The 576716-nt window shown below is 34.5% G+C and overlaps 1 protein-coding gene across 2 annotated transcripts; it reads left to right on the top strand.

Annotated features, from left to right (window-relative positions):
* The first annotated feature begins 152784 nt into the window (after positions 1–152784).
* On the top strand, positions 152785–531201 carry Brinp3 (BMP/retinoic acid inducible neural specific 3). Of its 2 annotated transcripts, none has more exons than XM_057770238.1 (8): positions 152785–153179; positions 172982–173267; positions 349177–349367; positions 362736–362926; positions 407851–407956; positions 413980–414216; positions 477274–477496; positions 529740–531201. In XM_057770238.1, the coding sequence occupies exons 2-8, from the start codon at positions 173032–173034 to the stop codon at positions 530854–530856; spliced, it is 2301 nt and encodes a 766-aa protein (XP_057626221.1). In that variant the 5' UTR covers positions 152785–153179; positions 172982–173031; the 3' UTR covers positions 530857–531201. The 2 variants fall into 2 exon arrangements, with proteins under 2 accessions (XP_057626221.1, XP_057626220.1); XM_057770237.1 differs by lacking the exon at positions 152785–153179 and adding an exon at positions 154977–155029.
* Positions 531202–576716: the final 45515 nt, after the last annotated feature.

Raw genomic sequence — 576716 nt, 5'->3', positions numbered from 1 at the left:
TCTGCACTTAAAGTCCAGTTTCAAACTCTCCCCTGCTGTACAGACCCCTGTTCTTCAGAGCACTCTAATTCCATGGGAATGTCTGGACTCAGAGTGCTTTTGTGGCTTCGTCTAGGAGTCCCATGCATCAAAATAGGATATCAGTACCTAGTGTTTGCACAGGAAGTCTTGGTTCAAGTTTTCCAGTGGAGGATTCAGTGTTCAAGACTCATACCTCTGGAATTTCTGAAGAAAACCTATATTCTAAGAAGGAGCATGTAGTTGGAAGGCTATAGCCATGGTGGCCCAAGAAAAGGTAGAATTTTCTCCAGAAATATACTATAGAACAGCCATTCACTGTATGATATTCTATTTATATTTTAATAAATAAAGCTTGCTTAAAAATTAGAGGGAAAAACTAAGCCACTAGAGACCAGGCAGTGGTGGCACACACCTTTAATCCCAGGATTAGGGAGACAGGGACAATATTGGGGTTCAAGCTAAATATCAAAAGAATAAAATAAAATCAAAAATAATTAAGCCACTAGGGAAGTCTCACAGCTCTACCAAGGCTGGGCAACTGCAGACTGAGCCCTGAACTTCTGTCTCCTCCCATTTTATATTTCCCTCTAGAGCTCAGTGTAGTGGGGAGCTGCGGGCTGTGTTCCTGCCATCCAACTCCTGGCCGCTTGGCTAGCTTATGCCCCGAAATAACAACACACAAACTGTATTCTTTTAAACACTGCTTGGCCCATTATATCTAGCCTCTTCTCGGCTAATTCTCATGTATTAATTTAGCCTATTTCTAATAATCTGTGTAGCACCCCAAGGTACACTTACCTGGAAGAATCTAGCCTACGTCCATAGTGGGTCGGAGCTTCATTGTGTCTGCCCTGGGGAGCAGCTGCATGGCATCTGGCTCTGAGAGGAGCTGCCCTTCATCTGAGCTCACTTCCTCTTCCTCCCAGCATTCTGTTCTGTTTACTCCACCCACCTATGTTCTAACCTATGAGGGCCAAGCAGTTTCTCTATTTTTTAACCAATGAACTTCCTCCATCAGCTCAGATTAAATGCATCTGACTGCCTAGTACTGAGATTAAAGGTGTAAACCAACACCACCTGGATCTGTTTCTGCACTGATCTTGAATAGAATAGGGTAGCCTTGAACTCACAGAGATCCATCAGCCTGTCTCCCAAATCATGGAATTAAAGTTGTGTGACTCCACTGCTTGGCCTCTAGTGGCTTTGTTTTACTCTTAGATCTTCAGGTAAGCTTTATTTATTAAAACAAAAATAAAATATCACAATGTTGGTATTATGGCTATTTTTTTTTTGTCTCTCTGATCTCTCAACATTTTTCCCTATATCTGACTCTGGACTTTTATTATTAAGACCTAGTAGAACTCATGAAACAATTCATTTATGAAATTAACTTTACAGAACTAAGGAGGTCAAGGCAGAAATGGCATCTTCTGTTTGTACCAAAAGAAGAGATATGTAAGCTTCATCCCAGATACCCAAAGATAGTTCAATATACTAAAATCAGTAAATATACTCCACCATATAAACAAACTGAAGAGAGAAACAAGCAAACAAACATATATTCACAGTTGATCATTAGATGAAGGAAAAGCCTTTGAAAAAATAAATACCCCTTCAATATAAAAATCCTGGAGATGTTAAGATATACATGTTTTGCAGGGTGACAAATGTGAATCTACTTTCATTCGTCTACATGCAATCATCGAGTTTGGTTAGCATTATTTGTTGAAGATGCAGGTTTTTATTTTCAGAATGTATTTTATGACCTATAAAATTTATGTCTGGTTCTTCAATTCCATTTATCATCATACCTGTTTTTATGCCAATAGCATGCAGTTTTTATTGCTATAGTTTTGTAGTACTACCTGAAATCATTAATAGTGATACATCCAGCAGTTCTTCAACTGTTCAGGATTTTTTTGCTATTGTGGGTTTTTATTGTTTCATATAAAGTTAAGAATTATCCTTTTATGCTTTATGAATAATTGCCTTGCACTTTTGATGGTGATTGTATTGAACCTGTAGATTGCTTTTGGTATGATGGCTATTTTACTATGTCAATCCTACCAATTCATGTGCATGGGAAAATTTTGCATCTTCTGATAACGTCTTCAATTTCTTTCTTCAAAGACTTGAAATTTTTATCATATATGTCTTTCATTTACTTGGTTAGAGTTCCAGCAAGACATTTTAAATTATTTGTGTCTGTTGAGAAGGGTATTGTTTCCTTGATTTCTTTGTCAGTTCATTTGTCATTTGTGTACTGGATGACCACTGATTGATTTTTCTTTTTTTTTTAGTTAATTTTGTACTCAACCACTTTGCTGAAATTATTTATCAGGTGCAGAAGTACCCTGGTGAAATTTTTGTAGATTTCTTACATATAGTATCATATCATTTGCAAATAATAGAACTTCATCTTTTTCTTTTCTAATTTGTATCACATTGGTCTCCTTCAATTGTCTTATAGCTCTAGGTAAAACTTTAAGTATTATATCAAATAAATACATAAAGAGTAAACAACCTTTTCTTGTTCCCGATTTTAGTGGAATTTCTTTGCATTTTTCTCCATTTGAGTTGATTTTAGCTATAGGCTTGCTGTAAATTGCCTTAACTATGTTTAAGTATATCCCTTGTATCCTTAATTATAACATTCTTGGGCATATACCCATCCCACACAAATGGCAGTTGCTCAACCATGCTCACTGTGACTTTTTTATTAGCAACTAGAAACTGGAAAAAAAATCATATGTCCCTCAACAAAACAATGGGAAGAAAAACACAATGGAGTTTTACTAAGCAGCTTAAAAGAAGACATCATGAAATTTGTAGAAAAATGGATGGAACTAGAAAGTAAAACATTCTGAGTAAAATAATTCAGACACAAAAAGATAAATATGGTATTTATTCACTTACAAAAGGATATTAGCCATTAAATAAATGATAACCAAAATGATAGACTACCATCTGTAGAGCCAGAGAGGTTAAGTAAAGAGGAGGTTCTAGGAAGGAAGCATGAATATTTCTGAGAAACGAATTTAGAATAGATTTCAAAAGTAGATTGGAGGTGTGTGGGGATTAGAGTTTGGGGATCAGGTGATTGGATGATGGGGTATAGGGCAAAAGTAGGGAGAGAGGGATATAATTTGGGCAGCATGGTAGGTAGAAACCTAGGCAGTTGAAACTTCCTGGAATATTTTAAGATGACCTTAATGAGAACTCTTAACAATGGGGATGTAGTTTCAACTTGACATCTCTTGTTGTTGGACAAGGTTGAAGTGGCCAGACTAGATTCTATTCAATTTAGTTGTTAGCCAAGAGGATTCCATGAAGATCCCAAACAACCTAGGCTGCTGCTAAGACAGAAAGTTGCCTGATAGCAGGGCCCTAATGCTGAGGACAATGCCCACACAACTCATTGAGCATAAAGAAGTTGATCTTGTCATGCATAGAACCTCCACATATAGATTCTACAGTCTTGCTAATGAAGGAAGGTTATGCAGACATGTAGACACTATCCAAGCCACAAAACTGTAACTGAAGATTTCTCATGCCACCTGTAGATAGACAAATCTCGCCAGCTACTTCCCAAATAACGACTCTGAGACTTAATATTAATTACACACTTTTGGCCTATTATCTCAGGCTTATTATTAACTAGCTCTTCCAACTTAAACTAACTCATTTCTGTTACTCTGTATTTTATAAACAATGCTCATGACCTGTTACATCACATTTTGCTTCTCTGGCAGTTGTTGGTATCTCCCTGTCTGCCCTTTATCTCTCTCATCTTTGTTCGGATTCCCTGCCCGGTGTTTTTCTGCCTGGCTATAGGGCAAATCAGCTTCTTTATTAATCAACGCTAATAAAACATACTCACAGCATACAGAGAGGCATCCTGAATCACAAAGCCTTTGACTTACAATTTGTTCTATTTACAAATTATGCTAGGGAAATAATGACACAGACTTGTTAGAGTAGGCAACCAATGTCTGATTTAACCTAAGGCTTACTTAATGAGAAAGAACCCACTCCAGATGCTGGATAACCACAAACCAGAGGCTAGATAACCAGAGACTTAGAGCAAAACCAAACACTATTGCTCTAAAAGAAAAAAATAATAAAATTATTCCTAACGATATCTAGTTACACTCATAAATCAATGTCTTATCCAGGCATCCTTAGAGAAGCTTCCTCTGGCAGGAGATGGGAACAGATGCAGAGACACTTTGTGTGGTGAGAAAGTTCAGAGAATCCCATGGCAGAGAGGGTGGAAAGAAAGTAAGAATCAGAGTGAATGGAGGATGGCAGGTGAGCCAGGCAACTGAATCAAGTAAGCAAGGGCCATGTAAACTCACAGAGACTGAAGCAACAAGCACAAGGTTTACGTGGGTCTCACCATATCCCCTGAGTATATACTGTAGCTATTAAATTAATACTTTATGGGACTTCTGAATGTGAGAACGAGTGGGCCTCTTACTTTTTTGTCTGCTATCTGGACTATTTTCCTCTTGTTTGGTTGGAGTATCCAAAATCATCATGACAGTTTTTGCTTTGTCTTACTGTATTTGATAATTCACGCAAAATTGTTTTCCCTCTAGAAGCATGCTCTTTTCAATTAGGGACAGAAATGAAGAATACCTGAAGAGGATGGAAGATGGGTAAAAACTTGGACGAGGGGAGAGAGGGGACAGTATAATCCAGACATACTATATGAGAAAAGATTATATTTCAGTAAAAAAAAGTTTAAAAATAATCAAGAAAAGATTAATGCAGCATGATAGATGTCACTGGTGAAGATAAAGCCTCTTTTTTCATGGTAAACCTTATATATTGGTAATAGAACCATAAGATGTCCTCCAAAGACAGTTAGTTTTATGCTTAAATGAAACCACCTGAGCCTATGAGGAAAGTTGTCTATGGAGGGTTACAGAGATGTAGAAACAACTGTGTATATCGTTTAAAACCAAGATCACAAGTGAGTCCTGCATTTTGATCACGAGCTATTCGCAACATTATTTGGATGTACATTTGTCTCTAAGTATGCCCCAATTCTCCCATATGAAATAAGAAAATAACTTACTTTTTACTTAACACATAAGTCTACAGACTTTAAGGATACTATGGACTTTCAATGTGTTGAAAATATTAATGACTATGGAAGTTGACTACTGTTGGGATAATAAAGTAAATTTCCTTTAATGGTGCAACATTTGGTATATCTACTAGATTCCAGTGAAGGCTCCATGCACTGGAGTAGTTATTTAACACAAACTGGATTCTTTACTTGTGTGTGTGTTGATAGATTTTCGTATGTTGAACCAGCCCTGCAGTCAGAATAGCTGAGACAAAAACATAAGTGATAGCTCATGCTGGAGAAAATGTGAAGCAAGAACACTCCTCCATTTCTGGTAGGAGTGCAAACATGTATACAGCTACTTTAGAAATCATTATGCTGACTCATCAGAAAACTGGAACTCAATTTATCTCATTATCACTCCTGGGCATATACCTAAAGGATGTTTCATCTTATCCCAAAGACACATGCTCAGCCATGTTCGCGGCAGCTTTATTCAGAATAGCCAGGAACTTCAAACAACCTAGATATCCCTCAACTGAAGAACGAATAAAGAAAATGTGGCACATTTTCACAGTGGAGTATAACACAGCTCTTAAAAACAATAACATGAAATTTGCAGGCAAATGGATAGAACTTGAAAAATATCATCCTGAGTGAAGTAATGCAGACCCAGAAAGGCAACCACGATGTGTACTCACTTATAAGTGTATACTAGCTCTAAATAAAAATAATCATGCTGCAGTTACTGACCCAGAGAGGCTAAGTATCAAGGCAGAAAAGCAGGGGGGATGCAAGGATCTCTCGAGCTAGGGGAAATGAATTGATTTTGTGTGTGGACTGGGGGACATTGATATTGGGAACAGGAGGGACCAAGTTGGGAAGGAGTATATACTTGGAGAAAAAAGCTCAAAGGGCATTTGAGGGACAATTTGGAAATATAGTGTAATGGAAACTTCAAGGGGTCTAAGAGATTAAGCTTGTCAGACTCCTAGTAATCGAGACATGGAATTTGAAACACAGATTTTCTATAACCAGCCAAGCCTCAAGTGAGTGGATTGGGACATCAACCCAGTCACAAAACCTTTGACCTACAGCTTTTAGGTTGTCCTGCCTGTAGAATGTTCTGGATACAGAGACTAACAAAATCCTTACCAAAGAGACCAGGGAGAATTCATCTAACAACTAATTGGAGTACATGTAAAGTCCCAAAGCCAAACATTAGGCAGATCTCTGAGGAATCCTGTGGAGGAAGGGGAAGAAGTATTGGAGGGAACAAAGAGTTCAAGGACTCTATGAGAATAGTCCACAGAATCAATTGTTTATGACTGACTAATGAGACCTCACAAAGAATCCGGGAACCTGTAGGGGTCTGACCTTGGTCCTCTGCATATATGTTATGGCTGAGTAACCTGTTGTTCTTGTAGGATTTCTAATAGTGGGAGCAGGAGCAGTGTTTTGCCTGCTTGTGAAACCCTTTTCCTCCTACCTGGTTGCCTCAATCAGCCTTGATTTGATTGTATGTGTCTGGTATTATAGTAGCATATTATGCTGTGTTTGGTTGATGTCTGCTCTTTTTTGAGAGAAAATGGTGGGAGAGAGAATTTGGGAGAGAGAGGATGTTACTAGGGTGATAGTGACTGGGGGAACACAAAACTATGATTTAGATGTAATATATGAAAGAAGAATAAAAAGTAAAAGGAAAATAAACATAAATTTTCAAAAACATTAAGGGAACCATTTTAGGGTTGGCAAGAGACTTGGCTCTAAAGGGGATCCCAGGTGTTCATGGGGATGTCCCCAGCTAGGTCCTTGGGCAGCAGGACAGAGGGTACCTGAACTGGCCTTGCCCCACTATCACACTGATGATTATCTTGAATATCACCATAGAATCTTCATCTGGCGATGGATGGAGATAGAGACAGAGACTCTCATCAGAACAACAGACTGAGCTTCCAAGGTCCAGTTGAAGGTCAGAAGGAGGGAAAAGATGAGCAAGGAAGTCAGGACCGCGAGGGGTTGGTCTGCCAACTGAGGCAGTGTGCCTGTTCTAATGGAAGCTCGCCAAATCCATCTCTTTCATTGTGGCTGACAATAGGGGCTGACTGAGAAGCCATTGAAAAGGTACTGGGACTTGTTTTTACGCATGTTCTGGCTTTTTGGGACCCTAGTCTTTATGGATGCACAGCTTCCTAGGCCTGGATGAAGAGAGGAGAGCCTTGGACTTCCCATAGGGCAAGGTTCTCTGCCCTTTCTCAAGCAGGGAGAGGAAGGGAGGAGGGGGAGTGGGGGAGCAGGAGGGGACTGGGAGAAGGGGAGGAAGTGTAAATTTTTTAATGGATAAATAAATAAATAAATAAATAAATAAATAAAATCCAAATTCCAGAAAAAAATTCAGTTATATATATTAGAGTTGTAATTATATATAACATATATTTGTAATTGAGCATAACAATTTAAAACTATATAATTAATTTCTAGGTAATATATTGGGATAATTAACTGCACTAGAACTTTGCTAGTGTTTAGAATGAACCCAAATGTGGTCTTTATAAAGCATGTGAAAGAAGCTGTACATTCTACTAACATTGATTTCGTGTCCATATGCTAGAGGAAAAATTTAATGTATGGATAAAGTATGCTTTTTGCAAAACTTTGATAAAATTACCTACTAGTTCTTCTACTCTAAATCCTCCAAAATTCACCCCAACACACCTATAACATCTTGTCTTTTAAAGATTTGGCTTTTTAATTATGTATGTATGTAGAGTATGTGTGTACCTGCCTATATAGAACAGAGACGTTGGTTCCCCTGGACCTGGAGTTATGAGTATTTACGTGGTATCTGACAAGGATGCAGGGAACCTCCTCTATAATATGGGCTTTTAGCAAGTGAGCCTTCTCTCCCTGGCCTGTTTGAGTTTGTTTGTTGGGCTTCATTCACAAAGTCCTAATGATGTTTCTAGAATATGTATTGGTACAGGGAAACTTCATTTTAAAGTAGTATTTTTACATTTTATGAATAAAATTTAACCCCATTGGAACTTCAAAGACATTTTCTGCAATCTCAATAAAGTGCCATTAAAGTTAATGTACAAACTGTATGCATGAAAAGGTATTATCAGAAATATAAATTGTATGAAGTAAAATGTTTTACTTTTTATGAAAAAATTTATAAACTATGTATTTATCAGATTTTCTCTCCCATTTCGTTCCATATCTTCCCCATGTCCTTAGCCACCAAATTCAACACATTTTTCTTTCTCTTGCTCTCCATTCTTTAGAAAACAGTAAAATATAAAAAAAAAACTGAATTTTATAAACAGCCTTGAAAAAGCATAAGAAACCCACAAATGTGCTCTCCCTAACAAACATACACCCTAACACATACTCATAAGGAAAATAAACGTCAAAGCAAAGTGAACAAGATAAAAATTACCATTAAATTTGTTTTGTGTGAGCCGGGCGGTGGTGGCGCACGCCTTTAATTCCAGCACTCGGGAGGCAGAGGCAGGCGGATCTCTGTGAGTTCGAGACCAGCCTGGTCTACAGAGCTAGGTCCAGGACAGGCTCCAAAGCCACAGAGAAACCCTGTCTCGAAAAAAAAACCAAAAAAAAAAAAATTTGTTTTGTGTGGGCTAACCACTGCCTGCCCTGTAGCCTACATTTCAGTATGGTTAATGTACCCAGTGAGACGTCTTTGGAGTAAACTAGCTTACCTTTACATGCTGAAGTCAATTGCATATAGACACTTTGTTAGGTGTGGCAGCTGGTGTTCATCTTCTCTCAGTTCTATCACTCACTCTATCTTGGACATATTTACATAATACGTCCCCTTTGTATCTACAAAATTATATTTGTCTCTTAAGTGTCTAGAGACACTATATTAAAGGGAATAAAACAAGTATAAAGACAATAAAATAAATTCCTATGAACCTCAACATAGCATGACAGCAGCACAAAAATATCATTTAAATATGAATAAAGTATGTATATTAGATTTTTTTTGAGATAGAATTTTTCCGTGTAACAACCCTAGCCGTCCTGGAACTAGCTCTGTAGACCAGGCTGGTCTCGAACTCACCTAGATCCACTGCCTCTGACTCCCAAGTGCTGGGGTTAAAGGTGCACATCAACACCACCCAGCTTAAAGTAAGTATTTATAGATAATTATGTTGATGCCACTAATAAGGTTAGGGCAACATTAATATAGAGTATTATTTTAGAAGTTTAAACTAATAACATAAAACTATTAATTATAATATATAGTTGAAATTAATTGACTATGTGAAATAATAAAGTACAGGTGGTAATAAATAGGAATTGATAGCACAAACACATACGCACAAACAAAATTAGATTGAAATTATGAATAAAAATAAAAGCTAGATGACATAAGGAAATAGATTTAAAACAATTCAGAGAGGAATCACTTATACTGAACACTCAACAGTACCTTTTGGAAAAACATTGTGTAGCCAAAGTATAACATATTCATTTGAAATCATAAGGCTTAATTTCTTTCAGAGAATATGATCTTTTTTTCAGGTGGAATAATAAATTGCTTTCAAAATGGTTCTGCTTATGACATTTGCAATTATAGGGTACATTCCCTATGATACTGCTAATTGATGCAAACCAATTCTATCAAAAAGTGGACATATTGTAACCCTATTTTTGTATGGTAGATACAAACGCACACAAAAATGCATGGAAAAACACCCATTAAAATACAAGCTTATTTTTTTACATTACATTATTATCATCATTGCTCCTCTTCCTTATATTTCTGTCTTTACTATGTGTTTTAAATCTCTAGGGCCAGAGTCTATTTATTCGATAGCTCCTGTCACATGACTACCAATAACTGTGTAGCTATCCTTATTTCTCACTACATATTGTGTGTTAACTAGGATGAATATATGAAGTATCCGTTTTTCATATTTTATTTTGTTCATTAAAATTTATATTTAAGTCTTAAAATAATTTTTAGGGAAATATGCTTTCAATTCACAGTTTCAATTTAATCCTTCTCTAAGCTGTTAATTATTCTTTAATTATTAATATGAACATTTTGCAGCTAGAGCACATTAAAAATATAATTCCTAGTGTAAATGTATGTCCTTCCTGTCTTTACATGAACAGAATTTTCCTTCCAGAATGTGACTTGCTTCTTTTCAGCAGAAATCTAGTATTAAAAAACAGCTTGATTACGGATTTATTAAAATGCAAGGGATTTTTTGTAATTAATGTAGCATATGAACATCTTTAAGAACTCTGTGACACAAAAGTTGATTATCTACTTCAGTTCGATATTACATTTGGAATGTCATAATGACTTATCATATGAATAGGGATACCACAAGAATAAGTCTAACATGAGGGCAGAGAGCATTTTTATTCATTTCTGTGGTTTCATGAACCACTACCAGGTCAAAATAATTAGCAAGATTACTTATTGAATTGAAAAATGAAATCAAATTTTGAAATATATTATGATAGTTTCTCTTCTGGATTTCAGAGCATGGACAAAAAGACATTAGATTCCCTTGATGCTGCATTGTCAAGAATGTCATAATTAGAATATTTAAAACAAAGTTGCTAAAATATGTATCTCTCTCCTTAGTTGCAAACAAGAGCAAATATTCTAAATATGTGAATTACTAAAAGCAATATCTGCAATTATTGTGATTAACTTGATATGCCATAGTCATTTTGAAGGTTCTCATAGAAGGACCACATATGCCTTATATTCATTTACATATCGTCAAAATAACTCTGTTTAGGAGATCTATATGATATACTATATGGACATTTAATAAGAATTTGTGCATTTTGAATATAAATAATGCATATTTTATTTATGAGTTATGAGGAGCATTTTTCTTATGTAGGTTTTATATATATTCATATGTACATAAACACACACACAAACACACATACAATATGTATATATATATATATATATATGGATAAAGACATATATATCCAAATTTCATACTTGAAAATGCTCCACGTGCATGTTTTAGAGGCTGGTGGCTCCTAACTGGACAATGGACTCAAATACATATAGTGTAGTGTAAAACAAACCCATTTTTTGCTGACACCATAAAAATTTCTGGCTAAATTAGTGGGTTTAACAGTAATGGTTGTTGAAAGGTTTAAAGAAATCATCACATTTGTCATGCACTAAGCCCAAACCTACAATTGCCAAGGCGGTTGTTATAAGGGATTACTTTGGGTTTTGCTCTGGGACATGAATCCAGGGCCTTGTTCATGATAGATAAATACATTATCAATGAATCATTTCCACAGACTATTTTTATCAGAAATTATGTATCTCTATCTCAAATTATCTATCTACCTCTCTCTCTCTCTCTCTCTGTTTTTCTCTCTCTCTCTCTCTCTCTCTCTCTCTCTCTGTGTATGTGTGTGTGTGCATGTGTGAAATGAGAGTGATATGGAAAGCACTGTCAGGCCTTCTCCATAACTATGAATTACTTTTAAGTAATTACTGACAGGCATGATATCATAAAGCCTAATCTCTTCATCTGGGCAACATGAAATATTGAGTCTATCCTGTACATTGGAATTTCCTGAGTCATTGTGGTAAGTTTAGACTTTTATTAGAATTTACATTTTCTCTTACTTGTAATAATATTTCATTGAAGTTATAATTTAACTATAATATATCATAATTAGAGTAAGTTAGTGGTTGAAAAGTAAATATAAGTATGGTTTTAGTTGTGAAAACCTTGTATTCTTTCTTCTTATAAGCTAAATGGTATTCCATAAAAAAATGTTCAGCTTTTTGAGTCATATGCTATTTTAGGTAATTGATGACAAGAATGAATAGCATATAATACTCTTAAGTTGTGAACAACTCTTCACAACACGCACAGCCTTGGGGCATTGTATGTTACACATCTTTTCTTATCATCTTTTTAATCTTCCAGTGCTTATGTACAAATGACTTTATTGCAGTAGCCTATATGATATTATACTGAAATTATAGAATTTGAATAAAATATATACTACATTGTAGTGTCATTTTCATCCTCATTTCTTTGGAGAAGCATACATATCCCTGCTGCTTGTTTTACTCTCTCCTTTAGCTAAATCAAAACTTATTTCTTATTCTTTGACATAAAATAACTGTGATAATCAATGGTATCAATTTTTTCAATTAACTAAAAATTTTCAGTTATTTACACCCCAAATCATAGTTTCCCCTCCTTTCCCTCCCTTCATGCCTCCCTTGCCTCCATTCAACCACTCCCCCTAACCACTTCTCATCCAGCTTTCTTTCAAAAGGGGCAGGCCTCTAATAGACTTCAACAAAGTATGACACATCAAGTTGAGGAGGGACCAAACTCCTCTCCCTGCATCAAGGCTGGGAAAGGCACCCTAGCATAGGGAACAGAGCTAGAGAAATGGCTCAGTCATGAAAGACTAGCCTCACAATCAATTTAAAAAATATATATCTATTCAACTTAAATGCAATTGAGAACTGAAGACCTTGCCTGTGGTTATATGGAAACTGCTTGGAACTCGAGACTCACAAGCTAATATTTAAATACATTTTCTTCAAAAAATAGAGACTATTTTTATTATGATCTCTTTTATTTTTGTAGACTTATAAATCAAAATTATACACATTACATTATTTTAGAAACCTCTTAAAGGAAACATGCTAATAAATATTAGAACCATTTTCAAACCAATAATAGAGATGTTATTCTTGATTTGAATCCAGAGCTTCCAATATACTATGTAAACAATGACATATCCTGCTTCATTACTTAAAATGATAGATTTGTTATTTAAATCCCAGTTTTTTGTCAAAGACCAGTTGATTAAACCTGTACATTCCAGAGTAGGAGCATGAGAATTACAATTACTAAGCAAAAATAATAGAGATATAACAGAAATAATAGACAGAAACACAGGACTGCATCAGGAAGGATGTTCAGTGAATATTGAATCCCAAGTCCATCCTCATTTATTCTCCAATGCTTACACAGTTTACTTCAAAAACAGTTTGGTTAGGCAACAGACTTCATTAACATGATATAAGGAAGAGACTTGAATTCTCTGACCTCTGGATCAGTGGAGAAGATCTACCTCTATACCCAAACTACTAATTAACCATACCCTAGGTTAGAATCTCTTGTTTGTAGGCATATCTATTGTCAACTATTTTGAGATAGCAAAAACAAGTTCAAACTCTCTGACCTCTAGTTAAGGTGGAACAGGCTCACATCTGTGGGTCCTCACTGCTTTTCATACACAGGAATGTTTTCAATATTGAAAGAAATCTCATGTAAATATGAGTTATCATCTAGGCTATCAACTTCTTTAATTTTTCTCTTGTGAGTTTAGTTCTGAAACCAACTGTCCTCATTACCTATATCATAGCTGACACATTTTAAGTCATTGGTACTACTAGAGTTCAGCATCATATCTGCTCTTCATGGGTCATGCAAAAAACTGCAGCCAAGTCAATATAAATAGAGAAAAATGAAGGTTAAGTATCTTTCCAGAATACCCAGGCTCTACAAGCTCACAGTAATATTCAGATGTCATTTAATGTGACAGAGAGGAGAAGGAAGAAGAAAGCAGGGAAAAGGCTTATTTAGAGTAAACAGTAATGGAAAACTCTAAGTATCAGAGCTATATTTATCAAGATTAACATCTGGACGCAACTGGTTTACAGTTAACAGTCAAATAAAGAGCAAGATTTCTGAAATGCAGAACATGTAATGAAAAGGCAGTTCTATTTGCATCCATTATATTACAAACACGACTCTCTTCACCCTGGCATGTTTTTCAGGAGATGGTTGATGAACGGTAAAATTGGATAATTCTGTCCTGAATTCCAGAGTCACTCTCCAGGTATGAATAGAGTAGAAATTTGTGTCAAACCCATGGGTTTCACTGAATATTGGTCTGGAACAGACTATCTGAGCCCAGTTGACTAATGCTAGTACTAGCAGGACTTCACTGCAAAAGATGCATTAGCAGGTAATAAGTAAGAAGCATCTACAAGCCTGTTGAATTCCTAAGTAGAAGTAAGAGTATATACAGACTTTCATGTTAAATGAAATCTTTTTACCCCTCATTTTCTGGGCTAAAGAAAAACAAACATAAAACAAAGCAGCAAAAAAAAAAAAAAAGAAAAGAAAAAAAAGAAAAGAAAATAAACCAAGTTATTTGTGGGCTTAGATTAAAAATGGCTTCAGATTACTTAAAACTACAATACGTGAGAGGTCACAAAATCAAAAAGTTTGAAAAACTTGTAGGTCTTTTTCTTTCTGTGAGTCAAGTATTTCCAACAAGGCTGTAGGAATTCGACCAATCAAATACGCTGCTGGGTTAAGTCCATTCCTTCACAGAAGTGAAAAAAGCTTGTTCACATGTTTGGATTATTCATCTATTATCACTGAGACACAAGAGAGAAGGCACTATAGTCCAAGAAGGATTTTTTTTCGTAGAAATTCCTGATTTTGAAACAGGTGGCCAATGTGGAGTATAAAGGATTTTTCCTTAGAATCAGACTGTGATGAGAGCAGCCTGTGATGACCATAAGCTGTGTCTTTCCTGATATTCTTGTCTTCCAGCTTCCTTAATAGTCTACCCCCTCTCTCTCTTTATTATTTTTTGAGTGAATATGTGTACATAATGCTTCTTGCACTGTGTGCTAACAAGAGTCATCATAGAAGAAAGATGTGAATTGGAATCCTTTGAGTTAAAGTCAGACTTGTTTATGAGCCACATGTGGGTGCTAAGAACTCAAGAAGACCCTATAAGAGCAGTAAGTGCTCTTACAAGCTGACACACTTCTCTATACCCTCCTTCCCATTTATAAAGGCAGAAAATAATATCTGAAAATCCTAGATGAAAATCACAACAAGTTAAAATATGTGATAGCAATATACTGGATATACTTTATCACATCATAAGGATGTGCTGATAGATACCTGAATAGCCAAGTGAATTTTACTCTTTGATGATACCTATTATGGTCTCAGAATTATGATGGGGCAACAGAAAAGAAGAAAGGACATAAGCATCAGAAGATCCCTTAGAAATACTTCCCTTAGAAAGCAGCTTGTGTAAGGTCTTCCCTACAAATGCCAGCAAATATTTCTAGGCACTCCTCAATCATCAGAACTCTCCAATGATTTTTTAACATTGGTGTGTCTACATTACAAGATGAGGTTAATCCTTACTGTGGTGCTACCAATAGAAATCATGTAAGATCCATTCCAGTTGTTTAAAGGTTAGATCTTTCCCCTTCACTTCTTTGCCAAAATGCCTTCTTTGTCTGCGCAGTTTCGTGACAGAATAAGCCTTCTTTGTTTTATGATTTTCTGTAAGTAAATTTTATTTACCATTCTTTTCAATTCTTTGCCAACTTTCAAGATAACAACTTTTGGTGAAAGCCATCAATTTCTAGCAAATACTCAAGAACAATTTGTAAAATAGCATAGAATGAAATTTCTACAGTTTATGAAATTTTATCCAACAACTAATGTCAAATATAGCTGTAGCATTTTGGCAGTTATTTACCACCTTCTTCTCATGGTGGATTCTAATGTCATATGTTAATAGTGAACACTCTTTATATAAAATTCTTTGTAACTCAGGGTGCAATAGATTTGCTCAAGGGTACCCCTGCACCATAGTTGATGATGTATACTCAAGACTTGAGTGATTTATTCTTACCTAGGGCACTTGTTTTAAGATACATAATCTTTTTGCCTGTAATTTTCACACATTTATATAAAAACAAGGACTGCTCAGTCCACCAAGAGGATGCTGTCATGCAATATAGTAATTTTATAGTATAAGATAATATAATAAAATTATGGATTACAGCAAAAAGGAAATGTTAGCCAATTAGTTTTAACCTTGTATTCCTTTTACCAACTTTTATATCAAAATTTTTGTCAAACATACTCTATAATTATTTACTGTGATGACTAATCATAGTTGTCAACTTGATTAAGTGTTATGTTATATTTTATTTGTGTTCTGTCAACAAAAACTTGCTTAGAGCAGATGGCAGAGTTACCCAGTAGTTAACCACGGAGGTCTGGAGGTCTGTACAGAGAGGATCCAGGAAGTGATGAGGCAGTACGACAGAGGATCTAGTCCCTTTTGGATGGAGGAATGGAAGAGGTAGGAAGTGACTATAACTCTCTCTCTGCTTCCCTTATTTTTCAGGTTTTTATCCCAATATCTGACTCCTAATTTTTTTTAATATTTAAAACAATCTTATTTTACATACCAATACCAGTTCTTTTTCCCTCCCATCCTCCCAAACCTCTTACCTGCTCCCTACCTTAAGAGAGGGTGCAACCTCTGAAAAGGAGCCAGCAAAGTCTGTCATATCACTTGAGGCAGGACCAAGGCCCTTCCCCCACAACTAGGCTGAACAAGATCTTCCTCCATAGGGAATGGGCACCCAAGAGCCAGTTCATGTACCAGAAATAAATACTGGTTCCCCTGCTAGTGGCCCCCAAACTGACCAAGCCACACAGCTGTCACTCACATTCAGAGAATCTAGTTCAATCTTCTGCAGGTTCCCTAGATGTTATTCCAGTGTCATTGATCTCCCACTTGCTCTAGTATGCTCTTTCTGTGGTTTCCCCATCGTGGTCTTGGTCCCTTTGCTCATAATACTGTTCCTCTCTCTCTGTGAACGAACTCCAGGAGTTTGTCCCAGTGTTAGCTGTAAATCTCTGCATCTCTTTCCATCAGTTACTGGATGAAGGTTCACAATTAAGGTACACTATCCACTATTACTTAGGGTCTCAGGTAGGGTCACCCTTGTGAATTACTGGGAATTTCCCTAGTGCCTGGTTTCTTGCTAACCTGATATTGGCTCCATCTTTCAAGATTTCTTGCTTTCCCTCTCTGTCTGTAACCAAACGTGACCATCTCAATTCCTCATGTTCTCTTCTCTGCTCCCCTTCTCTACTCCCCATTCCCCTACCACACTTCTCCCCCCCCACACACACACACAGCAAATTAACTAAGGAGATCTTGTCTACTTTCCCTTCCTGGGGGAGATCCATGAATATCTGTCTTAGTGTTCTCCTTATTTACTGTTTCTCTGGGGTTTTGGACAGTAGACTGGTTATCCTTTGCTTTATGACCATTATCCACTTATGACTGAGTACATGATGGGTTTTTCCTTCTGTTTCTGAGTCACCTCACTCAGAATGTTTTTTTTTCTAATTCCATCCATTTGCACACAAATTTCATGATGTCATTGTTTCTTACACCTGATTAGTATTCCATTCTGTAAATGTACCATATTTTCTTTATCCAATCTTTGGCTGAGAGGCATCTAGGTTGTTTCCAGAATCTGGCAATTGTGAGTAATATTATTATGAACATAGTTGAGCAAATGCCCTTGTAGTATGAGTGTGCATCCTTTTGGTGTGTGCATAAGAGTGGCATTTCTGGATATTGATGTAGATTGATTCACAAATTTTCTGAGAAACTGTCATACTGGTTTCCAAAGTTGTTTTACAAGTTAGCACTCCTACTAGCAATGGAGGAATGTTCTCATTACTCCACATCCTTTCCAGCATAAGGTTTCAACAATGTTTTTGATCTTAGCCATTCTGACTGGTGTAAGATAATATCTCAGAGATATTTTGATTTACATTTCCTGATGGTTAAGGATGTTGAACATTTTAGGTTCCTCTGTTGAGAATTCTCTGTTTAGAATGTATCCCATTTTTAACTGGATTATTTTACAATTTGGTATCTAATTTCTTAAACTCTTCATATATTTTGGAGATCAGTCCTCTGTCAGATGTGGGGTTGGTGAAGATTTTTTCCCATTCTATAGACTGCCATTTTTGTCTTGTTGACTATGCCCTTTGCCTTACAGAGGCTTCTCAGTTTAAGAAGGTCACATTTATTGTCATTCTCAGGGTCCGTGCTACTGGTGTTATATTAAGAAAGTGGTCTCCTGTGCCTATGTGTTTACACTTTCTCTTTTATGAGTTTCAGTGTGGCTGCATTTATGTTGAGGTCTTTGATCCATTTTAACTTGAGTTTTGGTCATGAGGACAATTATGGAACTATTTGCATTCTTTTACATGTTCACATCCAGTTATGCCCAGCACCATTTGTTGAAGACATTTTCTTTTTTACATCATATAATTTTATTTTTTGTCAAAATTCAGGTGTTCATAGGAATGTGGATTAATACCTGGGTCTTTGATTTGATTCAATTGGTCCACCTATCTGTTTTTGTGCCAATACCAAGTTGTTTTCATTATTATAGCTATATAGTAGAGCTTTAAGTCAGGGATAGCGATGCCTCCAGAAGTTCCTCTAATGTACAAGATTGTTTGTGCTATCCTGGATTTTTTTTGTTTTTCCTTATGAAGTTTAGTATTGTTCTTTCAATGTGCTGGCATTTTGAAGGTATTGCATTTAATCTGTAGATTGCTTTTGATAAGATTGTCATTCTTACTTTGTTTATCCTACCTGTTCTAGAGCATGGGAGATCTTTCCATTTTCTGATATCTTCTTCAATTTCTTTTCTAAAAAGCTTAAAATTCTTGTCATATAGGTCTATCGCTTTTTTGGTTAGAGTTACTACAAGGTATTAATGATACAGTATAGAATGCTTTTATACTGCAACAAAAATTATACCCTTCCAACTTTAGATGATAATGCATATAACAATGGCTGATCCATTTGATCATGGTAGTCATTAAAATGAATTCCATGATGGCTATCTTCTTCATTGTAGTTTGAGATAGTTGACATACCTTCTTGATTAACAGGGCCTTTCATGAGAATAAATTGATGCATAGAAAGCTGCTGAGAAATCAAAATATCTATTGCAATTCCTGAATATAGTATATATGAGATGGGATTGTAAGTAAGGTGTGGCAGAATACACAGCCTTTACTATCTTTGATAGGAGATAAAATTAGGGGTCAGCTGTCAATCAACACAAAGACCAAACTTTCCAATCATTGTAAATGAAGAGTTGCAATGAGAAAATAATATGCAGATATTATCTTTTGAATTAGTCACTCTTTTACAAGAAGATGGGGAACATAGGAAGAGTAAAATAGAAGTTCTATTTTGCTAATTATTTAGATGTTCAAACTCTTGTTTGAAATTCTAAGAAGTATCTGTTTTTGTTGACTCCCCAAAGGAAGCCTTACCCTTTCTGAGGGGTGGTTGAGGAGGTGGGATGGGGAGAAGTGGAGGAAGCAGGAGAAGGGGAGAGAGTTGGAATGGGGAAAGCTACTTAAAATGAGAAAAGATTATATTAAAAAATTCTTAATAACGTCACAGTGGTTGGGTGCACCCCTCGTGGTCCTGACTTCCTTGCTCATGTTCTCCCTCCTTCTGCGCCTCATTTGGACCTTAAGAGCTCAGACCGTTGCTCCAAATTGAGTCTCTGTCTCTATCTCAATCCATCGCCAGATGAAGGTTCTAAGGTGATACGTACGATATTCATCAGTATAGGATAGGATCATTTCAGGTTCCCTCTCCTCAGTTGCCCAAGGTACCAGCTGGGGACATCTACCTGGACACCTGCAAGCCCCTCTAGAGTCAAGTCTCTTGCCAACCCTAAGATGGCTCCCTTAGTTAGGATATATACTTCGCTGCTGAGGAAGTCAGGACCACGAGGGGTGCACCCACCCACTGTGACATTGACTGATTTATTGGGAGCCCACCAAGGCCAGCTGGACTGGGACTGAATAAGCATGGGTTGAAACTGGACTCTCTGAACATGGTGGACAATGAAGGCCGATGAGAAGCCAAGGACAATGGCACTAGGTTTCGATCCTAATACATGAACTGGCTATGTGGGAGCTTAGCCTGTTTGGACGATCACCTTCCTGGACCTAGATAGAAGTGGGAGGACCTTGGTCTTCCTGCAGGGCATGGAATTTGTACTGCTCTTCAGTATGGAGAGGAGGGAGAATGGAGTGGGGGGAGGAGAAGAGGAGTGGGGATAGGGAAAGGGGAGTGGGGGGAGGGGCAATGTTTGGGAGGCGGGGGAGGGAAATGGGAAACGGGGACAGGTGGAAATTTTAATTAAAAAAGAATAAAAATTAAAAAAAATTCTTAATAAAAATGAAGAATAAAAAAGGCTGTTGGTTACTGCCAAGTTATCTGTACCCATAATTTTATCCTTCCATGCTGACTTTTATTGAGGTTCATAGTTGAACAGCCCCTCACCCACATTCCTATAAATGGAGGTGGGTGGTCCTTGGACTTCCCACAGGGCAGGGAACCCGGATTACTCTTAGGGATGATGAGGGAGGGGAACTTGATGGGGGAGGGGGAGGGAAATGGGAGGTGGTGGCAGGGAGAAGGCAGAAATCTTTAATAAATAAATAAATAAATAAATAAATAAATAAAAATAAAAATAAAACCAGTAGTTCTCAAAAAAGAAAGAACTGCAAAGGAAAAATGTCCAAGTAACATATAAAGGCAGACCTATCAGAATTGCTCTTGACTTCTAAATGTAAACTCTGAAAACCATAAGGTCCTTGATAGACATTTTACAGATACTAAAAGCCATGGATGTCAGTCCAGGCTGCTATACCTAGTAAAACTTTAATCATCACAGACTGAAAAAAAAATATATCCCATCACAAAACCATATTTAATCAGTACCTATTCACAAACACAGCCTTACAGAAAGCACTAGAAGACAAACTCCAACCAAAAAAAGCTAGCTATACCCACAAAAATGCAGGCAATGGATAATCTCACACCAGCAAAACCCAAGAAAAAAAGCACACACACACTACCACTACCACTAACAAAACCACAACTAGCAGGTACTAACAATTACTTATCATTGATATTTATTAATATCAAAGTTCTCAATTCACCTATAAGAAGACACAGACTAACGGGATGGTTATGAAAACAGGATCCATCCTTCTGCTACATATAAGAATTCAAAGATGGCATTATGTCAGAGTAAAGTGTTTGAAAAAGATTTTCTAATCAAATGGACCTAATAAACAAGCCAGTGTAACTATCCTAATATCTAACAAAATAGACTTCAAACTAAAGTTAATCAAAAGAGATGAAGAAATTCATTTCACTGACTCATGATTTTTATTGACAAAGATTAATTAGATTTAATCTTCAACTAAGTCTGGAATCAACACTTCTTTGAGGGATTTCCAATTTTTGAACTCAAGAAGACCAAGCATAATTCTAGTTCACACCTTCTGGTGGCAGCCCATCTAAAAGAACATGGAAGGAACACTGTGCTTTTTGCCTGCTTGTCCTCATTTTCAAGGGCAAGTTCATCTATACTTTTGCTTAGATGGTATTAAATCCAATTTATAAAGGCTTCCAGCTTGATGAGCTAAAATAATCTGTTACATAAGTGAGCATACATTGATAATTGAAAGTGTCATTCAACATCAAGTAATATCAGTTCATTTGTGTGCACACTGTGGGGTCTGAGGGAATTGTCCTGATTTTGACCATTCACTATTTTCAGGTTTTTACAATTAATTCAATTTAAACTTCTTATTCAAACTAATTTTCTCAACAAAATTACATTCTTAAACATATTTTGTTTATATTTTATTTTATGACTTTTAAATATGAAGAATTTATTGTAAGAAAGTAATTAGTAGGGCTATTTCATTTCTCACAAACTTACTGGTTAATGTATACCCATTTAAACTAATAGCTTGTTTAAGTACACAAACTTTGATTTTCAGTATTACTTGTATGAAGGTTAAAACAAACTCCCTGGCTGAAGTTCTAATGAACATTCGAATATTTAGTCTCTTGCACACCAGACAAGAACCAGACTGTGGTGTTCATCCACACCTGATCTGTAGGTTTCCATTTCCATGTAGAAGTTATCATGCTCCCTTTATTTCCACTCAGATCTGCTGATGCTTTCAAAGAGATGCAGTTCCTCTTTCATATATGTTAATGGAAGAAAATTTGCCTTAGGAGTATTTCTTGGCTCATTTGTCACTGATTCAACAATATTCAGCAAAATAGGTTTACAAGTTGGTGAAAGAATGATAATAGTTGCCTAGATAAGGATTCAAAACAAAGTTCAAAATTTCAAAACAGCTGTCCCTCATGGATGAGTAAACGGACTCATCACAGATTGAGATGATTTATGAAGGGATCAAGGTGTAGAACCACGAAGGTAGGAGACTTAGGAAATAACATCTAGCAAAATCAAAACAAGAGTGATGTAGAAAAGCAAAGATCACTAGAAAGAAAAGGTTTCATACAGTTCAAGGGCATTTGTTTCCAATCTCATTTTAGACTCCTTCAGGCCTTTGTGTATATGACTTTCTTTCAAAGATAGCCTCTTTAGAGTGAAACTGGTTTTTGTGAATAGTTGTCAAATGTGACATTTTCTGCCATTTTGCAAAAGTGGAAATTGCTCCGCGGGGATGGGAGTGTTTGGTAAGTTTAAGCTCAGAAATTGCTGTTTGGAGAATTAGTCTTTCAATGAATATCTTGTGAGAGAAAGTGTGAAGATGTCTGAGAACTTTTCTTTAAGAAATAGAAAGTTTCATAAGTGTCTATATGCCATTCTCTCCAATTCAAATGACAGGCATACATCAGTACTGTTCTCATTGATTTCTAAGTAGCTAACCTCTATTACACATATCCTCCATCTTCCTGTAGCCATGAACAGACAGGTTTCATTGCATCTGATGGCTAGTCTTGCTAAAGAGAGAGTCTTCATTTTAAATCTTAAGATTATTTATCTAATATCACATAATAACTCCATAAAACAAATGTTCACACTTTTTTCAATTTCTAAGTAGGTAACATTTATGACTTAACTTATAGTAAAAATGTCATTATGTTAATATAGTGTTATGACTGAAATAATATTTACAAATTAACAATTATATCATGGGTGGGGAATTTCAAATGAGTGACATCAGTTAAAGAGTTAAGTGACACATATAGTATAGTGCATATGATTATCAAAGATCATGTTTTACTGTAATTTAAGTAAAATAAAAATTCTAGAAAATTTCTGCCTGTCATTATCAAGTAATTTAAATAAAATGTATAGAAAAATGCACAAAAATGTGTCAAAAAACTTTTATTTGTTCCCCACTAACTGGTAGGATTATGAGTGACTTTTATGTGTTCTTAAATATTACAAAATGTTTCAAATTAATGTATGTGAATGAGACATCGAAAATCCATTAGAAGACAAAAGTCGAATTTAACAATGATATAAATGAACAAATACCAAAAATAATTTTGACTTTTTTACTTTCCTTATTCAAACTCACAGTGGTAACTATTTCCTGTATGTACCTGGATCCCAGCAAGACCCTGTTTTCTGACCTTGAGACCTGCATATCAAACTACATGTTATGTTTCTAAAGTTGGATTTATGAAAGGTTGTTTTACAGAATACGAATGCAGCAAATTTTTAATAACTGCCTCATAAAACACTGATATTCTTGTTTTCCCCATTTAACAACATTTTCATTCTTTTTTTGCTAAAGCCAAAATAGTGAAAAATGTGTTGTTTCTATATTTTTCTAACAATTCTTCTTCTAATCCATTTTCAAAACGTTTGTGACTTTTCTTTCAAATTACATCTACAGTGCAAACCTCCACAGCTCTCTAACTGCCACCATGGATTACTGGTCAGCCTACCTAAAATTGTTTTTGTTCCCATTAGCAGAATCTGAGTGGCATAGCCAGAGGATGACATCAAGCACAGCATATCATATCTGTCTATCATAATGTCAGCAATCTACATTATCTGTCCTGAAATTTTAAGCCCGTCATTGTACTGGGTCACACAGGATGCTGTAGAAATCTACCCAGGTTTTGCAGACCTGTCTGACTGTTGTGAGTCATTCATTCAAACTGTAGTAATCAAATATTTACAGACTTCAAAAGAGTATATGCTGGCCTACTAATATATGATGCAATGTTATTAAAGGATGTGCTTTGAGGGAGTGGATTATTTCAGGAAGCTGGAACTGTGAATTTTTTATATGCTTTCTCCCATTATTACATGAGCATACTTCAAAATGCTGACAGTCTGTACCACTCTAAATTGCTCTCATCTTACCTCAATCACAGAGACCTCCTGGTTTATATTATAGCCCCGAAAGCCATAAGAAATAAATTTCTGTTATTTATAATGTTTATTAACAATTTATTCTATTATATTTTGTTACAGCATCCTAAACTGACCTAAACAGTACTGACAATTCATGGCTTTGTTGTTCAGGTACCGACCTATACATGACGTTCAGGCCTTTCTTGTTATCATTTTCCTAAATGATTTTTCCCCAGTACTCTGAAGGAAATTATTGTACAACAGGAAGGTGAAACTCAAGTTTCCAGTATGTCACTCAAACATTAATGCCTATGTGGATTTAAAAAAAAAAAACAATGCTGGTAAAATTTAAATTAATAATAAATTGATGTCAAATACTGCTGATTGATCCCATAATCTATGACTGAGTCAATCATTTGAAAACATCTTAGAGCAAAGCAAAGGCTTGCTGAAGAAAGACAAACATAGCTTAAGGGTATAAACCCTGGTTTATGTGCTACAGTTCTAGGCTTTGTTTGTTCACAGAGCACTATGCTTTAGATTTTCCCAGTTATTCTCCAGAATTATGTAATCCAGTTTGACAAAGCAAACATCATACCACATGTATCTCCTATTTGCTTACATATTTTCCTTTGCTCTGAGTTTGGTTAATAAATTGTATTGTTCACATAGGATAATGACCTTCAAGACTGACTCATTTCAATCTTAAATTCTTCATTACTTAGTGTTATACTTAAGTTCAACCTTTATGAGATAGAACTGGACATTATATGGTTCATTCTATTGGTGTTTTGATTTCTGCAGTAAGGTAGCATACAGAATTTTCTAAATGAATATTTTATGAACAAATAAATTATGACAAGAAATATGTACCTGATATTATACCTGACTTTTAACTCAAATTTATTAAATTTTTCTTTAGCCACATTACAATTTAGTCACTAAGCATCACCGAAATTTAACTTTGTCCCATATGAATTTAGTGACAGTAATTCAATATATGTCCTGAGGAATTTTGGGTGAGGTATTATCATGACAATTCAAGAAAGTGCCAGAAGCTAGGATATAGCCTAGACTTTGTGGTACTATGAAACTTGTGATAACTCAGCAAGATCCTTAATGCTGTATCTCCTTGTTAATAATATCCAAAAATATTACTAAAATAAACACAAATAATTATAAATGACTTCTTTTTATAGCTTAAATCATCATCAAAATGCTAAAATTTATAGGAGTTTAAAATATCACATGCAGCAAATATAGCATGGGAAGCCAACTTATAAAAAATATATTATGAATAAAAATACCTTTGCTGATTATTTAAAATTAAAAAATTGATAGTTATATATATTCAAGACATTCTATGAAATTAGTATTAGAAGAACGCATATGAACATTATGAACATGCAAAATCACTATATATGTTTTCATAAAATGATATATATGAATAATATGTAGGAATTTATTTCCCAGTTCTACATTGAAATACTGAAGATAGTAGCAACTTACCATCCTTTCATCTGTTGGAAACATAGTATTATCTCAAGAAAGTTTTGAAATTAATGCCATATCAACGTTAATTGCTGGCATGTGATATTTCTCCCATGTTTCTAGAATTCTTCCTCCCTTTACTTCCTTTCCTTTCTTTCTACCATCTTTCCCTTCCTCCCTTTGTCTTTATTCATCCACCTCTCTTCCTCCTTCTTTCCCTTACCTTTCCTTTCTCCACTTCCCCCGAAAACACACATATCTGAAAACCATTACTTTAGGCCTTATTCACAAGGCACAGATTCATGAATATACTTGTGAATTACTCTGGTCCAGACAAAGTGTTCCCAATCTTATATTCAGGTTAACGACAGACTTTATGAATACGACTCCTTACTCAGTAACAGCTAAGGATTATTTTGCAAGCCCAAGTAGATGCTGTGATTACTATTAATCTAGTGTTGAAACAAAAATCAGAGTGAGTTTGATTTTCTAATTCCAAAAAGTAATATTGTGCAATATGTTTAAGAAAACAGATATTATAAATTATGGATGATATTTTCTCTGTAGCTCTGAGTTAAATTTTATTTTGAAGTAAATATTGAAGCTTCAAAATGTACATGGAAATAAATATGAATCTATTTTCAGCTGCAACTCACAACCAATTTGTTGGGAAAAAATACATCCCAGTAATCATAACAACAAAACAGAATGACAAAGTCCACATATTATAACCCCAACTAAGATCAGACTTTTTTTTTCAATAGAAAAATGCTTGCTTAAACTGCTTTCCTTAGTTTTATGAAACAGCCCACATTTTGTTGCATATCATTTAATTCCCGATTTTGACAAATGGCTGATATTTCATGTACTCAGAGTATCTGCTATTTTTCTTTTCAGATTTGGGACAATTTCCTTGTTTTCACCATCCCTTCATTCATAATTTCAGACAGGTGACAGGGACGGTAGAGACTGAACTGTCATAGATTCTGAGGTTGCACTTATGTATAGTTGTACTTAAAACTAGGTGATATTACCCATTAAAAAGGGAAAATAGAATGGTGGTAATATGCTGAACTACTCTGAGTTCTCTCAGACCCATAAAGTGCAGGAAAATAGATAAGTAGACTGACTTATTACAACAGATAAAACAAAAGACCAACCTTTTAAGTCGCAAAACTCAAACATAAAGCATTATCTGAACAGACCCTAATAAATATACACACCATATCTTTTCTTCTATAATCAAGTAAACTCTGTATAATTCACTTATGTGAAGTAAAATATGACTGGCTTATTCATAGTCACATCCGGGCTTCATGTTTATTTTTAACACTAACTACACTTTTGAATCACGTTAGATTTGCTATTTTGCCAGTGTATGTTTTGATGCTGAGGGTACTAATCCTAAGCTACACTATAGGCTGTTTTGCCAATTTCAGAAATCTCTCTCTCTCAATCTCACTCTCGCTCTCTCTCTCGCTTGCTCACTCTTGCTCTCACTCTGTGTGTGTGAATTTAATGTAAATTTTAAAATTGTACATTTAGTTCATAGCATAAAATAAAACTTATATTTGCTTTTGTCTTAAACATATCACCATTCTTTAACACGTTCTGGCAAGAGGGCTTAGTCACTTAGAGTTATCAGTCTCTTCAAAGGCCAGGCTATAAAGATAATGGTGACATAAAAATCACTGGTGTCATAGAAAGTTTAGTGTGCTCAATTTTACTACCAGGTTCCAAAGCAGAAATTTAGCTCCTCTGAGTTATGAGCAGAGATCTGAAAGTATGCCAGCTAGATAAAGAACAAATGTTGTTTTAAACGAATGGGCAAGGCTTTTCATAATATTGTGCCCACTGGTTAAATACACTCAGCTGTTTCTTCAGGGAAGATGAAAGTCACTCCATACTGAATGGGATCTCTTTTTTGATTTATTTATACTGAGAGAACTTAGATTTCATCATTCAACAAAGTTGAGAATGACACTCCCATCACCAGAGTTTGGAATTCATGGAAGAGAAACAAAAATACGATTTCAGCCACATGTTGCACTTTAGTGAAAATGATTTTAAGGTGGCAGCATTCCCAGAGACACTAGAGACAAATTCATCAACAAATTAAAAAGCAAGACACAGTTATTAAAGATGGATTCATGGAGAAATGTCTTATCACTTTTTTACTTGTCTTCTATTAAGAGACAGCGCTGGAGCCGATTGACGCTGGTTTAATTTCATACCCTACTGTGTACTAGTATCGTCAGAGACTGAAACATTCCATGCTGACTAAGGGAAGTTCCTTAGTACAGGATATAAAGAGCTCTAAATAGCTTCAGGAATTTCCTGAAACGAACCAGATTCACTAAATCACTCTCCCTCAAGATGATATAACCAGAAAATACTGTTGAGAATAATTCCCAGACAAAACAAACTGCAAAGAAGACTCAGACTAGACCAGCTACCTGAAAGAAACAGAAGGAGTCAAGCTACCTACAAGAGTCTTAGACTGACTGAGGCATCTGGAAAGGATACTGTCCAATCTGTTGAGCTGGATGTGCACTGTGTTCCAGGTTTCCTGCTTTTATTAGCTGTCACCCTGTTGAATGAGCTTTGGTGAGCTGTCTTTGAGTCGTCTTTGCTACTCTGAGTAACCTTTCATCATTGTTCCTGTAAGTAACTCAAATAAAACTCATTGGTCCACCAAGTTAAATTTTGGTGGTATTCATACTTTGGTTTGTCGTGGGCTATCTTTCTGGGGCAAGTAGGTATGTGTACTTTTGTCTCTGTAGGAAAATTCTTATCACACAACAAAGCATAAAATTCTTTGGTTGTTTGTTATGGATTTAAACAAGGATTCAGAAATCACACTTAAAAGCATAAACTGAAAAGGCCTTAAACAGCTGTTTTTAGAGGTAAATTACCCATCCAAGATTAAAGGGAACCACTGTTAAACATGAGTAGAAAGCAGCCATCATTTTAAACCTGAAGCAGAAGTGCAAGACTTGATTTATTTCTAACCAGTCACGAATGTGCCTTGTCCAGCATGCTCCTCATGGTCACCTTCAGAACTTCCTTGTCTGTCTCCCAATTTTCTATTTTCTATTTATCAGTTTAGCAAAGGCAGCTGCAGTTGAAGACAATATTTGTGTTATCTAGAAATCATAAAATTGGAAGATCTCACTTAAAAATTGAAATAAAATTTATAAATAAAAGATTACCTATGTAAAGACTTTGAACCAATAAAAATAGAATAAATACTGAATTGGAAAATTCTGTTAAATAATAACATATCAACATTTCCATTAAAAACCATGATTATTTTTATATCACATGGGATGAATTTCAGAGTTCAGGAGGTAAGACATCTCATTACTTCCAGGTCCTGCAATTGAATAGCTAAAGGATGAGCTCTCATAACACAACCCTTCCAGAATAGGAAGATATAAGTGTAGTGCTGAATGCATTAAATTGTCATTGGAAAACATAATATTTTAAGGAAACATTATTTTATAAAATTAGTAAGTAATCAGTAAAAAACAAAATTGTAAAGAGATGGGTCAATGGTTATAAACTCCTCTTTCAAGAGGGCCTGCTTTTTTCCCAGCACCCATCCAGGACCACTTACAATTATCTGTAACTTCAGCTTCAGAAGAGAACATGCTCCTTTCTGGCTTCAGTGAGCACCTATACACATGTGGTATATGCATGCACATACATATACTTATAAACAAAAATAATAAAAATGTTTTACCAAAATGAACAGTAGAAAAGGAACAAGGGTCATACATTATGTTCTCTCTCTCTCTCTTCAATCTCTGATAAAAAAAATTATATTACATTATATACATCTGAGTACTATCTCTTCAGTGATATAACTAAAAAAAATAAAGCCTTCTATAACTCCTGAATATTGAATAGCTTCTTAAGGAACTATATGTGACAGAGGGGGAAAGTCAGATAAACATATCCAAAAATTTCTTTAGATAACATCCTAAAAGGCACCAAGACAAATAAACTGTGACAGGAGGAGGAATGTGGCAAAAGAAATGGGAACTAAGATTAAGATACCTTACTTCTGGGTATTTTAAAACAGTATTGTACCTTTTGAATATCTTGTTTTTGGCCTTTACAAGACCTTTGCATGAGGACAGGCAACTTAAGAGCCCTGAAGATTGAGCTTGCATGAACTTATACTTAATCAACTTTAGGAATATGTCAAGTGCCTAACTAAATTATCTAAATTTTATTTATTGGTAAAATATAAAAACCTAAGGCACTCATAAAAGTACACAGAGATTTCTAAGCTCTGTCTTTGGGAAAATGTTCTGAGGCTGTCTGTTGCATGATGCCTATTTAAAGCAAAGGAAGAAAATATGGTGTTTTATTAACAAATGTTTGCAAAGAAGAGAAGGATGAGTTAAAGTCAAAAAGGTAAATTGAATTGAAAATGTTTTTGTTTCAAACCATCACAGAGTAAGCACACAATCTTTTAAATTATGTATATGTTTTGATATAACAGTATCTTGATACCTTAGTGGTTTCCTAATTTGGAAACAGGTATCTTTATTACTTTGATTACTATGACTTATTATTCATGACATATGACATAATGAGAAAATGTGAAAAAGACAATATGTAGACAAACACTGAAGAAATATAAAGTAACATTTAAGAGACATGCATATAATAAGTGAATATTTAAAGTCAATTATCTCAACAACTATTTGGTATAGTTAACTATAGTCCCAGATATTAAGTATGCAGAGACCAGAAGATTAGATGTCCAGAGCAATTTAAAGGAATCCTGTTGTAAATTCAGAGTTCACAGAAGAACTGGTGATTTAGCTTGATAGTTAAATAATTCCATAGTATAAAGAATGAATTCTCTTTCTGAAAACAAAAATTTGTGAGATAAGCAATTTCTTGAATAAAATTTAAACTTGAGTATTCACCCTTTGTATTTTCCTATCACATGTCAACTACCACAAATACACACACACATGCACACTCATTCACAAACACATGCACACACACATATACACACTATGATATGCTCTACTCTAATTGCTTCTTCCTAATTTCCAGATTCTATTGGTACCAAAGGCAAACACAAATGGGAAGATCTACATTAAAGAGAGATCATGCAGTGCTTTATCTTTTTGTACCTATTTTACCACAGTACAGTGTATTCCAATTCCATCCATTTATCTTTGAATATTATGATTTCATTTTATGATTTCAAATTTTATAATTGGAAATTTTATGATGATATTTTTTTTTCATTTTTAACCCTTGAATAAAATTCCATTGTGAATAGGTACCCCATTTTCATTATCCATTGATCCGATGATAAACATCTAGGTCATTACTGTTTCTCAAGTATTGTGAATAGAGCATAAAAACATTATGAACAAACATATCTGTGGTAGGATATAGATCCACTTGTGTGCATGCCAAGGAACTGTCTAGTTAGGACAGGATCAATTTACTTTTAAAAGATATTCTCATGGATAAGTCATACAATTCTGAAACAAAGTGCAGATGTTAAAGCAAATGTCTAACAAAAGGTGTCTTTTTAAAGGATGTAAAACATTTATGAATCTGGAAGAATAGTCTTCATTTCTCCACATATTCAAATGGAAAATAACTATCACATTTATAAGCCTGCTGATTGTCACTGTCCATCCTACTCCACAAAAATTGCTTCATTATTATTTCCAAATAATAATACAATGAATTAACATAGTTTCTTTATTAAAATCCAAGGAAACAATGGCTATAGAAAATTAATTTTATGACCTAAATATTTGGTTATATAAACAAAAATTACCATTTATATAATAATATTTTCCAGGAACAAAGAAGCTAGGTTGCATGACCCAACAGTAATATTTACAACACTGTATGATGCACTCACAACCATAATGAAGCATCATTTTTCTTGGAGACTAAACATGAAGAGCAGTGTACAATCACATCACACTCAGTGAGTGCCCTGTATATGGATTAACAGGCCCACTGACTGTGTTCAATAGAAGACACTAAAGTATTAACACTAAGGATTCCCAAGATATGTTAATATTTGAATTTGATAATTACAGCACTCTAAACAGATTTTCTAAGCTTCATTCCATTTTTTTTTACAATTATGAGAGATTCTCTCCAAGGAGGGCCATTTTGATAATGAAAGATTTAGAAACCACAGTTTTTCATATAATCATTTGCATTGACTTTTCTATATAAATGTTTGAAACTATTCATAAATTTGTAGGTTCCTATGAGTAGATTTATGTAGCTACAAATAAAAGAGAAGTTTGCTAAAGTATGTGAGCACAGTTTCATATACATATACATATATTAAACTTTTTGGAACTTAGCAAAAAGAAAGTTAGTTTCAATATTTTTTTCTCTTCTATTCATAATCTTCAATTACAGGAGACATTAATCCATACTGGATGTTTAAAAGCTCAAGCAAACTCTATGTTTTTAATCTGAGAATAGTTGAATCCTCAGTATATAAATTGAACAGTAAAGAGGATAAATATAGTGCAGCCTCTAAGTAGCAAAGGACTCAACATTCTCAAAAATTTCTTTTGGCCTCTTTTACCTTTACACAAGCTACAGAGTTGAGCACAAATTCTTCAATCCCCTATAATTACTATCCCAAATGGGGCTTTATGTTTCAGTGGCAAAATTATTTTATCAAACTCAAGAAAGACTTGTTGATATAGGACATGAGGAGACACAGGCTCAGTCTGTAATCACCCAGCCTTGGCTGTGGTAGGACTTCTCTAGTGGCTTGGCTGTTTTGCTTTACTAATCTTCAGCTTGAACCCCAATATCTATCTCTGGGTTTTCATTATTTGTGCTACATTTGTTAGACTAGAAAAAATTTTTATTCCTGAAGTTAATCTTATTTAGAAGAAACCGTTAACTTTTTCATTGTTATTTTAGAGCATTTTATATTTATTTTCTGTAGAGTGGCAATTGGGATGGCACATAATTTGTAGTGTATATAAAGATAATATTTTATATATAAAATACCTACACATAGTCTAAAGTTAATTTTACTTCCCCAGAATTGAACCAAAGATAAATAATCACACATATGTATAATAATAAAAACACACAATTAAAACAGATAAGCTCTAGGCGTTGGTGGTGCACACCTTTAATCCCAGCATTCTAGAGGCAAAGGCAGGTGGATCTTTGTGAGTTCTACGCCAGCCTGAACTCAAAAGCTAGTTCTGGGGAAGGCTCCAAAGCTACAGAGAAACCCTGTCTCAAAAAACAAAAACAAAAACAAAAACAAACAAACAAAAAAACAACAGATAAGCAATACACTTTAAACATAATTCTTCCAACTGAATATTAATGAAATCTTTTACTTTGATGAAGAAGGAGGGCTGTGAAAATAATACATTATAAGGGACAAAATATTCCATTCAAATTTAAAGAAATGTTGATAAAATAAAATTTTCTGTATAACATGCAAAGATTTCAAGAGATGCAAAAAATTTAAAATATGTTATGTTCATAAAAAAGTGGTTAGTTGGCAATGGTGATTAACAAAATTCAAAGGAACTGAGTTAGATACCCAGGACTATCACAGCAGAAGGAGAAAAATCGACATGTAAAATTTGTCCTCAGACATCCAAAACCCTACTGCCTCTATAAAAATACATACAAATAGATAAATGTAGTTAATAAAAAATTATATCTTGGTTTTACTTAGGAGATCACTTCCTATGTATAACCCCAGCAGCACAGACATTAAAGACAACACTGAATAAATGGGACCTCCTGAAACTGAGAAGCTTCTGAGAAGCTTCTGTAAAGCAAAGGACACTGTCACTAAGACAAAAAGGCAACATGCTGACTAGGAGAAGATCTTCACCAACAAAGGTCTGATCTCCAAAATATATAAAGAACTCAAGAAACTAGACTTTAAAATGCTAATTAACCCAATTAAAAATGGGGCACTGAACTGAACAGAGAATTCTCAACAGAAGAAGTTCAAATGTCCAAAAGACACTTAAGGTCATGCTCAACCTCTTTAGCGATCAGGGAAATGCAAATCACAACAACTTTGAAATATCATCTTACACCTGTCAGAATGGCTAAAATCAAAAACACCAATGATAGCCTTTGCTGGAGAGGTTGTGGGGGAAAGGGTACCCTCATCCATTGCTGGTGGGAATGCAAACTTGTGCAACCACTTTGGAAAGCAGTGTGGTAGGTTTCTCAGGAAATTTGGGATCAACCTACCCCAGGATCCAGTAATACCACTCTTGGGAATATACCCAAGAGATGCCCTATCAAATTATAAAAGCATTTGTTCAACTATGTTCATAGCAGCATTATTTGTAATAGCCAGAACCTGGAAACAACCTAGATGTCCTTCAATGGAAGAATGGATGAAGAAAGTGTGGAATATATACACATTAGAGTACTACTCAGTGGTAAAAAAAACAATGACATCTTGAATTTTGCATGCAAATGGATGGAAATAGAAAACACTATCATGAGTGAGGTAACCCAGACCCAAAAGATGAACATGGGATGTACTCACTCATAATTGGTTTCTAGCCATAAATAAAGGACATTGAGTATATAATTTGTCATCCTAAGAAGCTAAGTAAGAAGGTGAACCCAAAGAAAAACACATAGTTATCCTCCTGGTTATGGGAAGTAGACAAGATTGCCGGGCAAAAAATTGGGATCTTGGGGGTGGGGTGGGATCTTGGGGGTAAGGGGAGATGGGGAGAGAAAAGTGAGAAGGGGAGGATGGGGGAACTTGGGGAAATGGGATGGTTGGGATAAAGGAAGGGTGGATATGGGAGCAGCGAATTATATATCTTAATTAAGGGAGCAATCTTAGGGTTGGCAAGAGACTTGAACCTAGAGGGGCTCCCAGGTGCCCAGGGCTTTGTCCCCAGTTAGTTCCTTGGGCAGCTGAGGATAAGGAACCTGAAATGGCCCTATCCTATAGCCATACTGATGAATATCTTGCATATCACCATGGAACCTTCATCTGGCGATGGATGGAGACAGAGACAGAGATCCACATTGGAGCACCGGAATGAGCTCCCAAGGTCCCAATGATGAGCAGAAGGAGGGAAAACATGAGCAAGGAAGTCAGGACCGCAAGGGGCACACCCACCCACTGAGACAGTGGGGCTGATCTATTGGGACCTCACCAAGGGCAGCTGGACTGGGACTGAAAAAGCATGGGATAAAACCAGACTCTCTGAACATGGTGGACAATGAGGGCTAATGAGAAGCCAAGGACAATGGCACTGGGTTTTGATCCTATTTCATGTTCTGGCTTTGTGGGAGCCTAGCCAGTTTGGATGCTCACCTTCCTAGACCTGAATTGAGGGGAGAGGACCTTGGACTTTCCACAGGGCAGGGAACCCTGACTGCTCTTTGGACTGGAGAGGGAGGGAGAGAGGAGTGGGGGAAGGAGGAGAGGATTGGGGGGAGGGGGAAGGAAATGAGAGGCTGAGAGGAGGCGGAAATTTTTTTTTCAATAAAAAAAATAGACACTAAAAAAAAAAAAAGAACTAGTGACTGGATGTTCTGCTTCTCTGCTCTTTCAGCTTTCACCCCTAATATCTGACACCTAGTTTTTGTTATTAAGACCAAAGAGAATTTGTGTTACATCAATGAGCCTCCTTACTGGCTTTAGCAGCTTGTTTTAAAACGTTGAAATAATAATTAAAATAGCATTTAAAAAGAAAAAGAATGCTGTATCAATTTAATGACAACTAAGTTTTATAGCTACTAAATTGTCTTAGAAGCAAAATGAAGTCAATGCACTGAATAATTTAGGTCCAAAAACAAAAATGCCATAAAATAAATTAATGTTCACAATTATATCTAATTATGCATTAAAACTTTAGAAGAATATCTATATAGATGCTATGTGATATTTCCATCACATCTGACAATATAGTTTGCTTTGAATCAGCTACTAGCTGACCAAAATTAACCACAAAGGTCTTGAAAGACTCAAGACAGGAGACAAGAAGTAGTTAGACAGGACTGAGAGAGGAGCTCAGGTTTTTTAGATTGAGAAACGAAAGAGAGTGAAGGTCAGTGGTGACTTCTCCACTTCACCGATTGTTTAGATTCTTACCCAGATATCTGACACCTGATTTTTTATTGATAAAGAATTATACATAGCAAATATTTAATACTTATCATATATTTATATTGTTGTTATTTTCAAATTATATAAACACCTGTTCTTGATTCTCTGCTTTTTAAATATACTTTTAGAAGAGAACTACTGTATAAGATATAGGAGGCCACTCCTACAAAGTCAGCTGGGGTTCCTGAATAGGGGAATCCTCAAGGCAAAAGAAAAGTCAGATGAAAGAAACAGAAGGATGGAATTAGGAGATCTGTGTAGTTATGCCGAAGCAGCCAAATAGCCCATAGAACTTGCTTTTACACAAAAGCAGAGCAAAGCACAGCACAGATGATTAGTCAGTATCTAACCACAAGACCATTCCTGTCCTTGCATGAGCAGCCACCTCTTCCAGAAGTGCTTGCTGCTCAGAAGCAGCCTTACCTTCTATCTTGATGTTCCTCAGGTTTGTCGCCAGCAGTATACTTTCTACTAGATAAAGAGTTCTTTCCTTATGGGCTAAATCAGAATTCTCTCACAGCCCTCAAGGTTATCGGAAAAAGCACAGCAAGAAAACTTGAACTCAAATGACTTATTTAGGTCAGAAATGGCTCCAGATAGAAACAGAGTTACATGTGGCTCCCACATTGGGATTAATCATTGTATGTACTTCAGTCTGTGAATTTCATTTATTTAATCTCAAAATCTTTATTCAAGTTTCCATGTATTAGTGCATATTTACTCTTTTCTTATTTCATTTAATTTGCTATTTATTGCTTTGTCTGTGGAAAACTCATTTCTTAGTCTAAATGGCTACAAAAAGCATGAATTGTAATGTTCAAAGTCACATACTTTACAGTAGAACATGAAACAGCATAAAATATTATTTTATCATATGATTTAGTTTAACAACTGCTTTATTTAAACAGATTTATTTTGTTATTTTAAACTATATATCAGTTTTCTATGGAAAATGCTTCATCTTTTAATTCTTTATTGCTCATCTGCACATAACTGAAACAAATAAGAGGAGACTTATTTTTCATGTATTGGATGGTGATAGTTAATGTTTTTATTTCATTTGTCACTAAAGTTTGGTTTTTTTATTTCAAAGGCTTATAATGCATTCAAATTGAACCATAATTTCAAATTAAGACATTAAAATTTAAATCACATTGCCAAGAGATTGAAAACATAGATAATTGGATGTCATGAATTCATTAAATGATAAACTTTCTGTTGTCTGGCAGTTTCTAGTGGCAACTTGCTTCATATTACCTGTTTTTACTCAATACTTGTCCCACATTTTATATTAAAACACATTCGTGATTATGAAAGACACATCAGGCGTTTTTGTTTATTAATCAATATTTGGACCTCAATATCCATCAATCATTCCATATACAATTATACATATTAAAGAATCAATACAGTGTAATAAAGCAAAACCCAGTTACTAAAATGTTGTAACTTATACAGTTTTAAACAGAAATATATGTCATGCTTTTTTTGTTTTTGTTTTTGTTTTTGATATCCATGGGAGAACTGCCATTTCCTGAACAGAAATGGAGGAGGAGTGTGATTAGGGGGTGGGATGGTAGAGATACATGGGGAGAGACTGGGAAGGGTGGGAGAGGGAAAACTGCTGCTGGGAAGTGAAATAAATAAATTGCAAAAAAAATATTTCAGGAAATATTAGGAATGTTTTACATTGTTGGGTAACTCATGGATGGCTGAGTTTGATGCATAATATTCCTAAACAAATATTTTCTATTTTTCCATGAAAACTGCTTTAGATGATTGTGATCTCCAAAATTAAAACAACACTGAGATTTCATCTTACACCAGTAAGAAAGGCCATGATCAAAAACAGTGATGACAACTTATCCAGAGGATGTGGGGTAAAGGGAAAACTCCTGTCTTGCTGGTGGGAATGCAAGCTGGTACAGCCCCCTTTGGAAATCAGTATGCAGGTTTCTCAAAAAAAAACAAAAGATCAATCAATCTACCTCAAGACCGATGAATACCACTTTTGGGCGTTTACCCAAACGATGATATTAAGCATACATTGAAGGGATGAGTGTAGGTAGTGGCCAGGAAACTAGGAAAGACCCATTTAGGGAAATAAAGAGGCTTTAAGAGACATGGGTATGTAGAGTAAAATAAGGCATGTGATATAATGTAGAGAGGGATAAAACAGTACAATGAGGACAGGGTAAAGGAACAGTAAGATAGACAGAAAGTCCAACCAACCTTAGTATGTGTGACAATTGATGTGGGATATCCTTCTGTATATGTTTTGCTTTTATGGGTTGATGAATAAAGCTGTTTCAACCAATGGCTTAGTAGAGTACTGCCAAGCAGGAAATCTGAACAGAGATATATAGAGAGTGTAGACAGAGTCAGAGAGATGCCATGTAGCTGCCAAAGGAGAGAGAAACTGAAGATTTTCTGGTAAGCCTCAGCCCCTTGGCAAAACACAAATTAACAGAAATGGGTTAACTGAAGGCAGAAGAGTAAGCCGGGAATACACCTAAGAAAATGGCTAAAGAATGTTGTAATTAATATAGTTTATCTGTGATTATTCAGGTTGGAGCAGCTGGAAAACAAAGGCACAATCTCTATTTAGAGATAATGCTGTAAGAAAACCTATTACTTTGTATGTTAATTTAAAATCTAAATAGAGCCGGACAGTGGTGGAGTATGCCTTTAATCCTAGCACTCGGGAGGCAGAGGTAGGCAAGAAGAACTAGTTCCAGGATAGGCACCAAAATTACACAAAAACCAAAATAAATAAAATCCAAATAAAAATCAATAAGAACCAAAAATAAAGAAGCAATTGATTGTTTTCATAAACATTGTATTAAACCGTAGAATTTTATGACATTGTTTGTATGGTTGTAATATTACACACTCCCCCATCTTAAGTTAATTAGTGTAGTAAGAGCCAACCCACTGTAGACCATAACATTTCCTAGGAATGGGGTTCCTGAAATGTCTCAGTTGATAAGCAAAGTTGAAATAACAAGAAATTAAGTGAATATGCTCTCAGCTATGGGGATGATAAGACTGGGTATTTGAGATTCTTCCTTGGCTTCCTCACAGTTATGGACTATCACCAGGACTCATAAGATCAATAGAATCTTTTTCCCAGTATGTCACTTTTTCCATGATATTTTACAGCAACAGAAATGAAACTAGGACATAAATTTGTACCTGGAGTGGGTTTGCTGCTATGCTAAATATGACTGTGCAGCTTTATGCTTTTGAACTATTTTGTGGAATAGTTTGAAATATTGATGTTAGAAAACATGGATGGTAGAAAACCTTGAGGGAGAAAAGCAATCCATTGAATGTCAGGAAGAGATTATAGGACACTTACTTATGAAGAATTCTTTTAAGAATGCTGAAATAAGTACAAAGATTTGAGGCCAGTATTGTGAGGTTTGGGAGAGTAACTGAGGCTCCAGCAAGAGCAATGGTAGGGGCTACTCACTTGACAACCTGGTTAAGATGTGAGTGCCAATCATGTTTGAGTTCAAGTAGTCTTGTTTATTAAATCAAGCAGCACCATTGAAGTGAACTGTCCTGTGCTTCATCCGGGAAATAGAATTGTACACAGAAAACAGACATAGCTATAATCCATGTAGTCTATATCCAGAAACAGACAGAATGGTGAAATTTCTAATGAGACCAGAGTCCCTGTGGCAGAGGAGAAAACCTCTTATGCCTTTTTAGGAGGGGTTGGGGAGGTGATCACAGCAGAACTACAGGTTCTCTGACTTCCAGATGGAGGTGAGGAAAGGGATGAAAACAGTTTGTGGCATCTCTTTGATGGAAAGTTACTTGCCAGGCCCTTACCTGGCAAAGGAAGGCTCAGGCAGGTTGGCTAGCTTAGGACTCACAGACAATGCCTCAGTATGATGCTTGTCAGGATCTGGGGACGAGGAGAGCTGCTGCAGTGCAGCATGCGGCTTTCACAATAGAGTCCCACAGATACTTTATTTTCAGAAAATCAAACAGGGAAGATTATAATACTCTATCCAATATATTTGCATAAAAACAATGTACATGTCAGTTTAGATAAGACTGTGGCATTTGGAGCTGGACTTTCTAAATTCAAATTGTAACACAATACATGTTATTCAGATTTTAATAAATGACATAACTTGCATATCAATTATTTCACCTGAAACATTGAGATCATACTCACATTTACCTCATTTTACATCGAAGTATCCATAAATATCTTATAAGACTTTGGAAAAGATGAAAAGAGTTTAAAAGTGTTGTAATTGGTGCTGGGGAATAGAAAAGATTCAGTAAATGTTAGTAATTCCATTAAATTTCTGCCGTGAATCATAAGTACATGTAACTAAGACTCATTATTTACTTGTGTAAACTGCTTTCATTTCAAATTGAACCTCAAAATTAAACATGTTTTTTTTTTGTGTGTCCCTCCCTTCAACAAGCTGTTTTCTCAACTAGGTAAATGTTATATCTGCTGGCACATTCAAAGATCAGAATTACATGTGTGTTTCTCTTTATCCTACAATCAAATTATATGAATTACTTTATCTAATTTATCTTAAAGTATTTACATACTCATTTGTATATATCATACCCAAAGTAGTTGACAAAATATTTATTAAAGATACTGATATATAAAAAAACCTTTTTCAGACATTTTTTATGTCAGACCCCTTAAAGTTAGTATTAGCATTCAGTGAATTTGATTTAGTGACATAAAGAAAACATTAGCCTTCCTTCTGACCATTTTGAGAAATACAAAGGCATTTTCCATCAATTCTATTTTGGTCAGACTAATCAAAGAACTGAGGGAAAGAAAATAAGAGGTTGGTGAGTTCTCTTTCCATCAGTCTCTCTAGGAACTCTAGTTTTCCACACAGATGACAAAGAGGTGGCCATTGTTTGGCATGTTGTGATGATTGCTTTGTAGGCTCTAATGAATAACAGATGGGCCGAGCTGCAAGGGTTCTGTAATAAGGGTATTCAGGTGACTGGTGGTCATACAGAGGCAGGAGCACTCACAGGAAATGAGTGCCATGTGGGGACATTTGTCAGAATAGACAGAAAATCCCCGTCTCTTATGAATCTTTGATTTCACTAACATTTTTGGAACATACTAAAAAGAAGGTGCTCATCAATTTCATACAGGGGATAAAGTGTTTCTGAAAAGGTGTGTATATATTAACTATTACATATTATGAAGAAAGAAATGTATATTAAATTTATATATATATTTTAATTTATGATACATAATAGCTAATATACAAAATGTGTAAGATAAACACAGATATATAAATAAATTATATATTAACTGGATCTCAAAATAGTAGTAGGAAGATAAAAAATCTTGAACAATATAAACAGTTTACAGGATCCCAAAATATGTGATATTTATTAACAGTAACACAGTTATCACATCACTGCTTTCTATTTATAGTGAAAAACAATCTCATGTTAAATAGGTATGTGTAGATAAGAAATTTCATAAGGCTATACTGCAGTTTATTGATGACAATGAAAAGTTGCTCCAGATGTTTTCCAATAATAACAATAATTTCTTAAGGGATTGTTTCTTTAACTAAATGTCGCATATGGTTCAAGAATTAATAAACTCTGGTTTTTAATTTTAATTTTTATGTTTTATTATTTGATTTGGTGTGTTTTTGCCTTTGGAAAGGTATTTTATAGCAAACACACAAAATTAAACAGTTGTTTCTTCTTCATCTGCTTTGCAACAACATTTCATACCTTCCTTAATAATCATAAATTAAAAATTGTCCTAGAAGTTTAGGTTACTTCTGAAATCATTTTGCAGCGGTTAATGTACCCTGGTAATGTGATCATCAAACTATTTTGTCTTCTTTTTATGTACTGCAGTTACTTTACAGGAAGGGAAGAGATGTGTGTGCATTTGCTATTCTTTTAAAGAAAAAGCCAATGTGTTAGATTTTTGCACAAGCAAAAGCCATTTTCACCCACAAAGTTATGAAATTCAAAGTCTTTTTATGAATGGTAGAAAACAGTTTTAATAGACAATGGATAGGTGCTTTGGGAACTGCAGTAAGTACATTAATTCAGGCTATATGTAGATATTCATGCTGTTTTCACCTCAAAAAATTATAGCACAGTCTCATATTCATATATCATTTTTGAAAAAAAGCATTGATACCAAAGGCACATAGTGAAACAGATACCAGGAAAACAATGCACTGTACAAAAAGTGTAACAAGAGTGTTCAGTTTACATGTCAGAGCATACCTTATACCATTTCATGAAGATTTGTAATTCTTTTGTCCAAAAATAAAATGGTAGGAAGCAAATCTAGTTAATATAGAGAATTTTATGTTTTTAGCATATTTTGTGCTGAGACAAAATTTGTAATCATAATGTTCTATGGACAGAGCACCTTAACAATGAAATATCAGAGACAGATTATACAGTACATGCCAGTACTTTGTGAATAGAGGCTGGAGGATCCGGAGTCCAAGGTTATCTAAGAATATATAGCAAACAAAAAGTCAGTTTGAATGCTGTGAAACTCTACTTTAAATCATAACAAGATGAAGAGAAGAGGAATAAAAGAAATACACAAGCATCTAATTCCTAGTAGAAAGGAAACAGACATAAAAACAGTTTGATGGCTGCACTATTTTATGAAATGTATTGTCTTGAATACATGGACATCTAATTTCTAGTAGAAGAGAGACAGACAGAAAAACAGTTTGATGACTATAATATTTCATGTATTGTCTTATGATATATTTCATTTCCAAGGTAGATTGATATTTATTTGCTGATATTATATGGAATATGACATATAATTTTGGCATATAAACAAGTCACATACAATATTCAATTAAATTTTTGTCAAAATAAAATTTAGAGGAGAGTTAAAAACTTCAGTAATAAATATAGTTTAGGCGATAATTGTGTATTTTAAAATGCAAAACTCCTCGCCAGGCGGTGGTGGCGCACGCCTTTAATCCCAGCACTTGGGAGGCAGAGGCAGGCGGATCTCTGTGAGTTCGAGACCAGCCTGGTCTACAAGAGCTAGTTCCAGGACAGGCTCCAAAACCACAGAGAAATCCTGTCTCAAAAAAAATAAATAAATAAATAAATAAACAAATAAATAAATAAAATACAAAACCCCAAAATAGATTTAGATTTCTTTAGTTTATCAATGATTTATATACAATACTTAAAATGAATCTATATCTTCTCTGTTTTTTAATCTTTATAAAGATGGGTTACTTTTATTTGGTTTGCTATTGTAATTTTTATGATGATGGAAAGCTTTATTTTAATAATTCCAAAATCTATTTTCTCAAATTATTGCTATAGAAAAGGTGTTCCTTTGCAAGAACATTTTAATAAATGTGTAGATCATGAACATTTGAAATTCAACTATGTTTGTAGAGGACATTAAGGTTTATCAGTGACCTCATTGTGCTTAATTGATACACATTAACCACTATCATTTGGATGGAAAATATCAAATAACCAATCAACTGTTCTTTTCATTATGGTGGCACTATGATTCCAAAATTATTAATCATGTGACAATTTTATAAGGCAACCAACAGGTAAAGTATCATTTAATAATATGAGATACAAGCATGTTTTTAAAAGTCAGAGAGAGAGAGAGAAGGAAAAAGAGAGAGAGAGATAGAGAGAGAGGCAGAGACAAAGAAGCAGAAAAACACAAAGACGGAGATAGACAGTAACAGATAAAATGTAACAGAGTTCTTTGGAAGGCCAGAGAGTTGTCTAAGTAAAGAGGCCAGCTGGCACATAGGCTTTGCCAAAGAATCATGCCCGGTTGTTCAGAGAACAGAACACAGTGAGAGATTGAAACAAGAAGTTGCCGACTCTTTGAACTATAATGGGAGTAGAAGAGTGATGAGGTTTGGGCTGTATCAAAGATAACCATTCGGATTCAATATGATTCAGAATCACCAACATCAATGAAGAGTTCACAAATATTCTCCACATGAGTTAGTTTTGGGAAAAGAATAAGGAATACTTTTGTCATCATACTTTAAAAATTGTTAATTGTTTGTACAATAACTAAAATTTTAACAACAACCCTTACCTGCTGGATCAAGCCTAGCAGTCTGTCAAATAGTTTAAGAAGGTCAGGGTGCCTTTCAACGTAGAAACATATCCAAACATGGCTATATGGCTTTTCAGTGCTATAAGAAATTCCATGCATTTGTCCTATGTTTTGTAGATAGAATCATTTTTTCTCAGATTTTAATCCTTGGCCATGATAATGTCCTTCACAGAGAAAGTTAAAATCAAAAGGTAATGATAATATGAAGGAGGAAATGGGTTATACAGGTGTCCAAGGCTCATAAAGAAGAAAGTGTGCATTATAAATAAGTCTAAAAATTCAATGAGTAGTATGTGGAATGGGAATAACAATCTGCCACCTAATCTGGGATTTATTTACATTTCTGCTTACTAAAATGCACAATGAAGAAGTGTGATTATATGTATGGAGAACATGCTAATTTTCTAAATGTAGTTATTTTGTCAATATTTTGAAAGGAATTACAAATTGTTTCCACAACACTGGCTTGATCAATTCCTTTTTCTGTACCAAAACAATATTTAAAACATACCAATGAGAAAATACTGCCCTAATTTGTGTCATTAACCTAAACATGGTCAAATGAAACAGAGTTTATGCTGAATAGCACTAGTGCTAAACACATTCCAGAAAATAAATGGTGCTCTCTTCTACAAATAACATGGGACCTTTAACTAAGGATTAGTAATCCCCCAACAGATAGTATAGAAATTGTAATTTTGTATTTTCCATTAACTCTGAATAATATTATTTTTCTTCAGTTTTTCATATTTATGAATTTGCATTAAAAGATTGCTGATGATATTGAAATTACTATACAAATACAGAACACAAACATACTTGAATATATTAAGAACTCTATTGAGTAAAATCAAAACTACATTTTGTTAAAGTTAAATAAAGCATTCTAAAGAAATACTGGAGCAAATTTACATAGAGACCATGCCCTTGGAATACTGATAGTTATATATATATATATATTCAGACAGTAGCATGTCTTCATGAAGAGAGTATTCTCTTTCATTAAGTGCTTAAATTTTAATTTTTCATTCTTTTGTGTGTGGAGGGGGTTCAAGACAGGTTTCTCTGTGTAACTTTGGTGTCTGTTCTGGAACTAGCTCTTGTACACCAGGCTGGGCACGAACTCATAGAGAGCAGCCTGCCTCTGCCTCCTGAGTTCTGGGATTAAAGGCATGCACCACCACCGCCGGCTTAATTTTCCATTCTTCGTCATTAATTACAGATCGTGAGAAGTTTTCATACTGTAATGAATATATACAAACATGTATACTCAAGACTTTATCTAGAAAAGAACACTTTGTATAATTTGATTTTATTTAATACTACTTAGCACTCATCTACAAAACCTAGGAACCACAGAGGTCAGCTTAGTAAGGTATTCCCAATGGCATCAAGTTGACTTAAGCCAACTTAATAGGTGGGATTTTTTGTTTGATACTGTGAAATTGGCCAAATATTCATGGTTAGAGGGGGTCATTGATCATAGAGGAAAACTTATTATTTTCATTTCTCTAAACAATTAAATTCATGATCATATTCCCAATATATTTATCCACAAACAGATGCAGATCTCTCTTCTCATCAAAAATCTTCTTGTTGCAGCAGATGGAGATGGTTGCAAAAATGCAAAACCATTTAAAATTCAGAGGAAAAGTGACTTTTGGGCTCTGGGTCTCAATTAGTAAATCTACAATACAATCTCAACTTTTAAGATTCAGGAGATGAGGTGGAAGAAGTGATAAAAAGATTGTAAGAGCCAGAGAACTAGGATGCCTGCTCTTATTTGCCTTCTAGATGTGAGAAGAATCATCCATGAAATCTCAACAATATGGATTCTTAAATGAGACATGCATAATGACATGGGCAGACATGTCAACTTAGGAGAAACATTATGAGCCCCCAGCCCTAGATTAAGCTACAGGTAATCAGGAGAGGCAGGTAGAGGAGAATCCGTCTTATTTGGGGACATACGCAATAGGAGTTCCTTTGTTTTATAGGTTTGGTTAAGAATTTTAAACTCTTGTAAAAGCATTTTCTCTTTCATGATTGCGAGAATTTCAAAGTGAAAAGGGAGAGAGAAATTATAAAATGATGGCATGAAGGAAGTGAAAGCATTTTTTCCAGCTTTAGAAAACTGAACTGTGCATAAAACTCTCTTATGCTTTTTTTTTTTTTTTGCTATGATAAAACATCAAAATCAACTCACAGAAATAAAGGTTTATTTATGTTAAAGTTAACCATTGTGAAGGCAAGTTAGGAAACAAAGTCAAGAAAGGATCCTTGAGGCAGAAACTGAAGCAGAGACCATGGAGAAGTGCTAGTTAACAACCAGTTTCCCGTTATTGCTCAGCCTGCTTTCTGCAAAAAGGCAGGAGCATCTGCCCAAGGGTGATATCACTCACAGTAGGCTGAGTTCTTCCATATCGATCATTAATCAAAAAATATGTACCATACATAGACTTGCTCACAGGCAGTCTGATTGAGGCATTGACCCAACTGAGATTCCTCTTCCAAGTTGATTCTAGCTTGTGTCCAGCTGCCACAATACTCATCAGGACACTAACCAAGGTGGGAACTGATTAAATAAGACAAAAAATACACAGGAGTCATATTGACAAAAATATTTTTCTGATATTGTAAATTTCAGTTTAATTTAAACTCTAAAAATTATTCTTGTAGAAATACTATCTTAAAGAGACCAGAATTGAATTAGAAAGGGGAAAATAAACTCTTCCAAAATGGGAAGTTGTTTCTATGTTTGACCTAAATAATAAGTATTGATCCAAGTGTGCCAGTGCATGTAGGAATCCTCCACACTGAGCTAGCTGAAGAAGATCATGGACTTACAGCCAACCTATAGCGTACAGATACCCTATCACAAAATATTTAATTGGTTATTGATATATTTCAGTTCTTCAAATTTAGACTTCATTTTATGGAAACTGTCAAGGTAATGCATAGAGATTTACATAGCAGTGATGAAACCAAAGTCCTTTTGCTTTTATATATCCTCATTTGACATTGATAATTGTTAATCAAATACAAATTGCTAATTATGTAACTTTAAAGTCACTATGAAATTATTTCATCTATCATTGCAACCACTGATGATATGTTCTTAAAAATAAAAGTTCACCTCAGTATTTTCTCTCATTTATAACATACTGGGAAATAGGAATTTGGGGACCAAATTTACAGAAACTACTTTATTTAACATTACAGCCTGGTGAACACGAATGTAAACCAGAGAACTAAAATGAGAGCCCACAGCCTTGTACATATTTTCCCTGCACCAAATTTGTATATTTTACTGCCTTTGTTTGCTGTTACCACCATGGTATTCATTCTTTTCACTTGTATTCATAACATATATATAAGTCATATTGTTCTGGAAGATTAACTTCTAATTCCCAACAGGTCTGATGACCTGGACGGGTTGTGACGTCAGCAAACAGAAAGAACTCTGGCCACCTGTTACAAACAAGTGGCCCCGAATAGCCTGAGCCTTTTTTATTTATACAGTTTCTGTTGTTCAAATGAACAGTTTTAGAGTCATATTCATTTTCTTAAGTTTCTAATAGTAATTACAGTAATTGCAAGTTTGTTGCCTTATCATTCCCTTTCAGTTCCCCATCTTTTTTCCACTGATAATTATTACCTACTTGATTTGTCACTTTAATATTAGAAGCATAAGCAGTATAGCAAGCAACAAAGGAAGTTTTCTAACTAGGCACACCTACTTGTAGAACAGTGTGCCCAGTTGGCAGCATTTGCAGTACAGCATCATGCAAAGTAAAAGAGAACTTTAGCTCCAGTGGTTAAGGTTTACCTCTAGGCAAATCTAAGCTCTCACAATGAACTCATCAGCCAACACTGAATCAACTCATTTTTTCTATACTACTCTATCTCCTATGAAGGATATACCAGGGTTTTATCTATCACCCCGTAAACTACATAGCCTAGTTAATTCTTCATAGTTGGCATTGCGTATTTCTTGTTCTCATTCTCTTCCTTTCAGCTTCCTACAGTTATGACTCCCACAGTATTGGCATAGCTATTAGGAATGAGGGCATTGCCGGTTTCTATGATTTTCCTTCATTCCCTGTTCCTAGACTGTTCCCATTACCTCTGGATATTATATATTCATTTGCATTTCTCTTAGGCTCTTGTGATTAGAATCATTCTCTCCAGAACAATTATGCAAATTTGTAGTGTCATGAGCTACTGCGACTCTTTCGGACTAATCACAAGGTGCATTGGAAAGGTGACGTTCTGTTTCTCAGAATCCAGAATTTATGGCAACACTTGAAACATCAAAGGGTTTAGAAGCTGAATCAGATCCATTGTACATTTTTAACAACATCCCCTCCAGCTCAACCAGAGAAGAGTGATCAGAGGGAAGCTTTTTCCTATGTAAAAGCCATTTTATCCATGGCTCTAAGAAGGAAAACTAAAGGCAGTCAGCAGTAGTTTGTATAAGGGAAGTAGGAATACCAAGTAGCACATAGGCCCCCGGGATCTTGTCCAAAATTATGCAGCAAACTATCCATCGACCTTGACAAAACTGAGCTAAATTCTTTATGGCTTTGAAAGAAGGAGGACTTATTCACGCTGTTCTCAGGCCTTGTCCCCTAATGAAGTCACGTCTCTTAACAATATTGTGAAAGGTGGTTTGCTGCACCAGAACTATGGAAGATGATGATACTAGAGAGTCAAAGTGCATTTCAAGAAATACAACTTTTCTCTGCAAATCTTGCCCCTAATAAAAATTTCCTTTTCTATCAAATGTGCTTATCATGAATGTTCAGTTTATCCCAGCCCCATTCTCCATAATTCTTTTTTTAAATTTATTATTATTATTATTAAAATTTTTCATCTCCTCCCCTCCTCCCATTTCCCTCCCCCTCCCCCCGTTTCCTTTCCTCCTCCTTCTCCAGTCCAAAGAGCAGTCAGGATTCCCTGTCCTGTGGGAAGTCCAAGGTCCTTCCCCCACCCCTCCATCCAAGTCTAGGAAAGTGAGCATCCAAACAGACTAGTCTCCCACAAGGCCAGTCCATGCAGTAGAATCAGAACCCAGTGCCATTGTCCTTGGCTTCTCAGTCAGTCCTCCTTGTCAGCCACGTTCAGAGAGTCCGGTTTGATCACATGCTCCATCAGTCCCAGTCCAGCTGGCCTTGGTGAGTTCCCATTAGATCAGCCCCACCATCTGAGTGGGTGGACGCACCCCTCGTGGTCCTGACTTCCTTGCTCATGTTCTCTCTCCTTCTGCTCCTCATTTGGACCTTGGGAGCTCAGTCCAGTGCTCCAATGTGGGTCTCTGTCTCTATCTCCATCCATCACCAGATGAGGGTTCTATGGTGATATGCAAGATATTCATCAGTGTGGCTATAGGATAAGGCCAGTTCAAGCACCCTCTCCTCAGCTGCTCAAGGAACAAGCTGAGGACATCTCCTTGTACACCTGGGAACCCCTCTAGAGTCCAGTCTCTTGCCAACCCTAAAATGGCTCCCTTAATTAAGATATATACTTCCCTGCTCCCATATCCACTCTTCCTCCATCCCAACCATCCCATTCCCCCAAGCTCTCCCCATCCTCCCCTTCTCACTTCTCTCTCTCCATCTCCCCTTACCCCCACTCCATCCCCACCCCCAAGCTCTCAATTTTTGCCTCGAAATCTTGTCTACTTCCAAAATCCAGAAGGATAACTACATGTTTTTCTCTGGGTTCACATTCCTATTTAGCTTTTCTAGGATCACGAATTATAGGCTCGAAGTTCTTTATTTATGGCTAGAATCCACTAATGAGTGAGTACGTACCATATTCATCCTTTTGGGTCTGGGTTACCTCACTCAGGACAGTGTTTTCTATTTCTATCTATTTGCATGTAAAATTCAAGATGTCATTGTTTTTTACTGCTGAGTAGCACTCTAATGTGTATATATTCCACACTTTATGCATTCTTCCATTGAGGGGCATCTAGGTTGTTTCCAGGTTCTGGTTATTACAAATAATGCTGCTATGAACATAATTGAACAAATGCTTTTTTAGTATGATAAGACATCTCTTGGGTATATTCCCAAGAGTGGTATTGCTGGGTCCTAGGGTAGGTTGATCCCGAATTTCCTGAGAAACCGCCACACTGATTTCCAAAGTGGTTGCACAAGTATGGGCACAGGAGACCACTTCCTACATATAACCCCAGTATCACAGACAATAAGGGCAACATTGAATAAATGGGACCTCCTAAAACTGAGAATCTTCTGTAAAATAAAGGACACTGTCACTAAGACAAAAAGGCAACCTACTGATTGGGAGATCGTCACCAACCCGGCAACAGACAAAGGTCTGATCTCCAAAATATATAAAGAACTCAAGAAACTAGACTTTAAAATGCTAATTAACCCAATTAAAAAATGGGGTACTGAACTGAACAGAGAATTCTCAACAGATGAAGTTCAAATGGCCAAAAGACACTTAAGGTCATGCTCAACCTCCTTAGTGATCAGGGAAATGCAAATCAAAACAACGTTGAGATACTATCTTACACCTGTCAGAATGGCTAAAACCAAAAATGCCAATGATAGTCTTTGCTGGAGAGGATGTGGAGTAAGGGGAACACTCATCCATAATACTCTTGCTGTGTCTCTCCAGAGTAATTCTAAGGGAGAGGCTTAATTTGGGTGACATTCTTTTCTTTTTAAAATGCTAAACCAAAGACTTAATACAATGACTTCATGCATACAATTTATGTTGTTCCCAAAGGTTTTATGGATCAATGCTACTTTTATACATTTTACCATCTTAAAGAACAATAACCTTTTTCTTTTCTAGTAGGTGAATTATATAAAATGAGAAAAAAATTAAATTTCAAAGGAGTGTTCCCTTAACTGTGTACTTTAATTCAAAAATCCAGAATACATCTGAAAAGATTAAGAAAGCAATTATTTTTATTTCATTATGGGTGTTTTGCCTCCTTGCATGTTTGTGCACCACCTGTGTACCCGTTGCCTGTGGAAGCACTAAGAGGGGTCAAGTTTCCTAGACTTGGAGTGACAGACAATTGTGAGTCACCATGTGGACCCTGGGAATTGAACCCATACCCTCTGGAAGAGCACCCATTAACCACTGAACCATATCTCCAGCCTCATGACACCAATTTATGTACATAGACAAAAATCATGAAATCATTCTAAGCTGTTAATTTTAAAGCACACAATTTACGTGAGTTTTTCTCACACTTTTGAGTAATTCCCACTGAAAGATAATAAACATTTTTAATGATATAGCATGTAATCCCTCCTAAATATCCACTATGAACTACAGTTTTTCCTCATTTTCCTCAAAAATGTTTGTATTTTGTAGCTATTTTGAGCATAAGTGTTGAAAAGTTCAATAGATTGCTGCACTCTGCTTCCTTGACCATGCTCCAACATGATTTACACACATGGAAGGTGTCACTACTTCCTGTTCACTTTGGTATTCAACAACTGAACTTAAGTTGGTGGACTGTTTGGAAAAGGTGTGGAACCATTAGCACCCCAGGGCTTGATAGAGAAACTCCATCACTGTGGTAGGCTATGAACTCTTATAATTGCTGCTCATTTTGCTTTTCTTTTGTGAACTTCCTATGTGGATGAAATGTGATCAGCCAATACCTTACATTTGCTGCCATGCTATACCTTCCCAGTGAAAATGGTTCTATCCCACTAGAACTGAAGGCCAGAATAAACTCTTTCTTCCTTAATTTTTTTTTTTTGTGTGTGTGTGTTGGCATGTTATCCAAGCTTCTGAACATACTAAACTGTTTCTCTCTCCCATATTATCAGCTGCTTTCAATTACCAACATCCCCTCAGCACTCCTAAATAACTATCCAAGCTCCATACTTTACCTGGAAGGTACATCTGGAATGTGAAGAGATGCAGTCTGGTGTATTCCCTGAAAAATTCCTAGATTTACCACTGGTAACACAGCATCTACATTGACCAAGTCTTGCTAGTACTGCCTGTGTTGTATCCAACACTCCAAGTCTGATTCTGAATTGCTATCCTGTGTACAAACCTAGTACTGTTAGTTCGACTTTTATTTACTTCTATAATTATTCAATTTTGAGCTATATTTATTTCGTGTATATATGTATGTATGTATAAATACTTGTTTTTATATGGGAGCCTTGCTTGTGGACCTTACTAAAGAGGCCAGAAGAGGACCTCAAATTCGAGAATTTGAAGCTTCCTCTAGTTTTAAGTCACCTAATGAAAGTTCTTGGACCAAAGAAGGTCTAATGCCAAAGGTATAAATCAATCATGTCACACGAATTATCTATTTCATCAATAACAAATTAATTCTCAGAAGCAAAATGTTAAGTCATAAGACACCATGTATGGGGAACAGATTCTCCTAAGGAAGCAATCAGATGAATCCTCTGATATATATGAAACACAATCAAAAGAACAATTCTTGCTTTTAATCTTCTCTCCTGTATAAATAGCAATATGAAATTAGCACACTGGGAACTCAGACATCACTAACATGACCCTCAAATGACTATAAACACTTCACAGAGAGATGGAGTTTTATACTAATTACTTTTTCAATGAGCAACATTATCAGAAAAGCATTTCCATTAATATTTCACCTTGAAGATCAAAACCAAAATTGTATTCACATAACACTTTCCCATAAGTGTTGCTGTTTACACGACATCCATTATTTTCTTTCTGAATAAGCAGATTTACTGCCATTAGCTTGCCATGGCTGTGAATGTATTTTGCTACAGCACATAGGAGCAGGAAATAAGATGCCTGGAACATGGCCATAGTTTGATTTTGTCCTCTGTTAGATGTATCATTATTTTGAAAGAATAGATTGATTGCTGACTTGGGGGAAATATATGCAGACACTAGAATTGAGTAGCAACTTAGCATCAAACAGCACTGATAGTATTAACTGAAAATTGAAAGTGCATACACACTTAAATGTTTTTTGGGGCTAATTGTAGCAAATTTGTTCAATGCCTTTACTGTTTTCAAGTTACCTGGAGTGAATTTCATAAGATGTGTTTTGTGATGCTATCTATATCTTAGCAAGTAAATTGAAAATCAGCTTCATAATTCAAATTATGCTTTGTTTTATTATTTAATATATACTGTGTCAATATTACACTTACATATTATTTTAAACAGGTTATGACATAGTTAGTAGTGATGGCTACTTTTGTCAGTGCAATCTAGAGTCACCTGGGGAAAAGAGTATCGATGATAGCTTAGATTAGATTGACCTGTTAGCATGCTTGTTAGAGACTTTTTATGAATGCATTTATTGAAGTTGGGAAGAGACACTTTATACAAGGACTTCACTACCTTTAGGCTTGTCATTGAAAAATATAAGACTAAACCTTGAGGGTATAGGCATACATATATTAGTTTTCTACCTTGTTCCTTGCTCTGAGCTGTGGATGTATATAGACACTTTAAGTTCTTTCCTTGACTTACTCTTTATGACATACTGGGATATTAATTGTTATTACTTAGGTTATACACAAACCCATATATAATCTTGTATATTAGTTTCTTTTCTGTTGTGATAAAATACCATAATTGAAGTAATCTATAAGAGAAAGAGTTTGGTTTATGGTTCCAGAGAGATCAGAGTTCACCATGGTGCAAGTGACAGGCATGGTAGCAGGAAGGGGAAGGTTAGAGCTCACATCATAGGAAACAGGAAGCAGAGAGAGTGAACTGGAAGTGGCACAAAGCTATTAATCCAAAATCCCACCCCGAGTTTTCTTCTTCCTCCACCTAGACTGCATGTGCTAGCTAAACCTTCCCAATATGTATCACCAACTGGGATCCAAGCATTCAAACACAGGAGACTATGAAGAAAATTTTCATTCAAGTTGTTATACCAGGAATTGGAAGTCACATTTGTCAGGATATTTTATCACAGCAATAGAAATTTATCTAAAACATTACTAGGTTTAATGCATATGAAAAAATTTCTCAAAATATATTATGAAACAAGGTGCATGTTAGATAAATATAAATGTACAATGTACATTAATCCCATTTTAATAAAAATATTGTTAAAATAATTCCTTTTAGTTTTGGTATATTTCTTATGGGATACTGATTATATAAAATAATCTTTAATCTATAGTTTTGAACAACATATTATGTGGCAGAAAAAGTAATGGCTATCCAGATATATGTAAGCGGTGATCTCTGTAACTTCAAAGTGTGTCAGAGAGCAAGGTGAGTTAAGAAAACAAGAGGAATGATACTGTTAATCTGTTGATTCTGTAATAATGAAATTCTCCTTGATTTTCCTGTGTTCCCAAAGCAATAGCAAGATTTCTCAAACGTGGCTAATGGTTCAGAAGAGTATTAAATTGGCACACAATGACAAAGAGATACTCCCCCCTGCCACCCAGTCCAGTCTCTGCAGATTCTTCACTGCCATTGTAGACTCAACATTGGACCCTGGATTATGGCTAGATTATCCTTAGAGTAATACTCAGGCTGTGGGGTTAGGAACATGGTTAAATGTAGAGTTAAGTTTCATGATCAGGGCCAGGGTTAGGTTATGAAACACAGAACCATGGAGATTCCAAAACAGAATGATTTTTTATGAAATTTAGAGTTTCAACTCAGATTTTTCTGCCTAAGAGTTTTTTTTTTTTTTTTGTTTTGTTTTGTTTTGTTTTGACCTAACCTTAAGTATTACTCAGTGTTTTCTATAGTCATGATACACATGATTCTTTTTTGTTGCTTGTTTTGTTTTTTGGAGTTTTGTTGTTGTTTTGATTTTGTTTTTAAGAGAGAGTTTCTCTGAAATTTTGGAGCCTGTCCTTGATCTAGCTCTTGAAGACCAGGCTGGCCTTGAATTTACAGAGATCTGCCTGTCTCTTCTTCTCAAGTGCTGGGATTAAAGGTGTGCACCAACACTGCCTAGCTGATGCACATGATTCTTAATGTGAGGCATGTGAAAACTGTGCTGAAAGAAAAATTGTGCCATGTAATGTGTCGTTATTAGCGTTTTACAATATAGAAACTTTTCTCTACCAGGGACATGTTTTAATTCCCTAGTGAATTTCTTGGTTCATAAAAATCCAAAATTGTCTATATTCTATTCTATTTTTTTCTAAAAGTCCATGTTTATAATGAAGTTAAATGTGTGAATTAGAAACAGTGTTAAATAATATTAATAGCTGCTAATAAAACAAAACACTCATGATAATATAATGTTGTGAAATTGTCTGCATCTTATTGCTTGTAAATTGGATCCTAAATTAAACAAAATAAGGAGTACTGAAAATGAAACAATATGATATGTTCTGAGTTGATTTATCACAGAGGACTACTAAGTGATTAATGGACAAGTAACCTGTGCAGTGTGGACAGTTGGATGAATGACTCAATCATGTGCTGGTAGAAAACAGCAAGACATCCCAAGTTTTACTTGTGCTACTTAGAAAGACATACTGTTTACAACTTATGCATTGTTTATTTCATGTTGCAGTTGGACATGGGTAGCTACTTGAGAATGTTTTGTGCACAAGAAAATAAGCAATTATAGGAACACTGGTAGTGATGTGAAACAGGGTCACTAATGTTCACTGCCAACTTTACTGACTTTAAGAATCACAGAGAAAACATATTACCTGGTGACCACACGAATGAGAAAATTTCTGGAAAGGTTTAACTTCAAGAAGACATGGACTGAATGTATGTATCAGTATCCCAAGGGCTGAGACTCTTGACCTAATGAATGGGAAAAAGAAAGAGGTTCCTTGAAAACTAGCCTTCATTTCTTTTTGCTTAACAACTGTGTGCACAGTGACCAGCCATCTCATACTCTTTCTGTCACAACTAGAACCACTATTATGATACAACTTCTCAGTAATGGTCAACTATACCCTCAAACTGAATATTGAAATGGCTGTTATTCCTTAATTAATTTTTTCAGGTGCTTTTGTGACATCTCTATTTCTTTTATTTTTATTTTTAACTTTTTTATTTTAATTTTTGACTTCTTGAGACAGGGTTTCTCTGTGTATTGATGGAGGAAGGTCATTGGTTAAAAAATAAAGAAACTGATTGGCTCTCATAGGTTAGAACATAGGTGGGTGGAGTAAACAGAACAGAATGCTGGGAGGAAGAGGAAGTGAACGCAGATGCAGGGCAGCTCCTCTCAGAGCCAGACGTGATGCAGCTCTTCCCCAGGGCAGATACCATGAAGCTCCAACCCAGGATGGACATAGGCTAGAATCTTCCTGGTAAGCGCACCTTGGGATGCTACACAGATTATTTGAAATGGGCTAAATTAATACGTGAGAATTAGCCAAGAAGAGGCTAGATATAATGGGCCAAGCAGTGTTTAAAAGAATACAGTTTGTGTGTTGTTATTTCGGGGCACAAGCTAGCCAGGCGACCAGGAGCTGGGGCGGCAGCCCACAGCTCCCACTACAGTGTATCTTTGGCTCTCCTAGAACTCACTTAGTAGACCAGGTGTCCTTGAACTCACAGATCAACCTGCCTCTGACTCCCAAGTGTTGATATTAAAGGTGTGTCCCACCACACCCAACTACTCTTTTTTTCTCTTTTATTTCAAGGACCTTATCCTTTTTCTTTTCTCTCCCAAGCCTGCATATATTTTAAACTCCATTGTCCCACATTTTGTGTATATATTATTGTTTCTATTGTTGCCTTTTTATGGAATTTCTGTTTTTGTGAAAGTGTGAGTCTCTGGGTCTATACGTGCTTCGTGTGATTTTTTTCCTTTGGCCCATTTTCTTCCATTTATTTGAATGTTGTGTCCTAATCTAGTTTGTTTTGTTTTATTATACTACATTATGTTTTTAGATTATTTATGATTGTTTTCTAATTAAAGAGGATAAAATGATAAGGATTTTATGGGAGAAGAAGTAGAGATGTTCTAAGAGGAGTTTGGGGAAGGAAAACAATCAGAATACATTGTATAAAAACTATATTCAACTAAAAAAATAAAAATGATTATAAATATTTTAAATTTAAAGATACTATGTAATTTCCATCAAAATTCCAACAATATTCTTCATCGACCACAAACAAATCAATGAATAAATTTACTTGGGAACACAAAAACAAACATAACCAAAGAAAATTTCTGTTTACTATTTATTTTTTAAAAAATATTTTTACTTATTTTTGAGAATTTCATACAATACATATTGAGCATATTTTTTCTCCTACCCCTACTCCATCCAGATGTAATCCACATCATGAATCACTTAACTTCATTAACTTTTTTTGAATAAACAAAATAAACATGAAAATAAAAAGAAAACTTTTTTTCATTGGGCCTCAAACATGCCCCGGTGTCTTCACTTTTATACTTACCATTATAAATGTTAAGAAGGTCCAGGTATGATGTTTCATCATCTAGTATTACAAAAAAAAATACAAGAAATAATCCAAAACCAACAGTGACAGATCCTCAAAAGTCCAAGGACTTTAATGCTTATAACAGCTCCCCTTCAGGAGCTGATATCCCAGAGTAATTCAGGAGATATATCCAAATTTGAGATCTATCCCCACTCTAGCTGATTTTCAGACCTTAGAGGGTAATCAGAGATCCAGATAAATTGGGCTCCATCATTTCATGTGTAGGTTCAGTATAAATCAGAGGAGATAAATTTAAGACAATAGTTGAGCACCCAGCATCCAAAGAAAAATGGCAGAGATTCAATTTGAAAGCTTTCATCAAAGGGAGAATTTTTGTTACCAGTAACTAAAATTAGGTAAGAACTTTCTAAACTGCTAAAAATAAGAGCCCACAGAATTTTGTGAAAGTAGTAGAACAATATTCAGAGGGAAAGGGAAACACAGTTTGGGGCGGGATTCTGGTACAACTGGTATTGAACTCATAAATGAAGATAATTAAGAGCTCTGGTTATTTCTTTGGAGACTTCTTTGACAAGATTCAATAGAAATAAGAGATTGGTCCTTAAAAGAGGATGTTCCTCTTACATATTAAATCAGATAATTATTCCGTATAGTGCATGCCATGTTCTTTCCAGGGCGCATGGGATTTTAATTATATGTGTAACAAATTATGTATAGACAAAAGTTGGCAAATAGAATATTCTCCCTCTGTAAGTTCACTTCAAGGGCATTATATCTAGGGAAGATTTTCTCTTCTAATCTTTGAAATGGAATACCTGGAGAATACACTTGAAAAAATGTTTAAAACTGGTTGTTCTTTGGAATCAAGAAATCTATATATGGTTGTTCAGAGTTCTTGCATGTGCAGCCCTATGGTGTTTTAGATCTAGTTTCTGAGATTTTTAGATACATTGCTTAGAGAGAAATATGTGTGCATTTTATATGCAGGCAAAGGATCTAAGCTGTTATGAGCATTATTGCAAGAGTATAGTTTGGTGTGCATAATCAAAACCCAATAGGACAAGCTACTGAACTGTTTATTCCCTATGTTTGATTCCCTCTTTTGCACTAAAAGTTTGGTGCCTCATGTACTGTTCTCTAGGTAGCTACATAACATAACCGGAAACTAGGTCAGAAACTAGAAGTCCTAACACTTTTGTCCTTTATATGGGACAGATCCAAAGGGCATGAATGGAAATGCTCACTTTTATCTTTCTACTTTCATATAGTGCCAATACTGTACATTTCAACCACCAACTCCCAACCCCCACCTGCTCCACTCCACCCAGTCCCTGCTCTCCTGAAAATCCACTCCTTCTCCACTTCCCTTCACAAAAGAATAGATTTCCTTGGGATATGATATGGAATACCTTTATGTTTGCTGTGAATATGCTATATTACCATTGGTTAATAAAGACACTGATTTGGCCAACAGCCAGGCAGAATAGAAGAGGTGGGGAATCCAAGCAAAGAAAATGAGGGAAAAAAAGAGCACAGAACCAGAGAGACATCAGCAGTTGCTGGATAAGCAAGATGTGAGGTAACAAGTTATGAGACTCGTGGTAAAATATAAATTAATAGAAAGGGGTTAGTTTAAAAAGAACTGCTAGATAGTAATAAAACTGAGCTATAATACAAACTTCTATAATTAATATAAGCCTCTGAGTGTTTATTCAGGAACTGGTGGACAGGAGAGAAACCTCCAGTTACAGGGATGTCAACTGAACATAGCATGACAAGTTACAGCAAGGCTTGATGAAGCAGCATAATAGGTGGCTAAAGATTCAGAACAGCTCCCACTAACACTGTTAAGAGTTCCACAAGAACATCAAGATGTACATCCATACAATACATTCAGGCAATCTAGCTTAGACCCATGCAAGCTTCAAACTTATGAGGCCCTGCTGAATTGATTCTGAGTCAGGTTCTGGTGTCTTTGACCCCTTTGGCTCCTACAAGCCTTCCTCCCTGTCTTCCCATGGGTTTCTACCTAATGATAGGTTGTGGGTCCCTGTATCTATTCTCATCACTTTATAGAGGAAATCTTTCTGATGATGGTTGTGCTTGGCACTGATCTATGAGTATATCAGAATATCTTTAAATATCATTTCATTGGTATTTTTTGTCATTCCTTGACTTTTCTAGTTTTATATTTCTCTGAGCTATCCAGCCTCCAGTCCTGACCACTCAGTCAGTGTCATGCATTGGCTTCCCTCTTATAGTCTGGACCAAAAGTTAGACTTTGATTGATTCTTTGGTCAATCCCAGTAGTTCTGTCCCACCATTAACTCAGCACATCTTTCAGGCAGAATAAATTGTAGGTGGCAAGTTTTGTGTCTTGATTGGCATCCCAGTCTTGCCTGGGTTATGGATAATAGACAATTCAGGCTCCTTATTCCACATTGCTAGGAGTACTTTCTGGGGTCACCATCATAGATTCTCATGAGTCTCCACTACACATTGTCCCCTAATGCCCCTCAGTTCCTATCATTTTCCTTCATAATCATTCCTTTCATCCTCTACTCCCAAGTGATTTCTACTGTTCCCTATCCCACACATTCCCAGTCCACCCTCAAAATCAATTCTATTTCCATTTCTGAGGGAGATCAATATGTCCCCACTTGCACACTTCTTGCTTACTTAGGTCTCTGGATTGTAGCATGATTAATCATTTACTTCATAGTCAATATCCACTTATAAATGAATACATACCATATTTATCTTTCTGGATTTGGCTTTTCTCACTCGCCTGATATTTTTCTAGTCCTATCTATTTGCTTGCAAATTTCACAATGTCATTTTTTAAACAGCTGAGTAATGTTCCATTGTCTTAATATTCCACATTATCTCTATCCATCATTTGGTTGAGGAACATCTAGTTATTTTCAGGTTCTCACTATTATGAATAAAGCTACTATGAACATAGTTGAGCAGGTATCCTTAGATAGGTAGAATAGAGTATCTTTTGGATAGTATTCCCCAAAGTGGTGTATCTGGGTAATGAGGTAGATTGATTCCAACTTTTCTGAGGAATTACCATACTACTTTTCATAGTAGCTGTACAAGTTTGTACTCCCTCCGGCAATGAAGGAGTTTTTCTCTTACTCTACATCCTTTCCAACATGAGCTAGGACTCGTGTTATTGATCTTTATCATTCTGATAGGTAGAAGATTGAATTTCAACGTAATTTTGACATGTGTTTCCCTGATGGTGAAGGACACTAAATATTTCTAAGTCATTTAAGATTTCTCTATTGAGAGTTCTCTTTTTAAGTCTGTCCACAGTTTTAAATATAATTATTGCATTTGTTGATTTTTAGTTTCATGGGTTTTATATATATATAATATATATAATATAATATATATATATATATATATATTGAATATTAGCTATCAGATTTGGAAGTTGTTGAAATCAATTCCCATTCTGTAGATCATGCTTTTATCCTATTGATGGTGTCCTTTGCCTTGCAGAAACTTTTCAAGTTTATGAGGTCCCATTTATTAATTGTTGATCTTAGAATCTGTACTATCAGTGTTCTGCACAGAGAGTTGTCTCTTGTCCCAGTACATTCATGTTTATTCTTCACTTTCTCTTCTATCAAGTTCTGAGTATCTGGTTTTATGTTAAAATCTTTGACCTACTTGGACTTGAGTTTCTTGCAGGGTGATGAATATGGATCAATTTGCTTTTATCTGCATGCTGACACCCACGTAGACTAGTATCATTTGTTGAAAATGCTTTCTTCATTGTGTATCTTTCTGACTTCTTTATCAATGAACATATAAGCAAACAGATGAGAGAGACAGAGAGAGAGAGACAGAGAGAGACAGAGAGACAGAGAGAGAGAGAAATGCAAACCAAAAGGATAGAGCATGATCAAGGGGCAAAGGCTGGATTCTTAGTGTGGGAATTTTGCAACATCTCTGAGAGGTGTTTAGGAAGGAGATAACTCTTTGCTTAATGTGTGGGTCAGTGTGTTAATTTGGTTAGTTCCAATACTAAGCACTCCCAGCATACAATATTCTCTTTTACACATTCAATAGATTTCGGGACGTACAATAGTGTCTCATACATGAGGGAAATAGACAAAAGGTAATTCTTATAAAGGTAACATTATAGTGAAACAATGGACAGTTGGCAATCCTCTTTGTTGGTCTTAGTTAGGTCTGGGTAATCTTTCTTTTTCTGACTGTTTTTGTTTCTAAATCTAATTGGTCACAAGATATCATCTACAACACAGCTCTGTGATTCCATAAGTCTATAGTCACAATGCAATGAGCTTTCCCCTCCACCTATGATAATCAGGCATCACTGGGTTAGTATTAGATTCTAGTACAAAGAATGGGAAGAAGTATCAATGAGTGTACATATGCTATAATATACCACAGTTCATCTTATACAAATAAATGAAGCAAGATATATTAAATTAAGAAACAGATCCCTTCTCATAGAAACTATAGTTCCCTAGGGTGGAGTTTTAATTTATGAATATGGTAGGAAAGACAAAAATATAAAATCAGAAGTAAGGAACATCATAGTAATAACGAATGCAGGTAAAACCAATAATTAAAATTAGTGAGTAGAACATGATCATATAAGGGCTGTTTGCATAATCTCAACATATTCCTCAGAAGACACTAATTTATATAAAGGGGAAAATAGAAATTACCATGAGGAAGCCTTAGAGATAACACCTTAATAAAGTGATCAATGTAGCAACAGCACTAATAAGATATACTGATATTTCAAACATCCTAATATGATGAACTGAAAATAACCTAATGCCAATGGCATATTTCTGAAACTACAGACCTGAAGGTAATAATTTGAGATCTGAAATTAAATGGTCCATTTACATTTTATATGTTTTTTTTCAAAATTATCACATCAAAAATAAAATCAGCTACTACATAGTTAGGGAGTCTGAAGAACATCTCAAGTGGAGTCCTAGATCAAAGCAACAAAGCAAACACCATGCATAAGTACATTGCTGTAAACGTAAAATGATAAATCTGTAAAGAGGCTATGAAAATTTTATTTATTTATTCATATTTAAGAAGAGTGACAAAACTAAAATTATTTCAATTATAATGGCAGACATAAGCCAAAACATTATTTTAGAATATATACTACTTCCTAGATCAGCTTGCATTTTCTGCAAATGACTAGATTCTGTGAGTATTCTTGTTATCTCTAAGCCCCTGACTTTTGTTCAGTGCATTTATTTTACAAAGCTCATTTTAAGCCATAATCTTCTCTTTGGAGCTATACTTTTTCTCACTGACTTAGTATAGTTTCAAAGAAATTCTACAAGTTAACATATCTTTCTCAATGACTTTGTAGCATGTGTTTTAGGCATAATCATCAAGGGATAAAATGCTCCATCTATCACTTTTAATGGAATAGGATCATAACCTCCAGTAGAAGGTTAACCAGTTTTATGGCCTTAATCATGTTGAATAACTCCCTTGTAAGTTCATGAGACATCTTTCCAGTTGCTCACATAAATACTTAATAACTACTTTTTTAGTTTCTTAGAATTATAATTTGTTCCAACAGCAATGATTTTTCCTTCAAGAATTCTCTATTGTCTCTCTCTCGATCCATTGCCAGATGAAAGTTCCTGTGCCATTCTCCTTGGCCTCTCGTCAGCTCTCATTGTCCAACACATTCAGAGAGTCCGGTTTTATCCCATGTTTTTTTCAGTAGCAGTCAAGCTGGCCTTGGTGAGCTCCCAATAGATCGGCCCCCCTGTCTCAGTGGTTGGGTGCACCCCTCATGGTCCTGTCTTCCTTGTTCATGTTCTCTCTCCTTCTGCTCCTCATTATAACCTTGGGAGCTCAGTCCGGTGCTCCAGTGTGGGTCTCTGTCTCTATCTCCATCCATCGCTAGATGAAGGTTCTATGGCGATATGCAAGATATTCATCAGTATGATTATAGGATAGGTTCATTTCAGGTTCCCTATCCTCAGGTGCCCCAATGAACTAACTGGGGACATTGCCCTGGGCTTCTGGTAGCCATTACAGGTTCAAGTGTCTTGCCAACCCTTAGGTGGCTCCCTTAACTAAGGTATGAGTTTCCCTGCTCCCCCATCCAACCTTCCTTTACCCCCAATCACCCCGATTCCCCCAGTTCCCCTCATCCTCTCCTTCACACTTTTCTCTCCCCATCTCCCCTCATCCCCATCCCACCCCACCCCCCAAGATTCCCATTTTTTGCCCATCAATCTTGTCTATTTCCCATAGCTGGGAGGATATCTATATGTTTTTCCTTGGGTTTACCCTCTTGTTTAGCTTCTTTAGGATCACAAATTATAGACTCAGTGGCCCCTATCCATGGCTAGAAACCAATTATGAGTGAGTACATCCCATGATCTTCTTTTTGGGTCTGGGTTACCTCACTCAGGAGAGAGACAGAGACCCAATTTGGATCAACCGTCTGAGCTCTTAAGGTCCAAATGAGGAGCAGAAGGAGGGAGAACATGAGCAAGGAAATCAGGACCACGAGGCGTGCACCCACCCACTGTGACAGTGGAACTGATCTATTGGGAGCTCTCCAAGGCCAGCTGGACTGGGACTGAATAAGCATGGGTTGAAACTGGACTCTCTGAACAAGGCGGACAATGAAGGCTGATGAGAAGCCAAGGACAATGGCACTAGGTTTCGATCCTAATACATGAACTGGCTTTGTGGGAGCGTAGCCTGTTTGGATGCTCACCTTCCTGGACCTAGATAGAAGTGGGAGGACCTTGGTCTTCCTGTAGAGCAGGGAATTTGGACTGCTCTTCAGTATCGAGAGGGAGGGGGAGTGGACTAGGGGGAGGAGAAGTGGAGTGGGGATAGGGGGAGGGGAGCGGGGGGAGGGGGCAATATGTGGGAGGAGGGGGAGGGAAATGGGAAACGGGGAGCAGTTGGAAATTTTAAGTAAAAAAGAATAAAAAAAAATAAAAAGAATTCTCTATTGGCTGTGGTTTGACTTCTCATTCTGTCTGTCTTTTGTTAGTATTCAAAATGACCATAGAGTTAATTTTGAAGATCCATGATCACACACACTTTTTAACATTTTAGGAAATTGTGATAAGTAACTGATAGAAAAATAAATTGTCTATCCAAGTTAAAATCTAGATTCTAGGATTGATTCTCTACACAAGAGCCAATGGATGCTCAGAAAGCACTATTTCCTTTCTGTTAAATGGCATAATGTTTGCATATACTCTAAGCACAACAACATTTACTTTGCACAACATCCAATTTACTTATAATAACTAGTGCAACTTGAGTACTCTGAAGGCAGCTAGTATATTTACAAAGTCATAACAGAGTATTTGTGTTTAACTACCAGGCCAGAGTCACTTGATATGGCTTCCAGAAATTAAATCAGACTGGGTTGAAGGGGCCACAGAAAGACTGAGATTTTGACAAGTTTATTGAAAGCTACTTACTTTTTATACCTTTACCAGAATGAAAGAGAATATAATGGCAATTACCAGGATTAGTATAGTTACAGTTGCCAGAATACAGTGAAGTTTGCAAGTCTTACATTATTAATATCTAAAACCAATTTTCCTGTCAAGCCTTTATGATTCCTTAACTACTAAGAGAACATATAGAGAAACACTAAGCATCCTGAATTGGAAGGCACTCAATGTCTCCTGAGTCATGGACTGTAACCTGCAAAAGCTAAGACACATGTCTCTCAAGGCAGCTAGGCCAGGTCCCTGCAGAGAACAATCTACAATATTCAACACAAATTCAATTTTTCAAATACTTTTAATCCATTGTTATATGAATCTAAAGATTCAGAATTAAGGGATATTAAGGTCTAGCTTTAGTATACTAGATCACAATTAAAACTTGAGAAGGTGAACAACGTAATCTACCTCATTTTTTATGTGAACTAAGATTTTAAGAAGCTATACCATTAAAAAGGATGATTCATTTATTAAAACTTTGATGATTGTATAGAGGTTGAAAAGCAGCAGTTCCCCAGCCATATTAGCTTGGTCTATATTAATACCCTTAATAACCACTAATTTCCTGTCTCTGTGCATGATGTAATATCCTTTACATTATCACATAAAAAATTGCACAGTGTATTAAAGATATAGACTGCTATTAACACCAATACTGAGTTTGTCATCAAATAGCATCTGAGACCTGAACAGATTTCCATGCTTTGTTCTAAGATATACTTCAAGTTATGTTTGAACCACTGTGTTTGGAAAGTATGTTAATTTATAGCTTTGGTCATTATAAAAACATCATCTGTTTGAAAGTGATCAGCTTCTGTACTGATCATGCAAGGAGTTATTAACAATAAAGTTTCTAATGATGGTAATTATATTATGTCCCAGAAATCAAAACAATAAAGAGCAGAAATAACATAAAGATTGCAACACTAGTCTACAAGGACAGAGTATTCATGACCGTATCTGTGGATTGGACCTCCACATGCCATGATGTGTCACCAACTGGACCTTGAGTGCTGAGAAAACATTGGCGAAGTTATGATGAGTTCATTATTTAAACAGTTCAGCTTTTTTCTCATTTGATTATTTTGCTTTGGAACAGTGACAAATTACCAAACCTAGAATGGAAATGACAAAATAATGTAAAGATACTTTCTGTTTCTTAAAACGTCAGAACTGGTCGGGCACGTCTGTAGAGGTGGCAACACTAAGGTAGTAAAGCTTGGCCATGACCTTGATAAATTGTTGTTTTGGTAGGCAAGTTGTGAAGCTAAGGAATAGGCAAGGTTTAGGGATTAGAACATGACTTGGAGGGAAAACCAGTGACTATACTACCAAAAGTGCAGTGGTCAAAAAAGAAGAGGAATGTTGTCATGTATATGATGTTGCCACAATATGGTGGTCAGAGTAGAAGCACGGGGCAGATCAAACGCATGCATCAGCAGACCCTCCTCCACTGGCTTTCAGACTCATGGACTAAAGCCTGTCTTTTTCCATCAATCTCTTGCCATCCTTTTGGCTGAGGTCAATAAATTCATCTCCAAGACTCTGTAGCAATCTTTTTCTTTCTTTCTTTCTTTTTTAGAAGTACATGATCTGCTATGGGCATAGGATTAGAATAGAAGGTAGAGCAGAGGGGTGGGAAGGTCATTAGCATATGCATAAAAAGGAAAATAAAGGAAAGAATGAAAAATTAAATAAGAAACTGTACTTCAAATCAATTAACTAATTGAAGAACTGTGGAAAGAAAGGAAGACTAGAGCTTAAATTCATTGCCACATGGCAGGATACCCCACTCTCTAGTACCTCCACAGTGAGACAAAACCCTGGCCCCTCCCCCAACTCCCTAGGCTGTTCTAGCCAGCAAGAAGAGAGTTTCCTGTTGGTAGGCTCCCCCAAATACAACACCATCCAAGAGCCCCCTCCAAACTATTAGCCACAACTTGCCTTCAAATCTGCCTATCGTCCTGCAACCTTGGTGGAACTCTGAAAGACAGCTTGGTCCAATACTGAGGAGACTTAAGAGGTGAGTTAATAGCCACACGATGGAATGTCACACTCTATAGGACCTCCACGGAGGGACAAAACCCTGGGACCCTCCCCAACTTCCTTGGCTTTTCTAGACAGCTGGCAGGGAGTTTCCTGTGGGTAGGCTCCCCAAACCAAAACCCATTTACTGGACCTGGCCTAAACTACTAGCCACACCCTGCCTAAGAGCTGAGAGTTTCCTATAATACTGAGGGGACTAAGAGCTTGCTACAACATTGAAGGGATTAAGACAAATCACCAAGATATCAAACCAGGAGAAAAGACCAAAGAAGCAGGCTTACAGAGACCTCAGAGACTTTCTGAGACAGACATTGACATTACAGAGCAGACCGAGAAAATCTCCCAAATACGCACAGACAGACACAGCAAGGATTGGACCAAGATACAAAGACACTGGGGCCTCATTTGAAGGAAGAAATGGGTAGGCACTAATGCAAGAATTTCTCCAGCAACCTAAAAAGCAACGTGGTAAGACCAGAACCCAGTGATCAAACAACAGAAAGACTCTATCATCCTAACACAGAAAAAGTAGGAGAAAATGATTAAAGGTAAATTTATGAAAATGATGGAGAGCTTTAAAGAGGAAATCAAGAACTCTCTTAAAGAAATAGAAGAAAAGACAAACAAAAACTTGGAAAAATAATAAATTCCTCAAAGAAATACAAGAAAATGAAGAGAAAAACAATCAAACAGGTGAAGCAAACAGTACAAGAGTTGGAGACTGAAATAGAGGTAGCAGGTCTATAGTTTGAGTTCCAGACAGCCAGAGATACACACAGAGAAATTCTGTCTCAGAAAAAAGAAATGCAATCTGCTTGTAATTTTGATCCTAGCATGAGCCACATTACAGGAGATTGGGTTCTACTGACTGTCTCAATGTTTTCATCCTTTAAGTTACTCAATTTTGTTAATAGCAATGACCCCTGGATCCTATGACCTAGAGCCACAATTCCATTTCACTTGACATTATAAAAGACTACTGACAGAAACAGTTAACTTAAACTAATAGAAACTCAAAAGTATCATACAATGAAGATTTTGGGTTTGTTTTTAGTAGAAAAGTACCTTATAAACCTTGTGATGTACACATGCACAAATGTCACCATCAAATACTGACAAAGCTGTCCATTGTCCCACAATGTTCAGGAATGGTGTATTCAAAATCCTGCAGAAACAAAAAATTGTGAAATAAACATTAACTTAACAAAAAAGAAAATAAAAAACTATAAAGGACAAGAAAGAAATTTTTACTTGATTAGATATTCTCAGTTTCCTACCTGGTGCTTCTCAGTATGGCTACAAGCAACTCCATTGAATGACTGACTCCTAGATATCACTCTGTTCCATAAGCCAGAAATTTTAGGCTGGTGGTAAAAGCTTGAGTATAGAGAATAATAGTTCTTAATGATAAGAATATCAAACAAAGAAAATTGAGTCTGAAACCTACGCTTGGAGGATGGTACATGTATAAGTTATAGACAAATAATCAAGGAAAAAAAATTAGATAAATTTGTCAGGATACACAGGGGATAGGGTTTTTGGTAGCATGTGGCCTTTGAGGATGTGATGACAACAGATACATTGTAGAAAGAAATAGTCAATTTTTCAATATTAATGATAAGAAAATATATATGTTGTGAATTATTACTGGAAGACCGAAAAATCTAGAGTCTAGTGTTCTTGAGTGATGGCACCATTTATGCATGAAATTGTTCAGGTAGGATGGGGCCTGTATTATCTCTGTCTACCCAGTTTCACCTAGAGACCAAAACTGTTAGGTAGTACTCCACATTCAGATCATACCTTCTCCTGCAAACATATTGTTGTCCCGTATTAGGAACATTCTTGGAGTTATATCTGATAAAATGGTTTACTTAATCCCTTAGAAACCTCTCAGTACTGCCAAGTTGAGCATATTATTAACCATCATAACTCTTTTCATGAATCCTGTTAAATGTGTGTTAACAAAAACTCTTGTCCTTTTCACAACAAACTGAGAAGTTTATATGTCCTATATACATAAGTATGTGGAAATAGCATTATATTACATCAATAAAATCTTGAAATAACTCTATAACAAGATTAGTGTGCCTAAAGCAATCATGGCCTCTGCCATTTGAATTATACTATTCAGTATTCTTCCATTACTAATGAGAATATATTCTATGGATTTAATACTGTTATCTATAAAAATAAAATTTCATCAATTGCTAGTGACTTATGGAAGCAGCAACATTTGCTCTGTGCTGTGGCAAGCATGGTAATAAGAAACCCATCACAAGGCATTGGCTTTGGAAAGATCTATAGACAGTGTTTTTGGAAACATTAGGAAAAAACCGAGGTTTTTTTTTTTTTTTAATCAAAAATTTCTGCCTCCTCCCCGCCTCCGCCTCCCATTTCCCTTCCCCTCCCCCACTCCCCTCCTCCTCCCTCTCCAGCCAGAAGAACAGTCAGGGTTCCCTGCCCTGTGGGAAGTCCAAGGTCCTCCCCCCTCCATCCAGGTCTAGGAAGGGGAGCACCCAAACAGCCTAGGCTCCCACACAGCCAGTACATGGAGTAGGATCAAAACCCAGTGCCATTGTTCTTGGCTTCTCAGCAGCCCTCATTGTCTGCCATGTTCAGATAGTCTGGTTTTATCCCATGCTTTTTCAGGCCCAGGCCAGCTGGCCTTGGTGAGTTCCCAACAGATCAGCCCCATTGTCTCAGTGTATGGGTGCACCCCTTGCGATGCTGACTGCCTTGCTCATGTTCTCCCTCCTTCTGCTCCTCATTTGGACCATGGAAGCACAGTTAGGTGTTCCAATTTGTTCAACTATGTTCATAGCAGTATTGTTTGTAATAGCCAGAACCTGGAAACAGCCTAGATGCCCTTCAATGGAAGAATGGATGAAGAAAGTTTGGAATATATACATATTAGAGTACTACTCAGCGGTAAAAAACAATGACATCTTGAATTTTGCATGCAAATGGATGGAAATAGAAAACACTACCCCGAGTGAAGTAAGCCAGACCCAAAAAGATGAACATGGGATGTACTCACTCATAATTGGTTTCTAGCCATAAATAAAGGACATTGAGCCTATAATTCGTGATCCTAGAGAAGCTAAATAAGAAAGTGAACCCAAAGAAAAAAATATAGTTATCCTCCTGGATATTGTAAGCAGACAAGATTGCCAGGCAAAAACTGGGAACTGGGGGTGGGGTGGGATGGGGGAAAGGGGATATGGAGGAGAGAAAAGTGAGAAGGGGAAGATGGGGAGAACTTGAGGAAATGGGATGGTTAGGATAAAGGAAGGGTAGATATGGGAGCAGGGAAGTATATATCTTAATTAAGGGAGCCAATTTTAGAGTTGACAAGAGACTTGACCAAAGAGGGGTTCCCAGGTGTCCAGGGAGATGTCCCCAGCTAGTTCCTTGGGCAGTTGAGGAGAGGGAGCCTGAAATGGCCCTACCCAATAGTCATACTGATGAATATCTTGCATATCATCATAGAACCTTCATTTGGCAATGGAAGGAGATAGAGACAGAGACCCACATTAAAACCGAGTTTTAAATTAAGGATTTTAAAAGTGAACAATGGAAAAACAAACTCTTGAGTAGCAGAAGTTACCAGCAGAGAATTAGGGTAGAGCCAAATCATGTTATGGTTACAAATGCCAAGAGGGAACTTTTGGGTTCTCTTTTCATTTCATACTCCAAGAAATATTTTTGATCTATTCATAATTACTCTGTTTTCAGACCTTGTCAAACATCATTAAAAATTTTTGATATTTATGAAATTTAAAAGCCCTTGTCAATTTATATTAGGTGGCCACTAATTTCTCTGAAAGTATAATTTCTAATTTTTTTTTATTGAGCATTGTTATATGTAGAACAAATCAAGATTTCAAATAATCTATTATATACATTATATATATCCTATATAAACAATACTAATTAATAGATCATATTGAATAAAACTGATTATATTTTTCTCTCAAAAAATTTAGTACTTCACCGTGCACTCACTAAGTAAGGAACTCTTTTTTTTAATTTTTCCCTATATTGAAAATAGGTTCTGTTTTCATACAATATATATTGATTACAGTTTCATCTCCCTATACTCCTCCCAGTTTCTCTCCACCACCTCTCCCACTCAGGTCCACTCCCTTTCTATCTCCAATTAGAAAAGAAAGCTTCTAAGAAATAACAGCAAAACATAACAAAATAAAATATAATAAGATAAAATAAAAACAATCACATTGAAATTAGACAAAGCAAACCAATGAAAGGAACAGAGCCCAAGAGAAAGAAGATCTGAAACATACTCATTCACACACTCAGTAGTCCCATAAAAGTACTAAGTTGAAAGCTCTAGTGTGTATGCAGAAAATTTGGCACAGACCCATGTAAGCCCTGCACTTGTTGCTGCAGTGTATGTGAACATATGAGCTTTGCTCTATAGACTTAAGAGGATTTCATTCTCCTGATGCCCTCTCGTTCTTTTACAACCTCCTTCTGGGGGGTTTCTTGAGTTCTAAAGGGAGTGATTTGATTGAGATGTCCCATTTAGAGGCATGTGTTCCAAAGTCTCTCTCTCTTTCTCTATGTAATGACTGGCTATGGATCTCTCTATTTGTCCATCTGCTGCAGGAGGAAGCTTAGTTGATATGACAGCATAAGGCAATGATCTTTGAGTAGATGGCAGAATATCATACGTAACTTTTTATAAGACCAGTAGTAATTGGTTTTCCATAACATCTCTGGACTTTTAGTCTTAGGCTCTTGGTAAGAACAAGTGTGATGTATGGGCTCCAGTTCATTGGAGTCAGCCTTAAGTCAAATCAGACATTGATTGGTTACTTCCACAAATTTTGTGTCACCGTTGTCCTAGTGTATTTAGCAATCCAGACAGTATTGTAGACTAGAGGTTTGTGGCTGGGTTAGTATTTACTTTCCTTTTTGGTAGCCTGAATAATACCTTCCTTACCAAATATTCTTGGACATAGGGGTGAAGGTTCTATGAGGGCTCCAGATTGACCTCTCCATGTTCAACGAGTTTTTGTGATTATTTTCTGTAATGTGACCTCGCTGTCAGTTTGTGGAGGGCAGTTTACTGTCTTGGCAACAGCCAGGTGATGGAGGATTTCATGGAAAATTTTTTGCCTACATTCAATTTGATGGAATCCATTCCCAGTACCACAAGTTTTCTTTGGTGACAAGAGATGACAAGCTGGGACTCTGTCTCTCATTTTATTTGGTGACTTCATTATGATTGCCTTAATAGAACTTACAAAGTTTTCACTGCACTTGGTTTTCACATCAGCCCTAAAATGTCCCTCAATTTTTGCTAACTTTCCCCACATTATCTCTCTTAAACACACCTCTTTCAACATAGTTAGCCTTCTCTTATGCTCCTACCCTCATTATATCTTTAAAATCTACTCTGTTTCCCCTCTCAGTGAGATCTTTGTGTCCCCACTAGTCCCTCCCTCTATACTAAACTTTCTGGTTCTACTTTGTAGCATGGTTATCACTTACTTAATACCTAACATCCATATATAAGAAAATATGTACAATATTTATATTTTGGGGTCTTGATTACCTCACTCAGAATGATTTTTCTCTAGTTCCATCCATTTTCTGCAAATTTCATGTGATTCATGATAAAAGTACTATTTTTTATCTTCAATTAAATAGACCAATTTAAACAGTACACTAAGCCACTTTACTGAAATGGCCTTTAGATATCAATCCTGAAGTTAGAAATGATGAAAAAGATTTAAAAAGTAATTTTGCAACATTATGGGCAAAAAGCAGAGTGGCTACCCAATGGACTAAAATCACTTACCAAAGTGTGCTAAGAGAAATTTGTTATGAATAATTCCCACAGGTGCTGTAAAATGTCACCAGGGAATAAAAATAAGTCAAAGTCAAGAGTAGAAATTAATATTAAAAGCATTATAGCCAGGATTTATGAGATTTATATTTTTGACAAGTAAAAGTAAACCTGTTTTCAACTGAAATGTTAAATGAATTGTTAACCCTATAGTGTAGAAAACCAGTTGGACACTTATTTGACTGTTTTATAGAATGGTGATATCATCACGTATATTCTCTAGGAAACTATCCAAATTACTTACACAAAGCACAAAACCTTGTATGTTTTCTAAAAAATCCAATTCTCGTTAATTTTATTGTATTGAAACATGAGTCTCGAGGATGCAGAGTATCTAAGATGGCAGTGTCTATTGGTTTACAGAGATGTGTATCAATATTTACATAAAACTGTTTACTTTTTCTTCTTATTACTTTTTTATTTTATTGAAAATAGACTCTTTACTCAACAAATATATCTTAATTATAGTTTCTCCTCATAGACTATAATCTAAATAAATTTTCCCCTCCCTCTGCTCCTCCTTATTCTCCCCAGTTTCCCTCCCCTGCAGATCCACTATAATATATATGCAGAGGACCTGGGTCAGACCAATGTAATCCTTTGGCCTACTGCTTCAGTCTCTGTGATCTCATTTGCACTTAGTTGATTAAGAGGTCCTTGTTCTCCATCACCCTCTGGTTCTTATAATCTTTAGTCTCCTCTTCCAGGAGTTTTTCAATAATTTCATTTTATCCATGTAGCTATGTTACTACATAATATTTTTATTGGTGCTTAGATTCATGCATAAACACTGTAAAATTTCTCTGGAGACTGGAGTGCTGAAATGATAAGGGGTTACCAGGATATATGCACCTAAAGAGGATTTGAAATACTAATTCTAATAGACGTCCAAATCTTTTTCTATGTAGTTTACTTAGACTTGATCGTAGTATTTTTCCACACTCAAATCAATAGTTCCCAGAAAAGCAATGGTTAGTAGTAATTATATTGTTCATGCAAGAGCTGTGTTAACATCATACAAAGAATTGCAGAAAATCAAAAGATACTTGAACAAAAATAATTGAAGTAAATATCAGCCAGAATGAGTTCTATTGTGAGAGATTTTATTATGCATAGATTACTTGGATAGAACTTCAGAGAGCAGGTGCCCAGGAGTTACCTGCCAATCACAGTGCTCATTAGAGAAGACACTAGATAAATAGGAAAGTTATGCTAATATTACAGTCATCACTTCTAATTCTTCATGACTTCAAACTCAAAATAAATTGGAAAAATTGTTAAGATCATTAAATAGTTTTATGGAAATAAAAACTTGCTCTGAAGCATGATTCTATAAATGATAAAACTTTTAAGTTGATTTCAAGTCTATTTTATTAGATGATGATTGTCCTCAAAGTTCAATTAATGACATAAGAAATGAAAATGTCATTTGTGCAAATTACTGCGTATTAGTGATTGACTTTGTGTTACAAATAATGAATTGTGGCCACATTAAGGAAAGAAAGACAAGCACTTCATCTTGGAGTCATTAACCAAGAACAGGTAAAGATTTGAGTTCTCTTCTCAATGCTCCCTGTGTCGTCCATATGTCTGCTCTCCCTATATGGATAAACTGTGTGAAATTGTTTTGTCTGTTATACTAACTGTGTGTGTGTCTATGGTGTCTGTGTAGAAGTGGCATCTGTCCATCTCTAACAAAGGGATTCTCTCTCTCTACATAATGAGCTGCACAAAGAAAAAATCACACAAGGGAAGGAATGGGATACAGAAATCTTTAATAAAGTATTAGGGATAAAGTCACTGTCTCCAAAGGATCCTGACTGATGCAGAATATAAAGATCATTGCTTATCAATCTATATTCAAAAATAGTTACCTTCTACTTTTAGAATAGACTTCCTTACGTTTTTGTCAACTTCTGTATTCTCTGTTTTCAGCAAATGATATTCAAATATTACTCTGGGTCAAGGGCATAAAGTAGTACAACAGCTAAGACTGCAGCTGTGCATTAACTTAGATTGTAAAAATTGATCACATGTTAAATCAAAGGAAAGTAAGATTGGTTTTTATATTGTTCTTTTAAAGGCAGTCTAAATAAACTGTTTAGGTACACAGGAGGCTAACAGAAATTTTAAGACTTAAACACCTTCAAGATATATTGTGAACTTTGGCTGTGAGATCCAGAAAATTTTCTAGTGGTTTAAAATACAAGATGTGTTTTCAGAATAGTGCATTGCTACAATCATAGATGAAAATTATGACACTAAAAACCCTTTAAATTTAATTGTAATTGTAAATAATAATTTTTAACAACAATTTTGTCAAGTTGTTTAAATAGTCAAATTTCAATGAAGGACAAATTGTTTATTAACTTTAATTAATTGCAATAAAATAAAGCACTTGGAATTCTCAAAAAATGTAATTTTTAAGTGACAATATAGATTGCTTTTGAAAATATAGGAAGAATATCAAAATGGCACTTATATTTAGCTTTTAAAACTTAGTAAAAATGTTCTAATACTATACAAGACTTAGACATAATGAAATGAAATGCCTTTCCAAAGAAAACCAAAATTTTCAATGAATGAGTAGTTTTGATCTGTTTTACTCCCAGAATCTATAGGCTTAGCCAAGAGGCAAAGTTGGATCAATATCTGTCTCCCTGAACTGTCCAAAAACAAAATGGTTAATCATGTTTACTAAAAATGGAAAAGGGAGACCCCAAAAGCATATCTCCAACTGATACAGATGAAATCTTTGCATGAACATGGGAAGAAGAATGTTTTTCATATTTTCTTTAAATGAATATGCCTTAATTTATAATTTTGATAATATTTAGAAATAAATTATGACTTTTTCCCAGTTTTTATAACAATTTGAATCAATCTTAATATAAATTATGTTTAAGTATGTACACATTTTGCCAACTATTATCATTATTGAAATAAGTTTTAGTTATTATAAAACCAGCCAGAATACACTTACTATAAAAATTTAGATTTAAGATCAAGTAACATTTCCTTTCATTTTAATTGATAGCAAATTATATAATGTACAGTATTTGAACTTCAGCAGTTTTTAGTCACTAATGATATTTGTTTACAGAAAATTATATCATTTGTATGGCAGTATGTTAGGTACTTAATTCCTTCTGTTTATTAAAACAATTTATATAATAAAAATATAGTCGCAAAGTGCATTTTAGTTTTAATCTATGATTAATATTGATATTATCATTGTATTTAAAGTTGTTTTGCATTTCTAATGAAAAATGGGAATATATAATGATTTCAATAATAGTCAAAGTGTATCACTAGATATTTGGACTGAACTAGTATTTTGTTTTCATTCATCTATTTAGAATTTAACGTCTACTTAATGCCATCTGACTTCATTTTTAATTTCTTATATCTTGTGGATGTTGATCTTTATCAGATGAATAGTTGGTATTGATTCTAATAAATTCATTGTTTCTTTTCCTGGGTAACTATTTTCTTCTTTCTTTCTTTCTCGCTTTCTTTCTTTCTTTCTTTCTTTCTTTCTTTCTTTTCTAAAGAATGCTCAGCTCACTAATCAATTAAATGATTATGGAAACAAAATAAACTCTCACCTCACACATTTTAGAGTGGGTATTAGGAAGAACAAACATTACAAGCACTTGTGATGACAGAATAATTTGAACCTGACACTGTTGGTGAGAAATCAAATTAGTCCTGCCATTATAAGTAGTGATATAGAGATTTTTGAGAGAGAAAGAGAGAGAGAGAGAGACCTGGTACCACACATATCTTACATAGTTGTTTTCATCAAATTCCTCCTTTTCGAGTTCACAGAATTCCGCCAAAGAGGAAGCAGAAAGAGTAGAGGAAATAGAAGAGACAGAGGTCACCAGGAGAATGAAGCCTTCTAACACAACAGAGAAAAGCTCACACAAACCTGTAGAAACTGAAACAGCAAACACAGGGCCTACTTGGGTCTGTACCAGGTCCTCTATGTATACAGCTTTCTGTTCAGCACTTTTATGCGATTCCTAAATGTGTAAATTAGTAGAGTATCTGATTCTTATAAGTTTTATTGCTGCAATTTCATTTTTCTGTTGACTAGACTTGTTCAACTTCAATATGATGGTTTTGATTAATTTTGCTATAGTTATTTTTCTTATGTTCTGTTTTATCTCTTAAAAGTATGATCTTATCAGCCAAGGTGGTGGTGTCCACGCCTTTGATCCCAGCACTCTGGAGGCAGAAGCTGGCAGTTCTCTGTGAGTTCAAGGCCAGCGGGATCTACAAGAGCTAGTTCCAGGATAGGTTCCAAAGCTACAGAGAAACCCTATCTCAAAAAACAAAAATGATAACAATAAAAGCCTAATCTTATTTGATAACAGAAAAGGAGTGGGTTCGGGTGGAAGAGGAGATGGGGTAGAACTGGGAAATTCAGAGCAAGGGTCAATTGTATTCAGATTATATAGTATGAGAAAGAATTCTATGTTTAATTAAAGGGAACAGAGTAAGTCTGTTTGGGGGTTAAAAAGAAGATGTGGTATGGAGAGCTTTCAAAATAGTAAACAGAGAAAGAATATGTGTTTAGCAGTCTTATCCCTGGGTACAAATGCACAGAAGAGACTACCATGTTTAATGAAATATATTCAAAACAACCAACAAATAATAACAACCTCCTATGCATCAGGAGGTGAGCAGAGAAAATATTTAGATATTTATGTATTTACTGTGTAAAATATATTTGATCTGAACATTAGTATTGGAGAATAAAAATGCAATTAAGGAATTTGCTTTATTTTTTTATTTATTTATTTTTTTTTCGAGACAGGGTTTCTCTGTAGCTTTGTAGCCTGTCCTGGAACTCCCTTTGTAGACCAGGCTGGCCTCGAACTCACAGAGATTCGCCTACCTCTTCTTCCCGAGTGCTGGGATTAAAGGCGTGCGCCATCACCGCCTGGCTGGAATTTGCTTTTTGATTGGAATTATTTTTAATTTTTTGTTACATTTTTAATTTTATTTTTAAAAACTGTCCTTTCTCTTCTTACCTACCACTCTGATTTCCTACTCCCTCCCCTCCTCCTGTTCCCTCTACCTCCCCCGCAACACACACCCCAAATCCTCTCCTCAGAGAGGATAAGGCTTCAAATGGGGAGTTAATAAATTCTACCACTTTGCTTTGAGATAGGACCAAGGTCCTCCCCACTGTTTCTAGGCTGAGCAATGTATTGCACGAAATAGAATGGATTCCAAAATACCAGTACAAACATCAGGGACAAATTCTGGTTTCACTGTCAGTGGCCCCATAGTCTGTCCCAGCCATACAACTGTCACCCACATTCCATAGACATACTTTGGTCTTATGCATGTTCCTTCCCTGTAACATGAGTTACATGAGTTGGTAGGTTCTCATATCTCAGATGATCTGTTTCAGTGGGTATTCCCATCATTGTCTTGGCCTCTTTGCTCATATTCTCACTCCTTTCACTCTTCGACTTGACACTGGGATCTCAGCTCAGTGTTCCACTGTGGTTCTCTACCTCTGCTTCCATCAGTTGCTTGATAAAGGCTCTATGATGAAATTTAAGATTGTCACCTATTTGATTACAGGTCAAGGCCAGTTTGGGCACATGTTCCATTATTGCTTAGAGTCTTAGTTTAGGTTGTCCTTGTAGATTCCTGGGAATTTCTCTCGTGCTAGTTTCCTGCTAACCCCATGATGGAACCATCAATAAAGATAACTCTTCCCTTGCTCTCCATCTCTGTCCTTCCTCAATATCAGCTATCTCATTCCCTCAATTTCTCTATCCCCCTCCCATTCTCCCCTTCTCCTCCCCTTCCACACTCCCTTCTTCCCCCACCCCCATGCTCCCAATTTTCTCAGGAGATCTTGTCTATTTACCCTTCCCAGGGGGATCTACATATGTTTCTTTTAGGATTTTCTTGTTACTTAGTTTCTCTGGGGTTGTGAACTATAAGCTCATTATCCTTTGCTTTACAGCTAATATCCACTTATGAGTGAGTACATACCATGTTCATCTTTCTAAGTGTGAGTTACATCACAAAGGATGGTTTTATCTAATTCCAAGTATTTGCATGAAAATTTCAAAATATCACTGTTTTTTACCTCTGAGTTGTACTTCATTGTGTGAATGTACCAAATTTTCTTTATCCATTCTTAGGTTGAGGGACATCTTGGTTGTTTCCAGGTTCTGATTATTAGAAGTAATGCTGTATGAACATGTGATTTTTTTCTTTCAGTTTATTTATATAATGGATTACATTAATATATTTTTCAATGTTGAGACATTCCTGCATCTCTGGGATGAATCCTACTAGATCATGGTGGAGTGAATTTTTTTTTTTTGATGTGTTTTTGGATTTGGTTTGTCAGTATTTTACTAAGTACTTTTGCATCAATGTTCATGAGACAGTTTGGTCTGTAATTATCTTTCTTGGGTCTTTGTGTGGTTTTAGTTTCAGGATAACTGTAACTTTATTAAAAGAGTTTGGAAATGTTCCTTCTGTTCGTGTCACATGGAACAATGTGAGGAGTATAGGTATTAGCTCTCTGAAGTACTGGTAGAATTGTGTAATGAAACCATCCAGCCCTGGGCTCATTTTGGTTGAAAGGCTTTTTTATGATATCTTCTGATTGCAGGTTATAGGTCTATTTTATTGTTCACCTGGTCTTGATTTAATTTTGTTATATATTACCTATCCTGAAAATTGTCCATTACTTTTACATTTTCCAATTTTGTAGAGTACAGGTTTTTGTAATTATCTAATGATTCTCTGGATTTCTTCCTTGTCTGTTGTTATGTCCACTTTTCATTTCTGATTTTCTTAATAGTCAAGCTTATAGTCATGTTAGTTCGATTTTCTAGATGTACAGAGTTGTATTTCAGATAGATAGGTATTCTTCAAATCTTTCAAATACTACAGAATATGGCATTCAAAATGTATTAAGACCTTTGCTGGTGGGAATGTGAACTTGTACAACCACTTTGGAAATCAGTATGGCCGTTTCTCAGAAAATTGGAAATTAACCTATCTCAAGACCGAGCAATACCTCTCTTGGGCATAAACCCAAAAGATGCTCAATCATACTACAAGGAATTTTGTTTTTATCTGTGTTACTCTCTAAGGAAATTAAGACATTTTTTGAAATTGCTGACAATAAAATTGACATCACTTAGGAATGTATTGTTACTCAATAAATTTTGACTTTGTGTAAAGAAACAAATGTCCATTTATGCTTCTAACATGGAATTTTCACCACATATAATTTTGGTTTTCTGTCTACTTGTACTATCTAAATATTAAAAACCCACTATTAATATATGTAATTGAATTCTAAAAATTTCTGTTGTTCATTTCATCTTATGGTGTGTGTACTTCAACTATTGAGGATATCTTTTAGTAATAAAAGTGCATATGAACACTGCATTGTTCTTTTTCATGCATTATGATTACTATTTTGATGAAATGTCTGTTGGTCTCTAGTAACAGTCTTTATTTTAGAGTAGAATATGTCAAATAAAGATGTTATCTTTTTAAGTTTTTTCCATATTTTTACATTATTTGATTCTAATAGTAATTGAGCTTTTAAATATAAAAAGTATTTCATATTTCTAGCAAATATTTCATTCATTTTTGTTTCTATAGGCAATTTCTACACTTCAACAAATTTAGTTTAGGTATACACTTGAAAGTGAGTGTGCCTTTAAATTATTTTGTCTTTTCATATCTTGCTATATCCTATACATTTTAGTTCAATAAAAATTTTAGTGTATTATTTAAATTTCTCTTTATTTTTGCTCTATTGTATGTGTCACTTTGATTAGCTATTATATACAATTATAGCAATATATTTAATCTAGAACTAAATTTTCTGCTATGCTGCAACAACTATTAGAGTTACTATTATAGCATCCATCCCTTGTGTCATTATATAGTATATATTTACTTAAATAGGAGAGACTATATGTAAATGTATTTTTATATTTTCTTTAATATTTTTAGTTATGTTTCTTTTTTGATTTCTTCGATGTAGTAAATAAGTTTTTAAATATGACATCTCTTTCTCTCACTATGAGGAATTTTGTTAGTACTTTTAAAAGCTTAAACATATTTTTTCAGTATGATGTTCATTTGTGAATGATTTTAGTTAAAGCTTATTTTGACATAATACAGAAGTGTTTTTACCAAATACGAAACAGTTATTGAACTTACAACATGTCAAGTATATGATTCCACAGTGTCATTTGCCTATTTGTTTGTTTGTTTGTTTTAGTATCCATTTGTTAATTTTAAGCATGTTTCTGGACCCTGAGGCTTTAAGTTTGGCTTCTTTTTTTTTTTCATTCAGCTGTTTTACTGTAGTATTAGCAGTTTTCTTGAGAACTTCATACTTAAGCACTGTATCTACATCACTTTCACTTCTCCAGCCGCTGTGTCTCTTCTTCTCAATTCATGACCTGTTCTTTAATTGTTATTGTTATGCATATGCATACATACAAACTATATATAACATTTTATATATAAACTATATGTAAATATATACATATACTCATATGTATGCATATTCCCACATGGGTATATAACGTACAAAGTTCACCGAGCTTTGTTCCTACGTAAAAATATCCAACACTAGCTATTTAGTTTAGACAAACAATGCAGAAGCTCATCCTGGAAAGAAAATCATTTCCTCTCTTGGCAGTCCTTGACAAGATGACTTGCTCTGTTTATCATGATCTAGAACTATGGGATTAACGTTACAAATAAAATTTAAAATGCTTTATTTACTTAATGGTAACTCTTAAACATAAACACTTTTATGATGGTTTTTGCTTTAAGTTGTCAGTGAACTGCAGAACCAGTTTTCCTCTTTTGGTCTGACAGTTACCTTATTTGTGATTTTCTTTAGTTATCATAATTGTGATTCAGCCTTTTCCTTCAGGGTTGTTACTCTATCTCCATATCTATTGCTTAGACAATTACCTCTGCTAAGAATAGTCTTAAACTATTCAGTGTGGAGAAACACTAAAGTGTCTGCAAAATTTGCCAGATTTACTTGCCTTTCCCTCTCAGTAATTTATTCATTTTTGTCTCAAGAGTCTGTTGTCTCAACAGCCTTTGTACAGTTTATTAGTCACCCAGTAATATATGGGGAAAACTGCTCAGCTTTTTTATATTTATGCATTATCAAACGTATAATATAGATTCTAATGAAGACTGAACCCTTTATTAGTAAGGCTGTGGAGGATTTACTGCCTTTTTTTCTAAGTAACCATAAATCTTTGATGGTAAAGTTCTATTTCTCATCTGAATCCAAGTCTGCTTCTCTCAGGAAAGCTACTAGTTTTCATGTCCTTGCTCTGAGAAAAGAGCTCAACACAAGGAGTTAGGGGAAGCCAGAAGCATTAAGTCTTAGGCACACATCATCTTCCCATGGTTTTGAAGTTTTCAAAAATGAAAAAAAAAATTCTCCATGTTCTGTCTCCCTCAGAAAATGATCGGTATATTTTCAGTGCCCCCTTTTAAAGTTGTTTCCAGGAGACACTCATCAACCTTACTGTGCTACCATCATTAAAGACTTTTGAGCTGTATGCTTCTGAACATTTTCATTGCTGTAAGCTGATAATTTCAGACTTACAGTTGCAAAACAAATACATATGTTTTACTTGTAATTTTTTAACACCTGTGATAAAAATCTCTATGGAAACTTTGTTTTAAAAATAACCCTGAATAAAGTAATGTTAATTTTTTAACTACCTATGTCAGAATACAAATGAGTACTTATTCATAAACATTTTAAATACTTTTTTAAAAATTTATTTCTTGCCGGGCAGTGGTGGCGCACGCCTTTAATCCCAGCACTCGGGAGGCAGAGGCAGGAGGATCTCTGTGAGTTCGAGACCAGCCTGGTCTACAAGAGCTAGTTCCAGGACAGGCTCCAAAAGCCACAGAGAAACCTTGTCTCGAAAAAAAACAAAAAAAAATTATTTCTTTATTAAAGATTTCTGGCTCCTCCCTGCCACCACCTCCCATTTTAAATGCTTTTCTGTTTGTTCCTAACATCTAATAGATATGTCTAACTGAGCTTTTGACAACTGAGTTAGATATATCTATTGTAAATTAGGTACAAATACATTCTAGAACTCTAATTAAATAATTTTATTGTTAACTAACCACAATATTGCCAGCTATACCCTATTTAAAGAAAATTTGTCAGTAAAAAACAGTAGACTGATAAAATACATACAATTCTTTTCTTTTTTAAAAGAAAAGGTTTTTATGCTGTGTTTTAAAATGAAAACAACCCTGGATGCAGTACACGTAGAAAAGAAAGATATTCATAATAAAATGTGCTCATGTAAAAAGTGAGCATAACATATTGTACAAAGAAAAAACAGCATTTAAAGCGGATATATACTAAGCAGGAGACATTCAAGTTCCCAACAAACACGAGGAAAATCACAAATAAAAAAAGCTAAAAATATACTGACAAGTAATTTGGCCATGATTTAGAGGGCAGTGTGAGATTTCAACAAATGAATAAAAGAAAGTATATGCAAAACTTTAAACTATAAATCTACTACACAAAACACCAGTGAAAAACTTAGTTTAGGAAATACTTATCATGAATAACTCCAAAGGCACTGAGTAATAATTAAGACTAACACCCATGTGGTAAACTGCTAAGCACCCTTGGGGACAGCAAAATGAAGAAACTAAACAGATACCAGACAAATGTGTGGGAATTCCTTTTTACCTACCTAACAAGGGGCTAAGCTGCAAAGTATAAAAGTAACTAAAAAAGCAAATAATGGGCTGGTCACACTGCTTGCCTTACACATTATGAAGCCCTGGATTTGATCACTAATTCCCTGTAAGCAACCCCATACACATCTACATTGTGAATCTCAGTCCATCTTGGGCTTTGTGAATTCTGTCTCCACACCAGAACCAACAATACTAGCACGATTAAAATGTGCGAAATAGTTTACCGCATTCAGAAAAATTCTGACAAGGAGGAATTCAATAAGAATTGGGAAAAGATCCTGAACAGGGCAGTAAAGAGTGCCTATAAACTTTTCTCAAGTATAAGAAAACAAACTTATTTAAATAGTCTTAATTAAATGTAGAGGAAAACTGTGAGACTTGATGGGCTAGAATTCAATCAAGCTGTGATAGCCAGCTGGGCAAAAGAAGCAGGCACAACTATGCAAGGCAAAATAAGAAGTATTTGAAAAGAAATCTAACCAGGGAGAGCATTGTTTCTTGTTCAACCTGGACAGAAAGCAAAGCATGAGAAATTCAGAAACTCCCACTTGGGATACAGATCTGTGTTTCCCCTTAAAATCATATTTTCCACTTCTAAAACTTCTACCAAACTTAGTGTAAGGTTTTTAAATTAAAAGGTTTAAATGCAACCATTGCTCTACGTAATCCTTAAAGATTTTTCAAAATATATTTCACAAAATAATAAATTTTAGGTCTTTCTTATCATGTTTGCATGGTTTCATGTTTCCAAAACCTTATTTAAAACCAGGATCTATTAATCAATTCATTAAAAAAATAGAAAAGTTGAAGTAAATAGCATTATGTATTTATTTGTTATATTATTACTAAAAATGCTTCACTTTTGGATTTTAATCCCCAACCTCTCCCTTGCCCCCCATTACTAGCTCTTAAATCTGTGGTATCCTTTTCTGTGAATATATATTTATATGTGTGTGAATATATATGTGTATGTGCATACATATATATTTATATAACCTAAATATGCCCAAATATGTGCGCATTTTACTGTGTGTGTGTGTATGTGTGTGTGTGATTTCAGTGCTGAGAATTTTGCACTGAAGAGCCAATTAAGAAACTCAACCAGAGAGGCTCATTCTCCTTCTCTCAGTAGTTGTCTAAAGTTTTGCATTTGAAATGCAATGGTTAGCTCAGTTGAATAACCCTAAATATGCAATAGTTGTATTAAAATCTTGGTGTTTGCTAACACCTGTTTAATTTGACCAGGGAATTTTTCATCAAGAGAGAAACACACAGGTGCTAGAAGCCTAGCCAACTAGCAGGGCTAGTGAGATCATGGATCTTAGAGGAGAACCTACTGCCACTAATTTTCTAGATCATCATAATAATTTATTATACTCTAAAACTTCTTATACCCTCAGATAAATATAGCTCCCATCCCTCATCAAAGAAACTTCTTAGCATAGAAAATAGACATGACCAAAAACAAAATGGTCCTTCTAAGACAGAGATCCACTGATCATGGGGAACCTGTTCCTAACAATTACATTAACAATAAAAATAAATTTCAATCATACATTAAAAATTTTAACTCCAGTCCCAACCAAGAAAGAGAACAACAGGCCAATTTCACTCATGAACATCGATGCAAAAATCCTCAATAAAATACTGGCAAACCAACCACTTTGGAAATCAGTGTGGCGGTTTCTCAGAAAAATTGGGATCAACCTACCCCTGGACCCAGCAATAGCACTCTTGGGAATATACCCAAGAGACGCCCTATCATATGACAAAAGCATTTGTCCAACTATGTTCATAGCAGCATTATTTGTAATAGCCAGAACCTGGAAGCAACCTAGATGCCCTTCAATAGAAGAATGGATGAAGAAAGTGTGGAATATATATACATTAGAGTACTACTCTGTGGTAAAAAACAATGACTTCTCGAATTTTGCATGCAAATGGATGGAAATAGAAAATACGATCCTGAGTGAGGTAACCCAGACCCCAAAAAGAAGATCATGGATGTACTCACTCATAATTGGTTTCTAGCCATCGATACGGGCCACTGAGTCTATAATTTGTGATCCTATGAAGCTAAACAAGAGGGTAAACCCAAAGAAAAACATATAGATATCCTCCCAGCTATGGGAAATAGACAAGATTGATGGGCAAAAAATTGGAATCTTGGGGGGGTGGGGTGGGATGGGGATGAGGGGAGATGGGGAGAGAAAAGTGTGAAGGAGAGGATGAAGGGAACTGGGGGAATCAGGGTGATTGGGGTTAAAAGAAGGTTGGATTGGGGAGCAGGGAAACTCATACCTTAGTTAAGGGAGCCACCTAAGGGTTGGCAAGAGACTTGAACCTGGAATGGCTACCAGAAGCCCAGGGCAATGTCCCCAGTTAGTTCATTGGGGCACCTGAGGATAGGGAACCTGAAATGAACCTATCCTATAATCATACTGATGAATATCTTGCATATCGCCATAGAACCTTCATCTAGCGACGGATGGAGATAGAGACAGAGACCCACACTGGAGCACCTGACTGAGCTCCCAAGGTTATAATGAGGAGCAGAAGGAGAGAGAACATGAACAAGGAAGTCAGGACCATGAGGGGTGCACCCAACCACTGAGACAGGGGGGCCGATCTATTGGGAGCTCACCAAGGCCAGCTGGACTGCTACTGAAAAAACATGGGATAAAACTGGACTCTCTGAATGTGGTGGACAATGAGAGCTGACGAGAGGCCAAGGAGAATGGCACAGGAACTTTCATCTGGCGATGGATCGAAAGAGAGACAGAGACCCAATTTGGATCAACCGTCTGAGCTCTTAAGGTCCAAATGAGGAGCAGAAGGAGGGAGAACATGAGCAACGAAATCAGGACCACGAGGCGTGCACCCACCCACTGTGACAGTGGAACTGATCTATTGGGAGCTCTCCAAGGCCAGCTGGACTGGGACTGAATAAGCATGGGTTGAAACTGGACTCTCTGAACAAGGCGGACAATGAAGGCTGATGAGAAGCCAAGGACAATGGCACTAGGTTTCGATCCTAATACATGAACTGGCTTTGTGGGAGCATAGCCTGTTTGGATGCTCACCTTCTGGACCTAGATAGAAGTGGGAGGACCTTGGTCTTCCTGTAGAGCAGGGAATTTGGACTGCTCTTCAATATCGAGAGGGAGGGGGCGTGGACTAGGGGGAGGAGAAGTGGAGTGGGGATAGGGGGAGGGGAGCGGGGGGAGGGGCAATATGTGGGAGGAGGGGGAGAGAAATGGGAAACGGGGAGCAGTTGGAAATTTTAATTAAAAAAAGAATTAAAAAAAATACTGGCAAACCGAATCCAAGAACACATCAGAAAAATTATCCATTATGATCAAGTAGGCTTCATCCCACGGATGCAGGGCTAGTTCAACATACGAAAATCTATCAATGTAATCCATCATATAAATAAACTGAAAGAAAAAAACCATATGATCATTTCATTTGATGCTGAAAAAACATTTGACAAAATTCAACATCCCTTTATGATAAAGGTCTTAGAGAGATTAGGGATACAAGGGTCGTACCTAACTATAATAAAAGCTATTTATAGCAAGTCAACAGCTAACATCAAATTAAATGGAGAGAAACTTAAAGCCATCCCACTAAAATCAGGAACATGACAAGGCTGTCCACTCTCTCCATACCTCTTCAATATAGTGCTTGAAGTTCTAGCAATAGCAATAAGACAACATAAGGGGATCAAAGGGATTCGAATTGGAAAGGTAAAAGTTAAACTTTCAATATTTGCGGATGATATGATAGTGTACATAAGCGACCCCAAAAACTCCAGCAAAGAACTCCTACAGCTGATAAACTCCTTTAGTAGTGTGGCAGGATACAAGATCAATTCCAAAAAATCAGTTTGCCCTCCTATACACAAAGGATATGGAAGCAGAGAGGGAAATCAGAGAAGCATCACCCTTTACGAGATAGCCACAAAATAGCATAAAATATCTTGGGGTAACTCTAACCAAGGAAGTGAAGGATCTATTTGACAAGAACTTTAAGTCTTTGAAGAAAGAAATTGAGAATACCAGAAAATGGAAGGATCTCCCTTGCTCTTGGTTTGGGAGGATCAACATAGTAAAAATGACAATTCTATCAAGGGCAATTTATAGATTCAATGCAATCCCCACTAAAATCCCATCAAAATTCTTCACAGATCTTGAGAGGACATTAATCAACTTTATATGGAAAAACAAAAGACCCAGGATAGCCAAAACAATCTTATACAATAAAGAAACTTCTGGAGGCATTACCATCCCTGACTTCAAACTATTACAGAGCTTCAGTATTGAAAACAGCTTGGTATTGGCATAAAAACAGAGAAGTCGACCAATGGAATCGAATAGAAGACCCTGATTTTAACCCACAAACCTATGAACACCTGATCTTTGATAAAGGAGCTAAAAGTATTCAATGGAAGAAAGAAAGCATCTTCAACAAATAGTGCTGGCAGAACTGGTTGTCAACCTGTAGAAGAATGAAAATAGATCCATATCTATCGCCATGCACAAAACTCAAGTCCAAATGAATTAAAAACCTCAATATCAGTCTGACCACATTGAACCTGATAGAAGAAAAAGTGGGAAGTACTCTACAACATATAGGCACAGGGGATCACTTCCTACGTTTATCCCCAGCAACATAGACATTAAGGACAACATTGAATAAATGGGACCTCCTGAAACTGAGAAGCTTCTGTAAAGCAAAGGACACTGTCACTAAGACAAAAAGGCAACCCACTGACTGGAGAAGATCATCACAAACCCCGCAACAGACAAAGGTCTGATCTCCAAAATATATAAAGAACTCAAGAAACTAGACTTTAAAATGCTAATTAAAAATGGGGCACTGAACTGAACAGAGAATTCCCAACAGAAGAAATTCAAATGGCCAAAAGACACTTAAGGTCATGCTCAACCTCCTTAGTGATAAAGGAAATGCAAATTAAAACAACTTTGAGATATCATCTTACACCTGTCAGAATGGCTAAAATCAAAAAACACCAATGATAGCCTTTGCTGGAGAGGTTGTGGAGGAAGGGGCACACTCATCCATTGCTGGTGGGAATGCAAACTTGTGCAACCACTTTGGAAATCAGTTTGGCGATTTCTCAGGAAATTTGGGATCAACTTACCCCAAGATCCAGTAATACCACTCTTGGAAATATACCCAAGAGATGCCCTATCATATGACAGAAGTATTTGTTCAACTATGTTCATAGCAGCATTGTTTGTAATACCCAGAACCTGGAAACAACCTAGATGCCCCTCAGTGGAAGAATGGATGAAGAAAGTGTGGAATATATACATATTAGAGTACTACTCAGCGGTAAAAAACAATGACATCGTGAATTTTGCATGTAAATGAATGAAAATAGAAAACACTATCCTGAGTGAGGTATCCCAGATCCAAAAAGATGAACATGGGATGTACTCACTCATAATTGGTTTCTAGCCATAAACACAGGACATTGAGCATATAATTTGTGATCCTAGATAAGCTAAATAAGAAGGTGAACCCAAAGAAAAACGTATAGTCATCCGCCTGGATAGGGGAAGTAGACAAGATTGCCGGGCAAAAGCTGGGAACTTGCGGGTGAAGTGGCATGGGGCTAAGGGGAAATGGGGTGAGAAACGTGAGAAGGGGAGGATGGGGGGAGCTTGGGGAAATAGGATGGTTGGGATATAGGATGGGTGGATACGGGAGCAGAGAAATATATATCCTAATTAAGGGAACCATCTTAGAGTTGGCAAGAGACTTGACTCTAGAGGGGCTTGCAGGTGTCCAGGGAGATGTCCCCAGCTAGTACCTTTGGCACCTGAGGAAAGGGAACCTGAAATGACCCTATCCTACAGCCATACTGATGAATATCTTGCATATCACCTTAGAACCTTCATCTGGCGATGGATCGAGATAGAGACAGAGACCCAATTTGGAGGAACGGACTGAGCTCTTAAGGTCCAAATGAGGAGCAGAAGGAGGGAGAACATGAGCAAGGAAGTCAGGACCACGAGGGGTGCACCCACTCTCTGTGACAGTAGAACAGATCTATTGGGAGCTCACCAAAGCCAGCTGGACTGGGACTGAATAAGCATGGAATGAAACTGGACTCTCAGAACATGGCGGACAATGAAGGCTGATGACAAGCCAAGGACAATGGCACTAGGTTTCCTATCCTAATACATGAACTGGCTTTGTTGGAGCCTAGCCTGTTTGGATGCTCACCTTGCTGGACCTAGATAGAAGTGGGAGGACCTTGGACTTACTGCAGGGCAGGGAATTTGGACTGCTCTTAAGTCTCCAGAGGGAGGGAGAATGGATTGGGGGGAGGGGGAGAGGATTGGGTGAAGGTAGGGGAGTGGGTGGAGGGGGCGAAGTTTGGGAGGAGGGGGAGAGAAATGGGAAATGTGGAGGAGGCGGTAATTTTAATTAAAAAAGAATAAAATAAAAATAAAAAGAAATTTAACTCCATGCTGCATTCCAAAGTAGTAAAGAAACAATATGATTCTATTTGGTCTCCTAACCAAAAAGATTAATTATGTTTATGTCCATTCTATGATAATAATCAATGTGAAATATAAGAAGCATATTTAAAGCACAACAATCAGTTACAATTAGTAGTTATAGTCAGAGAGTATGAAAATATTAACTAGTTTATTTATTAAAGAATATATTTCTTAAAATACAGTAGAAAAGACAGAAGCAAACATGTGTGTTTATGGTCCAATTGCAGATGGGTACTAGAAAGATTTCTAGGGACTGTAGAAACTTTTTTTAATTAAATAATAATGGAACATTTTCACAGAAGAAATAATTATAGATGTCTTTCTAACAAAAGTTATATCCTAAAAGCAGACAAAGTTGCTTAGTTTTAAAGGTAGTATTTTATGCCTTGATAATGTCTGGCTTTATGACTTTTTGGTAAGCACTGTTTTCTTAAATATATTTAAAACATATATGATAGAAAAATATCGCACAATATAATACAATAAAAAGAACAATACAATTAAGACTTTTTTATATTAAATAATATCATAAACTATGTAGCTATTAGCTGCCACAAATAAGAACCAAGTCCAAAAGTAACTCCCCCTCATAACTTCCAAGTAAGAATTTATGGCCCAAAGACCCAGAGCCTTTCCAGATGCCTGAAAGAGACACTCCAGATTCACCATTCTGCCTTGATATACAGGGGCAGTCCATAGGAAAACTTGTTAGGTTCTTAACACAGCTGCCAAAGACACCATTTTTTAGGTAAAAAACTGAGTACTTGGGATTAAACTATCACCTCAAATACTAGAAAAACAGAGGATGTTAAGATTCTCAACTGTGTTATGAATTTATTTGCTGGTGAGCAGTATAAATACTTCTGATGAACGAAGAAAGGATGAAGAAAGATTAAAGCAAGCAATAAACCAACTCCATGTCTATAGACATCAACCCAGAAAGAAAATCAATGTGGAGAATCAATCAGTCTTGGAAATCCAAAATAGGATTTCTCTTCAAAAAAACAAAACAAGAAAAAAAAAAAAACACCAACAAAAGTAAATCCCATAGTAATGTCCATGAATGGAAATGGCATGGTAGAAATTCCAAATAATTCAGAGAAATGATTATAACTGTGATCAAACAAATCAAAATAGCCAATGAATGAAAACAGCCTGAATGTCCATCAGGTGATCAATACATAATGAAAATGTTGTAAATTTATAGAAAAGAATATTATTCAGCTCTTATAAATGAAATTATATTTACATGTAAGTAGATAGAGGTGGAAATAATTATTCTCAGTGAGGTAACCCAGAACCAAACTAATTTTCCTTATTTGATCTCATCTGTGAATATTATCTTTATATCTTGAGATACATGTTTTCCATTTGGAATATCCATTGAAATAAAGAAATTAGCAAGTGGTTGTGGAGGGAGATTTCAAGGGACAAGAGATAGCAGTGTAAAGCTAAAGATGAATAATGTAAAAAGATGCATAAATGAGGTACTGAGGAGGAAGGCAAAGTAAAGAAAGGTGTAATGATTCCACACAAATAGTTCCATGGCAGTGGGTGAGAGCCCAAGATAAGTGAGGAACAGACAAATATGCCATGAAGATGGAGCTTAAGTGAGGAGTTTATTGGGTTAAAGAGAATAGGGAGAGAAGAGACTGTCCTGTGAAACTGGAACAACAGAAGAGGAGAGGAGAGGAAAGGAGAGGAGAGGAGAGGAGAGGAGAGGAGAGGAGAGGAGAGGAGAGAGGAGAGAGGAGAGAGTTGAGAGGAGAGAGGAGAGAGGAGAGAGGAGAGAGGAGAAGAGAAATAGAGAAAGAAGGGATGCAGAGAGAAAGTGAAAGAAGAGAAATAAGTAGGGAGAATTTCACCTTTTAAACAGACCAGATATTGCCTACTGTGGATGCAATCATGATACTGTTGCTCATGTCTTCATGGAGTGGGGCCAGGGTTGTATGGATCCTAATGTTTCTCCCAACTTTATTTTTTAAAAAATTCAGGAATTAGGCCTGGCAGGTTAGAGAAATGAGGGTCTTGAGACTACTTTCTGCTGATCTGGGGCATCAACCATCTTTGGGAAAACTGAGAAAAGTGGATTGCTTGCCACATCCTAGGGTAGCTGGTTGTTTCACTGCTGTCCAGGCTATATGAGACTGTCTGGTCCCTCTTGGACTTGAAAGATATTGGCATAGCAGAGAACAAGTTTAAATTTATGGAAAAAAATAATTTTCCATGGATCCTGGTAATTGAGGGAAGGGTTGTCAAGACCAGAGAAAAGTGGTGGACACTTTGGTTGCTGATTGAAAGTACTTGTCTGGAGTGCATCTAATCTATTAGAAGTGAATCCAAATTGACTTCCTAAAATTGATGGCCATGTGAACAGCCACTCCCCAGTGCCCTCCATGGTCACTGAGAACAACATCAGTCTTCTGCTGAGGTAAAGGCCTGTTAGGCTCTAGAAGATCCTGTGGGTTAGGAGCTTGTAGGAAGACAAGCCTACCTTGTAGTGACATTTTATTTGCATTTTAATAAATAAAACTTGTTTGAATGTCAGAGAGTAAAAGAGCCCACTGGTCAGCCTTACAGACAAAGCAGTGGTAACATATACTTTTAATTCCATTAGCGACATTCATTGTCATAGAAACCTGGCAGTGTATCCCTTTAATCCCAGGAGTGCATGCTTTTAATCCCAGGTCTTGAGGGGAACATGTGATAAGAAGATGCAGCTAACAGGAGAAGAAAAGTAGTCATCAGTCTTTTCCAACTATGAAATTTTTAAGCTAACATAATGATAATCATGTCAACACATGCCCACTGAGATAATAGTGGCACCAATGCTATAGGAGCAAACAATTCATTTTGATTAGATGTAAGACCCACTCTAGCTAGACATTTGAGACCCACAAGTAACACCATTTTCAGGACAAAGACATGCTGTCTTGAAATGTCATAGGTCCTAGCATAGTTATTAATTTACTACTTAGGACACACGTGTATAGACTAGTGCATCTTTTAACCCTCATCAGACAGGTTGCATTTTCAGCATACAGTAATTTGCGTAGAGAATCCCAACATGTCAGTGTTCAAGCACAGTCACTGTGGAATGGTCATCTATAAATGGGACACAAATATTACAAATCCTCCTCCTAAGGTTCAAGGATGATTGTGGATGAGGGACAATATCATTTTATGAGGCACAGGTAGTGGATGACTGCATGTTTTCTGTGGTCTGTAATGTATTCCAGACAAAGAAGAACAATGGCACATATAAAGTTTTATTAGTTGTGACAGCATTCACAAGACCTGTGCAGTCAAGCCAGACAAAATCCCAGAAGTGTGTGTGTAACTATGCATAAGCTCTCACTTTGTAAGCCAAAAGGAGCTATTGTCAATTGAGAGATACTGGGAGAGGAATAGTCAATTTTCTATACAGTATGGTCTGCTTAAATTTAACTCAATTACACTAGAAGATTACATTTGCAAAAATATATGAACAGCAGGAATTTAACTTTATGTGTTTAAAAGGAAGAAAGAAAACATGGGTAGGTAATGGGGGATGAATCTATGGGAAGGGTGAATATAATCAATATATATTATGAAATATTCAAAGAACTGATATAAGAAACAGAAAAATACTGTACAACATAGGATTTATAAATTGCAAAGAATGTGTGAAGCTTATATAAATAAAAATAATTAATCTGAAGAATACATATTAATTATTAGCATTAATAGGAACATGGTCCATCATCTTAGTAAAAAATTCTTGGCCATTGTTATGGATAAATATTTTTGCAAAAAGAAGACAATACACAAATAATAATGAAAAGCTTTTAGTTCTAAACCAAAATATGAATTGTTTTCTAAGAGTTCCCTATGTATAAAAGTATGTATCATCAAAAGTAATTAAAACACATGCACACACAGGTGTGCCTATTTTTAGGTTTTTATACAAATGAAAGTATAACAAATTTGGCAGGTGTGCTGGGTTGTTTTTAGTCAACATAACCCAAACAGGAGACACCAGGAAAGAAAGAACTTCAACTGAGGAACTGCCTCCACCACATTGGTCTGTCAGCATGTCTGTTGTACATTGTCATGACTGATAATTGGTGTGAGAAGGTCCAGCCCACTCTGGGATGTGGCAAAACTAGTTAGTACTGAGTCATATAAGAATGCTGACTGAGTATAACACAGGAACCAAGACAGAGAGCAGTGTCCCTTTTCAGGCTTTTCTTGACTCCTTTACTCCATGTTCCTGCTTTGCTTTCTTGCTTTGACTTCTTCTGATGATGGGCAGCATCTTGCAAGTGGAAATAAATGCATTTCTATGAAGGTTGATCTTCGCATTGTTGCTGGATTGGTTTTGTATTTAACTGTTGTTGATGTTGTTGTTGCAGTGCTTTTCACAATAATACAAAGTAAGCAAAAAATACTCTCAGTAAAATGAAACAATAATAAAGACTGAAGATCTATAACTCCAACATTGCATGGTACATCTTTTTTTGTTTATTTGTTTGTTTTTTGAGACAGGGTTTCTTTGTAGCTTTTGAGCCTGTCTTGGAGCTAGCTCATGTAGACCAGGCTAGCCTCAAACTCACAAAGATTTCCTTGCCTCTGCCTCCCAAGTGCTGAGATTAAAGGCATGCACCACCACTACCCGGCTTGCATGGTATATCTTAGAGAAACTTTTCACACATGTATTATAATACATGTGTGAAAAGTTTCATAGTATCACAGCTTTCAGAAATAAAATGTCAAAGGAGTTTGTATATTTATTGATGACATAATTAACAAGTGAAATGATCTATTCATAATGTGGGACTAAATGTAATATAATCATGCTTTCTGAATGGGAATTTTGAATGGTAAAATTTTGCATTCTTATATATTTACAGTTCTAGAGATTAAATATTGTAATTTAATTTTTGGTAATATAAGCAAATTAGACAATTTAAATTTTTGAAATATATAAGATATATATATATATACATATATAAAATTTCACAAAAGTAAAGGAGAAAGGTATAAAAATATTAAAACCATGGGGATTAAGAGGTGAGTCAGCAGCCACAGGGACAGATAGCAAGACACCCCATTCTCTGGGACCTCCCCAGTGGGACAACTTCCTCGACTTTTCTAGCCAGCCAGCAGGGAGTTTTCCTTGGTTGGGTTATCCCCCAACCCATCACCTTGCCAAATAATAGTAAAAACACAAAACATACAGAATAAAGAAAGAATATTAAGGTCTGCAAAGGAAAAAAATTCAAGTGACATACAAAGTTAAATCTATCAGAATTACACCTTACTTCTCAATGGAAACCATGAAAGTCAGAAGGTCTTGGATAAATGTGTTGCAGACACTAAGAGACCCTGGACGCAAGCTCAGACTACTATATGCAGTAAAACTTTATTTCACCATCAGTAGAGAAAACAAGATATTCCATGACAAAAACAGATTTAAACAATATGTATCCACAAACCTAGCCATACAAAAAGTACTGGAAAGAAAACATCAACCCCAAAAAGCCAACAACACCCACAGTAGCACAGACATCTGACAACCCTCCACCAACATAACTCAAAAAAGAGAAACAAAGACTAACACCAAAAAAATAACTGGAGTTAACAACCACTGGTCATTGATATTGTCTAATATCAATGGACTGAATTCACCTATAAAAAGGCACAGGTTAAGAGAATGGATACGGAAACAGGATCCAGCATTCTGCTGTTTACAAGAAATACACCTCAAACTCAAAGACAGACACTACCTCAGAGTAAAGCGTTTGGAAAAGGTTTTCCAAGCAAACAGACATAAGAAACAAGTGGGTGTGGCTATCCTAACATCTAACAAAATTGATTTCAAACTAAAATCAATCAGAAGATGATGTAGGTGGGTCTTTCTATGTGTTGCTTTCATTGGTTAATTAATAAAGAAACTGCTTGGCCTGATAGGGTGGAGCAGACAGAACAGAATGCTGGGAAGAAGGCAATGAGGCAGATGCCATAGCTCTCCTTTCTGAGATGAATGTAAGCTAGAATCTTTCCTGGTAAGACACCACCTCATGATGCTACACAGATTATTAGAAATGAGTTAATCAAGATGTGAGAATTAGCCAATAAAAGGATGGAACTAATGGGCCAGGCAGTGTTTAAATGAAAACAGTTTCCATGTAATTATTCTGGGGCTAAGCTAGCTGTGTGGAATCCGGGTGGGATGATAAGCAGGCCTGCTTGCTCACACCACTACAAGAATATATGAAGAAGGACACTTTATGCTCATAACAGGAACAATTAATCAAGATGAAATCTCAATCCTTAACATCTATGTCCCTAATACAAGAGCACCCACATATGTAAAAGAAAAATTACTAAAACTTAAATTGCACACCAAACCCCACATATTAACAGTAGGAGATTTCAACACTCTTCTCTTGTGAATGGAGAGCTCAACCACACAGAAACTTAACAGAGAAATAAGAGAACTACAGATGTAATGAATCAAATGGACTTAACAGACATCTATATAACATTCCACCCAAACACAAAAGAATATATCTTAATCTGAGCCCTCATGGAACCCACTCTAAAACTGATCACATACGGAGTAACAAAGCAAACATCCACAGATAGAAAAAAATGGAGTAACCCACTGATTCTTATCAGACCACCATGGAGTAATGTTAGAATTTAACAGCAATATTACTCCCAGAAAGCCTAAAAACTCATGAAAAACTGAACAGTTAACTACTGAACAACTCCTGGTTCAAGGAAGAAATAAAGAAAGAAATTAAATTCTTCCTGGAATTCAACAAAATGAAGATACATCATATCGCTGAGAGGGAATTCAGAGAAACATCGCCTTTCACAATAGCCATAAATAATAAAATATCTTGGGATAATACTAACCAAGGAAGTGAAAGACCTATTTGGAAAGAAATTTAAGTCTCTGAAGAAAGAATTTGAAGAATTTACCAGAAAATGGAAAGATCTCCCATGTTCTTGGATAGGAAGGATCAACATAGTAAAAATGGCAATCCTACCAAAAGCAATATATAGGTTCAATGCAATCCCCATCAAAATCCCAACACATGTCTTCACATACCTTGAAAGAAAAATAATCAACTTCATGTGGAAAAATAAAAAACCCAGGATAGCCCAAACAATCCTACACAATAAAGTAACTTCCAGAGGCATTACCATCCCTGACATCAAGCTCTATTACAGAGCTACAGTAATAAAAACAGCTTGGTATTAGCATAAAAACAGAAATGTTGACATATGGAATCAAATTGAAGACCTGGTTTTTTATTCACATACCTATGAACACCTAATTTTTGACAAAGAAGCTAAAATTATACAATGGAAAAAAGAAAGCATTTTTAATAAATAATGCTGGCATAACTGGATGTCAACCCATAAAAGAATGAAAATAGATTCATCCATATCTATTGCCATGTACAAAACTCAAGCTCACGTGGATTAAAGACCTCAATATAAATCTGACCACACTGAATCTGATAAAGGAGAAAAAGGGAAGTAGCCTTCAATGCAAGGGCACAGTAGACTACTTCCTAAATATAACCCCAGTAGCACAGACAACAAGAGTAACAATAAATAAATGGGACCTCCTGAAACTGAGAAGTATCTGTAAAGCAAACGACACAGTCAATAAGACAAAAAGGCACACTACTTAATGGGAAAAGATCTTCACCAACCCCACATCAAACAAAGGACTGATCTCTAAAATATTTAAAGAACTTGAGAAATTAGACATTAAAATTCTAAATAACAATTAAAAATTGTTGTACTGAACTAAACAGAGAATTCTCAACAGGAAAATTTTAATGGCCAAAAGATATTTAAGGACATGTTCAACTTCTTTAGCTATCAGGAAAATGCAAATCAAAACAACTCTGAGATACCATCTTATACCTGTCAGAATGGCTAAGATCAAAATCACAATAGCTTATGCTGGAGGGATGTGGAGTAAAGGGAACACTGATCCATTGCTTGCGGAAATACAAACTTGTGCAACCACTTTGGAAATTAGTTTGGCAATTTCTCAGAAAATTTGGAATCAACCTACCTCAGGATCCAGCAATACCACTCTTGGGAATATACCCAAAAGATACTCAATCATAATATAAAAGAATTTGCTCAACTATGTTCATAGCAACATTATTTGTAATAGCCAGAACCTGGAAACAACCTAGATGCCCTTCAACTGACAAATGGATAAAGTGTGGCACATATACACAGTAGAGTACTACTCAGCAGTAAAAAAACAGTAACATCTTGAATGTTGCAAACAAATAGATGGAAATAGAAAATGCTATCCTGAGTGAGGTAACCTAGACCAAAACAATAAATATGGTATGTACTCATTCATAAGAGGATACTAGTCATAAACAAAGAACATTGAGTCTATTGTTCATGGTCGTAGAGAAGCTAAGTTATAAGATGAAACCAAAGAGAAATTATATAGACACACCCAGAAACTGGAAACATACAAGATGACCTGACAAAATTTGGGAGCATGTGGGAGGGGGTAGAAGGAATGAGAGAAGCAAAGAGTTGAGGAGAACTTGTGGGAATGGGATAGTCGAGATGGAGGAAGGACAGATATGAGAGCAAGGAAAGAGATATCTTGATTGAGGGAGCCATTATAGGGTTAGCAAGAAACCTGGCTCTAGAAACGTTCCCAGGAATTTACAAGGATGACCCCAGCTAAGACACTAAGCTGTAGAAGAAAGGGTGCCTGAAATGTCCTTCCTCTGTAGTCAGACTGATGATTATCTTAAATATCACCATAGAACCTTCATCCAACAACAGATGGAAACAGAGGCAGACACCCACAGCAGAGCATTGGACTGAGCTCCCAAGGTTCATTTAAAGAGTGGAAGGAGGGAGAGTATGAGCAAGGAAGTCAAGACCATGAGAGATTCACCAACTGAGACAGTTTGCCTGAGCTAATGGGAACTCACCAACTCCACCTTGAATGGGAGTGTACTAACATGGAATCAAACTAGTCTTTCTGAATGTGGTTGGCAGTTGGGACAGACTGAGGAGCCTCTGACAGTGCACCGTGATTTGTCTATACTGCACGTACTAGTCTTTTGGGATCCTATTCTCTTTGGATATATACCTTGCTCAACGTAAATGTATTAGGGAGGGCCTTGGACTTTCCACAGGGCAGGGTGCCTTGCCTTCTTCTAGGATTTGAGGGAGTGGGGTGGAGAGTGTGTGGAGGTAGTGGAAGGAGAATTGTGGAGGGGAGGGAGTGGGAATTTGGAGTGTTATTTTTTTAAAAGTAATAAAAATTATTGAAGCCATGGCATTCATATTTTAGGAAAGGCAGGGAAAAATCAGAAGGGACATCCAGCGACTTCTAACTTATTAAAATTTTTAAGGTCTTAATATCCCCATTCAGAATCTACTACATGATTATGTTTCTGTATCACGTTTTAACTGTAATTAGATTTCATATTTTTTACAGGAGTATATTCAATATATCTATAGTCTAAATGAACATGACAGGTGATCACAAAAAAGTTTAGCTAAGAGAGTAAAATAATTTGGTCCATAGTGAATTTCATTTTTCCCTGTGCCCTTCCATTTGGATTTCAGTCCAAAAAAAATTATCCACTGTATTTTAGCATATCCAGCTTGGTTCTAAATCTTTCTTTGCATGGTATCATGACTGTCAATTGTGTCTTGTGGATACTGATAGACTAGCTATTTACTTGGGCAGGATTTTTATAACAGTAATCAGCAAAGAAAAGACTTTGATGAGTGATGGGCCTCTCTTGATTCTTGCATTTCTTGTTATTTTCTGACTTTAGTGTTTTGAACTGGTATTCTGCATGGTCCAAACCTCCAAATCAGGTATTCTTTCTATCATTCTGCAGTTTGAGTATCTTAGAGGACAGGTTACATTAGGCAATGAGGAAACATGACTTGGGACGACTTCTCTTAAGGATGTAAGAAACCCTTTGTCCGGCAATAGACATTTATATCTTGTTATTGCCTTAATGTCTTTCCTATTATTACTTTATTTATTTTTCCGCAAACCATACAAAAAATATTACTGGACAATCCATTTATTTGTCTCTGTCAATTTCATCCTAACTTAATTCCATCATTTTTGCTGACCATTTTTATGATAATGCCAAATATTCATATATCGCTGGTTGGCATCATCACTGAGTCCTCAAAAGTGTAGTCTAAATTGCTTAATAATTGTTCCAATATAAAAACATCTAACCATACTTTGTCTCTTAGACTTAAAACAAAATTTTTGCATTTGTTTATAGGAAACAGAAGTATCTTCACATTATAAAATATATATAACTTTTTGAACAAAGAAAATTTTTTGATTTTTTTTTCTATTTCCTTTATGGACAAAGGGGTAAGAATGTCTTACAAGCTCTTACCACATAGTTGCCTATATGAAGCATTAATAACTTCTTCTTCAAACAATTCTAATTCTGATAGAATGTCATATTATTGCATACTAGTTTTTTGCAGTTCATTAAACTGAAATCACACATCTGTTAGGACTTTCCATTACCTCAGTAAAATCTTTGAAACTTTCAATCTTTAGAGACTTTGTAATGCATTTCACAAAATGAGCAAAACTGCATGCAAACCTCTGTTGTCTTTTTAGTGTGCTTGTGCTATCTTAAATTTATATCAAAGAAAACATGTTAATTAATGAGATAATTCTGAGATGGGAAGACTTTTTTAAAGGGTGGTTCTTTTGAAGAATGTTAACAAGGAAGAACAGTGAATCGCTGCTCTTTCTCCATGCGTATTTTTAGAAGAGGACTATTAGATTTTGCAAGTTCCCTTCAGATAGAAAGCTTTTAGATTCTTTACTGTTATCATTAACCAATATGTTGTCTCTACATGCAAAGGGTGAAAGGAAGTACAAATTAAGGTTATGCTCGTTAGTTATAATTAGATACAACCATAACAGCAATAGTCATTTAGCCTCCAGTTTATACAGTCTAAAGTAAAGGTCATCAAAGTTTGAGCAATCAGTCTCAAACAAATTTACATAATACAGTGCAACATTAATTCAGATAGAGTGTATGCCTTGCTAAATACATTTATTAAGGAGACAGTCTTACTAGTATTTGTTTCCTTTGAATATTGTGATGTATATTACCAATAATATATTTTCATTACTTTGGGGTTCTTCTAACTAAGATTTACCTAAAACTGAAAGCAGAGTTTTCTAAAAACTGAAAACAGTATGGAAAACCACTACCCTCACAATTTGTACATTTTTTTAAATTTTATTTTCAGAAGTATTAGAGTACTTTTAATCTTAGCTACATGAGTGCCTTATGTTTATAATAGCTCTTGTCAATGTTTCTTCAAAGTACCCAACTTCCTTTTTTATTTGAAGATGTGTTCCTTAACTTGGATGTTCTTTGCTTCTAAGTTCAACTCTGAAGTACTTGGTGGAGGATGTTGTGTGTCAATACTATGGCATACTTTTAGAGATTGATAAAAGCATTTCATTATAACGTGAAGGCTTTGAGGTATTGAATGAAGCTCACTGGATTCTAATGGGTATGTCTAAACCAGGATTTCAAAGGCATTATGTAGACTTTACATCTAAATTCCATTTTTCACTGAGCTGAATTTAACTTTGAACTCTATAGCAATTATCTATTGTTCATTAGCATCACCAATCATAATTAAAATTGAGAATCTGTTCCTGAATTTGAGGTCTCTGCTTGCTTTATGCAAAGCTTTTTTTTCCCTCCTACTCTCCTAGCCCAAGTGCTTGCAAAGGGCTTGAGAGTTATGGGATAACAGGTACTCAACATTCTGCAACTCTTAACCAGAGTACTATACTTCTGTATGCTTCTGTGTAGACTCGGTCTGACTTCACTTCAAGTGCTTTCTGTTTATCAGTGGAGTGGAGCTGCAAATGTAATTTTTAATGAAATATTTTTCTTAAGTTAGCTATGGCAAATAAAGATACCCCTGTTCTTGGAATAGTATCACTTCTCCTGCAACCTCCTTGAGCGTCTTCCTGGAAGCCTCTGCTCAGGAGCACACAGTTCTAAGGCATACCATTCTATTTAGTTACTGGAATATACACTTGTCCTCTGATAATGTTCACTAGAACCTTCATCTTCTGGTAATTTTCAGCCTAGTTTTATCTAAGTACAAGCCTAAAGCTTTATTGAGAAAAAGTCAGCACAGTCTTTATACTGTGATCATAATCATATATTTGCTCTATGGATTTCATTTGTTTAAGATTATCATTTGTTTCTGAATTAACTTATGTTGAAAATGTGTTTTAGCAATTTGGCTTCTAATTTAACTCTTCTACATCAATTCATTCTGTCATGGGACATTTCAATCTTATGACTCTTCCTCTATTGAGGTACATCCTAGTGCAAAGGATATAAGCAAATGAAAATACTAGAAAAATGCATAACTCAATAGGTGCATATTGCCATGCTACGATGATCAGAAATCAAAGTATATCTTCATTTTCACTATGGGTAGTCTAGTCAGGAATGAGGTAAGTGTGAGGTGTTTGAGACTTTACCACAGTATAGTACATTGCATAAAATATATAATTTAAGACATAGGGTGCTCTAGCGATAACATACTGAAGGAAAAATGTACCGAATCAAAAATTTATAAGACAAAGTTCAAAAATTTGAAATATATGTTTAAGGAGTTCTTTAGTTCTTTCAGCTATAGAAAAAAATGTAATTTCTAATGAATTTTCAGTGATTATTTACATGAATATTAATGTCTCTTATTAGATTGTTCAAACCCCGAGTCTATTGACCTATGAGTTTTACTTTTTTTTCCTTTTTATTTAAATAACATTACTCATTTATCTTACATACCAACCAGTGTTCCCTTCCCCTTCTCCTTCTGTCCATCCCCTTTCCTATCTATCCAGTCTCCATCCACTCCTCCTCCATCTCCATTCAGAAAGGGGCAGGACTCCCATGGGCTTCTATAAAGGATGGCACACAAACTTGAGGCAGGACCAATCTCTCCCCTTTTGATGAGGTGGGGATATGTAGTCTAGCATGGATAACGGGTTATCAAAAGCTAGCTGAGCACCAGAGATATCTTACAGCTGACTTGAGCTTGAGGGAGCTCACAGTCACTGAACCTATGGTCAGGGAGCCTGAAGACGATCAACCTAAGCCCTCTGCATTTGTGTGAGAATCATGTACCTTGGTCTCTCAGTAAGGTGTCTAACAGTGATGGCAGAATTTATGATTTTTAAAATAATTACAGAAAAGTAAGAGCCCATGTAAGTGTGGTAGATGTCATGTAATAGAATCATGAGAACTAGCTTGTGCTCTTAACACAATATTATTATAATTTTTATTTATAAATATATTTAGACTTCTCACAAACTTGATTAATAATTTTTAGAGACACAGTCATAGACACACAGACATAAATACATTAATATTTTTGGCAGATCATTTCTGAATATTGATTTTTATATAAATAGTAGTATGCTTTTTATATAGAGATTGAAACAAAGTTCTTTTAAGAGATGAAAGGATTTTACCATCAGGGAAAAAAATGTATCCTTTAAATTCAGAATTCACCATGTCACATCTCTACAAACACACATAGAAAGAAGAGTGGGGGAGATGAAGACAAACACACAGACAAATACACCTATACCAATAAACACAGAAACATATGAACACATGCACAAACACCCATTGTAACACAGAAATGCTGTAAATACAAAAGACAAGCATAAGCACATACAGACACACAGGAAGACACAGATACAGACTCAAACACAGCTGCATGTACTTATATAGACACCTAAATACTAATACTTAATTTTTACTTTCAGACACCAAACCCTTTAACAATTGGAAGCTTTTGCAAACTTATCATTTTAAATCCAGAATGCACTCTGTAAACCTTTCAGAAAGTAAATGCAAGATGGCTGCTCCCTTTTACTTTTAGCTAAATTTGCCAAACAGCTTAGAGTCTAAACGTCAAATTGTAATATCTCTTAAGCTACATAGATTATATAACTTATTGCCAATAAGAGGTATAATCTTCTTATATTGTCTGTCCTTTATTATATTCCATATAAGTATACCTTCAATAGAACAATGATATGTAAATTAATATAATCCTGAAAGTTCTTAAACTGTGACAATAAAGTCAGCTACATACATGTAATGTACTTCAGCTGAAATCAGGGAGCTAGCATCCTGAAGTGACTGATGCCATGTACCTGAAAGTCTACAACATCCTTAACACTGAAGCTTTGTCATTTACCACAAAGGGGTTTTCTTGTTTTATTTTTACTCATTTACTCTAACCCTTTGCTATAATATGCCTTACTTATTAATTATTAATAATTAAATAAATTTAAACAGCATTTTATCACATATTTCTGATTTTTATTTTTTTTTATTTTTTTTTTTTTTTTTTGGTTTTTTGAGACAGGGTTTCTCTGTGGTTTTGGAGCCTGTCCTGGAACTATCTCTTGTAGACCAGGCTGGTCTCGAACTCACAGAGATCCGCCTGTCTCTGCCTCCCGAGTGCTGGGATTAAAGGCGTGCGCCACCACCGCCCGGCTATTTCTGATTTTTTTTAAGTCACTGAAATGAAGAATCTGAGCAAACAAAACTTTCTGGAAGACTTACTGGTATGTCAATAAAACTTTTAAATTCAACTGACTTCTTTCATAGGCAGACTTCCAACATGGTCTGTGACAGAAGAATTTGAAAAATTTCACCCATATTCTTATGGATGAAATTTAAAAAAATGAATAAAACTTTGATAACGGATTAACGTGCAGATAAGAATGGAAATAAGCAGAAAGAGAATATAGACAATGTCAAGTGGAAGGAAATTTGTAACCAAACATGCCTAGTATCCAAATCAATTAGAGTTTAAGTTAAAAGTATGAAGTAAGATACAAATACATGTAGACATTACACACAATACAAAGCGATCCAAACGTCTTTGGCAAGAATTGAGACATTTTGACCTTTACCACAACATGAAATCCTTCTTTCCTAATGTCCACAAAATGGATACTATGGCATTTGTACAAAGACTTGGCACAAAAGGAAATTGGGATTTATTTAGAATGTTTTTTATAGGAATGATGGCTCAGACCATGAAATATCTGAATCCATTTGTGTAAATCTGTAGCTTGGGAATATTGGGAAACTGAGCATGATTTCTCATAAGCTGAAATATAAAGTGCTGCAAATACAGAAGAACTTCTGATACTAGCACAGTAGAATAAAATTTGGAAACATGTTAAACTGTTTATCAGAAGAAAAGCTTGGAAAAACAGAACAGAAGAGACCATTTTAATTTTAGATTCTCTGTGGACATACCTGGATATTATTAGCATTTAGCTAGGAAAGGATATTATTAGTATTTAGCTAGCAAAGTTTAGAAACAAAGAAACAAACAAACAAAAAAAACAACACAACATAAGTACTAAGGACTTATAAAATTCAAATCCTGGGACCCATATTATGAAAAGAGGGCATCAATTCCCTATGTTTTCTATGACTTTCTTATTTACAGCATGGCATGCAACCTGTTACACACATACAAACACATACACGAATTAATAAATTAACCTAAAGGAAGTTAAAAATAATACTAATCAGAAAATGCCTTCATAATTATTTTTTGCACAATTCTAGATGCTTCCAGAGACATAGTCTTGCTCATTTTCCATTGGTTGTGTAAGACACAGATCAGAATTTATTCTTATTGTTAAAGATTTTGAAATTGAAAGGTTCTGAGATGGTAACTGATTAAATAAACTCTTCAACCTATTTTCAGTTATAATACCAGCTGCAGTTTTAATAGTAAAATGTATGTTGTTTTGAATCACATACTAACATCATGAAAAACAAATGAAAGTGATGAATGTAACCTTCGAACTGTTAAAAAATAGTTTTTAAAAACTCATAGAAAGAAATCTGTTTGCACACTGCTATGAAAATAATTGAAAACATAATTTTTTAAAAACCACAAAGAAAAATATAAGTACAAAAAATATAAAGATTTCTGGAGAAGAACTTGAAGGAAATTCAAGTCTTAGGAAAAAGTAAACCAGCACATGAATTTCTCAGGTCTTAGATGTATGTACACAAGAAGCAAATTTACAGGTTTCTAACTTTAAAATCAAATGAACAAATTCTTCAGACAGAACCAGGGTGAAACAAGTAGGCAGTGAGCTAATCAATGAGATCCACTAGAGAGACATAGAGCACGAGTAGGTTCATGGTTTATTTAAAACACGAGAAGAGAAAGAGATAGCAGGATAAATGACAGGTAAAATGCAGAGAGAAATAAAGCAGGGGACAAAAGTAAATCTGCTGAAGAGGATGCGTTTTCCTACAGAAAAGTTACTGTTTTTAAGAACAATGGAAATATACTGAGGTTGGTCAAAAGTGTGGATAAAATAAGATAAACATTATTGTTTTATATATTAATGTTAATGCTGACTTGAGACAAAACTAATTTTATTATTCTACAAAAGGTAAAATATAGATTTTCATAGTTTTTTTGTTTTTAAAGGGAAAATAACCACAAATTAAATAATTAAAAAAGGATGCTGACTGTATTTTTAAAAATAGTTGAGATAATTTTAATACAAAATGAAGGATATTAGGAACTTTAACAATACATGTGAAAAGTGGATTAACTGCTAGAATGAAGGGCTAGAAAAAGACAAATTTCAGATAGAAATAAAGCAGTGCTGGGGAAATTGTTTAGGCTGTAAATTGTGGCTTTGAAGGCATGAGGGAGGACCGAATCTGGCCTCTAGAATGTACCTGACAAGTAGCCTTACTGATGTGCAATACCAGTGTTGGGAGATGGAGAGAGGCAGTTCTCTACTGCTCGACAGCCTAGACTATGGTAAGAGCTCTTTCATCCAAAACAAGGTGACTATGAAGCAACCACTTTTGTACATGACAGGATGCTGTATTCATGAACTCTCCACAGATTTGGTTGCCTATCCAAGACCTGACACTCTAACATTCCAGCATGGATGATGCTCACAACATACCATTTCTAGTAGTGAAATTACAGGCAACCATTGGCTAACAAAGAATTGAAAGTCAATTTTACTCAGGTGTGGTACCTAGTAGGTTGCCTGTGACGGAGTGTATACAGAAAAAAAACATGTGTATACAGAAAAAAACAGTTTGTCACATTTACGTAAATAAGAATAACATGAAGTTTGGAGAAGGTTATGAGGGACGGTATTGAGAAAATTTGGAGGGAAAGATGGAAGGGGTAATTTGACCAAAATAAAACGTGTTCATCCATGTTCAGAGGAAAATGTTAAATTAAATGAAAATGTTGGGTGCCCCATAAAGAAGAAACTAGAAGTAGAACTCTGTCCTCTATATGCGCATGAACACTTGTACTTATGAGATATACAAACTTGCACTTATATGCAACAAACATACAACAATAAATAAAATAAATTTGGAAAGTTGGAAGAAAGGAAGAAAAAGATAACATTTTGTATAAGTGTTAAAAAATAACACTAGGTATTTTGTACTGGAATTGGTTTAAAATCTGAAAATAATGGAAAAGAGAAGACAAGTGAAAACCACAAAATAATAAAGGAAAATGTAAACATTCTTTTATACTTATAAATTAGTATCTAGATCAGCCATCATAAAAGGAACTTCCTGTAGTAGATGGAAATAAATACAGGAAGTTATTTTAGTACATGCTGAAAGAATCAAAATTACAGATAAATTGACTAAATAATCAATTAATAATACTAGATTTAATGCAAAAGATATATATATACAATGTGCATAAAAAAACTGTGAAAGTGGATTACTAATCACTAAAAATTTTTACAAAAGATGATATAAATTAGTCAATATAAAAATCTATTTACAGTAGATTTCACTTCATTTTTGAATCAACTGTGACCATATACTTAATACAATTAAATAAACACACCATAATTAATATGAATTTCCTGGTTATCTTCATTGTTCTGTCATCCTTGATTCAATTTATTAGGAAAATTTTTAAGGCAAAGTCGGTTTTGAGAATTACTATTATACAAGTAAATTAGTCAATAATGATCCTAGAAAATATCTACCTTTTTATTTCTAAATCGAAGATTGAGTAGATGTTTTAATGAATGCTTATTAAATTAGTTTTTCCTTAACTTTCAAAATGAACACAGATCTTTCACTTAAAATTTCCAGTGTCTGGAAATAAATTTAATTTCTTCTGTTAATAAAATCATCTATAGTTACTCTTCAGGTGATTACATTATTTGATGCTATTAATTCATAAAATTGTTAAGCTTATTATAAAAGAGATATTATAGCATTAGTCTACAAAGGTCATCTCCTTCAATAAAAATTATATCTCAAATTAAAATTGTATAGAATTTCTAAATAACTTTCCATTCTTTTCTATTCATCAGCTAAGAGTAGTATGTGTGTGAGACTGTCGTGTACACGTGTGTATGTGTGTGAATGTGCGCATGTGGATATGTGCATACTTCTGTGAATGTGTGTGTGTATTTGTGTGTCTGTCAATGTACAGATTCATGTGCACTGATATGTGAAGTACATACTTTCCTTTCCTTAAACTCACCGATTAGTGTAGATGCACTAGCCACGGATTCTAGGCTTCTCTGACTCAACTTCCATTCCCTAGTAGTATAGATATATGCCAAGAAGCTGGACCTTTTAAGGCCATTGCAGGAACTGGTCTCATATTTGTAAGGCAAGCACAGTTCTGAGTTGTTGCCCTAGCTCACAGTTCCTTCTTTCCTACTGCTTTATATTGTATATGCTGAGAAAATTCAATATCCATTTGTCTTAAAATATTTTTATTTTTAATGGATAAAGTTTAAGTCAGCAGGGACAAAAAGAACAAAGAAATGAAAAGGGAACACCTGGCAAAGGTAGTTTAATGATTTTGATTTAATTGCACAATATAACAATACAGATAATTTAGTACATAAAGTAACCAGTAAGTGTAAGGAAACAGATGTATGCCTATAGATCTGTTTTTGTTATGAAATTTTCATATTTTATTATTATATGATGCATAGTATTTACATGTGATATATGCTAATGTACATAATACATAATACGTGTAGTATATACTAGTATATATAAATGCAAAGAAAGTATAAATATGTAATTCAAATAAGATACTTTAATTTATCAATTTTGTTACTATTGGTATATCTTAAAGAATTTAATAGCAGAACGTTTCCTCCCAAATTTCTATAAAAATTACTTCAAAAGTACCTGAGGTATTGATTTTAAAATTTAAGAGAAACACTTGATAGCAAATTCAGTTTAAGGTTAAGAAAATTTCCAATGCCAGAGGCAATAGAAGACAATATAGTTACATTTTGCTACTTTCACAATGCAAAGGCTTTAGTTATATCAGCAGGCAATCCCATGTGTTTTTGTATGGGGTGTTCCTGTGGGTGTGTTCACAAGTGCATGTGATATAGGGGCTTGTGCCTATGCTTTTTCTGTTCACAGGCTGAGCTTAACTGTCTCCTCTTTGCTCTACTCATTCTTCTTTAAAAGACAGCTTTCTCCCCTAATTTATTGCTCATATATTAACCTAGCTGGCCAATGAGCACTAGAGTTCCACTTGTCTCGACGTTCCCAGGCCTGTGGTTACAGAAGCACTACCTCAACACCTGGCTGGATGTTTGGTATGCAAACTTGCATTCTTATGCATCCATGGTAAGCCTGGTAACATGTAACCCATCTCCCCATGTCTCAGAACTGAACCATTTTAGAACCAAGGATAAAAAAAAATCCCATTGAAGTCATAGGCAAAGAGCTAATATTTATGAAAGAAAACTAAAACAGAAAATCTTCCTGAATACTTGACAGAGAATGTAAAAAAAAATCACAAGAGAGAAATTTCTACTAATACTACATATGTACAGAGAAGCTGGTGTTTGAGGAGTTAATAAATGAAAGTTATTTAATGACTGCCCTGAAAATTACGATTTTTTTTTCTAAAAACGCAAGGACAAGCAAATCAAACATCTCATTTCTGGTTAATGCTACAATAAGAAATACGAATGATGGGAAGAAAGGAACTGTCATTTGTTTTTCTCAAGAATATCTTCAGAGAAATGAAATTTGGGCAGAAATTGTAAAAAAAGAAGGGTTGAGTCAAATATCTGAAGGTAAGTCCTTAGGACAGAGGCATGCAAAAACAGTTAATAATGGCCCTGGCATATTAAGCAGTTGTGAAAGTGAGCAAGGAAACTCATGAGTCAGGAAGCCTGGAAGAGTTTCACAGTGAACTTTGGAGGCCCCCCAAAAAGACTTTCAATTTAAATACCTTTAATGTTTTGAGCTGGAAGATAATGTAGATATTCAACTTATTGTAAAATGAGAAGGAAAAAGAAGCGATTGGTAAAGTGTGTGGTATGTAACAGTTACTACATAAAATTTGACAAGGAAGCAAACCTATCTGTTCTTAATAGGCTTTTATGAGTCAGTGGAAGCTGAGGGGGATTGACTCAAGATGGCAGTTGATGTGTAACAGAACAAACAGGCCGTGCTGCAGTGTGCTTGAAAATAAATGGCTCTTTATTAATTTGCACAATATATTTTACTACAGTAAGATTATATTAATTTTTTCAAGTTAAAAATCTAAAGTGACTGTAGAAATAGTATCAATATTTATGAAATACTTTTATTTGAACAATGAATATGACAAAACACCAATATTAACAGTATCATTCAATCTTGAATGAAATTTGAAAAAGAAAATGAATGATTCTTTATAGCTAAAGGTTAAATAATTCAGTTGTATTTTAAGGATTCATGTAATTCTTAGTGCAAATGACATTTAGAAGAGTACATATGATATCTAAACATACTTAAATCATTTGAAGATATGACTCACTTAAAAAGTCTTAAGTTGCTCCCATTAGTGCCAGTGCTAATTTTACAAACGTGGAAAGTACTCATAAATATTTTTTATCATTAGTTTTAAGGAGAATGCCATCCATCAGCCTCATGGGATTGATATAAGGACTAATTAGATAATGTTTATGAAATATTTTGAAAATTAAAAGTGTTAAGTATTATTATGGTCATTATTTCACCAGTGACTCATTTGTGTTCCTAAAGGACTTAATCTATTACTTGGCTGACAATCTACATTTCAAATCAGCATGTCACTGAAGGGAGTTTCAACTCTTCAGCAGACTCAGCCTAAAATAGTTGGTTCTGAAAAGGCCTCAGTAATCAGGAGTCCTTTAACTATATCTCCCTCAATCCAACATCTCCCTAGAAGATTACTCAATCAGATCTCAAGTACTCTGAATTATTTCTCCAGTGATTAATTCATTTTGTCTAATAAATATTGCTTTAGCATAATGCCTATGGAAGCATAATCAGAACTTTTTCAAACGATGTGAAAGGGAGTCTTTGAATTCTAAAGCTATCATTTAAGAAAATAATGCATTTGTTGATTACATTACTAAATATACATTTTTCAAGAAGATATTCAAACAATTGAGACAGAAACACTGTCTGCATTTTCAATGACGACTGCATCCTAAAATAACTTTTCTCATTAATTCTCTAAGATATTCAAAAGCATATCCAAATTCACTTAGACCTCATCTCACTTATTATTGCTTTAATTTTTGTGTGGGATACCAGGGTCATACCTAAACATAATAAAAGCTATATACAGCAAGCCGACCTCTAACATCAAATTAAATGGAGAGAAACTCAAAGCCATCCCACTAAAATCAGGAACACGACGAGGCTCTCCACTCTCTCCATACCTCTTCAATATAGTGCTTGAAATTCTAGCAATAGCAATAAGAAAACATAAGGGGATCAAGGGGATTCGAATTGGAAAGGAAGAACTTAAACTTTTATTACTTGCAGATGATATGATAGTGTACATAAGCGACCCCAAAAACTCCAGCAAAGAACTCCTACAGCTGATAAACACCTTTAGTAACATGGCAGGATACAAAATCAACTCCAAAAAAATCAGTTGCCCTCCTATACACAAAGGATAAGGAAGCAGAGAGGGAAATCAGAGAAGCATCACCTGACTGGAGAGGGATGGGGAGGGGAGTTGGGCGTGGGGGGAGGGGGAGGGAAAAGGGAGGCGGGGAGGAGGCAGAAATTTTTAATAAAAAAAAAAAGAAGTGGGTGGAGAGTTCTTCTGGAATAGCTGAAAGTCTAGGAAAATCAGGTAACTGGAAATAAGATTCCTCTGTCACTATGCCTCCAAAAGAATCATATGTACACATAAATAAGTCTAATTGCAATAAAATACTTGCTTCTTTTTCTGGATGTCTTTGTTTGCTACTGACTTTCAATTACTATACTTTTTTTTGGTTTTTCGAGACAGGGTTTCTCTGTGGCTTTGGAGCCTGTCCTGGAACTAGCTCTTGTAGAACAGGCTGGTCTTGAACTCACAAAGATCCGCCTGCCTCTGCCTCACAAGTGCTAGGATTAAAGGCATGCGCCACCACCGCCCAGCTCAATTACTATACTTAAAAATTCTTCAAAATATTATAAAAGAAAATTTTCATAAAACGTTCAAGAATTTTGTGGTGGTGGCAAACACTATTTAATTTGACAATACAGTTATAGATGAAAACTTGATAAAATGAAAAGAATTTCAGACTACTCGTATCTAATATTGCTTATAAAATATCATAATCCTAATATCAGAAATTAGGATAAAGAATACGATACAGCCTTGCCAAGCACCGTAACACTTTTTCTTCTAAATAAGCATCACAACCTAAGGATTTATATTAAAGTTATTCATATTTCAAACAGCAAATATATGTTTATATATAATCACCCATTCATGATTCATATATGATAACAAAGAACAAGAGAAGACTAGGTCTTAATGAAGTAATTTATGAAATTACAATAACAGATAAGCAGGTCCTTTTGGCTTTCCACTTTCTTTGGACCTGTATTGCTAAAATACAAAGAATAGGGTTTCATAGCTTATTGAAGTCATTCATCTTTTCATTCTTAATTATTTATGTGTGTGTATGTGTATGTGCTTGTATGAAGCTGTGTGTATATGTTCATATCCATACACAGTGCCATGACATGTGAAGGTTAGAGGAAAATTTGCAAGAGTCAGTTCTTTGTTTCCAAGGATCGAACTCAGGTCCTTCTGCATGGTGGCAAATTCCCTTGATCACTGAATTCTTTTGCCAGCACTAAGATAATATTAAGAGGTATTTGCTCCACTTCCTTCACTTCCTTAGATCTTTGCTTTTGAGTATGCCCTTGGTTAGCATATTACGGGACACACAGTTGTACTCATTTTCTTTATTTCTTTTCTTTAAAATACAGGTGGAGGGCTCCATTTTAATCTAATAAAATCCTGCTTAGGTTAATCTAAACTCACTTCTTCCAGTATTCCGTTATAGCCTGAATGATGTGCTATTATCAAATGTGCATTAGTGTATATTTTAAGTACTAGGCACAAAAGTACTGCTTTGACAGTCTCAAATACACTTATTTACTCTCCAATTTCTTAAGTTTCAAAATAGCCTTAAGATCTATGAGAAAGGGAAATAAAATTGTGTTATTTTGATTTTTCCCAGAGTAGTGGAAATCTAGCCACTTAGAAACAGCATGTGAGGCTATCTTAGCATTTAGCTTACAATTTCTACTACCATTTTTTATACATTGCTTCAAAACATCATTATTTCTGTAAATTACAAACTATACATGACCAAATTTGCCAGGCCATTTTTAAATGATACTTAGGTAGTCATGTAAATTCTTAGAGAAAGAAAAGACAAAAAGCATTTAATTTAGGCAGATCTAATTGCAGTTTTTGAAATTCAACTTTGACCTCTAATCTAAACATAGCTTGTGATCTGATCGTCTTATTGAAGCGTTTTCTGTATTGCAAAGAAAAGAGGAAACAAATTCTTGTTTTATTGTTGTTTCTGACTTTAAAAAAAAAAAAACTGAAGAAAAGCAAAAATCCCTGCTTTTGTACATGTGTAGTAAGAGTTCAGAGAAGCTGAGTCTTGCAGGTATTTGCAGAAAGTCTATTTCTAGGAAGCCACTTCAGCTAGTCTCCACACACCCTTATCAGTTAAGCACCCTGGCAGTGTCTGTTCTCTTAAATAGTGGTATAAATCTGTACCAGCCTAGAAACATAGAAGTCAAAGCCCAGAAGGCAGCAGTGCACTGCTCTGACAGTACAAACAAAAGGGACAACATAAAGCTTGCAAAGGATTCTGTGTAATCTTGCAACTTCCCCCAAAGTTACTTGTCACAAAGCCCATAAGTAGATGGCCAGAACAGAGTTTACCTAGAGTCACACTAGTTAGTTATTAATACTCAGATATTGATCTAAAATGATATCAATACTCTAATTTTAATAGCCACTTGCAACCAAAATATTGTCTTAAGAATTCTATTTAAAATTGAGCTTCAAATATTGTATTGAATAATAGAATGTATACATGTGTTATGAACTTGTCTAAAATCAGACTCAGAACTATTTTTTTCTTTTCTTTTTTACTGAAAGACTCTAAAACTTGCATAAGACTCTAGTTCTATTCCCATACTTCAAGTAGTAGAAGGCACATGCTTTCTAAGCATAATATAAACTAAACATTATCATTCACTGCAGCATTGAAGAGAAGCCATTGCTAAGATTTAGGGAGGGAAAGAAAAAGACTATATGGATTTTGGAATTAACATACTCTCTAATCAGACCTATTGAGAGATTAGCACTTAGCACTGGTGAATGAATTGAATTTAGACTTCGAACATGAACACAGGCAATGAGACACAATCACTAAGTTTAAACGTGCTTAAAGAAAAGATTTTCTCATGTCTTCAATGTATATGCAAATGTATTTTTTACAGGTTTTCTATTGTATTTTGGGGAATTTCATATATGAGTACTCTATTTATATCGTTAACATTCAACTCTAAGCTTCCTGCATCTCCCGTTGCTCCAACTCCTCAAATTCATGAATTCATGACCTCTTCTTCTGCAATAATGTGTGTGTGTGTGCGCGTTTGTATTCTGCTGAGTCCTATAATGTTGCTTACTTTTCTGTATATGGCTATGTGTTCAGGGACAACCCCTTTGGATTGCATAGCTAATATGAGGATGAATCTCTCTCAGCAAGTTTTAATTGCATGTAGTTTTTTAATCTAGGAATGGAACCTATTGAGATACCCTATTCACTTTGGGATGTTAGCTGAATATTTTTTTTAATGTGTGCACACATTTTGTCCTAAAAACTTTATGGTTCTTTTTGCTGAGTTTTCTAGGGGTTCATAGCTCTTTGTCAAATAACATTCATGTAGATAACTCAAAGAACCAATGACCATAAAATCATACTCTGTGGAATCTTCAAATGAAGCAGTTCTCAAGACATTCTTTCTTTACTTTTCTCTACCTAATTCCAACCTTTATTGCTTGTCTTCATTGTTGATTTGACCTAATAAATAGTTATACTCTTTTTAACTGATTGTCATGCAGCATATACCATACACCACGTGTCCACTGTTATAAGTGAACTTATATGAGAGAACATATTATTTAAGACACTAGATCAAATTCTGCTCACTTTTAGTCATCAAAGTCTACACATATTGGCCTTTTTGGAAGAAAAAAAAGGAAAACTCAATGTTGGATGGGTAGTGATGGGAGGATGGAGAGTGCGATTATGCAAGGTGTTGAGGGAGGGAGACTACTATGTTAAAACAGATGTCATGAAATTTTCAAAGAATTAGTAAAATACTGTTAAAAAACCTAGAGGGGGAATTTTAGAATTTCAGTTCTTGGTGAAATATTCATAACATGTCATCTCAGCCAATTACATTCTTTGTGATATATACATGTGAAACATATAATATGTAAGTATTACAGTTTATTTTCTATTTTGAGAAAAAAAATACCAAAAAGCAAAAAGCAACTTGGGTAGGTAACGATTTATTTCTCCTTACAAGTTACAGTGCATCATGGAAGGAAGTTACTACTCAAAACAATAATGTGAATTGGAGATCATGGAAGAATGCCAGTAACTGACTTGCTCCCTATACTAGGTTCAACTACTTCTCTTGTACAGCTGAGGCCCATTCACCAAGGATACCACTGCCTACAGTGAGCTGGACCCTTCCTATATCAATATCACAAATCTCTCCCACAGACATGTTCTCAGGCCAATCAGGTGGAGACAACCCTGGCTGATATTTCATTCTCTGAGTTGGCAATACTTTGCAGCAAGCACTAACCAGACTATAAAGTGCAGAAGATGCAAATAAAATTAGCACCACTTCTCCATGTGTAAGTCTGTTATAAAGGAAATTACAAGTGAAAAACCTCACTGTAAGCATGTTTAGTGATGTGACAAAAAACCCTATATAAAATATGAGATTATTTAAAGGACTCAAGACAGCTATTAAGATTGTGTTATCACATGGTGATGTAAAAGAAATTCTAAGTGTTTTCTTGAGACAAAATCAGAAATGAAATGTATAAAGACGAAATAAGGAATCAGAATGTAGGTAAAGGCTAGTCTCAGTATTAGTCAGAAAGGAAATTAGTATTCGCTGCAAAAAATTTGAATATTTTCTCCAAGCCTTGGCAATTGTGGTTCATTGTTACCACACAAACTTTATATCCACATGTATATTAAATGTTTCACTGTATGTTTCTATGTGTAGTAATGTATTATGTTAGTTTTATTTCATGTAAATAATTCAAATTATGCAGAGCCAATGGAATTGTATTTTCCATGAATTTATATTACTTAATTTGCATCTTCTTCTCTCAACTCAAACAAAAGGAAATGCCATACTTACTTATTAAGAGTAACATAAGGAATACTGCTGATCATTATGCCTAGGTGATATGTTTCATATTGAAATATTATTATAATAAACATAAGAGCATCCAATTCATGAAAGGTTCTTCAATTTTGGTCAATATACAATAAATTGTTAAAATTTCAGTTTATTATAGATTGATTTATAAAATAAACAATAATGACATCTATTAACTTTATATATAGCCTTTACGTATAATATATCCATACTTATCTTTTTAAAATACAATATAATTACCTCAAAAAATTCCAAGCTGAATAGAAGAGTTATTTTCCTTATTCGAGGCCATCCAATCTTGTCTGTAGTAGGTGGGTTACCTTGGAGACTTCAACATTCTCTTATACAGTAGGTTCTTCTCATCACTAGGTAACCATCCTTTATGACAGCTAGAATATTGTGGACTATATTCTTAATTTCTTTTAACTGCAAGTCTGTGATTATGTTGTAAGTTTTTATAAACTGGAGAAAGTGAGATTTAGGCAATTAAGTCATCGGAGGCATGTTCTTGATGTCAATATCAGGCCTTTGACTGACTGACTAATAGCTCCCCCTCATTTTCTTGTTTTCTTTTTTCTTTTTGCTACAAGGAATGGACAAGTATTTTCAGCATACATTACCTACTATGGTATAGTACTTAGCCACCAGTACTAGAAACAATGAAGTCAAAAGACCATGGACTCAGCTTCTGAATTTATGAGCCCCAGTCAACATTTCCATTCTTTAAAACTGTTTATTTTTGATAGTTTACACAGCAACAGAAAGCTAATTATCACATTGTATCTAGAGTTGCAATGTCACTGTAGGGATTAATTTGTATAATTGTTGTCTCTGTCACCTTGCCTAGGTTAATTAAGGATTATCATGTTTTAGAATTTTCCTAAATTAAATTGAGAAAATGATGTCTACCTCCATAATATTTCATAGAAATTAATTAATCTATGACAAAACATTGGGATACAGCCAATAGAAGTGAATAATTAAAATGATTGAATACTAAAATCATACTTATTTAAACATTTATTTTAAATATTATTTGAATTTTTTTTTTTTTTTTAATTTTCGAGACAGGTTTTCTCCGAAGCTTTTGGTTTCTGTCCTGGAACTAGCTCTTCTAGACCAGGCTGGCCTCAAACTCAAATAGATCCACCTGCCTCTGCCTCCCGAGTGCTGGGATTAAATTATTTGAATTTTTTACATCTGTTATTAACATTACCATCACTGTTTTTCCATCATTCTTTATCATAATTTTCAAACTTAGATATGAGTGACATAAATGTTATTGTTAACACCAATACATTTTCAAGATTATCAGTCCTTTATATTTTCTCATTTTTATACTCCTCTCATTTTCATTTCCTCTCCCTTTATTCTTTCTTTAAGCTTTACCAATTTTTATATAATCCACACTTTCTGAATTTGAGTGAACAGATAGCACTTTTGTTTATTCTTGTTTCTTAAATGGTATTGAATAAACTATTCCCAATCTGGCAATAAAAGAAATGTCATCTCAGTTGCTCATTTACTAGAAAATAAGGGTAAGAAGCTGATGATAAGATGAGGAAAAGTTTAACCATCTTATTATTTTTATGAAGATAGCTATTGTTTCAGTTAGGACTGTGATGATAGAATCTTGAAGTTTCCAGTATCTGAGAACAATTTCATTGTTATCAAAAAATATGACTTCTAGAAATTTCAGGGGATCTGATAAGATGGCTCAGCAAGTAAAGTTACTTGCATCCATCTGAATGTCTAGTGTTTGATCTCAAGAATCCATATTGGTGTACATAAACTTATAATGAGGATGATGTGCCAAAAGACAACACAACATAAATATCTCATGAAACATTTTAATAAAATAAAACATTACTTTAAAAACAAAATCAAGTTGGAAGTACTCTACAACATATGGGTACAGGAGATCACTTCCTACGTTTATCCCCAGCAGCACAGACATTAAGGGCAACATTGAATAAATGGGACCTCCTGAAACTAAGTAGCTTCTGTAAAGCAAAGGACACTGTCACTAAGACAAAAAGGCAACCCACTGACTGGGAGAAGATCTTCACCAACCCTGCAACAGACAAAGGTCTGATCACCAAAATATATAAAGAACTCAAGAAACTAAACTTTAAAATGCTAATGAACCCAATAAAAAAATGGGGCACTGATCTGAACAGAGAATTCTCAACAGAAGAAATTCAAATGGCCAAAAGACACCTAAGGTCATGCTCAACCTCCTTAGCGATAAGGGAAATGCAAATTAAAACAACTTTGAGATACCATCTTACACCTGTCAGAATGGCTAAAATCAAGAACACCAATGATAGCCTTTGCTGGAGAGGTTGTGGAGAAAGAGGCACACTCATTCATTGCTGGTGGGAATGCAAACTTGTGCAACCACTTTGGAAATCAGTGTGGCGATTTCTCAGGAAATTTGGGATCAACCTACCCCAAGATCCAGTAATACCACTATTGGGAATATACCCAAGAGATGCCACATCAAATGACAAAAGTATCTGTTCAACTATGTTCATAGCAGCATTGTTTGTAATAGCCAAAACCTGGAAACAACCTAGATGCCCTTCAATGGAGGAATGGATGAAGAAAGTGTGGAATATATACATATTAGAGTACTACTCAGCAGTAAAAAACAATGACTTCTCGAATTTTGCGTGCAAATGGATGGAAATAGAAAACACTATCCTGAGTGAGGTATCCCAGACTCAAAAAGAGGAACATGGGATGTACTCACTCATAATCGGTTTCTAGCCATAAAATAAAAGACATTAAGCATATAATGTGTGATCCTATAGAAGCTAAATAAGAAAGTGAACCCAAAGAAAATCATATAGTCATCCGCATTGAGAGGGGGAAGTAGACAAGATTCCAGGGCAAAAACTGGGAACTTGCGGGTGAGGTGGCATGGGGCAAAGGGGAAATGGGATGAGAAATATGAGAAGGGGAGGATGGGAGGAGCTCGGAAGATTGGGATGGTTGGGATATAGGAAGGATGGATACGGGAGCAGCGAAGTATATATCCTATCTAAGGGAGCCATCTTAGGGTTGGCAAGAGACTTGACTCTTGAGGGGTTCGCAGGTGTCCAGGAATATGTCCCCAGCTGGTACCTTGGGCAACTAAGGAGAGGGAACCTGAAATGACCCTATCCTATACTGATGAATATCTTGCATATCACCTTAGAACCTTCATCTGGCGATGGATCGAGGTAGAGACAGAGTCTCAATTTGGAGCAACGGTCTGAGCTCTTAAGGTCCAAATGAGGAGCAGAAGGAGGGAGAACATGAGCAAAAAATCAGGACCACGAGGGATGCACCCACCCACTGTGACAGTGGAACTGATTTATTGGGAGCCCACCAAGGCCAGCTGGTCTGGGACTGAATAGGCATGGGTTGATTCCGGACTCTCTGAGCATGGCGGTCAATGAAGACTGATGAGAAGCCAAGGACAATGGCACTAGGTTTCGATCCTAATACATGAACTGGCTTTGTGGGAGCTTAGCCTGTTTGGACGGTCACCTTTCTGGACGTAGATAGAAGGACCTTGGTCTTCCCGCAGGGCAGGGAATTTGGACTGCTCTTCAGTATCGAGAGGGAGGGGGAATGGAGTGGGGGGAGGAGAAGAGGAGTGGGGATAGGGGGAGGGAAGTGGGGGGAGGGCAATATTTGGGAGGAGGGGAGGGAAATGGGAAATGGGGAGCAGGTGGAAATTTTAATTAAAAAAGAATAAAAATAAATAAATAAGTAAAAAAAAAATAAAAACAAAATCAACTGTCACCAAAATTGCCATAGCCTAAGTTATTGTGAGCAATTAACATAAAAGAAAAATAAAAAAGTTCTCTCTTTAAGACACAGTATTCAATGCAACTACTAAATAATAAACTTAACAACATTGACCACTTATTTTTCTTCCTAAATATCTATTTCTACATATGCTTTTCTCATTCCATCTTTACATGATTAAATATACATTTGTTGCTGTTATCAGCTCATCAATAAAAACATCATGACTATTTTCCACTGGGATAAAATAAGTAAGATGATATTTAAATCATTTAAATATTTAAATTATTGAATAACTAAATTTTCCCTTTCTTACAGATTCGTCTTATGAAAAGTTACAGAAAATTATAATTGATAGTTGATAATAGATAATTCATTTCTTATTTTCTACACAAATATCTTAGAATGTAATAGCTGCTTTCTCCTAAAATTTATATGTTCTTGTTTTTTACTATACATTCCAAATAAATATGATATTCATTATTCTCACAATCAATATTTATTTCAGTTTTCTAATGAGTGTGTTTCTGTTCCTAGAAATTTCTAGTCTTTTTTTTTTTTTTTTGGTTTTTTTTTTTTTTTTTTTGAGACAGGGTTTCTCTGTGGTTTTGGAGCCTGTCCTGGAACTAGCTCTTGTAGACCAGGCTGGTCTCGAACTCACAGAGATCCGCCTGTCTCTGCCTCCCGAGTGCTGGGATTAAAGGCGTGCGCCACCACCGCCCGGCGAAATTTCTACTCTTGATTTCACACTTGTATTTGCTGGAAATTTGCAAGTGTAATATAAGACAACTCCTGGTTTTGAGGATATTTTCAAATAAGTGAATATTTCTATGTTTGTTATATGTTGTAGGAAATCTTGTTTTTCTTGTTCAGGGGATTCTTTATTAATTAATTGAATTTTATCTTGATGGCATTTCATACTTTAGTACCATATTTGCATCATGCACATCCCTTATCATCCCTCCAACACCTTCTGTGTTTATTTATGGCTTTTTTGGACGGGGGATTGCGTAACCCATCAGGGAGTTTCTTCCTTGAGAAGACTGACTCTTCTTTTCTCTGCCACCATTGACTTCCTGAAACTATTAATCTAGTAAAGAACTTCTAAATTTTCATATCGATGTTAGCATGTTGACTTTTGTTATCATTACTCAGGTCTTGTTTAAGCAAGAACTTGGTGAGATTTCATGGTACAGTATCTCAGTCTTGTCTAGAAAACTCTATTAACATATTCCTTATTCATTTGGCTTACAATCTTTCTATTGTATTTTCCACAATTATCCGTTTTTTGTGGTTGTCTTGCAGATGCACTATTTGTGGTGGGGACTGTGTACTTTATACTTACTCATTCTTTATATTTTAAACAGAGTTGCATATATCTGCAGTAGCCTCAGTTTGTTGCAAAACAAACTTCTCTGGTCAAGAGTGAGATATACAGTTATCTGTGGGTATAATGTTACAGTGTTTAAAATACAGTTAGAGCCGGGCAGTGGTGGCGCACGCCTTTAATCCCAGAACTTGGGAGGCAGAGGCAGGCGGATCTCTGTGAGTTTGAGTCCAGCCTGGTCTACAAGAGCTAGTTCCAGGACAGACTCCAAAACCACAGAGAAACCCTGTCTCGAAAAACCAAAAATAAATAAATAAATAAAATAAATAAATAAAATACAGTTAGAAACTTTATTGGTTTAGGAAAAGTGTTCATTGATAACATATTCTCTTTCTCACATATCCATATCTCTTTTGATATTTCTTTCATGTTGTTTCTTCCTTTCTTCTTTCCTTTCTCTCTTCCCTCTTCACCTTTTCTCTTTCTGCTTCTACTGTCCCCCAACTCTCAATGTGTAGCAGACTCTGGAATCTCTGTTCCATTCTTAAAGAACATTGAATATTATAGAAAAGGAGATGTTAACAGTAAGTTCATCTCTATGCGATTTTTTTTCCCTGAACACTCTCCTTGTAGACATTACAGCCTAAGTAGCTCCTTGATGTTTTAAAACAGATTAATATTACTTTTCACAGATTGATTCTTATTGTTCTCATCAGAGATGCTGGACTGAATTATGTAGTCTTTCCTTTTTGAGAGAAGTTTTCAGTACATTCATTATCTTGATAAGTTTAAGACAATTTAATTCATGTAGGTAAGGGTTTAGAAATTGTCAATGTTATGTAACGTTATTTTTAGAGGTTTCTTTTATACAATTTTCTATGATTATTTTATGATAAAGTTGGCACTTTATTAATATTTATAAAGTGTCTTATCATAAAGGAGCATGTTTAATTGATTATTTCTGATACAGCAAGCTTTCTTTAATTATTTTGGTACCCAGAGTGTGCCTCTAAAATAAAGTTATTGCTTGCCTCAGACAGAAGTTTACACATAAAATTCCGGCTTACTGTTTCCAAAATCTTTGTTTTATTTATCTTTGTTCCACATAGCATACAACAATATTCCACATCCCAGAGAAGATTAACTCCTTGTGATTCGTGAATCTCAGGTGCACTTGCTTTTTCTCTGCTTCTCTAAATCCCTTAGTTTCTCTGAGTTTACCAGCATCTGGTTTGCAGATATTCAGACTTTTTCCAGCAGCTCTTTCCTGCCTCTGCCTACAGCTGCTGAAGATTTTGACTCCATCACTCGTCATCTTGTATTCAACATTGTAATACAACACAAATTTTATTGTTGTGGATTGGGAGAATAACTTATCATTTTGGTTCAATTAAATTCCCTGGTAATAAACTAATGCAGTGGAAGAAAGATTCAGGATGTATCTTAGTTATTATGCTTATTATGTAACTCTCAAAAGCACACACAGAGGTTTTGATGTTTGTAGCACTTCACACACTGGTAATGAGGAGTTTTTCTTTTTTTTCCAAATCTGAATTGTCAGTTGGATATACTCCTTCTTCTTCATAAATACTGCATTTCCAAAGTAAATCTCACATGTATTTAGGTAAAAATAATTCAAAACTCACTTGTATAGAGTAAGTCATAAAATTAGATGAATTAGGATAGTTCACTGAATAGATAAATTAGTAAATACAGAAAATAACATATCAGTGTGCCTTATTGCATTCTCTAGAGCATTGCAGCCATGGTAAAAGAAAGTCACAGGGGTTTTAGTTATTTAACTGATCAGTTACAAAATGATTATCTATTGATACCATTGAAATACTTAAACACACATGAGCTCTCAAATTGTAAATAATTACACAAATAAACTGAACTTCTGATTGTACAGAGTTATTATCCTACATTGTATATTATATTTTACCTAGAGCGTCATTTTGAAAATACTATAATTTTAACAAGTTCTATTTCTTTCTTTTCTGTTTTTCTATTTCTTTTTCTTATGTTCTCTGGAGCTCTTTTGACACTGTTTTGTGGCATACCTACTATGTATAAGAATATATTTCGTGATCCTAGAGAAGCTAAATAAGAAGGTGAACCCAAATAAAAACATATAGTTATCCTCCTAGATATTAACCTTCATCAGACGATGAAAGGAGACAGAGACAGAGACCCACATTGGAGCACCGGACTGAAATCCCAAGGTCCAAATCAGGAGCAGAAGGAGAGCACGAGCAAGGAACCCAGGACCGTGAGGGGTGTACCCACATACTGAGACAATGGGGATAATCTATAGGGAACTCACCAAGGTCAGCTGGACTGGGTCTGAAAAAGCATGGGATAAAACCAGACTCGCTGAACATAGGGGACAATGAGGACTGCTGAGAAGTCAAGAACAATGGGACTGGGTTTTGATCCCACTGCACGTACTGGCTTTGTGAGAGCCTAGACAGTTTGGATGCTCACCTTACTAGACCTGGAAGGAGGTGGGAGGTCCTTGGACTTCCCACAGGGCAGGGAACCCTAACTGCTCTTAGGGCTGATGAGGGAGGGGGACTTAATTGGGGGAGGGGAAGGGAAGTGGGAGGCAGTGGCGGGGAGGAGGCAGAAATCTTTAATAAATAAATAAATAGATAAATAAAAAGAATGTATTTTTTTGTTTTATAGAGACTATACATATTCATTTTAATCTCTTAAATAATACTTGGCAATGTTTACTTTAAAACTATCTTTTGTGTTTCCGATGTCAAAATCAAGATATTACCTTATTTTATGCAGACTACAAACTAATAATATTAGTCAATGCCACTCTTTTCCTTTTAAAACTGTTGCCTGCATTAATGGCAATGTAAAACTTTATCTTATACAAACTATATGTATTAGTATAATATTATCCAATACCTTCTTTTCATTATAAAGTATTTCTGATTGAGAGCAAATATAATATTTTCTCTTTGATTCAAAGTATGAAAAATACACTTCACTAAAGGCTGTTGTCAGTCTCATGAACAGAAAGACAAAGTTCAGAACATGGGATATTTATGAAAAGGCTTGGTAATGATAAGTGATGCATTGTTTCTTTATAGAAGGCTCTGTGTGCATCCATTACTTTAAAGTCCTACATAGACTGTAAATTCAGGAAGAATATCAGAGAGAAAAGAGACCCCACAGTGCTTCAACCAGCGCTGGTTGTTAATTGTATGCTCTAAATGACATATTGGAAATCTTAGGATGTGTCTTAGCCACAAAGGCAAAAGAAGATGATTGGAACAATAAGATGCAAGATGAGAAAGTGCTGATACCCCGTGAAGTAAAGTGACAAGAACATTGTGATTGACTGTGTGCAAGTCCACTGTTAAATTGAGCAGAATCAAGACTGACAGAAAACTATGAGGTTGGCAATCAGTAAGTCACATTTTGTTACCTGCACAAGGATCAGAATATATTTCATGAAGCAAATAGTAAAAGAAAAAATAAAGACTATGGTGGCTAAGGAGAAAAGGTATTATAATGAAGATTCAGGAGGTGAGTTTACCATGTTTTGAAGCAAATGATAAAAAAAAATGTGAATGCAGTGACAACAAAGTCTGTTGTTACAAAAAGCTACAAGGTAATATAAGAAAATGAAAACAAACCCTAACTTACAGCTCAAGTCTTTCAGTAACCAAATGCAACCTTTTTCACCTTCTTTTCTTTTGCTTTCTTTTTGTTCAGTTTTATTTTCATGACAGAGAGTTAGTTTTGTGATGACTACTAGCTTCACTCAACTTTACTGTGTGGCAAAAGATGACTTTGAAGCTAAAGTCCTGCTTCTTAGATTTCTCTGAGCACTTCCATATGAAATCTGGAGAGTTCATAAATCTAAATAATACATAAACTATTAAATAGTCAAGAATAGAAAAAAGAAAACAAATATAAAAATAGATGAATGTCATTAGAAAATCTACTATAAAAGAACTCTGAGAATGTATATAGTATTATTATCAGACCCTTACAAGAACAAAAAGAAAAATCAATGATACACAGCATATGATAATCAGAACATTTTCAAAGGTAGTGCTTGTAAAGAACAAGAAACAGATAGTTGGTACTAAAATGGCATTATCCTTCTCTTAATAAAATTACAAGCCAATACTTTGCTAAAAAGTATACATAAAAGAGTACGTAGATTATAGCAAACCAATTTTATCAATGCAAGAAAATGATGACATTCCCTCATGATTTTTCTAGAGATAAATGTAGAAGTTGTTCAATATTTAAAAACCAATCAATGGTATCAACTTGTAAAGAGAACATAGGCGGGTAGGACTCTGGTTCAGTAGCCAGATATTTGTACAGTGTGATGTTCAAGGATCTCATTTTAAAGCTCAGAATAGCAAAAATGAGCAAGAGATATGTGTTTGAATATATGTGTAGAGGCAGAAAAACATTTGGTCCAATTCAGCATCATATAAAATATTCATATCTCTAACAACAGAACTTTTTTATTTTGGTGATTATGATTATCAAACATCTTGAACTGACAGCAAATAATATTTTGCACTAAGACTGATAAGTCAAATATGATTGATAAAAGCATTGCATTATAACATAGATACTATTACAACCAGATAAGAAGAATAAAAAGAAATGCAAATAAAAGGAAGAAGTAAAACTCAATCAAAGATGGCATGGGTATATAGAAAATTATCATAACTTTGTAAAACTATATGAAAATTATACTCAATTTAGTAAGGTCACAGGATACAAAGTTAATGCATTAAAATCCATTTAAATTAAATTAGACACAACATATTTTATATAATGTATATTATATATATATAAATATATAATTTGTAATGATATATAATTACATACAATTTATAATTATATAATTTAAATTGATATTAATGTGTAGACTTTGTCTCCTGTGATCTTACTAAATTTGCATATATTTATATATATATTTGATAAATTCATATATATTAACTTATATAAAATAAATTTCAAATGTATTCTAAGAAGTGTATTTTAAGCAAACTAATTAAGGCAGAGAAGAAAAGGGACTCATTAAGGAAGAAAAATTTCATGAACAACTGGAACTTATAAGACAGACTATTAAATAGTAGAGTATAAAGTAGAAGATTGAAGAGGAAAGAGAAAGGTTGGATGGACATTTACTCTATTGTGGAGACCAAAAAATTCAGGCCCATTAACTCTTTGTCTGATAGTCAGAGAGTTTGGAGACTGCCAATCATAATTGTACCTCCTAACTAGAGAGGTGGTTGTCTGGCTCATTTGAAATTAAGACAGCTCAATGCCATCCTGAGGGGTGTTAAGGATATGAAATGTATTTCTGCTCCTTCTATTGTAACTATGAAGTCACCTAGGGAAGGGCAGTCTTTAACATAAGTAACTTAGAGCACCTTAGCTACCTAGACAACAAAATGCTAATGATATGATGTCTCAGAGTTGACTGTGTGAGTTATCCTTTGTATCATGCTAATAGTCATTAGTTACCCTCTCTCCACCCCCACGTTTTACATAGGGAAAAAAGCTGTGGAAAGATAAAAGCAGGTGAATTTCAGCATTTCTGTTACTAGAATGCCCTCCCATACTTTTAAAAAACATACTTTTTATGTTTTCTCTCTTGTTATTTTTATGTGTCTTCATATGCCTTACTTATATTTCTTCAATTCCCTTGTCCCTACCCTGGTAAGAAGTATTTTTGTCCTGGCCAGTCCCTGACACTGTATTCATTCATTTACAATGTGTATGTATATACAAATATTAGAATAATATTGACTAATATGTAAAACCACTATAGAATTTTCAGGTAAATTGAAGGAACTGGAAAAAACTAGACCAAGTCAGTTAACTCAGATACTGAGTTAACATAGCTTTTTCTCTCCAATATGTGGATCCTATCTTATAATTTTAGTTTTGTGTATTTAACCTTGGACACCTGTAGAAATCAGAGAACAAGAAAGAAAATTAAAGGAAAATTTAAGCAGATTTTTCTGTCCTACCTCCCACCTCCCCATTTACCACAGAGACTTCTTAATTTTGAAACCTTTGGCTGATGAGTTAGGCTTATTTCTAACCTGCTTTTTAACTTAAATTAACTGATGTATATTAATTTACTTTCTTTTTTTGTTTTTTTGTGTTTTTTTCATCTTTTTTATATTTATTTTTTATTGCTTTATAAATAATACCATTCAAAATTTCCACTTCCCTCCTCCCATTTCCTTCCTGCTCTTCCATTCACCCTCCCCTCCTCTCCCTCCAGTCCTATGGGAGGGCAGAGTATCCTGCACAATGAGAATTCCAAGGCCCTCCCCACTCCATCCAGGCTTAGGAAGGTGTGCATCCAAGTAGACTAGGATCCCAAAAAGCCAGTACATGTAATAGAGACAATTCCCAGGGCCATTATCACACCTGAGGAAGGTTCTATGGTGATATTCAAGAAAGTCGTCAGTCTGACTAGAGGACAAGGCTAGTTCAGACACCCTCTCTTCCACTGCCCAGGGTCCTAACTGGGGACATCCCGTGGACACCTGGGAACCCCTCTATAGCCAAGCCTCTTGCCAACCCCAAAATGGTTCCCTTAATTAAGATATCTTCTTCCCTGCTCCCGTATCCATCATTCCTCCATATCAACTATCTCACTTCCCCTAGCTCTCCCCAATCCTCCCCTTCTCCCTTCTCTCTCCCCCTCTCCCCTCCCCCTCCCCTCCCCCCACCCCAATGCTCCCAACTTTTGCCTGGCGATCTTGTTACTTCCAATTTCCAGGAGGATGTATATATGTTTTTCTTTAGGTTCACCTTATTACTTAGCTTTTCTAGGATGGCGAACTATAGGCTCAATGTCCTTTGTTTATGGTTAGAATCCACTAATGAGTGATTACATTGCATATTCGTATTTTCAGGACTGGGTTATCTCATTAAGGATAGTGTTTTCTATTTCCATCCATTTGCATGCAAAATTCAAGATGTCATTTTTTGTTTTACCACTGAGTAGTACTCTAATGTGTAGATATGCCATACTTTTTTTATCCATTCTTCCATTGAGGGGCATCTAGAGTGTTTCCAGGTTCTGCTTATTACAAATAATGCTGCTATGAACATAGTTGAACAAATGGTTTTGTAGTTTGAGAGAAGATCCTTACCAACCCCACATCAGACAAAGGTCTGATCTCCAAAATATATAAAGAACTCAAGAAACTAGACATTAAAATTCTAAATAACCCAATTAAAAAATGGGGTACTGAACTGAACAGAGAATTCTCAACAGAAGAATTTCAAGTGGCCAAAAGATACTTAAGGACATGTTCAACTTTCTTAACTATCAGGAAAATACAACTCAAAACAACTTTGTGATACCATGTTATACCTATCAGAATGGCTAAAATCAAAAACACCAATCATAACCTATGCTGGAGAGGATGTGGAGTAAGGTGAACATCTTTAATACCAGCACTACTAGGAGAGGCTAATGGGGCTCTACTCCCTATTGAACTACTTTCTATTGATGGATTCTGGTGACTGAAGATCTTCGCTTGTCATTCCTGGAAGTTTTGTGTCAAACATGAACCCAATGGGATCCAGTGAATAGTTGAAAACCTATAGACAAACAAATGACCTTAGCTACAATCAGTGGATCACAAAACTAAAAGGAAAGTTGATATGTAGGGTATGGCATGGAGTTGAGATTGTTAAGAGATCATAAAGGTAGATATGATAATGCCATATACATAGGTATGAAAATATCAAAGAACAAGTTTTATTAATAAAAATACTTTTAAATGAAAAAAGTTATAAAGAAAAAAGAATTAAATTTTATTGTATGAAATACCACAAATGACATTGGATGCCATTATATTAAGAGAAGCTTGTCAGACACAAAGAAAGATATCGTCATAGCTCTCACATGTGAAGTCAAAATACTGGTGTCAGAGAAGCACAAACTGGAGTACACATTTCCAGAACCCGGGAGAATGTGGAGAAGAGAGCAGAGGACAGACAGAATAATTGACAGGAGTAATGAAGCAACATTTTTGACTGTTCTGTTGTATAGCATGATAATTATAAATACCTATGAATATCTATATAACAATAGGCAGAAATTGTGAATGTCCCCTATGAAAAGAAATGATGATGTGTGAGATTCTTTAGTCTGTTCTGATAATCAAACATTATAATGAATTGCTACAGCACACAGATGTGTGCAGCTACTATGCTTTAATTGAAAGTAAGCATACACTTTAATGAAAATGCATTATAGATAAAAATACAAAGGCTAAAGTTAAAATTCTTAAAGAAAATAGATTTATGCAAATAATTATATAAATATAATTTAGTGTTTTAAAAGCTATGGACTATCATAGAAACAATGATGTATTAACCATTCTCAAAATTACAAAGCCTGGATTGCCTTGGAATATGTTTGCCCAGCCTCTGTAGGGATTGCAGCAACTCATGAAACACCTTTGGTCTTTCAGAAACTTTCCTCATCCTCATTTCTCATTCTCAAAGCTCAAAGCTGAGCTTTGGAAAAAAATTCATCATTTAATTTCTAGAAGCATAAATAGACAAATGTAAAAATTTACACATCCCAAGACATGAAAGCTATTACTCTTGACAATTTTGAATATATGAGAAGATAAGCAGAAATAGTTTAATTAGTAATCAACAAATGAAAAAATCTTTTGTCTCGAATCCATGCATGTAAAACTAGTGAATTTCATGATGTAGGCAAGTCTCGGAACTATTATATTAAAAAAAACCCTAAAATGTAAAATTTTACTTATATGGAGAAGTTAGCAAAAGTGATTTAATTTATAGCGACTAAAAAAGATCAGTAATTGTCTGGGTCTATGATGGGCTACCAGAGATATTAACAAGTGTCAAATGACTTTTTGTTGGTGATAGGAAATGTTCTGTATATGTGTGCTGTTGGTGATGGTTGTGTAATGTGTGTGTACATATGTGTGTGTGTGAAGTTCATGTGTAATCATATATATTTCCTTCACTAAAATATATGCTTAAATTATCATATTTTAATAGTGCAAACAATGTTCAGATGTGATTAGTGAATGTGCATTCAATGATAGTTCTTGCTTCTGATGATATAACTTCAGATAGAAACAATACTGCTAATATGTACCCAAAACAAATGCAATCATAACAACAAAAAATATATTTTCACATCTCTGAGCAATTAGAAAGAGATTTAGAAAAAAAAGCAAATCCCGGGAACACAGAAGCAGTAATTCAGCAAGTATTTATTCTGTGTTGTGCCTTGTTCAGGGCACTAAAATAAGTTTTGGGTATATAACTCCCCAAATAGGTAAGAGTCTATGTGTTTGTTATTGATTAAGCTCACAGTTAAAAATACCTTTGGAATAAAAAAGGACAATTTCAATCTATTGTTACTTTGTATTATACATTATACTTAAAGCTTCATAATATATTCCACTAATATAGGGAAGATTGCATATGTAGTGTAAATTTTAACTGTTGAGGCTGTTAAATTATGTTAAATCATAATTAAACCTGATAACTTTTATAATGGTGGCCGTTTCAGCACAACAGCATTAAAAACTAACAAGGCATAAAATCAGGCATGTTGAAAATCAATTTACTGGACAGAGAATCAAAATAAATAATATGTCTAAGGTGTGGTTCTCTAGTAATAATGCTAACATGGCATGTGTTGGGCCCTCACCTCATGTCCTCAGGCTTTGAAAACAGTGAAATAGAGTGGCATATAACAGAACACAGAAGTCCAATCCAAGACATTGGTGAAAGTTTCTATTGAAAGATACACATTAACCTGGAAAAATGAAAATTGAGTTGTTATGAAGAATAAAATCTCAGGAGGATTTTATGTCTTCTCAAACTAGAATATGTAATTCTAAAGGGAATACTGTTAGTCGTAGGTTACACACAAGCAACATACATTGTTGCTGAAGCATTAAGTATGCAATTCCTGTTCTTCACTATAGCCGTACTTAAGGGGTATTGCTTCCTTTTACATCTGCTGGAACAGAAACAGCAAAGATCCAAGAATTATTCCTTAACGTCTTCCGCTGAGGAGAGCAGGAAAAAAAATCTATAAACTGCAGCCCAAAGACTTAGGTTTTTTAAACACTTCAGATTAAAATTTCAAGATAATTGATTCACTTCAGGAGAGCAAAGGAGGAAACAGAATTGAGGCTGAATCCCTGTAGGTCTTTCCCTTTCTCCTTCCTCTCTTCTCTTCCTCACATAAGCCTCTTTCCCTTCTCTATCAATTCCTCACTCCCACCTTAAAAAATATGACAGCTGCTATTTCTCTTTCAAATGTTATTACATTTAAACTAGATAGATAGATAATAGATAGATAGATAGATAGATAGATAGATAGATAGATAATAGATAGATAGACACATACATACATACATACATACATACGTACATACATATATACTAGAATAGACAAATGAAAGGATATTAATGTCTATATCTGTACGACTTTATTTGGGTAAAGGTAAGTTTCAGGATAGTAGCAAAATACAAAGAGCCTAATAAAAATAGGCATTGCTATATCATATCCATTAATATCAATAAAAATATTAAAAATATTTAAGATGAATTACAAGTAAGTAATTATAGTAACTAGAGTTATTTCAAGCCTTATCATTTAATTGTATCAGGGAAAGAGCCTTGCTAACCTGCCAATTATTGATCTGATATGTTCTGACCTCTCAAATACAAAGTTGTCTCAGGGACTCTAGAAAAAGGAGATAAAACCTCATGTTTTGTCATTCAGTACTTTTATAGAACAAGACACCTGGACTTCTAATTCCACCAGTCAAAGGCTTTTATTTTCTCAAATACAAAAGGACTGGCATAGTGCGACAAATCTCAGTTACTCTGTTCTATTGCTGTATATTGACTCCATCATATTCAGAAGGGACACTTTATCCCTGTTTTCAGTCCTGCTCTTCAAATTGAGACATGCCATCCAGGAGGAAAGCTAGCTAAAGTTCTAAGAAAGGTTCATTAAAACTTGGGAAACAAACAGCTCACAGGTCTCAAAAGTCCATCAAATTTATCAGACTCACAATCCCCTTCCCTATAATTCCTTCATTGGTAGTGATCTAGAAAGAAAGGAGACTCTCCAACCTATGGATATGCCTGCAAATCAGGCAGACATTCTCAGGAGTGAACAAACATGATGGCTTCTACTTTCATGAAGCAGCTGTCTTTGAGTCAGCAAAGTTTCCATAAGTAATAACCTTCCTTATATTTCCATAAATAACTCCAATAAACAACTGGTTCACCATGTTTGACTTGGGTTGAACTCTTACTTAAGCTTTTCTCTTGGTTGCCAATCTGGAATGAGTAGTTGTTTGTATATATTTCCCCATGAGAGTGTCACACAACCTCTCATGAAGCCACAGAACATATACTTCTATGCTGAGAATCCTGCCTCTTGGAGCAGTACCATGGTTTTTGTGCTCCCTGAATATGTATTGGTCAAAGTGTTTCTCACATACCTATTTTATCTCCTTTATCTGTAAGTCTCAACATGAAGAGACCTAGAGTTTTGTGTACTTGATCATTTAATATTATTTTCTTTGTGACAAAGACAGTGTAAGATTCTATATCTAACTCATTTAGAAATAAGGTTTATTATATTATTAAAAAGAATAGCCGGGCGATGGTGGTGCACGCCTTTAATCCCAGCACTCGGGAGGCAGAGGCAGGCGGATCTCTGTGAGTTTGAGACCAGCCTGGTCTACAAGAGCTAGTTCCAGGACAGGCTCCAAAACCACAGAGAAACCCTGTCTCAAAAAACCAAAAAAAAAAAAAAAAGAATATTATGACTTTTTTCTGATATTAGGTTTACTTAGAATCCACAAAACACTAATGCTATCCTTGTGCCTTTACCTCAATATTTATAGACAGTTAGAGAGCATTTCTTATATTTTTATTTTGTACACATGCATATGTAATTACATCTTACTCTGTGGCACATTGATCACACCTATTAGAGCATAGACATCAAAGGGCAACTATCTCAACCTAATTAAAATTGACTTGAAAATCTAATTTATTTTCTTATGCATTAAGAAGTTGGTTACTGATTGCTATGTACAACATGCCTGGTGTAGCTATACAGAGTGTAGCAGAAATTATGCTTAGTTGAAGATGTATATTACTCACCACAGAAGGGAACCGGATCTGTGTGTAAAAGCTGTGCAGAAATCATTGGCAGTTCATTCTGGCAGGAAAACAAAAATAGCCTATATCTATGAAGTATATGGAAGCCTGACAAATAAAAAAGAACTAAAATATTGTCTTGAGTGATGGGAACAAGAAGAGTTTTTTGCAAGCTGAAGTTGGAGCCAGATTTTTTTCAATTCATCTTTGGAACACTTAAGAATCATATTGAAACTAAAGAATCCTGAGAAAACAGTGATGGGATTATGTAACTTTTGAAGGTATAACTGTGTTTGGGTTGTAGAAAATTTGGTTCATATGCAGGAAAACAATGTGTACAATACTCTAATGAGAGACAGGATGGCTTAGGTGAAGTATATTGGGTTACAGTCTAGAAGAAGTGATCACAATTGAGTTGTCTCTTGCATGGATGTGTCTTGTAGCTATTAAAGAGAATAAAAAGTGATACAACATTGATTCACACAGTTATGTGTGGACAACAATGATTATTCTAATGTGGACACTCAAATGTAATTAATGCTAGAAAAAAATGGTGAGTTCAGTTGTGAGTTTACTAATGTGGAGATCTTTATGACATTATCCTAAGTGGACACAGTACATGGGCATTCCTCACATTAATCCAAAGCTCCCATTGTAACTTTAGGACATTATTATGCTTTTTCAATTATTAGTTAATAAGCTCTACAAATAGGCAATAGAAACAAATATGGCTCATCTAACATAAGTGTGAGTTTATTGGAGAGGACTTATTAGGTCAAGAATTCTCCCCCCCCCCCAAGGATTCTTTAATATGGCTTGAAATTAGACTCATTTTTTTTTAAAAATGTGATTGTGAAAAGATGTAGAAATTAAACAAACATTACATTAGGGATCCCAGTGTAGTGAAAATATTGATACCCTGCTGCTCTGTTCACTGCAAATCTGACTACCATGTACCAGAGGACATCTGATATTGCTTCTGCCTGGTATTGATGCTACATTTGCTTTGGTTACTACTGCAACCAGAACTGAAAATTAGATGCTGTTGCTGTGTTTCCTGTGTGTGGTGATTTGTGTTGTTAGTTGGGAGTTTAAATCACTAGGTGTGTGCATCTGATTACCCATCTAAAACATATGTTGTGCTGGAATCAATCAAATCTATGGCTTTTCTGTGTCCAAATCAGTGTTTTCCAAGGAGCATTCTTCACCCATGGATTTCAAACAAATAACTAATATTTCAACAAATTATCATTATAGATATTATACTAACTATATGGAAGATTTAAAAACATCTTTAAGGAAGGAAAGACAAAGGACAAAATGAATAATATAATACTGCTTAGAAGTTAATGTATTTAATTATTTTCTATATGTCAGAAATTGTCTCAGATAAGAAGAGAGTGAAATTCTTTCCAATTGTTTTATAGAATTTGTTGATTAATTCAATGGGCTGAGCACTCTATTTATTTATTCTATAATGTTGTGTATAATTTTTTAAAAGAGTTTGATTAAAAACACAGTTTCTTTTCCGGGTTCTCTCTAGTTTATCCTCTATTAAAAACACTATTTACTTTTCAAAGGAGAAGGAAATGGGGAAGACTGATGATGTAAAGACTAAAGACTAGAACCTTAAGTAAGACCAGCTACTCAGGTAAACTGCTGTTCATTGGAAGATCTATAAGCACTGAGCTGAATGTTCTCTCGTTTGTCTCATGTTGAAATTCTGCCTCTCTGCCATATCCATATTAGAAAAACAGGATTTTAAGAGCTTATTATGCTCACAAGTGCAAAGATCCATTCAATAAAACTAATCCTTCATGTAAAATAAGAAGAGGATATAGGGAATGTGGAGGAGCAGATAGAAAAGAAGCCTGTTGATAATGAGAAAACAAAAAAGATGTCAGAGCTTCTGATCCTCACACGAGGACCCAGAAAGAAGGGAGAGGACAGCAGCAAGCTGAGAAGAAAAGTCTCACCAGTAACTGGTAAGCTTGACATTATGTATATTTCAGGCTTGGAATTTCTGTAATGTAAGCAGCCCCCCAGTTGTAGTGAAGTTCCATGGCATTTCTATCATACTACCACACTCCGATATTACGTACCTTGCCTGGATTTCATTCTGCCAGTTGCTTCATGATGTAAAAAGACAAAGTTCTACTCAAATCTTTATTAAATAATAGAGGAGACCCAAAATCCTTAGCTACACTATGTGACAAAGAGAACCATGACAACGCTGGAATTCTTCCTCTTGAATTCACACAATAAATAATGACCTATATTCAAGAAAGTGTTTAAAATGCTTGTAACAAAGGTAAATGCATCCTGCTTTCTCCTTGTTTAAGATTTTATTATTACTTTTTTTTTTCTTTAAAAAAATATCAATCCAAATTCCCACTCCCATTCCCTACACACAGCCTCCCAGCCCAACCCCATTTAATCCTAAGAGAGGGTAAGGCACTTTGCTTTGTGGAAAGTTCCATTCTACATCTAGGCTGAGCAAGGTATACATCCAAAGAGAATAGGATCCCAAAAAGCCAGTACAAAAAGTCGAGACAAACCCCAGTGCCACTGCCAGTGGTCACTCAGTCTGCCCCAGCCATGCAACTGTCATTCAGAGGGACTAGTTTGGTCCTATGCTTGTCTCTTCTCAGTCCAGCTGGGCTTGGTGAGCTCCCATTAGCTCAGGTAAACTGTTTCAGTGGATGAACCCTTCATAGTATTGACCTCTTTGATCATATTCTCATTCCTTCCATTCTTCAGCTGGACCTTGGGAACTCAGTCCAGTGTTCAGATGTAGGTCTTTGACTCTGTTTCCATCTTTTGTTGAGGAATGTTCTGTGGAGATATTTAAGATAGTCATCAGTCTGACTAGAGGGCAAGGTTAGTTTATGCACCCTCTCCTCTCTTGATTAGGGTCTTAGCTGGGATCATCTTTGTGGATTCATGGGAATTTTTCTATAGCCAGGTTTCTTGCTAACCCCATAGTGGCTCTCTCAATTAAGATATTTCCTTCTTTGCTCTCATATCTGTCCTTCCTCCATCTCGACTATCCCATTTGCTCTAGTTCTCCTCAACCCTTCCCTTCTCCCCTTCTCTTTCCTTTCTACCCTTCCTTCTCCCCCAGACCCCATGCTTCCAATTTTGTCAAGGGATCTTGTCTATTTCCAGTTACTAGGTGGAACTTATTGCTTAATTTCTCTAGGATCATGAACTATAGGCTCAATATCTTTTGTTTATAGCTAGTATCCACTTATGAGTGAGTACATAGCATATCCAAGCCTATGGTACACTATGAAAGCAGTGCTAAGAGGAAAGTTCATAGCACTAATTGCCCACATAAAGAAAATGGAGAAAGCTTGATTATTGACTTAGCAGCACACCTAAAAGTTATAGAACAAAAAGATGCAAACTCACCCAGGAGGAGTAGAAGATAGGAAATAAATTGAGGGCCTGTTTTTCTTAATCTAATTGAAGCAATAAATCATAGTCACAATTATCTATAGGTCAATTATTTACTGACCAGACATTTTTAATGATATTTAGGAAGAGTTTGCTTATTTTAAAAAATAATCATCATTAAATATGCATATAGACTTGCTAACACTCACTATCTAATTTAAACATTATAAACACATTATAATTTTATGCTCCTGCTAATATATGCATATCAACTAAATGTACATTGTTCTTTGTCACATAATTTTTCTTAGAATCAATCAATGAAATAGTGATGATAAAATCAATTATCAACTCATATGCAATAATTAACCCTGTGTTAGACTTTGTAGGCAGAGACTTCCTGTACAGACTGCTATCTCCAAAATAACTAGCAAAAGATTTAATATTTATTACAAATGCTTGGCCAGTAGTTAGACTTATTACTAACTAGTTCTTACAATTCAATCCATTTCTATCAATATATGTGCTGTCCTGAGTCTCATGGCTTTTCTCTCTATTCCATTATTGTCACATTCATTCTGTATCTGGCTGGTGACTTCCTATATCTCCCCTGTTCTTTATCCCATCATTCTCAGATTGACTCCCCCACCTAACTTTATCCTGTAAACTATTGTTCAGACAGCAAAAATCTTTACAGTGTACAAAAGAATTATTCCACAGAAAGACTAGATGAACAAATATGAGTTTTCTCAGATTCTACAAATTATTTAAGTAAATATGAATTTAGTATAATTTCTTTAGACTAGTGGGAGCTAAAGATCACTGGCTGCTCTTACAGAGGATCTGGGTTCTGTTCCTAGCCCTTACATCGTGGTTCACAATTGTCTGTAACTCTAATACTGGGTTTATGACTCCTTTATATATGGTGCACAGATGTACATACACACTGGAAAGATAAAAACGTATAATAAATAAATGAAGTAATTTAAAAGTTATGAATTAATAAAATATTTTACTTAAAATTTGCTATATGATTAAATGCCTTATTATTATTACATCTTGTTTCATTTGAGAATTTTTCTCTTATTATTTTATTTATTGATTTTTACTGAGTTCTACATTTTTCTCTACTCCCTCCCTCCCTAACTCTCCCCTTCTTTTCAACCCTTCTCTAAGATACCCATGCTCCCAATTTACTCAGGAGAGCTTGTCTTTTTCTACTTCCCATGTAGATCAAATCTATGTATGTATCTCTTAGTGTCATCATTGTTGTCTAAGTTCTCTGGTATTGTGAGTTGTGGACTGGTTTTCTTTGCATTTGAGGAGTTTTCAATCTATTGCATATAGGTAAAAATAATGGACTATGGAAAATATTAATTTTTATATTGCTTTATTTAGCAATGAAAGTTATGAGACATTCAGTGTTGTCTTCATAAAAATGTTTATGATAAATGTTTTATGCCATACTTGAAATGAGGGTGATGATGAAAAAACAAAATATCTATAACAGAATTACATATAATATATTAAAAATCTAATTTTGTGTTTATAATATTTAAGAAAATTAACTTTCTTCATTTAAATATGTAAGCTTATTTCCTTTTGCAATACATACTAAGGAAATACGTCCTCTTATTAGTAATTTCAAGCGTTTAATTATCTGTATTATATGACAATGTATAACAGTGTGAATAAAAGCATGAATAGATACAGTAGTTCAATTATAATCTTTAGAACTCAATTAGAGTTGAATAAAGTATATAATTAGATTGGACAATCATCATACACTTTTGAAATGAGTATTTGCTGTGGAAATTGAAGGACAACTCCAAAGAATTTCAAGAAAAGGAAAGAAAAAATTGTTATGATTCAAACCTCTTACCACATTTACAAGTTAGTATGAGTCAACAACGTCATCTAGCTGTGCAAGGAAATTTCAATCATCTGTTGATAAATACCTCCAGTTTGGGATAAGTGTTCTATAAAAAGAGAGACATCACAGAGTTCTTCAGAAATCTTTTTAATGATGACATCAAGTGTAGATATTTGTTAGTTGAACAATGGGAAAATGGAGTTGGATAGGTCAAAAAAGAACTAGGGTACAGTGCTGAATTCTGATCCGTTTCAATACAAAGGCTGTTACACTACCTAGTAATATTTGTTTAATAGAAAGGAGTATGGACTCTGGGAGGTCATGAAAGAACAAGTGTGAAGACATACATTTAGAGGTGAGTAGAAGGAAATGATACCAGACAGAAAACAAAATATCAAGAAATGTATCTAATCAAAATAAGCTAAAGAAATGGACCTGAGAAAAATTTCAGCTATGGGAATGGAGATACGGTTCAGTAGTGACAAACACAGGCTGCCCTTCCCACAGACCTGTGGTACTCTGAACATTTACATGGTAGCTCATAATCATCTGTAATTCCACTTCCAGGAGATCTATGTCTTTTCTGGCCTTCACAAGCCCCATACTTCCACATAATGGACAGACAAATATGCAGACTAGCACTTAAACATACAAAAATAAATAAATTAAAAATGATTTAGTCCAACATTTGATTACATGAAAATGAACTAGAGAATCTATCTTAAAAGCAGAAGATTTTCAAGTGCTGGTACATTTTAAAAGCAACATTATATTTTAATAAGTAGTGTTAGATTAAGTGTTGTTAATTCATCAAAGACAATAAAGATCATCAATTAGCCAGATTTGGATAGAATTAGGCATCCCTCAAAGCCTACCAGTTGTAATATTCTCTCCCACTGTCACTATCAAAACTCAGGCACTGATAAATCATTGACAGTTTTGTATCCTTACATTTTGTACTTTCCAAAATATCATGTTTGCAATCACATAGTATGTTTCTATATCACTAAATGTTACTATATCACTAAATGATATTCACTTAAGATTTCTCCATCTAATATTTAATTTGATGGCCTGTTTTTTGTTAGCCAGTCTCTGGCTCTTGTGGGTAGAATTTTTACCTCAAGTGTCATAATTTCACACACACACACACACACACACACACACACACACACACACACATATATATATATATATATATATATATATATATATATACAGGAACACAGTCACACACATGTAGTTTGACTACCTCTATAGATACAGCCCCTCTCCCTGTTTTCATTCTTCACCTGTAATCTACCTGTCTCTCTAGAGACCCTCAATCCAATTTTACTTTACTGATATCTGGTTTCTACAGATGAAGCACTCCATCTACAAGTTTAGGAATAAGGTCAAGAAATAGGAGAAAACATAAGCTGGTTTTCTTTCTGGGTAGAGGTTATCTCATTCGATAAACTTTCCAGTTCTAGTCATACACCTGAAAATTTCGTTATCTATTCATTAACTCAGGAACATTTTGGTTTTAACCAATTTCTAGGTATTGTGAAAAGAGAGGTAATGAACATAGGTAAGTATTTATTGATTTGAAGGTTGAGCCCTTAAAGTATATGAACAGGGGTGATTTAGTGGGTCACAGATATCTACTTTTAGCTCCTGGGAATTTTCCCATATTCCTTTCCATAGTATTTTCATTCATTTGCAATTTCAAACATAGTGAATGAATACTCCCCTTTCCGTGCAAATCAATGTAGCTCTCACTGTTCATCCAAGAAACTTCTTTCTGTGGCAGACAGAGGCTACTTCAGTGATGCAGAGGTGCTCCTGGGTGGAAAGGCCACAGAACATAAAGGATACCCAACATGGCCCCATTCTAAATCAGTGTATCCCAACACTGCTCTAAATTCCTATCCTTATATACACAGAAAGCATAGCTCAAACTCTTCTCCAGAGAAGTTTCCGTTCACAGCAAACAGAGGATATAATCAGTTAAACTAGTTAAAATGCAACTAGTTAAAATGTTAAACTAGTTAAAATGCATAGGATAAGTAACATGGGGTGCCCAGCACCTGCTCCAAATAGTGAGTGTCTCTACATTACAACCTCAGTACCTAAGGCTCAGAAAACATTGTGAAAGACTGGATAGGAAGATTGTAAATGGAGGAGGACCAGGAAACTTTTGGCTAGATAGTGTCTCTATATTTGTCAGGAAGGTGAGCCCATGAAATCTTAACAATATGGTCACCTGACAATGCCTGCATAATAACAACATTAACTGACATTTCTGAATGGATGGGAGGCTTCCCATAAAGCATCATTCCTACATAAAGAACATCAGACAATTTATGGTTACCAAGAGGGGAAGAATCAGGCTTTCCCTCATTCCCTGATATAGTATCTAATATCAGGTGGCCAGTGCTAAACATATTTTTGTGTGTGTATGTGTGTTTATGGAAGAAAGAAAGAAGAGATTATAAATTTGAGAGGGAAGGAGAAGGTAGTAAATGTGAGAAGATGAAATAAAGTATAAGTAGGAAAGAGTACAAATACACTACTCATGTATTAAAAACTCAAAAATATGATATTATAGTTGAATAAAATCTAGCCTATCAACATTCATGTGATATATTATTTCTTACTGCCTTTTATACTGATGTAGATACTTCATTAGCAATGATTATGTTACATGAAAATACTATCATCACTCAGGGACATATTTGCTTAAAGTTGCTAGGGTTCCTTTAGGAGCAGCATCAAAAAACTGGAAAGCACTTTGAAATTTAATCACTTTTTTATAAGCTGTTATTTCATCTTACAACCAAAAATTAGTTGTTTTTTAAATTAAAATCTGTATTTCTGGCTGGGCGGTGATGTTACACACCTTTATTCCCAGCACTCAGGAGGCAAGGAAGGCAGATCTCTGTGAGTTCAAGGTCATCCAGGGATACAGTAGTTTTTATTCAAATCTTTGTCTATTTTCACTTGATTTTCTTTATGATTCCTAAGTTTTATATGATACCTGTATATTTTCATACCAGTTAATTACTACATATGTCCTTTGGAAAATTTTTCTTCAAGCCTGTATCCATCTTGATTCCCTTTTGCAGTGAAGGAATCTTTTTATCATTGGTTTGATTACATACATAGCTTGCTAACTAGTATCTGACCTCCTCTTTCACCAATGTATGAAATGTATGAAATAAAAGGAGTCCTAAAATACTGCACTTTATAGTCACATAAAACCTGCTATGTCTATATTCGGGAGTCAGTCAACAATGAGAGAAGAAAAAAAACATGTTTCCGTTATTTTTTGTATGTTTATATTTTTAAAAGAAGAAATCTTTAATAGGGCATAAGATGATGTAATTATCAAAATAACAAAAATCAGAATGAAGTCATTTTCAGGCTGGAAATATAGGTGGTAAGATCATACTTACTCAGCATATGCAAAGCCTGTAGTTTTTGATTCATGCATGCATATCCCCCAGTTATCTGTAAAATGTTTTGCTTGTGAAGAGATAAAATGACAGTGAATGCCATCCATGATTGATTATAAGAATAAAAAGAAGTTATATCAGTGAAATGACTAACTTTGACCTTAGAGTACAATGATGTTCAACTTACCATTTTTTCATGAATTATTTATTAGCTGTTATATCATAATTTTTCCAAACCCAAGATCATCTCGATATTTATATATGCTCTTTTGCATACTTGTATAGATTATTCTTTTTACTTTAAGTTGATCATATGTTTTGACAATGTTTGTGTAAAATATATAGTGCCAGCATCTAGATTAACTTTGTGTGTATATTTGTGATGTGTTAGCATGTGTATATTCAGGTGAATAACACAGAGTTATTTTGTGAGCATAATTATGGAAAATAGCTATTCATTCCTTTAAGAAGCATTAACTAAGTACTAAATATCTCTAAAGTCCACTTTCAATTCTAATATGTTCTAGTTTCCCCTGATTATCTTTCCTACTGGACTCACTTATTAAACTTCCTATCTGACTTATTCACAGAAGATTCTTAGAATTTCCTCACTCTTCATTGAATATACAATTTGATGCTTTAATTATTTAGAGAAATACTTTTGTATGATGAAATCAATGTAGCATGTTGTTTTCTTTTTGTTGCCTTCATCTTTCTAGAGGGAAACAACAACTTCAACGTCCAAATTTCTTTTGTAGCTGTGTGTGGTCCTGTGAAACTTGCTTACTGGACTCTCAATGTCCATCAAATTTCCCAAAAGATGCTTCAAGTTGTTTTTAGTCCACACTTGCCTCCTGCAACTGAAAAATTTAGACTTGGTATATGGTGAGCGATGAAAGGAAGCCTTACTGGTTCACCGAAACCTTGTGAATCAGAACACCAAAGCCATTCTAGGAACTTATCTGAACTCTATGTAAGAAAAAAAAAAAGGAAACAAAACAAACTTTAATTTATTTTTAGTTCTCAACTATAGAATTCACAATATGAAATAGAATTCCATTTTATTTCAATGATTTCTTATTAAAGTCTAAGAAAATTTAAGCTAGGTTTAAAGCTTTGGGTAAAGAAATTCAAATGCTAGGGAAGCCGTGATATTTTATTCTAAGGTTATTATATTCTGTAATTGTCTCTGGATTGGTATGTTAATATTTGTACTCTACTTATTTTCTGCTTGTTTTCTACCATATAGCCTACAAATGACATCAGTACATTAGTTTTCTTTCTTTAAAAAATGATGATTAAAGGAGTAGGTAAAATAGACTGGAACAAAAACACTCATATTTATCTATGTGTTTACCTTATTCTCCATCTAGAACTATAATATTGTAACTTATTTTTATAGACTTGAAACACTTAAAATCTTGTTTTCTTTTCAGATACTATTCATAAATGATATTGAATAAATTATCTGTAAATATTTATCAAATAGACCTTTAGACTTACTCTTTTCCCATAAATTTGGAATGAATTTTATATAGTCTTTCAACAACATTTTTGTTTATATATTTATAATTCCTCCACAGTGCCAAAACTGAATGACAAATATGAAGAATTGTAATCCTCCTGCAAGATTTTCTTCAGAATAAAAAAGAAAGTACAAGTATAAGCGAGATTTAAAGAAACCAAGAGAATTAGCAAACAAGTAGTTCAGCTTCTCTTTAATTTTCATTAAAGAGGTGAACGGCCTTTAGAGTTCACCAGACACTAAAAGTAATGATGCATCCTAATTAAGTAAATGTTCAGTTAGCTTTCTTGATTGTACACTGTAAGAAGCGCAAGGAGAAAAGAATTAAATTGCTGCATGTCACTCTCTCCTTACAAATATACTCCCCTCATCCCCATCTGCTCTTCTCCTGTCGTCTCATTTTTTTTTTTAAATATTTTTTAAATCTCAACAGTATCACACTTAATCCTTCCAAGCTTACTATCTTGTTCTCATCCTGGATTTGGTACTTTCCATATAGTCTTCAATTAATTGAATAGGGTTCTCATTTTCTCCTCCTATCCCCCATCTCTCCTACTCTGACTTAAATATTAAGGGTTGTATCTGCTATACTGGCACTATTTTGACTATGAATAAAGCTGTATGCTAAGTATTGAATTTGAAATAAATTAATGCAATCTTATAGGTTCTCAACGCTTCAGTTGATTTGTAGAAAATAGTATGTTTTCTTTTCTTTCAACATCTAATGAGTACATTGCTTTTAAAAGCTCGAAGGAAGATCTGTTTCCTTTTATTTTCCAGATTCTAGAAGGTTCGTAACGCCTACCTAACGCCAAATAACTCCAGCCTATACTCTGCTCATTCCATCATTTCTGACTCATACCCCGTGCTCCTATTTTTTTTGAGATTTATGGTAATAAACAAGAATGACTTATACATCATAAGGTGCATATTATAAAATTTATAAATTTGTTTTTGCCTCAAAAGACAATATTCACAATTTTTGATTTTTAGGATGTGAGTATGTTGAAATACAGATGTTTACTGATAAAATGATTTGACAATATTAAATGTGTTAATTCTATAAATTCCAAACAGCAAAAACTTTATATAAACTAGTTTTATAACTTAGATAATTACAATATTTTATTTTTCTCTGAATATATTTTGTTTCTAAAAAGCTAATGAAAAACTTAGCTGCAGAACATGTTAATGTGATTAACAAAATCAATTAAAATTAATATTCCCACTTTAATTTTTCTCTTCAACACTGGAAGAAATGCAATTTGGAGAATAAAAATAAAACACTGGAGTGCTGGAACAGTGGCTAAGAGTGAATACTGTTCTTACAGAGGACCAGAGTTCTCTTTCTGACACCAGTGTCTGGTCCGATGCAAAAACCTGTCTCTAGTTTCAGAGGTATTCAAAGCCTTTCTGGCCACTTGCACTCGCATGCACTGACACACATACACACACACACACACACACACACACGCAAAAAGAACAAAAAATAAATTAATAAAATAAAGAATTCAGTGACATTTCACTAATTTATCTTTTTTTATTTTATAGATCATAATATAATTGTAACACTTCTGCCTCAAAAACCTCCTACCTCTCCCTTCTTGCAATTTTTTTTCACATTTATGGTCTTTCTTTTCCTTAATTGTTGTTGCATGAATATAAAATTCATATATACCACTGTATCTGTATAATGTCACTTCTATGTTATGTTTTTAGGGTTGACTTTTAGTATTAGATAATGAATTGGTATGCTCTTCACTGTGGAGAATATTTCTCCTGTTCGCAGTGTTTAATTGTCTTCGAGTATTCCTTTAGGTAGACTTCTTTCCCTGTCCATTCTGGCATTTCTAGTAGTCTTCTTATAAATTGGTTTCACTGTGTAATCCTAACATTGGAATAAAATTTCCAGTGTAGTGGCACTTGGAGGAGCAGTTATTAAATATTTTGATACATGAAATAAATAAAAAGACTGCTGTTATATCTCTTACTCTCTCTCTACTTTTCCTTTTTTTTTTTTTTTTTTTTTTTTTTGTTCCGATGGGAAAGGCTATCTAAATATTCAGTAAGCCTCCTATCTGCAATGCAGAAAGTAGACATTCTCCTGGGACCACAGTTACAATCAACTTGACCTGGGATTTCTTAATCATTACATCTGAGGAAAATGAGGTTCTACTGTCTAGGTCATCCGGTGTATGATGTGTTTTCACAGCACATGGAAAATAAAGATTAAGACAGAACTTAGTAATTCATCTTCAACTTCTTTATATCTTGCTTCTCCATTTTCAAACAAGTGCATTACTTTACTTCACAGTATGTAAAAAGATCAAGTTAATATCTTGCCTAGTGACATATTTATTTATATATCATACAGTTGCTTGTGAAGACTGTCATTCCTAACAGGGTTTGGCTTGCTGGGTCAATGTATAACAAATACTGGAGAAATATTTTTGAAAAAGAATCTTTTATGCAGTAACTATATTTCTAAGTAATTAGGTAAGTTAAGTACACCAAGCATTATTTAAAATGCTGAAGAGTTTAATGAAGTACTTAGTTTCAGCCTTTTAATGAGCATTTATTGAACTTTTCCACTGTGTTGGGTAGTGTTAGGTAATAGGAATACGGAGGGAGGGTGATGAGAAAACACGAAGTAAACAGAATTGTGATTTTTTTTTCATGTGGAAACAGTAGTTGACAGTATATTAGTTGAAATGCAGTCAACTCCATACTGCATTATATGCATGCAAGGACTTACTGAGCACACAAACACACCTAGCAAACTCTACTCAAAAAAAAATTTAGCCATGATTCCAGAAGTTGTAAAAGATATTTTAAACTTAGACATTTTAAATTGGTAAGGCAAAGAATTGAATAAAAGACGAACAACAACAACAAATATGGTTTATAGTTTACGGGGCATTGCTGTCATGCTCCTTTATTCCCAGCACTTTGGAGGTAGAAGCGGGTGAATTTCTGAGTTTGACGTCAGCCTCATCTACAGAGTAAATCCCAAAACAGGCAGGGCTACACAGACAATTCCTGTCTCAAACAAAGAAACAAACAAAAATATTAAGTTTATTTTTGTTAATGTTGTTACTGTATAATTCACATTTGGCAGATGGATTATGATACTCATATTCACTTTGTTTGCATATATAAATTTGTCCTTTGCATAAATAAAAATAAATAAATACTTGCATAAAATGCTCAAATATTGACATATGTAAAAAACTGAAGTAAATTTTAATGGCTTCCTGATCTCCAGAAATTTGAGAAATTTTAAATGGCTAAGGTTTTCTTACTTTGTTACAAATTGAAACGTTTTCTTTGATTGTTTTGATAAAAGTTGTTTTGTTATGCATGCTTCCATTACAAGAAATTTTCTTAATCATATATCTTTTATATGAGACTCATTGGATCATGTTTCTCTCATTGCAATGCCTCATTTTCTACGTGGATTTGAAGGTAAATCAGATGTGGTTTAATGGAGTGCTATTTTCCAGGTAGCTAGACTTTCAATAGTTTATAGTGTAAGGGAAAAATAGTCTAAAGACAATCGAACACATATACAAAGAAAACACTGAAGGCACTCTGGAAGAAAACAGCATTCTGGTGTTAAATACTTCCTCCTCTGATGGGGGTGGAAGAGTGTCTGCAGGGAAAGTTGGAGCAGAAATGGAGTTAGTAGCTTCCAAAAATCTCCAAGATAATTAGCTACACCTTATTGGTTTTTGCAGATGTTTTTCATCTTCTTTCACTTATTCTCTATCTTAACCTCAAATATGCCAGCTGTGTAAACTAATACAACATTTAATTGATATAGAATTCACAGCAGTTGAAAACCCCGGAAAACTGCATCACTAATCCCTTAGATCCCTAGTGGGCATATGCTGACAATAACCATGTCAGTTTGTAGTTTTCAGTTTCCTCATATGTATGAGAGAACAAACTAAATGGTCTTTATAGATCATCTAGTTCCAATAACTTTTTTTATTTAAGAGTTCAATGCTCAGACTCCATTTATTTACCAGCATACTGATCTCATACAATTAAATGTTAAGGTTACTATACACAGAGGTACTAAAGAAACTTTGGATACTTTCAACAAGAAAGCTCTGAAGACAAAATATACACAGTAAGGAGACTAAAGTGATTAAATTTCAATATCTTAATGAGGACAACTATGCATGCATAAATTTATGTCAAATATGACTCTTTTACATGCAAGTAACAATCTGAATATATGTACACAGTATGTATATGAACACATACCTATATAGGTAAATATGTATGGAAAAGATCCTTTATTAGCATTATGCTTTCATATTTTTGCTATAAATTAGATTTAATGTTAAAAAGTAACATGGAACATGGAAATATTTTTCTTTACAAAAAATTGCAACATGATTTCCTTAATAAAATATTTATTTTGAGGAGACTGGTGACACTGCTCAGCAGAGTGAATACTTGCCACCAAGTCCTAAAGTTTAGGTCAGTCATGGTAGCCCACATGGTGGGAAGATACGTGGACCATAGACAACAGTGTACATACATACATACACACACATACACAATAGAGGGGGATGTTCTGAACATCAAATCAAGAAATCCAACCACACTCAGAACAAAATATACTGCTATTTTCTATCTCAAGCACTACCTCATTTGAATGCTCCCTTGGCAGAATTTTAGTGAGGTAATGGGCGAAATTTATTGATTTGCAGCTATAAAGGAAAAAGAGATAGGGAGTCAAGAAACACCCATCACTAATGTGAAGATTGTTAAATGAATAACCTCAGGTGAATGTAGTGAAATGCAAAAAGAAATGTTCTCAACTTGAAAGTAAATTAGCTAGCTTTTAAAATAATTGTAAAAATCAACTTGCTCTAAAGAAACAAGATAGTGGATGTAACATCTGTGAAACTATGGGAGTTTAGTTAAGTAATCATATGGGTTAATATCATATTCAAGCATGGAAATGAATAATAATGGAATATTACAAAAGTTTCATAAAGTTTTTAAACTAAGATTCAAAGAAATAAATGTTTCCTCTCCAGGCCTATTTTCAATTTTTAAGAACAACATTACATTTCTTTTATACAGAGGCACACACATACATACAAACAAACATTGATTTGTTGAGGCAAGGTCTTGCTACATAACCTAGTCTGGCATTAAGATTACAGTCCTCATGCCTCAGTTCTAGACTTCTGAAATTACAGAATACAAGTGTGCTTCACTATGGGTGGGTATAAAGTAAAATTTTGTTTCAGTGGTCTTACTTAAGTCAGATTTGGTCCTCATAAACACACGTTTGTCTTCACAGTCTGTTAGATAAGTGCTTTTGAACAACATAATGTGGTCCTTGTGACAAGGAAGTGTGCTCTGTACACTGTAGAGTTGTTACACTGTATTTGTAATAAACATATCTCAGGATGTTGATTCTCTGTAGGTAGACTCAGATTTTTCTCAGCACAGGTTTTCAGCCTCTATAATAAACACAACACTCATCCATTTTGGAAAAGGAGACAAGGAAGAAAAACTTCTACACTGTGGCATTATTAGAGCAGGTGTGAATCCTGAAAAGAGAAAGAAAAGTTACGACATGCCTTCACTTAATTTTTGCCTTTGACAGATTGGGTATTATAAACACTATAGAGCCTTGAGTATACACATTTTATTATTTTCCTTCACAGAGTGACATCTAGCTGTCTTTCTTTCTGTAGGTCATAGTACAGATTTCTACAGTGGTGATGAACATAAAAGAAGTGTGAGCCGGGCGGTGGTGGCACACGCCTTTAATCCCAGCACTTGGGAGGCAGAGGCAGGTGGATCTCTGTGAGTTCGAGACCAGCCTGGTCTACAAGAACTAGTTCCAGGACAGGCTCCAAAACCACAGAGAAACCCTGTCTCGAAAAACCAAAAAAAAAAAAAAAAAAAAAAAAAAAAAAAAAAAAAAAAGAAGTGTGATTTAGTCAATAGTATATATTTCTGCTGAGGCTGAAGCCCTTTTATTTGCATTAGATGCCTATATCTGCATCAATTAGCTCATCTTTTATTGTTGTCATTTTAACATAAGGTGCTAAACCAGAATTAACAACAGTGGAAAATTTTAATTTAAATGTATTGTCAGTGGAATGTGTTTTGTAATTCAAAATTGCAATTCTTTTTCTTTGATAGTCTCCTGTGATATTTTGTATCCAAAATAGTCAGTATGCACTTGTAATGCAAGTTCACACAAATTTCAAGACTTGTTATTCTTCACATTTAGCAGAATATAATAGCAGTAGTATCAAGAGCTGCCCAGCTTCTTCACAAGCTCACACATGCTCTCTCTTGAATACACCCATGCACAGGTGGGGGTGCTATAGACTCTTGGCAAGCCAGAATGTTTCATCCTGACCAGAAAGTATTCACTTGGGATATCCTCATTTGGATCAGATGTAGAAATTGAAACTAAAATGCACACTTAAGGCGAGATTTGTAGCATTATCTTTTCTGCAAAATGTGATTAGACAGCTATGACAATTTATTATTATGGTTGAAAGAGTGGGTTTTTTTTTTTTTTTGTAGCTAAAGTGTTCGTTTTAGGATAAATAAAAATGAGCTGCTGTCCCCTAAGTTCACTTCCTCTCCAGAAAAGAAAGAGTTAAAGGGGAGGATGATCCTTTAAAAAAAAAGATTGTTTTACCTGCCAGTGTTTTCATACATGATAGGAAGGACCTGGAAGTGCAGATACCCGTCTCCAAAGGCCCCTTCTCACTTCAAGTCCACACTAGCTGGCTTCTGTTCTCCCAATAAAGAGGAAAAGAACATTTCCACTGACCCAGCTTCTCCGTGATTTACATTCAGAGAGGAAATGAATGAATGGAGTGGGGGATGGGCTACTGAGAAGCAATGTGCTGTCTTTTTAACCGCAGAAAATAAAATTACTTACAAAGAACATTTTTTACTCATGTAAATGCTTAGTCCTCCTATCATTCAGCAACTCCATGTCTACGGGAAATAAATCTATGTCCAGGTTACTACCTCCTCCAGATGCATAATTTGTCAGCTTCAGGGTGCGGAGCAAGACTGAGCTGGAGTCCAGGTCTACAGACTCCTATCTGACTGTATTCTCTATACATCTTCTGGGTCACTCAGATAATTCCGAAAGATGAGGACCCAGAATCTTCCCTAAGAAAAGATTTTCAGCAGCAGGGTGCTGTTCATTCCTTGATCAAAAAAAATAAATCAATTGCAGAGTTATCAGTCTTTCAGTCAAACAGGCAATTCCACAGTGGCAGTAGATTTCGAAGAGGGGGGAAAAGGGGGGAGGGAGACACGAGGGCGGGGGCGGGGGGCAGGGAAAGAAAGAGTGAGGAATAGGTTTAGGAAGGGGGGAAGAATGGGGTCACAGAAAGGAAAAGGGAGACGAGATCAGGCTAATCTTACCCAATCGATCTGCTGATCAGGTGATCGTTTATGCGGTATCAGGACACAAAAATGACACGACAATGCAATCCCCAGCAAAGCCGTTTCTCTACTTTAGCTCCTTAACCGTAACTGCAGAAATCAAATGCAAGGCAGACAGAGCACAGACTGCCGCTCCTGCATCCCTCCTACCCCACCCCCAAGGGACCAGGGAAGGTCCTCGGACTGTCCTAAAATCTAGCGTCTTAAAGCATGGTTTGGCGCTGGGGTCCCGGATTAAAATCAATTGCCTTAAACACAGGCAGCATGATTGATCAAGAAACTGGAACCTGGGAGAGCTGCTGCCGCCTAGGCATCCCATCACCCACTCCAGGGTCCCCTTGCTAGCCCACCAAAGCATAGCGCCCTCAAATCCTTCAAGCGACTAGAACCTTCAACCATTCCTCTCCCAGTCTCTGTCAAGGCAAAAATCGCTGACGATTTGATCAAGGCAATGTGACCCGTTCTGCTTGCTTATTTGGAGTGTGCCTTATGTCAGGTTTTCTTACTATGCCTCCTTCATTTGCTGCGAGTGAAGGGGTTCCAGGGAACTACGAGTGAAAGGCACTGATGGAATAGTATTAATCCTAATGATAACGTTCCCGGTGCAGGTAAACTCTGAAAAGAACTGCCGAGTGGGAAGACCCTGCAGGATTTCCGAAGCGGTGCTCTCCTGGATTCTCATTGGATCGTCCCCAGCAGCCTAAATCATTGCTGCTGCACTTTGAGGATGACTACAGTCTAGCTCACTAGTTCTCTACTCCCTAGCTTCAACACATCCTTTTACTTCTCTTTGCAGATCTGTTTGTGTTACGCATCTTTTTCTCGTGGCTTACCCAGCTTCTGTCTTTCCTCACTGTGTGGGGACACATATTTCGGTAAATTCGTTTGCCTGAGGATCATCACAGAAAAGGTCTCCACTGCTACCCATCCCCAGTAAAGATTACTTCTTTAACATTTTGCCTTCTTTACTTTGGGGATCTTGACTCCCAAATAACTGGCTCTCTGTTGGTTACATGCAACCAAGAACTGCTGAATACTTCCAAGTCCCACTGCTCTGCATCTTACAGACCTAAAAGATCATGGAATATTTTCTCGAATCCTGGATATATTCCTCTCACAGTCGTCTTACTTCATGAAATTTCCTCTGGTAAGTATCTCTACATGTGGTGAGCAACTTGTAACTTAATACTAGTGTTATTATTATTTTTAAATAAGCAGGGTTTTTCCTCTCTCTCTCTCTCTCTCTCTCTCTCTCTCTCTCTCTCTCTCTCTCTCTCTCTCTCTCTCTCTCTCTCTCTCCCTTTTTTGCATAGCTATAGTTACATTCAAATTGCAAGTACCTATACCTATGTGACCATTAGTACATGCTGGGACTAGTAAGACGTAGTCCATGCAATGACTAGTTCCAATACCTTTCGTTATTAAAAAAAAAAGTCCCCATTTATACTACAAGTCTCTATCAGATATTGTGGACATCACCACTTACCAATTTACTGCTCTTGGTACACAGTGTTGTACCATTTGAAAGGGTATTTTTTTTTCTCTTAGTCTATGAAAATGCCTGAAGGAGCAGTGGCTTTCTGGGTTTAAAAAAGTTCACTAGTCTCTCTGATGTTCAGAAGGTTGTCCAGGTCAGTGTGTGCTTATCGCATCCTAAGCATACGATGAGGGGGACTTTGGTAAAGTGTGTCTTTTGGATTGAATAGGAACCTAAGCACTAAGATGTTATTATATTGAAGAAAAGGAGTCTGGGTGTTGAGGGCATAATTCTTATACAAAAGCCACAGCACACATGAGAACATTATTTTGGCCATTGTGGTTCCTGTTGAGGCAGCATTTTGCAATGCATTTCAGGTTTTGCGAACTAAATTGGCGAACAGTTAATTGGTCAGGGAGGTCTCCCTTCAGATGAAGAGAGCTATCAGAAGCCACTGATTATCTGGGTTCTAATGCACTGAAATTCAGGGAGGGGCTTTACATGAAAAATGTAATTGCCTCCCTCCTCACACTTGCCCACCCCTGCCCTCAGATTTTAATAAGTATGTTAATATGGTCCCTGCCTTGTGCTTTCATGGACATTTCTAAGGGCTTTAACTGGTAATCACTTCCTATTCCACCTAGCTGTGATGAGAAACACTTAAATGTTGGCTTTCACTTCACATTGGGGCAAGTGTTTGGTATTTATCAAATACAAATCTGCATGTGTCAGTAATCTGTAAAGCACCCAGAGAGAGATTTTCTGTGATTAACACCCCCCCACACACACACAACTCTCAAATAAGAACACGTTTCTGGACTTTCCCCCTTTATTGGGGTGGTTGGAGGTGAGGTTCTATTGTTCCAGAGTCTTTTCCCTAAGTTAATTGGGAGGGGGGTTCTTTTTAATTTCTGGGAAAGAACTATTCCAGTCATTGATGGCTCCTGCGACAAATGTAGGCAATGATTTCTTTCTTTTTAATTCAAAAGCCCTTTAAGCTTCCAGACGTAAAAGTACTCCAGCTGCACCACCGCCCCATCCCCCTCCTCCTCGCAGATTCCTGGGCTTTCCCCCTTGGCTCCCACCGAGTAGGAGAGGGTTTGGGGCTGACACAGTGGTCCGCACCTCTTGGCGTCCCTCACCCAGAGCTAGTTTCTACCTGCTGTCTTTGCCTGTTCAGTCCGTCCTGACGGACAAACCAGTGCCATTAGCGTCCGTGACTTCATTGGAAGAAACGAGGCTTTGGTGTAATTCGCCAATTCAAATATCCTCTCTAGAGGACTACTGCTGTTGCGCAAGGGTGGAGGGAGGGAGGGAGAGAGAGAGAGGAGAGAGGAGAGAGAGAGAGAGAGAGAGAGAGAGAGAGAGAGAGAGAGAGAGAGAGAGAGAGAGAGAGAGAGAGAGAGAGAGAGAGAGAGAGAGAGAGAGAGAGAGAGAGAGGGGAGAAAACTTTCAGCGCAGTCAGACCGTTTTCTGCTTAATCAGTGTGGCACAGTGAGGCACAGACATTCGCTGTCTAGGTAAGTGCGTTTTGCTGTGTTAGAACCCTGAGCTCAGTATTGTATGAGGGAAACTGACACAAGAAACAGGCTCTAGTAGCCAAGGATGCTTTAACCAGAGGGCTAGCAACAGGCGACTGTATCTGGAGATTTCGCCGCTGCTTTCAGCTACCTCTAAGCCTCCTGGGTTCTCGGGACGTAGAGGGCAAAACGCCTGGTCGCCTAACTGGCCCAGGGCTCAGTTCTGGTGCGGGAGCGAGAGGGTAGGGATGGAGTCCCTGACCCTTTGGCGCTGGCTCCTCTCTCAGCCCTGCTGCTCGGGGTGGACATTTGCTCTCCAGGAGAGTGGGCTCACAAGGGTTCTGCGACCCCCCACAGAGCCTGTTGTCCAGGATTCCTGGGTCCCCAAACCTCTACTGCGGGAATGACAGACTTGTTTTTTTTTTTTTTTCCTGCAATCTCTTAACATCTTTCTGTGTTGCGATTTCTTTATTATTTTCATGTGCTGAATCTAAGCACAGCGCTCAATGCTTCTCCAGGATGATTGTTTTGTAAAGCCCCATCGACTTCGTTATCTGCTTGTTTAGTAGGGCTTAGGATAGCTGAAGGACTTTTTTAGATCAATGTTAAAGTATTGCTAAGCGTCATCACTCCTTCCTTTCCTTACTTCACTAACTCACAGAATCTAGTGAGCGGTAGGGTGAAGTGAGTTGGGTTTTCAACTTGGAGCCAAGGCTTGGAATGCCATGTTATCCGCAATTCGAGGTTTAGAAACTACACGCTTATGCTAAAGCCACTGTAAAGTTCTCGCTTTTGAATTGCTCACCCCTTTTCTTGGAGGTTGGGGTGAGAAGAAATAAGACCCATTATCGGGCACTGTGCTCCGGAGGTGACCACCAGGGAGGGGGAAACACTTCAAGGCTGCGGGGTTCTGCTGCGACTGTAGCCAAACAGTGGCAGAGTTGAAGTCTTTGATGGCTGTTTCCCCTAGTCTCTATGAGTTGAAGCACAAAGCCTTGCACTTTCCTTTAGGTCCAAAACGTGATCTGTTCTTCAGAGCAGGGACCTCCTTGTAAGCGGACTATGGCTGGGAGATGCAGTGTAAGCTCCATTTGAAAGGGTAAAATGCACTTTCCCTGCTGTGTGAGCTGCCAAACAGCTGTTAGAAAAGAGGAGGAGGTGACCAGGGTTACAGATTAACCCTAGCTTTGCTCGCAAAGGAGAGCCGGTCAAATATATGCAAGCTAAGAAAGCCCCAAGCTGTGAAGCTGTCAAGGCAGTCTGGAGACAGATGATTCAGATTCTGGGGACTTTTTCTTTTGATTTGTTTGTCATCATGGAGTTAACCAGGTAAGGACTGAATGTTTGTACAACTGCATAGTCTGTTTTCGTTTCAGGCTACAGAATCCATCCATTTTCAGATGGTCCTAGCATCCACAACTTCTTACTATTCACATTCATGAATACGTTTAATACCCTTTAAAGATTGGATTGCGTTCATTTAAATGTTTAATGTGATCTTATTCAAACGTTAAAATGTGGCAGAAAAATCATAAAATAGACCTATGCGAGAGGCAGTGATTGGGAGGGTAGAGAGTTAGAGGAAGGGGTGGATAGCCATAAGGAGATATGGAAGAGGCAGTTACTGAAATGCCTTAAACTGCCTCTGTTGCTGGGGTCACAAACCTTTCTATGCAAAGGCTTCCTGGAGAACTATTAAGGGCCTCTAACTAAAAAAGTAATTTTGACTCTTTGAGAGAATGATTTGTGGACATTCTTGTTCTATTTTCTCAATCTTGAAAACAAAAATGCTCGGGTTTGGTATTGGGTTAGATTTGTAAAATTAGAGGAAGAAGAGGAAGTTGCCCAAAGGTAGGGTTATGCACGAACCTGGTACAGACATCTTAAAGTGTAAGACAGACAGATGAAAAATGAAAAAGAAATGAGAAGAAAATGGAAACACATCCCAAACATACCTCTTTTTATTCAAAGTTTTGTAGATATGTAGCTTGAGCAATCAGTAGATTTCTTCCACCATCAGAATTAAGTCAATTAAAATGACAATATACAGGCATGGTCTAATGCTTTATTGTTATTACTGGTGTTTTCTTTTTTTATATATATATACTATGCATATAGCTGTAGGAACCACGAATTTGCAGAAGGTGAAGTACAAAACCCAACAAATTAATGAGACACCATCCTAAACTATGCAGTTGCTAATAGCATTTTGTCAAAGAAATTGTCCTTACATTTTTGGTGGAAATAATTTTAGTGTTTGCTTTTATTGATGAGGACCTCTTAGTCATTTTTTCTGCTTCTAATGCTCACTGAAAAAATATGGAATAAATAAGAATAATTTTAGGTCGGAAAACTGCAAAGTTATAGTACTTTTTTTACTTTTAGTTTGAGGCAAAAGTGAGTTTTTTTCCCATGAGAGAAAGTCTTCACATATTTCAGCTTGTCAATTCTTTCGTATTTTAGTCTCTGCAGTTCTGTTATAATAAACACACTCATTGTGTCTCTGTGTAGACATGTGCATCTATCTCCAGTTTTGGACTGATGGAGAAGACATTTATGCCACATTTGAATTAGTTAAACAATAACCTTGAAGTAAAATATTCAGGATATCCTATAAGAATCAATTTTATTTACTTTGAATTGAATCATGTATGATACCAGGTTCTCATGAGCTATTTTGTTGTAAGGAATCCCAATATTATAGCATAAATGTATGATTTATAAATTATAGCACCTGTTGATTATTTTCAATGCAATTATTAGAGTAAAACAGCTAAGTAAATCAGATATATGTAGAAAGAAGTCTCATATTTAAGTGTAAGGGTTCACACACATATTATATAAACATGCACAAATTCTCCCTACCATTTTCTGGGTTGCTAGACTGGTGTGTTATTACATGCAAAACAGTTGCTCTCCTGAGTAGTTCTTCGTAAGCATGACTTTGCAAGAGGTAACTGAAACAAAGTAGTGGGCCTTCTAAACTTTGATGCTCCATTGTTATACTATATCAAGATCCTTTATTTCTTGCTGTTATTTTATTATGTTCATATTATCATTAAAATAAAAAACTGATTAGAGAAAGATTCTAAAATTCTTATTATTTTAGAAAATTGAATCTAATATTTAAATATTTCCAGGATAAATGGTACAATGAGAAGAGCATGTGGCAAGCTTAGCATAAACTTCTTTTTATGAAATGTGTTTGTAATTATGTTCAGGATTTTGGATTAATGTTGAAATCTTCTAGGAATCTTCCCTATGTACTGCTTCAGCTCCGTAAGAGTAAGGACATGGGAAAGGTCAAGTGTTGATAGACACAGCACTTTCTTCTACATCACTACTCTAGTCTTAACTTGTCTACATTGTTCTACTAAGATTTTTTCCTGCCATATTTACTTGTTTTTCCCATCTCTTTCATGAATAACACAGAGAAAAGAATGCTTTCAAATGACAAGCCAAGGAAATATTTAAAAAAAATTAAAGACAAACAAATTGAAGAAAACAAACATAATTCCTCATACAAAAGATTCTGTTACGTGTAAATTTCTTAGTGTCACAATAGTGTTATGACTTCTTGAGAACAAATGTTGATGCAACTACTTTTAATGTAAATTTCAAGTATTCTTGGTCCCTGTGGGAAGGTTCCACCTGAGTTATACTATTACGCAGTTTTTAACAAGAAAAATAGTGTATTTGCTGAAGCACAGTAGCTATTATTTTATTGTGAGGATATTTAAATTTAATTTTATCTTCTTTATGAAAAGATAGACACTTTTATATGATAAGGTTTTTGACAGACTGACTTCTTATAATCCATAAATTAAAGAAAATGCTAATCCTTAGTAGATTTATGTTATTAATTTGATCTCCATCTTCAAATAAATTAAATCTTCTCATATAGTAATATGAAAATAGAGAAGCTTAAGTATTGTAATTTTTAGGTTTTTTAAAATAAAATCACATCCACTTTACTAAAATGAAGGAGGATAGACATCTGAACTGTTGGTGTATTAATTTAGCAACTATTTGGAGATTTTTTTTTCAGTCACAAAGCAGTGAACCACTGAATAGTATTCTGATGTAACACTATATTTATTATATGATTTCATAACTTGAGCATTTACAATTTACAAATTCCCTTTGAGTGCAAGAGAAAAATACTAATTTTATTAATTGGGAAGTGACAATTTCAAGTGTTTAAATAATAGGAAAGTGCAATAATGTTTATTCTTTCATATATAAAGATGAATATTAGAAGTTGAAATTTAATCTGAGTACTAATGTGCTTTCTATTCAATCAATACCTGGAAGGAGTCACTAGGAACAGTTCTTTTATTTCTTGATGGTATCAAATGCGAAAGGTAATCCTTTACAATGGTCTGCAATTATCTTGTGTATAAGGTTTTAAAGCTCTTATTACTATTATTTCCAAGAATATCTGATAAGGAATAAACACTTCTATTTAATTATTGCTGATATTCCTACCCAATTGCAAAAATTTTATAAGCAATTATTTTATACGTTACAAATCTACTGCACTTTAAAATAAATTAATTTGAAATAAAAATGCAAAAATTTTTGTGTTGTTTCCTAATTAATATTCAAAGCAACAAAATTTTCATTCTTTAACAAGTGAAGTAAACCCAATTATTTCAGCAACAAATTTATTTTCCCAAAGAAAAATTCACAAAATTAATACATTTTTGAAGGATAGGTTGCATTACAACCTACTTAGGGGTAAAATCACTGTGTGTTTGGGAGGTTTATTTTTAGTTAAGAAAGTGTGAACTGAGACGCTTAAAGTGATATAAAATCTACTTACTTGATTAAGCAACAATTCTCAATCTATTATTTTTCAATCTTAATGTTATTTGTATGATTTATTACACTTAGAGATTAAAATGTTTATCCACAGTGTTGCATATTTTACATATTATTTTAAGTAATTTTTAATGTGTAAATTGTAATTTATCCAGATTCAGATGTCTTTAAGAGCACCCAAATTGTAACAAATTTTCCTTAAGTGCTAATAAAGGAATTATCAAATTATATTTCCAGAAAATTAAATCTATAAAATACACACTTATTGATTGAATTAATAAATATATGAACATTACATTAGAAAGCATTACAGTGTTCTGCTATATAAGAATTATTCTCTTATAATGGTGTGTTTCATTTAAATTCCATTATAGACTTATCGTGAAAGAATAGTTACAGATAGACTTATTCTTCCTGAATTCTATGATTATCAGCCAACATCATCAGGATTGAGCTAGCTTTTATTAACTTTTCTGGACTCTTGCATCTTGTTAATTTTACAATCTATCTCTAGAATATTACACTATTAAAAAACAATCTAGCTTTGGAAAGAACAGAACTGAGTAAGCATGCATTTTACATTGCTCAGTCTCAAATAATGGGCAGTATATTTTTAGTCACTAAACACTCACTTTCATACTTTAAATTTTTAAAAACTATTTTAAATGAGATTCATGAACATAACCAATTTTGGTAAAATATTATATCAAAGAATATGCTTGAACACTGCGAGTTTATTCAGCTTTTACAATTAAATTTAAATTCATCCTTTCCCGTATTATTTTTTTTTTGCCTAAAATTGCAATACTTAGGAAGCCAAAGCTAGAGAATTTCCTGGTTTCAAAGATAGCTAGTCAAGACTATATAGTTTTATAATAGCCTCAGTTATGAAGTGAGACCTTGTCTGAAAAACAAAACAAAATAAAACAAAATAAATCATGTTTATTCACGTTGTTTAGTAATTAATGTGCACACTTTGAAAGCTGGTATTTTGGGGTTGCTATTTTATTGAATATGCTAATTAATTTGAGACCTCTCACATCTATTGGATATAAAACAAAACTCATGCAGTTGTGAATATTCGGAGAAATGTAATATACTCAAATGGAAATCATGTCATTAGAGAGTAAAAAACCTCATGGTTTTAAAAAATTAATTATGAAACTTAAAATTAAACTCTCTAAATACACATTGAGAAATAGAAAGTTTTTTACCTGAGAATGAAATTGTACTGAAATAGTTACAATCTCTTCAACTTTATAAGATAAATCATAAAAGTTTGAATATATAACACTGAAGATGTATGTAAAATAATGCCTTAAGCTCATTAATTCATGGTTTTCTTAATGTTTTGGGGAACACCACAAACATCTTAATGTGTAGACAAAATAGAATTTGCCAATGCATTGAAATAGAATGGCTTTACTTTATAGCAGTAGAATTTCTTATTTTTAATCCCACCAATCACTTATATAAAAAGACATAATTACAGCACATTTCATGAATGTGATAAGTAATTTTAGAAATTATAATATGAAATAAAAAAGGGTCGGGTTTCTAAAAATTAAGAAATGTTTTAAATTTAAAAAACAATCTACTGGGGCAATAAAAGCAAAGACCAGATTGGTATTGGTTACTACTAATAATGTTCAAAATAGAGGCTTTAAATATTGTTAATTTTTTTCAAAAATATAGATGCTGGGCCTCAAGACAAGGCTCATTGTTTAAGACCATTTGCTCCTCTTACAAAGAAATTTGCTTTTATTTACAGTACACACACAGGGGCTCACTGATGTCTTTAACTCCAGTTCTAGGAACTCTGATGCTGTCTTCTGGCCTATGTTGCATCTAAACAAAAACATCAATACCCACAAGCCAGTGGTGGCACATGTCTTTAATCCCAACACTCGGGAGGCAGAGGCAGGTGGACCTCTGTGATTTGGAGGTTAAACTGTTCTACATGAGCTAATTTCAGGCCAACTAGATCTGTTTACACAAGAGAAATCCTGTCTTGTAAAACCAAACCAAACCAAAACACACACACACACACAAAAAAAAAAACCATTAATACCTGTAGTAGTGTATTGTTAGATTTATTTATCAAAATACAAATAACAAACTACTACAAATACCCATAAAATAAACAATCAAAACTGATTAAACTAATCTATGAAAAAAAGATTACATTAAAATCTGTTTTGAAGATATCGGGAATGCATCTATTTCAAGGTTTCAACCCACCACTCCAAGTCAGTCGAAGACTAAATCCTACCTGACTTGTTTCAGAATATGAACAAAGATAAGTAGTTCTAATCTTTGAGAATGGAGATTTGAAATTTATAGCAAAGAAAAGAAATGTCTCAATGTATTTTTAAAGGACACTCTATATAATTTTCAGAATTAATATTAAGACTTCCTCTATGTTTAAAGTAACCTTTATACTCATTCATGTGTTGATACACCTCTGGTCTCAAGCATTTCCAGCGCTCTATCCTTCCCTTTCCATTATATCAGCAAATTTCCACAGCTTTAACACAAAGAATGGATCACTGACATTGTAAGTGAGCAATATTTATTGAATAATATAGCTACACAGAGTTCTGTGTTTGGATGATAAACTACATATGGGAAATAAGTTTAATTATATTTTGTAATTATGGGAAGCTATAGAATGGTTTTCCTTTGCATTTTTTACCCAACCGTAAGACTCTTAAAATGTAATGTGTCTTTGTCTAGTCACTTTGAAATATGAGTAACAATTTTCAGTGTGTTGATCATAGGCTGGAGGGGGAGCAGAAACCACTACTGCCTTTATCACCTTTCAACCCGTCTAGACAACTGATAATTGAGGAAATCAATTCTTATTTCAAGTAAAAGGCAGCTGCTTCCAAGAACTGAAATGATGAAAAGATTTGTTTATCTTCAATGATCCTTGGTAAATAAGACACACAAAAGTCTATTCTATCCATCTGTCTCCTACATAGTTAAGGCATTATAAAACTGGCCAAAAGTTGTTATGTTTTGCCATCTTTTAAAGGTGTCTGAGCTAAAGATGACTATTTCCAAAGTATTTGTTGGTATAATCAGCTCATTAAAATGTAGAAATCACTAAATTAGGCCTCAGGTAAGTGTAGTAGGAGCTATTCCTGTGTCATTTGTCGTGAAGTAATTACTGTCATGTTCTATCAAGTTGATTTCCAAATCAACATGCATTGTGTAACAAAATAGCAGCCCTACTTAAAAGTCATTTTTCTCTAATCAACAGATATAACATTACATACTTTATTCTTTATTTTCTGAATTTTCGTGAAAATCTTGCTGATTATTCAAATATGAAAACTATTTTAAATACATGTCTTTATTTCATGGCCCCTTACATTGATTTCTATCCAAATTTAGCACATGATCATTTGAAAATAATAATGGTTCAATTACTGTAAACCTTAAATTAATATTTTGAAACAGTTATTCTTCAAACTATCACATTTCTTAAGTTTTTATTTTGAAAAGGAGTGATGCTAACCGAGGCTCTCTGTTAGCAGAAACAAAGGATTTATTATAAGCTGAATATATCACAAATATGAGCTGTGACTCTATCTCAGTACCCAACATGTCTGTCAACAAGGTCAGTTATTCTAAGGTTGGTGAAGAGATATTACGCAATTAAAAATATGAATAGGTCTGGCATGACTTGTCAGATTAGGGTACAGAAGGTACTAGAGAACACTAGACAAATTTTTAAGCCTGTTATTCTGAATTAGTTTGCTTACTGGACATAACCTCTGATTCGTTTTTATTTTTGATTCTTAACAACTATGGGTTGAACAGCTGATTAATTGTGTATGTGAAGTTTTAAGAATAAATGAATATTACTGATGTAAGAAATGATCAGGCAGATGTCTATAATTATTTATTAATTGAATACTCAAAACTCAGTAATGGATTAAGAGAAATGAGAAGCTTGGAGACTCATTTCATTGTCAGGGATGTTTAGCTTTGGTATTGTAAATATATCTACCTTTAAAGATGAGTATTCCTTATTGTTTCATCATAAGAAAGGCCAATACAAAATATATTTTCATTGTTTGTATTAAAGGAAAAAATTAAAGAAACCAGAAAATTTCTGAGAAAAGGGTTTAGAATTTTAACTTTAAAATTTGACATCCCATTTATTTTTAAAAAAATATGTTAGCATCTTTGAATCAGGAACATTTTAGTTAGTAACTCAATTGATTTTAATAATTAAAATTAATGAAAACATGAAATTGATACAATAAATATTTTTTAAAAAATTGAATTTTGTGTATTATTTATTCTAGGTATTACTAAGATGTCCCATTTAGCAAGGTCCTTGTTATTGATACTAAAAATATGCTAGTAAATAAAGCAGTCATAGGATCCTCCTTCATGTTGGGTGAAATACCTTGGAATTACCCCGTGAATGGAAAGGCATATATAAAGAGAAAGATGACAAATTACCTTATTAATCTCATTATGCCTGGATCAAAATATCAGAAAATTATTGTCTTTCTTTTAAAGAATTCCTTTATTAACCTAATAATCAGGAGGTTTTCTTTTAACTTTTTAAAAACTGTATCTTCCAAAATAGTTCCATAAATTTAATATTTTCTGTATGTTTGGTTAGAGCACACATTATTATTTAAGTTTTCTGATAACTTCTGATTATGTAGTGATGTTTATTTGCTGATTTGATAAACTCTGAGGTTATTCTTGGTCTGTTCACAGCACAAGAATATTGTCTATTTGGTGACCCAATTTTAAAGTTTTCTGACTGTATTTCAGTATAGTTATTTGCTAATAGACTAATAGTATTATGAGCTTAGTTTAAAAAGTGCAATTTATTTTGCTGAACAAATTTGCAGTGATCATTTTGCAAATTATTTTATAGTAACATTAACTTCTACAGTATTTCAAAGTCTTTGTTAAAAAATACCTGAGGATATGATTCATGAAATCTAGGACAAAATGATAATGATTTCTGTGTTTCATTTGTTTGCACCAGTATGTTGCTGAGTAAAACTATATAAATTCAGCCACACTCTTCACATTTCCCTCAAAATGACATATATATGACAAATTATTTTATTGATAAGAAATGCTTTGCTTTGATAAGCTACAAAGATGTAAGGCTCTGCCAAATAAAGGAAAAACGGTAAAGGCACCTTGAATCTTAATGTCCGCAATTGCTCTCTCTATTCTATTCCTACATGTATATTCTTTTAACCTTTATCTTAGATTGTCTTCTGTTTTACTCTTCTGATACTAGAATACATTAATTATAATATATTTCTAGTTGGCTCTAAAATTATTCATGGAATTTTTGCAAGAAGGCAAGAGAGTATTTGAAGGACTGTTTAAATGGGATTTTATAGTAAGAAAGTCATGTTTGACTCAGATGTTAAAAGTCAAAGCAAAAGGAAAACAGAATTGTAGCCTATTGGTCAGCAATGGATGGCAAATGAGCAGAGGGAAGAGCAGATGAGGGAAAATGCTGGTTTAAAACACCAGTGTTCTTCCAAAGTGATGAGACAACACCAGGAAGGTTGAAGATGAGGAACCCAGCCAAATATACATAGGGCCACTCTGTTGATGGTATAGTTCCATTGAAAATGTACTCAGCACACAACTCTTCCAGAAATGACTCCAGCAGACCCCAGCTGAGGACCTACAAAACTACAATTCAAAAAAGCCTGACAGAAGTCAGGTTTAGAGCTTTTCAAACATACTCTAGTTAAAGAAATATTTTACTTTTGCTGTATGATTGCTTTCCCTGCATGTATATGTACATGCATTTTATGCATTTCTAGTGATCCCGGAGGACATAAGATGGTCTTGGATATCCTGGTATTGGAGTCAGGGATGATTGAGAGTCAACATGTGCTAACAGAATAAATCCCAGATTCTTTTCAAGAGTAACAAATACTAGTAACCATCTGTGCCTTCTCATATTTTCTTTGAAAACTAGACTTTAATCCAATTAACTATAAATAAATTTTCAAACATCTGTCTCTGAAGAGCTTTAGTTTAACCTTTGCTCCATTGTTTGTTATGATTAACATAAATTTTACATCATTTGTTATATGCCCACCCATGAGGAAACACCCATGTCTTAGTGTTATCTGGCTGTTCAAATGGTTCTCACATATTCTGCTGGAAGAAGTATTTTTCCCCTGTGCTGGATTCTGTTAAGGAATGAAACTCACCTTCTCTTCATTTTTTCTAATCAGTCCTACCATTAGGCAGCAGCATTTAATGTCCTCTTTATTGGTAGGACAAGATTGTATTGACAGGATCAAGCAGGAGATTAGTTCACTCTGCAGTATGTACTTCCCAGGGGAATACTCACCCTCATTAAGATGGAAAACACTTAAAGCCATAATTCAGAGGCACTGTGTTCCCTTCTGAGTTAAAATAAATAAGGAGAAAAGACCCTTGAAATCAAGACCTAACAGAGGTAAATGAATAGAAGGACACCCTTCTAAATACAGCTTTAACCTACATAATGTGAGTGTTACAAGGAAGCTCGACATTCTAAACTGGATGCAATAGAGAAGAAAAACTAAAAATGTACAATAATGCGCTATTCTTAGATAAATATAATGGGAATATCTACTATCAAAAGACATAGTCAACTAGTCTATGAAGTTAGAAGACAAGAAGTTAAATTCAGTTCAAGTGCTAAAAGTTTACTGTGTACAAAATAGTATGTACATTTTTTGGTTCCAAAGGATGACCTTAGCCAATCTAGGGAGGAAGAATCCATGTATTCAGAGTACATGAACAAAACTGTTGGAGATGTTATCACCAGCATAGTGAAAACTTTGGAATACTCCTGAAGTTTTAATTTTGATCTTTGAAGCCTATACTAAATAATAAATTTGATAAGGACAGTATATTCCAAAGGAATTTTAGAATATATATATATATATTTAGAGAGAGAGAGAGAGAGAGAGAGAGAGAGAGAGAGAGAGAGAGAGAGAGAGAGAGAGTCTTATTTAGTCCACAAATAGGTAGTTAGGTGACTTTACTGTTGTGAGTGATCTTTTTCTCTTTGTGATTTATAGCTTTTTTTTTACTTTAAAAGTAAAAACATGTCATAATTTTTGAAAGAATGTCATTTCAAACTGCATTAAGTTTTTTTTGTTCTTGTTGTTTTCATTTATGTCAGTGACACCGTAATGGCTAGTGTTACCATGACCATTTTCTCACTTTTACACATTAAAGTTGGTTATTTTCAGGAAAAGCACAGAGATAGAGTAATCATTCTACACTCCCAAAAAAAAGTGAAGAGAAGAGGGAAGTGCTAACTATGTTAAAAAGAAGACACACATGGGTAAAGACTATGTTATGTTCATAAATTTGTTGTATTAACTAAATGACAAATTCTGGCTCATTTTACTATTTTGAAATTCATCACCTTTCAAAATCCAATGCCCCAGAGAAACCCTGTCTCGAAAAAAAAAAAAAAGCAAAAAAGCAAAAAAAAAAAGCAAAATCCAATGCCCAATTTAAGTATTAGCAGTTTTAGGACATGGCAAACCTAAAATTATAGAGTATCAGTATTTCACTACAGCAATAAAGTGATGTAACCTCACACATCATGGGAATTCAAAACTTTAAGCCAACATACACACGAATCTAAGAACGTCATGCACATACACACATAGACAGAATTGATGCTCTATGTTCATGTAGGTGTGGGGGGGTGCCAAATTTAATATTTATCATTATTAATTTATATATAGAAAAGCAATCTCTTCAGATCCATTGTCATTTTATATTCAGGGTCTTTCTAAGAAATTGTATTAAAAGATACAATATATATCTTGGCATCATTTGATCATTTTGAGAACACCAAGATAAAACTGACCTTAATCAAAATTTATGATGCAATTCAGTAAACTATGTTTTAATTTAACTCTACAGAATTTTTATCAAGTCTACCATTATGCAGCTCTAATTCTGGTATAGGCTTGTTGGATAGTATATTTATCTTGAGGGTTATTTCATTATAAAATTGATTTAACTAAACCTATAGGATTAATTTTATAATTTCTTTGAAAAGAACACACACAAAATATGTCAGATCATTCATTATTACAACTTTTAATAAAGTAGTACATAGCATAAAATCTGAAAAGGGTTTCTGACTTTTGCTTGTGCTACATATTTTAAAAAATAATGAATCATATTTATCTTGAACCTTCACTTTAATAAAAAATCTATAGATCATGCAAACCCGGAGCTCCATAAACTCACACATACTTATTCAGATTATTTGATTATAATAGTCTGAATTAATATTCTAATTGAATTTTCTATTTCTCTTGAAGGTTATAGTTTTATTTCATTTTAGACTGGAAGCTCTATTCCAAGCTTATTTCCACTTGCTATCATTTCAAATTAGTTGATAGTGTGAAGGGATAGAGATTGGCTGGATCAACTTGTGTGGAATACCTATTGCTGAATATTTGCCCTGATGACAGTTTATTTACTATGAATCTCATTTTTCTAAAGAATAGACTAAAATGTACCAACATATAACATTATACATTTCTAAAGAGCAAAATAAGAGAACATTGATGAAAAGGATTATCATAATTGATGGGATCCGTAGCCGTTAATTTTATTGTAAAAACTGTGTGAGGAGCACAATATTTTGCAAACCTGATTTTTTTTTTGTCTCCTACTTAATTACAGAGTTCATTCAAAATTATCCATTCTCATGACTTTTCTAAGGGAAAGACATTTCAAGCTTCCCAATTTCAATCTCCACTTTGTTATTATTTAAATTAAAATGAAAACACAGTGTGTCATACACAGAGAGCCGTACTGAGACAATCATGTTTGACTCTTCTTGAAGAAGATCTGTTTGGTTTTAAATATGTTTTTTTTGTTGTTGTTGTTGTTTGTTTGTTTTTATTTTATTTAGTTTTTGGATTTGGTTTCTAGTCAGGGTTTCTTTGTAGCTTTGGAGTCGTCCTGGAAGTATTTCTTGTATACCAGGCTGGCCTCGAACTCACAGAGATCCACCTGCCTCTGCCTCCCAAGTGCTGGAATTAAAGCGTATGACACCACTGCCTGGCTGACCATTTGCTCTTTTAGAAAATAAATAAAATGGCATAAAGAAAATGTTTTTCATTTTCTCCAATCATGGTAACATGCCCAATCTTGATAACCATTCTCACTAACCTGGAACTTAATAATTAATCACATTTATACGTTGTCAAGCATTTTTAATAGCGAGTGCTTTGTGGCTGGAAAGATGGCTCTCCAGTTAGAAGCACTTGCTGATATTGGAAAAGAACCAGTTTCTGTTCAGGGTACTCATAGTATAAGTCTGGCAGAGAAACGGTTTTCTTAGTCCTAACATGGCTTACATCCGTCTTTATTTTACACATTGTAGATGAACTGCAATATTCATTTTATTATAACTTTCTAAATTATGAGTTATCCCACACTGGAATTGAAACAATAACTCTCTAGAGAAAAGCGTTCGTTCTTTTGTGTTTGCCAGCCTCTGAATGGCTAAGCATAGATGTGAAGGCTTTTTATTTCTTTTTCAGTGCTTTCACATGGTGGAATATTTAGAATCCAGTGTAGCGTCTTCTAGAAATATGTGATGCCTTCCTGGCTTTCACTGTTTCTTAGAAATTATGACTATATATGTGCATTTGACACTGAATGATGAGGGATACGGGTGAGAGAGAATGAATGTTAATAATATACTGGTCCATCAACTTTCCATGGGTTTTCCCATTGGCTGAAATTAAATACAGATGTTTGATAGAATTATATTTTTAAAATCTTTTGGACATGAGTTAAAATCAATTCTAAAAGTCAATTTATAACAATGGTTTTTTATATTCATACTTTCAGCCATATTAGAAATTCAGTGTTAATATTATGTGAGATACTTTATTGTTTTTAAAGATTTTTTTAATTTCAGATACATTTTATATCCTTAATTTAGATAAACATAAAATTTGACATTGGGATCAAGATCACAGAGGACTAGGGAGGAACTACTACTATCTCCAGGAATTGTGTGGTAATATGATATGTATTATTAATATTATTAGACATTATGGCATATATAATTTTGATATTTTTTGAAGCAATGATTTTTTAAGATCATTTGTATTTTGCAAATAAAATTAGAGCATGAAAGAATCAACAAAAACTATTAATATGTGAAAATGGAGGTTTCATGAGTATTATATGTAACAATTACTTTAAAGAGCAAGCTATATCAATATTTACCTCCTTTTGTGAAAAAAGTATATGTTACCAATGCTAATTTTTAAGAACACATATTGCAATATAAAGTCTTGGTTTTCTAGTTTGATTTTCATTATTTCTTGTTTTTTCTTCATTTTATTTTAGTATTATCTTTAAAAAATATAGGGTTTCTAGAAAACATTTTGCATTGATATTTTTATTTCCAGTTTTAGCCAAAATAATCACAAAAATTATTTATGGCAAAATCAAGATCATTTTATAGCTTTCCTAATTTGAAAATGAAATTTTGCTGAACTTGAACTTGATTATTTCCTTTTGATATTTCTTATGATTGTATCCTGTGATAGTCCATCCTTAGTAATACAATTACTCTCAGTTGATATCTCCATCTGTCTCAGCAAAACACAGCAGAAAGCAGCTCTTTTTAGAACTTGGAAACTATGTTATCAAACCATCTTTCATAGAAGGATTGATATCAATCATTCAGTTCAGTAACAAAGTGCTGATGAAGTAAACCTGCCTCAGATGAGAAAATGAGACGCAAGGGCAGCTCAGACCTTACTGGTACATTACCATGGGAATCATGTTTCAGAGCCTGCTCCTGTAGACAAACCCAGACTATCCTGAGTCTGTGAAATTGTTCTCCGTGATTTAGAGTGATGTAATCATGCTTTGGAGGTATCATTTTAAAAGCTATTAGTCATCTTTGTTTATAAATTTTCAACAGACTTTATCTCAGTTTGCTTGTTAATCAGAAGGCCCTGGAAGACAGCGTGATTATGAATTACTTTCAATCAAAATTATTTCCTTCCAATTAGATATTGAATACAGATCTAAAAAAAAATTGTATATATATATATACACACTGACTTCATCTATTTAATAAAAATTCTTATTGGAATATAAAACATGCAGTTCTTTTTAAAATGGAGTAGATATTCGTGAATATGAAGGCTTGGTTGGCAAAGATGAGGGATATTTCTTTGCCACAGGGACATTATGCTGTATAGTACAACAAAATAATGAGTTACTAAATGTAAATGAACCTCAAAATTGTTAAGAGATAGTTCCCACATAAGTAAGACAATATTGTGAATTTTGATTATATCATGAAGGATTCTTTCTTCTAAAGATTTTACACTAATACTTTTGACTACTGACAATATAAACACTTTCTAATGTCATTTAAATAAGAATGAGAATGGAAACTAAATTCAAATATTTCTAGAAAATATTGCTCATGGTATACAACATTTTGTATACCAGCAGTTTGGTAAAGAATTATTTGCAGTACTCCATGTTGGGAGTGTAAATTGGGATTATACATCTCTTATTTATTCTTGAATGAATATAATATAATATATGCAATTTCTTATTTCATTAATAATTTACATAGTTTATATTCTGTGGACATTTGAACTATGTAAGATTTTACATAAATAAGACTGAGATATATGTGGATGTCTTAAAGTCTTGAGAAATAATTAAATTACAATTTTTTCTAGTATAAAGGAAGACTTTTAAGAAAATACAAAAAAATATTATTGGGTAAATACATCTGCCATAAATATTCAGCTTTTTTTCTATTATCATCTGTCTATATACACATGCTTGATACTGTTCAGATATTTGATTTTATTTTGTGTTTTATTTTGAAATGTTTTTTGAGACAGTGTTTCTCTATGAAACAGTCCTGGTTGTCCTGGAACTAGCTTTTGTAAACCAGGCTGGCCTCGAACACACAGAAATCCACCTGCCTCTGCCGCCCTAGTGCTCGGATTAAAGGCATGTGCTAGTACCATCCGGTTGTACAGATATTTGTATATTTCTGTATTTTTGGAGTTAATATTTTAGTCCATGTTTATTATGTAGATATTATCAGAATAAATGTTTCAAATTCATTTCTCAAAATTGATGGAGGATTTAGGTGTGGTAGCACACACATTTAATCCAATTTCAAGAGGTTAAGAAACAGGCAGACATACTGCAATGGAGTCTAGACTGGTCAACACAGTGAGACACTATCTAGAAAACGAAACAAAGCAAATCCAGATACCCTGACATAACAATAAGAGATGATTATGGCTCTGTTGTAAAAAACAAGAAAGTCATGGCAGTATGAGTATGCATATTTAAAAACCCAACACTCTCTGGGAGAGAACAGAGACAGAGAAAGAAACTCTCTAAAATCTCCTGGGCCAGCTTTTCTGGCATCTGTAGTGCATAAAACTACAAAAATTCCTACCTCAAATAAAATGGAAAACAAAGATAACCAGAATATGAGAATGTCTTCAAAATTCACACACACACACACACACACACACACACACACACTGTGTCATATTGATGCCAAAATTTTATGTGTATAAACATCTAAATGTATGTATAAATATATCCCAACATAAACATTAAAAATAAATTATAAATATCAACTGTACATATTTTTAAAATTTATGTTCTTATTTGCTTATTTATAATACATTTTATTATTCTTTCACATAATATAATAAAGGTGATTATTTTGATCATATAGAATTTTATAAATAGTTTAAACAGAATAATAAATATTTACTCAAGCTTATTATTACTCCAGATATTTAATGAATAATTCAGTTGATGACATTGTTATTATATAGCTTATAATTTATATAATTATTTCTTTTCCATTGAAATGGAAATTTGGATACAAAGTATAAAATATATGTAGCCATGTAAAAGTAATTTTGTGTTGTTTCCTGGTCACTTCTGCTATCATCTATTTTGAAAGCATCTAGTAGACTAAATTCAGAGAAGTTTGCCAGCTCAGCACCTCAGTTGATGGAGATTCTCTTGCAGGGTAACTAATTGCCTGTGTATTCTGTCTAGGTGTTGAGGGAAAGCTGAGAGGATGAAGGCTCTAAGTCCCCAGTGGAAGCATGATATGGCGGCGCAGAGCTGGTGCTGAATTCTCCTCTCTGATGGCTCTATGGGAGTGGATAGTACTGAGTCTTCATTGCTGGGTTTTAGCGGTTGCTGCTGTCTCTGACCAGCATGCCACAAGCCCCTTCGACTGGCTCCTTTCTGATAAGGGACCCTTCCATCGTTCACAGGAGTATACAGATTTTGTGGACAGAAGCCGACAGGGATTTAGCACAAGATACAAGATATACAGGTATGAAGGAAAACAATTTTAGATATTCTCCTTAGAGGTTGTATATAAATAAGGTTTGCTCCAATGGAAAGTTTCAAAACGGTTATCATTGACCAAACACCACAGTGATGTTTTCTTGCCATCTAAAATTACTGCTTGTAGGTGTGACATATTATAGAAAAATAGTTAACTATTTTCTTAACTCGCTCACTTTTGAGAAAACATGCCAGTGTTCTTGAAGTCTTTTTTTTTATTATAATTTCACATGTTTGACTACTTTTTTAAAACTTTTATCAGTTGATGGCTTTCTTCAGCCTAAAGGGGAACGAAACCTTCTACAAACCTCCGAGTTCTGCCAATTTATGCTCTTTTACAAGAATGTAATTGTATATTCTTAAGCTTGGAGAAAAAAGCAAAGGTATAACTATAAAGGAACTCCAGACAGATGGGCATGAGAGCAAACAACCCAAAGAGGATTAATATGTAAGGCTGCTAACTTTATCAATCCTTTAAACTTGAAGTCTAAGTAAGCTGTGCAAAAGAAATCATCTATTAAAATTCTCAAAGAATGCTTTTTCCCACACAGCCCAGAGATTGAATTAAATAGATCACTGTACCAGGCGGTCACATGAATCAATTAGATCTTATTTATCTTTGTCATTAAGATTGTTTATGGAAATTACCACTTTGGATTATTTCTTTGTTTCTTAAGTGGAGAGTTTGTTACTCCTAGTTGCCGGTATTTATGAAGAATCAAACTTTATTATGTTCGTGTCTGTTTTATTCAGATAAGGTTATATAAATATTTTTATTTTATGCAGTATGTGCACCAGAGGGCACTGTGCTTCAGGTCTGCATACTCTTTTATAGAACACAAGAAATTTATAAATTTTATCTGTAGTCCATATTAGAAGAAGATACTGAGTATCCTTTGCATTGCATATTTATTCATTGCTGAATTTCCAAAAAATAAAAAAGTCTTAGTCTATGCAAAGCACTATCAGGTCTAAGAAGCAGAAAAAAATATTATTCTAAGTTTTAAACAAAGTGACAAACACTAAGAATTTTCTGTCTAAATTTGTCAGAGATGAATAGGGTATGAGATTTCTGATCATATGCGTTTATGCATATTTGCTTAATTAAGAATCTTCTCTTTAGAGACTTACTGAAGAAGCCTAACTTTAAGACTGTGGGAATGTCTAACACTTTAGGCATGCAAGACTTTTAACAGGCAAGCAGGTAGAACGAGAGCAATTGTCTATGTTGTGTTGGCATCTGTTTCTGTCTGGATATCTAAGGTGTCATATGCATGAGTTTCGGTAACTTGACTGATTTGACAATCAAGCGTGGAGCAGACAGATTCCACATGTTTCTTCAGGTTTTGAGTTGAATCAAAATCATTATTTAGGTCACAATACTTAAAAGTCCAAAAGACATAAAACATTTGGAGATGCTCTGCAAAGCTCATGTATTGCTTGGCCTTTTTTAAAGTAATTTTATTAGTCTCCCTCATGTGCTTACTTTGTAGCTTGAATAACATGATCAGATGCTGAGTAGATTTTTTAAAATGGGGGTTTAAGGTCCACCTATTTTTGACCTGGGTTACAACATTTTAAAGGCTCTTGTGTTTATTAGCAATGCAATGGTCATGATAATTCTGTGAAATGAATAATATAACCTCTTATTAAAGTTCTTCAGTGTTGGTGAGGAGAGATATTTGATTTTGTCAACCAGCATTTCCTTAAGGGCAGAGACATTGCTTACCTTTCCCTACAATGCCATATATACAAAAATTTATTCTGAAGAAACTGACTTTATTTTTGAAAGGGTAGGAATCTCAAATTTAGGTATTAGACTAATTTTATAGGGGTTGTCCTTACTTTTGTCTTTTATTTACCTCCAAAAATAGGTTTTAGTTGCCAAGCATTAGCTGTGTGTGTCCTGGGACAAAGGCAGGCAGATCTCTGAGTTTGAGATGAGCCTGGTCTAAGGAGCAAGATTGTGGACAGCCAGCGACAGAAAGGAAAACCCTTTCTCAATAAAGAAAATAAGTTTTGAGTTCTTTTTTATAACTTTTGCATATATTTGCCATAAATACTGATATAGAAATTATGAATATTTAAAACAGATAGAAAATTAATATATTCCACATTATCTACTTAGTTTATCATTTTAAAGACCATATGATTTTCTAAAGTAATCATCCAGATCTACTATTGCTTATAACCACCATAAACTCCTTCATGTAGCATATTATATTGCCAAATCTTCTGGAAGGCATTAACTCTGAATTTAGAGCATATTAAGCAAGACATGTTAACATAATTAGGTCAAATCTCTTTCCCTTGCCCTTGTCTTCCTTCACCCCATGTCCTTTTCTGGAAGCATATCTTCCCTTTCACTTCAAATACTAGAGCAAGATGAAATTATTAAAGATCACAGTTCACACACACCAAAGGAGCAATTACAATTGTTTCCTCCCCTATCAATAAAGCTTTTTGTCATATAAAGGGTTTATCATTCTATATTTATTTGATAGAAGCACTTATAAAGTACTATCAAATTTTGCTTAGAATCAGGGGAGCAATGTCTCATATAAGATTTGCATCCCTCTCTGTGTTACAGTATACTGCCTTTGGTGTGTGCTGCCAATGCCCTTTGGTGGTAGTCACACTGCAAATATCTTCCCTTTGCCATATTAGAAACATACTTTACAAGAGTAAAATGGTATATATATATATATATATATATATATATATATATATATATATTAGAAATATTCCTTCTATAATATTGTGACATATTTAATGGTAACAATATTTGCTGTTTATTATTATATTTTAATAGAACTATTTGTCAGTTTGTTTGTTTATTAAACTTGGCAAGTCTAAGTAAAATTGCAAGAGGATTGATGCTGAAGATTTATATGAATGACTCCAGGAGTCCTCCATGACTCAGGATCTGGAGCATGTAGAATAGGAATATGGATTCTTCTTTTATTTGGTTGCATGTTAAAAATGGAGATGTAATCTATAATTCATGTTTACATATGATTTGAAAATAGAAGCAAATGGTAGAACATTTAAAGATAAAATAAGGGGCTGTAATAGAAGTGGCTCAGAGGTTAAGAAGGACAACTTTCACAGGGACCGAGATCCATTTCCCAACACTCACATTGTGAGTCACATCATCCATAACTCTAGTGCAGGAGATCTAGTGATCATTTATGACCTCTGTGGATACCAAACTGGTATGTGATACATAGGCAAAATACAGACAAAATGCACAAACATACACACAAAAATAGAAATAAATAAACTTTTAAATACTGAAAAAAAGTAACAAAACCAGTTACACTGAAGAAATGTTTGCCCTTGAATCATAAAATAGGAATAAACTTACTTGTGTCTTAATAGGTAGGGGTAAAACTTTATAGTTACACGATGAAGCCACTAAAGCAGTGAGCTCACCAGTATATGGCTATGTTTCTCCAGCACATCATTTTTTTTCTTTTTTAAAATTTTTAGATTTAAAAAAAAAAAACAAGTTCCAACTTCCTCTTCTCCTTCCATCCCCTCCACTTACCCTCCCATCACACCCCCAACTAATCCTCAGAGAAGGTAAGGCATATTGTTTGGGGAAGGTCCAAGGCCCTCCCTGCTATTTCTAGGCTGAGCAAGGTATACATCCAAAGAGAATAGGCTCCTAAAAAGCCAGTACATGCAGTAGGGATAAACCCCGGTGCCACTGCCAGTGGCCCCTCAGTCTACCCCAGCCATACTACTCTCAAACACATTCAGAGGGACTAGTTTGGTCCTATGCTCATTTGTTCCCAGTCCTGTTGGTGTTGGTGAGCTCCCATTAGCTCAATTGGTCTGTCTCAGTGGGTGTGCTCATCATGGTCTTAACCTTTTTGCTCATATTCTCATTCTTCCCATTCTTCAACTGGACATTGGAAGATCAGTCCAGTGTTCTGCTGGGGGTCTCTGCCTCTGTTTCCATCAGTTGCTGGATGAAGGTTCTATGGTGATATTTAAGATAATCATCAGTTTAACTACAGGGCATGTCAAGATCGGGCACCCTCTCTTCTACTGCTTAGGGTCTAAGGTAGGGTCATCCTTGAGGATTCCTGGGAATTTCTCTAGAGCCAGGTTTCTGCTAACCCTATAATGACTCCCTCGATCAAGATATCTTTTTTCTCTGGGATCGTGAACCATCGGATCAATGTCTTTTGTTTATAGCTAGTGTGCACTTATGAGTGAGTATATACCATATTCGTCTTTTTGGGTCTGGGTTACCTCACTCAGGATAGTGTTTTCTATTCCATCCATTTGCATGCAACATTCAAGATGTCACTGTGTTTTACCATGGAGTGAAAAACACTCTAAAGTGTGCATGTGCTATATTTTCTTTGTCCACTCTTCGGTTGAGGGGCATCTAGCTTATTTCCAGGTTCTTGCTATTACAAATAATGCTGCTGGGAACACAGTTGAACAAAGGCTTTTATTGTATGATTGAGCATCTTTTGTGTCTTTGACTAAGAATGGTGTTGTTAGATCCTGAGGTAGATTGATTCTAACTTTTCTCAGAAACCGCCACACTGATTTCCAAAGTGGTTGTGCAAGTTTGTATTCCACCAGCAGTGAGTAAGTAAGTAAGCAATGCTGTTAAAATATTTTTGCTTCCTCAGAGAAATTTTTTAAAGAATGTTGTAAATGTAAGAATAGGAAGAAAGGGGGATCAATTCTGTTTTTTTTTTTAAATGAAGTTTTCTGAACAAACTCTTAAAAGAAATATGATTAAGTATGTTAATAAAAGTAAACATCTAATTATAGCTGAAGTAATAAAATATATATATATATCAGTATCATATATGTATATCTTATTTGTACATATACCATAATACTGTATATTAATATTAAAAATATAAAAATAATATAAAATATAAAAATATACTAATATAATTTTATATATAATATGAATGTGTATATGCACATCATTATATGTCTGATTATTTTACTAAAAAATTCAATATGTTATATGACGCATTACATCTGAAGAAACAGATCTGGGAAAGACGAGAGTTTGTAAATGTATAAGAATCGGTTTAGGTAAGGTGAGATAAGTAGAAAATGTAAAATAAGAGTAAATATCAAATAAAATTATTTCATCGAGAGATACATAGAAAACACAGCTGCTTTAAAATGATATTGAAGTGTTATACCATATTTCTTGGATGAGACTAACTTTGACTTGGAACGTAATGATTAAAATATCCTAGGTGCAGGAACCCAAATGGTTAACACACACCAAGATTAATGGTCATATTAAGGTCAAGAAAAACCTTTAAAAATAAGACAGATAGGGGCTGGGGAGATAGCTCAGAGGTTAAGAGCATTGCCTGCTCTTCCAAAGGTCCTGAGTTCAATTCCCAGCAACCACATGGTGGCTCACAACCATCTGTAATTGGGTCTGGTGCCCTCTTCTGGCCTGCAGGCGTACACACAGAATATTGTATACATAATAAATAAATAAATATTTAAAAAAAAGACAGATATTCAAAAGAATTTTGCTTAAATTTATGAAATAAAAGTTAAAAAAAAACACAAATTTATATATAGTCAGGTAGATGGTCTAACAAGTATAAACATTGCCACACAAATCTGATGACCTGAATTTGATAGGGATCCATATAAAGGTAGAAGGAGAGAACTAACTCCACAGTTAGCCTCTGTCTTTGTCATGTGCTATTATGTGTTACCTTCCTCTCTCAACTCCATTATAAAAAGTTTATAATGTAATTTAAAATTTTTAGAGAAAAAAATGTCTATATAAAGACATCATTTTAAAATTATCTTCCTGTGGATAAATAAACAATTAAATACTCTTTCCCAAAATAAAAATTCTAGAAATATAAAACTTGGCAAAATGTGATTTTAAAAAAGTCAAAACTGCAATTATTTCAAGTAATACAAAGAAATAAAGATCTGGCGATCACTACCATATACAAATTGGAGCATGTTGTATATTGTCACACGAAACAAAGTTGCACTCCTCACATGAGGTAATTTGGTAATTCCCTTCAAGACCACACAAAACCATTCCACCTAATGAGGGAGTAACTATATTTGATCCTTTAGATAAATTTAATAACTGTAATTGCCACAAAGATGCTAGTTTATGCTCTTCATAAATGAAGTGAATTACAAGGTAAAGCAATGTAAGAAAATAACATATACATAATTAGAATATAAATTTTATATTTTGTACAAGTTTGTAAAGCAAAAACACATAATATGTTTCTTTCAAATGTATATTTTGAATATTTGTATAATTTGACTTTATTCCAACCCACTAGTCATTTCAAAATAATAAATAAAATTAACATACCTTATGTTTTAAAGTTCTCAAAATATCACTCTAAAGACTTAAAGTTATAAATATAAAGAATTTAATTTCAAGAAAAGTAATTGGTTTTAGTGAAATTTAAAGGATCTATAATATTATTGGCAATAAATAATATTCTATTTCAGTAATAAAGAAAATTCCAAATCTTTTGAAATGTTAGTAAAACAAGTAAAACCATTCCAAAATGTTTAAAAACCAAATTTATGTTGAGTTATATTGATGTTACCATACTTAAACAAAAAAAGAAGAAGTCACAAGTTAATTTCAGAAATACATTTACATGTTTATAAATAAAATTAAAAGACTTTATAAAGATATCATAAGAAAGTAAAAGCAGCAATGAAGACGGTCTGTGTCTGAGTTTTACATTAAATCTTCATGAGTGTAATCAGGCTTTATACATGTATATATATATATATATATATATATATATATATATATATATATATAATCTATAAAACACCTCAGAAGTCTTTTAACAAAGAAAATAGATTCATGTCACTGAGTATGAAAGAGAGAAGATTAATACTGTGTTTTTGCTGTATGATCTTTCTGCTGTATGATTGTTTCTTTCACTTATGATAAAACAAAATCCTTCATAAAATGATATTGAATCCCATTTCACAAATCTCATAATAACACGGACTCGATGGGCTTTTTAATTCCTGAATGTCACTGTCACTTAGGTAATATACTTATTCATAATAGTCGGAATGCCCTGAAAACAGGATTTTCTTTTACCTTTGTTTATTTCTATGTTTCTATATACATTTTGCTTCCTTGAGAAGGCAATGTGTAACTTCTGAACATCAACTTCATATTTACATTTACCTGTCTTTGAACACAAACCTCATTCTAATGAAATGCTCTGTCATCGTGGTAAGCAGGTGTTTTAGATTTTTTTTTTCTACCATTTGTCGTATTTACTTGCTTTAATACAGATAACTGAGACTTTAGTATCCTTGTTAATGTTAGGCTTTTGTAACCTCATCTGTGAAATTAAATATTCAGTTGCTCTTTACATATCTTCTCATTTATATAATCAATATTCTATAACAAAGGAAAAATGGGAACCCTTGGGAATGTGTAGTCCAGCATTTAAATATATGTTCTTCCTTGTCTTTTAAAAGTCTTTTATAAATACCTTCTTCATAATAACAGTTTTATATACTTCTGTGTTTCAGTGTATTTGCTTATAAAATTTATTACTGCTCTTTCCTTATTAACTCCAAGTCTTTTGCTTCTTTTGTATGATTTTAGGGGTTACCATGTGATGGAAGTTATTAGTCCTATTGGTTGAATTTCTGTGAATTATTTCATCAGTCTGCAGCACACTGCACAGTACAGTGACAAGATTATTCTCAGAAGTGTTTTACACATAAACAAACACAATTAGTAAACACATTTATTCAGTATATCTATCATTCAAATTAAACCATGAGATTGACTTTAAATCTTGTTATTTAATCCTAATTCAGAATTTGACTCTATATAGAAATTCATACCTTTAGTATCCTTTGAAAATATTAGAATAATAGCATTTAGGAATAAATTTACTAATTCAAAATTTTAGGGACTATAATTCAGTTTCATAAGAGTCAGTTCTTAAATTAAATTACAAATAATTCATATTATATTTAAAATATTTCTTTTACATAACTAATTATATTTAAGGATCTTTTTATTTTTACATTGTTTTCATATTTTCTTTTTTGGTGTTGAAATAAAAAAATATAAGGAATTGTGAGTTCATGTAACTAATCAAAAAAAGTAATGGAGCCGGGCAATGGTGGCACACGCCTTTAATCACAGCTCTCCGGAGGCAGAGGCAGGCGGATCTCTGTGAGTTCGAGATCAGCCTGATCTACAAGAGGTAGTTCCCCACCAAGGCCAGCGGGACTGGGACTGAATAAGCATGGGTTGAAACTGGACTCTCTGAACATGGCGGACAATGAAGGCTGATGAGAAGCCAAGGACGATGGCACTAGGTTTCGATCCTAATACATGAACTGGCTTTGTGGGAGCTTAGCCTGTTTTGATGCTCACCTTCCTGGACCTAGATAGAAGTGGGAGGACCTTGGTCTTCCCGCAGGGCAGGGAATTTGGACTGCTCTTCAGTATCGAGAGGGAGGGGGAATGGAGTGGGGGGAGGAGAAGAGGAGTGGGGATAGGGGGAGGGGAGTGGGGGGAGGGGCAATATTTGGGAGGAGGGGAGGGAAATGGGAAACGGGGACAGGTGGAAATTTTAATTAAAAAAGAATAAAAATAATTAAAAAAAAAAGAGGTAGTTCCATGACAGGCTCCAAAGTCACAGAGAAACCCTGAAAAAAAAAGTAATGGAGCAATGACAGATTCAACATTATATAAATACTTTGATTATTTGGTTTATATGGTTGCGTCCAACTGTTAACCCTGATTTTCATAGTCAATAGGTACTCTTTTCCAAGGAAAACCACACAACTTACAAGTGTTGTCTTTCATCCTTTCTGGTCTGGTGTTTTCAAGAAATTGACTTGTATTTTTTTTTGAAATAGGCAAAATGAATTGTATTTTGTGAATCTAGACATACTGTTCTTTTTATTCTCACTTTCTTTTCCACATTTGTAAAAATCATTTTCTTTTTTTCTTTCTTTTTTTTAAAACAGTTGCAAGAGGCCAAGTGAAGGGCCTAGCCAGGGTCTTCCCATGTCCTTTCTACACCAGAGATTTCCCTGGCTGCTCACTTAAATAGATATTAGCAGTTCACTAATTAAACTACCTCTCCTGTTAGCCTGAAATTAGCAGCAGCATAAAAAAAAAAACAAGGGCTCTCTACTGTGCTGTGTGTGTGTCCTGTCTTATCTTAAACACACACACAGCTATTATCTCAAAACATGATAGAAGTTTCAATAAGCACTCAATTAAAATGTATTATAGTTTATCTTCAAAAAATGCAATCATTCAACTGAATATCATTTGTAAAATAATCTTTTGATATAAATTTTGATAAATTCAACAATTAAAAAATTCTCTCTACATTCAATATATAATCATATGGACAGGGTATTTTGCAGTTATTTTAAAAGTGACAGGAACCTTTCAAACAAACTCATCGAATCTAAGGATTGAACAACTGCATTACTCAGAAATTAACTTTAATTTCTGCTATCTACATCAGCCCTACGCGTTCTTTCTAGTAATCATACACTCAATCCTAGTATCTCTGACCTCACTACATCCCAGGGTGACTGACTTCATGAATCAACACAAATAATTCTTATCGTGTTACCGGTGAAGAGCACAGTGTGTTAGGCTTGTAACTTCTAAGCTCTTTCTCACTTTCTCACAAAGGTTACTTTGCGAACTTTTAACAGATTTGCATATTATAAAGTTTCACTTTATTTACTGTTTAACTAAAAAGTAACTACCTTATCATATTTTCTTTCTATGGCTCCAATTGTTTTCTCTAGTGGTCATAGCATTGGCTATATTAATTATTCATTTACAGCAATGTTAAAAACATCCCATATGTCCTGCTCATTTGTAAATGTCTGAAGTTTCCTATTTGGTCATTATGATACAACACAACTTTAAACTTCTGTGTCTTTGTTGTCATGTGACATATTTTCCTTTGTTACAGTAATTAAAAAATGGAAGAATACAAACAAAAATAGATCTAGAAAACACAAAACCAGATAAATAGCTATTCTGAAACAGGTTTGAAATTGTAAAATGCCAAATTCAATTCAGTTATGCCTTTCAGCACACGTAGCTTCCTAACCTTCTCTTATTAGAATAAATATGAGATATTAATAGGTTTTAATTTTATTTTTAATATTTGTATACTTAGTAATATAGTTACTGCTTCTTTTTTATTGTGATTCCTAGAAAACTTCACTGAGAATACTGCTTGAGGTTCACTATCTATACTTATTTATTTCTGAAATCTGGTTGTGACCAAAATATGAAATAGGTTTGAACTCAGGTCTTCTGCTGATGCACTCTGATTTATTTTCCCGGACATACTTTCTCTAGCTTCCTACTTTGCATATTGCTTTTGAGTAATTAGCATATGTGTAGACATTCAGATTTTGTAGACTTCTGCACTGACCACTTTTTTTTTATTCAAACAAAAATCTAATGATCCCAATTTAGAAATAAAATAATTCAACCTACCTTTACCATTCTTTTCTATATGGTTATACTTATACATATAAAACCTAGAATATTTCCTTTCAGTTTTGAACACTGAAGATGTACTATAACAAATTTACTTTTTTATAATACATGATTCCTCACGAACATTTTGCAAATATTTGCTTTGTATTTGATCATGAAATTTATTGACATTTATTTCATTTTTTCTCCAATGATACTGCACATAAAAATGTTATGTTACTTATTTTGGGCATTATTTTTATTTAACCTGGCTAGTTTATGAAGGACTAACATAGGCAGCTGCTAGTAGCTTGCAGAGCTAGCTAATTGACTGTGTAGAAGTGTTCATATTAGTATTTCTCCACATCCTTTCATCTGCTGACAATACTTCGTGCCAGGTTGCATATGTCCTCAGCTAGTATATCAGCTAGTATACAAGGAAATAAAGGAAATTCCTGTGTTTACTTCTTACTGCATGGTTGCACTAAAGCAGAATTGAACAAGTCATATTTCTGGTGGAATCAAATTTGCATTATTAACATCATGAAAATTATGAAAGGTGAAAACTCAAAACTATGGATAGACATGATGAAAGAATTTTACTTTCGATTTAATATCAGATTGATTTTGAGCTTAATTTTTGATTTAAAAAATTCAGTGAACTCTTTGCTTTATCACATTGACCTATTATTTCTAGTTTATTTCTAAACTTTATTTTCCATTTATTGCAGAAAAAGTCATAATTGCTTTACAGACTAAAACAACAAACACACTAATAAGAATAATTAAATATATGGAATGACAAAATTGGTTTCAGTATAGTGAATAGCTTTATTTTCATTGCATATTGTGTACTAGTCAAACTCTAAACATACACTAGGTCAGATTTTCATGTAGTGAATACTGTGTGAGCAATATTTGTGTAGTAAATACTGTGTGAGCATATTTTGTACAGTGCATATTATGTGTTTATTTTTGAATGGTGCATATTGTGTGCTCATATTTTTGATCAAAGTGCTCTTAAAGAATCTTGTCCTGAGAACCCTAAGTCAATCCCATCAACTAATAAAACTCAATGGCAGACAAATAGAATAAAAATCTTATTTATGTATAATGAAGTTTTATTGATCCAAAACTATCACACAATATTTGAAGTACATAGTTTGAGAATTTTGACCTGCATAGCCACTCTCCCAGTGAAGCAGTAGTGCCATGGATTCAGAGTTCTCCTCTTGCTTGGAAAGTTCTCTTGAAGGTTTGGGTAACTGTTCTATTATTCTTTCTCCGTCCCTGGAATTCACAGCTCTACTCTCTTTTTTATATACCACATTTTGAGTTTTTAATGCTTTCCTACTAATGTAATGCTATCGAATATACTTTCTGTTTATCCCGTTGTTTTTGCCTCTCATAAATTTAGACTAACACCCATTCCTTATTCCTGTTGTACATTCAATAGTTTATTAACTTTTCTCACTGTACAGTGTCTGACATGTAGATGTTGCAAATTTTTATCCACTCATGAATTCACAAATTTTGGTATGAAAATCTCCTCCTCCTTTACTTCTAGTGACACACAGGTATACTAAATCCAAAAATATGGCAATGAAGTGATTTGATAGAAACAATGAATTGTAATCAGTAGGAAAAACAAAACAAAACAAAATAAAGAAAAAAATCCATCCTATAACCTGATTTGTGGCAGAGCAGAAAGAAGCTATAGTGGTTACACTTCAGAAAAGCTTAAAACACCACTGGGATTTCTCTCTGGAACCTGAGAATAATGACTTGAGAATGCTCTGATGTCATCAGTTCTTTATTCTTGCTACTAATTTTGCTAAGATCTGGCAGAGTATGACTTATGAAGTCTTCAAGGGAAAATTTTTTCTGTCTTATTAAGGCTCTTCTCTATGATAGAGAATGCTCTTTCTCATACTTACAAAAGTCTGTCAGTCCCAAGTGTACTTCAGGCAGAATTAATGTTCACATACCAGTTATCTTGTCTCTCAACATATTCTAAATATGGTCACCAGAAAAAAATTGTCTTAGTGGCTTTAGTATTAAGGATTTAATGTTAAAATTTTAATGTATTTTTTAAAAAATTTTTGTTTGTGCTCTTACATATATCTATGTGTACCACAAGTGTGTTGAAACATAAGAAATCAGGAGAGGGCATTCAACCCCCATGAGCTGGAGTTACAGGTAGTTGGGAGCTACCATGTGAGTACTGGAAACTGAATCATATTTAGTCTTCTGACTGAACAGTAAGTGATCTTGGCTCAGTCCAGATGCTGAACAATTTTATATAAAATGCACCAGACAGAAGAGACTACTCAGTTAAACAAATTATGGATTTTGATATTAAAATGTGAGACTCGCCAAAATCAGGATCATTATCTTTTTGAAAAGCAATTATAAAAATATTAGCTAGGGTAACATTGATGGGATCAATATTTTGACTTAGCTTGTACAGATTAAGAGAAAAGTAACAGCAGAGCAATCAAAAAATGAGAATTATTGGTAAGATGATCAGATCACAACTAAATAAATGAAAACTACCAAAACGATATTTAGAATTCTCATTATATTGGTTCATTATAAAAATAACATGGTGTTGTCTTAGTTTAGGTGTCTATTGCTTTGAAGAGACACCATGATCATGGAGACACTTATTTAAGCAAACATTTAATTGGTTGAGGCTAGCAGTTTGTGAGGCTTAGTTCATTATCAGCTAATGGGGAATATGGTGGTATGCAGGCAGATGTGCTGGAGAGGTAACTTAAAGTACTACATTTGCTCTGCAGGCAGCTGGAAACTTTGACACTAAGTGTAGCTTCAGACTACATATAGGGACTTGAAAGCCAGCCTCCACAGTGACACATCTCCTCCAACAAGGCCACACCCACTCCAAGTCTCCTAATAGTGCATACAACTCACATGGGACAAGCGTTTGAGACAACCTGAGTTTATGGGGAATAATGCTATTCAATTCACCACAGATGTTATTTTTGCAATCTTGTTCTAAAAATCTAAAGGCTATACCTAATGATGAAGATATGATTTGGTAAAGACACTTGGGTTTGAGAAGGAAATGTTAGACTCATTTTAGTGTTTAAATGTACTCTGAAACTTTGATAATGAAAGTCATAGCTTTTGAGGGGAGCAGAGAAAAAATGTATAGCTCAATAAAATCAAGAAAAAAAAGAAATCAATATAAAAAAAAGAAAGTCATAACTTTTAAAAATTGCCTGTGTTTTTGTGTGGTTTGTGACACTCACTTTAACATTACACCTTTAAGTATGTTATTAAACTTAAAATAACAAGGTTTTTTCAAATTTTCACTAATCTTTTTCCTATATTCTTCCTTGAAATTTTTGTATATCTAAGGCTCTATTAATGTACAAATAGAAACGATTCATTTTAAATGTCAGATATTTTGAAATTGTAACTTGTGTATCAACAGGACATCAAAATGTTGAGATTTCACATAGGTAGTAGAATGTTTGCTAGCACGTATAAGGCCCTGGCATTCATCAAAAGCACCATAGCAAGCAAATGAAAAACAACTAAATAAAGAAATATTTTCCAAGTCTTTTCAAGGTTTAAAGGTACTTAAACATATTTATGTTTAATTCAGGCTTCTATTTAAAACACCTGTTAATGAGGACAAAGCTGATTTTGTTATTTTAGGAAGAATCCTGTCCTTTTCTTTTTTGTCTGCAAACCCTAGAGATTCTGTAATAAGCATAATTTAGTACATAATATAATAAATACTGTTATCTGAATTTTAACTTTCAAGTCTTTCCTGAGATAAAATGACAAATATAGTGACATTTATGCCCATCTTTGCATACTTGTGATTTAATATCTCATAATTCTGTGGCTTTAATTGAGATGCATTTTTCCTATAGGATGAAGCTAAATGTCTGAGGTTTTATTAATAAGCAAGAGGACAAAAGCTTAAACAATTCACTATAACATACCACTGTGAATTTCTTCTCAAGGAATCAATCGGGGTTTCTTGTGGAGGTTACTTTTTTTTTCCCTCACTAATACAATAAGAAAATCACAATGAATATTAAATGCTACTTTAAACAGTATTGATTCTACTGAGGGCCCTGAGCAGATTAAATCTTGCTTTATAGAAAGGCTAGTATTGTTACACGTGTGATGATGTGTAATTATCTAATGATTTACCAATAATGTATATGACTGTAGATACCCTAATAATAAAGTATTTGTTGACAGTTATCATAAATCCAGGATAGAGGATATGGTCATAGACATATCAGGTGAACAATATATACTCCAGCAAGTCAGTAAAGTTTCCAGCAGGTGGCACCTTGCATTCAGGGTTCAGTTATTTCCACACAGCCTCAGTTCACCTCTCAATCAACTAAATCTCAGGGTCTACTTGTTTAGTATGATTTCCTATTGAATAGACTGTATCATTCTAGATTTTATTTTTTGTTGTATTGTGTGGAATAGATTATTTAGAAAGTTTTATATGATTATTGAAATTTTGTTAAGTATTTACTTATTAAATATTTTATAGTATTTTCTATTTATAACTTTATAAGCATAGTATTACAAATAAGAGATGTTATCTGACAAGTTGTCTCATAAGAAATTTTGTTTTTTCTTACAAAGTCACAATATTTAGCATTCCAAAGAAAATTGTTGCACATGTAAAATTGGATCCTTATTTCTAGAGTTATCTCTTTATTGATAGACTGTAGCAATTCCTCCCCTTTGCTTTTTAGCACATCCACCTAAAATTTACTTAAAGCAGTAATAACACAAAATTGTGTTACCCTTTTATTGAACCTTACCATTATTTTTAAAACAAAAATAGGACAAATATATGACTCAATATACAAGCATATTTTGAAAGTTAATTTATAAAAGGGTACAATAATGACTTCATTAAAAGAGATATGGAGAAAATGCACAAATATTATTTGCAACATTAATGGATAATAATAAGTTACAACTAGTTTTATAGAAAAAAATCAACAAAATAATATTAAAACCAATTAACAAGTAAATATATAGCTAGTCCGCTTTAAGGTGAAGAGGAAAAATTCCTTACCTTGTATCATCTTCCTTCATTCTTAATGCTGTCTAAAGGTGCAGAATTGCAAAAAATTCTCAAACATTGTGGAAAAAATATGGCCTTGAAAGTCCTTGAAAGACGAGATAAATGATAATAGATCTATCATGACTCTACAATTTTACAAACAGATGTAGATCCTGTGCCACTTATTGACTGAGTTCAATCTAGTTTATCTTGTAAATGCAAGGGAATATTATTGGAAGTTTATAATCATCAGCTACGATTCATTTGTTCAAAGCATCGTTAGCACTTTGAAAATGATTGACTTGGAGGAAAGCGAAAGAAGAAAACAGAATAGCAGAGGGCATCATTGATAGTCTATTCTGGGAATATGGAGACCGACAATGGTAGATTCATTGTAGTCAATACAGGAGTAGATACGGAGATTAGATTAAATGCAAGCTTTGTGCCTTCTGCAATTCCACCAGAACACTTCCCACAGGTTCCACTGTTAAAAGGTTTGCCAATTAGGACTGGAAAAGATGGCTCAATGGCTAAAGGAATATGCATGCTACTTTTCGGGAGTAGAGGTGGCAGGGGGAAAGGGCTGCACTCGTGCGGGGTGGCCTGCAGCAAGTGCTGCACCTAAATCTTCCCAGTGATCTGATGTCTCTGGCCTCCTTGGACATCTGCACTCATGTCCACACACTCACACCCAGGCATACCTGTATACACACACACTTCAAAATAATGGAAAATAGTTTCTGAAAGTTGATGAGTAAGAAACATAATATTTTTCACAAGTTTATTATTCTTACATCCTATTTTAATAAATTAAATTATATTATTTATTCCTGATTTAAAATTAAAAATGCACCATACACTGTATATAAATTAATTAACATAACCCTGTCTATTGTAGCAACAAAGTATAGGATATGTCCCTCTAATGGATTCTTAGCAATGCTTCCATTTCTTGAAGTGAGGTCACTCTTTTTCTTGTCCTCCTGGCAAATGCAGGCATTTTTAAAGATGGATTAAACTGGACTTCAACTGAGAAACCCTAAAAAAGATTAATACTCTATTCCTGTGGAGGTGGAAACTTTAATTCAATCTCACCTGCTACAATGGGCAGTACAACTGCAAGCTAAAGCAGATAATTCTTATTTCGAGAGTGGTAAGCTGATGCCACAGGCTCCTTCATGGGAAAATTGTAGACACTTAGCAAAAGTAGACTGCTAGAAGCTGTATGTCTCTGACAAATGGAAAGGAAAACTCAATAATTATAATGGCCTTTTACTTTTGTGTACATGCAGAATATGGAGGTTTAGCCATTTTGAGTGATCCAGAGGAGTGTAGTGAATTTTCCAATTATGGCTGTCGGGTGCACATTATATTTCTTAAAATATGTTAGTTTGGAAATAGAAGGAATGCAACTGTAAACACCCACTGGAAATTCTGTCATTTTCGATTACAATAGAATACTGCCATCTCTGTTTTTCAGATGAGAACTAAGATCAGTGAGTCATGCTATGACTTCTGAATGAGATTAGTGAAAAGGTCTACATGACAGTTCTATTTGTTTCCTTAGAGTTTTGTGTGATTTATAAACTTGCCTTTGGTAGTTTTGATTTTTTTATCATACCAATCTTAACTTTTCTGTGTATATATAAATGTGCTCTATTATTGTCTTCTCCAGTTATCATCTGTAGTGCTGCTCTCCCTATTTACTATTTAATGCTAAAATGAATGTCTTTTAAGGTGCATGTATTTATGGAAATTTCTCTTTTTCAGTTATCAAAAGAATATAGATAAGCTTCTGAAGATTTTAGAAAAAGTCCACAACATGTATGTTCACAATTTCTTGTGTACTATTACAACACATGAGCAATGATAGTACAGAGAGAAACACAAAACGATGTGCGGTTTATTGGAGAGTTCTCCAGGATGTATGTATTTATCATTTCTTGCTATTGTTTTTTTGACAGAAAATAAAGTCATTTTTTCTCAGTTTAGTAATATATTAAAGTAATTATTGAAAATAACATTCATAGATGTAAATTCCATTTAAACGTTTACCTTTAAACTTAGGTTTAAATATTTGAGGGCAATCTTTACTAACAGAAAATTAATTGTTTTTAGAACAATCAATTAAGCAATACCAATTATTGTCTGTCTTTCAAGTTGAGGCAATAATTATTCCCATTTCCTCATTTTTTTATTTGAAATAATATCTCGGTCAAGAAATGTAATGTATTTTCATATATGTGTGTCATAACAATCAAATTGCAGACTTAATTAGCCACGTTTCACTATTTACCCATTTCTCAGAGAGTTTCTAAAAATTACCATATTATCCAGTAGTTCAATGAGTCATTATATATCATAAATCATTTTGGAGGGGTATAAAAGTTCTGTGAAGTATCATTTTAATCGAATATATTTAAATCATTCACACCTTTGATAACTCAATTTCTTTTAATTATTCAGTAGAATTGAACTAATGTAATATGTCCAACGGGAAGAAAAACAATTGAATTTCTTGTATTATAAAGCTACAGCATAGTTGTTTTTTCTTTGTTGTTCTTAATGGGTATTTTTTTTTTTGGGAGGGGAGTTGTTTGTGTTTTTGGTCAATACTTTAACATTTTACATTAATAAAATATGAAATATCATTGCTCCTTTAGAGCTTGAAGATCTTTAAACATCACTAGAACTGTAAGTTGTCCCTACATAAGTGCTATAAATGCAAAACTTTGTTGATAAAAAAAATCTCATAAAACACTCAAATGTGTTGTAGCAGTACAGTTTAGCCATACTGTTCTGACATTTCACTGTGCCTGTGAGTCTCCTCACTGCACAAGTGACCTTTTAACTTTTATCTTTGGCCTAAGCACACTTAGCCCTAACACAAATCTTACCTCATTTCTAATATGAGCCCTGCTATGCCAATATTCTTGGACTGAAGTCATTTCCATTCTCGCTTTTTGCAGGTTCCACTTGATGTTAACATGGGTTCTGGTAGAAGAGTTCATCTTGTTTCCCTAAGTATTAGCTGGAAAGCCGTCACCCTTGTGCTGGGTTGATTATGTGATTTAACTATGGCATTGAGCATTTTTCCTATCTCAGCCATGCCATGCCCCAAGTTATCAAACGTAATTTCCGACAAAATGGCTTAAGTATAACACAGCTTTTACTTTAAATAAATAATTAATTTAGAGGTGAGCTCTCTAGTCTGGCTTGAACATTTTCTGTTCTTGCCTCACTGTCTTTAATACCGATATTACAGATATGTATGACCTCACTTGGCTGACCAACTGTAGGGGCTTGGGAATGTTTTCTTTCTGTAATTTACCTAACCTTGATAAAAAAAAAAAAAACTGTGAAGTAATTTTCTATGTTGAATAAAAATGAATTCATTCATTATGATACAAAAGAGAAAATATGCTCAAGTGAAGTCAATTTTCATTAGGAATTTTCCTAACACTATATACTATAGGGCATTTCTCATGGAAAAAGAAGATGCCTACAGTCACACGCAGCAAGAACAAGAACTGTGTTATAAGTTTTCTTGAAGAATATCATAATGATTGTGAAAATAAACTATGACTAATCTAGCTTTTTGAAAAACAGGTATACACAATTAATATTAATTATAAAAACCTTTGGGTAATTTGTTATAATTGAAACTCCGGTTATAAGCATACACATTTGCTGGAAACTCATACAATGGGAAAATGTAATTGATTAAAAGTAAGTTTATATCCTCTTATGGAACCTCAAACAATAAAGTGTGAGGAAAGTTGATTTGATCTAATTCTCCAGTTATCAGTTATGAAAATCCAGTGCACTCAATTTTTTTGGCGATACGGAAGCATCGGATAGTGTGTTAATTAAAGCTCTAAATTTGCATTATTGCCTTTCTTCTATGGTAACTTGATGTCTGAGCAAATCATTTAAACTCATTATTTATTTCCTCACAGTAAAATAAAACTTGGGTGTGATCCACCTTAGTGCTTTCTTATGATGACTCAAGAAAATAATATTTGTCAGAAAACAGTTTAAGGTCTGATGGAAGGCCAGAACTAGTTGTAATTGGATTATTAAGTTCAACTTGCCAGTATGCATAATAAAAGCTGCACGTGAGGGGACCTTTAGAGAGAGGAAGATTCCCTTCTGCACTTTTAATGCCTTTGGCCCACTTACACTTCCAATGCTTTTTAGATTCTTTTCTACTTTTATTCAGCTTTTTAATAAACTTTCCATTTTGAAAGATACATATCAGATACAAGGTCTCTGCTTCTTAGTCATAGCTCTGATCATTTTTTTAACTCTGCTTAAAGCCTTATGGAGTTCTAGCCAGAGAAGTGATCCACACTTAGGATTTCAGGGTAGCTGACATAAGACAGCTGCAAGTCTGAGGCCAGTCTGGCATAATTAACTACCCCCAGGACAGTTGAGTTAAATGTAAGATTTTGCCTCAAGACCACAAAAGAACAACAAAACAATGAAAGAACCAATGTTTCAATATTATCAAAAAGGTATATTGACATTTTTGTGTGAACAAAACTCACTTAAAATCTAGACTAATATTATTCACAACAAACAAATGAAAACTGAGAGCATAAAAGGAATTAAGTTTGAATATGAGAGATTAGGATATAAATTATGACAAACTATGTATCAATTATTTTTTTCTTTTTGTAAATTTATTTTTTATCAACCAACCAGTTAATTGTCCCCAGCCCCATCAGAGTTAGTCTTTCCTCCTCTCCTTCCAGTTCCTTTGCCATAAACACTCCCCTCATCCACTCCTTCTGTCTTTTCTTCAGAAAAGTGCAGGTCTTCCATGTACATTCGCCAGTCAGGGAATACCAAATTTCAGCAAAACTAAGCACCTCCTCTTCTATTAAGGCTGGAGAAAGCAACCCAGCAGGAGGAAAGAGTTCCAGGAGCAGGCAACAGAGTCAAATCAGTCACCCACCAACACCAGTAGCTGCACAAAAAGACCAAGCCACACAACTGTGGCTTGTTTTCAGAGGGCCCAGAGTACCCACACTTGTCTTCATAAATCAGCACTCTTCTGAAAAGTTAGGATTGATCAAGGGTGTTCAATGCATTATAAATTCTTGTAATACTTTTATGTAATTTAGAGCTTTTACTTTTCTGATGTCATTTCATTATTTTTATCTAAAAAGTTTCCAAATGCTTCTCTGTTTTAGTTGCCATATGAAATGGATGGAAATATAAACAAAAATGAAGTATAATATATAATATTTAAGAAGTGTAATAATGAATGATTCGGGAACAAACATATTCATACTCTATGATTTATATAGACCTTATGATACAGTAATTTTGTTTTTACAGTTATACATTTGCAGGTGTGTGTGTGTGTTTGCGTACATACATGTGTGTTGAAATCCTTCCCCCACATGGGACAAAGATTAAAGGCATCATGCTAAGACACTTATCCCTATGGGCTGAGAAATCATATGATATGACACAGTGATTTCAGTGTGTCATTCCTCAAACAACTTATTCTTGTGGTTTTGTTTCCTGTCCTTCTCAATTTTAGTTTGTCTTTTTCCTGAAATCCAAAAAGACTCGGCTACCTTGTAAGGAAAATTAGGTTATTCTTTTGCTTCGGTACCCCAAAATGTCTTAATCTCATCTTAACAACAATGTCCAGGTCATTGCCACTGGATTTTATGCTATCTGGTTGGTGATTACTTCTCCTACTACTCTTTTCTACACTATGAGCTCCAGGCTCGTTGGTGTTGCTATTATTGCAGACACTGCAGCACTGCAGAGCCTTCACGTTTTATGTGTCCTATCCTTTGGTACTCTGCAGTTTTCATGCTGCCCCTGAAGTAACTACAGTGTGGCCTTTCTCCATCTCAGTAACTAGCTCAACCTGGGTACCACTTTAGACTTCTACATCTCTTTTGCTCACGCATTACTTTTCTTCATTTTTTTTCCCGTCATTTCTCTACTCAGATGACATGTGCATGTGTAGAAAAGAATCATTTGTAGATTGTATGCTATATATCAAATTTAGGTCTATTATGCACCACTTAGTATTGAATATTGTTTGAAATGTTTATTGTGCAAGAGATAAAATAGTGTCTAGTTTATTAAAAGTATTGAATCTTCTCTATAGTTTTAGTATAAAATACTAATGTGATTTTGAACCAAATTTCGTGAACTTGAACCTATCTTCTTTGATGCTAGTTTTTAATAAATACACACTGAGCACTGGGTGCTGCAGAAAGTTTTATACAGAAAATAGCGACTTTTATGTAGGAGGGTGGGATTTAGAAACAAATTTTTAAAATCACAATTTATAGTGAAAACAAAATTCTCCAGATAAAAGTGTGGTCAAAACAAAAGGAAGAGAAAATTGTTGATGAATTAATGTTCAGAAGGAGAACTTACATTTTTTTTCTTAAAGACACACCATTTTTGTAAGACTTTGAAGGTAATAAAATTATCTAAAACAGAAATTGCATTTGCTGAATTGATTAATTTGCTTTTTAAAACAGTAAATAGAGACAGAAATAAATGCAGGCACTTGTAATCTACAGCACAGGATTAGCAACAAAAGTCAAATGGAAACAATGATGTATTCTCCAGGAAAATAATAATTTAAGTCAGGAGAATAGATGAGTATTTCTTTATGTGAGTTGAACTGGAGGTAAAATAGTCCAGGTAAGAATATCTGTAGTTTATAAAGTCAAGAAAAATAAAAGAACCTGGTGAGGGTAAATTAAATGAGTCTGTATAGTTAAGAAAAATACCAATACATTGAAAACTTTTTAATAATTTGAATGTTCATCACGTATAAATGCTGAAGTAAAATAAACATGCATATTATTGAGTGAAGGGAGAGTAACTAATTGAGCAATAGTCAATAAAACTAAGACAGAGGAAATGACTGATCATCCCTGAAAGAAACATTACAGTGGGTATTATGGAACGGGTTCTGAGTGCAGATGCTGTAACAAGGAGTTGAAAGGTTGCAGAAATTCTTACCACCCTTATAAAAAGATCTGAATTATTAAAAGTAAACAGAATAACCAAGACAAATTATTTTGTATAAGGAGAAAATAAATATATTTTCAGGCATAAGGCATAAAAAAGAGGCTGGCTGTCACTTGTGTTTTTCATCTTAGTCATTCTGACAGGTGGAAGATGGAATCATAGACTATTTTGGAATCACATTTCCCTGATAGGTAGAATGTTAAACACATCTTTAATAATTTTCTGTTTAGGTCTGTATCACATTTTTAATTAGATTAGTTGGCTTTGTTTTGGTTGTTGTTTTTTGTTTTTGTTTTGTTTTGTTTTTTGATGTCTAGTTCATTGAGTTCCTTATGTTGAAAAGGATATGGAGCTGGGGGATATTCTACCACTGTTGGTGGGAATGCAAACTTGTACAGTCACTTTGGAAAACAAATATCAGTTCCTGAGTAAATTTTGAATCAGTCTACCTCAAGGCATAGTGATCCCACTCTTGGGCATACACCTAAAGAACACTCAACCATTCCACAAGGATACTTGCTCAACTATGTTCACAGAGACTTTATTCATAATAGGCAGAACATAGAAATAAATTAAATGTTCCTTAACCAAAGATTGGATAAAGAAAATATGGTACATTTTTATAACTGAGTATTGCTCAGCTGCTAAAAATAATAATGTCAAGAAAATTGAAGACAACTGGATGGAACTAGGTTAAGGAAAAAAAAAAACCCATCCTGAGTGAGGTAACCCAGAGCCAGAGCCAGAAAGAAAAGCATGGTATATACTCACTTATAATGCATATTAACTATAAAGTAAAGAATAACCATGCTACAATCCATAGATCTAGAGAGGCTATGTAGCAAAAAGTACCCAAGGAGAAAATGCATGGGTCTCCCTGGAATGGTGAAATAGAAGATGTCTCCTGGGTGGAGTAGGGGCAGATGGATATGGCAACTTTAAGGACTTCGTTTGTGGGTGGATGAAGGAGGAGAATACTGAAAGTGATTATTGGAAATGCGGGATACATTTTGGATTAGGTAGAAATCTGATGCAAGGGAATCTCCCAGGAATCTACAAGGAGGACCCTAGCTAAGACTCCAAGAAATAGTGGAAATATAACCTGAATTGTCCATAGCCTGTGATCAAATTAATGTCTACTCCAACGTCATCAGAGAGCCTTCATCCAGTAACTGATCAAAACAGATCCACAGCCAAGCATTAGGATGATCTCCAGGAATCCTGCTGAAGAGGGGGAGGAAAGATAATATGAGGTAGAGGTGTCAAGGACAGCATAAGAAAACCCAGAGACAAATCTTACCTGGCTCACAGCAGCTGAGTTGAACCAACCACCAGGGAGCCTGCATGGGAATGATCCAGACCCTGTACATATGTTAACAGCTGTTTGTGTAGCTTGGTCTACTCGTGGGAATTCTAATAATGGAAGCAGGGACATCTCTAAATGTTTTGACTGGCTCTTGGGAACCTATTCCTCATATTGGATTGCATTTGCCAGACTTAAAACAAGGTGAATTACTATTATTATCTCAACTAGATATATCATGCTTTGTTGACACCTATGGGAGGTCTGACCCTTAATAAATAGGTACAGATGAGGAGAGGATTGAGAGGAGAGCATAGTGGAGGAGGAAGGAGGTAATGGGGCAAAAGGAGGAATGGTAAATTGCAGTCAGGTTTTCAAACAAATGAACTATTTTTTTTTTAATAAGAGAAAGGGATTTTTGTTCTAAAGGGAAAGAACGCAAGAATTTTTGTTCATAATAAATTCTGTTATGTCACTTAAGAAAATTTTCTATTGCTAATGTAAAACAATGTTTTAAAATAGCATCATTCTTTTAGAATACAATTCAGAAGGACAGATACTCAAACTTAAAAGATAAATTTCTTTCCTTGGGATTTTCTCCATGTAAAGTCAGAAGACAAAATCTCCTAACTCAGTGGGAAGCACAATTGTCTATTGCTGTGCTTTCTAAGCTCAGAGAATTTTATTCTATGCAATAGAAAAAGAATTCTTAACCCAGGGCACTAACATTTTAGATTTGAAAGCAAGAATAAAAATATAAGAAAATTTAAATCTGCATAGCTCAGATGTAAAGATAAAGACTCAACTGACAGGAAATTTAATACTTTCAAATCTCTTCTATTGTTACAGGATGAGCTCAGTTTTCTGTGTGGCATACCCTTTAATTTTCATATTCATCTAAGAAATAACTATTATTTAGATATCCTAGAGGTAGACAGGACACAGGTATCTTGATCATAACATAATACTGTAAAACACAAAAGTATATCTCATATTAAATATTCACTTACAATCTCATTTTGCTAAAATGTGTTGATTCTTTTATCATACCCCAGAGAAACAGATAAATGAAATCCTTTATCTATGTCTTCATTGTGTATAATTCATCGGAAGTTATGAAGACAACTTTGACTGCTCGTATTCTTAATTTTAACCTATTTTTGACTTGCCCTGAATTTCAGAAATAGCAAAACCTTGTAGAACAACCACCTTCTACTACAGTCACAGATGAGCAATTTTTGAGCAAGGGAAGATCCACCCTTAGCAGTAACAGGTCAACACCACTTTATTTGACCATTTTAAATGATGGGCCACATCCCAACGCTAGAACTGATACAATGATGAGTTCATGATGGGGAGAGGAGGCACACCAAGGATTCTTACACATACCAAGATGGACCTTAAATCAAACCACTTTATTCCTCTTTCATTTGTGACCACAATGAATATATATCTTCTGTCTGCTTTTCATCTTTATTTGTTTCTTTAATTTATATCCTGGAAAGACCTGAGACTCTAAGAATCAACTCTTTTGACTTTCATAACTCTAGCAACAGTATGACAAAGTTTTCTTTTTAACAAATTACTGAGTAATTATTTCTACTATTGTTAGTTAATGAAAACTATGACTAAAAATAACTATATTCTCTGGAAAGAAATTTGGTACACCCATTTAAATCATGATAATTCTTTGACCTACCCACCCCTCAAATCACATGTACACATGATAATTTCCTTCCAATGTGCTTTATATATGCATCTATTTTATAATTATGTAAGAATCTGTTTAGGCATGAGATGTTAAGATGACAAAACCTCTGAGGGATAAGAAATCAATCACACACTATTTATATTAGGAACTTAATGTTGCCATAGCAACACTGCCATTTTTTTAATTATTTATTTTAATTATAAGAGGTGGAATGCAGAGTTAAAAATATAAAATAAAGATATTTTATTTATTCCTGTAGGAACAAGTGTGAACACTAATTTATGATTTTAACACTCATTTTCATCAGCATAACATATTTCCCAATTAAGGAATACATAGAGACTTTTACAATCTTCTGACAGATGTGTGTGCTCTTTATCTTCAAATCCCATCATCTACACATCAATATCCACTTACAGAACTTTCCTGCATTGCTGACACTGTACATGCCAATGCATTCAAAGTCTTGCTGATAAAAATAAAATTCTGTGCTTTTCATTATTTATTGACTTTTCATGAGAATCAAATTTATTGGCTTCCTGATGAAATGAATACTGTTTGCGAGGAAAATTTTATTGCATTGGTTTTGTTTGAGCCATTTACCTTTCAGGAAGGCACAAATCAACATTGTTTGGGTCTAATGGTTATTGATTTGGAAATAATTCTAACAAGTATACTTCTTTAAGGTCAAGGAAAGGTTTTGCCAACTTAGCTGTTGTACAACATTATACAATGCCTAAGCCTCTTTCCTCAGAATCCACTTTACCAACTCAGTTTATAGTTCATGTTCTTGGGAAGGAGTGAAATTAAAATCCTTTACATAACAGTCACTATTTCTTGTTAAATAGGCTAACATCTCTCATAGTAGAAAGGAGTACCATTATTTGCAAATCAGGATTTCTTTCTTCTTTGTAACAATTTGGCACGATTCTAATTCCAGTGTACTTAATCTTAACTTCTGCACTGTGGAAATAAACTGATCATTAAGAAGTAAAGAACCACCTCTTTTCTTGATCATAGGGAAGTATACTAAGCTTATTTTAGACATTGTCTTTCACTGGTTTCATAAGCTTCAGTCTATAATACAGCTTCTAATTTTACTTTTTCTTCTGCAGTTATCTGACAGTTGGTTTTTCTTTGTCTGTTGTGAGTCCAATTGTAGTCCAATTGTAGCTCCTTTCCCCCTAAATCCTCTTCATACCTCATCCATCTTCCCTTAATTGAAATCTCTTTTGCTTCTCCGATCTTCTTTTCTGCATGCAGTTTTAAAGACTCCATGCCACTGTGCATATTTCTTTCAAACAATTGACACAGTCCTAAAATTTTCTTCTAATGCTATGAAGAAAAATATGTATTTCTGAAATACAGACTTAACTTTCTGCAACAATGGATAATTATAGATCCCCACCACAGGAGATGTCTTATATTCTAAATATTTGGAATCAAATGATTCAATGATTATAACCAGTAATGCTGACTGTCCTTAATATCTCTCAGTTCTATGGATGGTAGGAAGATAAGATGTACAGAGCTCCTCAGTTAGAAGTTTGTACCAGGCATTTCCTGGTGGTACAGTGTCGAGATGTTTAGCCTTTCATAGCTAAGATCACTACTTCAAAACCTCACCATGCCTCAAATGTTACCGTATGGGGAGTTGCAAGCAAACTAATAACAAAGAACTACTCATCTAAAAAAACAAGAGGAAAAATTTCATCAGTCAGGGATAAAATGAGAAGAGTGTTAATGCAAGAAAAATTTCACCATTTCTTCCCACTGAGATCAGTAAGAGCCCATTGTCTGTTAAGGCCAAAAATGCAAACTTGTAGTCCTTCAAAAATCATACTAAACTCTGGATTTCCTAAGATTGAACTCAATATGGAAATTGAAATACAGAATTTGAGAATCAACTAGGTTTTATTATTATGATAATAATGCCTAATGGATTTTTTTTACTTTGAAAATCTCCAGTATTTGTAAATGATAATACATGTTAGTTGAAATTTATAATATATGAAAGTTATTTTAGTTATATTTATTACTTTTATAAGTAATTACTTCCATGACTGCTGAATTTTTTTTAAAAATTAATGATATAGAAACTAAATTTTCCGTTTTTGAGATTTATAGGTAATGGGTATGTTATGATCTTTTGCGTTCTAGCTTAGAAAAATTCACAATATGTCATTCATCTGTCTGCTGAAATAGCTTGTCAGTTAGGTTTCAATGACCAGTCCCATATGAATGGCTACAGGCATATATTTTACTATTCCAGGTGTGACCTGATCTAACTCTTGAATTGCACCATACATATAATAATGGCTTTAATTTCTCTGATTAGAATACTTATGTGCTTTGGGATTTCAGTCCGGTGCTCCAATGTGGATCTCTGTCTCTGTCTCCTTTCATCGCCTGATGAAGGTTAATATCCAGGAGGATGACTATATGTTTTTCTTTGGGTTCACCTTCTTATTTAGCTTCTCTAGGATCACGAATTATAGGCTCAATGTCCTTTATTTATGGCTAGAAACCAAATATGAGTGAGTACATCCCATGTTCCTCTTTTTGGGTCTGGCTTATCTCACTCAGGATAGTGTTTTCTATTTCCGTCCATTTGTATGCAAAATTCAAGAAGTCATTGTTTTTTACTGCTGAGTAGTACTCTAATATGTATATATTCCATACTTTCTTCATCCATTCTTCCATTGAAGGGCATCTAGGTTGTTTCCAGGTTCTGGCCAAGGTCCAGATCAGGAGCAGAAGGAGAGAGAGCAGGAGCAAGGAACTCAGGACCGTGAGGGGTGCACCCACATACTGAGACAATGGGGATGATCTATCGGGAACTCACCAAGGCCTGCTGGACTGGGTCTGAAAAAGCATTGGATAAAATCGGACTCGCTGAACATAGCAGACAATGAGGACTGCTGAAAAGTCAAGAACAATGGCACTGGGTTTTGATTCCAGTGCACGTACTGGCTTTGTGGGAGCCTAGGCAGTTTGGATGCTCACCTTACTAGACCTGGAAGGAGGTGGGAGGTCCTTGGACTTCCCACAGGGAAGGGAACCCTGACTGCTCTTCAGGCTGATGAGGGAGGGGGGACTTTATTGGGGGAGGGGGGGGGAAATGGGAGGCGGTGGCAGGGAGGAGGCAGAAATCTTTAATAAATAAATAAATTTAAAAAAATACTTATGTGCACAAACATTTGGTAATTTTTCCTAAGCCATACAACTATAAAGTCAGAGAGCTAAAACACACGTCTAATCTTTGTCAGAGATGTTAGGGTTTCAAGGAAACACAGACAAAATAGGGAACTTTTCTTAAATGGGGTCTAAGGTACAAATTATTCATAAGTCTGATAGAAAGAATTGGTAACTTTTTAATATCAAAGAAAAAGGAATTAATCTTGAGAAATTTCACAAAGAAACACAATATCCAGGAAAACTAGTTACAGCGAGTCTAAGATTACTTCGTACTCAGGATCACACTTTTCTCTCCATGCATAGTATATTTTCTAATTGAAATTGGAGCTCGATGAAGCTGAGTAATTTTTCAAGAAGCTAGGGCTTTTACACAGAGAAACCCTGTCTTGAAAAACCAGACTGCCCCCCAAAAAAGCACAAACTCAATGGACAGTACTTTCTGAACTGAACACCTACATACATGTTAGCAAAATAGGTCTAGGAAATGCCTTCATACCATTACAGCTTTTAAAATCACTGCAATAGTTTGGTTGCAAGTCTTGAGTATCATGGTACAGGTCTCACATTTATTCTGTAACCCCTCAGAACTTTGGCCACATTTGAAACTTATACCTTGAGCAACTTTTTTTCTTTCAGTGGAACTAATTTAATTCTGTTTGGTTGAAGATTTCATTTAATTATAATTGTGTTGAATTTAGAATTATCCCAGGATTTTATGCATATTACTGATATTTAATGTTTGCCAAGGTTTTAGAACAACCTGCAAAAATTATTAATGTTTTTATCTTTTAAAAGAGCCATTTCCCCAAACAACACCAGCATTTGTCTGCTAATGGAATTCCATTTTATTAAATTTAAGCAAATTTGCCATCTCTTTTATATGGCCATGTCATATAAAAGACAATCTATCTCTTTAAGCACATCCTTTAACATTTAGCATGCCATCATAAACAATCACTTTTGAAGCACTTATAAAGCATTGTTTATCTTTAATCCTGTTAGGTGCTTAACTTGTTTAAATCTTTACATGGATAAATTTGAGAAAACAAAAAAAAAACAGGAGGCAATAATTAAATGAGGAAACTCTATGCTCAGATTATTTATTTCACAAGCAATAATTTCAAATAATCTGTACTATGATTAGTGTCCCAAACAAACTGAAGCATGGACACACATCTACGGTATAACTATTCTGCAAATTCATATGCACATACACACAAAGCCTGTGTCCACATCTTAAGTGATTAGTACATTGCAGTCAAATTTGCTACACTTAGGATAAACAGTATTTTGTTATAAACAATGAATATTAATCTACATAGAGTAACATGCACACCTTGCTTTCACCCAAGGTTATTCGGAGATGATGAATATTGAAGACATTTTACACATAATGATAAATTTCTAAATAAAATTAAACAAAATGACACATGAATTATTTTTGGCATTATTTTTGAAATCTTCCATCTTAAACCGCTGATCATTCACAGATGGACTGTAACGCCTGACAATAAACCTATTTCCTTACCTTTCTCTTTGCCCTTTATGATGTCTCAAATGCTCACAATAATAATTTTTGAAAACAGACCATAAAGTGTATATTAAAATAATGTACAATGGAAAACATTATTTTAAAATCAGTATTCACTAATCCAGGGTTAATAATCTTTAAAAGCTTAATGCAAATACCATTCAAAATTTTTGCTGGATGTGATACTCTTTATTATATCATTTCAACTGTAGCTGCTATAAAATACGACACTAGTGAAAAGAATAAGAGCAGACTGTTGAACACCTGTGCAAGAAATCAAATGTATTGTGTTACAATGGGAATACTTTTCTTTCTAGTTATAATTAACATTGGGTCAGAGGTTTGTGCAGTTGTCAGCAGAATAGTTAGCATGAAAAACTAAACAGCCTTTCTTTCATACTGAGGGAGAGTCCTGTGATGATTACATTTGCCAAGGTTATAGGGCAGAGAAACCACAGCTCTACTCTCAAGAGGTTTCACAGAATACATTCATTCTGACCTCCTTCTGAAAATCAAAACAGAAACCCTGGATCGTGGAACATCTGAAATCCCATTTTGCTAACAGCCTTGTACAGCCATATTATTTATAAAACCTCAGCTGTTTTGGCTACAACTTGTGTGAGGTAGGTTTTCTTACCTGAGTAAACCTCAGGACATGGAAGCTTTGCTTTAGAAGAATGCCAAAATAGAAGATATCTCAAAGATACTTTACAAGATTGAAGGACTAGAGTCTATATTTTTTTTCTAAACACAAGTTTTTTTGTTTGTTTGTTTGGTTTTTTTTTTGAGTTTTTATAGGCTTGAGACTTTACCAGTTATGTGGAAAACTGATATATTAGGAAAAAAGATTACCATGTAAATTGTGACCATTTTTTAAGAAAAAAATAAACTGATTTGACTAATACATAATTATAATTAAAGTATTTTAAATACTTGATTTTAGCCTGTTTCTATTGTGAAGTAAAGATATCTGATTGAACTCTCTTTACTTATTTATTTGTTTCATTATTTTGTCCATATGCAATTAGGATTTGCATCCTTCAAAGATTGGATTTTCTAATTTTTTTGTACACATGCCAAGTGCATATTGTAAGAGGTAATATAGGAAATTCTTGATGAATGTAATTTTTAGAGACAACTGGATATATAATTGTAGGAAAGTGATTGACAGAAAATGTCATGTCAGTAGCCTGGATAATTCTTAGATTGCTCAATGTGTCCATTGTTGCTTTAAGATACTAGCACATGTTTCTCCTTGAAAAGCTTTCATTGGGAAGACATGGCCACCTGGGGGACCATCTGCTTGCTTACTGAATCTTATTTAAGACTCACAGATAGATTCATTATAAAAATGAATCCACTTTGGCCTTGAAATTTGGTTTGCTTAAAAACATATACCAACACAGCTGATATTTGTATAACCTCTCAAGAGAAACAAATTATTTTAGAAGACATACTGTTCTTGTCAGGGATGTGAAGACAGAGACATTGCTTCATGCTACTACCCTTCATTCTCTCACTCTGTAACCGATCCCTACTCAGGAAAACTGATTCATTGCTTGGGCACAGAAAAGAACTGCTTGGTTAACTAGTACAAAGACATGTTTTGAAATACACTTTCATCATGTTTTTTAGTACAAGGGTAAGGAGAAAGGTGCTAAGATGCAATATATGTTCAAGTTTGAGTATCAGCATCTAGGAAGAGTAGCAATTAATTGTCCTTGAATTACCAACACACCCTATTTCCATCACCCATATACTGTACCTCAAAAAGTTATTGAAAGTATTTTCCCCCTTTCTTTTGGCATACAAGCTTATAGCATGGGTCTGGGGACCACTTCAATACTACTACAGCATGATAAGGTGTAATCAATTGTCATTATTGTTGCACAAGGTGCTGAATAAATGTGCTTTCTCAGTAAGTGGGATTTCTCACATGGTTCCTAGAAAATTGGAGGTTTTTGATTAGAAAGGGAGAAAGCCCTTAAACAGTTGTTAGTTATGATGGAATTCTTGCTTGTCTGCAGGCCAGAGGCTTCATATGCACTCAGAGTAGGGCCCCTTTCCTTTCTCATGTTTCAGTGTTTCCCTATTTTTCTACACTGCCTCAGTTTTAAATGAAAGAAAACATAACAACCTGGAATAATGCATATTTTAAAAAGTGACTTTTTCTCTTCTAGTGAATTCTTGCAAATACATCAGTAGCATATTTCTTATGCTCATTCTGTTCTTACAATTTTACCTAGTATCTATAGTGTGTTTGGGCACACATGTCTCTGTGTATTTATGTTCTTGTATGTTTATGTGTATATATTTAAATGAACATAACGGTATAACCACCAAGTAAAGCAATGATATTGAAAAATATATAAAAACTATGCAGAAGTATGTCTACCTTTGTACACTTGATATCAAATTACAATTTAGTATAAGCACTTCTATATATTATTTTACTATAAATACTTGCTCATTTGAATAAAAACATTTATTGATAAATACAGTTTAAATAGGTAGCTATTACTATACAAACAATGCATGATAATTCCACCACATTCATTTTCAGTATCATAGTTTTGCTTTCTGGGGCTAAAAATGGAGATGGTATCTGTTAAGTTTTTTTCAGCCCGACAAACCTGTCCTTCGCCATAATAATCTAAATCAGACCAAATTAGTAGCAGCCCAGGTTTAATGGATTCCAACGCTCCCAAGAGGCCCTCTGGGAGATAACAGAGAGGGAAACGGAGAGCCAGAGAGACCACGTGTTTTTTGTTCGGGGGGGGGGGGGGGCAGTTTAAATAGCTTATGGGAGTGGACTTGACCCTCCCTGGCAGGGGTCACCATTTGGTGGGTTTTCTTGGGAGTGGAGTCTGGACTGTGTTCACTCCCAAGAGAGAGTCTTGGAACTTTCCACCAAACACTCCAGACTCCTTGTATATATGGATGTCAGGGGGCTGGGGTGATGCTTCCAACCAACTGTATCAGCCTTGCCTATGCACTACATAACAAGGTACTGTGAAAGATAGAAACCACATTGAAGTAAGTTGAATGAAGTGTTGGAGTATGTTGTTATAACTGAAAACATTTACCTTGCTATTGCTATTTCTTGATTTATATGTTAATTTGTACCATAGAAATTTCTAGAAATAAAAACATGTCAGTGTAGGATGTGAGACCAGTTCTGACAGCTACTCAGGCTGGTGAATTTAAAGACATTTGACAAATGACATTAAAGTCATATGAGTATTACCTTTTGTACCTATATGACAGTAATTAAAATAAGCACACAAATTTAATAAATTTTTAAATCTATTAACTTATCTGTAATTGGTGGTGAAAATGAGTGAATTTGGAGGAAAATTTATTAAAGAGTTCTTAAACTAATTTTGATTTTTCTAAAAGTCAGGGCCTAAAATATCCAGTCTTATATATTCCTCTTTGTAAATAAATGAATGTGCATAATTAGAAGTTTCACCATAAATAATTATAGATTTTAATATTCATTATTCTTTATAGGCAAGTTGAACCTAACACTGAGCTAAAAAAAGGGAGGGGGTTAAAGATAAATCAAAAATGGGCTACTCATTTTTTATAAAGAATCTTTAATATTAGAAAAACATGTTTATAAAGAATGATCTTTATTTCAAAAATAATTTAGATGATTTTTTAGTTCTTTTAAAGCTAAATTTTCAGAAGAACATTGTCAGAAAGGGAGTACACTGTTCTCACTAGAAATAAAAATAACAATATTCCTCCCATACCTTGTACAACTGTCCTCAAACTAATCTTCACCAAATATATATTTGTAATCAAAATTAAAGTTATTCATCTGCTATTTTCCTGTTACTTTTAATTTTTCAATAAAAATCATACCTGCAAAATGGAGCAAATTTTAACAAAATATGATTTACCATTGTTTTAAAATTAATCGGTGTGATTGTTTGAATGGTAATGGCTCCCATTAGATCATGCATTTCAATGCCTGGTATCCAGTTACTATTACTGTTTGGGAAGGGTTGGGAGGTGTGGCCCTGTGAAAGCAGGTGTACTTTGTTGGGGGAGGTGATCACTTTGACTGAGTTTTGAGTTTTCAGAAGTTCATGCTAGGCCCGTTCTTGCTCTTTTTCTCTGACTGCTGCCTGTGGATCAGAATGTAAGTTCTCAGCTGCTGCTCAAGCACCATGCTTGCCTGTCATGTTGGTCATGGACCAAAGCTCTGATGCTCTAAGCAAACCCCCAAGGAAATGCTTTATTAAAGTTTCGTCGCTTATAGTGTTTAATTCATAGCAATATGATGACTCAGACAACTATGAAAGATATGAATAGTTGTTGGAAATGGTATTTGGTTTTTTTATTATTATTATTTATTAAAGATTTCTGCCTCCTCTCCGCCACTGCCTCCCATTTCTCTCCCCCTCCCCCAATCAAATCCCCCTCCTTCATCAGCCCCAAGAGCAGTCAGGGTTCCCTGCCCTATGGGAAGTCCAAGGACCTCCCACCTCCTTCCAGGTCTAGTAAGGTGAGCATCCAAACTGCTTAGGCTCCCACAAAGCCAGTAAGTGCAGTAGGATCAAAACCCAGTACCATTGTTCTTGACTTCTCAGCAGTCCTCATTGCCCGTTATGTTCAGCGAGTCCAGTTTTATCCCATGCTTTTTCAGACCCAGTCCAGCTGGCCTTGGTGAGTTCCCAATATCATCCCCATTGTCTCAGTATGTGGGTGCACCCCTTGCGGCAACACACTGACTGGGAGAAGATCTTCACCAATCCCGCAACTGACAGAGGTCTGATCTCCAAAATATATAAAGAACACAAGAAACTAGACTGTAAAAAACTAATCAACCCAATTATAAAATGGGGCACTGAGCTGAACAGAGAATTCTCAACAGAAGAAGTTCAAAGGGCCAAATGACACTTAAGGTCATGCTCAACTTTCTTAGTGATCAGGAAAATGCAAATCAAGACAACTTTAAGATATCATTTTACACCTGTCAGAATGGCTAAAATCAAAAACACCAATGATAGCCTTTGCTAGAGAGGTTGTGGAGTAAGGGGTACACTCATCCATTGCTGGTGGGAATGCAAACTTGTTCAACCACTTTGGAAAGCAGTGTGGCGGTTTCTCAGGAAATTCGGGATCAACCTACCCCTGGACCCAGCAATACCACTCTTGGGAATATACCCAAGAGATGCCCTATCATACGACAAAAGTATATGCTCAACTATGTTCATAGCAGCATTGTTTGTAATAGCCAGAACCTGGAAACAACCTAGATGCCCTTCAATGGAAGAATGGATGAAGAAAGTATGGAATATATACATATTGGAGTACTACTCAGCAGTAAAAAACAATGACTTCTTGGAAATGGTATTTGTAATGTTAGATTGAATTACACACTCACCATTCATTGGTGATATCTAAATTAAAAAAAAAAACATTTATGAAGTAAGAGTAAATTTATAATTTAAATAAATATGGATGATAGTTGAATTGTTTGCATTTGAAAATATGATTATTGACACAATTCATTTGCTAGCATTCCAGTAAAAGTCTATCTTACAGATAGTTGAAAACACACAGACACCCATAACAGAACATGTGAGCAATGCTTGTGGGGGATGGAACTGGAAAAAGTTGAAATATGCAATGTTACTAATATGACACTAAGACTTAGCATTGTGTAGAGAGAATTTCAATCCCAAGAAACATTAGGTGGTGCTATCAGAATCAGACTATAGATCAACACAGTCTCTCTGTGATCTTTGTCTAAGTAAGAAAAAGAGAACAAAGAAATACAGGATTTTCTATGTCCTTGAATATTTAAGAAAAGAGAGAGAAATTACAGCCTTGGCAAAATGTGAGATCAGTAGAGAAAAGGCACTAGCAAGCCAAATGTAATCAATAACGTGTTTTGTCAGTGTGCTGAGTTTTCAAGAGCAGGACACTGTTCTTCATCTTAAGTTTAAGAAGCCATGAGTGGACACATTTAATTGTTTTGAGTTATTTGTATTTACTCATTGACTAAATTCAGAGGAAGCTTCTTCAGTGTGTACACTTTTTATATTACTTAGCTGCTTTTCAGTAGGTCAAAACAACTTGATTATAATATGCATTTCAAAAAAAAGCATTTATTTCTATGAGTTACACAGAGCAGCATGAATCTCTCAGAACATCACTCTCCTTCATCTCATCTATGTTTAAAATGTGTTCTTTCTTTTAACCAAGAAGATAAATCAATTTATCTTATATTGAAATAACTGCTTCATTTACAGTAAACACAATTATAGTTTTATTATCTCATTTTTGTTTGTTCTAAAACCCAACTGTATTCTTGTTGAGACAGAGGGTCTCATTCTGTATCCTAAGCAGAACAGCAACTTACATTATACCTCAAAAATGACACAAAATCATCGTAATCCCTATGCCTCATGCTTTTACTTCCTGATATTACAAGATCTGATTCTTATGTTTTAACTTTAAAGGAGTATTTATAGTTTAGTATTAGAAATATGTTATTGGAAGAACCGAACATAAATATAACCAAAATATAAAATTTTGTTGCACAATTAGAGTCATAATGACACCAGAAATGTGCTGACAATGGATTGTATTACTATTTAAATGCAGGTATCTTGTGTAATAGAATTATAAAATATTGTTAAATAAGCATACTCCTTTAGCCAACCCATAGTAAAAATTTCCAAATTCCTGAGGAAGTACACTGAGTAGTACATAAAGCCATAATTCTATTTTTTGAATTGAATTTGTTTTTACGTAGAATTAAGTCTGATGATATAAATTTGTATTTTTGCTTTTTTTAAAAGTAAATGTAATTTTAATTGTTGGATTGTTTTGGCTTAGCAGTGTTTAACTAGTGTAGAACATAGAGTTGCAGCTGGTAAAAATGTTAGTGTTTATTTTAATGGGTCTTAATTAATACTATCCATTAGCTCTCATACCTGGTCAGTCAAAAATTTAATAAGTTTGAATATTTAAGTAAGTGGAGAATAGATGATGAAGTTTGATTCTTTCTTTCTTGTCCTATTTTTATTTTTAAGAAAGGGGAAAAAGGAAAAGAAAACTCAGATAATGCACCTCTAAATCCATCTCTGTATTCCTTTTTCTGTAAGAGGAAAGTAGTTTTTTCATGGCATACGTTGAAGGAACCCACTGTCACCATGTTTTCAAGGGCAATAGAGCCCTGGGTGGTGTGAATACACCAGGAATTCCACCTGTCCCTGGACACTTTCAATATTTCTGTGGCATTCAAGGCAAAGTGCGTTCTTTTTTTTGGGGGGGGTTACCCTTTAAAATTGTAAATGTTACTATGGGGGTTTTAGGCATGATAGACAATGGGCAGCTGAAAAGCAGGTCCAGAAGCATTCCTAATAGGCTTCTGAATGCATTGTTACAGTTTGCAAAGAAGACTGAGAAACTATCAAGGAAATGCAACAACAGCTACTGCAGCCTTAAAACAAGGCCAGTAACTCTTTAGACTTTAAATTTTTCCTAGGGAGTTTATTTTATTTTTGTTTAATCAAATAAGCAGAGCACTTTTCCATGGGATAACAAGTCAATGTATATTTGAGATCTAATAACCCTTAAATCATCTCTAAAACAGCATTGTTTGCTTAATTAGTAATTTCATTTTAATGAAGATTTACTGTAGTTTAGAAAGTTGTTCTCCACTTCAATTTAGAAAACTTCACACAGTCCTTAACTGTTAGTTTCCTAGCAACAGAAAGAAGGAGAGGCATCCTGGAACTAATTTTAGTTTTTTAAATAAGCATATTAAATAAACCCTGGTCTTAATCCTCCATACAAGTTTCTCTGATTAAGACACAATGAAGAATGGAGGTAAAAGCTCATTATCAATGTCCTTAATCCAGGATGCAGCTCTGCATCTGTCCTTACTTTCTGAGAGTCCCATGCTCAGTGCAGGTGATTACCTAAAGACCAGTTGTAAAATCTGAAGTCTCCTTGTTTGTAAGTGGCAATTTATGAAACTGTAGTACCTATTTCATGGAAAAATGAATGCATTCTTCATGATGAATAGTTTATTGTTATATTTTTCTGCTGAAACATTCTCTTTTTCCTCTATTAATCTTTAATTTCTTATTTTATTGAAAATAATTTTTTCTCACACAGTATTTCCAAATTGCAGTTTCTTATCCATCTAGTCCTCCCAATTTCTTCCCACCTCTCCTAACAACCAGATCCACGTTATTTCTGTTTTTGCATAGAAAACAAACAGGCTTCTAAAGGATAGTTAACAAAATAAAAAGAGATAAAACAAAAACTAACACAAGAAAACAGGACAAAATAAATTTAAAAAAAAAAAAAAAGGAGCCCCAGAGGAAAAAATCCTAAAGCCTTTTGCTTTTTTTTTTTGGTCCTAACAACATTCTATGACAAGGAACTTTGAAAGATGCCTTTAGGTTAATTTTCTGTTGATCATTTATTTCTGGGCATGTATCTTGAACTTAAAAGTAATTCCCTAAGCCAGGCAGTGGTGGCACAGGCCTTTAATCCCAGCACTCAGGAGGCAGAGGCAGGCAGATCTCTGTGAGTTCGAGGCCAGCCTGGACTACAAGAGCTAGTTCCAGGACAGGAACCAAAAAGCTATGGAGAAACCCTGTCTCGAAAAATCCAAAAAAAAAAAAAAAAAAAAAAGTAATTTCTTTCCTCAGTAAGACTGCCATCCAGAACATTAAATTTTTAGTTGCAAGTGGTTAAATGGTTATCAATTAATTCTAGGTAAGGGACTGGGGCAAATTTTCACTTCTCCTTAAACCCCAGGACAATATCTGATGTTGACTAAGTTTTCTGTCCTGCTCAGTTCCACACTTGTTAAGTCCCAAAGAAATCACACAGAGGTCCATATTAGTAATAAACTGATTGGCCCAGTATTTCAAGCTTCTTATTAACTCTTACAACTTATATTAGCCCATTATTCTTATCTTGGTACCTATTTTGGTGAGGCAGACACATTTGCTTATTCTATGGCTGGGTTAGGACTGAAGGACCAGGATTTCCATCTTCCCAGAATTGCCCTGTTCTCATTGACCCACCTCTACTTCCTGTCTGGTTGTCCTGCCTATACTTCCTGCCTGGCTACTGGCCAATCAGCATTTATTTAAAATATAGTTGACAAAATACAGATCATTGTCCCACACCACTTCCCCCTCTTTTTTAAAGAAAAAAAAAACACAAGAACTCTGAATCTAATATCTTTTATTTAGCTTTTCTCCTGACCATTAGCCATAACAACTTGTAACCAACATTCTAAACAAAGGAAAATATCCATAGTTCATTTTTTTTTTGGGGGGGGGTGTGGGCATAGTTTTCCAGGCCACTTCCTGCTGGTTGGAGGTGCTGACAATCTTATGGGGACCTAAGGAAAATTTAGAATTATGATCAAGTCATGACTGAAGTACCCTGTGAGGCTTGATCATCTAGGGCATCAGTCTTGAATCAGTTCTGGATGTAGAACTCAGATGTCTGGGTCATTCACGCCTATCAGAGATTTCTCAGATGGTCTTCATTGATAAAACCTGATATTTCTTAACTCAGAATGAATCCACAGCCTCTCATTTTCTGTAAACACAAAAGCAAAAAACTTCTTCTCCAAAGTAACATATCTTTTGACTTCAACTTTGAAGTCAAGGTATTTTTAAAATACCTATCTTGGATTAATTTAGCAGCATTTATAAACAAATAACTTTTGGCAGCTGTTTCTCCTTTCTCAGCATTCAAACAATTCAAAGACAACATAATAATATACAGTATCCAGACTCTCTGTGTATTTTCCAACTTTACATGGCTTTATTTTAAATTTTATTTCTTTTATTTTTACTTTTAATTTTTTGCTTTTTTGAGACAAGGTTTCTCTGTATATCTTTGGCTGTCCTAGAACTCCCTTTGTAGACCAGGCTGTCCTTGAACTCACAGAGATCTGCCTGCCTCTGCCTCTGCCTCTCAAGTGCTTGGATTAAAGGTGTGTGCCACCACACCTTGAACTCACGGAGGTCTGTCTACCTTTGCCTCCCAAGTGTTGGGATTAAAGGTGTGCATCACCACACCCAACTACTCTCTTTTTTATCTCTCCCTTTTTCTGACCATGTGAATCTGTAATTTGCTAAGCAGTATGGGTAAGATTTAAGCTGTAGCTATGACAGCTGAATTTGGCCCATCTTAGCTTTCTGAGATTCCAGCCTCATAGTTGAGGTACTGGCTGTAGCCATGTTTATTGCCACAACTCGATGGCATTTCAAGGTCCCTGCCAGAAAGTAAGATGCAGCAATCTGCTCAAAAACCACACTCAAATGCTCTATAGCTGGATCTCCTGCCTGAAAGAGTTAGAGTTTATGCTGGCAGGATGGCCCAGAAAGCCAGCATTGTAAAACAATGTGGCTTTTTTCCCTGCTAAGGCTGAAAACCAAAAAGCATGTAGTCAGCTTTTCATAAACACCATTTAATTATTTGTGGCAGGACCTCTTAAAAGAGCTGCAAGGTTTTGCAGCTAAAGCTGAGTCAGGAAGCCTCTCTTAAATGATAGTGTTTATCTCTAGCAAACAGAGCCCATCTGAGAAAATGCTGCTATCAATAAGCCATGCTTAAATCTATTCTTTTTGTCTAGAGTTACTTCCTACACTCTCTCAGGGTTTGTGGATACAGTTGTCCATGTGGGTGCCATTTGTTGACTGAGTTTTCTGTCCCTCCCAGTTCTGCAGCCAGTAAGTCCCAAAGAAATCACACAGTGGTCTACATTAGTTATAAACTAATTGGCCCAGTATGATGCAGACCTGTGAATGTCTCTCAGTCTCTGTGAGTTTGCATGTGTGTCTATCATGCTGCTGTATAAGGCTCTTTGGATTTTTGTGTCCTTCATTCCTCTGGCTCCTTCCTTCCATATTTTAGAATTTCCTGAGTCTTAGGGGAAATATTTGATGAGACATCCAACTTAGTACTGAAAGGTATAAATCTCCTGCTTTCTGCATTGTGTCTGACTATAGTCTTGTACTTGCTCCCATCTTTTGCAGAAGGAAGTTCTCTGATGATGGTTGAGCAAGTCACTGATATATGAGTATAACAGAAAGATATTAGGAGTTATTTTATATATTAGTAGTATTTGGTTTTCCCATAGATCCCTGGGTAAACTAGTCACATGGTTTTGGTTACACAAATGATGTTATGTGTTCCATCTTGTAAAGTGAGCCTTTAGTCAAATCAATTATTGTTTGGTTACTCTCACAAACTTTGTGTCACAATTGCACCAGCATATCTTGCAACCAGGATGCAATGGTAGATGAAAGCAATTGAGTCTGTGTTGGTATTTGCAGTTCTCCTTTGGTAGCCTACAATGTTTGTTCTTGTACTGAAAAAGCAGGCATCTAAGTGTGAAAGCTTTATGTAGGCACCAGCTCAATTTCTCCATGTTTAATCAGAGGTGTGGGGGTTATCTTCAGATATAAGACACTGCACCCAGTTTCTGGAGAACAACCTATAGTCTTGACATCAATTCTGAGTTGGCAGAGGGTTTTCATGCTACTCCTTTGGCAACAACTAAATTAAATGTAGCATAATCACAGTATTGTTTGACCAGTGGTTCTGGAATTTTCCTAGAGAGTTCTTACATCTTTAACCCATTTTCATTATTTTATATTTTACCACAAGGCTCATAGTTTGTTATTTCATGCCTTTCTTCTTGAGTAGTTACATGGTGACTGCCTGACTCTCTCTTCTTTCTCCCTGCATTCAGTTTAGCTTTCTCTCCTACCTACATTCTGCTCTACCATAGGCCAAAGTAGCTCTTTATTAACCAATGGTAATATAACATAGTCATAGCATGCAGAGGAGAATCCTACATTATCTACCCTTTTTCTATCTAAATAAAAAGGATTGTTTTAACTTTCACATAGCAAAAGTACATATAACAAAACAGGTATCAAGGAAGAATTATAGCTACAATATTTATCTGGCAAACTTAAAGAAAGTATTCTACCATCTACTCTATTTTGTGGGTCTAAAGTTTCATATCTAATTTATCTTTTATCAAAGCTAAGGAAAATTGTAAATATCTGACTTCAACTCTATCAAAGACCCCAGAAGGATATAACATTTCGTAAGTAAAGATTAAGTGCATTGCAAACAACTTCCAAAATTCTAAATTACCAGAGAAATCTTTATGCCTGGACATACACTCAAATTTCTTCGGTAACATTTGAGCATCAATCTTCAGCCTACAGACTTGTAGTATCTGGCAGGTTTTTCCATGAAGCCTGAAATTTGAAAGGCTGTTTTACCCCTATTAGCAGTTTATCAGTCACTTTCTTTTGTGTCCTGCAGAATGTCTTACATACTCTTTAATGAAGCAGGAACCATGAAGGCCTGTCTCACCTTCTTTAAGCAAGTTCAGAAGTAATATTTTTGTGGATCCTGAATGTTGAGTTTATACAGCATGCCATCAAGCAGTCCAGGAAAGAGCAAATTGCCCAAATATTTTGCCTTGTCACATTGAAGGTAAATTTCATAACAAGTTTTTCAGGGCCCATCAACCACTCTGAAGTAATTGGTGGTGCCAGAAACAGACATGTCTCACTGTTGAGGAATGTATAAGTTTTTAAAACATTTTAAATGCCAAATTTTATAGGTCTTTTAAAGGTTTAAAGAATGTCTATCCATCTTAAATATATCTCTGTACATCTAGAAAATGTAACTAATATGACTACAGTTTAAATATTATAGTTGACTATTATCAAAATTTTTAATTATACATTACATTTTAATGATCTGTATAAGTATAATGCCTTAAATAAGAGTATATATATGTATATATATATAAAACAAAAAATTGATCTTAAATTTACATCAATAAACCAAACTTCATATCAATGTAGATTTGATTTACATATCATATCCCCTTTTTGTTTTTTTAGAAAGACCTTGACTGTGACCATTAACCATTTATAATCAACCTCTTTTAAGTTAAAACAAACATTTATAAACAATATTTGGGAATTTGGATGTAGAGTTTTAAGACTTCTTCTGGCTGGTTGGAAACACTGTTAATCAGGTCTTTTATCAGGTATCCTGTGTGGTTGATCCATCTCAGCCAGCAGTCCTAAAACTATTATGAATATTTGATCACCATGATCATAGATTCAGGGGGTCTTGTTTTATCAAACCATATTAGATGGTAAGTAATCCATAGCTTTCTATCCTCTGTGGAAACAAAAGCAGAACCTCTTTTCCAAAGAAACATGTCTTCAGGCTTAAATTTTGAAGTCAAAATACCTTTAAAATATATGTTTTGGTTTAGCTTAACACCTCATACAATAAAATATCTGTGTAGTTATCTCATTCACAGTCAAAAAATTCAAAGAAAATACAATAATATACATACCAAAAACTCTGTGTATTTTTTTAATCTTTACATGGCTTCTGTTACTTTTATTCTATTTCTTTTAATTTTTTTAGTTTTTTGAGACAGGATTTCCCTGTGTATTTTAGTCTGTCATGGATCTTACTTTGTAGACCAAGGTGTCCTTGAACTTACAGAGATCTGCCTGTCTCTCCCTCCCAAGTGTTGGGATTAAAGTCATGCACCACTATGCCTAGCTACTCTATTTCTCTTTCTCACTCATTTTTTAAGAACTTTATCTTTTTCCTTTTCTCTCCCAAGAGTATGTATATTTTTAAACATACTGCAAACCAGATAGAGGGGTTTTATTTAATTTTTTTATCTCCATCTGAATCTATCTTTAAGGTGTATCTCTTTTTCTGAGTACATGAGTTTTTAATCTGCTAAGTAGCATGGCTAGGATTAAAGCTCCAGCTTTGGTGGCTAACTCTGCAACATTCCTTAGCTTTCTGAGAGTCTATCTTCAAGATAGAGGTCTGATATGAGCTCTGTTTATTGCCACAAATCTTTGGAGTTTCTAGGTCCATGCCACCACCAAGAACCCTGCTGCCAACTACTCATAAACATCATTTAAGTGATTGGTGGCAGAGTCTCTTAAAAGAACTGCAAGGTTTTTGCTGTTAATGCTGAGTTATGAAATATCTCTTAAAGGAGCTATGCCCCTGTTTGCTCCTGTCAAACAGAGCTTCCCAGGGTAAAGATGGTTTCCAAGAAGTTGTGCCTGACTCTGTTCTTGTCTGTCTAGAATCTTTTTTTTAAGTTTTCTTAGGCTTAGTATGGATATTAATGTCAAATGTTTGGGAACCATTTATAACCTGAGGCTGTGCTTTTATTTCCCAGCTCCCAAGACCTGAATAATCACACAGAAACTATACTAATTACAACAGTGTTTGGCTGATGGGTTAGGTGTATTTCTAGCTAGCTCTTACATCTTAAGTTAACCCATTCTATTACTTTATATTTTACCATAAGGCTCATGGTTTGTTACTTCACACCTTGCTGACTCTGCCTTCTTTCTCCCTGAATTCAGTTTAGTTTTCGTGCTTAGGTATACTCTGCCCTGGCATAGGATAAAGTAGTTTCTTTATTAACCAATGGTGATAAAATATATTCATAGCATTAATAAGGGAATCACACATCAGTGTTTGTAAAATTTTCACTTCCACCACCAATGGATGAGTGTTTCCTTCGCCCACATTCTTGCCAGCATGAACTATCTATAATTTCATTGATCTTACTCATTTTCACCAGTATAAGATGAAATCTCAATATAGTTTGGATTACATTTACATGATAATTAAGGACAGTGAATATTTCTTTAAGTGCTCCTTAGCTATTTGAATTTGTTTTGAGAATTCTACTTAGATATGTACCCATTTTAAAATTAAGTTGTTGTTTTCTTATATGTAGTTTTTTAGTTATGATATTTTTGGATATTATCCTGCTAGCATATATATATATATATATATATATATATATATATATATATATATATATATGTATGTATATGTATGTATGTATGTATCCTTCCACTTTGTCTGAATGTTTCATCTTTCAAACAGAAGCTTTCCAGTTTTATAAAGTTCCATTTATTAATTACTGATCTGAGTGCCTATGGTAATGGTGGTCTGTTCAAATACTTAAAACTTCTAAAAAAAGAGAGAGAAAGAAAGATGTGTGTATGAATGTGTATATGTGCATTTTTGCATGAGTATGTGTGCATGTGTCTTTCTCAAGTACAGGAAGAATCAACCCTGCTTTTATTTGTCATTGATTTACAGCATAAAATTCAAATTGTGAGGAACACCATTCTGTCATGAGCATATGTGACATCTCCTGTAGTATAGAAATCTTTGATCTTAAATCCACCTGCCTGTGTTTTATCTTTTGTTTTGAAATTTAGTTATCAGTTATATTTTCTTCCTCTTTCTTCAGCTGCCATGCAATTTAGAAACTTTCCTGTTTTCTTCTGTCACAAGTAGAGAAAATGTCTTTAATTTGGTTTAGTACCTGGGAAAGGAATGAGAAAGGTCATGAATGAGCATTAAGAAATGAGAGCTGTTTATTAATTGAGTTATCAAGTTAAATTGAAAATAGAAATAAAAAGCTTTATGTATGTCAAAAGTAGATCCCATTATCCATTAACTTTATACATTTATAAATACTTAACCAATCCACATACAAAAGAAATATAAGCAAAATATTATATGTCACAGATATGTGAAGAAGTGTGTAATTCTTGAGAAAACTTAATAGATTTGTATTTTGTGTTGATCATTATTTAATCAGGATTTCATGCTGTCTTCTGTAAAAAGTTAATTTAAAGGCATTGTAGAAAGTTCAAATCTGATTTTAATTCTGGGGCATATTGAGCATATGGTTTGGACAGCATAATAAATTCATAGAGTAACTATAGCTTGTAGAAGTAAGTAAAAATTATCTGAAACTTCGCTTTTGAGTACTGAGTTAAATTTAGATTCTTATTTTTATCATATTCAAACTCTTCCTTTGAATTTTTCTTCATATGAAAAACAGCAATTGCATATAGATAAAAAACTATTCACTAGTTTGCTCTTTGAAAATTTACTGTGCTTGTTTCCATAGTCATCTCCGTAGAACCGAGATCTTTGAATGTTAGCTGTCAATAAGCATAATGTTTTATTGAAGACTTGCAAACTAATAAGGGGAAAAGAAGTCTCTTGTTACTTTGTCATGCTTTTCCTGTTTAAGTGACTCATTTATCAAAGGTTTTGGGCTTTTTAACCTGAATCTCACTAATTCAGGTAAGCACATTTTAACTTCTTTAAGCTGTAAAAACTGCTTTGCCAATCAGTTATTTACTTACTGAACTCACATCCTGAAAGATAATATGTTAAAGAAATGATACTCTAGAAAGATACATGGCACTACACAGGAGTTTGGCAGGAAGGCTGCCACTTGACACAAAGTAATCATAAATTTATTACAAAAGATTCAGATACATATCTAATTCTTCTCGTTTCACCTACCCAGTCTGAACAAATTGAATAACTTTGAATCAAGTACTTAAGTAGAAAATTAGTTTATTTGCATTATGTTTTATACAACAGATAACTAGACTCAGTTGTCTTTAGCTCACCAGAGCAGACTTATCATATCCTCCTGGGGATTTTCCTGCTGAAAAACACCATGTTAGTGACTGCCTTTGAGGTATGTACAGTTCTTCTCAACATGGGTTTGGAATTGTTTGCATTGTCAACCTAGCATCCATTCTCCCTCTGCCTCATTGATATTTTCACCAGATATAAGATATAATTTTCCATCTCCTTACAGACTAGGATGTTCATTGAGACATAGATTGATTGTAGCATTTATGGCTCCTGAGAAAGAGAAGACTCATCTAAGAAAGTCTCTCCTTTTTCAATTTTCATTTCCCTGTAAAATATTCACCCATATGACACTTTACAGAAATCCTGGCAGGAAAGCTCTGCCAAGAAATGTAATGGTAGAATTAGATACCATATTGAACATCTAAAAAACAAACAAACAAAAAACTTAAAAACTAGAAAATAACTGTTTACATGGTCATTCTATTTTGACTATTAATATCCAATGCTAACATCAGTTTAATTTTGTGAAAGAAAGGTACACATACTACATTGATTTTATTAAAATCTGATATATCATATTATCCACCAAACTAACTCTCAATAATTAGTAATTATAGAGATTAATTCAGTCACATAGGTTCACCAATTATATAAAATTTAAAAAAATAGACTTTGTTCCTTCTTTGGTTTGATAAAGTAAGATGCAGAAAACTGTGCCTTTTTAGTGTAGTTTCTTAAAGATAGGAACCTTTTGTGCAGCCTGGAGAAATAAAGAAATAGAATTAAGTTTTATTTGAAAATTCAAAGTTAACACAGAAACTGTTGTTAATCTTAATGTTTTAAGTTACTTTCCCCCTATTTTTTTAAGGCATTGTTTAGGAAATTCAATATTTACAGATGGGCAAACATTAGTAAAATTGCAAAGACATTCTTCTTATTAAAGAACACAGTTGATGTCTTCATTTCCTGTTATTGTTATGTTACTATAATTTTACGGTTTAAGACTCTAGAAATATACATTCATAATACTGAAGCCTAAATATCCATAATCAGTACCACTATGCTGAAAGGAAATATCACAGCTGTGTTCTCTGGGAAACTGATGCAGAAATCTCAGCAATATGGTTCTCTGAACATATTTTACAAAATAATTACAAGACCAGTTAGCATGTCAATGTGGACAGAAAACACTTCCCATGGTCCCACCCTTAGATGAAGAACTTCAGGCTATCATGGCTGTGGAGACAGGGAGAATCTATTTCTTCCAGGAATAAGCTCCTGTATAGCATAGGTCATCCAATCCCAAGTGGTCTTTTTAAAAACAGCTATACACACATGAGCAAAACCAAATAGAATAAATGAGTTAAATATACATTTGTGGCCACATATATGCATATATGTAAATAAATGAGGCAGTAATGCTAAAAGAAGTGTATCTGGATTCAGGGGTGGATTGAAGAACTTCTAGAGACAAAGGATTTATATATGATGGGATAATAGATTTATAATTGTGAGTTACTGTATTTAGACAAATATATTGGTATCGATTCTTGTATATTGATACAAAGTTAAATTATATTGACTATTGTATGCATGCATGTTTCTACCTCTGTTTAAAACATTTTTATGCATTAACATATATTGTATTGATATATATATATAGTATATGTTTACCACATTGCAGTGTACATTTCTATCTCTGATTAAGATACGTATATAATGTTTGTGTATTGATATATATTTACCATATTGCAATGTATATTTGTACAGTGTTTATATTTGGAGGTCATTATCCTCATTTGTTACACAGTTGTTTATTGTCTTAGTCTTTAAGTTAGATAGATATTGAGAATTATATAGATTAATAGTCATCTAAGTTTGTCATTTATAATTAGACTAATCAGGTTCTTTAGATATATAGAGATTATCATCAGTATAGATAGATAATCTTCAACTCCATCAAAGATCTGAGAAGGGAATAAATATTACTTAACAAACGAGATATATCCAAAATGTGCAACAATTGACAGAGACAACTGACGACCTGGCAATCACCCAAAGTCTCGTTTGCAATGTTGAGTCAACCAACTTTGGCTAAGGCCTAACATAACTGACATACAATTATTAAAGGTAAGGAACTTTTCAAAACTATCTTACCCTGTCTTGGCAGGATATGACAGTCCTGTTTTATCCATTGATGCATGGTCTGTATCTCTGTCAGTGGTTGAGGTATGGGCATTTCTTTGCCCAAAAGCCAGTTCTGCCAAAAAGAAAGGCTCCAGGTGGAGTGTCTTTGGTGCTCAACATTCTCTCGGGAATGAGATCATGCTTGTGTTTAAAGTACTAAAACCAAACAGATAAACAAAAGCACAAATAAAGCATAGAACTATCATATGAATTAACTGTACAATTTCAAGCTACATACCAAAATGACTCTAAATCATTTAATGTATAGGGATTATATGTATAGATTCTTATTACTGTAATGTCCACCACAGATAAGAGACTGTATGAGTATTAATGCCCATTAACTGATGAATGGGTAAAGAAAACATGGTAAATATACCTAGTGAAATATCACAAACATAAAAAGGTGTCTCATAACATTTGCAAGAAAATTGACAGAACTGTAAATTTTTGTGTTATAAACATAATTATTCTTTATTTTATATCATTGTGATTACATAAAGATCATTGTATTACATGATTAAGAAAATGTGAATTAAATCAGAATAGAAAGTTTCAGAATAACATAAGGAGGTGATTGACTACAGCCATTGGATAATTTTACTTCAAATTTAGCTTAGAGATTTCTCTTAATCAACATCACAAATTCATATAAAATAAAAGGCATCATGAATTCCAGTGATAGTGTATTCTTGCAATTTTTAATGTTTATTTATAAATCAACAAACGTTCTTTATTGTTGAGTCATCTCTCAAATCTCCAATCTTGTCTCTTGTAATAGACATACTCAAAGATATTTTTCACATGTGAAGCCGGGTGGTGGTGGTGCACGCCTTTAATCCCAGCATTCAGGAGGCAGAGGCAGGTGGATCTCTGTGAGTTCAAGGCCAGCCTGATCTACAAGAGCTAGTTCCAGGACAGGAACCAAAAAGCTACGGAGAAACCCTGTCTCAAAAATAAAAAAAAAAAATTGAAAAAAATCTTTTATATTATGTTAATGTACTTTGGGTTTTTTCATTGTTTTTTTCACACTTTCAGTAAAAACATACTTTTATTAAGTTTTATTTGAAAAAATATTGTATGACACATTATTAATTCTTTTCCCCCTTTTATGAAAAGTAGATTATTTTCTCATACAATGTATACTGATTACAATTTCCCCTTCCTCTATTCCTCCAAGTTCTCCCACCACCTCCCCTCCCTTCTGGACAAACTGCCTTTCTTTCTCTCATCAGATACAAACAGGATTCTGAAAGGTAACAACCAAAGGACAAAATAAAATACAATACTATAAAGCAAAAACTATCACATTATGGTTGGACTAGGAAAACCAACAAAAGGTAAAGAGCCCCAAGAGCCAGAAGAAAAATAAGACACCCACAGGTTAACACACTCAGAAGTCCCATATATACAGAATGTGCCCCCCCCCCCCTGAAGTTATAATAAATAAATACACATGGGCCCTAGTGCAGACTCATGTAGGTCCTGTGTTTACTGTTTCAGTCCTTGTGAGGTCTTTTGTGCCTTGCTTAGTTGTTCTTCTTGGTGCCCTCCATCCCCTCTATCTTCTATACTCTTTCCTCCTCCTCTTCTGTGGAAGTTCTCTGAGCTCTAAGAGGAGGGATTTGACGGAGAAATCCTATTTAAAGACATGTCTTTCAAGTTCTTTCTCCATGCAATGTCTGGCTGTTGGTCTCTCCCTCTGTTCTTGTTTGCTACAGGTAGAAGGTTCTCTGATTTTGACTGAATATGGTAATAATCTAACAGCATGTCATTAGCATATTAGGAGTCATTTTATTGATCCTTCCATCCCTTCCTCCCTCACCCAATCATTTTGGGTTTTACCCTTAACCTCTGTTGCTATTTAGTCTCTGGGTTATGCAAGCAGTGTCAGGAATGTGTTTCACCTTTGGTAGTGGTCTGAATTGAAATCAGATATTTGCTATCTACATCCTCCAGTTGTATGCTGCCATTCTTCTAGCATATCTTGCAGATGAGACTCTTTGTCAAAGGTTTTGTTGTTGGGTGGATGTTTAAGTTTCTCTTTTAGTAGCCTGTAGAGCACCTTTGAGCTGGAAAGATAGTTGAACATAGGGGTGAACCTCCATAGAGGCAGCAGCTCAACTTCTCCACATTCAATGAGTTGTGTGGGTTTTGTTCTCACCCATAGGGTCTTCCAGTCAGTTTGTGAAGAGTAACCAGCTTTCTTAGCAAGAGTCTCCATTGTTTGGGGATTTTTCAGGGATGTCCCCGCTCCTTTGCCAACAATGAATTGACATTAATATATTCTGAACAATACACAAAATATTCCAATTCATTGCTTTCTATAAAAGGTTCATGATTGTAATATTTTTAATTTTCAAATGTTAAACTTTGCATATATTAAAGTTTATACATTGTAAGTAAATACAGTACCAAAAAAATCATTATTTTTGACTGTTAATTCAAAGCAGTACTTTAAGTATAAACCTAAGAGCCTGTATCACACTGAGATCTTTAACCATTAACACAGGAATCTGCATAATGCCGTGAGAATGAAGACATGAAGACTGTTGTCAGGGTGTTTATCAATTATACATACAGTCAAACAAACTTAGTAATGTCAGATTAGAAAGACACCCTCTATTGTAACCTGGTTTCTCAGCATTGCCTTTCAGAATAAAAAAGGAGTTATATTTGCTTTCACAAACAACTTATTTTGTTACTCCCACATTTTCTTTTGCTTAATGATCTAAAGATTCTAGTAAGTATTAAGACTATTCATTATCTTCAAATACTTTGAGTTCAATTGTGATTTGTCATTATGTTGTACCAAGCTAAAGCATCAATAAATGCTCATGGGAAGCTTTGATTTTGTGCTGATTCACCTTTATTACAATGAGAGTGCTAGTATAGGCAAATGGATTAATTACTAGATTAAATTGTTTTGTGATATTAATTTGAACTCTAGAAAACACCTGCCAGAGTCCATTACTGTGATTTTAGTATTTATAATATATGAAACACAATTTGCCACAACAGATTATGCAGGAATACATACATCAGTTTTCTATTTTCAGAATTTCTGTTTCTGGATAATAAATCTGTGCCCTCTACATACAGGATGCTTCCCTCTATTAAATTAGCTTGATATATGTCACAGCAGGACAGAATGTATCCCAGTCCACTTAAAAATTGTATCGGGTTCTTGAAAAGTAAGGGAGGAGAAAGCAAAACCAAAGTTCACTACATTTTCTTTCACTTGAGTTTGAAATCTGATCTGACAAGAGACTCGGCCACACAGCTCGGACTCTTGCAGTGGCATTGAAATAGAAGCTTAGTGAAATTAGCAGTAATGCGATTGGTGCCAGGCTTTATGGAACATGGTCCTTAGCACATAAAAAGACAGTGATGCAAAAACGACTACTGTGAAAACTGTTACTCTTTGCTAATTTCTCAGTATGACAAAAGGAAGAATCTGGTGGAACAAATGTGCCTGAGAATTGTTAGCACAAGAATGAACAGTAGATCTGAAAAACTACATCTCCAACAGAAGATCAACACTCTGTGTGCTAAGTTCTGTAGCTGTTCACAATAGTATCAGGTAACAATTTCACAACACTTTCTAGTTTATAATCTAAAAAAAAAATAAAAGAAACCTCATTTGAATCTCGTTCCTTGGTCTAAAATCCATTAATATTTCTAAAATATTAATTAAAATATTAAAACATTAATATTAATGTTTCTAAAATGTTAATAATTTGCACCTAATTAAATATACTAATGAAGAAGTAATTGAAGTAAGCACTTCAATACCACAAATCATTATATAATCTTGAAAGTTACTTAGAACTCTGGCTCTCTGTTCCAAATAACATGATAAAAAGAGTGTATCAACCTGGTTGAATTACTGTTAGTACCAGTACTTGAGTCCATGTGGATTAATTCTGTTTCTTGCTGTTTCTTAATGTTATTTCAGCAGTTTACCTAGTTTAGTAGAGAGTGTTTGCAAATGAAATCCATATATCTACCTCTGAAATCCTCAAGGCTTAAATTAAGGACTGAAATGATATTATTACATACTTCTGATTTATTTTAGAATATTGTATCTGGCATTTCCTCTTCTGCAGTTTAAATTCATTTCTCTGTCTTGCTTAAGGATGTGATAGTGCATTAATTTATATGATAAGCCTCTGAGACTGGTCTTACTTCTCCTGGCATCTGCAGAGCTGAAACAATTCATCAGCATTCAAATAAAAAATGACATAAAACACCAGTGATTCTTTGAAAATAAGTTTCAGTATTAAATACTAAAATTCTCATATAATTAATTCATGATTGACTTATGTATGTAGAGGATGGGTATGCTTTCTAATAGTGTCTATAAATGGGAAGACGGTTTTATTTTAGGTTCTTTAGTTCCTATTTTGGTTTTCTATACTACAAATACACTAATTTCTATGTATTTTGAAAGCCTTTATGCCTATTATTTTATAGCAACCACTTACTTGTGATGTTCAAAATAAGCTTTTCTGAAAACTGAGGTAAGGTTACTGTCCAGAGAACGACATCAGAAAAACCACATAAAAATCTTGACTTTAATAATACATAAATGTCACCATAAAAGTATGTGGATTATTGGACAAGACATTTAATCTTTCTAAGTCTAAATTTGTTCACCCGTAAAATTAGGTTAATAATTTATCGTTTCTGGCAAACTCAGTGGGCTATCCTAGGTTTGTGTGATTTAGTGTGTAAAAGAGCCTTCAAAAGTATCAAGTATTTTAAAAATGTAAGTTAATATTATTATTTATTAGGTCTTTTTTTCTGCAGATCATTTTTCCTGCACATGGCAGTATATTTGTACATCATATCCTATCTTTCTTACGATATAAATAATAAATATTTTTAGCAATTGATTTTCCCTAAACAAAGTAAGCATATCAATAATTAACATATTTTCAAAGTTTTAAAGCTCTTTAAAATTTGCAAAAATGATCTACAAATTTTTATTTGAATGTGTTTGAGTGTTTTAGCTGTGCACATGCAAAGGTTTTGTGTGCAAATGAGGTACCCAAGGAGGATAGAAGAGGGCTCTTGGTTTCTTGTAACTGGAGTTATGGCTTAGGCCACAGTTGTGATATAAGAATGTCCTACACTGGCTTATATATTGAAGAATTGGTCCCCAGGTGGTGGAGTTTTGGGGGGAAGAATTAAGAAGTATGTTATTGGAGTTGTGTCAATGGGGTGGAAGTTAAGATTTTGGCTCTTATTGTGCTTCCTGATTGTGGATGAAGATAAAAGCTCTCAACTACTGCAGAGTGTCATGCCTGCCTGCCAGCACACTCCTCACCTTGGTGGTCTTGAACTCTAACGCTTTGAACTAGGTCATAATATTTTTTCATGATTTTAGAAAAGCAAAGCACCATTTCATTGCCAGAAAATGACCCTGGGACCTCTGAGCAACTAGTTTGTAACCACTGAACCATCCCTTTAACCACAACATTTTTAATTTACTGATTGGTCATAACACTTTATTCATAATGACCCAAAATGAAAATAATATAAATGTCTAGCAACTCATGAATGGACTAAGAAATTGTGGTTTACCACAAATGGATTTTTTTCAGCAATCAAATGTGACACTAGTATATGCAATAGTGGGTGAGTTCAGATAATAGCATCACAAGGGAGAACAACCATGATTTAGTGTGATTTCATTTTTCTGTCTAAACAAAACAGAATATAATGGATTATTTTATAGAGATTTTTATCCCATGTCATATATTAGGTTGTCTTTAAATTATTATTATTACACATTCTGAAAGTTTTTCCAATTCAATTTTGTCATTTAACAATGACTTACATGAACTTAATATATTCTGATTGTTTCCAATCTTCTCTTACCGCTTTCACTCTTCCTCTTTCTCTTTCTTTCTTTCTCTTTCTTTCTCTCTCTCCCTCCCTCCCTCCCTCCCTCCCTCCCTCCCTCTCTCTCTCTCTCTCTCTCTCTCTCTCTCTTTCTCTCTCTCTCTCTCCCATATTAACCCCCTCACTCATTCATCTGATTAAGGCTTTGAGAAGTGCTTATCAATGAGTTTACACACCAATAGTTAAAAGCTAGAACCACCCTGTGTACTTTTCACTAAATTACAGTATTCAGTTGCCTTCAAGGGCTTATCATTTTTCTCTCCAATTATTTGCACTACTGGGCATGGATTTCTTCCTGTGGAGTGGGTCTAACATTTCCACTAGAAACAGTTGATGACTCTCCTATGTGTTGAATCACTATTGTAATAGTTGAGGTCATCTTGCCTGATAGTTTGCTTTCTAAAATTATTCTTTAAATATATACATATTGCTTCCTGAGTCTTGAATTTTGATTTCTGGTGCCTATAATTTTCTATATTATGTGATCTTTACAAAATTATATAAAGAAAAGAGAGCTGATTCTATCAAACAAATATGTATGCATTGATTTTACCAATCTATTACATGTATAATCAGGTATAATAATGAAGAGCAATAGACAACATGAATATAAAATATTAGGTGCTTTAAAAATGTTTCAAGATAAAAAGAACTTGAAAATACTAAATACTTCAAAAGTTATCTCCAAATATTTTTAGTTTACCTCAGAAAGTACATTTCTTAGTTAAACTCTGGTCCACAGTGTTTTAACCTCATCCATCCTTGAATCATTCTGGTATACAGATGCATGATACTCATGGAAATCTGTGCGCATGTTCTGCTCTGAGGCCTGCAATAAACAAAAAGTCAGTTCTTTTACTTCTGTATCTTTATTTGAACACAAATCACATGGTGTCCTCTCCCTTGGTGTGCTAGGTTCTGTCATATGATATGATCACACAGACTTTGTATTCACTTAGTTAGAAAACTGAATTCAGCCTGGAGCTGGACAACTGTGTCTGTCTTGCTGTTATGATTCAAGAGATTTGCTTAGAATAAATGAATGGGTTTACCTGATTAGAGCCTAAATAAATCATTCATTTTTAAGATAGTTATGTTAATTTAGCTTGAATCAAATTAGACAATGGGCTGTTGTTATACATTCATATCACGCTAGGGCAAAAAGAATGAATGTTTCAAATCACTTTTTTGGATAATTTGTTAGTTCAAAAGTTTATGTTTTCATGATGGTAGGAAGAATTTAGGTAGTAGACAGAAAAACCATGGTGTTATTTGTTAACTTGGATGTATAGTAGGAACATTCTCACTCCTTTACAGAGTATCTTCAATAAAGCTCCAGTGTTTCATGTTTTTGTTTTGTTATTTACTTGATTTTCAAAGAAAGTCTTTAGTTTTAACTACCACTCCCAAATTGCCTTATCTCCTTTACTTTTCTTTCTCGGCCCAACCTATTTAACCATTCTTGCTCCATTATTCCCTCCCCACTTTATAGCAGTGCATTCCGTCTTCCCTCTTGTAACAACCATCCCTCTTTATGGCTCCTTACTAATTTCATGACCTCTGTGGGTATTTCAAATGAGACATTAATGTCTAATTATTCTAAACTAACATGCACAAATGAGAGGAGAAATATGTTCTTTGTCAAATTTCATTCGTTCAAAAAGCCTTACCTCCATTGAAATTGTTGGACACAGAGTTTCACTCGACACCAACCCCTGATTACTAAAGTCTGTTGCCATTATTTCTGCTTATCAACCTCCAGAAATTGTAATAACGAACCTGCAATTCACTTGGAATTTTCATCCCTACCAGTTAGACTTCATAGTAGTGGAAGATGTTATGCATGCTACTAGGAAAAGTACTGTTTATCAATTTTATTCTTGTGTGAACATGAACATGTGTTCTAAGTAGTGTTTTTTTCTATCAAGATATGCTCATTGATGCAATAATGACATAAATTATCTACTTTCTGATGAGATTTATTAAAATCAACTTATACCTGGAAGAGGTCTTTTATTGTGTGTGTGTGGGGGGTGGGGGGACATGGAGTATGAACCTGTGACTAGGGGAGAGACTACTTATACCCTTCTGGTTATAATACATTCTATAAGCTGATTCCTAATTATTTTCATAGATTGTAGGTGGAGGCTGCTCATTCATTCCCGGCTGCTCAGATACGTAATAATTACACAAAACTGTATTAATTAAAACACTACTTAACCAATCATTTCAGAATTTTCCTAACTTCTTACTTTTTAAATTAATCCATTCAATTATTTTATATTTTACCACCAGGCTCATGGCACACTGGCACAGTTCTGGGTAACCTGTCTCCTCTGGTGGTTATATGGCGTCTCACTGACTCCATCTACTTTCTCCCAAAATAGAGCCTAGCTCTATTCTGCCCTATCACAGGCCAAAGTGGCTTCTTTATTCATTAACCAATAAAAGCAGCACATATACATGACTTTCCACACCATTTCTTTTTTTCTGTTTAAATAAAAAGGAAGGTTTTAACTTTAACATAGTAAAATTACATATAAAAATACAGGTACCAAGCAAGTATTACAGTTACAATATTTATATTACTCTCTCTTTTATCATAACTAAGGAAAACTATAATTATAACTATCTATTCTACAACTCCATCAAAGAGCCCAGAAAGATATAATATTACCTAAGTAAACAGGAAGTGCATTGTAAGCAACTTCCAAAACTCTAGAATTGGCAGAGACATCCCACTGCCTAGGCAGTCACCCAAAGTTCTTATGAAATTTTGGGGCATTCAATATTCATCCTACAGACCCATAGTATCCAGCAGACTTTTCCATGAAGCAGAAAATCTGAAGATCTGTTCTGCCTTGTAATGGCAGTTTGTCACTTACTTTCTTCTGTATCCTGTAGAATGTCTGGCAGACTCTTTAATGAAGCTGGAAGCCCAAAGGACTACCTCACCTTTGGCAAGTTTAGCAGTCATTTTCCATGGGTCCTGCATTTCCAGTTCAAGCAGTCCAGGCAAGTGCAGTTTCTTGCCCAAATGTCTGGTTTAGCTTAGCGGCCCATAAAATGAAATGTTTCTCTTTACTTAGCTCCTTCACTGTCAAAAATTAAAAGAAAGCACAATAACATACATTATTCAGACTCTCTGTGTGTATTTTATCTTTATGTGGCATATTTATTTTTACTGTTTCACTTTTTCTTTTTTTTATATTTATTTATTATGTATACAATATTCTGTCTGTGTGTATGCCTGCAGGCCAGAAGAGGGCACCAGACCCCATTACAGATGGTTTTGAGCCACCATGTGGTTGCTGGGAATTGAACTCAGGACCTTTGGAGGAGCAGGCAATGCTCTTAACCTCTGAGCCATCTCTCCAGCCCCTGTTTCACTTTTTCTACAAGTTTAATATTCATTTTATTATCTTTACTCCTTTAATCCATGACTGACTGTACTCTTTTATATTATAACTGCCTATACTGTTTTTCCTTTCTCTCTCAAGCCTAAGTACACTTATCCAACACTCTGACTCATTTAGGGGTGTTTTTTTAGATCTAAGTCTGTCTTTATTGTGTATCTGTAATTATTTTTCTGAAAAGAAGTGCCTTTTTTTATTGTTAAGCGGGCATGGCTAGGACCCACTCCACAGTCCTGTCTGTTGGCCCTGCCCACTCCAACATGGCAGAGGTACATTCACTGCTTCTGAGACAGTCAGGTGAGAGACACGTTCACCATCATAACTCTGATAATCACTTGGCCCATGCTGGCCATGCTGCCACCAAGTAAACTGCCCACAAACCACATTCAAGTGGTCAGCCTCCTAAAAGGGCCAGATTTCATCCTGGCAGTGTGGCAACATGTACCAGGAAGCTGCTGCTTAGAAATTGAGCAAGTTATTTTTTGCTGCTAAGGCTGAATCAGGAAGACTTCTCTTAAAGAACCCACTGCACTCCTTCTCACTGCCAGCAAACACAGCCCATTACAAAAAAAAGGCTAAACTTTGTTTTTGTGTGTGTCTGTAATTCCTGTCCAAGCACTCTCAGGTTTTATGTGGATTTAGCTGGGACATCAACATGTGCCAACACATATTGGATTTTTCAAGCCAAGCCTCATCAGAGATTCTTTTGTGTGTGTGTGTCTGTATCAGCCCTAGAAGTCCTGGAACTAGCTCTTGTAGACCAGACTGGCTGAGATCAACCTGCCTCTGCTTCCTGAGTGCTGGGATTAAAGGCATAAGCCACTACCATCCAGCTCAGAAATTCTTTCTTGTAGTAGACTGAAGTTAACATAGGCACCCACAACTGGTCAAGGTACAGCAAATAAGTGGTTCTCGAATGTTCACCACTAAATGAGACAACTATGTCATACTTCTTCTCCTTCATAGGCTTATGGTTCACTTCAAAGCGGGCATGAAGAGCCAGAGGAAGTGGATAACTGTGAGGAAGCACTGTTTTGTGGAGATAATGTAGGAACTGCATATATAAACTCACAGTGGTGTGTAGCAAGCACAAAACATGTATATACTCAAGCTAGACAGACTCCCAGTATGGAAAGTGGAAGTGGGCATTAAGTTCATCTTACCTGAGGAGCTATTATTAACTAATAGCTGCCAAAGAGAAAATTTTCTTTAAGGGTGTGACCCTAGCAGAGACAATGGATGGCAAGGCAAGACACCTAAGACAATCTAGGCAATTGTGATAGGATTCGATGTGTGTTTTTTTGTTTTTGTTTTTGTTTTTTCATTATGGTGGGTGTATAATGAAGACTGGATCTGGGAACAGAAGGGGATAGGAAGACCAATATGATCAAATATTATATGGGAATTTCTACAATAACTAATAAAATAATTTAAGTTAAAATATTTTATAATAATATAATATAATATAAATACACCTTTGAAGACTTTAGCTGCAGAAAAGTCACCTCATAATTTTTAAATACAGTGGTTCTTATTTTAAGTTTGAAAACTTCTTTGACTGAGAGTGTAGAATTATTAAACATGAGTGGTGGTGTATAAAGAGTAATGTAAATTTTGTAGTATGTTCAGTACTGCTATATGAACCTAAGCCATTTTCTTCTACTGTATGAATGGGTAGTTTTAATGACACCCTATTCTGTAGGAGCTTCTAAAAGATTTTAATATAGAGCATGAAAGGATATGTTTAAAGTAAAATTGAATTTCTAAATTGATAGTTGCTATTAAGTATAAAGATGATGTAGCTAATTTTAATTTAGAATAAGAAGAAGCTGTTATAGTCCATTAACATTTGAATGCTCATGTGTCTAAAAGTCTTCCAGTTGATGAATGTAAGAACACATTAATAGCATTTATTTATATAATTTTGAAAAGGCCTTATACTTTCATAGTGTAATAAAATCAACTATGAAATTTTATTTAAATTTTAAAAATGTTTTACTTTAATTCATTTAAGATAAAAATGTCTTTGCAGAAAATTTCACATAGATTAAGCTTTATTGCCATACACATGCACATATGCATATGACAGAAACTTATTTTAGAATATATCATGACTTTATTCTTAAAAGCAAAACGTATTAACACTAAGAAATTTTTAATAGCAATATGGACACTGTCACTAAGACAAAAAGGCAACCCACTGACTGGGAGAAGATCTTCACCAACCCCGCAACAGACAAAGGTCTGATCTCCAAAATATATAAAGAACTCAAGAAACTAGACTTTAAAATGCTAATTAACCCAATTAAAAACTGGGGCACTGAACTGAACAGAGAATTCTCAACAGAAGAAATTCAAATGGCCAAAAGACACTTAAGGTCATGCTCAACCTCCTTAGCGATAAGGGAAATGCAAATTAAAGCAACTTTGAGATACCATCTTACACCTGTCAGAATGGCTAAAATCAAAAACACCAATGATAGCCTTTGCTGGAGAGGTTGTGGAGGAAGGGGCACACTCATCCATTGCTGGTGGGAATGCAAACTTGTGCAAACACTTTGGAAAGCAGTATGGCGATTTCTCAGGAAATTTGGGATCAGCCTACCACAAGATCCAGTAATACCACTCTTGGGAATATACCCAAGAGATGCCCTATCATATGACAAAAGTATCTGTTCAACTATGTTCATAGCAGCATTGTTTGTAATAGCCAGAACCTGGAAACAACCTAGATGCCCTTCAATGGAAGAATGGATGAAGAAAGTGTGGAATATATACATACGAGAGTACTACTCAGTGGTAAAAAAACAATGACTTCTCGAATTTTGCATGCAAATGGATGGAAATAGAAAACACTATTCTGCCCTGTCTCGAAAAACCAAAAAAAAAAAAAAAAAAAAAAAAGAAAACACTATTCTGAGTGAGGTATCCCAGACCCAAAAAGAAGAACGTGGGATGTACTCACTCATAATTGGTTTCCAGCCATAAATACAGGACATTGAGCATATAATTTGTGATCAGAGAGAAGCTAAATAAGAAGGTGAACCCAAAGAAAACCGTATAGTCATCCGCCTGGATAGGGGAAGTAGACAAGATTGCTGGGCAAAAACTGGGAACTTGCGGGTGAAGTGGCATGGGGCTAAGGGGAAATGGGATGAGAAATGTGAGAAGGGGAGGATGGGAGGAGCTTGGGGGAATGGGATGGTTGGGATATAGGAAGGGTGGATACGGGAGCAGCGAAATATATATCCTAACTAAGGGAGCCATCTTAGGGTTGGCAAGAGACTTGACTCTAGAGGGGCTCGCAGGTGTCCAGGGAGATGTCCTCAGCTGGTACCTTGGGCAACTGAGGAGAGGGAACCTGAAATGACCCTATCCTACACTGATGAATATCTTGCATATCACCTTAGAACCTTCATCTGGTGATGGATCGAGATCGAGACAAGAGACCCAATTTGGAGCAATGGACTGAGCTCTTAAGGTCCAAATGAGGAGCAGAAGGAGGGAGAACATGAGCAAGGAAGTCAGGACCACGAGGGGTGCACCCACCCACTGTGACAGTGGAACTGATCTATTGGGAGCCCACCAAGGCCAGCTGGACTGGGACTGAATAAGCATGGGTTGAAACCGGACTCTCAGAACATGGCGGACAATGAAGGCTGATGAGAAGCCAAGGACAATGGCACTAGGTTTCGATCCTAATACATGAACTGGCTTTGTGGGAGCTTAGCCTGTTTGAATGCTCACCTTCCTGGACCTAGATAGAAGTGGGAGGACCTTGGTTTTCCCACAGGGCAGGGAATTTGGACTGCTCTTCAGTATAGAGAGGGAGGGGGAATGGAGTGGGGGGAGGAGAAGAGGAGTGGGGATAGGGAAAGGGGAGTGGGGGGAGGGGCAATATGTGGGAGGAGTGGGAGGGAAATGGGAAACGGGTAGGAGGCAGAAATTTTAATTAAAAAAGAATAAAAGAAAAAAAAGAAAAAATATATAAATCTAAAATACCTATTTTAAAAAGAGTTTAAATGAAGTTGCCCTACACGTAAAGCATTCTTTCCACAGAAGCCATATATTATCATCAAATAAAAAGCCAAGTGCCAGGAATAGGAAATTTGCTTTTGAGGAGCTTCCCAAGAGTTACAGAGACATTTACAACATTAGATAATATTACCATTTTTTTTTAAAGTCCACCATAAAATGTTGTAAAACACTTTTGGTGAAAATACCACACAAATTGTTGATAAGACATGAAAAAATCAAGTTGATATTGAATTTGAAGGTTCCTCCTTACCAGCCTGCTTTCCTAATACAAGAAAGTGTTATGCAAGCTTCTTGGGTGGGGAGGGAGTCCTGTACAATTTTATCTAGTTATGAATCCTGTGAGCTAAAATCGTTTCCATACTGTCAAGAAATGCCTACTGGTACAATAGCGTCATGATTGTTATTGGGATAACCAACAGTTTTCTAATTGGATTTAAGACCTACTGCATAAGACAGAACTAATTCCTGAAATTGTCAACTGCAAAAGAACTGGGTAGATTAAGTCACTGATCATACTTTTTATGTTGCTAAATGGACATAGTGTCCAAATATTCTCTTAAAGCTCATGGTCATACATAGTGATTAATGCAACTGTATTCTTGGGGAAGTTTTTTTTTGTTTGTTTTGTTTTTTTTTGTGGAGGAGATGATTGATGCATGATACAAAGATCCACTTCTGGTTAAGACACAGTGAGTACCAAATTGTACATTACCTAGTCCTAAATTTACCATCAATATTATACCTTTTCTCCCCAAGGCTCAGTGATGATTGTGGATGAGAAATCACTTTGTAAGAGACAGATGTTGTTGAGGACTCTATGAAATGGTGTTCTCCATGTAAGACAAACCTGTAACAGGAATTCACAGTAGATGTGGTAGATGCTGCACAAGACCTCTATAAAGACCAAGCAGGTCATACATCCCAACATGAATGGGGATAGGCTCTTAAAGTCCCCTCACAAGCTAAGGAACTACAGGGGATTGATGGCTACAGGTAAAAGATACATTATTTACTTCAAGGCCATATCTCCTTGTAGGTTGTTGATGATCCGGGGAATGGCACTACAATAATATGCATAATGGCCTAAATGATAAAAGAAAAAATGAGGATATAAAGATGTGGGGAACACAAATGTTCAGGGAGATTTGGGAGGAGTCAGAGAAAAGGAAAATACATTGGATATATGTATGCAATTCTCTAAGAATAAATAAATATATGGTTATAGATGGTATTAGTTTTATTCTCTCTCTCTTTTAAAGAGTTTTTCTGTGTTGAGAATTAAAGCCTGAGTGTTGTGTTTGCTAGGACTGTATTCAATCACTGAGAAAAACACTTTCCATTAACTGCTAAGCTCAGAATGTGCATAGGATTTATTAAAAAATAAAACCCTTTCCCACTAATGTTTAAGTATATATGAATATACATGAATATATATGTTTGTTTTCATAGGTAATATATTTATTTTTGTTCATTGAAGGATTGAGAACAAGGGTGAATAAGAATATTTCTAATTTTCATTTCAAACAATTGAGTTATAAGAATAAAACTTAACTTAGGCATATAGATCATAGGTCATAGATTGACAATCTGCTAACATACACAAAACCATGATCTTAATCTCTAAAGATACAAAAATATGAGAAAATATATTTAAAAACATTTGATTCTGATATCAGCATTTACTTATTTGCGTGTAACTTGTTGATTTTCTTAGAAAGAAATACTTATCTTTATATTATCTTAAGTCAATTTGATTTTAATCAGAAAGTTTTAACTCAAAATGGATCATGCCCATGATCTCAAACTAGAATATGTTTTGAGAGGGTTATGAAGTTCATCTTCACCTTATTTGCATCCACAGTTATCAATCCGCCCTCTGATTCAAAATGTCTGTACTGTGGCTGGAGCCTACTGCCTTTTTTTTTTTTTTTTTGGTTTTTTTCGAGACAGGGTTTCTCTGTGGCTTTGGAGCCTGTCCTGGAACTAGCTCCGTAGACCAGGCTGGTCTCGAACTCACAGAGATCCGCCTGCCTCGGCCTCCCGAGTGCTGGGATTAAAGGCGTGCGCCACCATCGCCCGGCGAGCCTACTGCCTTATTAAGCTCCCAAGTTTTGCTCACTGTCTATGTGTCAGAACCTATGGACTAAATAAAAAGATGTTACATAGTTTCACACTGTATGCTTCAAATAACAAAGAAGCACTGTGGGTTTTGTTTGTTCTTCTAAATGTTTTGTTTTCCTGTGCAGCACCTGTCACATTTCATGTTTATCATCAGACAGATTTCCCTCATGCCACAATACGACAGCAGTCAGAAACTGAGACACATCTCCTTTATTTACTGTCAGTTTAAAGTGAAGAACTCACAGAATCACGAACGACAAGGCTTTTCTGATGCCTTCTCAGACCATCATAAGCACACAACTAACTGTGAACGAAAAATAGTTATCAGGGAATTGTGTTATGAGTTAAGCTTAAGCTAGGGTTTCTGAATGATATCATAAACAGGGTTTAGAATTATCTCAATGATTTAGTCAGAATCCATTCAGGAAATAACTGATAGTATCTACTTTGCTTAGATTTCCTTGATAGGTTCCATACTGAACAAGTCTTGTGTACTGCAAAAGGACAGAATGAGATAAACTGTAGCAACTATGAAACACAATTATTACTTCAGAGTATCAACAGAAAGGAGTTTAGATATCAATACATTAATTAAAACCTTGGAGAAAAGAAAGGGAGTCCATGAACGACAAGTTAAAAAGTGTATAACAATAGCTATTTTGAAGTAAATATATTTTTCCTAAAATTATATCTTTTAAAAAGCATAATAGAATCATATCACTTCCCCCATACTCTTAGCCATATACTTCCTTCCTCCAAATCCTGACACTTAAATAAAATTTATCAATTTTTTTGTATAAATCAAAGCACCTAGAAAAAAATGTTCTTTACTACACTAATTTATCAAGAGAATTTTTGCCTACCTTAAAACAACTCTTAAAATATTAAAATCTTGTGAGGTTCTCTTTAAATTTTACGATTTATTTATAGTTATCTCTAGTTAACTTAGATACAGTATTAATTTGTCTGATGATTTTTGTTTTTGAAAAAAAAAATTTCCGCCTCCTCCCAGCCTCCCATTTTCCTCCCCCTCCTCCCACTGCTCTCCCCCTCCCCCCACTCCTTTCCCCTTCCCTCTCCAGTCCGAAGAGCAGTCAGGGTTCCCTGCACTGTGGAAAGTCCAAGGTCCTCCCCCCTCCATCTAGGTCCCCTCCATCTAGGTCTAGGAAGGTGAACATCCAAACTGGCTAGGCTCCCACAAAGCCAGTACGTGCAGTAGGATCAAAACACAGTGCCATTGTCCTTGGCTTCTCGCCTTGGTGATTTTTAAGATCTTTTCTGGATCCTACTTTCTACAAACCTTCAATGATTGATGGAATTTGGTTCACAAATTTATATTAGGGAAAAACTGGTTTTGATCATTATTTATGTATCATACTAGATGTGTTAAGCCAAAAGTTGAAAAGGAATGATAACAAAAGTATCCACTACTTCTCATGAGCTCAACCTTTCATACTAGATTATCAAGGGTACTATTGCTTTTTGAATTAATGTGTACATTTTTGATGAAATTTGAAAAGCATGTGATATCATAAAGGAAGCAATGAATCTATCAAATTATTGTTATTTGACTAAAAAATCTTAAATTTACTATTAAAATTTGAGGCTGAATATATCCATCTATAAGGTAAGGGTAAATTAAATTTAAATGAACTCAGACAAGCTTAAACTCTTCCAAAATTATTGATCTGAAAAATAACCTTGTTTCTTATCCCAAGAAATTTAGTGTGATTAAATGGATGCTAAATTGACAGATGTGGAGTAAGGGAGTGTCTTTGAAAAGCACCTTAAGAATCTTATCCCCATTTCTCAGGCACACTAACCCAGTCCTAATAGAAATTTTATGTAGCAAAATGATATGCAGTACATAGTTATTTCTGTTTCATTTTCATGTGAACATAAGAGTACCACAGATTCATTTAAATTTTCTAACTACTAAAAAATGTGAGAAAATCTACACAAGAATGACTTATTATCATAATACGGAAATACTTCACCTTCATGCGTAAGTTCTGCCACTTTCATTTTTAATTTGAAGCCATAGTGAATTGAAAAGAAACAAAGAATCACAGATCAACTCCTCTGGCGAAAGTCTCTCTTTTCAGCGATGAACTTGGGTGACTAAAATAAAAATAAAAATAATAAGTAAATTAGTTAATAAAAAATTGTTTCCTAAGGCATTATAAAAATCTTACATTCTTTTCATAAGATGGTGGACTTTTTACGTTGCTTGTTTGGAAAAGGGATAAATATTTATTTTCAATCTTTAAATCAGACAAAAGGAAGAAAAAATCGACATGTTTAATAAATGAGATAAAACTGAAAAAATGACTATCACATGAAATGTACATGGATGATAAATCACTGACCTTATAATTATCATTTTAGTAATAATGATAACTGAATGTGAAAGCATCTATTCTGTAAACATATCTTTGTTGAATGAAAACTCTCTTATTTAGATTACAATAAATATTGATGCATGCTAAGAAATTGAAAAATAATTTGTTTTATATTTTTTACATTTATTTAATAATTTTTTAAAAAAATTTGTAACCTCTAAATAATATTTAATGTTTTATCCAGAAAAAAATATTTAGGTTACAATAAATGTTGATGCATGCTAAGAAATTGAAAAATAATTTGTTTTATACTTTTTTATATTTATTTAAGTCTTCAGTTTTGTAGCCTCTAAAATATTTAATGTTTTATTCAGAAAAAAATAATCTTTTCTGAAGAAAACAGGTATAAAAACACTGTTATCGTTTTTGATTGTGGTTTTTTATTTCTTCTTTTTTTTTTTTTCGTGCTGTGCTCAGGAAGAACTCAGGGTAACAAGTACCCACTCTATCACTTTTCACTTTTATTTGAAGATAAGGATATCACTAAGTTGACCAGACTAACTAGGAACCTGCCACCACCAAAATAGGACTTGAAATTACAATTCTAATGCCTCATCTTTTAAGCAACTGAAGTTTATGGCTTGGCTAAAGGCAGGTATTAGTGATAAAACATGACAGGTTTAATTAGATTATTATTAATTTAAAAAATGTGATTATACTGTAACTATTACTTCCCCATTCCCTTTCTCTCTCAGCAAACCTTCCCATGAACCTCTGTCTTTTTCTCTTTCAAATTCATGGTTCTTTTCTTTGCTTTACACACACACACACAAACTCAAGTACATCCCTTCCTAAATATATAAACACAGCCTGTTCAGCTTGTATAGCTATATATAATTTCATGTTGGAAGGAATTTAACATCCACAGAATGTAAGTTTTCAACTGAATAAGAATGGAGGAAGAGACTAACCAAGGAGTGAAAACTTCATCCTCCTATTGTGAATATCCTGTTTTACACATCTATTACTATAGTGTCAATGATATGAACTTCATGTACAAAATGAAATTAAATTATATAAAACATAAAATTGTTCTTAGTACTTAATATAAGCTCAAAAATGTGAATTTTTTAAACTTCGTATATATTATATTACATAAGACTCTAAAACTAAATTTTATTTTGCATATTGTTTTTCTGTTTAGGCAGAAACCTTGGAAATATCCTCTGTTTCTGGAGTTTCTTTGTGGCACACAAGTAGCCACAGTATCCACACTTCTTATTAGTAATAGAGGCAGCGGAGGCAAGAAGTGCTCCAGCGTGAGGTCAGTCAGAATGCGGAGGCCAATTTTAATTTTAGCCCAGAGTTCAGGGGAAGAATAGATAGTCAGTATTCTTCAGTGAAAAGACACAGAACACATGAAACTTAGCCTACTACAGTGGCAAACAGCACACTCTGTTTGCTGGCTTCTTCTCTAATGGCCTCTATTCTGCCTGCTGGCTTCTCCTCTGGCTCCTGGCTTTTCTGTTATCTCCTAGCTTCTCCTCTGCCGCTAACTTCTCCTCTGACTCTTGGCTTCTCCACTGCTTGCTGGATTCTCCTCTCAAAATTTAAGGAAGAAGCACTTCTAGCAAATGGACTTGAACAGGCCTGGTTCCTTCCATAAGAGGCAATGACTGAAGATGAATGATGATACGCTTGAGTCTAATCCACGTTAATCAGTGGCCCTACCCTACAGAGATGAGACAAGAAACAATATGTAACTTGGTAACTTGACTATACAAAATAGCATATGAAAAATTTAATACAAACCATGTGTGAATAATTGCTGGTTACCACACTAAGATGGAATAACAGTTATAGTATGCTGTTGAAATGTATTAAATTGGATACAGGGATAATAATATGCACCTGTAATCTAAACACATAAGTGGCTACAATAGGAAGGCTAAATAAAAATCCAGGAAATAGCTTGTTTAATATCTTAATGAAGAATTTAAAGATGATAAAAACAGTTAAATAAGCATTATTTCTTTCACACTATGATTTTATTTTTCTTCTTACCATGATTACAGAAGCTTAATTTCAATCCACAATGAATGGCAGATAGAAGCTTTTCCATGTACTTTTTAGAATAATCAAATAAATTTAGAAATGAATGCAACAGTACATACTTTCTCAATGTTATATGTTAGGTATTGTCTTTTAAAGTGATGTCTCCAGGGATGGAGAGATGATTCAGTGGTTATGAGCACTGCCTGCTTTTCCAAAGGTACTGAGTTCAATCCCAGCAACCACATGGTGGCTCACAACCATCTGTAATGAGATCGGTGCCTTCTTCTAGCCTGCAGGTGTACATGCAGACAGAATACTGAGAATACTGTACGCATAATAAATAAATAAATCTTTTTAAAAAATAAAAATAAAATGTTGTATTCAGACAACCAATCCAAAATATTTTAATGGAATTGTCTATGGCATTATTACCAAAATAAAATCTTTAGCAAAATAACAGAAAAAAGAACCCTCTAGACATATCCACTGATGCACTAACTACAATTACAACACACATCCCAGCAGACATTGGCTTTTATCATTTATTCTTCACTGAAACCACTGGATCAAACCTGCCTCAGTGGATTTACTGAGTATCCTTAGGGAAAGTATGATGTTCTAAGCATGCTACTAAGAATGCCCCCAAACCATAATTCTATTATGAGTCTTCCCTCTCTAAGCCTCAGTTGCCTTTTGGTACACAAGTTCCTGTGTACTCTCAAGAACCATAATCATCCGACTTGTGTGAATGTCTGTGTGGCATATTTTATGATTATAAGAATATTAATATAAAATAAATATTCAATTATTATAATTTAATTCAAAATAATAATAGTTGATAGTGTGTTCTATAATGCAGTACTTGAAAGAAAGCTTTTGATAGTAAAATGCAATACGCTCTTACCTTTAATTAAATTCTCTTCCTTAATCCTCTTTGCTAGCTTTAATTTCAGTATCTCTCTTTATAGCTAGAGAGACAAGGCACTTCAGCAACTTTATTCAAGGGCAGAATCAGGCCCCTGAGAGAGCTCCTTCATAACTGCTGGAGAAGCTACTGCAGTTTGCAATAATACAAATGCAGGGGCTGCTATTGTTTTGGCACATGCACATGCATAATTTCTTTAAAAAAGAGAATTAACATTGGATAAAACAGTCCAAGGAGTACATTACCAGCTAAAGTCAGCAGTGCTAGAAATAATGATATTTTAAGTGTGCAATGTTTAATAATATCATTTTATTAAAAGAAATTATATTTTGTTTTAAAGAAGCATTCAATATTACTCACTTATTAGACTAAACAAATGAGAGAGAGAGAGAGAGAGAGAGAGAGAGAGAGAGAGAGAGAGAGAGAGAGAGAGAGAGAGAGAGAGAGGAAATATCTTCAAATACCACAGTGTTAAACTTGTGACGGACTTGACATTTTGTAAGATTTTGTACATCTTTCTGGTTTAATTTGTCACTCTGTATCCATGCCAAAGAAACTATGATGAGCAATTTATCTGCAACCTTTAACCTACCTGACAGATAAACTATTCAAAATGCAGCACAACTGACAATAAAGGGGTTGAATGGATTAAAGTTGAGTCTAAAGTGATAAAATACTTAAAATCTTATAACTCTCAACAAAACAATAGTTTTTTATTAAACTTGATCAAATACTTGGCACCATTTACTCATGTATTTCCTTAATTTTTTGACTTTATTTTATAGCATAGAGAAATGTTTAAATTCATAAAACTAAAATTTCACAGTGAATGCATACAACCATGCTATCATACATTTTGAATAATCAAATGCAAATTCTGATATAACATTTACAATATTACATCCAGGTAAAATTTTTCAACATGATTTAAAGTTTAAATCTTTAGCTCACTAGAAATGTGAGCTATGTGCAAGAAAACTTTTAAAATATATTTATGAAAACTTTTTAAGTATAAGACATTACTAGACAATGAAAAGATAGTACAGGGGTATGTTCAGTTTGTCTAAATTTTTATGCCATGCATTTTATATACACACACATATATGAGTATGCAAATGCGACCATACATACTATGCATTGATTACTAAGGTAGATGCCATATGCATTGTAAAGCAGAAATTTGATGAATGTGCTAAGCATATTGATATATCCATGAGTATCGTGCTGAAATCTACAGGAATAAACACTCCGTACTAATAAATGCATGGTATCTTATTTCCCTGTTTATGCAGATTCCCGTCCTATCAGATGCAGTCTCAGTTTGAAATCAGTGAATATAGTTCTCAGTTCTTCTGATGATCTTAGAGACTATTTTATCATATTTGCTGTACTTATCAAACCTATAAATATGGGCAAAGCACACTCATCCTTGTATATTTGCTGACAAAATTTTATGTCTGCTCAGTCCTGTAGCTGTTTACTCCCAGAGAAACACACAGAGGCCTACATTTATTGTAAACCAGTTGACTTATTATTTCAGGCTTCTTATTAATTAACTCATATCTTACATTAACCCTTAATTCTTGTCTGTGATAACACGTGGCTTGGTACATTTTATGAGTGAGGCATTCTCATCTTGGGTTCTCTGCATCTCAGTGATGACTGCAGACTGAGCCTTTCATCTTCCCAGAATTCTCCTATTCTGGTCACTCCACCTATACTTGCTGCTTGGCTACTGGCCAATCAGTGTTTTATTAAACCAATACAAGTGACAAACCTTTACAGGGCTCAAGACCATTTTCCCACAACATGCATTTGCTGATACATTTAATAACAGTGTATGTATCCACATTCTTCTGTTAAGAGAACAAAATCCTATACAAAATGTTTTTTTTTTCTAGAAAAAGTTACAATATTTTTAGGAATTGAGGGATATTCTCATGTCTGTGGCACAGTGGCATTCAAATGAATAAGATTTTCTTTAGATATATTTTCTTTCAAAATTGTGATTAACGTTTGACCATAATAAGTAAGAAAATAAGAAATTAATAATTAAATATTACATTAATAAAGTGTTTTATTAACTGTTTTCATACTACAGAAATAATAACATATATCTTTTGAATAAACTTAATTTTAATTATTTTTTTCTGATGCCCAATATATACTTTGTGTTCTACCTTTTACCATTGATAACTGAGATTATATTTGCCCTACAATTACTTCAGATTTACATTATAACATTGAAACTTGAGATTTCTATAAGAAATAAATCTTTTGTTCTTACCTTTGTTGAAAAATAACATGAAGAAAGGAAAAGCACATAAATAATTCAAACGTTATTTATTAAAAGTGCCTTTCTTCTCAATGACAAGTATATTATTAAGAAGGATCAAAATTAAGTTTTTCATATTCTTTTAACATGACCCTGTCCCCTCTACACTGTGATGTAAGTTACTCTGGCTACAAGAGTATGGGCTTTATGGGCTCCTGGCACACTCAGTTTTATCTGAATAAAACTTCATCCTTAATCTCTTTTGTCGCGGATGATTCTTTTCTTTTTACCAGTCAACACAGAATATCAGTAGTTTTAACACAAAAAACTGCTGAATTTAAATAATGATAATTTATTTGTCTGCTAGTTAGTTATGGACCTTTTTAAGTTATTGCAAGTTCTAGATGAGGCTGTCATTGGTACAACCACCATTATTTCAATGTCCATCCAGGTTAGAATTATTCATTACTATTTTATTACTTTAATTTCATATTTGTCTTATGAAGTGTCATGAACAGATCACAATATAAAATAAAGCACATTTTAATTGGAGTATTAATCATCAGGAAAAAAATCTTTTTGTAGCTAATCTCTAAGGAGCCTTTTATTTTCACACTTCAGAGTACTTAAGCAATCTTTTATACCATTTGAACTTAACGCTTTGGATATATTCACCAAGCAAAATGGCAGTGATTTAAAAATAGGGCCCGTTTTTGCATTAACTCTCAAAATATATCATTAACTAAAGAATATGGGGTCTACAAACAAATTAGTAATGTTTTCTCCTTCACTTCATATGTGATGTACAAACTGATAAGAGGAGCCTTTCTTTATGTGAGAAGAAGGCAGAAGCATGCATGATGTGCTCTCTGTCACAGATGGAAAGAAACTGGACAATGTTGTTCAGCAAGTTCAATTTCTCCCCGTACAACACTTCATCACTATCATTTTGTGTGTGTGCATGTGTGTGTGTGTTTGGGGGTGTATGTGTGCGAATTATCTCAGAAAGCCTAATCCCCCCAAAAAAAATTAAGGAAAAGACCATTTCTTTATACTGCATTGTCTGAGAAACTTATATCATTTTTAAAATGTCAATTTGATCTTTTCAACTTTTTAATACACTGACTTTAATGTAGATGTGGTAACTCATGCTTGTAATCCATGTCAATAAACTGAGGTAGGATTATTTTAGATTTTAGCCCAATCTGAGCTATATAGTAAGTTTCAGACCTTCCTAGGGCCCAGTGTGCATCATAGTATATTTACGGATCAACTGATTGACAGTGGAACCCCCATATGTCATGGTGTTTCCCAAGAAATGTCCTTATGACACTTTATATACTGATCATAGTACTAAAGGCAGACTGGGAATTAATTTTGCTATTCCCCATGATATAGGTGGAACAAAGAGTCTTAGGGAAGAACCATGTCTCATGTCTTCTTATCAAAATCAAAACTTTCCCTAACCAAGCTCTCTGACAACTCCAGGATTCTATCAACTTCCATGGTTTATATTAGCCAGTAAAAACACCCATGTTGCCGGACGGTGGTGGCGCATGCCTTTAATCCCAGCACTTGGGAGGCAGAGGCAGGCGGATCTCTGTGAGTTTGAGACCAGCCTGGTCTACAAGAGCTAGTTCTAGGACAGGCTCAAAAACCACAGAGAAACCCTGTCTCAAAAAACAAAAAACAAAACAAAACAAAACAAAAAAAACACCCATATCTCTCAGGATCACTTGAAGCATAGCACCAGTTAATCCCTGTGCTGACTCAACAGTAAAACCTTTTTTCCACCTGAAACTGTTGGCTGAGAGGCACAACACTTCTACACACATTTTTTTCTCTACTTTTCACTTGTAGATTCTTTCAAACTGTTCCTTCTGTGAGAACACTCCAACATTCATCAATAGGGTTGTGTGCTTTCCCTTCAAAAACTACATATCAATAGGCAAAGCATGTCATCTAATGACCACTTTTCCTTTTCTCCTTCCTACCTAAAACTTGCTCCATTTTGAGTGTTAGCATTAGAGTTCTGGCCACTTGTTCCATGATACATTGATTGTCTCTTCACACCATTATCTATTGCATTATGTCACTATAAGCCTTAATGGTTCACCTATTTTATGGAAGATATCTTTCCAAGATACCTTATTTTCTTAACTTTTCTTTCAGTTTTTACAGATCAGCATTCTCCTCCTAATATTTGTACTGTGGATGGAAAAACAAATCAAGAAAAATTATATGTATTTGTATTCCAAATTTTTCAACTTAATCTTCATTATATCCAAGTTTTAACCATATATTTACATGTTTTCTGATAAAAGTTGAAAACAAAACTGTCCATTGTTAAAATTAGTACCCAGTGGGTGTGGACAGATTGTAAGCACCAGATAGATATTCAGCGATTTGCTGCTTGGGTCTTCTAGTAATTTCAGAAGCCACACCAGTAAATTCTCATCAATATTACTGCCCAAACATGTGCTGAACAAAGTTAAAGCCCATACATATGACAAAATGAACAGGAATAAAATAAATGAGGCCTGAACCATACACTAAGAAATACAGGCAACTAAAGAATGATAAAAATGAGAGAAATAATATTCCCCAAAGCATAGTACACCAATTGATTATCCAACAACTAATAGCTCTGAAAGCATATACATACAAATAAGATTATGCAACTTGAGTAATTTAAATGTAATATAAAAACTATATATGCATATATAATAAAAATGGGCTTTGAATTTGAAAGAGAATAAGTTTATGTGTTGATTTGTACAGAAAAATGTAAACATATTATAATCTCAAAAATTAATTTTTTGAAACTCAATACCCAGTTGATTACTTAGCATCTATAAAATTTGTGGTAACATTTTAAACCAGAAAAAGTGAAAGAATGTGTCAAATGATATGGATCAAACTTACATCTAACTATTTTATATACAAGGACACACAATGTCTTCTAGTACATGGAATACTGCCTGTCATTTTCTCTTGTCTGAATAAAAGTGGAAACTATGATTCCAATTATAGTTAGTAATTCTGAGATGATAGACATTAGCCTATATATATATATATATATATATATATATATATATATAGTCTAAACAAGCTATTAAGAACTGAATAGAATGATATTATTTTATCCAAGCATATCATTGGAGAGAAAAATATTTTACATATTCATACTTTGCCTGTCTATCTTCCTTCATTTAATTCTTTCATATATATATATATATATATATACACATATATATATATATCCTTTCCTTGTTTTTGAATATTAGGAATATTTGGTAGATAACTCTCAATTTGGTCAAACTAACCATTCTTTAAAGAATAAATGGCAGACAGAGAGAAGTGATGGAGGGTGAGAATTGATTGTCACTAGTGTGAAATACACTTTGCTTTTGTAAAAATGAAATAACTGTTATTGTTATTAGTAGCAGCAGTAGTAAGTAGCAGTGGTAGTGGTGATGGACTATGTGTGCTTAATTACCTTTGTACGGATATGAAAGGAGGTTGTGCTCCCTCCGGTGTACATGTGGAGGTCTGATGACAATTTTGGATAAGTGTTATTTTATTCCACATTGATATGAACTCTTAGGATCAAAATCAACTCTCTGGGCCTGCATGACTAGCACATAAACCTACAAAGTTTTCTTATATGTCCACCCTTTTAATGTAAGGTTTGATTACTGAAAGTAAACTATCAAATTTGGTCACTGACGCCTAAAAGTACATTTTCTAGGTAACAAATAATAAGAATGAAAATTTGTCTAGTAATTGAATTTTTATGGTATACATAAATGCTATTCATTATTTTGAATAAAATGATGGCACCTCATATATATTATTGTTTTAGTCTAGATTGTTTATATAGCTCCAAAATGAGACATATTAAATAGCATATAGTTACCACTTCAAAATATAAAGCTTAAAATTTCCAAATGAGCATGTTTATAGAACTATATTCTCACTTTAGAATTCAAGAGAGAATGACTTTTGTTTTCTTTGCAACTTTTAGATGACTGTTAACATATTTTGTCATATTCTTGGGTCTGTAGATATTCAATTCCAATCACTGCCAGTCATGCCCTTATTATCTGCTTTTCCATTTCTCCATTTCTATTTTCTTCACATAAATGACAATTCCTGGTATAAAATGTACACCAATCCAGGACAAGATCAATTTCAAAGATACTATAGACAATAAGGTGATTGTAGATAATGTCAACAGGTGCTGAGTGTTAAAAATTGAAATTTTTAAGGCCACCATTTAATCTAGTACCCTGTAATATATGGAATTAAATGAGAATTTAAGGATATTCTCAATGGTATTTTGCTTGTTTTGATAATCTGTGTATGTTTTTTCTTAGACATTTTTGTGTCTATCAAGTGCATGCTAAATGCCAATGGAGTGCCGAAGAAAACTCAGATACCCAGGAAATTCAGTTACAGACAGTGGTGAATATATGAGGATGCTGAAAACTGAACCTAAATTGTTTAATGACCAGCGAATGTTCATAAAAACTAGCAGCAAATGTTCTTAAAAACTGGGTTTCCTATACTGATCTCTTTAATCTTATGAATGCTGAAAGGAGAAGCAATTTACTACATTATCTGAAATTTCTAAATTTGTAAGTGGATGTCAAAGCTCTTTTCATTTTATGGGATCTCAGGAAGTAATATCTTTATGATCTACAGAATGTTATGCTTTTCTGGTATGTGTTTGAACATTTAATGTTCTTTTCAGTTTATATTGCCTTGCTATTTATTCTTTCAATATCATATTTAATATGTATATATTGAGAAATAGAGGTTTCCTTTGAACTTTTGTCTGTTGTCTTGAGAACTGAATGGAGATGTAGTATGGAGTCTTATTCATCAAATCTTCTCAGTGAGAGGTACAGAGGAAGTTAATAATCCTGGAAAATGTTAGAAGTGACAGTTCCTACACACACATGAAGACTGACATGAATTGGAGGTGGAATGAGGCAGAGAGATTTGTCAAGGATGACTTTACATGACTTGTTTGAGTAACAGAAAAGATCAAATTGCCATTCATTTAGAAGAGGAGAAATACTGGAAAATCAAGATTGGGAGGAGAAAATTAAAGCAGGATTTTTGGATTTACAAAGCTTAGAACAAATTAGACTACCAGGTAGAAATATAGAGAAAGAAGTTAGATATTACAACACAAAGTAAACACATAACATGGTATGGGAGGTCAACATACAATACATAAAGAACTTACATTGGGAGGTCATTAACACAAAGATTAACACAAAGATGATGTTTGCAATCAATAGATCTGGATGAAGTCACCTAGCATATCAGTATCAACTTAGAAAAATGAGGGTAGTATTGGACATTTGACAGATATTAGCCCCTATCTAGGATAAAGAGTGTTATTTTACAAGAATGAAGCAATATACCTCACTACATTGAATGACATTAAGAGAAGCTGGTAGCCAGTATCGTACTAAATTATTAAAAGTGAAAACAATTTTTTCAAAGACTAAAAAAATTACAAAAATACTTTATTCAGTCATATATTCAGCAGAGGATGGGAGGCCATGATCAAAAAATTAGGTAAAAAGAAAGTTTGAACTCTAAAATATCCTGGTAAAGGAATTTCAGGAGTGATGGCAAATCAAGCTGTGTGGCAGGATAGAATACCAGCAGCAGCAGAAACAAGAAGACTAACAACAACCAAACAGAAGTGATTATGTTAGAGAAAATGAACTACCAAAAGTGAGTTAAGATGACATTCTTATTTATAATAACCCAACAAACATCTATAATGTTAGGTATGTACTTAACTGAAAAGGGACAAACTTTAAAAATGATTAACTTTAGTGCTAAAAATTGAGAAATATACCAATGAGTAGACATCTTTATCTGTGTATATAGCTAAACATAATAAACAAAGATATTCACACTGTAAAATTTATGTGTTTATTGACATGGTATGATTCTGAAATGGCTCATGGGAAGTCTTGTCCTCAGTTCAAGTTGACTAAGACATGGTAGAAACTTTGAGAGGTTGGAATAATGGGGAGTGTGTGGGTAAGGAGGGGGGTAGTACCCTTAAAGAAGACTGTAGGATCTTATCTGTACTTGAGCATCTCTGGTTGCCACTTGATATTCCATGATATGCTGAAACCCACAAATGTCTAATGCTTTTAGTGATGGGTCTAACCATTTTTTTTCACAGAAACAATGCATTTTTTAAACACAATAAAACGTTTTCTCTTAATAACCTCCTTATCTCAGGCATTAGGCATTTGTTATAGTAAAGTAATCTTGGAAAACATACAGATGTTCCATTCCTACCCAAACACAAATGACATTCTTCCCAAACATATTAAATATATTCCCCAAATTCAAATACCATAAAATGAATTTAAAATGGCATTGAAAATAAGTAGTAAACATTAATCTATAGGCCTATTTTTATGGTGCTTATTTGGGCATCTTCCAAAAATAAATCTACTTACATTATGATTCCCATTATAACTATAACACAAAGATATGGTAATAAAAACGCTGTGGATTTTACTAAAACACTGAAAATAGTGGAACAGAATAGGGAGTCTAGAAATGAAACTATACATCTGAAATTTTTTATGATGTTCCAAATATAACCAATGGGGAAAATATAGCGCCCTTAAGTAATGTTTGAAAAGCTAAATATCAACATGCACAAGAATGACATTGGACCATTATTATATACCATGCATAAAAAGTTAATGCAAAATAGTAGTTTTAAGTTCTGAAAGTCAAAACTACCGTAATATAAAAGATAGAAAAGATGATCAATGTTAACAGTAAATGCTTAGATTTAATCCTCAGTATACATTTAATCCATAATATATATATACTTTTTTATTGCTTTGATAAGATTTGATAAAAGAACTTCAATGGGGGAGGGGTTTGTTTGACTCACAAGGTGATAGTGAAGTACATACACCATGCAGAGCATGACATGAAAGTAAGAACTTAAAGCCTTGCATCCACAATAAGGAGGTGGATGAATATAAAGTATGGAACAAGTTTTAAGCTTTTCTTACTAAGTCTGGTACCTTGCCATTTCAAAGATATTGCTCACATTCAGAACTTTAAGTCTTTGAAGAAAGAAATTGAAGAGGATACCAGAAAATGGAAGGATCTCCCTTGCTCTTGGATTGGGAGGATCAACATAGTAAAAATGGCAATTCTACCAAAGGCAATCTATAGATTCAATGCAATCCCCATCAAGGTCCCATCAAAATTCTTCACAGATCTTGAGAGGACAATAATCAACTTTATATGGAGAAACAAAAAACCCAGGATAGCGAAAACAATCTTATACAATAAAGGAACTTCTGGAGGCATTACCATCCCTGACTTCAAACTCTATTACAGAGCTACAGTAATGAAAACAGCGTGGTACTGGCATAAAAACAGAGAAATCGACCAATGGAATCGTATAGAAGACCCGGATTTTAACCCACAAACCTATGAACACCTCATTTTCGATAAAGGAGCTAAAAGTGTACAATGGAAGAAAGAAAGCATCTTCAACAAATGGTGCTGGCACAACTGGATGTCAACCTGTAGAAGAATGAAAATAGACCTATATCTATCACCATGCACAAAACTCAAGTCCAAATGGATCAAAGACCTCACATTCAGGATAGAGTTTCTTTCCTCAGTTAAAACTTCTTGGAAATGTTTTCTAAAAAGCAGCCGAAGGTGTGTTTTCATGGTGATTTTCAACCAAAGCAATTTGACAGTAAAGAGTATCATTAAATACGCACACACACACGCACACACAGAGAGAGAGAGAGAGAGAGAGACAGAGACAGAGAGAGACAGAGAGACAGAGACAGACAGAGACAGACAGACAGAGACAGAGAAAGAAAGAGACAGTCAGACAGATATAGAGAAACTAATAGGAGCACAGTAAGTCTGACAGCTTCTCTAAAGCAAACAGTAAGCATACAGACACAGACCATCCTACAGTAAGAGAAAACCGTTACAAGTCACACATAATATAATGGATTGATATCTACAACACATAGAGAGTTTAAATATCTCAATAGGAAATATATAATAAATTTTGAATGAACAGGAGACTTAAATAAATATTCATAAAAACATACAAGTTGTCAACAGAAAAAGATAAAATATGTCCACATTACTTATCATTGGTGAAATGAATACTTTTTTTCTTAAATTTATTTTTTATTGCTTTATAAATAATATCAATTAAAATTTCCACTTCCTCCCCTCCTCTCACTTCCCACCCACTCCCCGACACACACTCCTCCCACCCTTTCCTGAGCTAATGGTGAAATCAATTTTTTTTTCACTGCCCTGTGGGAAGTCCAAGGCCCTCCCCCCTACATCCAGATCTAGGAAAGTATGCATCCAAATAGACTAGAGTCCCCAAAAGTCAGTATATGCAGTAGAAACAGGTCCCAGTGCCATTTTCGATGGCTTCTCAGTCTGCCCCCATTGGCAGCCACATTCAGAGAGTCCGGTTTGATCACATGCTCATTCAGTCCAGGTCCAGTTGGATTTGGTGAGCTCCCATTATTTCAGGCACACTGTCTCAGTGGGTGGACCAACCCCTCGTGGTCCTGACTTCCTTGCTCATCTTCTCCCTCCTTCTGTTCTTCAACTGGACCTTGATGTGGGTCTCTGTCTCTATCTCCATCCATTGCCGGACGAATTCTATGGTGATATTCTATGGTGATAGTGGGGCAAGGCCAGTTCAGGCACCCTCTCCTCTACTGCCCAAGGACCTAACTGGTGACATCACCGTGGACACATGGGATCCCCTCTAGATGGAGGAAGGGTGGATATAGGCGGAGGGAAGAAGATATCTACATTAAGGGAGCCATTTTAGGGTGAAATGAATTCTTAAGCCATAATATTTCATTTAAGGTTTACAAAAGTGGCTTCTTTAAAAAAATGAGAGATAACTTTTTTTCGAGGATATGAAAGAAATGAAAACAATTGGAAGCAGTTAATATTAGTTAAATTTAATGAAGCCTCTATGTAAACATACACAAATCTTTAAAATGTGAGAACACTAAAGTATAATCATCATTCTAAAGAGATATTTGGATTGAGGGAGTCTTTATGGGGTTAGCAAAAAATCTGGCACTAGAAAAATTCCCAGGAATCCACAATGATAGCCCCAACTAAGACCCTAAGCAATAGTAGAGAAGGTGACCGATCTGACCTTGCCCTGTAGTCAGATTGATGATGATCTTTAATGTCACCATAATGTCAGCAATTGATGGTAGCAGAGGCAGAGCATCACAGTGGAGCACTAGGTTGAGATCCCAAAGGCCAGTTTAAGAGACGGAAGAATGAGAATATGAGCAAAGAGATCAATAACATAAGAGGGATACACACTGAAACAACTTACCTAAGCTAATGGAAGCTCACCAACTATGGTCAGACAGGGAAGGAACCAGCATAGGACCAAACTTGTTCCTTGGAATGTGGGTGACACCTGTGTGGCTGGGGCAGATTGTGAGGCCACTGACAGTGGGACCAGGATTTGTCCCTACTGCTTTTACTGAACCTGTTCTCTTTGAAAGGATGCCTTGCTCAGCCTTGATATAGTAGGGAGGGCCTTGGTTCTTCCTCAAAGCAATGTGCCTTACCTTCTGTGAGGAGTGGATGGGAGGTGGGATGGAGGAGCAGGTAGAGGGTACAGGAGAAAGGGAGGGAGTGAGAACTGGGATTGGTATGTACAATGAAAAAAGGTAGTTTCTTATGAAATAAAATAAATAAGCAAAACTTATTTATTCTATCCATAAATTTTACTTCTGAATATTTTACCATAATGTGTGAAATTAATATGTTGAACAGCTGTATACACTCCTATGCCCAAGGTCATCATGAATGTTCTTTTTGACTAAATTTTAATCTTATGCTTTTGCCAATAAGACTTATGAGTCAGATGCTGGGGTGAAAGAGTACTAGTTCAGAGAGGCCAAGGAGAACTCAGCTGCCCTTCCTCCTTAGCCAGAACCTCAGAAATAAAGGCTCTTTTCTGCTTTCCTAGCAAAAAAAGTCTCTGGACTCAAAATCCCTCCTTACTACTTCCTGTTCATTGCTCTGTGAGGTTTCCTCTCTATGACTCCTTCCTGTCAACTAGGTGCTGTTTCTACCTCTCGAACCAAGGTAGATTTTATTTAATAAATGCAATCTCGGGGTTCACTGTATGATCAAATATCCTTAATATATGATAAGTAAAATAAATAAAGGCAAGTAAAATATGTGGATAGATTCTGAAAGTAGCTTTGGGTTATGGCTAAAAGTCATGGCATGGGCATAATAGGGAGATGATGGTCAGCAAGAAGGTTAGGTTTTTTTGTTTTTCTCTGTGACTCAGCTAATATTACTAAAATAATACATTATAATATTACTAATTATACTTCTTCATGCCAATATATATATACATGTGTGTGTGTCTGTGTTTGTGTGTGTGTGTGTGTGGAGGACATGTGTGTGTGTGTTGGTGTGTGTATGTGTATATGCATGTATTTGTGTGTTAAAACCAGCCAGCAACATTAGGTGTTGTTATTTAGGTGACAACTTGTATTGTTAGACAAGGTCTTTCAGTGTACTAAAGTTCATTGATTAGACTACAGAAATCCACCTGTCTCTGCCTCCTCGGCACTAGCTTTACTTTTTGCTAGCATGTACTATTGTATGTGGCCTTTCCCCCTAGGTAGTATGGGTTGTATTCAGGCTCTCGCACTAGTGCAAGCACATTGCAGACTAAGACATGATAGGCTAGAAGGGTACTTTTGACATGATGAGAAAGTGATGTTTTCTGATTGTAATCATGAATCACAATTTTACATATGTAGCATAAATTTATACATCCATGTACTTTTACTTTTTTATGTAAAAAGATGAATGTCATCATACACCAATGTTTAGATAAGCAGATTTTATTTTCAAAAACCTACTTGCACTATATATTAAGCAGAAAAAATGCTGAGCTGAAACCCAAACTTATTTTAAACAGAGAACTTTCATGATCTTAAACCTGCTTATTAGGATTTTTTGTTCTTTCTGAATTCTATTGCCTACAATTAAACAGTGTTTCAAGTTCATTTTGACAGCACAGAGTGCATTGAGCCTATTAAGTCCCATCATACCCACACTATAACTCAATTAATGCTGTCTAGAGTACATTAACTTCCGCAAGCTTGTCTTATAATTTTCTTTATTTAACCGAAAACCCCAAGACCTTTGGTGCATGAACTATTTTCAAGCCGTGTTTCTCTCAACTTTTAACTTCTCTTATTGATTTCTACAAATTATATATGGAAGTTTACATTTATCTTTATTAAGTATCATAATTTGGCCTTACAAGTTTGTTCTTTTGAAATTCATTCTGATTCTTCAGTCAGCAATTAGATAAAATAGCTTTGGTTTTAGCAAGATGCCCAAAGAAATCTGAGAAGCATATTTTAATTGCCTTTTCCAATTAATCAATAACAATGATCACAAGAAGTGATGTCTGCAGTGATCAAATAGAATCTCCTTTAAAGGTAACATGAATTCAATGAGAATTAATTTTTAGTTATTCATCACTGAGATATTCATTCATTTTTGAACTTTTTAGGCACATGTGTATTTTTCAAATATATATGTCTATGTATCATTTACATGCATGACAGCTAGAGAAATCAGAAAGGGGGATTAGATTCCCTGGAACTGAAGTTGATAACACTTTTGAACTGCTATGGGGGTTCTGGGAATTGAACTCAGGTCTCTTGCAAGAATACAATGAGCTATTATCTCCTGAGCCATCTCTCCAGCCCCAAAAGATGGTGTTTTTTTGGTGCTCAAATACTGGAAAAGACTTTTAGAAGTTTACATAAATCCTGATATTTCTACTTTTAAATAATGATGGTTTATTTTGGTAGGCAGAAATAAATATAAAATAAAAGTATTTTATCACAAGGCATTACTAAAACATATCTCTCTAATCTGATTCACAGGCTCTTCTTTTACATTTTCCTTAGTATTTATTGCAACTTTATAAGTGGAGTATTAGTATCACCTCCCTAGGAGTATAAGGAGGTTTAGTGAGCAAAGTAGCTTTCTAGACATTCATCAAAACTCAAAGATGGGACCTGACAAGTGAACCCTGACACCTGCCTCCTTAAATGATAACTTGTGGGTGAAAAATATTATGTCTTTATAATATTATCTTCCCTAAGGAAAAATTCTGCTTAATTCATTTTAGTGGTTTACAATCACTTAATAACTATTGTGAATACTTTCACATAACTAATAACGTTGTATACTTCATCTCTTGGCTATTTTGAAAAAATTAACAAAAAATGCTGTATCGACAGTTTCGCATTATTAAATTCTCCTCTCTTAAGTAGGGAATACATGGATACAACGTCACATGAAAGAATAAAAACCTAAAATGACTTCAAAAACAATTTGTCTTCTATACATAAAGTAAGACTTCATTTTACCAATAGTTTTTCTCCTAAATTTGTGTCTACATAGTATATATTAAAACACTATATATACATATAATATGATAAAATGATATTATATCATAGCTATTTTGATAAACTCTTTTATAATAAAATTGTTTTGAATTTGATTTAGGAAGTTTTCTATGAAATGTTGATAAGACTTTGAGTTTAATTACCCATATTCTATAATCTTCAAGTTATATACACAAACTAATACAATAATAACACTTGTTTCAAAAAGTTGGAGTATGGATAAACTAAAGGATTTCTAGAATAATCTTAGAATAGTGTTATGTAAAGTTATACACACAGTTTTATGAATACACTGCAAATATTATCTTATAGACTACTATCATAAAAATAATAATATGGTAGTTTATGCTATGAATTCTCTTAAAATATATGTGTATATATAATATTTTTTTGCAAAAAGGAATTTTCCTCTCACCTTTGTAACTTAAAGCTTGAAAGAAAAATAATTTACATAAAATTTTGATAACTGCATATGCTCAATTCAGTATTTATTAATAATAGAAAGTAAGAGTTTAAGGAAGTAGAAAGTAAAGTCATCAGAAAGAATTATTTACTCAATATTTTTCAATTAAAATGACATGTAGTATTGTGATATTTTCTTTTTCCCTATTTTCCTTTTTTAAACGATGAAGTGCATGCTTTAGTGATGCAGGAAGACTTGACTGAACATGACTGAACACTGCAAGTTCAGGAATTTCCCAAAGGAAAATTTTATGAAGATTATTTTAGTACTAAGTGCTTCATTTACTAGGATGTTTAGCGCTTTTTCTTAGGAAGAAAACCTTTAGAGAATGGTGATTAGGTTAATAGTTCAGAACATGGACTCAGATTGTCTTAGATTTGAATATATTTGTACCCCAATTCCCCCTTTATTGAATTAAAATCACCATCTCATGAGATTGTTGCAATGATTCCACTGTTAGTTTCTTTGTTTATTTGTTTTTTAGGCTTTCAAGACAGGGTTTCTCTGTATCTTTGGAGCCTGTTCTGAAACTAGTTCTTATAGACCAGCCCTCAAACTCACAGAGATCTGCCTGCCTTCGCCTCCTAAGAACCTGCCTGGATTTTAATCTTAATTATGGAAGATGCTTAGAGCCAAAAAACAAAACAACAGAAAAACCCAGATAAACAAAAACAAAATGCAACAACAACAATAAAACAGTAAAAAAAACATAAATGAAAATAAAAAGAACTAGTAATAATTATAAAATGATGGATAACATTTATTTTTTCTGTGTCTATACTATTTGAAAAAATGAAATTTCTGGCTTTCAACCTAATGATATTTAGTGTATTCCTTAAGGTTGCTTGTCACATTATTTTGTCACAGAAGCTCTTGAAGTCAATGCTTTTCTCATTACACAGGTCATACATACAAAAGTAGGGAATACCAAGAGAATTTAATGGATGAATCAGATGTTCACGTAGCAGAACTTCTAGTCTGAATTTAATTTGACTTCTCATTAGTAAAAGCTGAGTTTGACTCCAACATATTAAAATGCCTGCTACAAACCCTGACTGATTCACAATTGATACATGGTTCATTCATTATTTAAGAGAACATCAGGGAGCTGCACTGCGATTTCAGATTTGGGTAATACTTTTGATAGGTGGGAGATAACTGTTTGTCCTGTGTGCTTATAAAAGGAAACCTTCTGTTTGAAAGTAGTTGTGGCCTCTGCTTCTTCAGTATTAGGCTGTAATTACCAAGTATTACATACTGCCCTCTAAAGGTAACAAATGAAGTCCTGTGAATTATGTCATGTTGAATTCTTCCTCTCCCACAGAAAGAAGCTGGGTTCTGTACTTATGGCTTACACCTTCTACCAATATGAAAAAATAATTAAAGCAGGGTAGACTTCATTGTATTTCCTCTTAAGTATCCAATTACATATTTTACAAACAAAAAAAAATAGATGCATAGAGAGAAATATATACACCAGGAATGGAGGGGGGAAAGCATACTAATTTCAAGGGCCTTCTTTCATATCCCATTCCAGCTGCATTGCTTGGAAGACACACATCAGTACTCTATCTATTCTGGCTTGTCAATTTGCCAAACCAATGCAGGCAAAAATACTTGAGGAAGTTTAGAGTGAGGCTGCATTGACTCAACTGCGAGGAATTGAAATGAGCGCAGCATCTGCTCCTTCAGGATTGGATGGTGGGATCAGTCATGCAGCTTGGATCTCTAGGCTCATAGTTAGGCACCTTCACTTGGATCTTACTGGTCAGTCCTGTGAGCTCTGACATCACCTAACTTGGAGGCTACTTACGTTTTGTAAGAAAAAAAATAACATTGGGAATATTTAAGTGTAGCGCTGAAATTCATTAGAAGTCCTTTTGTATTGTGAAATAAAAGAATGTTCTCAAAAAACAAAAAAAATCAATAAATTTGTTCTTTTCTGTGGCATTGGTCAAAGCTAGGCTGCCCTTCTAAGCAGGAAAAAAGAAAAAGTGTAGGAGCTATTTTTCCTTCTTTGAAAAATTAATTCTTGGTTCAGAATGGTCTTTACAAAAATTTTATAATTTTGGATTCACTTGATTTTTACTCTACAAGATTGAAAGATGAGGTTGTTCAGATTTTCTAAGTGATTTCTGTATTCTCATTTTCTCAGCAGCTATTGGATATGCAGTTGGAAACAGAAACAATGTTTTCATTTGTAATGGTGTTTTAGGACAGAGAATGTAAATCCCAGCTGTCTGACAAGGAGAGATGTGACAGGATTTCTAAGTATGAAGTAATTAAGAAAAGTTGTAAGCCTTGAACCAAAATGCAAACCTTAGGACGCTTTAGAAGCAATGTCATACATTGTTTCTTCCCCTGATGTTTATAGTTTGTGTCATAGAAAAGTGGCTTATTTATATATGAAAATTTATTGTAAAGAATATTTGGGGGCTTCCAGGAACAAAATGATGCTATATTTGAACAAGTTTTCTTAATATTAAGAGAGAAATGTATTATCATATCCAACATCTCCAGGGAAGAAATTGTGTATAATAAGCATACCTATGCATTTCAGGAATACATATAATTATCTGTATTCTGTAGCAAGCTTTATTTATCATAATCTCTATGTGGAACATTTATACTAAATGCAAATATATTAACTTGTAAATTGCCATGAAAATTGAAAAAAGTTAATTACCACACATTATCTATATAAAAAAGAAAATAATATTTAAATAGTATCATTGGATATAAGTATTAATAGCAATAATTATAAACCAGAATAAAGAATAGTAATTAATAATCCATATGAATTGGATCTACATGATAAATATTGTGCATTTACTGAGAATTGGATATTTAATAAAAGATGAGCTATTCACCAATAATTTACATCATTAGTTGATATATAATGAGTAACAACAAAAAGTCATGGACCATTTTTATGATTTAAGCAAAAAAGAAAAATAACCAGCTCAATGGCATAATTTGTATTACCAATTAAATTATAATAAGATACAAGTAAACATCAATTTCTGAAAAGTGGCATATCCAGTTGCTTTAGTCTCTTTAAAACTAGTGCAGGGAAATTACACATAAGATTGGAATGAGTAGAGCTCTGTTCGTTTAGGGTCTTGCTCAGCATGAGTGGTTTGTGTTCTTCAGCAGCCTGTGCTGAGAAATTCGCATTTCTCCCTAGAGCCACTCTCTTTGGACAGGAGTAACTGAGGGAAACAAAGTGGTATCAATGTAACAAACAATGAGAAAGATATTTGAGTACAAGAAAACAATACTTTGCAAAAAATAAGTAATGTACATCTATTACAGCAAGAATGTAACTAGACAGATTGACTGGTTCCTTGGGCAGTGCGGGCTGGGAGGTGTCCTGTAGCTAAGGTTTTATTTAGTTCCACCTTCCTGGCTGTTCATCAGTCCTGACCTTGGTCAAATTTTCAAAAAAAAAAAAAATTGAGTGTTAATTCATTCAAAATGACAGCTAACTAGAATTTATTTAACCATATAAATTTACAATTCTAATAAAGAGTTTTAAAATATATTATTTATGATATAAATGAGATAAATGAGCCTCAGTTTGATTATTCCATTTACTAATTTTGTAAGCTTGAACATATGGTCTCATCTTTGTGATGATAACATCCCTGTTATTGGTAGAATGGGTAAACAACAGCACCTAATCTTTCAGGATTATCATTGTCATTATTGTGATGAATGCACAAACCATGATTTCATTATAACTCTAAATTTGCATATAGTTACCAAAAATTTTCTAAATTTAATCATATATGATATAATGTGTTTCACTTAAACAATATCCTAACTCAACACATGGCCATGTTATATTTCCAATTCTGAAACTTTAGTGTTTCTCTCAGTAATCTCATTCAGCTTCATTATCTGAAAGGCAAACATTTTATGATATAGATTTATTTCCTTTGGAACTCATTAACTTCTTTACTTTCAGATTTCATGTAACAATTATGTCTTGACATTGATCTACTTTGTTACCCCCCCCACCCCACTTTTGCTCTAGATAATAAGCTTAAGTCACATCAAGGTAAGATCATTGAAAAGGGAAATTTGCCATTTCTCCAGTTCTTCACCCTTTCCTTACTAGGCTTTCACCAGTCAGACCTCAGACAGCTGTTTAATTAAAAACACCCAGGACATTCCCAGAGCTTCTCTTCCTTCTTTGACCACATTTAGCTCACTAACACTTTTACATCCAGGTTTGCTCCAGTTGTGCGTGTTCCAAAGTTAGCTGAGGACTTTCTAAGGAGTATCAATAGGATACCATCACTATTTTGAAAAATAATAATATAATGATTCCATGTTTCCATCAGAACAAAATCAAAATACCATTTCATAATCCGCAGCATTTCACAATTGTTTCTTTTATTTCTCCAAGCTTTGCTTAGACAGTTCACCATCTCTTGATGACCACCTTACTAATTTAATCCCCAGGCATCATTCTCAGAACTTCTACTTTTTTCACATTATTCAGAACATACCCACCTTGTCCTCTTTCATGTTCAACTCATTCTGACATTTACATTTGTATTTATAAACCCTGTTATTCGTCTTCTCTCTAATTTGTACAGGAGGTGAGGGAGGGATCTCGACTAGTTGTTAGAAAAACAAAAAGGGGTTATCCCGGAAAGGAAGATGAAGTGAGAACATTCTAGGTAGAGAAGCAGCATTTTTATCTTTATGAAATGCACAGGTATCTGTTGGTTCTGGAAACTCTGAGAGGTTAAACAGAACAACTACACACACACGCACACACACATAAAGATCAAAAGATCATCGTTGTTTGTTTAATGAACTAAATTTTCATTTAGGTGAAATTATCTGTCAAAGCTATAGTGACAGTAAAATGTTTAATTAATTTTATTGTCCTGTGTGTGTTATTTTTCTTTACTATCTTAGAAGTAACAGATGTATGGTAGATTTTACAGATGGTGTATGAAGACTAACAACAAAAGAATAGCTCTTAAAGAGATACCCCAAACTATTTTCTGGAGATCCCAAATCAGCAATTGTATTGTTTTCATCCTGTTTTATGAATTTCATAAGCTATGTTGATATTTTAGATCATATTTATCCCCAAACTCTATTGTGATTAATAGTTTTGTTAAAAGCTGTAAAATATGAGAAATAAACACTATAGCTTAGTTACATGAGCTTTAGAGAATATTTCTGTCTCCTGCTATATTATATTTCAGAAATTTACTTCTATAGTTAAATTGTTCCTTGTTAATAACTAATATTCTGATATATCCCTTCTTACAAAGAATGTAGTTAATCTTCCATTAGCATAGCTTCACAGCTAGGAACAGCAATCATAATGGTCCTAGATTAGGGACAAAAAATGTTACTATCCATGGCCTTGTAGGCAGAATGAGTTTATGTCCAAATTTGTTCTCCTTGTCTAGAGATTCCCATAGAGGTTTGCAAGCAGTTCTTGTAGATATTGTATACACAATCAGTTTGTATCACCTCTGTCTGATAAAATTCAGCCTAGAAAATGTCGATTTTTGTAAGGAGAATGCCAACAAACTTGCCCAATCGTTATGCTGGAGGAATCAAAACAACCTCCTTATTATCATAGACAGAAAACAACTTTCCTCCTAGGGTAACAGTTATATATATATATATGTCAGGACTGTGTATGAAAGCCTTCAAACAACAGATCATCTGGATGAAGCAATCTCACCAGAAAAATAGGAAAGCTTATGCGTAATGTCTTGCAGTAGCATATTCTTACAAGACTACCGTAGGAATCAACTTGTGTCTTCACTCAATTATTTTCGTGCAGAGAAAAGAATAACACAGAATGATCTGTTTTATTAGATCAATATATTTTCTTTTAGACTTGAAGTCTTTCCTAGGGTGAGCCCAGAGCACCTCGTATTAAGATTCTGTGTGTAAACCTAGGCAATGCTGTCAGGATGGAAAGAGATTCTAATGTTTAATTTGACTTCATAGTAGATTTTGAAATCAAGAAAAGTGAAAATACAGTACGTTTTTTTTTCAAGATTTTTTTGGTATTTGTACATCTGATGAACTTTAGGATATTTACAGTTTTGACATATTTGTGAGTACTTAGACAGAGATGAATTGATTATATAATTTAAGGTAGCATTTGGAATTTTCAAGACTAACAACTTTGATAATTAACAATGGGGTATTTCTGCATTTAAGTGGAAATTTTCTAACATTTATTGCTCATTAATCTTCATTGGATCAATACATTTTAAGTATTTTTTCCTTTTTTGTAAATATTATTATTTTATTAATTTTAATTTTAAATTGCTCTGTTTATAAAAATGAAGCTGAATCTTGCCAGGAGATTTTGAAGTCCTGTATTTTATTGAATTTATTCATGCCAACAGGGTGTGTGCATGTGTGTGAGTGTGTATACATTAATGAGTGTGTATGTGTGTGAGTGTGTATGTGTATGTTTGTGAGCTATGCTCTTTAGAATGGCATCTACGTAAAAGTTTTCCCTTTCAGTGTGCAAACAAGAGTTTTACTTATTCTGAATCTTGTTTCATTTATTACTTTAAAATGTGTAAATACACTGGCTAGAAATTCCATTATTCTGCGGCACAAAAGTGATGCAAGAGACATGCATATCTTATTTCTATTAGCAGTGGAAAATCAAGCTCTCCTATTAAATGTTGTATTAGAAGACAAGTTTTTCAAGGGCTTAATATTATTGCTGTATGAACAGTGTTATGAAATGTGTAGAAGCAAACATTCCAATTTTAAAACAATTACAGTATCTGCTGCTATTTTCTCTAGGAGTATGAAAATGTGGACAAGGAATCCAGATATTTCCCATGTCAGATGACAGCCCTTCCAGAAAAAGCAAATAGAGTGCTTATTGGCAGGGAATATAGAGGAGTGAAGTTCATTAACTATGTGTAAATACATAAATTAATTATAGTAGTCTTAGTGTACTATTTATTTTCTCGTTACACTGGCTTGTTTGCCAGTTTGCATCAGTCACAGGTGACTAGTGGCTAGTTCTTAGAGTAGAAACATAGAGCTGTCTCAGCTTTTCCTAGTGTTTGGCTTGGGTGTCTGCATCTGCTCTTATCAGTTGTGAATGAAACCTCTTTGTTGAAGATCATGTTCCCGTCTATGAGTAGAGCAAATATTAGAAACCATATCTCTGACTTTTTTGTCCCCCCGTCAAGTTTGATCCTGTCCAAGGTCTCTGGGCTATCCAGCCTCTATTTCCTGGCCATGTGACAACCCATGAGGTGTTGTCACTCATGGGCTCTCTCATGTGTCATGTATCTCAAGTTGAACCAGTAATTGCTTTTCCACTCTCGCAAGCTCTGAGCCACCATTACTACAGCACATCTTGCAAGGAGGGAAATTGTAGGCTGAAGGTTTTGTAGCTGGGTTAATGTCCTAGTCTCACTACTGGAAGACTTTGCTGCTCACAGATAAAGGCTGTTTCAGGTGCCGTATTTCCCACTACTAGGAGTCTTTGATAGGGTCATCTTCGTAGATTCCAGGTAGTTTCAACACTGCTTTCTAAATATTTTCTAATTTCAGTCATCTCTCCCAGTATCTCTTACCACATCCTCCTGCCTGATCCTTCCTGTTCCCTTCCCCACCTGCCTCCAGTTCACCTGCATAATGTATTCTCTGGACAACATGACTATCAACTATCTGCTTCTTCACAGATATGATGAGTAGATGACATTTCTCACTACGTAGTTCATTATGAGAAAGAACCAAATAAATGTACAAACCTTTGTGTAACACATTCTAAATTCCCTCAGAATCATAAAGCAATACCTATGAAAACCTATTATAGAAAGACAGATAAATGGGGAAATAATTCATCTCTGAAATATAATCTATCTATAAAGTTGGAGTTAAATTTACTGATTTCAATTATACACACTCCTTTGAGTGCACCAAACATTCAACATGTGTTGTTAATCCTAGAAAATATTTAATAAGGACACTGTTCGAATGAAAAACCTTCAGGACACCCAAATTAAGTGTTTACTCCAGCTGTGGAGAATTTATTTCTCAGCTAGCTGACACCACATTAGAAGTGGTGGTTTTAGGTGAGCATGTACATTGAACACTGCAGGGTAGGAGCAATTGTACAGTAACACTTCATGATTTTGGCAGCCCAAAAGTTCTTCAATAATCAAAGGTGCAATCATTTGCTTTGTTTTCTGTCAAATTTCAAAGAAAAATTGTTGAGAAATATTAATGATAGGAATTGTCCCTGACTGGAAAATTTTGTTTCAGATTACAGTGCGTAATACATTTATTGAGAGGTAAGAATGTATTCAGTGATGATTTTTTTTCTTGATTATACAAAATGGAAAAACAAAGTCAGCAGCATACAAATTTTTTGTGCTCTCTATAGATTGGTGACAAACTCAGGTGACAAATATTTGTGGAGATTATTCTGTAACCATTTTAAGGAAATCCAAACCTAACTTTGGCATTTAGATTGAGTCTTTGGGCAAGTAGCTGGGATTAGGGTGAGGTCATTAGCCTGAGTCTTCCTTGAGTAAATATTGTGGACTTAATAAGAGAGAGGAAAGACTCTATAACATAAATATGCTTTTACCCTTCTTTATGTGACCTCTTCCTCCCTAATTAGACATTTATCCCCTTATCTTCCTCTCTTCCTCATTCCTTGTTTCTATCTTCTCACTTCTTCCTGCTTCCAAGCCTCTCAATCTTTCTATTCTCTCAATTCCTATAATTTCTGCAAGAATGGGGCATAGATAAGGAAGCCTTTGTATTAGTGCTCTGTGATCTCTCTGAGTACCAAATTATAAGCTGAGAAAATACCTTCCTTTTTACCCCTCAGTCTCAGGTATTTTATTACATCACCAAAAAAGTCCTAATATATTTACCTGTATTAACATGGGTAGACTGTACTTTCAGCCTGTTAAATGCAGCATTGCTCTCTATATTTGCAAGAGATTGACTGACGATTGTCAACTGCACAAAATTGGCCTGCAATGAATACTGCTGGCTAAACTGGCTATTTATAGCTAATGAAGTAGGACTATAATTAAGAACATATATAGAAATAAAATCAAAATCTATTCAAGATTTGGCATAAGCCCAAAGCTTTAAAATTATATCTTTTATTTACTAAAAGAAAACTTAGGGAAAGGTTTCACAATATTAGTCTGAAAAAAAGATAGTATTAATGAGAATCTCAAAGCTATGCAATAAATTTAAATTATACTTAGGTATTACATTATACTAAAATGTGTTTTTGCATGCCATGCATTGATTTTTAATAAAATGCCTATGTTTGCATAACAAAATAAACAAAAAACATCAAAATAAGCCTATAGATTGAAAAAATGTGTGAAAACTATGGATCTCAGTGTAACTTCACAAATATAAAAGAACTCAGTAATTTAATGACAATGAAATAACTTGATTTTAAAATAGGCTAGGTTTCTGAATCAGTATTTCTCAAAAGAAGACATACAAATAGCCACCAGTATATGAAAAAAAAACCCTCCCTAATTACTGAAGATAATGAAAATTGAAATTAGCTTCAACCCTAAATTTAAGATTTCTGCTATCACACATAATGGGTATCATTTTTTGGAGGGGGTGAAGATCCAGAGAAGAGGGAAAACCATGAATTTAATTATGTATGTGTGTCAGGCTGATTTAAGGCCTGGAAAAAGTAGCCAGACCCATTGCCTCTCAGCTAGGCTTGCTTCTCAAACTGTTATCAAACATCCTTTACTATTACTGTTGATCCTCGAGCCTTATATAAGTAAGGCAAGTGTCCTGCCCTGTGTACACCCCAGCTTGTAAAGCAAGCAGGGTCTTTCTGCATGCAGTGCTTATTTCTAAATATAGAAACTTTTTCAGTCTCTGCAGTATCTAGGACACAGGTTTGCAATGTCTTCATGAATATTCAAATTTAGTAACGCCCATGTTTGGTAGTTTTTTGTTCTAAAACCATTGGTGACATTTATTTTCTGGGTAGATTTTTCTTTTGCCTTTTCTTTTACAGAACTTCTATTTATCTATGGCTTATTTAGAACTTTACCAACCCCTATAGCTTGCTTTGAAAATTACTTTCTTTTGGAAACTACCCATTTACCTAACCTTTCTGGTTTCTTTTTTTCTAGGTTTTTTGAAATAGTCTTAAAATTTCTAAAAATATCTTCTATTTCTGTGGTTATTTTTTTGCTTGTAATTTCCTACTGTTTTTCTCCCCTTGAGCAGATTACCTGAGCATTTATCCACTTAATTTATTTTTAAATAATAATCTTAATAAAATAACATTTTTATATGCCTATATAAGCCTATATTAAACAAGTTAACAAGTGGACAAGAAGGGGCAAAGTATGCAGCCGTTCTTGCAGTAGCTTCCTTTACTTATAATCATTCTGAAATCCACCTAGTAAACTCAATGAGAGTGGTGTAGGCAATTAGGGAAAGGAGTATGGTACCAGAAATGAGTTAAACCAAGAGTTCCCAGTAAAACTACTACAAGAAGAGTTAAACAATCAGCCAAATTATTAACAAATTATGTGAGGTTATTTACACATGTGCCCTTTGTGATAATTAATTACATCTTGAAACATTGCCATAAGTCATGGCATTTTACAAAATGAATTATTGCTGTAGAATTTAAATATAATGATTTTGAAAGTGTTCTTGGTCTTAAGCTCATTATTTATAAGACTGTCTCCTGGGTTAATATTTCTGCATGGAAACTAGTTCAAAAAGTATACATACTTTTAAACATCAAGCACCTATTTTTTTCATGTGTCTATTAACTAATTGGTTGAGTTAAAGTCATTTTGGAAAATATATGATTTTTTTGTCTCTCAGTTTTATTACTGTAACTCATACAGTGTTCATTCAGTTTCAATTTAGGAAGGTCTTTGATTTTCAAAAATATCAAAATATTGACTTATAAATAGTTCCATTAATTAATTTTAAAGTCATTTTGCTTTTGTTTTTTGGTATCCTTCCATAAATTTTATCCTTAAGTTTGGAACTAATCAACTCCATGATTGCTATCTAAGAATAAAGCATCACCGTAGTGTGATAGAAATGAAGACAACTTCCATCTTTCTTTCACTTACCATAACCACTTACGGTAAAACATAACAGATGGCCCAATGTATGTCACAAGAGAGAGGGTGAGAGAGGCCGAAGAAAATGAACATCAGAAGGGAGGAAGGAAGAACAGAGGCAGATGGAGAAAAGGAGGGGAGGGGGAGAGGAAAAAAGAAAATAAGATAAAGTATATTTGCTATATAATAATACAGTACATAAGACATTTTTAATAAAGCACCTTCATATTTTTTGAAAAAATAAAATACTCATCCTATCATAACCACATTTTATTTTACTTTGGTAAAAATCTTAGCTGTCAATATTTTATGGGTCAGACTATATTCCTAGTAATCAATCATTGTATTTATACTTTATGAACTATGTTAAACTCAAGAAAATGAAAGGGACAAAGAATCTCTTTGTCACTCACACATTCTTTGTCTCTTTTTTTGAAAGAAAAAAATCGAATAGATTTTTTTACCCCAATTTCAGTTTTTAAAATATACTAATCTATATACCATGAGCAGATTTTGAAATATTTTTAAATTATAAATGAAAATAAATATTTCAGATCATTAAGACTAGACATAATTACAGCTATTCGGATGAGATGTTGGAATATTACCATATTATATCAGTCAAATGTATGCATATTAGAGATATCTGGTATAAAAGAGTCATGTGGAGGAGGGTCATCTGTCTATGTGTTACTCTCATTGGTTAATAAAGAAAACTGACTTGGCTTTTTGATAGGGCAGGATTTAGATAGGTGGAGTAGACACAACAGAATGCTGGGAGAAAGAAAGCATAGTTGGTCAGATGCCATGGAGCCAACCGCCAGGTCAGACATGCTGAACCTTTCCGGTAAGCCACCACCTCGTGGTGCTGCACAGATTATTAGAAATGGGTTATTCATTGTCCGCCATGTTCAGAGAGTCCAGTTTCAACCCATGCTTATTCAGTCCCAGTCCAGCTGGCCTTGGTGGGCTCCCGATAAATCAGTTCCAATGTCACAGTGGGTGGGTGCACCCCTCGTGGTCCTGACTTCCTTGCTCAAGTTCTCCCTCCTTCTGCTCCTCATTTGGACCTTAAGAACTCAGACCGTTGCTCCAAATTGAGTCTCTGTCTCTATCTCGATCCATCGCCAGATGAAGGTTCTAAGGTGATATGTAAGATATTCATCAGAAGCCAAGGACAATGGCACTAGGTTTCGATCCTATTACATGAACTGGCTATATGGGAGCTTAGCCTGTTTGGACGATCACCTTCATGGACCTAGATAGAAGTGGGAGGACCTTGGTCTTCCCGCAGGGCAGGGAATTTGTACTGCTCTTCAGTATCGAGAGGGAGGGGGAATGGAGTGGGGGGAGGAGGAGTGGGGATAGGGAAAGGGGAGTGGGGGGAGGGGCAATATTTGGGAGGAGGGGGAGGAAAATGGGAAAGGGGACAGGTGGAAATTTTATTAAAAAAAAAAAAAGAAATGGATTATTCAAGATGTGAGAATTAGCCAATAATAGGACAGAACTAATAGGCCAAGCAGTGTTTAAATGAATATAATTTGTGTGCAGTTATTTTGGGTGTAAACTAGCTGTGTGGGAGCCGTGCGAGATGAAAAGCAGGCCTGCTTGCATCCTTACTACAGAGTCAGAATATCCATACAAAATTAAAAGTGAAAGAAAAACTTAGAAAATTAGATTATTGATTGACAGTTGAGTGGGAGGACATTTAGTTTCTCAGAAACATCCTGAATACCATTTAAAATTTACCTTGAAATTGCTTGAGCAATTTATCTAAAATGTTAATTTCTTTCCAAGAAGGCAATTATGAAACACGTTTCACATAATACTTAAACTCTGACACATTGCTTTTACCACAGAAATTGTTACATTTTCTTCTACTGTCCAGGTCTAAATGGTCTCTGTGCCAATCATTTGACCTCTTAAATTTTCTAATGCCTTAATTACTATCTCATTCTCAAACTTATACTCTGGCCTGAGATCTTTATTACAATATCCCTATGGTTACAGTAGCATTGCATAGAATCTGCTGTATTCTCCTTCTTATCTATTCCCTAAGGTACTGCAAGAGCATCTTTTACAAATGAAATCTTCCCTATCATATGCCTGTTTGCAATAACTTAGAGAATCCCCACCACAAAGAATGAAGTCAAAACTTCTTGAAAAGATCAACTATTTTTCCCTTTTAGTTGGATGTTTTATGCTTTTTAAGCTTATTTAATACCTATTGTGGCTTAAAAAATTATCAATGAATTAATTATTTATGACAACCAAAGCTTACTATCTCTGTGCCTCAGGAGTTTTTATGTGAGTTAGTCCTTCTGATCAGAGAGCCACTTGGCTAAAAATTAGGATGTAGCTGAACTACAAATTATTTCTGCTGTTTCTGAAGCTCAAGGTCCTCTTTCAAGTTCACATGCACAGACTCTTCTTTCCTTCTATTGACTGACTTTAGAACCCTTGGAACTTGTCAGCTCAACACTTGATGACCTCTCCCTTGTTTCTGTCCTCTATCCACAATCCCTCCTTCTGGGCAGACACATTTTCACGGAGGGCTTTTCTGATGTAGTTGAGGAATGCTACGCTTGATTAATCAAAGCTAACTTACTTCTTACCAAATATTAGAAATGGTAGTTTGTGTTGTTGTCAGTTATTTCTGGAATCAACAAAATAATTCAAAATTTTAGACATATCAGAAAGCAAAATTAAAACAGTTTAAAAATCTTTTTTGATTGTTTAATTAGGCTATACTTCATTTCATAGAAATAGAGTAAGTATTCTGATAGACTGAGCATGACAGGCTAATACAAAGGTCTAAAAGGTAGAAACAAAATCAAAGATCAGATTAACTTTTCAAAGGACTTTCATTTTATTGTGGAGTAAGGGAAGAGAAGCTGGTAGAAAAATGGGTGTTTGTTAACATCAGATTTTTTGATGCTACATTTTTGTAAATGGATGAGAAGAGAAGGAAGGCATTATCAAATCAATTGAAGCTAGGCTATTTGGGAAATTTGACTTATTATCAGTAATTTTTTCTAATTTTTTTGAAGGTCACGTAAAGAGTTTAGCTTGGGTTTGATTTATGTGAGACTATACTTATGCTAGCATTTATGGGTGTAATATTTCTGTTGTGCCCAAAACAGGAGAGTAGTCATGAACAGTCTCTTATATTTGTTTAAATAAGAATGTGTTAGAATTCTGCTTACACAAGGTAGCTAGGTTTGGATATGTTAAGAAAGGTCCTGCATAACCTTCTGTGTAATTTTCTTCAATTTGGTCTTGATTGTCATTCACTACATTCAGTTAAGTCTATGTCAATTTAATTGTTCTTTAATTGATAGGAGAAATGGATGAAAACAAAGAAATACTAAAATAAATAGCTGTGCTTTAATTTTAGCATTATAGAGCAAGCAGACAACATAGAAAATTGTGAAAGCACAAGTACAGGACATTCATCAAGGCAATCAAATTCTTAACATAAAATACTATATACAGTAGAAATTAAATGTTATAAAGTAAGTGCAAAGAATAATGACTAGGCTGAAACAGTAATAAAATATTGTCCTAAAGAAATAATTTATTTATATTATTAATTTTCTATTCATTTTACAATTCTGCTACATAGAAAGTAGAGTCTATTCTAAAGGTCTTTATTTTAGTTGTGTTCATATCCCTGAAAATATACAGATTGGTGAGAAATAATAAAAATTGCAAAAAGCTTATGGCTTGGATTAAGCAGGCTGAAATGATATGAGAAAGAAATAAAATATAAAAATACTCTTAGTAGCATTGGAACACACTCAGATCTTGTCAAATAGCAACTTTTGAAGTGCCATACCAAACAATTGCAGATACTTTACCAAGATTCATATGAAGAATGGAACTGCAAAAGTAAATTTGCTTTTGTACAGAGAAACAGTAATTTCCTGTGTTGTTGATACACCTTAGAACCTTTTCTCATTTAAAACGAACTTCTCATCCTAACTAATGTGGTATCAATAACAACCTGCTTTTAATAAGCAGTCCAAATTTATTCCTATTCTTAATGACTTGACTTTTTCCTTAGTCATAGTTCGTGCATGGATTTGATAAGCCTAAATGAATTCTGTGAGTCCTCTGTGCATACTGTGATTTGTACCTACTGTTCTCAGTCAGAAGTTGTTAGAGAAGAGGTGTCATTATGAAGAATGAACTCCCACACTCAAGAGAGCTCACAATCTATATGTTTGTACATGAGTTGAAAAACCTATTATCCCACTTCTCAATGAAAAAGATATTGATTTCCCTGATTGCTAAGGATGTTGAGCATGACCTTACATGTCTTTTAGCCATTTGAACATCTTCTGTTGTGAATTCTCTGTTTAGTTCAGCACCCCATTTTTAATTGGATTAATTAGAGTTTTAATGTCTAGTTTCTTGAGTTCTTTATATATTTTGGAGATCAGACCTTTGTCTGATGCAGGGTTGGTGAAGATCTTCTTCCATTCAGTAGGTTGCTTTTTTGTCTTAATCACAGTGTCCTTTGCATTACAGAAGCTTCTCAGTTTCAGGAGGTCCCATTTATTCATTGTTGCTCTTTTTAAGGGGAACAATCATCCATTGTTGGTGGAAATGCAAACTTGTGCAACCACTTTGGAAATCAGTGTGGCAGTTTCTCAGGAAACTGGGAGTCAACATACCTCAGGATCCAGCAATTCCACTCTTGGGAACATACCCAAGAGATGCCCAATCATGCTACAAAAACATTTGTTCAACTATGTTCATAGCAGCACTATTTGTAATAGCCAGAACATGGAAACAACCTAGGTGCCCCTCAATAGAAGAATGGATAAAGAAGGTATGGCACATATACACTTTAGAGTTCTACTTAGTAAAAAAACAATGACATTTTGAATTTTGCATGCAAATAGATTGAAATAGAAAACACTTTACTGAATGAGATAACCGGGACCCAAAAAGAGGAATATGGTATGTAATCATAAGTGAATTCTAGTCACAAACAAAGAACATTGAGCCTATAGTTCATGATCCTAGAGAAGCTAAATAAGAAGGTGAAACCAAAAAAATACATAAAGTTATCCTCCTGGATACTGGAAGTAGACAAGATCGCCAGGCAAAAGTTGGGAGCGGGGGGGAGGGTGGGTTGGGGAGAAGGGTAGATGGGGAGAGAGAAGGGAGAAGGGGAGGTTTGAGGAGAGCTTGGGGGAATGGGATAATGAGAAGGATGAAGGGTGGATATGAGAGCAGGGAAAAATATATCTTAACTAAGGGAGCCATTGTAGGGTTGGCTAGAGTCTTGGCTCTAGAGGGATTCTCAGGTGTCCAAGGGGATTTCCCCAACAAGGTCCGTGGGCAGCAGAGGAAAGGGTGCCTGAACTGGCCTTTTCCCATAGACACACACATCTTGCATATCACCATTGAACCTTCTTATGGCGAGAGATGAAGATAGAGACAGAGACCACATTGGGGCACTGGACTGAGCTCTTAAAGCCCAGATGAAGAGCAGAAGAAGGGATAACATGAGCTAGGAAGTCAGGACCATGAGTGGTACATTCACCCATGGAGATGGTAGACTGATCTAATGGGAGCTCACCAAGGCCAGCTGGACTGGGTCTGAACGAGCAAGTGATCAAACCAGACTCTCTGAATGTGGCTGACAATGAGGGCGGACTGAGAAGCCAATGATAATGACACTGGATTTTGATTCTACTGCATGTACTGGCTTTTTGGGAGGCTAGTCTGTTTGGTTACACATCTTCCTAGGATGGAGGGGTGCCTTGGACCTCCCACAAGGCAGGGCACCCTGACTTCTCTTAGGACTGGAGAGCAAGGGGGAAGGGGAGCAGGAGGAGAGGGAGGAAAATGGGAGGAGGTAGAAATTTTAAATAAATAAATAAATAAATTTAAAAACAGATACTGATTTAACTTCTCTAGGATCATCAACTATAGGCTTAATATCTGTTGCTTTGCAGCTAGTATCTACTTATGAGTGAGTATATACCATGTTCATCTTTATGGGTCTGGGTTACCTCACTTAGGATGTTCTTTTTAGTTTCATCCATTTGAATGCAAATTTCAAGTTGTCATTGTTTTTTTGTTTGTTTTTTTTAACCACTGAGTAGTACTCCAATATAAAAATGTGCCATATTTTCTATATCCATTCTTTGATTGAGGGGCATCTAGTTTTTTTCCAGGTTCTGGTTATTGCAAATAATGCTGCTATGAACATAGTTGAACAAATGTCCTTGTAGTATTATTGAGCATCTTTTGGGTATATATTCAAGAGTGGTATTGCTGGGTACTGACAAAGGTTGATTCCCAATTTTCTGAGAAACCACCATGCTAGTTTCCAAAGTGGTTTTACAAGTTTACACTCTCACCAGCAATGGAGGAATGTTCCCTTAACTTCACAACCTCTCCAGTATAAGCTATCACTGGTGTTTTTGATCTTAGCCATTTTGACTGGTGTAAGATGTTATTCCAGAATTGTTTTAATTTGCATTTCTCTGATGGCTAAGGATGTTGAACATTTCCTTAAGTGTCTTTCAGCCATTTGAGATTCTTCTGTGGTAATTTTCTGTTTAGTTCTATAACCCATTTTTAATTAGATTATTTGGAATTTTGAGATTTAATTTCCTGAGTTCTTTATGATGTGGGGTTGTTGAAGATCTTTTCCCATTCAGTAGGCTTCCTTTTTGTCTTATTGACTGTGTCCTTTGCTTTACATAAGCTTCTCAGTTTCAGGAGGCCCCCTTTACTAATTGTTTTTCTCAGTGTCAGTGATACTTGGGTTATATTTAGGAAGTGGTCTCCTGTGCCCAAGGTGAACCCTATGAAAAGCATACATATCCACCTGCAAAGGGGAAATAGACAAGATTATCTGACAAAATTGGGAGCATGCGAGTGGGGGAAGAAGGGAGGGGTGAAAGGGGAAGACAAAGGGAGAAGGGGAGGGGGAAGGATAACTTTAGGGAACAGAATGGTCGAGATGGAGGAAAGACATTGATGAGAGCAAGGAAAGAGATATTTTGAATGAGGCAATATGGGACTGGCAAGAAACATAGCACTGAAGAAATTCCCAGGAATCCACATGAATGACCCCAGCTAAGACCCTAAGCTTTAGTGGAAAGGGTGCCAGAACTGACCTTGCCCTGTAGTAAGATAGATGAATATCTAAAATGTTACCATAGAACCTATGAGCAAAGAGGCCAACACCATGATGGAGACACCCACTGAAACCATTTACCTGAGTTAATGGGAGCTTACCAACAGCAGCCAGTCAGGGAAGGAACCAGCATAGGTCCTTAGTAACCAGCATTTGATGAATACCTCATATTTATCTATATAAACTTGAATGAACACATGTGCAGGAACATCATATTCTGCTAATAGTGCATTTAAATTATCAAAGGAAATGGCATATGATGTAGGTGGGTCATCTGTCTATCTGTTGCTTTCATTGGTTAATTAATAAAGAAACTGCTTGGCCTTTGATAGGACAGAAAATTAGGTAGGCCACCATTGCGTGGTGCTACACAGATTACTAAATATGTGTTAAAGCAAGATGTGAGAATTAACCAATAAGTTGTTAGAACTAATGGGCCAAGCAGTGTTTGAAAGAATACAGTTTCCGTGTAATTATTTCAGGTAAAGCTAGCTGGTGGCCGGGAGCTGGGTGGCAGGAAGTGGCCCACTGCTCCTATTTCTACAGGTATAGACACTACTTATTAAGACATACTCTTAGCTTTCTTTCTTCATACTTATTAATTACAGCTTTTTCTAGAAAGAGATATTCATGCTTATTCCAAAACCAAAAAACAATCATTTTTAATAAACTTTCTTCAGGTGCTGTCATGGCTCTTTTGCTTATTTTTCTCTTTGAATTATGAATATTTGTTGGAACTCTTATTCTCAACAGAGATAAAATGCTCTCCAGGGGAAAAAAAAAAACTCTGTTCACTGATGCTCCTGTTCTGTCACTATAGTGTGCAGATGCAGTAGTCTCACTAGACATTTGTTGAATGTCAGGTAGATGACTTTTAAAACTTATCCCTTACCTTTAAAGTAGCACTGAAGATCTTTTGTCAAATCTATTTGTCATACTCTTATAAAAACATGTTAGAACTCTCATTTCTTTGGAAGCATTCTTTGCTAATGCGTGAGATTGATTAGTTAAGTTGAAACCTCATCAGTTTTCTAAATGTGATAAAGCCACTGTGACTTTCCATGCACTTAATCACTGTTTTGCATTTATGATAACATAATCCCTCCTTCTTTCATGTAACTATCCATTGCCCCTCTTAGCCCCTCCCACTCTGGAACACATTACTAAAAACTCATCAAGAACACTTTCTTTATTATTTATCTTGCTTATTTTCCTCTCCTTTGAATTTTGAATATTGTAACGTTTGTATCTTTGGGTCTGTCTCTGTTCATTTATATAACATACTTTACATAATTGCCTTACCCTGAGGACATAGATGAAATTGCTACCTACTGAGGTCTGTATATGTGACTCATGCTTTCTCCCAAGTGCTGATCTTTTTTTTCTAAATATCAAATATCAGTGCTAAAAAATTAGGGTTATCAAATATTCTTAGTATTTATCTCATGCAATTTCCTTCCCTCAAGTGGAATTTACCTGTCTGTTCACAAAAGCAGAAATATAAAAATTACAAAATGAACCCTTTCTGTTAAATTAAGAGTATTTTTTAGATCTAAATAATACGTTTGCAAGAAATAGAACATGATGCTTATTTTCTCAGTCAAGGTTAATCACTTCCATTTTTCAAAACATTACCACTATTGTGTTAATATTTTCACTGAAACAAAATGTTTTTACAAAAACTGTCAAATATAAAGAACATAAATATTAGACAAAACCTTAAGAACACTTTTCCAGACTTCATAATCAAAATTAGTGCACTTGTACTTTTGCTCCCCTAGTTAGGGTGTGTGTGGGGGGTTGTATGTGTGTGCATGTGAGTGTGGGTTTGCTAAATTGGACTATATTTGTTTATTTCTTTATATTGTGAACTCTTTTGAAAGCAGTTATGAAATCAGCTAAGAGAGGCTGAAATCTAAATCACATATCTTCACTTCAGCTAAGGACATGATGAATTCAACTTCAGAAAAGACCTTTGATTGACATTTTCTGTTGTAATATGAGCAGCAGGGCTGCTTCCCATCGCCACCCGGCTAGCTTTACCCGAAATAATTACACGGAAACTGTATTCTTTTAAACACTGCTTGGCCCATTAGCTCCAGCCTCTTACTGGCTAGCTCTCATATCTAGATTAACCCATTTCTAATATTCTGTGTAGCACCATGAGCTGGCTTACCAGGAAAGATCTTAACCTGCGTCTGTCTGGAGTGGGAGAATCATGGCGACTCCTCACTCGGCTTTTTTCTCCCAGCATTCTGTCTGTTTACTACACCCACCTAAGGGCTGGCCTATAAATGGGCCAAGGCAGTTTCTTTATTAAATGAAAGTAACTCCTCCATCATTTTTTCTTTTTTTTGTTTAAACAAAAAAGAAAGGCTTTAACTTTAACATAGTAAAATTACATATAACAAAATGGTTATCAAGCAAGAATTACAATTACAATATTTATATCTATTTTATCTTTTATCATAACTAAGGAAAACTATCACTAACCATTCTTTAACTCCATCAAAGACTTCAGAAGGATATAATATTACCTAAGCAAACAAGAGATCCAAAACTCTAGAAATGACAGAGACATCTCATTGCTTGGACAGTCACCCAAAGTTTTTTTGTACTGTTGGGGCATCCATCTTTAGCCTTTAGGCCCATAGTATCCAGCAGACATTTTCATCAAGCAGGAAATTTTAAAGACAGGTCAGTCATTTTTTGATGTGTCCTGCAGAATGTCTCGCAGACTCTTTTATGAGTCAGGAACCCCGAAAAGCCATCTTACCTTTAGGCAAGTTCAGCAGTCCTCTTTCTGCGGGTTCTCTATGTCCAGTTTATGCAACAGTCCAGGCAAGAGCAGTTTCTTGCCTAAATGGCTATCAAAGTCCTTAAGGTGCCTCTTCAGTGCCCATCTTTCTCTTGAAGTAGATTGGTGCTGCCAGGAGCAGACGTGTCTCATTGTCATGAAAAGCCCTAAGTTATTAAAACATTAAATGCCATATTTTGCAGTCTTTGAAAGATATGAAGAATGCCTATTTAGCTGAAATATATCTATGTACATCTAGAAAATCTAACTAACATGACTAAAAGCTTGACAATTATCAATGATTATCCATTAACAACCTATATACATTACATTTTTAAATGAACTATACAATCACAATACCTTAATCAAGATCAGAAATACGTATACATATAACAAATTTGACCTTAAAATCTATACCAATGTAAATTATTCATATCTATATCATATCCCCCTTTAAATGTAAAAGAATATTTATAAACAATATTTGGGAATATGGGCGCAGTTTTCTCTCCAAACTGCTTTTTGCTGAATGGGGGCGCTGTATTCAGATCTTTTATGGTATAACCTGTGTGTCAGGGTCATCTCAGTCGGCAGTTGAGTGAAGTAATTTTTTGAAGGTGTTCACAGCAACCTTTCAGGAGGGCGTGGTCTATTATACCATATTGGGATAGATGCAATCCACAGAGTCTCATCCTCTGTGAAAACAAAAGAAGACCCTCTCCAAAGCATCATATCCTTAGACCCAAATTTTGAAATCATAATACCCTTGTATCCATTCTGGTTTAGCTTGGCAGCCCATATAATGAAATGTCTCTCTGCATTTAGCTCCTTTACAGTCAAAAATTTTAAAGAAAACACAATAATACAAAGAATCCAGTCTCTTTGTGAATTTTCCATTTTTACGTGGCTTATTTTTTTTAATTTTTTTAATCTATAACTATCTGTACTGTCTCTTTAAAGATTTTACCCTTTTTTAAGACATTAACTTTATTTTATATATATATATATTTTTTTCTCTCAAGCCTATGTACATTCATCCAACAGTGTCTGAATCAGTTCTATTGTGAATCTGTAATTTTTTTACTATCCAGGAGCATTTTTTAAAATGTTAAGCATTTTTTTAAAAATTAAGTTGCACCATGTCACCATGTACAGATAATACGGTACTGCCTGTGTCCTGCTCAGTCCAAACATAACTGCGCTGTTATTATGGTAATTACTGTAGTTCCTGCCTGAGACCAGCACAGTTTAGCATGGAGGAGCTGAGCCCTCCTGCCTCAGAGCCATTTGGTGCCCCTGAGCCACACACAGTTCCAGGCATACAGCAGTCCACATTGCCATCAAGCAAGCCATAGCACTTTACTCCAAATGATCCATTCAAAGACTGTCTCCAGCAGGAGCCAGACAGAGATCGCGATGGTGGCACAGCCCAGAAAGCCAGCATTTTAAAACAGCCAGTTTTTTTTTTGCTGCTGAGTCAGGACAATTTTTTTGCAGCTCGCAACCCATAAACAGCAAAAAGCTGTCTTAAATTCTCTCTCTCTCCTTTTTAAGCCCTCTCAGCTTTTACGTGGAGTTTATTAGCACGTTGGGTGCCACTCTGTTGTAATATGAGCAGCAGGGCTGCTTCCCATCGCCACCCGGCTAGCTTTACCCAAAATAATTACACGGAAACTATTCTTATAAACACTGCTTGGCCCATTAGCTCCAGCCTCTTACTGGCTAGCTCTCATATCTAGATTAACCCATTTCTAATATTCTGTGTAACACCATGAGCTGGCTTACCAGGAAAGATCTTAACCTGCGTCTGTCTGGAGTGGGAGAATCATGGCGACTCCTCACTCGGCTTTTTTCTCCCAACATTCTGTCTGTTTATTCCACCCACCTAAGGGCTGGCCTATAAATGGGCCAAGGCAGTTTCTTTATTAAATAAAAGTAACTCCTCCATCAATTTTCATAATTAAGATGTTCATGTGGTTACTTCTTGTTACATATGCAAAGTATCATTCTTAAAGAAATCCATAACTTTGAAAAGCCAATGTCCATAACTTATAAGCAATGTACACTAATACAAATAAACCTCATTTAACTCATTTTTAGGTTTGAGAAATTTCACAGGATATAGATATTTCATTTTATGTTCATTATATTTAAGTATTTTCTCAGACACTCGGCTGCCTCCATAGTAGAATGGCGATACAGTCTTCACGTGTCTTCATTTGCAGGGACGGTTTAGTTTATGACTGTTTGCTAGTATAAATTATTAACAATGGCTACCGTCAGTATCAAAACTCTACCAGCTTGGATAATAATTATGCAGTTGCCCTAATTACTGGGAGCATTAGTAATTTAATTAGAGTATTTCAACGACCTTTGAAGGACAGCACACTAGAAAGTTTGAGTACCTTTTCCAAGTTGTTATAGTTATTTTGAATGTATTAAATACAAGTAACCCACCTCTAAAAAGAATGAATATTAAAACCAAGAGTATTTATTCTTAGACCACATTTACCCATCGAAAAACTAAAAAAAAAAAAAAAAAAAAAAAAAAAGTGTCATACATTTTACACTTTTAAAATATGCAATTCATGCACGCGTGAAATGAGGTTTCTTTACTAGGTAATAAAGTATTTTTGCATATTCCCTCAGAGTTTTCATGTAGTGAGAAGAGAGTAGCTAGGTTTACAATTATTACTTGTTCTGTTAGAACGAATGTTCACACTCCTGATGTCTACTCATCCATGGACATCTACAACTCTCCATTTTGTAAATTCACAAGAAGAATTAACTAACACACCAACACTATTATATTCATATGCATATTTAATTAAAAGAAAAATATCAAAAATTAAAATCGCTATCTTAACCACTAAATAAAATTTGAAGAAATACCAAATGTGGGGTTTCCATTGTTTTTCTTTGTGAATCAGGGTCTAGGGAGATGTCTTTTAAAAAATCTTATGTACCTCCTCTCTGGCTTCAAGGACCTTTAGAAGCTTAGTTTTAAAAAATTCAATGAATTCCCTTAGGAAATGTACTAATCATACCCCCTAATATATTTCTGCTGATACAGTTGTGAAGTTATTTCTTTGGCCATAACCTAAAATGAAAAGATAGAATTGAAAACATAGGAAAGAGCATTGTCGAGATTGTTGGTGATTCTTCACTGTACATTAAAAATTTTAAAAAAAGGTTCAAAATATACAAGAATCTAAATAGGACAATGTCATCTGGAGGGTTTTTAATAAGTGATGTTGGATCTCTCTCTCTCTTCCTCTCTCTCTCTCTGTGTGTGTGTGTGTGTGTGTGTGTGCGCGCGTGTGAAAGAGACAGATGCAATAACAGAGAGGCAAAGAGACAGAAACAGAGAAATGGTTTGAGAAAGAAAGATGGAAAGGGAGACAGAGAAGCAGATTCAACATATATTTTTGAGGTAGCTGAACTATATTTAGCAATCTAGTGAAGTATTATTATTGTACAAGAGTATCAGGCATCCAAAAAAGAAAATATTGTTTCCTCAATTAAATCATGGAAATAAAATTTTAAAATATAATTAATATGCCAACTGTATGTTTTATTTCTAGATTAAAAAGACCATATCTTCACATATATTAGTGAGTATGTATTTCTTAAGCATGGTAGCCATTTTGTGTGAGAAAAAATTTTAGTCATTGAAGAAACTATTCTTGTTTTAAACAAGACATCATTCCTGTTTTATTTTCTCTGGAGTGTGGTATTTGGGGCTAGATAATTCAGGATTTTCCTGTTGATTTATGTATTGTAGAATGTTTATCAGCAAACTTTGCCACACTCATTAGTTCTTCAATGTAGAAAAATAAATATACAACTTTGGTAAGTTTCCTCAAACTATACCAGTAAGGGGAAAAAGGTAGGAAAGACAAATAACTTAAAAATCTAAATTAGTGATAACAAATTACAAAGGTTTTCTAGTACATGTAATCACAGACACACACACACACTCATCCTGTTCCGTTGGTCCTTAATATCTTTCTCCTTTTCTGTGATCTTCCCTGAGCCTTGGTGTTGGAGTTGTGCCCTGCATTAGGGAATATTGCCATTACTTGTTCTTTGCATTGACATAGGCTATAGTTTCTGAAAAAGTACAGTTGTAGCTGCTTAAAATCTACTTATAATTGTCAGTCAATCACCATGATTGCGCTCTGCAGCAGGATGGTCAAGTTTAACTGAGACCAACTGTCACTGACACTGCAGACAGAGCTCCAGCATCATGAATCTTATGAATGCCTTGGCTTTACAGAGCCGCTGATTAGGGAAGCACTGGTAATAAAATTCTGGCAGAAAGCATTATCCTGACTATATTTTAATCGTGCTGAAGAATACTAAAAGATATTAACCTTTGGCTCTTTATTTTATGAATTTCTATAACTAATTATACGGAATTTTATTCTTACAATGCTAGACTTTTTCCAAGCCTATTAAAGCATGTACCTCATTATGAAAAGTGTAGTAGTATGTAAAATGTGGAATATATTTTAAAGAAGAATTTTCTCTTTTGTGGGTCTACATATATTATTTTAATTGGAATATTTAATAAATGCAAAGTATCATTTCTGCTCTGCTTGAGCAGCAAAGATAACATATTATTTCTAATAAACCACTGTGTCTGCCACAGAATCAAGTTGTCTCAGAAAATGTTTGAGGGGATTCTTAAATTGTCAAACTTAAACATGTACATGCTTGTGTTTATACATATGAAAGAGATAAAAATATCTCATTATAATCAATCCAAATAAACAACGGTCCTATTTTATCTTAAAAACATGTTTTTTTAAAAGGTTTCCTCTATAATGTGGTGAGGGTAGTGAGACCCATGCCAGAAATGCAGGAAGATCAGAATTGATGTGTTAGAGTAGCATAAAGAACTTCCATTGTTGAGTTTTGAGAGAGTTCATAAATTCATATCTCAGCATTGAAGAATAAAGTTTCCATAGCAAATTTCTACTCACTAAAGAGATGAGCTAAAGTAGAGTAAAATAAATCTTCTGTTTATAATTTCTTTGTTGAATATAGCCTCTTTTATTTTTTTTTTAAATACACACCTCACATTTTAGTCATGGATGGCCTGCAAAACTTTCTGCTTAAGTATTCTAGCCCTTCTTGTTCTCTTTCATATTGAAGGTCTCTTTTCTAATTATGTATATATGTAAACTTATATATGCATATTTATTCAAGAATATAAGCTATTCATAATATTGCGTATTACTTGTGACTATATTTTCAGAGCTGACCATTTGATATTGATGTTCTCTTTATTGAGGAAGACTACTTCTTCCAGTTTCATCATTTTAATTGCCTGTAGTTGTTTGTGTATGATGGAGGTCTCATGGGCTCTCCACAGCCATGTTAGCATGTCTATTATTGTTTACCCTATTCAGGTCTTGTTTAGGCAGCCATATTCATGGACCTTTATGGGTTTAACTTCTATGTTACTAGGAGGCACAGCCTCACAACAAGCTCCCTGATTATCTAATTTTTACAGTCTTTCTGTTCCCTCTACTGCAATGTTCTCTGATAGTTAGGTACCAGACTTGTTTAGAAGATCTATCCATTGAGACTGGACTCCGAAACTCAAGATTTTGATTGGTGGTGGTTTTTATAATGGTCTTTGTCTTTTACAAAGTGAAGATGTTTTGATGAGGGGTGAGGACTACATAAATCTATGGGTATAAGGAAAAATATTTATAGTATAGTTAGGGATTGTGTGGGTTTAGAAAAGTCGTAGATATAGGTTCTCCTGCAAGATCCTTGAGTTCATTGGCCTTCTACTTCAAGCATGATTTGTTTATTGAAAAAGTGTGATTATCATTAGTGCACCCTTAGGGATATATAACTATTCTGGTTGTTGTTGTGGCTGATAGGAGACATAGCTGGAGAGGACTATTGGCTTCCTACCTAATTAAGAAGCTTTTATGCAGATTTCTGGTGCTATGAAAGCTAATCCTATAGAGGAAGCATTCCGGGCAGATATAGTTCAGGGACATTGGTTCCCAGTGTCTGAAGTGTCTGATATCTTCACAAAGAAGAACTTATCTTTTACTTCTATGGAGCAGCAACTCAAATGGATATTTCTCATACCTAGTGTGTTGAAGTTTTGTTAGATGGTTTTGGCTCTTGAAAGGAGGAATCTCAAAAAAGATGAGAGAATTTCATTTTAATTATATCTACACATATATTTGTATATACATATTTATATATACATGTATATACACACAGATATATTTACACACAGACTTATATGAATTATAGTTTATATTTTTAAAAGGTAAACAAGTAATAATATGATTCCTTAAGACTTTTTAAGACATTCTTACTGTGATCGTACCTTTCTGTCACCTACTTCTGTATTTGTAACCCTCCCCTTTCCCCAAAGAGAGTGTTGTCCCCTTTTCCCATTTTCCATATCAGAAAACCCATAATCTTTTATTACCTCTCTATTGTTCCCCCACAATTTTTCTGCAGCAATGTTTCCTTTTACTTTCCTTGTTTCTGCAGTTACTCTTGGATATGTACGCACATCTGAAGATTTGGAGCTAAGAGTCTCCCATGAGAAATAGCATACAATGTTGGTCTTCTTGGTCCTCATTAATTTCATTTTTTGTAATTCTCATGGTTTCATTTCATTGTTCAGCTGAATATTATTCCACAGTGTATAGGTATCATAGTTTCATTATTTATTCATCAGTTTAAGTATATTTAGGTTGTTTCACTTTTCTGTGCAGTAGGATGTCTATCCCTGTTGGGGTTTGAAAGAAAAAGACCCCATCGATTGACAGAGAGTGGCACTATTATGAAGTATAGCATCTTGGAATAGATGTGGTATTGTTGAAACAAGTGTGTCCCTCGGCATGGGCTTTGAGGTCTCAGTTGCTCAAGCTATGCCTGGTTTTGTATTCTCATCATGCTGTCTGCCAATCCAGATGTAGAACTTCAGTTCTTTCTCCATCACCACGTGTACTTGTATGTTCTCACGCTTCCCATTATGAAGATAATGGTGTAACTTTTGAAGCTATAAGCCAGTTTTAATCAATTATATTTTCTTTATAAGAATTTTCAAGACCCAGTAATACCACTTTTGGGGTTATATTCAAAGGATGCCTAATCATGCCATAAGGACATTTGCTCAACTATGTTCATAGCAACATTGTTTGTCGTAGCCAGAACCTGGAAACAACCTTCGGACCCTCAACCAAAGAATGGATAAGGAAAATGTGGTACATTTACACAATGGAGTACTACACAGCAGAAAAAATAATGACATCTTGAATTTTACAGGCAAATAGATGGAGCTAGAAAACATCATTTTGAGTGAGGTAACCCAGACCCAGAAAGACAATTATCATATGTACTCACTCATAAGTGATTTTTAAACATAAAACAAAGAAAACCAGTCCACAAGTCACAATCCCAAAGAACCTAAACATCAATGAGGATCCTAAGACAGACATACATAGATCTAATCTACATGGGAAGTAGAAAAAGATAAGATCTCCTGAGTAAGTTGAGATCATTGGGACCTTGGGAGAGGGTTGAAGGGAAAGGAGCAGAGAAAATGTAGAACTCAATAAAAATCAATAACAACAAGGATTTCCATGGTCATAGTGTCTTTTCACAGTGATAGAATACAGAAACTGTAACTAAGACAAAGAGTAGTACAGCTGACGCTGTAGATATTTTTTCCTTTATGCTAATTCTCTACATGAATTTTCTCAGTTCATATACCTGTTTGTGAACCCACCAATAGCAATGTGGGTTCCCTTTTCACTCACACTCCATACAGCACTTGTTGAATGCTGCTTTGGTGATCTTTGGCATTCTGACAATGTAAATGAACATTCAACATTTGAATTGTATTTCCCTAACTACTAAGAATAATGAAGACTTTCTGAAATGTTTCTCAACTACTTCACTTCACACACACATACACACTGATGTCAGAATCCAGGGCCATTTCTATAATGGGTATTTTAGTTTCTTGATTCTTATATTCCCTCGAGTTCTTTAAATATTCTGGATATTAATCTTCTGTCAAATGTATCCTGTAAAATAATCTTTCCCTTTTTATAGGCTTTTTCTTCATTCAATTTCTTCTTTCTTTAATTGTGCTGTATCATTTCAGTTTTGTGAATTCCCACTTGACAATTCCTTGACTTAATTCTTGGGTAAATACAGAGGTAATCAGAAAGTCTTTGTATTCACTTATATCATGTCTGAAAATACCTATGCTTTCTTCTGGAAGCTTCATAGTTTCAGATTTCATGTTTAGGCTTTTTCTTCCATTTACAGTTAGATTTTGTTTAAGATTGTATACATACACACACACATACATATCTATGTGTGTGCATGCGTATGTGTGTATCTAATTGCATTATTTTCTAATTGTATATAGTTTTCCCAGCATCATTTGTTGAAGTTGATTTTTACCTTTTCAGATTAAGTTTTTGGCATCTGTATCAAATATTAAATGGCTGAAGATTCTTATACCCATGTTTGGGTCTTTAAGTCTTTTTTCTCTGATGATCTACATGTCTGTTTTTGCACCACTGCTATGTTGCTTATATTATTATGCTTTGCATGAGTAATAAATCTCAGAGAGAACTAATGGGGTTCAACCCGAAGATTAGAAGAGCAAAGCAGCTAGTCAACCTCTGTCTGAAAATGTGATACTGATTCCAGGCAACCTCAGAATAAAATTGAGACTGAGTGCTGTCTTCTCCTGTCTTATAATGCTCTCTAGATCTGGAGTAAAGGTCATGCACCATTACCATCTGGTTTCTACGGCAAGCTAGTGTGGCTATTGGGATTAAAGGTGTGTATCTTTGTGGTTACTGAGATATAAGGTGTGTGTCATTGTTGCTTGGTCTGTAAGGTTGGCCAAGGGTTTGTGTTACTTTTCTGATTTTCGGGCAAGCCTTATTTATTAAAATACAAATGAAATGCCACTACAACTATGAATTACACTTCACTCTTTCTTTATTTTTGTATTTATTTATTTATTTAGTGTGTGTTTATGTGTGTGTGTGTTTGTGTGGTTACTCTAGCTGCTTTACAATTTACTCTAAATAGTAATAAAACCATTTTCTCTCATTTGTGATAGCTTCTAAATTGGTAACTAAAAACACCAAAAAAATAGAATGTACATTAAGCATGATCTTTTCACGCATACAGAAATCACATTATAGATATGTCATGAAGTAAACTTCAAAGATCACAAGGTTTACTGAGAAAAAGTATAAGACTATTGCTTGCTTTCAATGAGGAATTTATTATTTCACTAGTTTCTATAAATTGCAATGTCGCTTTGCTGAAACTTTTGTGCAGTCCTTAAGCAAATATTTATCCAATGGCTTTTGTATGCTATGGCACTGTAATGAAAAGTAAATGAGTGGCATTTGACTTCATTTTTATTTTAGAAATCCCTAGCCTAACTAGAGCTTAGGCTTGAACGCTGTTCATTCTTACAGTTGTGGCTTGGTATTGTTGGTACTCATGTTTGTGAATAGATTTTGAAAGTGATCCCAGAAGAGTCTAACTTGCTACACATAAATGTCCTCAGCACGTTCTCTATCTAACTGACCTCAGAAAATTTAGTCATCTTCTCTGTCTCAGACAGTGCTGTAAATAGTAAAGTAAAAACGTCACAGGGAAGACACAATAACGCAAACAGCAGAATTCAACAGTAACTAGCATGATAGTTCTCTAAATACTTTGGTTCATGTTTTTATAATAAATGACTAAAAGGTTCCAAATCTTATTTTGTGAACATACATCTCTTAGCTATTGAAGCTTGACTGGAGGACATAGAGGGGTATTCTTATTATATACGAAAATGCACTTTCATGAAAATATCATCAGGTTCATTAAATCTATCACTTTAATAAACTGAGTACTGAATACAGTATTTATGATACTTATTTTAGTTCTTATTTTTATTACTTTCACTATAATGATAGCAATTATTGTAAAAATCATAGTCGAACAAATATGAAACACAAGGAAACCAAATGAACACTTCAGTGGCATCCCATGTCACACTAGTTTATGGTGCTTGAGCAGAGTGACTATTATCTTTCTACCTCTTAGCTTAGTAAGCTCAGGACTAATTGAAGAGCTCAGCAGACCTACCAAGAGACTTGCTACAGTGTTAGCAGAATTAAGATCCCCAATCATGTTAAAATGATTTTTGTTCTCTTTACTGTTCAAAACTACTGATTTTGCTATCTGTAATCTTTAACATATCTCCAAAATGAATCCTAAGAGATCATGTTAGTTTTAAGTCTGTCTGTGACATACACATACATATTTATTTTTATAAATCTAAAACATATTATTTCCCCTGCTCAATTCTTTACTGTTCTGAAATCTTACCAAAAAATTTAAGAATTGCATGCATGAGTAATGGTTTTATATTATTTTTTCCTTTCCCTCTTCTCCATCAAACTCCTCCCCTCTCCCTACTCCTCTTAAAATCCTAACACATTATTTACTTATATCCCAAGCATATGATACATATAAGCATATACAACTATTAAGCAAATTTGCTATTATTTATGTGTATATGTTTAACCTGATAGTTGTACTTCTTTTTGCTGGTAGCAATTTTCATTCCTTATTTCAATAAATCAGTGATTAATACATCACTATATTTTCATAAATTTAATACATTCCTGACTAAGAATAATATTTCCCCCATATACAGTTTAAAAGCATATGAGAGGTCTGTTTGAAGCTGTATACCAGTCCTTCAGTACGCACTAAATAAAATACATATCATTTAAACTAGTTCAAAGTCTTTTACCATATAGACATTACTGTATTTATTCTAGGCTTCAGGCAAACATAAATGTTTGTCATCTGGGAACAAGCCTCAGAAGTTTGTTATATTTGCATTCATCCATTTAAAATAAGCATGGGTTTCTGGAGAACAAGGGAATTATCTTTTTTCTTATATAAATAATCAGACTAATTCCTTTAGCCTCGGCCCTGTGTGCTGCAGTGTGGCGAGTTGGCAGCTGTTGATATGTGGATATGGGCTGTCTTGAATCCTCAATTTCTTAATCTAGAAGTAAATAAAAGCTTGAGGGATGATGCTTAGTGAGGTCTCATATGTCTCCCGAGAGGGTTTACATAATTTCTTATCCCCTAATTATGAAAATAAATAAGCAAATATTTGGGACTATGAAAAGTACAAAGCTCTCAGAAGATAAAGAAAAAAGCTTCACATTTGATATAAGAAAAAAAAAGCCTAGTACAAGATTTTATTTCTTTGAATATATGTAAAAGCTCCAGATCAAATACTTTGGGAATTTTAGGATAGTATTTGCTTAGGAAAAATATACTTAGATTGGCCCAAGCATGTCAAATTCTCTTACAAGAAAAGTTGTGATCATTTACGTTGAGGCAGAATACTGGCTTGCAAAAGAACCCCTTAGAATGTGACTGTGTTAACTTGCTTCGTGAATAGTTCATGCAGGTTTATTTTTGTGAGTTTTATATCCCCTAGTTTCATCTATGAAGAAGAAACCTCATTTGATAAATTTCATCCATGAGACTGGCCTTGAGTATGTCAATGTGGAGTTTTTATAATTAAAATTGATGTGGGAGGGCTCAGTATACTGCTGATATTACTGTCCTTGGAAAGATAAGTGTGAGGCCCATAAGAAAAGGAGCTGATTTCAGTGAGATCACTAGGAGTTTCTCTCCATTTAGTTTGATGTTAGTTGTCGGCTTGCTGTATATTGCCTTTATTATGTTTAGGTATGTTCCTTGTATCCATGCTCTCTATAAGACCTTTATCATGAAGGGATGTTGTATTTTGTCGAAAGGTTTTTTGGATTCTAATGAGATAGTCATGTGGTTTTTATTTTTTCAGATTGTTTATATGGTGGATTACTTTGACAGATTTTTATATGTTGAACCATCCCTGCATCTCTGGGATAAACCAACTTAATCATGGTGGACAATGGTTCTGATATGTTCTTGGATTTAATTTGCCAGTATTTTATTTGGTATTTTTTTTTTGAGCTTTTTTTTTTTTTTTTTTTACTTATTTATTTATTTTTATTCTTTTTTAATTAAAATTTCCACCTGCTCCCCATTTCCCATTTCCCTCCCCTCCTCCCAAATATTGCCCTCCCCCCACTTCCCTCCCCCTATCCCCACTCCTCTTTTCCTCCCCCCACTCCATTCCCCCTCCCTCTCGATACTGAAGAGCAGTCCAAATTCCCTGCCCTGCGGGAAGACCAAGGTCCTTCTATCTACGTCCAGAAAGGTGACCGTCCAAACAGGCTAAGCTCCCACAAAGCCAGTTCATGTATTAGGATCGAAACCTAGTGCCATTGTCCTTGGCTTCTCATCAGTCTTCATTGACCGCCATGCTCAGAGAGTCCGGAATCAACCCATGCTTATTCAGTCCCAGACCAGCTGGCCTTGGTGGGCTCCCAATAAATCAGTTCCACTGTCACAGTGGGTGGGTGCATCCCTCGTGGTCCTGATTTTTTGCTCATGTTCTCCCTCCTTCTGCTCCTCATATGGGCCTTAAGAGCTCAGACCGTTGCTCCAAATTGAGACTCTGTCTCTACCTCGATCCATCGCCAGATGAAGGTTCTAAGGTGATATGCAAGATATTCATCAGTATAGGATAGGGTCATTTCAGGTTCCCTCTCCTTAGTTGCCCAAGGTACCAGCTGGGGACATATTCCTGGACACCTGCGAACCCCTCAAGAGTCAAGTCTCTTGCCAACCCTAAGATGGCTCCCTTAGATAGGATATATACTTCGATGCTCCCGTATCCATCCTTCCTATATCCCAACCATCCCAATCCTCCGAGCTCCTCCCATCCTCCCCTTCTCATATTTCTCATCCCATTTCCCCTTTGCCCCATGCCACCTCACCCGCAAGTTCCCAGTTTTTGCCCTGGAATCTTGTCTACTTCCCCCTCTCCATGCGGATGACTATATGATTTTCTTTGGGTTCACTTTCTTATTTAGCTTCTATAGGATCACACATTATATGCTTAATGTCTTTTATTTTATGGCTAGAAACCGATTATGAGTGAGTACATCCCATGTTCCTCTTTTTGAGTCTGGGATACCTCACTCAGGATAGTGTTTTCTATTTCCATCCATTTGCATGCAAAATTCGAGAAGTCATTGTTTTTTACTGCGGAGTAGTACTCTAATATGTATATATTCCACACTTTCTTCATCCATTCCTCCATTGAAGGGCATCTAGGTTGTTTCCAGGTTTTGGCTATTACAAACAATGCTGCTATGAACATAGTTGAACAGATACTTTTGTCATTTGATGTGGCATCTCTTGGGTATATTCCCAATAGTGGTATTACTGGATCTTGGGGTAGGTTTTTTTTTTTTTTTTTTTTGCATCATTGTTCATCAGTGAGATTGAGCTATAATTCTCTTAGTAAAGTCTAGAAAGAACAAGGCTATCATCAGTGTTCATCCATGGTTTCTGTTTCAAATCCTACATCAAAGTTCCTAGTTTGACTTCTTTGGATTCTCTCTTGGGAATATAATCTGAAATAAACTGCTTTTGCCAAAGTTGCTTATACTCATGTTAATTATTGCAGCAACAGGAAGCAAACTAGGACACAAATGTTAAAGTTGAAGAAGTGTACTGAAGAATGAGAACTTCTAGGAATCACAAAAGATCACTTATACCAAAATAGATTCTCCATGGATCTTCATCAACATAAATTTAGGCCATTGAGACACATATAACCCTTTGACATAAAAGAGTTTCAAGATAATAAATTTGTAATGACATCTCATTTGTGAAATTTTTTACAATAAGTGACCAAATTTAATATAGGATGATGAAGGAATTAATAGACTTCCAGAAAGTGGCACCCAGGTTTGTGTGTTTATAAGTATTTATTTTCTTTACAATGATGTGTTTATGTTTGTTTACAGATGGCTTTCTTTCAACTTTGTACCATTGCTCTTATATCTCTTTTTCTCATAGATATAAATGTAAAGTTTGTGTCATGTAATTGCCCCAAAAGGGGTAAAACAATTTGTCTCATTGTGGAACACTCCTTGAAGGTTGAAAGCATGTAACCAAATTTCTTAACTGAAAACTAAAGATTATTTTCATTAGTTATTATAATTATTTTTCATTAAGAAATTTGTGCCTCTTAACACACACAAAATACAGATAAAAATAAGTCCCTTAACATATCCTTACCCTAAAATATCCTTACTCGAAAAGAGCTTGTATATAATAAGAATTATTCCCTTTCCAGGATAAAATATACTGTCCACTATGCTTTATGCTTTGCAAAAGCATGCCATTATAGGACACAAAACTTCTTGCTTACAGCCCCTTTATAACAATTTCTAAGTTTAAAATTGCAGTAACTTACATCTTAAACTGTTAACCTGTGGTTATTTCTGATAAATTTTTGTATAATACCAGTAAGATAGTATGAATAAACATCTCACTAGACTGAAATGTTACTAAAGCTGTTATATAAGATGATATAAAAACAAACGTGTATCTAAACTGTATAACAATTATTTTGCTTATTTCATTTCAACATAACTTGTATATAGTATATGCCTTTTGTTTTCTCTACAAAATTATTGTCCTGCAACTATGTAACATAAATTATATTATATATACTGTACTATATATAATACACATGCATAAGATTGACATATTATTGCAAACTTGGCAGTATCTTGTTTTACTTCTTCAACACGAGAAACTGAAAAGATAAAGAACTCTTAACTTCACATGGACTCAGCAACATAATCAATATATAATATCAAAGAGAATAAGAAAATTCTTCTTTTTCAGTGTACAATAAGTGACATCATTTAATCCTTTAGTAATAATTATTTCAAAACTAAACCAATGGCACAGAGACGGATCAGCAGTTAAAGGAACTGGCTGCACTTTGCGGAGGACCTGGGTTCTAATAGCACCATCCACATTGTGCTCTACAAATTCTTCTATCTCCACTTACAGAGAATCCAGTGCTCTAGTCTAGCTTTGGAGCGAACTAAGAGTTTATGTGCCATTATTACTATTATTACTATTTTTAATATTATTGTTGTTATTAAATGCTTATTATTATCATTATCATTATAAATGCCAAACAGCATGTTATATTTAAAACCGAACATAGATGTACATTTCTGATTTCATTTTTACAAATATGAGATATTAGATTTAGATAGTGAAGATTTCTTATTTTAATTTCATGTGTGCATTTTTGCATAAATGATATGTCTGAGCAGCTCAGAAACTACTAGTACGCAAAAAGCTAGACAAGAGCATTGGGTCCTCTGGAACTGGAGTAGAAGAATTTGTCAGCCACTATGTGGATGCTGATACAAGAACCAAGGTTTCTGCAAAGAACTGCCGGTGCTCTTAGCCACTGAACCATCTCTATGCTTTGGCTTAGTTTTCAATTAATTATTACTAAAGGACTAAAGGATGGCATTTATTGGACATTTCATCACCACATAAATTTTCTGCAGTGATACCTTCTTGATCATCTAAAATTTCATTATTTTTAGTTCTCTTAATCAATATTGTCATCATCATCATCATAAGAAAAAGTTATAATCAATAGTTTTGATTAGGTCAGCTAATAAATTTCCATTGGTGTTAGCTTTTTAATGAATAAAATTTCTGTATTATTTATCTTTTTACTGCATTTCATAGTCTCAATCTTCTATAGCTTTAATAATCTTTTTTTTCCATAATTTTCATTTTAATGTGTCATGTCCTTTCTAGTTCCTCAAGATCCATCATCGGTTGCTTAATAGGCAACACTCCATTTACATATGCAGAACCTCATTTTGGTGAACTTCCCTTGTAGTAATATTTTAGCTCTCATGCACAGGTTCTGCTCTACTGTGTTTCCATTTACATCTTTTATTTTTCCCTTTTAATTATATTCAAATCTTCCTCCTGAATTCTTAGAAGACTCACTGCTTTTAAAACAAGTGTTGCTCATTCTGCATAAAATTTTACAATTTCTTAATTTCTCTTATTTGTTATAGGAGTGTTTCACTGCAACCCAAAGAAATACAGTATTTTAACTGATACCTTAATGTCTTAGGGCTTTCGGGTTTTATTTTTGTTCAGAAATACCATGGCTACAGAGAATTTTTATTTGTTTTTATTATTTGCATTTTTTTTTCAGACGTGGTTTTTCTGTAGCTTTGGAGCCTGTCCAAACTTATCATAGAACTAGCTTTTGTAGATCAGGTGGGCCTCGAACTCACAGAGATCCACCTGCCTCTCTCTTCCGAGTGCTGGGATTAAAGGCATGTTCCATCATTGCCCAAAAGCCACATGAAATCTTATAAAGGAAAACATTTAACAAAGGGTAACTCACTTACAGTTTTGTAGTTTCAGTCCATTATCCTCATGGTGGGGAGCATGCAGGCAAAAGTGATACTGGATCTGTAAGTTCTAATCTTGAAGGCAATAGGAAATCAGTTGAGACACTAAGCTGTATCCTGAACATAGGGAACGTCAAAGCCCATACCCACTGTGATGCACTTTCCATCACAACACACTATACCCACTCCAACAAAGCCACACCTCCTAATAGTGCCAGTTCTTATGACATGGAGACCAACCATGTCATACTTAGTATGTCATATGCACAGTTATTTCAGACTTGTAATTTTGTTCTTTTTCACTGTTAGTTGGAATAAACTTAGCTCATTCCTTTATCTTTTAGCCATTGTGCGGATTGATGGATTGCTATATTGATGATGTCAACTTCTCTCTGTATGTCCCATTGTGTCTACTCCTCTACAAGAACTTCTCTGCCACAAAATATTCTGATAGTAGCTTTTTCTTTCTTTGTTTGTTCCACTTAAAAATACAAATCTATATCATTGTTTTAATAAGACTGACCTGGAAGTTATGATTTTCATCATTGCCTACTCATCTTGGGAGATCTCTGTTCTTATCTGAAGTATAGCCTGTTGAATAATATTTTGTTTTGCTACTTTTGCTCAGAACTTGAAATACAGCATTGAATTTCTCCCATCTAGTAGGAAATGTTTGCATATTGATAATGCCTTTAAATTTTACCTGCATTTGTGTTTTTTAGAAGATTTTAAATTCTTCCTTTTTTTATGTTGGATGCACAGGAGTCACACAAAGATAGGAAACAGACAACCCAAGTCTCCTAAACCAGGAGCAATCTTTATTCCTGGAAAAAAAATTCTCCATGGGGTACAAAATACTTATCAGCTATCTGAGACCGCTGCCAGAGATAGGGATTCTGTAGCTGTGGCAATGAGTGGTTCTGAAATCCCCTTTTTATAGCAAGAAGCAAGCATTAGGCATGAACAAAAGAACTTTTACAATTTTGAGATAGAACTCAGATACAAATTGCCCTTTTTTACAATTTCAATTATCAGAGAATTTTTAGTTAAACTAGTATGTGTGTGTGTGTGTGTGTGTTAGCTCATTGTTTCTCTCTGACACTTTCTGATGGTGTTTACCAAAGCTTTACTCTCCCCTGATACTGCCAGTTTTGTGTAGTAGGAAAAAGTATAGGACAAAAAGCACAAGCAAAAAGTCCAGTATATTTCATCATTTAAAAGTTAACTCAGCTCACATCCACTGCTGAAAATAGTGGCTGGGGTGTTATCTAAAAGCTCACCCTCAGTTTGCAGAGGGCTGCTTCTACCTTACAGACAGTGCTATGAATTGTAAAGCAAAGTAACCCTCTGTTAATAGTTAATCCGTAAAATGCCGAGAAAGCTGCTGACAGTTCTCTCATTCTCCTAGGCTTACAACTTTATATTTCTTTATTTCTACATTTCTATTTCTGGAACCTACATTTCTATATTATTATTCGCGAACTCTACAGTTTATACTATTGTTCATTTGATGACAATAGGTTGTCTCTACTTCGGTTCTTTACTAAGGTTCTGGTCTTGATCTGCTTCCCTATCATCCCTTGACGATGTGCTCTAAATGTCGGCAAAATAAACACTTTAGTCCCCATGTGGTGTCCGTATCATAACAACAGAAAAACAAACTAAAATAGCTCTCTTTATCTTTTTTCTTTCATTTTTAACATTATAGTATAATTATGTCATTTCTTTCTCTCTTCTGCAAATCAGCACACATCTTTCCTTGCTCTACTTCAAATACAAGGCATTTTTAAAGTTGTGTAACAAGAGTATATATCTCTACATATATATTTTTATTAAATATATACATATACATACACACATATATACATACATACACACATATAACCTGCTCAGCCGGAATAATGTTTGTTACTCCAATGTACATTTTCAAGACTGACCATTTGGTATTGGATAACCAGTTGGTGTAAACTTCCTTGAGAAGACGTTTTTTCTCACTTCTTCTTGAATTAGTTTGCTATTGAAGCTTTCAGGCAAAATTGTTATTTTACTTCCTGAGCACTTTATTTGAGTTCTTCATTTACAAAAATCTTGTTTAGCTTGGGTTCCTTTCAAAATATTTTCTCTGATGAATTTCCAGTTTATATCCAACATAATCTACATGATTATATGTAGGGGTTTATCTGCATTTCCTTGTAATTCACTAGATATTTTAAGAATCACTGTTGAATTATTTATCAGCTATTTTATCCATTTCAAATTCTTTATAATCTTCCACTAAGGAGTTTTGGTATTGGGAAGTAGTATAGTGGGGTTTTGTTTGTTTGGTTTTTGCTTTCTTCCCTTTTTCTCACATTCTACTATGTAACCTTTTTTATCTCTTTGACTGGGTGGTTTTGTTGCTTTTATTGGTTGGTCTTTTTACTAAGTCTCTTTCGTTCATGGCTTTGTCACATCTTTTAAATGTATAACAAGTATACTTTTCTGAAAAGTTTATTTTCTCTTTAATTATTTTTGTGTTTTCTGACACTTCACATAACACAGAAGAGCTGAGTAAAGGAACTATTTCTGTGATCAAGCCAGAGTGTTACCTGTTACAAGTTTCAGAAAGTGTGGCATAGTAAAGAAAGGATACAGAGAATTCTCTGCAATCACTTATATATTGCAAATGGAAGACCTTCTTGAGTTATGAGTTTTTCTTCAGCTAATATTGATATTGAGTCTTTCGCTTGTAATGACCTGTGGAAAGTATCTATGTTTTTGATCATAAAGTGTTTGACACACCTCTTCAAGCATGTGCTTCCCATGTGCATCACATGTGGATACATATGCATGGATCATAGTGCCTCCTCATCCACCATCCCACCTGATCAGAAATATTCACGGAACAGTCTAAGACTGGGGACTGTGAGGTTGGAAGTAGGAATTATGATATTTATCTCTGCTGTTGTTATGGAGATATTTGCCTAGGAATTGGGCATCAGAGAGGTACTGGCTCTATATATGTGAGATTGTGACAGTAGTCATAGCTTACCTTATATTAATTCTTCAATCTATAGTCACACAGGGAAGCAGTTCATAGCTATAGTGGGGAAAAACCTACTTTACAGTAGGGTTTTCTTTTTTTTTTTTAAATTTTACAATTTGAAATTTTTTAAAATTTTTAATTTCTTTTTAAATTTTTAAAAATTCCTTACATATCCACTTGCTCTTTATTTTCATCCATGTTTCATCAAACAATACAATGAGAGCGACTGATTAGCTACCTGCTGAATGAGTGCAGTGGTGTGCCTGTGCCTGTTCACAGATAGAGCCGGACAGAAGGTTCAGTCCCACTGGAGTACTTTCACAAAAGCAGAATAGTTCCCTTACTCATGTATGCTCTGGCTTCACACCCGGTGAATTAGCTGGAAGATAATACAAACTCTCTTTTCAGTGCAGTGCTACTGTGAAGAGTTATGTTAGTCAACAATACAGTGATGACTGTGATACTTTCCGTTAGCTAGAATTGTCATTGTCTTTACCAGTAAGAATTCTTATGGCTCTCACCTGTCTTAGGGAGGCTACTCAGGGTAGCAGGGGTCTTCATCTTTTATTTCTTTTTATTAAACTTTTGTTCCAGATTACTGAATCCTGTAAGATTTCTTCTATTTTCCTTCTTTTGTTTTCCATGTTTTCCTACACTCTTCCTCAAATGTATCTTCCTGTCACATCAGTTCCTCTATGTAGAGATGAAGGTATTTACTGGGTACCTAGAATGAGTCATTGTTTTTCCCTTTGCTATAATACTTTCCTTCCAAAATATCAGATACTGTTTCTTAGAGCTTCTTAGTTTTAATTCCTTAGACTAGACACGTATATAGTTTGGATAAATATGGTAAGTACAATCTGCTAGATTAATACAGACTTGAAAAAAATGAAGCCCAACCTACAGCTTTAAACAATTTATTTCATGCAGAAAATAAGCGTAAATAGTTCATATTATAGAAAGAAAATACACATGATCAATAGAAAATTCTGTGAATAATTAGAAGTTATCTTCAAGTCTGTGTATAAATTCAAAGAGAAAACTACATATACTTTCAGGCTGACAAGCCGTGGGAAATTGAACTGTCCTGATCATTTGAATTAGTTTCTCCTTCCTGGTTCAGTTTTGATTTCCAGTATATTATTCCAATTTTCTGTATCAGACTCTTAAGTGTTACAGGTACAAAAAGAGTATAATTTCCCAAAGGAACGAAGTTTAACTGAGTTTCTGTAGCAAACAATTACATACCTTTAATTTTTGCTCTGGATTTACATTCTATTAAATATGAGAAGCTCAGCAGTGAATTGAATATTTGATCAGGTTAAATTCTGGATATGCCTGTGCTTCCATTTATCTCATCTGTGAATGTGTGGAAACACACCACACAGATTAACTCCTATTGCTGTGCTCTATATGTACTGGTGGACAAAAAATGAATTCACTGATTGTTTTAAATAAAGATACACACTTCAAAAAATAGTGGTGCACTGGAAGAAATACTGACTTCCTTTGATTTTATACAAAGGAATGGTGCCTTGTGTCTTTCTTTCCTCCCCAAATGCCTCATGTTATCAGTATTATGAGACATTGCATGTAACTATTTCTTTTAGTTGAAATCTACAGAATCCTAAACTTCACTTCATCAAATATTTATTGTCTTCCTTGTGGGTATATTTATATTTAATGTTATTTAAGTAGGTGAAATAAACAAAGAAGGAGTATAGATGATGACAAAGAGAAACAAGTAGATTATTACTACTGAGACTGGTAGAATATTATTTACTATTTACTATATAATTTGAAGCAATTATTCTGAAGTTTGCACATATTGCAGTAAGTTCATTCCTTTAAAATTTGTTTATAGCAGCTTCTGCAGAAGGTTAGAATTTCCAGTGTGACAGAGCTAGAAAACTCTTCCTTGCAGGCAACCTTTCATATTATTCGACTGTGCTGTGCAGGGTATCAGGAAAGAGAGGCACCAAGATTGTCACCCAGCTATGAACCCTGTTCATATGAATACCAGAATGCCAGACAAGGTATGCCCACTTTTGCAACATTGGCCTATTAGAGGGGATCACTTTAAAATTGGGTCTGAGACTGATTGTTCAAGAGGGAAACCATTAAAGATACTGCAAACCCTGGCAAAATATCACAGCTGTGGAAGTTTATAAGTTGTAGCATGGGACTTATTTATGTTGTTTAATTAAGGTGACATAATAAAAAAAATGGCCTTCAGAATATGTATGTTTGTGTAGTCTAATTTTACTCTCAGTCTTAATCAAAGAAGCCTCTTTGAGCTGTGAATGGTTGTGAATCCAGAGACTGACAGTTGCACAAGGTGCTGAGATTAAGTGATAGTTGAGTACTCAGCGAAACAAGATATTTATATTATTCCCTCTAAGCCAATGATTCTCAATCTTCCTACTTTTGAAATATTTTAAAACATTTCCTCGTGTTGTGGTGACTACAAACCTTAAAATTATTTTCTTACTAACTTTATAACTGTAATATTCCTACTGTTATGCAACCCAAGGGGGTCTTGGTCCACAGGGTGGCAAATCCTGCTAATGATACATTATCAAAAAGAAAGCAAAAAGAAGGGAAAAAGATATGGGAAGTAGATGTGGAATGTCGTATCTGGGGATGGCATAGTTGTGGTAGTGGTAGTCAAGAACTGAGTATTCCACACTAGATGAATGTAAGGGTGATCATGTCAGCAACTAGTTGGGGAAGGGCATGGACTCATGTCAACTTTTTGATTTTTTTATATCCTAAGGAAGAGGGAATCATTGTTTTCAGTACTATTTCCATTTGTTGAGCCCACAAAGCTCCAGATCATAACCAATGACCACCCTGATGGCCATGGTTAAATAAAATGGGTCTTAAATCAAAAACAAAAGATCTGAATGTTAGAAAGATGATTTAAGGAGAAAGGAAAACTTGCTGGAGTAAGAGAAAGTTAAGGGATGGTGGAAGGTGAAAAAGTTAGAATGTTCTGTATATAAGAATAAAATATCAATAAAGTAAAAATGAAAATAATAAAAATATAAGATTATTAATAATTATAAGTTATTAATTGCTGCATATTTCTGAAACTTATCTTCCCTAAAAAATATACTGTCCTGATTTTATAATTTTTATAAATTAATTTTTAGTGTATGATGTGATGTGTGTGTGTGTGTATGGTCATATGACACCACTCAGGTTGCTCTCTTCTCTCTCTCTCGACACACTATATATTCAAGTGTTTAAGATCTTGCAAATTGTTTTCTTACTTCAGCTTCTATTTTTTTTTTTTTGAATTTTCGAGACAGGGTTTTTCTGTAGCTTTTGGTTCCTGTCCTGGAACTAGCTCTTATAGACCAGGCTGGCCTCGAACTCACAGAGATCCGCCTGCCTCTGCGTCCCAAGTGCTGGGATTAAAGGCCTGCGCCTCCACCGCCCGGCTTCAGCTTCTGATTTTGATGTAAGACACCACCAGGAGGAAAGTACACCATCACCCCCACCAGAGGTGTTGAGCTCAGGGCACCTAACTCCCACTACAAGCACTTTTGTCAGGTGAACTCTCACCTGAGCTATCTCAATAACTTTAATATATTGCTTCCCTCCCTTTTACTTTTGTTTTAATTGCTTATGCCCACCTTTTCTATCCCTAAGTTTTCAGAAGATGTTTATTTTATTAAATTATGTCAAAATACTCTCAACTTATTTCTCTTATACTCACAAAAATTTTACGTCATATTTCATAACCTTTGAATCTATTACTTAAAGTATACTAAATGATATTTTAAATGATTTAATCATTATTATCACTAAAAAAATATTGGTACTTCTTTTATAGCTCTCTGGATCAAACACAGGTTCTAAGAAATGTTAGGCTAGTAAAGTAAACATTATTTAAACAAATTCTTGTCTCACCCTAAAGGCACTACTGAATAAATGTTGGCATTGTTTGTCCCAAAATAAGTGTTGCCAATAGAAGAGATAAAATGAAAAACTATACATGTTCTTTTTTCTTTCTGTGTTTGTGTGTATAACATGCATCCATGTGTTCATGAATTCACGTTCTCATCAATGTTTACATTATGCTCTCCCACTTGGAAGATCAGAGGACAACTCGTGGAAATTGTCTCCTTCCAACATATGGGACTTGGGAATCTAATTACGGTTGTCAAGCAAGGCAGCAAATGTTAATCCATCTCATTGGCCTTAAATATATACTTTTTCAGCTTTATTTTTTTCAAATGGAACAAGTAGAGATTGGTTTCTGTTGCACACTATCTTCGAGTAGTCATGAGCACAATCATTTGCATTTGTTTATTTACTCTTTACAGTTCCTTTCTGTATGCCAAATGGATGCATTTCTGATAGTACCTTGGATTTCTTCCAAAAACCAATGTATTTATTATAGCAGGAGTTTAGGTTGTGTTACTCTAGGTGCCTTTCTATTTTTTGAGTTTGGTGTTTATCACTTAGCACTCACACCTTGAAGTGGTGAAGGCAATTTCTCTTGCACTATCGTACATGTTGCTGAAGGCTTTTCATGAGCAGTAATTATCCAGCTGTCTTGTGATTCTGTCATACTTGTCACACTGGTCTTGCTTTCTTGTGTAATCTCAGTGACATGAGTTATAACACTCAGCCACACAGAACTGTTAAATAACCAGCCTTAATGCAAATCTGTAAAAAGTTAAAAAAAAAAAGTCAGGAATCCTTCTTCATACTTTTCTCCATGTCTCTGCTCTAAAAAATGATATTATGTGTTAAACATTGTCATTTGTTATTTCCTCAGCTATAATAATGCATAACAGCTCAAACTAGACTCAACTTTATTATCTTCAGTGTAATTTTACTAACTAGAATTTTTAGTTTTTATTCTTTTAAAACTGTTATGGTTCTATATGGATACCTCTCATCTCACATTTGAACACTAAGTACCACAACTATGCTTGAAAAAAAATACTGGGCATTGGTGGGTCATGCACGTGGGAGGGAGAGGCAGTGGATCTCTGTGAGTTTGAGGCCAGACTGGTCTACAGAGCAAGTGCACAGACAGGCTCTAAAGTTACACAGAGAAACCCTGTCTCAAGAAACAAAACAAACAAACAAAAATCTTTATTACTATCCTGTGATTCTGGACCATTCAAATGGAATAATTACTAGTCTATTATTGTTCCCTTTATGATAGCCATTAAAATAGTAATAATTATTTTAGAATTTACCAGAAATTAATGTATTTTGTATTTTGGAAGATAACATTACTCTGCAGTTTGCTGTTATCAAATTGTCATGAACTAAATCATACATATGAAAGAGTTGCATCATCTATGCAGTCTTTAAATAAATACATCTCCAGTCATTGGTAGACTATCCGGACATCTATGTTTAATTTACAATTCAAATAAACTATTAATGTAGCACAGACTTTGAATTGATACATACTTTGGAACTCAAATTTGTTTTAGGCAAATAATTTAATATTTTTTGTACTTTAAAAAATTTTCAAGTTACATCATCTACTATTTAAGGGATTCATTTAAGTAAATAATATGAATGGGGTGACTCATTACATCTTGAAAACCAATTATTGGGATATTTTGGATGTAAGTTATGTTATTGCCGACAGTCATACAACATCAAGCCTAAAATTTTACAACATTATTAGGAATTGTATAAGAGTTTCTACTGTGCTGCACATAAGTAATGTAAGCTCTACAACTCAGGATTCATCTTTCCATTCTTGAAATGCATTGCAAAGGTTGGCATGATGCTTATGCCAGAGCATAATGCTACTCATCATAGAAACTCTGAGATACCAATGCCTAAGCTGATACCCATTGAGCTGTCTTCACCATAACTATAATTTTTTGGGTGAGAATCATTTAATAACATTTTTTCCCAGATTCATTCTTCAGGTTTGCCTGCGTGGTCAGTTGTTGAATGCTATTATGTATGAAAGGACCCATGTGACTTATCAGAAAGAGAATAGGAGAATGTTACCATGCTACCAGACAAGAAAATGTAAAAAAAAAAAAAAAAAAAAAAAGAGATATTGGTATACTTGGCAGTTTTTTTCAACACCAAACTTAGGGACACATGATTGTTTTTCATCTTAGGTGCCCCAAAATACCAGGACCTGCTTAGTTGCTTCCTTTCTCTCAAGCTGATGAAGTTACAATGGGATGAAGTTACATTCTCAGACTCAAATGCTATGTTCTCTTTTGAAGTGAGATTTTCTTTAATAGCATGTTGCACATATTAAATGCCTTTGATTTAAAAAAAAATTTAAACAGACTATGATGGCATGGCCTATATACCAATACTTGGAAGGCTAGTGCGTGAGCATAGGTCCATTTGTTTCCTTAAATAAAAATACATTTTTTTCATTCATACCTAGGTAATGGTGAGTAGACTGCTAATAAGTTCTACATGCTGATGATGTTTGTAATTAGGTATTGACTTCTTGCCAGAGATAAACATTGATATAGTCTTCCTGTGATCAGCAACTCTAGCATTCAAAGTTTTCACCACTGGTAAGGTTGTTTGGCCTAAATGTCGTAGTCTGATTCTGATCCCCTCAGAGGATTAATATTAAAAGAAATGTTTATTATTTAAATTTATATTTTATTAATTTTATAACATTTTCTAAAAAGTGCATGTAAACAATTAGTAATAATGCAATAATCAAGATTTAAATAAACAATGATATGGATTTCTAGTGTTTACTAAATTCTATTTTCTTGATCAACTAAGTTTTAAATTTAGACTCATTATCAGGGAAACTAATGAATATGAGCCCCAATTACTGGTGTCAGGTATATAAAAACAAATATATCAAATGCATGTGCTAAGAAACATATTACCTTATGGAGAAAATTAACAAGCAAAAAATGAAATTATGTTAGATATGACATATCCCAGAGACACATAAGGGGCATTAAACTAGAGAGAAGTTAGTAATAGATTCCAGAAGAGAGGAACATATTCATGATAGAAGAGGCAGGAGAATAAAGAGGTCTGTGACACTCCAAACTCAGGCATAGGATATAAATCTAGATGGACTAGAGAGGGAGCATGCTAGTCAGATTTGGTTGCATATGTGTTTTTAAGCCATCACTTGGTAAAGATTGGTCTAAAATTGTGTTTGTGTCTAGCCATCGTGAAAAACCAAGACGAGAATTTAAAGCAATGTTGTTTAAAGCCAGATAAAGAATGTTTCATCATTGCATCCTCACTAAAATTTGTGTCATTATATCCGTTTTTTTAAGTTGTAACTCATTCCCAAGAAAAAGAAAGTACTGGAATTGGTCATTTAATCACATGACTAAGACCTAAAGGAATATAAATGCTTCACGTTTTTAGGAAAGATGAGTGAGTAAGAAACCTAAGCTTGCATCCTACCTAAGGGATCAACTGGAACACACACACACACACACACACACACACACATCTGAAAATGTATTGATTCCAAGCTACAGTAGTAGTTACTTTTTTTGTAACAAAAGGAAATACATGGGTCTATTACAATTATGAACATTACTTGTTACTATAAAATTAATCAACAGGCATGTGAATGGTCCTTTTGTCCAATGCTGCATTATCTTGAGGAACAGGTTGCATGATTAAATTTCGACAGTTAATAATAGACAAATTCATACTTTTTATTTTCCTGAAAAGATAATCATGAGATAAGTTATTTCCTATAGACAAATTTTATAATCATGTGAAAAGGAGTGTAAATAAGTCAAAACACTTTGTTTTTCCTTGCCTTTTAAAACAAATTGACAGGAACAGAAGACAACAATAAATTCTAGTAAAAAGGGAACAGAGGGATGACAGTCTGTCCACTCATACCATAAGTGATTCAAAGAAGAAAGAGCTGTATAGAAATCTAAGGGTGTATAAAAAAAAAACAGACAAAAATTTCAAACATATATCGTGCACATGGGCAACAACAGAAGTGAATGTACATTTGTTTTTAAAATGTGTTGTTTTCTAAAATGGCAATATTTGAAGATGTTTTCATACCATGTGGTTTGGTTAAGAATGGGTATGACTAAGAGATGATCAAGATTGAAAATATGGAGGAAATGAAATCATGAAAATTGGACGTGGACACTGATCCCATTCATGGTTTGCAAAGGAAGAGATATCAACATTTTTCCAGAGGCTGGTAAGAGAAGAGACATGGAATCTGCTGCGGTGAACTTCACAATAGGTGAAGAACTTCAAGAACTTTCTACATAATAGTCTCACTTTCTACTGTGAAGTAAAAAGCAAGGCTGTATATGGACAGGGATGACAGCTCTGGGGAAGGGCAGATGAATGATGAAAACGTGTGTTTCAATGCTGCTATGAACATAGTTGAGCATATACTTTTGTTGTATGTTAGGGCATCTCTTGGGTATATTCCCAATAGTGGTATTGCTGGGTCGAGAGGTAGGTTGAACCCGACTTTCCTGAGAAACCGCCACACTGCTTTCCAAAGTGGTTGCACAAGTTTGCATTCCCACCAGCAATGGATGAGAGTGCCCCTTTCTCCACAACCTCTCCAGCAGAGGCTATCATTGGTGTTTTTGATTTTAGCCATTTTGACAGGTGTAAGATGGTATCTTAATGTTGTCTTGATTTGCATTTCCCTCATTGCTAAGGAAGTTGAGCATGACCTTAAGTGTCTTTTGGCCATTTGAACTTCTTCTGTTGAAAAGTCTCTGTTCAGCTCAGTGCCCCATTTTATAATTGGATTGATTAACCTTTTACGGTCTAATTTCTTGCCTGGAAACAACCTAGATGCCCTTCAATGGAAAAATGGATGAAGAAAGTATGGAATATATACATATTAGAGTACTACTCAGCAGTAAAAAACAATGACTTCTTGAATTTTGCATACAAATGGACGGAAATAGAAAACACTATCCTGAGTGAGGTAAGCCAGACCCAAAAAGAGGAACATGGGATGTACTCACTCATATTTGGTTTCTAGCCATAAATAAAGGACATTGAGACTATAATTCGTGATTCTAGAGAAGCTAAATAAGAAGGTGAACCCAAAGAAAAACATATAAGCATCCTCCTGAATATTAACCTTCATCAGGCGATGAAAGAAGACAGAGACAGAGACCAACATTGGAGCACTGGACTGAAGTCTCACGATCCAAAGGAGGAACAGAAGGAGAGAGAGCACGAGCAAGGAACTCAGGACCGCGAGGGGTGCACCCACACACTGAGGCAATGGGGATGTTCTATTGGGAACTCACCAAGGCCAGCTGGCCGGGGTCTGAAAAAGCATGGGACAAAACCGGTCTCGCTGAACATAACGGACAATGAGGACTACTGAGAACTGAAGAACAATGGCAATGGGTTCTTGATCCTATTGCACATAATGGCTTTGTGGGAGCCCAGGTAGTTTGGATGCTGACCTTAATAGACCTGGATGGAGGTGGGTGGTCCTTGGACCTCCCACAGGGCAGGGAAACCTCCTTGCTCTTTGGGCTGAGGAGGGAGGAAGACTTGATTGGGCGAGGGGGGGAATGGGAGGTGGTGGCGGGGAAGAGGCAGAAATCTTTAATATTTAAATAAATTAATTAATTAATAAAAAAAAGAAAAAGAAAAAGTGTGTTTCACCAGGCCATGGTTGAGTTTGAAACAATTGTATGTAAATCCAATTTCATACATTTTTTCCAATTTGATATCTTGCATAGGTTGCATGATATTCTTATTCCAAATATGATCCACACACTAGGGACTGCTGAGAGGGGAGAAAAATGAATGGTAAAAAGCTATAGAAATGTTTTAGCATGTCAGTGCCACCAAAACATCACAAAACTAACTTTTAATGTCAATCCTTTTGTACCCGTTTTGAATATATAAGAATACTTAAAGTGGTAAATTTGGAATGTATTGGGCATAAGCTTCAGTAATTCTATCATAAGTTTCAGGCAGGTAGCATAGTACCATTGATGTGTCTTTGGCAAAAAAATGCTATGGGTGTTGGAGATTTGCTGACCTGCAGGTACCTTAAGCTTTTTATCACTGTGCTGTCAGCTTTTATGAAAACTTATTGATCTTAGGTAGGTGTTTCAGTGAAGCCATTTATATTCACTTTCTTATACCTTCTGTGCACAATCACAGCCTCTTCTTACTTCTGCCGTGAAATTCATCTCTCTGTCGTCAGCAGTACTTTGTTTCTGTTCAAATTCATTGCCTGTATATCATAATAACAATAACAATTAAGAGAAAAGTTTCTAAAGCCAAGCTGCCTGTATTGAGGATGAACTAGAATAACCTTGGGCAAGAAGCCTGTTTTCTAAGGGCCACCGTTTGCTCATCTCTGAGGTGAAATGAACTGTATCTCCCTCTTTGGTATCCAAGGATGTCTGTGACATAGTTTCATGCACTACAGGAACAAATAACTACTGAAGTTTCAATGTCACATTTTGACATTCATTGCATTATGATTCCTAACTTTTTTTTTCTTGCCTGCAGGCATACAGGTAATGGGACTAAACAATTTGTCATGTAATGCTCCAATATGCTTTTATACTGTGTCAGTATCCTGTTGTGGCTAAGGTTGATCATGAGTATGATTAATGTCCAGATATTTTAATATGTTAATACTGAAAACTTTTTCAATATTCCCACGAGTTCCTTTGGCAAAATGAGAAGTCTGAAAATGTTTTACTTTTTAATTAAAATTTGATTATAAAAACTTGCAAAAATATTAGCAAAATGAAAAAGACAGACATTAGTAAAAATTATAAATGCTGTTATTCTAAGAAAGTATAAAGATCAAAATGCTAAACTAATGTCCTGTAAAATAAATACTATCTTTGGATAAAATGTGTCCATTTATTTTCTATTCTAAGCCTGAAATGCGATCATCCCAGAGTAAATATCAAATGATTGGCATTGTTTCTGGTGTTCAGAACAAAGTCAAGTATAATCTACATTCCTGCAAATTTTCATTATGGAATTCATATAAAGTACATAGAAATTTTAAAAAGCTGTGGAAATATATCATGATAGCCTTGAAGAGAGAATATTAATATGAATAAAATTGACTGAAAATAGTAAGATCTTTCATGTAGAGTGTGGACAGGGAATATAAGATATGGTAGAGGCTTTTCAATGGAATTCGGAGGAAAACGAAATAAAATGGTCATAGAAAGTAGGGAATGACATTAGTAAGCCAAAGAGAAAAGTCACATTTGGAAACATTACTACGTACAGGACTACATATAGCCTTCTAAGTCTTTTATATTTTAACCAACATGCGTTTGTGACCCTGATTATTAATTGGTCCTCAAAACCATTCCACTCTGGAGACTGAGCATAGAACACAGGGGTAGTGTGGTGTATAGCATGAACAAGTGTCTGAGTTTGATTGCCAACAACAAGGCAGGCAAGATTCTTTTCTCCTAACAAGTTATTTCTCCTCTCTCCTGGTAGTGAATATATCTATCTATGCAACTTATTTCTGCCTAATAGAATATGAGTTGAACAGGGTTTATCGTGTGTTAACCTGCTTATCTAAATGTCATAGTCCAAGAGGCAAGATGCTAGTGATTATAGACACTGACAGCTGTGTAGAAAACAATGAAAAAGGACTTACTGGGACCGCAAGAAAACTATATATGGTCAATCTAGAAACCACATCACGTTGAGGACTGTTTATAGCTCAATGATACCACAGAGAGGAAGTCTCTGAAGTGAGTTATGGCAATTGACAGATAAATCATGCAGAAAGCCTACATAGGAAGTTACAGGGCAGTGTTAAATCTTTCCTTTTTTTCTATCCCAAATCCAATGGTGTAGAAAATATCTAGTATTTTTCATTGTTTTTCTTGTCCTGAAATTGCATAAACTAGGTTGCACATTCTCTAATTCCAGCATTATTAAATTAAGAACATGTAGTAAAACATAAATATTTATGTTGAGAAGAAACATAATTGAAAATTTAAAAGAATTGCTATTTAAAAACAGAAGTCAAATAATTTTCATGTTTCTCAAAGTTCTAGGCAAGCAATTAGTTCTAAAATATTATCCATACTTTAGCATTAAATTAAGTTTCTCCATCATTATTCTAAAGCAATTATACATCATAATTCATAAATAAATCTCCTTTTAGGTTAAAGACTTTCCCTAATTGACATCACTTTCTGTGTTCTTCATAAAATGGCATGACATTAAATTTATTTAAGAAAAATCTTTTCAAAGAATAGTGAATTACTTGTAGCAAACTGTCTTTACTTTCTCCCTCTAAACTTAATGATAGTGGAAATTTTCATTGTTTCAAAAATTACACATTAGCCCATGCATTTATTTTCAAATACTTTTGATTGAAATAGAAATTACTTTCCCTTTCCTCCCTTTAGATACTTTCAGCTCTTTCCCCTTTTAATCCTTCCTGTATCATTTATTTTCTCAAAGAGCATTTTTAATTTTTCTGTTCCTCTGAAATTATTTCTCAGAATACAGTTCACCAAGCAGATATCTTGAGGCCTCAAATGGCTATTCCTAAATCTTTCTCCAGTATTCTTTCTTTTAGTTTTATAAAATAGTAATATCTCTTAATATTTTCTAAATCTATGTATTTTAAGGAACTTGATTCTTTCTTTATCACTGTTTGTATTTTCTCTATATTTCAGAAAGCATTCCATTTGAGGTTATTTCCCAAATTTTTTATTTTCTTCAAAATTTTACTTTTAGCATAGATTGTTCTCTTGAAAAAGTAAATTAGTTTTTAAGCATTCTTTTAAATCTTAAGAAGCCTATCACATGTAACATTGTGATACACAAATGAATCATGCTAAATGAAAAAGCTACAGTCTGAGAAGTTTAACATTATTACCAGTTTCTTTTATTTATTTATTTTTATTTATTTATTTATTAGAGATTTCTGCCTCCTCCCCGCCACCGCCTCGCATTTCCCTCCCCCTCCCTCAATCAAGTCCCTGCCTTGTGGGAAGTCCAAGGATCTCCCACCTCCTTCCAGGTCTAGTAAGGTGAGCATCCAAACTGCCTAGGCTCCCACAAAGCCAGTAAGTGCAGTAGGATCAAAACCCAATGCCATTGTTCTTGACTTCTCAGCAGTCCTCATTGTCCACTATGTTCAGCGAGTCCGGTTTTATCCCATGCTTTTTCAGACCCAGTCCAGCTGGCCTTGGTGAGTTCCCGATAGATCATCCCCATTGTCTCAGTGTGTTCATGCACCCCTCGCGGTCCTGAGTTCCTTGCTCGTGCCCTCTTTCCTTCTGCTCCTGATTTGGACCTTGAGATTTCTGTCCGGTGCTCCAATGTGGGTCTCTGCCTCTGTCTCCTTTCATCTCCTGATGAAGGTTAATATTCAGGAGGATGCCTATATGTTTTTCTTTGGGTTCACCTTCTTATTTAGTTTCTCTAGGATCATGAATTATAGGCTCAATGTTCTTTATTTATGGCTAGAAACCAAATATGAGTGAGTACATCCCATGTTCCTCTTTTTGGGTCTGGCTTACCTCACTCAGGATAGTGTTTTTTATTTCCATCCATTTGCATGCAAAATTAAGGAAGTCATTGTTTTTTACTGCTGAGTAGTACTCTTATATGTACATATTCCATACTTTCTTCATCCATTCTTCCATTGAAGGGCATCTAGGTTGTTTCCAGGTTCTGGCTATTACAAACAATGCTGCTATGAGCATAGTTGAACAAATGCTTTTGTCATATGATACGGCATCTCTTGGGTATATTCCCAAGAGTGGTATTACTGGATCTTGGGGTAGGTTGATCCCGAATTTCCCGAGAAACTGCCACACTGCTTTCCAAAGTGGTTGCACAAGTTTGCATTCCCACCAGCAATGGATGAGTGTAGCCCTTTCTCCACAACCTCTCCAGCAGAGGCTATCATTGGTGCTTTTTATTTTAGCCATTCTGACAGGGGTAAGATGGTATCTTAAAGTTGTCTTGATTTGCATTTCCCTGATCGCTAAGGAAGTTGAACATGACTTTAAGTGTCTTTTGGCCATTTGAACTTCTTCTGTTGAGAATTCTCTGTTCAGCTCAGTGCCCCATTTTATAATTGGGTTGATTAGCCTTTTACGGTCTAGTTTCTTGAGTTCTTTATATATTTTGCAGATCAGACCTTTGTCAGTTGCGGGGTTGGTGAAGATCCTCTCCCAGTCAGTGGGTTGCCTTTTTGTCTTGGTGACAGTGTCCTTTGCTTTACAGAAGCTTCTCAGTCTCAGGAGGTCCCATTTATTCAATGAGGCCCTTAATGTCTGTGCTGCTGGGGTTGTACGTTGGAAGTGGTCTCCTGTGCCTATGTGTTGTAGCGTACTTCCCACTTTCTCTTCTATCAGGTTCAGTGTGTTCAGACTGATATTGAGGTGTTTAATCCATTTGGACTTGAGTTTTATGATCAAGTAGGCTTCATCCCAGAGATGCAGGGCTGGTTCAACATACGCAAATCTATCAATGTAATCCACCATATTGTTGTAATAGGAGAGGCGGGGCTGCGTCCCCGGCACCCAGCCGCCCACATGGCTAGCTTATGCCCCGAAATAATTACACAGAAACTGTATTTTTTTAAACACTGCCTGGTCCATTAGTTTTAGCCTCTTATTGGCTAGCTTTTACATATTGATCTAAACCATTTTTAATATTTTGTGTAGCAACATGAGCTGGCTTACCAGGAAAGATCTTAACCTGTGTTTGTCTGGAGTGGGAGAATCATGGCGACTCCCTGACTTGGCTTTTTTTTTCCCAGCATTTTGTTTTGTTTACTCCGCCTATCTAATTTTTTGTCCTATTAGGACCAAGTAGTTTTTTTATTAATTAACCAATAAAAACAACAGATTAATACAAAACCCACCTCCATCACCATATAAATAAACTGAAAGAAAAAAACCATATGATCATTTCATTAGATGCTGAAAAAGCATTCGACAAAATTCAACACCCCTTTATGATAAAGGTCTTGGAGAGATTAGGGATACAAGGGTCATACCTAAATATAATAAAAGCTATTTACAGCAAGCCGACAGCAAACATTAAATTAAACGGAGAAAAACTCAAAGCCATCCCACTAAATTCAGGAACATGACAAGGATGCCCACTCTCTCCATACCTCTTCAATATAGTGCTTGAAGTTCTAGCAATAGCAATAAGACAACATAAGGGGATCAAGGGGATTCGAATTGGAAAGGAAGAAGTTAAACTTTTGTTATTTGAAGATGATATGATAGTATACATAAGCGACCCCAAAAACTCTACCAAAGAACTCCTACAGCTGATAAACACCTTTAGTAATGTGGCGGGATACAAGATCAACTCCAAAAAATCAGTTGACTTCCTATACACTAAGGATAAGGAAGCAGAGAGGGAAATCAGAGAAGCATTACCAGTTTCTTTTAAGAGAATTTCATTTAGCAAACAAAGATCAGGTAATTGATCATATGACATAACCATATGTTTATTATCTTGAAATTTGATATTTTATATTATTTGATGTGTATGAATATTTTGCTTTAATGCATGTTGAGAATGTGGACCACATGCAAGTATGCTCATGGAGGTCAGAAGAGGGCATCACATACTTGGAATTGGAATTGCAAATGGTTATGAGTGTATGGTGGGAACTGAACTTAGTCCTCTAAAAGACAAGCAAGAGTCCTTAAGTGCTCTGCTAGCTCATTGATTCCTATTTTCTGATGTTGATAATAAATGTTTAAAACTATTTTATCTATTTAGATAATCACATGTTTACAGGACAAAGGCATAAAGCTGAAGCAACGTGAGCAGGAAGCCAGACCAGACTACGTTAGAATGATGATTTCCTGGTGGCTCTGTACCCCTATACATTCATTTATCCTCCTAAACCTCATTTTCCTTATCATGTATGGGAAACATCACTAAAGTAGCTATATCACAAACAGTTATAAGAAAAAACAAGAACTACACAGAAATCACCTACAGAAATATCTGTAATGAGAGGATGATTAAACATTATTTCTGTGAACAGTGTTATAGGGAATAGAAGTTAGCACAATAATAGCTGGGTATTTTATTATAAGTTTTTTTAAAGTATTGATTCCTTATTTGTAAATTTCTTTGATAATCAAATATACTTAGAGTGTTTTTCCTTCCTAAAAACATATATAAAATTCCTTTAAATTTAAAATTGGTACAACTTAATCAATTTACTAGTCTTATATCTATCTCCCTGCTCCCCACTCTTTTTTTTTTTTTTTTCACATATCTTTAATTGCAAGAATTTATTGCAAAGAGTCATTGGTCTGGTTCTAGGTCTCTGGTTTCTGCTACACTATTAATGCTGGGTCCTCATTAGGGCTCCTCTTGGATATTCTCTTGTTGCCTGTGTTGTGGAGATCCTGCAGCTTCAAGTCTGCACGTCAGGTCCCTTCATGTGCTCCAGCAGATCATAGGTGAGGTGGATGTTGGGGTCGGTCAAGTCATAGCCCTTGTTCTGGGCAGCTGTAGGGTTGGTCTGCCTGCCTGTCTTTTCCTATCCTCGCCACCAGGGTGCGCTCTCCAACATTGCCCTAGCTAACTCAGCTCTGCAGCAAAGAGCATGGGTCCATTTCTCCTGTTTTCACATCCTCAGGGTTGGTTCTCCCACACCTGCACCATTAGCACCAGCTCTATCGTGTTGCCCAGGATAGGTATAGGACTCATTTCCCCAGTGCTGCAGCTGGAGAGGGGCAGGGCCAGCTCTCTCATCTGTTGCAGGCAGTAAGGCAGAGATAAGGGGGGGGGGCATCCTCACCCTCCCACACCACCACATGACAGAAGACTAGTGGGGTCAGCTCTCCAATGCTTGCAACTTTGGAGCTGGTTCACTCACACCTCTGCCAACAAGGCTGGTTCTATTGAATTACTTAGGTGAGGTGCAGGGCCTTCTCTCCCAAGTGTTACAGCTGGTGGGCGACAGGACAACACTCGCTCCTGCTCTTGTGACCTCAGGGCCTGTTCTCACACCTGTCTCAGGCATTGATAGGAGTAGAGGATGGGGGCAACTCTCCCCCAACCATGCTGCCATAGGACAGATGGGTGATAGGGACAGCACTCCTTTGCTCACTACTTTGGGGCTGGTTCATGCATACCTGTGGCAACAGGGTTGGCTCCATTGTGATGCCTAGGCAAGGTGAGGGGTCTGCTCTCACAGGAGTCCTAGCTGGTGGAGATGAGGGACAGCTCTCCCGTTCATATAACCACGGGGCCTTCTCCATATCAACATCCACTTATTCCAGGTCAATTTGTTGAAGATGCTTTCTTTCCTCCATTGTATAATTTTGGCTTCTTTATCAAAACTCGGGTGTCCATAGGTGTGTGGATTTATGTGTGGGTCTTTCATTCAATTGCATTGATCCACCTGTCTGTTTTTTATACCAATACTATGCTGTTTTTTATTATTATGGCTTCGTAGTAGAGCTTGAAATCAGGGATGTTGATACTTCCAGCAGTTCAATTATTCTACAGAATTGTTTTAGCTTTCATGGGGGTAGTTTCTGTTTTTTTTTTTCCCATATGAAGTTGGGTATTATTCTTTCAAGGTCTATAAAAAATTGTGTTGAAATTTTCATGGTGATTTGGTAGGATGGTCATTTTTACTTTGTTGATCCTATCAATCCATGAGCAAAGGAGAGGGTTCCTTTCTTCTGATGTCTTCTCTAATTTCTTTCTTCCAAGACTTGAAGTTCTTGTCATAAAAGTCTTTCACTTGGTTGTTTAGTGATAAGTTAGTTTCTTTTTTTTTTTTATTGTTAGATGTTTATTTCTTTTTTTTTCCTTGCTGATTTTTTTATTAATTAATTAATTTAATTATTAAAGATTTCTGCCTCTTCCCCGCCACCACCTCCCGTTCCCTCCCCCTCCCCCAATCAAGTCTTCCTTCCTCCTCAGCCCAAAGAGCAAGCAGGTTTCTCTGCCCTGTGGGAGGTCCAAGGACCACCCACCTCCATCCAGGTCTATTAAGGTGGCTGCTCCCCACTCTTTATTGTGCTTTTTGTTCTCTTTTTTGGTTCTCTTCTTCACATATTATACCTATTTCTTTTACGTTTATCTGTTTATTTTACCTATTGCTTTGGTATATCAGAATAAACATTACCTGATATGTTGGCCTGGTTTACACAGCTCATCTTCAGTTTCTCCTAGAGGACATTAAATTCTTCCCATCTCTTTTAAGGGATTAGACTGCAGCATTTTTTCTATTATATTTAAATTTGTTGTGTTCATATTAGATGTGGATGACTTGTAATTAGCTATTCTCATTGTAATCTGAGAAGTTATTTTAACGGAATTTATAAATTAGAACTCACTGCACCAGTTAGAAGTTGCAATTGATCACAATATAGCTGTTGTTACAAGGATTCATTGTTTATTTTTGTTATAAGGGCATATTGCTTAATTTGATATGTGTATTTAAACTCTAAGTGAATAGAATGATTACATACTGAGACTTTAAAGCACATATTATCAGAGTAGACTACTGTGTTGCAAAATGTTGAATATCTCTAATTTCATGGCAGGGAGTAATGTAATACCTTATTACATGCTGTGTATCCTTGCCAAAAATGATGGAAAGAAATCCATATTCATGTCTTTCTTCTTTTATCAGATGATATAAACAGATATTTAAGAATCTGGTTCAATATTTCTAAACCTCCATTGTAGAAATGTTTGTTATTTCCTTAAAATACCCCTTTACTTCTTGAACTGAAAGATCTCAATGATATTGGAATAAAACATTTAATAAAAAGGTTTAAGATTATTGAAGGAGCACAGAAAGATGTTCAATTTGACAACCCAAAGTCTATTTCATATCCTGTTGCAGGGAACGAGGGCTATCTGCAATATGATTGAATCCACAGCTGAGATTTCTGAACACAGGCTGTTTTTTATGTTTCAGAGACTTCTGGTTGGGTGGTTATATTTAGGAGATCACTTTGAAGCATGAAGTATCTTTCCCCCCAATTATCTCTGGGGATCATATAAAAGTATTGTTAGAAATTCTATATTTTGACTTCTCTTCACTTGGCTGCCATTCCAAGTGTTATTTTAGCTCTTTGAAATTTATTCCATTTTACAATATCTCTAAATTATAGCTAATTTTAAACTATGTAGGAATTCTTATGATGATCATTATATTTAAATTTGTAGAAACACAATTTCAAAAAGATCATCATAGTCTATTAAAATTTGGCACACTTTCAAATGTAGTTGGTTACTTGAACATATTATATGTGCTTAGTTACATGAATTTGAGTTTTTAAAATTTTTTTAACCTAATGTGATGTAAGGAAAAATTTAGCATACCTCGGATCTGCTTGCCCAGTGTTATTTTAAAAGTTCTGTTAAGAGAAAATATGCTTTGAATTTATAGTCCAGGAGAACTAAAATATAGAACATATTTTTAGGTATGTGGGTTCTTATTCAGCTGACAATGCCCACACAGTTGCACCATGTTTCATGTTTCTATTTAAAAAAAAAAAAATCTTTGAGAGTAAAATGCATTTGTTTTGTCTCTACACTGACACTTTTAACCCAATATCTTCCCCCTCCCCTGCTATGGAATTCCTCTCTGTATGCTATGAATGTTTTATTACCATTGATTAAGATAGAAACTTCATTGGCCTATGGCAGGGTAAAATATAGCAAGGCAGTAAATCCCAGAAAGATAGAGGAAGAAAGAAGGTGGAGTCAAGGAGAAGCCATGTAGCAACCCAAAAAGCAAGTGGCACCAAACCATGTGCTTCATAGTAAAATATAAAATATTAGAAATGTGTTAGTTTAATATGTAAGAGTTAGCCAGGAGTATGCCTAAGTCATTGGCCAAACAGTATTGTGTTAGAGTTTTGTGTCATTATTTATGTCTGGGTGGCCGGAAAACAAAATAGCAGTCTCCTATTACACTTTCCCACTCTGTTTCTCCCTCCTACTCCTCCCCTCGTCATATCTAGGTATTATTAAATTGTCGTTATTACAGAGGAAATGTAATTTTAAGCAACATTTAAATAAATTCATAGTTTGTTAATTGTATTTTCTCTGTAGTTTGATGTAACTTTTGTTAACATTTATTGAACACATTGGTAAGTCCCATTTCTTCTCTTTTATGTTCCAATCTTCTAGCTCTTAATGGTCATATCCTGCTGCCAACTTTCTCAGTGTTATTGCATACTTCCTTACGCTTTCTCCAGTTTCCTCAAATCAATCATAGCCCCATCAGTATGCTCTGTGCTCCCATTCATCCATGTCTGTGTCCGATTCTCTCTTTCAACCTTGAATGCTTTTTCATATTTCTCATTTATGAAAATCCTTGTCAGTTTTCAAGGCAATGTTTAAATGCTGTGTCTTCTGAGAATGCTTTCCTGATATTCAAGATTAGAATAAATCTCTAACATCTTTAAACCACAACAATACATGACTCCCTTGGATGGGATTTTGGGCTTGCCCTTTAGTTGCTTGGCACTCTTACTTGGTTTCTGGCTGCAGCCAAGAGTCAGTGCAAAATAACCAAAAACACTTAATTCGAAGCAAATGTAACAGCATATCACATCATGCTCCCTGTGCTGAAAGGAATTTATGATGAGAAAAAGGAAATATAGGAGCTCTAAGTAGGATTTATTTATTCCCTGATTGTTGTTTAGATATTACAATTCCTATGATTAAAGTATTTACATGCAGTTGCAATATTGATTTAATATTTATACTTGAATTATATTGTGTCATAATTAAAGTGCTTATTTGTCTCTCTTGACCTAATTTCTCATTTCTTCTCCCTCAGTACATTTTGGATAACTCAAAGAGGAAAGATGTAAAGAAAGAAATACCAATTCAGGGATGTGAACAATAAAGGGTCTTAGGTGCATATGTGGATGTGTTAAGCATATCCAAAAGAAGATTGTTACTTTATTATTCTATAGCAGAGTTGGAGAAACAGAGAGAAAGGGGTAAAACTAAACTAGCAAAAGGACAAAACTGAGATGATCTTGAATCACAGAATGTGTCACATTGGTTCCACTGATGATCTTTACACGGAAAGCCCACTTTGCAAATAATTATAACCAATCACAGTGTTAGATACTGTGATATGACCTCATATCTTATTCTCTGAAAATCCTTGGTCAATATAGAAAATTTATATGCTTCTAGGTATGCATAAAATATATTGACACTGAACACACACAAAAAAGAAATCTGTGATTTCATTGTAGTTATCAACACTTAAATTATTATCTACTACAATTCATGTTGGTAGGAATCTTCTACTACATTTGAAAATTTTTATAAGCAAAATTAATTTTCAGAAAGTTTTTTAAACCTTTGAAACAACAGTATGGACAGTTTGGAAATATATTAAAATTTAGGCAATCTTGTACCATCCTATTCCTCTTGTTTTTCCCAGATTAGGTCTTATTTTATTGGTATTATTTCAAAATTGAAAGAATTCCATAAATTAAAATAGCAGGTTGTTTCTTTTTTGTTGATTTTTATTGGGCTCTACATTTTTCTCTTTGCTCCCCTCCCAGCCTCTCCCCTTCCTACTTCAACCTTTCTCCAAGGTCCCCATGCTCCCAATTTACTCAGGAGATCTTGTCTTTTTCTGCTTCCCATGTAGACTAAATCTATGTAAGTCTTTCTTAGTGTCCTCATTGTTGTCTAAGTTTTTGGGAGTTGTGATTTGTAGGCTGGTTTTCTTTGCTTTATGCTTAAAAACCACTTATGAGTGAGTATATGTGATAATTGTCTGGGTCTGGGTTGCCTCACTCAAGACACTGCTTTCTAGCTCCATCCATTTTCCTGCAAAATTCAAGATGTCATTATTTTTTCTCCATTGTGTAAATGTACCACATTTTCCTTATCCATTCTTTGGTTGAGGGACATTTAGGTTGTTTTCATTTTCTGGATATGACATCCAATGCTGCTATGAACATAGTTGATCACATGTCCTTGTGGCACGATTGAACATCCTTTGGGTATATACCCAAAAGTGATACTACTGGGTCTTGAGGAAGGTTGTTTCTTAATTTTCTGAGAAATTGCCACATTGAAAGACACTTAAGGAAATGTTCATCATCCTTAGTCATAAGAGAAATGCAAATCAAAACAAATCTAAGATTCCATATTATACCTGTAAGAATGGCCAAGATCAAAAACACTGATGACACTTATGCTGGAGAGGTGTGGGGAAAAGGAATATTTCTGCAATGTTGGTGGGAATGCAACCTGGTACAGCCCCTTTGGATGTCAGTGTGGCAATTTCTCAATAATAGCTGGTTTAAAAAGAAACTATCAAAAGAGATAACCCTTGACTATCTTCACATTTTCCAAAAACTAACAAGAAGGAACATACAGACACTTGAGGGCTGATCCATTTGTAGAGTGTAACCTGCAGCCACAGGCAATGCACCTAGGAAAATCCAGAGTTAACCTCTCAGAACTGAGAGCAGCACAGCAGGTAAGGCCGCTTACCACATGAGCCAAAAGCCATGAGCATGACCTTAAAGCCATGCAAAAGTGAAAGGAGTGATGCATAATGTTTTCTATATGAAACAGATCAACTTTTATTTGTATGAACAACATGAAAACATTTCTAAAATAAGCCTTGATTATTTAGTCTTATTTTTAGATCAAATAGTCCTATGTGTTGATTGAAATTTCTGTCCCTCCTGTTCCTGCTGCCGTTCAGTCACAAAGAAATGCATAGAGGTTTATATTAACCATAAACTGGTTGGCTATTATCTCAGGCTTCTTATTAACTTTTTCTTACATTTTAAATTAGCCCACAATTCTTTATTGTGTTAGTCATGTGGTTTGGTACTTTTATCAGTGAGGCATTCTCATCTTGCTTCCTCTGCATCTGGATGATGACTGTAAAGTGCCGCTTTCCTCTTCCCAGAATTCTCCTGTTCAGGCCACTACACCTATACTTCCTGCCTTGCTACTGGGCAGTCAGTGTTTTAATAAAATACAAGTGACAAATCTTTAAAAAGTACATGATCATTGTACCTAAGCACCTATGCAGTTTATATCTCTCTACAATGGAATGCATAGCAAAATCCATAATGAAATTTGAAACATGAAAGCCATATTGGGTTCCATAATTTTAGAAAATTATGATAAATATTTTATTTATTTATTTAATTAATTAATTTATTAAAGATTTCTGCCTCTTCCCCGCCACCGCCTCCCATTTCCCTCCCCCTCCCCCAATCAAGTCCCCCTCCCTCGTCAGCCCAAAGAGCAATCAGGGTTCCCTGTCCTGTGGGAAGTCCAAGAACCACCCACCTCCATTCAGGTCTAGTAAGGTGAGCATCCAAACTGCCTAGGCTCCCACAAAACCAGTACATGCAGTAGGATCAAAAACCCATTGTCATTGTTCTTGTGTTCTCAGTAGTCCTCATTGTCCGCTATGTTCAGTAGGTTTTATCCCATGCTTTTTTCAGACCCAGGCCAGCTGGCCTTGGTGAGTTCCCGATAGAACATCCCCATTGTCTCAGTGGATGCACCCCTCGTGGTCCTGAGTTCCTTGTTCGTGCTCTCTCTCCTTCTGATCCTGATTTGGACCTTGAGATTTCAGTCCGGTGCTCCAATGTGGGTCTCTGTCTATGTGTCCTTTCATCGCCTGATGAAGGTTAAGATTCAGGAGGATGCCTATATGTTTTCCTTTAGGTTCACCTTATTTAGCTTCTCTAGGATCACGATTTATAGGCTCAATCTTCTGTAAAGCAAAGGACACTGTCACTAAGACAAAAAGGCAACCCACAGACTGGGAGAAGATCTTCACCAACCCCGCAACTGACAAAGGTCTGATCTGCAAAATATATAAAGAACTCAAGAAACTAGACCGTAAAAGGCTAATCAACCCAATTATAAAATGGGGCACTGAGCTGAACAGAGAATTCTCAACAGAAGAAGTTCAAATGGCCAAAAGACACTTAAGGTCATGTTCAACTTCCTTAGTGATCAGGGATATACAAATCAAGACAACTTTAAGATACCATCTTACACCTGTCAGAATGGCTAATTTCAAAAACACCAATGATAGATAGCCTTTGCTGGAGAGGTTGTGGAGAAAGGGCTACACTCATCCATTGCTGGTGGGAATGCAAACTTGTGCAACCACTTTGGAAAGCAGTGTGGCGGTTTCTCAGGAAATTCGGGATCAACCTACCCATGGACCCAGCAATACCACTCTTGGGAATATACCCAAGAGATGCCCTATCGTACAACAAAAGTATATGCTCAACTATGTTCATAGCCACATTGTTTGTAATAGCCAGAACCTGGAACCAACCTAGATGCCCTTCAATGGAAGAATGGATGAAGAATGTATGGAATATATACATATTAGATTACTACTCAGCAGTAAAAAACAATGACTTCTTGAATTTTGCATGCAAATGGACGGAAATAGAAAACACTATCCTGAGTGAGGTAAGCCAGACCCAAAAAGAGGAAAATGGGGTGTACTCACTCATATTTGGTTTCTAGCCATAAATATGATAAATATTTTAATATAATTAAAAATATAATTGAGGAAAATAGATTTTAAGTTTCATTTGATTGTATATAACATTTCGATAATCTGCTCTTCTCTTGAATCTCCAAGCATTTGTAATTTGCTTTATCCTGATATCTATGAAGGATAAAAATTATAGGTATTTATTGGTCATTTATATTTATTCCTTTCAGTATTGTGTCTTCAAACCATTAGCCCAGTGATTGATTGGTAACTTGGTCTTTTGATGTTTGTATTTTATACTTCTTTATATATTTTGAATATTGTTTCACAACTCTCTGTTGTGAAAATGACTCAAATTTTTCCATTCAATATGCTATTTGTTCACTGAAGTGTCTTTTGCATTCACTGGCTGATATTTTTGTTTCATGTGCTTCAACTTGTGTGTGTGTTTATGTGTGAGTGTGATACTACTGTTCATTTCAGAAAACAAAACCTTTGCCTCTATTTTGACATGTTTCTTCTGTGAGTTTCTGTAGCAGATTCCAAGTCAGGCCTTTAATGAGGTCTTTAATCCATGTGGAGTTATTTAGTGTCAAGGAATACCTGATGTAAGCATTCATTAGAAGTAATATTTTTGTCCTATTATCATTATAGAATTTTGTCACTCTCTGTTTTATTTTTTTCTTTCACTTTTAAAAATATATACAGATGTTCATGCTATAATCCTATTTCTGACTATAAAATTTTAGCATGTATTTTCATATATGTGTGTGTGTGTGTGCACATGAAATAATGTATGGAACTCTGACCTTTATCAATACTCTGCTGAAAAATCAAAGATATTACCTTTTTCTTGTTGTTTCATTTTTTTAAATAATATTTTTAGTGATACTATTGGCATTTGTTAAATGAAACTTGACTATATTTACTCCAATTTCACAGAAACACAAGGCATTTAAATTACATTTACTTTCCTTCTAAATTAAAGCTACACACTTTAGTCCTGCTTATTTTTTTCATAAAGAATGTATAAACAAGAATTTTGTTGAAATTGTATTTAGTGATTTCTAAAACTTTTTTTGTTACACAAATTCTTTGCTGACCTATAACTTGCTATTTAGTCCAATCTTGTCTTGAACTCATAGAGATCAATATGTTTCCGCTCCTACTCTCTGGCATTAAATGCGTATCTCTATGCCTGACAACATATCTCTTTATGAGGTTATATTATTCAGGACAGGAAACTGCTCTGATTTCTTGAAATCATTACTCTTCTCTAGGTCACTTAAAAAATAGATTTGCCAGCATCCCAGGGGTATATAAATCAAGATCTTTTCCTTCCTATTTTCTAGTTCCCTGCATTGTGTATTCATTCTCTAGAGAACTATGTGTTAAGTCCTGGAAATAACAACAGCAACAAACATATTTTCAATAACATCTGGGTTCAGCAAAAACAGTTACATTTCTAATTTAAGTGTAGATATTTTTTTTGAAAAATTCTATTTACTATTATTATTATTAAAAATATTTTCATCTATTATGTAACTATTTATATTGAAGAGACAATCTAATACCTTTATTTAAGTGGAAGCCTGGATTATTGTTTCTGTTGCTGTTGCTGTTGCTGTATAGAAGCCGAGATCTCTGAAGAAGCATAATAAGCAAGCTCTCTTCTCTACAGAGAATGTTCTGTGGTAGAGGTGCAGATGTGAACTGTTTTGTTACTTAAATTCTGTAGTTTGAAAATAATGAATTAAAAATTCATTAAACTGTTGACTTTGATTCTCAAGGCACATAGTATCATTAAGTAGAACACAGAGAACAATGACATTTTTTTTTAAAAAATATTTATTTATTTTTATTTTATGTGTATGTGTGTTTTGCCTGCCTGCATGTCTGTTACCACATATTGCCATGCTCAGAGTCTTGAATGGGCCATTGGATCCCATGACACTTGAATTACAGACATTTGTGAGCTGTGGTCGGGGGACTGTGAACTGAATCCCAGGCCTCTGGAAAAGTAACCAGTGCCCTTAACCTCTGAGCTATCTCTCCAGCCCACGTTTTGAATTTTAAATTGAGTTTTATTAGTATACATTTTTAATTTTTGATTTTTTTAATTCTCAGTACCCAAATATCCATCATTATTAGATAACATGTAAATAACAAGAGAATCAAGTTATTTATTTATCTTTAAAAAACTTCTTTTCTCATTTTACATACCAATACCAGTTCCCACACTCTCCCCTCCCCCATCCCCTCCACCTTTCTGCTATTTCACCCCCATCAGGTCCTCAGAAAGGTAAGGGTTCTTATGGGGAGTCAACAAAGTCTAGTACATTGCTGCGAGGCAGGACCAAGGCTCTCCCCACTATATCTAGGTTGAGCAAGGTATCCCTTCAAAGAGAATGGGTTTCAAAAAGCCAGTACAAAGAGTAGGGATAAATCTGGTCTCACTGCCAGGGGCCCCACAGTCTGCCCCAGGCAAACAACTGTCAGTTGCATTCAGAGGGCCTGTTTTGGTCCTAGCTAATTTCCTCACTGTCAGGCCAGAGTTTGTGTGCTGCCATTAGCTCAGGTAAGCTGTTTCTGTGGGTATACCCATCATGTCTTGACTTCTTTGCTAATATTCCCGTTCCTCTCATTCTTCAACTGGACTTTGGGAACTCAGTCCAGTGCTTCACTCTGGACTTCTGCCTCTACTCCTTTCAGTTGCAGGATGAAGGTTCTGTGATGACATTTAAAAATCAGTCTGGCTACAGGGCAAGGCCAGCTTAGGTACTTTCTCCTCTATTGCTTAGGATTTTAGGTGAGGTCATCCTTGTAGATTACTGGAAATTTCTCTGGTGATAGGTTTTTTGCTACCCATAATGGCTCTTTCAATCTTTTTCATTTTTAATGTTATCATCTCAGTTTCTTCTTCTCCTCCTCCTCCTCCTCCTGCTTCTGCTTCTTCTCTCTTCTGAACTGTATAATTTGAATTGAGAGACAGGACATCGGGTCTCAGGTTGGCAGGAGGAATAATACAACTTGTGACTTGAGTCAGGCAGATGTCTGATTTCAAGGTCAACCTGGTCTACAGAGTAAGTTACAGGCTCAGTAAAGCACATTGTAGCTTATAATTTGGTTTCCTGCAATGTTTAAGTTCATTTATTGTGTTTATAATCACATTAAATGTATTTTCCAAGTTTTTGTACTTGATTCACACCTTTATTATTTGCTTCAGTGATATTTTTATCCACTTCATAAAACAGTTATTCTTATGAAAATAAAGTCATAAACTATAAGACTAAGAATAAGAAGACATTTTATTCCCTCAATCATAATGGACATCCCTTCAGGACTCCCTGAGTCTTTAGGGCTGTCTTTCTAAGAATGAAGACTTCAATTAAGACAAAATTGCTACTCAATCTTTTGTCAGTATCACACACTTCCAAAGGAGATTGTTTACTTACTTATTCATTCATAACTTGTGTCTTCATTTTTTAATTCTTATAGTTAAGTGAAGTTATGTAATTGAAACAGTGATAATAATTGAGAAGATACATCATTTCATGCTGATACCATTTACTTAAATATCTTGAATGTGGTTTATTATAGTAAGGAGGCTGGTTTTTGCTTCCTGGCTGCTCAGCCCCAATATAACATAGAGAAACTATATTATTTAAATCACTGCTTGGCCTATTAACTCTAATTTCTTATTGGCTAGCTCTTACATTTTAATTTAATCAATTTCTATTAATCTATGTATCGTCACGTGGCTGTGGCTTACTGGGTAAAATTCCATCCAGCGTCTGTCTTCTGCGGGGCTACATGCCGTCTCTCTTGACGCTGTCTTCCTTTCTCCCATCATTCAGTTTAGTTTTCCTTGCCTGGCTCTATTCTATCCTATCACAGTCTCAAGACAGTTTCTTTATCTGATCCTTGAAATGCATCTAACAATGAGAATACCGTCTCAAACCCACTATAGTGTTTTCCTTAAATTACGGTTATCTTTTCATCCTTGGTGTCATCTCACAATGTTCCCTGTTCCCAACATATTGGTTGATATGCCATACTATTTCCAATTGACTAAGGAATATGTGTAGTTTATAAACGTTTTTCCACAGCAGCACTAATATATAACAGTGTTTAAATAGGCTTGGTATATGTATTATCCTTAATGAGGTTATTGTGTGGCTTCAGCTGGAAAATATGCATAGTTGTGATTGATTATAGTAAGAATGGTTTCACAACAAATGAACAAAAATTAGAATTCTGAATTTTGTGTGTATGGAATAATGATAAAGAAGAAAATCAAGAATGCTCAGTATTCTTTGTTAAAATCAAATAAGAGTCACATACTAGCAACATGTTTAAACTGGACATGTTTAGTGTGGTTACTTTATTTTCTTCAATATAATTATATAAAGAATGAATTTTTCACATTTAATTTTAAGTAAAACTCCTTTTATACAATAAACCAACTTTGTTAATCTACATGATAAAATGTTTTTGGGAGGGCATAAATCTACTTGGGAGGAGAATAAAATGAGTTTGGATTTCTCACTTTCTTCATAATTTTTGGTTTTAAACACAAACATTTGTTTTAGTGACTAGTAGTGGCTCTTCCCCTGTAGATGAACACTTACTAAATTTATTTGAATTGCTCCTTGAATTAGAACTCAAGAAAAATTAAATTATCTATGACTTTCTTTGACTCTTAAATTTATTAATACAATGTCAGTTGTTTTTAAAATATCTGGAGAGGAAAGGAAGATAGTTATTTTAGCTGAATCTGTAATTAGAAGTGAGTCATCTTTCATTGACGGGGTAAATTACCGACAATTTTCCAATTTGCCAGATTTTCACATGTATCACATGAATAATTGAATAATGAGAATGAGCCAAATCTAGGGTAGTTAATTTTAGTTGGGTAAATTCAATGCCATCTGGACTCCTGGCTTTCCTAACTTTTAATTGACCTACTTCTTTCAAAAGAATCCCAATACCTAATTTGTAAAATAGATGTTTAAGCTTAAACCAAAATGAGTCAGGCCACATGTTAGAATACTTAATTACTGTTTATTCAAATCACAACAAATAAAATAAGAACTGATACAAAGTGCTAAAACACTTATTTAGAGCTCAGTTTAATTTAATTATGTCACAATAAAGTTGTTTATTTTCTTGACACTTAAGTGTGTTTTCATAAAACTTCAGTTTTTAATCTTTAGTGATTATTATTTCCATGTTGCCTATCTTTAGATGCGTGATTAAACTATGTTTATTTAAAAACTAGAGCTATCGTCATATTCAGAGATTTTTTTTCATTGTCATTAGAATGAACTGGTTTTTGTAAATTATAAAAAAACTCTTTAAAGTCATGCTACTTATATTTATAGGGATAGCAAAATATTAATGTTTCTAAAAGCTTAATTTAATTACTCTTTGGAGATCATCTTGGCATGAGCTTCTTATTAAATATAAAAGTTAATTTCCATCTGCTAGTATATGCTCAAACTTAGAAAATTAAAATATGTTATCTAATTATAAGAGTTATCTTTATGTCCTTTACAAGTATGAAGCTGTGCCTTGGGGTTCCCTTCCCTGCTTGGATGGTGATATGCCAATCTGCTTTACATGATAAATTTAAATTATCATTTTCTCTAGTTGCTGAATTAAAATCATTTTGATAGAAGTATCCACATTAAAAAGCATTTTATAATCATGAATAGTTGTCTTTTTTAAAAAGCACTTACAGCTGTATGTAGTAGATAGGACAGAATAAATGTTTTCTATATTCTGAAAAAGAATTATTATTAGATGAGAATATATACAAAGTCTAAGCACAATATTTCATAGAGAGATTCTGTTAGATTGCAATTCTTATTTAATGCATATACTATGGCCTGAAAACTACCTATAACTTTAAATATGAGCAATACTGAGTGCTTTGAAAAATATTAACTCATGAGGAGCATTCATAGAAAACATATCTGAGAAGAGAATTAGGAGAAAACCAAACTACTAAGTTGAAATGTTGATAAATTTCTTTTGCTTTATAGAACTAAAATTTGGAATTAAAGCTATGATGAAAAGATTAATTTGTATGCAGTAACAAAACAAACAAATTAGCAACACAAAGAACAATCACTAGGTGTCTATTCCCACCAGTTAAAGGACTACAGAAAGGGTATCATTCTCAAGAAAAACCACAACTTCAAAATACAAATACTGAAACTGAGCAAAATAAAAGTAAATATACAAAAAGAAACAAGCCAAAACAATTCCACAATACACACATGCGCGCGCGCGCGCACACACACACACACACACACACACACAATCCACTCTTTTCTCATCTCTTTTCCCTTCATCAAAGTTTGAGTGGGGATTCCAGAATTTAGACATTGGCCCATGCAAGGTTGAAATGAATGATCTAACCAAAGGTAGGATAGTTCCAGTGTAATCAAGCTTAGTGAGGATCAAGGATTGCATATGCTACACTGTTTTGAATTATACTAGAGATCACATGTGAAGCCTAAATTTCTACCTTCTCCCAAGAGTAAGAAAACACCTTTAAGGAATTCTCAGAGGACAATAGATAGATAAGATTTTTAACACCATGAAGTCTATATCATTAAAGTTTTAGTACATGATATTTGTAGGAACCCTGTATAAAAAAAAGTCCCATGCTAGTCCTAATTATAGCAAAGTCTAGTATAACCATAACCTAGAGTAGAGTTAGAAACCCATCTTTGAGAAATGTTGGGTTCTACTGAGATTCAACAGAGGTTGAAAGTGTAAATTGGACATCTTATTCTACCAAAAAATAATATAGCAAAATTTTTTCTACAGCTAGATTGGTGCAAGGGGAAATCATCTTTTTCAAATAGGGAACAGTGCTTCATAAGTTTATTTGCTAAACTCTTATGCTCTAATTAAAAAGAAATCCCTCTGTAAGACAATAGAAAATGTTAATTATGATGAACAGTCACAATAATGAGAGCACAAATGTCAAAAATGTAAGAACTAACTGAAAAGATTTAAAATAAACATCCTAAGAATGTGTTCATACAGTTATAGACACTATTAAACAAATGGGGAAAATTGGAAGGTCTTAACAGGTCTGTAGAATGAATCACCAAAGATAATAACAAATAAACATTTTGCAATAAAAGGACATAAAATGACATTAATATCAATACTTAGCATGAAGAAAAAATGAGAGAGAAGTAAAAAAAATGAGGTTTTAGGCAAAAGGGAAAATTACCCAATAATGAGAGCAAAAAATAATATTCTTAGACACAAACAAAAAACATCAGAAAATAATGATGTATCTTGAGTACCTCTCAGGCTACTTTTATGATAAAATATCTGGAGCCCTAGAAAATTACAAACAAAGTGAGATAAAATCTAAAAACAAGATAGCAGATGAAATCAAGTGTAATCATAGATAAACCTGTACTTAAAATGATTCTTGTTATCGGAAATTATAAATTCATAGGTTCAGCATGTTGAATAAAAGCTATCATGAAATGCACATAGACTTAAACTGTCATCAGATTTCTAGATGGGAAAGCAAACAATAAAAAGTTGCTTTTATTAGTAGTTAGCAAGAAATCATCTTTAATCCACAGGAGAAAAGTAACTAAATGAATTGGATTTCTCCTTAGAGTCCCATGCTGGGAGGACATATCACTATTGCTTGTGAGTGCTGAGTATTGCTTGTGAGTGCTGAGAGAAGCAGACTGAAAATACTAAATAAAATATATATACATGTTAATCAATTAGAAATGAACTAGAGGAATGGAATTTTACCGATAAAGGAAAGAGAAGTTATAGAAGGAAATCAGAAATGAAGGAAAAATGAGAAAGGAAATGACATAATAGCATAAAGAAAAATGACTGGGCCGGGCGATGGTGGCGCACGCCTTTAATCCCAGCACTTGGAAGGCAGAGGCAGGCGGATCTCTGTGAGTTCGAGACCAGCCTGGTCTACAGAGCTAGTTCCAGGACAGGCTCCAAAGCCACAGAGAAACCCTGTCTCAAAAAACCAAAAAAAAAAAAAAAAAAAAAAAAAAAAAAAAAAAAGAAAAGAAAAGAAAAGAAAAAAGAAGAATGACTGGAAAGGTGCAATTATAAGTAATTATAAAACCTTTTCTATAATTCTACTGAATAGCCTATGTTATTCTTAGCTAATTAGATAAAAATCAATAGCATTTTAATACCTAAATGAATTCAAAAAATTTTAAATACTTTTCAATACAAAAGGATAGCAAAATTAAATATATGTAGATAAAGGATTTACCAGAACTGACAAAATTACTTCAATTAATTTTAGTAGCATATTCACATAATATATAGTACATAGAACCATGAGAAAAAGTAAACAAAAGTATACAAAATAGAAGAACAGTGAATGAAAGAGACAACTTCAGAACTCAGCACATAAAGATCACACGATGCTCTGCCAGAGGATCAAAGTTCTATTCCCATAACTCATTCAGGGCAGCTCACAACCACCCGAAATTCAGATCCAATGATGGCATCCAAATGGATGTTTCATGTACATACATTAATAAAAAAAACTTTCTTCATAGCACATTTCTACATAATAATCACATACAAGTAAATACATGAGTGATATAACTACCAAAGTCACATAAGTAACTACATTACTTTGAATAGTATCAATACCAAGGTCATATTGCTATTGAACTGCAAAAAAACACAGTTCAATTTTAGAAGCGTGTGTGTAAACAGAAGATGGACAAAGATACGGCATTTGAACAGTAAATAAAACAAAGGTGATGGTTCAAAAACAGAGGTCAAGTGGAATAGATGAATAACTAAGGCAAAATGATAAAATGTAATGTTTTTGCAAACAAACAAATGGATTTTAAGATATGTGAAACAAAAAATAGGAAGAAATGAATTTTAAATTTACAATTTCTAGAAGTTATTTCAACGTTTTCCTTTTTAACCCTTACAAAAATAAATATATTATTTTGGGAAAACGTTTAAATGATTCAGCACCTAAGAAACAGGATTACCTAGTAGATATTTTAAAGCAATCCAAACACTAGTAGACATATTCACGTATGTTCAATGACCATTGTTCAGACATCAATTTTAAAACATATCCTCTTTTCTTAGACCAATAGCTATTCACAAGAGAATTATGAGCACAGAATTTGTTCTCAAACAATAAAGTAAGATTCATGGAGTTAATAGAGTATTCATTAAAATTTCAAATTCTAAGAAACAAACAGACAAACAAACACATCATGTTTCCAGGAAACTCTGTGGTATAGAGCAGACTCAAAATAATTAATAAATACATGTTTACTGAATATGCATGGTGTGATTTATTGTTGAATCTTGTGGATTAAGGAATGTTAACAGGAAAATTTAAAAATCAAACCAGTTACATTTAGAAAATAAGAAATATGTCAAATAAGTAGCATGAATTCATTTCTCAAGAATCTTAAAAGTGCAGGGCACTGGTTGCAAACACCTTTGATCCCAACACTCAATAGGCAGAGGCAGATGCAGCTCTGGGATTTCAAAGCCAGCCTGGCCAACTCAACAAGTTCCAGGACAGTCAAGACTACTCAGAAAAATTCTTTACACACACACACACACACAAATTGTTAAGAGTAAATTAAACTCAGACCATCAAAGAAAAAAATATAGCTGAAATGTATAAGTTTAGATCAACAAGAAATAAAAGAAAAGAAATTGGGGAAGACAAGATATTAACAACATAACTACAAAAATAGCCTATTTAGCCATAAATTCATCGGGGGTTACCTGATGAGTTAAAAGCACACATGATTCAATCCTTTTCCTATATCTCTACTATAGAACATCGAAAATCTCCCGGACCAAGCTATCAACACAGGTAACAAGAAGTAGTAATGCAGGAATATCAGGGTGTTTGAATTGATTCTCAAATTTGCCAATATCATACCTTTAACTATAATTGCAGACATATTTTTGTTTTAAGATTAAGTTTTAATCAGAAGTGTTTCTTACTGTTTTTAATTATTTTGTTCAAAGATAATTGTTTCTTTTCCTTGCAGTACATTAATTTTAGTTGGACCCTGCTTTTGTTTTGGGTGTCATTTACATAGCTGCTCTGTTGGAGTAGTTTTATTATGATTAAATCTTTTCAGACATTTCAATTACATGTATATACATATATACGTTATATATTACAATATTATATATATATATGTGTGTGTGTGTTATCAAATGTGAGCTCTCTAACTCTTCTAACCACCTAAAGCTTAAGTATAAATTTCAAGTTGATATATTTTAAATGATCAGAAAATAGTACATTCTAAGCATTTTTATTAATTTGTTTATTTTACATACCAACTGCAGTTTTCTGTTTCTCCTCTCCTCCCAGTCCCTCACTCCTCCTCTCCTTTAAGTCCCTCCCATCCACTTCTCCATTTATATTCATAAAAGGGCAGGCTCTCAATGGATATCAACAAAATGGGGTATTTCAACTTGCAGTAAGACTAAGTACTTGACCTTGTATTGAGTCTGGGAAAGGCCTCAATATAAGTAGAAGGAATATAGCGTGAGTCATAGAGTCCCAAAAGCCTACAAAAAAAAAAAAAAAAAAAAAAAAAAAAGCAGAGATAGCCCCTGCTCCCACTGTTAAGAGTCACACGTGAAGACCACATTACAAGCCGGGCAGTGGTGGCGCACGCCTTTAATCCCAGCACTCGGGAGGCAGAGGCAGGCGGATCTCTGTGAGTTTGAGGCCAGCCTGGTCTACAAGAGCTAGTTCCAGGACAGGCTCCAAAGCCACAGAGAAACCCTGTCTCAAAAAAAAACCAAAAAAAAAAAAAAAAAACAAAAACCACATTACAATAGAGTAACATATATGCGGATATGCGGGATACAAGCTCTCAGGTTGTTGATTCATTTTTTGTGAATTCTTATGAACCCAGGTTAATCGATTCTGTGATTTTTCTTGTGTTGTCCTTGACCCCTTCTGGCTCCTGCAATCCCCTCCAACAGGATTCCCTGAGCTCCTTTTTTCTTTTTAATTTTTATTGAGCTCTCCATTTTTCTCTGCTCCCCTCCCTGCCTCTCTCCTCCCCTCTTCAACCCTCCCTAAAAGTCCCCATGGTCCCAATTTACTCAGGAGATCTTGTCTTTTTCTACTTTCTACTTCCCATGTACATTAGATCTATGTAAGGCTCTCTTAGTGTTCTCATTGTTGTCTAAGTTCTCTGGAATTGTGGTTTGTAGGCTGGCTTTCTTTGCTTTATGTTTAAAAACCACCTATGAGTGAGTACATGTGAAAATTGTCTTTCTGTGTCTGTGTTACCTCACTCAAAATATTTTTTCTGGCTCCATCCATTTTCCTGCAAAATTCAAGAAATACCCTGAGCTCCTTTTAATATTTGTCTGTGAGTCTCTGTATCTGTTTCCAGCAAATGCTGGATGAAGCCTCTGATGATGACTGGACTATGCACCAATCTATGAGTATAGTAGAATATCTTTAGGCATCATTAAATCCTGATTCTATCCTAGGTTTCAGGGCCATCTGGATTCCAGGTCCTGGCACTCCAGGTAGTATCAGGGGATGAATCACATTTTTGGCATGGGTTTCAGGCAGGACCAGCCATTGATTGACCACTCCCACAACTTCCGTGCCACTCTTACCCCAGCACATCCCATAGACAGACTGTAAGTACACAGTTATGTGACTTTGATATTATCCCGATCCCCCCCGACGGGTAGTTTTGCCTGGTCACAGGAGATGATCAGTTCAGGCAACATATCCCCAAGTAATCGAAATTTTAGCTGTAGTCATGCTTGTAGATTCCTAGAGCTTCCCTTGTACCAACATCTATTTTTTTTTTGTTAAAAGGATTTTCAGTTCAAAGATCAAAGGATATTTCCTTAGAAAATCATGCTGTTCTGAATTATGATGGGTATTTCTTTTATGCTCATCAACCTTGCTACTGTGACTCTCAGACTTGCCTGGAAATTTTTACGTAGGCCTCTATCATCTCTGGACTCCTTCTCAAGTGTTTGTGCACCTTCAGCTCAATGGTTATTTGATGAAAATAATTTTCCCACCACCTTACTGTTTCATTCTTGAGTTCACTCAGCAGCGTTGCCTGTTTTCATCTAAGGATCCATGCTGATTCTCTCATCATCTGCTTGTCATTCTTCTGGCCCTTTATTCTCTGTGGTCTTGGCCCAGTGCTTGAACTGCAGCTGATTGGCTATAACAGTCATCAACAAGAATCCTGCTTATCTACTTCACTCCTAGGATTTTTGTCCCAACAACTGTGAATCAGTCTTAAATGACGTCCTTCTCTTTTCACAATGTGATATTTATATTTTCTTGTTGGCTATTTTGTCAGAGCAATAAAATAGTAATTTGTGTTCAATAACATTCAGATCATCTTAGAATTTTCCACAGTCTTTTGCACTTGATAGTATCATATGCCTATATTATTGTTTCTACCTGTCTTGTTTTCTTTTAATCTTTCCATACTTGTTCCCCCATGAACATTTAATTAAATGTCCCACTTAAGGACATTTGTGCCGTTCTCATATATCTGAGATTCAAACTCATGACAGGTGTATATCTTTGACTAACTATTTTTAGGTAAAATTCTACTGTTTACAAAAGAAATACATAGGTTCATTACTTCACATAGAGACAAAATTATGTCTTCAGTTACTGTGTACGTTATTTGTCAGGTTACTACTTGTCATTTGAATGCTATTTTTCTTCTTGCCACCAAATGTTAAACAGTCTGTGGGTGTCTGTGCAAAAGTATTCTTAAACTTTTATCAGGAAACTAATCAAAGGTATTTATCTCTTTTTACCAACATAGAAAGTGAATCTATGTAATTTATGTAATTTTTTTCTTCTTGTCATAAATCTGACAGTATATGTGACATTGAAGATCCTCTTATAACTAAAAGAGCATGGTTGTCTCCCACATAGTACATTAGCTTTAAGGCTCCCATTACCCAGCAATGCATTCCACTGCACTATTAAGTAAAGGTAAATTCAATCTATATTTAGATTGAGAGAGAGAGACAGGCAGACAGAGACAGAGGGGGAGACAGAGCCAGATATAGAGGAAGAGACAGAGGTAGAGAGGCCAGGAGCTAGAAGAAAAAAGAGACACAGTGATAGAAAAAGGGAAGGAAACAGATAGATAGAAAAACGAGAGAAGAGAATAGGAAAGAGGAATTGGAGCATGCATTTGGGCGCCAGTGAGACTATTAGTTGAAATAATATAAAACTGAGTAATCAAAGCTTTACAATTTTAGCCAAACAGTTATTCAATACTTTTCTCCTAGTCCCTGGAACACCCAGAGGCAGTAACTGGGAAACAAGTATTTCCACTGCCTTTTGCATCTATGTTTTGGCTATTGCAAGTACTAATAATTCGGACTCTAATTTCTCCTCTTACAAGTAAGTTTATTTTTGCTGTGAAAAGATTGTTGATTTAGAAGCTCTATCATGAGTGAAGACCCCGTGCCATGCTTATGAATTTTAAGAAAAACATGGACATAAATGGAAGAACTCATCAGTGAACATATGGAATTTATTTTACAATTGAGGCAAAAGATATGACTCAATTAATAATTTACTATATAATAAGCACATAACCTAATTAACAGAATATATCCCCAGAAGGAAAAACATATGACAATGTGAGCATACATAGGAATAAATCAGATTAATTGCAGTCAAGGAGTGTCAGTTACAAAGCACAGACCGTACACGAGTCCATTGATTTTAAAATTTGTGTAATGTGGATGATGTTTTCTATATTTAGTTAGTGTGAGATTTAAATACAGAGCGTAGGAAAATTATGTGTTAATGTATAATTTACATTTTGTAATCTGCAGATAACAGTAGTGCTAAGAGATATGTGACATACAATTTTTTAATGAAATGCAAAGTACAAAAATCCTAACAACTCAGGGGTAATTCAGAATGAAAGGTTGCAATTTAGAGAACTGATAATCTGTACAATTAATGTATCACATTTTTCTTCATATTTATCTTGTCAAATGTGTTATATCCAATTTCCCTATGGCACGGATATATGAAATACACAAAATTAAGGCCAATTTGAAATAAATCATTCAATTCATAAAACCTATCAATGACAACAATTAAATATTATTCAGCTCAATTATATAGGAACAGAATATCCTATAGAATTATTATTAATAATGTGATTTAATAATTACTATTTAAGATATGTTCTTAAACCATCTTGAATTCAAAAATCATATATTAAAACTATATTTGGCAAATGTGAATAAAATTTACTTAATTCATTGATTTCTAAAATTGACAATTGTAATGCAGTTCTCTTCAATATTGTGAATTTTTGAAATTTAGACAAGAAACTGTAATTTTGCTTCTTTGTTTTTATTTCCCCAATTTTTTCCTTTCATACATTCTGACCACGTTTTTATTGTCCCTCAATTCTTCCATTTCCCTATCCCAACTTCTACACTCTCCAAGATCCACTTCTCCTAGGTTTCCCTGAACAACATATAGCAATTAGACTAGGCACATATATCAAGACCTGACTGGCAATCTAGTATGAGAAAAAATGTACCAGCTGTGCCAAGGATAGGCAAAACAGTCAAAGTCTCAGCTCGCACTTTTGGGAGTCCCACAAGAACACCACACTACATAACCATAAAGTATATGCAGAGGACCTAGCCCTCACCCATAGAGGGTCCACGTTGGTCGATTCAGTTTCTCTGAACCAATATATTTCCAGATTAGTTGATTCTGTAGACCATGTCCCCCTTTGTGTCCTTGACACTTTGGGCTCCTACAAGCTTTCCTTCCACTCTTCATCAAGATTGCTTTAGCTCCACCTAATGTTTGGCTATGGGTGCCTGCATCTGCTCCCATCAGTTGAATGATACCCCTCTGATGACAGCTGGGCACTTGGGCTAGGCACTGGTCTATGTGTATAGAAGAATATCATTTGGAACCAGTTCATCGCCTTCTTCCCCCAGTACTGTTTGGGTCTTTTCTGGGTCTCTGGGCTTTCCTCAAATTCTTGTGGGTAGTCAGAAGCCAGCTATTTTATAGACTATGCTTTATTTCTCTCTTTTGTCCTCTAGTGGTCCTCTCTTTTAATTCATCTCTAACTCTTTCATCCTTCTCTCAGGTCTAGTTTCAGTGTTCTGCCCATGTTCAATCTACTACTTTCTCTCACTGCTCTGGACCATCCAGATGCCCTGCCTGTTCTCTCTCATATCTACATGAATAAGCTAAGAAAAAAGCTTCTCTTTCACTATAGCAGGGAACAGTAATACTGTCAGTTTATATAATTTTGGGTTTTAATTGTGTTTGATAATTGTATATTCCACTGTGTCACAGAGAAAATTTACACTTTCTGAGTAGTCCCCCTTACCTCCAGCTATCCTTCCTTTAATCTTTGTTCGTCTAAATCACTTTGTTTCTACAACAATATGTTTATATATGGTTTGATAAATGTTAATAAAATCTAGAAACATCAAGTAAAAATGAACATATGATCTTAGATTTTTTACAGACTTGCTAATTCTTTAAAAAATCTCCAGTTATATCAATTTTCTGTAAAAGAGCATAATCTCATTATTTATTGCCATAAAAAGTCACACTCTCACACACACAAACACATACACACATACACATGAATATATCCTACTTTTTATTTATTTGTTAATATGGGTGCTCTTGTGTGAGAGCTTAAGTTGGTTTTGCTATTTAGCTATAGTAATTCTGATACAGCTTTGTGATATGGAGTTATTTGGGCAAATAGCCAAAAACTATACGGCTGGACCCATCTAGACCTATTTTCAGTTTCTTAAGAAACTGCCTAGGGGTTTGCACAGCAACTGATTAGTTTTCATGTCCAGCAGCTGTGTATAGTTCTCATTATTGTCCTAGTTTCGTTATTGAATGCATTTCAAAATTGTGAATTGGGGCATATTTAATGTTTCAATTTGTATTTTTGATAGCTAATAAGATTAGATTTTTTATATTCTTTATATAATCTTCTGTCTGATGTATGGCTAGAAAGCATTCTTCCCATGGCTGTAGATTCTCTTATATTATGTCTTGACTTTACTGTGCAGATGCTTTTTGAAATTTCATGGGAAGAGTCTGCAGAGATGGCTTAGTGTATAAGAGCCCATCTTTCTCTTCCAGAGAATTATTTTGATTCTAGAACCCACATAGGTAATTTACTATATAGCCTGTCATTTAAGTATCTGGGAATCTGATGCTTTCTTCTAGTCTCTGAGGGCACCCATGTTCATGTGACTTATACTCACATAAAGAAAAATAAATTATTAAAGAAAATCAACTCAAATTTGCACATACACATTGCAAAAAAGTAAATACATTTAATATGAATAGTTCAAGTACCAAAGTCATACTTCTATTTAGATCTGTGAAAAAATCACATTATAAATATATGTATGGAAACAAAGATTAAAAATAGATATCTATTTCGAACACCAATTAAAGCAAGGATGGTTGTTAAAAACAGAGGGTGAGTTAAATTCATTCTAAAGTAACTTACTGGGTAGTTTCCTAAAATAATAATAAAAACTTGATATGTAGCATGATAACAGTCTTTAATGTGTTTACAGGAACAGATGGATTTCAAGATAAGATGAATAAATACAGTTAAACAGAATAAAAATTTGTGCTTTAAATTTATAATTACAAACTAATAATTCAATACTCTGCCTTTTATCATTTACTAAAACAATTAAGTCATATTCTGGCTATACTATAAAAAATTCAACACAAATCAATAGGATATAGCTGACAATTGTACAATAACACAAAAAATAATACTGAAATCCCATTTAAGCAAGTACACACATAGAAAATAAATATTTAAAAGCTTTATTTTATTTTCATATGGATAGGTATTTAGCCTGCTACATATCTGTACACCCTCTTCATGCAATACCCAAATAGGCCAGCAAAGGTTGACAGAGCATGTGAAATTAACTATACAGATGATTTTGAGCTGCGTTGTTCAAACATTGGAAGAACAATCAGTGTTTCTAACTGATAACTCATCTTTCCAGCACAACAAATGACTCATTAAAAAATAAAGCAAAAAACATAAGGATCCTGTTGTTAGTTTTTGACATTTTATCCTTAGAAACTGGAGTCTTGTTCAAAAAGGCCCTTCTTACTGTATTTTGAATTCTCTAATCTATTTTTTGTTCTAATAGTTTCAGATTTACATTTTAGTCCTTCCAATGATTGATTTGAAGTTGTTTTGCATAGATAAAGAACTTACCTCCTTCTTGTGCTGAAAGATATGCCATTTTCTTCAGAATCATTGTTGAAGTGATTGCCACTTTCCAATAATATCTTTTACACCTTTTTCAAAACCTGGAGGACAGTAGCCTTGTGGGTCTTTGTGGAAATCTTAGTTTCCATTGTATATGTCTTTGTTTTGGATGTTGGTCTAGTAACACATTGCCGCATTGTGCTTTTGCTTTGTTTTGCTGTCACAATAGCTCTACAGAATACCACATTCAGGTATGCCACTACTTCAACATTGACCGTTGTTCAGGATTGCTTGGTATCTTTTGTGTTTTCATGGGAGTTTTCAATTTCCAAAATTATTTCTGTGAAAGATGATATTGTAATTTCAATGGGATTACACTGAATCTATTTTTTACTAAGTTGGTTAATTTCAACATATTAATTCTAGCACATGGGAAATCTCTCCATCATCTATTGTCTTCTTCTATTTCTGTAATTACTTTTAACTTTTTCATTATATTCGTCTTTTCCTTCTTTGCTAAGAGGTTTATTTCAAGGTATTTAATGTAATTATTTTTAAAAGTAATAAAGGTTTGATTTGGACTCATGATTTTCAAGATTTCTGCCTAAGATTTCAGCCCAAGTTTTAGAGCCTTGTGTTCAAACCAGGATGACAGTCAAGTGTATTATAACTCCTGTTTTGCTCTACTATCAGTTCCCTCTTTCCAAGTCTCCCCTATAATTCATCTTAAAATACTAAAAAAATATTACCTACCTCACTGCATGGTTAATAATATACAAAAACTTAAGTACTATTAATTCAGGTATGGAGTGTCCCCAATGCTCAGGCTAAAAGTTTGTTTCCCAGCTGTGGCACTATTGTGTTAAAACCATGATGAAGGAAAGCCTGGTGGGTTGAAGTGAGCTCATTGAATGTGTAGTCTTAAAGAAGGAATCCCAGTTCGGTTAGGTTTTTACAAACAGTCTTTCAAAGTTTTAATTTTTTTCTTCATAAAACGATTATAATTTGTGTAGAATGAAAAATAAAAAAACCTAATAGTCAGATATTGGAGTTCAACCCCAAAACCAGAAAAGCAAAGTAGCCAAGTCACTAGAGATGTTTTGCCTTTACCAAAGCTGGACGACCGGATGCTAAGCAAACTAAACAGTCCAAGATTCTCTCTCCTCTCATTTTATATTCCCTCTAGTTCTGGGATTAAAGGTGTTTGACTCTCTAGTACGGGTATTAAAAGTGTAGGTCACCATCATCTGGATTGATTTTTGCATTGATATTGTGTAGTCCATGGTGGCCTTGAATTTACAGAGATTCATCTGCTTCTGTCTCCAAATCCTGGGATTAAAAAGGTGTGTGCCGCTACTGCCTGACCTTTAGTGGTTTATCTTTGTCCTTCTGATATTTAGGCAAACTTTATTTATTAGAACATAAAGTATCACTATAATTCTGCTAAATTTTAATTTTCTAAAAATAATTCTTTCTGTATACATTTTTTTTTGAAAATTTGACCTATATTTTCATTGTCACTGTATTGAAAGTACTCTAAGGAGAATCTTTGATTTTGCCTTTTTTAACCTTATGTTACATTAAATGTTTTAGGACATTATGATTTCCCATATGCTTTGATATTCAATTGACTAATAACCCTGACATTATCCTTAGTTAGTCTTAGCTTGAGATAAGTTTGGAGATAAAAGATACCATCAGTAAGTACCTAAGCAAGTATTATATAAATGCTTCTAGAAGTTATTGAAATATATTAATTTTCTGTTTGAAAAAACATGTTCTCTAGTTAGTTTAATTTTCTTATTAGTATTAAACTTTTATCTATGCTGAGACCTATGAGAGAGATACTTGAATATTACTTGGGTATTTTAAAAATATTTTCTTTTTCTTTTTTTCCCAACAATAATATACATGCCAATATAGGTTAATAATTTATGACTGCAATGTGTATAGTATATTGATACCAAATTGCTTAAGTGGTAAAATATATGTTCCTCTACTAATTTTAAGGCTATAACTTGAAATTACACAAAGTCAATATTGTTACACACATTACATCAATAACGTTGAAAACATCTTAATGTCTATACGTTTGAAGTTTGATTTAAATTGGTGATGATGGGATATTAAAACTTCCTTTTTCTGACTCTTCAAGCCATTCCTTTTCCAAATCTTAATGTCTTCTATAAAATTTTAAATTATTATTGAAATACAAAAATTTTTATTTATGAATAAAAATTACTTCTACCATTATAAATGTTAAAAATACTATTATTTGTTTATGGAATTTTCATAAACTATATATATATATAATGAAATCTATGTAATCACATTGTTATGATATAGGAGTAATTATGGTAAGATCAGTTATCATTTAAAACATTATCTTATAATTTTGAAATTTAATTAATAGGCAATTTCACATCATGCATCCCAATCTCATGCATCTCTCAGTACCTCTCCATTTACTACTCGCCCTTGTGGTGTACCACCCAAAGAAAAACTAACAAAGAAATAAAAACAATAATATAAAAAAGAAAGAAATACTAATACACTGAAAAATAAAAGTACAAATAAGAATATCAATTTCAATGTAAAATCCAGCAAACAAAAACACAAACAAGGAAATAAGTAAAATGAAAGAGAAAAAACAAAAACCACAAGCAAAACAAATCTTTGCTCCTCGCTCTTTGTATCTCCATCACCTCTTCATTTATCTTAGTGGCATTTGGAGCTGCTGTGTATCATGCTGAATACTCTTTTGTCCAAACTGCTTTTCCCCACAAACGTTCATTATGTAATGTTTGTACTTAATGTCCTCTGCTTGGGGTCAAGCCTAACCAGAGTTTTAATTCCATTAAATTTCTGGCTTCATAGTATTCTACACTATAGATAGAGAATAGTTTTATTATCCACATACATATTGGTAGATATTTAAGTTATTTGCATTTCCTAACTATCATGCCTAGTAAAGCAACTGATATGGTTGAGCAAGTATCTATCGAATGGGATGTTTAAGTGCAAACCAAAAAGTAGCATAGAGGAATAGATTTGTTTTTCGCTTTTTGAGGAACTACAATACTGAGTTTTTCAGTGACTACATCAGTTTACAATCCCACTAACAGTGAGTGAAGTTTCCATTTTCCTCATGCCCCCTTCAGAATTTGTTTTAGTTTGATTTGTTGATCTTTGACATTTCGGTTATTATACAATGAAACCTTCAGGTGTGTTGATTTGTGGTTTCCTCATTCCCAGAGAAAATGAATACTTTTAGAGATATATTTTAGCCATTTTTTAATTTGAGAACTCTCTGTTCAGGTCCATGATCCTTTTTTTTTGAATGACACTTTTTATTTTATTTTATTTTAAATCTTTGTGCATAGTTTTGATTACTCAAGTAACTAGAGATATTTATATTTTTGCCAGTCAGATGGAAAATATTTGTAATGCCAGAAAATGGCACAGTGAGCATGGTAAAAGCAAGCCAAATATATTTATAACAGTTACACATAATAAAACTATGGGAAATATCAATCAATGCAGACGTTTGTTAAGATTAATGTTTTTACAGCTGCAATTACAAGGTTATTGCTACTAAGAGTTGGCAGATCATTTTACAATACTAGTTAAATTTATTCTTACATTAAGACTTAAGTAATATATTTTATTTTAAAATTATATTTGTAAATTTAATGAATGTTTATAAAATAAAATTATAAGCCAACATATGTAGTTACATGAAAGCTGATGCAATCAGTATCATTGAGTAATTAGGAAAAAATCTTTATTCATAACAAATTAGCAGTTAAATATAAGCCTGGTTTTAGCAACTGAATTATTTTGTTTTGTCAAAATTCTGAACAGCTTTTCCTGTGATATTGTGTTCAAAATTTTCAATATAATTAATGACTGATTATCTGCATTTGATAAATCACAAGGAAATGGAGGTGATATTAATCATAATGACCACATTTATTATTTGACACAGACTTTAAGTATAAATATGTAATGATAATGACAATGTAAAAATTATTTGACTATAATTTCAATGCATTTAATGATGTAGTTCTTGTTCTCCCACCCTTTTGTAAGATGAATAGGAACAAAAACCATAATTGATATTGTGGGTAAATAAATGTATGTGGAGGCAAGTTGTAGATTCCAAAAAAATCAGAATTTTTAACAAACAACCATATGATACTAATAAATTAAAGAGATTTCAAGTTGATGATCTATTTGAACTGGTGATGGTTCATTTTTATAATCTATAGAAATATTTGTGTTTATAAAGGGGCCAAAATGTGTTAAATTCTAATCATTGTAACTACTTCATTTAAAGACTTCAAATAACTATACTGGAAATTTATTTATGGTCTGTGTAGACTGTAACTAAGAATGAAGGACTAAATGAGGTATAAGAAAGTTCTTTATTATAGTAATGCAAATCTGGACAGAATTCTCAGATGTTAGGTAAAATATTCACACTATGGTAATCATACTTAATATAATATTTTCACAAGTTTTCATTTGAACACTACCCTACTTTGATTTTAAGAAATTTTGTACAGTGTTGAGTCTCCAACAATCTGAATCTTCTATTCATGAAATGGAAATTAAAAATTTACTCCTATGATTTCATTACTTGTACAAATATTAATTTCAAATTTGTTTCTTAAAGTTTTCCTAGTGTCAAAATGCATCTTTCATGATGTTGAAAATATTTCTAGAGAGAAAGTCAACAGTCTAAACAATAAATCTATAATCTTGATGACTTTACATGACTATGTTTCTTTTAATTCATACATATTGTTTGTTTCTACAGTCTGCAAAGAAAGATAGTTTTGAGGACATATAGAGGAGTAATCTTTTCCCATTAAGGTATCAGAACAGTAAGGCAGATCGATATAACATGTTCACCGGTCATTGGTCAAGGAAAGCTGCAGCTGATCCTGTGCCCAGGAAAGAGACAATGTCTACACATGCAAATCTGATAGCACTTAGTCTCCAGAAACAATTTTCTTGCCTAGACTGCTTTTTATCACCTCTTCCAAGGATTATGAAAGAGTAGGAGAATCTTAATTAATGTCCTGGCAATTAAGAAAATAATTCCTTGTAAATTACTTGAATACTTAGTTGACCTTTGTTTAGTGGTATCTACAGTCTTTTTTTTTTTTTTTTGGTAGGTGACATTGAGAAAATAATAATGATCAAAAGTAAATAAGTGTTTTGTCAAAAATAAATGATAAAAAGTGAATTGAGAAAGTAAGATTATTGGATGTGGTAAACAGAAAATCAAAACCATTGAGGGCTGAAGCACACTCCATAGAGGTATCCACAGTGTTAAGCTCTTCATATCAGTGTGGAAGGTATGAAAATCTAAGAGGAGTCATAAAACACCAGATGAGTTAGGTGAGAAAAATTCAGATCAAACAATAGTCATAAAATATGTTAAGATATAAGAATAACTATGTGCTTGCATTTTATACAGAAAGAGATATTTTACAACATTTTAACTTCATCTCTCTCCTTCAGGTTATATCTCAGTACAATTCCCAAATCCCTAGGACTAGAGATTTACTTTGCTTCCATTAAATATACTGTTTTAGATGATAATCAAAACACAAGCATCTTTCATGGTTATGAGCTAGCATGTGATATTTTCATGCATGGATACATCTAAATAACATATTTAAATTATGATAGACTTTTTAACCTTCTCAAATGTTGATCATCCCATAATGAAGAAAGCATAAGAATTCTTTCTTAAGCTTCTTGAATCATATTTTACGTTATCATCAAGCAATGGCATTGCATTAAGTGATTGCCACCTCCTTCAGTAGTACCTATTGCTTAGCCTTTCCTCTAACTTCCTTCTGCTCCCCACTGGCATTGCTGGAATTCCTTTCTTCATTTATAAGCAACCCAAATTTTAAATTCCTCTCATGAATCAGACACATGATTCTTTTTTTCCTGTGCCTGAGCTATTTTACCTGTTTTTATTATCTTCAGTTCCAGTTGTCACAAATTACAGTATTTAATTTATTATTGCTGAGTTCAAGGCTACAAGTTTTTAGTTGGTAAGCAACCGTTATTTAAATATATATTTCAATGAGTGAGTAAAATTATATATTTATATATTATTGTTTAACAAATAAGTTCCCAGAACTGTATTACTTAATCTTATTGATATTACCAATAATATATTATATATTTTATTTAAAATTATCTCATTTTAAAATATTTGAATTTGTGTTTCAACACACTATTCTATGTGTATGTAATATGAAAACAATAAAACAAATTGCTGTAGAAAATGACATTATAAAACAAAATTATTAACAACAACTCAACCTTAGGAAAAAAACAAGATGTGTTTATATCTGTGTGTGTGTGTGTGTGTGTGTGTGTGCATGTGTGTGTGTGTGTGAAGTATTATACTCAGTTGTTAAAGGCTGTGTGTTTAATGATGGAAACTACATTTGATGGTTTTAAAAAGAATATACCAAACTATCTAGGGAGCAGTTTTCTTCGAATGTGGTTCCATAAAGAGCAGCATTAACATTTCTGTTTATTATTCAGCAATAAAGAAGGACAGGATTATGCCGTTTGTAGGAAAATGAATCATGCTAAAGAAAATATAGGCAGAATTAAAATTTAAAGGAAAACAGAGGTGTGAAAATAGAAGGGAGTGTTAGAAAAGAGAAAGACAGGAGTCAAAAGAGGGTAAATGAGGGTGAATATGATTAAATTATTCCCAAATAAATTGCATAATGAAACTCTACAGTGCATATAATTAACACATAATACTCAATTTTTTATTTTAAAACATATAATGTCATTTCCACCTAACATACCATGAAACACTAACTCTGGTGTAAAATTTCCAAGGGTCTCTAAAATCTGCTGACATTAAGAGCACTTGCTGAGGAGAATGTTTAAACCTTGTAAATGATGTAATAAGGAAGGTAATTAGAGTTACTCAGGGAAGAAGGAGTAAGCTAAGTTTTACTCAATAAAATGATTTCTCTAGATTCCTTAGTGAATCTGACATTATGATTAGTTTTCTGAAATTAGATGCTTTTAAGCTCCCCAAACATAACAACGTTTGTAAGATATATGCAGCTTTAAATGTTACGACCTCTTAGTCCCAGAAATACCTAATTGTCCCCCTTTCATCTCTGTAAAACCTTGCCCTCTTTCTCTTCATCCAGCAACTCTTACTCCTTTGAGTATTGCATTACGTACTGCCTTTCCAGAGTTGCTCTCCCTGGCAATTAATTAAAAAATGGGACAACCCCTGCTTAGTGTTGGTTGTTAGTGAATGTGGGCTGTGTAATACACAGAACATATTATTAGAACATTGTTTAGTGCAATTCTTCCTTTTGTTTATTTATTTTATAATCTCCACTTGAAAATGGGCATCATGGTAACATGGTTCTCCATCATAAATATATCTTTAATAATGTAAATTTGTCTGGCACACTGAAAGTATATTTGCAAGAAATTCATGAATAAATTTGCAAAACCATTGTTTAAAATAACCTGAATAATCTTATGTCAGGTTATATAGCTCACCAAATATTTTCCTAAGTTTACTGTTAATGTAACTGAAGTAAAATACATTAGTTTCTTTAATGTACACAATCTAATGCCCTTACCTGGCTGTTCTGTCATTTGACAAATTCATCTGTAAAGTTATTCATCTTGAAAAAATTAATTTTGGTAAAAATTAAGGTTTTGAATACATTGCATATGATAAATTTTATAAGATGAAATTAAAATGATCAGAAATACAGTTGTTCATTTGAGGGCTTAAAGAAAATATCTTTTCTGCATCTGAACTCTCCCCAAAATTTAAGAGTTCATATTTAAAAATGAATGGAAACAATGACTTTGGAATGGTGATGTCAATTTTATTTTTTATTGAAGTACACATCATAAATTACTTTTATTTTTTAAATTATTTGTTTTTGTTTGATTGCATTAGTGTTTTATATGTCCATGTAGAATTTGAAGTTACAGGAAGCTGTTAGCTGTCATAAGGGTGCTGGGAACTTAACCTGTGTCCTCTGGAAGAGCAGTCAGTGCCCTTAACCATTTAACAATCTGTCCAATCCAGAATAGATTATATTAATATTTATTATTTTTGTTTCTTTTTTAGTAACTGCAATTTCTTCAAAAGGACATAATGTTTGTATATATATATATGTCCTTGAGAAAATACCTCAGTAGAAGTTATTTAAGTATATTATTGTCACTGTGAATTGGTTTCAATTCCAGTTAAATGAATTATAGATGTGGTCTCTTCTACTTGCAGCTCCTGACACCTTACTACAAGTTACAGTCATTGCAATGTAAAGACGTCAATTAAACTCCCAATTGAAGTTTTCAAATGGAAACACTCAGATTGTGCAGTTGTGAATAAAAATAAATTTGCTTTTCAGGGAATTTGGCCGTTGGAAGGTAAACAATCTTGCAGTTGAGAGAAGAAATTTTCTTGGCTCTCCTTTGCCTCTTGCCCCTGAATTCTTCCGCAACATAAGGCTTTTGGGACGGCGACCTACTCTTCAGCAAATCACAGAAAACCTTATCAAGAAATATGGGACTCATTTCTTGCTATCTGCTACTCTGGGAGGTAGGAGCTTTTGAAAATATCTGTGCTTCTGTTTGTCTGTGGATAAACCTGTATATTTACTCTAGGAAGACCCTTAATCCATATCTGTAGACTCTTTTCATTAAGGAAAATGTTGATGAACTGATCACCTAAACTCTTCTATAATATTCACACTCATGAGTATGATACAAGTATTACTTAGTGTCTTCCTAAAAACTTCCTAGAGTGCCAATATACATGAAATGTATGCATGGTTGTAATAATATATTATACAAAGTGATATGGCAAATCATGTTTAAAAATAAAAAGCTTCAGTTCAGGTGAGAGTCATCACTTCTGGTAAAGGAGAGAAGAAATAATTTCTAGGAGTAAATGGTAAATTTCTATGTTTTTAAAACTCTGCTCTTCCAGTAGACTGTATTTGACTCATGATTATGGGAAGGAGAAAAACATAACAGCTGATTGATAATATTTTTAAAAATGTTAGTGAGGTTAAGAAACCTATGATTATGTCCACTTAAATATGGGTTTCATATTGTCATTAGTAATCAGAAGCTTGAATAATCCTGAAGGATATTCAATGAGGTAATAATTAAGAAAGAAAATATGATGTCATAAAATATTTTCAGTCTTCCAATTCTCTACATGTAATTATACATGTGTCTACCATAAGCTCTGCAGATTCCAAAGAAAGTACAAATTAGTAATCAATATTACTGATTCTATATGAGACTGGTTATAAAATTTGGACATGGTAGCTAAGGGAAGAGTATGTGCTTCCTTGTCAGTCGCTCCATGAATTCACAAAAGGTGGCTGTGCTGATCTTGTCTATGGAGAAGTGCTGTGGAAGGCTACTTTCTTCATGTTCCTCAGCATTATAGGATTGGTTTCTGTTCTTAGACACCCGCAAACCGGTCTGACAGAAATACAAACAGTTAATTATTTCAGGATATATCCCATAAGAAACTCTGTCTTGACCTTGTAGGTGGAATGCTTACAGCAAGTCATCACATATACATGAAAGCCTTCAAAATGTACCAGAGAATTCTTTTGTGGTTCATTCTTGATACTGGATATTTGTAAATCTGAAACAATAATGATCTGTTTTTAGAGGCAGTCCCAAACATGACAGTTACCATAAAATCTCCATTTGTTGTGCTTTACAAGTCCAAAATTGCAATCAAGTGCTAGCTCTCATCTCAAGCAGCACATGTGACTCTTCCTATTTTTTTTATTTCAGTGATGTTTAACTTACTACTTTTATAAATGAAAGTGTTTCAGAGGAATTCTTGCCTCTCCAAGAGTACAGTAAAAACTTTGCACTAAATTATCATCATATTTTGCCTTATTCATAGAATGAATACATATTCCAAAATACTGTGTTTGTAGAATTGTTTATGACATCTCTACTTCATCTTTTTCAAGAAAAAGACCTTATCTGTATGTGGTCATGTCTCTGTGGTTATAATAGATGTTGGTATGAGACAGGTTCAGATTAAATTGTCTGTACAATATTTGACTATTCCAGAGTCCAAGAATACAGAGTTTTCTGACAAATATAAATATTTATAATGATTACATATACTACTGAAGTTCTGTCTGAATGGAAGGAAAAAACTAAAATAAGGGAATTTTATAAAGGTTCATAACTGAAGAGTCTCAGGATCATAGCAAAAGGCAGACATATAAGATACGGCAGATGGAAAAAGGATAGAACCCTGTCATATTTAGAAAACGGCAGAAACCATTATATATTTATATGTATGTATATATATTCTATTATTTTCATATATGAGAAAATAATAGAATAACTCAAAAATTGTCATTTTGTGTAACTTTTGTCTATTTTCTTTGTATTTTTGGTGATAAAGCTGCTAGCTTTTAGAAGTTGAGTAAGTTAAGACTTAAGGCTTCATTACCTTTATCAAAAAGGTAGTGTAACTAGAAATATTTTCATCTATAAAATAAAGTTTATAAATAGAAAAAAACAGAAGTATATGCACTTTCCATCAATAAAATTCTTATCACATTTTTCAAATTTTGAACATAATTTTTGCATTATTTTTATAATATGAGTGGTACATTTTGTTTTTCTTTTACCATTTTATGTTGTTTTTTGCTCCTGCTGGTGGTGTTGGTATTCTATAAAGGGTGTTTAAAAATCTTCTTGGGATTAAGTCATCTTGTGGGTTAACTTTTCCAATGATACAGAGTTATGTCAGTATTTACACATGCCACATTATCTTTCACCAAATATTCCAAATAATTCAAATAGAGAATACTAACAGCAATGAACAGATTAAATAAAACTGTGTGATCCAAAATCAACATAAAGTTGGCTATTATAAAACAAGAATGTTTCTAAAAATTAAAGTGTGACTATTCAATGCACAAAATAAATAAACTAAAATATTTATGGGTAAATGTATACAATGTCATAACTAAAATCTATCATGAAAGCAATACAAATGTTATTTTGAATGTACAGACCCATTAAATGTCATAATTAAATATTTTCCAAATAACATTGTAATTTAAGTCTGCTTTTTCAAGACAGGCTTTTTTCTGTAGCATTCCTGGAATTTACTCTTTAGACCAGGCTGGCCTCTAGCTCATAGAGATCAACCTGCCTCTGAATCCTTAGTGCTGGGATTAAGGGTGTGCACCACCACTGCCCAGCCAACACTACATTGCTTTTTCAGTTGCAAGTACTCATGTTTTTATTTTTTTTCTAAAAGAAATTCTTGTGAAGATGTATTTTTGTTTGCCATATTGCAAAATATTTAATTTTACTTAAAATAAAACCATATTTTCTTCAAAAATGAATTGAACTATGTATAATATTCAGTATCCATAATATTATTAACAGAACAAGCACTTATAATATATTAATACTCTTCCACTGAAAAAATGAGTTCTGGTGTCATTTTGATATTTCACTTTGCTTGACTATTTAAAAATATTTTTAACTTAAAGATTAGAAATATTAAGATAAAGTTTTGTTAGAATAGCTGTTAGTGTTTCTTTTTTATTTTTGCATCCCCATAAGCATAAAACTTAAATATTCTCATTTCAATTTAGTAATAGTCAATTTTTACTTTAGTTCCTATGAAGTGTACTTTGTACAAAGAATCCACAACTGTAATTCTTTGTCATATGTTACCTTTTCCCGATCAGTTAACACCTGTCACCGTCCTTCCATCTGGATCTCTTCTAAGAAAGTGTAAACTTCTTTTAATTTAGTTAAAATTATCATAATTGGGGGAACAAGTAATTGAATATAAATCCATATCTTAAAGAAATATGAATAATTATCTGAAAATCTTAGAAATTACTTCTATGGGGATATTAGTTTTGTTATGAGGAAAAGATAGCAAGGATAGTACAGAAATGCTTTCTGAAGTTTAGACCATCAGCCATTGTTGGTTTAGAATGCAGCAAAGGAAAAAGAGGACATAATCATTTTGGTTAAGTCACAATATTCACTCACACTTCCTCATTCTATAGTCTTTCCCATGTCTCTGATATGCAAAATGAAAGGACTGAAGCTAAGAAGTAAGTTTTCAGTTTGACTGTTTACAAGACAATTATGTACTAAAATTATTAAAAGATAATAAATGATAATAAATATAATAAGGTAAAATGAAATAAAATTTTCCATGTTATCTGTTTTTAATAACAGTGTTCTGATAATGGAGGACTAGATAAAAGTTAAGTGGTATAATGCCTTTCAATCAAGTAAAATTTTACCCAGCATCCTTCTTGCAGAATATTGGTAAAGCAGATCAATCATATACATATTGTTTGCTTAATACATACCTGTTATACAAAGCTTAAGAACTAAATGCTTCTTGCAACAGCTTCACTGGGTGATTAACAAAGATAGTCATTTCTTTTAGAATTAGTCCTTTTGTCTATAATGATCTCATGAATTTTGAGGGAATCAACAGCATCAGCATCATCTTGGAGCTTGTTAGAAATGCAGAATTGCATATTTAGTCCCCGATCTATTTCACAACATTTATAGGTGACTTCAATATACATTAAGTTTGAACAGCACTTCTTGTAGTGCCTAACTAAATTCGAAGTGCACTCAAATGAACCAGAAATCTGGCTTCTGAGAATAAATGTATATAGAAAGTATAGGAGCAATTCTGAGCTAAACACTAAAGAAACATACAAACATCTTCATTTTGTGTTGATTTTAACTGTCTTCAAAATTAGAAGCAGCCTAATTTTCTTTCAGTCAGTGGAGATACAATGTAAACTAACCTTGAGCTATGTTAAATTACTTTTTTCATTTAATTGCACTATAGGGAGCATTATGAGTTATGAGCAATTTTAGTGATAACAGTTTCATCTTTTCTTGCAGATAACAGTTAATGGTTGTAAGGTCAGCTGCTCTCCTTTAGAGTATTTTAGGAAATATTTTGAATTGTTTTTTATGATTTAAAAGGGTAACTACTTCTCTTCTGTAATATGGTGCAAATGTTAATTGGTGCTAATCTAACATGTCTCTATTTTATCTATTGTATTTATGTATAAAAATAATTCTACCTATTTTAAGGAAACATTTTCAAGGCTGTTTTTTTCTTATTACTCTTTGTTTCTGAAGCACTCTTGTCCCTCTCTTTCATTAGACAAGTAGGAAACAACTACTTGTGCACCTTCACTATATCGAGGAAGATAATTATTGAGAGCAAAATGCAAAGGCAAACTAAGCACAAGTTCAAAAGGAAAGAACAATCACACAGAAAGTAAAATTTCATACAAGGAATTATATGGCTTCCTATTACAAATATGTAAAGATATATTTGAGATACATGCCTATATCAAATGTAAAATTTTAAACATATTTAAGCCAAATTGAGTCATTTCTTCCTTGTTTATAAAGTGCTCTATATGCAAAATTTGCATCAAGGCAAAGATACATCCAAATAAAGCTTTAAGTGTAAATATGTTGAAAGGGGTTAGATGTATCTGCCCTTTGTGGTTATTATTTAACTTTTTATTCATCCAAAATATTATATGATAGTGCAGCAACCAACTGAACTGTATTAATTACAAAATGAATAAAACATGGTCATTCAGAAGATTTAAAATCATTGTATATGCATTACAACGAAAGAAAATGAGTCTATGAATTTGAGGGAAAACAAGAGAACAGCATGAGAGGGATTGAAAGAGAGGAAGAGGAAGAGAAAAGTAGTATATATTGTACTGCTGTGGAATATTACTTCAACTAAGTAAAGTTGTGGTACATTGCTTTAGCCTGAACTTGTTTAATTATGTAAAGGTGTGTTGCTGTTTCACATATTTTGCCTGAGGTACCTAATTGCCCTAATAAGAAGCTCAACAGCCGATAGCTAGACAGTAGAAAGATTGGAGGGGCTGGCAGGCAGAGAGAGAGTAAATAGGAGGGGAGAAAAGAGGAGAAGGGTGTAAAGAACAGAGAATGAGAAAATGAGAAAGAAAAAGAGACATCTGAGTTTTTGGGCCAAAATGAAGTCTGCTAAAATGTACCTTTACTATTCACTATGATACTGCTGTAAAGAAAGACCATGGTCACAGAAACTATTATAGTAGAAATAATTTAAATGGTGGCTTGGTTACATTTTCAAAAGTTTAGTCCACTATGATCATGGCTGGTAACACGGTGGCGTGCAGGCAGACAGTATTTGTGAGCTATAGCCTGACCCATAGGTAGAGAGAAGAAGAGAGACTCTAGGTTTAGCACGAATACCTAAAATTTCAAGATATAATCCAAGTGGCACTTAATTTTTCCAATAAATTCAAGCCACCTAATCCCTTTAATTCTAACAGTGCCACTCCCTGAACTAAACACTCATTCAAATATATGAGCCTATGGAGGCCATTGTTATGCAAACCACCACATATTTATGAATTTATAAAAAATCTATGTATAATAAAAATATAAAGGCTTCAAAAAGCAGTAAATTAAAATTTGATAGTTTATAATAGTATCTGCTGACGGCTATGAAAACCCCGTGGTTCTCTTGGTTTTTCTTCTTGTTATGGAAGTTTAAGAAGGCTCATTGTGGATTGTCCTGTTTTTAAACAGAATAAGGGAGAAAAGAGGTATAATTTTTCTAAGCATGTAAACATGAAGCATGTACTGTATGATGACACACACCTCATACACTTTTTATCTGTTGATCATTTGATCATGGCTCTACCTTTCAATACCATAAGAAACAGATCACCTTCTCACGCTACTTATAGATCTCAGCAATGGGTCAATTATTCCCATATGCTTATTTGTCACCATAAAAACAATAAATTATTGCACAGTTGAATATGATGTGTTAAATTATCATTACTGATTGAACCATGGGATTCATGCAATGATAGTTTTTTTTTCAAATGGGAGACTATAATTACAAAATTTTTCCTTTATCCCCTCCTAAAGAGCTGTATCATATACCCCTCCCTAACTATACTTCCTTCAAATCATGACTTTCACTTTCACTTAGTTATTTCATGTGTGGATGTATATGCATATAAATATCTTTTCCTAAACATAACTTGTTCAGTCCATACACCGTTATTTGTAATTATGTTTTGAGGATTGACCATTTATTACTGAACAATCAATTGTTGTGTTCTTATTTTAGGTATAGGAAAGTTTTGTCTACATGGATGTTACCTAGTGCCCATGGAAGTCAAATGAGTGTAAGATTTCTGATGATAAAATGCACAAGATTGTAAATTGCCATGTGGGTTCTGGGAACTGAACACAAGTCTTTGCAAGAGCAGTAAGTGCTCTTAACCATTTAGCCATCTCTCCAGACGCTTTATCTAATTTCATTCTGTTAACTTCAGTTCTAAATTTTTAAAGAATACTACTTTTACTACTAATAATGTGATATACATATGAGAATGACATAAACCAAATAAAAAGAAAATAGAATCAAAGTTCTTTAATTTCTATTTTCTTTCTTTCTTTCTTTCTTTCTTTCTTTCTTTCTTTCTTTCTTTCTTTCTTTCTTTCTTTCTCTGTTTCTTTCTTTCTTTCTTTCTTTCTACTTAAAAATTTCCACCTCCTCCCCCCCTCCCCTTTCCCTCCCACTCCCCCCAATCTCCTCCCCTCCCTCTCGAGTCCAAAGAGCAGTCAGGGTTCCCTGCCCTGTGGAAAGTCCAAGGTCCTCCCCCCTCCATTCAGGTCTAGGAAGTGAGCATCCAAACAGTCCAGGCTCCCACAAAGCCAGTACATGCCATAGGATCAAAACCCAGTGTCATTATTTTTGGCTTCTCAGTCAGCCCTCCTTGTCCCACCCGTTAGAGTCCGGTTTGATCACATGCTCCACCAGTCCCAGTCCAGCTTAGTAACAGATCCCATTTGCATATAAATACAGGAAAAATAAAGCATAACTTAAAAGGCCATGCTTCAGAAGTGTATAAAGCTTTCAGTTAATTGGTGTAAAATAAAAATTGTGATTTTGTTTTGTTTGATTTGTGTGTGTGTGTGTGTTTCACATCTCCATGAAAGAATCTTGCAATCTGTGCTTTAATTATGCACACACTACCACAGGTTTTCAGGTGAAGGAGACAGCTGCATGGTTTCCACATGGACCAATTAGATCTTTTCCTGATTGCATTCACTTATTCATGTTCTAGCAGATTTGGGATGATGATCACTTCCAAAACCACAGTCTGTGTTTGCAACGTGTGACTGAACTTTATAGCTCATGCCTTGCTTATAGATAGCAGCAGGTTTGAATATACCTTTCTAAAATATTTGTATCATTGAATACTTGTGGAAAAATTTAAAATTGAGAATGTAGGCTTCTTTCTCAAGTCTTTGTATAAGTATCTCAAATGATTTATTTATCATAAAATTGGAAAAATATGGTAGTGGTTCATATTTTTAACAATTAAAAATTGATATTATACAAAGAAGAAAGTGTTTATGCTCTATAAAGATTGATGGTTCTTGAAAATACAAATAACTAAATGATCTTTAATATAAGCTGGTTAATATAAAAAATGCTTGGCATATTAAAAACAATAAATTAGAATAGATTTTATAAAAGTATAACAGCTTACATAAAGATATAAGCTTTTCTCATATCTGACTTAAGGGAGATCGTTTACATACATGAATTAATATCCCATCATAAAGAAAAGAAGAACAATTTGCAAGTGGGTCATCTTTATCAGACTATTAAAAACCCTCAGCTATGTTTAAACATTTTGATAATAAAAATACCCTAGGTAATAATAATGATTGACTCCAGATTCAAGTAGAAAAAAAAAGTTCAGTAATTTGAGGTTAATATGAAAATCATGTGGTACAATAAAATTCAGGAAAAAAGAATAAATTAATATTTATTATATTCATTTTTGCTCTGCCAAAGGCTGTAGAGGAATTCCATTGCTTAATGTTCCCAGAGTTTTGAGAGAGGATATTACCTTTCATTTGGAAGTGATGACACTAATAGTCTATACAACTTTCATAAAACATCAAAATCAGCAAGGAGAGGACAGTGAATGATTAGAATTTATCCATCATATGTGACAGCAAAATTCACATGCCCCTCTCATTCTATCATTTTGTCTTTATAATGTCTCATTCAAATTATCTAAATTTGAATAAATACTATAATTACTAAACATATAAGTGTACTAATAGGTGCAAAATAAACATAAAGCAAAGAATACCAGCTAACAAACCACAATCCCAGAGAACTTAGACAACAATGAGGACACTAAGAGAGACATACATAGGTCTAACCTGTGTGGAAAGTAGAAAAAGACAGTATCTCATGAGTAAATTGGAAGCATGGGACCTTGGGGGAGGGTTGAAGTGGGGAGGGATGGGAGCAGAGAAAAATGTAAAGCTCAATAAAAATCAATAAAAAATTATACACTTTTTTATTGTATGAAGTATCATTTTTTTTTCAGGTTAGAAGAGAATACAAAGAACTCTGATTATATACACTAAAGTAATAAAAATAGAGGAACTAATTCTTCCTTAGATGGAAAATGCATATTCTTCTTGCTTGTTCATTTCTGGCCCACATTTCCTTATGCTCATGTCTACTTAAATGTCCAATATTCTCTATGTCATCTCTCACACTAGCATATTTTGAGCCACTTTATCTAAAACAACAATTACTGCATCTTGCTATGTATTACCTTCAATTTTGTATGGGAAAACATATTGGGCAAATAGTCTTACATCAGTGTATTTTAGTAAACTTTAAAAGATGGTTATGCTGCTTCAGTAGTCTGGAGTAAAAGATACTTAGAATTTTATGAGAAATTAGTTAATAGTATAGATTTTCTTATCATCTGAAAAGTGATGACAGAAAAATGTATCTTAGAAATATGCAATCAGAGAACTTATTTTCAGCATATTGCCACAAACTAGAGGACTGAGCTAAAAAAAAATATTAAACAAAAATGGAAAAGGCAGACTTTATTAATAAAAAAAGTCTTACTAAATATGCTTTGGCTTAAATGAACTTTTGTTTTCCTCAATATTACATGGATTCAGCTGGTTATATTTAGGAATATGTATGAATACACAGGATCATATATGTACTCAAGGACAGTGAAAAACAGGCAATAAACTTGAAAATCAGGGAGGGTTATAGGGGTGGAAAGGGAGGAAAGCAAAGGGATATGTGCTGTAATTAAAGTGTCAGTTTTTAAAATTTATTAAACTTATTTTTTAAAAAATGCCAATCCAAGTTTCTACTTCCTCTTCTCCCATTGCCTCCACACACCCTCTCACCCCACCCCCTTCTAATTCTCAAAGAGGGTAAGGCACATTGCCTTGTGGAAGGTCCAAGTCCATCCCTAGTATATCTAGGCTGAGCATGGTATACATGCAAAGAGAATAGGATCCCCAAAAGCAAGTTCATGCCGTAGGGATAAATCATTGTGCCATTGCCAGTGGCCCCTCAGTCTTTCCCAGCCATGCAAATGTGAAACCCATTCAGAGGAACTAGTTTGGTCCTATGCTTATTCCTTTTAAGTCTGATTCCATTTTTAGGTTTGCATTTTGTGCATTGTACAGGCCCTTTTCAATGTTCAAGTTTTGAACATTGTGAATAACCTGAAGCATTGTGAATGAAGGATGCTTTTCCCAGTATAGCATACACCCTAGAGATTCTAGACTGTTCTCCCTATGATGCATACACCAAGACCATCAAAGTTCTAAGAATCCAAGTATCTGAATTAAAAAAAGATGTCCCTGGAATTTATACCACCATTGGTATCAAAATTCACTTATTCTCAGCTCATATGTTTGCTTCTGCTCATCTGGTAGGGGTGGAACTGTCTTTCCCTGTGTAATGCCTTGCCCAAGACAGTCTCCTGCTTCTTTAACGTTTGTTTTAGCAATGCCAAGCCCTGCTGGTTTACACTACAGATTTCTGTGTCTTGTCTCACTTGGTATTGGGTCAGGGTGAAGTCTGACTCTTCCTCACATATGTTCCCTGATCAAAGACACTCTAGATAGCTCTTAAGAATTGATTCTTTCTAGATGTTGCCTCCTGTCCTTCATGTCTTATAAAATGGCAAAATATGATTATTCTTTCACTTACAGATGCCAGAGATTATGTCACCTAAATCTGCAACTTGATGTGAAGCTTAAAAGAGCGTGGGCTTCTCTTGATAATAAGAATGTCATTCTTTCATTCAGTTAACCATTTAGAAGCAGTACTGTGTGCCTTTATTTAGCTACTATGTAATTCAATGTCTGAGGCTATGCAAAGCTCTCTTCTCTGTGTTTCATGTCTTTTTGTTGGGGTGGAATATTTTTTACTTTTATTTAATCTTTATTTACTTCTGAAAATATCAACCCAACTTTTTTTATTTTTGTATTTGCTTTGTCATTGTATTTGTGTAGATGTGTGTGTGTGTGTGTTTGTATTGAGACAAACTTTCATGTAGGATGAACATGACACAGACTCACTATATGGTCCTGACAAAAGTCTTGGCTCCTGACTCAATCCTTGCGTTTCTTCCCTAAGTAGCAGTTTAACAGGAAAATGCTATCACATCCAAAACTTATGAGGGCCAAATTTTAATTGGAAAACATCCTGACTTTCTCTAGTAAGTTATTTATCTTTCATGTCGAAAGCTACAACCTTTTATCCTCAAAGAGCTGTGATCTAATTATTCATTTGAAAACTTACATTATTCAATACGTCATAGGTTTTATTTCTAGATATTACATGACAATATAGGCAGATTTTCTGTCTTGCCTGTCAGCTCCCAAATAAACACATGTGCACTTCTTAATAATTATGAAAACTCAGCTGCTATCTTAAGATTTTTTAACTAGCTCTTATAATTTTAATTAACTCATTTCTATTAATTTCTTTCTATCTCGTAACTTTCTTATCTTTGCTCTCTACTGCCCATATTGCTTTCTGATTTTCTTCATGTAGGCTAGGTAACTCCACCTTCTTCTCAGTATCCTCTCTGCTCCTCAAATCCTGCCTAATTATTGACCACATAACTTTTTATTATACTAATCACAGGGGCATATCTTCACACCATGTAAAGAAGTATTCCACAACATGATATACTAATTTTTCTTAATTTCCTAATCTTGAAACTCTTTTAAACTATTAAAATTATAACATTTGGTCACAAGTAAGAGGTTTATCAATTTTACTGATAAATAATGTTTATTAACACTGTACTTTTGATCATTGATTAAGATTAATAAATATCTGTCATAATATATGTTTTCGAATATTTGTATCAATTTTATTTGAAATTATGTAATTTTTTTTCTTTTTTAGTCTCTGTAAACGTTTCAAAGTTTCTTTTCTTTATATCTTTAAAGTTTTGTCAGAATCACCTTATGGAATCATTTGTGTCAATTCTGTGAGTTTTATGTCTAAAGGAGCTTATTAGCAACAAACCAAAACCTTTTATTTAAATAATGTCATAAAATAATTACTTTCCTGGTTTCCACTTTTGACTTATTTTAGATTTTTCTATGTCAATTGTTCATGCACTTTTCTCTTCCCTTGGAAAAAATATATGTTGAGTGTTGTTATGCATTTTCTATCTGTTTGCTCAAGTAAGCAACTTTGACACTTATCTATACTTTTACATCTTAAAACCCATTGAAAACTATTCTTTTTAGGTATATTTTTATTTCTTACAGTTGTCTTTCTTCATCACCCACTTTGTGTTGGATTCATATGGATTGCACGCTTCAGTGAATGAAGTCAAATATGTTTATCAGTATAAACATTTCTCTGTAAACTGTTATAGTTCTATCCTTTAAACTGTGGCTTCAGAAAATGTTTCTATAAAAATGATGATATGGCCTACATCATTTATCATAAAAAATATTAAATATTAAATATCCTCCCTTAGGTTTTGAGGGAGGAAAGGAAATGGATAAAATTTTAAATCACTTAGTGCTTTGTATATGTGAAGTTTTTATTAAGAGCTTATTAAAATGTGGATTGACTGTCTTGGAGAGGTCTATGGTCTAATATCATTAGATGATCACAAGAGCTATGCTATTATGAAATATATGTCATCGTTCAGATAGATATATGCTGCTCTTACAGATGATACTATTTTACCTACCCAATTATGCTTTCAGTTTTTAAGTGGGCACTTCTGTCTTAACACATGAGTTACTGAGATAGAACATGAAGTTAATTTGTTAATCATTTGTTAGATAAATACACAATGCTGTTAAAGTCTGAGAAAAAAAGTTCTTCATATCCAACTTAGAGAGTATGGCTATTTTGCATTACTATCTGTTCTTTGGACACCAACGCTTCCCTGTTACTCACTGTAAGTCTTATGTCACTGTTCATCATCATTATCAGTTTCTACAACTTCTATCGAGTTTAGTGATTTACATAGTGATTATTAATGCACCATATTATAATACAGAATAGGATGGGAACTTGGGAATTTGATGCTAATGTATTTATACATGCTTATGATAAGGATTCTGTGCATTTGAAATGTACGGCAGAAAACTACTTAGCTTTTCTTCTTTTCATCTTGTTAAGCTGTTCTTGTGGTAAAAATTATGTTTTAATACAGTGTTGCATAACTTCAATTAATGTTTTCTCATACTTTGCTTTATGGTATACAAGTATAGACTAAGTTAAACTACATGACAAAATAAGGTAGTTTAACAAAAATATCCTTTAACTTGTTGATATTTAAAGTTTGCTAAGGATATTTTGAAAGCCTTAAATATCTGTGGTACTTATAGGTACTTGGGAAAGAAAAATAAAAAATTTAATGTTCATTAAATTTTGTGGTTCTCTGTCTTTTCCTTCATTGCAGTTTGTAGGCACTCATCCTAGGAGAGAAGTATCAAACTTACTTAGACTTGGAAATACAGTTGTTTTATCTCATTAATGCAGGAGAGGAGTCACTCACAATTTTTGTGGACAAGCGGAAGCTGAGCAAAAGATCTGAAGGAAGTGATACAAGCACTAATAGTTCGTCTGTCACTCTGGAGACACTCCATCAGTTGGCTGCTTCCTATTTTATTGACAGGGACAGCACTCTTCGAAGACTTCACCATATCCAGATTGCATCCACTGCCATCAAGGTAAGCATGAACTAACAGTATCATTGTCCTTTCCCTTTGTTTATTTCATTTCTATGATGTCTTTCTGGCTATTTCCTGGGCCAGAAAGATTATGTTTGAAATAATCTTTTTTGATTATGTTTGAAAATGTGTTTTAGTTTTTTAGTTTTTCAATTGCTTTTAATTATTATTGAAAATGTGTTTTAGTTTTTTAGTTTTTCAATTGCTTTTAATTATTAGGTATAATTAATTACATGCAGATGGATGCAGTATTTTCAATGTATATGTCAAACTTTGCTTTTAATAAGAGCACATATAATTAAAATTTACTTAAGTTTTGAGTTTCCTTCTTGTTAGAAGTGACTCCTTGGAATGGTGTATGTAAGATAAACCTTAAAATCATATAGATCATATTTACAATTGTTCATCATCCTATGCTTTTTAAAATACATGAAGATGTTTTATTTGGATGAAAGTGAGGTATAGCAAAAAAACATGAAAAAATCGTGTCTAATGTATTTAAAAGAAGAATTAGAATGTACAAGTATTTGGAGTAATATATGCCATAATGTGGAACTGGTAGAAAAATACTATCAGGCTAATAAAGTTTTTTGATTTTGTACTTAGTAAGTTTGACTATCAAAATTAGTCAAATGAAATTTGATGCAGTTAACCATCAAAAGATAGAAAAAATAAAGACAGGGGAAACAAAGAATGGGGTTGTTAGATTATACCGTTTTAGTGGCATTCCTATAGAATATTAAGCTATTCATATTGTTATGTTTTGCCAATGGCAAGAACATTAATAACTGAGCTGAGAATGGATACAGTAAGTTTTTGGATGACTATAACAATAAGAAAATAAATGCAAAGAACGTTTTTGTGTTTTGTATTTATTTCATACTTAATACAAGAAGCAAACATAAAGTATAAAAATCATTATTTTATGAAATGAAAATAAATGTGTGCATGTCTTTGTGCCTTTAAGTTGAAAGATGATCACTTTGATAGTTCAAGAAATGCAAGCATGCACACAGGCACACGTATACTCTCACACACATATTACCTTGGAAAATATTGAAATATCTTTAGAGGAAGGATTAACAAACAATATGGAATATTCTGATACACATTTGTTTAGTGTCTATAGTAAAAGAATTTGGGAAATTTTTCTGTAGATGTAAAATTAAAATGCAATTTTACATAATTTATACTTCATAAAACATAATTTATAATTTAGAAGTCAGCCTCTAACTGTGGAACTTTTATTGAGGAACAAAACATATAAGCAATAGTTATACTGCATAGATAAATATGCATTTAGTACAATTTCAAATATCTTTGATAGTGTAGAAAGTCTTTAATATAGGATATTATTAGATATTTACTGGATACTACTGATAAGAAATAGACTTTCCCAGAAATAAATTTTAATTATGAAAGCAATATGTTAAGCTATAATTTACAATGCAGAAAGCATAAATATATGTTTATTATACAGTTATTCTCTTTTTCATTAAAACTAGAAATACAAAGTCGAGTTTTTAGTACCTATAAGTAAAAAATATTCACTCACAATTCATAACTAAAAATATTTTTTCTAATACATTAAATTTTTTTCTTACAAAGACATTTGTCACTGAATGCATATGCTTTAAGGTAGCATATAGCAGGATATTAAAACTGATTTAGACTTTACCTACACAAGTGTTATTGGAAAGACAGGATTCCACAGTGTTCACAGTCTAGCTGTGTAGTAGAAAGGAGAACCAGAGAGAAGAGACTCTGATGAGGAATTAGGAATGCAGGGTCTTCTCTAAAAGAGAAAAGAAGTAACTTTGACTTTGGAAGCTGACATCCTCACCTTGATTGAGTGGACATCTGACATTTCTCTTCTTCCATTAACCATAATAGCCCCTGAATTCCTAAACATCTGCCCAGAAACTGAAGACTGACAGATGTCAAATCTTACATAATGGAGAAGAAAAAAAGTATGATAGGATGATGAAAGATGACGTTATGAATAACAACATTTATATTTTACTATTAAACTATAAAAAACTGGAAATGATTTTGTGCCAGGTCACAAGAGCATGCCTGTGAGCTCATCCACATAAAGTTATTAAGCACGCAAGAGTGAGAACAATAAGTTTCGAAAAGAACACAATTGAGCTTTCTGGGGTTAATGCTGTCTTCAGTGCTATTAATTTTTAGAAGACATTGTAATTTTAAGTGACTGGTAATGTCTGAAGCAGGGTGAGTTGCTTCTGGGATACTCTGAAGGGTTTATGCCACTGTGCTGTGTTGCAACTGCAATAAAGCTCGGGGTGGATATTCACATGAGCCTCAGGAGAACAGACTTTTTACAGTGCAAGTACTCTATTTAGGGGTCCTATGAGGATGAAACAAAAGTCTGTCTCACTTTCTTTTTTATGATATTACATGTAATAAACAATATATAAATGATAGAGTAATGATGGTAATATGAATAAAAGGGGTGGTGAGACATATTCAAGAATACCAAATATAAATAATAGTGATTCAAAATTACTTTAAGGAAGCCACTTAAAGATTTATCCAGTACCTAGGCACACACACATGCATGGAAAATACGAAGAGAGAATACAATTAATAAAATCAATATAATAAAGTCATTAATTGAATACAGAGGTTGTTTTACAGTCTTGTAACTAAATTTAATTCCTTCATTAAATCCTGAGAGCTTGCATTTATTAACTTTATATATTATATCATATTATTATATATAAGTTGGTATTAGAATAACAAGATACACATCTTTTTTTGTTTAGTTGTAGTATGTGTGTTCAGGGTACTATGTACGAGGCATTTTATTTATTGAATAAATGTTCAATGCTTTTGCCTCTCAATTTACAGAATTTACAAAGCAAAGTACTGTTAAAAAATAAACTCATACCAGACATCAACAAAAATTACATCTAAATCTGCACAACCATGCCAACTTTATCCATGTGAATTCACGAAAAACACAAAGGAGTTGAGCAATTAGTGCTAACTATGAGCTGCATTCTAGAAAATGAACGAGAGCAATTTGTTGTGTTTATCTCCTATAATTATGAAAGGAAATGTGAGTAGCATCTCATTAAGGCAATTGTAAATTTCAAGACAAAGGCTAAGAACTGCTGGGTAGCTCAATAATGTCCCACATAAGTATGATTAATACACAGATAAAAGTTTTATTTCTCATTAAATCATTCATTGTAATGTCAAATAAGTGTCTAAAATTGGTTATTACTTTTAAATTTTCAAGTCAAGTAAATTAACTGACACACAGTTTCACTAATATGGCCTTTATTTTGAAATAGCCTGATAAAGATCAAAGTTTTAATAGGGCCCCTAATGGGAAAGTGAAATCAAAGTTTATCTGGGGAAGAAATTTAACCAAAACCATAATTTTGATTAAACAGATGCATTGTGAAAATAATTTTTCTAGTACAATAATTTTTAAGATTAATCAGTGAATAAAATTGAATTATGTGATTAGAATTTAATTAATGGTGCTAAAATAATGTAATTGTTATTTTCATGAAGTATTTATGTAGTGCTCTTTTATGGTTTTATATGTTATATGATAGAATAGCATTTGCTTTACAGATAATACTATCAGATAAATTTTAGTTTTTGTATTTTAAAAATGAAGAAAAACATACTGTATGCTAAAGTTAACTACATTCAGAAGCATTATCCACAGTTCATATTTAGATTGCTGTAGGTAGAGTGAGAAATTTTGCAGATTCCTTGAACTCTTAAATTATACACTGTGCAGACAGATATTCTCTGTCAGCCTTATGGGTTTAGAGCTATCATTTAAACAAATCTGGGTGTCTCCATCTGTCATTCAAACAAATCTTTGTCAGTGTGAGTGTGTGTGTGTGTGTGTTGTAGTAGTAGTAGGTCATCTAAATTAAATTAATCAAGGAGAAGAAAAAAAAGAACAACTCTCAACCTGGTTTGGTATGGTACCATTCCACAGGTTGTAATTGGTTACAATCTGAGAAAAAACGGAGCTGAGGGCCAGATTTCATTACTCTCTCTTCTTGACTCTGAATGGCATACAGTCACCTTTTCCAAGCTCCTTTCACATTGACTTCTGCAAAGATAGTCTATCTTATCAAAATATGAGCAAAAATAACCTCTCCTTCTTCCTGTTGCCTCTTTCAGTTTTTTGTTGCAGTAACAAATACCTAATGCATATATTAACTTAATATTTGAATTCATTTATAGAATTTAATTTGACAACCTCCCATAATAAGCACTGTTTATATGTTAAGAGTAAAAATTAGTGATTTACTATTAGCTTTACATTCTTACTTTAAAAATAGCTTTTATGGTGTTATAATAAAGCAAAACCTTTATTCCCAGCTCTTTAAGGTGCTGAAACAGGAGGATTATAAAACCAGCCTAAATGTATTACAGGATATATCCAAAGTAGAAAGACTCTGACATTATTCTAAAGTAAAAGTCAGTTGTGAAAAGCTTTGGATATAGCTCAGTGTGAATGTACTTAAAATGAAAGTCTGCTATGACTTGTGAAATTTCTGTAGTCAGTATACTTGGCATGTCCATCTTGGTATCAGCTCAGTTCATATTCCATATTTTAAAAATAATTTATTTTATTTTTTGAGATTATAATATTATACCTTTCACCCTTATGATTTCTTCCCATTCAACCTTCTTATAAACCCCATTTTTTACTTTTTTTTTTTTTTTTTTTTTACATATCCGAACCTTCTCAGTCTGTAGAATGCTCTTTGTAGGTTTGTAAGTGTGTGTTCAGGGGATATTTCATTTTTTAAAGGAAGACAATATCCCCTAAGGTCTTCTTTTCAAATTTGCAGTATGCAATCTATCACTAAATGGATTTTTTTCATGCCGTTCATTGTATTTATATATTCACTTATCTCCCTGTTAGCAACTTCATAGCCTTTGGGTACCATCAATATCTCCCTCAAAAATAACTTGTTGTTTTGTTGGTTTCTATACTCACTTTTGTCTTAGAGTATGTACATGTGAACATGATCATACAGCATTTTCAGTTAGTAGTTGGTGGGTTTCACTATGAAAAATGACTGCCCAGAAAAGGAAAATGACTGCCTGGTCTGTTTGTCATGTTGTAAATGATTGAATTCCCTTGTTTTCCGTATGCAATAGTACAATGTTGGATATATTATTTGTACCCCCAACAAACACATGCTGGTATTGTTTTCTTAGCCATTTGTAATAGTGCTGTAATGAACACACACACACACACAATGTTTATATGTACTTATGTAAACTGACACAATGCTTCTCTGTGTTTTTAGTGCAGGCATATTCTTTGCTGCCATTTTGACAACAAAAGTGATTAGAAATTTTTTGTGCATAAGTAGTGGAGGTATTTTGTCAGTTTTTATTTTGTGATAATAAAATATCCATCACTACTTATATGGTTAGATACTTCTTTACTTTTGTTGATTTTTTTTATATAATTATACTCCCTGATGGTATGTTATTCTCTTCTGATAGTTTTTCAATCAAACATTTGTGTGTGTGTATATTACCAAGAGGTGCATAATATTTGCTTGTTACATTAAATAATGAGAGAAATAGAAAAAATATTAAGTATTTTTATGGCTTGTGATGTTTATACTATGTTTATTTCATTCTTTTGTCCAGATCTTTTCAAATTCAGTTCATTTTCTCAACCAAAGGAGGAGTACACTCGTAGAGGCTGTCAAACTTCAGTTGCTTTTTGTTTTCACATACCACATTGCTTATGATTCAGAGCAAAGTTTATATTTATGCTTTATATGCTGCAATATGTCAGTCAGTATAGTGTGTTCCAGCTGAGCCAGGGATATAAAGTAATACCTTAACAGAACAGCAACAGAAAGTAAAGACATGAGAATAGGTAAATCAGGCTGGTGATGACGCCTACTTAAATATTAGAAAAGATGGATTTAGAGAAAATGACCAGGATAGATATTTTCAAAAGAATATTTTAGTCAATTAGAGTAAAATAAATAACATTTGAGACCTTTATCAGTATTAGAGTTTCAGCATAATTTAAGAAACAAAAAAAAATAGAGAAACCCAAAACTGTCACAGATTTTAACAACTTTTTCTTTGTCACAGAAAAGAAGGCCATGATCAGCAATAAAATGAAAGATTTAAGTGGGTGTCATGCAAGTTATTTATGCATAAATTAGCACTGGAAAGATATATGGGAAGTCATCAAATATTAAAAATAAAATAACAGACTTCTAAAGCATCCACAAATTAAAGAAAAAATAAAAAATAAATGGTACTGAAGAGATGGTCCATACTTGCCCATACTGTCAGATTCCTAAACCCACCTAAATTTAGAAGCAGTAGAAACATCTGCATTCCTAGTGATTCTCGGACAAGGAGAATCCTGTAGCACATGTGGCCCTCATCCTGGCATTTGTCCCGGTACACACAAAGTTCTCTAATCAGGTCAAAGTTCAAGACACCAACAGAGTAGGTGAAAAATATGTAAAAATATCAATTTCCTTTCTTTCTTTCGAGAGATGCATGACAGCCTAGGGCAAATTGAAAGATTAACATTGAAACATATAAAAATTTTTCAAATGTTTCTGTAATTTACAAAAAGCAGTTGTCAGAAAACTGAAATTTTATCATGAAATAAATAGTAATACAAGAATACATTTAAAAAGTACAAAATAAACCCTAAGCACAACAAGAAAAAATAGAAACGGAAGTCAATAAATTAGGAAATAAGAAACATTGAGAAAAAATAAATTATTCAAAATATTATTTTTGAAGATAAATAAAATTGATAAGAATATAGCAAGAATTACCAGGACAGAAAACAATAACATATTCATTTTCCAGTATGAGAAGTGTATGTGTTAATGACACCATCAGTGACACCAGTATGTTATGAACAAATTTATACTTACAGATGTAAAACTTAATTGACACATTCCTTGGCTGACAGATTTCTAAAACTCATTCAAGAATTCAAAATCTCAATCACTCTGTTTATTAGACAGACTGATTCTTACTTAATGATACATTCCAATGAAAAGCCATCCTATCTAGATGGCTGCAGTATTGAATTTTTACAAATATTTAATACAACAAAAAATATATCAATTGTCAAAACTCATACAGAGCATTGAGATAGACTGATGATGCATAAGCCATGCTCTGAACTAAAAAAAATCACTTTAATGCAAGACTAGGTGAAGACGCTACCAATAGAGTTTGCAGAGTGTGTATCTGCACATGCAGAGTCAAGTTTAATTGAACCAAGGAATGAATCAAAATTTAAGAGATTGATTCCAATAATTTAGGGAGCAATATGGAAAAATCTAACAATTTCAATTATCCCAATAATTATATTAAGCATAGATTACACAGAAGATAGATTTAGACATTTACAAAGGTATAGAGAAACTTTGAACTAATTTGAACTTTGAACTAATTTGTTTATATGAAAGAAAATAAAAAGCATGTAGAAATGGACCTTCCATAGTGATAAGGAACATGTTCAAAAGTATTTAACAAGTGTTCTCTAATTCCAGATAAAAGAAAGACATGCCTACTCCTCTTGCTGCTTATTAAACACTGTTCTTCTGGGTGGAGCTATTTCAGTTATCCAATATAAGGAACTAAGTCATTAAAAATGATAAAAACCAAAATTTTCTTTATTCATAGCTAGTTTAAATGATTATCCTGAATACCCAATGATGTCTTTAAAAACATAAGAAGTAAAAGTGAACTTTTTCAAGCTTACAGTATAATACACATTGTAAATCCATTTCCACAATGTGAAAGTATTAATCAGTGATAAACAATTAAAAAGTTCAATAAAGCCATTGAAGGTTTGTTCAAATTTTTCAGTTCATGATTTTAATATTGCTATTGCACTACTTTAAACAAATATGGAATACATGTGTTTATGTCCTCGTATGTATACAAATGCTCTGGATGTCACTCCATCTGTAAGGACACATTATACCTGTCTGTCTGTCTTAGTGTTCTATTGCTGTCAAGAGACACCATTCCCAAGGCAACTCTTACAAAGGACTAAATCCTCTTTAGTTTCAGAGTTTTAGCCCATTTTCATTATGACAAGGAGCATGCTGACACACGGGCAGGCATTGTACTAAAGAAGCAGTTGAGAGTTCTATATCTGGATCCAAATGCAGCAAGAAGAGGGCGACACTGACGCTTGGACTTTGGAAGTCTCACAGCACACTCTTTTCAGCAAACCTCCCCCAACAAAGACACGCCTACTCCACCAAGGCCACACCTTTTTCTTCCTTCTGAAGTAGTGCGTTCCCTGATGACTAAGCATTCAAATATGTGAGCCTATGTGTGCAATTCTTATTCACATCACACCACCATCTATAATCTGCTGCAAGCTATTATTATTATTTGTTTATTAACTTCTGACAATTAGTTCTTATTATTGTGACTATTTCCTCAATAAAGACTCTGAGATTTCTTTGCCTCTTTTCCAGATTGTTTTTGTTTTCAATTTTTCAGTAAAGTTTTTCTCATAATAAATGTATTTCCTTTTATGTTTATTCTCCCTGTACTGCTTATATCTGGTAGATATCCTTGATCCCTTTGATATATTCTTGGCTAGTTTATTCTTCCATCAAATAATCCTTTTCTCTGAAACTAAATATACATTTATGTATATATATACATACACATGTACATATCTATACAAAACAATTCATATATAGCTGTTGTGTCACATGTATATGTAAATATAATGTACTTAATCATAATATATATATATAAAATCTGTCCATATAATCCATATTCATTGAGGTACACAGAAATGTATATGAAAATCATTCTTAAAAATCTTAGAAAAAGCTCAGACCATTCTTGTCTTTCCTTCTGTTGCAGTTTTTCAGTTTCATTTTTCCTACTTGAATTGCTTTAAGTATTTTATAACTATAAAAAATATTAATATGGAACTTCATTAAAACGTAAGCAATGAAAATTAAGATGCAGTAAAAAAGTAATACTATTACAATTACACAAAATTATTACTAATATTCCATTCCCATTTTCAATATCTATTATACAAAAATATGTGCACTATTTTCAAATTTTCCGCATATTATATGATACAATTAATAACAGATTTTTTTCATCTGTCTTAGTGTTTATGACTTCTTCACATTTTACTGTTTCAATAATGCAGTGATTTACACTTTGGTGTTCCTTATTAGATATTCGAACCATTGTTGACCAGGAAACCTAAATTTTATATTGTAGTATATATCTTTAAATTATTTGTATTGGTCTTATTTCCACATAACTCATGGGATCCACTGTGTTATAAGTGTATGTGAATATAATGGACTTAATCATATTCTTGTCCCCTCCACTGATCTCTTCCTCTTCCTAAAAGTCCCTTCATTATTTAAGAAGGTTGCTGTCATTACAGATTTGACATGCCATGTGAAAGAAAATATGTAACCACTGCACACTCAGTATGATTTATTTGCCTGACATAATGTGCTTCTCTAACTTTACAACTTAGAGTGAATTTTTAAACACAGAATTTAAGAGCTAAAACAATAACAATTTTAAGATTTTTAATGCATTGTGTCAAATATTTTTTAAGAAAAAATTTCCAATAACCACAAAACAAAAAGCAACCATTTGTCCTTTTGTACACAGATTAGCTGATTAAACTATTCCCCTGATTATTTTATCAGGTTTTGGTCCTTGTTCAGTCCAGTGTAAAACCTGTAAGTGTCGAAATGGCCACATGTTTAAACACAATCAGGTTCTCTAAGTCATAAGATATCTCTACTTCTCTTTTAATTAACCTTCTCTCGAGACTTGTCAATTATCTCTGTTTACCAGCCTTCTCTTTGCCTTTTACATAGTTTGATTTATTTTATTTATTCTTCCTTCATACAACATACCCCAACTTCAGCCTCCCCACTCTCTTCTTCTCCTATCCCCTTTAATCCCTCTGTTCTCCAGATCCGCTACTCCTCCATTTCCAACCAGGAAAAAAAAATTGGTCTCCCGGTGATTTCCAGAAAACTCAAAATAACAAGATGCAATATGACTAGGCCCAAACCCTCACATTAAGGCAACAAAATAGGAAGAAATAGTTCCCATGAGCAGGCAGAAGAGTCAGAGACATACATTCCCTCTCCCATCCTTAGCAGACTCACAAAAACCACAAGCTAATGCCTACAGCATGTAGGCAAAGGGCCTGATGCAGACCCATAGGGGCTCCATCATTGCTGCTTCAGTTTCTGTGAGCCCCCATGAGTCTACTTAGTTGAATCTGTGGGCTGTGTTCTGGTGTTCTCAATCCACTTGCTTCTATAACCTTACCTGTCCCTCTTCTTGCAAGTACCCATAGCTCTGCCTAATGTTTGATTGTGGCTCTCAATATCTGCTCCCACCCACTGCTTTAGGAAGCCTCTCTGTTGGCTATGCACTAATGCAAGGGTATATGAGAATACCATTTTGCGTGTTAGTTGTGTTTGGTTCTACCCTAGGTCTCTGAGCAATCCAGTTTGCAGATTAGGACCAAGCAGGCTGTTGTCAGGCATAGCATGGGCTCCCTCATGTTGCTTGAGCCACAAGTTGACCAGTCAATGTCCCCATGCATCCTTCAAGCCAGGCAGGTTGTGGAACATATATTTGGTGGTTAGGTCAGTGTTTAAGTCCACAAGTGGAAGTCTAGTTTGGTTCCAGATGATGACTGATTCAGATGTCATATCCACCAGTAATAGTAATTCTTTTTTTTATTTTTTTTTACATTTTTTTTATTATTATTAAAAATTTCCACCTCCTCCTATTTTTCTCCCCCTCCCTCTCCCTCTCCCGGCCTAAGAGCAGTCAGGGTTTCCTGTCCTGTGGAAAGTCCAAGGTCCTCCTTCCTCCATCCAGGTATAGGAAGGTGAGCATCCAAACAGGCTAGGCTCCCACAAAGCCAGTCCATGCAGTAGAATCAAATCCAGTGCCATTGTCCTTGGCTTCTCAGTCAGCCCTCATTGTCAGCCACATTCAGAGAGTCTGGTTTGATCACATGCTCTATCAGTCCCAGTCCATCTGGCCTTGGTGAGCTCTTATTAGATCAGTCCCACCGTCTCAGTGGGTGGACGCACCCTTCGCAGTCCTGACTTCCTTGCTCATCTTCTCCCTCCTTCTGTTCCTCATTTGGACCTTGGGAACTCAGTCCAGTGCTCCAATGTGGGTCTCTCTGGGGAGGATGGGGAAAACTTGGGGGAATGGGATGGAGGAAGGGTGGATAAAAGAGCAAGGAAGTAGATATCTTAATTATGGGAGCCATTTTAGGGTTGGCAAGAGACTTGACTCTAGAGGGGTTCCCAGGTGTCCAAGGAGATGTCCCAAGTTTGTTCCTTGGGGAGCAGAGGAGAGGGTGCCTTAACTGACCTTATCCTATAGCCACACTGATGAATATCTTGCATATCACCATAGAACCTTCATCTGGTGATGGATGGAGATAGAGATAGTAAGAGTAATTCTTGCTAGCGTCATTTCACAGGTTTCAGGAAGTTTTCAATGCACTATGTTTCTATATTGCCCACTAAATACCCACCTAGTTCATATTCTTCCAATCTATTCCTTTTTCCCAAACCTGATCTCTTCTGTTCCCATCTTCCACTCACCCTCCTAGTCCACTCACAAAATCTGTTCTATTTCCTACCCACAGGGATATCCATGAGTTACTTTTAGGCCTCTCTTATTTATCTCATGTCTCTGGATCTGTGGATTGTAGTGTTGTCATTCTTTTCTTAACAACTAATGTCAATTTATAAGTGAGTGCATAATCATGTTTTTTTTTTTTTCTTTTTGGCTCTGCATTGCTTTGCTTGGGATGGATTTTTTTTTTTTGTCATTCCATTCATTTATCTGCAAATGTCATTGTTTTTCAAGCAGTTGAGTAACATTCCATGGCAAAAATATATCACACTTATCACACTTTTTAAAGCCATTTTTAAGTTGAGGCACACCTTGATTGTTTCCTGTTTCTGGCTATTATGAATAAAACTTCTATGAAAGAATTGAACAAGTCCTTGTGGTAGGATGGAACATCCTTTTTAGGCATATGCCCAAGAGTGATAAGCTGGTTATTGAGGTAGATCTATTCCCAATTTTCTGAGGAACTGCCATATTTAGTTCCACAGTGGATGTACAAATTTACACTCTTACCAGCAATGAAGGAATGTTACCCTTGTTCCACATCTTCACAAACATGAACTCTCACTTGTGTAGGAATCTCAAAGTAGTTTTGGTTTGCCTTTCACTGATGGTTAAAGATTTTGAACTTTTCTTTTAGTGTTTGTTGGCCATTTCATATTTCTCTAATGAGAATTTTCTGCTTAGAATAATACCCTACTATTTAATTGAATTATTTGGTTTGTTGATGTCTAGTTTCCTGGTGGTTCAGTGGCATAATTCTCATTCTTTCTACACATTTTTTTTTGATTTTTCGAGACAGGGTTTCTTCGTAGCTTTTAGGTTCCTGTCCTGGAACTCGCTCTTGTAGACCAGGCTGGCCTCGAACTCATTTTATGTTCACTTTCTATTTCATTCCACTGTCCCCGGTCTTTGAAATCAAATTTCTTGCAATTGACAACAATCAAAGTAGGATAAATATTAATCATCTTTCTTAGCTTTCTATTCTAGATTTTTTTTCTAGAAGTAGTGAAAATAAAAAGAAGAATATGAAGTTTCTTCTCATTTCCTCACCCCTCCATAAAATATAACTGAGCACAGACTTTGTAATTAGAGCTCTTGAGTCAGAAAATAGTTTTCTGCTTGGCTCCCTTATACATAAGATCTCACAAAGTACCTTTATATACTCAGGAAAGACTAATGGTTTTATATTTGGTTTTATATTCACCTTGGAATTTTACTCTGTCATATTGTCTCTAAAATAGGAATTAAAATTTTGCTTGAGTATTTATTTGTCTTTAGTAAGAAGACATATCCCTGTCTTTCTGCCTGGGATGAAGACAGCCATGTTTCCCTTGACTATAAGAAAGTTTTAATTTATCTCTGAATGGTGCTTTATCTACAGAATCTTTTGTTTCATTACTTAAAGCCTCTAAGGTTTTGTTTATCTCACTCCATTTTCTATTACATGACAGAGATAATCAGTTGTGAGTTTTTCAACATGCATTTAGTACTAAAAGTCCTTGTTTTTAAGTGCTAGTTTTGCATGTCTACTTCACATTTCTTAATTTATTTTCCTTTTGTGATACACTAACATGACAAATGTAAGTTAGAAGAAAAAGTACTTTTTGACTCCCAATTCTACATTATAGTCAACTAGTATGGGAAAACCAAGGTAGGAACTTCAAAGAGCTAGAAAAACTACATCCACACTGAAAAGCACAAACCAATTAATTAATCCTTGTATGCTTATTCTCAAACTTCCTATCTATACTTCATTACCCTACCTCCAAGAAATAGTGCTGCCCACAGTGGGCAGTTCTTCAAACATCAAATATTTCACTAAGATAGTAATTCACAGATATTTTACAAAGTTCTTCTCTAAAATTATTCTAGATTTTTTGCCAAAATACCAATTAAAACAATCCAACTTTTTTATCAATAATTTTTCTTTTTCCAAAATCTGGTTTTCATTCTTCATCTTTACCTATGTGCTTCCAGTTCTTTCAGATACAAAGATTTAGTTATTTTTTTGCTTGCTTTTAATAGTGTACTCTATTTCCAACATTAATTTGTTAGAACCTAAAATAGTTCAACATAAACCTTAACATGCTGTGAATACTTTAGAAACAATTAGAATACTTGTAGAAAATAGAGTGAGTGACATCAAAGTATAATCAGTATTTTAAGGTGGAATTTTTTGATGTGGTCACTCGAGGATTCAAGCTGTTCCTTTCAAATTAAACTGAAATATCTAAATCTCAAGCAGAGTCAGTTCAAAAAGGAAGATTACACCTTTTCCGATGGATCCACTCAGTTGGTATTCTGTGTGGGCTGAGCTGAACATTCACAATCCCTTTCCTAAATGACATTCATTGGATATGCTTTTTCATTTTTGATGAAAGAATTTGGGTATTAGAAGAAGGTGAAATAAATCTTTTCAGAATGGTTCTCCTAGACACATTTGCAAAAGAAAAGACAACTTCATCCTTAATAACTCCTTAATAACACTTGGGGCAACTAAAATAGGTTCTTTGCTTTAGATTTTTCGTTCTTTTTATAAATTGATTTTTTTTAAGATTGAAGGAAAAGCTTAGGTCACATTTTTCTACTAGAAATCAGTGTTGACTGATTATAATCCATAATCTGAGACAAATATCTCACTGGAAGAACTTTCAATCTATAAAACTGTGAGCATCATTTCTTCCCACATGTGAGTTAAATTTATAGATCCCAAAAGAATATCAAAGAAGCAAATAAAAGTAATAAAGACAGTGGCATATCTTGTTTAGTAAGGGTTAGCCCTTAATAAATGACTTTTCTATGCCCATTGGGCTCTCTCTGGTCATGGAAGAAAGGAGTAGGAAAGTTGAAGTCAGGTGTGCTAACTGCTTGGTACATTGATCAGGGTTTCCTTGGTGACTGACCTTGTCCCCTACCTGTGGTGTGTGTGTGTGTGTGTGTGTGTGTGTGTGCTTACAAAATAGTAGATGCTTTCCCAGTCTCTCAGTCTCCTAGGTTAGTTTCCTGCCTACTTGAATGACAAAATCTAACTGTTCAAAAATAAGGAAGTAATGAAGTGGGTTGAATTTTCAAATAAGAGTATTTCCTCATGATTAAAATACAGTTTAACCAAGTATATATAACTGTTAAAACCATGGTACAAATATTTGTAGATTGAATAAAAGTTGATTGCATTAATTTTATATATGTTAAAAGAAGACACAAATGACATTATAAATGTCAACAAATGCAGAAAATAGAAACTGTAATTTTACACTGAGTTTGTAATTTATTCCATTGCAGTGAAGAGACACAAGCACATTACACCATTTGCTATGCTTTTTATATATATCATCATTGCTATCTTTGAAAACAGATTTGGGGGATATAATTTATATACTTCATAATTCACTCAAAATTTCAATTTCAATAAAATTTAGTGTAGGGAAACTTTCAGCCCAGTAGATTTTAGAATATCTAAATCATCTCGTGTGGAATCACAAGCACTTTATTATTAACCAAAGTCACCCAAATGCATATTGCCATAAGTGGTCAAATATTTTGTCACCTTTTTCCCCTTTGTTCTGGAATTTCCTATGTGTGGCAGAATGAAGTGTGTGTGTGCGTGTGTGTGTGTGTGTGCATGTGTGTATATGGAATACTCTTTTTAAGAGTTTTTATAGAGGTAGCATGATCCAGCATCACCTTTCCTGGAATTATATATTGTTTTAAACTCTTATGTGTGTACTGGGAATTGAACCAAAGTCCTATAGAGGGTGAGTCAGTGATCTTTATTTTGACCCTTCTCTACAGATTTTAGGTATTTTCAAATCTTTTCAGTCCAATTCACCTCTTGGTTCCTTGATATTTTTTTTTTCATTCTTCACAATAAAAATCACTAATGTTCTGTTTGATCCTGTGCTTCAAATGGATAGAATAGGTTGCCTAGAGAGGTTTTGTAAATTACTAGAATGGAAGACATTTAAAATATTTTTAGCAATCTTAATGATTTCAAATTATGAAAATGTATTCCCCCAAACTAAAAGGAAACAAGAGCAGCCTAATTATTAATAAAACTATCTTGAAAAATTTTAGACATAATGGAAATTTCAGGAAAGAAGCAATGCAGAAAGAAAAAATACAACGAAACTGTATTGACTATGCAAGAATATTTGCATTGTATATCCATGAAATTCTTTTTATTATACGGAAACTAGAAATGGAAAATTACTTATGTTTATTATTTATATTCGTTTATTTTATCCACTTTAATCTTTACTATACTCCTTTATTAACTACAGATAAGAGTAATCAGAAAACACACATAACATCTTTCACAAGGTAAAAAAAAAGTATTTTAAACAAAAGTTTAGTTTTGCAAAAATACAAATAAGCAAACAACAAAGAAAAAACAAGGACACACAGTAAGGTTCATATTAGCATAAAGGTAGAGTCGGATAATGAAGTCTGGTCAGAGTGTGCAGAAGATTTCAGTGAATGTACTCTTAGTTGTTTCAACTATTAAAAAAGACCAAAAATCATATAGTCTTAAGTTTTTTTCCAAAAACATGTTAGTCTTATAGTATTTATACAATGTGGTAATGAATTTGTCTTCATTTAACCTCTCTTTTGTTTTCTTTCGACATTTATATTAGCAAATTACTGGGCTTTCTGTATCTACTTCACAACAATATCTCCTCATGTCTTTGTCTCTCTCTCTCTCTCTCTGTTCTGCTGAATACATGACATTTTGTTAATTCTCAAGTTTTTGCCAATGAGTATTTTCTTTTCTTTTTTTAAAATATTATTTATATTTATTCAGAAAGCCAATCATTCCTTTAAATATTTAATAATATGAGTATATAAGTCAGAATATCTGAATGCAAATATTAGCTCTGCTGACAATAATTGACATGAAACTGTCAACTTAATCTTGAGATATAATCACCAGGCCAAGGATAGGATAGATTTGTTGAAGAAATAAATGAGTTATTACTTGCTCATGAGCCTAACCTTTTAATGGTCAAGCTATCTCTCCAGCCTGAGTTAATATTTGAAAAGATGTTAAAACAATATTTAGGATATAAGAATATTAAAATATATTACATACTGTAATACAAAATATTGTTATCTAGCACACATTTGACACAGGTAATTATTTACCCTCTGATCTCTTTAGAAAGTCAGGGCAAACACTCAATTCCTTAGGCATAAACCAACATGAGAACATTTGCCATTGTCAGGGAGGCTAGTAACCCCAGAGGGTCAAACTGTTAAAATGAAGTAAGTGGTTTCAACAAGGTAATAGATGTGAAAATACTTTTCAAGTTTACAAGAATCCCAAAGGGACTTCACTCATCAAAGCATGTCTCTATCTTTGTCTCACCTGAAATATTATTAAAAGAACAGGCAATACAGCAATTTATTTTAAAAAACGTATTTTAAGGCAATCATAAAGTTTATAATTTTTATTTTTACAATTCTAAATATTAGAGTTTACGTTCTCCAAAGAATCAAGTAGCATTATGGCTGAATTATAAACCTCAAATTGTAGCTGGGTAAATTCTTCCTCCCTTGCTTTTGAAATCCCTGTGACATGGAGAATGAATGAAGACAGTGAATCATAGAATAAATTTAAAAAATTGTCAAATATATGGAATTCAAGTGTCAATGATCAAAAGGCTCAGATGGAAGCTAATAAAGGAAGGCAAAAGGAAGATATATGTTCCTAAGTTTTAAATAAAGTGGCAATTTAAATCTCTATTTGGGATTTCAGAGAACCCTGCTGCAGAAGAACTTTCACTCATTGATTATTTCTTAATTAATACATATTCAATTATATCAAAATCAACTTTTCTATTAACCATCATTGTCTGATTATGAGAACAACTGACATCATTTTCTCAGCCCCGATAAGATTACTCAAAAGTGTTCCTTTCAATTGGAAAATATACAGTTGCTTTACAGGTATCTGTTATTGTGTCTTTTTTAAATTAAAAAAAATGGTGTGGTTTTAGTTATATTGAGTGAAGAAAGACAATTTTTCATTCTCTCCCTTTCTCACTGCTCTGATAGTTTAACTGCCTGTCAAGAGATGAAAGCAGATTCTGTTAGCCATTGCACACGTTCTCAATTTGTTGCCTTGTAATCCAGGTTGAAGAAAAAAGTACCCAAGAGACCAATCTCCAGATTCCCTTTGTTCTACACACTGGAGAAAAGTCTGTTCTATAACTTGTCACATGATGCAGGCATTTATGTCAATCTGGTTCTGGATTCCTGATTTAGTGGTACAATTATAGCAATAGCATGATCTTACTGCTAACTATTCTCCTATGTCAGTTTAAGCATTTGTACCAATGAGTTGATCATAGTGCTGCCAAGGATGGTTTAGAGATTAATTTTATTAATTATGGTGATGATTTTTATATATTAATTATGTAGATAAACAGAGCTCATCAGCAATTGCTAATATAAAAACTAAAGTAGATAGTAATGAAATAAAATAATCTGGCCCTTCTCAAGAAAATTGCTTATTGAATGAACAGCAAATATTTTTAAATTTTTTAAATGGTGTTTCTTCAATGGTAACCTTTAATATTTTTGCATCCATTACTGGCGTAAGTACTAGTGTAAGGTGTGAACACACCATTTATTAAATATAGATATTCTTGCTTTGCCTTTTATTTTTTTATATTAATTAATTTATTTAATTATTAAAGATTTCTGCCTCTTCCCCGCCACCACCTCCCATTCCCTCCCCCTCCCCCAATCAAGTCTTCCTTCCTCCTCAGCCCAAAGAGCAAGCAGGTTTCTCTGCCCTGTGGGAGGTCCAAGGACCACCCACCTCCATCCAGGTCTATTAAGGTGAGCATCCAAACTACCTGGGCTCCCACAAAGCCATTACGTGCAATAGGATCAAGAACCCATTGCCATTGTTCTTCAGTTCTCAGTAGTCCTCATTGTCCATTATGTTCAGAAAGACCGGTTTTGTCCCATGCTTTTTCAGACCCCGGCCAGCTGGCCTTGGTGAGTTCCCGATAGAACATCCCCATTGCCTCAGTGTGTGGGTGCACCCCTTGCAGTCCTGAGTTCCTTGCTCGTGCTCACTCTCCTTCTGCTCCTCCTTTGGAATTAGACCGTAAAAGGTTAATCAATCCAATTATAAAATTGGGCACTGAGCTGAACAGAGACTTTTCAACAGAAGAAGTTCAAATGGCCAAAAGACACTTAAGATCGTGCTCAACTTCCTTAGCAATCAGGGAAATGCAAATCAAGACAACATTAAGATACCATCTTACACCGGTCAGAATGGCTAAAATCAAAAACACCAATGATAGCCTCTGCTGGAGAGGTTGTGGAGAAAGGGGCACTCTCATCCATTGCTGGTGGGAATGCAAACTTGTGCAACCACTTTGGAAAGCAGTGTGGCGGTTTCTCAGGAAAGTCGGGTTCAACCTACCTCTCGACCCAGCAATACCACTATTGGGAATATACCCAAGAGATGCCCAAACATACAACAAAAGTATATGCTCAACTATGTTCATAGCAGCATTGTTTGTAATAGCCAGAACCTGGAAACAACCTAGATGTCCTTCAATGGAAGAATGGATGAAGAAAGTATGGAATATATACATATTAGAGTACTACTCAGCAGTAAAAAACAATGACTTCTTGAATTTTGCATACAAATGGACGGAAATAGAAAACACTATCCTGAGTGAGGTAAGCCAGACCCAAAAAGAGGAACATGGGATGTACTCACTCATATTTGGTTTCTTGCCTTTTATTTTTAAATTCAAAAAGATAAAAAGAAAACTTTATTTTACCCCAATTCAAATCATAACTATTTTTAAATCATGGAAAAAGTAAAACTAAAAATTTTTTCATAATAAACCTTTGTTAATTATTACGGATGCTTTAAAACATTGTTTGAGATATGATATAAGAGTACCAAGCACACAAATGTAAATCTATTTTTCCTTGTTATTGGCAGTTCAACCTGATGCAGAATGGATATTGTACTTGCAATCTCAATAATTATGATCATAATTAACTAAGAATTGCTACTATACCACAATTAAACATAATTCCTGACACTGATAGATGGGACATCTGTACTTCAAATATCAAGATTGCAATGGAAAATTTAGAAGTCTATATGGTTTTTAAAATGCAGTTTTACAAGTACAATTTGTTATTCGAAGTCTCAAAGACTGGAGGAATACTTGAAGCTGATATTATCAAACTTTTTAAAAGTGAGTTACATTAGCACCCGTTTTGTTGAGAATTAACAATAAAATGTGATAGTTATAGAAATCAGGATGATTTCAAGTTTTTAGTTTTATTCCCAAATCAATGATAACAAATGCTACTGTTATGATTACACTGAGAGACTGACTTCTAACATTTAGCCAAAGGGAAACATTATAATTCTTTGAGCATGATGTCCTATTGATTGGTTACAGAGGAAGTATCCTCAATTACTTTGCCTGTAATAAAGCTTACCGCACTGGCTTAGAAGACAGCAAACTGGTATGAGATAGTGATGTCACGTGTCTCAGCAATGATGAAAAGTAGACCATGCTAGGGAATGAAGGAAGGGAAATCAAGCAGATAATGTGCAGTATTTAATCAAAAATTGTGGCAATTTGAAGAAAGAACAGAAAAAAAAAACAAATGTATCTTTAAAACAGAAAGATTTGTGGACTAGAGAAATGACTAAGTCATTTAGAGTGCTCGCCATACTTGCAGAAGATTCTGATTCAATTCTCAGCACCCACATGATGACTCATAGCCATCTGTAACTCCATTTCCAGTGTCCAATACTTTCTTGAATTCTGTCCTACACAGTCATCAGACCTCCATGTGGCACAGTGACACTCTAACACATAAAATACAGTATTTTTATTTCTATTTTGTATTCATTTTGCATACCAACCACAGTTCCTCCTCCCTCCCTGCTTGTCAACCTACACCCCAGCCCACATCTTCTCCCCAATACGGGTAAGGCCTCCCATGGGAAAGCCTGGCACATCAAGTTGAGACAAGACTAAGTGCATCTCCCTGCATCAAGGCCAAGCAAGGCATTCCACCATAGGGAATGGGTTCCATAAAGCCGGCTTGTGAACCAGGGACATTTCCTGACCCACTGTCTGGGGCCCCACAAACATACCAAGCCAAAAAAAGGAAGTTTTTGCTGGTTACTATTGTTTAAAAAAGGAGTTACTATAGAAAATGCATATATGAGATTTTTAATGAGGTTTTGCTGTGTTAATATAGCACATTTTGTTATTTATGTTTTATGAAAGTGCACCTCTGTGGCAAGTTGAAATATTTACTTCCATTTTAGAATGACCTCAAACCAAACTCTTTGCAAGTGTTACTCTAAGAGAAAAACTCACAGGACTTGTTGGGTTTGTATCAAATTCTTAATGGTCGTAAACAACCTTGTCAAGCCTTCGGGACTTTTATTCTCGGGTGTCTTTTTTTTTTTTTTTCACTTTCATTCTATTCTTGACAAGAGACTAGGTTGGATCTCTGTCATTCTTTCTTTTGCCTTTCTACACTTGGGACTGTTCAGATTCAGTATGAATCATATCCCAGGATTTCTTCTCTCTGACCCTTTCTTAACGCATGTTCCAAAGATTTCTGACATTTGTAGGGTTTCTTATTTCCAGTTTTATGTATTGCCCTGAGGGTGTGGTCTCCATTATCAAGTGATAGACCACACCTGATTCCTACCCAACCATTTCCTCACTGACCTGAGTAGGTTTATCAAATGTTAGGAAAACGCTTAGGAAGTATCTAACAAAGCCATCTTATAACAGTTAAGGATAAATGAATATAGAAATAATTATGTCAAAGTAAACTGAAACAAAATGCTGTTGACACGAACGTGAAGTTAACAATGGACATTGTACTTCCCTCTTTAACAATCTAAAAATTCAACATTTGTGTAGCTTTGTTTTGAACAGGTTTTTTTTTTTTTCGGACAGTTAAAGAAGTTCTACCCATGTTTAACAAATAACCGGTACTATTATCTATAACAAATTTATTTTCTCAATTAATAACATCTTTAGAGTGATACTTACCTTCATCTCATCAGATGATGTGATGTGAATAGAATTCATAGTGCAAATTACTATTTTTTCCTTCCATGTGGAGTATGAGAGACTGAAGTTAAATTGCTTGTATATATTAAAGCGCATTAGCTTCCTAACTCTCTTCCCCTTAAGTGCTTAGCTACTTGATATGCACTGTATATTTTTTCTAATTTGATTGGACCTTAACTGTATTTTCTTCACTTTGAAACTATAGACTTCCGTTACAATTTTATGAGTCGTAAATGGAAATTTTTGACTTCCTTAAAAAGATATTTTCTTTTAAATTTAGAGGTTTCTGTGAGAACTATAATAATTCTGTCAGCTTTAAAATATATAGCATTAGTCATTTGTGACTTACGTCAGTGGGAAATGTTGGAGCCTGCTTTAGTTAGGTGTATGAAAAATGTACTTTCACCTTCACACAACTCAAAAGTGACTAAAGCAATTTAGTTCTCTCAAGTTCACCTTTGGTCCTAGATAAAACTTTAAACCTCATCTTATATACAATCATACCTAGAGAAAAATTATGATTTACACTGGAGCCAGAATTTTACAATCATTTCTTTTTTAAACTATATGTATGCAATTATTATTTACCTGATAACTACTGTGCTTTTATTAATGATATAACAAAAATCAGTACCTAGTTCTGAAATCTACACTGCTTTATAGATCTTATTTTAAAAAAATAATAATTTATTTTTAAAAAGATAATTTTATAACATTAAATTTTATTTTTAAAACAAAATACTACACATGTGATTTAATAATTGTTATAATGAAATGCATAGATTATGATAATACGGTCTGAAGTTTTAAAATTTTCTCAGTTAAGATGCTTCTATAGGGAATGATTATGTATGATGGTGATATGTTCACTTCTGTGGGGGTATTCATTATAAATGGTAATGGTACCATTATTGTCTGGGATATAGTTATTCAGAAGAGACAGATATCTGAGCAGTAAAAGGCTATGAGACAAAATTAGAATGACTCCAAGAACATTAATTGATTTTTCTCTCAGGGAGTGCATAAGGACTCTCAGATATTTGTAACTTTAAACCCCAAGGAAAAACTTGCTCTAGTATACTCTACTGTTCCTGTGAGTCCTACAAGTGAAATATTCTAATTTTTTTTCATTTGAACCATATTCCAAGTGATTAAAATTAATAAAGGCAATTTGAATAGGAGAACGAATGAGAAAAAAATTAGAAAATGAAACATATGCTTTAATTGAAGTATTTTTCACATTTTAGCAAATGCAGGTCGAAGTAGTGGCAACAGTAGATAAATTGGAAGAGATTTATTACTCAAGGAATAGTTCCTGAGTATCTACCTCAAATCAACAGAAAGGAAGGAAAAAAAGACAAAAACACAGAGATTAGAATAGTATCGAGAAGCTATTTTAAGAAAATTGAACAACTGAAAATACAAAATTTTGCTCTAAGGAAATAAGCAATCAAGATTAAACAAAAACATTATAATAAAATTTACTGCAATAGATCAGAAAATCGGCTTTTATGTATATATGGAAATGAATATGTATACTATATAAATACACATATATTTAAAATATAGAAATATATTTGAAAATAATTGTTTCCTAATTGTAAAGATTCGTGAATAAACAACAATAGGGCATTAAAGATTGCCAAGAGACAGATTGAAATTGAATACACAGCCAGAGGTAAAGAATAGCAATACTAACTAAATCAATAAAATTTGGAAAGTGGAAAAGAAACAAAGAAAGTAAATAAAAGTTATAGCATATTAGATCGAGAAATCAAGCTTATCTATGTTATGTAAAATATAAATGAGTTCATTTACCCATTTAAGAAAAATGAAACTTAAAAGTAAAGAGCTAGTAATGTAGTGCATTTTGAAATGAATGAATTCTGCTCATCCTGTGCAATGAACATGAGATCTCACAAATAAAACAACCAAAAATTATAGGTACAATGCTGAAACAGTATCTTATATAAATCCAATATTTTAATATAAGTGAATGTGAAACTGGAGTGGGAAACCCCTTACAAATGATAGAGTGGATATTGATGCATGCAGAGCTCAAGCCCAGGACCCTACAGTGCTGGGAGAAAACCAACTACTAAAGGTTGTAATTTATCTGATCTGATTTTTTTCCCTATTTATTTATTTATTTATTTATTAAAGATTTCTGCCTCCTCCCCACCACCACCTCCCATTTCCCCCCCCTCCCCCAGTCAAGTCCCCCTCCCTCGTCTGCCCTAAGAGCAATCAGGGTTCCCTGCCCTGTGGGAAGTCCAAAGACCATCCACCTCCTACCCGGTCTATTAAGAGGAGTATCCAAACTGCCTAGGCTCCCACAAAGCCAGTACGTGCAGTAGGATCAAAAACCCATTGCCATTGTTCTTGAGTTCTCAGTAGTCCTCATTGTCTGCTATGTTCAGCGAGTCCGGTTTTATCCCATGCTTTTTCTGACCCAGGCCAGCTGGCCTTGGTGAGTTCCCAATAGAACATCCCCATTGTCTCAGTGTGTGAGTGCCCACCTCGCGGACCTGAGTTCCTTGCTCGTGCTCTCTCTCCTTCTGCTCCTGATTTGGACCTTGAGATTTGATCTGATTTTAACACGTGTCATGGTGCACACATATCTGTATACATGCACACACACACACATACACAAACCTTAATTAACTCAAACAAAAAGAGAAGTTAAAATCTTCATCACATTTTTTTTCCTTTTTTGTTTTTTAAAGGAAGGGTCTCTCTGTAGGTTTGGAGCCTGAACTAGCTCTTGTAGACCAGGTTGGCCTTGACCTCACAGAGATTCACCTGCCTCTGCCTCCCTAAGGCTGGGATTAAAGGCACATCCCACCACCATCCAACTTCATTACATTTCTTTTCTAAAACGAACTTAAATTATTTTTCATATTTATTTAGAGGCTAAAGGCATTAATAGAATGCAGAAATTCTGCACAAAGCAAGGCATCTGTAATTTTGTAGTTTTATGGATAGTAAAGTTTAGGTTATTGAATTATGCTTATTATAAATGTAAGTGATTTGCTGAATTATTCTAGTTTATAATATTTAAACATAAAAATATTTATAACAGAGATTAGCATGATGGCACATGTCTTTAATTCAAATTTCTCAGTTCACGGTGAGCCTGGTTACAAAGTAAATTGCAGGCTAACTAGAGCAACATAATTAGATCTTTCATGAAAAATATAATAAATTGGACTAAAGTGATGACTCAGAAGTTAAGCACACTGACTGCTCTTCCAGAGGTCCTGATGGCTCACAATTAAGTAAATGAGACCTGGTGCCTTCTTCTGGGGTGTAAATACGTAATGAATAAATCTTTTAAAAATAGATTTAACTCTCCCTTCTCACCCAACCCCTATGTTCCCAATATTGTCAGGCAATCTTGTCTATTTTAATTTTCCAGGTAGCTTTAGATATGTTTTCCTTATTGTGCACCTATTTACCTAGCTTCTCTAGGATCATGAACTATAGGCTCAATATCCTTTGTTTATAGCTAGTGTCCACTTATGAATGAGTACGCTCCATATTCATCTTTTTGGATCTGGGTTACCGCACTCAGAATGGTGTTTCCTAGTTCCATCCATTTGCATGAAAATTTCAAGATGTCATTGTTTTTGCAGCTGAGTATACTCTAGTGTGTAAATGTGTCACATTTTCTTTATGCATTCTTAACTTGAGGAGTATATAGGTTGCATCCAGGTTCTCACTATGACAAATAATGCTGCTGTGAACATAGTTGAGTTCTTTGAAGTATGATTGAGCATCTTTTGGGTATGTACCCAAGAGTGGTATTGCTGGATCCTGAGGTAGGGTGATTCCAAATTTTCTGAGAAACCAACATAGTGGGGAAAAGGGGAGCGACAAGGAGAACTTGAAGGAGCAGAATGATTGAGTTGGACGAAGGACCGAGATGAGAACAAGGAAGGAGATACCTTGATTGGAGTAACCATTATGGAGCTAGCAAGAAACTTCGCTCTAGAGAAATTCCAAGGAGAACACAGGAATGACCCCAGCAGGGACCCTGGCAATAAAAGAGAGGGTGCCCGAGCTGCCCTTGCCCTGTAGTCAGACTGATGAATATCTTAAATATCACCATAGAACCTTTATCCAACAACTGATGGAAACAGAGGCAGAGATCCGCATTAGAGCTCTGAATTGAGCTCCCAAAGTCCAGTTGTGGAGTGGGAGGAGTGAGAATATGAGCAGAGGTCAAGACTGATGGGCACACCCACTGAAACAGTCTACCTGAGCTGATGGGAGATCACCAACTCCAGATGGACTGGGAAGGAACAAGCATAGGACCAAACTAGTCCCTATGAATGTGGTTGACAGTTGCGTGTCTGGGACTGGCAGTGGGGGGACCACTGGCAGTGGCACCAGGATTTACTCCTACTGCTTGTACTGGCTTTTTGGGAGCCTATTCTCTTTGGTTGGGTACCATGATCAGTCTGGATATAGTGGGGAGGGTCTTGGACCTTCCCCAAGGCAATGTGGCTTGCCCTCTCTGGGGAGGGACTGGTAGTTGGGGTGGGGATGGGTGAAAGGAGTGAGAGGAGGGGAGGGAGTGGGAACTTGGATTGGTATGTGTGATGTAAAAAGACAGTTTTATTTTTTAAAATAATAAAAAGAAAAATAAATATTTCAAAGAATAACTAAAATTAAAATAATAAAAGAGAAACTTCAATATTTTACAACTGCATCTTAAAAGTCATATGATAAAGCTTGATATCCAACCATACAAGAAACTACATGTAAAACAGAAAATAGATTTGTTTTAAATCACGTTGTACATTAGTAAGTGTATGTGGGTATCAGTGGATTTCTGTACCAGTAGCATATCGAAATCACCTCCATTGCTCTTGGAAAGTAAAATTACAATGTTCTAAAAACAATGGTGAAATTGCATCTTTTCATTTTATATAAATAATATTTTATACTTACTAATTTAAAGAGAATGTCATACAAAGTATCTTTATTTTCTTTTCCTACATTTTCTCCCTACTTTGGGGGTCCTGCAGAACCCTTTCCATCTCCAGTTGTGCACTTGAAAATATTTTTTTAATTGTTTTAAGAGAGTCTTTATTACAGCACATGTCCTGTTTCTCTGATTCTTTATGGTAATGTTCTGTATAATCTTTCTAGAAGTCCCTAGAACATTAAGTGTAGGGATTATTTTGTAAAAGATAACTCAGGGCAATCACCACACTCTCAATCCTCTCTACATTTTTCTCCCCTTCTAACTTTCTACAATAATCTCTGTCTGTAACAAGAAATGAAGTTGCTTTGGTAAGAGGAGAGTGCTAAGCCATCTGTGAATGTAAAAATGAATATTTAGAATGCAATTAAGATTATACAGGTTTAGTAGACTGGAGGCAGTAGGTTCTTTCTAGGTTCCATGACCTTACCAGACACAGCTAGTTCACTAAACTTACAGTGCCAGGCATGAACTCTTTCCTATTGAGTAAGACTTATTTTCACTTAAATTGCTATTGGTTGACCCTGAAACTCTAACAGTCAATAATGCTCCTCTGGAGATATCTACCTTGTTGGTCATTGCTGTGGTTTGTAGACATTACAGCAGGATATGAACATTTATTTCTTTTCTCCATTGGCACATTCCATGGCTCCTTATAAAACTATGAGAGCCAGTCTTGGTGAGAAGGACTTCAGGTTACTTTGAGATCTATTCCTCCTCCTGTGTCTAAATGGTGTGGTGTTTTCAGCATCTTACCATCTTTCTCTAGAAGGTAGCAAGTGTTATAATGATAGATTATATTGTTTTAGGTTTCTCTTAGATTTTTCCTGGCTGACAACTCAAATGCTGATTTCCCATGTCAGCATTGAATTTTTAATTACATAGTATATGGGATTAGGAGGAATTGTCACAAATATTTGTACAGCTTCAATTAATCTGTATCACTCTCTATATAAATATATTTAAATGCGTATACATATAATATATATGTATGCATAATTATATATTTCTCTAAATATACATATGCATAAATATACAATCCATACATTATATGTGTATGCTTTCATTATATATGATTTAAACTTAAATAATCATGAAATTTATATATTTCCCTGTAGGTTTTTCAAATTGCTCAGTGATATGCATTCCATCTTTTTCCCTCTCTCTTTGTTATTCATTCTGCTCCATCGCATAGAGGTTTTCTCTATATGTTTTCCTAATTTTCCCATCATAACAAGGGTTAATTGCTACTTTTTTATTGAAAATTGATGAGTTTTTCATACAATGTGTGCTGATTAGTTTCCCCTACCCTTATTCCTCCCTTTTCCACCCATGTCCTGTCTCTCGAAGATCCACTACCTTTCTCTCTATTATTAGAAAAGAACAGGCTTCTAAGAGATAACAGCCAAACATGACAAAATAAACTATAATGAGACAAAGAAGAAAACATCACATCAAAACTGGACCAGGGAACCCAACAGATGGAAAATAGCCCCCAGAACTGTCATAAGAATCAGAAGCACACTCATTCACACATTCAGATTTTCTATAAAAATACTGTTGAAAGCTATAATATGATAATACACACAGATGACATGGTGTAGACTCATGTAGGTCCTGCTCTTGTTCCTTCATTATCTGTGAGTTCATGTGAGCCTTGCTCAACTGATTTTGAGGGTCTTGTTCTCCTGATAGTCACCCTTTCTGTTTCCTCTTACATGGGATTCACTGAATTCTGAAGAGAGGAATTTAATGGACACATCTCTCCTAGATCTGTGTGTTCCAAGAAATCTCTATATTTGGGATCAGTTTATTGGTATTTTAAAAAACACCAGGAGTGTTTTATTTAACTTCAGGATATGAAGTCTCTCAGGTTTTAGAGTGCTTGCCATACATGCCTTAAGTCCTGACCCTTATACTCACACATGGTGGCTCACGAAAGCAAAATTAGTTCAAGTCATTCTAAAGAGCCTAGTGAGTCTGAGATGAGCCTGGGAGAAGAAAGGACAAATCCTCTTGCATTTTCACCATCAATTGAAAGAGAATCAGTGTATCAAACAAGATGGAAGAAACGCATATGTGCTATGAACAAATGAGTAAAATTAGAGGAAGAAAAATACAGTAAATGTCGTATCTTTCCTTAATTCTCAAAATTGGTAGGGATCATGATGCTTTTAGAATTATGTGTATTCACATATTTTAAGTTGCTAAAATCATCTGCACTTCCATGTCAAGTGTGCAGCATGATGCTTTGAATTGTGTATAGTTTTTAAAATTTACACAGGAATTTTGAGATTATTTTATTAAATCTTCTTATATGATCTAGTTAAATCAAGTTGATTCTGGATGACTTTGTCAAGAAAATGGGAGGGTTGGATAGGAATAAAAAAAATCCTGTTTTTTATTAGAGACATAATTAGACAGAAATGATTTTGTAAGATTAACAGGACCAAAAGGTAATGAATTAAATATTAACGACCTAAAAACACACAGAAATTAGAATACTATTTGTATTTTATGTTTATATTATTAAATTTTTAAATGTAGTCTTCTATTATTCCAGATGTTTGTTTTTATTTTACCATATCATTGTCTGTTTTTACATGCTTATTTGCATTCCGAGGAGAGAAAGGGTGTTGATTTTTGTAGATGGAAAAGTAAGGAGGAGTTAGGAGAAGGGAACTGTAACCAGAGTACATTGTATGAAACAAAATCTATTTTAAATTTAAAAAAAGTTGAGTGTTGGAAATTGAGATCATATTTTATATATAATTCATTTTTATTGTTTAAATTACTTTAGTGGCACTCTTTAAGATTTTTATAAATTTTATATATGTTTTAAATGCTTCAGTAATTTATATACAATTATGAATTTTTTGAAATTCTACATGTTATGCACTCAGTTATATCAACTTTGAAAGTTCCTGTAAATTACATTGATTTCTCAGAAAATTAGCGTATTTTTTAAAAGCATTACATATTAAAGAGTCATATTAATCAAAATAATTGCTTGTGTGTACCTCTGATAGCTAGTAACTACATGACATTGCAGACAGAATCTTCTTTAATATGAATCTTGGACTTGAAGTAAATGATTCATTTTTCTAATAAAACAAAAACAAAACACCCTTATATAAAGCTTTATGATAAGTCATAATATATGCTTTGTATATGTATACATATGGAGAGGGGTATTTGTTTCCAACAATACATATAAATTACATATATGTTTCACCCCATACCAAAAAAAATGTAACTCTAAATTGTTTCACGTACTGCACTTACAAAGCTGGTACTTGACAAACTTTGAAATTGAGATCAACCTAATGTCTACAGCATAGTTCCTTTTCTTTTACTATCTTCTTTTTCTGCAACTTAGAATTTTTTCTAACTGTTAAATAAAGCATATTAACATTATATAAAAAAACAAACAAACAAACAAACAAACAAAAAAAAAAACGCCGGGCGGTGGTGGCGCACGCCTTTAATCCCAGCACTCGGGAGGCAGAGTCAGGCAGATCTCTGTGAGTTCGAGACCAGCCTGGTCTACAAGAGCTAGTTCCAGGACTGGCTCCAAAACCACGGAGAAACCCTGTCTTGAAAAAGCAAAAATAAAAAAAACAAAAACACATTATTTATAGTTTTTAGTTTGGAATTGATTGTTTTTTACATATTTGAATGTGATTTTTCATATCTTTGTTTTATTTATTGCTTCAAAAAATTTACAATGAAGTAGGAAAGATGACGAAATAACTTGAAGTACTAATTTAGGCTTGTTCTTCTTAGAGGATTATTTTTCATTTTACTGTGTGGAATGAGGTGTTTAAAACAGAAGAAACCACTCAGTCACAAATTATCAAAGAGGATATTTTTGCTTTCTCACTGATAATGGATTAGTAAATAGTTTAGAAAAATGGCATAAGGCCTAATAGATAAAATAATTATATCTTTTGAAACATAGGAAACTCATGTTTAGGAATATAAATAAACCAATAAATGTTTCTATAACACTGATAATTGCCTCTAAAATATGTTAGAAGAAACAGCTTTGAAATGGTTGGAATTATACTTCAAAGCATGCCATTGAAATAGCAGCTCTGGCCTTTTATTCACTTCACAGCATGGAAAATATCCATATGCTCCATGTTCATCAAAAGCCTCCCTAGATACTCTACATTATCAAATTTCCATATGTAGAAATTTTCTCCTGTAATCTTGCATTGAAAATGAAAAATCAAAAACTTGAAATGAAAGACTAAGAATATTTATCTTCTTAATAATTCTGTTGCAATTTGGTGGATTTTTGTATTTTGAAGCATTAAACATTTCCAGATGGCATAGTTAAGACCAATGTGAATATTCAATTTCATAGAATTAGACCTTTTCAAACATTAGCTGTTCTGCTACATGATGCTTTGTTGTTATCACAATCTGAATGCCCCTATTTCTCAACAAACTTCCCGACAATCTGAGAAATACCACAGGAGTACAGATGTCCCCTTGGGATAAAGTTTCTAGATGAACTAACTAATCCAGAAAATAACATGGAGAATACGAATACAGGGTCCAAGGCATTAGAAATAAGAGAAAAATGAGTGAGAGTTCATGGTGGATTTATTACACTTTATTTCCTCCAAGAAATATATAAACTTACTTTGAAATGAATAATTCCTTATGTAGCAGTTTCACAATACTTTCATCAATGTTTAAAGTTAAAAATTATGTGTATTATAATTTTCAAGCAAAATTTATAAGAAAAATAAATGCAGTAAGGGTAGCATTAAAAGATATGATCAAATATCATAAAGAATAGTGTCTAGTACTTTGATTCTGTATGTCCTGATATTGCAATAATGCATATACTGTCTATGTGATTCTTATGGTTCCTCTTTTCCTACATAATTTATTTATGTTCTTGTCAAGTCATCTTAGTGTTACTCCTAGTGATTATCAATGATGAAAGAATTAGAATTTTCACGTACTTTTTATGAGCAAAGCCAATTTTGTTCAGATAAAAAAGAAATGACAGAAATGTTCTGTAATGGCCAGTTGCAACAAGAAATCCACTTCTGTCTTACTAATGATGCTCAAGTCCAGAGCTTTGCTATGCTGTGCTCATCAGTTCTCTTGGGTCCTTATTTAATTGGGTGCTAAATGGATGGATATGACAGCCTCAGTATGAAAGTTCAGCCAGTCTATGCACAGGCATTATTTGTCCTATTACAAAGAGAAAAATGAAGTCAGAGCTAGGAATGTTTTATTAAGGAATGTGTGAGAAGGCTGGAACTTCAAAAAGCACAATCAATAAGAATAGCTTTAATAAATATTTCAAAATTATATTAAATATGCAATTTCAAAGAAGTAATAGGAAGTATTATGTTAATGCTGCTTTAAAAAGTAAAATAGAAGACATTTGAAAAATACATTAATACAGTATTTCACTTCCTAAATCAAAGAAAAATTAAAAGTAAGAGTAAGAATGAAGTGTTTTATTAAATTTGAGAGATGCACACAAATACCTTTTTTCTATTCAGGTACCTATCATTGATGTCCTAACATGCTGCAACACTTGGGAGGCTTTTGCTGGCAATCTGACATTGACAGATTGGCCAGAGTATGCTTGTGTGAGCTCCTTGCCATGATGGTTTGTCACTGACCTTGATTCTGTTATCACTGTCCTCTAATTCAGTGATAGGAGTTTCATGCCAGCACTTGACATTTACTCATGAGTATTTTCAGTTACTCTGTCAAAAAATGCAGGATAGAGAATTGGGATTCTAATACAGAGCTTCAGCAGCATCAGCTTATTTCACACTGCTGGGTTGAGGCTCTGTCTCCAGAAACCGGTACCTTGTGATGGACAGTGGGGGTTATGGAGGATAGTTCTCCACTGTAGACAATCAATGGAGTCTTAAAATAACATCAACAAACAATGAAGTTCTGTTTGGGTGCTACAACAGACTTGATTTTGATCTCGTTGAGATGCGCTCTTTTGTAGATCAAAGTCTCGGCCAGCCTTGTTTCTTCCTTATTCCATCTAAAAGGACTGAGAACTTGAAGGTTCAGGCCATTAAATGCATTTGGAAAAAGAGCTAGAAAACCCACCATGAACATCCTAAGAATGTTCTTTTCCAGACAGAAATCACTGTTTCTAGGGCTGGAAATATTTTTAATCCTTCTTCCTGGAAGATTTAGCTATATTAAATTTAGTCTTTCATATTGCATCAAATTTGGTATCTTCCTTTATATGGGAACACTAATTATATGCTATTCTTCAAAATGGGTAAAAATTACTGTGAATTTCATAATGTTGCGATATTTCTACTCAACTTTCCTTTAGAAATACTATTTGCTATTTAATTTAAGCATTTGTGTTCAGATTTAAAACAATGAAACTTGAAATCTGGGGCCACTGAGAGGTCTCAGTGCATCAAGATACTTGTTGGCAAAACTAACGACCTTAGTTCTATCCTCAGAATTTATGCTGTGCAATAAAAGAGCTGGCTCCAGGTGGAGTTCTAACTTACACACACACACACACATACACACACAAACATACACATATCCGTCATGCACACAGGGAAAATTAAACGAATAAACATGCCTGAATAAACTTAAAATCTAATAGATTATAATACAAAGAGCAAGAAAAAAAAGCAAAACAATTAAAAAGACTTCCGATAATCTATTTTTTCAGTTTGTTTCTTTTATAAAATACACACAATGAGTTATTGCCTTGTTATACTGGCTCAATTTTCCTAGAAATTAATTTATTTCTTACAAGACAATAGGAATTGAAGCATTACAGCGACACTGCCAAGTGGGGGGCCTGTAAAAATCTTACTATATCCAGGCAGCATGTTCAGATCTGCAGTACCCTGGACAACCGTATATGCCCCATTGCAGGGAGAATTTATTTTTCTTTGTTGTTAATATTGAAGATATCAGATGATGCCTAGACAACTAGAGTGTATAAAATCATACTGTATAACAATATGCCTTTTGGAGCGTGCATAATAAAGCACAAACCTACACTTCCGCATACTGTCAGCTATAGCAACAATCACAAACATAGCCTAAGCCTTTTCAATGTATATCCCAGGATTTAGTTATACAAGGAAGGAATTTTTTATTCGCTCTCCAGTGTCCTCAAATTCTATAATTTAAGATCTGTATTATTTTAAAGTAAATAAACAGCATCTAGGAGTGAGCCACATGTATGACTGCTCCATGGTCCAACAAGTGTTATGCATTTAAGTTCCATGGAAACCATGGTCTAAGCACAAAGAGATCCTGTGTTTATTAGGCAACCTGGTCCTGACTCGATTGTATCTGGTTTACCTTATTACACATCACATTAATAGACACTCCAAGATCCTCTAAACATTTCCTCTTTTCTAGCCTGCTGTGTAATTTTAGTTTTTGAATGTGAGCCCAAAGAGTGCACTCAATTTTCCTCAATAGATTGGCGTGAGGCTATTTGTCAGTGGGAAACCTCAATACTCCTTTGATAGAGGATAATTTGTAAGGTACATAAAAGTAGGCCAATCATTGTAGCTGTGTGGGAACTCATGGAGCCAAGAACAAGAAGAAATCACTTGGAAGTCATTGTGCAGAGGGGTAAACTCTGCTGTGTTCCCAAAGAAATTGGTGCCCTAGCTTTTGTAATAATCTTCTCAAACATTAACTGCTTTTGTCACATAAACTTGCTTTACTCCACATTGTTTTTATTTTCATTTAATAGCCTAGGTTTATAGTCTCTGTTTTGTATATATTTAATGAATATTGTTGTTTTGTAGCATCTATTTGAGACAGGGTCACAGTAAGTAGCCTTGTCTGACCTTAAACATCCAATGTAGAACACCTAATTCTTCAACTCCAGGAGATTGTCTTTCCTTTGTCTCCTAAAGGCATGTATTAAGGATATGTCTCATCACACACACTTATCTATAATATTTTCTTAATCTCCTTTTTCAAGTATCCAAGCTACACACACACACGCACGCACACACACACACACACACACACACACACACACACAATGACTGTGGCTACAGAGATGGATGTCTCTTTTGAGATCTTTGAGATCATAAACTGCTCCTGTAGATGACAAGAGTGCAGTTCTGGGCATTCAAATAAGGGACACACAGGGTCACCTTTATCACCAGACCCAGGTGATAATCTAATGCTGTCCTGAGGACCACAGAGGCATCTGCACTCTCATGTATGCTAACTCAAACAGGCATACAATATATACGTAACTTTAACAACACATAAAAGTAAAATAAAAATGATTTCCTATAAATGAATCAATTCTTTATCTAAATATATATTAAATCCATTGGCATGATAGGGAATAGGATTTCAGTAAACAAGTCTCTGCGAGCATTTATTTTGCATAGAAATGTAATTTAATAAGAGCATATACTAAAAATTAAGCTTGTGTTTGACTGACAATTGTGTTTTTCATAAGAAAACATTAGTAATATGGATATTAATTATATACCATAAGCTATTTTTGAACTTCTGTTAAATAAGTAGAACAGTTTCAAGAAAACATTGACAATGTCAACTATATTTAAAATCATATTCGTTAATTATGCATCCTACACTGAACATAATACTCATTATTTCATGTAGATATAAAAATAAGTTTATTTGTTGTACACATGCATATTATCTGACAGTATATGACATATGAGTTTACACATTCCTAAAAGAATATAGTGTTAAACTATTTTGAAAATAATAATTAAATAAATTAATTAATTAATAAAAAAAATTTAAAAAAAGAAAATTATACAATATATTTGATGCCAAAGAAAGCTTAATCCAATGACAACATTTTCAATAATTGTAATGATGATGTCTGAAAATTCTCTTATTGGTTAAAATAAAGTAGTAGAAGTATTTCAGTGAGAGAGTCACCTAGTTCTCTGCTGAGTGGTGGTGGAGCATGGCTTTAATCCAAGCACTCAGGAGCAAAGACACAGAGATTTTGTGAGTTTGAGGCCAGTCTGGTCTACAAGAGCTAGTTTCAGGACAGCTAGCACAGAGATAAACAAATAAATAAACAAACAAATAAATAGCTAGTTTTACACTGTCTGATGTTAAAGGTTTAGGTTTAGTAAATGTTGAAATAGTAATTGCTTACTTAGAAAGTAGAAATACTTTAAATACTTAAAATACTTTAAGTCAATAATAATATTTTACACAAATCAGAAAAATCTTAAAGCTATACCTTCAGTTGAATATGTAATACAGTCATTTTTTCCTTTGGTATCAACAGTTTTAAGTGTTTGTAAATCCATTTGTGAATCTGATAATGTTAACAATATATGATATTTAAATATCCTCTATTGGCAGCAGACAAGTTTGGTGATTTCAAATTACCAAATAGTTTTAATATTTTGGGGGGTTTTTCATTGAAGTTTTTTCCTCTAAGACAGTCTTTGAAAGTTTTATACATTAAATAGTGATTTGTAATAAAGTTTTTAAAGTATTATTTCTTTGTAATAAGGAGTGAGAAAAAAACAAAAATATGTGCTGATTTACTCTATAGGTAATGAACTTTTACACTATTTTCTGTACAATTATTAGTAAGAAAATGAGATATATTTTTGTTTTGTAATTTTATGATTGTTGCCAATAAAGTATAGACATATTTGGGGTAGGAAGTTGAAATATGAAAATACATTGAACATTTTAATCCATATATAAATCAATTTGCATATTTATTCCTCAATTTCTTTTCTAGCCCTAGAAAACAGTGTTTTTAATAGTTTTTAAACAGTTTTTCAAAAATATTTTAACATGTGTTTCTAGGATGTTTAATGAACACTCAAATAATTTTTCTAACTTGCATTTTGAGTATAGCTACATGAATTTAAAAAGCTTTTATTTTTTAATATTATCTATATTTAATTATTCAAGTAATTTCAAACATAATCATACTAACTCTGCGAAGGTATTATTATTCAGAATAAAATATAATTAACATTTTTCTCACATTTCATGATTCATTATATTGTTTATCAATGGGCTTATTAGTAAAGTTGATCTTCTTAAGTAGAGACAAATGTAAAGAAATCAGAAATACATGCATGTACATGTGCTCACATACATATTTGGAAATAAATCTGAGTAATTTAATTCACATTAGATAAATGATTTATGGCACTTATGTTGTAATTTTGTAATAGTAATATTTCTATTTTCAGATGAGCTATTATTAATTGGACTTACTTTTTCTAAAGATTTTTATTAATTTTGTTATTATAGGTTATTTTATTTATTTTTTGTTATTTTATTTATTATTATGAAGTTGCAAAAGTTAATAAGTACCATTTGCATGAAAGAAAGAGACTCTTGAAGAGGTGATCACAGAGCTGGAGTTACAATTGGCTGTGTTCCAACATTGCTGTGTTCCAACATGCGAGTGATGTGAACTGAACACAGATCATCTGCAAAAGCAGTAACAACGCTAAACTGCTCAGCCATCTCTTCAGCCCTTGGATTACTTACCTATTTCATTATCTATTCATTGATGGACTCATTCATGAGAATTATTCATTTTATGTATATGGATCTTTTGCCTGCAGATATTTATATCACATGTATGCCTAGTACCCTCTGAGATCAGAAGCGGGCCTGGATTCCTGTAGCTGGGGTTGCAAGTGGCGTTGTGCTGTCATGTGGGTCCTGGGAATTGAATCTAGTTCTGGGACAGCAGTAAATGTTCTTAACCACTGATCCATGTCTCTAGTCTTGGTACATAGACTATTGACAGACAAATGGATAAATAGGCACAAAGAAATTCTTAACTGTGGCAGGAGATGTATATGACTTGGTACCTGTCCTGATATAATGAATTAAGAAAAAGTATTAACTAATTTTATTAATAAAGATGATATTAATCTGTTAAGCCTGTTGTTGTTATGTAGCATAACTACAAAATATATAGTTCAAATTATCACCATTTCAGGAACTGTTGTTTAAATCAAGATTTGAAAGTTTCAAAAGTTAGCAAGTCTCCATACATCCTTGCTGCCACTTCCACACACTCAAACTGTTATCCTGGTCTCTGACACTAGATTTGCTTTTGCCTAACTATTTTGGTGGATAATAATGAAGCATGGTATTTTCTTATCATTCCATTGTTTTTTAATTCACCTAATTTTGATTTCACATAATCATAATAGACTTTTGGCACATTGCATTTTTAAGACTCGGTCCTACTTATTCTATGTCTTTGTCTTTACAATTCTGCTGCAGTAGTCAAGCTTTCAATTCACTTCCACATTTCTAATGACTAATAACGACTGTGACTTTTTCCTAAGTTGCACTGTGAACAGGTTTTGCATGCTGAGAATGCTCTTGTTTTCAATGTCCTTGCAATCCTTTTGTCACATTTACTTGCTTCACACTGGACACCTAGGCTTGTGTTTCCCTACTTTTAAAGACATTTTTAGTGAAGATATCAGTAAAGCAGTATTATCAATGCTATTACTTTTATCTCTCTCTTTTTTAACCATTTATGAAATACATACTAGTATCTCTTTATGGTTCTATTTTTTTAGCTCATTGATAAAAAATAAACAATTTTATATATTGTCTAATTTATTTTTTGAGAATTTCATGCATGAGAACTGTATTTACATCATTTTTAACTCTTACTCTACACCCAAAGCCTCCAGTGTACCCCTGAATCTCTTTCAGATTCATAATCTCTTTAATTTCTTCACTTAAGCATAGCTCTTGCAAATTAGTTACTTTATTCTAACCAATTTTTCAGTGTTTAATTTACGTAAACAGAGTTATATATAATTCCTTAAAAGTTATTTGGTACAAGTAAATTTAACCATGAAATACAATTGTGTCTTTTCAATGAAAAAAATTCTAGATGAGTTATCATGTAAAGTTCAGGTCTATGATCTTGTTCCTTTCACTAGATCTCTGTGAAGAATTTAGGTAGGATGACCCCCACTGAATGGCCCTACACCTATTTGCATCTGAGCAACACTAAGCAGAATCAGGATTTGAAAAACACAAAGCAAAACTAACAAACAAATAGGACATGAATTTTGAGGGAGATGTGATATAAGGTTCCTAGGGGGACTTGTAAGATGTGGAGGTTTGATATTGTCAGAACACATTGAATACGTGGGTGAAAGTTTCAAATAATTTATTTTATCACAAATAAAGTGATAAGAAAATCAAAGATCTGCCAAAGATAGATGGCTGTGAATGTGTTGATGCTATGAGCAAACAATGGTTATGAACAGCAATTTCTTCTAGTTTCAACTATTTTCATGTGTAATAAAACTCTGACGGTAAACAAGCAAAAATGGGGAAAATATTAGCAGTTGTTCCTCTGGGCTAGTCATTTATCTAGTTGCTTGTATTTCCAACACAGACATTTATTACTGTTTTTATTGAAAATGGCAGGTTGAACAAATAATAATATTGCTACTCTCTATGTCTTATAGTCATGTAACCAAGAAATAGTACATAGATGACAAGACACTGTCAGGGGAGAGAGAGACACAGTTTTTTTTTTTTTGGTTTTTTGGTTTTTTTTTTTTTTTTTCAGAACTTGAAAGAGATAAGAAATTCTTCCCTTTGACGATTGTGTAACATTCTTAGAAACATTAACAGTTTCATAAGATAAATTTTTTAAAAAAAGAATATAACATAGCTGGGTTGAAATAAGTAATTTATTTGACCATACATTACATTAAATATTTGAGAAGCAATAGTCAGTTTTGACAAATTGATGTCCAAATAGTTTATATTATATTTAAAGATCCAAACACAAAAGATCCTACTAGATAAAGAGTATGTGTAGGACATGGTGTTGGGGAGTGGGACAGAACTTGAAAATAGTACCCAAGACCCTATATTCACTACTGCAAACGTGTAAGAATTCATGAATAATTAGAAATTATACTCAGATAATAATCTTAAAAATCAGTGAGGATACAAAGTGTGATACTTTAAAATCAATACATAATTAAATAAAATGTCTGATTGCACATTTATGTATTATTTTTAAAATAACATTAATTTACACTCAATATATATAAATGGGTTTTTATTTTATCTTAACTATGCAAACTCCTCAATTGTATCATTAGCTGCTTCAGAAATGCAAACTTGTTGCTTTTCTTTTTCTGGGTGTTATTCTTTTCTGCCTTGTGATATTTAAGAAAGGTTTTTTTTTTTTTGTTTAACCAACATTCAATATTTTTGTGCAACTTGTCATTCTTATATTATCATATATGTACAGTTTCCAAGATAAGCAAAAGCTGGTGTTATTAATATAGTTTCAGAGGTTTTGTCCATTTTCACTATTCCAAAACATTGTAGAATACAGGAAGACTTGGTGCTGGGGTAGGAACTGAGAATTCTACATCTTGATCCACAGGCAACAGAAACTGAACTTAGACACTGGGTATGGGTGGAGCATTTATGAGATCACAAGCACACCCCCACAGTGACACACTTCATCCAACAAGGTTATACCTACTCCATCAAAGAGACACTACCTAAGATCGCCACTCCCTATGAACTTACGGGACCAATTACATCCAAACAGCCACAATAAGCATAATGTGTTCATTTATAAGTAACTATATTAACACCAAAACAATGCTATAAAAAAGGTTATGTTTCAGCTTTAGAAGCCATGATTGTGGATATGTATCCATACACATGTGTCCATTCCTAAATAGATAACCACAACCTGCTCAGGCTATAAAATGTTAGTGGTATTTATATGTTCTCAGGGTTAGTCACTTGGTATTCAATAACCTGGGGTATTTTCCTTGCAGAAATATATACATGCCATCTTTTCTTCAGTTTTTTTTGACTATCATGTTAGTGAGATTTCATGGGTATAGTTTCTCTGACATTTCTAGGAGACAATCGCACAACAATTATCTTGTCCATCTTATTTTTAAATCATTTTCATCTCCCCTTACTTTATGATACCTGAGACTTGGGATTAGGAGTGTCAGAACAGATGTTTGTGTTGAGACTTGACATTACTAGGTTTTCTTGATCTTTGAACTTTTATGGGCTATGTTTTCTGTATTGGTTTCTATTTGTTACAAAGAGACTGAAGAATGAAAGCTACATTATCTGTGACTATAAGGACAAATATTTAGAATGTATCCAGGAATTATCCTGCTTTGGAAAACTGGGAGTGTAGGTTCCTCTCCAACTTCCTTGACCTCATTAAGTAGGCCCATATAGTTTTCATCAGAAAGGAAAATTCTTGAGGTTATTAAGTATAATTAGACTGCTATCAGTTTCTGCCAAGGTATGCATGTCAGTACTGTGTCCTTTGGTATATAATGCTATCATGTATCCAAGTTTTAGTTCATAACAATCAAAGCTTAGAAACAATTTTCACTGATTCGCTTCCTTGGAAGCTTGCGTAGATTCCATTGTTATCATAAATGCTATTTGTCAAGTAGGAGACTCTCAGGTCAGATAGAGCTTAAGTTCTCAAGATTGCAAGTTCAAAGTCATGATGCCTTAATCCATAAGGATTCCACTCCAAGTTCTAGGTGGGAACCAAGGTCAATGATCAAAACTTATATTATTTTGGTGAATCTCTTGAAAAACACTAAACAACTCAGAAAGTGATTTCTCAAGACTTTTGTTGGGTTTTATATTAGATAGTCTATAACTATTAGGAGAAATTCTGTCAGTTCAGATAAGATATTTCTTAAACTACATATGTATTATTAATTAGTTAATTATATTATACTGCATGGTTTTAATAGCAATGATAGTTCATTTGCAGTTAATTAATTGCACACATTTCAATTAATCTAAGCAAACACAAGTCTGTATTATTTTTACCTTCAGTTACAATATTTCTTTGATTTAGAAATAGATTTGAACTCTGTAAAATTCTAGAACTCTAGAAACTAAAACAGCAGAGAAAGAGTTGAAAGGAAAAATCAGAAACTACCTGTTTGATTTTTTGAAAGTTTTCTCTGTTTTCATAGCTTCATCAGAAATAATATGATAATGTAAGCATAATTCACATAAATACTCAGGGACTGTATTAAATACACACTTATCATATTCACACAGCAAGTTCTGCATGGGGAAAATTTTGAGCAGGTTCAGCTGTACGTCTCACAGCTAGTGAAGCTCCATCTACCGTGCTACATGTTGCATAGCCTCATAACTTACCATCCCTAGGCCACTGAGCACAAGGCAGGTTGATGTACTGCTGCTCCAACATTCCCATCCAAGCATAATATATTTCTTATAATACTAATAATTATTATTAAAAATAATAAGAATAATAATTCCTTATAATACAAAATCACATTAGACTTCCATATTTCAACTGATTATCAAAAATTCAGATGATCATGTTACATATTCTGACTTTGGTGGGGCAAGGGATTATGTGGAAACATTTGTTTAATAATTTGAAGTTTCAGTTTTATCTATATCCATTTTATTATTATATTAAAATTAAAATATGCATGAGCACTAATCCTAATTCCAAACTCAAGAAAACATATAAAATTGGTCCATCAGTATAATATAATTTTAAATTGTTTCTTTTTTATTTTTTTGAACTTTCTATTCATTTTACAAACCAACCACAATTCTCCCTTCTCTCCTGCTCCCCACCCAACTCATCCCCTCATACCCTCCTAAGAAAGGGTAAGGCCTCCCATGGAGAGTCAACAAAGTCTGGCCCATAAAGTTGAGTGAGGACCAATCCCCTCTGTTATCGGTTCTACCAACAAATTTGCTAGTATTATGGCAGAATGCTTAGCCACTCCAGGCGCTGGACTTCTGAGATCCATGGCCCATGGCCGCGCACACACACACACACACACCATCAATCATTTAGGCAACTTACCACCGAGGGTACTCAAGTCCTACGTGATCTAAGTGCAGCCTGGTCGTGTGATCTATGAGTGAAACTTCTAAGTAATCCCCTGGGCACATGTGCTAGATAGTCTTTAAAAAGCTGAACATGCCTGCTCCGCACTCTCCTTCTGTACCACGTTTCAGACAGACCTGAGGACTCCCCTCTTACTCCTCCCTTCTCTGTTAATAAACTCTAAATGTAAGTTTTTTGTATGTATTGTGATTCGTCCTCACCTGAGGACTCCCCTCTTACTCCTCCCTTCTCTGTTAATAAACACTAAATGTAAGTTTTTTGTATGTATTGTGATTCGTCCTCACTCTCAGTAATTTCACTATCCTCCCTGCATCAAGGCTGAAAAAGGCATCTCACCGTAGGGAATGGGCTCCAAAAAGTCGGCTCATAATCCAGGGATAGATCCTGTTCCCACTGCCAGATGTCCCACAAACCTATCCAAACCATACAGCTTTCACTCACAGATCAGAGGGCTGATTTCAGTCACATCAAAACTCAACAACTCTTGGGGTAGAGTTGGTGAGCTACCATGAGCTCAAGTCAACTGTCTCTGTGAGTTTCTACATCATGACCTTGAAACCCCTTGTTCATATAACCACACTCCCTCTCATTGACTGGCCTCTAGGAGCCCTGCCTAGGAAAATGGATGAAGCTAAAAAAAAATCCTGATTGAGGTAACCTCAAACCATAAAGACACACATGGTATGTACTCACTCATAAGTGGATGCTAGATTTAAAGCCCCAGAGAATCTACCTAATGATGAGAAACCTAAGAGAGAGCAATGGAACACCCTGGGAAGGGAAATAGAGATTTCCTCGGTAAACTGGGGTAAGAAGTATTAGACAGAAAGGGATGGTTGCTGAGAATACGAGGGAACCAGCATTGTTGAGTTGGGGGAGGGACAGAAAAGAAAAGCAATAAAAGAGATGTCTTGACAGAGTCGTTTTGGGTTTAGGGAGAAACCTGCTGCTAGTGAAATTCCCAGGAATCCATAAGTATGACCTCTGCCATGTGGAGAGGGTGCCTGAACTAGCATTCTCTAATGAGATGGGTGCCTACCCTAACTGATCTCATTAGAATCTATATCCAGTAACTGATGGAAGTAGAGGCAGAGATCCACAGTCAATATAATTTTATAATAGAAAGTATTAGAAATTAGTATTAACAATGAATTATATTTTGTTAAAGTAATGATAAAGTTATACACAAACAGTTGATTTTTATTAATGTGTGTCCACAATATGAAATTCCACAATTCTAATCTAAACTATGGTTTAAGAGCAAAGAAATTTTATTTTTAAATTTTAAAGAATTTGGATTTTATTTTCAGTATGTCTTTTATTTATCTATTTATTTTGTACCCTGGCTGCAGCCTCCCACACTATCATCCCTTCTCATGTCATTTCCCCCATTCCACCTCCCACACGCAAATCCCCTCCTCTTTTGTCTCCGTCCAGGAATGTACGCACTCAAAAGTGGATCTTAGGTATTAAATAAAGCATAGTTAGGCTACAATCCACAGATCCAGAGAGAGTAAGTAACAAAGAGAGTTCATGGGGTACACCAAGGCCTTCTTAGTGTGACTGTCTGCATGAGGTTAATACTAAGCATTAAAAAAAAGAGAGATTTGCCAAATAGAGAAAGGAGAACTTTTCAAAAACTTGGTTGGAAGAGGGCCATGCAAACAGTAAAGTCTTAAAATTAAGATTACCGAACAGGGACACATCATGCCTGATGTGCAGATGGAAGGTAAACAATTTGGAAGTTGCTGTGCTCATAAAAGTATCTATATTTGCATTTCATGTAATAAAACTGATGGTTAATTTTAGAGAGTTGCTTGGGAAGTGACTGATCTACAAATGGAAACAAAAGTAATTATTATATAAGCAAATGTTTTTCTATCAGCTTTGAGTAGTATGGCCCTGTTATTTCTTTGGAAAAAGAGTGATTATATGTTAGTTTCATCTTTTCTATGAATGATCTTTTTATGTATTAGATTTACGCCTGAATCTAAGGAAGAAAATCAGCTGGAGACATGATTCTTTCTTACCTTTGTGCTTTGAAGGACCTCTTGAGGCTGTCTTTTACTTCTCAGAATTGTCAGTGATGTTTACCACCAAACACTTAATATTGTTGTGTGAGACAAGCATACTCAACAGAAAGAACATTGTGGAAGTCTGATTTATGTAATAAAGTTGATGTTTTGTTTATCAGGTGACAGAAACCCGGACGGGTCCTCTTGGCTGCAGTAACTATGACAACCTAGATTCTGTCAGCTCTGTTCTGGTTCAGAGTCCTGAGAATAAAATTCAGTTGCAAGGTATGTAGGTAAAATTTTAATAATTATTTATTAGCCTAGATGATATACTATCCAGTTATCATCCCTTTTATATTTTTGAAAAATAAGTCGTTTGCCACTGGTGAGATGGTCCAAAAGCACTTGGTGCTTTTATAGAGAACCTGGGTTGAGTTTCTACATGCTTATAACTTTCTGTAACTATTGATCCATAGTCTCTGAAACTCTGTCCTCTTGTGCACATAATTATACGCAGACATAAACATTGATATGTGATTAAAAATAATAATAAATCCTAAAAAAAAAGAAAAACATGGTGTAAATGTACTAGGTATTTAAAGTTATTGACAAAGTTAATGCATCAATTTTAAAATATCTTAATGGTCTAGAAAAAAATGAAAAAACTATCAGTATATTTTTCTTCACAGAATAAGTAATACTACTAAGAATTAAATCTTACATTGAGAGTAAAGTGTGTGTGTGGTGATTTTTTTGATTTATTTTTTCTTGTCTTTCCACAATTCGTTAAATAGGTAGTTTAGTAGATGGGTACAGCGAGATGTTTGTACTGGTTATAGATATAAGGGCAAGAGTATTTTTGGTTTGCATTATGTTTCTAAGCAGTTCAAATGGATTGGTTTTTGTCATTGGGATTCTGTCTTATACACTTTTACACTTGTTGAAGAGAAGTTACTTCCAAAGTGAATTTTATTTGAAAACCACAACAAAAGCATCAATATTAATTGAAAATAAACACTGTTAAGGAACAACAACAACAAAAACCTTCAGAATGAAACTTATCATGACTTACATGTATTTGTAAAAAAATACTAATCATTATCCACAGTCACAGTAAATTTACTTCAAATATTTTAAATATTTACTGTCAGCAATATCACATATTAGGGCTGCAGAATGAGAAACACTTGCTACACTTCCAGAGCACCCAGGTACAGTTCCCAGCACCTACAATGGGCAGTTTATGTTTGATACTTATGTACACATACATGCACACATACATAGATGACATGTATAAAATAGAACATTAGTGTTGTTATTTAATATGTAAGTATCACATATCAAATAAATAACTGTAAATGAGCAGATAAAAATAATCAAAGAAACTTAAGGCTAGGAAATGAAATTTATGTAAAAATATCTCAATAAAACATAAAAAGAAACTCAATAAGGAGTTTACAATTGTTTTGAAAGTCATTTATAATATTTGTAATAAACTTAACTTTCCAATATTACTTATGAGTACTTCTTAAAGGAGATTATACTGGAAAGATTTCCAGTTTAAATATTTTCATTCTAAAATTATTATATTATGTAATTATGTATTATGTAATATAACATATAATTAAGCTCATAATATGTTGCAAGGAGGGCCTTCTTATTCATCCTGGCTACCCAGAACTGAAATAATCACACAAATACTGTATTAACTAAATCACTGCTTGGCCCATTAGCTCTAGCTTCTTATTGGCTAAATCTTATATTAATTTAAGCCATTTCTGTTCATCTGTATATCACCACAAGGTCATGGCCTACCAGCAAAGTTTCAGCACATCTACTTCTGGCCACGGCTACATGGCATCCCTTGATTCTACTCTTCTTTCTCCCAGCATTCATTTCAGTTCTCCCAGCCTACCTAAGTTCTGCTCTATAAACAGGCCAAAGCAGTTTCTTTATTCATTAATGGTAATCACAGTACACAGAGGGGACTCCCACATCAAAAATATATTATAAAATGCACTTTAAATTTCTTGATAAAATTTACATTTTCAGGTAGTTTTAGTAACGAAGCTTGGATGTAATTAATAATATGCAGTCCCAATGCTCATTTTTTATGTTCATATTTTAGTTTATTCATATTTTAAAATGTCATTACTTTACCATATTCACATTTTTCTGCTCCACTCCTTCCCATCACTCCCTTTGAAACACACTGACCTTTTCATTAATTATTATTTTTATATATTTGTATAAGTACATAACTCTATAAATACAACCTGCTGGGTTAATGCAATGTTACCTATATGTATACATGTTTAGGGATGACTGCTTGAGACTATATATCTAGCAATTGAAGGCTTCTGCTCAAGATTGATTCTTTCTCTTTCAATAGCCACAGATTTTAACTCTTCTCATCCAGGGAACTTTTGAGTTTTTCTCCTTCCATGTTGGCATTCCAGTGTTACACTATTCAGGTTTTGTTTAGGCAATTTTATTGTTGAGATTGTATTTGATCAGGCTTCCTGTCATAAACAGGAAACTTTATCAGCAAACTTCCTGATCCTCTGGCTCTTGCAATTTCCCATTGTACCTGAGGTCAGTTTTCTCTTCATTTTGACCAGTTGTGACTTTCTCTAATCATGTCCATCTACTACAAAAACAAGTTTCTTTGAAGAGTTGTGAAAACTACACTTATCTGTGGTCATAATGATAGACATTCAGAATGTAATTGGAGTTATACTTTGTTTTTAGGAAAACAGAGATAATAGATTCTCCTCTCAGACATGGTGTAGCTGTATAGGTTTACAGTACCAAGCTTGAATTCTTTTTCCTTGAGAAGGCAGTAAGTTCAAGAGCTGTTAGTTCTAAATGACTGCACTTCAACCTTGTGGATCTCTTGCCTTTACAGTTATTGGTGTGGCTTTTAGACATTGCAGATGTGTGGGAGTGTCAACATGGGCTTTCCTCTCCTTGCAGTTGATAATATTTCTTTTTGCAAATATGTATTAGCTGCTGCCATCTGATGTGTTTCATAGAGCCAAAGTGTACCATGTTCCTCCATACACTCTTCTTACAAAAAAAAAAAAAAAAAAAATAGCACCAGAGTACTCTAAGTGGTTAAATATCATTTAAATTCAGCTGTGGTATATCAACTTCTTTCTCATATAGAAAGCCTATGAACAGACTTCAAGCTAATTTTCTTGATCAGCCTTCCTATATTCCATGCATGCTAAAATAACACTATGTGAAATACTTTTACTCTCATTGATTTATGTGTGATTTTTGCCAGTGATCATTTGACATGAAAAATTAACTCCATGATGTTGAAAGCTATTCATGTGTCACTTAAATGGTCAAATGTTGTCCTTCGTGAACTGTTTTGTTGCTTTGATAATTCTAATAAAATTAATGACCTAATTAGTAATGTCTCATAAATTACAAGTATCAATGAACAGTAGTTCTTAATTTATATTCTATTACCTTACTAAAGCATTTTTATTAACTATACTGATAGTGATAGGAGAGTATCATGTCAACCATTTTCACATTCAAAATGTATCAAACAATGGTATTTTAAATAAACCATCCGAGAAATATTTCTATTTAAATTGTAAAATTTAAAAACTATTCTAAATAATCAAGTGGGTAGAATACACATACTGACAAGTATATATATTTTTTAAAGATACAAGGATGAATGCAGTTATCAATGTACTTGTGAAATTTATTTTTCCCTGAATATTAATACTTGATTTTCATTAGCTCAGGCTCATAGGTAAAATCAAGGACAAAGTAAGGGATTGATTTTGTTACAAAAGAAATGCAAATATTGTCAAATTTAGTAAGTAGTAAAGTACTATTTAGTGTTGACACAATTTTCCATGTATTATAATTTATTTTTACTATTTGCTTCTTTCTTGATTTTGTCCATTATATGTATGTACACATGGTGTCTTTGGTTTTATGTACGTTCATTCATGTGTATATCGGTACACATATGTCTTAATGTGTGTGCATATGTGAAGGCTTGCTGGTGGGGACATGTATATTGAACATTTTAATTATTAACCATTGTCTTTAGCCCTCTCTCTCTCTTTTCCTTCCTTCCTTCCTTCCTTCCTTCCTTCCTTCCTTCCTTCCTTTCTTCCTTCCTTCTTTCCTTCCTTCCTTCCTTTCTTTTTCTTTATTTTTTCCTCCATTCCTTCCTTCTTTACTTCCTTTCTTCATTTTTCTTTCTTTCCAAATTGGGTCTCAAATAGCTCAAAATGGATTCCATCCTGTTATATAAATTAGGATGACCTAGAATTTCTTATCATCCATCCTCCAGTCTTTGCCCCTCAGGGGGTGGAACAAATTTGCTGGGGTGACAAATTTAAGCAGAGGTAGAACTATTTTTTTTTTGTCCTGACAGCCAGATCCCAAATAATCACTCAGAAACTTATATTAATTACAAAATACTTAACCTATAGATCAGTATTATTACTATCTAGCTTTTACAACACTTAACTCATTTCTATTAGTCTATATTTTGGCACATGACTTGTGGCTTTACCTGTTCTCTAGCATCTTGCTCCCCTTGCAGCTGGCTTCTTTCTCCCTGACTCTACCCTTCCTCCTTTCTGTATTTTCTGTTTAACTTTCCCTCCTAATCTCATTTTGCCTTTCTAGAATTCAAATCAGCTTTATTGTGAACTAATGAGAGTAATATATATTCTCATCACTCAGAAGGATTATCCCACAGAAGACAACCATGTGCCATCATGAGAGACTTGGTTAGAGTATTTCACTGTTGTTTTTTCTTTTTTGCTTTGTTTTATTTTTTTCAATTCTTCTCTCATACATTACATTCTAACTGCAGTTTTCCCTCTCTCCCCAATTTCCAGGCCACTCCACATCTATTCTCCTTCAGATCCAGGCCTCCTTTTGTCTTTAGAAAGGAGCTGGCCTCCCAGATATATCAACTGAACCTGTCATAATAATAAAACTAGCCAAAAACCTTCATATCAAGGCTGAACAAGACAAGCCAGTAGGAGGTAAAAGGAAAAGCATGCAAGAGGCAGGGAAAATCTTTCTCCACACTGTTAAAAGTTTCACATGAACACCAAGCCACACAAACTCCATGCGGAGAACCTAGCTCAGACATATCCAAGGTCTGAGTTTGTCACTTCAGTCTCTGAGACCCTATAAACCTTGATTAGCTCCTGTAAGTAATAGTCTCTAGTGCCCTTGACCCTTCTGGATCCTACAAGCAGTTCTCCCTCTCTTCTGCAGGTTTCCTCTGATTCCACCTAGTGCTTGCTTGCTATGTGTATCTGCATCTGCTCCCATTTGCTGTTGCTACTGATGCCTCTCTGATGACAATTGACCTAGGCACCTTTGTTATATATTTTAAAATATTGGATATAAAACTGTATTATTCACAAAATATATTAAATTAAAATTATTAAATTATTAAATTTAAAAATTATTAAAAATAGCTGGACGGTGGTGGCACACGCCTTTAATCCCAGCACTCGGGAGGCAGAGGCAGGCGGATCTCTGGAGTTCGAGGCCAGCCTGGTTTACAAGATCTAGTTCTGTGACAGGCACCAAAGCTACAGAGAAACCCTGTCTCGAAAAACCAAAAAAAAAAATTATTAAAAATAATAATATTAAAAATATATTAAATTTCAAATATTTCTTTTAAAGTCTATTTCAAATAGCACTTCCCTAAATAACTACCAAGCTAGCGTCTAAGAAAATAATGAAATATATCAGCAGGGATGGCTTACACAAGCAAAGAAATGGATTGTGAATTAACTACATCAGCCCGTCTGCTCCTCTCTATGCAGTTTTGTGCTTGCTCCTAAACAATAGAATCATATTGGGTAGGCATTCTTGGTGTACTGTGTACTGCCCTATCAACCTTGCTAAACTTGTAAAACACAGGCATTATTATAGTATCCATTTGTGCAGTGTGGTAGTATAAAAATGGAATGGAAGACTTGAAATAAAGAGGCAGAAAACAGCTGTGTCTTCAAATATGTAGGCTTAGTGTAAGTTTTGTTAATCATAGTTAAATGCTCTAATTCATTACATCAAAGACCCACAGTATTGTTATAAAATGTATAAAATACTAACGATTCTTATAAATTATGTGATTCCGTATTCAGGCAGTCTTAGTGTATTGAAATTATACAAACAGATGATTTTCCTAATGATAGTTTTTAATAGTGATAAACTTGTGTTTTAAAAGACTAGCATTTACTTTCTCTATTCGGTATTATAAACAAGTGCTTCAAACTTGATCACTTCATTTGTTTTTCAAGGGCTTCAAGTCCTCCTTCCCGACTATCTTCAGGAGCGTTTTGTGCAGGCAGCATTGAGCTACATTGCTTGTAATTCAGAGGGGGAGTTTATCTGCAAGGATAATGACTGCTGGTGCCACTGTGGTCCAAAGTTTCCAGAATGCAACTGCCCCTCCATGGACATTCAAGCCATGGAAGAGAATCTTCTTAGAATAACCGAAACATGGAAAGCCTACAACAGTGACTTTGAAGATTCAGGTAAGATAGAGATTTTACTTAAATAATCTCAGTATGATTAAAGAACTTCTTTACCCTGTTGAATTTATACTTCTTTTCCTAGTTGGAAATGCTTTTGTTTTTCTTAATCTTTAAAATAAATATTTATATTGATCTTGTAATTGCCCACTTAGTGTTTTATTAGGGTATTGGTGTTTTGTGTGTTGCTTATGTGATGTTGTTGGAGTGCAGCCTAATCTTGGGTTGTGTAGGGACATAGCCCCACCCATTGGGGGCGTGTTCGCCTCGGGCTAATGTTTACGGATAAATCTGCCGTTGGGCGCCAAATGTGGCGGCGTAAATGAATGTAGACAGATTATATAGATATATACAGCTTTAATAAGGAAATAGACTTACAGGACCACAGGTTCCCGCGGAGCACTGGAAAAGCGGAGCCAAAGAAAAAGGGCTGCTGGGCTCATGCCCGGCAGATTTATCCGTAAACATTAGCCCAAGGCGAACACGCCCCCAATGGGTGGGGCTATGTCCCTACAGGGTTGAAGCATTAGTCAGTTATTAATAAAATGTTATTGTCTTGATTTGCATTTTTCTGATAAGTTTATCAGAGAATTTATCAAAACAACTCTGAGATTCTATCTTACACCTATCAGAAGAGCCAAGATCAAAAACATGAATGAAAGCTTATGCCACAGAGAATGTGGGGTAAGATGAATCCTCACCATTACTGGAAGGAGTGCAAACTTCCAGAGCCGCTTTGGAAATACTGTAAGGGAATTTTTCAGAAAATAGGAAACAATCTACCTCAAGATCTAGCAATATCACTTTTGAGTATTTACCCAAAGAAAATCCATTCATAGCACAGGACATGTGGTCAGCTATGTTCATAGCAACATTATTTTTAATAGCCAGAACCTGAAAACAAACTAGATTCCTCATACTGAAAAATGGATAAATAAAATGTGATACATTTACACCATGGAGTACTACTCAGTGTTAAAAAAATAATAATAAAAGCATCTTCAAATTTGCAGACAAATGGATGGGTTTAGAAAAAAAAATCACTCAAGAGTGATGTAACTCAGACCCAGAAAGACAAATCTTACATATACTCACTCATAAGAGGCTTTTAGACATAAAACAAAGAAAAAACACAACCCCAAAGAACCTAGACAACAAAGAGTCCCCTAAGAGACATACATGGATCTAAATAGTAAGGAGAAAAAGACAAGATGTCCTGAGTAAATTGGGAGTGTGGGGGTCATGGGTGTTGGGGAAAAAGTCTCTTTTTATACATGCGAGAAGGTAGAAAGAAAGAGGAGAGAAAAAGTGGGGAGAGAAGAAAAAAATGTATAGTGCAATAACAATAAAAAGGAAAATGTATTGTCATTTCAAGCATTAAGTTATCATATGATGATCTTTATGTTTCTCTGCAAATCTCTGGAAGCTCTTGGGTTTCAATTGTCAATAAAATATTTCCAGCATGTTTTGTGGGACTTCAAATTCACATGACTCTCATGTCTATGCGCTTTAATTGACCACCTGTTATAATCATATTTAAAACCATTTTATGTTAATGGTTGAATCATTTTCTGTTATTTTTGAATATTTAGGAAGGCCTGTATATAGTATATTCAAACAATTTCTTAGTAACTACATACCCCATAATTATGTAAATCAGCTTTAGAAATATACATTTTAAATTTGCCAAAATTACACCATGCAAAATTAAGATATGCCTCAAAGTAAAGCATTATTTAAAATACCATGTATGATAATGTATACTAAAGCAAGCCATACAAAAATCTAATGAATAGTGAATGGTATAATTCAGTTAAAATGTGTTAGGCATAACTAACAAACAAGCAAAGTCAAGCATGACATTACACACAACTACATACTCACACGTAGTATTGGAGAGAGTCAATACGTGTAAGTTTATTTTTCTTTATCAAAATAAAGAATGATGGTGAAGCAGACACTGGACATTGAATTCAAAGTGATAATTTATTGTGATAAAGCATCAGTTAATCCCAAAAATGTATTTGAGAGTTATTGTAGTTTTGACTATAGTAATAACATTATGTTGTGTAATTGAAAATTACTGGAGAAAACTAATTTTTTGATATAAAAATGTTTAAATTTCTGTGAGGGGTCATGGATATGTTACTCAGTTTGATGTAGTTACTGCACATTAGTTCTGTTTGTCTTAACCCTAAATTATATATCATAATTATAATTTGTCAACTTATAGTGAAGTGTAATATAAAAAGCAACAAAGATATGTTAGAAGACTTGACAATAACAAAGGCAAGGATAGAAATGTTAGAGAGAATGATGAATGAACACTCTGATTTTCTGCAAGTGTGTTTCCTTCGGGCATATTTATCAACTCTTGGCAGATTTCAAACCAGAGACGCCTTCCTTGCCCTGGAAAATGTTTCTACTCCTGGGAAAATAATCTGAATAAATGTTATAGTACAGTTAGGTTACTATGATTGTATTGAGAATGCAAAGCAGGCAGTAAGTCTTTATATTATTTTCCTATGTTGAATCCAGATATAAAAGTTGGTGGTTAGATAGTCAAATTAATAAAGTCTGGATTATTTAAATTAAATCTTATGCAATGGGATTCTGAAATAGTAAATAGAAGATTTGAAATTAAATATGGTATAGGGCGCTCTCAGAAGGAGAAGTATGAATCAAAGCATGTTTACAACTTTGAGTCTGAATTTAGGGATTTTAAAATAATTCACTATTATAGTGGTTAGTGAAAATAGAGGATGTTAAGTAATGAAATGGTGGCTTATTGATGATGAAAACAGTTCCTAAAACTTGTTTGACAGATAGAAAATTTTACTTGTACTTTCTTGACTGACAAAATGCACAGCATTAAGATGTGATAACCCATAGATGCCAATTAGCTTCACATGAACGCTCACAGAAACACACACGAGAGAGAGAGAGAGAGAGAGAGAGAGAGAGAGAGAGAGAGAGAGACCCACAGAGAGTGTGTATGTGTATTTCTAAGCTCTCTTTTCTGTTCAACAGGGCCATTTTTTCTATTTTGTTAATTCTGTATTTTATTGCTTATTTCAGACTTCCAGTACCTTTGTAAGTCCTATAGTAGGATGCTTCTTTCTCTTTACTCTGGCTTCTTTAGTTATTTGTCATGAATGTGTGTGCATGTGTATGTTCTATATATGACAGACAACTTTAGCCACAAAATCTTAAAAATATGGCTGTCTAAGCCAGACCTACACAATGACAACACCTTTTGACCTTCTAACAATCTCATAAGGTCCCATTCACAGATGATAAGCTTTAGGCAGTTAATGGTTGCTGAGAGAATAGTCTTCTCCGGGAAAAGGCTGCTGATTGGTTATCAAAGCCCAAGAAGTCAGCCCTAAGCATACATTCATGTCGAAAACACTCAATTCACCCAGTCAACTGGAAAGCCACACAAGGAAGGCAAGATGGCAGTTGCTTCAAACCTTAGAGTAGATTTTCCTTGTAGTTGGACATATGTTTATATATATATATATATATATATATATATATATATATATATATATATATATATTCTCTATGGCTGCATACATATTGTGTGTTTGTGCATTCAATAATAGTAATTAAAGAGAATATGTCTTGAATTTGAGAAAGAGTGGTCAGGCACAGGTCAGGGGTAGTTGGAAGGAGACTATGGACAGGAAATTGCATAATTACAGTGCATATTTATCATCATATCAAAAATATGTAAATAGATGAATAAATAAATAAATGATCTGGCCACTGCAAAACTGTGATAGTCCGATTTGTTCTTTTCTAGTTCTGTGTGTCCTGTTTTGTTCTTGCTTTGTTATTCTTATTAAGTGTTGTAGTGTTTTGTTAATTGCAACTAATTTAGTGTATATTCAAATTTTTAAAAAGACATGAGTCTGAAAACTCAGTATTACTCATATTTTGAATGCTTAAAGTACTATAAGAGTACAAAAATATTAGAAAATGACATAGGAGGTATGATTTAAATAGAAAAATATTTGAACACCACCCCTAAAGCAAGAAAATTAAAAACAAATATCCATAAATATGGTAAAAGCAAAACAAGCAATATTTATAGTTTAAATGAAGGAATTAACATTAGAGATATACCCTAAAGAAATGAAGACAATATTAGACAATTATATGGAAAAGAGATAATATTAAGATTTAAGGAATTTTAAAAGCTCAAATAGAAAAATATATTGATTTTTTTTTAATTTTTATTTTTCCATTCAATTATTTACACTTCCTTCCCTCCTCCCAATTCCCTCCTGCTCCCCCACACCTCCTCCTCCCTCTCCCACACTGCTTGAGAGAGGGCCTGGAATCCTGCCCTGTGGGAAGTCCAAGACCCTCCCCCTTACATCCAGGCCTAGGGAGCTGTGCATCCATATAGGCTAGGGTCCCAAAAAGCCAGAACATGCCATAAAAAAGTCCCAGTGCCTTTATCAATTGCTTCTCACTCAGCCCCCATTGTCAGCCACAATCAGAGACCGGTTTGATCACATGCTCATTCAGAATGGGTCCAGCTGGATTTGGTGAGCTCCCATTAGAACAGGCACACTGCCTCAGTTGGTGGACCAACCCCTCGCGGTCCTGACTTCCTTGCTCATCTTCTCCCTCCTTCTGCTCTTCAACTGGACCTTGGGAGCTCAGTCCGTTGCTCTGATGAGAGTCTCTGTATCTATCTCCATCCATCGCCGGACGAAGATTCTATGGTGATAATTATATTCGAGATAATCATCAACGTGATGGTGGGGCAAGGACAGTTCAGGCACCCTGTCCTCTGCTGTCCAAGGACATAGCTGGGGACATCCTGTGGACACCTGGGATCCACTCTAGATCCAAGCCTCTTGCCAACCCTAAAATGGATCCCTTATTGTAGGTATCTTCTTCCCTGCTCCTATAACCACCCTTCCCCCATCTCCACCCTCCCACTCCCCCAAGCTCTTGCCAGTCCTTCCCTTCTCCCTTCCCTCTACCCTTCTTTCCTTCCCCCAAACACACCCCTACCCCTGCCCCCACCCCCATGCTCACAGCTTGTGCCATGCAATCTTGTTTTCTTCCAATTTCGAGGAGGATCTATATATGGTTTTCTTTGGGTTCACCTTGTTATTTGGCTTCTCTGGGCTTGTGAACTATGGGCTTAATGACCTTGGTTTATGGCTAGAGTCCACAAATGAGTGAGTACATACCATATTCATCTTTTTGGTTCTGGGTTATCTCACTTAGGATAGTGTTTTCTATTTCCATCCATGCAAAATTCAAGATGTCATTGTTTTTTACCACTGAGCAGTACTCTAATGTGTATATATTCCTCGCTTTCTTTATCCATTCTTCCATTGTGGGGCATCTAGGTTGTTTCCAGGTTCTTGGTATTAGAGATAATGCTGCTATGAACATAGTTGAACAAATGCTTTTGTAGTATGATTGGGTATCTCTTGAGAATATTCCCAAAAGTGGTATTGCTGGATCCTGAGGTAGGTTGATTCCAAATTTCCTGAGAAACTACCACACTGATTTTCCAAAGTGGTTACACAAGTTTGCATTCCCACCAGCAATGGATGAGTGTTCCCATTACTCCACATCCTCTCCAGCAAAGGCTATCATCGGTGTTTTTGATTTTAGCCATTCTGACAGGTGTAAGATGGTATCTCAAAGTTGTTTTGATTTGCATTTTCCTGATCGTTAAAGAAGTTGAACATGACCTTAAGTGTCTCTTGACCATTTGGAAATTGACCTAAGCCATATTTTTCAAAATACACATATAAATGGACAAAAATAATATTTCCAACAATATTTAGATTTTCTAATCATGAAGGTAATGAAAACTAAAGTATCAATAAAGTATTTCACCCTAACAAGAATAGCTAATGTTATCTGGAAAAATATGAGCTGCCCACATGTGCAGTGAACTTTTGCATACAGTGACGATATTAAATAGCACTGTCATTGCAGAAGGCAAGATGGCAGTTCCTTCAAAGCTTAAAAATGGATGTTCCACATAGCTGAGAAATGTCAGTACTGATTGTATAGTCAAAGGATAAATAATTAGCATATTAAATAGACAATAGTATATATCTGTTTATACCAAAATTAATTAGGTGAAATAGAAGCTTCCAATGTCCACCAACTTATTAAAGAATGAAGAGTATAACATAACAGATTCCTACTACACTTTATTAAGATAATTAAATTCTATCATTTTCAATACATGCAAAAATGGATATCATTATGTTTAGAGAAATAACTAAAGTACAGAAAACCAACTTCTATATGATCTTACTCACATGTGAAATCTAAAGAAAGATTCTGATGAGTGGAAAGGAACAGGTGAGAGAAAGGAATAAGAAAGCTTAAGGAGGGCATACTCAGGATTGGTTAGAAATTCTGGTGTGTGCTTTGTAATATTGTCATACTAGACAGTAGATGATGAGGTTTCGAGATTTTCATCATGAAGAACTGGAAGTTTAGAGACACAGATAGTCTTAATATCATGAAATGTACATATGTCCTATCACATCAAAACACATCAGGAAAAGACATACTTTATGTTCCAGGTAAAATGTCCTTTACAGATGGAAGAAGACAATGAAAATTGATAATCAAAACCCTGAAATGAACAGCTAAGGTCTCTCTGCTTGTCGTCATGAACGTGTCAGAAAGAAATAAAGAGCAGAGCATAAAACAAATATAGGAAATATTCACCTGATATTTAGAATCAAATTTTGATTAGGAACATCAAAATTGGTTATTAGAAACCAATAAAACAATATTTTGTTTCCAAAGCAGTTTTGGAATAATTAATAGACCAACGTACAGGTTAATAAGACCCACAGGCATGGAATGTGTGAGGTTGGAATACACAAAAGAAGGCAGGCATATGGCAACCATGAGTGAAGTGTATGTTAGTATCTAGTAATGGAGCAGTTTCCCAAACACTATTCAGGGTCAAAATGGATATAATGTCTAAAAAGATTTTAATATAGTGCTGTCCTTGGCTTCTCATTGTCCACCATGTTCAGAGAGTCCGGTTTCATCCCATGCTTATTCAGTCCCAGTCCAGCTGGCCTTGGTGAGCTCCCAATAGATCAGTTCCATTGTCACAGTGGGTGGGTGCACCCCTCGTGGTCCTGACTTCCTTGTTCATGTTCTCCCTCCTTCTGCTCCTCATTTGGACATTAAGAGCTCAGTCCGTTGCTCCAAATTGGGTCTCTGTCTCTATCACGATCCATCGCCAGATGAAGGTTCTAAGGTAATATGCAAGATATTCATCAGTATGGCTATAGATAGGGTCATTTCAGGTTCCCTTTCCTCAGTTGCCCAAGGTACTAGCTGGGGACATCTCCCTGGACACCTGTGAGCCCCTCTAGAGTCAAGTCTCTTGCCAACCCTAAGATGGCTCCCTTAACTAGGATATATATTTCTCTGCTTCCGTATCCACCCTTCCTATATCCCAACCATCCTATTCCCCCAAGCTCCCCCCATCCTCCCCTTCTCATGTTTCTCACCCCATTTCCCCTTAGCCCCATGCCACCTCACCTGCAAGTTCCCAGTTTTTGACAGCCAATCTTGTCTACTTCCTGTATCCAGGCGGATGACTACACGTTTTTCTTTGGGTTCACCTTCTTATTTAGCTTCTCTAGGATCACAAATTATATGCTCAATGTCCTTTATTTATGACTAGAAAACAATTATGAGTGAGTACATCCCATGTTCATCTTTTTGGGTCTGGGATACCTCACTCAGGATAGTGTTTTCTATTTTCATCCATTTGCATGCAAAATTCGAGAAGTCATTGTTTTTTACTGCTGAGTAGTACTCTAATGTGTATATATTCCACACTTTCTTCATTCATTCTTCCATTGAAGGGCATCTAGGTTGTTTCCAGGTTCTGGCTATTACAAACAATGCTGCTATGAACATAGTTGAACAAATGCTTCTGTCTTATAATAGGCCATCTCTTAGGTATATTCCCAAGCGTGGTATTACTGGATCTTGAGGTAAGTTGATCCCAAATTTCCTGAGAATTCACCACACTGCTTTCCAAAGTGGTTGCACAAGTTTGCATTCCCACCAGCAATGGATGAGTGTGCCCCTTACTCCACAACCTCTCCAGCAAAGGCTATCATTGGTGTTTTTGATTTTAGCCATTCTGACAGGTGTAAGATGGTATCTCAAAGTTGTTTTAATTTGCATTTCCCTTATCGCTAAGGAGGTTGAGCATGACCTTAAGTGTCTTTTGGCCATTTGAATTTCTTCTGTTGAGAATTCTCTGTTCAGTTCAGTGCCCCATTTTTTAATTGGGTTAATTAGCATTTTAAAGTCTAGTTTCTTGAGTTCTTTATATAGTTTGGAGATCAGACCTTTGTTTGTGGCAGGGTTGGTGAAGATCTTCTCCCAGTCAGTGGGTTGCCTTTTTGTCTTAGTGACAGTGTCCTTTGCTTTACAGAAGCTTCTCAGTTTCAGGAGGTCCCATTTATTCAATGTTTTCCTTAATGTCTGTGCTGCTGGAGATATACGAGGGAAGTGATCTCCTGTGCCCATATGTTGTAGAGTACTTCCCACTTTTTCTTCTATCCAGTTCAGTGTGTTCAGACTGATATTGAGGTTTTTAATCCATTTGGACTTGAGTTTTGTGCATGGTGATAGATATGGATTTATTTTCATTCTTCTACAGATTGACAACCAGTTCTGCCAGCACCATTTGTTGAAGATGTTTTCTTTCTTCCATTGAATACTTTTAGCTCCTTTATCAAAGATCAGGTGTTCATAGGTTTGTGGGATAAAATCAGGGTCTTCTACATGATTCCATTGATCGACTTCTCTGTTTTTATGCCAATACCAAGCTGTTTTCAATACTGAAGCTCTGTAATAGAGCTTGAAATCAGGGATGGTAATGCCTCCAGAAGTTCTTTTATTGTATAAGATTGTTTTGGCTATCCTGGGTCTTTTGTTTTTCCATATAAAGTTGATTAATGTCCTCTCAAGATCTGTGAAGAATTTTGATGGGAACTTGATGGGGATTGCATTGAATCTATAAATTGCCCTTGGTAGAATTGCCATTTTTACTATGTTGATACTCCCAATCCAAGCCAAGGGAGGTCCTTCCATTTTCTGGTATCCTCCTCAATTTCTTTCTTCAAAGACTTAAAGTTCACTTCCTTGGTTAGAGTTACCCCAAGATATTTTATGCTATTTGTGGCTATCATGAAAGGTGGTGCTTCTCTGATTTACCTCTCTGCTTCCTTATCCTTTGTGTATAGGAGGGCAACTGATTTTTTGGAATTGATCTTGTATCCTGCCACGCTACTAAAGGTGTTTATCAGCTGTAGGAGTTCTTTGTTGGAGTTTTTGGGTTCTCTTATGTACACTATCATATCATCTGCAAATAATGAAAGTTTAACTTCTTCCTATCCAATTCGAATCCGTTTGATCCCCTTATGTTGTCTTATTGCTATTGCTAGAACTTCAAGCAATATATTGAAGAGGTATGGAGAGAGTGGACAGCCTTGTCGTGTTCCTGATTTTAGTGGGATGGCTTTGAGTTTCTCTCCATTTAATTTGATGTTAGCTGTCGGCTTGCTATAAATAGCTTTTATTATAGTTAGGTACAACCCCTGCATCCCTAATCTCTCTAAGAACTTTATCATAAAGGGATGTTGAATTTTGTCAAATGCTTTTTAAGCATCTAATGAAATGATCATATGGTTTTTTCTTTCAGTTTATTTATATGATGGATTACATTGATATATTTTCATATGTTGAACCAGCCTGCATCCCTGGGATGAAGCCTACTTGATCATAATGGATAATTTTTCTAATGTGTTCTTGGATTCGGTTTGCCAGTATTTTATTTAGGATTTTCGCATCGAAGTTCATGAGTGAGATTGGCCTGTAATTCTCTTCCTTGGTTGAGTCTTTGTGTGGTTTTAGTCTCAGGGTATCTGTAGCTTCATAAAAGGAATTTGGCAATGACTTTTCTGTTTCTATATTGTGAAATACATTAAGGAGTATAGGTATTAGATCTTCTTGGAAGTTCTGGTAGAATTCTGCATTGAAGCTCTCTGGACCTGGGCTTTTTTTGGTAGTGAGGTTTTTTATAACAACTTCTAATTCTTTGCGACTAACAGGTCTATTTAGATTGTTCACCTGGTCCTGGTTTAACTTTGGTATATGGTATTCATCTAAAAGAGTGTCCATTTCTTTAACATTTTTCAGTTTTGTGGCATACAGGCTTTTGTAGTAAGATCTAATGATTCTCTGAATTTCCTCTGTGTCTGTGGTTATGTCTCCCTTTTCATTTCTGATCTTGTTAATTTGCTTATTCTCTCTCCGCCGTTTGATTAGTTTGGATAGGGGTTTATCAATCTTGTTGATTTTCTCCAAGAAGCAGCTTTTTGTTTCATTGATTCTTTGGATTGTTTTCTGTGTTTCTATTTTGTTGATTTCAGCCCTCAGTTTGATTATTTCCAGTCTTCTACTCCTCCTAGGTGAGTCTGCTTCTTTTTTTTTTCTAGAGCTTTCAGGTGGGCTGTTAAGTCTCCAATGTGTGCTTTCTCAGTGTTTTTTAAGTGGGCACTTAGTGCTATGAACTTTCCTCTTAGCACTGTTTTTATAGTGTCCCATAGGTTTGAGTATGTTGACTCTTTGTTTTCATTGAATTCAAAAAAGAATTTAATTTCTTTCTTTATTTCTTCCTTGACCCAGGTGTGGTTCAGCAGTTGACTGTCCAGTTTCCATGAGTTTGTAGGCTTTCTGGGGGTAGCATTGTTGTTGAATTCTAACTTTAATCCATGGTGATCTGATAAGACACAGGTGGTTACTAATTTTTTTTGTAACTTTGTAAGGTTGCTTTGTTACCGAGTATGTGGTCAATTTTCGAGAAGGTTCCATGAGCTGCAGAGAAGAAGGTATATTCTTTCCTATTAGGGTGGAATGTTCTATAGTTGTCTGTTAAGTCCATTTGATTCATTACCTCCCTTAATCCTCTTATTTCTCTGTTAGGTTTCTGTCTGATTGACCTGTCCATTGGTGAGAGAGGAGTGCTGAAATCTCCTACTATTAGTGTGTGTGGTTTGATGACTGCTTTGAGTTTTAGTAATGTTTCTTTTACATAAGTGGTTGCTTTTATATTAGGGGCATAGATATTCAGGATTGAGACTTTGTCCTGATGAATTGTTCCTGTTATGAGTAAAAAATGTCCCTCACCATCTCTTCTGATTGATTTTAGTTTGAAGTCAACTTTGTTAGAAATTAGTATGGCCATACCTGCTTGTTTCTTAGGTCCATTTGCTTGATAAACCTTTTCCCAGCCCTTTACTCTGAGTAGATGTCTGTCTTTGTGGTTGAGGTGTGTTTCTTGTAAACAGCAGAATGATGGATCCTGTTTTCATATCCAATCTCTTAGCCTTTGTCTCTTTATAGGTGAGTTGAGTCCATTGTTATTAGGTGATATTATTGACCAGTGGTTGTTAACTCTGGTCATTTTTTCTTTCTTTCTTTCTTTCTTTCTTTCTTTCTTTCTTTCTTTCTTTCTTTCTTCCTTTCTTCCTTTCTTTCTTTCTTTCTTTCTTTCTTTTTTTTGTAGTAGATTTTGTGTGTTTCCCTTCTTTGAGTTGTGCTGGTGAAGGGTCATTAGATGTTATTGTGGGCATTGTTGGACTCCTTGGGTTGTGATTTTTCCTTCAATTACTTTCTGTAAGGCTGGATTTGTGGCTATGTATTGTTTAAATTTATTTTTATCCTGGAAAATTTTGTTTTCTCCATTTATAGTGAACGAAAGCTTGGCTGGGTATACTAGTCTGGGCTTGCATCCATGGTCTCTTAGTTTCTGCAGTACATCTATCCAGGACCTTCTGGCTTTCATGGTTTCCATAGAGAAGTCAGGTGTAAGTCTGATAGGTTTACCTTTATAAGTAACTTGATCTTTTTCCTTTGCAGCTCTTAATATTCTTTCTTTATTCTGTATGTTTTGTGTTTTGATTATTATATGGCGAGGAGATGTTTTTTTTTGTTTTTTTTTTTTTGATCCAGTCTATTCGGTGTTCTGTATGCTTCTTGGACCTTCAAAGGAATATCTTTCTTAAGGTTGGGAAAGTTTTCTATAATTTTATTAAATATATTTTCTGGACCATTGAGTTGTACTTCCCCTTCTATCCCTATTATTCTTAGGTTTGGTCTTTTTATTGTGTCCCAGATTTCCTGAATGTTTTCTGATGAGAATTTGTTGGTTTTGCTGTTTTCTTTGATCAGTGTGTTTATTTTCTCTATGGTATCTTCAGTGTCTGAGATTCTTTCTTCTATCTCTTGTAATCTGTTGGTACTACTTGTCTCTGTATTTCCTGTTCGTTTACCCAGATTTTCCATCTCCATCCTTCCCTCGGTTTGTGTTTTCTTCATTACTTCCATTTCATTCTTCAAGTCTTCAACCGTTTCCCTTACCGGTTTGATTGCATTTTCTTGTTTCTCTTGGGTATCTTTGAGAAATTTTTTTCATTTCCTCTACCTTTTTTGTTTGTAATCTCTAAATGTTTATGGCAGTTTTTCACCTCCTGTTTAAGGTCCTCTATTATTTTCATATAATTCACTTTTGAGTCGAATTCTTCTAATTCTTCTGGAATAGGGTGCACAATTCTTCTTATTTCAGGATTCCTGGATTCTGGTGATGTCACGTTGCTTTCAGGTTGTTGGAGGAATTCTTGCATTGGCACCTGCCCATCTCTTCCTTCAAATGGAGCCAGGAGAGGCCTGGTGTCTTGGTCCAGTCTTTGCTGTGACTGACTCACTGGATGTATCTCCTCAGTGTAGGAGCAGGAACCGTTCCCCTCCAGATGGACCTCTCAGCACCAAAACATGGATGCCGGTAGTCCAATGACCCACGGACAAAAGGGCAAATGTGGGGGGTAGAGCGGGGTCGAGTAGAACACAAGACCCTGCAGCACAAGCTGAAGGTGCCTGTGCTCCCTTTCGGGGGTCCTTGAGGCCTGCCCGGTAGGCAGGCACTCTCCACTCTGAGTGGGTAGCCTTAGTGTAGGAGCAGGAAACTGTTCCTTAGCAAAGGACCTTGCAGACAAGGCAGGCTTGGGGGTGGGGGCGGGTTGTGTGTAGGAAAGAAAGCCCTGCAGCAGGAGCTGGGGATGGGGGTGGGTTGTGCTTTCTTCCTGGTTCATCCCCCCCTGGATAGCACACACTCACCCATCCAGATGGAACTCCTCAGAACCTAAACAGGGACACCTGGTAGCCCAATGAGCTGGGGAATAAAGGAAGAATGTGGCAGGCAGGATGGGGTCCAGTAGAGTACAGGAGACCCTGCAGCCCAAGCTGAAGGTGCCTGTGCTCCGCTCCCTTGTGGGGAAACTTGAGGCCTGCCCGGTAGGCCGGCACTCACTGCTCTGGGTGGTAGCCTTAGTGTAGGAGGGGGGAAATTGCTCTTGAGCAGAGGACCTAGCAGACAGCAGGGCAGGCTTCAGGGAGGGGGTGTAGTTTGATTTTAAGTGGCTGATTTGATTAAACTTGAAAAATGAAACAAATGTGACTAATTAACACGTATCTTCCCCGAAACTGAAGTTTGTATTTCTTTAATTGGGGATATAATTATTCAAATGTAGAAGTGTTTTTTCAGGTACCAATAGCAGCATGAAGTATGTCAGGGTGCATGGCACAGCAATTTAAACTGCTAATTGCAGTCACCACACAGAAAATAAGAAAAAGAGTTGTGTATCTCATCAGGTCAAGATAACTTGTTTGTAAATGATCTTGTGTTTGACTGTGTTTACCACTGTCACTTGTAAAATCCAATCTGTAGATTAGGGCAGCATGCATGCATTTGGGTCACTGTGTTCTGTAATATATGTCTTAAAATATACTTATTATAGTCTATAAACAAAGGTGTCAGACAGTTTCAAGAAAAGATGTACTTATTTTCAAACTCTAAAATCTGAGAACATTTCCATTCTATTTTATTACAGGAAAATGTTCATTGAATTTAGAAGACTCTTTCTGAGTAAAAAAAATAACAACATTGGGTATTTCATATAGTGAACCACAGAAGTTTGTAATGCTAATTATAAGAAATAAAATGTGCCAGTTCTTTATATTTCCAGATAATTAGACATGTATAGTAATATTTTTAGCATGCAAGCACATCAGGTATAAGGTGTAATGAAAAATGAAGAGAACTATAAAAACAGGAATATTACTAAGTATTTTATATAGATACTCTCACATTTGCAATAGCTAAATATTACTCATCTGCTAGTCTTATTTATATGAAAGTAACAATTATATACCCAATGATGGAAAACCAATGTCTTTCACACATTTAGGCCAAGATTCCCAATCTTTATAGAGAAAATTCAAATAGTTTAGATTTGTATACATAACTAAATTTTGCTTAAGTTTAAATTATAAAACATTTTATCAAATGCTCAAAAAAATAAAAAACCCCAAAACAAATAAAATATTTCTTATTATCTCTTTAAGTTATCAACTGGATATTCATAAATGAGAAACATAATTATTTGAAACACAATTATGGACTATATGGATGTTTCTCAAGTCTTAAAGAAAAAAAGATTCATTTGATGTATAGTGAAAATAATTTATAAATATCTTGACATGATGCTTAGAAATACTTGTGTTATCACTTGCTATATACAAAATCTCAGGTGTGATATGCTGTCAACAAATATCCTCAACAGGACCACATCCTGTTAAATGAAAAGTTATCTTTTGATGTCCCAAGAATGTCAGTTAGGGAGGACCTCATGAAAGGAAATGTCTAGATATGATTTTTGAAAAATGTTGTACATTTAAACATTTGATCTGAAAAGTGATAAATTCCCTAAAGACAGAACTATATCAAATATTCTAGTACAGAAAAGCTTATGTATTTTCATCTATAATTTTAGTAATTATTCATTGTTGGCAGAACCATTTCTTCATTTTCTGGCTACCCAGACCCTCTAAAATTCAAACTGAAACTATATTAATTGCAACCAGCATGTCCAATAACTCTAGCATATTTCTAGTTAGCTCTTGAATCTTAAATTAACCCATTTCTATCAATCTGTGTATCAACATTTGATTGTAGCCTAGCGGCAAAGTTCTCTTTAGCATTTGTCGTCTGTGACAGCTGCATAGCATCTCTCTGTCTCTGCCTACTCTCTGTTCAGATTCTCTGCCTGCCTTTACTCTGTTAAGCCATTAGTTGAAAGAATCTTTTTTTATTAACCAATGGCCTTAAATAATATTTATAGCATACAGAGAAGAATTCTACCTCACCTCCCATTTTCTATCTAAATAAAAAGGAAGGTTTTAACTTTAACATAATACGATTATATACAACAAACAGTTATCAAGCAAGAGTTATAGATACAATATTTGTGTCTACTTTATCTTTTATCATATCTAAGGAAAACTGCAATTATAACTATCTATTCATCCACTTCATCAAAGAAAACAGAAGGATAAAATATTGCCTAAGTAAACAGAAAATGCATTGCAAGCAACTTCCAAACCTCTAGAATTGACAGAGACATCTTGCAGCCTGGACAGTCACACAGAGTTCTTCTGTAACATTGGGACATTCAATCTTCAGTCTATAGGCCCAGAGTATCCAGCAGACTTTTCCATGTAGCAAAAAATTTCAAGAACAGTTCCACATAGATTGACAGTTTGTCTGTCACTTTCTTCTGTATCCTGCAGAATGTCTGGCAGACTCTTTCCTGAAACAGGAACCCTGAAGGACCATCTCACCTTTAGGCAAGTTCAGAAGTCATTTTTCTGTGGGTACTGCATGTCCAGTTCCTACTGCATAATATCAAGCAGTCCAGGAAAAAGAGCAGTTTCTTCCCAATAGCTAATAAATGCCATGAAAAGCCTTTTCAATATTCATCGTCCTCTTGAAGTAGATTGGTGCTGCCAGGAGTAGATGGGTCTCATTGTCATGAAAAGTTCTAAGTTCTTATGACATTTTAAATTCCATAATCCAGTGGTCTTTGAAAGATTTGAAATTTATCTATCTAACTGAATATAGATATAAATATAGATATATCCTAACTAACATAACTGCAAGCTTAACTATTATAGATGACTATCTATTAATCTGTGCTTCTTAATTATACATTACATTTTTATTAGTTGCACAAACACAGTACCTCAATCAAGGGCAAAACTAACCTTAAGGTCAAAAAACAAAATTGACCTTAAAATTGTATCAAAAAGCCAAGATCCATAAAGTATTCATCTCAATAGTATACCCCCCTTACATGTAAAGATACATTTATAAATATTTGGGAATTTAGGAATAGTTCTCCAGAATACTTCCTGCTGATTGTTAATCAGATTTTTAAGGGGTATCCTGTGTGATAGGTCAATGTCAGTCAGCAGTCCTGAAGCTGTAATGGATGTTGGATTATTCGGGACATTTTCAGGGGGTATTGTTTGATCAACCCACATTAGTTTGAAGGAACCTACAGGTTCTCATCCTTTGTGGAAACAAAATTAGAACCTCTATTCCAAAGCAACATATATAAAAAATATAAAGAAAACACAATAATATACATGACCCAGACTCTCTGTGTATATTCCATCTTTATGTGAGTTACTTTTCTTTACTCTTTTAATATATGACTGTACTCCATCTCTTTAAAGAATTTGTTTGATTTTACTATATTCTTTTTCTTCTCTCTCAAGCCCACATACCTTTATTCAACACTATGATCCATTTAGAAGACTTTTCCATTTTAATTTGTCTTTATTGCATGTGTATCTGTAATTATTTTTTTCAACCAGGAGCACCTTTTTAAAAAAAATGATAAGTATCCTGCATGCTTGCTCTGCCCAGTCCAACACAGCAGAGGTATGTTTGCTGTCTCTGAGAGCCATGATCTCCATGCCAGATCCAGGGTCACAAAGTCTGTGTCACCATTAAGCAATTTTTAACATGCTGTTCATGATCCCATATAAGTGCATGAATCAGGAAGATGCCATTTCTAAAAGAAGCGGCATGTGTTTTAAAGAAACAGTGATGCCCCTGGTCACCACCAGCAAATAGAGCCCATCTGGAAAAAAATGTGGCTAAACTTTGGTTTGTTTTTGTTTTTGTGTAAATGTGTGTGTGTGTGCATATGTGTGTGTGTGTGTAGAATTCCTTTCCAAGCTCTCTCAGGTTTTATATGGATGTATTTGTCCACAAAGTTGCCCGTTTGTTGGCAGAGACTGATCATTCATTTTCCAGCTGCCCAGACCCGAAAATAAAATCACACTGAAACTATTGAAATTATATTAATTGAAAACTGCTTGGTCGACGAATATAGCAGATTTCTAGGTAACTCTTGCGTTTTAAGTTAACACATTTCTATTAATCTGTGTATCAGCACGTGATTGTGCCTCCGTATGACATCAGCCTCTTGTGACAGCTACATGAAATCTCCCTCACTCAACACCTCTGTTCAGATTTCCCAACTGGCTTTACTCTATTAAGCCATTAGCCAAAAGCACCTTCTTTATTAACCAATGGCAATAAAACATATTCATATTAACAGAGGGGAATTCCACATCAATTTACTCTTCTTAGCTTCATTTCCCCAATACTGCTATCGATGATTAACAGAATACACAAATAAAACACTTGGATTTCAAAGGGTATTTTAGAAGTTATAACTATCATAAAAATTTACCTTTCTTACTCTAATTCTCTTCTATGATAATAAATCATCACAGTTTTCACAAAGAATACACTTTACAGTGTTAGTATTGCCCAGTTTATGGTATATACTAATGTATAGCATGGATTCCAAATGACACAGGCTAATTATAAAATTCCCTTATTCTTGGCAAAAATATTATTCCACACACATGAAAATCCGAGTAGCTTGTAAATCTATGATGTTCTCTAAAATTTTCCAAGATAGGAAATTTATTTTCTCTAAATTGTGTCAAAGATTAACATAAATTTTGTTAGCAGATGTGAAAAAACAGACTAATGAAAGTATTAACTGTAAAAGTGCTTAAGGTTGAGAATAGTATTAGGGTGATAGCATGCTTTGATGGAATGAGGATGATTTGAGTTTGAGTCATATAATATAAAAAGCAGGTGTGGTACAGACTTATAATCGTTCAAATTGGGAAGTAAAAGAAGGAAAAACAGAGATCCAAAGTCATTCTGGGCTCATAGCAAGTTTGATGCCAGCCTGAGCTACAAAAGCCAGCCCCCAACATAAACAAAAGAACAAAGCAACAGGTACAACAACAATGAGACAGTGAAAACTAACCTCTTCCTCTGTAGTTCTAGGACTAAAGTCTCTACTACCACCTCCTGGTGAAAAATAAATTTCTTAAGACAAGCAATATTAAATAAAGGCTTCTTTAGCTACATTAGTGAATGCAGAATTACTTCTCGTTGATATTTGCACGTAGAAAGCTGGGGACATGAACTGATAAACTTTCTTCAGGGTTAAGTCAGTTTGAAGTGATTTGTTGTTCAGGTCAGCTATAAAGTCATGAATTCATAAAGGACTTTAACAACAGAAAAGACTGGAGGATTAAAAGAAAATAACTAATGAAGAAGCTAGGTGTAGTGGTGTATGCACATATTTGAAATCCAGGTGATCTTGGATTAAAAAACAAAAAGTTTGCAAATCAGGTGCAAATAAAGTTTTGATATGTTTGACACAGAGCACTGAAGTTTCTTTCCTTCATAAATATATATTTGATTTTGAACATTGTTATTTATTTCTTTCTTCTCCTGTAAATCATTGTGAGTTTCATTCTATTTTCTATTCCAAGACCATACTACAAGAATATAATCTATGTGGAAAAGAAATCACCTTTCCAGGTGGGGAATAAAAGCAAGCTAATTCCACTTGTTGTTACAGCCTTATCTATAAAATTACACATAATACAATTGGTAAAAATCTACTGGATAAACTAAATTAAGCCTCCCTAATTTATTTTCTTGAAAGAATGTCTGAATATACTTTAAAGTTTTAATGTGTTCAATAGTATTCAATTTTATTATCATGTATCCACTAAACTCTATTCCTACAAGTAAAACGAATTAAATTCTTAGCTTACAAGAAACAGAACAAAATTAAGATCTATGCAGGATTCAAAGAAATGAAAGGCATGACATCCTCATCACCAAGCCCAGATACCATGACAGTAACTAACATGTAGTTTTCCACACTGACATACAACATATTGACTAATCAAATACATGAAACACTCCCATTCAGAAGAAACTAACAAGACATACAACACAGCCAATGAGGGCCAGTCCTGAATTGCCAATGGCAGTATTTGCTGAGGACTTCAGTCAGCAAATAAGAATCTCCCTTTAGGTCTGTCCTCTTCTGAGGAGACCTGGATTGTCTAGTGTTTGCTGTGGAACACTCTAACATCAGGATAATTTTCCTGTACCATTTATTTGCCAAATCTATGGTGAGAATTGGAAAATGTTCCTGGGTACAGTTTATCCAATACTCTTCCCAGAAAAGCATTTGGGAATATTTTTCATTAACCTTTTAAACTTCATAGGCATTTTGCACAGAGTACAACTCCTATTCAAGTGAATCGATCTGTATAGGATTTACATTCCTATTTTAAATGTTAATCAGGATACATTTAAAAAATTCTAGATCTGAATTATTACACTGGCTACTTCTTTCTGATTTCACCTTTTTTCTTTCTTTAGTTCTCTTTGTTGAATTTCAGAATTACAGCAAAATTATAGAATTATTGACAAAAATATGCCACAGGGACATTAGCACATCACTTTTCTTTTAAAATTTCAGTTTCAGTTATTGTATGGTAACTTTATTTAGACTGATGATCTATAAAGAAATTACTATACTCATTAAATTACCATAAAACGGTGTTGCCCTCTTATGAGTTACATCATTGTAGCAATTACTTGCTTGTGTTTATCACATAATCCCCTAAAAAAGATGGTAAGTTAGAGTTGGGACAAGAAAATAAGCCTCTTTTTATAATACCAGACTGCAATATAATTTGGACTAAAAGAAATATATTTTTAACATATTATGATTTTCTCTTTGGTTCTACACTAATTTTTAGATAATATCCACACAAAACGCTGTTTGCAGTTGCAAGAAAGGCAGAAGAAAAAAAAATTTCTTTCCAAGCTATTTTGTTTGGTTGATTATTGTTTTCACACTGATGGCATTTAACTGTATAGTATTTAATATATTATGAATAACAACTTTGACATTAACAAATTTTATTTTGTACTTCAATTAATTTTTAGTTGAATCTGAAGTAAAATGTCTATACAGTGCCAAGCAGGTGTTTTATGCAATGATGCTTGTTTAGGAGATTGAATCTTACTGCCAAATACCTCATACCTGTTCCAGTTGGCCCAGATGAAACTGTGATCGCCTTCCAAGAGATTGAGAAGGGTTTGATGTTTCTGTGGAGCAAAGAACATATATTTTGTGTCATTACACAGAACCATGTATAGTGTACTATAAAGAGAAAAAACCTTATAGATCAAAATATATATTGTCTGTTGAAGAGATAGAAAAATGTAGGCATAATGCATATGTGTGGCCAAATGTTTCTGATGCTTTTGTTTTGATCTATTTTTATGAGACTCTCACAATAACTGTCACACATGATTTTCAATATTTGTACTGTAGAAAATTTTTATTGATTTTTATTAAGCTCTACATTTTTCTCTGCTCCTCTCCTTATCTCTCCCATCCCCTTTAACTCTCTCCCAGTGTCTCCATGCTCCCAATTTACTCAAGAGATCTTATCTTTTTCTGCTCCTATGTAGATTAGATCTATGTATGTCTCTTTGGGTCCTCATTGTTGTCTAGATTTTCTGGGATTGTGATTTGTGGGATGGTTTTCTTTGGTTTATGTTTAAAATCCATTTATGAGTAAGTATATGTGATAACCCAGACCCAGAAAGACAATTACCACATGTCGAAAAACTTTTTAAAGAGCATAAGTATTCTCTAGATGGTTTTGAATGTCATATATGTAGTTTGAATTGTTACCTTCTTTTATTTTGGTTTTGTGTAATTTATTGTTTCAAAGAGAATTAAAGCATGATCAACTGTCTTGAATTACTACTCAGAATAAGATAGTAGAACATATAGATACATTAGAAAACATAGATATGATTTTGTTTCTCATTGGTTTTAAATTACATATTATGAGAAAATATATCTTTATAGAATTGATATCAGTTAGAAGTTATTTCCATCTGTCTGCAAGTATTAATTTACTGGAACACATGTTTTATCAAGAAACAAAGAATTCAAGTATTATACTTAGTGTTGCATAACCAAGAGAAGTAGTGACCTCTTTAAATGTTATCTTGTTGTTTTGATTGGCAAAGACTATGGAAAGATCAACAAATAAAACTTTGTATTCAGAGACATATCATTTGAGACTCAACAGTCAGATTTATGAAAGTATATATGATGGTCTCGCCTATAATTTTGTTACTACTTACATGGGTATTCATTTAAATCCCATCCTTTTTGAAACTAAGTTTATCAGCCCTCAGTGAACTTGTTGCTTCCATAATAACCTCATAATGGCTATCTAGGCTTTATTAAAGTCTTCCACTGCACTGTGTGTGGCACTTTATAAATTTTCTAATATATTATTTTATAAATACAATTTTGCACAATGTTCTTTTACACTGGGAAACTATTTTTTGCTTATTTTCAAGGAAGAATTCTTCTTTTTTCTCTGGAGTTTTTTTACACACACACATGCATTTCAAGTAAGAGCAGATATTAATACTTTTATTAAATAAAATCATCATAGAAAGACATTCTTAAACTAATCATTCTGTTAATATGCACAAGTAAGATATATTTTCATAGCTGCCTAATTAACTGAATTGCATTTATGTGAATGGCTTTGCTAATTATTCCATTATAAAGCATCAATTCATAGTTTCAATTTTTTTGCATACATGCACATTAGTAAGAGAATATTTCCAAATATTGAGTCATCATGAGTAGCCTTTTTATGTCTAATAATTGTAGCTTTCAAAATAAATACTTAAGATTTACAAAAATGAGCTGGAGATATATCTAATTGGTATGGTACTTGCTTATTATACTCAGGTTCAATCCTGAGAATTGCAAAGATATACAGGAAAAATAATATTAAACTTGCTGAAAGAAATTTATATGATACATGAAGTTTTAATTTGTGCTCTTTACCAAATAGATACATAATACATAGCCATTGGTAATTGATCACATAGCATCTTAAGGTTATGTGACCACGTGAGTTTTTTAGTAAATGGATTGTGAATAGAAACTGTGTTGATTGCTGAACTAAGGAAGCCTGGAGAAGAATGAGTGTGGCAAGTTTAAGTTATAGGCAAAACAACTGATGACATACCAGAAAGTGAGGACAGACAGCCTGTGTTCATAAAGTAGGACAATAGAAAGGCGACTCACCTACTATCTGTAGCTGGCTCCATGATGAAGGCTAAAACTGAGAATTTTTCCTTGAAATCTAGAAGCATTTTAGCAATATTCATTGTTTCAGCAAAGTTTCATTTATGTTGATATGAACATAAGGACATAAAACATTACTTGTCAATATATGTTAAAAGATAAGCTTGATATTTATAAATTTTTAACAATGAAAACTATCATTTAGTGACCTTTATATTTGACTATTTCTAGTAAGGAGTAATGTTAAATGTTCACTAGATTTTCCAAATTGCCTTATAAATCGTGGCTAATATTAGGGTAGACAGAAAGCAAAGTATAAGGAATATTTCAGAACTTACTTTTCTTATTCTTTTTCTACTATTGCTGTTGTTAGAAACATGGCTGAAGCCCAAGCTGTCTTAATACTTATGTGAGGACAAAGAGATTATTAAAAGCCTGGCCCTCCTGATTTCACCTCCCAAGTGCTGGGAATTGCAAGTTTGTGCTTCTATGCCTCAAACACATTTTGCTTTAAAACAATTCTTTCTAATATTGTACATTTAAAAGTATTACAGTTAAGAAAGTTATGAATATATTTCATCACAAACAGCTTTTTCACATCTTAATCAATACTGAGTCCAAAAATTGGCCCAAACTAAACAATACCACTGTTATATAACACAATGCTTTGTCAAGAGCAAGTATTATTCATTTTATATCTATATGCAATGGTTTAGATAATGGATTTTTGTAGTACAGATTAATTTGTGGCTATAGATGTTCCCCTACCAAAAAAAAAAAAACTTTGTGTTTTGAGTTGGTTTATAAGATGGTTGCATAACTGACTTGATTGGATCTGATATAATAATTCACATATTGATAGATTGGAATTTCGATCAATATTGTATATTTGGAAGATAGTTGACATTGGATAGGTATTCCTTCTTGGAGGAATTAGATTATAGAATCTAGTGCCTTAAGGGTGATTATTTCAATGTGTCCCATCTGTTTCTTCTGCTACAAGCTGTCATGTATGAGCACTTTCCTCCAACATATGATCACCTTATCACATATGGGACTAGAGACAATTATGATTGTGGACAAAATTTTCTGAAACCATAAACCTCATAAATCCTCAGTAATATCAGGTGCCTCTTTTCTGCATTTTATTACAAAGACTAAAGCTAATTACAAGCAGCCCTTACTGATCAAATGAGAGGCTGCAGATTGGATCCCAGGAGCATAAACTATATCAAAACATAGTAGCAACCATGACACTGCTAAGGATAAATATAATTATGTTAATGCAATGAAAAATATTTGCAATAATATAAAAAATCTTAATTTACTTTATGCATGAAATGTGCAGTTGATTAGCAATTTGTGGTATTCTTGCTTTTCTTAAATAATGGCAGTAAAATAGGATTTCACCTTCTCATTTTTTTATAAAGTAACAAAAGACATTATAGATAAAATGGATTATACAGTTACCACAAGTGAGCTGAAATTTGCCGTGATATGTTCAGTAATTGTTAATATTTGCTAGTTTTTTTTTTTTTTTTTGGATTTTTTGAGACAGGGTTTCTCCTTAGCTTCTGGTTCCTGTCCTGGAACTAGCTCTTGTAGACCAGGCTGGCCTCGAACTCACAGAGATCCGCCTGCCTCTGCCTCCCGAGTGCTGGGATTAAAGACATGCACCACCACTGCCCGGCTCTAGTTTTTAATATATATGGTGTATGTATAGTTTTAAAACCAGTAGAGTTTTTTGAGATTTTAATACAATTACAACTGTTCTGTTTCTTCCTTATTATACTTTCATATTATTCCCTGTTCTACTTCAAATCTTCAAATTTGTGGACCTTTACACTGTTTTATATATATACAATTCTGAATTGTAGAAGGAGACTGTTATTTCATTTCCTGGCTGCCCAGCCACAAAGAATCACACAGAAACTATATTAATTACAACACTGTTAAGCCTATTAGCTCAGGTTTCTTATTAACTAACATTTACATCTTAAATTAACCCATTTCTATTAATTTGTGTATTTCCACAAAACTATGGCTTTCCCGGAAGGTTGTGTTCTGGTGTCTTTCTCCATTTAAAGCTTCATGATGATTCTCTGGCTCCACTTACTCTCTCTTTGTAGCTCTCCCAGTCTGGCTGTATTCTTCTCTGCTATAGGCTGCAGTGGCTTATTTTTTAACCAATGGTAATAAAATATATTCATAGTATACAGAGGGGAATCCCATATCACTAAATATAGCCTGTTCAGTCTGCATAATGCCACTTGAATAGTGATATTTTCAATACATTAGTGTCATAATACCTTGGCTTGTAAAATATCAATGTTTCTTCTGCAGCCACATGCAGCCACGATTCAAAATCTTCTATTCATCAGTAATTATAAAACTGTGGAACAGCATAATATGACTTGCAGAATTTTCCTACTTGTAAGATATATTTCCATTTGTTTTGAACAACACTGTTATATTCTCATTCAGTGACACCTATATAGCAAACACATAGCAGATGCCACACAGCTAAATGGTCTGTCACTGCACATCCCATTTTGTTTCTGTTATCTTGCTAGCAAGATCTTAACAGCTACCTTTAAAGAAGAAATAACCCCTGTGCTGGCAAAGTTAGTGCTATGCTGAAAGACTTGACAAAGTGTTAGTGGAAGGATCTTGAAGTTAATTGGCAGCAAAACAAATGTCTGTCCAGGTTTCAGGAAGCTGTGTTATATGAACTAGGTTCAAGTATTGTCCTACAAAGGTTGAATAGATTTGTCACCCTGGCTACACAAGGCATCACGGAATAAAAAAGACAAATTTTCACAAAGATCATTGAAGCATGAAGTTATGTCTCAACTCTTAAAACTGATAAGACTGCTGGTCACCAGCTTGTCAAACCTACCTGATGAATCCTCTATATCTTTAAGCTTAGAGTTGGTGGTACACATTCTGTCCCAGTGAATGAGAACTCAGCACATTACAAAGCTAAAGATTTTGACTTTGAATCTGTCTAAAAAGGAAGACATTACTTACTTAATATGTTCCCTCTCCCCTGATAACAACTTATTTTGTTCAGAAATGCGTGTACTTTTAATTTCTGTCCACTAATCTGAGTTTTCTTCAAGGACTGGCCGGCAGTCTTCTTTATAGAGAAGGCTTAACTATATGTATATGATTCTATTGTTCTTGCATATATGCCTTGTAAGTTTAATCTTCCACCTTCTTAGACTACTCTGTTTCAAATAATTTTTAAACTATTAATGACTCTCTATCATGGTAGTCAAATCTCAATATATAATGGATTCAGGGGCCAGAAACTCCTGACTGCACAATATTAAAACTCTATTTTCAATTAATACTTCATATATATGGAAGGCCAGTTCTGCTTTGTCTTATCCACATCAAAGACCCAGGTTAAAAGAGCAATATTTAATGCAGAGGCATTTGCAATTGGGGATAAATACTGGATCTTCATTCTAGATCACAGGGTCTTTACCAGATATATGCATCATTTATTCACAGATTTTTTTAAGTATGTGATATAGTGAATAGAGAAAATCTTTATTATGCTAAATGAATACACCTCAAAGATAGGGGTACAACTCATAAAATCTATCATACTTCCCAATTTATTATTTCATTCATCAAACTCAGATGATCAGTCTTAAAGAAAAGAAACAACCAAATTGAATCAGTGTATGCTTAAACTGCAATGACTTAAATATTGCATACATTTGAGAGAATTATATCAGACTCAGATCTTCTTGTGATTTCACATTTCAATGTTACAAAAGTGATTGATTTAGACATCAACTGGTCTATACTAACTACACAGTATTTGAATGTCTCCAAAACAAACTTTGAAACTTGATCTAGTAAGCCCACTCAGATGATTAAGTTATTCTTGCTCTCTCTCAAGGCTACCTCTTCAAAGGATTCTCCTTTAAATCCTCATCCTAGTTTTACATTTCTAAATTTTCAATTAATTTATTACTGCTTTAAGTACAGTTAACAAAACACAACTCATTTTGTTTATACCTTTTAAACGGTTTGTGGTGCAAAATTTATATTTCTAGAGTATTTTTCTTAAACAAGCTGAATTATTCCTTGTTATATGACTTTTCTCTCCATATCTGACTTCAAATGTCTGAATTACAATTTTCTTCTTAGAATCTTCTAACAATATTCTAAATACAAATAATGGTACCTAGAAAGGAAAAACATCTGCAAATATTGTAATATTTTCTATTAAGGTTAGCACCACTAGATAATCTGTACTCAGTTATCTTTTACCAAGTTGAAATTTATTTAACTTGTTTACAAAAATGTACATTAAATAATTTCCAAACCTGTGAGAATTATACAATTATATGAATCTAGCTGAGCATTTTATTCATTTAAAATAAATCACAGTCTTTATCATGTAATATAATTTGTAATTAGAGAATATAATATTCAAAAATAAATAGATATCAAAAATGTAAATCCCCATTATTCTGTGATATTTCTGATGGGATAGATATTGTTTTATTGGTGAAAAGTATTCACAGCTTGTTTATTTAAAATTCTGCAATAAGAACATCAACATCAAAATGCTAACATGCTTTGAGCCTAATCTTTGTCTTCTTTATCTCCTGTTATCTTCTTTCTGTTATATTCATTCTTATACTGTGGATGAAATATAACGTATTTACCATCAAGCAAATCTCCTAAGGGAAGCTACATCTGTTCAACAATCTTTAAAACAATGCTTGAACTTCTCAACATTTTACAATTCAGAGTCAGCTTTGATAATAACATTCTGGGATGTGAAAATCCTTCCCAAGAGGCAAGAAGGCTTTAGAGGCATCTATTTCGTTAGAGTTACAAGAAATATATTTCTTCTTGAAAAGCAAAATCTATTTGTAATTCATGTCCTTTAAAAATGTTATTTATTCTCTTTCTTCTCATATTCTTCAGTCATTCTTTTAAAGAATTAAACACAGGTTTAATGGCTACCACATTATGCAATATTTTAAAGAAGTATATTCCCACCTAATTAGACAACTATACTATATCTCACATTAGTCTAGACATGACTCACAATACTTGCTTTAAAAGACTGATTATAAGCTTGGCTTTGAATTGTACAGGAATCACGGCAATATGGAATAGGAGAAGAAGGGATGTCAGTTAATGTGGAACTCATGTTTCCCATAGATTAATTGTGTAACAAAATAGTTTGTAAACAAGCAGCTGCTCATATTAAGTTTGTCATTAGAATAACACAAGAGGAGTTATTAAGAGGTCTGGAATCAATGCAATCTGTAAACATTACCTTTTCTGGTTAAATGTTTTCTTCTATTGTTGAAGTGTCATAGGTATTTAGTATCTGGTAGCTGTATCTGTGTTTTAGCTATACACGTTATTTTATAAGACTCACAAGCAAATGTTTCATAAAATGCTACATGCTTCAGGACCAGTCCAAAACTCTTCATCTGCCCCTGTGTGAGACCTTTTTCTATGGGCTGAAAATAGATGTAGATATTGCAGTAACTGAATATATTCTGTGATATTTTTCTTATTCAAATTTTCTATTTTTTCACATTTTAATTCATCTCAACATACTATTAATAGTGTCTATACCCAAACACCAGGAAAGTTTACACTTAGGGCCTATGTAATAAGGAATAGTCAGAATTGGCTTATAAAATGTTCAGGACAGTTACACTAGGGAACAGAACTGAAAATCTATCTGGCACGCTAGATTTTTGCATTTTTACATTGTAAATGACAAAGGAAGGTTCTGGATGGTGCAAGACACTAGATGAGTCTCTGTATGTTGGTGAGGAGTAATGATAAGGATCTCTTAAGAAAGGATACACTTCTGTCATTGGCTCTGTGACAATTGGTCATTGAGCTTTTTCTGATCAACATTTGAGGCTGACAATTGCAGACTGCCACATGGCAGTGTGAGAAGTTTAGATTTTTCTTTCTTTTTGAAATAATATATAAGTATTATCTGGGCAGAGTTTTAGATGTTTTGCATTGTGTGAAATTTTGCTACAGGAAGAAGTGAATTTTACAGGATTGAAGAATTTAATTTGTCTTTTTTTCTTTAGCTTTGTCTTCTTTCTTTACTTTGAATTTCACTTTTCCCTCTATCACTGATATTTTTTGACAAGCAAATAACATCATCCTCAGAATTTTATCTACTCCACTCGGCCTAAGAGAAAAATAATATTTTTATTTTACATATTTATGAAGATGGAATAGATACACCATCCGGGAATTTGACATTGATCTCCATTTGAAGGATGGTATCTTCAACATTGGATCTGTGGTAGCTAGGTATCGTTTCAGAGTAATTCTTCAATGCACTGGATGCTTATGAATAATGGAATGATATATAGAATCTGATAACAGTGAGTCTTATGTAAAAAATATAAATACTGTAGTTCTGTTTATTATAACAGTGTGTCCACATAATGTCTATATTACCCATGCTTGTGTACATGAGTCATTTAAGTAATATGTGCTCATAGCTTTCCCAGTTTTTACTTATGTTCTTCTCATGGATGATCTCCTTTAAAATGGTCTCCATCTATCTCTAAGATCTATATTCTCAAAAATTCAAAAAGAGTTTAAGAAGATTTAATTTATCTATAACATAATACAAAGAAACTGTTAGATAATACCGCCTGCTGTACACAGAAACAATTACCAACACAGCCATTAATGCATTTAGTCATGACATCTTTTTACTTGCTTCAAATCAGCATCTTCACATGTGTTTCCACGGAGGAATTATCACTCAAGGAACTGTTGAAATTGTTTACTTTGAAATTCAAACATGTATTTAAATATTTTAAAGGAATATTGAACACTACAGTTTTACAGTCCCAGAAAATGCCATATGAAATAAATATCCAGAAAATTCATTAAGTTTCCCATTAAAAATGCAGCAATACTTATTTACTTTTTTGGTACATAGGATTCTACAAGATCTAGACCCATCTTCCACTGCTGATGGTATACCGGGCACACTGGTAAAAAATGTCATTTGTGGAACCATGAACTTGCAGCGGTACTTAAAGAAACATCGAAATATATTATTCTTAGAAGCATGACAGAAACTTTGAAGTCAGTCTGGAGTAATTTGGTAATCACTGATGGTGATAACTTCTATATTAGAACAGAACTGTAATATTGAACATTCTTAGTTTAAAGGTGATTGTGAAGTCCCAAAGGACAATTCTATGCCCACAGTCACACAGAAGTTCTTAAAGTTAGCTGGTCAGTAAACAAAGCAAAAATGATAATTGCACATCTTAATAAGACATACATCTGGTAAAGGGATGAGAAGAGATGAGGGAATGTCAACAAGAATAGGGTGTGACGGTAATCACAATGTACCATATACATGAAGGAAATTGTCAAAGAACAAGTTTGATTAATAAAAATTTCATAAATCAGAGTTGTCAATGGGATATGAAAGCCTCTATCAGTCTTTCAGAAAGTTGATACTTAAAACATTTTATCAGTAATAACATGCCAAATGTCCACTCTGTCAGAAACTATCAAATCAAGTGAGTCTTGGCTGCTGCTAAGACTTTACAAATAATTAAAGAGAATGAAAGGGAAGAGAAAAATTTTTTGAAAATTTTTGGTAAGGAAAATGAGAGAAAAGGGGATTGCTGTAAGGAAAATATAGTGAAAATTATATAGCTAAGAAATTGCTTGGCGTGTTTTCATAAAAGGAGTAAAAATAGTGAAGTGGATATTAGTTAGCTAAGGGGAGGGATACATGTATAATAGGGATATGCAGACTTCAGGGAACACACACATTTATATGTATATGTAATGTGTATCCTCATGTCTATCTATTACATGACAATATTTTTCTTTTTTATATTACATAATGCTTTATTGAACTTGAACTTTCTTTTTTTCATTCAAAAATTTATACTTCCTCCCCTCCTCCCATTCCCCTTGGGCTCCCCCACTCACCCTCCTCCTTCCCCCTCCCTCCTAAAGAGAGGGCAGGGAAGCCTGCCCTGTGGAAAGTCCAAGACCCTCTCCCCTACAACCGGGCCTAGGAAGCTGTGCATCCAAATAGACTAGGGTCCCAAAAAGTCAGTACATGCAGTAGAAACAAGTCCCAGTGCCTTTATCAATGGCTTCTCAGTCAGCCCCCATTTACAGCCACATTCAGAGAGTCCAATTTGATGGCATGCTCATTCTATCATTTGAAGAGCTCCCATTAGAACAGGCACACTGTCTCAGTGGGTGGAGCAATGCCTCGCAGTCTAGACTTCCTTGCTCATCTTCTCCCTCCTGCTCTTCAACTGACCTTGGGAGTTCATTCCATTGCTTTGAAGAGGGTCTCTGTCTCTATCTCCATCCATCGCCGGACGAAGATTCTATGGTGATAAATCGAGATAATCATAAATGTGATAGTTGGGCAAGGCCAGTTCAGGTACCCTCTCCTCTGCTGTCCAAGGACCTAGCTTGGGACATCCCTCTGAGAACACCTGGGATCCCCTCTAGAGCCAAGTCTCTTGCCAACCCTAAAATGGCTCCCTTAATGTAGATATCTTCTTCCCTGCTCCTATATCCACCCTTCCTCCATCTCCACCTTCCCACTCCCCCAAGCAAATCAAAACAACTTTGAGATACCATCTTACACCTGTCAGATTGGCTAAAATGAAAAACACCAATGCTGGAGAGGATGTGGAGTAACGGGAACACTCATCCATTGCTGATGGGAATGCAAACTTGTGCAACCACTTTGAAAATCAATGTATCCTGGAAACAACGTAGATGCTCCTCAATGGAAGAATGGATAAAAAAAAGTGCAAAATATATATGCATTAGAGTATTACTCAGTGGTAAAAAATAATGACATTTTGAATTTTGCATGCAAATGGATGGAAGTAGAAAACACTATCCTGAGTGAGATAACACAGACCCAAAAAATGAATATGGAAGGTACTCACTCATTAGTGGACTCTAGCCATAAACATAGGACATTAAGCCTATAGTTCACAAGCCTAGAGAAGCCAAATAACAAGGTGAACCCAAAGAAAAACATATATAGATCCTCCTGGAAATTGGAAGCAAACAAAAATATTTTCTTTACACTGCTGGGAATTGATTCCAAGGCTTTGCACATTTTTGACAAGTTCTGTCTCATTGAGCTACAGTATCAGTTTTCAAAGAAACTCTTTACACATATAGAGGAAAATTCAAAACCAAAACAGGGAAAAAACATTTGTTTAAAAATATGTTTCATGAACAATCAGTATCATTTTTCCTAAGAGAAGGTAAAATAAAAACTTTATCATAAAATTCAGGGACTCAGAATAATTATCAAAACCATTGTGCTAGTATCATATATTTGTTTTTTCACTAAGAGACTAATTTCAGAGTTATATTGTTCCTGCATCAATGAGACAAACTGTGTAGAGACATAGCAAGCAATAAATGCTATGGGAAACAACCTTCAATTATTTTTTGTGTTTCCATAAATTTCTGAGAAATAAATGAAAGCCCATTTATCCTCAGCAATATTTTTCTCTGTCCTTAATGTGTGTTTCTGATGGACAAACACGTTCCTTACATGCTGGATGTGGTATTGTATAGACCCAGCACTGAAAAGAGTAGAGGTTTTGCATCTAAATTTACTGTTGAAGGCAAACAAGAAAAGGAAACAGAAATGCATTGTTTACCAAAAGTTGCAAGTAACCTTGTAAACATAGTTCAACACGCTGTTTTTCCCTAAAGAAGTGACTGGGAAGCCCCTTTGAATTATTTATGCTAGCCATCTGTTCCTTGCTTTTCATTTCTTCCAGAACAGAGAAATCTCATGGCCTACAGACTTTAGCTACTACTACTTGAAGATGAGCAGCTGGTTCCTTTTCAAAAATCCATACTGAAGCTGTTTATCCTAAATTGGGGAATTCCACCACTATCTCCAGGGCTCCTCTAGAATTAATCTGTTTAAACAGTATTTTTCATAAAAGCAGGTGCTTAAGTGGCTTATTTGAGTCTAGCATTTTAAAAATAGTACATAGAATAAAGTACTTCCCATTTATTCTGCCAAAAAAATAGTATGAGTTTAGGCATTAAGATTTCGTTTGCTCTGGAAACAGTGTCTAGGTGTCAACAATGTCTTACTGATAAGGTCATATTAATCAATAAGAAATCTCTATCTAGCATGTATCATTTGGAATTAGTGACTTTCAAGTTTGTTAAAATTATTTTCTCATCAATCAATGTTTGAAAAATTATGTTGGTGACTGGGAGTAATAGAAATGTATAGTGCAAATCTATAGTATATGTATAATGTATAGTCTCACAATTGTGTGAGTAAATATTCACAACCAATATATCAAAAGAAAGAAATAAAGAAAGAGAGAAAGGAAGAAACGAAAAACACACAATATTGAATACTTTGCATTCTCTGCAGAATACTTGCTTGCTTTTTGCCTCTTCCTGATTTTGGTAGAGTTTTGATTTTTTTTTTTTTGATGCACCAAGCCATTCTTCACCTCTGCTCCTTCTGTTTCCACCTATTTTCTGTGTTTCTTTTTATTTTATCACTCCATAAACCATCTCTTTGATGGCATTAGGGACCTATTTGATGATTAAGACTAAAACTACTCCATGACAAAATAAATAAATAAATAAAAATGAATAATAAAAGCTTACATATCAAAAGTTGTTAAGCCTTTAAGAACTGTGTGAACACTAGAAAAAAACTTATTGAATGAATAGGAAGATGGAGTGTGGTTCATCTATTTAGAGTATATGTGAAAAATGGTATCTTCTAAAAACGAATTTGAAGTAGAAACCTATTCTTGTTAATGATAGTTATAACAGGTCTTTGAGAAATACTTTTTTGGGTTATAAAATAAAACAAATACTGGCAGATTTTTATTTCGAATTATCTGAGAAAGAATTAAAATTTCTAAATTTTCTTAGGGAAACTTTATAAATAAGGTGTTGCTCTATAATTAGGACAGTTGTGCAAAGATTAAACATTGAGAACACAGAGACATTCTAGGATTAAGTCCAGTTTTGTGGGCACACTATGTCTGCAGCAATGATGGTTTTCCCAAATCCAGCAACACTTTCAGTTTCAGGCTTAATAAATAATTTACATTGAGGAAATCTGTTGTTTAGTATTCCACACATTTCAAAACAATGAGATTGATATATTCTTTATAATTGTAGATAACCCATATAGTTGAGAGAATAATAAAATGGGTACACTTGTACAGTATTCCTTGATGTAGTTTCTATATGAATCACAAAAGCAAATAAGAAAAATGATTTTCTGAATTTTTTCCTTGTCTCTCTTACGTAAGATCACTTGCTGCCTTGAGGAGGACTCAACTTTAGTTCTTAGCACCAATACAGGACAACTCTCAACAACCTTAAATACAGAGGATGGGATGCCCCTGGTCTCCATGGGTATTGCACTCATATGCATATACCTATACACAACTCCACACACACATGCACAGTTTCACCTAAAATATATCTTTAAAAATAATCTCAAAAAACATTTGATCACAAAATGATACTTTTTATGGAAAATGATAAGGTAGTTCTTTATGGCTTAAAATTATAATGATACTTTCTCTTAACTGTTGAAACTCAGGTAAGGTATTAAGAATAGTCAAGCTCATATCTTAAAAATAAATTTCCAAATCTTATTACAGTATCTAATGAATATAGATCACAAAGTGAAAATTAAGACAGTTGAAAAATAGCAATTTTGTGGTTGATGATATTTTTACTTTTTGAGAATATAATATGATTACATAATTCCTCCCTTCCCTCCTCATATCTTATTTTTCAATTTATACTGCTATTTCATATTCATGGTATCTTTTCCTTTAATCTATTAATGTGCACATTCAAACATTCTTAAATATTCAAATAAATTTTCTCATTTAATATACTTTACATAATAGTAATATTTACTTAATTTATGATATACTTATATTATCTATTCTGTGTACCTATTCTCATTAAAAACTTAAATTTTACTATGAGAATTGATTTTAAAAATTGAAGGTATCACTTTAAGAGATATATATTTTTTAACCTAAACAAAATCCCCAATGAGTATATTCACTCTCTTAATGTCAATCATAGTCCTAATGCCACTTCTCAAGCTGATTCATATTAAATTCTGGGAGGTCTTTAAAAATACTAACGTGTGTCTTCCATGTCAACCAAGTTTGATGTGATGGGTATGAGATGGATTCTTGACATGGGGACTTTGCAAGCCTTCAGGTGTAGCTAAAGTGAATCAAAGTAAAAATTAAGAACCAATGAGGCAGGGAATTATTGTTCCTCACTGGACTTCAGTGGTAGATTTCAAAGTTCTAAAGGGAGGTGGTCTACACATGCTTCCTTTCTACATGCAGTTGAGTATTATCACTTGAAAAGGCTTCCATTATCTTTTCCATATGCAAATCTAGTTTATACAGCTGCAATTATCTGTGTTTTCATTAAGATAATTGGTAGCTACTGTAACATTTAAAAATATTTCACTAAAAATATGAGCAGTTCTCTACAATCTGCTAAGAAAAATTTTGTGGAAAGTACAATATATTTTATGATGATTAGCTGATGATTATATTATTTTATGGAATACATAAATTAGTCAATTATTTAAAAAGTTTCATCTCAATACGCATAATAAAACTATTTTACTTGAAGAAATAAAACCTGAATATTTTTCTTAATAGAGCTTCTTATAATTTATGCTTATAATTAAAATTATAAATGGAATTATGTAAAACAAAACTCATTTATTACAATTAGTAATATAAAATCATTTATACAAAATGTGGAAATTCTTGCCCTACACTAGCATGTTATTCTGTAGGCAGAGACTGCTTGTTTGTTTCCTGATAGTTACAGAAGCTATATTAATTGCAATACTGTTTGGCCAGTAGCTTAGGCAATTTTTTTTAGCTAGCTCTTACATCTCAATTAACCTATTTCTTTTGTTTTGTATTTTACCACATGGATCATGGCCTACTGGTAAGGTTCTACTCTCTCTATATATATTTTCCAGCCATGGTATATTCAGTTAAGCTGTTGCCTGAAAGAAGTTTCTTTATTAATCAATGGCAATAAAAAAAATCATATTCATTGCATACAGATGGGAATCCCACATCAAATAACAGGAAAAAATAATAATCCTGAGTCAAACTAAGAAATATTAACCTATATGAGTTTTAAGAAGTATGCAAGAAGTTCTACATGAAACATACAGCATTAAATGCCTACATGAAATTATACATGAACAATCATGTAAAAATGAGACCATGAATTTGGAAGAGAACAAGGTGGATAGAAGTGAGAATTTTGAATGGGAAAAGAGAATAATGTAAGTAAAATATCTATTCAAAAAATAAATACTTTAAAAATAATGTGTAGTGAATATACAGGAAATCTTATAAGGCCCATACTTAAAGTAAGTATTTCAATATACTTCTAAAAATTTAAAGTACAAATAATTATATATCTTGGCAGACACTAATGGCACACACCCTTAATTATTGCACTTGGGAGGCAGAAGCTAACACATCCCTGAGTTCAAGACCAGCCTGATCTACAGAGCAAGTTTCAAGAAGCCAAAGCTACATAGAAGAACACCATGTTAATGAATCAAAAAGAAAAACATAAAAAGGAATTTTCAAACATTAAAATATATTTAAGAAGATGGTGTATATACAAGTCATTTTTTTCCTGATCAAAATTATCATGATGCTATATCTAGACAAGGAAAACAGAAACAAATAAAGAAGAAAACATTATGAAACAATACCCAATATGAACACAATGAATATCCATGCAGTTATCCTCAGTCAATACTCACAACCTGAACTCAAGAACAAAATCAAGTGAAATTCACTCAAAGAAAGTGTAACTTAAGTAAATAAATAATATATCACATTAACAACTCAATACAGAAACATAATAATTTAACAGGCACTACAAAATATTTGATGAAATTTAACATCTTTTTTAGTATAAAACTTTCTCAGGAAAGAAAAGTATAAATCACAATAAAGCAGCATAAACCCTCGAAATTAAAATCCCACAACAGATGTTCTACAGGATGGTGAAAACTTGGAAGTCTTTCTTGAGTCTGGAGCAAGGCCAGACAGGAAAGTCTTGACTCTGCCATTCAGCATGGGACTGGAAATCTCAGCCAAAGAAACCAAGCAGAGGAGATGAATAAATCACCCAAAATTGGAATGGAAAATGAAGTTGACCTTGATTGAAGATAACAAGATCTTAGACAATGGCAATTCTAAAGACCTCACTAAAACTCTCTCAGAAATCAATGTATTTAATATAATTTCAAGATTAAATATCAACATACAAAATTCAGAAACACTTTTCAACACTGACAAAAAAAAATTCACAGCAGAAGAAATCCATAAGATATAGTTTAAAACCCTGTTAAATAAAATTATCAGGAATTATTTTATGTAAGAAACATCATTGTTATGTTGTTAAATATTAACAAATACCAATAATACAAAGAGTTGGTTTTATATATACTATACCTCTTTCCCTCCATACCTCCTTTCTCTCCCTCTCTCTCTTCTCACACCTAGTTCTTCCTAGTTTATAACTGCTTCCCCTCTACAGGTCAAATGTGTTAAAGTTTTCCTAAAAATGACAGAATTCCATTCAGTTTCATGACTGAATGCTCCATTTTTACATACAAACCATATACTTTTGTCTTTTTTTGCCTTGATCATTTTAATGGTTATGCAATAACTATGGCTATACACGTATCTCTTTCACATACAGGCACTTAAATCAAATATATCCCCAAGATTAATATGCCTGAATTTTTTTAGCTTAGAACTTTTAAGTTTTGTGGGGGATGGATTATAATGTTCTTTTTGTATTTTTGATATTATCACCCATTATGTGTTGGGGTGTTTTGCCTTCATGGATGATATTCATCAAATGCATACCAGAAGAGGACTTCAGATACTCAGTGCTTTTTTTTTTGTTGTTGTTTTTATGTAACATGAGGAGGCTGGCTTGTTTGTTTGTTGTTGGGGTTTGTCCCACCCTGCCCCCCAGCTGTTTAGTCCCAGAGAAAAATCACACATAGATCTCTATAAGTTATAAAGCTGATTGGCCCATTAGCTCTAGCCTCTCACTGGCTGACTCTCACATCTTGATTAACCCATTTTTCTGATCTATGTTAGCCATGTGGCTCAGTACCTTTTTCTCAGTGGAGCAGATCACATTCTGCTGTTTTGGTGATCTGGGCAGGAGTGGGAGAAATCAACTACTTCTTTCCCAGAATTCTCCTGTTCTCATTACATCATTTCTACTTCCTGTCTGGTTTTCCTGCCTATATTTTCTGCCTGGCCAATCAGCGTTTATTTATAACATGATTGACAGAATACAGACAATTATTTATTTATTTATTTATTTATCCATTCAAATATTTACACTTCTTTCCCTCCTCCCAATCCCCTCCTGCTCACCCACACCCCCTCCTTCCTCTCCCTCTCTGCTTGAAGTCCAAGGCTCTCCTATATCCAGACCTAGGGAGTTGTGCATTCATATAGACTAGGGTCCCAAAAAGCCAGAACATGCCATAAAAAAAAGTCCCAGTGCCTTTATCAATGGCTTCTCTGTCAGCCCCCATTATCAGCCACAATCAGAGAGTTCGATTTAATCACATGCTCAATCAGACTGGGTCCAGCTGGATTTGGTGAGCTCCCATTAGAACAGGCACACTGCCTCAGTTGGTGGACCAACCCCTCGCAGTCCTGACTTACTTGCTCGTCTTCTCCCTCCTTATGCTCTTCAACTGGACCTTAGGAGCTCAGTCCGTTGCTCTGATGAGGGTCTCTGTCTCTATCTCCATCCGACGCTGGAAGAGGATTCTATGGTGATTTTCGAGATAATCATCAGCGTATCTTCTTCACAGTTCCTATATATGCCCTTCCTCCGTCTCCATCCTCCCACTTCCCCAAGCTCTTGCCAGTCCTTCCCTTCTCCCTTCCCTCTCCCCCTCTCCTCTTCCTCCAACCTCACCCCCACCCCCTACCCCCACGCGCATGCTCACAACAATCTGGTTTGCTTCCAGTTTCCAGGAGGATCTATATATGCATTTCTTTGGGTTCACCTTGTTATTTGGCTTCTCTGATAGCACTAATAACCTTCCTAGAGGACGTATGACTTCTGGGTGACACAGCAGAAATTGATGTTTTCAGTGGTCTGGCTCTAGAGTGGACTCACTGAGATACAACTCTGTGATAGGAATGGGATAAGTTTATCAATGTTACAAGCTGATATTGGAAGTATTCTGACTCAATAATTTTGAATATCTTTTTCTAAAATAGCATTTTTAAATACAAAGCAAATTTTATCTGTTTTCATTGACAGTTTCCTTGGGGACGTTTGTAATTAGATTAATGGAAGTTGAGGACCTTTTTAAATAATTTGACATAAGAGTATAATACATTAATAATCACTTTTGTCACAGACAGAGACTAGATTGACAAAAAAATAATGATACTTGAGTTGCTATCGATATTGAAAGAGACCGGGGGATATCGCATTTAAGATTACAAACAGTCTCTGGGGCTTCCCAATATAATTATGTTTGCTTCATTATTTTGCAAGGGTGTTAATTGCCTGCTAACAGTTAACCTCCCGTGCGACTGTCAAGAAATGTAATCAATAATAAGAGCAGAGGGACCAAGCTGTCATGGTTTCTGTGACCAATATCCTTTTCTCACCCCTGGCAAGGTGTTTCTGTTTTAATAAAACGAACAGGTGCATGTGTAGGAGGTTTCTCCAGAAAGCCACCAGCTAAATCAGTACATCGGATGGGTCTCAAATTAAAACGTAGCCAATCAGAACCTTGAAATATAATTGCCTCATTTTCAAACTTAAATACATTATAGGCCTCCTGCTAGTACTGCACCTGGCAAATCTACTTATTAAAGTGGTGGAGGGTAGAGTTTGCTGAGACATTTTGAATATTATGCTGACATGGTAATAAAAGAAAGGCGGGAGGAGGCATGATCTAATTCCACTGACGTCTGCTCAGATTAATATAGACCATTACTCCTGCAGAGCAGATAATCGAATCTCATTCATGGAAATATTTCAGATAATTTTTCACAAAGCAAATCTCGTTGCATTTAAATATATCACCTCAATGGTATGTCTTCAGTTATTCTTAATATTCTTATTACTCAGCTATTGTTTCAGATTTCACCCAGTGTGTTTAATACTCCTTGTTTACTGTATATGTGCTTTTATATCTCTTTGGAGTTTTTGTATACAGTTATGCATACTTATGCAAATAGTGGGTAGAATGCAAAAGAAAGTAAAACTCAACTTCTAACTTTGCTGACAGAAAATAATATTCCATCTGAGATGGAATCTACTCTTATAGGCAAAAAAGATAGAGAACCAGGATTCAGATTTTGTTATTATTATATCAAGTAAAAATTGTTACATTTCTTATCATCTTATTAATATTATAAATAAGAATAAAATATTAGATTTTTGTACTGGTATAAGTTCTATGCATATAAAACTAATTGTACTTGATAACTTTATTTTAAACTGAAATTGCCATAATATTGACAGTACCAACAACAATATGCAATAACATTCATTGTAAAACTTAAGTATTGAATGAGGGGAAATTTACAAATCTAAATGCAGAAAAAAAGCTGAGTTATATTGTGTTCCAAAGTATCATATACAGCATTCGTGTGGTGCCAATGCAGAGTGTCATGTGAAAAATGATTTTTTAATGTTTGATATGGTGTATGTAAGTCCAGCTTCTAGAAAGATAATTGAACATTAATATTATATAACATTCAAAATTATCTGAAATTATTTTATAATCATTATCTGAAAAGTTATGTTTTCAAAATAAATTGAGTAACATCAGACAAATTTGTTGAACTGATTGCAAAATGTTTTTCAGTTTTCACCACATTTGGGTCACTGTATTTTAAAAATGGAAATGTAGTATTTTGCTACTATAATATTATTTTTCCTGTTTTACGGTTATATTTCTTTACCATTTCATTACAATCATACATTAAAGAGAATTTATTTTGTTGATAAAAGTAAAAATCAGGAATTACATCCCTCAAAATAACCAAATTGTGTATATTGAATTGTCCCTGTGGTTAGTGTGAAAATAACTTGTCTTCTTGGAGACAGAGAAATCATATACTTAGGGTTCGCTACTTACATGGCAAATGATACTGGTTTTGCCTACTCATTAGTCACTACATAGTGAGAATAACTGTAGCTCATATTACCTTTTCCAGCGCTATCATCTACAATTATTTACAGAGAGGGACAACTGCCGCACGTAATTTCAACCTTACTGCAAGTTTAAATCTAGAACTGTTATGTTTTGTGCTGTTGATCAGTAGCTGGGTTTGGCCATGTGTTTAAATCACATATACACTCAGTTTAGGACATTAAAAGACCAATATCCAGAGACTTTCAGTCTCCCCTTATTGAGCCTAATAATTAGAAAGTTTACGAATAAGAAAGCTAAAGGACATGTGTTCTAAAAGAAAATTGAACAGAGAAAACAACAAACAGAAACATACACACACAATAAGAATGTTGGTGTAAATAAGCTTTAAAATCTTGACAACATTGAGATAGTCCACAACCTTTTAGTGTAACAGAGATAAAAAGTCAAGAAAAAAATGTAGAAGACATAAGTATAATTCTTAGAAAAATGTGAGTGAGGAAATGTAAGTAAAGGAAAATCCTCAAGAATGTTCAAATGAAGCCTAGCCTAGGGTCAATCTTTAAATCTAATATAGACCTCTATTTCTTCCAAGAGGGGCTAAGGATGGCAGAAAACATCTCTGCTTTCCACTCCTGGCATTCACATGCTCTACTGTTTATGGTGGCTACTGTGTCCCTCATACTTCACTGATCTTGAATATGGGACAAGCGTTAAGGCATTCTTTTAGTTTCCTGATTGTTTAATATAGAAGCTGTACCTGAAGTGCATTTACAAACTTCCTATCACTATCAGTGAACTTGACCTTTCTCACTTGGGGTATTTCCCTCCGGATAGACCTGATTACGATACATATGTGAGAAAAAGAGAGGAAGGTGATAAACTATGATCAGTAGTCAGTTGGCAAAGCAGGAATGTTACCGTTTGTTACATCTGTTCCTTTATTTTTTGACTTTTTTTAAAGACATATTTTTCTATTTATTCTTTCACAATCTCATAAATACATATATAATACTTTGATCATGTCGACCCTCCTTGTCACCTCTTGCCCCTCTCCCACTCCTGCCAAACTTCTCTGAAGCATTTATCTAGTTGATCTTTATTGATTAAAAACTCAGGAGTCAAATATTGGGGTAAGAACCTGAATGATCAGAGAATTGATGGAGAAACAGCCAGTTACCTTTCCTTAATCTAAAAGGGCCAAGAACCTTTCTAAATCCCTCCCTGTTACTTTTTGTGTGCCTCTGTATGTCCTCAGACCTCCAAAACCCTATGGCTAATTTTAGCAAGCTAGTAGCTAGCTTCACCCTCTGATTCAAGGTAAACTTAATTGGCAGTCTTTTTTTAAAAAATTTGTTTATTTATTAAAGATTTCTGTCTCTTCCCCGCCACTGCCTTCCATATCCTTCCCCCTCCCCCAATCATGCCATTTCATCACACAATAACATGGAACTGTCTTACTTAAGTCATTATTTATGGTTCAATGAAGAAAAACAAAAGAAGCAAAATATGAGGATCTGCTCTTCACTGCTGTTGAAACTAGCTCTGCCTTAGCATCCAGGTGTTTATTCTGATAGTCTTTGGGATGTTATCTGCAAACCCCCAGAAATCAACATTGATTTTTTTACCTAAAAAAATAAACAAAATACACATTATTATCTGAACCATTTAAGATTCTTGGGATAGCTTGTAATGGTAGTGAAACAGAGATATTTTAGAAGCTTATAAGACAGATAATAGGTATGGATATATAATTATCAATAACACACACACTGATGAATATAGATGATGTTAAATATACTAACTGAGAAATTTGCTTTTTAGTTTCTTTTTGTCCCATGATAAGTAAGAATTGGATAGCAGTCTTTTAATTTATTTCTTAGTTTTCCAATATTGAGTTATCAGGCCCAAGATAATATGAATACATGTAATAGTAATAAGACTTAGCAGATCCAATTTATGTCTTAAGACATTTATAAGACAACTAAAGAAAATGAAGTCATTGTTTCAAAAAGCAACAAAGTTAGTGGTACTTGAGGAACTGGGAGTAAGAAAGGGACTGAGAAAAGTAATAAAATTTTAATTCTAAAAAAATAAAATTATGATTTGCAAAATTCTAAATTTTTAACATTTCTTTTGAAGCAGTGAATTCATTCTGTCTCTTTAGCTAAAGCACATTTCCAGCCAAGAACTAATATTTTCTAAGAATTCAGTACAAAAACAATCAAATTCTTTATAGCTGAGAGTCTAGTCTTTTAGAATGAGACACAAAATATATTGTGAAGTAAAAAATTCCATGGAACATAAAAAGGAATGTATTTTCATTTTAGTTCTCTGTGTTTTTCCCTAACATCTGAAAGGTGGCTGGAGTTTTTAAAGTACTATATATCAGGTAAATAATTATCATGAGGCTTACACAATAGTGAAGCATCATTTTATTGAACATTTATTTGGGTGTTTGAGATATTGGTACTATTGTAGATCAATCCCTCTGATAACAATTTTCCTAGCATTGCAATTTGCCATTTCAATTTAATATTGCCTGTAGTGTTAGACCTGCTATTACATTTACGGCTTAGATTACTATTGAAAATATTGTTGGAAGAAGGAAGTAATATTGCCGTGATTTTATCATTAGACCATTTTTCTTATACACAATGCCAGGTCTCCACTAAAGTATCAGGTTCTCAGGCCATATGGTGTCATTTATATCTTTAGGCCCAGCTCTCACGGTACTCCACTAAGAATAGTAATAGTGATTTCGAGAGTTGTGGCCAGAATAGTTCAGCGCTGCAGCAAGTAGCAAAAATATGATACTGCACTTCGAAAATCTAAAGGTTTATTTCAGAAGAAACAAAGTAACAAGTAAGTGTTTGAGCTGTATTACATGGTGCCATGAAATTCCAGGACTATTTTTGATGTAGAAGGGTAATTCTATTAAAAGAATGTAAGAACTGTTAAATATAAGCTTCTATATCATTATCACTTTTATTATTTTTATGTGATTTAAGAAAATGAAACAATAAAGTTTAAACTAGAGTTTACAAATAAAGTTTTAACTAGAGAATTAATATGACAGATATTGTTTAAATAATTAATTGAAATTATTAAATTGGGTAAATTTGTTATGATAAATATTTTTTCATAAAATGTATTTCATATTTTAGATATATATTCTATCATTTATAACCTAACATATTAGCTTAGATTTTTAAATATTCACATTTACTGAAAAGTATTAACAGCTTTTGTTTCTGAAGCCTTTTACTACTCCTCAAAACTGATTTCGCATAGAATTTTTAGGGAGAGTGAAGATTAGAGATTTCACTATGATATAGAAAATAATCCCCATCTGATGCTGACTTCCCTTAAGTAGTAACAGAACCCAGAACAAACTCCATTTGCATAAATTCACAAAAGAAATAAGATGTAAATTATAACCCAGTTAATGAATATAAGATGTTCTTTTCAAAGCATTCTTTGGACTACTGTTTAAGGTACAGTCATTGGAAAACTAATGGCACCTGGAGTACTCACATTAGACCCCTTAGCAAGCCTCTATAACAGAAAGGTATTATAGACTCTAATTTTCACATCTGTTATGAAAATTAAATCTGTAGAAGCCATTTTGTATGGCATTTCACAACAAACTTAATAGACTACAAACCAAGACCACTACATATTTCCCTTGTATCAAACGTTAAAATGATTTGTCAGATAGTGAATTCAGGTTGCTTTCTTGAGACAATTCTTGGTTTATAAAGTATAATTATTTTTATCAAATGATTTATATGTGAAATGGTTAGGATTCTTATTTAACATTTACTAGTAAACATACCGATTTTAATATTGTAGTTTTCTGTAAAATGCTTAATAAAAGTTCAATAGCTTCCTCAACTGCTCCTAAAATTCATATTGGCCTCTTGAGGTAGAGGGTTTAGGTAGAGCTGCTTTAAAACCTTATATTCTGTCTTTTCTTTTATGGCACAGCGATTTGTATATTAGCCTTCTGGAGACTACCTTTCTGGCTTGTGCCGATGGACCATGTGATAGAGTCTGAGGTGCCTCCCTTTTTATTGACTTTTCTGCACTGTTGTGATATGTGGTCACCAATTGGGCTCAGTATTTCTTGAGGGATGATGCAAAAATGTCCAAGAGGAAGGACGTCACTAGGTTTGAAAACCAGATGTGAGCACGCTGACTTTTCTTTCCCATACGAAATAGTGCTGCTTTTGTGACACTGAAGAGAGCTCTGTTACATATCTACACAAACCAATGGAGTTTTCTATTGGGTTTTATTAATATACAAAACAAAATCAATATTTTGGTTGGTAAGAGAATAATGAAAATTATAAACAACCTTATTGTGTAGAGGATACCTGGGAAAATATAGCCACTGGAAGTATTAAAGGGAAAATATTATTTTGATAATTAATGTGAATCTATTTTTTTAACTGATACATAAAATAGAGTAACTGTACGCTTCAGACCAGTTATACATACCTATCTCGCCATTTGTATTTTTATGGTGAAAATATTCAAAAGAGTTCCCTCTGGACATTTGAAATGTAAAATATAGAAATGATAGTCATTTTATAGTTTGGTATAAAATCTTAATACATCCCATCTGTAGCATAGACTCTATCAGTCAGTCATTGCCCCCTGCCATATCCTAACTTCCCATCTATTCTATTCTGCTCCTTGCAACAAACCACTCTATTCTCACATTTTTACGTTTTTGGAATCCTCATGACTAAGAGTACAATTTGACCTATGTGTGGATTTAGAGATTATACATTATACTTATGCTCATTCACATTTTATGTAGTCACAAAATTTACTTCTTTCTATGACTGAGCAGTATTCTACTGTGTGTATGTAATATGCTTTATATATATGTACATGTACACATATATGTTTCTGTGTATGTTTTAATGCACATACATAGAGACACAAACATAAAGTTTATAAAATATACAATAATGAAAAATAAGTGTCATGCCAAGGGGCAGTAACCCACCTTTTTTCTTGATTGGTTGAGATAAGCCATGTAAACAATGCCTTACTACGTCAGTCTTCCTCCATTTTACCTATCCTCAGAAAGTATTCTAAATACTAAAGAAAGACATTTGATATACTCGTTCCTTTTGACTCCTGATTGAAGGTGACTTCCAAAGATGATAAAGTCTCTGTGCTACTGATCCATGAATGAAAAATGTGAGAATTTGAGGACACTGTTTTTGCAAGGTGTTGAGGCAAAGAGGTATTTTTAACCTTTGTGACTTTTATTTTTGATAAATACAACAAAATATTTATCACTAAAGTTGGTGCCAGTCTCTGTCAACTTGCTTGCTTGCATCTTGCTGTTACATTTTTATTATTCAACAGAGGTGACAAAGATTGGAGCCTCCAAGTTGTCATAATATTGGATTTGATACACCATGTATTAAATGTATTTTCTTCTTTCATTCAAATCTAGGATTTTGCATATGATAGGCAAGTGTTCTGTTACTGAATTTCAACTCCAAGCCCAGGACGTTAGTATTTTGATGAACCTCAATACTGTTTTATCATTGCTGCTGCATACTCTCAACAGGTTTATCCTCTCATTGTCCTTGCAAACTCTTTGCACCTTTTGTATACAGAACATAATGTAAAACAATATCTAACGGTGGTAATATCATGGATATTCATTTATTACACAATAATTTGTAATGTTTTCACTGGGCTAGGAGGCAGGGGCAAGCAGATCTCTGTGAGTGTGAGGCCAACCTGGTCTATAGAGAGTGTGCCAGGACAGATTACAAAGATATAGAAAAACCCTGTCTCAAAAAAATATTTTTTGCATGTGTAATTGATCATTTATATGCTCTCATTTTAGAAACGTATTTAAAACTATCGCTCACTTTTAGGTATGTTATTCAGTGCTAAGCCATGAGATTTTTTAGTTTTGTATATATGATAAGAATAAACATCTTGCTAGAAAAATTTAACAAATATATTCATCAAACCAGGCAGTATTGTCTTTAGTCCATTAATTCTAATCTCCTCCCTTGATTAGGCTATGTAGAAGCCTTTTTTGCATAGCACTATAGTTTGGGACTATTGTTATACACTATACTTTGATTTTATTTATTTCTCCTTCTGAGTCACTGGCATTATATTTTATATTACAAAATTCAAATTCTTCTGACAAACTAATCTAGCATATTTTTACACTTGTTTCCCACTGTTTACTCTTTCTTCACTTTGTCAGTTGGTTAAGTCATATGCAATAAAGAAATATCTTAGAATAACAATAATACACCACCTTCACCCTTGCTATAATATATAACTCTCTCTCTAACTCTCTCTCTCTCTCTCTCTCTCTCTCTCTCTCTCTCTCTCTCTCTTTCTCTCTCTCCCTATGTCCTTGGGAGGATTGTTTTCCTCTCAGAGTTGACAATGTACAATGAGCCTATAATTGAAATTAATTTCATATTGCTTCTGAACAAAATAAGCCTGTCCTACAGCATGGTTATTATGAGATTCTAAGAGATAAAATTGTATAAAATCTACTGAACAAAAGCTCTCTAGGAATATAAAAGATTTAATTTTGTCAACTCCTGGAGTATTTCTGCTTGTTAAGCAGGAATTTTTTTCAGATACGGTTTGTTCTAGGCTTTAGTTATTATTAACAGTGTCAGTTTGCATAGTTGCAAAAACTTAATAAAACACATTATTTTTCATCAGAAAAATGAAAATTATTATAGCACTCATCTCCTAACTTCTGTAGGAATTAAGCAAGATAAAACATATTTCTCAGAGGACCATCAGAAATTACAATAAGTACATTATTTTTAAAATGCTAATAGCATTTGTCACTAATTATAGAGGAATTTTATTGTTTTCATAGTAATCTATTTTAACAAGCATGAATATACTATTTTAGTATAGCTATCATCATCATTACTTTTCATTAGCACACTAGGAAGCCTACAGTACACACTAAATAGATACCTGTTAAACTCTTGTTTGATTGTAGATTCTAATTACTGCTGAAGCCTCAATTAATTGCAGTACTCGGGTTTCTTATTAGAATAGAATCTTACTGCAGCACACAAGGAATGTATTTAAAGACAATGAATTGGGAAACTCCTGTTACCAGTAGGACTGGAGATGATAGCTCAAGGGCTATACAAGGCACAGTTGAGAACTCACACAGCAGAAGAAATCTCTGGAGGGCACCTAGGAGTACACAAGACGGCAGCTGGAACATCTGCCATCTAAATACAGATTACTGAAGTCATCCTTAAGGAAATTGTCCCAGATAATTCACTTCATGGAACTCATGAGGTTTGTGCATTTTTCTAATTAAGGGAGAGATAAAGAAAGAATATTTGATATTTATAGTTTCTACTTTATATTATCTGCTTCTTTTCATATAGTATATTCTGGTTATTTTTAACCTACCCAAATCATCCCAAATTCGCCTCTCTTCCCACCCAACCAAATCTCCACCTTTTCTTTTGCTATATCATAAGAATACAAACAAGTATATTATAAATAATAATGATAAAATAGGTAGAAACAATAACAAGAATAGGATATACCAAATAGAATAAAAAGAGCCAAATAAAATAATAATAACAATAATAAGCTTGAGAAACACATATAGTCAAGGTGATACACAAATTCACACAGAAAATCCATGAAAAGCATATAATCAGTAATTATAATATATACCATATATAATATCCATAATATATAAAGGACGTATGAAGTTAGGTAAATAGAAAGAAAGAAAGGTCCATGACAAAACTTTATGAGACAACAATTCTTCAAAAATGCCACTGAATTCCTTTTGTGTTTGTTATTTTTGCTGTACATGGGATCTGGAATTAAGTATAGGTTGTATACACAGTGAGATTTCATTGGAATTTTTTTTCATTTGTGAGAAATTATCATTTGGAGATGACTTTGGATTTATGAATAGAGACTTGTTCCACTTCCCTTTCAGCACTTGAAATTTTTATTAAAATATCGTTGCATTGCCTTCCTTGTTTTCCTCTCTGTAGCCCTTCCCATGCACATTTTTCCATCCTTTCCGATAACCTTCACCTTCTTTCTCAAATTGGTGGTTCTTTGATAATAGTTGTATGATTTGATAGGTGATAGCAAGATAGATAGATGATAGATAGATAGATAGATAGATAGATGATAGATAGATAGATGACAGATAAATAACACTGATAGACAGATAATTGATACAGTGACCTGACTATATACATGCATGCTGCTGAGTTCTTTTAGTGTGATTCATATATAGTCATATGATTTTGGGAATGACTACTTTATATTAGATAGCCATTTATATCAAAAGGATATCTAAATACAATCATGATCACCAGGGTCTGGGAATAAGACTCATTTGTGGTCTGTATGATTAGGTAATGGATGGAATAATGCAAGGTGATTTCTGTTAGTACTTATCACATCTTTTTAGGCTCAAGTCATTTATAAAATGCATCTTAAAATATCAAGGGTAATATCAACTAACCATTTCATGAATGATAACACATCCCTACCTTGAAATCTTTTTTAAACTTAGCAAGCTTGACATTACTTTCATATGACATCAACAATTGCAAGTGTTCTCTTTTTTCAATGGTAGGAAAACATATGTATGAGTTAAGAGTCTTTCTTCATCATTCCGGGAGTTACCAGTAAAGCTTCCACATCAAAGTTTAATTAGAATTTCTCTTTGCTTATATTATACCATGATAGTGAATTACTTTTAGGTTGAATTTGAAATTCCTAGTGTGGAATAGATCTCAAGTTTCTTCAAATGTGTTTAGTAAGTAAGCAAAAATATTTAATTTTTAATGGAATACAGAAAACACCCAAATTATATGACATATCTATCATATGTGTGTGTGGGGGGGGAGAGAGGGAGGAGGGGAGGGAGGGAGTGTATTAATGTATAACAGGTATCTACCATATTTCTCTGGTTTATGAGCTCTGTAGCATTTGCATCTCCTTGAATTTAACATTAGCAACTATGTCACCATTCAAAGGTAAGGTTACACTCTAAAACTGTGTTACACTATACCATTCCATGTCTTCATGTCTTTGATGTGTTTTAGCCTGATAATTTGATGGGAAACTCCCTTTTTTCAGTTTGTTTTGCCTTTATTCTTTAACTCAAGTTAGCTATCAGTTGACTGACCAAGGCATGCTTTACTGTGGGAACCTCCATGTTTTTTTGTTTGTTTGTTTGTTTTGTTTTGTTTAGTTAAATATACAAATCAATTGGGGCCTCAAGGAATAATCTGTGTTTTTGTCCATAGAGACCATGGTGGAATCTGTAACTAACGTGTTGTTAACTTTGACTTTTTTTCTTCATATTTATACTTATACAGTACTTCCCAACCGCAACCTCTGATCCCTACACTCCTCCCTGTCTGTCACTTTTTCCATCTCCCCTAAATATACTCCCTCTTTGTATCCATTTAGAGAAGAGTCGGCCTCCAAGAGAAAACAACCACACATGACCATATAAGATAGAGCAAAAGTCCTCACATGGAACTTGGACAAAGCAACCAAGTAGGAGGAAACAAGTCCTAGAAGCAGCCAAATGAGTCAGAAATACACCTGCTCTCATCACTGTTAGGAATACCAAAAATAAAAACACTGAGATAGCAACCATATCATATAGGCAGACAATCTAGTAAAGACTCATGCAGGCTCTGTGGTTGCTGTTTCAGTATCTGTGTGTCCCTATGAGCCCTGCTAAATTGAATCTGTGACCCATGTTCTCCTGGGTTCATCAACCCCTCTGACTTCTACAATCCTTGCCTCCTCTGGAGAATTACCTGAGCTTTGCCTTATGTTGACTTGACTTTTCCAAGTAGCACATTGTAATTGTGTGTGTATTTTGTGAAAGAAGATTGATGTAAATATATAATTATATTTTAATTTAAATAAAACAAATTAAGAAGAAAGTTAAAAAAATACATGTAACATCTTAATACAAGATTAGGGTAGCCTATCAAACAGACCAGAAGACTTTTGGACATATCCCTATCCCCACCACATCCCACACATTTTTTTTCTCTTTGGGAAAAAGACAAGAGAAACAAGAGTTTGTGTTTTGGAAATTTGAGTCAATATCAATTCTCCTATATGGGGCCAATACCCGTTTGTCCCCATGCCTTCACCAACCAGTGTTCCTTCTGACTTTAATATAATCAGTCTGGTAGCCATTAATATGTGATCTTAAAGCCAAAGTTTGTTTGAATTTCTTTCACATCAGGAGATACAAGTTTTACTTTTAACACTTTGAATTCTCTTGCATTCATTCAACCTTTGAAAAGAAAATGTGTGTGTTTGAGGTCCTTAATCAAGCCATCTTGAGAGGAGCTACTGGGTTATCCACTGTTTTCAAACTTTCATACTCGGCATTCAGTTTGAAATAGGCACTTGTTATCAGATGTCATGTCGGTTAAAGCATTACATCTCTGACGAATATGGTTGTTAGATGTCTTGTCAAATTTCGATGTTTATCATTGTATCTATTTATAATGGTTTTTGTTCAAAGTGATCTAGGAATTGAACCACATATTCTACCCATTTTCTCTTTAGAAGTTATTCTGTAAGATTTCTTCTGATGCCTCTACATCTGCCAGCAGATTCTTTCCTTAAAGGAAGAAAACAAGCCTTTAATTGAGTTCAACTGATAAAGAATTTATCAAAGGACAGTGCTGACAATATTAAATCACAAAGGAAAGCATAGAAACATTCTCTTCTGCAACAAATGTAGTCAAAGAACAATAAAAAAATTCTATAAAACTTATTTAGTGAGTTCATCACTGTTAAAAGCTATGGACAGACTGCAATAGCCACTACTATCTCTGCAATTCCCATCATCCCCTGAGAAAGAAAATCTAAATCCAGGTGAATTAAATTGAATCCTACAGCTGAGAAAATCCACTCACCCTGTAGTTTCAAGAATACTGTGAAGGTAAAGACCCAGCATAAATATAAAATAATCATAAAAAAAGATTTATTTTAGATAGTTATTGAAGACTTAGCATGTGTTCTGAATTTACACCATTCATTTGCCCACAGTTTTGTAGTCTTCTAAAATTGTTTATGAACCAGATGCCCTACTGATAGAAGAGAAAGTGGAAAGCAGTCTACAACACATGGGCACAGGAGACCACTTCCTACATACAACTCCAGCAGCACAGACATTAAGGGCAACATTGAATAAATGGGACCTCCTGAGACTGAGAAGCTTCTGTAAAGCAAAGGACATTGTCACTAAGACAAAAAGGCAACCTACTGACTGGGAGAAGATCTTCACCAACCCCACAACAGACAAAGGTCTGATCTCCAAAATATATAAAGAACTCAAGAAACTAGACTTTAAAATGCCAATTAACCCAATGAAAAGAATGGGCACTGAACTGAACAGAGAATTCTCAACAGAAGAAGTTCAAATGGCCAAAAGACACTTAAGGTCATGCTCAACCTCCTTAGCGATCAGGGAAGTGCAGATCAAAACAACTTTGAGATACCATCTTACACCTGTTAGAGTGGCTAAAATCAAAAACACCAATGATCCAATGGATGGTGCCCAACTTCCATGTGCATAAAATTAGCATCAGTTGAATGGTTATAAAAGAAAAAGGAAAAAGAAGAGGATGAGGGGTCAGGAGCAAAGATGATTTAAAGTTGGGAGATAGATGTAGTTCTAGGGGGATGGTTCAACAAAAGCAGGGATTGGGGGGTAATATGATATCAATGCATGGAATAAATGCGAGTAGAATAAACTAAAATGGAAAAAAACAACAAATAACCACCAATGATAGCCTTTGCTGGAGAGGATGTGGAGTAAGGGGGACACACATCCACTGCTGGTGGGAATGCAAACTTGTGCAACCACTTTGGAAATCAGTGTGGTGGTTTCTTAGGAAATTCGGCATCAACCTACCCCAGGACCCAGCAATACCGCTCTTGGGAATATAGCCAAGAGATGCTCTATCATACTACAAAAATATTTGTTCAACTGTGTTCATAGTAGCATTATTTGTAATAGCCAGAACCTGGAAACAACCTAGATGCCCCTCAATGGAAGAATGGATAAAGAAAGTGTGGAATATGTACACATTAGAGTATTACTCAGCAGTAAAAAACAATATCTTGAATTTTGCATGCAAACGGATGGAAATAGAAAACACTATCTTGAGTGAGGTAACCCAGACCCAAAAAGATGAACATGGGATGTACTCACTCATAATTGGTTTCTAGCCATAAATAAAGGACATTGAAACTATAATTTGTGATTATAGAGAAGCTATATAAGAAGATGAACCCAAAGAAAAACTTATAGTTATCCTTCTGGATCTTAAAAGGAGACAAGATCCACCCTATTATATTTTAGTAGAGAAGCTGTGGCATCCAAGAGATTAAAATTGTGCCTAACTAGGGATTGAAAACATTTTGTAAGGTTGTAACCTATCCTAAACGTCTCCCCAGAAATCATTTATGCAATTCATTCCCTCTATAATATTCTTTGTTTCCAATGAATTATCTATGTTAGGATACTGAAGCTGACTATAAATTCTAAGAACCCAGATGCTCATTAGCATGTTTTCCTTTGTTCTCTCTTTTGTTACCTTTGTATCATTGAAAACTGTGCTGTAGACAGAACACAAATAGCCAATAAGTATTTTAAAGTTGTTTACCACCTAAACAATCAGGGAAAATAAAACTAAAACTACTTTGAATTTCTATCTAAATTATGATTAAGTAATTCTGATAATGATATCGAAAAAGAGGAACCCTTACACAATGCTGTTGGGAGTATAAACTAGTATAGACATTATGGACATCAGTATAGCTATTTTTCATTGTTAAAAATGATCTAGGATATAATCCAGTTATGTCTCCCAAAATATACACTAAGGATTCTGTATTCTATGAAAGAAATTTGTGAATAGCCATGCATGATTATACTCAATAGTTAGGAAATTAAACCACCCTAAAGATCCACCAACAGATGCATAGATAATGAAATTGTCATGTAAAGTCACAATCAAAATTTATTCAGTTTTTTAAAAAATTAAATTATGAAACTTGGTAAAACATAGATAGATGATCCAGGCTCAGAACTCATACATCACATTTTCTCTCTCATTTTCAGATTCTATTTTTCTAGTGGATACATGTATATATCCATCCATACATACATATATACATCAATATATATGGGTGTTTGGGTATAGCACAACCTCTGAAATTAGAAATGAGCCTTCATGCTTTGAGATGGGGAAAAGAAGTGTTGAGGAAAGACTTAAGGAATAGGGTATATAGGACATAGAACCAGAAGGAGGGATACTCTAGAAGCAGAAGTGTATAATACAGTAAGGGGGATGAGTTATAAGATGGAAAACAATTTTGTCTACAAAGGGCATAGCAGAATATAATATTTATGTGTTAATTTAAAAAAAAGAGTATGGTTAGAAACCAGGCTAGGCAAACAGGTTTGTAATCCCAGCATCATGAGGTTAAAGCGGGATGACAACAACTTTAGGGGCAGCTTACATCATGGACTGAGTACTAGGCCAGCCTTGATTGTACACTGAGACTGTCTCAAAAGCTGACAAAACAAGAATGTTATCACACATCCTCCTAGGATCAGGGTAGTATATTCAGCAGAAGAATCAACTTGTCCCAAGCAGTAGTAATATCAAGATAACAAATCCTGTCTTTAATCTTGGAAACTTTTAAAGATTATAATAATTCTTGTGTGTTCCATTCAAAATTTTAAATTTATTTCTGAATTATTGGGTATGCATTTGCTTGTTCATTATTTTTCTGAGTTAATGAGTTTGGTTGTATTATTTTATAGAACAAGTATATATCTGCTTTCTTCTTTTTGAACTTTTATCTTTACCTTCAACAAATCACTGAGCCAGCCTCTGAGTAGTTATTATGCATTTGCCATTTTTACTATAAATAGTTACCTATTTTATACATAGTAGAGAAAATTAAGATAAAATATCTTTGGCATCCCTAATTCTTTGACTTATTCTACTTTGACTTATCTTTCTATCTGTACAACTTTTATTTATGTAATAATTTCTGTGTTATTTTTAACTTCAATTTTTATAATCTATAAGTATTAATTTAAAGAAAACAAAAATGAAAAAAAAATATTTGTGGTGACATTTCCATTAAATCTATTGAGTTCTAGGTAAAATAGCTATCGAAATTTGAAGATGTTCTTGTATTATTTGAAAATAAGGCATATCATTAATTAGTCATTGTTAAAAATGAGATGAAAGGTTTACTCACATTTGCTGTCATAGATTGAAACATCTGTATGTTCTGTTCACAACAGGTGTTCAATAACTGTTGTGGGTGACTGTCAATGGTGGCTCCTAATGACTTCATAATGAAGTAATTTTTCATGTGTCATGTTAAAGCTATTTCACAGAGATCATGCACTGATGATTTCCTGCAAACACACATTATTGCAAACACTCCAGTAAGATAAATAATTTCTACTTTAACATGTACTTTAACTTAAGTCAAATTTTCTGATTTATATCTTTTACCAATATCATAATGACAATAAATACAATTATAAATTCATGCCCACAACATGAGAAAGTCTTATCAGAAGTGTCAAAGATGACTATGACTTGAATGATTAGTTTTCAAAGTAGCAGCATCTGGTCTGTGAAGATCCAAGGAGTGTGTTCCAATTTCCATGCCTCAATTCTTTATTTATAAGAGGATATTTCTCAAAAGAGACATATGGAATCCAACAAATTGCACAACATTGTAAAACCAAAACTTTGATATTAAACTATTGTTTCTACTCTGCTTAGTTAAAAGGATCATTTGAAACATATCGAATGCAACTATATTACAAAGACTCCTCCAATTATATTTGAGCTATAGAAAACATTTTCCCTTTGTTTTATTTTTTGTTATTTTTCAAGTAATAATCTAGCCACTGGATGTCCAAGATGTGTGATATTTAAGTAAGATGGGTTCCAGTTATAAACAAGACCTACTCCAAGAACACACATTAAATTTGTGGCCTGAATGAATTTTTCAAATATTGCTATTGATTCATTGAGATGTTCACAAAGTGAATTTTGAGCACTTTCCCTGAACTCCTCCCAGAAACACTGCAATATAACTAGTCACACAACTTTATATTCTGTTCCTATCTCTCTTATTTCAAACCATGGAGTTCAGTTTTCTGTTGCCCAGTTACCCTCGAATATCAGGTGTGCACTGGAATGTGTTAATGTATTATTACGGAACTGTCACTCCCTCTCCTGGCAGGGTAAATCCCATAGTTCATCAGCAGGTATTTTTCCAGCTTCTTGTTTGAATTTGTACAGAGATTATTCATGCTTTTATAATCTGTGTGATTTCATATAAACAACAGCCCTGTTATGACCACAACAGGGTTGGATAAATACGCCACGTCTGGCTCTTACAATCTGTCTTCTATCTCTTCTGTGAAGATCCCTGAACTTTGAAAGCAGAAGGATGACAAACACACAAAACAAGCTAGAATCACACATTCTCTCCTTGTTGTCTAAATGTGAGTCACTATGCTAGTTGTCATCCCCTGCAAGTAACTTCTCTTGTGATAGTTGAGATCCATAGATATATACCACAGAGTCATTAAAATCATTTAGATAGCCGATCTTTATCAGGATAATATGAAGAAGTTCTCCTGGAGGGTCTATAGCCATCTAGCCACCATTCTTGGCCAGTTTTATAGTACCAGATAACAATTTTTCCTCTTATATTGGGCCTTAAATATAATCAGAAGATGATTGATTGCTTCCACAATATCCTTACTTTTATGTCACTAGTAGGCGTATGTTGCCTAGAACTTTGTCATTGTTATTTAGAGATTTACAAAAAGATCAAATTTTAGTAAGTAGGGTAATAGGTAGGAGTTTAGAAAAGAAAAACTATAATAAGAATATATTGTATAAGAAGTCTATTTTCAATTAAAAACAAAAGAAAAAGTTTAAATTTAAGATTACTTTTTTTTTTTTTTTTTTTTTTTTATTTAAAGCACAGGAATTTATTTACTAACAATTATACAACCTGGTAGTGTAAAAGACATTAGTGTATGCAGATTGTCTTCTGGTAGTATCTTTGCACTCGCTCAGCTCTCCCTCTGTGCATGCATGTTATTTAATTTTTTAAAAGTCAGGCATGGTAAGTGAATAAAAGTCCATTATGGCCTCACTAAGTTTTAATGACTTCATTAAAGGTTCTATCTTTGAGATAAGGTTTTGAGTTTCTATAGAAAAGAAAAAAAAAAAAAAAAAAACTCATGAGTTAGAAAATATTACAGAGAAGGATTTTTTTTGAGAAATGTGATATAATCAGTGAAAACTAATGTCAGACTCCCAGCTGAAACCTGAGAAGGTTAAAAGTAGTAAGACAATATTTAAGCATTTGCGTAAATAATTTTGTCTTTTTCTTAAACGTAAGACTTCTTGTAACCTTGCAAATAATTGCTAGCACTGTTTTTCAGAAATTTAAATAGAAAATGCATTAAATTTAATGAAATGATCATATTAAACCCAAAGAAATGAGAACTTCAAAGATTTTTCTAAAGGACATTAAAAGTGTAAGCAGCATCAGTCGTGGAAAGGATTACTTTAATTAGAAAGTTAGATATTCAACTAATGAAAGTAGTGAAGGCTTTCTTTAGTATGTATTTCACTTACAGCATCTTGTCTTGATACTGTTGATATTTTTCCAAGAGGCATATTTTCTGATGACTAGGGCCATTACCTGCAGATTAGAGTAGCATCCAGCTGAGAAACATAATTGTGAATACTGTAAAATACAGATAATTTTGTGCATTTAATTTGTAAGTTGCAAGTTTTATAGATAAATATTACTATTGAGCAGTTAATGGGGAACAATTTTTATGGTTCTCGATGGCTTTAGATTACGGTTAATGAAGCCAAAAAGGTCAGTAAATGGATTCAATTTAGAAAAAAGTCATTTGTAAAGATTGAACTGAAGCCTTCATGATATTTCTGTGGTCATTTTTTTTCTTTCATGTTGAGCTATTGGTACCATGATCTACCAATTCTGAAATATCTTTAGTACCAGTAATTATGGTACAAATTCTTTTTTTTTCTCAAGATTACTTTTTTTCATCTGATATCTATAATACCTTCCAGAAGAATGAAAGCTAGTCTATGGATATGAAGCCTCCAGGTCACTATTCATATTTGTTTACCATATTTTAGACTTGAGGAAAAGATGTCTTCAGACACAAAGTCTTATGCTAAAATTCTGACAGTAACCAAGAGCAATGGCAATATTCTATGATATCTGGAGGTCTGTGTACCTCAGTTTCCAGTGATCAGAAAGAGGTAATCTGTCTGGAGCCTTGCAGCCAAGAGGATCACATATGACTATGTGTCCACATAGTTTCTGCCTGGCGAGGCACCTGGAGAAACAGACCTTCACTTGGCAAGGACCACGATACAGTGTAGGAATCTGCAAAATTTATGCAGGCTACAGATTCTTTTCTCTCTCAATATAATGGTCAGTCTTTGGGTTGATTTTTAGTTTTACTTTGTCAGTCACACATGCAACACCTGAAATTTTTCCTGGAAATTCTGCTTCTTTGCAAATATTTCCCTCTACAATTGAACAGAGGGCTAATGTTTCTCAAATCTCTTATCTGGAATTACTAATTACAACTAATCCAGGGAGCTTTTCTGACTCAATAGAGATGGTTAGGTACAGATGAGATAACACTTGGAGCATTGACTATGTCTCACACTTGGAGCATTGACTATGTCTCACAAACACTTGGAGCATTGACTATGTCTCACAGTTCTGGAAAGGAGAGTAAGGCAAACAAACACAGAATAGGAAAAAGGTCCTGACTTCCTTGCTCATGTTCTCCCTCCTTCTGCTCCTCATTTGGACCTTAAGAGCTCAGACCGTTGCTCCAAATTGAGTCTCTGTCTCTACCTCGATCCATCGCCAGATGAAGGTTCTAAGGTGATATGTAAGATATTCATCAGTATAGGATAGGGTCATTTCAGGTTCCCTCTCCTCAGTTGCCCAAGCCACGAGGGATGCACCCACCCACTGTGACAGTGGAACTGATTTAATAGGAGCCCACCAAGGCCAGCTGGTCTGGGACTGAATAAGCATGGGTTGAAACTGGACTCTCTTAGCATGGCGGACAATGAAGGCTGATGAGAAGCCAAGGACAATGGCACTAGGTTTCGATCCTAATACATGAACTGGCTTTGTGGGAGCTTAGCCTGTTTAGACGCTCACCTTCCTGGACGTAGATAGAAGACCTTCATCTTCCCGCAGGGCAGGGAATTTGGACTGCTCTTCAGTATTGAGAGGGAGGGGGAATGGTGTAGGGGGAGGAGAAGAGGAGTGGGGATAAGGGGAGGGGAGTGGGGGGAGGGGGCAATATTTGGGAGGAGGGGAGGGAAATGGGAAACGGGGAGCAGGTGGAAATTTTAATTAAAAAAGAATAAAAATAAAAATAAAAATAAAAGAATAGGAAAAAGGCCTCAGGAATATATACTGCACCAACCCATGCTTGTAAGTGCCTAGAACCCAGGCATGTAGAATCAATATTAAGATCTAGTATATTCTGATGGGAATAAGGCAATGCAACATGTACAATGGTTAGATTCATCTTTACCATACACAGAAGGTTATATTGGTGGAAGAAGTATGATATAATGGGATGGGAAAAGAGCGTCTTATCAAAGTCTGCCTTTTACAGAGAGATTGAGACATGTGACCCTCTTATAGAACAGGGAACTGTATAAAAATATATCTTGCTGACATGATATAATTGTCTGGGTTTGCACATTGTCCTTAAACCATTATGGCCATATCTATTATTTTTAACCTTGTAATCATAAGTAGTTGCCACTGACGTAAGTACTGCAAGAACATGATGCATCTGCCTTGATATTTAATTAAGCCTTGTAAAATGCTGAACACCATGTCTAGAATAAGGTTATGCAGCTCTGGGAATGTGTATTTGGGGAAGCATAAAGGAGAACAAGGCGGGGGGGGGGGTCTTTCATAATGTTCACAATATGTTACTTAAATTGTGATGTATTTCTTAGATTCAAAAATAAATACCATTAATAAAGCTGTTCATGTAAGCCTGGTAAGAAAAAAACTTTTAAAAGTATAAACAAAGATAGCCTGAGCTCTTTGGGGCTACTTGTGTGCAATCTATTCAGTGGTCAGAAGTTTTCCTTGTGCCCAAGTCCCTTTCCCACCTCAGGATCTGAACCCAAGCTGAGGATGGACACTGGCAGTAACCCATTCCTGATATGAAATTATTTGTATGTTGTTATTGTTTATTTGGTTGGTTTATTTTGGTGTCTGATTAGAGTATGGTCCCCCTGTTATAGGGTATATCCATTTAAATTTTTTGTGAGTGTGTGTGTGTGTGATGAATATGTTCAAGGAAACTTCTGTAATAGTAAATTTCGACATGACATTTTCAGAAAATTTGTCATTAGTCTATAGATAATTTTAGGAAAATATCACCTAGCAATTTTAATATTGTACTGATGATAAATAAACAAATAATATACAATAAAGTGCTATCCACATGCATGCTAGGTATATTGTAACATCTTGCTAATTGCTGTAATAATTTGGGCTGAGGAAACATTGAGAATGTTTTCACCAGATTGTATTTAGGCAACTCTATATATAGCATTGCATTTTTATGACCAAGGACTGATTCTACAGGAGGGTGATGCCAGCCCGGGTCCAATGGTCTAGTTTATAATAAAGCAAGATGAAGAGATTGTGAAAAGCAAGCCAGGTAGTAGCATGCCTTCATGGTTTCTGTTTCATTTTCGGCTTTCAGGGTCCAGCATTTTAGTTCTCCACTGACTTCTTGTAGTGGTAGAGTATGACCTGAGGTTTTTTTGTTTTTTTTTGTTTGTTTGTTTTTGTTTTTGTTTTTTTTTTTTGACAAAACAGCCCTTTTTCTGCAAGCTGTTTTTGGATATTTGCAAACTATATTTAAACTGGATATGTCTAAAACTACAAAAAGTGGGGCTGGAGAGATGGCTCAGTGGTTAAGAGCATTGCCCGCTCTTCCAAAGGTCCTGAGTTCAATTCCCAGCAACCACATGGTGGCTCACAACCATCTGTAATAAGGTCTGGTGCCCTCTTCTGGCCTGCAGGAATACATGTAGACAAAATATTGTATACATAATAAATAAATAAATATTAAAAAAAATTATAAAAAAAATACAAAAAGTGTTTGTTCTATCACAGAATGTAAAATCAATTGTCATCTTTGATATGTTTTGTTTTCCATGTAGTTTAGTTAAAAGCAAACTAGAGCCCACAAGATTAAGATATCACACTTATGACTTAGTATTTTAGTGATAGAATAGTAACTAAACTGTGTTTAATTTTTCTAAATCCTTGGATTTGCATAATAGCGACTAAAGTGTTTTTTTTTCTAAATTGCAGATTTATTTCAGGTATTTTTTTCAGAAATTTAATGTGAGTGTACATGTTGGAGCAAACATATTAATTTACTAAGAATGCTGAGAAATGACATTAAAAATAAAGATCTTTATAAAAATAAATTATGTGATTAAAAATTTGCTTGGAGAACCTGCTCATGATGCATATTTGAAAAGAAAAGGAAAGAATAAAATGCTAAAGTATCTTTTTCACCATTTGTATGTGTGTGTGTGTATAAAAATACATGTAGCAAACATCATATTTATAAATTGAGGTCTGTATTTTAACATTGCCAATTACATTCCAAATGTAATTTGTCATATTCCAAACATGACACATTGAACATTTTCTTTTCTCCTATAGAGTTGTAATTAATTATTTGTAACAGAAAGACAGTAAATATATAAAAGTTAATTAATTTAGCAATATAAGATCGTCTTAATTATTATGGTTGCAAAATACATACATATGCCATGGTGTATGTTAAATGTCTCGTAGGGGAAAGTTTGGTTATTTTTACCTTTAGAACACAATGTCATTTATCTTTTGTGTTTATATAATAAACTGACCCTTTATATCATTTGTTTTTCTGTAAAATGAACTGTGAGTGTGCGTAATAATGTATGTGGTATGTGATCATGAGTACACACACATCCATACACACATGCAAAGACTAGAGGAGACCATCTGCTGTTCTGCTCATCCGTCTCCACCTTCTTACCTGACCTGGGAATGGTGTCTGCTACTAAACCTGGTGCAATGTCAGACAGCAAATCTCAGCAATCCTTCTGTATCCACTTTGCCCTCCAAAGTGACAGAGTTATGTGGGCTCACATTACCGTGCTTGGCTTTATACTTGGGCTCTGTGAAATTAAACTCAGGTTCTCATGATTTTGCTGTAGGATTCTCATCTGCTGAGCCATCTTCACGGTCATGGTATAGCATCAACTGTTAATTTTCTTGAAGGCTAATTATTTACCTGATATAAAATGAATGTCATATATATTTATTGACAGAAAGATAATAGCCAGTGGTGGAGGTTTATATATTTTAATTGATTTTTTAATGTACACATGTTTTTAAAATGCTATGTCATTAAAAGTGAATAGGAGTAGTGAGAGAGAAGAGCATAGCTGAATAGTAAAATAGTCTACGTAAAATTCTCTCCTAAGTAGACACACAGAAGCTGGGCAGTGGTAGCACAGGTCATTAATCACAGCACCCAAGAGGCAGATACAGGTGAATATCTGTGAGTTTAAGGCCAACCTGTCTACAGAGATCGTTCTAGGACAGCCTGAGCTAGGGCTGTTGCACAGAGAATGCCTGTTTTGAAAGAAAAAAAAAAAAAACAGAAACTTTGTAATGTATAAATGTTTTAATGAATATATTTGGAAAAATTCTTTACATACATGAAGTAAACTATTTACATTAATGCTAAATATGAAGGTCAAATATATATCACATATTATAAAATCTGTGTTTAAAGATAAACAAAAGAGGAACATAGAAAACAGATTGGATAATACTTTCTGCCTAAACCATCATTCCTACATGAGTTATTTTTATATTCTTTCATGAAACTTCTATCTTAAGAAGATCAAAAAAATAACAACTTGAAACTTCTCAAATCTCATGTTTTATTAGATTGTTAGTCACAAATATTAAGCTTCTACCTTGTTTACATATGTTGAATTTGTTTCAGATGTAGGAAAGAATAATTGATTTATTATTAAAATGCTGAATTTTCTCTTATTTCAGATGAATTCAAATTCTTCATGAAAAGACTACCCATGAATTATTTCCTCAACACATCAACTATAATGCATTTATGGACAATGGATTCTAATTTTCAGCGCCGCTATGAACTACTGGAGACCAGCATGAAACAGCTTTTCCTGAAGGCACATAGAATTGTCCACAAGCTCTTTAGCCTTAGTAAGCGGTGCCACAAACAGCCCCTCATCAGCCTGCCGAGACAGAGGTAAGACTGGGACAGCAGGGCAGCTGTATTTCTGTTCTGACAGCACAGGTCTGCCCTTTCCCCGAGAGCAGATGTGCTGGCACACAGTGCATAATGTTGTTTTTCCAAGAGAGAGGACTCCTTTGTTTCATGATAATGTATTTCAGCAGTTTCTAAGTAATAGTACACTGGGGAGCACATACATTGATAATTTTTTGGTTTTCTTTTCTTCTGTTACTTTAATCAAGGATTCATTCTATGTTATTTTTTTATGATAGTCGGTTAATAACCCTATTCAAGAAAATACAATAAAGACAAATCCCCACAGTTAAACTGGGAACATATGAAGTAGGTAAGATACAGACAGGAATTTCTCCATATCTAATTTTCCAATAAAGCAATTAAGGGTTTATGTTATATTTCAATTATTTTGAAATTCATATATATAATCATATTCTAATCTACAGGTATCTAATGTTTAATATAAAGATGAAATACATAAGTATTTGTGTCTGAATTTATTTGAAAAAAGATTTTAAAGTTTCTAACTTAAGACATGTTGATGGATTATTGGAATAAAAAATTGGTATTTATCTATTTTCGGTTTGGTTAAACATATCAAAAAGAAAATGTGAAATACAAAAACACATTTTAAAGTACTTCTGTTATAAAAATGTTAAACTTTTTAATTGATGATTAAATTATTAAGGAGAGAAATCTATAGTTATAGACATTTTACAATTTTAAAAGACACATTGAAGATTAAACCTCTATTAAATATTTGATTAAAATCTAACACGATGGTATTTTCCATAGCTTTGTGCTGTACTTCAAATATGAAGAAATATTTGCCATCTGAGTTGACAATTAATTTTTATTTTGTACTAAATTTATACCAACGAGAATATACAATGTATGATCACCATCTCTCTAAAGGCTGTGCATCCCTTCCAACTTGTAGACTATACTATTTGTCTCGAGAGTTTAGCCTTTTCAGATCTTTTGTATAAAGGGAAGTACATAATAACGTGTGAACATTGTGTATTACATATATGTCAATTTTTCTAGCCGTTCACCATTTGATAGACATTCCTGATTTTCCTCTGAAAAATTTGAGTGATGTATCTATAAACTTCTTTGTACATGTTTGTTGTTGTGGATATGTGTTTTCAATATTCTTGAGTATGTATTGTATTGGGGCACTTCTGAATAACAAAGTAATTGTATTTGGTTTTTTTGTTTGTTTGTTTGTTTTTTGTTTTTTATTTTGGTTTTTTGAGACAAGGTTTCTCTGTAGCTTTGGTGCCTGTCCCGGAACTTGTAGACCAGGCTGGCCTTGAACTCCCAGAGATCCACCTGCCTCTGCCTCCTGAGTGCTGGGATTAAAGGCGTGCGTCACCACCGCCCGGCTAAGTAACTGTATTTGTATCATTCTTTTTTTTTTTTTTTTTTTTTTTTGGTTTTTTTTTGAGTCAGGGTTTCTCTGTGGTTTTGGAGCCTGTCCTGGAACTAGCTCTTGTATCATTCTTTAGGAAAGGAAAAACTCTTTACCTGTGTTCCTTGATGATGATGATGATGAAATGATTACTATTATTATTTGATTTTTTTTGAGACAGAGTTTCTCTTTATAACTGCCCTTGCTGTCCTAGAAATGACTCTATAGACCAGCTTGCCCTCAAACTCACAGAGATTACCGTGTCTCTGCATCATAGTGCTGGGATTAAAGGCATGTGCCACCACCATCAGGCCCTGCACAATTTTTAAATTTCAGTTCTCACGAATGACATCTTCTCTCACTTCACATTATACCAAAATGTGTTGATTTTTATTGTTTAGTTATAAGTACCTGTCTGTGTGATGTGGCATCAAGTGTGTATTTATGAGTGTGTGTATGTGTAAAGTCCTAATTACTAATAAGGTTAAATATCTTATTTCTTATTTTTTCCCATTATGTATTTATGTAGTGAGACCTGCTCACTCCTCAATACTGTTTACTCTTTTATATGTTTGAATTCCCTTCCTTTATCCACTGCATAAATTAATTATATATTTTCTTTACTTTTTTGTTTGCTTGGTTTTTATTCTTTTCATTTCATTGTTCGGTCTTTGATTCTTTCTTTTCTGACTCTTTCTTTGTTATTTATTTTGTTTTGTTTACTTTTTTTCCCATTTTAAAAGTCTGACTCTAGGGAGAAAATATACTGATTAAGAACTTTAAATTTTTCAATGCAAAGTATTCAGGTCAATAACTTTCATTGTGATTATTCAAGAGTTGTTATTTTATTTTTATGTAAGATTGTTTTATTCCTTCCACATAATTTTAATCTATCTGTATATGATCTATTAATAAATTCAATAAGGAATTATGACCAAAGAAAGAAATATTATTTAACTACAATCGGTTTTACCATTTAAGCATGTGTACTAAGAGAAGTTTTTAGAATGCTGATAATGAACTTTTCATTTAGTTTTATATTTTTTAGGTTTCTACCTTGCCTTCTTTTCTTTATTATTATTTATTTATTTTTATTAAAAATTTCTGTATCCTCCCCACCTCCCATTTGTCTCCCCCTCCCCCCACCCCCCTCCCCTTCCCTTTCCAGTCCAAAGAGCAGTCAGGGTTTCCTGTCCTGTGGGAAGTCCAAGGTCCTTCCTCCCCGCTCCATCCAGGTCTAGGAAGATGAACATCCAAACAGGCTAGACTCCCACAAAGCCAGTACATGCAGTAGGATCAGAACCCAGTGCCATTGTCCTTGGCTTCTCGGCAGCCCTCATTGTCTGCTATGTTCAGCGAGTCCGGTTTTATCCCATGCTTTTTCAGTAACAGTCCAGCTGGCCTTGGTGAGCTCTCATTAGATCAGCCCCACCGTCTCAGTGGGTGGGTGCACCCCTCGTGGTCCTGACTTCCTTGCTCATGTTCTCCCTCCTTCTGCTCCTCATTTGGACCTTGGGAGCTCAGCCCGGTGCTCCAGTGTGGGTCTCTGTCTCTATCTCCATCCATCATCAGATGAATGTTCTATGGTGATATGCAAGATATTCATCAGTATGGCTATAGGATAGGGCCATTTCAGGCTCCCTCTCCTCAGCTACCCAAGGAACTAGCTGGGGACATCTCCCTGGACCCCTGGGAACCCCCCTAGAGTCAAGGCTCTTGCCAACCCTAAAATGGCTCCCTTATTTACGATATATACTTCCCTTCTCTCATGTCCACCCTTCCTTTATACCAACCCTCCCATTCCCCCAAGCTCTCCCGATCCTCCCCTTCTCACTTTTCTCTCCCCATCTCCCCTTTTGCCCATCGCACCCCATCCCCAAGTTCCCACTTTTTTTCTGGCAATCTTGTCTACTTCCAATATCCAGGAGGATAACTATATGTTTTTCTTTGGGTTCACCTTCTTATTTAGCTTCTCTAGGATCATGAATTATAGGCTCAATGTCCTTTACTACAAAAGCATTTGTTCAACCATATTCATAACAGCATTATTTGTAATAATCAGAACCTGGAAACAACCTAGATGCCCTTCAATGGAAGAATGGATAAAGAAAGTGTGGAATATATACATATGAAAGTACTACTCAGCAGTAAACAACAATGACATCTTGAATTTTGCATGCAAATGGATGGAAATAGAAAACACTATCCTGAGTTAGGTAACCCAGACCCAAAAAGATGAACATGGGATATACTCACTCATAACTGAACATTTAATTTTATAAAGATATTATAAAAATGAAAAGAATTTTGAAACTAACTACTAAGTTTGATTTTAATATTTTGATTTTAACATTCTGTTTAAGATAACAAGAGTTAAATAAACACAAATAGACATTTTTACACATATATTGGAACTATTAGAACAAGTATGATGCAGTATTCAATATAAACAAATCAGTAATCTGAATAGGATGCTATGGTAAATGTCTGTGCACATCTTCAGGTATGTGAATGGGGTGATTGATGAAACAGAACTATTCTCAGATTGCACAGTAGAAGTAAAGCAAATTGTATTTAAAAATAATTTGAAATTATAAATATGCTCTAAATGTGCAAAATTTATAAAAAAAATATGAGAAGCTGGAAACTGAATATATGTAAAAATGATTTAGAACAGAATGGATAATATGACAGAACATAATTTATCACAGTAAAGATAATCCATTAATTTCTGAAATTTCAAAAATTAAGGGGAAGGTCACTAACAAATTTTCCTGAATTACTGTTTAATTGGTGCAATTATTATTTTGTAAACTTCCAGAAAGCAGTGCAAACTTTTTGATAACTGAATTACTGCTTTGAATTTGTATTTTGCCTCATCAACAGCTTCCAACTACTTCAGAAAGGGAGTTTTATTTCTATTTCTCTTTATTTTCCTATTACAATGGGAACAAATAAAATGCACTCCAATGCATTAGTGGTGTACAAGATGAGATGGTAAATATGTGAGAATGCTTTACATAATGTTTGAAAGAGAAAATGAATGGTTTATAAACAACTGCTAATAAGGATGGCCAAATGCATATATATCAAATTAAATTATTTAAGCACTCCTGATGTGTAATTAAAAGAGGTCCACAAGAGTATCTGACAGACCATTTTTAAAGGCAGGAAACTAAGAAAGATTGTCTTAGCTTGTTTTGGCAAAACTTGGCAGTCATTTTTGCTTGTATTCCACTTGTCTAATTTGGACTGTGAGCATGTTGTCAGTAGTTGAGGCAAGAGCAGTTCTTTGCCCAAAGTCTAGTTTTGCTAAAATGAAAACAAGCTCCGAGTGCAGTGCCTTTGTTGCCCAACACTCTCTCAGAAATAGATTGGTGCTACCAGGAGCAAATGTGTTTCATGTCAACAGAATTTTGAGTTACTTAAATGCTGGTTTATTTTTTAAATTTTATTTTCATTTTTTCAATAAAGAAAACAAACTATCTTTTCTCATTATATATAACAATCCAAGTTCCCACTCACTCCCCTCCTCCCACTCCTTCCACATGCTCCCTGACTCCACCCCCATCTGCTTAACAGAGAGGGTAATGCACATGGCTTTGGGGAAAGTCCAAGTCCCTCCCTACTATGTCAAGGCTGATCAAGGTATCCAGCCAAAGAATAGCTTTCCCAAAAGCCAGTACAAGCACTAGTTTGCTTTCTGTTGCTCTGATCAAAGCAAGACAGGAAGAACAGGAGTCATTCACTTAAATGTTCAGGTCAGAATCAATCAGTCAGACAGGAACACCAAGCCAGAAACCCAAGTATGAAATGGAGGCATAAACAGTATATGAATGCTTCTTATGGGCTTTTTCTTTTTTGGATTTTGGTCTCTGTTAGCTTTCTCATGCAATCCACTCCCACATACCTAGGGTTTGTGCTGACCACAGTTGGCTAAACACTCCCAGAACAACAACAACAACAAAATTAATCAAAACAGTTCCTCAAAGATGTAGTCACATTCCAACTTGATCAATTTCTTCAATTAAGCTTTTGTATTTCCTGGTAATTTTAGTTATTACCAAGCTACCCATAAACCCTAAACTAAACACATTGGATGTTAGTCCAATTCAAGATTGTACTATACTTACTAACTCAAAAGCATTTTTAAAATATCAATAAAATAAAATGAAAAGAATTAGAGTGTCTTCAATGGGAGAAAATAATCAAAGTCTGGGAACGCTGAACTAAACTACATATGTCAATGTGTCTGGGAAGGCTATCAGTGTTCATCAGAATGTTTTAAAGAGCTGGGTATTTACCCTTGATCTGAATAGTAGATCTGAAATGTGTTGGTTTAGGGACACCTTTGTTCTCTCAGAAATGATTGAGTAGCTCAAAGGAATTTTGAAACTTGAATATATAAAGAGGTTTATGTATGAACACCTTTTTGAAAAATAATTTTGTGTATATATGTCCAAATTGCACTATAGCAAAACTTTACATTGAAATATACTTAAGCATGTTTACAAAAATCACTGAAAAGAACAAAGAGCAATAGTAAGCATATTGTGATTGTTATACATACCACTTAACTTTGAATGATTTTTCCACATTTAGGAAATGATTTATTTGTTGTACCTGAATTTTTATAGATGTTATGTATGCAAGCATTCAATACTGTACTTGTAGCAATCTACAGATATCTTTGCAGTGTTTAGTATTGTAATAGCCTTTCCAGATAATTGGAAATAATATTCTTTATCTAAACACAAAAATTCAATAACTAGTAATATAATATGAAATCTAAATTGTATAATTAGCCTTTTATGGCAGCTACACACAATATTTTGTCCATTTTGTACTTTGAATTGATTTTCTACCCACACAAAAAAATCCATGCATTAGTCATTTGAAAAATATTGGCTCATTTAGCAATATAAATCTTCAGAATAATTGTTATTAGACTATAATAAAGCATCTGGATTGTTACTGTTATTATTGGACTTATGAAAAAAAGTCTTTCCATTTCAGGAAGATGTTAGTTTCATAAAGGAAGATACTATAATTCCAAATTTCTCCTCTTTAAAATTATGCTTTTATTATTTAACTTGAATATTACACTTGGTTGTCTTGATGTGATATTCTTATTCATTTATGTTTGAGTAATAATATTTTTTACTTTAAGTTCTGTCAATTAAAAAAATTCCAAAGAAAGAAAATACCTCAGTTGGATGATGCTTTTCCTTAGCAACTTCTACATCTCAGTATACACCATAGCTGTCCTATTTTGAGATTCCATGTTAATATACATAGTTATGCTATAAGAAGTGGTATTAAATTTCTCAATCAATAGTATTATTAAATATTGCAATTTCCTTTAGTTATGTAAGCATATTTCTATATAAATACACACTAACACTTTCTTTTATATATAATATGTCTTAAGCAAGAGATATTCACGGTTGTTTTAGGTGGCAAGAAATGAAATTGCAAAAACCATACAAAATTCTTTTTATTCTGTGAACATTGTTTTGGGCTGTCTATTCCTTATAGAATCACTTCCATATCTTATTCTTCTGCCATGGATACTTACCTATGGGGGCAGAAATTATTCTTTGTGTTTGCTGACTATTTTTTCCTCCAAAAAGGACTTAAAAACCCAGATGATGGATTGACTCATGCTGTCTTCCATTGCCAAAACAACTACATGAATTTGATCTGAGCCTGTGTTGCATCAGGCATCAAGTCCCTTTTGCCTTTAGGAATGACAAATGATAAATTCTGATCAATTGAAAGCAATACAAAGAAACTGAATACATACTTTATAGTTTAAATCAGTCTCTTAAGAATGAGGTTAGTATCATTTTTCCTCTCTCTTCTTCCTGGACAAAACTATACATCACAGTTGTAGGTAAAAGTTGATATTAAGATTCTTGTTAAGAAGCACAGAGCCTGATTTCCTTGATAACAATATCTTTGAATTATTTGTGCTGATACTGTTATTTTAGAGGGTGAGAAAAATCCATTTGTCTCAGTCATAGTTGTTTGATTATATACAAGTTTGCATTACAATAACAAAAAGACCTTATTAAATGGCCTTATAATTAAAATTTGTATTTATATATTAATGTAAAAGACTTTTGCTCAAAGCAGCTTTATATGAAACTGTATAAAAAACTGCGCCCATGTTCCCAAATATGGTTTATAAATGTTCTTTTACATTTAAAGGGGGATATGATATAGATATGAATAATTTACATTGGTATAGATTTTAAGGTCAATTTTGTTATATGTATATTATTTATGTTCTTGATTAAGGTATCGTGATTGTGTAGTTCATTTAAAAATGTAATGTATAATTAGGAAATATAAGTTGTTAACAGATAATCATCGATAATAATCAAGCTTGTAGTCACGTTAGTTAGATTTTCTAGATATATAGAGATTTATTTTAGTTAGATAGACATTCTTCATATCTTTCAAAGACTGTAGAATATGGCATTTAATGTTTTAATAACTTAGGGCTTTTCATGACAATGAGACGCATCTGCTCCTGACAGCACCAATCTACTTCAAGAGGAAGATGGGCATCGAAGTGGCTCCTTATGGAGTTTGATAGCCATTTGGGCAAGAAACTGCTCTTGCCTGGACTGATGCATAAACTGAAAACAAAGAACCCTCAGAGAGAAGACAGATAAACTTGCCTAAAGGTGAGATGGTCTTTTGGGGTTCCTGATTCATAAAAGAGTCTGCGAGACATTCTGTAGGACACAGCAAAAAGTGATTAAACTGTCTTTGAATTTTCCTGCTTCATGGAAATGTCTGCTGGATACTATGGGCCTGTAGGCTAAAGATGAATGCCCCAATGGTACAAAAGAACTTTAGGTGACTGTACAGACAGCGAGTTGTCTCTGTCATTTCTAGAGTTTGAATTTCTTATTTGCTTAGGTAATATTATATCCTTCTGGAGTCTTTGATGAGTTGAAGAATGGTTAGTTATAGTTTTCCTTAGTTATGATAAAGGATAAAGTAGATACAAATATTATAACTGTAATTCTTGCTTGATAACTGTTTTGTTATATATAATTTTACTATGTTAAAGTAAACGCCTTTCTTTTTTGTTTAAACAGAAAAAGGGGAAATGATGAGGGAGAGTCTTCTGTTTTGTGTTAATTTCATTGGTTAAATAAAGAGACTGCCTTGACCCTTTAATAGGACAGAAAATTAGGTAGGCGGAGTAGACTGAACAGAATTCTGGGAGAAAAAAAGACGAGTCAGGCAGTTGCCATGACTCTCCTCTCCGAGATGGATGCCCATTAGACTCGTCCTGGTAAGCCACACTCAAGTGGTAATATGGATATTAGAAATGGGTTAGATCAATATGTAAGAGCTAGCCAATAAGAGGTTATAACTAATGGGCCAGGCAGTGTTTAAAAGAATACAGTTTCTGTGTATTTATTTCAGGGCATAAGCTAGCCATGTGGGTGGCCAGGTGCCGGAATGCAGCCCGTCGCTCCCTACAACAGAGTGACGCCCAACAATAGGTTTACAGAAGATATTTTATTCTTAATATTTATAGAAAAATATTTATAAAACATATAGAAACATTTATTAAAAACATTTTGTGGTTGTTGAATAATATTCAGTATGTGATGACTAGTAGGAATATTATAAAAATCAATTAAATTATAAATTAATATGATTTATTTTTCATATTTCTTCAATTTTTACTAAGAAAATTTAAATATATAGCATCTTAGAAGCACCTTGTTAATTACTGCTTAGTTAGTAATTGCTTTATGCTTTGAAAACAGAGTATTTATTTTATTATATGTAGACAATTGATGATATTGAGCTAAGTTTTATAAGAAACACAAGGCTGCTTGAACAGCATGTCTTAGTAGAATGATGTTCAATTCAAAGAGATAGGGGAATCAATTTATCTAGGAAAGTAGGAAATAGGTGATAGTGGTTATCTTAGTTAAGGTTTTCATTATTGCAAATAGACATCATGACCATGACTACTCATGTAAAGAAAAGCATTTGACTGGGGCTGGGTTACAGTTCAGAAGGTTAGTCCAATATCATTATGGTAGAAAACAAGGCAGCATACAGGCAGACATGGTGCTGGACAGGGAGCTTAGTTTTCTTCATCTGGATTTGAAGGCAGAAGGGAGAGACAGTGAGCCTTAGACCTGGCTTGAACTTCTGTAACTTCAAGGCCCCACCCCTTAGTGACACACTTCCTCCAGTGAGGTCATACTTACTCCAACAAGGCCATGCCTCTAATAATACCACTACCTATGAATTTTCAGGGGTCATTTCATTCAGACCACCACAGAAGTTTTAGTCTTTCCTTGGAACAGCTCCCTGGAATACAAAAAGAGTATCTGCATAAAATAATCATATACGAGAAGCAGAAAAGAAATAGATAATTACAGAACAGTGACCTAGCACTTAGAACACAGTCATGTAGTTCTTAAAATGAAGTCCTTTTTTCTCAAGATAAAGGATCTCCCTTTTCCATCATGTTTGTAGCAACATTTGTTTAAAGATACAGAGCTGATGTCTTATAGTCAGTATAGAAAAGCTCTCCTAAATATGAGTGTGTGGCCATCTCTCACATCATCTTCAATGTAAAAGTGATCACAAGTAGTCCCTGTAATCTACAAAAGGTTTAAAAAATACTCATACTTATTTCTTAACCTCTTGCACAAAAAAATATATATTTTAAAAGTACTTGTGATATGGCAAGCAGAGAAAAATGAGTGTTAAAAACTCTTCTTGAAAACCAACAATGTATGTCTTCCAAACACTGTATTCTGTCATTTTAGAAAAAGAGAATGAATTGTAATGTTATTTGAATAAGAAATTTACAGAGTAAAAAAATATTCCCCTAAACAATGCTCACTTTCTGGAATAATACTCTTAGATAATTTTGATCTAACCCTTTTTGCATACATACAATGTTTTCAGTTAGAGTCATAACATACTTCCACCAAGCAAAGCCATCACCTTCACAGGTAAGTACAGTGGTTATTACACTCTTCCTTCCAAAGCAGTACATTCCTGAAGTTATAATGTTTATCCGTATTAAAACCTATTTTGCCTGTTTTCTATTTCATTCAAAAGTCCATCTAGAGATTCTGTGGAATCACTGATTTTCATCATATATTTTTTAATTTTCATAGATACAAAATAAGTATAAACAAGACCTTCATTAACACCTTTTGCAATTACAAATAGAGAATTATTTAGGAAATACATTAGTGTCTTTTTCCTACAATATATTCTTAGATTTCATATAAATAATATTAGCCATCTCCATGTCATATAAAAATGTCACTAGATAAATTTGTTAACAAGAATTATTTCTTAAAATATTTTTTTTATTCTACCAGGGGTTTCTCTTTCTTCCTAATGCTACTGCTACATTTTAATAAAGTTCTTCATGTTTTCATGATGCACAACTATAAAATTATTTTTTGTTACATCATAACTGTAATTTTCCTGCCTTTGAATCATAATGTAAATATGTGATATGCAAGATATCATATATGCTACTCCCAAAGGTGTCATGACTCACATGTTGAGAACCAGTGCTTTCAAGGATAGCATCAATTATAATTAATTCTATTTTGTACTTAAACATCAGAAAATTTTTCAAGTAGTGCTTTTTAATATCTAACATGCTGAGTGGTCTGAGGTTTTTCTATTAACGTGCTTTATGTTTAAACAAATGCTCATTTGCCAAATCCAGTTAGATACACTGGATTCCCCTATTTTCATAGGCTAGCTTACCATCCTCATGAGAACATAAACATGAAAAAAACCTGTTAATTCATATCCAGCATATACATGCACACACACTAAGTTATTAAAATGGTATATGACAAAATCAATTTTTCATCTCTAAGTATTAAACCAAGAAACTATTTTCTAAAATCAAATGGCTTTATGAGTCAAGAACGTAAAAATGAAACATAACCAATATATATAGCTAACACTGGGAAATATCTTGAAGTACTTGATTTAAGATGGCAAACACAAGTTATAAAGAGAATGAATACATTCAAAAATCAATGCCAATTGAAATAAAAACTCCTTCTTTCCATCTAGAAGCACTTCAGATAGTGACAAACAGGACAGCATAAAAGAATATTAAGGTGGCAAAGGAACATAGCGAAAATAAAGGTCAGCTTGTTTGGGATTTTATTTTTTAAAAAGCAGGGAGACTTTATATAGCTTTCTTTAAGGGAAAAATGGTTCAAGTCTTTTAGTGAGTGCTAATAAAATCAGTTGATACAGATAGAAAAGCTTGCTATAAATGAATTGAAAATAAAGGGTCTTAATTTAAAAAAAACCTACCAAAGCTAAGGTATATATTTGTATATACATGTGCACAGAGACGCAGAGAGTAACACACACATACATATGCATACAAGACAGCTAAAACACACTCACTGCATTATTCCTCAACTCATACACAAATATATGCATGCCAGCTCACTACATTTAAAATATTAAGAAACATGCATGCCTATGATATAATAGAATTTATTTTAAAGATGATGTGCTGGAGTTATTTTTGCTCTATGGAGTTACTAAAAAAATTACAAGTGAAAATAAGTACAGTCTTTTATGAAAGTCAATTATATAAAACAAGCAGGTATGAAAGAATAACTAATCATCTTACAACGGTCACATCTGCTAATATAACAGATGGAGGAATCATTTGTTGCAGTCAACAGTATCCTTTGGTGTACTGCCACAAAATGAACCTATATAAAAGGAGATAATTTAGGGGCAGACTCCATACTGAGAACAGCCTTATTAGATATTAACCAATGTATGTTAAGCGCAGACTGTGTCAAACAGTGTTCCAAACATTTTACGTGATTTTCCTAACTTAAAAGAATGCCAAATTTGGGTGGTTCTATTGCTCCAAGAATAGCTTTGTGAACTCTGAGCTTTAGCTGCACTAATAGTTCTGTTAACCCCACATCCCAAAGAATTTGCAGATTGTGCTCAGTTCATGAAGAAGCATTGGATCATGAAATACAAAAGAAGGAAGTAAAAACGCATTTGGAGATCTTATATATTTCTTAGATTAAAACTAAAATAAGTGCAACAGTCTGTCACAGAAAAAGTGAAATGGCTAATCCAAATAATAATAGAAGATTAACATCTGTGTGGTTAAAAACATTTATTGTTCTTGCAGAGGACCTGAGTTTGGTTCTCAGAACCCACATGGTAGCTTAGAGCTATCCATAGCCCCAATTCTAGAGCATTCAATATCTTCTGCTGATTTCTGTGTTCACCAGGCACACATGTGTTACAATTACATACATACAGAAAAATACTACCAGATATAAACAAGTAACTCTAAGTATTATATATACATTCACAAACACATATAATAATAATATATTAAAGAATGTATGAAACTGCCTGTCAGCGGTGGCACACACCTTTAATCCCTGCACTTGGGAGGCACAGGCAGATGGATCTCTGTGAGTTCGAAACCAGCCCGGGTGACACTAGTTACAGGACAGGCACCAAAAACTACAGAGAAACCCTGTATTGAAAATCAGAAGAGCCGGGCGGTGGTGGCGCACGCCTTTAATCCCAGCACTTGGGAGGCAGAGACAGGCGGATCTCTGTGAGTTCGAGACCAGCCTGGTCTACAAGAGCTAGTTCCAGGACAGGCTCCAAAGCCACAGAGAAACCCTGTCTCGAAAAACCAAAAAAAAAAAAAAAAAAAAAAATCAAAAGAAAAAAAAAGAATGTATGAAATTAAACCTACATAACTTACTAAGAACAGGAAGAAAAGTAAAACATTATACAATTTACATAATACGATTTACAGAAAAAGAGAAAAGATATTTGATAGAGAGGGTGAGGAAATAAGAGAGGAAGGGAAGGATGTAGAAAAAAGTAAAGCTTTAAGGAAGTAGTGAGGAGTGACATAAAAGGAGCAAGGAAGGGTGGAGACAGAGGTCAAGGAGAGATGCAAAAGACTAAACACAAAATAAACTTGATGCTTAAGAATTATATGAGCTCTTTCTATTTCACTGCCAATAATTTTTAACTAATTAATTTCAGATATCCTTAATTCAACAAGGAGTTTCCCGATTCTCTAGGCTGTTCTATCTCCTTGATTGTGTTTGTGGGTACTAGGGAAAAGACCAAAGGTGTACATTATGGTATCATCATCCCACAGAAAGGTGAAGAATGACAGCATTTGCAAATTATAGGCCCAGGTTTTTCCCTGTTCTATTGCAGTAACTCAAGGCAGGCCAGATAGTTGTTTCCTGGACCATAGTTCAACTTCCCGAAATCCTATGGCTTGAAATCGTAAATCTTTTGGCTGTAGAAGAACCAGAAGAGGATAGCTGGTAAGAATAGCAAGTCATGTACACACGTGAAGCCCCGAATGAACAACTAATTCATTTATGCATACAAACTTGGTATCTAGCTTTTCCTTTCCTTTTCTTTTCTTTTTTTTTTTTTTGAATACATAGAATTTTAGTTCACTTTGTAAGAAAGAACATCGATTTTTCTACATACATGGAGTCAAAATTCCTTTGGCCACAAAATTGAATTTCTCAGCGTGATCCTCCTCTGGCATCACAGAGCTTGTGAGTTTTTTTTTTTTTTTTTTTTTTAATCCTTTTCTCTTCTTACTTTGGAGATAGTAGTTCAGCCTATATGAAGGATGTGGTGAAAATCATTTTTTACATGTTGACAAAGTAAATATGTGGATGTGAGTTTTGTTGTCAAATCCAGTGGGATGGATGATATGCTTTCCTGCTTCTCATGGGCACTCCAGCAGTTTCTGAACTCCTTAGAAAGTGTGAAATTCCAAACGTTCTGTAACTTTCAAAGTTCGGGATTCTCAGAAGAAGGTTAGAGAGAGGAAGTGACTCAACCGCACTGAAGAAAAGAATAGCTCAAACTACAACTCCAGAGTTCTATTTTCAGCCAAGGAAGTCTCCTCGGTGGTGGTGTTTCCGTAGGCCACAGCAAGAAGCCTCCTCTCCCTTGCAACCTCGGTAATAATGGCAGAACACAGGCGGCAGGTCATGTGTGGTGCTTGATAAAATATTTTCCATTTTTCATATAATCAGACGTTCTGGATTTTGTGCAAGGATTTCCATTTGGGACTATACTTCACCCCTGGGGTGTCATTGCTTTCTAAAATTGCATACTGTATTTGCTGATTTCTCATTGATAGGTTTAATAACTGCCTTTGTTTTTTTCTCTTAGTATCTCAGGGCTATGTATTTTTTTTTATTAAAAATTTCTGCCTCCTTCCCGCTTCCCTTTTCCTTCCCCCTCCCCCTAGAAAAGTGACTACTTAATCAAATACATTAAGAATTAGAGTATGGGAGAAAAATCAATGGGATGCTGAAAGGGAAAAATTTAATAAGGAGACTCTAAAATTATATATGAATAGATTAAAATGTCCTTTGATACACAAATCCATTGAGTGATATATCTCCAAATCTTTAGGAAAGGTGTTAGTCCTATGAACTTCCCTCCTAACACTGCTTTCCTTGTATTCCATAACTTTGGGTATGTTGTGAATTTATTTTTATTTAATTCTAAGAAGTTTTTAATTTCTTCCTTTATTTCTGCCTTAAGCTAAGTCAATCCACAAAGCGCTGTCTAGTTTTCACTAGTTTGTAAGTTTCCTGTTGTTTCTTTTGTTGAAATGCAGCTTTATTCCATGCTACTCTGATAGGATACCAGGGAGATGTCTCAGTTTTCCTCTATCTGTTGAGACTTGCTTTGTGAATGAGTATGTGGTCAGTTTTGGAGAAAGTTCCATGAGGTGATAAGGATGTATTCTCTTTTGCATTTGGGTGACATATTCTGTAGATATCTGTTAGGTTAATTTGAATTATAACTTCTGTTAGCTGTATTATTTATCTGTTTAGTTTCTGTCCGGATGACCTGTCCATTGATGAGAGTGGTATATTAAGTCTCCAATAGTTAACATGTCAGGGTCATTGTGTAGTTTAAGCTTTATTAATTTTTCTTTTACTTTCCTGGGTTCTATTGGTTTGAGGTATACATGGTATGACATGAAAAACCATCCTGGAGGAATTTTTGATAGATGAGTATGAAGTGTCCTTCTCTATCCTTTCTTATTAATTTTGCTTTGAAGTCTATTTTCTTAGATATTAGAAGAATTATAACAGCTTGTTTCTTGTAAACTACATCTACAGATAAAAATAGCTCACTATATATTTTAAAATCCTAAAATAAATTTTTGTAAAAATTTTCATAATACTTTCAAAAGCAGTTATATTTAATTTGGCTTAAACATCATACTTTTAGATAAAGGTTTGTCTATCTTATTGATTTTCTCAAGGATCATCTCTTTTCTTCATTTATTCTTTGTATTGATCTCTTTGATTGTATTTTATTGATCTCAGCCCTGACATTGATTATTTTCTGCTGTCTGTTCCTCTTGGGTGTGTTTGCCCCTTTTTGTTCTGAACAGGACACCTGGAAGCTCTAGAACCAGAGGTTCAAACACTTATCCAAATTAATTTACAGATAGAGAGATGGTATCTAAATTAACATAATGAGAAATGAAAAGTGGGACATAGCAACGGAATATTAGGAATTCTAAAGAATCTTAAAGCCATAATTTATTCCTCTATTGTAAAATAAAAATCTATCAGAAATAAACAATTTTCTTTATGGATCCCACTTAGCAGAGTTAAATCAAGATCAGATAAATAATTATAATAAACCTATAGCCCCAAGGTAATAGAAGACATTACCAAACAAACAAAAAGCCCTGGATCAGACTTTTTATTGCCAGATTTTCATCTGCTAGATTTTCAAAGAAGAACAAATACCAGTGCTCTTCAATTTTCCAGAAAATAGAAGGAAAATTTCCAAATTGATTTATTAAATAACAGTTGTCCTAATTCCTAAATCATGCAAAAGATTAGCAAAGAAAGAGAATTATAGACCTATTTCCCTCAAGACAATGATGCAAAAATGGTCAATAAATTCCTCCCAAACTGAATCAAAGAACACATCAAAAAGATCATCTACCATGATCAAGTAGGCTTTATCTCAGAAATGTAGGGATGGTTTAACATACAAATCTGTCTATATAAACAAACTTTTTTCTTTTTCCTTTCTTTTCTTTTTTTAATTAAAAATTTTCACCTCCTCCCCTCCTCCTATTTCCATAGGCCCTCCCACTCCCTCTCCAGTCCTAAGAGCAGTCAGGGTTCCCTGTCCTGTGGGAAGTCCAAGGTCCTTCCCCCCTCCATCCAGGTATAGGAAGGTGAGCATCCAAATAGACTAGGCTCCCACAAAGCCAGTACATGCAGTAGAATCAAAACCCAGTGCCATTGTCCTTGGCTTCTCAGTCAGCCCTCATTATCAGCCACATTCAGAGAGTCCAGTTTGATCACATGCTCCATCAGTCCCAGGCCAGCTGGCCTTGGTGAGCTCCCATTAGATCAGCCCTGCTGTCTCAGTGGGTGGGCGCACCCCTCGCGGTCCTGACTTCTTTGTTCATGTTCTCTCTCCTTCTGCTCCTCATTTGGACATTGGGAGCTCACTCCAGTGCTCCAGTGTGGGTCTTAAAGAATAAAACTCATGACAATCTCATTAGATACTGAAAAAATCCTTTGACAAAATACAACACCCTTTCATGATAAAAGTCTTGAAGAGATCGAGGATACAAAAGATATACCTAAACATAATAAAGTCAATTTGCAGCAAGCCTGTGCACAATATCAAGTTAAATGAAGAGAAACTCAAAGAAATTCCACTAAATTCAGTGACAAGAGGGCTGTGCTCTCTCTCCATATCTATTCAATAGAGTAAATGAAGTTCTAGCTAGAACAGTAAGACAACAAAAGGAGATAAAGAGGTTACAAATTGAAAAGAAAAGAGACAAAGTATTGCTATTTGTAGATGATATAGTAGTATACATAAACAATCCTATAAATCTTACAACTCCTCTGTTGATAATCATCTTTAGTGAAGTGACTGTCTATAAGTTTAAATATTTAAAAAAAAATTAGTAGCCCTTCTATATACAAAAAAAAATCTGAAAAAGGAATCAGGGAAACAAAACTAACTGTAAATATGTTGCTGAGAACCTGCCCTTGAGAACTAAAAGAACAAATACACAAAGCACTTCCAGTGAACATCTAAGGCCACTAGGCTTTTCAAGTGGTACCTTTGGTGAAAAAAAAGAAAAGATAGACAGATAAGTACTAAAATAAAATTTAGAGAATAAATAGGCTGAATATCAGTTAAGTTCTTCAATGAAAAGTTTGAAAAAATATTCATTTATTTTGTTTATTTTATTTATCTATATATTACATAAACTAGTATATATGAACAATCTTCTTAGGTCCTATAACATCTAAATTCTCAGAGAGATGCTTTATACTTTCTAGCTAAGGGTTACTGAAAAATGTCCACTAATAACCAATGATATAAAATTATCATTTCAGATTTATAAATGTTTCAATTATTGAGTTGGATAAAATATTTATTGAATGTTTTAAAAACTTTTCCTCAAATTATCTATCTTATTTTTTTCTCATAACAGTTTTTATATCATAACACAAGAACTTCCTCAGAAATATTAATTGTAAACATGGTTATTGAGAGTGTGGCTTCTTGTTTCAATTTCTTCATGATGCACTTTGAAGATGTCACTTCAACTTTATTAAAATTTAATTGGTGGACAGTATTCTTTTGTGGGTAAGCCATTGGATTCATAACATATCTTTGCTAGGGAAAGATTTGGAAGTAATATTTCTCATAATTTATTCTGAGAAAAGAGTGTTTTACATTTCTCCATTTTATAAAGTTCCTTATTAGTTTTTTGTGTTTTTCCTACATATACAGTCTTTTTCTTACCTTTTATCTAGTTTATGAAGGACATACATGTGGATTATTACATTTTACAGGTGAGGAAACAGGGTTAAAGATAAAGAGGTGTGTTTCAATAGTCAATGCATGGGAAATGATGGTTGATGATTCCAACAGATGAGACTAACCCAGTGCACTTTTTTCTCACCAACACTAAAATCCTCTCATGACATGGTCTGAAGCAGCAGCGTATCGTGGCAAAGCCTCGATATTAAATCAGCTTTATCTTGAAAATAGCTAAGAGTCACAGCATTGATAAATTTCAGAAGTTCTTTTAAATTTAAGTTTAACCCATTTTATAAAATGTATTGGTATTTTAGCATCTAAAATTTAAAATGGCAATAAATCAACTGCAATTTGATATTTTCATTAGTCAAATAAATAGGGTACAGTCTTTAAAAACTGATTCATTTAATTTGTAAGATGCATGAACAGCAGATCTCACAAAACAGAACATGGCATTAAAACGCTGAAGGGGAAGATTCTTTCATAGATATTTACAAGAGAGGCAGTGTATCATTCTGCACCTGTTTTTACAAGGAGGTACAACTGCTCAAATTCCAAACTGAACTGGCTTCCAATGTTGTTTTTGAAAAAAATAGACTCCCTGTTGTAAGTTTATTCCTCTCTTGTGAATAGGGATTTGTTCTTTCCCGCAAGGCAGGAGTGACAGTCTATTGCAACATTCTCTGCCAGCAGCACCTGTGAATCTTGGCAAACTGGAGTGTCTTAAGCTGTTGATATGAATAGGGTTACGCTATGTGAGTAAAGAGGCCGCCAGTACTTCTGATGAATGAAACAACAGGATGCAAATTTTGTTATCCTCAAATTGTGTGACTAGTTCAGTATTTAAGCCTTGTTTTGAAATACAGCTCACTTCATTTCACAAAGTTAGAACACATATCCTTCAGCGTTCATTTCAGCATTTTACCTTACTAAAGGGCTTGGTGTAATGTGGACAAAATTTCAAAATTGTGTGTTATGCAAATCTCTGATTTGCATAAGAAAATAACTAAAAGTTTTCTATAGAGTTTTATGATTTCAAGTTATTGATTAGTTAATAATAGGTTTATATGCATAAAATAACTCTCTGGCACACATTATTCAGCATGCTTAGTAAACAAGTACTTGCAGGAATTCCAGATTAATAGCATTTGTATGGTAGACAACCCAGGTGTTTGTCAAAAATAAGCACATAATCCTCATTATATTATCATAGATACAGGTTCATTTTCTGTCTTACTGTTATGATGCTTAATATTTAGGTAAACAGATATAGTTGACAATGAAAATAAAAATGCAAGAAATACTAAACACAAATAGCAATGTATAGGGACACATTCAAAGCAAACAGTATCTGAAACAAAGTTTTGGTAGAGAAATGTTTTTGACAGTATAGAACAAATGGATAGTATTCAAGATTATACAAAAAGCAGTTCTTTTCCCAATTTTTGTAATCCTATTTCCTCCCCTTATTTGCTTGAAATTTGTTAAAATGTTCATTTATTTCATTACAACTTCTCTTAACTCCTCTGACTAGCAATGCTACAGATTCACTTTCTGATTTCATCCTACAATTAGGACATAATACATTCATTTTCTTCTGTGCTTTTAAATAGGTCCCAAAAAAAATAAGTTATTAACATACGTGACTTTTTGGGAAATTTGAGCAGGTGTCATCAGGACACATGATCTGCTTAGCTCTGGACCTATTCCCAGGAAGCAAGTTTTCCCTGCTTTGACATGTAAAGTATAGTTAATGATATCAGCTAATCATATTTAAAAACTCTTAATCTAGTTACCTAGCTACCTTTCAAGAAAGAGACAGAAATGTTTTTGTTATGAAATAGTTAATTTGAATTTAAAAATATCAAAACGTGAAGAATTTGTGTCAGTTGTAAAGTCCTGACAGCTCAGAATGTGAAGAAATATAAAGTTAGTACATATTCTCAGGGAGAGACAGAAGAAAGAAAAAAATTGATTTTTTTATTTTAAAGGGAAAACACATGTATTTTATCAAAATTCGGTATCTTTCGGCTCTCTTGCTCACTCTAAAAACCTGTATGTCAGAGAAATAAACAAATCTAAAGCTTAAAAAAACTAAAGGAAGAAAGAAATGAAAGGAAGGAAGGAGGGAAGAAACTGCAGGGGCAGAAAGTAGAATTGGTATTGAGATATGCTTTTCCAGTTCTTTTTGGTCATACAACCCCTGGTATTTCATTTTCCCTTGCTTGTAAAACTTTTTGTCTTTAAGTGTAACCACAGCAATATACTGTGTATCATTAAATTCATAAGATAAGTCATAATTAAGGCATAAAAACATTCAAGTTAAAAGTACTTTTTCTAAAAAATGACTTTAGTTCAGCGTGATGGAGGTGTTTCTGCAGTTGCAAGGAGAAGAATGAAAACCCAATACAGACTGACTTTGCCAACCTGGCTCAGACATTGTGAAGTCTAATGCCAAAAGTTTTACTCTCAGCATAGTTAAAACAGACTTTTGTAAAAGGTTTCCAGGCAACAGCAAGTCAGTCAGTTCAATGCCAGGTGCACAATAAAGCTTAAGGTGTGACTATATAGACTCTTACAACGTACATGTGATCATGAGGGTGGTTTCTGTAGCTAAAGGGCCTAGAATCCACTGTGGTCTTTGACATATAGGTGGTCTATTTTGTGAGTCATAAAGACTATTGAGTACTTGTGACATCTAACCTAAGAGTGACTAATGGTCTAGAGAAGAAAGGGTCTGGGATAATCATTCTGGGGAATTAGATTGAGGTCTCTCTCTTCAGATAGCAAAAAGTTACCAGTTTTTTTTTTGTTGTTGTTGTTGTTGTTTTTGTTTTTGTTTTTTTTAACAACCTCCACTCTCAGCTTTCTGAATGGAATGCAGGTATTTGATTGTGATATTAGTGTTCAATAAACATTCCCAGTTCTGCAACACATAATGGGGTTTTTGTTTTGTTTTGTTTCTCCACTCGCAAAACCTGCATTGAAATTACATTATTTTTGTTTTCCCTCTTTTTTTAAAAATTGAAAATAGATTGATGATATTTTAAAATTTATTATGACTGTTTTATACATCCAAGGATCATCATTATTTTCTTCAAATTCCAACTTTACTTTAGATTTTTATATTTATGTACACAGTTTTCACTGTTATTCACTGTTAAGCATAATATTCCTTCTGACTCTTGGGTGGAAATGCTAAAGATGTAAGGAGTACTGCTAGATAGTTACTTAGGAATAACCTGTTGGTTGTTAGCATTGTGCCATTTGTAAGTGTCAGTCATGTATGTCAACATCATGCTTAAACTTCACAATAGACAGACTACTCTAAACACAGATTGGCTTATTGTCGTTGGTTTTCAGAAACTGCACCTGGATTCTTGATGCCATTTAAAAGAACATAATGCCATAATTATCTACTGAATGAATTACAAGTATTCCCAAACCAATGAATAATGTAGCAGTGCAAACTAAAATTATGGCTCTATGCTTATTTGAATGTTGATGGCTAAAAATATGTCTCTCCATGCGCTCCTCATCTACTAGACAATAAAATTACTATCATTTGACTTTGAAAAGACACTTCTGTGTTGTTTTCAAATTACTAGCTAAGCTGGATTAATTTCGGAATTAGTTTGTGTAGAGGAATCTGTCTGGAAGAAGGAAGAGAAGGGGAGAGATTTGTTAGCAGCCTCCTCACACTATGGTTAACAAAAGGCCATCCTGCTATGACGAAAATAAAGGGGTGGCTTTTGGGCATTGCAACTACCGAGAAAAATAAAGTTTTTTTCTTGCATTTTGGCTGAAATTGGAGTGTGTGTAGATAAAAACACAGTGAAATATTTAATCCATCTGTTCTGTAGAAGCATGGTAACCTTGGCCAATGAAATCAGACCTTTCAATTGCTTCTTCTCATGAAACCATACTCAGAGAAATAAAAAAGATATTGAATTATTTTAAATGTTGTACATGCCACTGTGGAATCCTTGGTGGCATAAAGGTTTTATTTATACATCATTTGTCAAAATTTCATAAGTAAGTGGACGCTCTAAAGGCTTTTCAAGCATTTATATTAAACATATATTTTCTCCTAAAACCACTTGTATTACATGTACTACAAAGTTGGGGTTTAGGTTGTGTTGTTTTTCATAATTTTCTAAACTCCTCTGGTATCAGAAAAACTATTCAGTTTTTTCTTTGTTTTTACTTGCATTTAACAATAATAAATAACAAGGAATAGTAAGTAATAAAGCATGTATTATATATAGATGGTGTGCATTGCAATCAAAAGTGGATCACATTTCACCACTATTTTCTAGCATAACTGGAAAATTTCCCTTCTAATAAACAGAGAGTAGCATAGCTATTTAAAAATTGTAAATTTAATAGAGAATGCTGAATTTTATTGGTTAATCAATTTCTGTCTGTTTGCTCTTCTTGAATTAGTTTATGAATAATAACTTTTAGGAAATAGACCTGACAGATACAATTAAGCCAGCAGTACCTAATACGATGGAGTTTCCTTACAAAAACTTGAAGAAAACAATGTTGATAAACTGAAAATAATGTGATTAAAATCACTTGATTTTTTTACAGAAATGATTGAATTATTTTTTAATTCTTTCTGGGTAATTAGCCAGTGAGATATATGATATACATAGATAGATAGATAGATAGATAGATAGATAGATAGATAGATAGATAGATAGATAGATAGATAGATAGATAATCTATCTATCTATATATATGTATGTGTGTATATGTGTGTGTACATAGTCTCATCATGTTATAAGATTTTTACCATGACCAAATGAAATATTTCTTTTATAGTTCTGGTTTTCTATAGGAAAAAAAAACAAACAACTAATATTAGAATTTCACTATAGTTTGGTTCTGTGCAGGTTCCCCTACTATAGTTCAGAGTCAATGAGCTCTCACTAGCTCTGGCCAGCTGTTTCTGTGAGTACATCCATCAACTAGACCCACTGAATGTGGGGAACAGTTGTGAGGCTTGGCAGTATGTGGTGCCACTGGCAGTGGGACCATGATTTATCCCTAGTGTTTAATCTACTGTAGAGGAGCACATTCTCTTCGGAGGGGTACCTTGCTTAGCCTAGATACAGGGAGGAGGGACTTGGTATGGACTCTAAGTGAAGTCTCAGACTTTGTTGACTTGCCAAGGGAATCCTTACCCTTTCCAAGGAATGAATGCGGGGGGGGGGGGGATGGAGTGAAGGTTAGAGTGAGAGATGGGGAGGGAGTGGGAATGGAGATAGATATGAAAAATGAGAAAAGATTGTATTAAAATGTTTTAATAAAAATAAAACAATAAAAAAGAATTTCACTTTATTATTAGGACATTTGATGACTACTGAGTAACCGTGTTTACAAACCCTAATATTTTCCTATTCTACAATAGGTATGTAGGGCTATAACCTGTTTTTATGGAGTGGATTGACAATAGCACTAGTGCATATGTCATTTTTGGACCAAAAAAGCTGAGTTCTTTGAATTTTTGGACACCTTACTCTCTTGTATCACAGATACCATAAAAGTGACTCTACTCCATCCACCTACAAGAAATTATTTATCAAGGATTCTGTATTTTAGTCCCAGGGAAATAGGTACTCTGCTGTGCATTCTCAGTCTTCCCTTAAATCCAGGACTTGCAATACAAGAATGAATTGCGCATCCATTTTAGTACTTTTTTAAAAAGACTGATATGAATGACTTTTATTATCCTGTAATTGTTAAAGAAATTCATTTGGCCTCTGTGAAGGTTTCTCTAATTGTTGTAGCATCCAGTTATTCAATTGCACAATTTTGGGAGAAACAAAACTTAATTAATGTAATTTGGCAAACCTGTGCATTCAGATTTGCAAAGATGAAAAAACACTGGATAAAAATAAACACATGTTGCTAAAATTCACATTTAGGACTCTCTCTTAGAAAAAGTCTACACCACCATTCTTTTCAACTATGTAATTTTAATTCTTGTACTTTGTTTAAGCAGATAACGTAACATAACTTAAAATAGTATATTTCACAATTTGTTGAACATAAAGATATTTTAATGAGTTATGTTTTACTTAGAAGACAACGCAGAGAATAAATTGATGATCCATTTCAAGAAAAACATGATTTTATTAATAGGAATAAATATGATCAAGCTATGTTTTTATTATAAAATAACAATTAAAGATTAACATGTGTTAATAAAATAGATTAGAATAATTTCAAAAATATTATTACCCATTTATCTTAGGATTAAATACAAATTAATTTTAAATGGTATTATATGTGTTAGCTAATGTTTGAATTAATTAACTTTTAAAGATACAATTTATTATTTTATCTCCATTTTTATTTATACAATATAAACATAATACCAAGAATGATTGAGGTTATAATTTACACATTTAAGATATATATGAGTACTATTTGTGATCAAATTAAATACTTCACTTGTGTAAAAGAGGCATTACTCTTTTAATGATTGTCAGAGTAACTGTTTAAGCCTTGTCACAACACCATCTCAGAACACTAATAAAGGCAGAAAATGTGTCTATGTTCTAATCTGAAAAAAAACAGGATTATTTAAATTTTTGGTCCACTTTAAAAGAGTGAAATGAAAAGTAGGTACATAAGCAACAAATGCAGAAACAATTTCACATGACATCAAAATTTAAGAAACACTTTAAGAGACTGAGAGTTTTATTTTTACATACGAAATCTCTTTGAAATGGTAACATTTGAACAAATGCACAAAGAGTGCATAGGAACTTCACATGCATATCTGAGAAATCGTGAATAGTGAAGAGTATTGTCTCTTAGCTCAGGAAGGAACTTGTAGTATTGAGGCAGAAAGGAGATATGCACACAGAGCTGTAGTTCTGCATGGCAGTGGTGCTACGCTAACAGAATTCCCTTGGGAAGTAACCAGAAGAACAAAGTCCGGACATCATCTTGGAAAAGGGAACATTGGATTGAGCTCTCTATAATATGGTACTAAGTTCCATGGACCCAATGTGAAGAAAATGAAATGAAGTCAAATCAAAGTATTTTTTTAAAACTAACTCTGTGTTTTGCAGAATGTAAAAGTAAAAGCATAATTATACATGATAAGATGTTCTTCAGTTGTATAATTATTCAACATGAATTCAAAGTCTCACTATTGAATCCAGTTGTGCTTCTACCTTTTGTTAACACTTAATTGATCAGTCAAATTGACTTCAGCTGTGTGTTAAAAGGTGAAGAAAAGGACTCAGTTACTATTGTGAAAATAGAAGTATCTCTCTTACGAGTGAATAAGCTATCAAGGCTGTTCAGTGAGTTCCAGTGTTAGGGAGTCTCATTCTATCCTACTGTTGTTATAGGTCTTGGGAACATATATAGCTCTTGGAGCACATAGTAGAGATTTCAGCTGTCACTGTAATTCCAGCAGTTCAGTTTTTCTGTGAAAACCTGGTGCCATGCAGAATATACTATACCAGTTTCAATGTCGACAGCTTAACTTATCCTTCGATAATTTTAACTGCGGAAAAGGATTAGAAAATGAGCCCATTGACTAACTGGCCTTGTGCTATACTAAAAAGTGAGTTACAGACAAATATAAAACTAGTTTAATTTCTCTCTTCTCATCCAGTTGTAATTTTATTTTGAAAGCATTAGATTCATTTTTTGAAATACAGCAAATTCCCTGAGATATAATCAGATGAACTGTGCCGAAAATCAATTATGTACTCCGACTAGCTATCCCAGTCACAGTGCTATGCTTCCTTCATTTTCCACAAAATTTTGTTGCTAATAATCATTAGATAAAATGTATGGCATGCTCTCTAAGGGGAAGTAGGTATCTCTTAAAAGCATTTTAAATTAAATGAAAGTATAGATATATAGCTCATAGATTTTCCACAAATTGATAGGTCTTATAAGTTTATTTGTAAGCGTACTCACTTTTTGTACTTGATGACTGAGATCTTTATTCTATTTCGTTTTTAAACCTTGAAACAGTCTGACCTTTATTCAGTTGAAAGGACTCTAGTTAGGACTTTGAATACTCATGTCTGAGGCCTTGTTCTACTTCTAATTATCTGAGCGACCTTGGGAAATTATTCTTGCCAATCTGGTTTCAATTTCCTCATCTGCCAAATGAAGGTGTTGAACAAGGTGATCTCCAAGGTCCTATCCTGCTCTAATTTCCATGATTGTCTGGCTCAAGGTACTTTGTGAATGCTGATCTAATTAATTTTCTTAGTCACCTTCATGACACTCTGTGGAATATATTTTCTCATGATAGTCAAGAGCCTATGCGTATATCTGCAAAGATTTTAGTCAAATATAAACACTAATTTGGGCTTCCCTTAGAGGCTGAGTTGAGTTTATGAAACTATACAGTAATTGCCTAAAACAGCTACTCTTCCCCCTCTTCTTTCAACATCAATTTTCACATCTCTGTTTCCTAAGATAAGCTGTGAAATGCTGCCCATTTAATCTGTCTACCCACAGTGTTACATATGATGTTTTGTGCTCCAAAACTGTCTCTTAAATGCATAGAAAAGATAAATGAGCCTTCTAAAATTCTTTCTAGCTATTTAAATTGGAATGATTTATTTAAATGCCATAATGTATCACTACTGTCATTTTCACTGTCAATAAATATTCACTAAGCAGATTCCATATCTTGTAAATTTTTATGTACAACAAGAATGAAAACAAAAGCTGTTTAACCAGCTCTAAAATGTAGGTTCATTTAGAGATATAAGAACATAAACTGCATATAGTGTTTAGATATTTGAAATGATATCAGAATCAGGAAGCAATAAGGGAACTGAAGACAATCTGAACATTCTTTATTCAGTACAACAATTAACATGAGGCCAGTATTCAGGCAAAGATTGATAGCATCTTGCGGCCATCTAAACAAGGAAATGATTTAAACCAAGTTATGGAAGTAAGTATAAGGAATTAACACTTATAAGAGGGTGCTTAGAAGGAGATAGTAAGATTGAAGTTTCAGCAATTTCAAAATTTTCAACTTCACTAAGACCTGATTGCTAAATGACATATGTGTTTCTGTTTATAGTGTGTTTATTTTTCTTTCAATGTCAAAGTTATAGCTCTTTATTTAAAAATAAATTCAGATGATGTAACTGATACTTTAAGAGGTTTTTTTTTTTTTGCTTTTTAAAACTTTTTATATAACATATTCCCTTCAGGATTTATCCTCCCCCCATTTCCTTCTGGATCATTGCTCCCTCCCCAATGACTCAATTACATTCAACAAGCAGAGATTGCTCATTCGTTTCCAGTTTGCCCAGACCTAAAATAATTACACAGACACTATATTAATTACAACACTGCTTGGCCAGTTAGCTCAGGCTTCTTATTAACTAACTTTTGCATCTTAAATTAACCCATAATTCTTGTCTGTGTTAGCCACATGACTTGATACTATGTATCAGTGAGGCATTCTTATCTTGCTTCCTCTGCATCTGGGTGACAACTGCAGACTGAGCCTTTCCTCTTCCCAAAATTCTTCTAGTCCGGTCACCACGCCTACACTTCATGCCTGGCTAATGGATAATCAACGTTTTATTAAACCAATACAAGTAACAATCTTTACAGGTTACAAGACCATTGCCCCATAGTAACATTTCCTCTTTTTCAATCATAAGAATGCACACACACACACACACACACACACACACCATAAAAGTCCAAAATCAGAAACCAAAATATGCAAACAAAGGACCAGTAAGAAAAAAAAATGCCCCAAAACAGCATTATGTGACAGAGTCTACAAAATACCATTGTGCTCATTTTGTGTTTGCCATATACTGCTGGTCATGGTGCATGTCCTTAAATGTGATTTGTTATACCTAGAGAAAACATTTTTTTCACAATCAGTTATCAATTGCAGATAGTTTCTTGGTTAGGGAGTGGAATTTTATGTCCATATGTCCCTCACATTTTTGGGAACTCAACTTTGTTGATTCCTATGGAAGGCCTGCCCACTTCTGAAAGGAGAAAGAGTAGATGGGGGGGGCATAGTTGGGGTTGAGGTGAGGGAATGAGAAGAGAGGAAGGAGGGGAAACTGTGGTTGGTATGCAAAATAAGTGAAAAATAAAATTTCAAATAATAAACAAGTAAAATAAGTAGACATTTGATTTCTCAATGTATTTAAGTTTTCAGTCGTTGGTGAGAATTTGTGTTTCAACACTTACAGCTTCTATACCACAGTGTTTCTACTGCCATGCAGCTTTCTTCTCCATGCATATTTGTTTACTATTCCTTGCCAGATGAGAAAAATATTTAAATTTAGAGTCTATACAATAGAGTTAGAAGTCATCTGTGCTTTAGCAAATATGCAATATTCTTGTTACAAATGAAATCACAATCCGAAATTCTGGGCATAAATTTGACAAGAAAAACTGTTTAACATAGTACTAAATTTTTATCTATACTTATGTCTGAGGTATTAATATTCTATACATGAATGAACAAATGAATGTGCTCAGCACTTTGTATCAAGTGGACAGTGGAAATAGTGGCATAAAAATTAAGCAAGAATGATTCCTTATTGTAAATGCTAAAGTTGGTGTGACTTACATTTGGAGAAGATCCATAGAAAGCATGAGAGTTGTATTGAAGCATAACCAGCCTTCCACTGCTGACTGCCTGTGTACATGAGATTCTATGTAATGTTCCTCTGCCATTGTTTTCTACCGATTTGTATTGTGTTCATGCTTTACTTGTCATCAATGATATTTATTTCAGTGTGCATAATTCACATTTGTGCACACTGAAATAAATAATATTGCACACTTAACTTTTATATCATATATATTTTATGACTATGAATTTATCATTTACTAAGAACTTTTAAAAGTTTTGATTTATGTTCTAACAGTTCCATTCCCAATGTCTCCACATAATACTGTCTAAAAATGATGTCTGGCATATAACTAAAACTTTATAAGAATTTGTGGACTAAACTTGCTTACCTAAATTTTCCAAAATTGAACTCATTGAGAATCTGTCTATATTTTCATATATTTCAACTGTGAGGGGGAAAAAAGCAAAATATTATTTAGAACCATAGTTTTGTTGTTTCCATATTTATGTTTTAATAAATGATTTGTCAAATTGGTTTTGAAGTCTTGGTACATTCATTAAGATTTGATCTTTGCTCCTTTAACATGTGATTAATCCTTCTTATGAGGGAGTGTGAACTGGATTAAAAGTCAAACTCAAACTCCTCTTAATGTAGTCGAGTGTTCCAGCACTGAGTGACACCTTAAATCTTTGCTTTTTAAAAAATACATAACCTCTTTTTACTGTGCATCTACTCAAGTAATAATTTAGTCTGCTATTATTAAATTATGTTTGGTTTGTTATTTGCAAATTCTTTTGTCTTTTAGCTCATAATATTATGCTATTTAATTTTCTTGATATGCTCAAATTATGAGGAGAAACTTGAAGTGTGTGGTTATTACACTAGTAGCTGCCTGCTATGAGCGACGAGAACTAGAGTTCCAGCTTGTTCTGCAGCCTTTCCACTTTGTTTCCAGCTTTGGCAGTTTGCCTGATTTGTTCATGTTCCATGTGTAATTTCATTGCATAGAATTTTCACATTGAGTGAGAACATAATGTATCTTGTGATATGGTGTTTTGTGGGGTTGCCACCTCCCAATTTTAATGTTCACTCAAATATAGGTAATAATTTAGCTTAATATTCCCCCAAAGGTAAAATTGAGATTATGAGTGTTTAATCAAATATTTTCACAGAAAGAAAATGTGTTCTGCTTATAAACAAATGATCATTGATGCCTTCTCTATATTTTTCTTTTATAACCTTCATTACTATTCTAGCTAGCCAGCTGAAGGAGGATTGGTGCCCAGTTCCAGCTTGATGTCTGTACGTTCCACAGTCCCTGTTCCAGTAGTAGGGAATTATCTTCCTGGTCAACCAAGAGTAATGGCAAGAGCCTGTAGTGTTTCAGACACACCTGGAAACTCCCTAACAATTTACTGGACAGTATTCCGTAACCACAATCAGGATTCTCATTTAATGCCATATTGCTTAAGTTAACTCTCCTCTTTCATTTCAAATACTGTGCTTTAATTAAGCTACACCATAAGTGTGGCATTTTCCTTATCTTTAGTTTGACTAATCATCCTTAACAAAAACCTAAGCCAACTACTTTCCACTTCCCTTACTTTCACCACCACTTAAGTCTTTCCATTCCGTTTTTTGTCTTGTTTTATTGTTTTTTTTTGTTTGTTTGTTTGTTTTTACTCTTTTGGTACTTTGGGGGGCCCTCCACCCAGTTCCCAAATATAACACACATGTACACTTATTCATACTTTTATATTCCTAACTTTGGCTTGACTTATTTCTAGTGAACTTTCCTTAAATTATTTCATCTAACTTTTGCCTCTGGTCTTTTTTTCTGTTCTTCTATATATCTTACTTTACTCCTAACTGTTGCTGGCTGTGTGACAGGGTGACTGGGTGGCTGGGTGGCTGGAACCTAGCATCCTTCTCTAATTCTCTTGCACCTTCTCATTTTTATTCTCTCTTTCTGACAGCCATGCCTATCCTTTCCCCTGCCTTCCTATTGTCTGCTCAGCTCTTTATTAGATGAATAAGGCGTTTTAGACAGGAAAAAGTAACACAGCTTCAAAGAGTTAAACAAATGCAACCTAGAAGAATGCAACACATCATTGCATTGTTAAACAAATGTTCTACACAGAAACAAAGGTAGCACATCTTAAACTAATATCCCAGAACAACTCCCAGCAACCCCTTCTACATTCATATGGCACATGTGACAATACAGTGGCAATATTAATTTAAATAAAGAGTAAGAGTTCATCATCATTAATGAAAATTTCATATCCTCTTATCAAAACACAATGTATTCAGATCTCAGCAAATTTCTCTTTGCTGGATTGTTAATTGGAAACATAAGAGCAAGTGAAATCATATGAATCTAACAACCTAAACCCCCAAATGGGCAATTTCATAAAATGAATTGCATTTCTTCAAGTAATAATATGACAGAAAAAGTCTAAAAGTAAAATCACTGAAAAAAAAGCACCTGAATGTTCATAAAATTCTAATAAAACCTGAATGATATGTTTGCATCCTTCTTTATAAGAATTATAAAAGTAAACCTTATTAAATTATAGAAGAATTTGAACATTGACATGATAAAAAATCTTTACCAACAAATTTCTGTTTTTCCATTGTGGGATAGAAGAAGAAGGGTGGTTTCATGAGCTAAAATGCCCCTTTGACACTAGGTGCTCCAACATTCCAGAGAAATGCTATTATCAAAAATAACACGAGTTCCAAGGTCTGCCCGAGAAATAGGCAACTAAAAATGTGAGAAGGAGAGGTAATGTGTGTAATAAAATATGTGAGTGTAGCATGATTAATAAAAACCCAGAGACAGAAATTGGGGTTCAATCTGAAGGTCAGAAAAGCAAAACAGCCAGCTACTGTCTTTTACATCTACCTCAGTATGAAATGGTGATCCTGCCTCCAGGAATCTCAGAATAAGACTGTGTGTGAGAGTTGTCTCCTCCAGTCTTATATTCCTCTCTAGTTCTGGGATTAAAGGTGTTCAACACTACTGTCTGAATCCTTTGGCAATTGGGATTAAAGGTGTGTGTCACCACTGTCTGGTCTGTAAGACTAATCAGTGGCTGATTTACTCTCTGAACTTCAGGAAAACTTTATTTATTAAAATATAAGTGAAAAATTACTACATGTGTGAGGGAAAATATTTAATGAAACTGACCTCATAAAATCACTCCTATTGTGTGTGACAGTTTCACAGAGATGTGTTTTAAAATGAGTAAAGATTTTGCTTGCATTGCCACTAAGATTATCAATAATTATTTATTATCTTAAGAATTCAATAATGAAAAATTTCTAAGTATTGCTATGTACACTGCTTTTAATTTTAATGGCACACTATTGCTATAGTTATGTTTAACATAAATAAGTAACAGATATATTTAAAACTTACATTTAGTTTGTTGATAAATTACATGAAATGGTAGACTTTAACATGTAGCAAAATGGTACAGGAAAATTGATTTTCAGATTCTGCAAAGAAATTATGCTAAAAATGGCAGCAATATTTTGCTTATAAAACTTAAATAGTAGAAATAATAACACCACTTCCCCAACTGTAACTTAACTAAATAATTATTTTTATGGATTTTGGATTAGCTTTCAAGACTTTGTGGCCTTATACCGAAAACACCACTTTTACAATCATGTAGAAAAATTGGAGTTTGCATAATTTAACAGAAATTTGAGGAAGGAGGTACTCAAATTCATTAAGCTAAAGAGAATGTGATACAATCAGAAGTATTTCACATGCAAATATTTTGTGGATTCAATCTGTTCCCAATTTTTCTTCAGGTAGCTACTTCATAAATAAAAACTCATATTTATCTCACTTGATTTTTGAGTCTGAAAACCTATTAAGAAAGGTAATGCAAATGTGTTCATTTGAAATTGTTTTTAGTCTCTTAAGAATGTTATGTTTACACCAACCACTGACATTGCAAGAACACTCGAGGACACTTTATCCCACAGTGGGGATCTGTTATATAGTAGTCATGCTACTTTGAATCTAATTTTCCAAACAAATAGCAGAAAGAACAGCAGGTGTTTTCGTCTAACCCCATTGGTTATGATTAGAGATATTACAAAACTATGAAAATTGATGTTGACATACCACTTTGAAAGCTAATTTCCATGTGTGTGCGACATGCCACAGCATATCTGAAATCCGTGTATTCCCACTTGCCAGAGCAACACATTATTTGTTAGAGCCTTTGGTTCCAAGAGCAGATCTTGTCAACTTCAATCAAAATCCAGCTATTAATGGTATCTTTTAATGACTTTTACCGAAGGCATACATTTTCAATTAGTATATTTTCAGGAGGTACATGGCATTTATTCTGGGGATGAATCTAATGCTGCCAGAAAACATTGTACCATGGAATTTAGACAAAATTACCAAGTATAAACCGTACTGTGCACAGATTTTGAGAACATCTTCAACTTTTCTATTTTTTATTTGGCACAGTAGATAGTGAATATGGTTACCTAAAGCAATATGGAATAGAAATAAGAATGGATTTATGAATTAGCAAAATTATCTGTACAATACCTCCTATGGTATTCAATTTGTGGAGGTGATTTGATGGATTTCTTTCTCAGGGAACTTCTCAGAGAAGAATGTGGACTTCTAAATCTTTCAGCTGTTGACACTACACTAGAAAGGAAAAAAAAAACATGGAAAATGCTTAGAAATACAATTTCACTCGATCATTATATCATTATATCAGAATAAGGAAGTATATTATCCTTTTTTACTTTTTGCTTTTAAGTTTTGAAATTCTATTATCATTGTACCATTTCAACCATTCACTTCCTTTCTTCCATTCGTCTCCTCCCCACACTGGAGGCCTTTCTTGCTCTAATTTCCAATTCATGGTCTCCTCTTCACTAATTTGTATTGTATGTATATGTAAATATGCCTATACACATTCATTATGAATACAAATATATATTCCTTAAATATAGTTTCATCATTTCACACAGTATTGCTATTAGGAATGCACTCAGGGCTGATATTTGACTCTGGACAGCCAGCTGATGTACTGTTTCCTGGGAAAGACTACATTTTCTATTCTCAGCTCTTCTTAGTTGCCTATAGTTCTTTTGTTCAGGATTAAAGCGTCTAAGGCTTTTTTTTTTTTTCACTTCACGCACTTCAACATCTCATTTTGTCTAATCCTTGTTCAGCTCATGTTTGGGAGTCGTGTTGGAGAGATATTATGGGCTTAGATTTTGATATTACCAGAAGACACATTCACTACAAATTCCCCTAACCTCTTGCTTTGACAATACATCTGGCCCATTTTAAATAGGTTCCCAGGGTCTTAGGTTAAAGTGTGTTTTGTTAGATATATTTATCGGTCCAGGACTCAATAATCCTGAATTTATTTTGTGGTTTTCTGTAGTAGTATTCATCTGTTGTGAAGAGCATCTCCTTGATGATTTTGATGTGTATACCAATGTATGGTAAGAACAAATATTTAAAGAGTGTTATAAAAAAAATCTAAACTCTTATAAGAAATCATCTATAACCTCTGATTTTTCACGTCTACTGAAATTAGGAGGATATGGCATAATACGACTATCCACAATCCTGGACCCCGTAACCAAATACATAGCATATCCATTCATCCTCTTATAATACCACATCCATCTCAGACTGACTATACAATGGCTCTATTTCAACTTTTCCAAAGAAAATACAGCCTGAAGATTCTTTTCAACCCGTACAAGAGACAAACAAAAAGGAACGGTGCTCATGCTTGTAAATATCTTTCCAGTATTGTCTAATTTTGAATTTCATTTATAATATGATTCAATTTTTATACATTACATATTATCTCATTATAACTTTCTTTTCTTTTTCCTTTTATCTTATATCAAGTTAATCATGGAAAATAATAAACTCAGACAAAAATATTACAATAAAAGCATAACAATACTGAATGATAGCAGCATTATTTAGCTTTTCATTGTGTAGGCAGCTGCATGCTGTACAGGATATGTTATAAGAACTATTATCTAGATGTTTGCTAAATTTTACATGAGATACAGCTTGGGATGCTGACTTTTCTTTTAACTCATCACACTGGATTTATTCTAAAGTTTCTGTTAATTAAATTATATTTTTGAATACCACTGTGTTTGGAAAGAGAAAGCAGCATACTATGGATAATTGGTAATTAAAGAGTATAGTCTGGGGATGGATACAAACAGGAGAAGAAATAGGATATAATTTCTTATATCTATTAGTTATATCTATTTTCTGAGAACTGCTTCTACTATAAGAGAATTCTTTAGAAATTCAATACAAAAAATTAAATGGATTATATTCATTATATCTACAAAACATGCTGTTTACACATTTTAACTCAGTTGCTTTACGTGTTTTAGTATTATTTATGGAGTTGATGCTATTAACCAGTTACTGCTGTGAAGATTAAAGTCATGAATATTTTAGATAAAAATTGTACCACAGTCATTGGAGTTATTGTCTTAGTAAAGCAATTTCTGTAAAAATGTTTTTAAAAACTCTTCAATAGGAAAAATAAACTGGAAAGAGAGCAAGGAGAGTATGAATAAATAGCAGTTGTGGTTAAGTGTTGTATGGAAATCCTCACTTAGGAAAACATGAAATGACGAAGATGTAGCTGGAAATAAAGACGATTCCTAGAAGCATGAGAGGGTCCATGAGCAGAAAGTACTAAATGCTAATGTTTGCAGAGACAAGCAAAGGTATTTCCAAGTAAATGTCACAAACTGGTGAGACTCAAACACAACCAGTTCTATGTGCAGGCTCAGATCAGTACCAGAAGTGACACCAAAATTGCTCCATGTCTCACGTTTTTATCCTGCATAAGGTGATTGGAGTTGAGATGAAAAGTGGCAGGATCCCATTTGAGTGTTAATGAAGCCTCAATGTTTATTGAAGGATTTAATGTGAATATGTACACACACATAAGCAATTTTTTCTGAAATATTAGAAAAGAGAAGAATATGAATGTTTTCATTTGAGAAGCATTACTAAAAATTTAATTAACTGAATTTTAAATCCTGGTTTCTAACTTGTAAAAAAGTATGATACTTTTGGGTCTGTTATGTAAATATTGTCTAGTGGAAAGCCAGAATATTAAAGACTTAGGTTGAACTAAAAATGTTCAAGCTACAAAGGAATTTTAAAAAGTGAAGTAAAAACTAAGCTAGTGTAATAAGTAAGAGATTAGGGGCATGAGAGAAGGCTAAGCAGGTAAGATCCTTCTGCTTTTACAGAGACAAAAGAGCGCTCACTGGGTTGAATAACAGTTGCTTATAACTCTAGATGTAGGGTTTCTGACACCCCCTTCTGGCCTTTACACTGATCATGTGCATGGACACAGAATATAATGCACACACACTTATTTATACTCACAAACACAAAATCAACAATAGAACAATTTTCTGAAAAACAAAGCACTTTGGGAAACCTATTCTTTTCTTCCCATGTAAATGACTTATAACTGACAAAGTGATTCTACTTTATTTTGAGTAATTTTCTTTTTTTTATGCCCTTCTTTTCTTTCTTTTTTTATTAATTAATTTATTTAATTATTAAAGATTTCTGCCTCTTCCCCGCCACCACCTCCCATTCCCTCCCCCTCCCCCAATCAAGTCTTCCTCCCTCCTCAGCCCAAAGAGCAAGCAGGTTTCTCTGCCCTGTGGGAGGTCCAAGGACCACCCACCTCCATCCAGGTCTATTAAGGTGAGCATCCAAACTACCTGGGCTCCCACAAAGCCATTACGTGCAATAGGATCAAGAACCCATTGCCCTTGTTCTTCAGTTCTCAGTAGTCCTCATTGTCCGTTATGTTCAGCGAGACCGGTTTTGTCCCATGCTTTTTCAGACCCCGGCCAGCTGGCCTTGGTGAGTTCCTGATAGAACATCCCCTTTGCCTCAGTGTGTGGGTGCACCCCTCGCAGTCCTGAGTTCCTTGCTCGTGCTCACTCTCCTTCTGCTACTCCTTTGGATCGTGAGACTTCAGTCCAGTGCTCCAATGTTGGTCTCTGTCTCTGTCTTCTTTCATCGCCTGATGAAGGTTAATATTCAGGAGGATGCTTATATGTTTTTCTTTGGGTTCACCTTCTTATTTAGCTTCTCTAGAATCACGAATTATAGTCTCAATGTCCTTTATTTATGGCTAGAAACCAAATATGAGTGAGTACATCCCATGTTCCTCTTTTTGGGTCTGGCTTACCTCACTCAGGATAGTCTTTTCTATTTCCGTCCATTTGTATGCAAAGTTCAAGAAGTCATTGTTTTTTAGTGCTGAGTAGTACTCTAATATGTATATATTCCATACTTTATTCATCCATTCTTCCATTGAAGGACATCTTGGTTGTTTCCAGGTTCTGGCTATTACAAACAATGCTGCTATGAACATAGTTGAGCATATACTTTTGTTGTATGTTTGGGCATCTCTTGGGTATATTCCCAATAGTGGTATTGCTGGGTCGAGAGGTAGGTTGATCCCGACTTTCTTGAGAAACCGCCACACTGCTTTCCAAAGTGGTTGCACAAGTTTGCATTCCCACCAGCAATGGATGAGAGTGCCCCTATCTCCACAACCTCTCTAGCAGAGGCTATCATTGGTGTTTTTGATTTTAGCCATTCTGACAGGTGTAAGATGGTATCTTAATGTTGTCTTGATTTGCATTTCCCTGATTGCTAAGGAAGTTGAGCACGATCTTAAGTGTCTTTTGGCCATTTGAACTTCTTCTGTTGAAAAGTCTCTGTTCAGCTCAGTGCCCCATTTTATAATTGGATTGATTAACCTTTTTCTGTCTAATTTCTTGAGTTCTTTATATATTTTGGATATCAGACCTTTGTCAGTTGCGGGGTTGGTGAAGATCTTCTCCCAGTCAGTGGGTTGCCTTTCTGTCTTAGTGACAGTGTCCTTTGCTTTACAGAAGCTTCTCAGTCTCAGGAGGTCCCATTTATTCAATGATGTCCTTAGTGTTTGTGCTGCTGGGGTTACACGTAGGAAGTGTTCTCCTGTGCCCATGTGTTGTAGAGTACTTCCCACTTTCTCTTCTATCAGGTTCAGTGTGTTTGGACTGATATTGAGGTCTTTAATCCATTTGGACTTGAGTTTTGTGCATGGTGATAGATATGGATCTATTTTCATTCTTCTACAGATTGACATCCAGTTTTGCCAGCACAATTTGTTGAAGATGCTTTCTTTTTTCCATTGTATACTTTTAGCTCCTTTATCGAAAATCAGGTGTTCATAGGTTTGTGGGCTAAAGTTAGGGTCTTCTATTCTATTCCATTGGTCGACTTCTCTGTTTTTATGCCAGTACCAAGCTGTTTTCAGTACTGTAGCTCTGTAATAGAGTTTGAAGTCAGGGATGGTAATGCCTCCAGACGATCCTTTATTGTATAAGATTGTTTTGGCTGTCCTGGGTTTTTTGTTTTTCCATATAAAGTTGATTATTTGAGTAATTTTCAACCAACTCTATTATTCTATAATGTAATGAATTTGTACATTAAAAGGTATTATGAGTAAATCTCCTTAAGAAATTTTAATCCATTAATATGATTCTGGGACTAGTCTATAAATAGAATGACCAAATGATTTTTAACTTGATGTTTAAAAGCATAGCATGCTCACCTTCATGTATATGCTCTCAATAAATTTTAAAATAATTTAAAACATTTTAAACAAGTGAATGAAGATGTTTAACAGCAGGAGAAGGCCGAGGTGGCAAATAAATAAAATGAGAGAAGGAATGAAAAAACATTTGGCTTTGTTGCCTTTAATGCTTTTTAAGTTATATAATGTTTAATGGAAAACATTGTATATGTTGAATATAAATAATACTATATCTTGATAAACATGCTGTAACCCAATCATTTTCACAATGATATTAACATGGCTGTCACCTTTCAGCTGGACAACACAGTTCTACAATGGAAATTTCTTGTAACAGAAAGTCTGTACTCTTTGATAATGCTTTTATGAAGAAAAAATACTGTTATTTTCTTTTGACATGAAGAGCTGTGCTGTGAATACGGAACTGAATGTTGTGGGTTTGATTTAATCCTTGGTTCTTTCTTGGGAAATTTAATACTTCAGCACAATTCTGACCAAAACAACTTAAAGAACTAATATATGGTGACATGTTTCTTTCTATTTAGAGGACTGGGAAGAGGGTGTTCTTCAGATCATTTACAGAAGTAATATATGTGAGGAGAAACTAAAATGATAAGAAAAACACTTCTCGTAAGGATCCAAATTCTGTTAGAAAATCTCTGACTTCGTTTCCCTAAAAGAAGAAAAAGCATTGATGGGATTAAATTATTCACTATATACTTATTGCTTTTCTCATTTGTATCTCATAACTCAAAACTGTAAATAGATTTGTCTAAAGTTTTTACTGCAAAAATCATTCAGAAACATACAGTAAATACGATCCTGCTTGTTATGTAGATAAAACTCATAGTACTGCAATACACCATAAAAGTCAACGATTTCTATATCATATCATTCAAATTCTTTTTATTAAATCTAAAATTAGAATATGTCCTTGGGAATCAAAATACATATTCTCAGCATTAATGTGACATTGCATCAAGAATAATGACATGTAGTAATACATTTAGCCAAAGCTAAAAAAAAAACATACAGAATTGAAAACAAACAAAAAACAACCAATGAAAACAAACACACTTTTACATCCTATCAAGAACTACTGGGTGTGTCTTTCCCAAGTTTTCAATGCTCAGCGACATTGTTTGCTAAATACTTCATTCTGTTCAATAAAATAGACTCAAATATTCCTTGAAATGATTAGATAAATCTTCTATTCCTTATTTTTAATCTTCTTTTATTTTTTAAAGATTAGTTACAATATTTTTGTGTTTTTTTTGTTTCATTTTAAGGTTGCTAAAAACAAGTTACTCTTCCAAATTTTGTGGATTTTGGTTTTTATTTGTTATGTTTTTTTTCTTTAGACTTAATTCGCAAATCTCTTAAAGTGGAATCATTTCTGGAACCTGTATTTTACCCCTTATATATAGAAATCATCTAGATTTTCATTTATAAAATAATAGCAATTTAAATTTTTCACTGTATTTTTAATTAACATGGAATTAAGACACTACCTCAATCCCCTCCCATGTACCCTCTCAAATTAATTGCCCCTTTTTATTTTATTCTTTAATTATTATCCACATACACAAAACACACACAAGAATAAAAATATCATGAAATGTTTGTGTATCACAAGTATGTAAATATAATAGTCTGAGTCCATTTGGTTGTTGTATAGATGTGAATAATGAGACTGCTTTAAATGTTCTCCATTTAAATGGAAGCTACCTACCATTGGGTTTGGATAAATAATAAAGGAGTTCATCCCTGGGACGGAGAAATTCTCCAATTCCTAGTAGTCTTAAGCTGCCTGTATTGCTTTGTCTAGTTCTTGGACTCTGTTAATTTTTTTCTTCCATGTTAGTATATCTGTTGTTATTGTCATTGTTCCCTTATTATTTATTAAATTAGGAAGAATATTTTATTGTACAATTTCTGGTCTTCTCCCTTTTTTAAAAAATATTTATTTATTATGTATACAATATTCTGTCTGTGTATATGCCTGTAGGCCAGAAGAGGGCACCAGACTCCATTACAAATGGTTGTGAGCCACCATGTGGTTGTTGGGAATTGAACTCAGGACCTTTGGAAGAGCAGGCAATGCTCTTAACCTCTGAGCCATCTCTCCAGCCCCTGGTCTTCTCACTTTTACAACAATTTTAATACCTCTTTTGCCTTCTCCCCTGAGTCATAGATGCATAGCTGTGATGTAGATATGCCCACTGGGGCTTGTGTTCCCCGGATCCATTCATCTCTCTACTGTATTCGGATGTGTTTTCCTGTAGTGGTCTCCCTTTGTTTAAGAGAAGCTTCCTTGGGAAGGGACCATAGCTATACTTACCTATGGCATAAGGATAAGATTTAAGATGTAGTTAAGAACTGTGCTGTTCTAGAAAAGTTACAGTAGTAGATTCATTTCTAAGGCCCCTGATGTCACTGGCAGAGGAAAGTTGATTAGATTTCTAGTACCAGGAATGATTCCCCTTTTGTTAAGTGAACTTTAAATCCAAATAGACAGTTGATTGTTACCAAAATGTGAGTACCACTTGCTGTATCTATATGGAAATCTCGCATTGGTCATCACTGTTATGGTTAATGGCTGCTGCATTTGCAAGGTATATTTAGTTGTTTCCCTCTTTTGGAAGCTTGCACTGTATTTTTAGAACCTGTGGAAGGTGGAGCACAGGATTTAGCTTTCAAGTTAGATTCAGATGAAATCATTTAAGTCCTCTGTCTTAAGTATGTGGTATTTTCAGCAATAGGTACTTACTTTCAATGCCTGAGAGACAGCCGAGGGCTGAATCAGTAATATGCATTGTCCTGGGAATCACTTAGAATAGCCTGACCAACATTGTAAAGGAGGTTTCTTATGCCCATTATTGGAGAGAAATGCTGTAATTCTATGGTTCTTATAAGGAGCATTGTTAATCCCAGAGCATAGCTTCTTAAAAGTATAAATTATTTATTGTTTCTTCTCCCTTAGCTACTTTACCTGTTTTCTGTCTTGAATTCACAAGGTATTTCCTTATTCCTGAGTTAGGATATGCATTAGAATAAACAACAGAAAGAAAATACAGTTGATCTCTTTCAGAAATACACCGCCATGCTCTCTCGGATTTTAGTTTATCTCTGAACAGAACCACATAAGCATCTCTAAGTTTAAGAGGAACAGGAATATTAGCTTATTTTTACTTAGCACATTTTCCTGAAAAAAGGTTTTGTTAGCTGTAATAATGAAGCTATTGCAACTGTGCTGGCACCTGGTAAGGAAGAAATTCATACTTGAATAATTATTTTTGTGGTCATTTTTGTGGTCATGTTCCGTGTGTGTGTGTGTGTGTAGTGAGCCTTATATTTAAAAGGAAGAGTTAAAATAATGTGTACCACTTATGTAAGAAGGCAATAATTATAAAGCCCACAGTACTATGTTTTGTAAAATCTGGTGCATGCATGTGCTTGTTGAGGGCGGGAGTTGTTCTTTGTATGTATAATGTGTATATACACAAGCTTATGTGCAAGCAGAAGTGCTTGTGCATATGGAAGCAGCAGAGGAGATTGAGTTTCCAGCTATATTAGACTCAACCTCATTCCTTTAAGACAGAGCTAAGTGAGCTTAGAGCAAAGAACCATCAGCACATCTCAGCACTATCCACTGTGTCTGGCTGCATTATTTGCATGGGAGGAAAAGACATCAGTCAACAGTGTGTGCTGAGCACTGCATGGTGCAATATCCGCATAAAAATACAGATAACTATGCTTTATCGTAACTTTATTAAGGTTGGCATTTAAAATTGACCTTCATACTGTTACTTATGATAGACAGGAGCCTTGGAAGACTGCTTGCATGGCTCTGGAAATTGGGAAAAATATGCTTTAGACCGGTGTACATAGATGCTCAAAGTATAGAATGTCCTAGGTAACCCAGGGATTGCAAATTACTCATGATTCAAAAGCCCAAACTGATATTGTTTATTTTACAAAATTTCTCTCAACAGTCCAAGCAATGATTTCTGTATGATATACCATTCCTTTCATTCTCAAAATACTTTTTATCGAAAGAAAAAAAAGGCAATAAATTAATTGGAAAGAAGTCAAAATAACTTGTGGATAAAAATAACTTATTTTCAAATAATTTGTAAGTAGATTAATTATGGAAATGTTCAATAAAGTCCAAACTAGAAGGAATATGGATAAACATGGATTTTTATTCTGACAACAGAACAGATTAAGCTCTTGAAGTGACAGAAATTTCTGTCTATTTTTCTGGCAGTTGATAAGGGGCTCCCATCTATAATTTCACGATTTACCCTACAAGTAAGAGAGAAGAGTAATTCTGAAAACCTGTTTGATTTGTGTTACTGCTGATAGCATCCAAAAAGACTCATTCTTTTTACCAAACAGATGATATTTTGTTAAAGGAAAGTCTTATCACTGCAGTAAAAGAGATGTTCAATATTGTGTAAGTCTGCCTGAGAACCCAAAGATTAAAGTATTGGCTCTTGTGTTTGTTTTATAAATAGTTATGGGATGACCATTTAAAATAATTCATCGCTTTCTTATCTCAGTTGAGAAATGAGACAAAAGAGTAATAGACACACTGGAATTCCCTCGTCTTATACTCAGTCATTTGATACATATTGATTTTATTTATTCAAATGTAATGTAATTTTTAAATTCTAGAAAAAACTCAACAGAAAGTAGCCATCTATTGTCTTTCTTTGGTTAAAAAGATTATATGAAACAGAATGAGTTGACAGCCTTTGATATTAGTGTAATTTGAGCCAAATTTTAAAAGGTATGTTAAAAAATGCTTCAACAAATGTAGTTTTTCACCAGTTGAAACACAAATGAACACACATTAACCAACTAGGTGTCATTTCTAGCAAAATCCAGAACCCATAAAATTGTGTGCCATTGATAATATGATTTCCGAAAGATCTTTTGAATAGAATCTGGAAGCTAATTTTATATATTTTTCACTTTCCCAGTTCCTAATAAACATACAGCTATAGTATCTTCAGCTATACTAATGTTAAGATAATCAATATATAATTCACAAAATATAATCAATATATAATTTATTATTCAGTTTGAAGAAATGATTCTTGATTACATAGCTGTCACAAGATTTTTAACAGCTGTGTACTTTAAGTCAGGTTTGTACCAGCAGAAAAAGTAGTTGAGAAACCAAATTATCGTCATAAGAATTTTAAGCAAAGGTAGAATCAAAGTCAGATTTTTTTTATTTTCTTTCTTTCCTGATTATAATATTCTTAATATGAATACATTCATAGTCATTACAAGTACTTAGTAAGGTACCTGGAATCACTGTCATTATTGTGTAAGAGTAACTTTGTACTTTAATAATGCTAACTACCAAATATTTATATATTAAACATAACTTTTTTGTCATCCTGAGTCTGGCACTTCTACTTAGACATACCATTTTAGATAGTGATCATTTTTTATCAGTTATTCTAAGATTACATTTGCTTTTCTAATTTTCTGAAATAAAGCATATGCTATAATTTTTATAAAATGATTTTTACATCTATCTCCTTCGTATCATTGAAGTAACAACTCTATCATTTTTTCCAAAGCTGCTGTCCACAATCATCCCAGAAACACTCAATAACTTCAGTGAAAATTTTGCAAATATTTTCTTAGAATGTTACTACCATTCAGGTAACATAAGAGCTATTATTTGTTATTTATGGTTCAAAATGTTTAAATGAGTGAATACTATATTCAGTTTAGATAGCTATTATTCGTTAAAACTGTAAGTAATGCTTGAAACATATTTAATTTTCTTGTGTTGTGATGTTAATTGTCAAGATGTCCTTTGTACCCACTCTTGATACCTCTGCCATGATGTGTATCCCATACCTCTTAGAGGTAATACAGAGTGAACATGTAGTTATAGATAACACTAAATACACACACAAGTTGTTCTAGAAGCTGGTTACCTTAGGGCAGAGCAATGGGGAGGACAAAAGAGAAAAAAGTGATCATTGCTTGAGGATCTTTCCTGAGTCGTGATTGTTTTTAGGTCCCATTAATGAAGAGACTTTACTTATATTAGATATGAGTGTTGGGGAGAGGTTCCAACTGCTGTCCCAGAGGGAATATAGAAAGTTCTATCTAATGTGAGAGATTACTATGATTTTTAACTGGACATTATATATATTTAAAGTAAAATTATCAGAAAATACTGAGTAGACTTCTTAGGGTTATGAAATGAGTAGTGAACTGAATGTAATTAGAGAAGAGCGAGAGAAAAGACTGAACAAGTAAAATGCCTCCTTATCTTTAAAGACTTTGTGACACTATGCCTACAATTTAGTCACTATTCTAAAAGGGGAAATAACTGTGTCATCATAGATCAGAAATGCCTTCTTTGTTGATACATAGGGGATGGATAGTGAGGGAGGCACAGACAAAGCAAAAGCAGAAAGAATCATTAGGCCGATAGAATAGTAAGACTAGACGATTCTAAAATGCTTAAAAATGATAGTTAGTTTTCCATGGGCAAACTTACTGTAGATTGAATTGATCCTTTGAACAGAGGTAGAGAATATATCCACATATGTGAAAGAGAATTATTAGAGAATGTTATGATTTTTGAAATGACTAATGTTTCAGAACTAATTGCAGCTGGTCAGGATGAGGAAACACATTTTATGGGTTCAGAGAAGATCCCAGGCATTCATTTTAACTTATATTTAATAGTGTTCATGAGGCCTTCATCTAAAAGAAATGCTTTAAAGGGTCACTTCACATATGGGTTAATTGTTTTTTTTTTTTTTTGAAATTAGCCTAAGCCTATTTGGGAAGTCACAAACAGAGAAAATAGCATTAAAGCCTTAAAGATAGACTTGGTTTAGCTTTAAATTTGGCACAAGGGAGGAAAAAATTAGGTATGTAATTTTGATACAGAGAAATATTTTCTCATAACATAGAAGTGTCTGGCAAGCGTTGATTGAGATGTTCAGTAGGAAAAGTGAAATGCTGTGTTTTTTACAGTATATGTTCTTGTGTGTATTTGTCTTTGAAATTCAGAATTAACAGCAAATTGAGCTATGCTAGTTTGTTTTCTGTTGCCGTGACAAAGCATTCTGAGCATGAGAGCAAGTAGAGGGGAAAGGATTTATTTAACTTCACTTCGGGTCACAATAATAGAAGAAAGTCAGGGCAGAAACAGAAGTAGGAACCAGTGAGGAAGGTTTTTGACTGGCTCATACTCAGCTAACATTGTTATATATCCCACTTACATAGGGAATGGTGTCTCCCACAATGTACTGCCCTAACCCACTCCCACTCCTGTCAATCATCAGTCAGAACAACCCCACAAAAACATGGCATAACTATAGCTCTCAGCCTTATATCTAGGTAAAATTGATTCATTTTCTCCCACAACAGCCTGCATATAACTTCTAATTTTGTGAATGTTAGTCAATAAGGTAAAACAGAAGTGAACACTAACTAGATCAATTACTTCATTGCAATGCCCTATGTTATTGTTGTCAGTAACAACACATTGTTGTCAGTTAGGTTGTGAAATGCAACCAATAGCATTCATAATAAGTCATATTATTTGTGGGGGTTCTATAAAAGTACATTGAATAACAACTAAAAAAAAAGGTATAACTCATTCCTTGTACTAGGGTTTTTGTTTGAGAGCATGATATCTAGCCGAGTCTTGTTTTCATCTATTATGTGGTAGCAATTTAAATGCAATTTACGTATGTATGTATACTTAGGTAGTTTTAAGAGTTAAACATTTTTTAGTATTTAATAGGCTCTTCTGTGTCAATACAAGAGTACTGCTTTTTAAAGATTAGTTAGATGGAAGTACTATCAATTTTTCTATAAATTTTTCTTAGTGATATGGATTGGTTAAAACTGATGAACATTGAGAAGCATACACTGAGTTCTTTGCTTTAAATAAATACAATCTTTGGAATTGTTTCTTGATGAGAATGAAAGTAAAAAAAATAAGTGGGAAGAAATTCAATTAAAATTCTCTTACTTTGATATACTAGAGGTAATTCTTGATGGGGAGAACAGTTTCCTATCATCTAACATTTGAACAAAATAGTTATACCTCAGATTGAGAGGTATAACTACATATATTGTCCTTGGAAATTGAAAAGGAGACTAGTTGAGGCACTGTCGGAATGCTTATTAAATGAAGCTACATGGAGAAGGAACATTCAATACTAACGACAGTCCTTGGGAAGAAGCCCTGCATCTTCAACTTTGGTCTGTATGTTTATGCCAGAATATGTACAGACATGCGGGTTCCAACGTTACCAATCATGGCAGTTCTTCATCTCTTGTTCTACTTTAGAATAATCAGAGATACTACTTTTTTGTTTTGATTTGATTATGGTTTTGGTCTTTTGACACAGGGTTTTTCTGTAACTTTGGATTCTGTCTTGGAACTGTTAGCTCTTGTAGACCATACTGGCCTTGAACTCACATAGATCCACCTGATTATACTTTCCAAGCATTGGGATTAAAGGTGGGTGCCACCACTACCCAGTGAGATTCTATTTTTTAAAAGTAAATATGAATCCTACACAAATTTACTTAATTTTATGTCAACATGACACAAGCTAGATTTATTTGGGAAGGAAGCACATTGACTAAAAAAAGTAGCCTGAGAGAAACTTGCGGGGCATTTTCTTATTTATTTATTTATTTATTTACTTATTTTTCCTTTTTTTTATTGAAAAAAAAATTTCCGCCTCCTCCCAGCCTCCCATTTCCTTCCCCCTCCTCCCTCTCCTCTTCCCCTTCCCTTACTCCTCTCCCCCTCCCTCTCCAGTCAGAAGAGCAGTCAGGGTTCCCTGCACTGTGGAAAGTCCAAGGTCCTCCCCCCTCCATTCTGGTCTAGGAAGGTGAGCATCCAAACTGGCTAGGCTCCCACAAAGCCATAACATGAAGTAAGATCAAAACCCAGTGCCATTGTCCTTGGCTTCCCATCAGCCCTCATTGTCGGCTATGTTCAGAGAGTCCGGTTTTATCCCATGCTTTTTCAGTTCCAGTCCAGCTGGCCTTGGTGAGCTTCTTGATTGAGGATATGAGTAGGTTCAGTTCATTTTGAGTATAACCAGCCCTGGGCTGGTGGTCCTGGGCACTATGAGAAAGAAGGGTGAGCAAGCTTTGAGGAGCAAGTCAGTATGCAGGATTCAGCCATCATCTCTGTATCAACTCTCAGTACAGCATCCTGCCTTGAGTACACCGTTGTATACATTTGGAAGTTAGAAGCTGTTACCACCATGTCTCTCTTTTTCTCCGTCTGTCTGTCTGTCTGTCTGTCTGTCTCTCTCTCTCTCTCACACACACACACACAGTCTATTCTATTTTATTACTCTGTCAAAACTAGCCACATCTCTTTTGAAAGGATTTGAACAACTTTGCCTGAGTCTCTTTTCTGATTTTATTATTTGCATTTCAAATAATCAAAACAAAAACATCACCATGAGATAGAGTCTGCTTACCCAAAAGTTACAACCTCTTATGTAATTACTACTTCCTGGACTGAAAAATTCGTTCCATGTTCCAAACTGTGGATAGAGACCACATTTCACTTTCTTTCCAGATAATTCAGAAGAAATTATTCACTACCAAAAGATGGTAGTGACTTGACAAGACTCATTTCCTCATTTTGTTTTTAAATTTTCAAGGCTATAATAAATTGAAAATTGACATTTTGGCCAGAAATAAAGCAAACTTGTCTATTATCCCGTGTAATTAATGCCCAATGTCGTAGTATTTATGTTTTCAGTCTCTCCAATAAACATTGGAACTAAAGTGGTTAGGCAAGCAATCTACCACTGATCTGTATCCTCAGACAAATTTCTGAATTTACACTGTGAAAAAAAAATCTAATTGCCTAAGCTAGACTTGAACTCATTCTACAGCTCAGGATGACTTTCAACTTCATTCATTGATCATCAGTCTGGAATAGCTATGATTATAGTCATGTATCACCAACCCTAACTTCTTTAGGATTCTCTTTTAACCCAACCGTGAGATTTTAATCATATTGAGAAATGTTCAGAAGGTATTTCATGAAGAATATCAAAATAATAGTTATTCTAATTTAATTTAGTTTTTCTCTTTCTTCTCTGACCAAGAAATATAAACATATATCAGATGTCTCTGTCCCCGCTCCCCTCTCTCTTACCTACTCCCAACATCTCTCTGTAAATTTCACTGAGAAGAGGATAGTTTAAAAATGAATTTTCCTTTTCTCAGAGTGTACAATTATCTCCAAGAGCAAAACTGTTGTGTGTCAAGTGTCAGCTTGAGCCCAGGGCAATACTGCCAGGGCTGCAATGCCCAGAGCAGCCAAGTGAAAAAGGAGAATGACAGAGAATTTCCTGGCTTGATCTCTCTGTGACTGAGCTAACAATCAGCTTATGATTGTTTAAATGGCTGTGGGTGTTTAATCCTCAGAATTTATATTTAGTTTAAGGTATTAAGGTCTAAGAAGGACAAATCTATGAAAGCTAAAATGAAATGGCCTTCCCAAAAGAGTAATCCCCAATTTCAAAGAGATACAGAAATTATATTGTTTAGGTTTAAAATTTAGATACACATTCCACAGATTTGGAAAGCAATAAAGGATTAGAAGGCTGAAATAAAGGACCTTTGAAATAAGATTATTAGTGCTCAGAGAGGATTTAACAATGAGAAGAGGTAATTGTTTTTATATCAACACATGTTCTAATACCCCAGAGAAAATTGTTAGCATCTAAAATGTATGCTCAGAGCTGCACAAACTTTCGAGGGCTTTGCAAACATCACATGGATACAGCATGCACTTCAAAGTAAAGTCTCAGTTAACAAAAGGGCACCTGTTGTCAAGAAATTTCAGTGTATTGATAGTGTGTATTATGAATCATGGAGATATGAATTGTTAAAGAAAAACGAAGTGCTCATTTTCTGGGGGAAATTCAGTTATAATAAAGAAACTGCCTACAATGATTATTTTTTAAGTTATGGTAGTAACAGCAGTGATAATCATAGAAATAGGATTTTGTACTTTTTCCTGTTAATTCTGTATGTATTCTATTTATCCAACTAAATGTACTTTGATTCTTAAAACAACCCTCTGATATTTTATTCTTTTTCAATGCAACTGACCCATTATGTGAAGTTTTTATGAAACAGCAAACTCATATTTGTGGAACAGAACAAAATTTACTTATTAAACTAGGCTTTAGTGTTTGCCTTATGGCAAGAGATTTCTCTTCCCAAGTTAGTATAATGCATAATTCATCCATGATTTAAGTGTATCTGGGTCTTAACTAATATTTTTTATGCCCAAGCATATTTGAGATGAACATGGCAAAGTACTTTCTTCCTTGTAATATATCCTGAAAACTTTTGTGAAAATTTGGTTACATAGCAAATTCTTCCCTTTATGGGGCAGGGATGTTGGTCCTTTACATTATTCATGTACTTAAGTATTCATTGCTTTGATTGTTTTTTTTTTCCTATGTTTGTCTCCAAGCCTCTTTCTTATGCTATTCAAAATCCATGGTTTCTATCTTGTATGATTTGATTTTTTTATCTTCCATTCCTCCCTTTCTTCTCACCCATCATTTCATTCTCTCTTCTTTCTATGAACTGCTTTTAAGTAAATGTCAAAACCAATGACAAACACTTGATAAAAAGCTATAGATGATTCTGTTTCCCACAAAGATGATAGGAAAACTATACAGTGGTTAACCTCATAAATCTTAGTGTATCTGAGCCAAGGATTTGTGTGTGTGTGTGAATGTGTGTGTGTAAATATGTATCAATGATCTGTTTGTGTGTGAGTGTGTGTATGTATGGATATGCATCAATGATCGGTTTGTGTAAACATGTGGATATGTGAATATGCATCAATGATGTTTGTGTCAATGTGTGTGTATAAATATGCCTCAGCAATCTGTGTGTGTGAACATTTGGATGTGCAAATATGCATCAACCAAAGACGATATTATTTTACCTGCTTACTACTTGGTCAAAAAGAAATATAAAAAACATAATCTACTTGGGAATTTAGAAGATATTTAACTCAAAAGCTTTTTAAAGTTACAAAATTATGTAACAGAAAGAAATTTTACTCTCTCCGGGGAAAACCATCTAAATTTTTCAGTACATTTTTAAAAATCCACTAAGCAATGTTGAAACTGGCTGAGTACCCAATTTTGACAGCTGCTTACACCAAGATTTCACTGAGAGTAAAGAAAAGAAATGTTATCGGATTTCCCTTTCCTTGAAAACGTCCTTGTGACATACAGTCAAGTGGTCAAAGGGTGGTTAGTGAGGGGAATGGCAAGAGGCTGTGCTGCAAATCACCTATTGCTACTTCTCCGTAGCAGGTGCAGGGATTGGATGAATGCTGAGCTGTCAATATCCATAAGACAAGCTGAAAAGCAAGAAAATGAACACGAAGTTTTATCAGTATGTCTGTGAAAACAAGAACAGTGTAAACACTGAATGAAAATGTGTAAAAGCTACGAAAATAATTGCTTTATCTCAATGTCCCAACAATTCTTTCTACAGTACCGTACAATTGTGACCTCTGCCTTTAGCCTTAATCTAATTAATTTGTCCTTATGATCTCAAAACATGATTAGAGTTTTCAGGGAGAAATGAGTTTGCACTAAGAATTTATGCTTTGGGGTTTCGAAGAAAATAGAATCCTCAATTCAGATGTGATATATGCTTTGTGTTAGAGACACATATACAGAAATAAATAAGCAAGAATATCATAGGGAAAAAAATGGAAAGTAAGAGAGAAGGGAATGGGTGAAAGGGAGGGGGGAGGAAAACAGAAAAAGAAGGGAAAGATGGAGGGAGACCAACAGAGGCAAAGAAAGAGAACAAAGTGGAATAAACAGGCCAACAACTGCATGTAGACTCATATCTTATTACACAAGGCCGCATAACTTTTGGAACATTTAGACACAGTTTTGGGAGAATTTTTAAGAGAGCTCATCTTAAAAGTATTTAGAAAAAAACTCAGAAATGAAATTTTCTTTGTCCACTGGCACCCCTAAAACACAATACTACAGACTAACTCACTAGTAAAGAATGAAAATAAACTGAACGGCTCTCAGTTCCAGAGCCAGGAATCCAAGATTCATGGGCAAGCTATTGAGAGATTGCTGTTGTTATTGTTGTTGCTGCAGGAGGTGGTGGTGCTGCTGCTACTGCCAAGAGAGAGCATAGAGGTCAAACTTGATCGTTTTAAGGAATTTACTCTCGATGACAAGACAATGGACTAAACTTATTAATGATCATGTTACCCCCATGACCTAATGACTTTCCACAGCATCCATTGTCCAACACCCATACTTTATAACATGTTTCAAACAATCTAGTAGTTTCTGGATTTGGTGGAAGTAATAATTAAGAGAAAATTGTTTGCTTTCAGGTTTTTTTTCCCGTGTGTGTGTGTGTGTGTGTGTAATTGTTTATTTTTTAATTTTTGCTGTTTGTAGATTTGACAAAAAAGTTCAGAGATTAGTGAGCTGGGATTTACTTTATGGCAGTACAAGTGCACATACTCACACAGAATCGAAGTATTTATTTAGATTTGCTTTTTTTTTTTTTATTTCTAGATCTTCAACCTACTGGCTCTCTCGCATCCAGTCTTTTCTCTACTGCAATGAGAATGGCCTCCTGGGCAGCTTCTCTGAGGAGACACACTCCTGCACCTGTCCCAACGACCAGGTAGTGTGCACAGCCTTTCTGCCCTGCACTGTGGGCGATGCCTCTGCTTGCCTGACATGTGCACCTGACAACCGAACCCGCTGCGGCACCTGCAACACTGGCTACATGCTGAGCCAGGGACTGTGCAAGCCTGAAGTCGCTGAGTCAACTGACCATTACATTGGCTTTGAGACTGACCTGCAAGACCTGGAGATGAAATACCTGCTGCAGAAAACCGATCGACGAATAGAAGTCCATGCCATCTTTATCAGCAATGACATGCGCCTGAATAGCTGGTTTGATCCTTCCTGGAGAAAGCGGATGCTCCTGACCTTGAAGAGTAACAAGTACAAGTCCAGTCTGGTCCACATGATCTTGGGTCTCTCTTTACAGATTTGTTTAACTAAAAACAGCACGTTGGAGCCAGTGCTGGCTGTTTACATCAATCCCTTCGGAGGCAGTCATTCTGAGAGCTGGTTTATGCCTGTGAGTGAGAGCAGCTTTCCCGACTGGGAGCGGACTAAGCTGGACCTCCCACTACAGTGCTACAACTGGACACTGACTCTGGGAAACAAATGGAAGACGTTTTTTGAAACAGTACACATCTACCTGAGGAGCCGCATCAAGGCAAACGGCCCCAACAGCAACGAAAGCATTTACTATGAGCCTTTGGAGTTTATTGACCCGTCCCGGAATCTGGGCTACATGAAAATCAACAACATCCAAGTGTTTGGCTACAGCATGCACTTTGATCCTGAAGCTATCCGGGACCTGATTTTGCAGCTGGACTACCCCTACACTCAGGGATCCCAGGACTCCGCACTTTTGCAGCTACTAGAGATAAGAGACCGTGTAAATAAACTCTCCCCACCTGGTCAGCGTCGTCTAGATCTTTTCTCTTGCTTGCTTCGTCATAGACTCAAGCTGTCTACTAGTGAGGTGGTGAGAATTCAATCTGCTCTGCAGGCATTTAATGCCAAATTACCAAACACAGTGGATTATGACACAACCAAATTATGTAGTTAACCGTAAATGTCAAGCACAACCCAAAACCTTGAAGGAGTTTTTACAGTGCTTTTGTGGAACAGTTTATGTTTGGAAAAGTAAATTTAAATTGTCTTTTCAATATCTGTCTTATATCAGTCAATAACGTTGGATGGCAATTTACATACATGAACTTGCTGACAATGAATATATTATACTACAGTTTTGGTTTATGAATGAAATAAATACTGACACCAGTCTATAAGACATTCTACTTTTTACAATAAATTTCATTTGTAATTTTATATGTTCCGTGGCAATGCTTTTGTGCATTACATCCTCGAGAGGGAACATAAAAAGATACCAATAAAATTTTGTAGCTGAACAGTTATTAACAAGAAGTGCTGTGGGATTCATTTTTTTTTCCATGAAGTGAGTTCTATTTCTACATACTTTGTAAGAACCTGGGGAAAATTCTCCAGGACTTTTAATGGAAACAGTAGAAGGTTCCTTCTGATCTCATTTTCCAAAAACCCAAATAGACAGAATTTGCACATCCAGTTTCTTTCTCATGGTGATGAGCCGAATGGTTGAAGGATGTTTATCAGCTTCATTTGGGAAACTTAAATTAGAAGCAATCATCATTAACATTGTCATACAAACTTATTCCTAAATAAATATCAATGTATTCCAGCAAACATGCATCAAAATAAATGATTATAAGCAAAACTACAAAAAACATAAACAGTAATCTTCCTACCAACCCTCCTCATCACTTACTCCAATTCTCATAATCAGTCACCAAAATTTTGTTTAATGATTACAAATAATGAAAAGCTACATCTTACCAATATCCATAAGATAACATCTCTATAAATTACAATCTATAATGTAAAAGTATAAAAATGCTTAAAAACCTACCTGACAAATAGATACATTTTTTTTCTGAGACTTATCTGAAATACACTTGATATGGGGAACTTTCATAAGTAGTATAAATGTTTCTTTTGAAAATTAGATTGATTTTTTCCATTTGTATGTTATAAAAGACTAGACATATATTTTGTTATTTTTCCAAAAAATTAAGTTTAATATTTATTAGAGCATATTATTAGTAAGATATTTTGTTATTTATCACACATAACTTGTCTAGGTATATTTCACAATTTTTCCTTATTTTCTGACTAAATCTTTTAATGACTGCTTTGTCAAGGTTATAGAACAGTTCTTCTAAGAGCACAGGAAGAAAAGGACTCCAGAAAGAAGTGTGAAATTTAGATAAAATAGAAAGTACAATTGATGTAAGCATTCTGCACATATTCTGGGCTCTTGAGGTATATATTTTCATTTACAAGAGAACAAACTGATAGAGTCTACAACAAATATTTAGTCAATCTGTAAAGCAAAACATAATAACCAATGGCTACTATCCAACTGAATTTTTGTTTTCAATAAACTATTTGTAGGGAATTCATCAGAAAACTCATATAAACACTAACTGTTCTTCAAATTTTTGGTTTCATTGTAAACATTCTTTTGGTAAAATTAATACTTAGTTTCACATTACTTTATTCACTTTGTAGAAAAAGAGCAAAATTTCAGAATGGTTAAACAATTAATTTTAATGAAATACGTTTGTTCTCATTTTTTCTTTTTATTCATCTCTCATATATTATATCCTGATATGCATTTTCCACTTCACAGATTCATCCCAACTCCTTTTTCTTTCTTCTCTCCCAGATTCACAATGTTCATAGCAGCTTTATTCGTAATAGCCAGAAACTGGAAATTTCCTAAATGCCCCTCAACCAAAGAATTAATAAAGAAAAAGTGTTACAATTACATAATAGAGTACTGCTCAGCTATTAAAAACAATGACATCATGAAATTCGCAGTCAAATAGATGGAACTATTAAAAATCATCCTGAGTGAGGTAACTCGGACCTAGAAAGACAAACATGGTATGTACTTACTTATTTGTGGATATTAGTTGTTAAGTAAAGACTAGTCAAATTCTTAAAAACCACCATCTAAGGAGTTGAATACAAATTTTCATAGAATAAATTTAATCACTTTAATTTGCACCATCGATTTTAAAGGAACTAATATGTCTTTTTGTTTAATTTGATATAATGTAAAAAATGTGGTCAAAGTCAGGGCATCAAAATCAGGCAATGTAATATACAAGAGATCACAGTTTACCTGAAAATGAAATAGAATAATCTTTACCTTGTATAATCAATGACTCACGTCATTATTGCCTTTAAAACGACTATTTCAAAAGTATTGTGGATGTCAGCTGACTTAAGCTTCTGCTACCCAGAAACTGTGTAAACACTGCACACAATTACAAGCAGGCTTTATGAAGCTATCATTTGGAGGAAATAATAAAAACAATCAATGATTCAATAAGGCAGGTAGTGCATGAGGGAGAGAAGATCCCACTACCACAGGTAATAAAGTATTTAAAAACTTTCTGTAATGGTTAATCTTAATGTAAAAATCAGTTTGAATGGAATAAAATAATATTAGCACAAACTCTCTGGCTACATTAGCCAGTAAGTCATTTGAGTCTATTATGGTCTCTTTGAGTGAAAAAGAAAACATGAGTTCCTCTAAGTAGAATTTCCATAATAATTAAAATAATGTATGTAAACATACCAAGAAAATTCTAAAATACTGATGAATATTTAAAGGATATGTCACCAAAATACAGCTACCAGTAATTAACTGCCTCATATTGCTAAATATTAGGATATGTCTGTCTAATAAATAATAGACAACATAATAATCTATTATGCATACAGACAGTATAGTCCTTATCAATTTCTTTTCTCCTGAACTGGCTTTTATACAATCATTTCTTTTCATAGTAGTTTAAAGAATTTGAGAATTGTTTTGGGTTGAGACAGGGTTTCCTAAAGCCTTGGCTGGCAACAAAAACATTATATGACAAGGAAGGACTTGAACATATGATCATCTGGCCCCTACCTCTAAAGTGCTGAATAATTTAGAAATCTATAATAAAATTATCTTTTCAGCAAATACACATAGAGTTTTTCTTTGACTCCTTTTTTGTTGTTAATATCTTTGTGAATGTCCTTTTGTTATTCATTTACACATATGTGTGTGCCTGTGTATGTATATAAGTGAATGCAGCAGCACGCAGAGGCTAGAAAAGAGCAGAATTTCACATGGAGCTGAAGTTTTAGCTTGTTGTGAGTGAGGTAAACTCCAGTGCCCTACGAGAGAAGCAAATGCTCTTAACGACTGAGCTGTCTCTACAGCCCTTGATACTAGCTTCGTGATATCCTCATAGTATGTCTCTGATTGTGAGCTGAAAAAATGCCTTGGAAATTGAGATTCTGAAATATATGTATGTGTGTGTGTGTGTGTGTGTGTGTGTGTGTGTGTGTGTGTAGAACAAGGTTTCTCTGAGGAAGTCTCTACTTTTCCATATGAAATAATTAACATCACAATGTAATCTATGGTGCCATTCCTGGAACGAAAAATGGAATTTTTTTTTAATTTTATTAGATTTGTTTTTTTACTTTTTAAATAACAATCCAAGATCCCACTCTATCCCCTCCTTGCATTCCCCTCACACACTCTCCCACCCCACCCCCATCTAATCAGAGAGGGTAAGGCACATTGCTTTGTGGAAAGTTGAAGGCCCTCCCAACTACATCTAGGATCTGGGCTGAGCAAGGTATGCATCCAAAGAGAATAGGATCACAAAAAGACAGTACATGCAGTAGTGATAAATCCTGGTGCCATTGCCAATGGCCCCGGAGTCTGCCCTAGCCATGCAACTGTCAACCACATTCAAAGGGTTTGGACCTATGCATGTTTCTTCCCAGTTCGGCTGGAGTTGGTGAGCATCCATTAGCTCAGGTAGACTGTTTCATGGTCTTGACCTCTTTGCTTGTATTCTCATTCCTTTCACTCTCCAATAGGACTTTGGGAGCTCAGCCCAATGCTCCTGTGTGAGTCTCTGCCTCTGTTTTCATCAGTTGCTGGATGAAGGTTCTGTGGTGATATTTAAGATAACCATCAGTCTGATTACAGGGCAAGTCAAGATGGGGCCCCTCTCCTCTATTGCTTAGGGTCTTAGATGTGGCCATTCTTGTGGATTCCTGGGAATTTCTCTAGAACCAGGTTTCTGCTAACCCTATAATGGCTTCCTCAATGAAGATATCTCTTTCCTTGCTCTCATATCTGTCCTTCCATTTCGGCTATCCCATTCCCTCAAGTTCTCCTCAACACTAGGCAAATGGATTTTTAACTAGATGAAATCATTACCCAAATAGCAAACAAAAAGATAAAATACCGTGTTATCCTTCTTTATTTAAACAAAATATGTTAGCGTTCATGTTTTTCTCTCTATTTTTATGATTCATATTAAAACAGTAAAATAACTTTAGAACTCTATTGAGCCTTGTATAGATCTGTAATAAAACTCACCTCTTTCGTGTAGAAGACTTTTTTTTTTCCATAAGGAATGTTGAATAGATGTTCATTTTATTTGTTTGAAAAACACATTCCATTTGGAATGACAACAAAGCCAAATAATTTTGTGCATTATGGAAATAAAAGACAATGACTTGAAGAGAATTTCACAGACTATAAAACAGAAAAGTTAAAGTGATGGAAACAAAGAAGGTAAACTTTTAAATCCAGACATAGTGGTGTAACACACACCACCTCTAATCTCAGAATGAAAAAGGTAGAATCCAAGAACACAGTCTGTGAATCTGAAGCCAGTCTGAATCTCCATAGCCAGTTCCAACCTAGATAGGAATACATAATGATATCCTGTCCCCCAAAATATTTTAAAGATATGTTTAAATAATAAATATGGGTCTAGATTTTAAGAGTTGTTGAAATAAGAGCGGCGGGGCTGCGTCCCCGGCACCCGGCCGCCCGCATGGCTAGCTTATGCCCCGAAATAATTACACGGAAACTGTATTCTTTTAATCACTGCCTGGCCCATTAGTTCCAGCCTCTTATTGGCTAGCTCTTACTTATTGATCTAACCCATTTTTAATATTCTGTGTAGTACCAAATATTCTGTGTAGTACCACGAGCTGGCTTACCAGGAAAGATCTTAACCTGCGTCTGTCTGGAGTGGGAGAATCATGGCGACTCCTGACTCGGCTTCTTTCTCCCAGCATTCTCTTCTGTCTACTCCACCCACCTAAGGGTTGGCCAATCAAATGGGCTAAGGCAGTTTTCTTTATTAGTTAACCAATGAAAGCAACAGATAAAATACAAAAACCACCCCCATCAAAGAGTCATTTGAATATTGTCCAGATCAACATATTCAATAAAACAGAACTTAGAAACACTATTAGGTTTACACTGTACACTTGCATCTGGATCATTTTTCTTAAAATAATACTTTATAAGCAAAACTGAGATTTTCCTCCAACATTGTCCATAATAACAGTCATGAATATTAGACTTACTGTAGTATGTCTTAAAAATGTCCACTCTGTGGGATATTTATAGCCTGAAAACACACAGCTTGCCAAGTCCATTTGCTGTCTTTTTTGCTTTCTAGTACTGATATTCTACTTCCTTCTCCTCCACCTACACAGTCAGATTTATTTTCTATAGTCCATATTTTTTGATAGTGTAAGTTTGAAACTTTTAAGAAATAATCTAGTCACCAACCTCTATAATTCCAGAATTTGACAGATGTATTTTAGTAAGTGGAAAATTTTGATAAACATCTCCATGTGTACAAGAAGGTGGCATTAGAATTTTTATAATTTACGATCTACTGATGAATTAGAATACCCACGTCAGATCATTTTATATTTATGGTGTGCTAAATGTAATAAATTAATACAAATAATAAATAAATTTCAGAAAAAATAAAAATCCATGTGTGAAATTGCCACATGCACTGGCAATCACTTTAACCAATTAATAAATGAAATACTCTTTAGTCCAGTGATTAGACAATATACTTTCTATAAAATAAGTGCAAAGTATATTTTACTAATTAACCAGCAAGGCACTAAAACTACCTTGTGGCATTGTAGCAGGTTTTCTTTTGGGTCACCAAATATCTCCCAAGTCTTGACATGGAGACTTACTAGTTATGAATGTTCAGGCATTTCTTATGCTAGTCCTACTAACTCTTATAATTTAACCTTGCTTTTCTTCATTTACATTTTGTCTCAGGCCTTTTAACCTTTTTTTCCTTATGTATATCTTATTTTCACTGCTGTTAGTTTCTGGTGGTCTGGAAGCTGCCTGGATTCTAGCCCCAGCCATGTCCCTGTTTTTCTCCCTCATTCTTTCCTCCTCTCCATCCATTGGAGCCTAGACTCCTCCTCCCATTTATTCTATCTCCCCACCAGCCCCGCCTATTCTTCTTCTATCTAGCTATTGGTCATTCAGCTTTTATTAGACCAATAAGGTAGCCTAGGTAGGCAAGGTAAAACAAATGTAACACATGTTTTTATAGTTAAACAAATACTGTAGAAATAAAAGTAACACACCATAACATAGCTAAAGTAATATTCTTCAGCATAATTTCCCACAACATGGCATGATGTACAAGAGAGCTTTCACATGAGATTGTGATCTCTTTGCAGGTTTCTGACAGTTTTTCCTCTCTTCTTGTTAGCGGCATTATTACAGAGAAAATGGTTTTAAAAAACTTTTGAATAAAGTCATGTAAATGGCTTTATGAAATGATGATCATTCTGAATTTTGAACTCATTCTTGCCTTTTTTTGTAAGTTTTTACTACATACATATATTTTCTTACCCGAAGTTTTTTAACTTACCTGGTTATTTTATACAACCAATATTATGATTTTTGTACTATTTATTCAACCTGCTTGTGAAAAAATATCCACCACAGTATTTTCTGTCTACAAGGTTAATGTATTTTTCATGAAGATTTTCAAAATAGACTTAAGTGGCAAGCAGTGAAGAAGTAAATAAAATAAATCTTCAACTTTTAAAAACAATTCCAAAGTCCTTTGCAAGTTAGTTGGCCCAGTTTGTGTTCTAACAATGTGTGTACAAAGTGCCACCTTTTTCAAGATCTCATCTACATGTATTTTATTTTATTTTGGGTTAATTTAGATATAGGTTAATAAAACTTTTACGTAATTATTTTTTTTCATTTTTTTAGTAAAAAGAGTATATTATTTTGAAAGAATATGTGCTGACTTCTAATTGAGACATTACAACCCCTTTTGTTTTTTCTTTCTTTTCTTTGCTTCTGTGGAATGAATTCGTGACCAACCTGTACTAAGTTCATAATTCTGCCAGTTAACTACACCTAGGCCTCTCAAAGTCTGCCGATTCCCACATTCCTAGATCATGTTGAAGTGGAATATAGACAGTCTGTTCCATGAATATTTAAGTAACTGTGTGAAATTTATTAAATTTCTTCAAATAAAAGTAGAATAAGTACTTTATAATTTTTATAAAATTAAAATACTTGTTTAAATAAAGGAAAATAGGATTTATAAAATGAGCTGTTAATAATGATAGAAAATATAAACATCCAATGTCAACAATTCATCAAACTATATTTATAATAAATCTTTATTGACTTAAACAATTTTACAAAAATGCTTCAAGGTAGAATATCCTTTATTTTGAAATACAGTCTTCTTTGCTTTTATCTAATAATTGGAATTTTTACATCAACTTTGAAAATATTATAATGAGGAAAAAGTAAAAAGACTCTATATAATAAATGCAATATTCATTTTATAAATCCCATATTTGGTGTTCTGGAACTCTAGAATCGTCATCTTAAAACTACAAATGTTGGAGAACAATAATGCTTCTTTATATATATGAAAATCATGCATTTATAATGCAAATAATACATACACTGGAACTGGGATGGCAACATTAAAATATTCATTATGACCTCATTTTTAGTACATAGGACTATGTCTGTCATAACAAAAAAACTTAAAAGAGTGAGACATAAAGTAAAAGATATTTATTCATTGTAAGCCACATGTAATGAGATAACACAGATAAATAAAATTCAGTAAACTGACATGACTGGAAATAAATGATACACGTTTCATAATTTCAGATCAGTCATACTAATGGTGTCAATTCTATGTCAACTAATCTTCACAGTGACTTCTAGTTAAACAAGACATCAGTGGTATTTTTCCTATTGTAAATTAAAAGTTAGTAATTGTAATTGTGTTTGGAAGATCAAATGGAAGGATACAAACCACTTTAAAGACTGGTCAGATTAACGAGAAATTTTGTATATAGATATGATAATGCATGTCGTGGAAAATAATCCAAAAAAAAGAGAGGAAAAAAAGAAAATGTCACTGTAATAATCACTTTAAGTGGGCAATCGAAACAGACTTCACCTAGGAAAGGGCATCTGTCTCTTTATTTGAAAAGGAGGTTCAAAAATTTCTAGTGAACCAGGGAGTTAATGCCATCAGCAAAGAATGAAACAGTGCTAGTTGATGAGCCCCACAGTACAACAAAACTACTCTCTAGGAAAGAACTGTCTAAGAAAAACTAGCAAAAGCCACAAACACATGACTGCTATGTCCAGATTATGGTAGCTACACCAAGGAAGAGAAAAATGTAAATAACATGAACATGATTTGTATCTATGGATATAAGATACTATAATTTCAAACATTGCAAGCATAATTAGTATGAAACATGGTCGAGTTTTACAAAGCTTCAAAAACCTGGTTTGCAATTTTAATTACCTAACCATGCTGCTCAAGGAACTGTTTGTTGCCTTAGTTGTTACAGTTCCCTCATGGATCCTTCCAACATGCACTGCAGGTTTATCATGAGGTTCAGTAAGCTCATTCCTTGATTATCGTGATTCTTTGATCAACTTCCTTACATATGAAATGACTTTTTTTTTAAAGGTGGGTCAGTCTCCTTTCATCTTAATGGAACTTCATTTATCTGGGCTATGTAAGTTTTTATTTATATGTTTGAATTAGGTTTATATTAAATATAACGTCTCTTGGCAATTTCAGCTCAATTCCTTCCATCATTACCCATGCAGCATTCCCCTTCTCCTTTATGCTACATAATAACCTTTGTATTAATGCTGTTTTAGGAGCTGATTTCCTTGGGTTTGTTACTTTGTAGCTTTGTGTAAAAGAATAGTTGTATACACCTTCAGTCTTAACTGTTTATTGGGGAACTTTTTAAAAAATAAAGTATGCTGCACTGATAGAAATCCACAGGTCATCTTTTTCTCCTAATTCCTCTTGATACCTTCCCAATCCATTTTCCACTCAGTTACAGAGTGAACAGTGAATGTATAAACGTTTTAAAAGGCAAATTTGTTGTGCATCTCTCTATGGAGTAACGATACAACTTGTTATTGGGCTTGTAATTCTTTCCTTAATGCAGCCCTCAACCATTCCCTGCTCGGATCTTTCATTGAATTTATTTCCTCCTAGAGAAAATCTATCTATACAATGATGCTTTCTGTGCAGACACACAGTTCATATTGCCTAGCTACTTTTTTTTTTCAAAAAGTGTCCTGTCAGGGACATTTTTCTACATTTGAATTTTGATTGCCTTGCAAACTTAATATTACTAATAAAATTTTTCATTTGTGAGAAAGGACAAAATATTTTTCTTCAAAATCCCATCAGTTAAAAGAACCATTTCCTGTGATAGTGTGCCTTTGCACCGAGGTCAAAAACCTAAGGAAGTCTCTCTAATATTTTATTAGGCCAATTTTTTAATTTTGTAAAACAGTATTTTTTATTTTACATACCAATCCCAGTTCCATCTCCCTCCCCTTCTCCTGCTTTGTCTATACCCCCATTCACTCCTCAGAGAGGATAAGGCTTCCCATGGGGAGTCAACAAAATTTGTCATATAACGAGAGGCAGAATCAAGAGCCTCCCCCTTCGTCTAGGCTGAGCAAGGTATTCCTCCATAGGGAACTGGCTCCAAAATAAATAAATGGCCTCCAGGGATAAATACTGATTCCTCTGATAGTGGCCCCACAATCTGCCTAAGCCACACAACCATGCTTCACATTAAGAGGGCAAAATTTGGTCTCATGCATGTTCTCCAGCTGTCAATCCAGAATCAGTGAGCTACCATCTGCTCAGGGCAGCTGCTTCTGTGGATTTTCCCATATTGCATTGACTCCTTTGCACTTGTTATCACTCCCTCCTCTCTATGATTGGATTCCAGGAGATCAGCCCAGTGATTAGATGTGGATCTTTGCATCTCCTTCCATCAATCTGATTACAGGGGTAGGGCATTAAGGCATCCTCTTCACTATTGCTTAGATTCTTATATGGGATCATCCTTGCAGAATCCTGGGAATTTCCCTAGTGCCAGGTTTCTCCATAACCCCATAATGGCTCCTTCTATTTAGATATCTCTTCGTTGCTCTCCCTCTCTGACCATCTCCCAACTCAACCTTTTTGATCGCTCATGTTCTTTTTCCCCTCCTCTTGTCCTTTCCCCATCCCCTTTCACCCTCCTCCTCCTCCCCATTCCCCCAATTTACTCAGAAGTTCTTGTCTATTTCACCTCCGGGGGCGGGGAGAGTCCATGCATGTCTCGCTTAGTGTCTATGTTTCCTGGCTTCTCTGGTGTTGTGGACGAACTATAGGTTGCTTATCCTTTGCTTCATAGCTAATAGCCACTTAGAATTATACCATGTTTGTTTCTGGGTCTGGGTTACCTTACTCCGGATGTTTTATCTATTTCTATCCATGCTCCTGCAAATTTCAAAATCTCATTGATTTTTACCACTCACAAATTGGAGTTCAATGCAAATTTTTAATGTGAATATATCCTTTGAAATCAACACATATATGTGGGCGTGCAAGTGCACAAACACACACACACACATGCTCACATGTACAAAGTCTTCCTTTAAATTTTAATGAGAGCAAATTTTAAGATCCTGAAATAAAAAGTTCATTACTGCAAATAAACTATAAGGCTAGGAAACAATTGTTGAGTAAAAAAATGAATGGATGAATGAATGATGTTGAAAAATGGTTTCAGGTTAGAGTCAATGAAAGTCATTTCTATATATAAGGTTTAACTGTGTACATTATTTATGGTATAATAAAGTTGAAATTAATATAGCAAAGCCAACATTATGGTGACTTAAATATTCTTCCTACATTTGAACACCATTGCCTTTGTGCTCAAGTAACATTTAGCTATCACTGTTTTAAAATAAAAGGTTAATTTTACTGGCAGATTTCAGCATGGTTTACCTGAGATGTTTCCTCTTTTATTTTCAAAATATGAGATTTAAACTTGTATTGCAAACAAAATATCCAAGGTCTTCCTATGCAATTGCCTGAGAATGGAATGAATATGGATAATGACTGAAATATTCTCTTCTTGGGCTTCATTAGTTTTTTTTTATTCCCTTTATTGAAAATAGATTATTTTCTCATATAATATATTCTAATTACAGATTATCCTAGTTCAGCTTTTCCTAAGTTCTCCTGATCTCTCCTCTCATTTGAATCTACTCCAATTCTGGCATTCATTAGGAAAAAAAATAGGCTTATAAGAGATAAAAACAAATTGTAACAAACAAAATATAATATGTTAAAACAAAAGCCATCACATCAAAGCTGAACAAGGCAAATGAACAGAATAAAAAGATTCACAAGAATCAGAGAACCAGGACGTTCATGGACTTAGAAGTCATGTGAAAATACTAAACCGAATGCTATAATCCATCGGCAGAGGACCTGGTTCAGACCTGTGTAGGTTCCGTGCTTGTTGCTTTAAAAAAACCGAAATAGTTAAACGTTTTAAGCCCTTGATTTTATAACTATAAAAATATTAGTCAAACTACACTAAAATTTAGCTATAATTGAAGTTTTAACTTCCTTTCTCTTTTATTTAAATAATTGAAATGTGACATGCTTTCACTTTGAGTTCAGCACACCTTGGCATTGGGATGATGTCTCTACAATGCTATGATCTTTACCTTAATGTCAGTTCAATAAGATGGTGAAAACATCTGAAAAATAAAAATTTAAGAACCCCCATTTTTTTTGCTTGCTAGCTTTAAGTAAGGGTTAAATAAATGAGAATTTGCATTGATATTAAGCTATCCAAATCTAGTTTTATGAAAAATGATGATTAATCTTCTACAGGTCACAGAGATACAAGAAGGTAGCTTCTTTCCACCACATCTGATTATTATTGAGATTAATAGTAAAATATGTGCTTTTGAATATACGTGATGGCTAGCAATAAAGCGTTTGTTAAGCTCGTCTGGCAGCCTGAAGTCAATCCCCACACAAAGATGGAAGTAAAAAAACCTGTTATATAAAATGGTTCTCTCTCCTTCAGTGGTTCACATTGGCATAGGTGTGCCTGTGAGAGATAGGCAGAGAGAGGGGAGAGACAGAGAGAGAAAAACAAAATGCATTGCAGAAGCTTCTCAGTTTCAGGAGGTCCCATTTATTCAATGTTGCCCTTAATGTCTGTGCTGCTGGGGTTATACATAGGAAGCCATCTCCTGTGCCCATATGTTGTAGGGTACTTCCCAATTTCTCTTCTATCAGGTTCAGTGTGTTCAGATTGATATTGAGGTCTTTGATCCATTTGGACTTGAGTTTTGTAAAACTAAAAAAAAAAAATGCAAAAACATAGAGTTTTTTAAGTATATGAAAAATTCATTGATTTGACTGTTAAAAGGATGAAAACAATAGTAAAACCTCTGTCTTAAATCGCTACTTTTGCGAATTTCTAGAAAAATAAATTCCTGCTCCTAATAAATAGCATTGAGAGATACAGCTTGTAGATTTTGTACTTGCAGCTACAGAAAATCTGCATAACTTTAAACTATTTTAAAGCTATAACTTCAAAAGAGGGAAAAACATAAACATGAAGTAATAATTCCAAAAAAAAAATACCCCCAAGTATAGAAACAAACATTAGTTCAAATTTCTAGGATCTCAGAGATTACAATAGGGCAGAAACGAAAATTTCTAATCCTGAATGTTGTGTCCCGACAAGATTCACATCTTCCCTTGAGAAGGGGTGAGGACAAAAGACAGATTATGGATGATAGTAGTATCTTGATAAAATTCATCAGAGTGAGGTGTATTATTCCTTATATTCTGTGATATTACAATGAGAAGTTAACATCTGAGAGTCAAAAATGAGATCTTCACTAAACAGTAAATTGACACCTTGATCTTGCAATTCTTCAGCATTAAGAGAAATTTCTTGCTGTAATTTATAAGTCTTCTGTCTTATGCTATATTTTTATAACAACACTATCGATGTAAGGCATATAGGCATATCAAATTCAAGTTTCAGAAAATGAAATACAAAAAGATATTTTTAAAAGATAGTCTGAAGAAAATATACTGTAAACAAATGGAGCAAATCAAAAAGGTTAATAAGCTATTTGAATGCCATGCATATTAAAAAATTCAAAATGTAGTGAAAAAAACATTTCTCAACTAAATTATCCGTTGAAATCTGAGAACAAAATAAGGGATTTTTATTAAACACTAAATTGACTGACACCTTTTTAAAGCTCTCTAACTAAAACTGAGAAAATTCTTCTTCTTCTTCTTCTTCTTCTTCTTCTTCTTCTTCTTCTTCTTCTTCTTCTTCTTCTTCTTCTTCTTCTTCTTCTTCTTCCGCTTCCTCTTCCTCCTCCTCCTCCTTCTCTTCTTCGTCTTTTCATTTATTTGATTATTTTTTGGTTTGGTTTGTTGAGACAGGATTTTACTTTAGCTATCAAGCCTGTCCTGTCCTGGAACTCGCTCTGTAGACTAGGCTTCCCTCAAACTCACAGAGATTCACATACCTCTGCCTCCTGAGTACAGGGACTGAAGAATGAAAGGTGTGCACCACTACCACCCAGTTTGAGAAAATTCTTGATTAGAAAACTTTTGTTGTTTACTGTTTAATGTTTAAAATCCTTCATAAAGAAAACTCTTACACAGTATGAAGGAGAAAACTAGGGATAGAATTATGACAGCAGAAATAAAACATTTACTTTTCTTAATCTTCTTAGTATTCAAAGCAGATTCTTCTCTCATATAAGACATTCTAAACAAAGTTTCTCCTTGCTCTGTCCTCCCATCTCCAACTACTTCCCCAGATCTACTCCTCCCCATTTGCTCTTCAGAATAGAGCAGGACTCCAGGAGAGAAAAGCAAGCCAGGACAAACTAAGATACAATAAGACAAGGAGAAAGCTCTTATAGTGAGGTTAAACAAAGCAACACGAAAGCAGGAAGAATTTCAAGTGTTGCAAAAGAGTCAGAGATAAATCTGCACCGACTGTTAGGAGAACCACAAAAACATCAAGCTCACAGCCATAACATATGGAGAAGTCCTGGAAAAAGACTCATGCAAGCCCTATTCTTGTCATTTCTGTCTCTGTTTGCCTATGTGAGCCCTGCATAGTTGATAATGTTCTCCTGCTGTCTTTTTCCCCTCTGGATCTTACAGTCTTTCTTTCCACTCTTCCACTGAGTTCCCAGATCTCCAAGAGTAAAAACCTTATTGAAAACTTTCAATTTAGATTCTCTCTCCAGATAATGTCTACCTATATTTCTTTTATTCTTAATTGAATTCACCTTCTTATTTAGCTTCTCTAGGATCACAAATTATAGGCTCAATGTCCTTTATTTGTGTCTAGAAACCAAATATGAGTGAGTATATCTCATGTTCCTCTTTTTGGGTCTGGCTTACCTCACTCAGGATAGTGTTTTCTATTTCCGTCCATTTGCATGCAAAATTCAAGAAGTCTTTGTTTTTTACTGCTGAGTAGTACTCTAATATGTATATATTCCATATTTTCTTCATCCATTCTTCCATTGAAGTGCATCTAGGTTGTTTCCAGGTTCTGGCTATTACAAACAATGCTGCTATGAATATAGTTGAGCATATACTTTTGTTGTATGATAGGGCATCTCTTGGGTATATTCCCAAGAGTGGTATTGCTGGGTCCAGGGGTAGGTTGATCCCGAATTTCCTGAGAAACCACCACACTGCTTTCCAAAGTAGTTGCACAAGTCTAACAAATGACTGAGAATGGGAGCTCACCAAATCCAGCTGGACTGGGACTGAAGGAGCATGTGATCAAACCGAACTCTCTGAACGGGGCTGACTGAGAAGACATTGATAAAGGCACTGGGACTTGTTTCTACTGCATGTACTGGCTTTTTGGGACCCTGGTCTATTTGGATGCACAGCTTCCTAGCCCTGTATGTAGCAGGAGGTCCTTGGACTTTCCACAGGGCAGGATTCCCTGCCCTCTCTTAAGGAGGGATGGAGAGATAGGAGAGGGAGGGGAGTGGGAAAAGGGGAGTAAGTGTAAAATTTTGAATGGAAAAATAAAAATAATATGGTAACGTAATTATTAATGTATTAACAAATGGTAACTATGTTGTTTTCCTTGGGAGGATGATGTTGTATATTAGGTGTAAAGAAGATTGGAAAATGCATTAATATAAAATACCTATAATAAATTGATGCTGCATAGCATTATTTAAAGTTGGAGTTGTTATCATTAAAACTGTATGGTAACAAAACTGCAGTAGTATATTCTCCTTTAAAAATCCAGGTCCTCTTCTAAGGTGAAAAACACCAGTCATATATAAATAATATCCATGCAAACATCCTTTCAGTTAGCAGAGAAAGATCCAAAATAAAAGTTTTCACACATGTATCAGTATGTAAAGAAACAGGCTTTAGAAAAAAAGTTGGAGAAACACAGAAAAAATAAACAATTGGTAATAAAAGAGGAATATTCAAGAGAGCAAAATGAACTTTTGTGTATATATATAATATATATATAATACGTCATCAATAATCAATAATGATAAGCTAGAACTTGAAGGGGAAACATGCCAACTATTACTACTTGGAGCATTAACCTGTCTCTTTCAGTATACTATATGCCAAGCGGGCAGAAAATAAGTAATAAATATGATCTGAACAATATTTTTAATCAAATTATTTTCATTTGTATTTATTGACTATCTTTTTCAGCATAGGAAAATATATCATAATATATTATTGTCATAATTATACTGTGATTGTAATTTATGGAGATGAAGGTCGAAAGTCATGCCTTCATATTCCATGAAACGTCCATAATAGAAACATAATTTATCACTGTGAGTGTTTATTCTGGTTCCCTAGATGCTGTAATGTGTATCTAGTTTATAAAATATAAACTCACTTTCTGCTTTCAATGTACTATTCTCTTACGGAAGTTTTCTATGCACATTCTATGTACAGTAATGTATTTGTACTTATAGTCCACCCAATTCCTGAGATCACAGATATGGTATCAACAGAAATTCTGCTTGGGAAACAAGGGTTCTTCTGCTTCAATTTATTTATTTGACAGTGCTTTCATATTAACATGAAATCTTTATTACTTCTTCACGTTTGAAGTTATAATCCTTATTTTTGTTCAGAATTACCACATGAGACATGGTGAGCTTTTTCAATTAAGAACATAACTTTCTTCCTCACATTCAAATGCTGAGTTTGTACTCACTTTGCACCATGCTTCATTCTTCTGGTAAAGTTCCTTCTGGATCCCTCTCACTAATCCTCAATATTTCCTGTACTAGCCCTAGACTCTAGAATTTCACCACAGAATTCTGGTCCTTTTGTATTGGAAAAGAGTTTTCTGGAGCCTTTAATCCCAGCGCTCAGGAGGCAGAGGCAGGTGGATCTCTGTGAGTTTGAGGCCAGCCTGGTCTACAAAGGGAGTTCCAGGACAGGCTTCAAAGCTACAGAGAAACTCTGTCTCGAAAAACCAAAAAAAAAAAAAAGTTTTCTGGAGACCTTGATGCCAAATAAGATCATACTTACTGGAAGAAGAAAGAAGAGTACACTTAGGCATTCTGAGTTAGCAGAGAAAGATCCAAATACACTATAACATTGAATTTCGTTCTGTGAAAGATATCAGTAAAACACAAATGTGTATCAAGCACAGACTTGTATTAACAAGTTGCTGTGTAATAACTGAAAATTATATGTGAATTACTAAGAACTCTGCCTTTTCTCCTTGATTTTCCAGGAAAATCATACCAAATATTTTTTTTAAAAAAAATAATGTATTTCCACAAAATAATGAGTATATTACTAGAAATTTTGCAAGTACAGATTATTACAAAAATGAAAAAGAAAAACAAATTGTTCATATATTCTGGGAATTATCAGAGTAACAATATCTATTAACTCAACTCAACATTTTATTTTTTCGTATACAAAACTCTCCAGGCCAGGAGATTTGACAACATGTCTGTGTTTGTAAAATTCTAATCTCACTTACGTAAAAGATACTTGACATTATTTTTTCTCTCTGATTTGCTGTGAATAGCTATAGGAGGAAAACCCTTGAGACTTCAAGCAGAGCCTGTATCTCTTCCTGTTATGGGTAGTCAAAGTCAACCCACATACCCATTCTGTCCTTGACCCAATGCTTGAGTCATTCTCTGCTAGAACTCTTTGTTCAGCCATAATTTTTACTAGCATAATAATGCTTTTTATGCTGTACATTTTATGTAATACATATTCCAATTTGATATCTGACTAGAATAATCTATTTTCACTTTAATGATCACAAAATTCACACTTTACAAATTAAAGAATTCTTTCATTTATTGATCAATTTACTGGGGTCTGAGCTGCATTTTACAGGGCTATTTTTCAGAAGTGTAATCTGTATCCTTGTTTATGGCTTCAAAGTGTTTTGCTGCAATTCTTTTGATGTAGCTTTTCCGGAATTTCACATCCAAGTATATGGAGTAATCAAAATAACCATTAGTTACTCTCTGCCATAGCGATAACACAGAACTGTGATTATTTCACTACCTAAGCTGTTTGGCTCTATACTAAATGACTCCGTATAGCTATAATTTTTATTTTTATGTCACTTTCAAAATCAGTACATAGAAGCTCTTGTAATTGTTCTAATGCTCTTTTTTTTTTTTTTTAGTACATATCATTCTCAGTTACAAGGGGAAGAGAGAAGAAAACCATCCACTACTAGGATGTGCCTGATTTAATTGTATTTTTACTAAGATTTACTTAATACAGTATCTTGGAAAATAAACACATGATTTTTTTACACCCCTATCTCATATTGCTTGATCAAAAATTGTTAATTATTCTGAAAATGAGGTACTATAGTATTGTTCATCTGCTTGCACCTATCATGAGCAAATAATTTTGAAAATATTATCTTGATCTTTTTAAAGTTCAGTTAATATTAAATGGTATTAGAATAGGTCAATATTTTCTCAATGGATGTGTCTTGACTTATGCTCATCTAATTTAAAATGATCGAGCTTATTTTACACCTTTAGTTCAGTTATTGGACTGAAATTATTTTAAGGTAAAACTTTTTAAAATTTTAATCTCGCCGGGCGGTGGTGGCGCACGCCTTTAATCCCAGCACTCGGGAGGCAGAGGCAGGTGGATCTCTGTGAGTTCGAGACCAGCCTGGTCTACAAGAGCTAGTTCCAGGACAGGCTCCAAAACCACAGAGAAACCCTGTCCCGAAAAAACAAAAAAAACAAAAAACAAAAAACAAAAAAAAACAAAAACAAAAAAAAAAATTTTAATCTCACTTGCTTAAAAGAAATTTATCTTATTATTCTTACTTTCTGATTTCCTGTGAATAGTTTTAGGAGGAAAACCCTTGAGACTTCATGGATCAAGGACAACAGAGCCTATAACTATTCCTGAGATGGCTAGTCAAAGCCAACCCATATACCCATCATGTCTATGAACCAAGTGTACTAATAGACTTATCCTGCTGGTTGGTGCCAAGTTCTTGAGATGCAGTCATATAAAACTTAAGCAATATTGTATGATTGGTACAGGGAAGTATTTGTTCTTTTCTTTTATCATTATCTTAGCTCTCCTACAAGTTGGCTCACACTGTTCCAGTAAGATATTACATTTCCACAAAAGATGCCCTCGATTCTGGCAAAGATGCCTAATGATTTTAAAGATTCTTCAACAACAACAACAAAACTGAAGAAGAAAACAAAAAGGCACTTGTTTCAAAACTTACTGAATGTTATGCTAAAGAATTAGGCCAAACATAGGTTTCTTCTCAGTGTGGACTGCTCATCAACTGCCTGTTGGACCCATGAACAAGGCTAACCTGCATGTGCCTAATTGGAACTTGGCTTGCAATTTTTGGGTTTTCTCACTTTCTCAATTTTAATTTTCTGAAACACAAAGATTTATACGACCCAAATGAGTAGAGAGTCAAAAAATAGCAGCACATGTTGAAAATAAAACAATATTCTATTTTCCCTAATTTGGCTGGTCTAGTGACCAGTTATGCAGATAAAAGAAAAGCTTTCTCTGGACCAATTCATATAATTTTTTTGTCCCTTAAATAGAAAACCTTTGGATGATCCCAGACAGACAGTGACTTGGTGTAAGAGTTGTGGGCAGGGCTTGCCTAGGTGTGAGATGTCTCCTCCTTCCCCATCCCCACAGAAAAGGGAGGAGCTATTTCTCCTACAGGAGACTCTGAGGAGAAACAGGAGCGGCTGCAGGCTGAGAGCCCGAGGATGAGAAGGGGCTACAGGAGCTGGCTGAGGAGATCGAAGTGTTGGCAGCCAACATTGACTACATCAATGACCGCATCACTGACTGCCAAGCCACCATCATGCAACTGGAGGAAACCAAGGTACCCGCAGGACAGTCTGGCTGGGTGGGGTGGTAGCAATGAGTGGGTTTGGCAGCCCTGTGTGATGGGTGTTTCTACTTTTTGGTCTCAAAAAGGAGGAGATGGACTCAACAGATACGTCAGTGGTCATTAGCTCTTGCTCGCTAGCTGAAGCCCGCCTACTCCTAGACACTTCCTCAAGGCATCCATTGACAAGGTGAGCTGGAGGCTCCCCTGGAACTGGGCATTCATTGTGTACCCTGGTGGTGAGGCCCACGGGTTTGGCTCCTTCCCACCTGCGTCATTTACAGGCTGGGACAAGCTACTGAACCTGCAGACCTCAGGTTCTATGGCTATAAAACCGGAGCACTGACAATACAAGGTTGCAGCTGGCTGCACAGAATGCTGCACGTATGGGCTTGGCTTCATTTATAGGTGGCCAGACCTGTCCACAGCAGGACCGGGTTTCGGTCTGTTGGAGGCAGAGGGGGAAATGCGTGTACATTAGGGATTGAGGAACAGGAAACAAAAATTACATTCCACCCTTGACCTACCAGAACACCTGGAGTCCTTGGGCCTCTCTCCTCAGGGACCAGAGAATGTGTTTCTTCCTGTCCTAGTGCCTGAGTCTTGGGGACAGACGCCAACTAGTGTCCATATAGTTAACTGGAAAGAGGTTGAGAGGCCATCCTGCCCAACTCTTAGCCAGACCCCCCCCCCAATAGCTTTTCAATGTTTCATTCTATTTTAGGGGACTGTATCAGTGTGCTAGGGTGCCGATATCTTGGTGGAGACCTCCAATTGCTGCGCACGGCACCACCCCCGTGTCTGCGCTCTGTGTGCTGGCACCGATTTCGCGAGCTTCGGGCAAGGGGGCTGGAAGTTAAAATACACAGACACACACAGACGGAGAGACAGTGACACGGGTCATCCTTGAATTCCCCAAGAATGCCCCCTTTATTGTGTTCAGGGGAGGATTATATAGAGATAGCCAATGCCCCAGCCAAACCCACCAGAAACCACTCTCCTGCCCATTAGGAACTCCTGAAGGTCTCCTGCTCAGAGCAGCCTTAGGCACTCAGATGGGGATTACAAGAAATTCAGGATCTGGGGGATCACTGCTCCCAACATGTAAAAATAATAAATAAATAAAAAGGGCAATGAATTTGTAAGGAAATGGTAAGGATTAGCAGAAAAATTGAAAGGAGTGTAGGGTAGGAGGGAAATATAGTAAGATGTAAATATAGTATGCATATATAAAAGGTCAAAGAACATTAATCACTGGGTCTTGGAATATAGCCCAAAGTGCATACATAGCATACTATGGCCCTGATATCCCTTCTGAGTACTACACACAAAATTAATAATTAATTAATTATATATGGCTCCACGTACCAATGATTTCTGTACATGTTAAAAATCACTGTACTCATTAACTCAAAACAATTCTGGTTGCCTGTATAAGAGCATGTCAGTTAGCATTCCATTATGGACTTGAAAAGTGTTCATAAGACCTTTTCCATAGGTAAGGAACCTTTGAGTGGAAGCTGGAATTGATGATTGCTAGTGGAAGGAATGACAATTTACTTCAGGATTAGGATCCCTGGAAGACTGGCCATGATCCAGAGGATGATCCTACACTCAAGTACAGGAGAGAAGACTAAATCTACTCTATTGGTTAACATTAAAAGCAAGAAGGGAATGGGATTAGGAAGAAGGGTGGAGGGAATTGTGAGTGGATATGATCAAAACACATTTTTTCTTCTATGAAAATCCTAAATAAGTACACAATAAAAGAACTATAAAAATAGATAAAATATGGGAGATGAAGAGCACATGATAACACATTCAAAAATAGTTATAGTTCTTACAATAGTTGTCTATTCATATTAGTGCTTCCTCTACTGTTTGTATACTCATATTAATGCCTTTCTGGGTCTGTGTTTTCCCTAGAGCTCCCTAATTCTCAGTCTTTTGGAAGGGCATCAAAAGTAAAACACACACACAAACACACACACAGTTGAATTATTCATTTGGAATCACTTGAAAAGAGTTGTGTGGTCTTTTGTATAGAAAAATAATTGTCATTTTAAGACTAAGGGTATATTATATTTGACACTAGAAGTCCAATGCCCACTCACTTATGCATAAGAATAAAAATTATTTGAGAAGGATATGTGAAAAAAAAAAGAGAAAATAGAAGACTAAGTGAAAGAACAAGGTGGGCTTATTTATTTAATTATATAGTATATACATTTAATCATTTATTTATCAAATATTCAATCTCATGTTTATGATATCTGTATATAATATAGTCTGTATCTGCCTTGAGGTATTATATAAAATACAAGTGGAAATATATGGCTCCACTCTGACTAATTCCAAAGTTCTTAAACCAACTCAATGTTATCAAAAATTGTGATTGGACTTAGGAGAATTCTTTATTATTAAATGCAGTTGAGATGATTCATGCTTAGTTATAACAAGCTCCTAGATAGACTAAGAAAATCTGTTCTCATCAAAATGAACACACAGATGGTAAGAGAAAATGATTAGCAAAGAAACAAAATAAATTAAAGGTTTGAATCATTATTTTCTTTATTCAAACTTGGATATGATAGACATTAATTCTTGGAAACAGTATCAGAATTTACACGACTTTCAAAATGAATAAAAAATCATGACAATATAATTTCAAAAGGATTACATTTGTGGTAGGGAAGATTGAATATATTTTCCCAGAGGCATTATAAATACATCTCTGACTCCACAAAATACAGTGAAAATTACAAAATTCCAATTAGTATTTCCTGTCATGCTCAAGATGCAAAAATGAAAATTAGTTTTATATTGGTTTTACTATTTTTGTAACTTCTCCAGTTTCTAAATTCTTATTAAACAATAAGATTGTAAAATAAAACTGCCAAAAGTAGATAGACTATTTCCGTCATAGATATTGTTCATTAAGTGTTTAGTTAAACAAAATATTATATAAAATGCCTGGTCTTTGAATTAATTTTTTTTATTCTTTTTTAATTAAAATTTCCACCTTCTCCCCGTTTCCCATTTCCCTCCCCTCCTCACAAATATTGCCCCCTCCCCCCACTCCCCTCCCCCTATCCCCACTCCTCTTCTCCTCCCCCCACACCATTCCCCCTCCCTCTCGATACTGAAGAGCAGTCCAAATTCTCTGCCCTGCGGGAAGAGGAAGGTCTTCTATCTATGTCCAGGAAGGTGAGCGTCTAAACAGGCTAAGCACCCACAAAGCCAGTTCATGTATTAGGATCGAAACCTAGTGCCATTGTCCTTGGCTTCTCATCAGCCTTCATTGTCTGCCATGCTCAGAGAGTCCAGTTTCAACCCATGCTTATTCAGACCCAGATCAGCTGGCCTTGGTGGGCTCACAATAAATCAGTTCCACTGTCATAGTGGGTGGGTGCATCCCTCGTGGTCCTGGTTTCCTTGCTCATGTTCTCCCTCCTTCTGCTCCTCATTTGGACCTTAAGCAAAGGACACTGTCACTAAGACAAAAAGGCAACCCACTGACTGGGAGAAGATCTTCACCAACCCTGCAACAGACAAGGGTCTGATCTCCAAAATATATAAAGAACTCAAGAAACTAGACTTTAAAATGCTAATTAACCCAATAAAAAAATGGGGCACTGATCTGAACAGAGAATTCTCAACAGAAGAAATTCAAATGGCCAAAAGACACTTAAGGTCATGCTCAACCTCCTTAGCGATAAGGGAAATGCAAATTAAAACAACTTTGAGATACCATCTTACACCTGTCAGAATGGCTAAAATCAAAAACAGCAATGATAGCCTTTGCTGGAGAGGTTGTGGAGAAAGGGGCACACTCATTCATTGCTGGTGGGAATGCAAACTTGTGCAACCACTTTGGAAATCAGTGAGGCGATTTCTCAGGAAATTTGGGATCAACCTACCCCAAGATCCAGTAATACCACTATTGGGAATATACCCAAGAGATGCCCCATCAAATGACATAAGTATCTGTTCAACTATGTTCATAGCAGCATTGTTTGTAATAGCCAAAACCTGGAAACAACCTAGATGCCCTTCAATGGAGGAATGGATGAAGAAAGTGTGGAATATATACATATTAGAGTACTACTCAGCGGTAAAAAACAATGACTTCTTGAATTTTGCGTGCAAATGGACGGAAATAGAAAACACTATCCTGAGTGAGGTATCCCAGACCCAAAAAGAGGAACATGGGATGTACTCACTCATAATCGGTTTCTAGCCATAAATAAAGGACATTGAGCATATAATTTGTGATCCTAGAGAAGCTAAATAAGAAAGTGAACCCAAAGAAAATCATATAGTCATCCGCCTGGAGAGGGGAAGTAGACAAGATTGAATTAATTTTTAAAGGAATATAAAAATGTTTAATATAGGGGCTGGCGAGATGGCTCAGCGGTTAAGAGCATTGCCTGCTCTTCCGAAGGTCCTGAGTTCAATTCCCAGCAACCACATGGTGGCTCACAACCATCTGTAATGAGATCTGGTGCCCTCTTCTGGCCTGCAGGCATATATGCAGACAGAATATTGTACACCTAATAAATAAATAAAAAATATTAAAAAAAAAATGTTTAATATATTTATTGCTAGAACTTCAGATTTCAAAATCCCTTACCTATTCAACATTTACTAAAACTCATAGCTTCCTATAACATATTCAATATTATAATAGCAGATTAAAAATTTCTAATGTTTATCCTATCATCTAATAAGTTATATATCCTATAAAATCTTGAAATATGATATTACCATATGACTTTATTCATAATGAGATATAGAAAAGTTTTTGCAGCATCAGAATATGAAAAGTTTTATTATCTACTGTATTAATTTTCAGCAGATATTAAACACTCAAAATTGCTAGGAAGCAAGCTAAAGAGACTTTTTACTGAACTTAGAGAAATTTTTCTGTTTCACATTTTGAAGCTATGATATTTGAATCACTATTAGACATATAGAGGGGGAGATTTAAGATTATGTTTTAATGGCCAGGAAACTCCAAAGAAAATTAAATAAAAACAAATTAAAATCAAAATTAATAAAGTGGAAATTTTATATTTTGAAAGAATAGTTGAGTGGAAATAAATGTAACTTCTAGGTAAGTGTTTGGGAACAAAAATGTGCTCCTTTGAAATAGTGTGTAGATGTTTTCAGGTAATACTTTTTGCTCATTAATATCATAATTTAATGAAGATAAATTTAATTTAGAAAAATTGAATAATAGTAAGGATATATTTTACTTGTTATGAGAGAACTGATTACTTGGAAAATGTCTTCGGTATTAAGAAATTAAGTGGTAGCCACTTATAATTTCATGTTAGTGAAAGTTACAGTTTCAAATATCTGCCAAAAGTCTGTAAAATCATATTTTCAAAGAATATACTTCAAAAGAAAGATTAAAACCTTGATAATGAACACAAAAAAAGGTGCTGTCCTATATGGCCACATTTCTATGAAAGAAATGGAAGTTGATTTGCGTGTGAAGCTACATGGAGGCTCCTGACTAGTGGGAAGGTTGCTTAGCCTAACTGAGACATCAGGCTCTTCCAGTCCTGAACATCCAGCAATCCTCGGGCCTTGGGAATCTCTGGATCAATAAACCAAAATTTCTGAGCTTGGAGACAACACATATAACTCTTAAATTTGTGAACAATAAAGACATTAGGAATTTGAAAATAGTCCAAAAGACTATCAAACAACTCTTATGTCTGACAACAAATTCTGTAGAATCTAGTAAAAGTCAAGGATCTTCCTAGGTATAATATGTGCAGTTATGGTATATTATTGTAAAAGATTTGTTGTTGGGAGGCCACTTGTTGGTTCCTGCCTGCTGAGCAACTCAGCCCCCTTGAATAATCCCATAGAAACTATATCATTTAAATAATGGCTTGGCCCATTAGCTCTAGTTATTTTTTTTATTGGCTAACTCTTACATATTGATTTAACCCATCTCCATTAATCTGTGTGTCACCACATGACAGTGACTACCAGATAAAGTTCTGTCTGGCTCCGGAGGGGCTTCACGGCTTCTATCGCTACTATTCACGCATACAAAGGAGAATCCCCCATCAGAGATTATTTTATATAATTAAGAGAAGACATAGACTTACAGTCCAGAATGTTTCCTACTTATGTATTTCCCTTGCCTTTTCCCTGGAAAGGCAGGGAGTGCTTCACAAGAAATTGTGCAAGTGGCAGCTTGCTTGGTACAATGATTCCCTTACTAGCAGAAATGCTTTATGAGGCAAAAAAATGTAACTTAGTAGGTTTAAAACTTAACAAGCATGCATGAGGCCCCGAGTCCAAACTCAGCATTGTATAATCTGGTACAGTGACACACACCTATAATTTCAATACTCAGTAGTTGGCCAATAAATGTTCTTAATTCAACAACGAAGGAAACAAAACAACATCCACAACAGGGAAAGACACAGGTACCACTTTCATTTTCTCCAGGTCCAGATACTCCTCTCTGATCAATGATATTATCATGAAATTTTTCAGAAATAAATGATAGTTTAAATTTTGAGCACTTTAAAAATATATTTTGCAATTTCACATTGCCTGACATCATCCATTGCAGAATGTGAATTTCCTGCTGCCTACCTTTTCCCCTAGTTATTGTAGATGCTTGGTCATGACAGTATTTAAGCACTGATGGATTCTAGTGTTACAGTAAATTATGTGTGTCTCCTAAAGCTATGTTGCAATCCCTTTACCATTCACATCACCTCTTCTTGACATTTTGATGTTGTAGTATTGCACATCATGAAAGCAGAACTGTGACCATGGTGGAATAGTATAATTTGAGAGACAAAAATGTCATACAATTTTTATTATAGTATAGTTGCATTTATTCTACCCTATCACTTTGGTATTACTAGTATCCATGTGTGTATTTATTGATATTAGAGAGAGACTAAAAAATTATTCAGTAGTATCTTTTTTTGTCAGTACCCACTGTGAGCCATATAAGCAAGTCCTTGTGAATAAAAGGGTATTACTCTACCCAGCTGCATAAAAAGGGATCACTTAAGGCATGTTGTTTAGTGTTTTTGATGTTTTATTTATGAACCTGCTTTACTTTCTGTGTGGACTTCCAAAGTCTGGAGGTTTTCCTGAAGCAAAGACAACACAATAGGAACAAAACAACAGACCTTCTATCACATTTTAATCTATATAGTAAACCCTAGAGTCCATGGTTAACTAAGTACATGTGTGTTATATAGGACTGTCCAAAGATTTAGGACATTCCTCCTAGGAGTCACATACATCTTAATAAAGCTAAATTCTTCACTAAGTCTAACATATTATTTCATGAATATTTTGTAAGTGAGAAATAATCACAAAATATCATATACATATCAGAAGGATGGATGCTATGTCTTTCGTTCAGATGTATAGTCTCAGTGACAAATAAGCAAAAAGAGAAAAAGTCTGTGGAAATCTTATGATGATTGACATTTGTGCAGATAGTTAATTGCACATGCTAATGATTCATAAATTAAGATTTGAGTGAACTTTTGTAACATCATGAAAAATGCACCCGAGATACAAATTTCCTTATGAAAAATGGTATAATTATCATCTCTTTGTATGTTAATTTAAAAAGAGTTAACTCAACAGTCATGAAGATCACAAAAACAGCAAATATTGAATTTATACATCATACATGCTGGGTAATGTTCTAAGTAATTTTGCAGGTATTATTTCATTTAATCCTCAGAATATATTAAAAGTAAGGCAGCTACAGCCATTAAATGAAGCTGTATGAATTTAAAACAAATGTTCCACAAAGTGAAGCTGCAAATATTAATGCTTCTTCATTTGCATGTGTACACTGTAACCAAGACTAAATATCATTTTCATGCCTGGTTTGAGTTTCATTTATAACCACATACAATATCAAGAATAGGAAGTGCATTTTTAAAATATTGAATTCATTTTTAATTTCTAGAAGTTCTATTTCCTTGTTACATGTCTTAGGATTATCTTAGGTAGAATGACCCTGCTTCTCAGGGATTTAGTACCTGTTGGGTTTTTAGTAAAATGACTACAGCAATTTCCATCATGTATTTCTAAATGGTAGTATAGACAGAAAATGAGGGCCAGCTCTGTAAAATCATAAAAACAGGATGTTTAATAAAATCCTCATTTTCTCATATTCCTGTACTATTTTTAAAGAAATTTGAAAATTGGGAACTCTAATGATTTTCTGCAACTCACAACGAGATTGACTATCCCCTAAACATGCAAGATGCATAAGGGAATGATGTATATATTAGAAAAATATCTACATTCTCCCAAAGAAATGAAAGTATTATGAACGTCATATTTTTGAGCATTGCTCACAGTGTTGCTCTCCTTGAAGAAGAGCATGAGACCAGGGATGCTTGCAACTTTGTGTTTAGTTACATGCTTCATCATTTATTATGACATGCCAGGACCCTGTTCTGTCTTCAGACCTGATTGATTATAACCCAAGTACCCTATAAAAAGCTTTGAGAACATTAGGCTTGGAAAAGACACAATGGTTGCTGTTTCCCAAATAATAAAAACTCATAGGCAGATATTGGGGTTCAGCCTGAAGATCAGAAAAGCAAACTAGTCATGCCACTAGAGAGATCTTACTTCTCCCAAGACTCAGACAAATTTAGGGACAATCCTGCAATGCTCTCCACCAATCTCAGAGTTCAAACTTCAGTGAGCTCCTCTCTCTTCCTCTCTCTTCCAGCCCTCTCACCCCTGTCTCCACTTCCCTAGGGCTGGGATTAACGGTGTGTGAATCAACAGTACTGGGATTAAAGGTGTGAACCACCACCACTTGCAACTGTTTCTGGATCGATCTTGTATAGTCAAGGGTGGCCTTTAACTCAGATATGTCTGAGTTAATAAAAGAGGCAGGCTTAGATATGTCTGTTCCTGTCTCAAAATTCAGGGATTAAAGGTGTGTGCCACCATTCCCTGGCCTGTATAGCTAACTAGTTTGGCTGCTTTGCCCGCTGATGTTCAGGCAACCTTTATTTATTAACACACAAATAATATACCACTAGAGGTTGCTTTAAAAATTGCAAAGCTTTCCTCATATCCCTTCAATAAGATCTTTTTCTACTATATATGCTGAAGTATTCAATTAATTAACTAATTTTAAAATCTGCTTTTAGTTCTTACAATAAGTAGGCAATAAGAGAATTGGTGAGGCTTGACTGTAATCCATTACAATTTTTACTTGCTGTACTTTCATTTTAATCCCCAGAGGTATTATTTCTTCCTAGTATCTTGGCTATTCATCGTCATCTTTATGATAGAAAAAGATAGGTAAATATGACTCGTCACAGGCAACTTTACTCAATGCTTAACAGAGTTTAATGAGTATTATAGAGATCTGGAGTGTCCAAAAATTTGTAGATAAGAGACTACTTCTGGATGGTTTATGATTGTCAAAGCATTTCAGAAAATTGCTTTTGTGAAGTAATTTTGGAAACAGTTTTCTCATTACATCCACAAGACACATCAAAACAACCGTGTGTGATTTAGAACCTCAGACTTTCATAATATGAACAATGTCCTCTCAAATTTATTTATTTAAGTCGTATCCCTACAACATAATTCCAAATTAAGAAAGTAATTGCTGTAAAATGACATTACAAAGAGTATGCTCTCATTCAATGTGATTAACGTCCTTAAAGAGGAAGGAAAATCATTCCTGTATATACATAAAGGGTTGTGAAAATAAAGCAAGGAGACAGTAATGTGATAATCACAATAAAAGGTCAAAAAAAGGAATCAAACCTATGTATAGTCTGACCTTGAGCTTCTAAGGTCCTTGAAGATACAGATTCCCTTAAGCCTCTTATATCACACAGTTTTATTATTGTCGTGGTAAAGCTGCAACATGAAAACTCTCCCTTCTTTTACTGACATTGAATATGTCAGCTAGAGGTTCCTGGGAGAAGTACTGAGCTGCAGACTAAAGCCACAGTGAGGTAGTAGTGCAATGTACTAAACATGGAAGGCATGACTGAGTACCCTCTTCATCCCTAATGATAGACATCATGTTGAAAGCTACATTAACATTCATATTACCTTGTCAGAAACAGCACACAACCGAAGAGAGGAATGTAATGTGTCTGCTAAGCTTCCTTGTTTCATGAAGTGAAGGAACTCTTCAGGTAGGTAAACTAGTAACATTTAGAACACTGATAGACATCTTCATTGGTATGTCAAAATGGTAGTAATCTTGAATACCTTGCCTAATAATGATAGCCACAAATTGTACCAGCTAACATTCAGCACCTAATCATGATTATCTATGATACATAGAATAGCAAAATTTTTAGAGGTACTGAAATGTCTTAATATAAAAACAAATTAGAATAAAATATAGAAGAAAGGTGTTCATGTTTTTTTTGTTTTGTTTTGTATTGTTGTTTTTGATTGATTATCATTTCCTCCCCACAAGATAAAATAAAAAACTAGAATTACAAATCAAATACTCTTTTTAAAAATAAAAATAGAAGTACTTTTTATTTGAGAGGGCATATTGTCTTTGTGATATGAACTTGAATGTTCAATAAAGGTTCATGTTTTAACAACTTTGTTCTAAATTTTTGGCAGCATTTGAAGGTTCATACCATTAAGAGCTAGGACTTGTAGGTAGATGTGATCTACTTGGCATGGTCTTTGAAGACACATCCTTTTTGGCACCAACCTGTCTTCTCTACTTTTCATCTTATGTAATGTAAAAAATATCTATGACATGCTCTTACTCTTCTTCAATTAGGATTGAAAAATCAGAAAATCATGAATCTATACAAATGATTCTTCATTAAAGTTGCTGCCCTCAGTATCTCTCCACAGTCCTTCAAACACTGCGTTTTCCTCCACAACTCGAGCCTCATTTTAACTGATGTTTTCTTCTGGCTTTTATTCAGGAAGACCTTGACCATGCCAAATTATTCTACATGGTTCCTTCATATTTTCATATGTGAGCAGCTTATACATTTTGTGCCAAGTTCTTCTGTCAGCTTGATATACAGTCTTGTCATATCTGGACAACAGGTTGTGTGTTTTGCTTCTGAAGACTTATTTTGCAGAAAATTTCATTTCCATGATACTGGTACTTTTATACATGCAGCTTGTTTTTCAGTCATAGCAGATTATTATTCATCTCTCCAGAAAGGCACATATTTTAATTACATAGGTTTTTGAGACAGGGTCTATTATTATGTAGCATTTCCTTTCCTTGTGTAGTGGAATGCACTGTGAAGAAGTGTCACTCGGGTTGGTTTAATAAAAAGCTAAGCTGGCAATTGCTAGGCAAGATTTGGGTGGTAGAGAGAATTCGGGGAAGAAGAAGGCAGAATTGCAAGCTGACACAGAGGGAACAGACGTAAGAAAAAAGGTAGAAGCCATGAGTCACTTGGCAACATATACATGAATATAAATGGGTTAATTTAAGCAAGAAGAGCTATTTTTTTAAACACCCAAGCTATCAACAGAGTTTTCATAATTAATAAGAAGTCTCAATATGGTTATTTGGGAGCAAGATAACCAGAAAGAAAAATCCACTTGTGTCCTGCAACGTAGTATATAGATCAGGATAGGTTCAAACTCACAAAGATCCATTTACCTCTGTCTCCTGAGCAATGGAATTAAAGACGTAGGCTACCCCACTGACTCTTAATAAACAATATCACACTGATGTTATTTGCTAAAAGTGCATTATGTGCCTGTCAAATTCTTTTCAAATAACTATGTTTGTCCACAAAGAACAGTGGTGCTGGGGATTTTTGCTCAGAGAAGGATTTTTTTTTTTTTTTTTGGAACACTGGTCTTCAATGACTGTAGAGATTCAAATGTGATTGGTTGTAAATTAGAAAACATACAGCTCTTTAGTGCCTTGTCACAAATGGGGAAGCCACAAGCTCTCTCGCCAAGGAACTGAGTACTAAGAACAAGTAGGAAAAGAATGTAAGATCCAGGGTAAATTGGGAGAGGAACAGTATGATGTAGCTGTTTCACTCTTGATTCCACAGCACAAATTGTCCAAAAGACTGGACCTGATAATATTCGGTCACTGCATGGGGAGTTACTGGAAGGTCCCACCAGTTACTGAGGATTTATATAAATATAGAGGTTATTGAGACAGAAGGAGATTTTGGCTTCAGTAGTCTAACCACTGGTAAGGAACATAGGCTTGTAACGAACTTTGTCTAATCTATGTATGTCCTAATCAATGTATTGTCCAAACAAACAAGCAAATGAAGAAAACAGAAGTTTGACTGGTTATAAAGAGAAAAAAATATGTACAGGTGTGGGAGGTGGTTATAGGATGAATATGACCTAACTGTGTTTGCACAGGCATGAAAATGTCATAATTAGACCCATTACTAATAGAAGGCAATAAAATATTAAAATAACAAAGAAAAGGATACACTGTGTAAGTTTGTTCAAAGTTTGAAAAATATATCTTACATAAATTTATATATAATTTTATTTAAATTTAAGTACAGCAAAAGACTTGACTTTAATTAGCTCACTAATTGTCAGACAGTGACTAAAATCCAACCGCAAAACTCTATCATGGGTTATAGATATAAATAGAGATGAATTCTGATACTTCCTGTTTCTATATTTCAGGTTATCAATCCTATACATTATCCTCACAGGCTTTACTTAGTTGCTTAATTATTCCCTCTGTAAGCATTCATCTACTAGAAAAGTAAACTATTTAGAAACTTCTACAAGAAGAGATTTGACAAGGTTATTCTGTTTTTATTTTTACTTTTTCCTTATCAAAAGATATATTTCAGAATCTTATCTGTATACTTTTATAAATCTGTATTAGCTTAGTGTTATGGTCATATAAATGATGATACCAAGAGTAAAATAATTTTTTTTTACAAAATATTCCAGGTTATGCTCTTCACTAGAAAGATTCTGTATACTTACATATTGTGTTACTTTCTAGTCATGATGCTTTATAAAAACTTTATCTTGTTGCTTCAAGGTAAAAATGTTTAAAAAGAACAATATGCCAAAGCTCAAATAATATTATTTTTACTATTACTATGCTAAAGCATAGAGAATTAGATGGATTTATAGTATCAAAAATTTTATACTGCTAATGAAATTATTTTCATTACCAGTAAAAATATATATTTTTAAATAAAATGCTATATTGAAAATATTGCAAAAAGGATTGAACATAAACTCTCTAAAAACTCAGTTGTAGAAATTCTCCTAAAACTTAGTGCTTGAATAAACTAATCAAATAAAACTTTTTAAGAAATCACTTGATAGGTTATATAAAGCTTTTATTTCTGAATGACTGTATTAAATAGAATCTAAACTTGCTTCATGGACAGTGACGATAATTCAATTTCTTGGCCACCAATAAAATGTTTCTGTGACATGTCTGTGTATGTTCATGCATGTGTGTAAAGTAGCAATTACTCTTTTAGTTTAATGAGTATAATAAAGCTTAATGAAACATCTTCAAAATTAATTGAGTACTTTAAAGTGAAAAACAAAGGAAAAGAAAGACCAGCCTACCAATGGAGACCAAATATCTCAAAAACAGTAAATGCCATGGTTAAATATACGATTCAATATAAACCACTAGAATGAACACTTAGAAGAAAGTTGTACTTTTTTGAAAAATATAACTTTTTATTATTTCTTTTATTTTTTAAAATGTTAATACAGTTACACAATTTCCTCTTTCTTTTCTCTCCCTCAGCCTTCCAATTTTTCCCTCCTTACTCTCTTTCAAATTAATGGCGTATAGTTTTCATTAGTTGTTGTTAAATAAATGCATATTTGTATATTACATTATTATATATGTATATATATATGTATCTTTATTCCAAAATATATAATTACAAAATTTCTCAGTCTGAAAATATTACTTTTTTGTATGTTCTCAGGGCTGAACTTTTGATTTTAAAAATCACTTAGTATGCCCTTCCCTGCAGAGGACTATTTCTCCTGTTCTTGGCATTTTTTAGATTTCTGAAATTCGTTGTGTAAGCTTGAGTGATGTGCTCATTCCCTGACCCATATTAGCTAACTATTGTTGTCTGTATTCATCCGATCCTTACCCAATCATGTTGATGGGACATTATACATGCAGTTTCTTACTTTCATAGAAGATATAATCTCAAAACAAACTCTCTATTTCTCTGGCTTTTGCATTCTTCATGTCTTATCATTCACAATGATCCCCAAGTTTTTACTGCGAGAGTTTTATAATATTCTTTTGGACTGAGATCTCCAACTCTCAGTTTTTATTGGTTAGCATTTTGTATGGTGGTCTTCTGTACTACAAAGAGAATATTCCTTGATGAGAAATGAGGATTATACATATTTGTAGGTCTATGAACAAATATTTATAGTATAGCTATAGCTTACATTGCTTTAATAAAATGGTGGTTTTCACATATTTTCTGATATTTATTCCTCACTAGATCTGGGTAGTTAGCTGGGTTTCTAGTTCCAGACATGATTTCCTTCTTATCGTCCAATAAAATGGCTGTTGTGTATGAACACTGCACCCTTGCAGTCAGAGCAATATTTTGGTATTGTGATTCATGTTATCACAGCTGTGTAGAATTGTAGATTGTTTTCCTTCTTTGGAAGCTTGATTGGTGGCTCTGTTATCATTAAAGCTGGTCCTCATGAAGAAGAATATCACATCAGATCCAGATCAGTATATAGGCCTTCTCCCCCCTTAATTAAGTAAAAAAAAAAATGGCACTCACAAGACTATACAATAAATGTACAGCTCACAGATTCATAAAGGCAGACCCGCAAGTGAATAACTTATGGGTCACCTCTTTTACAGAGCTGCAGGAACACTTGCCTTTTGGAAAAGTCACTGTCATATCTGTGGAAACCTTGTGAGACCATGATTCTCCCGTCAAAGTGGGATTCATTTCCAAAACACCTCAACAGTGTAATTTCTCTGTACGGTCAGGTCTAAGGAATGATCTTTCCATTCCCCCAACCATGAGGCCCTAGAGTGACAACATTCAGTCTTTATTTTAACAGTCAAAATTATATAGAGTCAATCTCACAAAATTACCCGCTAAACAGACCACATAGAAATTTCTATAAAAGCGAGACGCTGAGCAGGAAAGCACTGTGCCTCACTTTTAATAACAAACAAATCTGGATGTCCCCAAAACTGGTCATCACAAAAAAGACTGAGTGATAAGAAAAGAGGAATCCAGAATTCAGGGACATTTAATAACTTTATCTAATGATTTGTAATGTCACATATTTCCCCTTGAAATTTGGCTTTCTCCTGGGTCATATCGCCTGTTTTGTAATATTGCTTTGTTAGGTTCTACTTGACTTTTTCATGAAATTGCTTACATAGTATTTCCAGTGGCCAACATGAAGGCTATTTAATATTCCCTGTGAGTGGATTTAATGTTCTCTGTGGGTGGATCCTCCATTGATATCTCTTAGTAGGCTGAGAATTATAAGTGGACCCTATGGAGGCAAATTTTTCTCTGTCATTTTCTTATAAAGTTTTATGAAGAAACCACCTTTTAAACTAATAACTATAAGAGGCCATCCTTTAGGCAACAGGGAAAGCAAAGGAATACCAGATTGTAGTGGGCCCATTAGTTGAATTACATTATCAACAGCTCTTAGATCTGTCACTATTCTCCATTTTCCAGATTTTTGTTTTAACAACAAATATAGGAAAATTCAAAGTGCTAGTTGATTCTTCAATATGGTGAGCATCTAATTGATTCTGTACCAGCTGTTCTAAATCCTGCCAATTTTTTTCTGTTAAAGGTCATTGTTTCATCCTTATTGTTTCCTTACTTAAACATTTTAAAGGTAGGGGCATTGGTACCTCTGAAGGTTTGCTACTTGCTTTGTGTCTTTTGACAGCCTAAATGACTCATGATTATTTTTTATAGTACCTGATAATATCATTTCCAGAAATATGAGTAAGTTTATGTTCCATTTCTGAGACTGCAGGAGTGTTAATCAAGATTTCCATTGATATAGCAGATCATGAACCTATAGATTCATTGTTATATGCTACATATGGCCTTAGCCTTCCTCTTTGTTTTTTTATTGGCCCTATGCATTCAACCCAACTCATGCTTTGTTTGACTTGATAAAGGGTTCCAATTCCTAGGAATTGAACAACTGTCTCCTGAAGGGGCCAATATAGATGCCAAGATCCGGGAGTAATAATAGTCACATCTGCACCCGTAATCCTTCAATTACAAAGTTATTTATTTGTACTCTCTGATTTAGTCTTTGATTGTCTATAGAAGTCTGCCAAAATATACTCTTTATATTTTGTGTTGGAATTTTTTATTTATCCTCCATGCTTATTCTATATTCTAGAACAGTATGGTTTTTAATAACAAGAACTGGATTTTTAAAATTTTCCTTGGGATACATGTCCTAGAGAGTGCCTGGGAATGACTGGGCCATGTTTAACCTGGGGACTGCAAGAACCACCCCTCCCAAGGAGTTTCCCAAAGGTTGCCTTGTCTATCTTTTGTTGATCTACATTCATTGGTCCATTGTTGGCCTTTGCGACATCTTCTACATAATCCAGAAGATTGAGACCTTTTATTTGTCATTACCAGAGGAAACATTATTTCTAGGAATGCCTTTTCTTCAATGACTTCTAAGATGTACTATTCTACCACAATTAAAACATTTGGCATTTAAGGTCAGATCAACACAAAATGAATGAATGGATTCTGCACACGTTTAGTGTTGTGCCATTTGCCTATAATACTGAGGCTTGTGTATGAAACAACACCAAAATGCTAGGAATAATTAATGGTTATATACCTTTAGTATAATAGCAATGTTAGATTTTCCCCTTGGTCATGAGTTACCCTACATCTCAGGTTCTTGATTGGTCAAGCAGAATCAGTATGGGTTTCATCTCATGGAAGGGGCTTTAACTCAAATCAGACAATGGACAACAGCAGTCTGGTGTACAAAATTTACTATATATGTGTGTACCGAATACATATTGTTTTAAAACAGATGAAAGTTACACATAATGGTAAAATGAGAAACTTTTAAATACTAATTTTTCAATGTTTTGAATATCGCTTTTAAGTTGGATGTATCAGCCAATTGATTATGGTAAATAATTTTTATAGGTTGTCATATTCTGAGAAAACAAAAGACTATCAATATTATCTCAATCATGGACATTGACCTTTGGAGACTTACATGAGAAAATATGAACATGTGATTTATTTTTTAATTTAAAAAAATTACAACACTTTCTGTCCTCTAGCTCCCACTTCTAGTAACTTTCCTACAACTTGTCCTAGGCCTCCCAACTGATATCCTGTTTAACTTTGAATATTATTGGGACATATATAAACTGATTTTTAAAGGACAAACACATATGTGTGTATATGTATGTGGATGTGTGTATGTATGTATGTATATAAATATATAAATATATGTTTGCTTTAATTATTGTCCCTGGTTCTGAATATTAACAAAATACATATGATGCCTCTAAAATATTGTGAAGCAATCATAAATGTTTTATTTATTAATATTTTGATCCTGTTACCTCTATAAAACCATGGAGAGACATTGAAATATTCTTTCCCTGAGGTAAATAAATTGGTCTCAGTTATCACTGTCTATTAATTCAGGATGCTAGCATTTGTTACAAAAATTGTCCCTATCTTTCTATTTCTGCCAAAGATATCTAACCAGTGAAAATTTATAACATATTAATTAACGTAGGAATAAAAATCTTTTTAAAAGTTGATATCGATTTAAGTCTTGTTCAAAAATAACCTTTCAACTTCTCCTGGTTCTTAGGAAATTCATTTCCCTGTCCACAAGACTGTGGGCTTAACTGAGTAATTTGTGTTGCGCAACAGAGTGAGAAGTAACTGGATATAAATGAAGGAACACTGCACACCCAAATGATTTGACTGCTTAGGGGGTCTGACCATCATCTGTGATATGAAAACTTCCTCCTGGCAATTGTTATAACTGCAGCCTGGAGCCTGATCAGACACACTGAGCAGAACTTCACCCTACAGGTGCCTGCAGCAATCCCTGCTGAATATTCTGAAGCAGAGCCATAGTGCTAAGCCTATCCTCGATCTATCATAGCATAACATTTGACTAGCAGACACAAAAACTAGACATACATCCAATATGTAAAAAAATGACTTCAAAATAGTTGCTATTGCTAAGCAGCAGTAAAATGTGACTAATATAAACAACTGACTTCACCACTCAGGTGGTGATGCTACATGCTTTTAATCCCAGCACTCAAGAGGTAGAGGCAGATGGATCTTGGTGAGTTAGAGGACAGCTTGGACTACAGAGCAAGTTCCAGGACAGTGAAGACTATACAGAGAAACTAAGAAAGTCTGTCTCAAAAATAGCAAAAAAACAAAACAAGCCAGCAAACAAACCAAAACCAAGCTCACACATTCATAAATGGATTAAATTTTAACTCATTCTAGAAATAGGTTATGAACTGGAAGATATTTATTTATTATTCTAGTATCTGAGCACACTTAGCACATTTTGTGAGTATAGGCACCAGCACTTTAATTCACATTAAATTTCCCATGTGTTTTTTTACAACCCATAATTCTACTATAAAATTCATAGATGTGTTATTTTTTTGTTTTTGTTTTTTGATTTGTTGATAATGGGTCTTATTATGCAGCTATGGTGGTCCTGGAATTGACTATGTAGATAATGCTTGTCTCATACTCAAAGAAATCTGCGTAGTTTTGTACCTCCAAGTACTGGAATTTATTGCCACTATGCATGGCAGAAAAAAAATCATAGTTTTAATTCCAGAAGGAAGGCATATTTATCTGACCTCCACTGAAATGAAAATAGCTTAACAAGGCAAAGGTTGGGCAGATTTTTTGCCCAATACCAAATATTTGGAGTTCCTGAGCTTAGATCCCTGTAAGCAAAGTAATTGTATGTCTTTGATTATTTTTCTCTATTTTTCCCATGGAAATTTGAAATCCAACAGAGTAAAAGAGATACTTTGCCTGAAATGACCATTTTGAATAATAAGCTTTTTTTGTCATTAGGAGTGTTTTTGGGTCTACTTCTTCTTCAGAAAGATCAATGCATTGGTTCATGAGGGTGGAGGGAGCAGAAGCAAGGATCAGGGCTGGGATGGCTATGGGACAGCTCTTTGTAATCAGTGAGCCAGCTCAGCTTTATTGCAGAGTATAGGAAATGGATAGGATTAGGAACCAGTTTTTAAACTATAACTTGCCAAATAGATACTTCACTTCCTTGGTTAGAGTTACCCCAAGAAATTTTATGCTATTTGTGGCTATCGTGAAGGGTGATGCTTCTCTGATTTCCCTCTCTGCTTCCTTATCCTTTGTGTATAGGAGGGCAACTGATTTTTTTGGAATTTATCTTGTATCCTGCCGCTACTAAAGATGTTTATCAGCTGTAGGAGTTCTTTGCTGCAGTTTTTGGGGTCGCTTATGTACACTATCATATCATCTGCAAATAATGAAAGTTTAACTTCTTCCTTTCCAATTTGAATGCCTTTGATCCCCTTATATTGTCTTATTGCTATCGCTAGAACTTCAAGCACTATATTGAAGAGGTATGGAGAGAGTGGACAGCCTTGGCATGTTCCTGATTTTAGTGGGATAGCTTTGAGTTTCTCTCCATTTAATTTGATGTTAGCTGTTGGCCTGCTATAAATAGCTTTTAAAGGCACTTAAGGTCATGCTCAACCTCCTTAGTTCTTTTGTTACTTTTGAGTATACATCTTCAATGTAGATGCCCATAATATTTGACAGACTTTTCAGCGAAGCAGGAAATTTGAAGATCTGTTGTAACCTTGTAATGACAAAATTTGTCAGTTGCTTTCTTCTGTATCCTGTAGAATGTCTGGCAGACTGGTTCATGAAGCAGGAACCCTGAAGGAATATCTCGCCTTTTGGCAAGTTCAGCACTCATTTATCCAGTCAATTTTTTGTAGGTCCTGCATGTCCAGTTCATAGAGAATACCATCAAGAAATCTAGATAAGTGCAGTTTCTAGCCTTGTCACATTGAATGCAAATTCTATAATGAATTTCTTTGATGCCCATCATCTCTGAAGTAATTGGTGCTGCCAAAAGCAGACATGTCTCACTGTTGAGAAGTCTAAGTTCTTAAAATCTTTTAAATGTCATATTCTGTAGGTATTTGAAATATTTGAAGAATGTGAAATGTATCTTAAGTATATCTCTATATATCTAGAAAACCTACCTAATATAAGTACAAGTTTGACTATTACAAATGACTACCTATTAACCTATATTTCTTAATTGTACATTACCTTTTTAAATGAGCTACACAACCACAATACCTTAAACAAGAGCAGAACTGCAAATATACATGGTGTTACAAATTGACCTTAAATTTGTATCAATAGATCAAAGTCTGTACCATTGTAAAGTATTCATTTACATATCATATCCTACTTTAAATGAAAACAAATATTTATAAACAATCATTTTGAAAATTTGGTCATTGTTTTTATCAAACTGCTCCCTGCTGTTTGTTAGGTGAAATACTTTAAGGGTTCATTAGACCTTTCAGAGGTACTTGTTCCATTAAACCACATTAGCCAGGAAGGAATACACAGATTCTCATCTTCTGTGGAAACAAAAGCAGAACCTCATATCCAAAGAAACATATTCTTGGATTCAAATTTTGAAGCCAAAATACCTTTATATTGGTTTAAATTAGCAGCCCCCAGAATCAAATGTCTCTCTGAAGTCAAATTTGAAAGAAAACACAGTAATACCCATAATCCAGATTCTATGTATTTTTCATTTGTATGTGGTTTATTTTTTCCTCTATTACTTTTAATCCTTTAATCCATGACTGTCTGTACTCTTATGTATTACTTTTACTGTAATTCAAAAAAATACTTTGTGTCATTTTTAAAACAATTTATTTCCTTTTATAACTATATATATTCTTTTTTTTCAAACTCCCAAGCCAACATACATTTTTTAAACATATTGTAAACTATTTACAGTTTTTTTTCATCTGAATTCTGAATCTTCTTTGCTGTATATCTCTTTTTTTTTCTGAGCACAAATCTTTAATTAGCTAAGTGATACTGCTAGAATTATAGCTTCTGCCTTGGTGGCTGGCTTCACCTCTCTCAGCCTTTCAATATGGCAGAGGTATGCTTACCACCAGTACTGAGACTGCTGGGTGGGAGCCATGCTCACCATCTCAACTCTGGGAACAGTGTGCAGCACAGAAACCTTTTTATTTCTTGGCTAAGTAAAAGCTATAACTGCCATGCTGTACTTTGTGCAGCCTGGAAATATCTCTGTGTATGGCAGTGAGAATCTGCCTGATTTTCCTGCCTATGAACGCCTAGCTGACCCGTTCAGGACAGTTGCCCAGACAGGAGTGCTGAGCTGTTGGCTCACTCTCAGCTACTTTCCTCTTAACCCCAAGCTGACATATAAGCACCCAGACCCAAAATGACTGGAGGTCATGCAGGTTAATCCCAGATGTATCATTGCTATTTTGTAAGCAGAGACTGTTCTTTTGTTTCCTGGCTACCCAGACCTTACATAATTACACAGAAACTATATTACTCACAATGCTTCCTGGCCAATAGTTTAGGTTTTTTCTTAACTAACTCTTACATCTTAAATTAACCCATTTCTATTAATCTATGTATTGCCGTGAGACTTATGGTTTACCGATAATGTTCTGGGGCTTCTGTCTTCTTCAGCAGTTACATGGCAGTCTCCTTAACTCTTCCTAGTCTCTATATCTCTTCCAGCCTGGCTGTATTCTGCCCTGCCATAAGCCAAAATAGCTTTATTCATTAGCCAAAAAGCAGAACACATACACAGAAGGACATCTCACAAAAGTAATGTAACTCCTGCCAGTTGGGATCAGTAATGGATGAAAATTCTTTTTGTTTTTTGTTTGTTTGTTTAACAAGGAACAGTGTGCTTCAGGAAAGGGGTAATCTCTTCAGAGTCAGTGTCAGTTGCTGTGGTCCAATGTTCACTCTCCTCGAGGTTCTGAAGCACTGCTGGATCTGCTCCTGCCATTTTGCTACAACAATGTAAGTTTGTAATAATCAGAAGACATGGATTGTTGTTCCGTTATTTTCTCCTAATTGAAACATTCCACTAAATCTCAGGATGGAAACACATTCAAAGGTCCCAGGAAGTATCTGAGACTTGTAAATCTCCACAAAACAGTACCAGAAATAGTAATGATTGCTGGGGAGTAGAAACATTTCCACAGGCAAGTGATTTGGCACCTCCAGGGATTCAGCTATGCTCACACTAAAGATGTCCTTTTAGTGATGCTGCTGCCTTTGTGTCTTCTATGCTCCTATAAATATCTCCTCACCGATACTACTATAAGAAGTTCCAATAATAAGCCCACTGTTCACTAAACAAGGTGTCTGGTGTAGCATCTGTGCCCTGTTTGAGGGAAATCAATATTTCTTTGTGTCTCCACAGTAAAAGGATAGTCATACAACAGCTCATGAGTGAATTTGATGAATAGCTGGAAAACTGACCACAATAATGCACATCCAAGGGTCAATATCATAATACATTTTACTTGGTTCAAAGAAACTAATCATAAACATCCAAGTGAACACAATGTTACTTCTGCTTAGTTCAAGTCTATTAGAAGCAATGTTCCAACTGTTTCATGCAGAATATGTTCATTTTGAAAGTCAGGAGGTTATGGCAAAGTTGCTCATATCTCATAGGGTGAAAACATAGAGATTTTTCAATACTTCATTTTTTAATGACTTAGTGCAACTGTTTTGGAGTAAATAAAAAATGGCAATTGATAAAAAAAATCACTAGATTTAAGCTTCGAACTTTATAGAAAATGTTGTCTTACATATATTGTAAAAGCATTCATTGCTAATTAATTTAGGACTATATTAAACAATTGTTTTGGAGAAATCAGGACAAGAATGGAAGAATAATACACACAGAAAGAGAAAGACAGAGTTGCCATTTTAAAACATAGTAAGAAAGGATATACTTAGTTAAAATAGAAAAGAACAGTCTGAAAAATACAGAACAAATAATATTTTGTCATTCTATTAATTAATTAATTGTTGGAATTTGAGAAGTTGAATGTTGCTTTGTTAAAACCAAAATTCACAGCTAAGAATAAAGGTTTTAAAATGTATCTTATATTTGAAAATAAGTGAGGTATATTTGTATCTCATAATTTAAGTGATGACACGAGGCAGTTCTGGCACAAGAATTCCGTTGTGTTTAGAAGCCTGACTTTTGTGTAATAGACACATGCTGGACTCTCATTTATTTGATTCAGGGCTTGATTAGATGAAAGTTTCTCAGTGTCATATACTGTTTCCCCAAAAATACTCATATACAGTGGAAAAATTCTCTGCTACTGTTAAAATAGGGAACATGTTCATCCGTTTTAACACAGAATACGCTGTACATAGCACAAAGTAGGTATCTAGAAAGTGCTGCTTGAGACTGTTTTTAGTGAATAAAGTGATTGTTAAATGACACAAATTTGTTGGAAATTGTATTTTTGTTTAAAATTCATTTTCTAGTTTATCTATAATTCATTCACCTTAGACTTAAATCAGTTTTACTAATAATGTAAATCTCCTGTTAGATAAATTTTGTGGACCCTTGAGGTTTAGAATAGATGTTGGACAGTGCACAATTCAAGAATTTTCATTCCAGCATATTTCTCGCATCTTTCTGACTACCCACTTCTTAGTGTTGTTTTCCTAAAAACCTTCTTCAATTTCCAGATTTAAGAGATCAATTTCAAGAAACCTTTATAACATCCTTAACAGATATTGCTAAATTACCTATAAGGAACTTTTAGTAGTAGCTCTTGAGTGCAACACTGCACTTGAATCAGTTATTTACTAAATGTCCCGATATCTCCTTATGGGAAATGAAGAAAAGAATGGGAAATTAATGTGTCCTAATCCAAGAATATAGTCACAAATGCAAAATGGATTTAAACCCTTCAACTTTTGCTGTCCATGAAAAAAGGAAAAAGCATGACTGAGTGAGCTATTTGGACAAGTATAAATTTCTAACAGACTAATGAGAAACAAATTCCACAAAATTTCAACTGATTTGCACATATAAACACCATCAATAGTTGAAAGTCTTTAGATTTTTAAAATAAATTAAATAAGACCCATCCAAACAGATAGAGTTGAAATCATAAACATTCAACAGAATTTATACAAGCACTAAGAAAACTCTCGTTAACAGTTTCATTAAAAAAACAAACAAAAACATAAAAACAATAATAGCAATGACAAACGCTTGCTATCTTTTTCCTTGGGTAAAACTGTTTCTCCAACTCTCAGCATTCCTTGTTTTAACTACATTATAAACTTAAAAGTAAAATAAATAATACAAAAAGAAAAAAAAAAACAAAAGCAGTTTTGAGAAATCTGTTTCATCAAGATAAGGGGTGGAAACAAGATCATTCTTGAAAACTCATGAGTCAGTTAGCCGGATATACACAGGGGTAAGTAATAACAGAGACCCCCTTTCAAGCAGCATAGGACACAGGGACAGACACCTGAGGTTGTCCAATGATTTTCACCCTTGTGTTGGGATTTTCACCCTTGCACTGTGATTTTAACCTATGTGGGGCACGTGCACTTTCACACACACAAGAGCACCCTGACACCCACAGAGACAAAGACTAAAAAAAAAGACCAAATGCACAATAATCCTTTCATACAAGCAAAATATGAAGTTTGATAAACTAAAAACCACTGAAAAGGGATCAACCTGTGGTGTGTGTTAAGAATTCTTAAAGCCTTTGAATGCTACGTCACACAGGGTCTATGAACAGATGGAAAGATGCTTAGCACTTGTTATGCCAACCCTGTCAATCCAGTATCTTAAATTCATAATCCTTCCAAAATGTCACTCTTTTTTATAATCTATGCCAATCAAAATCTTTCCATATAGAAAATAAATATATCTAATAATGTAAACCTTCATTCCCTTTGTCTTCAGCACTTTTTCATTGAAATTGATTGCTATTATTTTTTTTTATTCTTTTTTACTTAAAATTTCCAACTGCTCCCCGTTTCCCATTTCCCTCCCCCTCCTCCCACATATTGCCCCCTCCCCCCGCTCCCCTCCCCCTATCCCCACTCCACTTCTCCTCCCCCTAGTCCACTCCCCCTCCCTCTCGATACTGAAGAGCAGTCCAAATTCCCTGCTCTACATGAAGACCAAGGTCCTCCCACTTCTATCTAGGTCCAGGAAGGTGAGCATCCAAACAGGCTACGCTCCCACAAAGCCAGTTCATGTATTAGCATTCAAAGGCTGTAGCTCTCAAGAGAACCCTCAGGTCATTACAAGGGCCTCCAACTTCACTTTCTTGTGACTGATTCAATGGGATCAATTTGAAGAATGTTTTCTTTCCAAACTTACAGAACAAGTGACAAACTATCTAGGCAAGTATTCCAAAAACTTGGTATTATGTTATTTTTTTTGAAAAGTGACATACCTCAAAATAAAATGTCTATTTCACAAAAATGATTGAGATCATAGGCTAGTTTTTTAATGCTATGTGAGTGGGAATTTATAATTAGAGTCATTAGCCACAGATGTTCATATGTAATAAGGTTTTCAAGAAATATTACATTTCATGCCCTTGTTTGCAGTTCACCAACTGGAAGAGAAACAGACTGAAAGAGAATTAAGAGACAGCAACTGTAAAACTGCCTGCCGATAGAGCTACTTACTGCCTTGGCTTTAGGCAGCTAATAAACCTATCTCCCAGGGTATTTAAGAAGTATGTCTGAATTTCACTACTGCGCTACTCAGACTATTAAGGTGAGGTCTGTTCTTCATTCTTTGTCTATGAATATACTCAGTTTGTTAAGTGAATTGAGCCAGGTTCAGAAAAACAAGTACCTCTGTTTCCCTTTTATTCAGAATCTAGATCCCCAAAGCAGTCATGAGATAAGAAGGCATAGAGCAGACCCTCTGTGGGAAGGGATGGGGGTGAAGGACTGAGGGAGAGCCGTGGGGTGGGGTAGATAAGATCAAAGTACATTCTGTGCCTGTATGAAAATTACATAATGAAAGCCGTTATTTTCTACCATCAATAAATGCTAATAAAATAGGTTATAA

The sequence above is a fragment of the Chionomys nivalis genome, chromosome 5 (genome assembly GCF_950005125.1).
Source record: "Chionomys nivalis chromosome 5, mChiNiv1.1, whole genome shotgun sequence".
In the NCBI taxonomy this organism is placed as follows: domain Eukaryota; kingdom Metazoa; phylum Chordata; class Mammalia; order Rodentia; family Cricetidae; genus Chionomys; species Chionomys nivalis.
The sequence above is the reverse complement of the archived record's forward strand: the minus strand, read 5'-3'. Positions and strand labels throughout refer to the sequence as shown.

Excerpts from the sequence above, each read along its gene's own strand:
- Brinp3 (XM_057770238.1), top strand. The coding sequence starts at position 173,032 with ATGATATGGCGGCGCAGAGCTGGTGCTGAATTCTCCTCTCTGATGGCT. Across the intron at positions 173,268-349,176 it reads ACAAGATACAAGATATACAG|GGAATTTGGCCGTTGGAAGG; the intron begins GTATGAAGGAAA and ends TTTGCTTTTCAG. Across the intron at positions 349,368-362,735 it reads GCTATCTGCTACTCTGGGAG|GAGAGGAGTCACTCACAATT; the intron begins GTAGGAGCTTTT and ends TCATTAATGCAG.